The sequence below is a fragment of the Chiloscyllium plagiosum genome, unplaced genomic scaffold (assembly GCF_037043375.1).
Source record: "Chiloscyllium plagiosum isolate Xiang-an unplaced genomic scaffold, Cpla_swu_hap1 HiC_scaffold_21, whole genome shotgun sequence".
NCBI lineage: Eukaryota > Metazoa > Chordata > Chondrichthyes > Orectolobiformes > Hemiscylliidae > Chiloscyllium > Chiloscyllium plagiosum.
Window position 1 is genome coordinate 18,007,706 of NW_028270159.1, and position 482,863 is coordinate 18,490,568.

At 40.3% G+C, this 482,863-nt stretch overlaps 7 protein-coding genes and 1 non-coding gene across 16 annotated transcripts in view; 4 read left to right on the plus strand and 4 right to left on the minus strand.

Annotated features, from left to right (window-relative positions):
- cfap77 (cilia and flagella associated protein 77) overlaps positions 1 to 56,084 on the plus strand; it is a 190,035-nt gene extending 133,951 nt beyond the window's left edge. Inside the window, exons 5-7 of the mRNA XM_043720336.2 lie at positions 8,785 to 8,890; positions 28,628 to 28,729; positions 55,828 to 56,084. Coding sequence (XP_043576271.1) covers positions 8,785 to 8,890; positions 28,628 to 28,729; positions 55,828 to 55,950 — 331 coding nt within the window. The 3' untranslated portion in view covers positions 55,951 to 56,084. The remainder of the gene's footprint in view (positions 1 to 8,784; positions 8,891 to 28,627; positions 28,730 to 55,827) is intronic.
- A 26,484-nt stretch (positions 56,085 to 82,568) lies between these two features.
- On the plus strand, positions 82,569 to 92,485 carry barhl1a (BarH like homeobox 1a). Its single transcript, XM_043719745.2, has 3 exons — positions 82,569 to 83,028; positions 87,046 to 87,268; positions 92,105 to 92,485. Exons 1-3 carry the CDS (start codon positions 82,569 to 82,571, stop codon positions 92,394 to 92,396), a joined length of 975 nt encoding a protein of 324 aa, XP_043575680.1. The 3' UTR covers positions 92,397 to 92,485.
- An 8,214-nt stretch (positions 92,486 to 100,699) lies between these two features.
- On the minus strand, positions 100,700 to 190,221 carry ddx31 (DEAD (Asp-Glu-Ala-Asp) box polypeptide 31). The gene is made up of 20 exons (XM_043720329.2): positions 189,715 to 190,221; positions 184,025 to 184,299; positions 183,205 to 183,280; positions 182,654 to 182,697; positions 181,065 to 181,135; positions 178,543 to 178,607; positions 174,454 to 174,498; positions 173,882 to 173,923; positions 168,889 to 168,953; positions 168,105 to 168,224; positions 166,395 to 166,501; positions 165,401 to 165,633; positions 164,536 to 164,712; positions 162,344 to 162,403; positions 156,514 to 156,564; positions 150,185 to 150,324; positions 141,448 to 141,526; positions 128,460 to 128,568; positions 123,315 to 123,498; positions 100,700 to 101,510 (listed from the first exon to the last, which is right to left on the minus strand). The coding sequence occupies exons 1-20, from the start codon at positions 189,826 to 189,828 to the stop codon at positions 101,348 to 101,350; spliced, it is 2,220 nt and encodes a 739-aa protein (XP_043576264.2). The 5' UTR covers positions 189,829 to 190,221; the 3' UTR covers positions 100,700 to 101,347.
- Positions 190,222 to 190,290: 69 nt separating this feature from the next.
- Positions 190,291 to 223,763, plus strand: gtf3c4 (general transcription factor IIIC, polypeptide 4). Of its 3 annotated transcripts, none has more exons than XM_087998369.1 (6): positions 190,291 to 190,595; positions 193,592 to 195,406; positions 213,462 to 213,592; positions 218,644 to 218,732; positions 221,220 to 221,255; positions 222,117 to 223,763. In XM_087998369.1, the coding sequence occupies exons 1-6, from the start codon at positions 190,317 to 190,319 to the stop codon at positions 222,128 to 222,130; spliced, it is 2,364 nt and encodes a 787-aa protein (XP_087854495.1). In that variant the 5' UTR covers positions 190,291 to 190,316; the 3' UTR covers positions 222,131 to 223,763. The 3 variants fall into 3 exon arrangements, with proteins under 3 accessions (XP_087854495.1, XP_043576261.2, XP_043576262.2); XM_043720327.2 differs by adding an exon at positions 191,229 to 191,382 and having other exon boundaries at positions 190,457 to 190,595; positions 221,220 to 223,753; XM_043720326.2 differs by having other exon boundaries at positions 190,292 to 190,595; positions 221,220 to 223,754.
- Positions 223,764 to 234,682: 10,919 nt separating this feature from the next.
- On the minus strand, positions 234,683 to 414,282 carry ak8 (adenylate kinase 8). The gene is made up of 13 exons (XM_043720309.2): positions 414,149 to 414,282; positions 409,040 to 409,124; positions 395,071 to 395,120; positions 388,830 to 388,943; positions 383,548 to 383,616; positions 348,878 to 348,959; positions 320,638 to 320,709; positions 318,975 to 319,175; positions 315,571 to 315,702; positions 312,926 to 313,015; positions 296,848 to 296,989; positions 258,352 to 258,432; positions 234,683 to 235,549 (listed from the first exon to the last, which is right to left on the minus strand). The coding sequence occupies exons 1-13, from the start codon at positions 414,230 to 414,232 to the stop codon at positions 235,303 to 235,305; spliced, it is 1,449 nt and encodes a 482-aa protein (XP_043576244.1). The 5' UTR covers positions 414,233 to 414,282; the 3' UTR covers positions 234,683 to 235,302.
- Positions 414,283 to 414,486: 204 nt separating this feature from the next.
- spaca9 (sperm acrosome associated 9) lies at positions 414,487 to 461,081 on the plus strand. Of its 7 annotated transcripts, XM_087998372.1 has the most exons (6): positions 414,487 to 414,619; positions 426,159 to 426,304; positions 431,808 to 432,010; positions 451,061 to 451,213; positions 458,371 to 458,461; positions 460,679 to 461,081. In XM_087998372.1, exons 2-5 carry the CDS (start codon positions 426,161 to 426,163, stop codon positions 458,453 to 458,455), a joined length of 585 nt encoding a protein of 194 aa, XP_087854498.1. In that variant the 5' UTR covers positions 414,487 to 414,619; positions 426,159 to 426,160; the 3' UTR covers positions 458,456 to 458,461; positions 460,679 to 461,081. The 7 variants fall into 7 exon arrangements, with proteins under 7 accessions (XP_087854498.1, XP_087854499.1, XP_087854500.1 ...); XM_087998373.1 differs by lacking the exon at positions 458,371 to 458,461; XM_087998374.1 differs by lacking the exons at positions 458,371 to 458,461; positions 460,679 to 461,081 and adding an exon at positions 456,177 to 456,346.
- On the minus strand, positions 422,030 to 422,101 carry trnaq-uug (transfer RNA glutamine (anticodon UUG)). Its single transcript has one exon. It is a non-coding gene; the product is annotated as a tRNA-Gln (tRNA).
- A 579-nt stretch (positions 461,082 to 461,660) lies between the features above and the next one.
- On the minus strand, positions 461,661 to 481,460 carry LOC122564612 (carboxypeptidase M-like). The gene is made up of 8 exons (XM_087998653.1): positions 481,297 to 481,460; positions 480,768 to 480,865; positions 478,898 to 479,070; positions 476,358 to 476,542; positions 475,335 to 475,352; positions 468,382 to 468,537; positions 464,584 to 464,736; positions 461,661 to 462,538 (listed from the first exon to the last, which is right to left on the minus strand). The coding sequence occupies exons 1-8, from the start codon at positions 481,454 to 481,456 to the stop codon at positions 462,369 to 462,371; spliced, it is 1,113 nt and encodes a 370-aa protein (XP_087854779.1). The 5' UTR covers positions 481,457 to 481,460; the 3' UTR covers positions 461,661 to 462,368.
- Positions 481,461 to 482,863: the final 1,403 nt, after the last annotated feature.

Below are 482,863 nucleotides of genomic sequence, written 5' to 3' on the forward strand. Positions count from 1 at the left end.
GACAACCAAGGTTCCTCTGTATCTAGAGGTGCTTCCTAATTTCATCACTGAAATGAACTTTTAGACTATGGCACTAGCAAAAGTAGTTTGTCTGCTGATAATCTAACTGTTCTCTCAATATCCTGACAAGTTTGTTTAAATCATCAATTAGACTCTAAAATTCCAGTGAATAAGACCCTAGGTTGTATACGGTCTCCTTTAAATTTAAACCTTTGAGTCAGGATATCATTGCAGTAAATCTATTCTGCATTTTGTCCTTTTGAAAGCCTGGTGCCCAGAATGAACACAGCATTCCTGACCTAATCAGGTCTCTATACAGATAGAGACCTCTATCTTCTTGTGTTCTATTCCTCATGATATACAGGTCAGCATTTCATTAGCCTTTTTGCTTATTTTTGTACCTGTCTCTGACATTTAATGATCTAAGTGTATGGATCCTTAAAAGTTTCTTTGTAGCTCTATTGCTCCTTCCCTTCCATCATTTGGAAAGTACTTTTCAAGTACAATGCAGATGACCTCAAACTTGGCTTCATCGGAATCCATTTTCCACAATTTTTCCCATTTGTTTAATCTATTAATACCTCTGTAATCTTATGCTTGCATCTACATTTCTACCTATCTTTGTGCCATCAGCAAATTTGGACATGTGGCTGTCTTTCCATCATCTAAGTCATAGTAAGTGCAGGAAGTGGTTAGTTTAGTTGGCTGGACAACCGGTTTTAGATACAGAAGGACACCAACAATGTGGGGTAAATTCCTTGCTGAGGTCACCATGACTGCAGCTTGGCAATTCTTAGGTTAAACTCGCTATCAGTCATCTCTCTCCAATGAGATGGTGGGACTTTGGTGACTTTACCTTTACCTAATGGGTGAATAATTAAGATGGCAAGATGAATCTCTATGGGGCATTACAGTAATCAGAATACATGCCAATTATCCCCACTCTGTTTGTTGTGCTATTTAGACAATCTCCTAGCCAGGTAATAATTTGCCTTGAATTCCAAGAGCTCCAACTTTAGCTACAGCATGAGGGTCTTAATTGAATACCTTCTGGCAGCCAAAATAAATAACATCTATCAACATTCCCCTGTCCATTACTTTAATCTGCGGTAACCCTCTTCGCTATCCACTACACCTCCAATTTTGGTGTCATCTGCAAACTTGCTAACTGTACCTCTTATGCTCGCATCCAAATAATTTATGAAAACTTAAAGCAATTGTATCAAAAGGCATACACAGAAAAGGAATCCAAATGTATCCCTAAATGTTATTTTCTTAAAAATGGTATCTTAATGAGGAAATGGTGGCCATCACATATTCAGGCAGATGAGAAATGGAGAGAGGTTCATCAAATTGTATTGCCAGTGGATTATAGAAAGGATGTGTTGTGTGTGGCGCAAGAGCTACCACTTGGGGGTCATTTAGGAGTGAGAAAAACACAAGCTAAAATGTAAAAACATTTTTACTGGCCTGGACTGCACAAGGATGGAGTTGAATTTTGCCAGATATGTCATGCATGTCAGGTAATTGGCAAACCACAGACAGTAATAAAACCTGCAATTTTTATACCTATTCCTGCATTTGAGGAACCTTCTACAAAAGTCTTAATTGATTGCATAGGTCCCCTACCTCAAACAAAAAGTGGGAATCAGTATTTCTTAACAATAACGGATGCATCGACTAGATTTCCAGAGGCTGCCCCATTATGCGATATCACAGCTAAAAAGGTAGAGGAATTACTCAAATTTTTCATTAGATATCGACTACCGAGATACAAACAGATCAAAAGTCAAACTTCACATCAAAATTATTCAAGAAGTTATGAACAGTTTAGGAATAAAACAATTCAAATCTACTGTGTACTATCCAGAGTCACAGGGAGTGCTAGAAAGATAGCAGACATTAAAGACCATGTTGAGGGCTTATAGTCAGGACTATCCGGATGATTAGTATAAGGGAATACCATTTGTGATTTTTGTGATCAAATGCACCAAATAAATTGACCAAATTCAGTCCATTTGAATTAGTCTTGGAGCATGAAGTGAAAGGACCATTAAAATGGATTAAGAAGAAATTCGTAAGTCAGAATTCAGAGACCACATATTTGGACTATGTGTCAAATTTTAGGGAATGATTAAATAGAGCTGGGGAATTGGCTAGACAGCATATAAAAGTATCACAGCAGACAATGAAAGAGGAAGCAGATAAGAAATCAAAAAAACACAATTTTGCCATCAGGGATAAGGTATTAGTGTCACTTCCAGTGATAGGTGAACCTTTAAAAGCAAGGTTTAGTGGACCTTATCAAGTCGAAAAGAAATTGAGTGAGGTGAACTACTTGATAGGGATTCCAGACAGAAAGATATCTCACTGAGTGTGTCATGTCAATATGCTGAAAAGGTATTTTGATAGGGAAGGAAAGCAAGAGGAGAATGTGTTATTGATTACAACACAGAGGGAGAAACCAAGTTCAGAGGATTCTGAATTGGACATTCCTCAAATTAAATTAGACAATAAGGAAGTTGTCAAAAATTGGGATAAATTATTGAGTTACCTTGCAGAGGAAAATCAAAATGACCTGAAAGAGTTATTACTATCACATGGGGAGACAAGTGGAAATAAGTTGGGAAGTACCATGGACAAATGGCCCCACAAATGCAAAAACAAAAGTAATTAGAGAATTTTCCATACCATCGACAAAAAAGAGCAGTACTATGGTTCCTGGGATTGAGTGGATTTTATCAAATATTTGTACCAAATTTTAGCATGATGTAGATATAGGAGATGTTGTTCCAATTAAGCAAAATCCTTACTGGCATAATTGGCACAGATTCAGAAGGAGATTGAATGTATGCTTCAAGATGACATAATCAAAGTGACCTACAGTGACTGGAGCTCACCCATAGTAATGGTCCAAAAACCAGATGGTACCTAAGGGTTATGTGTGGACTATCGTAAAATCAATGCAGTTACAAAGACTGATGCATATCCGATTCCATATTTGGAAGACTGTGTTGAGAAGGTGGGACAAACAATTTGTATTTCTAAGTTGGACTTGCTCACAGGATACTGGCAGGTACCTTTATCAGAAAGAGCAAAGATAATTTTGGCTTTTGTAACACCAAATGGACTGTTTCACTTTAAAGTCATGCCATTTGTGCCAGCCGCATTTCAGAGACTAACCAATAAGGTCATTGCCAGATTACCCAACTGTGTCGTATATGATGATTTTTAGTTACACAGGGACTGAACATTTCCAACATTTATCAGACTTATTTAATCAACTTCAAAAGGCAGGCTTGGCGATTAACCTGACTAAAAGTGAATTTGCCAAAGCCCAAGTCACCATCCTGGGCCATGTTATTGGACATGGACAAATAACCCCACAGGATGCAAAAACAAAGGTAATTGGGGAATTTACCATACCATTGTCAAAAAGAACAGTCCTACGGTTCCTGGGATTGAGTGGATTTCATCGAAAATTTGTACTAAAATTTAGCAGTGTGGCTGCTCCACTCACTCAATTGCTAAAGAAAGGCAAGAGGTTTCAGTGGACAGTGGATTTTCAGAAGGCATTTGACAGCCTGAAAGCTGTGTTAACCCACTGTCCCGGCATTAGCCACACCTAATTACGCAAAGCCATTCAAGGTGGCTATCGATGCAAGTGATGTGGGTGTCGGTGCTCTCCAGGAAGTTGAACATTCATCAGCAGAAATATTCAACGGTTAAGAATGAGACTTTGAGCTTGGTGTTGGCATTACAACATTTCAGTGTTTACGTTACCAGTAACGTGTCTGAAACAATCATATACACTGATCATAACCCATTGAAGTTTGTAGAGACATTTAAGGACAAAAATATCAGGCTGTTTAGACGGAGCTTGTTGTTACAGCCATTCAATTTGAAAATTATGCATGTGGCAGGACAAAAAATGTGATTACCGAAACATTGTCGAAACTCAAATGAGAAATGGAGGCGTTTGGTGACAGGAGTACAACAGACTGAAACAGAACGTAGTTGTGCATGTTTGCATGTTTATAGTCAATGGAACGTATGTGGATGTTTTCACGTACTATCGATTTAGGTTTAAGAGGTTTTATAATGAAGCCATCTTTAGATATTGATGGTTCTTTCTTTTTAAGGGGGAAGGTGTGACAAAGCTGTTTCTTTAACAAGCTTATACAGTCCTTGATTTTTTTTTCAGACAGGTCGTAAATAACTTAGAGTACGAAAAGTCTGGGGGTTAAAGGGTTTTAGGGCCAATTTGATAATAGCTAACAGATTAGAAAAAAACGCTTGTACAATGAAAGGGGTGTGGTCAGTTTTTTATAGCAGTAATGTGAAGAAAGGCTGCTGGAGACCCAAAGAAGCAGGTCCAGGCTGGTACTCTCTCTCTGCCTTCAATCCTGTAAGAATTTGTGTTTGATTTTACCTTTTGTGCCAAGGGGTGTTTATGGGGATTGTTACAAGTATTTAGAACAGCATCATTAAGTTGGGATGATCAGTTGGGTTTTCAGAGTGGTTAAGTTATTCAGTATTCTGTTTTCTGTTTGTGTTTCATTCAGCAATCTTGTAAATAAATTCTGTTTTGTTGAAAATTAAGTGGCTTGACCAGCTGATTCTCTCCTGGAATACCCACTTTACACCAATTAGTAAAGTTAAGGTATGGGCTACCTTCTTGAAATGTTTTGGGGGGTCTGGCCTGGCCCAAAACACATGGAAATTCCAAAATTCCTCTCCTTGCTTTGAAACCATTTCAAAGCCTCACTGGATCAGTGATTTCTTCCTAGCATATTCCTTATATGCTACTCTCCTCTCTTCAATTCTCTTCCTTCTATCATTAGTGGCTGCATTTTTGCATTTTATAGCCCTGATATCTGGAATTCCCTATACAGTTCCTTATCCCATGGCATCTCCAATCCTGCTTTCAAAAACATCTTGAAAAGCTTCTTTGTTGATTGTGGTTTCAGATTTCTACCCTAGAGTCTATATTTCTTACCCTTTTCTCTTCAAGTTGCAGCTTTTCCTCCTTATGGATATGCACATGAATAGTAGTGAGTTGAGGGGTGCGTCGGTTGTTACTATATTTTACATTAGGATTAAATCTCGGCACAACATCATGGGCCAAAGGCCCTGTTCTGTGCTGTACTTTTCTATGTTCTATGTTCTAACTTGTTTTCATGTATGTGGAGAATTCTCAGTGTTTATTATTGTTAAATGCTCCATAAACACTCAACCTCCATGATGTAAGTGCTATTGTGATATTTCATGGTATTTTCTGATTAAGATAAAAGTGGTTTTTAATCCATTCACAGGATAAGTTTCCTTCCCTAAAGGACATAGTGAACCAGAGACAAAAATAGCTTTGTGGATAGGTGCGTAGGAAGGTGGACAGATTAGAATGGGTTGGCCTCATTCTGACAGTGGAGGAGGCCAAGCATGGACATGTTGTTGAGGGAGTGGAAATTAAAGTTACCATCCATTTTAATTGCCCCAGTTTTCAAATGGATACTGGAGGATCAACATCTTATATTTTGCCTGGGACGCTTACAGCCCAACAGCCTCAACATCAACTTCACCCAGCTTCAAAGTCCCTCCTTCTCCAGCCTTATCCCATGTCTAGCCCCACACCACCTCCTCACCTCCTGGATCTGTTCTTATCTGTCCATTTTCCTATGCACCTATCCACTCCACCCTTCCCACTGACCAATTACATTAGCCCCCGACCTGCATCCACCTATCACCATCACACCTGTTGGTCAGCACACTGGGAGAACCCCTCCTTGAATAGTGCTGTAAAACCTTTTACATTCACCTGAGAAGGCCTTGGATAAGAGTCTCATCAAAAGACAGCACCCTAAACAACACAGCAAACTCTCAATACTGCACCACAAAACTATGTAGAAACACGTATGCCTAAACACATTGGATAGGGACATTTATTAACGTCACTGCTAACTTTATCTATCTTTCAACACCCATCTTTAGTATTATTCCTGCTGCTAATATAACAAGAATAGTCTCTTGTACTGGACATCTGAAGATCAAAAATATCTTAGGACTGAAAGGATTGACACAAGAGTTTGATAGCAACCGATCCACAGCACTTGTGCCACATCATAACTACTTCAATATTGTGCAAGATCTTTTTCAAAATACAACTGAGGAATATATTATTGCACAACCAAAATGAATATTTTAACCTTCTCCGTTTTAAGGTTTTCCCATAAACCACAAATAATTAAATAGCCAAAGGCCCTCCCACACCTCCGTAATTAGTCACAGTATCCTGTTCATGTGTGTATTGCTAAGTACTTCAATTACCATCCTGCTACTGTCCTTGTTAGTACAGACAGACTGGGCCAGAAGGGAACAATTAGCTGAATAGAAGCATGCAGGTGGAAACCTGCATTGTGTACCTGGCCCCAAAGGAACAGCGTTATAGCATTGCACACTTCCTGCTGTGAATCAATTCGAATGGACCATAGACAGATTTTGAGTTTTTCCATGGAAGTACAAAAGGTGAGCACTGCTAATGTTTTGAATATGAACACTGCTACTGCAGTAACAGTAACTTTTCACATCTCAGATAAGAACAGCACATTAATTCTTCAAGCCCCCTGCATTTTTCAAAATATGCGCATATGTTTTTCTAATATACATCTATAAAAAAGGTTTTCTGAAAATCTTTTCCAGTGAATAAAATTGTGGAATTAAAGAATTATACAGAACCAAAAAACATTTTCAATCCACAAATCATCAATTAGCTTAAATGTTTAGTCAGATACATTAACCAATTTTCTGTTCGGTCTGATTCTGTCTGTCATTTATAAAAAAGGTTTTAATTCAGAATTTACATTTTTTTAAGAAATACAGAAAAATATCTGGAATTTTTGACCATCACTAAACAAAATGTTTCAATGCTGGAAGTGAAGCTTGATTTTCAAGCACCAACATGATATATACTTGGATGTTTCTGCTAATTGAGCGCAGATTACCATTCAATCCATGTGTGATGATTATGCTACAATTGTTCCTCCTCCTGTGAGCAAGCTACATTTAGAATAGGGTGCTTCAACACTGTATCATGCATCCAGACCCATGCACACACAACCATGCTCAGCACATATCATCTTGATGGCAATTCTATGTAACATCAGTTTGCATTATTTTAGAGGAATAAGAATTATCCTGGAGTAGTTTCACCGTATAATCTTACTCCTGAGTTCAGTTGGTAGTTATAAATCTTTCATGTTATATAAAAGTAGTTTTTTCATCATCCAGGCCTCTTGGTGAGATTCAACATCAAAATACCATTAATCCTGAACATCTGAAATACAAACTAGAAATGCTGGAAATACTCAGTATGTCAGGCAGCAGCTGTGGAGAAAGACAGAATTAATATTAATGATGACCATTCACTCTTATGTTATGATCCCACTCATCTTTTCATGTGTATCAACCTTCATCAGAACTGTCATCATTTACCTGAAACATTAACTGTTTCTCACCACAGAATTCTTGATGAAAATAATGACTCCTAATTACTAATATATTATTCTCAACAAAATACATAGCACAGTATATTTCCCAGTAATAAATTTGATTTTATTCCTCAATAAATATGCATTGTACAGCTTAATTTTCTTGCATGGCTGACATAATGCAAAACAAATTGGGTGGAGAAAACAAATTATTTATCACAAAAGTAGTTACTTCCACAAAATATCTGAGATCAAAGGTAAAATTATTCTCCACCACCAGCTTCCAGACACCCTGCCATCCAATATAAATGTATACAAAAAGAAAATTAAAATGCTGTGTAACTTTTGTGGTAGGTTACAGGAGGTGATTCAAAGGCAATCGCCAATCTCAGAAATTTAGGGGCCAATGGCACTGAAAGACTCTTTCTTGTCAATCATATTATCCAAAACCCTTGCCTGGTCTCATATTTTGATATTTATCCTAAAATAATTTCAAATCAGCAATAGTTTTCGTTTAATTTGGGTAAAGAGTAATCCAAAGACTATTAGTTTGTTTCACCTGAGAAAAGAAATTTAAACTTGGAATAATGGTCACATTTTTCTGCACATCTTAAGCAATAAAGCACAGCTTTCTGATAAGCACAACTGGAAGAGCTGAGGAGATAAATAAACATTTGCATTTTAACACTGGGAACACATTATGCAATAATTATTTTAAAGTGTAATGACTGTACTTATGAGGCTAAAATATAACTACCTTATAAAAAATTGCAAAAACCATGAGGTTACAAAATATTTACAGCACCAAAAGAGGTCATTTAGCCCAACAAGTCTATGCCAATGTTTATGCTCCACAGGAGCCGCTGTTCAATCCTCTTCATCTAATCTCATCAATATATCCTTGTGCTTTTCTCCCTTATGTGCTTATCCAGCTTCCTCTTGAATTCATAAATGATATTCACCCCAGCTGCTCCCTGTAATTGTAAGTTCCACATTCTACAGTAAATAAATTATTCTTGCATACTTATGAAATTTATTAGTGACTATCTTATATTTATGGCCTCTTGTTCTGTTCTTCTCACATGTGGAGACGTCTTCTCTATTAACTGACCTATGAAAATTGCTCATAGATTTTTGCAAGATTTTCCCATTCTTAGATAATGGTTACAAAATCTAACCTATTATTTTTTTCATATAAGAGTTTCTGTTTTATTTTGCTCATCATCAGGGAATACATATTTGAACATCCTAATAGTCAATCAACTCAAGGTGCTTATTGACTTGTAATGCTTTCCCCCAGGCCCTCAACCCCCATGTTTGACCTACTGGAGAATAAATTCCAGAAGGAATGGATGGACGAGCAAAAAGCAAGAGACCGGATCAGGCAGAAGAAAAAGACCCATCAGGTTTGTTTACAGCCTAACATGTGTTTTATAAATGAAAAATCTGCAGGGCATCTCATAACAAAAACTGGAATGGGATCCAGTTTAAACTGGTGTGGAAGAGGTTTACTTACTTTCAGAATAAATTGTAATACAGAATAACTCTAATTGAAGTTTATACTGTTAATAAGAACATAAAAACTATATTTGCTTTTTTGTTACTTAAATTAATTTTATTAAGCATTATTAACACTACACTTTGCTTTTGACACTGTTTCATCAGCCTTATATGCTTATACTTAATGGATATTAACAAGACTTATACTTGTTTTATATGTACAGATGCATATTGTAAGTTTGAACAAATATAGTAATAAATTCTGTACTGATTTAATTGATGCTGAAAGCTGTTTTTGATAGTTTTAAGTTCAATTCAGGGCAAAATGTTGGGCTTCAGAACTGAAACATTTGTGTACCTGCAAGCCAAGTGGAACATAGTTCATCAAGGACACACACACAGACACACACACATACACACACACACTTACAGATGAAGGGTACAACTTAGTTCCAGTCTGTTATGAGAAGCAGCTGGTTCAGTTACCACTGATTGTGGTAAAAGGCTCGGTCCCATGTTTGATGGGGCAAAATTGGTTGAGAAAGATTCAACTTGATTGACTCAAATTATTTCGATTAGAAAATGGCTGCCTGAATGAAGTCCTAATTAAATACTCAGAGGATTTTCAGGGAAGTTTTGGGACTATCAAAGGAGCCAAGGTCACCTCTTACATATTGACCAAGAAGTAATTCCACAATTCTGCTAGGCCCACCCAAAGCCATTTGCCTTACGGGCAAAGGTACAGGTTTAAATCAGGAGGCTGGAAAGCGAAGGTATCATCAAACCAGTACAGTTTGAGAATGGGCAGCACCAGTTGTACCGATTGTAAAGTCCAACAGGTTGGTTCACCTTTGTGGGGATTTCAAACAAGCAGTAAACCGCTTCTTGCTGCTGGATAAATGCCTAATTCCTTGCATAAAGGATTAATATGCAAAGGTAGTGGTGGGTGGGGCAGTCTGTCCTTCACGAAGCTGGACATGACCCATGCTTGCCTTCAGTTGGAATTAGATGAGGATTACCAGAGGTATGCTACAATTTATACCCATGAGGGTTTGTACCAACATCTGCAATGCCTTTTGGAGTATTATCAGCTGTGCCATTTTCCAATAGATGATGGAGAACATTTTATAAGGTCTACCCCAGTTCGTCATTTATCTGGATGATGTGCTAATAACCAGGAAAACCAATAAAGAGCATTCAGAAAACTTGGATTAAATGCTTAAATATTACTCCAAGGTGGGGGTACACCTTAGGAGGGAAAACTGTGTGTTCCAAGCACCCCAAGTGACCTACTTGGGCTACAGAGTCAAAAAGACTGGGTAATACCCACTGGAAGATAAAGTGAAGGCAATCAAAAGCTCCCCAGTACTCATGTCCATAACATAACTTGGGTCTTTCCTTAGCTTGGCGAATTATTACAGAAAATGCATACATAACATAGCCTCCATCCTGGCACCCTTACATTTGCTATTGAAAAAGGGTCAGCCTTGGGAATTGTCTTATAGCCATGATGTAGCCTTTAAGGAAGTAAAGAAACAGATATCATTGTCTGGGGTGATTAATGATCCATCTTGGCCTCCTCCTGTTGTCCCAGCATTACAGAAACCAGTCTTCAGCTGATTTGATTCACTCCTCAGAATATCAAAAAATGGTTGGAGACACTGGATACTACAAAGGCTAGGAATACTGCGTTCAGTAAATCACCTCCTGATTCCCCAAAGCCTGTTCACCATCTACAAGGCACAAGTCAGGAGTGTGATAGAATATTCCCCACTTGCCTGGAATGCATAAAGCTCCAACAACACTCAAGAAGCTTGACACCATCCAGAGCAAAGCAACATGCTTGATTGGCACTACATCCACTTCATCCTTCATTGACACTCGGTAGCATCAGTATATACTACAAGATACACTGCAGAAATTCACCATTATGGGTCAAACACATTGCATTGGTTCAAGAAGGCAGCTCACCACCACCTTGTCAATTGCAACTATTGACAGGCAACAAATGTTGGCTAGCCAATGACGCCCACATTCCACAAGAATGAATTAAAAAAACAAAAGAAATAGAAACGCCCAATAGCATGTGCTTCCTGGACTTTGGCTGATGATGTTCAAAGATATGCCCAGATAAAGAAGGATAGTTTGCCCATCATCTTTTGTGTGTGTAATAGTAATGGTCTACAAAGCCCTGATAAGACTACTTAAAGAGGACAGGGCCATGCCACCCCATAGCTTCAGGTCAAGTTCTGCGGTGGGCTCCTATTCAAATGTGTATAATTACAAGCTGGAACACTATCTAGGAGTCTAGATTAGAGTGGTGCTGGAAAAGCACAGCAGGTCAGGCAGCATCCGAGAAGCAGGAAAATCGATAGAGGTAGGCCTCTATCCTGTCTAGGAGGCCAAGTGGCAAATGCTAATGCCTCGAGCTGCCTCCTTCTGGTGGACACACCACCAGTGGTGCTGCCACTACAAGAGTTCATTCTGGTTTTAAACTTTCCAGACACCCTTCCAGTCACCGCTGACAATATCAGACTGTGGATTCAAAAAGATGCCATCCTGGCAAAACTGAAACAGCCAGTGGTGATAGGGGTAACAAAAGGGCCATTACAACCAGAATTGAAACCTTTCTGGATCTGTCAAGACCAGATCATAGAAAAGTCAGCATATTATTATGGGGAGCAAGAGTCATTGTCCGAGCAAAGGTTGCCACCAGCTACCAGCTAAACTCCATCAGGTCATTCAGGGATTTCCAAAATGAAGATGTTGGCGAGAAGTTTTGTCTGGCGGCTGGGATTGGATGCCAACATAGCCACATTGGTGGGACAGTGTCTAAAGTGTCTGTAAGGATGAAAATGACCACTAGCAGCTCTCCCACATTCCTGGGAACAGCCTGGACTCAGTTACACATCGACTATGTAGGCCTTTCATGGACTCAACATTCTTAGTCATTGTGGACACCCACTCAAAGTAATTGAATGTCCATACAGTTAATTTTTCAAACACAGGGATGACAATTGAAAGGTTGTGAGCATTTTTGCAATACAAGGACTCCTGCAGGTGTTAGTCACTGACTTGTCACCAGAAGAGGAGATTTTATTGCCCATTGTGTCTGTGCTGGCTCCATGAAGAAGTAATTCACCAAGTACCACGCCCCTACCATTGCCCCATTGTCTGCAAATTTTTTCTTTTCAGATAATGATCAAACAGTCTTTGGAAAGCTTTAATTGACCCTTCATCTACCATGGAAAAGCGCAGCAGGTCAGGCAGCATCCAAGGAGCAGGAGAATCAAGGTTTCGGGCATGAGCCCTTCTTCAGGAATGAGGAAAGTGTGTCCAGCAGGCTAAGGTAAAAGGTAGGGAGGAGGGACTTGGGGAGGGGCGTTGGAAATGCGATTGGTGGAAGGAGGTCAAGGTAAGGGTGATAGGCTGGAGTGGGGTGGGGGGCGGAGAGGTCAGGAAGAAGATTGCAGGTTAGGAAGGCGGTGCTGAGTTCGAGGGATTTGACTGAGACAAGGTGGGGGGAGGGGAAATGAGGAAACTGGAGAAATCTGAGTTCATCCCTTGTGATTGGAGGGTTCCTAGGCGGAAGATGAGGCACTCTTCCTCCAACCGTCGTGTTGCTATGGTCTGGCGATGGAGGAGTCGAAGGACCTGCATGTCCTTGGTGGAGTGGGAGGGGGAGTTGAAGTGTTGAACCACGGTGTGGTTGGGTTGGTTGGTCCGGGTGTCCCAGAGGTGTTCTCTGAAACGTTCCGCAAGTAGGCGGCCTGTCTCCCCAATATAAAGGAGGCCACATCGGGTGCAGTGGATGCAATAAACGATGTGTGTGGAGGTGCAGGTAAATTTGTGGCGGATATGGAAGGATCCCTTGGGGCCTTGGAGGGAAGTAGGAGGGAGGTGTGGGCGCAAGTTTTGCATTTCTTGCGGTTGCAGGGGAAGGTGCCAGGAGTGGAGGTTGGGTTGATGGGGGATGTGGACCTGACGAGGGAGTTACGGAGGGAGTAGTCTTTTCGGAACACTGATAGGGGAGGGGAGGGAAATATATCCCTGGTGGTGGGGTCTGTTTGGAGGTGGCGGAAATGACGACTGATGATACGATGTATATGGAGGTTGGTGGGGTGGTAGGTGAGGACCAGTTGGGGTTCTGTCCTGGTGGCGATTGGAGGGGCAGAGCTCAAGGGCAGAGGAGCAGGAAGTGGAGGAGATGCGGTGGAGGGAATCGTCGATCACGTCTGGGGCGAAATTGCGGTCTTTGAAGAAGGAGGCCATCTGGGTTGTACGGTATTGGAACTAGTCCTCCTGGGAGCAGATGCGGCGGAGACGAAGGAATTGGGAATATGGGATGGCATTTTTACAGGGGGCAAGGTGGGAGGAGGTGTAGTCTAGGTAGCTGTGGGAGTTGGTCAGTTTATAGTAAATGTCCGTGTTGATTCGGTCGCCCGAGATAGAAATGGAAAGGTCTAGGAAGGGGAGGTAGGAGTCTGAGACGGTCCAGGTGAATTTGAGGTCGGGGTGGAAGGTCTTGGTAAAGTGGATGAACTGTTCAACCTCCTCGTGGGAGCACAAGGCAGCACCGATACAGTCATCGATGTAGCGGAGGAAAAGGTGGGGGGTGGTGCCAGTGTAGCTGCGGAAGATGGACTGTTCCACATATCCTACAAAGAGACAGGCATAGCTGGGGCCCATGCGGGTGCCCATGGCTACTCCTTGCTTTAGAGGAAGTGGGAGGATTGGGGTGAGGACCAGTTCAGTCAGTCGAAGGAGGGTGTCAGTGGAAAGGTACTGGTTGGTACGGCGGGAAAGGAAGAAGCGGAGGACTTTGAGTCCTTCGTGATGGGGGATGGAGGTGTACAGCGACTGGATGTCCATGGTGAAGATAAGGCATTGGGGACCGGGGAAGCGAAAATCATGGAGGAGGTGGAGGGCGTGGGTGGTGTCCCGAGCATAGGTGGGGAGTTCTTGGACTAAGAGGGACAGGACCGTGTCGAGGTATGCAGAGATGAGTTTGGTGGGGCAGGAGCAGGCTGAGACAATGGGTCGGCTGGGGCAGTCAGGTTTGCGGATTTTGGGCAGGAGGTAGAAACAGGCGGTGTGGGGTTGTGGGACTATGAGGTTGGAGAGGGTGGATGGGAGATCCCCTGAGGTGATGAGGTTATGGATAGTCTGGGTGATGATGGTTTGGTGGTGGGAGGTGGGGTCATGGTCAAGGGGGCAGTAGAAGGAGGTGTCCGCAAGTTGGTGTTTAGCCTCAGCGGTGTTTAGCCTCAGGCTGCCTACTTGCGGAATGTTTCAGAGAACACCTCTGGGACACCCGGACCAACCAACCCAACCACACCGTGGTTCAACACTTCAACTCCCCCTCCCACTCCACCAAGGACATGCAGGTCTTTTGACTCCTCCAGACCATAGCAACATGACGGTTGGAGGAAGAGCGCCTCATCTTCCGCCTAGGAACCCTCCAACCACAAGGGATGAACTCAGATTTCTCCAGTTTCCTCATTTCCCCTCCCCCCACCTTGTCTCAGTTAAATCCCTCGAACTCAGCACCGCCTTCCTAACCTGCAATCTTCTTCCTGACCTCTCCGCCCCCACCCCCACTCCGGCCTATCACCCTCACCTTGACCTCCTTCCACCTATCGCATTTCCAACGCCCCTCCCCCAAGTCCCTCCTCCCTACCTTTTATCTTCGCCTGCTGGACACACTTTCCTCATTCCTGAAGAAGGGCTCATGCCCGAAACCTTGATTCTCCTGCTCCTTGGATGCTGCCTGACCTGCGCTTTTCCAGCAACAGATTTTTAGCTCTGATCTCCAGCATCTGCAGTCCTCACTTTTTCCCTTCATCTACCATACTTTGTGGCAGTGCATTCAGATCCTAGCTACTCACTGCGTGACAAAATTTTTCTGCAAGTCGCTATTGCTTCTGTTGCCAATTAGTTTAATTTTGTGTTCTCTATTTCTCAATCTTTCCACTAATGGGGACAATTTCTCTTACTTACAATATCCAAGCCCTCATGATTTTGAATGCCTCTTTGAAATCTCCACTCAACATTTTCTTTGCCAAGGAAAATTGTCCAAACTTCATTAATTTTCCTACATAACTGAAGTTCTTCAACCCTGGTGAATCTTTTCTGCATTGTGTTTTAAAGTATGATGCCTAGAACTGGACACAATAATCCAGTTGAAACCAAACCTGTATTTTTGGAGATCCTTTGGTCAGAAATACAGCCACTGTGTCACATGGCAAGGCGAGTTGGAAATCATGCTCGATGGATTTATCACATGGTATATTTCTTTGTTAACCATCCCAGAAAGCTGATCACTTTGCTGGAACCCTGCCAAGTTATGAGCAAGACACCAGCTGTTTCAGTCGAAGAGAAGTGTTTTCTTTTTAAAAATTAGCTTTGTAGTTTATTTAGAAAGCAGAGATGAGCTTTAAAACAAATCAACCCCAAATCAATTGTGTTGCTGTTTGCCAGAATCAGTGACTGCACCAGGAAAAAATATTTTTGCTCCAGAAACCTGGTAAATTCATGATGTGGAGGTGCTGGTATTGGACTGAGATGGACAAGGCCAAAAGTCACATGACACCATGTTATAGTCCAGCAGGTCTATTTGAGTTCACAAGCTTTCAGAGCACCGCTCCTTTGTCAGGTGGCTTGACCAGATAAATTCAGAGTACTTCCGCCAGATCAAACTTGGAGTCATGTTTAACTGTACATGGTTCAAAGTAGTGTTAGAGCCATAATTTGTGTTTGGTTGGAGGAATCAATTGACGATCCTAAATGACTGATGAAGTTTATGCTTATTGTTATGAACCCAGGTGATGTTATTACTGGACAAGTCAGATTCAAGTATAAAATCAGGCTTGATTAGTCATAATTTATTTTTTTTTTAGTTTTAATAAGATGTTATTTCACTGAAATACAAAAACACAGTGCTACAGATTTGGATTTAACAATAAATAGAAATTTATTTTGCAAAATAAATGAATAATAGAAAAGAATAAACCAAACCAGTAACATATGGTAGAAGTTTGAAGATTTTGGCCGGACTAAACATTTGTGCATTTGGTTACACCTCTAAATCCCAATAGTATTTTTTACAGTACACACTCTAGAGAGAATTTCCTTCTTTATCACACCCACAAGGCTTTATTTAAATGTGCTTTAATAGTGTGGTCTTGAGAATCTAACCACCTCTTCCTTGTGTTCTTTATGCAACTGAGCTTAGACTTTCTCAGCTTCAGATAACCCCTTTCGGGTTTTAACCAAATATTTATGCTCTGGAACCTTCAAACTAAACTCCTTACACCAAGGCACCCTGTTTCTTTATAGTTCTAAACTATCTCCCTGGGATAACTGTTTTACACATCCAACTTCAGCCAAGTAAACCAAAACTGTCCAAGCTTTAGGTGCTTCACCTAAGACAAAAATAACCTACAATTTTTGGACCCTTCTAACTGTAACCTAATGCACAAATGTTTAGTCCGGTCATAAAATTCATACAATGAAAATAAAACCAGGAAGTCTTTTATGCTGCATTTTAAAAGAAATCACTATGGCTACAGAAATATTAATAACTTAAACATTCCATTCCTTCATAGACACAGACCCAAACCACAAGCCACTAGTTCAAAATACAAACTTTAAAATAAATAATATTAAATCAAATATAAATCATGCACATTATTATCCCAGTAAAGAAAAATTATTCCATCTTGATGGAATTACTTTTAAAATCCACAGTAATTGTCACTGTCAAATATCTGAATCATGCTTCGGAGTCAGAACCTTAGGAAACTCTTGGAGAACATAATAATTCACATTCAAAAATGAAGGCAGTCATATGACACAAGCCAAGAAATAGCATTCAAAAGCAGTGATCTCACACTTCAGGAGCAGACTAAAAATCAAGAGCAAATTAGAAGTATAAAAATTCAAACATCAATCTATTTAACAGCAATTCGATTTTGTAGCTCTAAACAGTGGGATGATGAATTCTGCAATATGTATCACAACCTTAGAATAAATATTAAATTAAAATAGTGCCTGTTTACCCAATACAATGGCAAAGCAGCCTACTGAAGTTCCAAAATGGCATGCAGGAAAAATACTTCGCCCATTTTCAGCCAAAAAGCAAACTTGCCGTGATGCTGGGTGAAGAACAACAAAAACTAACTGTACCTTAGCCATGCCTGAAGGCGGCTTTAGGACCTTTGCAAATGCAAACATTGAGCCTGGGGCTTATTTGAGGTCCAATAACCAACTTCCTTTTTTTCCCTGAAGCATGCAATGCAATCAAGGCCAACACTTAGGAAAACTAGTTCTAAACAACGCCTGCAAATAAAAACTAAGCAACTTGTATGATAAAATAGAAAATTCTCTCCCCTCCCATGTAGATGGATAAGTAATTAGCCATAGCTCACAAGGAACTATAGGGTATCTTTGATAAAGAGACACAGTTAGTTCAATAAATGTGGGACACCACACCACATTAAGTAAGAAACATGTCCTAAGTCGACTTCAGCCAAGATGGGAATTGAAACCACACTGTTGGCATTGTTCTTAATGACACATTAGCATCTAACCAGCTTCAACCTCTCCTCCCATATATTATTAACTAAGCACCAAACAGCTTACTGGATCTTACCAATGATACTTTGTTATTAATCCACAGGTACGAGTGAAAGAGCCTAAGACATTACTTTTTGTTAGTTGGCACCCCTAAAGCACGACTCAAATTGGAATTCTGTTGGATAGGAAACTGAGAGCTGTTATATTGCTATACCGTGAACATAAATGCTACACCGTATGGATCAACATTTTAATGCACCAATGCAAATGCTATTGGAGTAACTGTACATTATCCACCCTTATACTAGTTGTGTTGTAAATCATAATTGGAAGATTTCATCTTTGCATTATTAAGTTAATCTCCATATGCTTTCCTACATCTGCATTTGACTATGTACTGTATCAGTAAAAAGATTCCATTGATTAGTCCATGTTAATATATGGGATAGAATTTTTCCAGGCCTTGAATGATGAATCATAAGACAGTTGGGAAACTTGGGAAAGAATGAAAAAATGAGATTCTGGACATCAACAAAAAAAAGGTCTTATTTTCCACATAAGGTTTCATAGCCTAGGTGAAAATCTCACTAATAAGTGGCAAGGGTCTCATTTCCAATTAATTAATTCTTTGCCTCAGTTATAAACAGTTAGCTACTTTTCCTAGGCAATGAATAGAAACTAGACAGCACCAATTTCTGACATAAAAGTCAAAATGATTACTTAGTAGTGTTGCGACACAGGGTACACCCTCCTGCTTAATTTAAAACCAGCAACACAGCAAAGATTTATCCCGTGCAGTAATCTGTAAAAAATCAAGTGGCCAACAACTACTTAAAGTAAAAATTAACAACTTTATTTCTTAAAGTATAACAGAAAATAATTAATTAACAACTACTTACCATTCCTTACTCTAACCTATCTATTACCTTCCCTTCTATAATACTAGTCCAATAAGACTTCCAATCAAGATTTACAAAACCACCCCTCTTCTCTCAAAACCAGACAGTTTTCATTCTTCTATTCAGATCTTCCTGTGTCTTCTTTTTCTTAGGAATTTCTGCGTCACAGGTTACCGATCGAAAAGATACTTTTAAGAGAGCTATTTTTCAATCAGTCTGTTTACATGCTGGGCTTGGCAGTTCTCCTCTCAACCATTAAAGTTTCCCCGGTCTTGTACCCCCAAAGCATTGGATTGTGTCATTGGCTCTTAAGATTGTCAATATACTCAATTCAAATTGGATTGGAGTTTCATATTTTTCAAGGTATAATTTAAACTGATGGCTGAATTCAAATTTGTGTTTTTGTCTCACAGAAACTCAGCAAGTGCTGTTTGTTCTGAATCAAGTGTTACTTTGTAAATTCTCCAGCACTCGGTGTACTTGCCAAGTCCTTCACTCTCTTAAAGGTACACCCACATCTTCATAATAGTAGTCGCAGGTCACTAGCATCTTCTCCGGGTATCCGTCTAGGACAGCATCCTCCAACATCTTAGGGTACACTGCATGGGCAGCGACTGCCTGCACTCTCCAAACGGGGGGGGAAGTTTTGGAAAAGCCAACCTCACCACATCATCATGGTGTATCTTGGACTCATTTATAATACATTTCAGTAGTTCATTACTACAATTTGGAGCTCATTGACAGCTTTCAGGGTAATTCTGCTGCTAGGCTGCTTTATATTCTGTGACATATCCATCTCAAACATTAGAACAGGTTGCATCTCAGAGCTTTTAGTTTGTTTTCTTAGAACTCATTTGCTTTGCGTTGACTTGGATGCTCACAACATCTCTGCTTTACTTTTTGTGCATTGGTGCTACTGAAAATCTGCACGCTCAGAACAGTTCTGTCTTTCCTTGCGTTTTAGTACAGATGGAAAGCCAAGCAGTTGGTCATGTTGGCCAACCACAATTAGTCAAGGGGACGGTCATGCTGCTGTACAGCACTGTGTTAAGTCAATATCATACCTGCAGCAGGTGTCAACAGCTTATTGCAGCAAACACTCTGAACATACTTCAACAAAATGAGCATGTCACACTACCTAAGGGGACTAGTCACACAAGAATAGAATTGATACGATGCAGAAGGAGACTGTATGGCTCATTGTCCCTGTACTGGTTCTTCAAAGAACATCATTATCTTGGATCAATCTCCTGCTTTTCCTCATACCTATGCACACTACTTCTAATCAAATAATCATCCAGTGCCTTCTTGAATGGCTCAATTGAACCTGCCTTCACTACATTTCCAAGCAGTGCATTCCATAGCCTAACTACTTGCTGCATGAAAAGGATTTATCTCACATCATCCTAGCCTCTTTTGTATGTCACTTCACCATTGTTGGGCCAGAATCCTGGAGTTCTCTCCCAAGTGGCATTGTTGATCTACCTACAGCACATGGACTACAATGGTTCAAGAAGACAGCTCACTTCCACCTTCTAAGGGCAATTAGGACAGACAATAAATGCTGGTCAAGTCAGTGACACCCACATCCCACAAGACAATAAAGAAAAAAGATCTGTCTTCTGGTTCTTGTTCCTTTTACGAGTGGGAGCAACTTCTCCTTATCCATTCACTGGAGCCTGTGCATAATTTTGAAAATCTCTACCAAATCTCCTCTCAGCCTTCTTCTGTCCAAGGAGAACAGTCACAATTTCTTCAATTTCTGTACACAGTAGTCCAGCTGGGGTCAAACAGGTGTCTTATGCAAGGGCAACATCACCTCCTTGATCTTGTTCTCTATGCACTCATTAATAAAGCTGAGGACACAATATGCTTTATTAACTGTTCTCTCCATCTGTCCTGCCATTTTCAAAGGTCTATGCACATATACACCCAAGTCCCTCTGCTCCTCCATCCCCTTTACAATTGTACCCCCCATTTTATCTTGTTTTTTAATGTTCTTCTCCGCATTGAACCTCATCTGCTCCTACCACCAAATTGTTCATGTCTTCTTGGAATTCAACATTCTCCTCCTCATGGTTTACAATTCTACTTCGTGTCATGTGCAAACTTTAAAATTGTACCCTGCAGATCAAGATCCATAAATATCAGGAAAAGCAAGGTCCCAAAACTGACCCCCTGGGGAACTCCAGTACAAAGCTTCCTCCAGCCCAAACACTATACATTGAGTATTACTCTCGGTTTTCTATCACTCAGCAAATTTTGTATTCATGTTGCTACATTCCCCTTTATACCTTAACCTAAAACTTTCCTCACAGGTATATTATATTCTATAGTATTAAATACATCCTGGAAATCCAAGTATATCACATCCATACTGTTACCCTCATTGAGCCTTTCTATTTCCTCCTGAAAATACTCCAGAAAGTTAGTTAAACATGATTAGATAAGATTCCCTACAGTATGGAAACAGGCCCTTCAGCCTTTCAAGTCCACAACGACCCTCCGAAGAGTAAGCCACTCAGATCCATTCCCCTATTTACCCCTAACGAATGCACCTAACACTATAGGCAATTTACCATGGCCAATTCATCTGTGCTGCACAACTTTGGATTGTGGGAGGAAACCGGAGCACCTGGAGGAAACGCACACAGTCAAGGGAGGAGAATGTGCAAACTCCACACAGAGAGTTGCCTGAGGCTGGAATCAAAGCTGGGTCCCTGGCGCTATGACGCAGCAGTACTAACGACTGGGCCACTGTGCTGCTCAAAAACCTATCAGTTTATAAACTGAATTATTTCCAACTTTATATATGCAGATATAGTTGAAGGGAAATTGATGATCAATGAACTTGATCTATTGTTAATATTAAATCTAAGTTTCATAAAGTATTTTTAGACACAGAGAGAATGTACAGACTCAACACAGACAGTCAACCAAGGTAGGGATTGAACCTAGGTCCCTGATGGTGTAAGACAGCAGTGCTAACCACTGAGCCACTGTGTCACCTGTAATTGCCCATAAGTCCATAAGACATAGGTCATTCAGCCCCTAGCCTCTGCTGTACATTCAGTGAGATCATGAGTGAATTGACAATCCTCACCTCCACTTTACTGCCTTTTCCCCATAACCCTTGATTCCCTTGCCGATTAAAAATCTATTTCAGCCTTGAATATACTTAATGACTCAGTCATAACAGCTGTCTGCAGTAAAAAATTCCATAGATTCACTATCTTCTCAAAGAAAAAATCCTCCTCATCTCTGTTTTAAATGTGCGACCCCTTATTCTGAGACTCTCCCAGAAAGGGAAACTATAAGACAATAAGAAATAGGAACAGGAGTAGGCCGTTCGGCCTCAAACCTGCTCCATCATTCAATACGATTATAGCTGATCTAACATTCTTAATGTCCACTTTCCTGCCCTTTCCCCGTAATCCTTGATTCCTTTACTGCTTAAGAATCTATCTATCTATCTCAACCTTAAATATACACAACGACTCTCAGGATTTCTAAAGGCTCACAACCTTCTAAGAGAAGAAATTCTTCCTCATGCCAGTCTTAATTTGGCACCCTTTTATTTCTGAGACTATGCCCTCTGGTCCTAAATTCTCCCATGAGAGGAAGCATCATCTTAGCATTTACTCTTGTCTCGTTCCTTAAGAATCCTATATGTTTCAATTAGATCACCTCTCATTCTTCTAACTCCAGTGAACTTCCTACATCATTGGACCCAACCTTGAGTTGACCATGCCTCTTAGCAATAGAGGCCCATGCTTGTAGTTCATACACAAAACTTTGGTCCCCAAGCAAATTGACTCTCTCACTTAGTGGAGTCTTATGTCAGGCATTGGCATTTCTGATGTTTCATCCATTTCCCCTGGGTCCAGGAAGATCAGATTTAACTTAGTGCTGAGTCTTCTCCCTATTAGCAACTTTGTTGGAATTATCCTTGTAGTTGCATGAGAGGTGGTCCTATAATCAAATAGGAAATGGGACATTTTGGTAACTAGTGAAGCTGTAGGCTGTTTCTTTGAGCCAGCCTTCAAAGTTCGGATTTCTCTTTCTGCCAGACCATTGGATGATGGATGGCATGGAGTTGTCATCATCTGTCAGATGTCATTTGACTTTAGCAAATTCCAGCTGGTAAATGGTGACCCGTTACCTGTGACCAACATTTCCGAGAGTCTGTGTATTGCAAAGGTTGCACACAGTTTTTCTGTCGTCATCCCCGTGTTTGATGAATGAACTCTATGCACATCCAACAACTTTGAAAGGCCGTCCACAATGACTAAGAACATTGAACCCATGAAATGATCGGCATAGTCAACGTGTAACCAGGTCCAGGGTTTACCCAGCCATTTCCACAGTAATCTTTGTCCTTGATGGCACTCTGGACACTGCCTTACCAACACGGCTATGTCTGCATCCAATTCTGGCCACCAGACATAACTTATCGCCAACAACTTCATTTTGGAAATCCCTGGATGACCCTGGTGGAGTGCAGCCAGTATTTTGCTCGGGATAATCACTCTTGCTCCCCATAATAGTATGCCGTCTCTACTGTGATCTCGTCTCTTCAGGTCCAAAAAGATTTCAGTTCTGGTTGTGGTGGCCCATTGTGACTGTAAGTGTGTCCAAAAAAATTAAAATCATTATGAACTCTTCCAGTGGTGGGACCAGTGGTGGTGTATCTGCCAGCTGGAGGTGGCTCAATGCATCCACATTTGCTACTTGGCCACCCAAGTACCCAATTTGTAATAATGAGCACTTAGTATTAGAGCTCACTGCTGAATTTGGCCTAAAGCTATGGGTAGCACTGCCTTGTTCTCTTTAAGAGACCTAGCAGGGGTTTGTGAGTCTGTTACTATTTCAAATTTACATCCGTAAAGGTATTGGTGGAACTTGCTTATTCCAAATATGACCACCAAACCTTTCTTCTCTACCTGGCCATACTTACACTCTGCATTAGCCAAAGTCCTGAATGAGTACGATATTGGACATTCCTCTCCTTTGGGCTACCTAGGAGCTAATACTACCATACAGAGAGGCATTGCACGTCAATACCAGATCTTATTTGGGATCATAGTGTGCTAACACCTTAGAAGATGGTAACTGTTTCCTCACTTCCCTAAAAGCTATGGCTTGGCCATGTGACCATTTCCAAGGTTGACTCTTTCTTAAGAGACGATGCAAAGGTGCCAGGATGGAGGCCAGGTCATGTATGAACTTTTTTGTAATAATTTACCAACCTAAGGAAAGACCTAAGCTCTGGTACTGATGTGAGAGCAAGGCATCTTTGATCACCCTCACTTTATCTTCCAATGGGTGTAACCCAGTTTTTGTCGATTCATTAGCCATAGTAGATCATTTAGGGTGTCTGAAGCACACATTTTTCCCTTCTTTGGCTGGGAGAAACATCCAAACATGCTTTAAGTGCTCCTTATTGGTTTTCCCTGTTATTAGCATGTCATCAAGATAAATGGTGACCTGGATCAGACCTTGTAAAACTTTCTCTATCATCCGCTAAAAATTGCACATGCTGGCGATACCCAAATGGCAGTATCGTATATTGATATAAATGAGTATTAATTGGAGCATTCTTCTGGGAATCCTCACCTAGTCACAATTGCAAGTACGCATGGCTCATGTCCAGCTTCATGAAGGACAGCACACCCCACCTCCCTCCCCCACCCCGTCCCACCACCCCATACCAGCTTTGCATATAAATCCTCCGTATGGGATTGGATATTTATCCAACTGCGAAACACGGATTATCATTTCAAAATGCACACAAATGCAAACCAACTGTCGAGTTTCACAATCAGTACTACTAGTGCTGTCCTGTTTTAAACTGGACTGATTTAATGATTCCATCACTTCCCAGCCTTTTTTTTGCCTGTATTTTTGCCCATAAGGCAAATGGCACTGGGTAGGCCTTGCAGAATCGTGGAATTGCTTCCTAGTCAACATGCAAGGTACCCTTGACTCCCTTGATAGTCCTTTTGTGAAAAACATCCAGGTATTGATTAGAATTTCACTCAGGCAGCCATTTTCTAATTGAAACATGTTCAGTCAATCGAGGTGAACCTTTCCAATTTTGCCCCATAATGCTTGGGCCTGAGCCTTTTATTACAATCTGTGGTAACTGAACCAGCTGCTTCTCATAATAGACTGAAACTGAGGTTGTACCATTAAGGTTCCCTGGTATATGTTCTGAGTCTAGCTGAGGTCTTGCACAAACTTAAGGATTGGAATCCACAGTGAATTTTGTTAAAGACTAGTTCTGCAATCATTGAAACAGCCACGCCAATATCAAACTCCAGTAGAACTGGGTGACCATTTAACGAGATGTTTATTTTGATTGGTTCTGATTTGGATGTTGCTAAGCAATTTAGCTATTCTAAAACAGATGCAGATGGACTTTCTAGGGTGTGCACGCTCCTGGATACTGGCCTAGGAGGTCTCTTACTCCATTTCGGTCGAGTGAGACTCTTCTGCTGCCTCGAGTCTGCATACCAGCAGCAACTACAATAGCTTGATCTTGAAGAAAATTTTAACTGTTTGGCCTGGGCTTGGCTTTGTTTTGGAGTTTTACTGTGGGCTGACCTAGAGTCCCTTTGTTCAGGATATGTCCTGAGTCAGGCTATGCAATTGCCTTCACTCAAGTGGTTTTCCCCAAACCCAGTCAAACTGCTGAGGGTGTCCACTTCCATTGAATAATCTGCAACTCATATGCTCCACTCACCGCATTTTCCAATGATACAGCCAGTTGTGGTGGCTATTTAAGTCCAATTGGGCTTCAGCTTGTAAGCTGTTTTGCATGGTTACATCATTAATCCCATATACCAAACAGTCTCTCAGTATCTCATTAAGGGTTAAGCCAATTCACATGCCTCTGTAAGTCATCTTAACCTAGTCAAAAATCTCAATATGAAATTCTTGAATTGCTAAATAAAACAAATAGTATCTCAGAATTAGAGGAGGTTTGAAGTTGTAATATTTCTTAACTAAATCTGAGAACTCTGTAAAGGTTTTATGGTATCTGGTGCTTCAGGGAAAGTTAAGCTCCTAAAAACTGAAAAAGCTGCAGATCCACAAGCTGGTAGGAGAATTACTCATTGCTTTTCATCTGCCCAATGTCATTTGCCTGGAAAAAAATAACGTATTCTTTCCACATACTGGACTCAATCTTTGAAGGTAAGATTGAAGAGTCAAGCTTTCCAAATAATGGCATGATGCCGAAAGGCCTACCCCAATTCAAAGACGACATTCCTCCAGACAGTGGACATTTCACCTGATTCCGGCCAGAGCCTCAGACCAGGCTGGCAGCATTTGTCATGATGTACAACTGATTTTTATACATAGAGTTCTCAGCATGAACATAGAAGGTTCCAGCACTGGCAATCATTTTGCTGTTGCTATTTACAGGATAGGGTGAGAGTGGCACCATGAAGTTGTGGTGCATACTTAATGAGGTGAAGCAGCAGAGAATTGTGTGAAGTAACTTGCTAGAGCTCACAGAGAAAACCCTTCATGAAACTTCCCAAAATAGAGTAAGATTAGGACTAATCAAAGATAGTAGTGGAAGGTTGTGTGTTGAATCTGAGGATATAGGGGAAGCACTTAATGAATATTTTTCATCAGTATTCACATTGGAAAAGGGCAATGTTAGTGATAACATGGAGATACAGGCTATCAGATTAGATGGGATTGCAGTTGACAACAAGGAGGTTTTAGCAATTTTGAAATATCTGAAAATAGATAAGACCCCAGATGGGATTTATCCTCGGGTTCTCTGGGAAGCCAGGGAGGAGATTGCTGAGCCTTTGGCTTTGATCTTTATGTCATCATTGTTGACAGGAGTAGTGCCAGAAGACTGGAGGATAGCAAATGTTCCCTTGTTTAAGACGGGGAGTCAAGACAACCCTGGTAATTATAGGCCAGTGAGCCTTACTTGGGTTGTGGATAAGGTATTGGAAAAGGTTATAAGAAATAGGATTTATAATCATCTGGAAAGGAATAATTTGATTAGAGATAGTAAACATGGTTTTATGAAGGGTAGGTCGCGCCTAATTAACCTTATTGAGTTCTTCGAAAAGGTGACAAAACAGGTGGATGAAGATAATGTGGTTACTGGGGTGTATGTGGACTCATAAGGTGATTGATAAGGTTCCACATGGTACACTATTGAACAAAATACAGAGTTTCGGGATTGAAGGTGATTTACCAAATTGGATCAGAAATTGGCTAGCCAAAAGAAAACAGAGGATGGTGGTTGATGGAAAATGGGCTAAGATGGGATTGCAGTTGACAACAAGGAGGTTTTAGCAATTTTGAAAGATCTGAAAATAGATAAGACCCCAGATGGGATTTATCCTCGGGTTGATGGAAAGTGTTCATCCTGGAGCTCAGTTACCAGTGGTGTGCCACAAGGATCTGATTTGGAGCCACTGCTGTTTGTCATTGTTATAAATGACCTGGAGGTGGGTGTAGAAGGATGGGTTCATAAATTTGCGGATGAAACTAAGGTAGGCAGACATCGATAGTCCCGAAGGATGTTGTGGGTTACAGAGGGACGTAGATAAGATGCAGAGCTGGACTGAGAAGTGGTAAATGGAGTTTAATGCAGAAAAGTGTGAGCTAGTTCACTTCAGAAGAAATAACAGGAATGCAGAATACTGGGCTGAATGGTAAAGTTCTTGGTAGTGTCGATGAACAGAGAGATCTCGGTGTCCAGGTGTATAAATCCCTGAAAGTTGCCACCCAGTTTGATAGGATTGTTAAGAAGGCATATGGTGTATTGACATTTATTGGCAGGGGAATTGAGTTTTAGAGCCATGAGGTCATACTTCAGCTGTACAAGACACTGGGAAGGCCATACCTGGAGTATTGCATACAGTTCTGGTCACTGCATTATAGAAAGGATGTGGAAGCTTTGGAAAGGGTTCAGAGGAGATTTACTAGGATGTTGCCTGGTATAGAAGGAAGGTGTTACAAGGAAAGGCTGAGGGAACTGAGGCTGTTTTCGTTGGAGAGAAGGAGGTTGAGAGGTGACTTAATCGAAACGTATAAGGTAATCACAGGGTTAGATAAAGTGAACAGTGAGAGCCTTTTTCCTCGGCTGGTGAAGGCTAACACGAGGGCGGCACAGCAGTTAGCACTGCTGCCTCACAGTGCCAGAGACCTGGGTTCAATTCCTGCTTCAGGCGACTGTGTGGAGTTTGCACATTCTCCCCGTGTCTGCGTGGGTTTCCTCCGGGTGCTCCGGTTTCCTCCCACAGTCCAAAAATGTGCAGGTTAGGTGAATTGGCCATGATAAATTGCCCGTAGTGTTAGGTGTAGGGGAATGGGTCTGGGTGGGTTGCCCTTCAGGTTGGTGTGGCTGAAGGGCCTGTTTCCACACTGTAAATAATCTAATCTAATCTAAATTGAGGGGTGATAGATTTAAAACAGATATCGGGATAGTTTCTTTACTCAGCGACTAGCAGGGGCATGGAACATCCTGCCTGCAACAGTAGTAGATTTGCCAAAGTTAAGAGCATTTAAATGGGCATTGGACGAACATATGGATAATAATGGAATGGTGTAGGTTAGATGGACATCAGGTTAATTTCACAGATCGGCATAACATCAAGGGTCGAAGGGCCTGTACTATGTTCTATGTTCCTCAGTTGATGCTTGTCATGATTCAACACTATGAAGATCTTGCACTATTTGAACTGGGGCACAGCTGGGATTTAAATACAGTATCGCAGTAGGTAATATGATGACAATATAATATAATACCGAAGGATCCCAGCACCAACAAGCACTCCCATCACTGGTCAATGAAAGATAGTGCAAGAGCCGTGTGATGCATCCTTACTGAAGTGAACATTGTAAGATTGCACAAGGAAACTTGCTAGAACATTCAAAGAGAAACCATCCAAGAAACACCTCAAAATTGACACTTAACCAAATTTTGAAGAAATTCAGCCCATGTGTCTACCCATTATACTATGAAAGAACATTTTAATCAAGGTTCCATATCTATAGAAATGTTGAATAAGAAGGTACTTAGATGCTGGGTCAGATTGAATTGACTTAACATCGGCTGCACCCTGATCTATTTGATGGTGTTGATTTTAATTCTACTGGTTTTCGTATATCCACATTTTGCATTTGTAGGTCACCCTTGTAAAGAATTATCAAACCCGTGCAGCAGTGCTGAGTAAAGCTGTACCGAAAGTGGACCCTGCACCAATAGTACATCCAAAACGCTACCAAAAGGTGAGATTGTTGTTTTCTGTACAGTATTTAGAAAGCTTCTATGCTTATTACTCATTGCTTCTTTCTTTAGTGATGCAGTGAACTATAAATGTGTGATTCCTGTTTCCACTACAATCTACAGAGATGCAATAAAAGTTTCTGTTAAAGAGATATATGTGTAACATTCAGTAACAACTCAGTATGGGTACATGAATTTGCAGCATACTTTGGTTCCTCCGCAGCCTTCCCACAGCCTTTATGACAATTATGACAGCCTTTCACTCATCATTGTAATATACGATATTTACTGAAGCACTTGATTCCATGAATTGCACAAATTAAATATATTACACGCCTTACCAGTACTGGGGGGAGTAATATAATGTGGATGATACAAAGGTTGGCCAGGTTGTTGACAGTGAGGAGAAGGTCTTATGTTAGAAGAGCATACAGTATAAACAAATTGATCACGCGGACAGATGGAATTTAAATGGAATTTAGGGTGGCATGGTGGCTCAGTGGTTAGCACTGCTACATCACAGCACCAGGGACCCGGGTTCGATTCCAGCCTCGGGCAACTGCCTATGTGGAGTTTGCACATTCTCCCAGTTTCCTCCAGATGCTCCAGTTTCGTCCTACAATCCAAAGATGTGCAGGTCAGGTGAATTGGCCATGCTAAATTGCCTGTAGTGTTCAGGGATGTGTAGGTTGAGTGCATTAGTCAGGGATAAATACAGGGTAGGGGAATGGGTCTGGGTGGGTTACTCTTCGGAGGATCAGTGTGGACTTGTAGAGCGGAAGGGCCTGTTTCCAAACTATCAGAATTCTAATTCTGTAAGGATTCTAATTCTAATTCTAACCCCGATAAATGTGAGGTGTTGCACTTTGGAGGAAGTGACAAGACAAGGAAATACTGTGAATGGGAGGACACTAAGAAGCTCTGAGAAAATCAGAAATAGTAGGTTGAAAAGACAGGTCAGGCTGGAACACAACAGGGTGCAAGGAATACTTATTGGGTTAAACTGCATTTATTTCAATGCAAAGGGCTGACAGGTCAGGGCATGCATAGGTACAGTATATGGGACTGGGATATTATAGCCATTACAGAAACATTGCTAATGGAGGGACCTTACCGGCATCTTAATGTGCCAGATTACAGGTGCTTTATGCAGGATAGAGGTGATGGAAGGAGAGGAGGAGGAGTTTTTGATTCAGGTGAATATCACAGCAGTAGTCAGAGATTAAATAACTGAAGGATCATTAGTGAGGCTTTGTGGGTGGAGCTAAGAAATAAAGAGGGGATGGTGACATTATTTGGGTTGTACTATAGGCCCCGAATAGTCAATGGGAATTAGAAGAACAAATATGCAGGGAGATTGGGGAGACTTGCAACAGCAATAAGGTTGTCACAGTAGGGGATTTTAATTTTCCTAACATAGGCTGGGACTGCCAGAGCTTTAAGGGCTTAGATGGTGTGGATTTTGTTAAGTGTGTTCAAGCAAGTTTCCTCAAGCAGTATATAGAGGGTCCGACTTGGGAAGGGGCAAAACACAACTTATTCTTGGAAAATAGGGCAGAAAAGGTGATGGAGGTGACAGTGGGAGAGCATTTTGGAACTAGTAACCATTTAAAATAGTTATGGAAGGGGACAAAACTCATCCACAGGTTCAAGTTCTAAATTGGGACAAGGCTAGAGAAGAAATTGCAGAGGCCCTGGCTGATATTTTTGCATCATCGTTAGCCACTGGTGAGGTCCCAAAAGACTGGAGGGTGGCAAATGTTGTGCCATTATTCAAAAAGGGCTGCAAAGTAAAGCCTGAAAACTATAGACCAGTAAGTTTAATGTCTGTGGTGGGTAAGTTACTTAAGAATTTTCTGCATTTGGTATACACGCATTTGGAAGGACAGGGTTTGATTCAGAGTAATCAGCAAGGCTTTGTGAGTGGGAAATCATACCTCACAAATTTGTTAGAATTCTTTGATAAAGTGACCAGGAAGGTTGACGAGGGCAGGGCAGTAGACGTAGTCTATATGGATTTCAGTAAGGCCTTTGATAAGGTTCCACATGGTAGGCTGCTCTGGAAGATTAGATCGCATGGAATCCAGGGCAGGCTGGCAAATTGGATACAAAATTGGTTTGATGGTCGGAAGCAGAGGGTAATAGTGAAGGATGCTTGTCAGACTGGAGGCCTGTGACTAGTGGAGTGCCTCAGAGTCAGTGCTGGGCCCACTACTGTTTGTTATCTATATCAATAATTTGGATGAGAATGTATGAAGCATGATTAGTAAGTTTGCTGATGACACTAAATTAGGACGTATTGTGGATAGTGATGGGCTGGGTGCTGGCAGGTGGGACTAGATTGGGTTGGGATATCTGGTCGGCATGGAGATTCCAAGAGGGATCTTGGAATTCACATTCACAGTTCTCTGAAAGTGGAGTCACATGTAGACAGGGCAGTGAAAAAGGCTTTTGGCACACTGGCCTTCATCAGTCAGGGCACTGAATATAGAATGTTGTAGTTGTACAAGACATTGGTGAGACCGCACTTGGAGTATTATGTTCAGTTTAGTCACCTTGCTATAGGAAGGATGTTATTAAACTGGAAAAAGTGGAGAAGAAATTTACAGAGATGTTGCTTGGATTTAATGGTCTGGGTTATAGGGAGAGATTGGACAATCTAGGGCCTTATCCTTGAGAGCATAGGAGACTGAGGGAGGACCTTATAGAAGTGTATAAGATCATGAGAGGCATGGTTAGAGTGAATGCACTCAGTCTTTTTCGCAGGGTTGGGGGATCAAGAATCGGGGGCATTACTTTAAGGATAGAGGGGAAAGAATAAAAGGGAACCAGAGGGGCAACATTTTTACACAGAGGGTGGTACGCATATGGAATGAACTGCCAGTGGAAATGGTTGAGGTGGACATTTAAAATTATTTGGACAAATACATGGATAGGAGAGGATGAGAAGGATATGGGCCAATGTGCAGGGAAATGGGTGGACATTTTGGTTGGCATGGACCAGTTTGGGCCAAAGGGCCCGTCTCCATGCTGTAGGACTTTATGACTCAATGAGGAACAAAAGGATCTTGGGGTCCTTGTCCACAAACCCCTGAAGGTGTCAGGGTAGGTTAATAAAGTAGTTAAGAAGGCATACGGGTTATTTGCCTTTATCAGTCGAGGCACAGATTATCAGAGCAGAGAGATTATGTTGGAGCTGTACAGGTTGGTTAGGTCACAGCTGGAGTACTGTATGCAGTTCTGATTACTGCCCTACAGAAAGATATCTGATTACACTGGAATGTTGCAGAGGAGATTCACCAGGATGTTGCCTGGGATGGAGCACTTTAGCTATGGAGAGGGGCTGGATAAGCACAGGTTGTTTTCTTTGGAGCGGAAAAGGTTAACGGGGCTCCTGATAGAGGTGTATAAGATGGTGAAGGGCATGGACACAGTGGGTAGAAAGCAGCTGTTCTTCTTAGGGTCAATAACAAGAGGGCATACTTTTAAGATGAAAGTCAGGATGTTTAGAGGGGAGTTGAGGAAAATTGTTTTCACCCAGACAGTGGTGAGGATCTGGAATGCATTGCCTGGGAGGGTAGCAGAGATAGGTAACCTCAGAACCTTTAAAAAGTATTTGGATGAGTACGTAAATGTCGCAAATTTAAAAGCTCTTGGACCAAGTGCTGGAAAGTAGGACTAGTGTAAATTTAGCATAGTTTTGGCAGTACAGAATCGATGGGCTCAAGTGTCTTTTCTGTACTGTTTGATTCTATAATTCTGTACAGATTTCACAGCATATTGAGACCTTACCTACCTCCTGACTCTCTCTCCCCATTATTCCAATTGTTGCATTCTGTCCTCCCCTCCCATTCCCACAGAATCCAATCCTGTATCTAGGTTTCAGTTCTTTAGGGCCGTTGTATTACCAGCCATGATTTAATCAAGGTTTCCTCTGGATTGTGCTGTTTGTGCAGTGATAACTCCATTGAAATGAAGCTTGAGGCCCTATTTGGTGACATCTCAAGCCACAGCATTCAGATGGCAGGTACATATCAAAATTTCCACCCTGTGAATTTGTAGCTCTTGCTGATATTGTAAAGTCTGTAACGACCAGACTTGGACAGCTATTAGTCACACTTCAGGCCTGACTGATGCCAACTTCCATGTCTGAACTCAGCACAGTAGAGCATCTGTATCCAGATGCAATTGTTAGGCCTTTCCAGCAAGATAAATTACTCTAATTTCAACAAAATATAGTTATTGTACAATATTCTTTTAAGAGTCTAAAATTCATAAAAGACTGTATAAATTGAAATCATTTCATTCTTGGCGTTCTGTCCCTTCCTCACCAAATTTTATTTCACGGATCATGAGTGTTAAAACAAGTGACTATTCAGCCCAACACATTAATGCCATCACATTTGATTATTCACATGTTCCTTTCTCCTGTTCTTTCATAAATCATTTCAAATTTTAATTTTCCATTTATTTGTCCTTCACTATTAACCACAGCTCGCACTTTTAATGCCCTTGTCTTCACGCTACTCTCTATCTCTCACTGTAACAATTCCCTGGTATAATTCAAACCTTCTGTAAAGACTGTATTTCTTATTATTTTTCTGTACTTTTGATTGTGGACTGAATGGGAAAAGATCTGTTATAAAAACCGAGAACTGTAGAAGGGACTGCTGTGCTTTTTTAAAAAAGCAAGTTATCAGTAGGCAGCACAGTGACTTAGTGGCTACCACTACTGCCTCACAGCACCAGGGACTCAGGTTTAATTCCAGGATCAAGTGATTGTGTGGAGTTTACACATTCTCCCCGTGTCTCCATGGGTTTCCTCCAGGTACTCTGGTTTACTTCCACAGTCCAAAGATGTGCAGGTTAGGTAAATTGGCCATGCTAAAATGCCCTACAATGTTCAGGAATGTGTAGTTAAGTAGGTTAGTCATGGGAATTGCAGTGTTAGAGGGATAGAATACAGGGGTTAGTCTGGCAGAAATGCTCTTCTGAAGATCAGTGTGGACTTGATGGGCCAAATGACCTGATCCCATAGAGATTCTAAGTATTGTAAGTGCTGTTTGCTCAACCAGACAAACTGGTACCATGAGTGGATACAAATGAAATTCAGCTAGCAACAATTGGCTGATTAGTCTCTGGAGCTTTGACCAGTTTTTAATAACAAAGGCCTTCTGCTTATCAACAACTATATGATTGTTTCCTATAGCTGATCAGCTTATTGACGTAAACAGTATAGCTAGACGCCATTAGAACTCTGGAAAGGGAGATTCTGTCTTTCTCTCAAAAAAATTAGAGTTTAAAGAAAGCCAGTTTATTTTTGTCCCACAACTGTAAGGTGTGGCTTTTAAACAATTCCTCAGAGACTTTCTAAGAACCAGCCTGTCTATGCCACCTGCAAGCAGGTGAAAGTAGCTTGAAAAGTTAGATCAAGGAGCAACAAGTCCTGCTAAACCAAAAGGATCAACTCATTAAAACCTCTGGACAGGGAGCATTGAACTGCCTTCCCAGTTTTTCCATCCACTCAAAATACCAATATTTTTCTGTGTCTTCTGTGTACTTAGAAGGGGTTAGTTAGTTAGAATTTTAATTAGCAGCATTTACATCAACAGTTCATAGTTGTTTCCCTGTATTTGTAATAGCAGTCTGTTAAGTACAGAAACTTAGTCCACGCTTTATGTCAACCTGGGTATAAAAAGACAGAAAAATTGTGAGGAGTTTTGGCATTCTTTTATAAAATCTTTAACTTTTGAGATGCCTCCGTGTATAGCAGGGCTTGATGTCCAATACATTTGCCCAGTGAGTTGTTATACTTCACACTTTTAAGTTCAGAGATTAGTGCGTTTGTTTTTGTTCTGGTCTTTGCTGTTTCAAAACCTCTTCCTCAACCCCTTTAACATCATTTCTAGCTTCAAGAATAAGTATACCATTATTTTTTCCATCTCCAAGTTTGAGACTATCTCTGCAGATTCTTAATGTTCTTCCTAACCATTGCCCTTAACCCTTCATTTACTTACGTCTGACCCTCTGATATTGTGTCCTTCCCTCCCTTTCCCTCCACCTTGACAAGCTGTTCTCTTCCACAGAACACACCTCCTGTCTCCCACCATACAGTTAAGCCTGAATCCATATCCATACCAGCATGAATAAATAGCTTCCTTGGCTCAAAACACTGTCAACATTTTGTTCAAAGTTGCAATGCTAACTTCTGCGAATGTGCCCATTTTCTCACCTTGTTCTCCTGATTTCATACATATTTCATCAAGGAAGAATCCAGGCCTTTGTACATGTTGCCTATACATGTAAAAAAATTAAATTTTGCTGTTGAATTACGTTATATTGAATTCAGGTTTACTCAGCATTCAGTCTCTAGAAATGTCTGGTATGGAGCCTGAGTGAATGGAGGACAAGATGGTTTATAAACAAAATAATTAAACTTAATTAAACTAAAATATTGAAGCACAGCAACTCTGACTAGTATACTCCAAAATGCCATGCATTCATATCATATTTCATTATCATTTGCAAAAACATGTAAAATACTGTCACTGCAACACACATTTCTGCATTTGCTAAAGTCACCAGAGTCCCAGAGGACAGTAGGGCTGCTTTCTCATTAGAGAGCATGATGAGTTTAACTTGAGGATCACCATGCTTTGGGCAAGGGTGAGGGTGAGAAGGCAGGACCTTCATAGTTTTGTGTTAGAGGGGTCATCAACTCCTTAAAAGCCACCAAACTGTATTACAAAATTTAAAGTGTTTGATGAGATTAGATTCCCTACAGTGTGGAAACAAGCCCTTCAGCCCAACAAGTCCACATGAACCCTCCCAGACACATTCCCCTAACACTACAGGCAATTTAGCTTGGCCAATTCACTTAACTTGCACATCTTTGGACTGTGGGAGGAAACCCACGCATACACAGGGAGAATGTGTAAACTCCACACAGACGGTTGCCTGAGGTAGGAATTGAACCCAGGTCCCTTTTGCTGTGAGGCAGCAGTGCTAACCACTGTACCGCCCCTGACTTGTGGAGTTTTATAGGAACAAGGTAGTTATGTTCCCTTAATCTTCAAAATTTTAACCAACAATGCAGGTCAGCCAAGGTAATATGAAGAAGTTTCATCATGGTAGCTGGTGTTCTTTACACAATCAATGAAAAGCAATTTCAAAGATTTTTGGAAGTCGCAGGAATTTCACTACATTAAAAAAAAACATTCTTAGAAAAATAACAAACTAGTCTTAACATTTCAAAAGTACTAACACACTACAGCAGAACAAACAATGGTACCTGGTGACATAAGTAGATTCTAAAACATTATACATTTTCTAAATTGGTTATCAATTGTGATGTGTTTTTATATTATATAGCAGCAATTAGAACAAAGACCTTTTATTTAAAGATATATAATACAATGTATATTCCCAATACTATTGCTATGAGTTTGACTGTAAGCAAAACAGCAATTTTTATTTGGAAGACTAGAAGTGCTGCTCATGTTGGAGAGGGGATGTCATTTGGGAATATTTGTTATTACTTCAGATACTGTTTTATTTCTCAATATTTTAATGAAATGGAAATTCGGGCAGTGAGTACTATGGCTTCTCAGCACTGTCTATTGAATATGATAGTCACTCAAAAAAAATGTTTTAAAGACTGCTTTGCAAATCCTTTTCCCCAAACTGGCTTCATGGCCAAAAGGATGTTTTTCTATGAATATTAAAGACTTACCACTGGATGGCTCCCAATTTTTTTTTATGTTTTAATCAAGGTTAGGTGGTAAAACGGCTTAAAAAAAGTCCCCAGTTGGTCTGAGAATACATTGGCATCAGTGGTAGCAAAGGGACTCCCATAGCAGGTATCATTGGAATGTAGCTTGTCGCCGGTTGAACACATAGAGGACAACCAGCTCAATGGAGCAGTTCTTAGGATGCATGGCTACTTTTTAAAATAAGTATTAATGTTTTCTTTTTAAAAAACTACAGGTAAGGGATGCATCTTGGATCCACAGAAACAATAAGAATTTCCTTCAGCTTTAATTCTGGCTCAATGAAATAAAGGGAACACACTTTTCTCAGTTATTCAGTTTATTCTTGGAGGGGAGGATGATATTGCATTTATTTATATAGAGTGTGATGGATACAGAACAGTGTCATTATGCATGGGATAATCCACCTTGTATTACAAAGCATTTATTCATACATGAGAAAATGCAAGTTTATTAGTTTTAAATAATGTTGAGTGGCATAAGGATTCCTTGCTTTATCACGTGCTTGGTTTAGTATTTTTGCTTATTCCTGATGGCATGTCACTGAAGGGAGAAATAAAGGCTTTGAATTTGGTTCATATTATCAGACTAGAGATGTAATATATTATAAGATTGTGCCTCATAATTTCATTGCAGTAAAGTAATACTGATACCCTTCTTGGTCTAATGATGTAAGGTGAGAGGTGAATCTCTGCTGTTGTCTGTCATATAAATATGCATCTCAAATTTATCAAATAATACCATAAACAGTAGTTGAATGCTTTTGAGCAATGATTTAAAACTCAAAATTAGATTAACATGGTAATTTTCTTATTAACACATATCATTCTTTATTTAAACATTTCTTTTGTTTTCTGTGTAGAAAAAACTGTTAGAATATTCTGCATTTATATTAGAAAATAATGCTCATACAAGAAGATTAATGATTCCAATGCAATCACACTAGGATTATCAAATAAAATGTGCAATCCATTGCCGTAAACTCCATGCCTGACACACATATTGTGTGTCTGTATGTATGTATATATATATATATATGTATATAGGAACTACAACAGCATATACTTAAAAAGTGAAGTAAATAATCTCCATGATTGTTGTATCCAGTGGGACAGACTGAGGTTACGAATTGGGTCTCTGAACATATTAAGATTTCCCAAGGTCTTAGTGCCTGCTGCTTAAAAAATATTGGGATTATTAATTCAAGTGACATTTACCTTCAACTAAGGTATTTAACAGAGTGAGTTGATGTGAATTGGGGTGGAGACAAAGAGCAAGGAACAAATAAGACCAACATAATTCACCTAATTATCCAAGTAGGATCCATACCTGGTTATAATTCTGAATAAGAAAATAGTTTCACACTATACATAATATACATTAATACAAATTTCACTAGGCTAATTATTTTAAACTACAAGCCTCAATTTATTTAAGTGTATTGCTTCAAATTGCAAAGCAGAAAGAGTTTGGAATGTAGTACAGCATAAATGAAATATTACAGGCTGATTTTATTAAAATCTGCTGCTTGCATTCATTACACAGATTTAAACGCATTGAGTGGGAACAAAATAGATGAGGGAAACGTAAAAATAAAATAGAATCTTCAAAATTGATGTCATTGGAATATTCTTTGAAGGAAACAGGCTGCGTCCAAGCCCCATTCAAAATATCTCAGCGTGTTACATTTTTCAATTCCTAGGACACCTAGTATGTGCGTGCCCCATTAGCATATGTCAGTAATCATTTTACAAGTTGCCTGTCAGCCCAAGGCTGTTCTACCAGGTAAAGTCAAGGAAAGAACACGACCCTTCAATGTTCAGCAGATTGTGTGAATCACTGGAGATCTGAGGGGGCATCTTACACACTGTACTCAATCCCTCACCCTCTCTATCTTTACCTCTACTTTTTTGAGAATCATAGAACTGCTGGAATGCAACCATCTGCATTTCCTGTTGATGGTGTTTAAGTCTATCCTGAATAAAGTAGATGACAACATTGCCAGTGATCAACAGATAGAAAATGTATTTGGCTTCTTTAAAGATCAGGCCTGGATGCACACTGCATCATTGTGCCAGTATTAAATTGTGTAATTCAGAATTAATAAGTATACAATGGAAACTCTCAGCTATATCATCAACATAGCTACATTGAAATTCAGTACCTTTGGAATACTGGGATACTGCATTATTGTAGTGTTAAACTGGTCCATTCATTCTCCGGCAATGCTGAGTTTTCAGTCTCAGCTGCAGTGTTGCCTTGTGGAGTCCAATTAGGAAAGGAAAGGAAAATCAGAAGGCAAACTCTATCCAGGACAGACATCATTGGGAAGGTCTTAGTCCAGGTCATGAAAAATGCTGTCAGACAGTATAGAAGAGGCAAATCCATTCATGGTCTTCAAAACAGTATAGATAATTATTTGAAGAGAAAATATTTACAGGGCTAATGGGAAAGGAGGTTGAGACAAGCTAAACTGCTGTTGCAAAAAACTAGCACATACACAATAAACCAAATGACTTCCTTCTGTCATATAACCATTCTTCAACATCCTATTTACTGAAGGTACGTGAGCTGGTCAGAGTGAGAGTAAGGAATAAAGCAATGCAGAAAAGATTAAGCAACAGAATAATTAACAGAAGAAAAATAAAAAATAGTTAAAAATTAAATAACCAAAATCAAAATAGATTTCCAAATTTCTGGCTGACTGTTATTAAATTGCTACAGGTTTTGCATTATTTAAAACTAAAAAGTGAATTCAGAATGTTATATCAGCCTATCAAGAAAGGTCATTATAAATGTCATTTAAACCTCAAAGGGAAACTACAGTTGGCTAACTCCAAGAATCTTTTAAAGCTTGCCTGTCATCCTCTATCACCATGATACAAAAATATCACCATTACAAATTGGATCTTTTTCTATCCCTGCAAGCAGTGTCAACCTGCATGTTAGATGTCTTCATTATATGAGCAGTTAACCTGCAATTTAATTAATGAGTAACATAGTCAAACAACATTTTCAGTCTCTTCCTTTGTGCAATAACATTTCACAAGACTAGTCCTTCTGATCCATGTTTACACACACAATTCACCAGCTATTACCAGTCACATCTATCTATTTAATACGAGAACTATTTATTTGCAATACATTCTCTGTCCAATTCAGTTTTATGTTTTCAAGAATTACTTTAATGTTCAGATCCTGGAAATCAAATCAAATATTTTAATGAAATAACACGACACATTAAGAACAGGCAGGCATCACGTCTGTTGGAATAGAAGCAGAATAGTTGCAGCATTATTTAAAATCAATATTTACATCACAACTCAAGTCATTAAAAACTGCCAGTCAGGTTTTATGATTTTCTACTGACTTAATTAATTGCCCAATAGCTAAGGAGATATAATATGAAATGCATTTGTTAGGACTTATCTTGCACCTCTGAAGAATAGACCAATTTGAATTGACCATGATCACCATGTGACTATCTATGTGAGACAAATATAATTTAGAAAGTGTTAATTGATGTAGGATGTGACAAATGGAGTCCTCAGGAGACTGTGCTGTGGACTCAACATTTTAGAATTTAAATCAATGCCTTAGATGGGGGATATGATGGCAAAGTAGCTAAATTTGCAGGCAATACCAAGATAGATAGGAAATTATTTTATGAAGAAAACATAAGGAAGTTTTAGAGGATGTAGATAGGGTGAGTGAGTGGACAAACATCTGGCTGATGCAGCACAATGTGGGGAAATATGAAGTTGTTCGCTTTGATAAGAAGAATAAAACAGAGTATTACTCAAATGAAGAATGACTCCAAAATACTGAGATGCAAAAGTTCATGCATGAGTCACAAAATGGAGATGCACAGCTACAGCATGAAATCAAGATGGCTTACGGGATGTTATCCTTTATTATGAGAGGAGTTGAACATACAGGTAAGGATCCTATGCTTCAATTATACAAGGCATTGGTGAGACCACATCTCAAATACTTTGAGCAGTTTTGGTCTCCTTATTTAAAAAAGAATGTAAATACATTAGAGGCAGTTCAGAGGAGATTTACTCGAACTGAGTGAGGGGTATCTTCATTAAATAAACATAAAGAACTACGCATACTGAAAATTTGAAACACAGAGTGCTGGAGAAACACAGCAGGTCTAGCTGCATCTGTACAGAGACATGTCACTGGACATAGCACATCAACCCGGTTTTCTCTCTACAGACAGTACCACACGTGCTGTATTTCTCCGGCACTCTCTGTTTATGTTTGTCCTCTTTTTTTTGGGTCTTCACCATCTGCTGCAGACCTAGTCTAGTGTGAGGGCAGGGATACTGGATGGTGATCAGTAGGAGACTTTTTTGCCATGTTTAATCTGAGACTTCATGGGCTTCTGAATGAATGTTGAGGATTCTTAGAACAGCTCCATCCTGCCTGGAATGGTGATGATGATATCTGGGACTATCTATAAGGTATGATATCATGAGTATGACAATGCCAGACTACCACTTGATAAGTCTGTGAGATAACTCTCCTGATTTTAGCATTTGTGCCCAGATGTTAGTAAAGAAGACTTTGCACGGTCAACAGGACATAGTTTGCCATTGCTGTTTCTGATGCCAAGAAATTCATTCAGTTTTATTCCTTTAAGGTAGTTTACTGATTTGATACAACTGAATGACATGCTCAGCTATTTTAGAGGTTGCTTCTTTTGCCAGTCTTCAGTGTATGTGTAATTGAGCTATACAACATGATCAATGCAGATTGCTACTTGTTGCTGTTGAGAAAATGTTTTGGGCTTTGAGAAGTAGTTATTAGAGAAAGGTGTCCAAACGTTGGCCAAAATTTTGATTTTTAAAGAGTGGAATTGCTTAATATCCCATAAATATTATTAGATTCTAATAATTTGTGCTGGTAAGACCAGACATTTTGGCAATCTTCAACCTTTCTGGCTTTAGTTAAGTTGTGACCACATGGACACAATTCCATCAAGCAAACAGAAACTTTGCCATTGCTGATATTGCAGTAACTTATTTTCTGGGAGTTAAGTAAGGTTATAGGTTGAATTACATGTTGCACATCTGATTTAAAAAAGGCAGAGGGAAAACGTTTTGGCAGTGCTTGATTAAATTGAAAATTAGTTGAAGGACCATAAACTGTAGACTAAAGAGAATGATTCGATAAATAACTGATTAAGTATGAACATAGACTTCGAAAAAAAGATAACCTGATAACTTTTTCTGCTACCTTTACTTGATAGGCACTTTATAGTCTTCTGACGCAATTGTTTCAGATCATAACCACCATGCCCATTATTTTTCAGACAATTGGTGCCGGTAATGATGCTGCTTTCTGAATCCAGCTTTTCTTTCTCTACTTGTCCCATTATTAACTCCTTTGGCTTTATCCCATCATGTCTTCTATTATTTAAATTTCTCCTGACTTTTACCCTGTCATAGATCTTCCCTTTGTTCATGTCTCCTTCCATCTCCTCTCATTTCTCTGCACTTAAAACCTGTTACATCTGTACCATTTTCCAGCCCGACGAAGGGTCAGGCCACAGACCTGAAATATCTCTCTTCGCAGATACTGCCTGACCCAAGTATTTTCAGTATTTTGTCTTTATATTTCAAGTGTCCAGTATCCACTATTGTGCATTTTGTAATTGCAACTTGTTTGGAAGTGTACCAGATCAGATTCGATGAACACATTTATAAATGTCCAGGAAAGTGACACATGATTCATCATAGTGTTCAAGTTTAGAATTCTGAGATGTGTTCTTTCAGCTGCATGATTACAGGTGATCAATGGTTTTAGCAGTTGTGGTTTCGGCCAAAGCTTTGTAGGAACATAAAAACAGGAGTAGGCCATTTAGCCTATCAAGCTTGTTCTGTCTTTAATGAGTTCATGGCTGAACTGTTGTTAAATTCTATATAAGTGCCTTTTCCCATTGCTTTTGAAATATTTGATAAGAATCCATCAATGTTCATTTTAAAAGTAATAATTGATCTAACATCAATTGCCATTTGCAGAAAATAATTCCAACCTTCTACTGCTGTTTGCATAAGAATATAAGATTAGGAGGTGTAGATCATGTGGCCCTTGAGCCTGCTCTGCCATTCAGTAAGACCATGGCTGAGGCAAAAGCAGGGATTGCAGATGCTGGAGATCAGAGTCAATAATAGAGTGGTGCTAGAAAAGCACAGCAGGTCAGGCAGCATCCGAGGAGCAGGAAAATCGACCTTTTGGGCAAAAGCCCTTCAAGACCATGGCTGATCTGATCACGGCCTCAACTCATTTGTTTGCCTGAATTAATTCTTAATTTGACTGCTGAAAAGTCTGGCTCTAATTTTTTTGACCATGCAGCCTAGCTCGACTCCCCAGTTTGGTGGAATAGAATCCCTGTGGAAGCAGGCCATTTGGCTCACCAAGTCCACACTGACCCTCTGAACATCATCCCAGCCAGACTCACCCCCCCGATGCTGTCCCTCTAACTCTGCATTTCCCATGGCTAGCCCACCCAACCTATAATCCCCGGCCATTTAGCCTGGTCAATCCATCTTTGGACTGTGGGAGGAAACCAGACTATCCAGAGGAAATCCACACCGACATGGGGAGGATGTACAAACTCCACACAGATAGTCACCCAAGGGTGAAATTGAACCCAGGTCCCTGGTGCTGTGCTAACTACTGAACCACCGTGTTGCCCCTAAGTAGCGGTGGCAGGATTCAAACCCACACCCACAAAAAGACGGGAGCCTTAATCCAGCATCTTAGCCTGCGAGGCCACGCTACCTGATAAATTAGTTTTGACTGCTGTGTCCCTTAAAATCTTGAAGATTTTAATCGTATTGCTCATTAACCTTCCAAATTCCAGGGAATTCAATTCTAATATTTTCTCCTAATTCAACTCTTGGAGTCTAGGTAAATCCAAGCTGCAATCCTCCAAGGCCAATTTTTCCTTCCTAAAAATTGCTCCCAGGTCTTTGCTGAAAAGTTACATTGACCCAGCTATATTATATTCCTCTTGAAATAAAGGCCAGCAATTTAGTACCTATTTTGTGTATTTTCTATAACTGTTTATGACATTTTAATGATCATTGTAGCTAAATGCCCCAAGAATGTTGGATCTCCACTCGTTCTAGCTATTCATTTAGAAAGTAGCATATTCCATCCCTTTTAGGTCAAGTGGATGACCTCAATTCCTACATTGGAATCCATTTGCCACACTTTTGCCCAATCACTTAATCAATAAATATTCCTTTGCGGTGTTAAACATCAATTTACTTTGCCTATAAGCCAGGTATTTGTACTGCTGGCTAATCTGAACAAATGACTTTCTATCCTATTATCTAATTTTCTAATGACTATCATGAATAGTTGAGGTCCCAACACCGATCCTTACAGAACACTACATTCTATCAATTAGAGTACTTGCCCCTCTCTATGTCTCTTTCTGCTCAACCAGTTTCCTAAACAGGTCAATCTTTTGCCTTCAGTTCAACTTGAGCCAATAGTACGTTCCAGGGCTCATGATATATGTGATGGATAATTTGAAAGTTAACAAGAGCTTCTAGAACTTTAGAATAACTAATATAAAAATAATCAGCTGCTAGGTAGAAAGGTAAGTGGGATATTTCTTAGAGATTTGATGAATTTTTAGAAGTACTGTAGAATTAACTTGAATAAATTCCAAATGAGAGATGGATCCAGAGCAAACATATTGAATAGGCAGTAGTTAACAGAGCTAAGTTTCAGGCACACATCTGAAGGATGACAAAAATGAAACCATTGGAACTAGAGTTTTTTTTATTTCAAAGAGCCCTGAATATGTAGACTTGGCAGCAAGAAGGCATGATATTGCTAGTAATAGTTGAATAGAATGAAGCAATATAGAGGTTTGCTTCCAATCTCATCAAGGTTTAGGGAAGAAAAAATTACTGACATTTTTTGGATATTAGAACATTCTACTAGAAAGATGATGCCATGGTCCAAACAGCTCAGCATGAGAAAATAAATCTGGTGTGGAAATTAGGGTAGATTGAATATGAGCGAATCTATTGATCTTAGCAAAAGAAAAGCATTAATACTCACTGACAAATGGATGAATAGAAGTGAAGCTACTGTTGATGGTGATTTAGCAGAAAAGATATTAAAGTGGTTATGTTTGATTCTAATAAAAGATTGATAAGTTCTTGAGAGTATACAAGTTGCAAGATGAAAAGAAGATCATTTTGTATGGTTAGAGAAAAGGAGTTATAGTCACATGTTGTATTCAGGGATCTGAGCATATAATCTATGCTGACATCTAGTACAGTGATATGCTACTGTCCTTCACAAGAAGTGTGACATCAAAACTCTATCTTTCCAAATGACTGAGAAAAATGCCAACATTCAGAATTGAGAAGTTGTTATCAGACTCAACATTTAGCAATTTTTGAGAAGATTTGTAGCTCAGGTTGATGGTAAGTATGTAAGTTAGCTTGCTGAGCTTGAAGATTTATTTTCAGATGTTGCGAGACCATACTAGGTAACATCATCAGTGAGAGTCTCCAGTGAAGTGCTCGTGGTATGTCCCGCCACTCTATTTATAGATCTTGGTTACTTAAGGTGGGTGATGTCATTTCAGGTTGCTTTTTTTTACAAGGGAAGGTAGATAGGATCTAAATCAATATGTTTGTTGATGGAGTTCTGGTTAGAATGCCATCCCTCTAATAATTCTCGTGCGTTTCTTTGTTTCGCCTGTCCTAGGATGTGTGTGTTGTCCCAGTCAAAGTGGTGTCCTTCTCAACATTTCTCCCTCAAAAACATCACTATGGTCAAATTCAGTGCTGTATATAGAATTGTACAATGCACAAGCCTTTTTTTAAAAATTGATTCATGGGATGTGGGCATTCCTAACTTGTTTGTTCCTCTTTTTGATGTTCGAGCACAGTTCTTTGGGACAAAGTCAGAAGAGAGACTAGGGACGTTGAGCTGTGGGGAAGGTTGGGAATATTTCACTCCCACCTAATCAGCAGTGTCATGGCATTAGTTAGCTTAGGTGGCTGGACAAACGGTTTACAATGCAGAGTGGTGCTAACTGCGTGAATCCAATTCTGGGTACCAACTGAGGTCACTATGAAGGTCACATCTTCTTGCCGGAGGCTTGGTGACCCTCAGACTAAACTCATCACTGGTTATCTCTCTTTAAAGGGAGGGCAGACTGTGGTATTTTACACTTTTCATGCAGTGCCATGCCCTGTGCAGATATATTAGGAAGTCTTGGAAATCTTCAAGCAACATAGTGATGTGGAAACTTGATGCAACCAAGTCTGGGAACTGAAAATCCCTCTAGAATAAAGAAGAGAAAAATATACTGAAAGAATGTTTTGAGGCTGTGGTTTTACTTCTTAGGGATAGTAATGTAATGCCCTTAAAATACACTTAAAACAATGAGGTCTTTAAAGTAGCAGAGAAAGGAATGTCATGTGAATGCTTTAAATGCTCAGAAACCTGGCTTACCAGAACAGGCACAGGCAGCTGGATTTTGTGATCACAGCTGGATCTGACTATCTGGCTGTCACCAATCTGATGTTTGTACAATCTATTACATACATATTGGTTATTGTATTAACGGTTCAATGCTCACACCTCTCTGTTGACATTGGTCCTTTCAGAACTGTTAAATGTGTACTATTTCCCCAGCTATTGCATGATTAACTTGAAAAGAGAGATCTCCATCAAGAACATGGAATTGAGCTAGAAGAGTGTTCTAAAATGAAACTAAATATTACAATCTGCTCACAATCAGGACAGTGGTGTGCATTATACAAAAAGTAATAAAATCCAAAAGAGCAATATCAGAAGTTTTTTTTAAAAATATGTTCAGAAAACCCATTACCACTCAAACTAGCTTCTTTTATTTCTAAACTGGGGCATTTCCACATCAGCAGTGCTAGAAATGTTCCAGAAATAAGTAATTGATGCATTCATGCCATCAAACATCCTCTTATTCTCATAAAAACAAGAAACCTCCAGTCATAAGTCAACAGCTGCTTGGTGCCTGACAGAAACAGCAATCTGGGATTTAACTGTGTCTGTGAGCAGGGAGGTCTCTTGGAATTGCATTTACAGCATCCCAGAGCAGTCCTGCTACTGTTCTGCCTCTTGATATGGCCTTGCACCGAGATGAGAGCAGAGATGAGGAAGAACAAGATCATAGCTGTATGTCTCCGAATTCCAGTAGCTACAATCCTAGTAACTAGCTACAGGATCTAAATACCCAAATGCCCATTGATTATCAAGATTTGAGTAAGATGAGGGGAAATATATTTCTAGTCTTCACTGAACTTCTTATGCTATTGATATTCTGGTGTCTCTAGGAATCCTCAAAGACCCTCTGGGCTGTAGAGAGCTCATTCTGGATTAGTGGTGCTGGAAGAGGACAGCAGTTCAGGCAGTATCCAAGGAGCAGCAAAATCGATGTTTCGGGCAAAAGCCCTTCATCAAGAATAAAGGCAGAGACCCTGAAGCATGGAGAGATAAGCTAGAGGAGGGTGGGGGTGGGGAGAAAGTAGCATAGAGTACAATAGGTGAGTGGAGGAGGGGATGAAGGTGATAGGTCAGGGAGAAGAGGGTAGAGTGGATAGATGGAAAAGAAGATAGGCAGGTAGGACAAGTCATGGGGACAGTGCTGAGCTGGAAGTTTGGAACTAGGGTGAGGTGGGGGAAGGGGAAATGAGGAAACTGTTGAAGTCCACATTGATGCCCTGGGGTTGAAGTGTTCCGAGGCGGAAGATGTGGCGTTCTTCCTCCAGGCGTCTGGTGGTGAGGGAGGCCCAGGACCTCCATGTCCTCGGCAGAGTGGGAGGGGGAGTTGAAATGTTGGGCCACAGGGCGGTGTGGTTGATTGGTGCGGGTGTCCCGGAGATGTTCCCTAAAGCGCTCTGCTAGGAGGCGTCCAGTCTCCCCAATGTAGAGGAGACCGCATCGGGAGCAAAGGATACAATAAATGATATTGGTGGATGTGCAGGTAAAACCTTGATGGATGTGGAAGGTTCTTTTAGGGCCTTGGATGGAGGTGAGGGAGAAGGTATGGGCGCAGGTTTTGCAATTCCTGTGGTGGCAGGGGAAGGTGCCAGGATGGGAGGGTGGGTTGTAGGGAGGGCGTTGACCTGACCAGGTAGTCACGGAGGGAACAGTCTTTGCGGAAGGCAGAAAGGGGTGGGGAGGGAAATATATCCCTGGTGGTGGGGTCTTTTTGGAGGTGGCATAAATGTCGACGGATGATTTGGTTTATGCGAAGGTTGGTAGGGTGGAAGGTGAGCACCAGGGGCGTTCTGTCCTTGTTATAGTTGGAGGGGTGGGGTCTGAGGACGGAGGTGCGGAATGTGGATGAGATGCGTTGGAGGGCATCTTTAACCACGTGGGAAGGGAAATTGCGGTCTCTAAAGAAGGAGGCCATCTGGTGTGTTCTGTGGTGGTACTGGTCCTCCTGGGAGCAGATACGGTGGAGGCGGAGGAATTGGGAATACGGGATGGCATTCTTGCAAGAGATAGGGTGGGAAGAGGTGTAATCCAGGTAGCTGTGGGAGTCGGTGGGTTTGTAAAAAATGTCAGTGTCATTAATGGAGTAGAGAGCTCATGCCCTGGTGCTGGTCATTTGGGCAAAGTCAGTGCAGAATAAGTGAGATAAGAGTGCAAATAGCTGCTCTCCCCCTTATTAGCACAGTTGGTTCTGTGATAACGTGTGTTTCTTCAATGAGTATTGGCTTTAATGCTATTGAAGAACTTGGACTGTTATTTGTAAAATGCGAACATTCCTTACCTCTATTGGCTATTAATGCAATTCAGGCCTCATTAGTTTAAATGGTGCAGTTATTGCACAATTTCTTATAACGCAAGATTGCACAAGAACGAAACTATCACATTATATCAGAATCAACTGCACTGCCATAGTGGGCCTGTACCACACTTCCAGAGGTAGGACCAATGCTGCCCCCCTATTTGGAAGCCTTGGAAATCATAGTTCTGATAGTGAGGCTAGAGACATGATGCAATATGTCTCCGTCTCTTATTATTTTCACTAAGCCTGCAAACTGAGAACTTCTCTCAAATAAAGAAGAGGAATAGTTACTGAAAGGATGACTTTAAGCTACAGTTTTTTGAGGATAAATAATAACATTACCTACAATCAGTTAGGTATCGTCTCACCTTATACCTTTTTGCCTCAGCTTCTTGTGTATATTTTCAATCAAACCGTTCAGGCATGTTGTGACACATCTCCAATGTAATTGGGCTTTGGACCTTCTAGCCCAGAGTTAGGGACACTACCACTGTGCCATTTGACCCCTATAATATGTCTATCTCATGTCAAACCTGGACATTTCACAGAAAATTGACCGTGATAATCACTACATTACAGAAGCAGAATGCTGAAGTTTTTATAAATAGACAGGACTTGTGTAATTGGTTCTGATTGCATCCAGTTATATCCTTTAATTGATGGAATTAGTTCTGCCCTACAAATGATCAGACTAGTTCTAGTAGATTCCAGAATAATTGATCAACTCTCACAACCTCCAATTTCATTGAAAAGCCAGATTTTTGTTGCAATATACTAACAAGCTGACACAGGGAATGAAATGCTAACTGTCAGCTTGAAGTGTGATGACTAACATGTATGCAGCACTAATGGAATTCTGCACTGATCCAACTGCATTTTCACTGCGCTTAAAAGAGGTTATTATCATAAAATGTAAAACTAGGCATCCTAACCCCTTTTTTAAATGTTCATGCTTGTAACACCGTTTTACTGTAAATGCCTGTTGCTAGTTAGTTCTCCAATTACACAATTTACAAAGCACACGATAGGAATAGCAGACATTTAATTTTTGGTGTCAGATTTTCTTTAGAGACAACAAAGTCTATTTAACAGTGTTGTTTTGACACAATTTCCTCAAAATGAAAGCTCTTTAACTCCATCTGCACGCAGTTGTACCAAAATCATTCATATATTTATTGCAGTGGTTAGTTGAGTTACAGCCAAGCAGCCAAGTATTTTGATCTTGCTGGATAAACTGGCTGAAGATAATCAAGTGCCCATCATCTCTGCACTCAATATGAACCAATACCATTTAATTTTCACCCCAAATTATTTTTCCCTTATAATTAAGAACTTGACCAGATCAGTCACAGTTTTTCATTCTTTGCCATCTGATTCACTAGGAATGCAAGAGGTGTCAAAGAGCACAAACTTGATCAGCAATTTCTACTTCAATTTGAGAGGATTTGGATCCAAGTATCCTCATGTAGGCTTGGGGTCAATTCTGTAGAGATCCATTTGGCTCCTGAAGGCAGCAAGGATTTCATTTGGAGTCAAACAGTCTTGATTTGGTTTGCTCACCTCAGTAATGCTGATCAGTTTTGAAGCCTAACAGTTCTACTTGTGGTATGAACATACAGATGGTTAATCAAGGCCTTGCAGGCTGGAGGAAAAAAATATAAATCACCTGCCAAGCTTTTTGTAGTCATATTGAAAACACTTTCCAGTGTGAGAAGAAAACCTTTCAATTTTGTCAGACAGATTTTGAAGTAAGCCATAATCATCAATAGGCCCAAAGAAAGTGATGAGGCTTCTCACCTGGGCTCCGAGCGCAAGCCTCCAATTAAAGAAAAATTGTTTGTTTTTAATGGTCTTTTACACTGACAAGTGGGCAATCATTCCAGCACCGGTAGCTGTCAGGGATCCAGGAAAATCCTCAGTTGATAATGCCCAATGCTTCCAATTAGGAGCAGAGCCGCTCCTGGAGCGCTAATGATTCCCCAGTCTCCACAGGCCCTCGATCAGACTTTTACTGCAAATTACTGACACAAAACAACTTGTATTGATGGCGGAACATGTCGTCCGTGGCTGCTGAGTTTAATGAGGCGATGGAAGTTTGGTTTTGCTGAATTTCTTTGTTTGACAGCTGCTTGGGAAGAGGAGTGTTGACCTTATAAAAGATTTAGTGATTCTCATTATATTCTGTCAAGTAGTAGAGTGATGTGTTTCTAAGTAATTTGCATCTAAGCTCCTTGTGCATATTTTTGCAGAGCATTTCTATATCAAAAAAGTAACTGTTGCAATCTTCCTGTCAGTTTTTGTTTGGAAAATGTTTGTCCAAAAGCTGCTTTTTCATGCAGCAGGAGTTTGGGGATGGGGGGTATGCAGGACACGGAGAGAGGGAAGAAAAGAAAGAGTTGTATCCATGTTGCAGTCCATCTAAGAAATTGAACTCAGTAGTTTTAGATTTTTCCTGGATATATTATGAAACTACCAACACATTGTGGCAGATGGTGGACCCAGCAGGGAATACTGGAGATAAGAGTGGCTCTATATCTGTGACGCTTTCTGACACAAACCTGGACCACTTGCTGAACAAGATTCTAACTATAATAGGTTTTGTGGGTGTGATTATTTTTAACAAGTTGTCAACAGCTCTTGAGAGTTCTTGATAATTTTTCAGTCCGACCTCCCTTTTGTTTGTTTTCCTGTATCACGGGCTGCACTAGATATCACTAACCTGTGACAACACTCATTCACTTTTCATGTGGTGAGGAAACAAAACAAAGGAGTACAATTAGTGAGATTGAACAAGGTGTAATGTTCTTCTCTTGACTATTTAAATGACCAGCACTGTTTCTACAATCACATGAATGATTGTTTCGTCTGCGAACCACTCAGGTGGGTGAAAGATCTTGCAGGCCACCCCACCCTGTTCCTACGCAACCGCTTTAACTTGCTACTGCAAAAAAATCATCAAATGCTTGCTAGTAAATGTAATAAAATATTGTGGATTTTTAAATATGATATACAAATTATTCATTTGTGGCAGAAACAAAAGTATAGAATTTTCTTATTACAAACATTAATATTACACATCAAAGAACACATCAAAGGATTCCATTGTGTTAAATTATCACAATAATCTTCAAAATTAATTCATGTCTTACATCTATAATAATTAATCAAAATCAATAGTAACAGAAATCCTGCAAATAAACTATATGGTTTTGTTTATGACAACTCATGCTGTGCAAATGAGAACTGGTCTGGTAGTATGTTTTCAAGAAGGGTTGTGAACTTGATAGTCTAGTCTGGTCTCTTGTATGGCCTTAATGTACATCAGGAACTGCATTTTGGACCAGCTTTCTGACCACCTGGAGGACCCTCATGGACTACCAGTGATGCCTAGAGCACACTAAGAGCTATAGATTGTCACAGTGACATGATTTCGGTGTTTTAAAGGGCTCAAAGGTTATGGGTAAGCTCAGTTTGGAGGATATCAATATTTTGCCCAAGTTTTTACAGTATAGACAGGCAAGAGACTGGAAGAACACAGCAAGCCAGGTAGAATCAGGAGATGGAGATGTTGACGGGTGTAACCCTTCTTCAGGTCTCCACCTGCTGATACTGCCTGGCTTGCTGTGTTCTTCCAGCCTCCTGCCTGTCTGTTTTGGATTCCAGCATCTGTACTTTTTTTTTGTCTCTAACCAAGTCTTTACAATAAGTATTTCATTTGAGAAATGCTCCATTCCTCTAAACTTATATCTCTATAGCTTTCAAAAATTACAGCATTGATTAAATTTCAAAAGTTCAGCACTGAAAATAAAGCTCCTTGGGGCATCCTTCTGTCATGAAAGATGCTGTTTACTGCATGTTTTTCTTTTCTATCAAATCTGATCACCTACATCTGCAAGTGTAACTTGTAATGATATCATAGACATTGTAAATGTGATTACTTTGTTCATGCTTGGAAGGAAAAACACTAAAATTTCATAATTTGAATATTGCACCTCTTAAGATTTGTATGAGATTTTGTTTAGAACATCAGAGGTAATTTCTGAGTTTTAAATTGTCAGAGTACACACAAATTTATGGCCCTTTTGGAATGTCATTTCAATCATTTTTGAATTGGATTTCCGAGCAAAAAATGGGGAATAAGAGAATGACTAATCCACAGAATCAGGGATTAAGTTTATCCAGGTGTTTTAGGGGTTTCTAAATTAAAACAAATTACTGAAGACAGAAGAGTTAAACTCCTTCTCTGTACATGGTTCAGCAAATATTCCAATCATTCATTGAACCAGAATCTGAATCTCTGTTTGCCAGTTATTCATAATCAATTATTACGTGCAATTATTATAAAACTTAATTGGACAGTGGGCGCACCATCACCACAAAGAATACTAAGGCTTGAAGGTGATTCACCATCACCTACTCGAGGGTTACTTTGGGATAGGTGATAAACATGGGTCTTGTCAGGGACACTCATATTATGTAAGTGCATATAATAATCAGTATGAATATCAGAACACAATGTGCAGGCGAGACCCTTTGCTCTGAGAAAAATAACTAGTTTAAATGTAACTTAGTGGAAGTCTTAAATTATGAAGGAGTTTGGTAGTTTAACTTATCGGGATGTCCATAAGTTAGGATCATAAATGTAATATGGTTGCTAATATATCTAATAAAGAAATCAAGTTTTTGTTTTACACAGAATGGTTACAATGTGAAACTATAGATATGACTCTAAGGAGAAGCTAGGTATGTACTTGATGTTGACAGTATATGCAGATGGGATGAGATGAAATAAATTAGAATGATATGGCAAAGTGTGAAGGGGAAAATCACTTCTCTTTTTAACTCTCTCTTGGTTAGTCACAACAAATACTCTTCGTTCTTTTTAGTGTGTGGTTATCGTACTTCAATTAAAACAGAGTTTGCTGGAAATGAAGGAGCCAATAATAAAAGTTTTCTTGAGTGAAAGAAAGAGGAATTTTAATACGTAACCCCAAAGATTACAAAAATGCAGCATCAAACACACAGACAAACAAGGATAATAACTATCAATAGAATGTCTGGTATAGACAGAGAGAATAAGGATTACAGAGTTTAAGAGTCCTTCCAGTCCTTGAAGTGTTTTAACATAAGACCACTGTTGTTTGATTGTTGACTGGTATCCTCAGCAACAGCGAGGTTTGTAGATACCTTTGCATTCTTGTTTGCATGCTCACGTAGTTCAATATCCAGCTAATTCACTTCACTCCTTATAACATTCAGAAACTGCTGAAGACATTGACTATAATGACACTGTGGATTATGGCAATAATCTATGTAACAGGATTGGTCACCTCCCAGTCAAAACTGTGCAGCACATTTATGATTTTGACACATGGGTAGGTTGAAAATATCCAAGTACATCCTATCCACACACAAAAAAATGAATCTAATCTTGCTGTCTATTGATCTATCAACATCAATGTGGATGGTGCCTTTAACAGTACCATCAACTGCCATTAGTGTAGCACTGTCCAGGACCACCCGAACCACTTGCTTCACACCTCATTAGTGTAAATTCAATTATGGTTCCACTAGGATAAGAACAGACAAGAGCTGAGAGTAGATGCTTTTTGGGTCGAGGCAGCATTAGAAGTATGACATCAAGGAATCCTCAGAAAATGGAGATCAATAAGGCTCAAGTGGAAACATTTCCAATATCTGAAGTCATACTTGATATTAAAAAAAAGCTTGCACTTTCAGATATCAGCCATTACAGCCCCAAGATATCACTGCAGTGATCCGCCAGTGTAACATCCTGGACCCAGTCATTTTCACTCATCTATTATGTTCAAATGAGCCATTCTCCTCCACTCTACCTCTACCCTGTCTGTTTGATCTTGTGCTACTTAGACATTCAATACTATGTATCTGTCTAATGCTCCCTCCAACTTATACAGGGTCTTGGTGATGCCACACCTAGAATACTGTGTGGAGTTTTGGTCTCCTTTTCTGAGGAAGGATGCTCTTGCTCTCTAGGGAGTTCAGCAAAGGTTTACCAGGTTGTTTCTGGGGATAGCAGGACTGACGTATTGGAGAGATTGACTTGGTTAGGATTTTTGTCACTGGAGTTCAGATGAATGAGGGGGCATCTCACAAGGGTTTGGTATGTTTTGGCGCAGCCGGTTGGGTGCCGGCATTTTGGCACAGCCGTTTGGGCGCCAAACCTATTTGGGCGCCAGCCCATTTGGCGACAGACGTTTTGGCGCTAAGAACATTTCGTTATTACAGTTACAGTTACAGTTTTTAGTGATTAACAGATTTAATGTTTTTATTTTTCAATAAAGTTACAGTTTTAAAACTTTTAAAAGTTCTTCCTTTGAATGATGATGAATCAATCAATATTTTCTTCCTAGCAAAACGTCCAAATGGGCTGGCGCCAAATCAGCTGGTGCCCAAACGGCCGTGCCAAAATGCCGGTGCCCAAACGGCTGCGCCCAATCGTCCCATTCCGATCTCATAGAGACTTATAAAATTCTAATAGGACTAGACAGGGGAGATGCCAGGAGGATGTTGGATATGCCCAGAACCAGGAGTCACAGTCTGAGGATTTGGGTATTTAGGACAGAGATGAGGAGACATTTCTTCACCCAAAGAGTGGTAAGACTGTGGAATCATTACCACAGGAAGTAGTTGAAGCCAAAACATCGAATATATTCAAGAGGCGGCTAGATATAGCACTTGGGGCAAATTTGGATCAATGGTTATGGGGAGAAAGCAGGATTAGGTATTGAGTTAGACAATTAGCTATGATCATGGTGAATGATGAAGCAGACGCAAAGGGCAGAATGGCCTCCTCCTGCTCCTATCTTCTATGTTTCTATTCCTACTTTCTATCTGGAAATATTGTTTTTTTGTTCTGTGTAATCTGGTTCTTTTAAAGATATATAGATAAATCATTTCATCCAAATTGAAACTTCTGACAGGTTTTATTTTCATTTTCATGATTCATTATTTTTGACAAAAAAACTACCATTCCATGGAACTAGTATTTTGTTTCCAATTCTTATGAAGATATGTATCAAAATGAAAAAAAGATGATGAAATCCCTCCATTTATAATTTTAAAATATGGTGTAAAGGAAAACAAAGTTCAAAAGAAATGCCATCAAAACCTTTCCTCTTAAGAAGGAAGGGTCAAATCTGGATTGACTCATTCTTTGTTAAAGGGCATTGTTGATCAAGAGCAAACACTAACATTCCACGAGCATTAGTTGAATTAAAGCTGCTTGTCATTTATTTTAACTCAAAAGTTTTTTTTTGTAAATTTAAAATAGCTAAACATCAATAGTTTAACTTGCAGTTCATGCTGTCTACACAACATTGCTCTAATAGTTAGATTAGCCACAGATTCTGGACAATGTTCTTCAGGTTTGAGGTTGGAGATTATGCTTCAGGCACTATAGTTTTTGAAATATTGTCCAAATGGATTATTGCCTCTGACATTTCCTTTGGTTTGTTTTGTGCAGATAGGACCTCACCTCGATACCTTCCGGAGCATGAAAGCTCGCCGTGCAGCTCTTGAAGCTAACTGGTTGGATTCTGCTGCAAGGAGTGGCCCCCATGGACATGGTGTCTATGCCTTTGAATAAATCACAACCTAAATTGATAGTTTTCTTTAACTTGCAAATTAAGTAGAGGGATTGTAATTGTGCATATTTTCAAATGCTTGAAATATGTAGCAATTTTAGTACATAACTGGAATTAAATTAATCTTTTAGCTGTCTAGATTGCATCTGTTGTGTTTCAAGATCCAACACTAGATTCAGGAAGAAACTCAGTTTAATATTCTGTATGTAGGCAATCATCATTTTCATCCCTCTGTTTAGAGAAAATAAATGATCATCTACTGTACATTAACATCCAAGACAATCTGATGGAAACTACCAGAAAAGGTCTCCGAAGTTAATCAATTAAAAAAATATTATTCTGTAGCATGCTATTACTCAGAGCTTATGTAAACTCAGTTCCCACATGACAGGCCAAAGGAAAAGGTGAGGACATTGGGTGCTTAAATAATCATAAAGACAAAACTGAACTGAAGGTACTTTGGCTTGCCATTATAAGGAATGGGGTAATTCTGTTTACTTGTTAACTAGAAGTGAAGAAGCACACACTTATTCCACATTCATACATTGTGTCCACGTTTACAGAAAGATTACAACTGTATGCTGAAATCAATGAAATGTAACAGTTAGTAGTCAAATATGGTCCCCCAAATAGTTTGCTGAATAACCCAATGCAATTGTGACATGAGACAGTTATTAGAGCTCAGGTTTCTGTGCTGCTGTTTGTACATTAGAACACTGATTACATTTCAAAGAAACCCCATAGGGTGTAAAGCACTTTGAGACATTCAGTGAGTAGAATGCTATCAGTTCTAGGACAGCTTAGGCTATGGAAAGAATTCTGGGAGAATTGAGAGAGATGTTGGGTGAGACGTTTCTCAACATGTCATTGCATTTTGTAATATTTGAGTTTATCATTAGGGATCTATAAGATGCCTACTAATGGGGATTATTGCTCATTCCCATTCAAACACCGAATCTCACCTCATTAATAAACAGGCTCTGATCCTACTGCCCACCACTTGTAAACTAAACAAAGAGAATTCCTGACAAGAAGATCAGGGCAGCTACCTACCCACTGCAGCTCACCACTTGTTTCTCCAAACTGCCAATTTGGATACCCAGTACCAACATCTCAGGGCATGTTTCATGACAGCTTCATCTGCCACTGGCCAGCTTCTCCAAACCATAATGGCACAACTCCTTTCCATTTACAGCATGTTTCTGCACTGTAAGGCTTCCCTTTGGACATATCATTGGAATGCTGGAGCAAGGATTCATAGCTTGTATGGACAATGCATTGTTCTGTGAGAAACGAATCTGCACGTTAAAGCTGTATAGGCCCCTGATGATCTTTAGACATTAGCCTACTGTGTATAGTCCAGTGACCAAAGCACTCTTACACAATGACTGAAATTCTGGAAAAGGATTGCAATAATACCTTGCTAGCTGTTATTATCTATTGCCAAAAGTTAAAGTGGTGTGTTTCAATTTGTTTAATTATTCAAGTACAATGTTTAACAAAACTAGCAAATTAGTATGCTAAAAATATAAAATCACAGTTCCAGTAATATATCCCTTTTAGTTTTGTGTTACACTTAGCTATTAGTCACTATTCAGTAGGCTATCCATTAGCTTAAAATTTAGGAACAAGCGTTCCTTAGAATGCAAAATCTTTCCTCACTTTAGAATCTTTTGTTTATGCATTGTGGAGAAACATTTCCGGATGCTAGGAGGTAACTTGAAATAACTGCACAGAGGCTGGTCGCCACATCATCCTTTGTTAGTGAACAATAACAGTGGCTGTGGCGGGACAACTCAGATCTGTCCTCAACTGAGGAGATTCTAATCTCCTCGGTTTTTTTTTAAATTCTGATCAACTCCTGGGTTTTTTTTTAAAATACAGGCTCAGGCACCAGCAACAGTATTCAGGTGTAGGCAAGGCCCAGGCTGCGGCAGTAGCTGCTTGTGCAGCTGAGTACAGCTCAAATTAGAGAAAAAGTTAAATGTCTACCATAGACAGAAGGAAAGAAAAAGAAACTCTCCTCCTTAGCAGAGGCCAACAGCAGCAGTAACACACTGACTGTGACTCAGCCAACACAGAGTCTAAACTGAGGAGATTCTTAAATCTCTGGATTTTTAAAAAAATGTTCCACCATCAGGAACAAAACACCCGAGTGGCCAGTGACAAGCAGTGCAATGCTGAGTGATCAAACAAAAAGTTGTTCTTTTTTCACAACCAGGGGAGATTCCAATCTCCTGGTTATACATTTGTGTATGTGTGCAGACACAGTGAAAGACTACAGGTGTCTTAAGTCTTTATTCATTGTCCACCACCAGGAAGAAAGGAAACACAGGAGTGGCCAGTGACAAGCAATGCCCTTCTCAGAGGGCAATGCTGAGTGATCAAAGGGTGAAAGGGGAAGGCAGGGACTTAAATCAAAATAAAAACACTCCATGCCCTGCAGTGCCCACCTCTCCCTGAAAATCCTCTGCTCATGTAGTATTGTATAACCACCACCGATACATTTAAAAATCAGTTATTGGGAGGATGACGGAGGGGCACAAAAATCCCTTACCCTCACCAGGCCTGCACCAAGGAAGTTTGTACGCACTTTCACTAATATATGTCCAGCCCAGGTGCTTGGTGAGAAGCCTGGGCCGATCAGTATAATAGCTTGAAGGAGATCCAATGGTCGTGTGCCAATTGGGCTCTATCCCAGTGACTGCAAGTTTCCTCTACAAAGTCCTGGAGTTCCTCGATGGGGTTGAGGGGGAGCTCAGTGGGGGGCACTTGGGACTCAAAAGCCTCGCTGGAGATGGACTCTGTGTCATCCCCAATGCCCACCACCAAGCCCTGCCCAAACCCTCCTCCGAGAAGTCACCCTCAGTCGCTGGCCTCTCCCTCACAGAGTAGGGGCTGGTCTGGCACCACCAGCTGGCCTCAAACCCCCAGCAACCCCACCCCCAGGGTCACCGGCAATAACTTATTCAGTGCACCCCTTCCCAGAATGCCCAGAGGTCAGGTCAAGTGGTAGAGGCTTGGGGTCCCACTTAGTGTAGATTAGATGGGCTTCAGATTGGTATGGCAGATTGGCGCAAAATCGAGGGCCGAAGGGCCTGTACTGCGCTGTAATGTTCTATGTCCTATGTTCTATGTCCCCTCCCGACACTGGGACACCCGACTCCTTGGGGAGAAAGGTCCTCTCCCAGACCCAGGGCGCCTGGAAAAACACAGTCTGGGAGGGAGGAGTATGCATAATACCTTCCTCTCCTCCACCGCTCAATGACCTAGTGATATTAAAACGATTGCAGCCCACATGGTGGCCTATGTGGGGCACAGGCTTATCCCCGGGGCTGGTGGAATGGCAGTAGCAGGGGAACCCACTGCAACCCCGGTAGGACAGGCAGGAAAAGCAGAAGATGCCACTGTCACATCCCCTCAGGAGGGGTAGCACTGGTGTACTGTAGGAAAGTCCTCCTTCTCTTGGGGGCAGCATCTCTTCCCAGAGGAAGTGACCATTATAAACGCTGTCCCCTCCCCACCTGCCCTGGTGGTGATGAAGGCAGAGGCTCCTTCTACCCAACTTTTCACAGAATGTGATTGGCTGGGGGAAGGCAGGGGGCTTGGCAACAGCAGGGTGAGCCAGTTGTGTCACTTCCTGTCCCACCCCTGGGCTATCAGGTGATGGTGGGTAGGGCAGGAGCCCAGCTTCCTGCCCAGGACCCAGAGACACAGTTACTGCACGATGGAGGGCAACAGCAAGTTCCCCAAGGTCAGAGCTGGGGCCTCGTGGAGTGGGGCAAGGTTCAGGCTCAGGGATTCTGGGGTCAGGTGCTGCAGGGAGAGGGTCAGGTATCAGTGCCCCAAGGGTCACCACATCAAAGCAGGGTTCAGGTCTAGAATCGGAGGATGAAGGGTCAGAGTTCCCATGCTGGGGCGATGCTGGTGTGGCCATAAGGGTATTGTTGCACCAGAGTGGGTCAGGGTGAGGGTCCAAGCCCGGGGGGGGGGGAATGGGGTTATTTCCATGGGGCAGGCTCAATGTGCTTAGTCTTCTTCCGTACCTTCTGTCCGGCCAAATGCTCACACCCCCTTCCTGGGGAGTGGTGGCACTAGTATCCCATGGCTTAGACCCCGCTGACGAGGCCTTTGGTGTTGTCTTGGGGGAAGGGTGAGTGGGTACAGTGGTGATACCTGTGGCTACCATTGTGGGCTGGGCAGTCTTCTGGGTGGGGCAGTTCCTTCTTATATGCCCCACCTAACAGCACCAGTGGCAACGCATGAGTCTGCTATCCAGGAGATGTGGGAGGCCACGCCCTCGTGGAGGAGGGTAAAAGGAGCCCTCGGTTGCATCCTCCCAGGCCAGGCAAATGGACTTGGTGCCAGAAGGAGTAAACATGCTTGAGGGCAGGGTCCTTCAGACCGAGCAAGAGCGGTTGCACACCAGACTGGATTTCCCCCAATGTTTGAAGATGGGGTAGAAGGAGCTCGCTGGCAATGCAAGGCAGAACATTGGAGATCATAGCCCTCTAAGCTGTGACCTCCGAAGGGTCAACAGTAAGGAAATCTGCTCAGTTCGAAGGAAAAATATGACCTTCCCATACATCCGGGCTGCAGCGATGTTGGCCAGTGGGCTGACCACACTAGCCATGGCCGTACTGCAGGCCTTGATGGTCATGGTGGAATGGGATAAGCCTTAGCCCCCAGGCATTTAGTCAGGTACCTGAAGGGGGTTGGGGTTGTAACCGGGGCTGGAGCAGCCGAGCCTAAGGCAGCAGCTATTCTGGCATAAGTGTGGCTGGGGCCTGCTGTCTTAGGGCTCACTGTGTTGAGCTGCTTTATAAGTGTTCTTCTTCTTTAAGGGCCTCAGGTGACGATGACAAAATGGATGACCCGGACAGCAGCAGCAACAGTCCTTAAGCCTGAGTGGGGCCCCAGGCAGCAACAGTATTCAGGTATAGTCAAGGCCCAGGCTGCAGCAGTGGGAGCAGGCCCAGGCTCCAGCAACAGCAGAGGTGGTGGTGGTAGCTGCTAGTGCATCTGAATACAGCTCAAATTAAAAGGAAAAAAAAACCAAGAAAACCAAAAGTTAAAGAAAAAGAAACTCTTCTCCTTGGCGGAGACCAACAGCAGCAATAACACACTGACTGTGGCCCACCAGCACAGAGTCAGTCACCTAGACTGAGGAGATTCTAAATCTCTTGGTAACTTTTTAATTTTATTAAACAATAGTGTAGAAAAAAGTTAACATTAACAGCTGTATACAGAGAAACAGCAATTTTACAAGGGAGAGGAGCAGCAAAGCCAGGCACCAAACCCCCACGTTCAACCAGTTTTCAGGGAAATGAGGACAAACCTCATCCCACTAACAATCACCACAAAACAGTAACAGTAGCAAATAATTAAGACAGTCCAGTTAGATAAAACAGTGCATAGAATACAGACCCCCCCCCCCCCCCCGACCCCGGCCCCCAAGCAACCTACCCATCCCTCACTATCCAGCCACACTAAGGCAGCCTGCCCCAATGCCTCTTCCAGCTCTCTGTCCACCCTGACACACCTTCTGTCCACCTCTAGGACAGCCCATCCCGATCACCCCTTCGAGATGACAGTGCCCAGAATGATCTACCCACCTTATGGTGCACAGGACGGCCCATGCACCCTCTGGCTCTCAGGATGACAGCTTTCAGGATGACCTATGAGCTTCCCAGCTCACAGTAAGGCCTGCCAGACCCAGAGACACACAAGACAGTGCAGGTAATAAACCCAATAACCAAGAAGACCGAGTCAGAGTCAATTACCAACAAACAGAGTCCTTTCTCTTACAGAGTCCATTACCATGAACAGTTCTCTTCAAAATGCAGAGTCCATTCCCAGGAATGGAGTCTGCTCCAGTAAGCACACTGTATTGTCAGAGATAAAGTCCACAACCAAAGGCAGAGTCCACTCCAAATGCTCACCTCCCAGCACATACACAGGTTTTCAGCCCGCCCCTACCACTCTCAGTCCGCACCATGCCCCTTCCGGGTCTCGGTCCGCCCTGACACCTTCCGGCCACCTCTAGGACAGCCCGTCTTCTTTCCCCAACACCCCCAGGACGACAGTGGTCAGGACAGCCTACCCACCTTCTGGACACCTCTAGGACAGCCCGCCCCGGTACCTGCCCAGGGTGACAGCACTGAGGACGCCTTACCCACTTCTGGCTGTCTGTCTGCACCTATGTACCATCTGGCTCTCGCCCACTCCAACATCATCCAGCCTGTGAACTGCCCTGACACCTTCCAACCACCTCTAGGACAGCCCATCCCCTTCCCTGGGACAATGCGCATAGGGCAGCCCACCCGCCTTCCAAATCTCGGCCTGCCCCTACGGACCTTCTGGCTCTCGGCCACTCTGACACCTTCTGACCACCATTAGGACAGCCCGTCCTGATTACTCCTTCTAGGGACAACAGCACTCAGAACGGCCTACCCACCTTCCAGCTTTCAGGGCAGCCTACCCACCTTCAGGTTCACAGGATGGCCTACCCACCCTCCGACTCTCAGGGTGACAACTTTCGGGATGACCTCTGAGCCTCCCAGCTCACAGTAAGACCTGCCAGACCCAGGGACACAAGACAGTGCAGGTGATAAACCCAACAAGCAACAAGATGAGTCAATTATCAACACAGTCCCTTCTGGGACAGAGTTCATTATCATAAACAGTTCTCTTCAAAATGTAGAGTTGATTCCCAGGAACAGGCTCCACTCTTGTATACAGTGCATTGTCAGAAATAGAGACCATTCCAAACTGCAAAGTCCATTGCTAAAAACCGAGTCCACAGCTAAGGGCAGAGTCCACTCCTGAAGGCAGCAAATGCACACTCCCTTACAGGGAGAACCAGGCCCACTCACAGGAACACAGTACATTGTGAAGCTGCAGTTAACTCACAGGAGTTTGGTCCAGTCCCAAAGGCAGAGTCCACACAACACACACACAGGTGTTCAGTCTTCAGAGGCCTGATCCATACAAAGGGACAGGCCTACCCAGGATGCAGCAATTGCTCACATTCCAGCATACAGACAGGTGTTCAGTCTTTACAGAGGCCTAGTCACCCACAAAGGGCCAGGCCTACCCATACAGGGCCAGCTCAACTAGAAAGATGTATTTTCTCACAAGGGCTCCATCCAATTCAGTCCAAACACCAAAAAAGTGAAAACACATTAAAAGAAACCCAGAGTGCAAGGGTTAAGCTTTGCCACAAAATCAATATAGTCCCTTTCTCAAAGTAAAAGAGAAAAAGAGTAACACACAGGCTATAAAGCCAGTGAAACAACAATTCCCTAATGAGAACTGAATTACACCCATAACACATTGACTATGTGGATCAAGCAGTTTAGAAATCAGTCCTCAATAAATAAGGCATACCAGTTAACAAACTGGCTAAACAATTCAGGAATCAGGTTTCCCCCTAAAAAAAGCAGGAACACACTGACTATGTCCCGGCCAGTACAGAGTCAGTCCACTAGACTGAGGGGATTCCAAATCTCCTGGTAATATTGGTCAGCCAGGGCTTTCCTAATTGGCCAGGTAAACAACCCAAATAAGTATCTCGTAGTCAACATGGTCCAACTGCTCCCAGTCACTATATAGCTCCAAATGCTCAATGCATCTGAATCCTGCAATGTGCTTCCAGTCTGCACTGCTCTCTGCCGAGACTGCTGAAGATGAACATTTACTCCTTTGTGACTCACTGCAAATTTCCTTGGGGCCCTATTAACAAAACATTACATTCATAACAGTCTTTGTACTTCCTATCAACATATGATAAACAGCACTTTTGTGTAAGTACATTCATAGTGCAAACAATTACTTTGAATAAATATACCATCTTGAGCAGGTTTAAAATGTGGCATGAAGAAATAAGTGGATGATTTGATATCCACAATTCTTCATCAAGATAGATAGAGTTTAAACCAGTTTCCACACAGCTTTTAGCAAAAAAGCACAAGAGCAATTGTGGGAATAGGCTATCTGCCAGCCTCCCTCCGTAAATAAATTCACATCAAATCTAAACAGGTGAACAAAACCCAAATGTTAAAGACAACATCAAAGAAAATAGATGACTTGTAAGAGTAGGCTTTCGGTGTTAGAGCTCTGACTTGGGTGTCCTGGAGGGGATTGGGACAGTCAGCTAAATAAGGCTGCTAGCTAAGGATATTGGCAATGTTTAAAGGCGTGCAATTGCTTTTGAGTAAATGACACATGGAGCCTGTGTTGGCCTTTAAAGAGGCTGAAGGTATTTTCAAAATACAGGGTTGTGCATCATTTCTCATGACTTTGGGGTTTGGGGAAAAGGGAAAAATGATGATTCCTACTCAGTAGCTGGCATTATATCAGGAAAGAGAGTGTTCAGATCAGTGATGGAGCTTTGATGTTTTAGGTCAAGATTACATTAAATCGGTGCAAGAGTGTCACTTGGGTCAAAATGGTAGCCAGGGTGAATATTGCACACTGCACATAACTAAACGCAGGAATGGATGTGGGGGAAGATCACATAGCTCAAAGAAATTGTTAATGGTAAGCCTGTCGTCTGTTTCTGTCTCCCACATATGCAGTCCACAAAGAATTGTTATGGGATCTGGTGCACATTTACTGTTGCTCTATGCCAAATATTCACCCAGTCATATACTCCTTTCATTGCTCCCATCCAAAATCTTATAGCACAGATTACAGCTGTAATTTGCAATAACAACCCTGACACCAATTTCACAATTTTCAAGTCTGAAACCTACAATGCTGTCATCCAATCACACCCAGGACGAAGTGCACCTTCAGCACATTCTGATGATACTCCTACAACTATCCAACATGTCAGGATTAGTACTCTGCTCGTAGTAATGTCACTAGGCATCTGGGATTTGCTAAGACTGCCTCAGTTTTTCCATTGAACACCCTGATGTCCCAATAATTTGTTCCAAATAATTCAAATAACCTGGCATGTAGTTTAACCCTCTTTATTGAAACCATATCAGAGATTTCTGTCAGCACTGCATTCGTGTCTCTTCTCCCTTCCCTTCAACTTGCACTCCATTTACTGTTGGCAAAACCTCAAAACAGAAACCTTGTTGGCTGTACTCTACTGTCTCGAATGCTGCCCACTCACTGAATTATCTTGCATGCACAGAAAACCTTTTCACTGGCATACAGAGACAAGTGCTGGGGAGATATCTCACCCCAACACCCTTCCAAAATGGACACATTCTCAATAGAACAACTCTTCACTGCCTTTGATGGCTTGCCTTTCAGTGCCCCCAATGATCCAATGAAGGATTTCATGGAGGAGAGGAGTAGGGCTTGAAGGGAGGAGGAATCCAAGGGAGAGTGGGAAGTCAGCAGCAAAGGCAGTGGAGGTGATGTGTAGAGGCTATTGGGAGTAATTTATAAGAGATCACAGAGGTAGTTAAACCCATGCAGGAATCGGCACCTTATTGACAAAAGAGGATTAACAGTGGTGTCCATCAACAACAAGTCACACATGAAGGGGTGGACAATGCCCACCAGTAAACTGCCAATCAATACTGAAGAGGATGGTGTCAATTTGATTCAACAGGACAAGTTCAACCAAACCTCTCATTGAACATTTGTACGTTTTCTTTCCTGCAACTATGGGCGCAAACAAAATCACCCACATTTACGGCTTAAAACCCACCTTCTGGCTCAACATTTTCATTGTTACACCCGGTGTGCGAAAACTTTTAAATAGATATTGGTCTTACCACTGTACTTAACACAGTAAATTAGAGAGGAATAGAACATCGTGAGACCTTGAAACAACCAGACACTTGGTTTGTTTTGAGTTTAAAGAAAATGAGCCAAAAATGTCATTAAAACTCAAGTCTGTGGTTTGCAACTGCTGTCCTCATTAACTGACTGTGTTAACAAGGTTCTCAACTCAGGCTAGACACATGAGTCTTTTGATACAGTGGCATTGTCCCTAGCTCTGGCCAGAAACTCTGGATTTGGGTCCACCAACTCAGGGTGTGATGGTCACGGAGGTGTGTCATAACATACTGAAACAGGGTGATTTAAAAATATATTCTGGCTGGACATATTCAATTTTCCTCCAATTGCTCTTCACTGAGACACCTACCATTGGTCACCCAACAAGTGCATTGCCATGGAGCCTTGCCTTTCCAAGGCTTTTCGATGTGTTGCACGTTTGACCTTTGTCTGGTCCCCTTAGAGACCCAAAGAATTAGAATTAGAATTTCTACAGTGTGGAATCAGGCCTTTCAGCCCAACAAATCCACACCAACCCTCTGAAGAGTATCCCACCCAAACACATTCCTTACATTTCCCCTGACAAATGCACCTAAACTACATATCTCTAAACACTATGGACAATTGAGTATGGCCAATTCACTTGACCTGCATATCTTTGGATTGTGGGGGAGAAACGTGCAAACTTCACGCAGACAGTCGCCCGAGATTAGAATCAAACCTGGGTCCCTGCTGCTGTGATGCAGAAGTAACCACTGAGCCACCATGTCGCCCCAAAGCAGAGGAGAGTTCAGAAATTACCACTGAATTTCCCTGAAGGAAATCGTTCTGATAAACAATGCATAAGATCATTGAGACGTCAAGAGATGATGAAGCTGGGAAATGTTGTCAAATTGAGGAGTTAAGACAATCTGCAATTCACAAACTTTTATGAAAATGCAAAATATGCTGATTTTTTTCAGGTCATTTTCCTCCTTTTTTTATTGGCCAGGTCTTTGAATCCACTGGGTCTTTAATCTCCTCCAGTGGGAAACAGGCTCATCAGTTCAGAACTATTTTAGTACTGTTACTAACAGTGAAAATGAATGGTGACCTGAATTTAACATCTGCTTTCTGTTGTTCTAAAAGAACATAACACAACACATTTAAGACATACTTTAATGATAAAGTGACTGTTAAAACTAATGCAATTTAATTGTGCTATAATGCACGGTTGCTTGACATGTTTTCATATACCATAGCAGACCTTCAATAAATGTTGTTGTAAGATGGAAATCTTCTATCCTGGATTCAATTTGTAACAGTCCCTTTCCCAAACTTTGTAGTTTCCCCATCCTTGCTGGAAAAAATCAGCAATTAATTTGTGCACAGGACTAGTGTCACCCTCAATCCAGTAACTTATATTTGAAATATCACTTCTCAACTAATTTAAGCCTTTAAACTAAACCAGTCGTAACTCTTCTGTAATCTGTTACTGTTGACCAAATCTTGTGTCACATAGGCAAAGCAAGTTTCCTTCCCTAAAGGGCATCAGTGAATCGTAGACACAACCATTTTATGCTTACTTTCTCTGGAACTAGATTTGAATTGCTTGTTTCTTTAAAATCGGGACAAATTGTTTTAATTAAATTAGTATCCTTAAGTGATCATAGTGAGATTTGAATACACGTTCTCTGGAGTGGCCCTTGGAATATTAATCCAGAATTTAGTTACATGCTTTGAGATAATTCCAAGTGCTTTGTAAAAATGTTCTATCTTTGCCATGTCAGTAGAGCCATGAAGATATCACACATTTTAAAACGGTATATTCTTTCTAAAATGGAGACTGATGAACTGTTAAGATAGCTGCCAAATGTTCAGATGATCTGTGCAACTTCAACACCAAAGTGTGAAGAAACAGCATTTACTTACTATTAGATTTTAATTGTCTTTGACCGTGAGACTGCAACTAGTCTTCAGATACTGAAATATCTTCATCTACCTTGATGGTGAGGTGCTGATGTTGGACAAGGTCAAAATCCACACGACACCAGGTTATAGTCCTTCAGGTTTATTTGAAAACATTAACTTTTGGAGCGTGGCTCCTTCATCAGATGTAATGATGAAGGAGCAACACTCCGAAAGGTAGTATTTTTTAATAAACCTGTTGGACTGTAACTTGGTGTTGTGTGATTTTTTGACCTCATCTACCTTACCTTCTGTATCAATGGACATTAGTAATGTGATTGAAACTAGTTCTCTGAGACCAAAGTATTTTATCCCAGTCCTGGGCCATCACAGAATAATATCAAGAATACCACAGCTAGAGAGAAGGGCTGTACCACCTTTGCCTTTCAAGAACTGAGAGACTTAAAAATATTTTGAAAAACCTTCAGTCAGATTTAAAAGTTGCAAGTTCATCTGCGAAGTATTTGGACATCCTGATACAGTAGCTATGAGTGCCTGTCTCCATGCTACATTATAGGATTCTTATCATGCCAAACAGTGGAAACAGCAGAACCCTGAAGTAGACTGGATTAATGGATCCCAGAACCATTCAATCAGATTGAAGCTCTGCAGTCCTGCCACATCCTGTTGTGAGCGGTGGTGGACAATGAAAGAACTAGCAACAGGTGGAAACTCCACAAATATCCCCATCCACAATGATGTAGGACACCAACAAAGGTAAACAAAACTGAAATTTTGCATCCAACTATAGCCAGAAATGCCAACTTGGCCTCCTCCTGAATCATAGAGTTATACAGCATGGGAACAGACTCATTGGTCCAGTTCATCAAGGCAATCATATATACGAAACTGATCTAAGTCCATTTGCCCATATCCCTCTCAACCCTTCCTCTTCACATACCCATTCAGATGCCTTTTAAATGTTGTCAAGTTCCTACGATTGCAGATGCCAGTCTTCAATTAATTCAACTCACTCCACTCCATGCAACATCAAGAAATAGCTAAATATTACCATGGGCCCTGATAACATTTCTATAATACTTTGAATTTCTGAAGATCTGTGTTCCTGAATGAGCTATGCCTTTAGCCAAGCTATTTTAGAATAGCTACAACACTACCATTTACCTGACAATGTGGAAAGTTGTTCAGGTTGTGGACAAAAAGCAGGACAAATCCAGTTTGACCGATTACTGTCCAATTAATCTACTTTCAATCAACAGCAGAGCAATGGAAGTGGTTGTTGACGGTTCTATTCAGCAGCACTTGCAAAGAAACAATCTGCTGACATCCAGGGCCACTCAACTCCTGAGCTTATTACAGTCCAAGTGCAAACATGGACAAAAGAGCTGAACTCCTGAGGGGAGAGTGTCTGCTTGAAGGCTGCACTTCATTGACTGTAGCATGAAGAAGCCCTGGCAAAACGGTAGTCCATGGGAATCAGGGCTTCTTTTAAATTACGTTTTAAGTTAAATCACTTCGAAAACACACTGCAGTCAATCCAGATATCCAACCTCCAACTATTGGAACTAATCTGAAATATAAGTCAAGAGTGAGAAAGGTGCTGCAGTAGATACTCAAAAACATTTGAACAATTAATTGGTTTTAATACTTGTAGAAGTATACCACTTGTGTTAATTGGGATCTGGAGGTGCACAACCATCTGATGAAGGAGCAGCGCTCCAAAAGCTAGTGCTTCCAATTAAACCTGTTGGACTATAACCTGATTTTTAACCTTCTTTAATTGTATCATTCTAAAAGAGTCATGTAACTGACTTAGTTTTCAATTCATCTGGGATGGGTACTTGAATAAATAATCCTTTTTATTTAAACCCACGAAAGTCTATTATTGCCCACATACTAATGCGGATTAGAAATGTACACATTCATCTTTCCAAAAATAAATCATATGTACTACATCCAGAAGGGTGAGGAATTGGATTTGCAGTTTCTCTTCTCTCCACTATGTGTAACATCTTGTAAAAGTAACGAATATAAAGTAAATGATTGTAAAAATAAAGAAGTGTTGTTACAATTATATCAGGTCTTGGTGAGACCACATCTGGAGTAATGTGTCCAGTTTTGGTCTCCTTGCTTAAGGAAGGATGTGTTGGCACAGGAAGACATTCAGAGGAGGTTCACCCGGTTGATTCCAGGATTGAAGGGGCTATCATGTGAGCAGCATTTGAATAGCTGAGGCTTGTAGTTGCTGGAGTTTAGAAGAATGAGGGGGTGATCTGACTGAGGTAAATGCTAAAGGGGATTGATAAGGTGGATGTTAAACAGATGACCCCCTTGTGGGAAAGTCTTGAACAAGTTGGCATAGATGTAGAGTGAGAGGAGGTCAAATCAAAACTGAGATGAGGAGCAATTACTTCTCCCAAAGGGTTGTGAATCTGTGGAACTCACTGCCAGAGGCAGAATCAATCAAGAGGTTCAAGAGAGAAATAAATATGTTTCTGATGAAATGTGGGATAAAGAGCTATGGAAAGCATGCAGGGAAGTGAAGTTGAGACCAGGATAAGATCAACCATGATCATGTTAAGTGACGGAGTAAGCTCACAAGATTGAATTGCCTACTCCTGCTTCTAATTCTTATGAGGAATTCTTATAAAGTCACATTTATAGAATCCCTACAGTGTGGATTCAGGCCATTTGGCCCTACAGGTCCACACTGACCCTCTGAAGAGTAACCCACCCAGACCCATTCCCTTACAACTCTTCATTTACTCCTAACTAATGCACCAAAGATACACATCCCTGAATACTATGGGCAATTTTTACCATGGACAATTCACCTGACGTTGACATCTTTGGACTGTGGGAGGAAACTGGAGCACCTGGAGGAAACCCACACAGACATGGGGAAAATGTGCAAATTCCACATAGAGAGTTGCCCAAGGCTGGAATCAAAGCTGGGTCCCTGGTGCTCTGAGGCAGCAGTGCTAACAACTGAGCCACTGTGCTGCCCAAAAACCTATCAATTTATAAACTGAATTATTTCCAAATTTATACATTCAGATATAGTTGAAGGGAAATTGATGGTCAATCAACTTGATCTATTTATTAATCTATTGTTAATATTAAATCTGAGTTTCATTAAGTCTTTTTAGCCAAAGATATTAAGAGCTACTGAGCAAAGATGGGTATATGGAGTTAATTCATGGATCATCCCTGATTTTATTCAATACCAAAGAGGCTAAATGGGTTAAACAGATCGTGGTGAACCCACTATCACAACTAGAAAAGTTGAAAAGTCAAGTCGTGAAGCAACTGTTAGAGATCATTTTAAAAGAGAATGCAATGCTCTTGGCTGGAAAGTATTTACCTCTTGGCATGTTCTGTTTTATTTACACAATGACTTCCACAAAATTATGTGACAAAGGACCTGTTTCCTTCATGTAAAAGTTAAACATGTATAAACTGACATCAACCACATTAAATGTTTCTGCTATTCAGCATTAACCCATCTTGTGTTTAATACATTTCATGTCAAGTGGGAATTGGCTTTCCTTCATTTATAAAACTTGTAACCTGCAAATTATTGCTATGCAAAATATAAAGATAAAGATATCAACTATTGTGCAGTAAAGTGTTTTTCAAAGATATCAGTGCCAACCTTACTCAGAACATCTGCTTGACATTTTATTGAACTTAAAATGTAACATCTGCTGGAGTTTATGTCAGCAGCATGTTTTAAATAAACAAAAAAGAGCCACTGGAATCACGTGAAGTAGGTAATTAACTACCTTTGACAAATGCCTACATGCATTTAATAGTGTTAAAATATTTAGCTTCTGATTTAATCAATAATTAATAATTATGACTGTAAAATAGATAATGAAGTTATGATAACCTAAAAGATGACTGACATGATTTGCATGATATATTACAAATCATAGCATCATAAAATTGTTATAGCATAAGAGAAGACATACATCATTATACTATTGCCTACAGATTTAATTGTAAAATATTACAGGCATGCCACTGAATTCTCACAAGCAGATATGAATTGTTAAGCCATATGAATCTTGATAACTATTCTAATACCACTCCAACTAAACTAATATAGCAACATTATCATTTCAGTGTACATTATCTTCATTACTGTTCCTGAGGTGCTCATTCCTAATGAGGCCCTTAGGGTTTATGATGACTTTAATGCTCAAATAAAGTATGACTGATCAGCAGTCCAAGCAATATGTATAATTTCTAATTCTGTGTCTGCTTTCATATATTCAGAGATCTAGTTGAAATAATTTTTGATGTTCTGCCTTAACTGACCTCAGAAGTTGTGCATCCATTTATCATCTCCAGGACATAATTTCAGGTATTAATCACTCTCCCCAAAGAAATGATTCCTAAAATCAGTTCTGAGTTTGCTTTTCACCAGGTTAACCCTCTGCCTTGCCATATCACGTGTTCCACCCATGATTTAACTATAAACTCTTCTTTTTTGGTTAGAATCTCATTCGTGTTTAGGAAGTTTGTCTCAATTTATTTTCAGACATAAAATGTGCAAGATTTTCTAACATTTTCCAAACTTACTATTAAATGCATGTAGGCATTTGTCAAAGGTAGTTAATTACCTACTTCACGTGATTCCAGTGGCTCTTTTTTGTTTATTTAAATTTTCCAGAGAATCAGACTCAAAGCCCTGTTCTGCACTGACAGCTATTTATGCCTCACCTGGAAATTGGGGCAATCGACAATTGAAGATTGGGTGGTGGAGGGGGCATCCTCAGTCATCCCATGTTTACTAAAAGCCTGCTAAATGTGATCATCAGATAAATCTGTAAATGTGTATCAGCTTGCTTTCTGAAACAGACAGGACAGTTCTTAAATATGAAAGACCAGGATTATTTTATTAAAAGTACATGGACTTGACCGTACATTACCCACTGCATTCACGTGTGCCTGGCATGAGTGATCTAACCAGTGGTCCTTTGCTGGACTGATGGAGACCACACATGAATGTGCAATGATTATTTAATTATTTCTCATGACAGTGATCTGTCTGGGCCTATGGTAAATTGTCCAGCTCACATCTTATCAATATTTCCATTGTGGCTTGTAAGGATCAAAACATTGGAATTAGTACATTGGAATTAAGAACATCGATGGCTACATTGGACTTTTTTAGAGCAAAGCTCTATTACAAGAGATACCTTGTAACTTCTACAATCACAAGTGATGTTTAAATGTTTTTTAAAAGCAGTAACCAATCAGTTGAATGGCTAAGTAATCCTCCAATGATTGTCACTTAGCTTTGCACAACAAAGATGGGTTTTGTTTAATGCTTTACAGTCCAACATTCATTTCTGAACTAGCTTGCTTGGGATCTACACAAAGGGCAGGAAACAATTTTACAAAAGATACCTACTGCAGTGCAGGTGAATGCACGTAGTTTGACTTTATCTTTCCATTTGAATCAGCCCTTGTGTTCAATAAGTCTCTTAATTGGTTCTCAGTTTTCCATGTTTCTTAAGCATCTTCTTCATGCAACACATAAGGTTGGCGTTAACTTCTTTCAGCAAGATTTATCATTAGGTGAAAATCCCCGCCATTCAATATCAATAAACTCAGTAATCATTAAATGACAGACACCTAACATTGCAATTACAAATCAAAGTGCTATCTTTGGATATTACAGAAAATAATATTAGATTAGATTAGATTACATTACAGTGTGGAAACAGGCCCTTCAGCCCAACAAGTCCACACCGACCTGCCGAAGCGAAACCCACCCATACCCCTACATTTACCCCTTACCTAACACTACGGGCAATTTAGCATGGCCAATTCACCTGACCCTGCACATCTTTTGGACTGTGGGAGGAAACCAGAGCACCCGGAGGAAACCCACGCAGACACGGGGAGAACGTGCAAACTCCACACAGTCAGTCGCCTGAGGCAGGAATTGAACCCGGGTCTCAGGCGCTGTGAGGCAGCAGTGCTAACCACTGTGCCACCGTGCCGCCCAATGATGTTATAATTGAAAAATATATGGCAAAGACTGCATTCCAAACTAAAACATTGTGATTCATCTTTGATTTTGGCACTAAGGTATAAGTGGTTGAGAATAACCCAATACAATTTCAAATTCTGCATAATATGGCAAATATATCAATCCCCTTAACTGATAATTGAAGGCATTCAACTCAAACGTCATTGTCATTCTTACATGCCTTATCTCTGAGTTTTCACAGAACCCCTGCCTGTTGTAGATGTACCTCCAGTTCCTTTGCCTTAATTCTGCATTTCTCCTCCTCTGTTTAGAAGTTGTTGCCTGTTTTTTCGGTTTACATTCTGGATCTATGCCTTGGAGGCCTTGTAGATTTTTGAAAAAAAGAATTATTGCTGTCTGCTCCACTTGCTTTAAGCTTGATTGGCCTGCTGATCTTTATATAACCACACAAGGCATGTTCTTGGAGTAGTTCATTAATGCACATTTGCATTCAGTAATTGATTTATAGTGCCCTTATAGTTCGTGAGAGTATCAGTTTTAAATTAGCCAGCAATTTTAAACAAGATAAAAGGTTAGTTTATTGCACAGTTGAAACTTTATTGCTGGAACAGCACAGCAGGTCAGGCAGCATCCAGGGAACAGGAGATTCGACGTTTCGGGCACAGCAACGTCGAATCTCCTGTTCCCTGGACCTGTGCCCGAAACGTCGAATCTCCTGTTCCCTGGATGCTGCCTGACCTGCTGTGCTGTTCCAGCAATAAAGTTTCAACTTTGATCTCCAGCATCTGCAGACCTCACTTTCTCCTCCTAGTTTATTGCACAGTCATTGCTGAAAATTATTTAGATTTTTAAAAAGGTGTTAGCTAAAGTATGGATACAAACATTTAAAGATAAAAGATCCAGTATTTATAAAAATGAATGCAAAATCAGAATGTATGATTGTTGCAGGTCTGTTCCTTGTTTGAGGATTCTATTTCCAAGCAAAGGAGTTGAAAACTTGAAGTCAGATTCAGAACCTATGAGATAAAACAAAAATCTCAAAATGTTAACTCTATTTCTCTCTCACCAGATGCTGCCAGACCTGTCGAGATTCTCCAGCAGTTTTGTTTCAGAAGCTATGATGCTTCTGTAGTCAAATAGAGATTGCTCCCACAAGCACACTGAGCAGAACAGGTCCTAGGAGGGGATGAATGCTCCTTTAGAGTTTGTTTATGGTACTGCAACTTGGTAATCGGGTTCAATACAGCAGTCCTTTAGCTTGTTTGCCTTCCTCCCTCTCTCTGCTCGGAACCATCTTTTCAATAGCACCTCTCAGTGTTGTTCCTCTGGTTGCTCACAACTTGTTTTAAACAGACAAAAGCTTAAAATGACTGTTATCCCAAACGGTTGCATCCTGCTTCAATATCAGGGATCAGATAGGCCTAGACCCCAGATACAGACCCATTTATTATCTTTTGGTTGACATAGTTAACATTTCTCACTGCAACAGCCAATAGTTTGGATTGCAAGTAAAACACTGTGTATGCTGGAAATCTGAAAAAAATACACAGAAGGTTGGAGAAACGCAGCAGGTCTGGCAGCATTGTGGAGAGACAAACAGAGTTAAAGTTTTGAGTCCAGCATGACTCTTCTTCAAAATCATACCAACTTAAAATGTTATCTCTGTTTCTATCTCCATAGATGCTGCCAGACCTGCTGGGTTTCTCCAGTATTCTCTATATTTAATTATAATAGTTTGGATTGCTGTCATTGTCAGGTGGTAATGAATTAGGAAGAACTATTTACACCTCCAAAGGAATCTCTGTCAAAGAGTTTCAGTTTAGCCTTGTTCATTCAGTTTCAAAAGGTGTCTTGCGATTTCATCCTTGAGATAAGTACAGGCCAATACTAACTGAATCCACAACATAGTTATGTGACAACTAGACTCATTTTGTGTTTGTCCATTCAAAAAACAGGTTCAATTTTCTTACAAAATTGATATTATAACGATGCAGTTGTGATGTCTGTAGAAAGAACCTCTGAAATAATGGATAATTACTGCATGAGAAAAGAAGTTATTTGACCCAGTGATGCCTATGCTGATTCTCTGAAAGGACAATTATGCTTAATCTCATATTCCTAATTTTTGTCCGTAACCCGTCTCACAAACCCCAGATACCTTTCCAACTCCATTTAAAATTGCTGATGGAATCAGCATCCATCATCTCTTCTGGTAGAGCAATCCATACCCGACAGCAATGAAAACATTCTCCACATTTCTGTTCCAAATATTTTTCCAACCAGTCTGTGATTGACATTAGATCAAGCAACACTGTTGCTTTTTTTACAACTGCAAAATCCCATCTGCACCGAACTTCCAAAGAGCATCCCATTCAGATCTAGCCCCTGCCCCTATCCCTGTAACCCCATATTTCCCATGGCTAATCCACCTTGCCTGCACATCCCTGGACACTACAGGCAATTTAGCATGGCTAACCCGCCTAATCTGCATATCTTCGAATGTGGGAAGAAACCAGAACATCCAACAGAAATCTACATAGATGCAGGGAGAATATGAAAACTCAGTGCAGTCACCCAAGGCTGGAATTGAACCCAGGTCCCTGGCATTGCAAAGTAGCAGACTGTGTCTTTCAATACTTCTTGCTCAGATTCATCATCTCAAAACTAAATACATAAATGTTACAGGCTTTGTGACTCATAGCACTTGCAGGCAGTGAGTTCCAGACTCTCACCACAATCGGAGTAAAGTACTTTCTCCTCAACTCTCCTCCTTTCCTGAAATCCATGTGCCCTGGTAATTGACACCGCTATACATGGGAAAAGTGCCTTTCTACCCATCTAATGTATGTCCTTCATAATTTTCTACTTCTGTATCAGGTCCCCTCTCATCCTTTGCGGCTTCAGGGAAATCAACACCAGCCAATCCAATATTCTCTCATATCTCAGCCCATTCGGCCAAGGCAATACCCTGGTAAATTTCCTTTGCACTCTCTTGAATGGAATCATATCATTCCTATAAGGTGGTGACCAGAGTGGCACTGACATCTCAGTAAGATTCTCAATCCTCATCCTTGGCTAAACTGTAGCTCCAAACTGCAAACTTGGTCCAGGTCATGGAAACTGGAAGATTGCACTCAATATTGGTCCATTATTCATATGGAACCATTGGTTGGAGCCTCAGTAATTGGATCAGAAATATCCATTTACAATCAGGGTATCCGCTTTGGAAATATGGCTTGGATTCGTAATTAGAAAAAAATTGTTCCGTTTTCAAAATTCACTGAGCTACCAACCAGTGAGATCCTGAAGACCCTGCAACCCATTGTGTCTGTGTTGGCCTTCACCTCAGCAATGAAACCAAAGGTAGACTGCAGGCTGAGAGCTGTCACATTTCGGCCGGTTTGGGTTTGAGGTTGTTCACTTTCCTTAGGATTGGGAAGAAGGGTCACTAGACCTGAAATGTTAACTCTGCTTTCTCTCCCCAGAGCTGCTGGGTTTCTGCAGCACTTTCAGTTTCATTAAGGATATGAGCTGCTACCAGTTCCTGTTTCAGACAGGACGACAAAGTCAGTGTGGAAATATACAAACCTCAGTCAGGAAAGGAGCCTCCTGGAACAGTGACAAATCAAATACATACCTGTCCCCAGCCTCTCTTCCTTTTAATGAAGGTTCTGCCCAGCAGCAAATGGCACCTGCGGAATAAGAAATATCCCGATTAGAAGGAATTTTAGTTCCAAGTCGATTCTCACGTTAGAAGCAAGTGGAGGAAGCTCAGAATTGACAGAGCTGGCTGGTGCTTATGGGAACCTACATAACTAGTGAAATACTTCATTTCTGGTAACAGTTTGCTAACATTTACTCTACTTTTCCAGGTAGTTCATCTAGTTTTCAGCTGTGAACTGGAGAATTGCTTGAAACTTTCCCCATTCCTCTGACAGAGCTGGCTCCTCTGATCAGACCCTCTCACTGCTGCCTGCCCTAGGGAGAAAGTGAGGACTGCAGATGCTGGAGATCAGAGTCAACGGGAGTGTAGTGCTGGAAAAGCACAGCAGGTCAGGCAGCATTGAAGGGAGCAGGAGAATGGACATTTCAAGCATACGCCCTTCATCAGGAATGCCTGATGCCCAGGTTGCCTGCCAGCCCCAATCCCAGCCCCAATCCCAATCCCAGAGCCATTCCCAACCCCAGCCCAACCTAAATCCCAATCCCAGACCATTTCCTAGTCCCAGTCTCAGCCCCATTCCCAGTCCCAGGGCCAATTCCAGCCCCAGATGCTGTCCCATTTCTAGCCCCTGTCCCATCCCCCCAGCTCCATTTCCTCTCCCAGTCCTAGTCACATTTCCAGTTCCAGTCCCAGTCCCAGTCCCAATCCCAGTCCGAATCCCAATCCCAGTCCCTGTGCTAGCCCCAGCCCCAGCCTCATTCCAAGCCCCAATCCCAGTCCCAGCCACAGTCACATTCCCAATCCTAGTCCCATTGAAAGTCCCAGCCCCATTCCCAGCACCAGGCCCAATCCCAGCCCCAGACGCTGTCCCATTCCCAGTCCCAGCCCCAGTACCAGCCACAATCCCAGCCCGAGTCCTGTTCCAGTCCCATTCCCACTCCCAGTCCTAGTCACATTCCTAGTACTAGTCACATTCACAGTTCTAGCCCCATTCCCAGTCCCAGCCCCAGATGCTGTCCCAGTCCCAGCCCCAATCCCAGCTTCAATCCCAGTCCCAATCCCAGTCCCAGCTCCAATCCCAATCCCAGGCCCAATCCCAGTCCCAGTCCCAATCCCAGCCCCAGCTTCAATCCCAATCCCAGTCCCAGCCCCAGCCCCAATCCCAATCCCAGGCCCAGTCCCAGCTGAGACTTAGAGATGTGCAGTGATGAGGTGACTGTAATTATTCTGAACCCCTCTTTACAACAAGAGCAGGCCTCAGACTGCTGCTATAGACAGATGTTTTGTTGTAATTTGCAGATAAAAGTACACCTCTTGTCAAAGCAAAAATATCAAATACAGGTATAACTGGCCAGATATGTGTCTATATGTGCAGACCAATACAAATGCACAGAACCTGGAAGTTATGTAAAATAGGAGAAATGAACAAAATGTCAGCTAATGACATATATTCCAGCCCCATTCCCACTCCCAGTCCTAGTCAAATTCCTAGTACTGGTCACATTCCCAGCCTCATTCCCAGTCCCAGCCCCAGATGCTGTCCCAGTCCCACTTCCACTCCCAGTCCCAGACACACACTGAGCCACACACATCCACCCTCCCCCACACACACACCGTCCCACACACACACCCACCCTCCCACACACGCCCTCCCATACACACCCACCATCCACCCCACACACACACCCTCCACACACACCCACTGTCCCACACGTACCCACCCTCCCCCACACACCCACTGTCCCACACATACCCACCATCCCCCACACACCCACCATCCCCCACACACCCACCTTCCCACACATACCCACCCTCCCCCACACCCACTGTCCCACACATACCCACTGTCCCACACATACCCACCATACCCCACACACCCACCATCCCCCACACACCCACCATCCCCACACACCCGCTGTCCCACACATACCCACCCCCCCACACACCCACTGTCCCACACATTCCCACCCTCTCCCACACACCCACCTTCCCACACACACCCTCCCATACACACTCACTGTCCTACACAGACACACACCCACCCTCCCCCACACACCCACCTTCCCACACACACCCACCCATACACACCCACTGTCCTACACACACACCTACCCCCACATACGCTCATCCTCCCCCACACACCCACTGTCTCACACACCCACCCTTCCCCACACACCCACTGTCCCACACACACTCCCCCTCCCCCACATACCCACCCTTCCCCACAAACCCACTGTCCCACACACACCCACCCTCCCCCACACGCCCTCCCCCACACACCCATTGTCCCACACACACCCACCCTTCCCCACACACTCACCCTTCCCCACACACCCACTGTCCCACACACGCTCACCCTCCCCCACACACCCACTGTCCCACACACACCTACCCTCCCACACACACCCATTGTCCCACACACACCCACCCTTCCCCACACACTCACCCTCTTCCACACACACACCCTCCCACACATACCCACCTCCCACATACACCCTCCCATACACACCCACTGTCCCACACACACACCCTCCCCCACACACCCATTGTCCCACACACACACACCCTTCCCCACACACTCACCCTCCTCCACACACCCACCCTCCCCCACACACCCACTGTCCCACACACACCCACCCTCCCCACCCACCCACTGTCCCACACATACCCACCCTACCCACCCACCCACTGTCCCACACATACACACCCTCCCCTACACATTGTCCCACACATACACACCCTCCCCCACAGACCCACCCTGCCACACATCCTCCCCCACACACCCACCCTACCACACATACCCACCTCCCACACACACCCTCCCCCACACACCCACCCTCCCCCACACACACACCCTCCCACACATACCCACCCTCCCACACATACCCACCTCCCGCACACACCCTCCCCCACACACCCTCCCCCACACACCCACTGTCCCACACACACACACCCTTTCCCACTCACCCACCCTCCCACACACACACCCTACCTTCCATACACTCACCTCCCACACACATACCCATTCTCCCACCGCCCCCTCCCACACACACCCATCCTCGCGCACACCCACCCTCCCTCACAGACACACCCTCCCACACACACCCTTTCACCCAAACACACCGTCCCCCACATACCCACCCTCCCCCACACACTCCCTCCCACATATACCCACCCTCCCCGACACACCCACCCACTCACCCACCCGACCTCCCTCACACACACCCACTCTCCCACACACACCTACCCTCCCACACACAAATACACCCAGAGCCTCCCAATCACACACACACCCCGACAGAAGCTCATTCTCCCGGGGGAGGGACATGTACCAAATCCCCGCTGACAATGAGGGTGGGCACTGGGGACACTGGGGAAGAGACAGGGCCACAACCTGTCCTGGGCGAGGAAACTCAGGGTAGGAGGTGGAAGTGAGCAGAATGAGAGTGAGCGCGGTGCGGGGGTTGGGGGGTGGGTGGGCGGGGGGAGAACAGAATGAGAGTGAGCGCGAGGTGAGGGGTGGGGGGGTTGTGGTGAGCTGGGGAAGGAGAGGGAGAGAGCAAGGACACAGACGCGAGTAGATGTGCACCAACTAAAGAAACGTTTGCGTTCAGACAGGAACCAACATTTCAAAATGCAGACACAAAACAAAAGGGAGAGCCGAGTAGGTACATAAGAAGAAACGTTAAGGGGAGGGAGTAAGAGAACGAACAGATGAAATAAGTTGGACAGGTTTGGTGTGAACATAGATTTTGAAACTTGCAGCAGCCTCTAATGTGATTCCGTTTCTGTGGCGCCTGATTTTTCAGGCCAAGTGACAAGGAGTTTAAAATGAAATACATGAATGTCTGTCAAGAGTGAACATTAAAGGCAAGGAAACCAGCCGCTGCAAACAGCACCGAGAGAAAACCGTGAACCTTTCAGAGTTTCTGTACCTGAACCCTGCCCCAGTGTATGTGGAACTTGGTGCAGCCTTGTAGCGTCCCCCATCCCGGGCAGCCGGGCTCCCACACCCAGGTAGCTCCCGCTTCTCTCTTTCTCTCTCTCTGTCTCGCTTTTCAAACCGGATCAGATGCGCTCTAACAGATTTTAATTGGCTACAGTCCAGCCCTCACTACCTCGCCTTCGCAAACTGCAAACACTTTGTACATTGCACATGATATTTACTGTCGTGAATAATTTAACAGCATAAAACAGTTGTATCTGTCATTAGTTCATTTTGAAATGTGCTAAATTTAGCAAACTCGCCATGCTGTCATTGCAACCTCTCGCATTTTACCTCCCCGTTTAATTGGTTTTTGTTTTGTTCACTTTTTTGATTGTTTAAATGTGATCCCGCAAAAGAGATCACATTCCAACGATTTTAGGTGCAGTGCAAATATTTTGCAGCTGAATATTGTTTTCCCCATCGGTCCCATGTACAGTAGTATTTCGGTGTGTTCATGGTAAGCTGAGGAGCATCTTCGGGGCCAATCTAGCGGAAACAATGACATTGGGAATTGGGTAGAAACTGCTTTAAACTCTTATCAAGGTTTCCAACTTTTTCGCTGTGTTAGAAACTGTCAGGACCCACCGAGAACGCTGGGAGAAGTCGATATTTAACCGACAGATTAATCGCCGCTTTCTGCCGTGAGTCCTGATAAGATCAACAAATCAGCGGTGACATTCTGTATTGGTGTGACCGCTTCCAGCCTGTGCACAGTCACAGCTCCCTCCCTGAGATACCGGACCGTGCACTCTCTCAACTATAGCTGCTTACATCTGGCAGCCTGCAACTTTACTGAGAATTCCTGACCTTCCTAAAACCGGCCCTGGACAAAGCCTCCTCCCTCCCCGGTTCATTACTGCTTCCATTTGAAGAAACTGCAGGAGTGGCTTCCCTCCAACTCCTTTCGTTAAACTCAGTCAGCGGTGATGTCAGGGAGAAACTCCAATCAGAGCTGCCTTCCCTCGGACACGTGCTTAAGACATTTTTTTTTTTAAAAAAAAACCCCTTTGCTAAGTGACAGAAGTTCATTTTAGTCCAAAAGTCTCGGCAGGTAGGAATCTGGCCTTGCCGCTAGCGGCTGCCCAGCCGTGGATTCGCCGTTGTCCAAGGTGCTGAAACCTCATCCACCCATCAAGGCAAAGCTCCCCAGCGCCCACTGCTCCACACCTGCACCAACCTGCTTTCTGGGATTTGTTTTAGCCAAGGGTTTTGTTTGCTCCAGATCCTGATTTGGAAGTTGAAGTGTTTCACCACCAAGTTCAGCCAAGTTGCTGTCCCAGGTCCAGATGACTGTGTAAAGTCTCCGCAAATGGAAGGGTCTAACGGCTCCAGTTTTGGGATTGACTCGATTCTGTCTCACAGAGCAACCAGCCCCGTCTTGGCCAAAGGAGAGCCGCTGATGGGCGACTGCAGGTCTCCCCAGGAGGTGAAAGCCGGTCTGAGCCCGGTGTCGGATGTAGGTAGCGAGCAGAGCTCGCCTTCCTCGCCCGGCCTGGAGTGCGCCGAGGCGGCACCGCCGCTGCCGGGGGCCGCAGGCGGGATCGAGTCGCAGGCGCACCCGGGGCAACTGTGTGCCGCTCCCCAGCCCAGGACTGCTACTTCCTCCTTCCTTATCAGGGACATTCTCGGAGACTGCAAGCCATTAGCGGCCTGCGCCCCATACTCAAGCAGCGGGCAGACTCCCCAGGATGCAGCTCATAAACGCGGGGAAGAATTCCTCGAGAAACTGGAGAAAAGGGAGAACTCGTCCTCAGACACGGAATATAAAGGTAAGGAGAGCGAGAGAGACTCAAGGCCACGCTGAGAACATAAACAAATAATAGAAGTTCTGGGGGAGCTGGTGGCTCCAATTATCATCAACATTAACATCTTTGTATTTTGTCAATCCGCGTTTCGGGGAAAACAATCTTCAAAAAAAAACCCACAGCAGACAGAACTTTTCAATTCTAAAATTACCAAATATTGTACTAGATTATATTTGGATAAAGTATTTTTGTCCTCTAGTGGGAGAGGGGATGGTCTATAATTAATACAGACAATTACTGAAAACCAAGGTGCCTTTAATTCATGAGTTCAGTCTTTATTGAAACAAATGCCGTCTACCAAATTGTCGAATTTTTCTTTGTAATGTGTGAGAAGATCCGCAAATTGACATTTCTCTCTCGCATCAAATTCATCAACTGCCACTCCACCCAGCCGAGGTCACTTTGTACAAGAAAATGCCGCTGACAGGGAGAATGTGTAATACCCACAGTAACTGGAAAAAAGATCGCAAGTGGATTTAAAAATGTATTTATTTTTTTTTTGAAAGACATGAAAATCATTCACTTTGTCTCTTTCAAAACTACCAGATGAATCGATCCCTGAAATGGGCAGTAACTGAGAACTATGTCAATGTACTGCTCACTTTCAGAGTGAAGGAAGACGGAATATTTCTGAAAGTTTTTTTTATTGAAAAGTTAATTACCAGATCGTCCTCATAAAATATAAATTGTTAAACAGTTACCAATCGGTATTTAAATATAATCCGGGCAGTTCAGGCCGTGAATTTTACAAACGAGACAATGCGCTGTTTATTTGGATTGAGTAAAATGTGTTGCCAAGTGAAAGCTTTCACGAGACAGATGCCAGGGCCTGGAGCTCACCTTAAAAAGCACAGGCAGTATTTTTGTGGCGTCCAAGTTCAGAGTGCAGTTGGATTGCGTCAAATAACAGAGAAACTTTGTCGAAGTGGAAACTGAATTCCGCTGAAGGTGTTATTATTGATTCGGGATAGCGACCCGTGAGTTCCATAACAGACATTATTTGACACACACGTTGAACCTAAAGGTATTTTTAAAAATACTGTTGTTCGTTATAACTGCGCCAAGATCAACTTATTAAAATGGAAATAAATGTATCCCAAATTAGAAGTTTTTTTAGGGGAAGGTGAACAGTGAAAGGAAATGTAAGGACTGAGTAATTGAGAATGAAGTGGGGAGGAGGGAAAACTATTTACAGACTGGGTTCAGTGAATGGTGTAAGATTACAGGGTAGGAGTAGGTTTTAGATTTATACATGATCTAGGAATGCGATCATTGCAAAGAATAATTGACAATTTAATACAGACCTAAAGCTATTGAGTTTAAAAAAAATGTGTACTTGTGTGAGAAAGAGGGACGGTGGAATGATGGAGAGGAAGTTATAAAAGTTTAGATTGTAAACTTCATTAAACTTAAATCAAAAGACGCATCTGCTCGCCCAGCATCAGAGACTTGAACTAGCACCAAGCTGGTTCAATCAGCGAAAAGGGACATGAATAAACAAACGTCGTTTAAACGGATAAGCTGCCAAGATTGCTGCAACTGATCATAAATCAAGGAAACATAACAGAGAGGTTCCGGGAGAGCGGGTTCATTTCAATCCAGTACAACAGAGCTCAGAGGGGCCCCCGCTTTCTCAGGGAAGTCAACCTCCCTCAAGTAAACTTTCCAATGTCCACCTTAACAACAGAATACCAATCAGAGATTCCCAGCCAAACCCGGCCATTCCTGGGCCTGAAAAATTCAGCAATGGATTTCAAACACAAACTGGCTTCATCATGGTCCTATCAGACTGTTACAATCTGAAACTCATCCCTTGAAGTTCGGAACCGTGAATATTCCAAACACAATAGCCCCGGGTTTCACAAAGTTAGCTTTCTCTGTTGGTGTGTTTTCACTCTCTGTGTTTTGTGTTCTAACATAAAAAATCTTGCAATGTCACTGAACGATCTAAATATTTTGGAATTCCTGGAAGGGTTTCTTTAAAATGAAAGAAAGTCTTTTTTGGCGACTTTAACACCCGGGTAAAGGGTGAGAGGAAATGCTGGTTGTTGAACGGTTTTCGGTGAGTCCTCTTGACAATTCCTCAATTCGCCTGCACTCCGCACTCAAGAGTGTTTGACATTACCTCCAATAATTATCTCCAGTAGGGCCCTGTCCGTCCGGGATGGAACAGACAGATCACATTCAATTATTTTTGTTTCCGTTTCAAATTAATATATTAAAAAAAGGCCACAACTTTTCGGCAGTGATTTTCAGCAAAATAATTCCACCAATATCTGGATATTGTGAACGTGTTCCGCCGTTATTTCCGAACGAATAGCCCAACTGTTCACCCACAGAATCCTCCTGAACAAAATCTGGTATTTCTGACTGAATTCTTACTTGTTTAAAGAGCGGCTCAGCTGCCGGGGTCGGACCGGGATTTATTTGAATGTTGGGGGCTCCTGAAAGCTGTAATTGAGGCCCGAGGTGGCCGTGGGTATGTGTAGTGAGAAGGAGGCGGAAAGGGAATGGGTTCAGTCAGTGCTCCAACTGCAGAGAGAGAGAGAGAAAGAGATACCTTTCCCGGTCCTTCCGCCACCTCGGCGCAGACAGAGCAGTGGGCTTCGTCTTGTGAGTAAGTTTGGGAAAGGCTGTTTGGAATTTGGAGCCGCCGAATTGAGTACAACATAATCCATGTTTGAGAGTGCGGCGGTGTGGACAACTAATGGGTTATTTGAGGCACAGGGATGGGGTGTCAAAGAACGGGCAGAGGATAAAGGAGGCAGACAGCATAGCTGCAAATTACAATCCTGTGGCCGGACGGTAGAACTGGGTTTGAAGGCGAACAGTTCACAAGTTGGAGCTGAGTTTAGTCCCTCGCTGCTCCCCAGTCTCCTCCTTGTCAAGGTCTCGCTTTCGTTGGCTGTATCACCCCGTGATCAGTTTTATTTGCCCCTGCCTGAAGGTGAGGGTGGGATCGGGTTAATTTGTAGAAGATTAGTTAAATCGATGCCGTTTGGCGGAGGCGATGGCAGTTTCCTACAGCGAATTGCTGAGGTGACAGTGTCATTTGCAAAATAATCCTGTGATCAGATTTAGTTTTTATGGGAAAGGATATTTTCAATGATTGGGTCTCTAATCGGCCGGGGCTGCTGTTTCAGACAGTTCTGGGCAGGCTCCCCAGTGACTTAATTAAACGGATTATTTTCTTCCCGGTCAGCGAAGTAAAGTCTCCCTTTCCTGTTTGCTATCCCCTCTGTATCACACCAAACCCGCCTGGTAAATATAAACAAAGGTAAATATAAAATCGGCGGCTCTGCGCTGGTACACAGCATGAAGTCAGGTTAGATTATCAGCTCAGCCTCCGGGAGAGACAGCGCCTTGTTTCCAACCTTTCCGCCCAAGCAGCTCTTTAACGGGTCATTTCAGAACATCAGACAGAGCGGGGGAATCATTGCACTGATGCGTTTGCAAACTCTCAGATCGCCACACAGTCAGACCTGAAATTCTGACTCCAGAAATTCAGTTACAACACGGGGCTCAAAAGATCAGCGCTATTTCTCGGATTTTGGGTGGGAGGTCTAATAATAAAAGAGAGGCCTGTTGTTTAAATGGTCCTGCTGTCGCAGCAACACCAAAATCCCACAGCCCGCTCTCCACATTGAACACAGAACTGTCCCGTGTAGTCCGAAGGAGACCGGATGAAATGCTTGGGCCGTTTAAAAGCGACATTGACTAGCATTCCCAGATTTTTGAGAGGCACCTGAGCAAACTCCCAGAGGCCAGTCAGTCACAGTCTGACCAAGGCTCTAGATGACAGAACAAGGAGTTGCTAACGTAGAGAAAGAGAGATTGTATCCTGTTTGATCGAGGGAGTTGAGCTGGTGTCTTTGCAATGTTAGTGCTGCATGCGGATCTTGGCCAGGATTTTATTTTGAAACTGTCCTTGTGTTTCTGTTTTTCTCTCGCTGTCTCCCTCTCCTCTCCCGGCATGGACAGTTAAGGAAGAAGCAGAGAGAGAGATCTCGAGTAGTCGGGAGAGCCCGCCTGTGCGGTTGAAGAAGCCACGGAAAGCTCGCACGGCCTTTACTGATCACCAGCTCGCTCAGCTGGAGAGGAGCTTCGAAAGGCAGAAATACCTGAGCGTGCAGGACAGGATGGAACTGGCGGCTTCACTCAATCTCACAGACACTCAGGTCAAAACCTGGTACCAGAACAGGAGGTGAGACTAACTGACCCACAGCTGGTTAACAACGCACCGAAACGGAGTCAAATCAGACACAATCAAGGGTTCCATTGTAATTAGCACAAACTCTGACTACAGCTCAATTCCAGGAGGTAGCTCACTCAGATATTTAACAGGTCACAATCCCACAAGCAATGGGGGCGCATTGAAATCTCACAGATGATTCAGCTCCATGTGAGGATTGTAAGATCACAAACTCCTAACTGGGTTAGACAGGCGGGAAGGATGAGGGCGGCTTGTTTGGCGCTCTGTCTAACACAGTTAGTCTGTAAAACTTGCACAAGCGGCTGAGAATCACAGAGAGACTGCATCCTGCAGTGTCTTAGGGAAGAGGGTTCACTTTATTACAGTGTAGTCTGTCTCCACACAGGGGTATGTTACCGACACAATGAGCTGACGAGTTAGGGGAAGGGCAGAACGGGTTAAGAACCTGTCACATCTTTAGTTATGATCTGCTTCTTGGTAGGTTCTCGCCCGCGGTCCCAGAATTTGTTTATTTGACAGGAGACTAAATCCCAGGGATCAAATTGAATCAAAATATTTCCGAAAAGCTTAGTGTATCCCAGATAAGGAACTGAGACGGTTCACGTTAAATATTAGAAGCGTTAACTCAAACGCTAGTTAACGGAATCCGTTTCACAATCAAACCCTCGATGGGGCAGTTGTTGATAAACAAAATTCCAGTCAGTAATCAGAAAGTGCGGTGAACCAAGTCCAAAATCTACCCTTCAGCTCCGAGCAAAGTGAGGAGCCGGTCAGTAATCCCTTCCTTAACACAAAACCAGAAATTGTTGGCGTGACTCAGCAGGTCCGGCAGCATCTGTGGAGAGAAACAGAGTTAACGTTTCGAGTCCAGTGACCTTGCTTCAGAACAGAACATATTTTCCTCTCTGTTCATAACTAGGGAGCTTTTTAAATATTAACACCAAACGAACATCTAGCTGGTGCATTAAACGAGCGTTAAAGGTGACTTCCAGGATTCAGGGAGGGCGAGATGCAGAAACCGACAATTGAAACAGCGAGAAACTAGACAGGAGACAGCAATTGTGGTTGGAAGCGAATGTTGGGCGGGGTGGCGGGGGGGGGGGGGGGGAGGGCGGTGGCGAGGAGAGGGAGAGAGGGCAAATAAAATAAACACTGGGAGAAAGACGCCAAAATAAATGTAACAGAGTCACCTGCATCGAACTATCATAGAGCATTGAAACTTAAATAATTAACACCCTCAACCCATCACAATCACTGAATTATTTCTAAAAATCGTCCTTGATAGAGGGGGGGGGGGGCAAAAAAAAACTCTTGCCATTACAATCACTGCCGATAAATCATTTAAACGGGCGAGACATTGGCATCAATCAACATCTGACGGGAATCGCCTCTCCGAGCGGTTATACATTTGTTTACAACTAATCCAGAAATGCAGTTCGTTAGGTTTCGGGTAAAGCCCAACGTTGGTGTGTGTGTGTGCGTGTGTGTGTGTATGTATCTGTGGGTGTGTATGTGTGTATTTGTGTGTCTGTGTTTGCAAGTATTTATCTGTGGGTGTGTACGTGTGTATTTGTGTGTGTGTGTTTACAAGTATGTGTCTGTGGGTATGTATGTGTCTGTGTGTGTATGTGTTGTGTGCCTGTTTGTATGTGTCTGTGTGTGTGTAAATGTGTGTGTGTGTCTGTGTGTGTCTGTGTTGTGTGTGTAAATGTGTGTGTCTGTGTCGATGTCTGTGTGTCTGTTGTGTGTGTAAATGTGTGTGTATGTGTCTGCGCGTGTCTGTGTTGTGTGTGTAAATGTGTGTGTGTGTATGTGTGTCTGTGTGTAAATGTGTGTGTCTGTGTCGGTGTCTATGTGTGTCTGTTGTGTGTGTCTGTGTGTGTGTCTATATTGTGTGTGTGTCTGTGTGTATGTGTCTGTGTGTGTGTCTGTGTATGTGTATGTGTGTGTGTGTGCCCTTCATCACAAACAGGTCCGTTTCTGTACCGTGTCCCTTCACTGATCCCACCTGAATTTCGCCTGGTGCTGCCCATCTTTCTTGCGGGGAGCTGACTAGTCAGTGAGTGGACCTGCGGCTCCAGTACCCAGCAATACCCAGTTTCCTGTCGGCCTTGTCATATACAGGGTTTAACCAATAATTAAAACTAGCGGGTTTTTTAACCACACGAGTTTGTTTTTGGATTAAACAGCCACCTGTCATGGTGACACCCACCACCCTGATCCACATTCACTGTGTGATGTTAATAACACAAGGCGCACACACGGACTGAGAGCCTATCTTTAAGCATTAGTTTTCAGATCGAATCTGTCGCCGAGGTTGAGTAGAAAGCATTTACTAACCACCTCCTTTAAGAAATCAGTTTGTTTCAGTCCCAAAGGAGACCGTACAATACAGACTCCGCTAGAGGAAGTGTACTCACACCACAAACTGCAATTACCCTTAAATATCACTCCAGCTACTCTCCAAACTGGGCCCAATAGAGGCGATGATGAAAACTGTCTACTCATGAGGTACAGCAACAGCACCACAAAGGGAAGCAATCATTTTCAGGCACCCTGGGGCGAGCGGTTACATAAAGCTGTCAAACTAACCAGCATTGAGAAATCTGTTAGGGGGAAGGGATAAGGGCTACACTTGAAACATGGTGTATGAAGTTTCTCCTTTATTAATGATAGGACAGAACAGTGTTGCTCTGGTGGATACACACAAGGTGCATACCACACAGATACACACAGACACAGACACACAGATATGCACAGACTCACACGTATACACACACAGAGACATGCAGAGACGCAAACAGACACAGAGACAGACACAAACACATACACAGATATACACGCAGATTCACACACAGATACAAACATAGATACAGAGACATACACATAGATACACACAGACACAAATACTATGCATAGACATACACGCAGATACACGCAGACACACGCACAGACATACACACAGACACAGATACAGACACTGACAAAGATCTGACGATTTATGGGTCTTGTATGAATGGGAATGGCTCTACTTCCATCATTGCGAGTTGATGTCACAATCTCACTCACCTCCCCTACATACATAGATACACACTCGTAAATACAACCAGACATTCTCTCTCTCTCTCTCTCTCTCTCTCTCTCATACACACACATACACACACACAAACTGGCAAAGACCTGAAGTTCTGTATGAATGAGAATAGCTCTGCTTCTATCACAGCGGCTTGATGTTCTTGTCACACTCAGGGTGTTTTCCATAGGCCGGTGGCTATTGATTCCGATTGGTAACTAGTCTCAAACGCCCCTCAGGACTGGATGCAATGTTGATCCCAACCCTTCAGTGTTACTCCCGTGTCCTCTCTCCCAACCTTTTTAGAAAGACTCAGTCAGAAATTGTGACTATTTACATTCAAGTCTCGGTGAACCATGGAGAACGATTGGTCTAAACTCCTGGGTCGCCAGTGTCAGGCAGCGGGAAAGGGGCCGGAGACAGAGGGGTCTGTTTACAGAAGGTGCGCTTCCCAGCGCTTCACACTGAGATCCCGAACCCTACCCCCTCCCCCCACCTCCCGAGGCTAGGGCCTGGCTTTGCCACTCTGAGGGTCTTGACACCTTCGATCTCAATCCATGAAGACATTCCTGAGCTGAGGAATGGAACATAGCTTGAAAAGAAACAATCGATCGATTGATTAGTGACAGATCTGGGACCCTGCGGAGATACAGGCCGCCTGTCCCAAATGAAACTGGTTTGAGAGCTCCCTGTTCATGGGGATTCTGACAGTTCGGACCCACAGTGAGTGGGACTCACTGCCATCAGTTTAAACACAACCCACACTCCCTCCTGCCTCCGGCCGCCCTTCTGTCAGGGAGGGAATTGCCCCTCTAAACCAGCAAGTCTTCACCCTGTGTAGACTGATAGTTGGTTAGGGTGAACGCTGGGCAGGAAGTTGGGGGAAAATGGGGGTGAAGCGGGCAGGGGACAGCTAAACGAGGCAGCACTGTGGGATAACAGTGACATTCACTGATGGCTGGAGGGAGGGAGGAACTTGTTAGAAAATACTGCGGCATTACCGTGATGTATGATGTGAAAAAATCCCGAATTAAGGTCAACATTCGACCCTCAGCGTAAAACAACTCAGCTCCGTGTGAGGGGACCATCCGCAACTCCAGGCCCTCCTCTCACTGGCTTCACTTAGAAACCACCCGCGACCCTTGACATGATCCCACCTCAATAAACCAAAGGCGAAGGTAACCTGACCGGGCGCGATGCTAAACACAATAATAATGTTAAAATGAGAGGGAAAGTAGCAAAAAAAGACCCCTCCCCCCCGCCCCCAAGCTTTGCTGTTAGGAAATGGTTTGCCAGGCCCTGGGGCTATCCCAAGCCGGCAGCAATGGGCTGAGGTCTCGGGGAAATGCTGTTAGAGTTTATGTTGAACACGCGAAAGAATTTGCAGTTCCCCTTTCCAAACCCCAGGCTGTTGACCAAACGGTGACGCTGGTCCCAGGCAGTGAACACAGGTCATTGCGGCTTCCCAATGAGCCCGGAGAGTGAAGGGCACAGCCAGAGAGCACACGGTTAAACAGCCGGCTCCTTCATCCCTCGCCTGTGAAAGACTGCACCGTGCACCGTGCACTGCAGGAACCTGGGCCCAGTCATTCTTACAGATTTAAGGGCGAGTTGGAAAACACACTGTCAAAGTACATCATGAATAATGAGAATTGTGTGTGGCGTGCGATGGAATTTGAAGTGTTAAAATCAGACCAGTTTTCATCCAGGTTGAAGTTTACCTGAGGATTTCACTCTTTACCCTTCCCCAACAGGACGAAGTGGAAAAGGCAGACGGCGGTGGGACTGGAACTCCTGGCAGAGGCGGGTAATTACTCGGCCCTGCAGCGCATGTTCCCATCTCCGTACTTCTACCACCCCAGTGTCGTCTCCAACCTGGAACCGACGGCCATGTACATGTACCGGGGTCCTGCCGCTCCTCACCCCGTCATCCAGCGACCCCTCGTCCCGCGGGTGCTCATCCACGGACTGGCAGCGGGGGGCGAGCAGCCGCCGCCTCTGCCCGGCCTCGCAGGTGTCCTTCCTCGGCCGCCGCAGCCACGGTGAGCCGCCGTTATCCAACAGCCCCTTTACACCCCTACTCCCCACCGCCTGGACTTCAGTGAGAATCACACAAACACACACACACACACAGACAGAGATACACACAGACACACACACACACAGCCAGACACACAGACAGACACACACAGACTGACACACACACAGATACACAGACACACAGACAGACACACACAGACAGACACAGAGACACAGACAGACACACACACAGAGACAGAGATACACACAGACAGACACACACACACAGCCAGACACACAGACAGACACACAGACTGACACACACAGACACACAGAGACACACAGACAGACACAGACAGACACACACAGACAGACACAGAGACACAGACAGACACACACACACACGGACACACACCGACATACACAAATGCTCCAAATGTTTAACACACAAAAAATGTGAAACCATTTGTAAAGAAGATTGTATTCAACTCTATTTATGCTTTTTAATTTTCAAACTTTTATTGTGTAAAAAGTGAGAGGTTTTAACTGTGATACAAACATAGTTTTAATTTAAACTTGTTCCAATTCATCTTTTGGCGCCTACAGTTTATTATTTACACTTAAAAATATTTATAGTTTTTTTAAAAGCAGAAATGAATTTCGTGTTAAGGAAACAGTCATTGGTCTAAGGTAATGTTGCACTATTTAAAAATACTTTTTGTTGTCGCTGAACATTTAAATTGTACAATTTATTTATTTTGAAATAAGTTACAATGATCGACAGCCTTTCCCCCTGTAATATACTGTAAATACTTTGTGAACGCCTACAGCTTGATTTTTAACCGTGCACATGTTATTGGTCCAGTTTTCATGTTGTCTTTTGACTTTTAGTTGGGTATAGATTGAAGACGGGAAAGTTCACTATCAAGGCTTCACCCCCATGTTCGCCCACCTCCTCCCCCACTGCTCCCCCACTGCTCCCCCCCTGCACACACACACATACACATTCCCACCCCCACTTAACCTCCCTCTTTAACACAAGTCTGATTATTTATTGAAAGCTGGAGCAGCAGCGGAGTTGGAACCGGCAGCTGTTAGCGCGTCAGCCTGGGAGCGGCACCCCGGCTCCGGGAGCCTGACAGATGGGGAGCGGGGTGGCTTGGCATTCTCCGGCGTCCTCGCCTTCTAACAGATAGAAACAAAGCAACAGCAACAGAGAGAGAGAAAAAGGAAAAAATAAAGACAATACAGACACGGACACAGACCCACACACAGACACACACATATATATATATACACACACAGGCACACACAGACACACGCACACACACAGAGACACACATAGACACACAGAGGCACACACAGACACATACAGACACACAGACACACGCACACACACACACACAGACACACAGAATCCTGCAATTCTTTGGTTCCATTTCCCAAAATTCAACAAGTCAGCACCCGCAGGTTGAAAACAATTTGACAAAATTCTAAAGCAAATCCAAACCAAGTTCCATCTACACTCCTTGGTCGGTATGTAGCCGAGTCCTTTTGCTTGGAAATTGCTGTTATTTGACTTCGTCCCCACTCCCCTTTCAATTACAGATCTTAAAATATTTACAGCAATGATTACATTGCCCGTTTCCACCGCACGCCCTCCAACCTGACTATTCAAGGCTAATCTTTAACCAGCAAAATAAGCTGATTGTTGCTTAAATTGAATGGCTGTCCTTTAGAACAGCGCGTTTCCATGTGAATCCCTGTAGCTGCCAGCAACGCGTCAGTCACACATCAGTATTCCGCTTAACGCAGGGGAAGAGCTAGGGGCCGAGGTTCCCATTCCGTTTCCAAACATCGAGTCGCTTTCTATCAATAGTTTGTCGGGACCTTTTGTATCTGTTTTGCAGGCTTTCCCTAAATAAGTGGCTTTCTTTCCCTCGTTGAATTCTCTGTTTTTGTTTACACCTTCATTTGTAAAATTCTGAAATACAAATCATGGCAGAGCGTCCAATACAATTCCATTCAGTTTTTTTAAAGAAAATTATATATGGGTCAATAAAGGATTTGCTCTTATTTATTAAAAAAAACTGGAAAAAAACTCAGGTGTGTATATTCAATCGTAGGAGCCTTTGAACGGGTAACGACTGTTGGGATTTGAATAAAATTAGAACAAGCAAGACATACGTTATTGGTTTCGATGGGGACTGAGCACGAACACTATTTCACAGATCAGCTTGGATCCCTTTTATTTATTCTCCCTCCCCCCCCGTTCCTTACTTTTTGATCATTATTTGTTGACAGGGTGTGCAGGTGAAAAGTCTAAGCTCTGTTGTATTTCAGTTGTCTTCTCCCTGTGCAGGGAGCTATGTCCCATCCTGGGCATGGGGAACCGAGCTGAATTCAGTAATCGTTGTTGGGAAGAAGAGAGACAGGTGGAATCGAGATAACTTTGGAAGTCACCATCACATTTAGAGTTACCATAAGACTCTTGCCTAGTTGCAGATTTGTGTGTGTGTGGTCGGGGTGCGTTGGGCCGGAGTCTATTATCATTTCAACCAGATTGAACCAATGAAAATATCAAGTCACAAAACGATTAACCAATGCCACTGGGGAGCCCATACAATCTGAAAATTGTCGCCCTGATTTTATTTTAATGTTAACGAAAAATGTGCATAAATAATTTAACGAGTTTGGAGAAAGTGTTCAGTGTTGACCCTAAAATCTTGGATTTTAAGTCCTAATACAATTTGCAAGTATTTATAATTAACCGGTTCGGATAGGTTAGGTACATCTCCAGATACAAGTAGGACTTGAATCCAGACCTGCTGACCCAGAGCTAGGGGGTACACTATACAAGAGCACGGGGACAGAGGTCTATGAGCTTGTACATGTTTGAGTATTTTACGTAACAATTTGAGAAACAGAATGATCTTTTCTCAAGGTGTTGCATTTCCTAGTTTCTGTCTTTTAGGGGTCATGCTTTTTGGACATTTGAGGGGTCTGGCGGAAATGTTTTTTGTAAGGAAAGTTTGGAATTACGAATTTTGAATGCCTTTAGTGAGACCGTCTTGCTGGGAACAGGAATTGACAGCTCCCTGAAACGCAATCACTGATACAGAACAGTATCACGAGCGATAAAACTCCATCAAATTGCTTGTTGTAGCTGGCGACAGTAAGTCATCCTCCTGTACATGTCCAGCTATCGTCGTTTTACTTGACCGAGGATTCTTACAGTCAGATGCACGTGAACGCAAGTTGAGTTGTGTTGACAGGGTCCGAGCAATATTTAGTTTTCTTTGTCCATTGCAGTTCCTGAGATTATTTGGTTTGATACATTTTGCATCATAAAAAACTGTTCGAACTTTAGCACTGAATGTGTTAAAATCATGTTATCATAATAATTAGGGGATTACCATTTCAGTAGAGATCGAAAACGTTTCAAAATGCGTCATTATATGATTGAGCGTTTTACAATTGTTACTGTCACAAATGACTAAAACACTATTGATTAAGCATATTTCCCTTTCCTGGGCAACTTATCCTTCAAACGACAGAGGATCTTAACCTCCTTTTTACACATCAGTCATGGCACTCTCTAAAGAATTACACCGCATAGTTATTCCCAACTTCCAATAGGTTCCTATACGCCCATTTTGTTGCGTTGTAAATTCAATGCACTTTTTTTTTTGCAGAGTTCTTAAATCCAAAAAAAATAAGTAAAGCCTGTTCTGAGGATCAGGGAGGAGAAAGTGAGGGCTGCAGATGCTGGAGATCAGAGCTGAAAATGTGTTGCTGGAAAAGCGCAGCAGGTCAGGCAGCATCCAAGGAACAAGAGAATCGACGTTTTGGGCATAAGCCCTTCTGAGGATCCCCCACCCCGCTCTCCCATGACTGGACAAATCTCCAGTAATCCTTAGATGGCTGCAGGATGTGTCTCTGTAACTGCAGACTTTCCTCTTCCTGCATCTGGCGGCAGTTTCCCTCTGCTGCCGATCACACGAAACATCTGGTCTCTATGAAGAGCATTGATTTGTACGGAAGCCTATAACCTGATCTCAAAAAAAAAAGGTCTTCCTTCTACTATGGCAACGTGAAACACACCAATGCAGTAATGTTATTTTTGAGGTTAACTCTTTTTCATTTTAGATATAAATTGACAGTTAACAGCGCAACGATTTATACCCGGCTGTCTTCAGCACCTTTCTTGGTCTTGAGAAACTCCATCAAATCATTGTAAAGTCGGGGATTGTTGCCAAGAATAAATACCTTACATCTTCTTCCGAGCAAAACAACTTAAGCAATTTCCTTTTGTCACTCAAACATCCAAACTGCTCAGATTTGCTGTTCGTGAAACTGCAGAACAGATCACGCCAGCCCCTTCCTCTGTCCTGTTTAAAACTGTAGTCCCAAAGTATAACAATTTTATAAACTTCACAAAAAAAGCATGCCATCTTTTATTGAATTTAGACACGAAATTATTTATTAAAATGTAACAAATCTACTAGTTACGATAAATGCCAGAATGAATTAATCGCAAAACTAAAACGAGAAATGAAATTTGATTTAATGTTTAACTAAGAATTCAGGTCACTTGTCACACTCTCCAATAAATGTGTGATATAAAATAAATTCTCCGTTTTAAAAGCTCAATTTCTTGATGTGTTTGGAAATTCATAGTTTCAACAAAGGTAAGTTTTATTTCTTGAAATAGTTGCAATCCAGTCGTTAGTAAGTAGGAAAACGAGAGACATCACTCCGGGACAAGCTTGTGAAAACCTTGTTGCTACATTGGATGTGCCGCTTGTCAATAGAAAGCTTGGAAACATAAACTATAATTACTACCCCCATCGCCAAAGGGCTTTTCGCTGTCAGGTTAGGAGTTTCAGAGTATACCCAACGCATAAAGTGTAATATTTCTGGAGAATTTGAAGGCTAAAGTATGCCTAATGAGGGCGTCTTAAGGAAGCTTAAAAAAATCAAACCGGATAGTATTTGTTCATTTCTACTATCGAATGTTACATAGCTCTCATTGAATTGATGAAACATAGCACACAGCTTGTCAACGGTGTTGTATTTCATTGCATGTACATAGTATAAATATTCATTGGTGTTTTATTCCGCAGCTGATTAGTTGGCAGTTGTATTCAGTTTATTAAAGGGTAATTCGTACAATTATATCTGTTGTATTTTCCACATTTAATTCTGACCGCAGTGAGTTGGGATATATTTGTAGAACAACGTGATGGCAACACATTCGTTTCCCTCCCAAATTTGCCAGCTGTCATCAGAACCACTGTGGTATAAATTCAGAATGGGTTGAATTAGAACCTTTCAGGCTTTTAAACAATAGTTTACGTGCAATAATATCCATTTGGATGTCATGCTGGAACTGAAAGCCCACCTCGTGATTGACCAATTTAATGTGGTCAGTGAGGTGCACCTTTTACAACAGATGTACCTACTGTAACCTGAGAGTGTGTGTGGCCTAGCTCAGCCTCAAAGTAAAGACAACTCGGACCAATGTGAGTTAATACCAGAATTATCATTTGAATTGTATCTACGCCCTGAATTGTAAGTGTTGGACACTGTCCTGGCTGGTTTGAAAGCTCTTTCTCCTCAATCTTTCTAATAAATTGGTCATCACTCCCGTTAAAACGAGTTAGAATAAGAGAGAAAGAAAGGAAAACACACTATCCACAAACAACTCATTGCCCTGATTTCAAGCCGGTGTTGGGGGGGGGGGGGTTGGGAGGGGGTTTAAGTTAGCAATTTACTCTCAGTTTGGAAATGGAGTTGATTGAAGGAAGGAGTCATCTTATTAAGATAGAAAATGAAGGAAAAAAATACTCTTCATTGCTCTAGAATGGAAACAGGGTGATGGCGAACATAATTTCTGATCAATTTCTTTAAGGAGAATTACAGTAAAATCACAAAATATTAAAATTAACCAAGGTATTCCAAATCAACAATGTTTTCTTTAAAGAAACGGCTTCTGTGATAATTAGCATTTTCTAGTGATCATCTTATCATGAGAAATGAAATTATGTCAGCATCATTAATAGGTAAAGTCCCTAATCCGAACGTGCCAGCATCAAAAACAGCTGAGACTAGCAATGTACCGTTCAGAAGTTGTTGGGTCACTGCTCACGAAAATAAAGCATTCGAAGTTAGGGGAGAGTACTGTTTAAATATCAGTGCTGGAAGAATACAGCGGATAACAAGGCACTGTGTCCCTGCCAGCAACGTGATATTTAAACAGTGACCTTCCCTTTTAATCTCCACTGCTAGTTTTAAGTGTGATTTTTAACCATTGAACGACATTTCGTTGCCACCAGTTACATCCCCAGTAACAATGATATTCCGGATCCACAATGAAATGTACCGTTAATTTCGGTGCGCTAAAGGCACGGGTTGATGCACAAAGTTACTCGATCGGATAAAAGGCGACAGCAACAAGGAGGATTTTTCATAAATAGGAAGTGCCATCACTGGCGGTGTTTGGATTAGTGCTGTCAGGGTGTGCGGCACTGAGCCCTGCAAAGCAACATTACTTCCCCAGTAAATCACCAACCGCATGTTTTGCGAGTCAGTGAATTGTAACAACTTTATAACATTTGCACATCCGTTCGCCCCCCTCCACTTCGGCAAAGGCCACGCATCAGATCGAGTCAGTGCAAGGAATTGAAGCTATTCCAGCGGAGGGGATAGTGGAAACAGCGCATTAACTCAAACAGAAAACAAACGTTCATTAATATTAAATAAAACACAAACACAGACACACGAATAAATGTGTTCAGGTGATGGCCGGTACGCTCAGGCTCTAGCGAGTGGTCACATTGGTCTGGACCATACTCCTGGCTGCTGAAACCTCATTCAGGTCTTTATGTTGGAGTCCCTCCGTCAGTGCTCTTTGCAGACGGGGGTAGCTGCTGAGCATGGATTGAAGTTATGCAATTGTACCCATCCCATACTGGCCATCCGTAACAGAGCCATCTCACACCCCTACATGTACTGCCTTTGTACATTACAGGGAATAACTCAGCCTTGATGATGATTCAAGGACATAGCCTTGTCTCTGGTTTGAAATGACATTGAGAACCTGTTCTCGGCGTTTCCTCGGTTCTTTGTAAGGAATCTTGGTCCGCATAGGACACACACCTGCAGGCAAAACGGGGCTTCACAACTCATGGCGAAGGCACTTCATTCGGACACATTGAGGTTATCCGATACTTTACAGACCTCGCCCCTGGGACGTTGAGTCGATGGAACAAGACGTACCTGTTCCCTATTTAAATTTCTGCAACAAAGTCATATTTCAGCCGCTGGCTGAGTACACACACTGCTGCTGCTGCCCGCTTTGATGAATAAAACTCAGGCTCAAACGGAATGGTTAGAGAAAAAGGAAACAGGCATTGCTTGAAAGAAAATACAATAAAAAGGCTCGAGAGAGGAGGGCAGTTTAGTTTGGCCCTTTCGTGTCTTTTGAAACCTTCAGAATCCACATTCAATCATCTACAATGCAAAATGAAAACGCTCCCTTTCCAACGTGGAAGATCTGAGCTGTGCGCAGCGCTTAATGTATTCTCTGAACAGAAATATAATAAACTACATTGGCGTGTGTGTACACTGGTGAAGAAAGACTCCTGTAGTTCTCCACGGGTTAGAAGACAAAAGAAGTTGCCCGAATGCGTAGGAGAGAGTTATGGCTAAGTGCACAGCAGCTGATTAAATCAAGAAGTTTTTTTTAAAAAAGTATATTTATTTCGAGAAAATCCGCTGTTTAACTACGCTTGTTAGCATGTGAAAGGGTCTGGTAAATCCCTCCGGCCTTGGGCAGGATTGTAGCCGACTCAGGGTTAATGAAGTGGCGGACAGAGTCTCTCTCAGAACAAAAAAAGCAGCACAACAAAACGAGAGGATTCTGCAAGGATTGACTTAAACCCAGGGGATGATGAGAGGTTTCATCTAATCTCATTGCTTAATAATGAAATCAAATAAGGGCACAACAAAGTTTTAAAAAAAATAAATCTATAACCTATCAAACACCAATCCAAAGAACAAAAAGAAAACAGGCCAGTGGATGAGGTTTACAACAAAGGTCCAATTAAAATTTGAAGGTGAATTCACTTTTTTTTGTTTCAATGTGTTACAAAATTAATCCAATAGTTTTCAAAACTGTGTATTGTTTACAAATGAGAAATAACAGACCAAACCAGAGGCACAGCACAAATGAGTTGGAATACCTTCCAAGAGAAACTCAACTCAACATTAAAGATAATAAAAGAACAGATCTTTGAAAATACAAGAGTCAAACAGGACAAGTGAAATACATTCAAATATTTCCAATTTATTTCTTAAAACATTTTGAATTTCAATAAATGTCTGCCCTATCCTTTAACATAACCTCATTCCAATTGATTTTACATTTCATAAAGGACATTGATTTTAATCAAGATTTGAATTCAGACCACATCAAATAAAATGATTGATAACATCCCAGGTGATGGTACGTTTATAGGTTGGGTTACAGATATTGTTAAAGGTGCCTTCAAACTGCCTGGGAAGTATTTAGAAGTGGGTGAAACCAACCTCATAGTTGAGCTTAAAATTTGAAAGTTAGCAGATTATAAACCCTCAGGTATAAATCAGCCTGGATATCCATGGCAAGTCCTCACAGTAAGCTACAACATGACAGTTCAAGAAGATGCAGAAAAAGTAAATCAAGATGGTGCAAATCTTTAGGTTGATCACACGCGTCTCTTTTTTCACTTCCCCCACAAATACAAGTAAACTTCCTCTCTTTAATAAGCACAATTTGAATAGACACAACAGCAGTTCAGGACTGGGAATTCAAAGGTGATGATTCTGGAATTTGCTGGACCCAGCTAAGTGCTGTTCACTTCATTTTGACGTCACTTAACCTGGGTTAATAGCATCACATTTGACAACGTGCCCGCAGATGTTTGCAGCTTGCTTCAGATGTTTTCAGATTGTGGTCTATGGCTTTTTTTTTTTAAAAAAAGAGGGCTTCGTTTCTTCTTGCCCTTATAAAAATTTACTCCAAAGCCATTTGAATATTCAGACTGTAGCAACGAAGCCATTTTTTTCTTACCACACAAACGTCCACCCAAGCCAGACCTGAGAAAGGAAAACAAAAATTGAAAGGAGCAATTGCACAGAACAAGTGTCATGTGAGAGTTTAGACAATAAAACAAAGCCATCATGCTACTTTTTATGCAGCAGGATATCAAAAAAAGGGATTACAAGGAGATCCATTCCATGTCTCCTGCTCTCTAGAGTAGCATCAATTCAAACTAGTCTAATAATTTACAAATTTGATTTCCATAAATTCTACAGCAAACATGAAGCAGCAAGTATTTACACATATTATATCACCATCGCATAAATATACCCAGAGCTCAAGTAGTGTTCCTTTAAAAGTAAACAAAGATTTTAAAAAAAAATTTGCAATTTCATATCTTCCTTCCAAACAAAATGTGAATATTGGCAGAATAAATTTCCACACTGAATTTTCAAATTAAAAAAAAAGGCGTGGAACTCTGATTCCCTTGCATCCATTATTTATTCATCTTAAATACTTTGGAAGATCTCACTTTTAAAATATGACAGCAAACATGCATAGGTAAGTGGCATTTACAGACATTGAATGAAATGGAACAGACTTGCCAATCTGAAGCTTTTAAAGAAAACAATTTATTTTCTACTTGGAAATGATTTATTGATATGCAGATGGACAATGGGTTTTCTTCAGAGTAGGCAGACCTCTCTTTTGAATCATTTGCCTTGTAATGCTTTAAAATATAGGAAAGTAGTCGTCTGTTTAGTACCATGTATTTTTGTTAAATAAGTACTGTGTCTCTTCAGAGGGGTTGTTTGTGATGTGAGCAACACAAGCAAAACTCCTTTTCATATGTGGAATTCATCTGTCGCAGAATACAATGACTTAAATAAGCACTTCTGTTCACATTTTCAAAACGTCTTTGCTAGCTTTGTGTATTTTGAGATGCTGTTTTAGCATCTGATTTAATTAGTGATTTCAAACATTTTAAACTGATGAAATGACAAAGAACGCTCACTAAAAGAATTTAGTTGTAATTTTGCAGGAACACTTTGTAACACAGCAAGGACCCCATACCCCCTTAAACAGTCTGGTTATTGAACTGACAAATAAAGTACCTAATCAATAGGTACCCTGATCATCCACAGAGAAAGAATGATGTAGGAATGGCTTAGCCCTCTGACCCATTGCAGGGAGTCACCATAGGATAAAACCTTTTATTTGTAGATTCAAAGAAATAGGATTCCAGACTGTCTTCTGGAGAACATTATTAGGGAACATACAAAATTGGATGCAACTGAAACACTGAAATATTTGCAAGATTTAGGAAAAAAAATCCTAAAGAGAAAAACCTCCAATTGAAGCAGCTGGGGAATACACTGGTACAATTAAAACATTCGCCACCAGAGTAATTGCTTCCAAGAAGTTCATACATTACAATTTCAAATAGAAAGTAAAATTATTAGCAGCTTTACTGCATCTTAAAATTTACAGAATAGTTTAAAAAGTACAGTTGCTCATCAGGGGCTCCCAGTCTGGAACCGTGGAGACACCAGTCCAGTCAGTGCAATGAAAAACCCAGAGAAGAGTACCACTGTTTACTGAACTGGATTTAGGTAGTCATCTTTAATACCATCTTTTGTTTCTAATTATTACTCAAATAATTAATATAGAAAAGCTGAAGCTTTCATACAGTATCACATGCAAGAGTGATGTGGTTCAAACCGACAGCACTTGACTATATGTGTACTCTCATCTGAAACTACGCGTGGAGCTCAGAAGAATGAGGGGTATATCATTGAAATATACAGGAATTTTAAGGGACTTGCCAGGGTAAATGTTGAGATGGTGCACTGCTCCTTTTGGGACAGTCTAGGACCAGGGGACATAGCCTCACCAATTTAAGACTGAGATAAGAAAGGATTTCCTCGATCATGGTTCAGTATCTTTGGAACATCTTACCAGAGACAGCTGTGGGGGCACAGCCCTTGTGTATATTTTAAGGCTGAGATCAATAGATTCTTGATCAGTAGGGTATTCAAGGGGAAAGAGTGAGAAAATGGACATGAGGAATGTCAGGTAAGCCATGATCAAACATATTGCAAAACAAGCTTGAGGGACTGAACAGCCGACTCCTATTCCTTATGGTCTCATGACAATATACCTGATGTGCATTTTCACTTTTCAGTAAGAGTTCAAATACAGGCCTGTGTGTTATTCTTCTTGTTGATATTTTGTTCACAGATATTGTAATTGACCTCTGGAGCAGATGGAACTTGAACCTAGATCTCCCTGCTCCAGAGGTAGGAAAGTTACCATTATACACAACAGCTCCTTATTGCCCTGCCTATATACTGAAAAACAGCTCAGATGAGACTGTGGCAAATAATTGGCTGTTTAATCACATTAGAAAAGTTTAGATCAGTAATTGCTGGCTGTGACAGTTAAGAACACCGATGGGAGCACGCGGTGTCGACCAACACCCTGGAGTTGTTCAGAGAAAGGTGGGCGCCGCAGGGAGTGGAGCGCATCATTTCTACCTCCAACTCTATTTTGATTTAGTCCCTACCCTCCCCTTCACTGTTTTTGATCACACAGCACTGCCCTTTGATGTGAAGGGCAGTGTTTGTCACTGGCCACCCGGGTGTTTTCCTATCTTCCTGGTGGTGGAATTTGAATAATTCGTGCACTTTGTGTCTTTCACTGTGTCTCACACCTGCACACACACACCATGGGTGCTGGGGATAAAATAAGCACTACCGCACTTAGGCGGTAGTGTAGGGGTTAAAAAACAAAACAAAACAAAAAAAAAATAAACATACATGACGTTAGAGCCCGGATGTCCTTGGAGAAGGAACACGCGGTGTCCACCAACACCCTGGAGTTGTTCAGGGAGAGGTGGGCGCCGCAGGGAGTGGAGTGCATTATTTCTTCCTCCAACTAAAAAAGAAAAAAAAAATTAACAGGGTTGTGGATTCTGCCTGCCCCTCTTCCACAGTTACATTAGAAAAAAAAATTAACAGGGTTGTAGCCTGTGCCCCACAACCTGAGCCGCCTCCGAAATTTTAATTTTGTTTCCTTAAAAAACACCGACGGGGTCTCAAATACCTATAATTAGGTTATGGACTTCTGTGATAGCTTGACAAATAGCACTATACTACAGCCAAGCAAAGGGGCAGGGGATAGGATACCTAATTTAAATGGTTAACAAATGACACACCTTATTTGAGTTCTGCATTACTTACAGTTTTAGTGCAGTCAATGACAAACAACTCTGGATTTGAGTTACCCCCATAGATCTGCAGGTTTTCAGTTAAGATGTAAAATGTTTTTGACCAATGGGAGATCACAAGTTTACAAGTGTCATTTGGTGGAACAGCAGAAAGAAAAGTCAAGAATGCAGAGGTGAGGTGGTGGCACTCCACTTCAATGCAGCTCAGTGTCAGATAAAAGCCATAGAGGGGCTGACCGACTACTCATTAATTCAAATTAGAGTCAGATAGTTTGACCAATAATTTTGTTTTTTTTCCCAGATACAGAAGAGAATACAGCAAGTTGTCTTTTAATTACCACTAACTGGCAGAATAGACAAATGTATGAAACAGGAAGCAGTAGACCTTTCAGCCCCTCATGTCTGTTTTGCTATTCAATAAGATCCCGGCTGATCTGTTTTTGTTTCGAATTCCACATTTCCATTTATCGCTCATAATTTTTGATTCCTTTGCTGAGCTGGAATTTATTAACCTCCAACTTAAAAACATTCCATTATTCTGCTTCCATGGTCTTGTATGGCAGAAAGTTCCAAAGTTAAAGAAAGAAGCATGCACTCCCCAAAAGTCCATCAGACTCATTATTCACTTGGTTGGTACAATGAAAGGATATTAGGTAATGAAACATATAAAGACACCGCATTAACTCTAAATATATTTCGGACAGCTTGCAATGATAATATACTCCTTAATCTAAAGCAAAACAAAACAGCCTCTAGAGGAAGGAAATTCTCAGTGCACAAAGACGATGATTAACATACTTTGTGACTTGTGTTTCTCCCCTCTCCAATTCAGCTTTATGTAGTTAAACTGTTCACCATTAAACACCAATCATTTCTGGACCCCCAAAGAGATGCTTTTTCAGAGAGAATGAAGGGTAATCATAAGCATTTTTGCATTTTCTCTCCACTGATGATTCATTTACGAGTGTGGCATACATACTTCAGAGGAAACCACTTATTTCCAAAATTGACCTGCCTATTGTCTCCAAGTTAATTCAAAGCTTTAAGTATTTATTTTCTGCAATCGAGGCTACTGCAACTTGTGAAGTCAGTCAAGAAAGGGAGCAAAATAAAAGTTCTCAGGAGCTAGGAAAAGGAGTTTGCATGAGAATAATCTACTGGAGGGAAAAAAAGGCTCAACAGTTTCTCCTGTCAGATGTCTTCAGCTCTCCAACTGTTCCTTCAGCACCACGAGGTGCTAACAACGTATGAATAATGGAGGTATGGGGCAGCATTACATTAACTTTCATTCTGTACTTAATTACATTTGAATTGAGACTTCAGATGTAACAACTTGAGAGTGAAATGTATAGGAAGAAAGTCAACTCAAAATTTTAGTAAAATTATGAAATTAAGACTAAAATCCACATACAACTCTCAAAACCCGGGACAGCTCTGTACTCAGTTGATTCCTGCTCTATCAAAACTCCCATTCTGATCAAGCTTTACAACGGTAGATGACAGTCATGCAGTGGCAGTAGAGACCATTGTATGAGCAGTTAAAAAAAAAGTGAACTCAAATATTGTTTCGCTGTGATATGGTAAATCGGAACAGGAACCATCTTTACTGCATTTGAGAAGTGGGAATGTACCTTATGCATGAAATTTCAATTCCAGATTCCTATTAAAAATACATTGCACAACAAATGGCTAACTCCACCTCCTCTCATCTTGAAATGCAAAAACTCTTCCCAAAATTACAGGCAGTAAAGGCAAGATCAGTAACTTGACAAGTGTTTTCCATTCTATGGAGGACCACACAATTTCACATTATTTTTACACTTATACAAGGTAGATGGACAAACACAACTAGAAAGTAAACAACAGTTTCAAAGGTCTTTATAATTCAAAACATCATCGAAACAAAGTGATATTCAGCCACATTAATAACAAGCTGACAACACCCATATAACAGATTCACACCATATAATATTACATTCAAATTGTTCTTCAAGGTCTACACAGTTCACTCATGGGAGAGGATTCATTGACATTTCATGGAAGCAAAATGTTTCGATGCATGGTTGATGAGCCTTCTCCCCAATGGATTCTTTGTCAGCAAAATCCTCTTTCTCCTAAGCCACACTTGAGAAAGCAATGACAAGACACTCAGCACAATAGAATATTTTATGTGAATTTTCGTTAGAATTTTTGCTCAGAACAGAAATAGTGACCAGCCCTCAAAGGGTTAAAACCAACAGCAAATTGTGTAATCCTGTGATACACTGCTGTCCCTCATCACGGAGCATCCCACTGCACTAACGACTGTCAGTGCATTATTACTGAGGATCAAAGCCCCCAACCCTGTCTCACATGCTCTTTATCAGCTAATCACTCTATTCATCTCTGAATAATCACTCTGCTAAATCCTCTCCCTATCTCCCAGCACATGGGTATTTGATTCCTGATGGCCATCTGCCGGTAAGGGTCAAGCAGCAGAGTCGAGCCTCTTGTCCCCAGTGGACTTCTCTTGGGAAGTCTGGTCCCTGACAGTGCTTTCTGCTCAGCATTACAGACACGTTAGTGGATGGCTGCAAACGAGTTAAAAGACAATCAGGGAATCAAGGTGATGTCACCTTCTAAGATTGGCGAATTCCTTATTTACTTTCATGGTGAGTAATTTAAATAAAACATTATTAGTAATGTAATATGTAAATAGAGGCAATTTACTGAATAAAGTCAATACAAAATGTATAAAGTCAAGACTATTTCTTTCAATGGTCTTCAATAATTTGGTCACATTTATGAATTTTCTGTTTGCTGCAAAGTTAACCTGTTTATAAAAGTGGCACAGCAGTACTTCAATCATGCTGTCACCCACATTGTTGCAAAATTGGACGTTCACTTCCCTCCCACAATCTAAATGATTTAGAAACCTAACCCTATCATGTTGGATTAATCAATCTAATTTGCCTCCCGTATTTCTCTTGCTCTAATACTGACGTTTATTTGATCTTTGCCCATGTCTCTTGATTAAAATAAAATTCACACAAATCTTTCTAATTCTCACCTTTAAGTAGTACTTAACGGATCCCAAATCCATGCGAGTGGAACACAACAGAAATGTTAGTGTCCAAAATGAGAAAGAATTAAAAATTGCTTCTTTATTCAAGAAGGAGAATTTTACCCCAAATGCACAATAAAAAATAATGCAACTTTCTACGCTCTGTTTAAATCTTTCACCACTACAAAATGTCAGTTGCATAATTAATGTATAAATATAAGCACATATTACACCAAGATTGAATGTGATACAGTACTATGTGCTCTATAGGTTTTTAAAAAAATTCAACAATTCCCAAAGGGCACAATGTTAAAACTAGAAAAACAGCTGAAAACTCTAATTCCTGCTAACACGTTGTAATGTGGGAGATTACTTTCCAATTTGTGAACATATGTATATTATTGAGAAAAGTGTAAAGCCAATAGGAAAACAAACTTCTTCAGAATGCATGGACACTTCATCCTTGGGAAATATAAAGTAGAAGGCTATCACTAAAGCAAAATACAGCTGCTGCCACATTCTGCCACGCTTTCACCTTCAAATGGGATTATGGGATAACTGGTTGGTATGAGCTGCAGTGTCTGCCATGGCTGTCATCAACACTGGTTTATGATGGACAGATGAGGAACATGTTTCCCCTGTGTCTCACATTGTGGCATTGGACACTCCTTTGTCAAAAGACTGAGTCAAAAACTGCTACAACTTATCCAATGCAGTGAAGGTTAGATCAATGTCTGATTCAAACTTAAATTCTAGTGGTGCTGCTGTGATGAACTCAGAGTGAATTACAATTTTAGAACAAAAAAGTCTTTGCCCTAAATTCAACACAAAATATAAAGCAATGATGCATTTTATAATGCCAGGTAGAGTCTTAATAACTTTAAACCATTTAGGAGCTGTCTATTGTTAGAAATAGTTTAACTTTTTGCTTGATGGAAAGAATCTCTCTTTATAGTGTGTAACACAAATACTGAGGGCATGTAGCAAACTAGCCATCAATAAAATGCTCTACTTGTACCAATTTCTTAGCAAAAGAGATTTACAAAGCAGATACTAGAAGCTTTCTCTGTATTTACTGAAGGAAAAGTAAGTTGCATTGATATGTCGTCAATAAATCTAAGCCCCTAAACTGCTGCCAACAGTCAAAGCACACCAGACAAGAGACTCAAAGAATGGCAGCTACATGTGATAAAAAAATCCCCATTGTTTCTGTTGTAAGGATTATAGAATAAAACCTCAGGGATCCCTGCAACTGAGGGTGCACCATTCACAAACAGACAGCAGCATTAGACGCTAAATACAATCTGATCAGCTGAATGGGAGCCAGTTGTGAGCAACTACCCTAATAACATTAATTTTGTTCTTATCATCTATTTTTGATCACTAATTTCTGTCTCTTGCAGGCTATTCTCCATGAATTCTTCTGATTTTTGCAATTTGGACCACCTATCTTTACGCAAACCATTTCAGTACTATTCTATATACTGCCAGCAGGAGGTGCAATTCTACCGAGGCAATCTATCCTCTAGTGTTCTATCTAGCAGATTAATTACGAATTAGCAAAATGCCCCAAGATGTCTTTTGGACACAGGGCCATTCAATGCTGGAATTTTACACTGTTTACTATCTTAATGCTTGGTGACAGTCACGACACTTCGTGTTACCAGATATTTGAACATTAAATGGAACAGAGATGATTAGATAGATATTTATTCAGAGAACATTATAGGATGGAAATGCAATTCAAGACGATCAGTTCCCCTGACTCTAAAGAACAAATTCCTGCAGTAAGTTCACCACTTAGTCCCAGTTATTTATAATATTTTGTGGTATTGTGGCAAATGAAGTAAGAAATGGAATCTAGCAGAAGGTTCACAGGAACTTTAGGTAAGTAATGTTCTTTCATAGAAGTTATGAAACAGAAAGATGTAAATCAGCCCATCAAATTTGTACTGGTGAGTTTTTTTTTCATACAAAATGTCTTCATAAATCAATTTTACATGTTTTGCATTCTTTGAACACTCTTATTCTGTGATGAGGCGATTACCTTTCAAAGTACTAATGGAGACAACTTCAGTAATATTTATTGCAAAGAATTCTACATTTATTCTTCTAATCTTTGTGAAATCTCCTTTTCCCTCTCTCCTTAGTTTAGCAAAAAATATTCACTTTATCATGCCATTAAAGAATGAAAACCATCGTGTTTACCTGACCAGAAACCTCTCGTCTTGACATTTTCCTCAGCTCCAAATCCAGTCCTATAGTCATAGAGCTGCACAGCATGGAAATAGACCCTTCAGTCAACTCATCCATGCTGACCAGATATCCTAAATTAATCTTGTCCCACTTGCCAGCATTTGGCACATATCCTTCTAAACCCTTCCCATTTATATACCCATCCAGATGCATTTTAAATGTTGTAATTGTACCAGGCTCCACCACTTCCTCTGGCAGCTCATTCCATACATGAACAATCCTCTGCATGAGAAAATTGCTCCTTACGTCCCTTTTAAACCTTTCCTCTCTCATCTTAAATCTATGTCCTCTAGTTTTGGATTCCCCCATCCCAGGGAAAACACCTTGTCTATTCACCTTTTCCGTGCCCCTCATGATTTTATAACTTCTAAAGTTACTCTTTGTATCTCCCTCTTATCTCTAGTTAAATCAAAATTTATATACTTTGGCTCTTTTCAATTGTTCTTATGTCACACATTAGGGTATCTCAGGTAGATCTTGTGCAAGTTGAGTACAACTATCCCTTTGATTTCGTATTCTGTGCCTGTACTTTTAAAACAAGGATTGAGAGTCTAATCCATAGCCTCTTACTTCACTGCCACCTTTAACAATCATATTTTTAAGCTATTTCTTCTTCCCATATTCTTATTTCCAAAGTGTATTATTTCATATATACATTGAATTGTATTAGCTACCTACCTTCTCATCTAAGCTGTAGTCTTCCGCATCAGTCGTAATAGTTTGCCACATTCCAAAATTTGTCATCAACAAATTTCCACATTGTTCATTCACTTCCCATGTCTAGTTCCCAGCCATTGTAGTGGTGGGGTTTCTAAACTGACTTTGGGGTGGCACGGTGGCTCAGTGGTTAGCACTGCTGCCTCACAGCACCAGGGTCCCAGGTTTGATTCTAACATCAGATGACTGTCTGTGTGGAGTTTGCACATTCTCCCTGTGTCTGCATTGGTTTCATCTAGGTGCTCCGGTTTCCTCCCACAGTCCAAATATGCGCAGGTCAGGTGAATTGGCCATGCTAAATTGCCCATAGTGTTAGGTGCATTAGTCAGAGGGAAATGGGTCTAGGTGGGTTACTCTTCGGAGGGTCTGTGTGGACTGGTTGGCCGAAGGGCCTGTTTCCACACGAGGGAATCTAATCTAGTTAATTTAGGTTTATAGTAAGTTATATTATCCCATCACAGATCTATGAAGAGCATTATTTATCACATTTGCCCAAGAAACCTTCCCACGTCTACCCTTTTTCTTCCATCCTCCAAAATTCATCTATGCACAGAATATGACAAACATATTTGGTCATTCAGATCATCATGCTTGTATTAATTCTTTGATATGACTACACCTCCCTAAATTCCATCTTTGTTATAAGTCTCTTACTTCAAATTAGTTTTGAAAAACCAATGCAATATTCTGCAGTTTCTTGTATTAATTGTCATTTGTTCATCATTTTCATAAGATGGAGAAACAGAAATAGAAACAAATCAGAACATCTATTTAACAAGTGACTCCTGCTACATCACATAATTGCAAAACACCGACCTGCCAAACTTCAGGATTTTAGTGTTTCTGCCAACTCTCTTCAGCTGTGAAGGCAATTTCCTGGATTGGCAGCAAATTCTATCCATATATTCCTCCCCACGCCATAGTTCAATTTCTTTATATCGGCTTGATGACAATATAAAACCAAGAACTGACATTTGTATTGGGATTTTAATGCAAAGAAAAATGTGCTACAAGGCACTTTGCTGAAGGGCAATTAGAAGGCTTTAAGGAATGTTAAAACAGGTAGGGGAGATGGTGCGGCATGTGTATTTAGAGAAGCAAATCCAGAGTGTTAAAACCAGATTCCTGAAATCATAGCTAACAACACTGATATGAAGGGGTGGGTTTGGTGGGATGTGGAAGAGGTCAGCCTGATGCCGGAGGGCTCCTGTCGCCCACGAATCTGTAAACCCAGCAAGTCAATATCTCTCAGGAAGGATGGCTTAAACAAAAATCTATAAACAAACTATCAGCTCCTGTACTGGTTTTACTTTAAGATAAAAATCATCTTTATTTCAATTTCTAATTCGTGGACAAGCTTAAATCAATAGGCCAAATCCACACAGGCTGCAAATCATTAGACAATCTAATTTACACACTAGGATGTAATATAATTCTGAGCTGTGTTAAGAATAGTTGCAAATATTACATTTAAAAGGTATAAAAGGTTAAAAGAAAATAAAACCTTAGAGTTAATTATAGACAGTTGTATCAGTCTACTTCCAAGCAATAGTTATCAACAGCTAAGCAATACAGGAAAAGAACTAATTATAACTGAAACCCAGTCTGCTACAAAAGTAGGATTCTTCACCAGGGAACCCAACAGCACCAAATGACAATGCTAAGTTTCACTCAAAAAAAAAGGCCCAACTTGCCAGCTGACAGGAGCATCCTTAGCTAACAGGTGCTCAGTTTACACAAAACTCTTATTGCTTATTATACTAGGTAACAGCTGTTTACTGCACCAGTTTCCCCCAAGCAATCCCCTGACACACAGAGGGAGACAAGTGAGTGTTTTGAATCAGGTCAAATTTAAATCGTTGCCTATTCTATTAGGTGCAGCACAAGCTGTGAACTGACACATTACTACAGGCTTTACAGAGACTAATAAAACCAAGTTATTGTTAGTAAACAGACCTTTTAAAATTAGACCTTTTAATTAACATTAAATTGTTTGATGAGCACAACAGAAGAGCATAATAGTTTTGATTTTTTTTGCTAAGTGTTCTCACCAGTTAGCTTTCAGTTACAAAGATAAACAAATATGAAGGATCTTCATCCAGGTCAGGGAAATATTTGAAAAAAAAATTAACAAATCTCTACTCTCCTTCTTAGAAGATAAGCAAAGCAGGCAGAAAGTTTGATTTACAAAATATTATTATAGATGATGTTCAGTTCAATTAAAAAGACAGATACAGTACTGAAGTAAGTATTTCCAAAGTTTGCAATGTGTAGATTCAGTGACACAGCAAGGAAATGGCATTCTTTTTCTATTTACAAAATCAAATTCATCCAGTCCCCAAGTATTTTGCTATTTTTCTTCTAGGACAACAGAAAAGGTTAACCACCTTACGCTGGAGGTGAAAGACTTGATGGTTTTGAAGCAAACCAGGCTCCAAAATTACCCATTTATGATTTTCAAGAAGTTGCCACCCATACACCCTCAGAAGGGCTAGTCAGTATAATCAGTTGAATTTTTATTGTTAGCCATAGTTGCCACTTTAATGAAGTGAATGTAGCAGCTATAGTTTGCAAACAGTAAGCCCCCACAAACAGCAGGATGACAATGGCTGGTTAAACTGTTTTTGTGTTGCTGACTGAAGAATAAATATTGACTATGACAGTGCCAATGACTCCTCGTCTCTTCTCTGAGAAAGTACCATGGAAATTACATGCCAAGGAGAAAGTGAGGACTGCAGATGCTGGAGATCAGAGTTGAAAAGTATAGCACTGGAAAGGCACAGCAGGTCTGGCAGCATCCGAGGAGCAGGAGAATCAATGTTTCAGGCATAAGCCCTTCATCAGGAATGCGTTAAGGGGTGAAAGGGGCTGAGAGATAAATAGGAGGGTGGGAGTGGGACTGGGGGAGAAGGTATTTGGGAAGGTGATAGGCAGATGCTGGTGGGGGGTGATGGTGATACATCAGAGGGAAGGGTGAGCAGATAGGTGGGAAGGAAGATGGATAGGTGGGACAGTTCAAGAGGGCATTGCCGAATTGGATAGTTGGATCTAGGATGAGATGGGGGGGTGGGGAGATGAGGAAACTTGTTAAATCAACATTGATGCAATGTGGTTGGAGGGTCCCAAGGCAGAAGATGAGTTGCTTTTCCTTCAGGGTCGGTGGGAGTGGGGGGCTTGGATTTCACAGTGGTGGTGGCTCAGGACTTACATGTCCTTGGCGGAGTGGGAGGGGGAGGTGGAGTGGTTGTCCACAGGACGGTGGGGTTGTTTTATGCGTGTGTCCCAGAGATGTTCCCTGAAACATTCTGAGAGTTGGTGTCCTGTCTCCCCAATGTAGAGGAGACCACATCGAAAGCAACTGACACAGTAGATGAGGTGTTTGGTTGTGCAGGAAAATCTCTGCTAGATGTGGAGGGATCCTTTGGAGCCTTGGACAGAGGTGAGGGGGGAGGTGTGGGCGCAGGTTTGACACCTCTTGCAGCGGCAAGGGAAGGTGACAGGAGTGGAGGGTGGATTGTTGGGGGCGTGGACCTAATGATGGAGTTGCGGAGGGAATGGTCTCTGTGGAGTGCTGATATGGGTGGGTAGGGAAATATATCTCTGGAGGTGGGGTGTGATTGTAGGTGGCAGAAATGGCAGAAGAAAATGTGCTGTATCTGGAGATTGGTGAGATGGATGGTAAGGACTAGGAGGTTTCCATCCTTGTTGCGGTTGGAGAGGTGGGGTTCAAGGGCAGAGGTGCAGGAAGTAGAGGAGATACACTGGATGGCATTGTTGATCACGCAGATGGGGAAATTGCGGTCTTTGAAATATGAGGCCATCTGGGATATCCTGGAGTGGAAATGCTCCCCATGGCAGCAAATATGGTGGAAGCAGAGTAATTGGGAGTAAGGGATAGCATTTTTACCGGAAGCAGGGTGGAATGAGGTGTAGTCCAGGTAGCTGTGGGAGTCTGTAGGTTTGTGATGTCTGTGTTGAGAAGGTATTTGGGAAGGTGATAGGTAGATGAGGTTGCCAGAGATGGAGACAGAGGGGTCCAGGAAGGGGAGGGAGGTGTCTGAGATGAAAATAATATGTCCACCCAAGAGAGATATGGCCTCGATTTAATATCTCATTCAAAAGATGCTATCTTTGGCAGTGCAGCAATCCCTCTGTACTGCAGTAGAGTAACAGCAATGATTCTTGCACTCAGATTGCTGACCTTCTGTCCGAATAACCAGATTCTCCCCAGATTGTTATGAAACTCAAACTAACTTGGATTTAAGCTTTGGCAAGGGTTCCATTTCCTGGTAGGCCCTGTGCTCTGCATATTCAGTGGCATTATTTAAACATTCAAATATCGCAGTCATTGGTGTTATCAGAAGGGGCACAGGGTGGAGCATGTGAAGTGACCACAGAACTGGAACTGAAGCAAAAACAAGAAAGTTGGGTCCAGGACAGCCAATAAAGACAAATTAGTGACCAGGATGTGAGTAATTGTTGGTGATCTCCGCTAGTTTTGAAGCTATGTTTTCCAAAAGTGAAGAATTGGAATCCCTTGTAAAGTTTTAATGAGATTTAGTGACCCTTAATATCACTCACGTTCAGAGAGAGGTTGCTGAGTAATCTGTGGCATCTGTCTTGACCGCATTTGTCATTTAATATATTCGGTGGGGTGTTTGATCACAGTTTACCAGTAACTCAGTTTTATCTCATGTTGATTCTGGATATTAAGATTGCAAGTTGAGTATATATCATACATTGGAGTGAATACAAGTGTTTGTTCAAAACTATGGAATCTTGTGGCTTTAATTTATTAGTAAATACTTTGAATATAATCAGCTCTTAAATAAAAGTCACTAGACCCTAACAGAAATTTGGTGATCTCATCAAGAGATGAGCGCGAACATCATCAATATAAATAGCATATTTTGGGGGTCTGTGGGATCAGAAAACTACAAAAAATAGGGGCTTTCGTAATTGCTGAGATTAAGTCTTTTATAATTGTTATAGCGAATTTTACAATGTATATTAAAAATCAAAATGGCTTTATCTGTTACTATAACTTTTCTGGACAGCGGATTTATCCCTAAGGGACTTGCAAGAATTAACAACGGTTACAGGCTAATATTGCCAGCAGAGAAGTTGGAGTTAGAATTCTAAGCAGGGGCTAAGAAAGCAGATAAAGCTGAGGTTGTTTCACAGTATCTGGGTTTGGAAGAACAGCCTATCATGTGGAACACAGCTTGTTTTGGCTGCTGGAGATAAAACTGCTTGAAATAGAAAAGGAAAATAAAACTGAGAAAACTTGAAATTGAAGGAAAAATATGAAAGTTTGAACCTGTATCCCAGAAAGAGGTGTTGGGAAGGGATAGAAAAGAAGAGAGACAAACAATATTCAAAGAGAGAATGAAGTCAGATGGTATGAACTGGATAAAGAGAGGCTAGTTTACAGGGTGAAAAGGATCTAGTAATTTGGATGGGGAAGGACGTTGATTTAACCTAGATTCTTTGTTTAGTTCCTAAATTTACAGAAATTAGGATAGAGAAATACTTTCTACCATGAGAAAGTTGCTGAAGAATTGAACTGGCAAAAGGATTTGTGTACTTTATAAAATTAATTTATGAGTTGTACAGTTCGTTCATTCCTAACTGCCCCCATGGTGATGGTGAGTTTTTTTCGAACCACTGAAGTCTATTTGGTATAGGTTGACCCCAATACTGTTAGGCAGAGTTCCAGAATTTTGACTGTGAAGGAATTACAATATTTTTCCAAGTCAGGACAGTGAGCTGTAAAGAGGAACTTGCATGTGGTCGTGTTCCTGTGTATCTATAATAGAAACACTTCGAGATACTTCAGAAAAGACTGAAAATGGATGCTAAACCACTGACACTGATGCACATGACAGGACTTCACAGAGATCTCAATGACGTTTGCAAAGCAGCTATTTTGATTGGGTTCAGCCATCCAGATTGCCAGAAGTGAACCAGTAAGGTTGTGAAGCACACAAAGGGAAATCACAGAACTCAAGACAATCATAAAAAGGTGCTTCACTCACATGGATTGGATGAAATGTTAGGGGGTAACTACAGGGCGAAGAGGCTCTATCCCTTAAAGAAGGCTCTGAGCAGTTAGGGCTCAAGGAAATCTTGGGAGTCAGTGGGTGCAGCCAGGTGTAGTGGCTAAGTCTCAAGTAAACCTCCTACAGGTTTGGAAGAAACCAGTGAGCCATTAATAATTCACTGTAACTAAGACAGAGTGAAGTAAGCCCACAAGCAGTATTTGCTTGGTGCAGCTGAGAAATATTGGAGCTCAGTGAAATCCAGGAACAGCACTACTTAGTGAAGCGAGCTATTTGCAAAATAAATGTTTCAATGTACCCACGAATAGGTGCTAGAATGCAGTCTCAAGAATCCAGGAACTGTAGTCGTAGGAAAGGAGAGTGAACTGCCAAAACATGAGCACTTATTAAGGCAGTCTACGATGGGGGCTCCGAAGCTATGCTGTTGAAAGTGAAAAAATTGGATTTGTTGTCCCAGAGATTCACTAATCTCTGGGAGTGATTATTAAGATGTTACTTAGTAGGATTTGTCTTGACTGCACTTGCTATTTGATGTGCTCTGTTCAATCACCGTTTGTCTGTTACCCATATTTAACTTAAGTTGATCCTGGACGTTACAGTATAAGTTGTATATATGACGTGGATTGTATAACCACTAATTTGATAACAAAGCTTATTTTTGTTTATACAAAACTGTGGAATCTTGTGTTTTTTTTTAAGTACCTGGATTGTTAATTTTGTCTGTTTTTAGAAAGTGGCTGGCTCACAGCCAGACTAACAGAATTTACAGTCTCATCAGGGATTAGAACAAGATGCTGCTGAGTATTTTTAGCATACTTTGTTCATACTTCAGATTTCCAGCATCTGCAGTATTTTACCTTCCTAGGCTCGGACTACTTTCTAGAACACTATTTTTGAAAACAATGCTGAAGAAGCAAACACTCCTGCTCTACAGGCGGTCGGCAGTTACATTCCTCCTGAATCCAAACAACAACCTTCCTTAGAAGACCTAGTTCTAAACTTCTACTATAATGCATTCTTGACCAATGCTTTTACAATACATATAAAGTTGTAGTTTTAATAGTGCATGCAATACTCATTGCATGTTTACCCAAGGTCATTTACCCACCTTATACATTTCAGTTTTGTCTCAATGTGACCATCTTTATTTATAATGCAGTAATATTTGGGGCAAATTGCAAGCAGAATTATTGTTGTTCGACCTTTGTTGAGACAGTGGCTACCAAGAAATTGGCTAATATTGTCTTTTTCTGAGCGGTTACAAGTTAAAGTTTGGAGATGACAGGCATTAATAGATTGATAGGTTCCCATTCTTGAGCATCAGGAGCAATGCAGCTATATGGAGGGTGTGCAGGGTAGGAGCTGGTCACTCAGAATTTAAATTGTTCATTTACATCAGACAAAATTCTGAAATTAAAGGAAAGCTGCTACTATTCTAAAACAAACAAACAAACAAGCAATCTCGGCTGCCTGTGCTTACATAATATACAATCCTGAATAATCAACTGCAGGGTTTGCTGGGGCCACCTTAGCAGCCCTTTTACAATACATTAAGTTCCTCAGATCTGGACGTTTTCGCACTCTGCCCTTGTGTTTCTAAACTGTCTGTTGTTCATACACAGAAACACGATTAAGGTTTGCCTTTCTCACACATTTGTTCTACTGCAAAAAAAAATGCTAAGATGCTTGGATAGATTGACTTTTAAAGTCACTTTTAAATAACTACAACAAAAACAATAAGTCAGCATTCACAATGGTACACACAGAGGGAAAAAGTGCAGTCATTCTATAGAGAACTGAACATCCTTCACTCTCCTCCCACACTTCAATCTGTTGCCCAAATCCCAGTAGCATTAAAATGAGACAGATGAAAGAAGCAAATTATTAAATGAAAATTATTCACCAATGTGCTATCTATTTAGCTTTTGGAAGTGAACAATGTCAATACATCAGTTTCAGAAAATCTATGCAAAACATACTAAAAATCACACAGTGTACATTTCTGGTTCACAAATTCTTACTTCTGGTTGTGATGTTTTAGTCAATTTGCTAACTTATTTCAAATTGTTGTTTTCATTGCTGCAATGGAGACTGTCTGTATAAAATGGCATGCTGTAATTATATCTTCCTACCAATGGCAGTGTTGTAACAACTAAGTTTCTTTGCTTAAAACTCTAAGAAATTTAGATGCTCCAATCAACTTTACCTTTCAGCTTCCTTGACAAGGATAGAGAATGTATAACTATAAAGTAGTAAAATGAATTATGTCTTGCTAACCCATGTAGAATTGATTAATAAAACATTAAGTTTTATTAAAAAGGATAGAAGGTATATGGATTTTCAAATGGAAATATGATTGGTGGCCACATGTCTAATATTGTTGTATCCAATGTGGAGGCGGAAGCAGTTGTCATATTTTCCAGTAAGCCTTTGTTTCAGACTTGAGCCAATGAACAGATTATCAGTCAGAGAGGAAGGTACTCTTCTCTTCTCACCCCTCCTCAGGTAATAGAAATAATTAGTATTCATCACCAGCCTGTTCAGAAACAGCTTGGGCTTTCTTCAGAAGTCCTTGCCCAGTGTGAAAGAACTTCTTTGATCCGAGGTGTGATATACTCCTTGGAGATATATTTTTGTTGCTAGCTCTCTTAAGTTCTTGAATTCACTTAGCTCAATTGTATTTCCACAATTTGGCAGTGAAGCAAAATTCTATATTACATTGATTCAAGACCTAGATAAAGTCCTGAGCAAAAAAAAATAAATTTTTTCAGAATTAAAAAAATGCTTTGATTGTTGTGCGAGCTTGGCTCAGGGATAGCTCTCTCCCCTTAGATAGAAAGCGGAGAGTTAAAAATCCTCTCCAAGACTTCACCTTGTAATCTCAGATGGAGGTGGGGGGTGGGGAGGGGGGGGAAAGCATTTGTGGCACAGTGATAGTGTTCCTACTTCTGGGCCCAGAAAGTCCTGGTTCAAGCTCCAGCTGCCCTGCACATTAGGTCATATCATGCCTAAACCGGCTGACTAAAATAACTATAATTTCAATGACATTTCATTGTAATATTGAGGATTGATGCTGCATTTTTGGGAGTGCCATCTTTCACACAGAACATTAAATATTCAGATGAAGGAAAAATGACAGTACTATAAGTAAAAAAGGGATTCTCCTAGTTCCCAGCTTATGTTTCTTCATCAATCAAGACGATGTAATTTGCTATCTGTGGAATACCGTTGTGCACTAACTACCAGTATAACAGTGTCACATTCAAATGCAATTTATTGGCTAACATATTCTGAGAAATATTAACATATTCTGAGAAATAGGCTATCATTTATTTTGCTTTCAGGAAATAGTGTCAAGTATTGTTGTATGTTAAAACAATGCAGTTTATCTACTATATCTTGCTACTTATCATTTGGTAACACACTAATTGTTTCTGTAGCTCACTCCAAATACCTGTATAAGGATTAACAGTTTCAGTTTATAGCAGACAGATTGTTCTTGGGCAATGAATACCTTCTGGTTTTAAGCATCGACACATAGTAATGGCATCATCATCGAAATCAATGGCGTTCACACCATTAATTGTAAAAAACGCAATTGAGAAACAACAGCAAAGTTATTTCCATCCTGTTCCCACACAAATACATTACAAATACATTTTGAACAGAATACTGCAGTTTACCTTTCTGAAAATACACTGGAATACGAATGCAGTTGTGACTTGTGGGTCAGTTATTTTTCTTGGTTTTGTTTTTCTAGGTAAGGAATGCTTGTTGTGAGGAAATAAACACTAATCACTAATGATCTGGACAGATACAAAATAAAACTCCATCTATTCCTGGATTTAATCTTAGCCATTGTAAATGCCCCCACTGCACTAGTATGAACAGAGTGCTTGTGGTTCCTGAGTAAATGCCAATCTAGTGCCAACTTGTGCCAAAATGTGGACAGCTTTTTCGATGTGGAGCCATGCCCAATAAGAACAATATTTCAGAGAACTGAGAGGAAAAAATAATTTTGATAATGTATGTCTAGACTGAATCTGAACCTAAATAACCCAGAGGTGGAAGAATAATATGCCAACCACTTTTATCTGGTTCTTGACACTGATAAATTATAATTATTTATTTTGGAAAATTAAGGCAATTACGGCATATTTAGTTCAGTGTTCACTGTTAGAACTCAGGCAGCAAGTGGTGAAAGAATTAACTCTAGAATCTAGTCTTTACACATTCATCAGTTTATATTATTATTATTATTTAGTGAATGCCAGTCCCTTAAGTCAAGTCTCATTTGCAAAATTTTAGGTGACTAGTCTAAAACTCAGTCTGTAGTGGGACATTCCTTGGTAGATGTACAGTAGTCGTTTTCAGCCACACACTGGTGTTCTAAGAACTGTCCGAATGTATCACGAAATTTGGTCATGGAAACCAATGTAAACAAAATTTGCAACATCAACACATTTGATATTCTTTAAGCTTGATGCGTGCATGGTGTTGTAAGCCTCTCTGTGAACACTGTAATCACAGTAAAAGCAAATAAACATAATGTGCACGAGCAACCATTTCAGCTGAAAAAAAAGCAGGTGTGTAACAGAATTGTCTGTCTCATTGAAGTGTGCCGTGTTACCGAAAAGATTGGGGACCACTGGTGTGCAGCATTGTCTGTGTCTCTCCCCAGGAACATGTAAGGTTTATAAAGAGACCCACAGATGGTGGGTGCCCACACACAGGCCTTGGTTTGAAATTGTTTAGCAAGGACCACTGTAGCTATGGTCATTCAAAGTTTGCCATTCAACAGATATGGTTTGTCACAAGGAGCCTGTTGGTGACTTTTGTTTTATTTTATTTAGAGCCACATGCTGCCTTATGTGTAGTTCCAATCATCAACTCTTTCAGCTTCTTTCTCCTTCTCCAATTTCTAAATTAATTTTAATCAAACTTTTCAGACATATTGTGACATGATTCCGTGGCAGATGGGACTTGAAACAGACCTTAAAACCAAAGGTAGGTAAACTATACTTTGCCACAAGATCCTTTTGCTTCTATTTATGAGCTTGTTTAAGATTCTAATAAATACCCACCAGCTGAATACAATTAACAACCAAATAACATACATTTTACGTTTTTTAAAAAGTAGAAGCAATTTATTAGAAAATGAGTGCATAATGGACCTGTAGGGTATACTCTGGAAATCCCACTGCATGCAGAGCACAGCATTAGCACAACAGTGTAGCTAGTAGATCCATAATTGTCTGGCATAATCTTGTGCATAAACCAAGTATTTTAGCCTAAACATACCCATTTGGCTTAAGACTATTCAACAAAATAAGGTTCCTCATGGTAGACTGGTTAGCAAGGTTTGATCACATGAAATACAGGGAGAACAAGCCATTTGGATACAGAACGGACTCAAAGGTAGAAGACAGAGGGTGGAAGGTTACCTTAGAGTACAAGGAGATCTTGATCAGGTAAGTCAATGGGCTGAGGAGTGGCAGATGGAATTTAGTCCATCTTGTCCATGCCAACCAGATATCCTAAATTAATCTAGTCCCATTTGCCAGCAGTTGGTCCATATCCATCTAATCCCTTCCTATTCAAGTACCCATCCAAATGCCTTTTAATTATAGTAATTGCACTAGCCTCCACCACTTTCTCTGCTAGCTCTCTAGTTTTGGACTTCCCTACCCTTGTCTATTTACCCTATCCATGCCCCTCATCATTTTATAAATCTCTATAAAGTCACCCCACAGCCTCCAAAAGTCCAGGGAAAATAACTCCAGTCTATTCAGCCTCTCCCTCTAGCTCAAACCCTCCAACCCTGGCAACATCCTTGTCTGAACCCCTTCAAGTTTCACAACATCATTCCTATAGGAGGGAGACCAGAATTACACACAATATTCCAAAAGCGGTCTAATCAATGTCCTGTACAGCCACAACACGACCTCCCAATTCCTATACTCAGTACTCTGACCAATAAAGGAAAGCATACCAAATACTACCTTCATGATCCTATCTACCTGCAACTCCACTTTCAAGGAACTATGAACCTGCACTGCAAGGTCTCTTTGCTCAACAACACTCCACACTTTATTAAGTGTCTAAGTTCTGCCTTGATTTGCCTTTCCAAAATGCAGGACTCAAACTTATTTAAATTAAACTCCATCTGCCACTCCTCAGCCCATTGGTTCACCTAATCAAGATTTCCTTGTACTATAAGGTAACCTCCTTCGCTGTCTCTACATCTCCATCGTTGGTGACATCCACAAACTTACTAACTATACCTCTTAAGTTAGTTTCCAAAGCATTTATATAATGCACGAAAAACAGCGGACCCAGCACCGATCCTTGTGGCATACCACTGGTCACAGGCCTCTGGTCTGAAAAGTAACCTTCCACATCTCTATCTCTCTATAAAATCATGCTTGCAAGTGTCAAAACACAATCTTAGAGCAGGAATGGCTTGATTATAACATGAAAAATGGTGACCAAGCACCAGGTTAGCAATAGCAACCCCTGATAAATGTACACCTAGATAATGTCAAGTTCTTACCTCTTTACTCCTGGTCTAAAAATCTTCTTGGAATGATTGGCCATTATTGTGCTACTGAGGTTCTGTGGAGCATCTCGAAGCCCAAAACTCTTGGCAGTGTGTCCAAGGTGAAGAGTCTTCACATGGAAGAAACACTTTAGGTTTGCTGGATACGTGGCATAAGCTCGAATGAATGACTGCAATGCTAGAAAATGTTTAAAATGTGATTAGTATTCCATGTTGCTACCATATTGTGGTAGCAATTATACATCAAAACATGGAAATGTATCACTACGTGTTTTAAATAGAGCCTGGAAGGGTTCACTGCTATTATTCAACACCCCAATTTATAATAGAAAAGTGGTATGTGAATTTGATAATGATTTAAATTCCTGCACAGTTGCACACAGTAATCCCAAGGGACCTGAAATTATATTCCAAATTGTAATGTATGAAAAATATGAAGTAAAATTATGACTGAAGAATTTTTGAAGCACTCCTTTGAGTGAGTTTCAGGTAACATGGTCTGCTACTGACATGTCATGAATGTCAAACATAATACTTTATTAAAAACTTAGTGTTCTCAAACTGAATGAATGATATCAAGCCAAGTTAATAATTAGTAATGATATTTGATATAATCACATCACTCAATATACCAATGATATTAGATTATTCAGGGAGGAGGTCAACTCAATATACCAATGATATTAGATTATTCAGGGAGGAGGTCATAAACTTATTCACACTGATTTCCGACAGAGTGGTAGCATCAAAAATTTCTCTTAAAACACAGCAAGTTCCAGCTCCACAGAAAGTCAGTGAACAACTGTGAATGCAACGAATGGCTAGTTGATTTAGTATACTACTGATCGCAAAATCTGACCATTATATTTAAAATCTGAAGATCATTGCTGGCAGGAGACTGTAATTACTCAGAGCATCAGAATTAAAAATGTGGGCACAGAAAACAAAATAGCAACATGAAGGTAGATTTTATTACTTTAAAACAAAAGGTTGAATTCTATTGGCATTCCCTGCTCTACCCAAAGTTTTTACTTGGCCTAGACTGTCAGCAACACCAAAAGAGATAAACTATATACTGGTTAGATTGGTGAATTGTAATTTATCTTGTAGAACTAAACAGAGAAATAGATATTTAAAAGCCAAAAAAAAAAACAAAATGCAGATAGGACATTGCTCTTTAACAGAAAGTAAAAAAAGTTACTTCCAAATTCCACTGTCCCCTTTTGGAATCACATGCAGTAAAATAGGAGGGATTCACAATCTACTCACATTGCACCCAACAATGCAAGTACTTTAACAGTTATCGGTGCTGAACTCCTCCCTTAGTTTTTTGCACATGGCTTTCACAAGGTAGAAATTTCTTAGATTTTAGATTAATAGATATCAGAAACAATAAGGAATAAGTTTGTGATACAGTGGTCACGTCTCAGAAGCTCCAGTTTCAAGTCTTGCACCAGGTTCCCTAGGACAGGCAAACAAGTTGAATATCAACTTATAAATCTTTCCATCAATGATAGGCAGCAAGTGCAGAAAATAATTCCTGGTCAGCCATGGGACTGGAAAAAGTCTTTAGCTTGTATCGGTTCGGGATCACAACATGTATGTTGCTACAATAACTGGGATTTCTTATGGGGGCTGGTTAGCAAATGTGGACTGGATTGGGATGAACAGCACAGATTTTGATCTCTGTTCCAGTATGAGTAGATCGAGGGTCTGCCCCCTTGAACTGCCCCAGTGGAGGTCATAGTGCTGTGGGCTAGACTTGCCTTCAAGCAGAGAACTGGCTCACAAAATAAAAACTACCTGGGCCTGGTTTAGTCACAAAGTACTCTCCCTTTAAGGGCAGGTTTAGTTTAAAGCAATTTAAGTAATACAACCAATTAATTACTGCAAGCTCTTGTTTCACACAGAAATCACATAAATGACCAGGCAGCATGAAGACAGTGTGCACTTATATTACATCAAATGATAAATGTTAAATGTCAAATCACTATTCCCATGCCATTTTCAGAATTATCTAATTCATTCCCAAATTTTTCAATTTTGGGACCTGGGATTGAACTGCAATATAGTGATTGGATCAGTCTTTTTTCCTGGATTCTGTAAAATGTTTAAAGAGATGGTCAATATCTATAGGGGATGGAAGCACAAGCCTATCCAGAATTCAATATGCTTATTCAGTCAATTAATATGAATCTATAGTAACACAACAAGAATGATGTCCTGATATTGGAGTTTACACAACAAATGTTGTTTTCACCAGCACAGTTGATAAACAGGCAAAAATCATACATCTGAAATACCAGAAGTTTACTGTATTATTGTGGTCTCCATGATGTTCGAGTAGTCAGTTGAGGGTGCAAGTGAGAAAAGCCTCTGCCAACAAGTTTTATTTAAGGCAAAGTTGTATTATTATTTAAGTGATTTATGCCATAAATAAAGTATAACAGTGATGGGTATACTCCCTGCATTAGTTAGTGTGTTTTTTTTACATTGATTATGTGAACCTCTTGATCAACAAACACACTCCTAATCCCATATGTTAATAAAATATTTGCTGTACCAATGTTGGACCAGAGTTCTTTCTCTGCCTCTAACTTCTCCAGTACTGGATGCACAAATTATTACCTGAGATAGCAATTAGAGAGTGGTCAATTGCACAGAAAATGGCATCACTTGCATTAAAAGCATAATGCTATCTGTTATACAATATATTTGGGACTTAATGGGATAACTACTGAAGGGGTGGAGCTTTAAATGATTGAAAATGGGCTCCTTCTAATTGGAAGAATTCTAACAACTTCATATTACAGTTATAGAATAGAACCCCCTACAGTGTGGAAACAGGCCATTTGGCCCAACAAGTCCACACCGACCCTCTGAAGAGTAATCCACCCAGAACCATTTCCCTACCCTAGTACTCTACATTTCCCTTAACTAACGCACCTAACCTATACGTCCCTGAACACAATGGGCAATTTAACAAGGCCAATTCACCTGATTTGCACATCTTTGGACTGTGGGAGGAAACTCACACAGACACAGGGAGAATGTGCAAACTCCACACAGACAGTCACCCAAGGCTGGATTCAATCCTGGGTCCCTTGCGCTGTGAGGCAGCAGTGCTAACCATTGAGCCACTGTGCCAACTCACAGTTAAGCTGTGAATATGCTGAATAGATGCATATAAAATGGGAAATCAATTCTAATACAACAGAAGTATTAAGGCACAGGAAACAGATAATCTTCTGAAAGGAAATGAGTTGATGATTAAGTAAAAATACAGTAAGATAGAATACAAATTAATCCTGAAACAGCTAGTTTAAAATCAAGCTTATAATATTAGATTTAGAAAAATACATTTGAAAAACTATAGTGACAATGGACTGCTGTCAAAACATTTTCTGCTGTGAAGAACTTCAAATGAAAACCTGTTTACACAAAGTTTAACTAGAATTGAGTGAGAGCTGGGGCACATCAGTGTTTATGAACAGTAATAAATTGTGTCATCTTATGGATTTGTGGCTGACAGGACCGAGGGAATATTTTAAAGCTCTGTTTACAAGGAAAAGTGCGCTTATTTCAGATCAATACCATCCGAGTTAAAGCTGCAATGCCTTCTAAGCACTTAAATAATTCATTCACTTTTTTTTATATCGCGCACATGAACTCTTTTAGATCAGGGATGGTTAGAGTGGGAAATGAAACACTTTCCCAGTCAGAATTTACACACAAGCAGAGGGCACATCAAATTTATTTTGATTTCAATACTTCCTCGCTTTGCAGCAAGGCTGCCTTTATTTCATCTTAAAATAAAGACTCCCACAATAGCAAAGTCAGTGTAAGTATTGCTTAGTGCAGAACTGAACCATTCAGACCAGGCAGGTCTTAGATCTCAGTCCTGCTCTGTGCAATTGAGGATAGCCATGGCAGAAGGAATTCTGGACCAAGTATGAAAGAAAACTGGGAAGGGAAAAATTCAACTAGCAAGGGTTACTACCAGCAAGATAACTGCTTTCTGACAATGTTAGATGACACCAATTGTGTCTACAATATTTAAAAATAAAACAACCAGAACACTTTCTGGCCTTAACGTTTAAAGTATCGTTTAGTAACAAGCCCTAATTAAAGGAATATTAAACTGTTCACAACACGCTACATACATTATATATTACTCAAATACAAATATAACATTCCATGCTTGTATATAATTTGTAAATGTCAATTTAGCTGAACATGTATTGCATCAAATGGTACAACATTTCTGTTCATGTAATTTCAGGATAATCTATCAGTAAACGTTCTGTGCCATCTTATTTTCTCGTCTTCTCCATTTCAGATTACCTGAAATTTATCCAGAGTTACGAGGTAATCGCAGGAAGTCATGTAAACAAGGCTTTCAAAAATTAAGAATAAATATGTTATTTCAAAAATATTTGCCTGCTTCAATTCAGGAGATACTGCTTTGAAACTATGCTGGAGAGAGTCATATATTGTTCTGGTAGGGACTGTAAAGTAAAATAAATCTTGGCCAAAAACTTGACACTGTACATTTTCTATAGCCAGTACATTTAGAAAGAGAGATAAAATTGTTTGCCTTACCAATAAATGTAGATGGGATAAATATTAATAACACGATTGCCTAATTTTGATCAGATTATAACCAACAGGATGATTGTAAATATGATGCAATTTGGCTGCATGAATGCGGCCAGTTGAGTAATTGGTTCTGAACTACTTGCAATTGCAACAAATCAAACAGTTTGCTCAGTACTAATAAAACATGTCTTGCAAAAATTTTGGCAAGGCATGTGCAAACAACGACTGTTATGGAATAACTTAGTTCTGTTTCAGAAACTTGACTCATTCACTTTAAATAATCAATGAATTACTTGGGACTTGTGAACTTGTTACTGTAACCATCATTCTTTTTTCAGTTTTATACTTTGTAAGAAGTTTGGATATTAAATTGTTCTATTCCATGTCTATACTGCATACTAAAAACGTTAAGCACAAGCTTTTTCATTAGTTATGAACTGAAGAAATATCTCCAGCTACAACCAGCTCTAATTCACACTTGCTAATGAATAAACACCAATGGTTTCAGTGTTAGAAATTAAAGAATTGATGACAACTAACCTTTCTTGGCTTGCAGAAGGGTTTCTTCAGTTGAATGGACATAGTTCTCATACTCTTTTTGCAAGGTTGTTGCTGATTCTCTTAGTTCTTGCAATATAGTGGCTTCCAACTGTATATATATATATATATATGAAAATAAAACTGTTGTTTAACTATTCAAGTTCAATTATTTTTGAAGCTTACAGAATGCATCTGGGTTATCCTACATGCAAGGCAAAATCTGCTACAATTACAAATTCTTATTCCTAAAGTAAATGCAGATAGAGATACACCAAATCAAACAATGTTTCTTTAGTCAGTGTCCCCTAAGCACTTTAAAAATTAAATTAGTAATCATAGGTGGTGTTAGACTTGAATTCTAATTGACAAACAGCACTGTTGTTCTTGAAGGGTTAACTAAACAAGGAGTGTTTCAGGGAGAAATAATGGACGGGTTTATAGCAGATTCAATAACAAGAAAATGACAGTATAATCACAAAGGGGCACGGAGGTTAATCCTTTCAATATTACTGAAAAAGAAATAATATAATGTAGCTAAAGATCACACTGAATAAGAGAGCTTGGTGTTATTTGTGGACTGCAACAACTCCTACCTAGTGTCTCTTGCAATTTCTCAGCTTTTAATATGAATGTCAAATTACTTTTTAAAGGATGATTGACCTTTCCCTGAGGACTTAGCATCATGTTATTAAAGGAATAAAAAATTTTAATAATGGAAGGTATGTGTTTTCTTCCCTTTTTACTGTTTAAAATTAATGAGAAAGTGTAACAGTTGCTGGCTAGAGATTGAACTCAGCAGCCAGTACCAAATAAGAGTGGAAATCCTTCTGAGCACTGAGCAAACACAGATTCGGCTGCTGATCCCAGAGCTGGATATTGTATACAACATGTTACACGCCTTTGAATAGATCAAGGGGGTTGACTGGCGGAAAAGTCTTAGATTGCTAATAACCACTTTTATATTGAAGGTGGCCTCCATCAAGAGCTAAGAGCTTACTGGGGATTGCAGCAGAAATTGGGTCTAATCAGAGACTTGCAAGTGATATTTGTCTGGGATACAGAATTGGATTTAAGCCCTTCACACACAGTTGAAGATTGGTTAGTAACAAAAACTGTTCTAATTTTAATGACTCTGACGAAAACAAATCACCTTTAGCATGAGGTGCTACACAGTACTTTGATAATTGCATATACACTACGACTTACAAAACATCTATTATTGCCTAGTTATAACATTTTTCCCCACTTAAAAAAAATCAGCCAATGACATTTCACATGATCCTATTAATACTGTAATTAGAGAGAATAAATATCAGACGCATATGCTTCGCACTTTCTCTACAATCCTTCACTTAAGGAATGCCTATGGAAAGTTAATCTGTTCGCATTTTTGACATAAAACCTTAAAATAATCAAAATGACAGGGTAACTGACCATACCAGACCACATATCAGTATAAGTTAGAAAAGATATGCAATAGCTTTGATAGCTCTGTGGTTATAGGCGCCGCCTAGTGTAGTTTTCAACAAACAGTATTCAGTCCAGCAGATCAGAAAGTTGAAGGTCTGATCTTGCATCTGTGCTGTTAGCTTATTTCACTAAAGGCAATAGCAAGACTGGCACTCAATTCTATTGTATTAGAGGAGGAAAAGAAACACTTGCTTGCTACTCGCTTGATCGAGTGAGCCCTCCTGGATTGTGATTATGTATGGAAGTTAGTTAAGGTGAAAATACAACTGGCAGCGACGCACTCTACAATTGCTAATTTTGCCAAACCAAGACAAAAACCGAGCACCTTTCAAACTTTAAACCCTGATAAAGGAGACAAAACAGCAAGAAAAACATTACCTGCACCATAAGCAAAATGAGGTTACATGTATGTATTATATCTGCTCCTTTATATTTCTCACCTCTTCTGTTTTTGACAAAGAAATGGGTCGCAAAGAGATTTACAGGTGACGCGAAAATTCCATTGATAAAAGCTCTCTGTTATTTCACATAACATGGGGAACAGCCTTGTCTTTTCCCAACAGTGCAATAGCAATTGGAGCCAAATGCACAAGGAAGATCATAGCCACAATCCAGGACTCAATGTCATAGCAACGTTAGCAAAACAACACAACCATATTGTCCTCTATTTCAACAACTTCAGCTGTTGAAATGGAAACATGACTTTTAAATTAACTTTCATTGTTTAGTTCAAGCATTCAACAACAGTACTAATAGAAGTAATGCTCACTCCATTTATTGGAGCACAAACAGGAAAAAAAGCACATACAGGGCTGTTATACTGTACAAATTGCACTCTTAAGTGTCATACAATGTAAAGAAGAAACACACAACCTTTTGAACTGCACAGTGTTAATATGGCAATTTGTATTTTCCACATGAGGAAAAATAATGTTGGACCATTTCAACCTTCGGGTGATGTAGATATAATGCAATCAGTACAAAGCTGAATTTTGACATTGAGTTTCCAAAGGGTGAAAAAGGTAACCTTTATTTTAATTTCCAGCCAAATGAACAACATAAACCAGGGACCCAGTGAATAAAGCTGTGTGTATATGTTTAAATGTGTGCACAGAATCTTTAAGTGCCCAATTAATTATAATTCATTAAAACAAATTATTAATTACATAAATGCAATTAATTTGGACATTCGTGAATGTTCTTTCCAGATAAAATTTCAGTAACTTGAGTATTGAAATGTTTTACTTTCAATAGTAGGGTGCTGTTTTATCATAATGCACTTAACCAGGAAGTACAGCAGTCCAATTTTGATGGCTTAATGTATCTAAATACTCAATTTGTCATTTCATCAATCAATACAACATTCAATTACAAAGAGAATCAGTTGATACTTGTTTAATGTAGCAGGCCCAGCCCAGCTGCTCTAGCTACTGAACTCCAGCAGTGCACATTAAATTCTGGGGAGGCAAGTGACAGCAGCCCACAAATTAAAGTCTGAAGCTTAATTTCTCAGAAAAACTTGAGTAATTAAAATAGTACTGGTCTTAACTTTACAATAAAGAGGGTGTGAGCTATAATTCAACACATTTTAAGGATACGATAGGAAGTCAAAAAATTGTGCTTTATAAGTAAAGATCAAGTCTTGCTTTTTTAAATGACCAGAACATTACATCGGATTATCAGAATTACATCAGGTCAATAGAATGGAATAAACTAAACTACTCAACATTAATTCAGCTGATCTTAATCATGGTACAAAAATTACCTTCTAATATGGATTGTTTTTCTTGAAATAAACCAAGAATCTTCCTTTGCAATTAATAGAATATTTAATGCTGTTAGTAGAAAAAAACCCTACAAAGTGCAACTCAATATTATCTTAAAGCTATTGGAGCTAGTCAGCCATAAGTGATCCAATGAATATATATTGCTGAATATTAATTCCACTTATGCATTAAGCAGCCTGCATCACCAACTGAATAAACACATTGAAGACCCCCAAAAAATGGAGTTCAGAAAGACCATTAGGCCAAATTGATGCTTCTTTTATAATGCAGAGATAGACTGCCTCATTCCGGACTTGACAGACTTGAGGGCAAATTCATTACTTAAGCAAAAACAGGACTGCAAAAACATTTGATTAATAGGTAATAGTATTTTGATCAAATATCTGATCTGTATATCCTCAAAGTCTACCTACTGTGAGTGCAACTTTGTTGAAATTTGAAATTAAATCTCAAGACCATGATGTTAAATTCACAAACTTTATTATTTAACTGTGGGCTGTTGCTTTTCAGAACCAGTCCAGCCATGCAGGAACAATCACTGGACAAGAAATGCTGGATCATTACTTTTTTGTAATCCTTAAAATTTTCAATCCCACATTTAACTACAACCCCATTTATTCTTTTTGTCATTTTTCTCTCTAAATTGCGAACTAAATTACAATACAACTAATTGCTTTTGTTTGGAGAGTTTTCCACAAATACACCATTCTGTAGCACTGAGGGAGAGAATCCCCTAGCCTCCAACTGAAGCTGCCTAAATATTAAATGCATGTTTTCCAGCTCCTTACTGACCAGCCAAACTAATGTGACTCGTTAGATTTATATTATGAATTCTGTTCAGCATTTTGAAAATATGATTCATGTTTGTTTCAACAAACTTCCTTTATTCAACAAAAATAAATTAAGGCCAAACAGTATTAAGTCCCTAGTTCTTTTAAAAGCAGGGAGTCCAAGACAAGTATTAAGTCCCTAGTTCTTTTAAAAGCAGGGAGTCCAAGACAAAATGAATATCAGAACATAAAAGGTATTCAGTAAAATTAAAATAGATAATTACAATCAGTGAAGGAAACAAGCTTGGACTCATCAACATTCTTCCCAAATGGGAAAACTTGATAACACTATTTTGCACTGACGTCAATTGTTAGGATAACAGTTTTGCTAAATCGACTTTTTAAACATTGCAAATTCTCAATATCAAATAAACTTGGAAAATTTAGGTTAAGTACCTGTGGAAACTGGTGGTTATCCTACACATAGTTAATCAGAAAGAAATTTAGATAATTAAAAATAAACATTCCCGTGTACTTGCAAGGTTGAGTCAATTAAACTGCTTCCATGAAAGACACATCCCAGATGACAAGGAAAGAATGATAGCAGTAACAAACAGATAGCATGTGACTGGAATAGGATTTTCTTATTGGAAAATGCAACTGCATGGGCAAGTACTTATCCCTAGATGGGTTCCTGGTACTACTATGATTTCCCTACAAATTGGTTTTTAAAATAATCGCCTTTTAATTGCACCTCTGTAGAGTCCTGAAGGTAAGCCATTTGCTGTGGGAAACAATGAAGCGGACGTAATAGAGTGATGTCAGCCAAAGGGATTCCCGCCGAGCACGCCTGTGTGTTCAGTCTGTTTCTTTCTCAATCCTGGCGATAGAGAACATTTGCTTTTAAAAAGGAAAGAAAAATGCCAAGCAATAGGAAAAAGAGGATTTGTTCTCTCAACTTCTTGTACATGGAGATTCTTGTCACATGTGCTCCATGCGAGTGTGCTCAAGCCATAAGATAGTTACTTCCAAATAGACAAGATCGGAAACAGAGCAGTAATCAGCCCAAGCAGTGCTAATGTAGTGCAGAAGTACCAGCCTGCCTGCTCGCCCATTATTTGTAGACTAGTGGAGTATGCTGTTTACTGGGAAAAAAATACATGCATTTAACATTCTGAGTTACCTATGTACTTAAAAGTTCTTGTATGATGATGGTAGACAAACTTCTATCCAAATAGGATAGCAGTACACCAAGATGTGTATCAAAGAAGAATAGGTGAAGTTTCAAGTTAATTATAGCCAAGCGACCTACTATCTCTTTTCCCCATTTGTTTGTCTTTGACACACCACAGCTTACTCTCACAGGGGGTTTACTTATTTTTCTGGATGCATTGCCATGTTTAGCATAGCCTTATTAACCCACAGGTGTTTATTTTAGCCATTAGATTAGGCAAAAACATTTGACAAAGACACAGGTTATTCTGAAACAATTTCAAAATATAACCCGCCTGAAGCTTTTCCATTATTAGCTGCTGGACAACTAGATGTAGGGAAGATGTATCCACTTGTGAGGGGACCAAAACTAGGGGTCACAATTATAAGATAGTTACCAATGAAACTGAATAGGGAATTCAGTGGGAAACTTCTTTCCCTAAAGAGGACCCTGGAGAATGTTTTTAATTAGAGACCTAGGGGTGCAGATACACAGTCCCTTGGAAATGGCATCAGAAGTAGACAGGATGGTGAATGCAGCATTTGACATGCTTGCCTTCATTGGTCACAGCATTGGAGTATGGGAGCTGGGACATGTTATGGTTGTAAAAGACATTTGTAAGACCACACTTGGAGTAGTGTGTACAACTTTGGTTGCCCGGCTATTGGAAAGAAGCTATTAAACTAGAAAGGTTGCAAGAAGTTTTACAAGGACGTTACCAAGACTGGAAGGTCTGAAATACAAGTAGAGGTTGGGACATTTTGTCTCAGGAGCGCAGGAGGCTGAAGGGTGAGATTGTAGAGGTTTATAAGATCATGACAGGCTTAAGTAAGATGAATAGCCAAGGTCTTTTCCCTCGAGGGTAGAGGAGTCAAAAACTAGAGGTGAAAGGGGAAAGAATCAAAAAAGGACCTGAGAGGCAACTTTTTCCCCACATAGAGAGGGATGTGTATATGGAACAAAGTGAGGTGCTGGAAGACCGAAGGCTGGCCAGCATGGTGCCATTATTTAAGAGAGGCTGTAAGGAAAAGCCATTGATCTCTAGACTAGTGAACCTTGTATCAGTGGTGGGTAAGTTCTTGGAGCGGATTCTGATAGACAGGATTTACATGCATTTTGAAAGGCAAGGACTGATTAGGGATAATCAACATGACTTTGGGTAACCATGTCTCACTAACTTGATTACGTTTAGTTTTGAAGAGGCGACAAAGAAGATTAATGAAGGCAGAGCAGTAGATGTTGTCTATATTGACCAGCAAAGCGATTGACAAGGCTCTGCATGATAGACTGGTGAGTAAGGTTAGGTCACACGGGATCTAGGGGGAGTTAGCCAACTGGATACAAAATTGACTTAAAAGGTAGGAGACAGAAAAGTGCTTTTCTGCCTGTGTTCAGCAGTGTCCCACAAGCATTGGTGCTGGACCCACTACTTTCCATCATTTATTAAAATAATTTGGATGTGAATAGGAGATTTGGTTAGTGAATTTGCATATGACACCAAAATAGGTGGTGTAGTGGACAATGAAGATGATTACCTCAGATGGGCCAACGAGCTGAGGAATTGCAGATGACGTTCAACTTAGATAAATGTGAGGTGTTGCATTTTGGTAAGGCACAGCAGGGCAGGACTTATGTACTTGATAGTAGGGCCCTAGCGTGTGTTGCCAAACAAAGAGATCTTGGGGTGCAGGTGCGCTGTTCCTTGAAAGTGGAGTTGCAAGTAGGGTAGTGAAGATGGCACTTGTAATGCTTGCCTTCATTGGTCAGACCATTGAGTACAGCAGTTAGGATGGCATGTTGCAGCTAGACAGGACATTGGTGAAAACTGCGGACAATACTGGTCACCATTCTACAGGAAAACAATGTTATTAAACTTGAGAGGATGCAGAAAAAAATTTACCAGAATGTTGCCAGGACTGGAAGGTCTGAGCTAAAAGGAGAGGCTGGGGTTATTGTCCCTGGAGCAGGAGCTGAGGGGTGACCTTATTGAGGTTTATAAAATCAAGGGGGGGGGGGGGGCGCGCGGGATGAATAGGGTGAATAGCCAAGGTCTTTTGCCTCAGGTCAGGGAATCCAAATCTAGAGGGCACAGGTTTAAGAGAGGGAAAAGATTTAAAACGGACCGGAGGGGCAACTGGCTCATGCAGAGCATCTTGCGTGTATGGAACGAGCTGCTTGAGGATGTGGTGGAGTCGGATAGAATTACATTTAAAAGGAATCCGGATGGGTACATGAATAGGAAGGGTTGAGGGAAATGGGCCAGATATCTAGTTGGCATGGACAGGTTGAACCAAAGTGTCCGTTTCCATGCTTTGTGACGCAGTGGTAAAATGTGCAACTAACTACTAGTTTAGGTGAATTGCACTGATGCATTTAAAGGAAAACTAAATAAGCACATGAACTGGAGAGGTTTGCTGATGATTGTTCAGTTCGATTTGCAATTCCCATGATAACAAAGCAGTCTGTGTTTGCATGCAGCAGGATCTGGACAACATTTGTATTTGTGCTTGAAAGGATTAAGTTAGTCAAGGGTAAAAGCTTTGACCATATAGTCAGTAACAAGCAAAGCGAGTAGAGAAATAAATAACAGACAAGACATTCAGAACATTGAGGCTGGTAGTGTAGAAGCCACACAATCGGAGGCCTTGGATGAGGTACTGACAATGTCTATGAAAGGCTGTAAGTAAACAACAATAACACGAGACAAATGGATATTGAAGTCAGAAGTGTAATAGGTGTGTTGTAATCTTTTGCAAAAAGTTTGAAGGTGTTCTGTAACCCAAAGCGAGCTTTAAAAGTCAATATTAAGGCCTCCTCTCCATATGTGCATATGAAATAAACTATTGTTCTATTATCTGAAATCTTCTCATTAATTTGTCAAATTGATCCTTACTACACTATTGTTATATAGCAAGCAACGTGTGTGTTATACAAGCAATGGCCATCACTAATAAGAGAGTCTAACAACCATCGTTAAAATTCAATGGTTGTGAAATCTTCCAACATCAACAGCCTGGCATCAACTTCCACCAGCAACTTTACTGGACCAGTGTTCACATGAATACTGTGATAACAAGAGTAGATCAGAGGCTAGGTATTTTGCAATAAGTGACACAGCTCCTGATTTCTCAACGCCTTCCTATTAAATCCAAGACACAAGTCAGGAATATGACAGAATACTTTCTGATTGTCTGGATTACACCATCACTGACAAAACAAAAAAAAAATCACCATTACTGAAGACAAAGCAGCCAGCACTTTTAAAAAAAATTACTCTCTTTGTTCCAAACGAGAGTCATAGAGGCCTCAAAATATTAAATTTGTTTCTCTCTCAACAGCTGCTGCTAGACTGGAATTTCTCCAGCAGCTTCTGTTTTTATTTCACTCCCTTCAGCACTGGTGTAATTATGGTTATAGAGTGCACCATGTACATTATCCATTCTGGTAACTCCCTAAGACTATTTCACAGAACCTCCAAGATTCATGATTTCCAACACAAAGACAAAATACTGTGGATGCTGGAAAGCTGAAGAAAGAACTAAAAGGATGGAAAACCACAGGAGGCCAGGGAGCATCAGTGGAGAGAAATAGTGTTGATGTTTCAAACTGATGAACTTTCATCAGAACTGAAGAGAACAGAAATGTAGGAAGCACAAAATGAAAGGCTGTGGTAAGCTGGAAATCAGGGGAAATTAAATAATCCAAAGATTTCATGAGGCAACAATCATAAAGAATGATAATGGAGAAACAAAGGTTGTGTCTAAATAAGGTATGAATTGCTTTGTAAAAAATATTTGAATGCAACATGAAGGGATTAAATAAAAAGAAACAAAGAAAAGCAAAACAAAAGAAAGAAAAATAACTACTCAGCACAAGATGGAAGGGTTCCGGTTTAAAGCTGTTGAAGTAAACAGGGTCAAGAAGACTGCTGAGTGACAAGTTGAAAGATTCCTAAATTTTCCTGTCACTGGTAACGACATGAGCAATGGAGAGAAAGTGGCATTGGAGTTAGATACAGATCTCTTGTTTCCCTCTCACCTTGACATTAATGCTCAGCACTTCTAGAGTGTAGGTCCATTTGCACATCAGCAGATAATGTTTGCTGGACCTGGCTCTCCATGGCAGTTGCTAACCTGACCATGAAGACAGCCAAATGTGCAAATCTGCCTTGGGCTGAGTAAAGCCCTAGACTCAGTGATCCTCTGATGCCACAGATCTGAGATGTTTCTGCTTCAACCAGCTACAGGATTGTTTCAGTGATGTGCTCACCAGATTGTGATCCCAATTCTAATCCAGATTCTCATTGCAGGTGAGAGTTTCTGTGCTTGGTAGAGGGTGCAAGTGAAAGCTTTGCTAGTGTGTGTCCTCTAAGGTTCAGAGGTTTCCTCTTCTCGGAAAAATACACAGACTAAGGCAATTAGAAATGGGCAATATAGAGCATAAAGCATCAATCACATTCAGATGCATTATTTTTTTTGAAATGGAGGGGAAACAAATAGATTATGCTGATAGGATTAGATGGAGGGTTAAATGAAGTTTCATGAGGTAAAGACAAGTCGGGTCAAGTGCCTTTTGCTGTGTTGTAAATTCTATTTTACATATCTACAGTGTAGTTTCAGCTTCTTTATGATGACTTTGGTTTTGATACCACAGCAGAATGCAATTCAGTTTTAACATCTTTATACTTGAAAATATTTTTATTCAGTTTGATACTTTGATACAGGATAACCTTATCAGGTAACAATGCACTGGTGGGGGCTGGAACAGGAGTTGAAACTTAACATTCCAAAAAAAATGCAGTAGAATCAATAATTCTTCTCATTCATTAAGAACCATTTCAGTCAGAAACTTCAACTTCTGAGTTTATTCACACATACTGCAGGTTTACTGTTTGTAAAAATGAATGGCTAAACCAGCGTCAAGGGAACCAGGTTTCCAAAATCATTTGTAAATTAAGGAAACCACACTTACAGTTATATGAAAAGAGAAAGGCATTCAGCATTACTTACACATGTTGGTGCACATTTGCTCATTGAGAATATGAGTCACATCTATTCCATCACCTTGGGATTATACCCAAAGCAGTGAGAGATTACCAAAATGGCAAGAATGTGGAGGAGAATAGCTTCTGGAAAGGTGACTGCTTTCCCTTAACACCAAGTCACAACCTTACCAGGGGTAACTGTCAAAACGTTTCATTTCTTATGCACGATGACTCTATGATTGTGCTGATGTAGATTTCTAGAAGTTCATGTACAGAACTTCCAAGACACAGTCTTCAACAATTAAAAATGGGCAAATCATTTTTCCTTTTAAAGGGACCTTCTTCACAGTTCTATATAATCCAGAATGGAGCCCTTTCACAGACTACAAAATAATGAACAGCAAGCTCATTCATCTCCTGGTCACAAGACACATTTTCTACAGTTTAGATACAATAAATCCTTTGGGTGGAAATTTCACATTTTTGTATGAAGCAAGTGTATTATGTGGTGATGCACAGCCATAATTGGCCAGAGGTGATCCAGCGGTGAGAAGATAAGTTTAAACATGTTCTTGCCTCCACACTGTGGCAATTGGAATACTCCTCCTCTAACTTGGCAGTCAGGTCATCATGGTCTCTCAGTCAGGAAACCAGCCACGTTCTCACATCTTTTTAAGACAAATTGTTTATGGGTACTTGGGCATCGTTGGCTAAGCCAGCATTTATTGCCCATCTCTAATTGCTCAGAGGGCAGTTAAGAGTCAACCACATTGGGATCACATGTAGGTCAGACTAGTTAAGGACAACAATTTCCTTCCCTAAAAGATATTAGTGAACCAGATGGGTTTTTCAAACAATGTTTTGCCTGGGTCTCTGGATTAGTAGTCTAGCAATGATACCACTAGGCCACTAGCTCCCAGGTTGGCAAGTGACAAGTTAAGGTAATTAAATAGACATTAATCACCCAGTTAAGTGCCTCAATGGCTGGCAAGTCAAGAAAGCCTCCCTTGGTCTTTGTCATCCAACCCTTAATTGCAAAAAAAGTGGCAAGGAGGGTATGGATTTTACTCTAAGAAAAAGCTTGCCTAATTTTTTTTACTTACTGGCCGCCTCCCAGGGATTAGGAAATTGCACCTACAATGTCAACACCTGAAATAACTTAGCTCCAGCCAGATCATGTAAATCATTTTTGATCCCACAGGGACAAAAGAAAGGCCTGCATTTACATACCACTGTTCCCAGCCTCAGGTCATCCAGTGAAACACTTCTGAACTGTTGTCATTGTTGTAATGTGATACCTTGCTGTCATGTTTCCTCCAAAACAATGTGATAATGATCAGAATATTTGCTTTTTTTGAACTGATGCTGGTTAGGGATACATAATGGATACATTACTTGAAATAACTCATCTACTCTTCTTTGAAGTAGATTCTAGACTAGAGTGGTGCTGGAAAAGCACAGCAGTTCAGGCAGCATCAGAGGAGCAGGAAAATCGATGTTTCGGGCAAAAGCCCTTCATCAGGAATAGAGGCAGAGTGCCTGCAGGGTGGAGAGATAAATGGGGGGGGGGTCTGGGGAGAAAGTAGCATAGAGTACAATAGGTGAATGGGGGGTGGGGATGGAGGTGATAGGTCAGAGAGGAGGGTGGAGTGGATAGGTAGAAAGGAAGATAGGCAGGTAGGACAAGTCATGGAGACTTTCCTCATTTCCCCTTCCCCTTCCCCCACCTCACCCCAGCTCCAAACTTCCAGCTCAGCACTGTCCCTATGACTTATCCTACCTGCCTTTCTTTCTACCTATCCACTCCACCCTCCTCTCTGACCTATCACCTCCATCCCCACTCCCATTCACCTATTGTACTCTATGCTACTTTTTCCCCAGACCCCCCCCCCCCCCCCCCCCCACCATTTATCTCTCCACCTTGCAGGCACTCTGCCTCTATTCCTGATGAAGGGCTTTTGCCTGAAACGTCAATTTTCCTACTCCTTGGATGCTGCCTGAACCGCTGTGCTTTTCCAATACCACTCTAGTCTAGAATCTGGTTTCCAGCATCTGCAGCCCTTGCTTTTAACCTTTTTTGAAGTAGTGCCAATGGGATATTTACTTCCATCTAAAAGGTAACTCATCGAAAAATGCAGTCCGTAGTATAGAACTGAAACTTCAGCTAAGGTTTTATGCTCAAGTCTCAGGACATGAAACTGAACTCACATCTTTGACTTGGATGAGAGAAGACTATGGTTTGAGCTAAGGTTAATAGCTACAAAAGAAACATGAACTATGTTCAGGTTGCATTTCTTCATTCTGTTCCAGCTCAAAAATTAGTCAAAGAATCATACCATTAAACCTTTTCTTTAAAAAGATATGCCTGATGATACTGGGACTCCCCTACTCAGTACAACTGCACCTTGTATGCAAAATTAACGATACTAGACTAGTTAGTACCTTTGGAGACACAAATCTTAGAATTTCCCTCCTATTTCCTACTTTTCCTCGCTGAGCGCTCCTAGCACTTTTTAAGGAGTTGTCTGTGATAACTAAATCAAGCAGTTTGGTTGTGTTTGATGCAATGATTGAAATTTGTGGATTTGGAAAATGACCTACTATCATTGTTGCTCAGGATAATATCTGGCAGGAAGATGATTTAATAAGATGGTAAATGCCTTTACCCGACCAGGAAAATTTCAACATGATTAATTCAAGACTTTTAAATGTTGATATTCAATTACAATGTTGCAGTGTAGTAGGAAACGATAAAAAGACAAACCTTGTGTCCAGATTGTTTCCTTCTAAAGCGGTCCATTAAAAACGTTGATAGAATGTCCTCCATTTTCATTTCAGACACACTGAAGAAACAGAAAACTAAATATCATACATCTTTTCCATCAACAGCTAGCAATGATGTAGTTCTGTTAAAGAAAGATTTAATTAACCAAGAGGTATGTGTGTATGGGGATTTAAGAAGAGAGGGGAAGGGGTTCACCTGACCATTAGGCCAGGTTGGTTTTGCACCATTATTACTGTGTATCATCATCAAAAGCAGCATTGTGCTTCCAGGTTTGTTTCATAGTGGCATCAATCTTTTATTTTACATTTATTTTGCAGTAACACTGCCAAGCATCACCCTACTAGTAGATTCAAAGATCATTTTTGAGAATGTATCCCACATTTCAATAGAAGTCATGCACCTTTGTATTTTGCTCCCCATTTCTTATTCATCTTGTTTCTTCACTAGGTTACCCTAGACCACACTCTGCAACAATCATCTCCTAAACTTGACTGGATCCCAGAATAGACTAGATGACCCAAAGTTCATAATTCTTGCCTTGCCTCCTTGCTGAAATACAGTTTAAATCAATTTTCTGATCTTCCATGCAACTGCCACAGTTCTCTACTGTGACATGACAGGAACTTGTGCGTATGCATAGAAAATCTTATCATTCTACTCTCTAAAACTCAAAATGTGAATGCCTGTGTAACAGAATAGTCAAACAACTAAACTCACTTTTGATTTGCACAAAAATTCAACATTTTAAGCCACAAATTTATATGAATGAACTCATAGCTCATTTTGCTGCTTGTCTGGTCTGAATCAGTTACTTTTGCAGAGTGATCTACTATAGGTTAAGCTGTAATTAGAACTGCAGATTTGTTTTTCTCTGAAAAAGAGTTCTGGGGAATTCAGGACCCAGCCAGTTTTTAATTCTAAACTTAGATATGGGAGACCAGCGGTAGCACACTACTGTACAAATCTCACCATAACAAGTTGAATTGGTGAGACAGCAACAGCAAAGTGCCTGAGTGTGGAACTTCAGTATCAATCATCAAACATGGCTCAGTAGCACTCCCTGACTTATCACAATGTTCAAAACTTGAGCTCCAACACATCAACTTGGAGATGAAGTTTTTCGAACTAGACATCTGTTGTCAATGTGGCTATTATGGATTACACAGATTTTCTCCAGGTCCTGCATGTTACACATCACTTGCCCTGCCATCTTGATTTTATTTGTATTTAACTACCAGGATTTTAAGTTTAGAATATCACTCAATGATTATTTGTAAATATCTTATGAAGTTTGCTTCCAGTCATGCAATCAATTTAGTATGATACTTTAATAAAAGCAAATTACTGCGGATGTTGAAAACATGAAATAAAAAAAGAGTGATGGTGAAACTCAGCAGGTCTGGATCGAAGGAGAGAGAAAAATAGTTAATGTTTTGAGTCTGATATGTGACTTTATTACTGAAGAAACGTGGTAAGGAAAAGCCAGAGAACTATAGACAGTGAGCCTGACGTCAATGGTGGGTAAGTTGGAGGGGATTCGGAGGAACAGGATTGAAATGTATTTGAAAAGACAAGGACTGATTATGGATACTCAACACGGCTTTGTGCACAGGAAATTCTGTCTCACTAAACTGATTGTGTTTTTTGAAGAAGTGACGAAGAAGACCGATAGAGGCAGAGCGTTGGACGTTATCTATACAGACTTCATCAATGCAGTCGACAAGGTTCTGCACAATAGACTGGTTGGCAAGGTTAGATCACATGGAATACAGAGACCTAGCCATTTGGATACAAAATTGGTTCGAAGATAGGAGACAGAGGGTGGTGGTGGAGGGATGCTTTTTGGATTGGAGGCCTGTAATCAGCGGTGTGCTGCAAAGATTGTGTTGGATCCACTGCTTTTTGTCATTTATATAAATGATTTGGATTTGAATGTAGGAAGTATGGTTAGCCAGTTTGCAGATGACACCGAAATTGGTAGCGTAGTGGACAGCGAAGAAGATTACCTCAGAGTATGACGGGACTTTGATCAGATGAAGCTCAATTTAGATAAATGAGAGGTGCTGATTTTGATAAGGCAAATCAGATTCTTATACACTTATTGGTAGGACCCTGGGGTGTGTTGCCGGGGTAGGACCTTGGGGTGCAGGTGCATAGTTCTTTGAAAATGGAGTTGTAGGCAGATAGGATAGTGAAGGCAGCGTTTGATATCTTTGCCTTTATTGGTCAATGCATTTCGAGTATAGGAGTTAGGAGGTCATGCTGTGGCTGTACAGGACGTTGGTTTGGCCACTTTTGGAATACTATATGCAATACTGGTTTCCCTGCTAAAAGGAAGAATGTTGTGAAACTTGAAAGAGTTCAGACAAGATTTGCAAGGATGTTGCCCAAGTTGGATGGTTTGAGCTTGAGGGAGAGGTTGAATAGGCTGGGGCTATTTTTCTAGGGAGTGTTGGAGGCTGAAGGGTGACATTATAGAGGTTTCTAAAATCATGAGGGGCATTGAGAGGGTGAATCGCCAAGTCCTTTTGCCCAGGATGGGGGAGTCCAAAACGAGAGCGCATAGATTTAAGCCGAGATGGGAAAGATTTAAAAGGGACCTAAGGGGCAACTTTTTCCTGCAGAGGGTGGTGACTGTATGGGACAAACTGCCAGAGGTGGCGGTAGAGGCTGGCACAATAACAACATTTAAAAGGTACCTGGATGGGTACATGAATAGGTAGGGTTTAGAGGAATTGGGTGAAATGCTGGCTAATGGACGAGATCAGTTTAGATATCTGATTGACATGGACGAGTTGGACTGAAGCATCTATTTCTGTGCTGTACATCTCTATGACTCTACTCTATGACTACGATTCTGCGTAATGGATATTCCATTTCCATGTAATAAATTATTCCATACATAATACTGGTGTCTCCCCATGTTGATTTAAACAACTGTTCCAGGTTAGAGGGAGAGATTAAAGACTTACAAACGAACTACCTATACAATCATGTAACACTTCCACTCGGGTCTTGCTGCATCTGGCTCCCTCTCAGGCAACTCATTTGTAAAAGGACACTAAACTTTGACTACACCAAATTCCCTCACTTACCAAATTCCCAGATTTAAGCACTCCACTGCATAGCATTCAGTCTCTAGCTGCAGTTTTGTCTGAATAAATGTATGCTCTGTTGCTATTCTGTCATCTGTTCATATTCTTTTTTTGACCCTCATATCCTTGTTTCCCATTTGATCAGTATTTTTATTTCTTTCCCTTTGTCATTGTTTTTCTTAAGTTGCAGATTGCCATGTTTTCTCCTTCACTCTAACTATCAATTGCTCTGAATCCACATTTCCTCTTTAACGAAGTATGTGTCAGAGTACACTTTAGTGAAATGTACTGCATGACAATTTTTTTGTGAAAGGTTAATGAAAACATCATGGATTAAAATGGTGGGGAGGAGGGGGTAATAGTGATAGCACTGATCATTCCATTGCCATTCTCTCCTGGCAACCTGCCAGGCACCAATCTCCAAGATATTTGAACTGAATCACAGCAGGAAGCCATCATCCAAGTGCCTGTGCCAGGCTGAAGCCACACTTGTCTTATTGAATCAGTGAATGAGCAATCACAGAGCTGAGAAATTGCAAGGCTGGCTGTGGAGCTTCTGTGAGCAGTTCACTAACAGACCATGATGTACGCAATACAGCAAAAAAGGTAGCGTGGAGGTAGAGAAGACAGTGCAAAACAAACCTACACTACAACAATTTTCAAATTTATACTGAATATATTGAAAATTCAAATCTATCACAATTATACATTAGAATTCTTCCCAAAAAGGAACAAATAGTAAAAAAAAGTGCACAATTTCTCAAATGCCACACAAAAATGATTTTAGTGTAATTTTGATTAAATTGTTAATTAAAAATGTTCATAAGCTATCCTGACCAGCAATAAGTGCAGCCTGAGGCAAAAAGCCAATGGCACTGACAGAAGCAGGACAGCAGGTGGTCTATTCTATTGACCTGCTCATCCTTCTTCCTGATTGGAGGAAATATGAATGCAAGGCAGGAGTCCAGATTATTCAGTAACCGACTCTGATTTATGTGTTCCACTGCAATAAAACTCTCACCTGAGCAGGAAATGCATATGTACATTTAAATCCGTGTAAAAAGTAAATTTCCACATAAAACCATCAACTCCAGGTTATTTAACATATCAATTTAAGGGTCTGCAAACCCTGCAGATCCAGACTATCCCAGGAACTGCATCCCTACAACGAATGCTTGAAGTGCCCACCCGCTAATCAGCATTTCTTGATTTCTGTTGTATTCTATTCAGTATTTGTGGTGGTGCGCTTTATTGACTTTACTCTTTACCTAGTTTTTTTTTAATACTGAAGGAAGACACTTTTACCAGTTTTCTAACATTCCCCCACATTATTTACTTATTGAAGCACTCACTGGTGCACTTTTACACAAATCCATATACAACTTTCCACATACATTGCTTCTCCAAGCTGGAGTTGTGATCTATATATGTGTTGAAAATGTGTTGCTGGAAAAGCGCAGCAGGTCAGGCAGCATCCAAGGAACAGGAGAATCGGCTTTTCAGGCCTGCTGGACACACTTTCCTCATTCCTGAAGAAGGGCTTATGCCCGAAACGTCGATTCTCCTGTTCCTTGGATGCTACCTGGCCTGCTGCGCTTTTCCAGCAACACATTTTCAGCTCTGATCTCCAGCATCTGCAGCCCTCACTTTCTCCATCTATATATGTGTATTCCTTAAGTGAACAGAAAGTGGAACAGGCAACCTTTCTGCAAGAGTGAAAGGTTTTATAACATATCATTTACAAAGTTTGGTCAGTAATTCAACGCTGTTGCTATACTAATCATTCAAATCACTGAAATTGTGCTCTTTATTCCCTCCATCTCAGTGAATCAACTTAAAACAGTTCTATGTTTATGAATTCAGAGCAAGTTAACTCGAGACAACTAAACACACCACTCCCTATAAATACCAAGTTATCGTGCCCACGAGTCCGTTTTATACAATGGGCTTAGTCCACAGAAATTCTATTTCAACCTTTCAACAGATTTTGTCACTTCTCATTAAAAATTTGAAAGAACCTAATGGAATTTTGCACCTAAATTGCAGATACCCAGAAATTAAACAGGAACAACATTTCAAAGCATAGTTTCATGTAATTTTAGATCAGCCATTTAAGCTTTACTGATAGTAGCAAAGTAATTAATGATAAACTTATAAAATATGTTACAGAATAGGTGGTTTGGATATTTTTATTCAGTCTTCAGCAGGTATTATCCACACTAGACTGAGGAAAAGGAAAAAACCGGAAGCTACAAATAAAAGGACTTGCTGCTATATCAGAGATTTCATAGTCAGAAGATACACAGCACTAGGTTATAGTCTAACAAGTTTATTTGAAATCACAAGCTTTCAGAGCGCTGCTCCTTCACCTGACGAAGGAGCAGTGCACCGATAGCTTGTGATTTCAAATAAACTTGTAGGACTATAACCTGATGTCGTGTGACTTCTGACTTTGTCCACTCCAGTCCAACACCGACACCTTCAAATCAGAGTTTTCATGACAACAGGGTACCCCAAATTACTTGACAGCAAAGTTAATACTTTTGAACTGTTTTCATGGTGGTTATGTGGGAAATTAGCAGCCATTTTGCACATAGCAAGCTCTCCCAAATGACCATATAATGATTTTATGTTATTTGGTTTGGGGGGATAAATAATGGCCAGAACACCAAGGATAATGTCCCAGCTCTTAGAAATCATGACATGGGGTCTTTTGCATCCACCTGTGACTGCAGTTTAGCATCATCTAAAATAGTATTTCTGGCTCCCTGGAGTGCCAGCCTTGATTCTAGTGTTCAAATCCTGGTGAGACAAGAACTCAACAATTTCTTGACTGAAGCAAAAGCACTATTTAACTGAATCATAGCAGACTCTGTAAAGTGTGTAAAATGATAAAGATATAATTATAAAATAAGTTTTATTTTTAATATTTATTCTATATATGCTATGTAATTCTATGTTGTTCTTTATGAATAAAATACAATTGAAAAAATGCATGGTTATCAGTATCAAAGATATCACAAAATTTTATGTCATGTGACTCTTGACTCTTGACCTGGGGAAAATAAAAGTCTATGTTCAAAACATTAGTCACCGGTTCAGACACATAATAGAAAGCATGGTGAATTACAACAGTGTGGAACATATCTATACCCAGAGTAAGTAAGTCCCAGAGTATTACTACAAGAAGTCATTGAACAGAAACCAGGAACTTTCCCTGAAGTATACAGCCAGAGGCACCTTGGGTGTTCATAAATGTCATTTCAAAATGTGAAATGTGAAAGCAGGATATCTGGCTGTTATTGGTGAAACCAAGAGGACTAATGGGGAAAGATACTTTAAAAGCAAAGAGTCTTTACTTTCAAAACACAATGAAGCCTAATTAGATCAAGATATTAGACAAGTCCATAACATTTATAAGTAATGTGTACAAGATAGAATAGGAATTTTCAACAAAAAGAAAATCTTAAGAAATCCTTCTTCCCAAGGTAAAACAGATCACTTAACTTTTCCCATTGCAAGAAGATAATTATCCTCAGATTTGATCTTCACTTTAATAAAAGTTACAAAATGGAGCTTAAGCAGTTTAGAGTACATTGTAAACATGGACAAGTTAGGCAGCAAGCCCATGACAGCTGAGCTTATGATCAGAGCTGGGAACCATACAGTACTGACTCAGTAAATGAATGAACGGACAGTGAAAGCTGATGAATTGCACCAATGATCCATAAAGGCAGTTTACAGCATGGTGCAACACACGCCGTCAAAATAAATTGCTGTCCAGTATTATAAACAGAGCATTATGGAGACAGCTCTGACAATTTAATTTAAGATTTGGGCCAAAAACCCAGTATGCAGTTTTTTTTTGCCTAGCACGAAGGATGATAAGAATGTATTTAAAGGATTTGCAGTTTGCAATACAAATGCTTCAGGTTAGAGGCTGACCAATATTAATATAAGGTGCCTCAATAAGAAGGGGTTTATCAAGCCATGTTACAAAACAATTTAGGAGGATTGGTGCAATTGCCTTTCAATAAATACATTTGTTTTGTAGCATGATTTTATTGATTTCCAAAGTACACTTTTGATACAAATTTAGTGAAGCTGTGCTATTGTTAATCTTATTTGGCAAAACTAGTAGTTTTGTTATTTATCAATCCCATTCCACAGATAAATCTTTTTAATTCTAACTTTGTCTTTCAAAATAAGACAAGCTTTGGCAAACAGTGCAAAAGTATGCAACTCAATGGAGTTCAAGGGCACAAAGCAACATACACTATTTAAGGAACAATGGACAACTAAGTCAGAATAGTCATGTGAAATAGAACTAAACCTAACCTTGACTACCCTTCTTAACTTTGGTCCCGTGTCTAACCTGGTTTCCACATCCATCTCAATTCTAAAGAAGAGTTACATCAGACATGAACCATTTATTTCTTAATCTACAGGTAATGCGAGACTTTAATATCTCCATCACTTTCTGTTTTTATTTCAGATTTCCAGCATCCACCGTATTTTGCTTTTACTCTCACATTCAACTTTTCTTTTAGATTTGCATCAGACTCAGATACTGAATACAGGATGTATTTAAATAATTGCAATATAATTGCAGACATACTTTGCAATTCTAAGATGGTCCATTATTTGAGGTTGTTGCTGTCATTATCAAATTGGAGAAGTTTCAATTCTTTCCTAGCTTTAATGTTTTGAGTAAATAACTAAATGCTGGGTATTATGTTATAAACTTTATGGATAACATTGGCATTCCTACATTAGAGAAACCGCACTCAAAGTTTAGGTGTCCCTAAAGTCAGTATTTGGCATGGACAATAATCTCAAAGTGAAAATAAAACTATTTTCTGTCACATTTACATTAAAAATTAACCAAAACACAAAAACAATCTGTCTTGAAACTTCTTCCATTGTTGCAAATTAATGTTTAAAAATAGTACATTGTTTTTACATATAAAGATTCAGAGAACAACACTGCTGCCTCTCAGCACCAGCAACCCAGATTTGATTTCACCCTTGGGTCACTGTCTGTGAAGAGTTTGAACATTCTTCCCATGTCTGAGTGGGTTTCCTCCAGGTTCTCCAGTTTTCTCCGACAGTCCAAAGATGTCCAAGTTAGGTTGATTGGCCATGCTAAATTACCCAGAGTGTCCACTGATGTGTAGGCTAAGTGGATTAGCCATGGGAAATGCAGGGCTACACGATTAAGGGTGGTGTTGTGAGGAGGTTGGATGCTCTTCAGAGTTTTGGTGTGGACTTGATAGGCCAAATGGCCTGCTTCCACACTGCAGGGATTCTGAAACTAACTTCATTTCAACTGCTAAGTTTAATCGACAGAGTGTACTATGCTATCCCTTTAGACTGGCTTCAGTAGGCAAAGATAGTTGATTTGAATAGTGATCTAATTATTCTAAGCTTCCAATTAAATCTCACCCTGCTTTAAGCTGTGATACAGCAGAAGCAATCAATCAATCAATCTCTTCAATACTAACCACAAGACTGCCAAAAGGTCAACAATTAAAACTTTGCAAAGTAACTACAACAGAAATAGAAACAGCAGTACGACTTCAGAAAACAGTATTCATTCCTTATTCTTTAACATGGCTGACCTGATTTGGTGAGATGCAAGCACATTTGCATATTCTGCTTCTGATGGAGTGAGGAAAAGAAGACTGTTTCCACTGGACCCAATTCGGGCTGTCCGTCCCACTCTGTGAACATATTCAGCAGGCAAGCTCGGAGCACTATACTGAAATATGGAAAAGAGGAGAAAATAGCTTCTAATATACTTGTTCTGTTCATCCCAACAAGATTACTAAATGAGATTAAAGTTTTCTCTTTTTCTGAATAATGCGAGAAAGTTCTAAAGGCCTTCTCACTCCTTCTAGGTAGGAAATTGTGTACTGCCATTATAATGACAGGGTGTGAGAAACTGGTGTGGTCACATTTCACCGAGGTAAGGAACTTAACTGAAACCAGCAGGTTCCTACAGACAGTGACAACCCCCTAAATGTGGACTCTCCATAGAATTAAGGAACTAATTTGAAGGAAAAAAACTAAAGTTAATTGTAATGATGCACCTCGAAATATTTAATTAGTCTAACGACACCACAAGCCTTCCTGAACCATGAAAAAGTTCATCTATACATCTGCAGAGCAGCATTTGTGATTGCATGCGTGTGTGTATTGGCTCAAGAATGGAGAGGCATTATGCTGTTCTGGAGCAATAGGAGAAGATAATAGCAAGTTTTGAGAAGATTTGTGGCTCAGGTTGAGGTTCTGGATGTAGGTTTACTCGCTGAGCTGGAAGGTTCGTGAAAACGAACCTTCCAGTTCAGCGAGCAACCCTACATGTAGAGAAGATGATTGTTAAAAAGGCAAGAGATAAAGAGTAGGCCATTTAGCATCTCAACCCTGTTCCTTTGTTCAATTAGATTATGGTTGATTTACACTTCTTCCAAGTTCATTTACTCACCTTTGCTGCACATCTCTCTAACAAGCTGACTAACAAAGATCCTTTCTGCTCGATCTTGAAAATATCAATTGATGCAGTGAATCCCCAAATAAGAGCAGGTTACAAAAGTTTTTTACCCCAGTAAAAGGAAAAGCTGAATCCTATTAAACAGCAAAAGCCAAACCAGTAGAGAAAGAATCTGGAGTGCGCTGGGACTTGAACTATCAATTTATTAATTTTTCATCTGTTCTATGATCTGACCTTAAATATTGGACAAGTCCACAGTACTTATAAGTGATGGGTACCAAAGGAAGAAGTCATTTGCCGCACTTGACTTTTGCCATGTCTCTGAAAGAACAATTAGTCTTACAACTCCATCTTTCCCATAATCCTGCAGTTTTCTTTTTCAAGTATATATCCAATTCAAACCCACATGTACAACTTTTCCATGCCACTAAATATGCAAGTAGTTACAACATTGCACTCAAATAGGTAATTATGCCTAAGCACTCAATGTCCACTGTAGTCCTATAGTTAAGAGGGAATCTAGTGGTTAACCAGATAAGCTGAAAAATCAACATCCATCTGAGCTGAAACAATTTCTGTCCCTAAAGGAAGCAAGTACTGGCCTTCATTATGAAATTGCGGAGTTTGGAGATAATAATATTACAGACGAATGGGTAAGGGGTCAATTGCATTAAATGGTGTAACAGGCGAACTTGTCCTCTTATATGACACTCATCCATTGTGTGCAGGGTTGAATTGGTGGGGGGAGGGGGGGGGGGGGGGGCGTGGGGGGAGGGGGGGGAGTTTCTAATAACCTTGTGCTTGTCATCTCTTTGTGAGCAATGCTTCTTCATTTAAGTCTGACACTAACAAGTCATTTAACTGATTTTCCCAAGAACCTTAGTAACTCAAAAACAAGGTCAGAATAGTCTGTATTAAAAACAAATTAAATTCGTTTGGTTTTAAGAAACTGTAAGAAACAAATTTCAGTTGTGATCTGCATCAATTGTTTTAAGTATGAAGCTTAGAGGACAGAGCTCTTCAGGTGGTTGAATGTAGTGGTCATCACAGCATATGTGCAGTAACCAACTAAATGGGAGCCATTGCCACTCTGGTGAATATATTAAGATAACCTCATATTCTAGTACAACAAGTCTTGGACACCTCATCAGCTGTGTCGAAAGTATTGGAATTAAACTACTAAAACACTACGACCAGCTTCTTACTTCAAAGCACAATATACACTAAAACACAATACAGATATGCTGAACTAAGTAGTAGATATACGTAGATGATGACTAGGTCCTATGTAGTGTTGTTTCTAAGCAATAAATGGCTAACCATGCAACAGTCTGGAACGTACCATGTAGTTTAATAAACAGACCATGCAAAATCATTTTCTTTAAGATGTTCTTAAAGTTCTTTGAGATGGTGACCAAACAGATGGATGAGGATAAAGCAGTTGATGTGGCCTATATGGATTTCAGTAAGGCGTTTGATAAGCTTCCCCACGTTAGGCTATTGCACAAAATACAGAGACACGGGATTAAGGGTGACTTAGTGGTTTGGATCAGATGTTGGCTAGCTGAAAGAAGACCGTGGGTGATACGGTTGTTAAGAAGGCATAGGGTGTGTTAGCTTTTATTGGGAGAGGGATTGAGTTTGGGAGCCACAAGATCATGCTGCAGCTGTGCAAATCTCTGGTGCGACTGCACTTGGAGAATTGTGTTCAGTTCTGGTCACCACATTATAGGAAGAATGTGGAAGCTTTGGAGAGGGTTCAGAGGAAATTTACTAGGATGTTGTCTTGTATGGAGGGGAAGGTCTTATGAGAAAAGGGTGAGGGACTTGAGGCTGTTTTCGTTAGAGAGAAGGATGAGAGGTGACTTAATTGAGACATACAAGATAATCAGAGGGTTAGATAGGGTGGACAGTGAGAGCCTTTTTCCTCAGATGATGATGGTTAACACAAGAGGACATAGCTTTAAATTGAGGGGTGATAGATATAGGACAGACGTCAGAGGTAGTTTCTTTACTCAGAGTAGTAGGAGCATGGAACACACTGCCTGCAATTGTAGTAGACTCACCAACTTTAAGGGCATTTAAATGGTCATTGGATAAACATATGGATGAAAATGGAATAGTGTAGGATAGAGGGGCGTCAGATTGGTTCTACAGGTCGGCGCAACATTGAGGGCTACAGGGCCTGTACTGCGCTGTAATGTTCTATGTTAAGATGTACATGTGTAATCATGCTGCAATCTTGCATGTACTGCAGAGTCAATTATAAACTGTTTACGATACAGAAAAGAAGTTAGAGAGAATATTGGTCCAGGTTAAATCTATAACTACATTCTACTTTTGAAGTGCAGGTACAGTACTGATGAGAGGTCCACCACTAAGAAAAACATAAGATTTATTATGAAATTACAAATTTGAACATCAAAATTTGCAAGACGGCTTATGCGACCATTAAATAAAAACATGTTTGTCACTGACGGAAAAAAATGCAGACACATGCCAAGGTTGTAGGATTGCCATTCATCTCCATGGAAACAGGAGACAGCAATGTCACAGTTACAACTGTGGCTGAAGCCAGTGAAACAGACCCAAAATAGCCCACGCATCTTACACCTCGGACAGGTTTCGACATCCTGGCCAAGTTGTCAAGCTGTTGTAGTTATAAGTGCTTATTTGTGAAAGCAAATAATTACTCCCTAAAGGTCACCTTCAGAAGATAGAAATCCTGAGCATGTAAAGTTCCTGTTCCTCCACCCACGGGGGTACCCTGTAAGGAGTATTCTACTCAGTCCCCTGGATTGCAATTACAGCACAATTCCACTGTTCAATTCTTGGAAAATATTTAAACCAGCGTGTACATTATGATACAATCTCACTTGGATGACAGGGAGTGAAGGTTCTAACTTTCTTGGGAAATACAGTTCTGGAGTTCATTACCGCTCCCACTATGACACTTAATGTTGGAATCCTCACCATTCAACTCATTGGGAAGGCACAAGCTCAGTTTAACAGCACAGCAGGTCAGGCAGCATCCAGGGAACAGGAGATTCGACGTTTCGGGCACAGGAATTCCTGAAGAAGGGCCTGTGCCCGAAACGTCGAATCTCCTGTTCCCTGGATGCTGCCTGACCTGCTGTGCTGTTCCAGCAATAAAGTTTCAACTTTGATCTCCAGCATCTGCAGACTCACTTTCTCCCCTCAGTTTAACACCCAATTTGAAAAGTTAATACCTCAAGAGATGCAGTCAAATAGTACTATCAATTTGTTTAAAGAGGCAGTAAACAAATTAAATTCAAAATCTTGTTGCTTAGATTCAGTTAATCCATACAAATCTGAACTCCCTTTAGAAGGCACCATAATGGTTCTTCACTCTTAATGTGTTCAAAAGCACAGAGGTTTACAGCACAGGCTATTCAAACCTGTGTGCGACTGGCAGGTTTTTGCTGAAGCAAACCAAAACCAATCCGATGGTCCTAAACTCTCCACTGCCCTCTTATAGAGCACATAGTATTTGTTACTTAGAATGCTATTGGTAGTACATCATTCTGTATTCCAACATACATTCAAAGAAATTTTTCCTAATATCTACCTTTACACTCAATTTTTAAATATCCTCTCGTCTTTGCCAGCGGAGGCTGAAAAATTGTCTCACTATCTCAATCCTTTCCTTGTGATCTTTTGACATTCTTCATCTTGGTGAACCCACATTCTACTTCTACCTACAACTTCATTTTCTGTTCTAAAACCGGGCATCCAAAACTGCACACAACACTCTCAAACTTTGGCCTAGAAGAGCAATTTTGCAAATTTATCACAGCCTTTCGAATCATATGCCCATGCTTAACTGTAAAATGATACCTTATTATAGTTTTATCTGCAGATGCATGTATGGTCATATGCATTGGAGGTGTCCCTGCTCATGCATGTCCTTCAGTATGCTTCCATTTAACTTATAGATCTAGTAACCTCCTTAAAAGGCTTTTCCTTCCAAGATGAAAGCTGACATTTCTCCAAATTAAACAGCATCTGTGACCTTACTGCACTTTCCACTCATCCTTACTAGTCCTTTACAACTCTCCTTGGTATTTTCCCAACCCCTAACTTCTGTGTTATCAAATTTTGAATTGGTGTTAAAATGATTCCTGGCTTATATAACTTCATACTCCTCTCCACTCCAGAAAGTCATTAATCTCTTGGTTTCTTGCCATGAACAAATTTCCCATTCACTGGAATACCCTCTTGCAGCAATTAGCTGGGGCCTCAGTGTAACATCCAAAAGACACTACCAATGGCAATGCAGCACTCCCTCAATGTTACTCTAGATTGTCAGCACAGATTAAAATCTGACATATTTGACTGAGAGCTTGCATTTACCACTGAATACTATTATGCAGCTTCATTGTTCCTTGTAAGTGGTGTCACAGGTAGATAGGTTAGTGAAGGCGGCGTTTGTCATGCTTGTCTTTATTGGTCAGTGCTTGAGCATAGGGGTTGGTAGGTCATGTTGCGGCTGTACAGGAGGACATAGAATACTCCAAAGTGGCCTAATCAATGTAATTCTGATCTCGCTCCTACAGAAAGGATGTTGTGAAACTTGAAAGGGTTCAGAAAAGATTTAAAGCATATTGCCAGGGTTGGAGGATTTGAGCTATAGACAGAAGCTGAAGAGGCTGAGATTATTTTCTTTGGAATGTCTGAGACTGAGAGGTGATCTTATAGATTTATAAAATCATGTGGGGCATGGATAGAGTAAGTAGGTAAGGTCTTTTCCGAGTGTGAGGGAGTCAAAAACTAGAGAGCATAAGTTTAAGGTGAGAGGGAAAAGATATAAAACGGACCTAAGGTACAACTTTTTCATGCAGAGGGTGATATGTGTATGGAACAACTGCCAGAGGAAGCAGAGGAAGGTGGTACAATTACAACATTTAAAAGGCATCTAGATGGGTATATGGATAGGGAGGGTTTACAAGGATATGGGCCAAATGCTGGCAAATGGGACTAGATTAATTTAGGATATCTGATCAGCATAGAGGAATTGGACCAAAGTGTCTGTTTCCGAGCTGTATATCTTTATGACTCTATAAGTGAGCCAAGCTGACACCAGCTGAAGCTATTACCGAAGTGCCACTGGCAAAGGCCTTTGAATGAACAGTGAAACGGTAAAGTGTAAAAGGCTAGTATTCACCTCATAGGCTTTATTTGAATGTTGAAATCATTTAACTGGAATGGAAAAAGAAACTTGGCAGACTGGGAAGAACCTTTTTACAATCAAAACACAAAGTTTTAATTGTGCTACTTAAAAAATTAAAATACAACATGTTTGTTATCTGAGAAACAAATAAATGACCATTACTGTAACTGACAGAGTAAATCAAGGATTATTTTAAAAACATACACAGAACTTATGAATCATTTCAGGTACACTAAGGAAGCCTGCTTGCTATTTAAGATTCTTACCTGAACAATCCACGTGACTTCTGGCAAATCCAGCCCACGTGCTGCTACGTCCTTTCAGAGAAAAAAAGACAGACAGAATAGAAGATTACATGGTGCTGAGACAAGACCCCAGCATGCCACTTGGTGGGCTACATGATGCCTGAAAGTACAGATGGACCGCAGGGCAATCGGTGCCAGCTTGTCAGTTGGATTCAAATGACTCATTTATTTGGTGCAGAAGCTTGCAAAGTGAGCAAGCTAACAGAGATAGGGAACCTAACGATTCACTAGGTGGGGCCACCATTTTGCCACTGTCATCCCAACATCCTGCCAAAAGTCATTATTGCCTTTTGCAGAAAGTCAGCAGCAGGGTAGTGGCCCCCGTTGTCCAGGCGACAGATTGTACTATGCTATCAGTGAAGGAATAAGAGGGAGTTAAAGCTGTCAGAAGCGCCTACAACTGCTTGAAACCAGAGGAAATTGGCATCTTAAGTTAGCTCTTCAGTGCAAGGTGCACACAATTCATATGAATGACCTTTTCTAAAACTGTACCATTACCAAAAGAACAAGGTCCAAATGAACAATTAGAGAGACAATATTATATGTAATTAAAAATATGTGCAACATTTTAATGTGAGCAGCCTTGACTGAAGCAAATCAACACTGCAATTCTAGGAATAAATCCAAAATGAACTGAAGCTTTTTAACCTCAAGCTGAGAAAATTTACATCAAAAGAAATTACAAAAATGGAGAATCTGCATAGAGGCTTACACAACAATTAAGGCATCATTAAATCTTATTTGTAAATGTGAAGTAGATTGAAACTTAACTGCTGCAAGCTCCATTAAATTTGCGTTTTACAAAAACGATATAGCAAAGGCTGCTTAAACACCAACCAGTCACATGGGGCTGAAAATTCAAATCTTTCCAAGAGAAAGGGAGAAAGGTCCTATCCCCCCCTACAAACAACTTGGTTAATTTTATTCCTATTCTTTGTAGACTCAGGCCCATATCACAACTCTTACTTTAAAAAAAGTTTTTTTTGGCATTATCCAAACGTTTCTTGGTGACGAGAATATAGTGCAAAGGGTGAAAGAAATGCATACAGTTCAAGAAGGGACAGTACCTTCGGGTTCAAGTTCACTGACAAGGTAATGGGGCGTGGGGAAAAAAATGGAAGGGATGGGACATTTATTCCTTCATCAATATCTCACTGTAATACTAGGAGGATGCTAAAATTGGTCAGTGTTTTCTTTGCCACTAATTTCTGACATGGCTACCATTTAATAGGTTAAATTAACTGTTTGGTTCCAAAATAATTAACCTTCTTGGTCTCTCTTTAAACAAAAGAGAACAAAAAAACTGAAGCATGCTTAACATGCAACATGTTTGCACTACACTGGCAGTATTAGTCATGGTGGTGATAGTAGGGTCAAAGTGGGGTGTGGGGGGAGAAAGAGGGGAGGGGAAATCAATGTGTCTAAATTGTGAGAAAATGCTCAGAATGGGTGTGAGTTCAACTGTTATAGACAAAGATCTGCGTTGAAAGTATTCTCAATGTGGACAAAAAAAAAAGAGTTTTGAAGACACCGGCATGGACAATGAACTGCATGGCTATTCACAAGAAAATTTTCAGCATTTCAAAGTTTAGTATTTTAAACTGATTGCTGTTTTGGAAAGAAAGGGACAGTCTGGCACGAACTAGCATTGAGTGCTGTCAGGGGTTAATCGAGGTGACATGCACCAAGCTGGGTTAAGCTCATGCTGAAAGTTTACTTGGGTCATCTGTTCTGGTCACAATGTTATTCGATGGTTATAATTTAATGGTCCTTGCTGGTACAGCCCAGCTCAGAACTCACCACATGGCGAACTGTGGGCATGCACCCACATTCTAACATGCAATGGCATACCACCACAATAACTGGTTCCACGTGTAATTCAATAGCTCATTTCAAGGGCACGAAATAATACAAAAATTAATTTACAAAGAAAAGCAAAGATTGTAAAAAAAACTTCAGGTTGTGAAAGTGACCAAACATACAACTCTCAGGACTTCTGTTTTAGGCATTTCAACATTCTTCAGTATTTTTGTAGCTCAATGACAAAAGTTAACACTTTTGTAATACTCTTAAGTGTGAAGAGTCACAGAGGACCATAGGGCTGCTCTCTCATCAGAGAGGCAACTGGTGGTGGTTTAACCTGAGAGTTATCATGCATTAGGCGAGGGACAAGATTGAGAAGGTGGGACCTTGATGGTGACCTCAGTTGGTACAGGAATTGAACTCCAATTGTTGGCATTATTGGATTGCAAACCAATCATCCAGCCAACTATGTAGATGTGTCTGCATATGCACTTATTTTAACATGATGCTGTTTTAGCTTTTATATTTTATCTGGTGAAGGTAAACTACTCGTAGCTATATACAATTAAAAATTGCAAGGTTTTGTTGTATAATTTTTTGTTGTCAATTAAATAAAATTATAACTATGACTGTATATGCAAAAGCACAGGTCAATAACTATGTAAAAGGAAAGTAATTCAAAAGTGTATGTTTATGCAGTTTTTAAAAAATCTTAAGTTCCCTCCACATTTTATGGCTTTGTATGGAGTCTTAACAGTGCAGGGATGATATTATATTACAGAATGCTGTGAATTCTTTTTTAAGCAATAGATTTTCATAGTAAAGAGATTCTACATCAATAAATATGCACCTGAAAAATGATACAAACAGAAAAAGCCTTGGAGTGAAACTTGAAATACACTAATCAGATTAAGCATGAAAAAACAAAATCAAAGCCTACACACGTAAACCTGGTGTTTTTTGCTCAGTCTTGCTTCTTTAGTGACAGCTTGCCTTGAAAGAGCAATTCAGGAGTGCGTCATCACAAACAGAATGAGCTCGGAAGGGTTTATCAGCGCTAATTACTCCCGATAGCTGTAATTTACACATTTTCGGTGGGTGGAAATAGTCAAGATTCACACGTTTAGAAATCAGCATCTGCCACCTTTGGAGTGCAGAATGCCACCTTCTGCAGTCTGAGTAGCAGCAAGGAGAGCCAAAACAATCCAACACAAGGTTCCGATTAATACCTGACAGCATTAGCTTGGTCATTTTTAGCTCTAAGTGGACAAGACACACCTGCCTTTTTATTAAACAAATAATTAGTTCAAAATGACCAGAAAGGAAGAACAGAAACAAACAAAGATATTGCTCATACAGTCTTAAATTTATAGTGCATGACAGTGCAATACTAAGTAGAAAAGACTTACAAACAAAACTCCAGTAATCCACTGAGCTTCTAACATGGTTATACTGTGTCGGGACATGCCAAGCAAAGGCTTGCAATCTTCCCATAAGGGGAAGTCACCAGGTTGCCATCAGGTGTCTTTGAGTAAGCAGATGAAGAGCACAGTTCATGTAGGCTTGGGAACATATCTGGAACACTTGGCTGCAGGTGGCAATGGCCTGGTGATGCCAGTGTGAGAGTGGGGATGAAGAATGGTGTGGAAGAGAGATTGTGTGTCCATATGTTTAAAAAAAACTTTTCAATTAAATATACGTTAGCTTTTTCTTTACATTCTGGCAGCTTAGCTTTAATGAATTTTTATTATTTTGCCAGTTATGGTCTCCTAACATTTAGAAAGAATTGCTGCACTATTATGATTTTATAGTGTGTTTTAGGGAATTTGAATTGTAAAACCTAGTAATCAGGATACTTGCTTTGTTCAAAATCAGCAAAATTATTACCCATGAGAGAACCTACACCAATTTCTAACAACTAGCATCAAACTGGTAACAATGAAATCATGACAGACAAGCATCAATTCTAATTAGTATTTTTACTATTTAGTTAGCAAACTAGAAGAGTTCTACCATGTGAAACCATTCTGCCAATTCACTGTCCAAGAGACGAAAGTGACAATTCTATGCTGGCATTCCCTGTTGATGCCAGTGTGGTCAAATCACGTGGCATACTACTATAGAATAAATAACTTACCAGATTATGAAAATACTTACACTAATTTTCCAGTATATTCAACCATTGTGTAACTGATAAAATGCACTATGTTTTCTCATGTCAATTGTAATAAATATTGCTTTGGATCTATCATAGCCCTTAAATTATGGAAATGAGTGAATTCCTAATTATAAATATACACTAAAACATCCTTTAAACCTTTAAGTGGTCTTTTACGACTAACAGTTCCAAACTGCAATCAACATTTATACTGCTAAAACCATTAGCTGAACTTGCATGAAACCTAAATTCAGAAAATTTCCAGAGGAACAAACTTAATGTTACTTTCATCATTGTTCTTGAAAATGAATCTGGTTTCTGAAGCTGTACAATTTTCAAATGATCAATTTCAGATATTGAAAAAAAACGTTAAGGCGGCTTTCCATTTGGAAAAAAAAAATCTGCTTTTTCTCTTTTTAGATGCCGATGGATCTACTGTGTAGTTCCAGCCTTTTTATTACATATTTGCAACTTTTACTTTTTCCAATCCTTGTTAAACTGGTCAGCACAATGGCTCAGTTGTTAGCACTGCTGTCTCTCAGCACCAGGAACCTAGGTTCAATCCCAACCTCGGGTGACTGCCTGTGTGGAGCTTGCACATTTTCCCCCGTGTCTGTTTGGGTTTCCTCCGGGTGCTCCAGTTTCATCCAAGTTCAAAGATGTGCAGGCTAGGTGGATTATCCATGGGAAATACAGGGTGAAGGGGATAAGGTGAGTTTGGGTGGGATGTTCTTCAAAGGGTCACTGTGCACTTGATGGGCCGAATAGCCTGCTTCCACACTGTAGGGATTCTGAGATAAACTGTCCCAACCAACATATTCATCTGTGCTTGTGCAAATTTCCCTCATTTGAACATCCTTATGGCCTCGAATAGTCAATCTTAGGGCAAGATTACAATAATGCTTTTTAATATATTCATACTCATTGAAATATTCAAGTTGTCTCGAGTTGCATCCTCAATAATGCAATCAAAAGATAATTTGAATGTAATCAAAGGTCATCAAATGTCATTTTGAAAGTTGTAATTAACACTTTGGAGCTCAAAGAGTTAATTACATTTTTCAGCAAATGTGTCAGAGAAACAGAATATGTCTGTAAAGACTGCAAAAAGAGACAGAAAAAAGGAGAATCAAGAACCATCTGGCTAAGAGACGCACAAGGAATAGAAAAACAAACAAGAGAAAAACTGGAAGACAGAGAAGAGTGATAACTGGAAAATATTCAGAGAACAACATGCAAATTAATTGAAAGATAAAGAAATTATTCTGTATAAGACAGCAGAAAAATGATTTTCACTTCCCTAGACAAAAAATAAAACAAGAATTTCACCATTCTTTAAGGATTATTGGAAAGGGAGGATGCCAATCAACCGACCCCTGGCCAATATTCCCTCTATCCGCGCATGCACACAGCTGCTCTGACACTCCATGTACAACAATCATCGTGCCGACACGGTTTGCAGCATTGACTTCTAGTTCCAAAAACTACTGCCACGCATGGACCTTAGAGGTCCATGCAGAAGACAACAACTTGTAAGGAATGCTGTTCCAATCTTGTTCTGGCATTCAGTTAGATCATGACTGATCTGTAAGTGAACTCCTTTTACCCATCTCAGTTTAATATCCCTTGGCTAGCAAACATCTATCATTCTGAGATTTAAAATTTATTAATAATCTAGCATCCATTTATTTTCGTGGAAGAGAATTCCACACTTTGTAAATTATTACCCTTTGCATGAAGATGTTTCTCAGCATCCCTGCTGAATGGCTTGGCTCTCGTTTTAATGCAATGCTCTCTTGTTTTGGACTAGCCTTTAAGATTTGTACTTACTGTGCAGAGAAGGACACCCATTTTTGACTGTGAAAATTCCAGAAAAACCTGCTTCCGTGCCTGCAAAATAAAAGTAAAGAATAACAGTACCATCACCGGAGAGTGCAAAAACATACAGTGCATTCCTATACTTAACACTTGTATTCAGATCTAACAGAGATGGAAGCTTAAAGCTCAAACTTGTTTTCAAATAGAATAATACTCTTCGAAATGAATCATTTTGAAAGAAGATGCATTTATTGTGAACACTAGCACCAATAGAGCAACCTGCATACATTTGCAAGAACACAGCGTGGCAGCCAGCTAACGTCATTAGTTCCGTCTGTGATTTTAGCCTCTGGACAACCAGTTGGTTTTTGGGATGGGGGAACAGAAGGATGGAGTAGGGGAAAAAGATGCAGCAGTAGCCCCTGATGAGGGCACTATCTCCATGAAGAACCCATGCCCAGCTAGCACCCTGGCTGGAGAGGACTAAGTGGTAGGGTGAACATGACAAAAGAGTGGGGGCTGAGGAGAATTGCTTCACAGATGCTGCCATAGAGGGAAAACTCTGCTTCATATGCCCTGGCCTCGACCTCGTCCCCAGTCTCAGTGCCTCCTCTTACCCAACCTACTGACATCAGTGGCACATGCAGACATTTCCTGCAGTCTGTTATGGCCAGCGCCTACACAGGCATGGCCATTCTGGTGTTATAATCACTCCACTGGGTTCAAGCTCACTAGAATTACTAGTACAAATCATAAACAAGTTATGAGAGCATGAATTATATCTCAATTTCAATTAAGTAATGAACACTTCTATCTGATTAATGGCATAAGAACATAATAAACAAGTATAAAATGATCTAGAAAAAGAACAAGGCAAATACTTGGAAATAACATGCACCACTTTTCTGGTAGTAGGGACAGAGTTAGAAGATTGGGCAACTTAAGTATCAGTAAGCAGCAAGTGACAACAATAACGACAGTAAGAAGAATCTTATTGTATCTGAAATGCAGCAGTGCATCCGCTCAGCAGTACCATATGGGGTATGCTATTTAGCTCCATTGACGCTCTAATTTGAAGACATAATGCACTAATTATACTCAGGGTAATAAACATTAAAATTCCTCCCCTGACGCCCATCCACTTAATCTTTGTTTTGCTAGATAACAGCTGGTCAGGGTGTGTGCGTCCTACATATCCAGCCTGCTCTGGCTCACAAAGTGTAATGGCTACAATGGGCATCAAAACTGTCAGTCTTGGTGTGTTTTCCTTAAACTAAATCTATTTTCTCCAAGTCCATACTGTATTCTCAATTAGAGGTAGAGTAAACGTATTCCAGTAATGCAGGTGTGGAACATTACCCAGCCAGTTTTTCCTTCCACCTTTACATTGATTATTTGGCAAAAAATCACAGTCGATGGCTAGGATTTTAATTTGCATTTGCATTTTCTGGGTGGAAACATCAAGATTTTAAATGCAGGTTACTTAGAACATTATATTTTAAAATACAATTTCCCCAGGGCAGCCACAGTCATAATCAACCACTGGAGTTTTCCCAAATGATAATTCTTTTATGGCAGCATTTACTTCAGTCCTTAGAGCACAATTGAAACAGAAATGTCTAGGTCACACCTACAAAGTGTTGAATATCACACAGTTTAGAGCCATATTATTAACCTCCTCACGTACACTACAGCAATTATGAAAACTTAAAAATAAAACTACTTTGCCTGGTGGGAGTGGATGGTTCCAGATCCTTTTCCTCCCACAAAGACTTTCTTCACCTGCTAGAGATAGAGCTCTACAATATACTAAGATATTCTCTCTAACAGTCAAGCCAAGAATCAGTGCATTTCATTGACTAGGGAGTTTCTGCAACCATTTAAGTGAGATCCAATGACTGTCTGGCGGCCTGCTAATGCACATCACATGCTGCACCATGGTGTTTCTTCCCTGCAGTTCCCCACACAGAGAATTTCTGATCTCACCCACGCAGTCTGGGTGATAAATAGTAGAATCAACCACGGTACTCCTGCACACCTCTTAGCAGCTGTTTCAAAAGTAGCACAGGTAGATGGTGTGGAAACTGACAGGGTTACAGAGCGGCGTTGATAGTGAAAAATCAAAGGCAGCAAAAGGAAAATCCTTTCTTAATGTCAAGTGTCAGTTCCTTCATGCTTCAATACGCAAATAAAAGTAAACTCACCTCCTGCTCCATGTTCCCATGCAAGCGCAGAAACAGCATTTTACAAGCGGAGAAAGATAAATGTTTTAGCTCCTTGCTGTCAGAATATGGAGTAAGGACATTTGTGAAAAGGGTGTAGTGAAATTCCACAGACTCACAATTAGAGAAAAATATGATCATTTTCTGAATCTTTTCCATCTGTGAAAAATAGAAAAAAATATCAGATGTGACTGGATCGGAAGTAAAAATAGTTCCAATTAATCAATTATTGTGTGGAAAATTGCACAAGACCACATATCAATTGATGATTTTGGTTCTGAGAAGAAACAACAATGGAACTAAATCTTAGTTCCGTCTGAGTTAAACAGGATAAAATGAAGATTTTTCTTTTCAGTGTACATCCTCCAGCTGATTCCAAATTTTCAAACTGTCCTGACAGAATATGAACTCTACATATTAGTTTTAACCTCTGACATACTACCCCAATAATAGAATTTCCCATCGCACATCAATAAGATGTGGGCTGTGTTGTTAAGGCTATTATTTGTTGACTCTGAAATGACTTCAGGGGGCAGTTAAGGGTCAATCATATTGCTGTGGTCTAATGTCACATGTAGACCAGCAGTTTAGAAAGGTAGTCATCTTTCACCTGCTGGAGTGAACCGGATAGTTTTTAAACAATGATAGTTTCATCATTCACCATTACCAAGACTTGGCTTTTATTCCAGATTTAGCAACTGAGTTGAAGTTGTACTGGTGAGATTTGAACCCATGTCTCCAGGACATTAGTTGCTCCTCTGGATTACTGGTCCAGTGACATTACCACTATATACCACTGTATCCCCCAACCACATCCTACATCACCACATTCAGGGCCATTTCTTACTTTGCATTTTTGGAGTATGAATGCTGAAAGTGTAACTAGTCGCAGTTTGCTGGGAACAATCACTATAAACTGTTGAAGTTGTTCTGGAATTGAAAAGCATTCCAAATCTTCCTCAATATTCTCCTGCTTGGCCGTCATTTGTTTTGTTGTAAATACAGGTTTGGACTGCCGTGGTTCAGTTATATATATATTGGCTGGTTCTTTCAAACTGATCCCAGCTAAACGATTCACTCCTGAAATAAAAAATATATTGCATTAAGCAATTATATTTCAAAGAAAGATGGGCACTTACAGTCAGAGAGTCATAGACTATTCTGATTTTAGATTACTTCAGTTACCTCTGATATGCACAATTTCATTTAAGCTGTTTAATATTATTTTGCAGTTGAGTTCCAAGGGGAAAGAATGACTTGGATGTTGTGCAGTACCTGAAAAAAATACCTTAAAAACCAAAGCTGGCAAAGGAGAACTTTGCTCCAATAAAATTGTTTGTACTTGGGCTACAATTTCTTCTTTAAAAACATAAAACTTTTCAAACCAATGGCATAGTGCAGAGCCATATGCCATTTTAGTAGGCTTCACATTGCTCTATTATTGGTGTGCTCCACAATAGTAATATGGGGAAAAGTATACGAGTGGAAAAGGTTTTGAAGGCAATTTGCCCAAACACAGACTGAAATCCAGTTTTATTCATTCTGGTGATACAGGGGTCATTAACAAGGCTAGAATTTTCCTTTGAGAAAGTGGTGGCGATGGAACTTCTTCTTGATGACTGTAGTCTAAGTGGTGAACGTATTATGTAATGCTGTTAGATCAGGATTCTCGGGATTTGATCCAACACCACAGTGGAAGCAAAATGACTACCATGCCAGATTCAGATTTCAAGCAGTCCAAACAGTAAAACTAAATTGAATGATGGAATCTTAATGGCTGTATTTATGGTCTTTTCTTATTTAAAATATTTACATTTATTCACCAGGAACCAAAGTCTCACCATCTGTTAAGGTGGCAGAGAGGAGAACATTTTGTCTTTTCTCATGTGCTGCATTTAGAGCGTTCAATATCACAGTGATATCTTTCTCAAAACCCAGATCCAGCAACCTGTTCACAGACAGAAAAATAGGTCACAAAAACTGTTCTTCATAAGAATTTCTATGCTCTCTCAACAAGATATTAAATTACTTGATGTTAGATAGAGCTTAACTATACTCCTTTACACCAGAGAATAGCAAAGAGCAGAAGTAAGACCTAGAAAGTCAAAGCAACATGAATAAAGTTTTCAAAGCAATGGGACTCAGTTCATCTAAGTTACTCCACACCCCACCACAAAAATGTTTTCCTGAAGTTTGTTGTGATGGACTGCAAAGTACAATAGAGACATCTATTGGTTGGAAACCGTTACCGCAAAAGTAACAAACAAAAACTTTAATTAAAGTTCCAGTTCTACTGTACAAACACCGCTTAACATTACAGTTTGCGGAAAAGGATTAAGATGCTGTTTGTGAATCCGAGACAACAGGTTGATAAATAGTCCTATAACTGGGGAAATTCATTAAAGGGGTGATATCAGGTCTCTTAACTAGCATTTTCAGAGAAAAGAAGAATAATGATGATGAGAGGGAATCTGAAACCCCAATTTTAGTGGAATGTTGGATCTGAAACTGCAGTTAGTTATAAACTAAAAAGTTCTTGCCTAACTTAAAAAATAAATGTGCATTTACACACTACCTTTTATGATGTCTTTACCTCTTTATAAATCAAATACTATTGAAGCACATTTACTGTCGCAACACCAGAAATGCAGCAAACTTCCATAAACAAAGCTGTTCATAATGACTAGGTAATCAGCATCATTAAAAATTGATTGAGGGATAAATATTGCCAAATACACCACAATTGTGCCTTGGTATCTTTTTCATCCACCTGAGAGAATACGTGGGGCATTAGTAACTTCTCAGCTGAAAGGAGGCAACACTAGCAATATTGTATTGGAATGTCAGTCAAGCTTTTGTGCTCAAAGGGTCTAGAATGGAATTTCAGCCCATAACTTGCTTACTCAAAAGATGAGAGCACGCTATCCATTGAGCCACATGTATTATACAGGTAATTCCCTATATTGCTGTAGTTGTGCTCCAGCAAAACCTCGCTTAATAGAAATAATGGGGCCTATGTGAAAAGTGGGTTTGGGGGCAGGCCACTCACAAACACTCAAAAATCATCCAAAGTAAAGCACAACCTGAATGAAGGTTGAAATTATATTTATTAACAAAAGTAAATTTAACACAGCACATTTTAAAAAAATGTAAGAAAGTTGTTCTCTGTACAGTACCTCTCACAGAAAGCTGCACTGTTGGCAGCTGACATCAGCGCTTGTGCAGTATAGCAGGAAAACCGGCAGTGTCATTGCACATAAGGGTACAGAGACTGTGGCGCTGACATCACACATGCTCAGAACGGTGCAGAGACTGTGGCACAGACACTAGTGCATGCGCAAAACACCAAGAACATTGGCTCATGCGAAGAATGGCATGGTGATTTCAGCACGCACATCGGAGCATGCGCAAAGTGAATTGTACAAACTGATCCCCGCTGGATCGTGCTATTGCCATTATTCAAAATACTGTTCCCCAATTCTTCAGCGATGTTATAGCCAAATTGCACTACCAAAATGCACTTTATCCCAGAACCACCTGTACTCATTTACCTGTCAGCTTCATCAATAACAAGCCACTGTACACGAGAAAAACAAATATTTTTTGTGTTCTTTATATGATCCACTAGTCGCCCTGGAGTTGATAGAAGTATATTTATACCTTTACGTAACCTAGAACAAGAAAGTACTAATTATAGAACTTTTAATTCATATAGCCTCAAACTTCTTGAAACACTGCACACAGTGAATTAAGATAAAAATCACAATCGTCCCAGAGGACCATAGGGAAGCTCTCTCATTAGAGAGCGAGAGATGGCTGATGGGGATTTACTTTTAGGGTCACCATATCTCAGGCAAGATTGCAAAGACAGAGCCCTCATGATAACATTAGCCAGTGTAGGAATTAAACCTTGCAAGCAGTACAGTTTTGACTTCCAGTTGAAGACTTGGGTCTGCCTCTGTGGCCTGTCTCCAAGAGTGGCTTGCTGTCGCCTTCCACTACTGACAAAGACTGCCAAGAAAACAGCTCAGAAGGAAGCACAAACAGACAATAATGCAAGGACCTGCCTTTGGGCACAGCACTCTTGGAACAAAATTAAATATTTTGATTGCTAATCAAAGCCATGAGTAAAATGTGAAAATAGTTAACTATCAAGTTGAAACACACCAGTGCATGCTAGAATTATACTGTAATGGAGGAGGCTGTCCAACAATCCTATTAGTCATACTTTTTAAATCAATACCAATTCAATACGATAAAAACACTGGGCTTTACTCAGCAAGCTCATGTTTGTTTTGTTTTCTCTATTTTCTTCACTGATGAGGTCAGACATACCTAGCTTTCTCAGATTTTCGTTTCTCTCCTCCCATCAGTACTCCTGGCACGATCCATGTAAATGGCTATTAAGTTTAAAACAAAATGCAACTGATCATTTAGGAAGCCAGATAAGAGCATGAAACATTCAATCTGCTTTTGTCTATTTCAGTGACGCTGGCTTTATAAATAGTGGTGTAGGATACAATAATAAAGAACTATTGATAAATCTGCACATACATTGGTCAAACCATAGTTTTCTTAATAGGTGCTGAATTAAGGAAACGTAATTGACATCAGAGGTTGTACAATGTAGGATAGGACAGTTATGAAAAAGCCTCAAGCTCCAAGAACCATCTCCATTGGTCTTAGCGAGTTTCGAGAAGATTTGTAGCTCAGGTCGAGGTTCTGGATGTAGGTTGGCTCACTGAGCTGGAATGTTCATTTCCAGGCGTTTCGTCACCCTACTAGGTAACATCTTCAGTGGGCCTCAAGCAAAGCACTGCTGATAATTCCTGCTTTCCATTTATATGTTTGGGGTTCTTTGGGTTGGTGATGTCATTTTCTGTGAAGTAAATTCCTGTTCTTTTTCTCAGGGGGTAGTAGATGGGGGTCTAACCCGATGTGTTTGTTGATAGAGTTCTGGTTGGAATGCCATGCTTCTAGGAATTCTCGTGCGTGTCTTTGTTTGGCTTGTCCTAGGATGGATATGTTGTCCCAGTCGAAGTGGTCTCCTTCCACATCCGTATGTAAGGATACTAGTGAGAAAGGGTCATGTCTTTTTGTGGCTAGTTGGTGTTCATGTATCCTGGAGACTAATTTTCTGCCTGTTTGTCCAATGTAGTGTTTGTTACGGTCCTTGCACGATATTTTGTAAATGACATTAGTTTTGCTTGTTGTCTGTATAGGGTCTTTCAAGTTCATTAGCTGCTGCTTTAGTGTGTTGATGGGCTTGTGGGCTACCACGGTGCCAAGGGGTCCGAGTAGTCTGGCAGTCATTTCGGAAAAGAACAGGAATTGACTTCACCACAGGAAATGACATCACCAACCCAAAGAAACCCAAACATATAAATAGAAAGCAGGAATTATCAGCAGTGCTTCACCTAAGGCCCACTGAAGATGCTACCTAGTAGGGTGACGACATGCCTGGAAATGAACCTTCCAACTCAGCAAGCAAACCTACATCCACCTCCATCAGTGCAAAGACTAAAGTAGAGAATTTATAGAAGCTTTTAAAATTTAAGGGTCTTGATGGAGTGATTATAGAAAGACCATACCTCTGCTTAAGAGATGGTAGCAAAGGATTAAAATTTTCACTGAAAATATGAAGAGAAGTTCAGAGAAATTTCTTCAGTGAATGTTGTTGAGCACAGAATATTTTGTTTCAGTGAATAATTGACCATTACATTGTGTATAGGAAGGCTTGATCAATATTTGAAGCAAAGAAAGTTTTACAAAGAAAATGAAAAACATGGAGCAGTGAGATTGGTTGTGTCTTTCTTTAGAAATGAGCTTGCAGAGAGGCATAATGTGCTGGATGGTTTCCTGTCCTCTAATTACCTATGGTGCAAAGTTTCTAATTCTGTTGCCTCTCCACGCCCCAATAACTATCTCTTCTTGAGGACACGGAGTCTTGTTGCAGAGGCTACTTGCTTGAGCCCATTCTTCACAAATGAACGTAGATAGTGGGTACAACAGGTGTCATTGAGACTACAGTGAATGTCAACACCTAGAAGATTTCCATTTCAGGGTGCTGGAAGTTCTCCTGCTTAACTCAAAATGGACAGGACCAAAACGTAATGGAATTAATAAATTAAATAGCATGGGAGAGGGTGGGGACAGCAGCTTCGCAAATTCTGGAAGAGCGCTCAGAATTAGCAATTCCATAAAAAGAGAAAAGCGACCAGCATGAGAAAGGTAGCAGCAGGTGGAAATAAAAACCAGAGGCAGAGAAACCAATCTGTTCCTAGCTGTCAGAGTCAAACTGCAACATCACAGGAAAACAGGTTGCTTGGTGATATTTCGTCTATGTCTCTTTTAATAGGCCAAGAATTTCTTTAAATCAGGAGGAGAAGTTATTACAGCTAAAGAGTACAGTTAGAACATTTATTTTTAGAATATTCCACATCTGAATTAAATAGAATAGAGATGGCGGGGCAGTCAATGTGCTGGAGCTGTAATGAATGGGAGCTCATACAATCCACAATCACCAAATCTGCAGCAAGTGCTCACTGCTCAAGGAATTGTGGCTCAAAGTTGATGGGCTGAAGTCTGAGCTGCAAATAGTACCACACATCAAGGAGAGGGTGGAGTACTTTGACACTGTTTTAGGGGACAGTCATATCCCTTAGATTAATTACAACAAATCTTGTCCACGGTCAATGACAAGAGAGTATGATTGTGAGTGAGACAAATATGAAGATCCAGAATTTAGCTTTGGAAGAGCATCAGACTCTTGCCCAATAACTAAGTTACTGCTCCAGGTGTGGATGAAGACATAGATTACAAGGAAGAGGAGTTACTGGCCAAAGCACCATGATCCAGCCTTTCAAATATGGGGAGAAAAGAGAACTGTGGATAGCATAGTTAAGCTCTCTGCAACAAAGACAGTGGGGCCCAAAGACCTAGCTGATGCCAAAGCTCAGGGCACATTTTATGGGTTGGAGAGGAATCTGGGAATGGGAGGGAAAGGAAAGGATCCAGTTGTGATCCATGTAGATACCAAATGATATTGGTAAGATTAGGAAAGAGGTTCTACTGAGGGTTTACAAGCAGGTCCAGCTGAACTGAAATGCAGAACCACCAATCTCATCTCACTATGTGAGTTACGTGCAAATTGACATAGGGTAAATCAAGCTTGAGAGGCAAGTGCACGGCTCAAAGACTGAATGGGAGAAATGAGTTCTGATTCACAGAACACTAGCACCAGGTCTGAGGGAATGACAGTCCGGTCCTACTGGAATGGGCTTCCTTTGAACTATGATGGGACCAGTGCCCTGGTGAATGATATAACTGGGATTGTAGATAGACTTTTAAACTAAACTAAGTAGTAGGCTCAGTGTTCAATTGAAGGGAAGTTTAACAAGTCAGAAAGAAACAAGACAGCAAAGTTGAACAATAATAAACACATGACAGGAAAGGGTAGAAAATATATGCAGAAAAGTGCTGCAGAAATTAGAATCATTCTAAGTAATAATCGTAAAAAGTCAATGTTAAGGCTATTTGTCTGAATGCATGCAGCATTTGTAACATAATAGCATGATTAAGCTCTCAAGCTTGATTTACCCTATGCCAATTTGCATAATTTGACAGCACAAGTACAAATAAATGAATACAATTTGATAGCTTATAGGTATGTAGTTACACAATGGTCAAGCCTGGAACTAATTATTCATGACATTTGATGTTCAAAAAGAATAGGCAAAAAGGAAAAGGAGGTGGGGTAGCATTGTTAGTAAGGACATTATGAGTGTGGTTGTGAATAACAATACAAGTACAGTAGATTGTGATGTGGAAATAAGTAATAACAAGGGAGAGGTAATGGGTGGACTTCTGAAGAGATGCCTTAATGGAGGACAAAACAGAAATAGGGAAATGAAAAGGTGTAAAAAAGCAACAACTGTCATGGGTAATTTTAATATGCATACTGACTGGACAAAATCAAATGTGCAAGAGTAAGATAGAAGAGCAATTTATAGACTACATTAGGGATTGCTTCTTAGAGCAGTAGGAACAGGCAAATTTAGATTTAGTAATGTGTCTTGAAGTACGATTAATAAGAGATTTCACAATCAAGAAGTTAAATGCAAGGCCGAATGTTTGGTGTGGAAGGAACTGGTTTCAGTTTATGAGACACTGGCACCAGTACTGGTGAAATGAATAACTAAGACTTTAGTAAGGACTTCAAAGTTATTTGGGTTTTGTTTTTGTTGGGAGTCGGAGCAGGGGCGGTGATGAGGGTTTGGGTGGCAGCTCTGGAAAGGTACTACGTAGGCTTTCAAAGCATATGGATGTGACAGCATTTCAGGATAGCTATTTAGGGGAGTAGGAATGGTAAAATGGTTGGATGTGCATCATTTTTGCAACAAAATTTGAGTTAGAATGGATGTGAAATATAGTTACAAATCTGCAAAACAAATATTCACAGTACATGACTTTTCGAAAGGACGGGCAGGGTAGCTTTGTTCGTACAGGATAGAATAACTACAATAGCAAGAAATGATTTTGGATTAAAAGTCATAGAATCCAGGTGAGTGGAGGAACAAGGGGAAGATGACACTAGTGGGAGTAGTTTGTAGGCTCCTAACAGTAGTTACACTGCAGGACAGAAAATAAATCAGAAGAGAATGAGGGCATGTCAAAAGGCAGCACATTAATCATGGGTAATTTTAATCTTTGTGGATTGGGAAAATCAAATTGGCAAAAGTAGTCATGAGGAAGAATTCTGGACAATTTCTTAGAATAATATATTGTGGGTCCAACCAGGGTTGAGCTATTTTGGATCTAGTAATGTGTAATGGAGCAGATTTAATAAATGTTTTCATGGACACTGAGAAGAGCTTATTACATTAATCACGATATTATGCAAATAAAAGATATGATTTGTAGATGCCGGTGTTGGACTGGGGTGTATAGTTGTAGAAAAAAGTAACGCTGCACAAGGACATCTTTTCTCTGACAATGATGCACAGTTGTAAAATGACTCACCTCAATTACCAACCAATGAGAAATCAGAGAGGGGGTAGAATTCAACAACAGTCAGCTCACGGTCTTTAATAAAAAGGTAAATCCAAGTAAGTATAGAGGTGGTCTTAGTATGGAGTTAGGTGGTGAAAAACGACCTACAACATGCACCTGAAAGACAAGGATCTCCCTTTTCTTAGCCCTTCCTCATCATGTTACTTCTTAAAAGTCTTCATTGCCTCATAACCAGGTCACGGTATGTCATCTTTTGAAGAAAACATGTGAAAGGAGTAGACATGTTTAATTCTCAGTGCTGATGAGATTTGCTTACCTTGATCAGTTTCTGAATGGTATCAAAGCTTTGCAGGGCCAGCTAATAAGGAGAGTAAACAAAATATTAATGTAAAATTCTTCGAATATCCTAAATGCATCTTACTTTTTATTCACATGAATATATGCTCTTCATAAGCATTGAATTTTAAAGAATATTCCAGTTTTTGCTGAATTATAGCATCAGTCACTTTTGAATTAGCACATCATCCTTCTGGGATGAGAATGGCACAGCAGGACATGAACAACTCCTCTTCCTGCTGGTTGTGAAGTTAGTTCATGGTGGGTGCATTCTCACAGCTCAAAACTGCCCAGTATTTGACATTAATTGGCAATCTCACTCAAACAGATGCAAAAGGTGAAACAGTCAACACTAATGCATTAAGATGCTGTTTTGAGGTTAGAGTTCAAGCTTACTGCTGACTAGAGTAAAGTGAACTTTGTGATACAGTTGGTGTATTTTACCCCCTGCCTGGTAATACTCGATGCAGAGTGGAAATAACAAATTCACAAGTAAATTTAAATACAAACTATTTTTAACTTTCACACTTTATTTTGATGCAGACAGCATACCTCTCTGGTTGGAATGATGACTACAGCATATGGTCCATCACTGCGCTATGAAACAAAAACAAAAGATTCTTTCAGGGTTAAGTATTTTTTGAAGGTGGATTTCATGGATTCACCCACTCCCCGCAATGTTAAGTCAGTTCATTCAATATACATGTGGTGCTCAAAGTCTCACTGGCTACACCAAGAGTAAGGAGAAAGTGAGGTCTGCAGATGCTGGAGATCAGAGCTGAAAATGTGTTGCTGGAAAAGCGCAGCAGGTCAGGCAGCATCCAGGGAACAGGAGAATCGACGTTTCGGGCATAAGCCCTTCTTCAGGAATGAGGAAAGTTTGTCCAGCAGGCTAAGATAAAAGGTAGGGAGGAGGGACTTAGGGGAGGGGCGTCAGAAATGTGATAGGTAGAAAGGAGGTCAAGGTGAGGGTGATAGGTCAGACTGGGGTGGGGGCGGAGAGGTCAGGAAGAAGATTGCAGGTTAGGAAGGCGGTGCTGAATTCGATGGATTTGACTGAGACAAGGTGGGGGGAGGGGAAATGAGGAAACTGGTGAAATCCGAGTTCATCCCTTGTGGTTGGAGGGTTCCTAGGCGGAAGATGAGGCGCTCTTCCTCCAACCGTCGTTTTGTTGTGGTCTGGCGATGGAGGAGTCCAAAGACCTGCATATCCTTGGTGGAGTGGGAGGGGGAGTTGAAATGTTGAGCCACAGGGTGGTTGGGTTGGTTGGTCCGGGTGTCCCAGAGGTGTTCTCTGAAACGCTCCGCAAGTAGCCGGCCTGTCTCCCCAATATAGAGGAGGCCACATCGGGTGCAGAGGATGCAATAGATGATGTGTGTGGAGGTGCAGGTGAATCTGTGGCGGATATGGAAGTTTCCTTTAGGGCCTTGGAGGGAAGTGAGGGGGGAGGTGTGGGCGCAAGTCTTGCACCTCCTGCGGTTGCAGGGGAAGGTGCCGGGAGTGGAGGTTGGGTTGGTGGGGGGTGTGGATCTGACGAGGGAGTCACGGAGGGAGTGGTCTTTATGGAATGCTGATAGGGGAGGGGAGGGAAATATATCCTTGGTGGTGGGGTCCGTTTGGAGGTGGCGGAAATGATGGCGGATGATGCGCTGTACATGGAGATTGGTGGGGTGGTAGGTGAGGACCAGTGGGGTTCTGTCCTGGTGGCGGTTGGAGGGGCGGGGCTCAAGGGCAGAGGAGCGGGAAGTGGAAGAGATGCGGTGGGGGGGGAAATTGCGGTCCTTGAAGAAGGAGGTCATCTGGGTTGTGCGTTTTTGGAACTGGTCCTCCTGGGAGCAGATGCGGCGGAGTCGAAGGAATTGGGGGAATGGGATGGCGTTTTTACAGGGGGCAGGGTGGGAGGAGGTGTAGTCCAGGTAGCTGTGGGAGTCGGTCAGTTTGTAGTAGATGCCCGTGTTGATTCGGTCGCCTGAGATAGAAATAGAAAGGTCGAGGAAGGGGAGGGAGGAATCGGAGACTGTCCAGGTGAATTTGAGGTCGGGGTGGAAGGTGGTGTAGTGGATGAACTGTTCAACCTCCTCGTGGGAGCACGAGGCGGCGCCGATACAGTCATCGATGTAGCGGAGGAAAAGGTGGGGGGTGGGGCCTGTGTAGTTGCGGAAGATGGACTGTTCCACATATCCTACGAAGAGGCAGGCATAGCTGGGGCCCATGCGGGTGCCCATGGCTACTCCTTTCGTTTGGAGGAAGTGGGAGGATTGGAAAGAGGGTGAGGACCAGTTCAGTCAGTCGAAGGAGGGTGTCAGTGGAAGGGTTCTGGTCGGTACGGTGGGAAAGGAAGAAGCGGAGGGCTTTGAGTCCTTCGTGATGGGGGATGGAGGTGTACAGGGACTGGATGTCCATGGTGAAAATAAGGCGTTGGGGACCGGGGAAGCGAAGATCATGGAGCAGGTGGACCACTCCCTCCGTGACTCCCTCGTCAGATCCACACCCCCCACCAACCCAACCTCCACTCCCGGCACCTTCCCCTGCAACCGCAGGAGGTGCAAGACTTGCGCCCACACCTCCCCCCTCACCTCCCTCCAAGGCCCCAAAGGAAATTTCCATATCCGCCACAGATTCACCTGCACCTCCACACACATCATCTATTGCATCCTCTGCACCCAATGTGGCCTCCTCTACATTGGGGAGACAGGCCGGCTACTTGCGGAGCGTTTCAGAGAACACCTCTGGGACACCCGGACCAACCAACCCAACCACCCTGTGGCTCAACATTTCAACTCCCCCTCCCACTCCACCAAGGATATGCAGGTCTTTGGACTCCTCCATCGCCAGACCACAACAAAACGATGGTTGGAGGAAGAGCGCCTCATCTTCCGCCTAGGAACCCTCCAACCACAAGGGATGAACTCGGATTTCACCAGTTTCCTCATTTCTCCTCCCCCCACCTTGTCTCAGTCAAATCCATCGAATTCAGCACCGCCTTCCTAACCTGCAATCTTCTTCCTGACCTCTCCGCCCCCACCCCAGTCTGACCTATCACCCTCACCTTGACCTCTTTCCACCTATCACATTTCCGACGCCCCTCCCCCCTACCTTTTATCTTAGCCTGCTGGACAAACTTTCCTCATTCCTGAAGAAGGGCTTATGCCCGAAACGTCGATTCTCCTGTTCCCTGGATGCTGCCTGACCTGCTGCGCTTTTCCAGCAACACATTTTCAGCTACACCAAGAGTAAAACAGTTCCTGAATGAATGTTCTCCTTGTCATGTTGCTACACTTTTCATCTCTACTCCACACATGCTCTGGAAACCTCGATGGCAGGAAGTTTGACGCAACATTATAGAAAGGCTTTGTGTCATTTGCATACCTAAGAACCACCACAACATGAAAGGTTTTTCTGTGGCTACCCTTGAGCAGATGAAGTTACTTCTTAGAAAGACAGCTTGCTTTATGGCACCTCCTACATCAACTGCCTGCTCTCAAGACAGTTCAGCAAAAGCCAAGGCAACAGACAAGTTTAAATCCCACCAAGACAGCTGGGAAATTTTATATAAAATCAATAAATAATATGACAGTCTCATAATCATTGATCCCGAAACTACCAAATTGTAAAACATCACAGCACCTCATTCAGAAACTTATTTCAAGAGAGGAAATCATCAGTCTTTAACAGCTCTGAGCTACACAAAACCCATATTTACAGCAAAAGAGTTGATTTTTAATTGCCCTCTGAAATTCATAGCAATCAACTCAGTTGTACCAAACTGTTAATAGAAAAATACACTATGGGTGTACCCACACCATATAAACTACAGTAGTTCAGTAAGGTTTCACCAGTAAGACTCTCCAGCACCTCCTCAAAGGCAACTGAGGAAGGGTAATAAATGTTAACATTGACAGTTTTGCTCACATTTCAAAAACTAATTAAAAAAGAAAATCAGAATTTGAATGTACAGTTGACTGCCTTCTGTTTGTGGTGCACAACCAGCTCAGAAAAACTCAGTACAGATTGACTGATCCATTTGCTGAACAATCTCTGTTTGCAATCACCACCACTTGCATCCTTAATTCTCCACATTATTCCCACTACGGCCTTGACCTTCAAAGTTGCCTGAGGGACAGCATCTCATCTTCTATCTAGTCACTGTAAAGCCTTCAAGACTCAAAGGTTTAACAATTTCAAATCATCATCACTCCTTTAATTTTTCTGGTGTGAGCAATAGTTCTGTTTTTACAGCTCATCTTGGTTCAGTTCTTTGTTTCTTTATTTACCCCTTCATGCCTTTGTTCACTTAATCACTGCTGACTTCCATTGAGGACCAGACCTTCCTTTTTGTTCTTTCCTCACCAACCTCTTTCAATGCGAAAATATTCATTTGAAATCTGAATCAGTTCCGATAGTCTTAAAGCTGAAATATTGCCTGTTTCATTCTCCATGGCTGTTGCTTATTTTACTAGTATTTCCAGCATCCATAATATTTTTCCTGTTCTTCAGTTTTAATTTGCAAAGTTTTCTATTGATTCTAATAGCTACTTTCTATCACCAATTAGAGCTGCATCACACCTCTTACATAAAACTGAAAATGCTGCGCAACAGTTAGCAATTAAATATTTACTGATCAAGCAGGTACAACCTACCTGGATTTTTGGTTGAACAGACTGCAAAGACTGGACCAGAGGGACACCATATGCTAATGTTTTGCCTGAATATAAATAACAAAATGAGATTGGACAAGTAACAATCTGTTTTCCCTTTTGCAATAATCAGCAGCCGTTACACACTAATTAACCAAACCCATACTATTGATTTAGATTTTATTTTAAGAGTAACTCATAAAGCTCAATCATTTGAGACACAAAATTTAACAAATAGTTCTTTTTAACTAGAGTTGCTCAATTGACACCTTGTTTGTAAATGTACAATGTTATAGTACCCCTCAACACCAAGCACTTAAGTTGTGGTAATCGGTTTAAACAGGACATTGTAAAGACTCTATGACAATTTCAGTTGTAATATGCGAGGGCCTTGGTTGCAATAAAATAGATTCCAATCAGCTCAGATCGAAGTCATTTAGCCCACCCAGTCGGCACTGAACCTCCAAAGAGAATCCAATCCTGACCCACCCCCAATCCACATTAACCATGGCTATTAGCCCGCACATCCCTGGACACTATAGGGTAATTTAGCATGGTCAACCTACCTAAACTACACATCTTTGAACTGTGGGAAGAAACTCACGCAGACACAGGAAGAACATGCAAACTCCAGACAGTCACTGAAGGCTTGAAGCAAACCCAGGTCCCTGGTGTTATAAGGCACCAGTGCTAACCACTGTGCCATCGTGCTGCCCCTAATGTATGGTTCCCTTAATCAGGTGTAACATTATTCAAGGTTCTCGAATTATTGCTTCCTTAGAAGCATGCATCCACATTTTAAAGTTCCCAAGATCAACTATGAATAAGTACAAATGAGCAAATGAATAGTCTATGATGTTACACCACTTTTGACTTTCAAGAGTCCTTCAGTATTTAAACAGACACCGCAATTGACTTTTCACATGCTTTCTACTCACAATAGTCATTATTTTTGTTCGAAAAACAAAATATCCTGGTATTCAATGAAATAAATGCATACGAAAATAAGTGTAATTGCATAGAAAATATTATTTGAATTCAATGCTAGCTTTGATAAGACATATGAAACATTAATAACTTTACCAGAGAAACAAAACCTTGAAATCTTAATAAGTAGTAACAGCCACTGAAGGTGTAGTTCTCAGCTTTATACAGCATTTCTATAGTCTCTGTGAAAAATGAAAAATCTCCCTTCCGACTTAGTCATAGAATTTCATAGTGCAGAAGGAGGTCCTTCGTGCACACACCAGTTCCTGAAACAGCTACCCAGCTACATTCTCCAGCCCTATCTTTGTAAATTCACTTTCATTGAAATCTTCAATGGAATCCACCTCCACCACGCTCCTAAGCAGCACATTCCAAATCCCAACAATTTCTGAGTAAAGAAGTTTATCCTTGCCTCACCTCTAGCTCTCTTGCTGACAAATCTGAAATTGTGACACCTAATTACTGACTTACAAGTTAGTGGAAACAGAATATCCTTTTTAATTCTGTCAAAATTGTTTATAATTTTCAACACCATAATAAGGTCACTTCTTAATCTTCTCTGCTTCAGGAAGAATAAGCCTGAATTCTTTAACCTTTCCTCATATGTAAAATCCCTCATTCCTGGTATCATTTTAGTAAATCTCCTTTACACTGTCTCCAGGGTGTTAACATGCTTTCCTAAATAAAAAAGGTACCCAAAAATGGAACACAATATTCCAAATGGGGTCTTACCAATGATTTGTAGAAGTGTAGCATCACTGTAGAGTAGCATGGTAACCAGCACCAGGGACCCCGATTTGATTCCGGTCTCTGGCGACTGTCTGTGTGGAGTTTGCACATTCTCCCAGTGTCTGTGCAGAATTCGCCCGGGTGCTTCGGTTTCCTCCCATGGCCCAAAGATATGCAGGTTTAGTGGATAGTCATGTTAAATTGCCCATACAGTCCAGGGACGTGAGGCTAGGTGGATTAGCCCTGGGAAATGCAGGGTTACGGGGATTGGGTGGGGATTTGAGTCTAGTTGGGATGCTCTGTGGAGGATCAGTGTGGAGCTGATGGGCCAAATGGCTTGCTTCCATGGGTGTTCTGTGATTCCTTGCTTTTATACTCTATGACTCTGTTTATAAGCCCAAGGATCCTACAAGCCTTCTTAACAAATGTTTCAGTTGCCTGACAACCTTCACACAATTATGCATCTGAACCCCAAGATCTCTCTGCACCTGTACTCTTTTTAAGGTTGTAACACTGAAGCTGCATTATCTCTTACCCATGTTTCGTCTACTGAAATGCATTACCTGATAGATGAATCTCAATGCAGAAACCTATCAGGTGTCTGCCTATTTGATCAAATTGTCAAAGTCCCTCTAAAGCTGCTCAGTGTCATCCTCACAATTCACCATTCTCCCTAAGTACCACCTGCAAATTTAGAGAGATTTTGCCCTCAACACTACGACTTATTGACTGATTTTCTTAATTCAACTGTTTCTAAAATTCATTTTTTATACGTAAAATAGTTAAACAAAAAGAAATAGGCCAAGTACCTGATCCAGTTTGTGATTGTACCAGAGCATCCTTTCCATCTAGTAAAACTGGAATTGTTTGCTTCTGAACACTTCGGGGAAAAAAAAAGCTTATTATGAAGGATTATTACTTTTAGTATCAAACCAGCAGAATGAGTACTCGCTTAGTAATTAACGTACAACTACAGTCATCACTTCAGTTCATATCCCTAGATCACCTATGGATGTACTGACCTTTCAATTGCAATGTGTGTATTTTTTTAAAAAAAGGGAAATAAAGCCAGAAGATGACTGCAAATGTAAATTCAGTAGTTGCCTGGAGAGGAATTATGGAATGTCACACCAGAACAGAGTCTGGGAAATGTCAAATAAAAAGACCTCAAAAAAAAAAGACAATAAGATGCTGACTCGGGATGACCTAATGGAGGTTTCTAAAATCATGAGGAACAAAGATAAGGTGAATAGCAACAGTATTTTCCCTAGGGTATGTGAATTCAAAACTAGGAGGTATATTTTTGAGTGGAGTGGAAAAATATTTAAAAGGACTGGAGAGGCAACTTTCTGACAGAGGGTGGCTCATGCGTAAAATGAACTGCCAAATGAAGTGGCAAATGCAGGTACAGTTACAGTTACAACATTTGAAAGACATTTGGACAGGTGCGTGAATAGGAAAGGTTTAGAGGAATATGGGACAAATGCAGACAAGTGGGACTAGTTTAGTTTGGGAAACTTGGTCGGCATGGACAAGTTGGATTGATGGTCTGTTTCTGTGCTGTTTAAGTCTATGACTCTATCCAATCCCCTTTCAGCAGGATGTCATCACCTGTATACATGCTTGTGTTTTACCCTACCAGGGTTTTACAAACAAAATTGGGCTAAAAATGACTTTCAACCCTATTCTGTGCGGACTCACACTGAGATTAGCCTTTAAACAACCCCGCATAGGTGAAAAAAAAAAATAAAGACATTCTCTCAGAGTGCTGCCAACCAGCCATAGTCGGAAGGAACCAGGACAAAAGAATCTCAATCAACCTGTAAAGTCAGGAATTGACTGTTCAACTATCACCAATGCTTCTGGTAATAGCAGTGATAATAGCTGCAATGATCTCCTAACCAGTCTTCCTAATGTGTTTCAATACAATTTCTTCTTGCGGTTAGCAATCTACAGGGGAAGGGATCCTTTTCAAATTAATCATGTTGCAACAAACTGAGGATTGGTGAATAAAAAAGTGGTGCCAGTTCATTCCTCATCACTTGAGAGCTCCATGATTTCATTAAAAAATTGGGGAATGTTACCTAGGGGCTGGTCACAACACAATTTTTTGCAAAAGATCTCAGTTTAATTTTTAAAGTAAGTAAATTTGTTTTCATGCTTCCATATAATCAAGTTTATCCAATACCAATCTCTCATTCTCAAGGAAAAGATTGGACTCTTTAGAACGAGCTTCCAGAAACAAACAACAAGCTAATTCTTTTGAATTAACATAGATAATGAAATAAGTTATATCAGTTGAACACTGGTAAAGATCTCCATTGCTATAAAATCTTTAATTAATAACCATGGTTAAAAAAGAATGTTACAAACAAAACCTAAAGATTCTGAGTCTTACCTGGTCATGGTGGACAGCTTGAGGACATTGTTGAGTGTAGAGACCTGAATGATAAGACAGAAAAGAACCCTTTAACCAAACATCATGATGATTTTTGTAGTTAATCTAAATTGAAATAATCCTCAATCCCTCATTCCTCAAAATGCCAAGCAAACTAATTATGGTCCATCACGAAATGCAAGGCCTCTAAGTACAGATCCAACTCTTGTAATTTGGGATCCCAACACTACTTGTTAATAATACAGAAAAATGCATGCATCAGTTTGAAAATAGTTCAGAGGCCATTAGCATACCAGTTACTTAGCTTCCACACCAATTATACTAAAACTGATCTGGGATAAAACTGATAGAGTTAACTTGTCCGTTTTAATTCATGTTTTGCACCCTACTATTTTCTGCTATAAAAGGTAGAAATCAAACCTAAAAATCAGAATTATAGTTGCCAGCAAAATTATTAAGTACATTTACAGAAAACAAATGTGCAACTGTAGCCCATTACGTCTCTAAATCCCAATGTTACATAGCCAAAGACAGATAAACCCTCTACTGACCAGGTGTGGATGAAGATGGAGTTCATTGAAAGAGTTTGTTGTAAAAACCTTTTCTTTCATCATTATTACTGTATGTCTGAAAATAAAAATCAGAACAATTAAAAATTAGAAAATTATAAAAGGTACAAATATTTGCATAGTAACTGCAGAAGGCAAATAATTCCCTCGTAGCTGGTTTTAAATTAGGGATAAAATTTATGTATTTATAAAATATGCCTTCAGAATGCCTAACTAAACAATCAAGAATTATGTACTGAAACTAGTATTTGGAAGTAAATGAATAATTTCTTTTGAATTTCAGATTATCTTTTAAACAATATTAAAATTAATTTTGCTATGTATACGTTTTCCATTATCTTTCTGTTTCCAATTTGCTCTCCCACTATCACATTTTTATTCCATTCACTGCATCACCTTCTTGGCTATGGAGAATTAACAGGGTTAGGCAGAAAATGAGAAAATGTAACAAAAAAAGTTTGCCCCTTCTCTTCTTACTGTGCTAACTCATTTTGCAGCATTTTCCCTGGGTGCCTGTTGACCTCCAGTACTGTCCAATGGCTTTTGGTTATAAGGCCATCTAAGCATCTGCTAATCCAGTGATAAGCAGTTGACAAGGCAATCATATCAGGAATCAGAACATCTTGTTTTGACAAAGTTGCCCATCCCATTCCCATCATCTAATACTTTTCAAAGAATGTAATTTTGCTGATCAGAACTTGCCCAATTACCAGATCTTTGAAAAGAAATCAAGATGAATGGCTATGCCTTTTGCAAGGAAAAAATTGCATAGAAATCACATCATTGTATGGTGAGGTCCTACCTGGGTATCTCTGGTATCTCAGGGTTGTTCTTAAACAAAGAGGAGGTTTTCACAGGAGTTCCCTCCTTCATCTTTACTTTATCCACTGGATCTTCCTCAATCTTCCTCTTCTTTGGAGCCAAATTAGGTAATCGCTCGCACTGAGGTAGTTTCTCAATGCTCTTGTATTTTCTCTTCATAATTTGAACTTTTTGGTTTGGACTGTTAAGAGAAGAATGGTCACTTCTAGAGTTCTGCTGTTTCTGATATTTCCCTTCAATGGGCTGTGTCTGTCTCTGAAAATAATAGTGAAGACAAGAGCAAGGATAAAGCTTTGCATTTTCACATGATCAGCATATTTCGATACTTTCCAGCAACCCCTTGGGTTGAAAGGAAGTTAAAAAGTCAAAGTTTGTGACAGCAACAACTCCTCAATGCTTCAGGTGATATTATGTGTTACAAATACAAAGTTTATAAACCAGTACCAAAATAGACCAATCTTAATTTATGGTACAATGAAAGCTTGAATGGGGTTATGAAACCTCTTCTGAACACTGATAACAAGTTTGGTTGTTTGGCTTGGCTATTAAAGATTGAAGCCAGGCTTCAGTTGTTTTACTGCAAAGAAATTGCAAGATGTTCACACCTGTAGACAATGTTAAGTCCATCCACAAAGACTGCGAGCAGCCTGTTAATTTCCAAATCACTGAAGGGATGTTAGGTTGCAAAACCAATTATGCTTTAACCCGTTTAGTTATTTCCAAATTTAAATGGAATTGGTACGTCGAATAGAAATGTGCGCAAATGAGTGTATGGGGGGGGGAAGAGAAGCAGTAGGTGGGAACATACTGGGAAGATTCAAAAAGCCCAAGTTTATGAGGATTTAAACAGGACTGGAAACTTCAGCACTCTTTGGCTAAAAAAAAGAAAGAATTTCCAACGTAATCTTCATGGTGAAAGAGAATTCGTGGATTAGAAATTATCCATCTGGAAAAGGAAGCAAGCCATAGAAGCTTAGAAACCCACACCAGGTTGGTCTCAGGGCTCTTTGCGTCTTCCCGAAACAAAGGCCTAAGCCGTCCCCATCCACCACTAGCCTCCTCCTCCTCCTGGCCAAGCTTGTTCTCGCCCTGAACAACTTTTCTTTTAATTCCTCTCATTTTCTGGAGGTCAGACAGGTGGCCAGGGGTACCTGCTCGGGCTCCAGTTATGCCTGTCACTTTGTGGGGAATGTGGAACATTCCTTGTTCCAGTCCTATTCCGGCCCCCACCTACACTCTTTCTCCAGTACATCGATTATCTCATTGGTGCTGCTTCCCTCCGTTGTCTGGAATTGGAAAAGTTTATTGATTTCACTTCCAATTCCTATCCCACTCTCACTTACATCTGATCCATCTCTGACTCCTCTCCTCCCTTCCTCAACACCTATTTCCATTTCTGCGAAGAGGCTGGCCACCAATATCAGACTAGGAGAAAGTGAGGACTGCAGATGCCTGAGTATCAGAGTTGAGAACGTGGTGCTATTCCATTCTCCCACTTCCTCAGTCTCATTTGTACCAATGATGCCAACTTCGACAAGGGAGCCTTTGAAACGTCCACCTTCTTCCTCAAGAAGGACTCCCCAACACTGTTGTTGACAGGGCCCTCAGTCAGGTCCGACATATCTCCCGTACTTCGGCCCTCACCCCTCGCTTCCCTCCTGGAGCAGAGGTAGGGTCCCCTATGTCCTCACGTATCATCCCACCAGCAATCTAACTTTGCCTATCTATCAACCTTTTTAGTAGCTTTCCCAATCAAAACAAGAGATACATTTGACTGTCAAAAATGAAATTAATTTTCATTTTAGATGCCCTGAGAAGGCGCTGTGAACATTTCCTTTCATTTCCCACTATATCAAACTGAGAAAATGCACTACAGAAGGCATTAACAAGATCACTTTTGTGGATTCAAGTCACATTCTAGCTGCATATAGGGTGGGTGATTCCTTTGGGATGATAATGAACATTTGTGGTTTTCATGGTTGTAGCCTATATATGTGCAGGTTTATTGAATTTAATTCCATAATTTCACCAGATGAGATATGATGTCTTAGATTCATACAGTGCAGAAAAGGCTCTTTGAGTCTGCACTGACAGAACTACCATTAAAGATGCGCTAATCCCATTTTCCTGCAGTTGTCCCATACCTTGAATGTTATGACATCTGAAGTGCTCATCCAAATTTTGTTTTTGTTTTACAAAGGTTGTGTGGTTTCTGGCCTCCACTCCTTCCCAGACAATACATTCCACATTCCCATCACCTGCTGAGTGAATATAGTTCCTCCAAATGCCCTCTGAATCTCCTGACCCCTTTCCCTAAAACTATGCCCTCTAAGTGACCCCTCAACCCAGTGGAACAGCTGATCTCCATTCACCCAGTCTATACACTTCACAATTTTACATACCTCAATCATGTTCCTCTAAGTATTCTCTGCTCTAAAGAAAACAATCCAAGTGTACAAGTCTCTGCTTGTAAGCATAATTTTTCCATTCCCAAACAACATCCCGGTGAACCTCCTCTGTACCCCCTTTAATACTATTACATCCTTCCTGTAGTGAGGCGAAAAGACCTTCCTTCTCTTCTTCCTCATCCAGTCCTGAATTGTCCCAGACATCCTGGGTTCTCTGAACCGACTGCCCCTACATGGCGCCTGTTGGATTTGTACTCTCCCCAACTCCTTTTTGAATGGCCCCACTTTTTGTCTTACCCACAGGGAGCTGTTCTCACCAGCTGTAGCCAGGTCCTGCTTTATCTTAATAAAATCTTCGAGGAGAAAGTGATCTCCAGCATCTGCAGACCTCAAAGTTGAAACTTTATTGCTGGAACAGCACAGCAGGTCAGGCAGCATCCAGGGAACAGGAGATTCGACGTTTCGGGCACAGGCCCTTCTTCAGGAAGGGCCTGTGATTCCTGAAGAAGGGCCTGTGCCCGAAACGTCGAATCTCCTGTTCCCTGGATGCTGCCTGACCTGCTGTGCTGTTCCAGCAATAAAGTTTCAACCTTAATAAAATCTGCCTTCCCCATTTGCCCCCAGTCAAAAGCCATCTTTTTCCTTGTCCAGAACAAATTTGAACCGTACCGTGTTAAAGTTGTTATTGCTAAAATGCTCCCCTTCTGCCACATTGAACACTTTTTTGGCTTCTTTCTCCAGAACCAGATCCAGCACTGCACTGTCCCTTGTTGGGCCTTCTACATATTGATACAAAAATCTCCCCTGATACATTTCAAGAAATCCATCCCCTCTAAATCCTTAACATTATGACTATCCCAACTTATGTTGGGCAAGTTGAAATATCCTAGTATAATTACTCAATTATTATTCTTACACACCTCTATGAACTGTCAACATATTTGTTCCTCTATTTCCTGCTGACTCTGGGAGCCTATAATACACTCTCAGTAAATTGGATGTCCCCTTCACATTCCTAAGTTCTACCGACAAAACCTTATTTGAGGACCCTTCTAAGATATCATCTCTCCTTATTGCAGAAATTGACTCCTTAATTAATAGTGCTACACCACCACCTTTTTTGACACCCTAAAAGATCATAAAACCCAGAATATTGAGGTAATTGAACGTTTATATGCCTTAAATAATAACTACAAAACCACACCAAACTTCTCAAACAAAAATTAAGAGATTGTTTTCCACTCTCCTCTTCCAAAACAACATAACTAATAAACGAGTGATCCTTTTGCATTTTTACACAAATCAGTACAGAATTTACTCTACAGAACTGAATCAAAGGCACCCCAACGAGTGACAATATTGCAATTATTGTCTCACATAATCTAACCATAAAGTTAAGCTTGGCGTTCATTGCTCCTTTTGCTGGTTTTCGTTTATATAATCAGTTTTTTCTAATTTTTAGACAAACATTAACTTGTGCTAATGAAACGCAAATTGAAACAGCAATAAGTTTGAAAGACAGCTGAATTAAAATAAGTAGCTAGCTGATTACTTGTGTACAAATAAGGAAATTAAATATACATAATGCTTATTCCCATTCAGTCAGAAAGACTGTTAATAACTTAAATTTAGAAATCTAGATGCTTTTGTAGATATCCAACTGGTTCATGCTAACTAAATAATCTTAGACTAAATGTCAAGTATTCATTCCTTAAACATAAGCAAAATTGATTATTTGGCAATTTGTCCCTTGCTGAGCACAAATTAGTTGTAATTTCCCCTACATTATGATTGTAACTACACTTTAGGGTGGCACGGTGGCTCAGTGGTTAGCACTGCAGCCTCACAGCATCAGGGGTCCCAGGTATGATACCAGCCTTGGGCGACTGTCTGTGTGGAGTTTGCACATTCTCCCCATGTCTGCGCGGGTTTCCTCCCACAATCCAAAGATGTACAGGTCAGGTGAATTGGCCATGCTAAATTGCCTGTAGTGTTAGGTGCATTAGTCAGAGGGCGACAGTCTGGGTGGGTTACTCTTTGGAGGGTCGGTGTGGACTGGTTGGCTGAAGGGCCTGTTTCCACACTGTAGGGAATCTAATAAAGAAATTTAATTGGTCATATTGCATTTGCAATGTTCTTTGATTATAAAAGCCGTATTTAATGCAAGTTCTTTCATTACAGCTTCTATCTTACTTCAGTGACTTGGATACTGAAACCGAATTACAGGTAAATTGAAAGTGAGGAGTCTCAGTCAACACAATACGTTCTTACAAAGTAGAGCTACAATCGACCATCCCAAAATTTAGCTACTAAGACAAAACAATGGAATACATGTGAGAGGAATTACAGCAATGCTCGAGTCAAACAACACCCCAGACAAAATGCTCCAATCTGAGAGATACTTGAAAAACACAAAACAGTGCCGATTATGCTCTACATAGTTGATTCAAATTAAAACCAATGAGTGGCAATGTTGTAATTAACATTTCGGATCAGACGATGGAACTAACGTCGATTACAGCCACCAGACTACTCTATTATGTCCGGCGTCTGAAAGGCCGAGTTATGAGGAAAATTTGGAAAGATGTGGGCTATTCGCCTAGAAAGGAGGTGTAGTCACGCAGAAAGATTTCTTAACAAGTGTTATGGATGCAGATCGGCCCATTCACTAAGAACATCCCAAAATATAGCAGCAAATGAGACAGGAACTCAAACTAATAAATGGGTAAAGTTTAAGAACAATAATATCAGTAACATTCTTCTTCACAAAGTAGGCGTTTAACCGTCGGAAGGGTTCAATCCAAATAAATTAGCAGAAGCAAAGTCAGCTTAGAAACAAAAAAGTATATAGCAACAACAGTAGTTTGCGATGTACTTGGTGAATGGGCTGACCTTCACCCATAAATATGGTAAAAAAGTATAAAATGCTAACATATAGTTGTCTGTTACTAAAAACAAACATCAACAGATCGGCTCGTTACATAAAATAATCCAACTTTCCAACGTGTAGTTCACAACGGCCATCCTCACCATCACTTACAGAAATTGCTGGAAGAAAATCTCTGAACATCCGAAGAAGGGTCACTGGACCCGAAACGTTAACTCCTGTTTTTTTTTCCCCTCTCTCCACCAATTTCTTTTTGTTTTCTGATTTCCAGCGTCTGTGGTTCTTTCCTCCCCCACCCCGAAACTTACTTAGATCAATGTCAGTCCTGAACACCGACAAAACCCTCTGCATAATTCACATGGAAAAGCACGTTACCTGACTTTCCACATCTCTCGAACCCTCGCGCGGATAAACCTTCTTCCTTCGACTGAAAGCCGAGCCCCCGCGATTATTGGCAATATTTAATATTGAGCCATCATCTCCGGCCATGTCTGGTATTAAATTAAGTTTAAAACAACCCAAATTGAAGTTGGAATGACGACTGCTGACAAACTCCAGGAGCTCCAACTTCCACAGAGACTGCACGTGGGTTTGCCGGGCTTTACCATCAAACCACCATATGGCCGCCTAAAAACAGGTTGAAAAATGACTGGAAACCGAGAATCTTCTTAATCTTAATAATTACAGGAACGCTTTATTCTTCGAACGAGAATGACTAAAAAGCAATAAACTCCTATCTAACAAAAGTGAGCAAAGGGGACTCTCTCCTTCCGATTGTTTTTAATAAATTCTAAGCGTGGTTTGCTCACACTTGTATCGGCCTTTCCAGCCGAATTATTTAAAAATTCTACTTGGTTAGTGATATCAGGCAATACTCTCAGGCAACCCGGTTACTAAATGATGCGGTGTAGGGTCTTTCCATCGTCGATGGTCGCAATGTTAGAGCGCCATTTCCGGAAGCCGCGGGCTTGGGCAAGATGGCGGCGGTGTCTGCGGCCTCCGCGAAAAGGAAGAGTGGCGGTAGCCCGGCCAGCACTAGGGCGGTGCTGACAAGCAAGCGGGAGCCCAGTATCAAGCTGCAGTATCCGGTGAGCGGGCCCGAGCCGCTCAGTTGGTCCGAGGACAACCGGCTCTCCATCACCACCGGCAAAAACATCTACGTCCTGGAGCAGATTTGCGACATCCATAACAACGGGCTGGACATGGTGATCCACAGGACCTCGGTGCCAGCACCCAGCCAGAGCTGCTCCCTCAAGGTAAGTCCCTCCCTGGCAGACAGACAAACCAGCAACGCCCGACAAGCTCTCTGGATTCCTGTGCAGATAAGTTACTTATCCCCTGTCAGATGCACCACTTGATTATCCTGTTTTTGTTTAGAAAAAGCTCCTGAAAAACGTTTTTAAAAATGACTATTTTCCAAGCCCACTGAACTTATTCGCTAATCTGAAATGTGATAGTCCCCAGATTTTAGATCGCTAGTTGAATTCCTACAGGACAGTGAGAAGATTGAATGGTGTATGGTTGTGAATAGTCAAAATTTGCCTCAGCTTTGTTTTTCATTTGAATTTTGTTTTGAAGAACTGTGGGATTACAGACTTTTGTCACAAGTTTGAATACTTTAATGACACAGTTAGCAGTGCACTGACAAAACTTGTTTTCTCCCCCAGAGTTAGTGGCTAATCCAAGAATACCTTACTTCCACTGTACCTGATTTGCTGCACTAGATGCAGGACAGATTTTTTTTGTTATGTGTCTCTTTGGCTACCTGTGTGCTATAATCAGATGCCAAGGTAACATAAAGTAATCTTATCAGTTTTATTTTTCATTGTTATTAGTTAGAGGAAAGGGGTCCTGATTTTGAAAGACTGTAAACAGATGTTTATCTTAAGATTTCAGATCACACTAAAGTGGGCACCACACCTTCTAAAGGAGACATTGGACTTGAAAGGAGTGAAGTGCAGGTTCACCAGAATGTTACTAGTTCTCCAAGGATTGAATTATAACATGAAGTTACATGACCAGGCTCCTGTTCTCTATAAAAGGGTAAGGGGTGATTGAAGTTTTAGGATTTTGAAAAGGATTGATCACTAACAGGAGAGTCTTAATACAAAGGGACATCATCTTAAAAATCAGAACCAGGTCATTCAAATAGCAGGTTAACATTTCTGGCAATGGGTGGTAGAAGCATGAGAGACTCTCCCACAAATATCAGATGCCCATTCAATTAATCACTTTAAGTCTGAACTTGATTTTTGTTAACTGAGCTAAACACATGGATGGGATTAGAATGCCAATCAATGATCTCCTTGAAATGTGCTCAAGGACTGAATGGTCGATTCCTATAATAATGTGATTGTGGTATATGCTGGAGATGCAATATGCAGTTATGCCGATGTAAGATTTTACTTAGGGCTTCCCTCTTGTTGTTTGGAGTCATTCAGAAGGACTGCGTTCATCTAGACAGATACTAGACTGGATTTCCTGACCAGTAGAACCTAAAACCAACACGTGTAGCATTTCCATCCCAGTCAAGTCTCACTAGATTTCAGTCTCCTATCATTTAGGTTCACCTTAATTCTTCTAGCTTTCTGTTCCAGCCCCAAATCTCCAAAACCGATTCAGTGCTTGCTATCTGCTCCACTATCAAAAGTTATCTTGTTTTAGACACTATCTCAATACAGTCATAGAGTCATAGGGATCTACTACATGGAAACAGACACTTCGGTCCAACTCATTCATGCCAGATATCCTAATATTTACCAGCACATGGAGCATATCTCTCTAAACTTTTCCTATTCATTGGTCCTGTACTTTTTGTAATTTACATAAATGATTTGGATGCGAGCATAAGAGGTACAGTTAGTAAGTTTGCAGATGACACCGGAATTGATGGTGTAGTGGATAGCGAAGAGGGTTACCTCAGATTACAACAGGATCTTGATCAGATGGGCCAGTGGGCCAAGAAGTGGCAGATGGAGTTTAATTCGGATAAATGTGAGGTGCTGCATTTTGGGAAAGCAAATCTTAGCAGGACGTATACACTTAATGGTAAGGTCCTAGGGAGTGTTGCTGAGCAAAGAGACCTTGGAGTGCAGGTTCATTGCTCCTTGAAAGTGGAGTTGCAGGTAGATAGGATAGTGAAGAAGGCGTTTGGTATGCTTTCCTTTATTGGTCAGAGTATTGAGTACAGGAGTTGGGAGGTCATGTTGCGACTGTATGGGACATTGATTAGGCCACTGTTGGAATATTGTGTGCAATACTGGTCTCCTTCCTATCCGAAAGATGTTGTGAAACTTGAAAGGGTTCAGAAAAAATTTACAAGAATGTTGCCAGGGTTGGAGGATTTGAGCTATTAGGGGAGGCTAGACAGGCTGGGGCTGTTTTCCCTGGAGTGTCGGAGACTGAGGAGGTTTACAAAATTATGAGGGCATCGATAGGATAAATAGACAAAGTCTTTTCCCTGGGGTCGTGCAGTCCAGAACTAGAGGGCATAGATTTTAGGGTGAGAAGGGAAAGATATAAAAGCGACCTAAGGGCAACTTTTTCACACAGAAAGTGGTACATGTATGGAATGAGCTGCCAGAGGAAGTGGTGGAGACTGGTACAATTGCAACATTTAAAAGGCATTTGGATGGGTATATGAATAGGCAGGGTTTGTAGGGATGTGGGCCGGGTGCTGGCAGGTGGGACGAGATTTGGTTGGGATATCTGGTTGGCATGGAAGGATTGGACTGAAGGGTCTGTTTCCATGCTGTACATCTCTGACTCTATTATTTACCCATCCAGACACCTTTTAAATATTGTAACTGTACGAGCCTCCACCACTTCTCTACTTTCTTTCGAAATGTCCGAAGAACCTAACTCTTCAACAGTTTTCCAGACCCTTTCCTCACACCTTTAATTTGTCCGGCCTCCTGTTTGGTATTATTCTCTTCTGTTTGAGGGATGTAAGTTATTATACTCAATATGATAATTTCCAAACTGCAGTTTACATAGGTTTAAAAGGATTTGCAGTTTACTGCGGTTTTGCTTTAATAGGGGAAAGCATTTCCATTTCGACATTTCAGTGAGCAAGTGCTAAAACAAACTTGAATCGCTGATATTTTTCAACTCTTAACTATTTAATGTTAAGATATGGCAGAAACAATAGTCCTATAAGTTACCCTTGTTTTCATGTGAATTCTATCTTAATAACAATAATAATTTTCAAGCTGAAAGCAAATGCTAATTTTTATGTTTTGTGTATTTTAAGGTTGGCTCTCAGGCAGAAGTAAGTGGCTGCAAAGACAAGTTCCTGAGTAAAAAAGATCCAACTCTAAGTCATTCACTAATGATGGACAGGGTCTTTAATCCTGAAGGGGGTGCTTTGTCGCCATTGCGAGGTTTTAAATTTACCAGCTGGTCTCCTTTGGGTTGTGACTTCAATGGAAGGTGTCTGTTAGCATCTTTGACACTGGATAATAGACTGTCCATCCAGGTGAATGTGAACAGGTTGCAGTGGACACCAGCTTTAGATATTACGGAGGTATATGGTGAGATGCTGTATGAGAACAAATATGGGAATTTGGATGCGGATCTGGGTGGGGAGTTGAAGGATTTCTCTGAATTCCAAAGGAGACATTATATGCAGGCTCCTGTTAGAATGGAATGGTCCAGTATCTGCAACACTCAACGTGTAAAAGCTAACAATGAGTGCGAAGACGTGGGCACTGTACTGTTGGCTGTCCTACTTGAAAACGGTGATGTTGTTATATGGCAATTCCAAATTCCGTTTCATGGCAAAGATTCTATCATTGCATGCAGTACCATTGAATCAGGTATTAATGACCCAAGTGTTCTGGCTTGGTGGGAATATGAACATGGTAGTCGCAAAATGAGTGGGTTGATTGTTGGCAGTTCTAAAGGACCTGTTAAGATTCTGCCAGTGAACTTGAAAGCAGTGAAAGGTTACTTCACTCTCCGACAACCTGTGGTTCTGTGGCAAGAGATGGATCAGTTACCTGTGCACAATATTAGATGTATCTCTCTCTACCATCCCTACCAGAAGTGCAGCTGCAGCTTGGTTGTGGCAGCCAGAGGAACATATGTTTTCTGGTGCTTACTATTGATAAGCAAAGCTGGACTGAATGTTCACAATTCGCATGTGACAGGCCTCCATACTCTTCCTATTGTGTCTCTGACAGCCAATAAACAAACTGCGAGTTTCTACACCTGCTCTGTTGATGGAACCATTCGAAAGCTGACTCCTCTTTTCACGGATGTCGCAGTAAAGTTTGATCATACCTTAATCAAATTGCCAGAGTCAATTGGCACAGTGAGACTTCATGGAATATGTCTCAGCCCAAACAATGCATACCTTGCTCTTGTGACAGCAGAAGGTATAAATAATGGCCTCCATCCAGCCAGCCGTATGTACCAGGTGCAGTTTATCACATTAAAAACGCCAGAAGAAGCAGCTTCTAAAATTTTAGAATCTTCCATTCACAATTTGTTCAAACAAGTGGACTTACTTGACCTTGTACGTTGGCGAGTGTTGACTGAAAAACGTATTCCTCCAGAGCTAGATGAAGCTCTAGACCATAAACTTCAGACAAATCCATCAAATTACTTGTGGCGTTTAAGACTTTTTCTCTTGAAGATTTTGTTTCAGACCCTACAAAAGGCACCCACTGAAGCACTTTGGAGACCAAATCATTGTGAGTCAAAGATTTTGCTTTGTGACAACTCTGCATTGTTAAGCGAGAATAAGAGACAGCCAGATGAGGCAAAGACCAGTTCAGAGAGTACTGAAACAAACAGAGGAGTTGCAAGTCAAGTCGAGGACTCTTCAGTGGAACCTAAAGATGGCAATACTGAAGAACAGATTCATGAAATGATTGCAAAGAAATTGAATGCAATTCAGACTAACATTGAAGTAGTGGAACTCCATCTGACACGTGAACATATGAAACGAGTTCTGGGTGAAGTGTACCTTCACACCTGGATTACAGAGAACACCAGTGTTCCAACCAGAGGCATTTGTGACTTCTTGACCTCTGACCCCAGCTACGATGATCGGACAGCAAAGGTAGGTCTTTTTTAAAAGTTAATTCTCTGCTCCTCTACCTTACCTTGTACATGAAAAGTAATGTTTTCAGTGATCACTTAGTCCATTGAAACTCTGCCACCTATGATTCCCAACCAACTGGGAAGAATGGAGATCGTAGCTTCATCCTCCAACTAGGAGGAATCACAAGGGCTAGTGAATGCCACTGGAATATATCTGTGCAAATGGACATTAATCTTCATGTCTCTGTCATGTAGCCTAAATGTATCACTTTCTATTTTTACTGTACTTTTCATTGGAAAGATCCAAGAGTGTACACTTATGTTTTTCTGCAAGTATTTTGAGGTAAGACTAACAATAATTTTGACAGAAATCCTATGTTGTCAGGAACTCAAAATGTTGCCTGTCATTGTTTTTTGTAATTTTTATCCATCACTATGAAGTAAGACTTATTTTGAAAGGAAAAGAAAATAAAATTCTTTGCTGCTTTCCAAATATCTCCGAACATGAATACAGTTTCTGACAATAGAGTAAACAATGGCAACATAATAGTGATCACAGTGCTGGCAACCCAGGGCTTGAGAGCTTAGATCTCACTATGGTTCATTGTGATCTGTCATTGTGCTTCTACTGAGTTCCAACAAATAAGGTTCACCACCATCTCATTGCATGAAATGATGGAATATAAGTGTAGCCTCACCAGCATCGCTGACATCCTGAGAATAAAGGTGAAAACAACAAGTAGGAGTTGGGTAAAACCCGTTCAGCCTACTGAAGTCTTCCTGGTAGTATCCCAATTTGCTAACAAGTGTAGTGACTGAGACTTAATTGACCAAACAATTCAATTGAAAATGGCTCCAAATAAGCTCTGGGCCTTAACACGTATGCATGTTCATGTGCTCAATACTGCTACTATATTGAATTACATTTTTCTAATCTTGATTCAGTTGCATATGAATAATCCCTTACAGAAAAGAGGCTTTCCAGTTAGGAGGGCAAACAGATGGCAAATGAAATTTAAAAGTGACAAATAAGTACTTTACAGTGGAGATGAATTAGTCATAAAGTCATACAGCATGGAAACCGACCCTTTGGTCCAACCAGTACATGACAAATATAATTCCAAACTAAACAAGACACCTGCCTGCACCTATTCCTCTAAACCTTTCCTATTCAAGTATCTATTCAAATACCACATTCACTACTTTCTTAGGAAGTTCATTCAACACATGAACCATCCTCTGTAAAAAAATTTGTTTCTTACGTCTTTTTTAAACCCCTCTCCCCTCACCTTAAAAATGTGTCCCCTAGTCTTGAAATCCTCCATCCGAGGGAAAAGACAACTATCATTAACTCAATCTATACCTCCTAATTTTATAAACGTCTATCAGATTGCCTCTCAATCTCCTAAGCTACAGTGAAAGAAATCCAGCCTTTCTTTATAAATCAAACTTTCCATACCCGGCATCATCCTGGTATATCTCTTCTGAACCCTGTCCAGCTTAATAATAATCTTTTTACAATTGGGTGACCAGAACTGGACACAGTATTCTGGAAGAAGCCTCACCAATATCGTGTACAACCTCAACATGACTTCCAACTCCTCTACTCAGAACTGAGCAATGAAGGCAAGCATGCCAAATGTCTTCGTAGTCACTCTGTCTATTTGTGATGCAAGCTTCAAAGAATTATGTACCTGCACCCCTAGGTCTGTCTATTCTACAACATTACCCAAAGCCCTGCCATTACTTTTATAAGCCCTACACTTGTTTGTTATACCAAAATGCAATACCATACCTTATTTCCCGATTGAACTCCATCTGCCATTTTTCAGCCCATTGACCTATTTAATCAAGATCCCTTGGTAATCTTAGAAGACCGCATTCGCTGTCTCCAATGCCACCAATTTTACTGCTTTCCATAAACTTACTAACCATGCCTTCTATATTCTCATCCAAATCATTTATGTAAATGGCAAACAAGAGGACCCAGAACCGATCCAAGTGGAACACTGCTGGTCATAGGCCTCCGGTCAGAAAAGCAAGCCTCCACTGTTACTCCATGTTTGCTGCTGTGAAGCCAATTATGTATCCAATTGGCAAGCTCACCCTGAATCTCATGTGACCTAACTTTACTCATTAGTGTACATGTGGAACCTTGTCAAAGGTTTTACTAAAATCCAAATAAATAATATCTCCTGCTCTGCCCTTATCGATGTTCTTGGTAACTTTCCCAAAAAACCCAATCAAGTTTGTGAGACTCTATTTTTCTTGCACAAAACCATGCTGACTATCTCTAATCAATTTTTGCCTCTCTAAATGTCCATAAATCCTATCTTATATAATCACCTCCAACAATTTACCCACAACTAAAGTCAGACTCACAGATCTATAGTTCCCCGGTTTCTCCTTGCTTCCTTTCTTAAGCAAAGGTACAACATGAGACACCCTCCAGTCATCAGACACTTCATCCGTAGTTATAGATGCAAATATTTCTGCAAGAGGTCTAATAATTTCCTCTCTTGCTTCCCACAACGTTCTGGGATACATTAAATTCAGTCCCGGAGATTTATTCATCTTTATAATTGCTAAGACCTCCCAAAATTCCTCTTCTATAATGTGAACTGTTTTTAAAACATCAAAGTTTATTTCTCTGCATTCTCTACACTTAATTTCTTTCTCCATAGTAAAAACTTGTTCTTAATGTGTTTGTAGCATCTCTTTGGATTATCCTTAACCTTATCTGCTAAGGCAATCTCATATTCCCTCTTGCCTTCCTGATTTCTGTCTTAAGAATGTCCCGACACTCTTCATATTGATTAAGAGATTCGATAGAACCAAGTTGTCTATATTTAAAATAAGGTTCTCTTTTATTCTTGACCTAAACCTCAATATCTTTATTTGTCCATTATTCCTTAATCTCACCATCCTTACCCTTCACTCTAACAGGAACTCTGATCATCACATTCTTGATCGCCTCCCACTTGTCAGACATCCTTTTACCTGCAAACATCTACTCCAATCAACTTTTGTAAGTTCTTGTTTCATAGCATTAAAATTTTCCTTATTCCAATGAAAAACTTTGACTTTTATGGAAGGCTTATCCTTTTTAAATAATCATCTTGAAATGAATAGAGTTAGGATCACTAGACCCAAAGTGCTCCCCCCTCTTTTACTTCAATCACCTGGAGGAGAAAGTGAGGGCTGCAGATGCTGGAGATCAGAGCTGAAAATGTGTTGCTGGAAAAGCGCAGCAGGTCAGGCAGCATCCAGGGAACAGGCTTATGACCGAAACGTCGATTCTGCTGTTCCCTGGATGCTGCCTGACCTGCTGCGCTTTTCCAGCAACACATTTTCAGCTACTTCAATCACCTGCCTGCCTTATTGCCCAAAAGGTCTGATTTTGCTCCTTTTGTAGTGGGAACATCCATATTGATAAATAAAATATTCTTGAACACATTTGACAAATTCTTCACTGTCTCAACTTTAACACTATGGTAGCCCTAATCAATGTTTGGAAAATTAAAAGTCCCCATTATCGCAAGCTTATTATGCTAACATATGTCTGAGATCTCCCTACATATTTGTTTCTCAATTTCCCTCTTACTATTGGGGACCTATAGTACAATCCCACCAAAGTGATATTTCCTTTCTTATTTGTATTTTCTACCTATAAATTTTCACTGGATGATTTTTCAGAAATAACTTTTCTATCCTAGTTACAGCAGTTACAGCAGAATATTCCTTAATTCAAAATGTCATCTCCACCCTCCTTGCTTGCCTCTTTTTATCTCCATCCTACTGCAACTAAAATCTGGAATATCAAGCTGCCGGTTTTGTCCGTCTCTCAGCCAAGTTTCTGTAATAGTGATGGTGCCCCAATCCCATGTTCTTAAACATGCCCTCAGTTCATCAGCCTTATCTGTAAGACCCCTCGCATTAAAATAAATGCAATTTAGTTCTTCAGAGTTCCTACATACTCTAACACCTCTTTTGTCTTTTTTTCGAATTGACCTGCCTCTCTTCACATTCTGAACCTTCCCCTTAATCTTTCTGTTCACACTGCTACTAGGAATTCCTCCATTCTCCTTTTCTATCAGTATAAAATCTCCTTTAATGGAATGAGCAAATCTCTCTACTAACATATTGGTTCCTTCCAGTTTAGATTAGACCCATCCTCTTTGAACAGGTCTTTTCTATCCCAAAAGACATTCCAGTTGTCCAAAAACCTGAATCCTTGATCAATACATCAGCTCTTAGCCATTGATTTATCTCCTTCCACCTTTTGTTCCTTTTCTCATTTGAGTTTAGCATTGGGAGTAAACTGGAAATTACTACTTTTAATGTTTTTTTTTTAAATCTTCTACCTAACCCCTTTAATTGACTCTACTGCTTTTAATGTTTAATGTTTTCCCTGAAAATGTCATTCCCACTGTTATGAAGTTGAAGGTGTGTACTGTACTTTTAAGAGAGAGTGAATGTTGTTCTGAACTGACAGCTTTCAACCACCAATGTATATGACTAGATTGCAGTCTGAGTATATGAGAAAATTGAAAATATGTAACATTTGGCTGTGAAATGGATACCCGAGTTTTGGTTTCTGTTTAGACAACAATTTGGATTTAACCAATCAGTTTAAATTATGCTAGGAGAAAGTGAGGACTGCAGATGCTGGAGATCAGAGCTGAAAATGTGTTGCTGGAAAAGCACAGCAGGTCAGGCAGCATCCTGCTCCTTGGATGCTGCTTGACCTGCTGCGCTTTTCCGGCAACACATTTTCTGTTTAAATTATGCCCCAGGATACTAAAACCCAATTGAGTTTGAATTTATTGTTTTGCCAACACCAAACAAATGAGACAATCCAATGTTAGGGAAGTATAAAATGTGGGCATTTTGAAAATTGGTCAGAGAGCAACTGCATCAAGACAGAAATACATAGAGAGCTACCATCTTGCTCTCCGAGAAGTTAGGAAACACTCTCTATCAAAGGTATCTTTTCAAATGAAACATATTCGCAGTAAAAAAAACAAAGAAGATGACCCATGGAAATCCTCAGCCGGAAGAAGACAGATGCCAAAGCCGACAGTGGTTGTGTGGTTTTGAAATTAAGTTGATGTAATTTTAATAAGTGTCTTATTGGAACAGCATATTGTTGTGGAGTTGGAGGCAGATAATAAGCAGTTAAGAGAAAGGGGGCTTAGAATTGTGAATTGTTGTTGAATGTTCACTTTTAGAGTTAAAAAATAAAGTGATGTTATTTTCTTTAAATAGTGGAATTTGAGAGTTCTCTGTCACTCATATTTTAATGGATTACAAGACGAGGTGAGCTTTTCTGGGTGTTTGGTTTAATTAATAGAAGGGTTCACCGTGTTGTAACACTACTAACATGTACAATAATTTCTGACTTTTCAATCTCACCTTTAACAATATACTTGAAACATTTAGTCCATCCTTAATCATAGCACCAGGAAAGCAACAAACCATCCTAAATTTATGCTCATTGCCACAGAATCTCCTGTCTATTCCTCTGATAAAGAGTCCCTGATAATTCTTTTAAATCCTGTCAAATGTTGCCTAACATAATCATTCCAAGTATCCAAAAACTGACGACCCCCTCCATTTCCCTAGAGAGAGTTCAAAAAACTGAATATCTATTTGATAGAGGAATGGCCACTGGAGACTTTTGAACTACCTTATTACCTTTCCTGCAGTCACCCACCTATCTGACTGACCCTGCAGTGCTATAACCTTTCTAAGTCTACTAGCCATCTCATTCTGTATTTCATATATGCCCTTAATAATATTAAACCTGAAAAAAAGATGTTTCAAGAGCACATTATGTATAAAATATGCTACCTTTCATTACCTACAGAAGACATTAAAATGGAAAAAATTAAAAATATATATCAAACATATAAAACTTAAAATCAACTACTTAACATGCAATGTAAGAACAAGCTAGACATAATGGCAATAAAGGGAGAAGTCAATTAAATTCACTTAATTTGTCTTGGATCATGCTTGCATGTGTTAATCCTGAACTATTTTATCACTTTATAATTATGTTTAATCTCAACTATTTGCATGAAACACCTATGTCACTCCAGCATGCTCAACACTGAAGGACATTTATTACCTTTTCCATATAAGGTTATTACAGATGAATCCAGGATTTGTTTGAAACTTTCTTCTGGAATACAAACATGTTTATTGACCCTCAGTCACAGTGCCTTTTAATAATGATAGCTTTGATGTGAAGTTAAAGAATTAGGAAGCAGAATCATCTGTGGCAAGCAGTGAGGCATCGTCATCTTGTAGCTGAGAATGGATGTATAGAGATGAGATACTGTTTGGTAGCAGGCATTAAACATTTGAGAACAAAAGCGTTTCATTAAAATCAAATTGCCAGTCACTCATTTAAATCAGAAAAGTTCCTCATCCATTTTACAGCTGTTTTGCAGGTGTTGGTATGGTTTCAGCTTTAGTGAGCCTGCTACAAATCCTAACAATGTCACAATGAGAGAGAAAAAGTTCCTTCATTTGCCTTTTTTGAGCAAACATGAATTTCTAAATTGAACATTTTTTTGCATGTAAAATTGAGGCAAGAATGTCTGCAGATATGACATTTCAAATTGAAGCACTCTAACACATTTGGAAGCTTTGCATATACAAAAGCTTGCCAGTTTTAGAAAAGGTAATTCTAGATGAGCAACTTTTGAGCAAACTCTTAACAGCATTGTTTTTGGTTATGGCTGCATTTATAGCCAGTGGAAGCATAGAGGGGAAGCTGTGTTTGTGCGCGCGCAACATTGGAACATTTGTCTAACTCTGATCTCCATTAAGAGACTGTCCTTTTAATTCCTGCACATACCCAATCTCAGAGCTTTTTTAGTTTTGTGGCAGGTGGCTACTCAACATTTCACAGATGATGGCCTTAAAATAGAACAAAAACAACTTGTGGTTTGCAACTATGGAAGTGAATCAAGAATTATACAGCCTTTACATGACATTCTGTATATAACCAATGGCCTAATGTCACCAATGCAACTACTTGTGCAGATGGATCACGTTGAGCCTATTTATTGGGGACACTTTATTTCCTGAGTCAGGAAGAAGCACTTCATTCTGTGGTAGCACTTAATACTTGAATGATTCCAGAATTTGAGTTTCCACCGCTCTATCAGAAAATCCATAATTTCCATTCTCTTGAGGTTGGGAAAAGTCCTGATGTTATTCCTAATCTTTTATTCGTTTGAACCTGAGCCCTTCTGTTCCACTCATAATCAAAGTGAAATTCCAAAATAATTTGAACTATATGCAATTCACTTTCAAAGTTCTAAAATTCTTGGATATTGCAAACACCAGAACTCTGTAGATGTGCACACTTGCTGTTCATTACACTTAGAGGTTGTACACAGTTTAATCAAGGTTTCTGTGTCATCTTGGTAATGAGCTATAAAACCATAACAGTCATTTAACATGTAAAGCACATTAGGATTAATCTGGCCCCCTAATTTTGTCTAGAAATAGAGATGTTAATGTCACTATGCCTGATGCTTGGCAACTTTCCACTGCGTGAAACCATCCAACATTTACTTAACAGCAGTTCGATTTATTTAGGTTCAGTGACATGGTCTCACTTTAGTAATTGGTCATTAAATCCTATAATTAATGCTTTTTGTTCTTTGGGAGAATAAAAGTTGTGCTAGTGTCATTGCACTAGTAATCAGAGGTTCAAAGCTCTCTGTGGCAGCTGGTGAAATTTTAAATTCAGTTAAAATCTGTGATGGTCAACATTAAACTCTCATTATTTGCATGTAAACCCATCTAGTTGACTGTCTTTTTAAGAAAGGCAATCTGCCATCCTTTCTCAATCTGGCCTACGTGTGATTGCAGACCCATAACAAAGTGATTGACTCTAAGATGTCCTTTGGTTTGGCAAGGCCACAGTTCAAATGCAATTAGGGGCTGATGACAAATGCTGGTCTTGTTAGTGGTGCCTATATCCATAAAAGAATAAACAAAACATCCTAACTAATTCACGTGTGAACAATACTGTGGAAGATCCACAAACTGACAGAATATTTTGTGTTCAAAGCCATGATTAACAAACATCTCAAGAAATGTCAGGAAATATACATACATTTGTATATTTCATAATCATCAGTTTGTGATATTTAAGTCTATTCAGTTTTGTTGCTTTTTGGCTAATGATGGTATGAAAAATTTGATTTGGGAATGTTTTGCCCCATTTTATTTATCTTTTACTCCCTCTTAAATGTTGCAAGATATTTTCGGTTGTGGATATTTACATTTGAATTACACAGGCAAAGTTAACTTGCCTAACTTTCCAGCCACAATTTGGCTGAATCTGGCCATATGCAAACCTGAGCTCCTAATGGATGCTCAGTTGAAGTCTAAACTCAATATCTTGTCCAGTTGATTATTGCAGAAGTCGAACGTTTTTCTTTAAATTGAATGCTTTGTGGCATAGGGTGTTTGTGTCGGTAAGCAGATGTGAAGCAAGGTTTTTTTTGTGGGTCAAGATATGGTCAAGTGCATTTTAGACAAACTGATGTTAATGGAGACTGGATGATAGAAAGTCATTAAGGACACTATTGAAGTGTTTAAAATATGCCTGTAAACATTGAGACATGCCTGAGGTTCATTGCTAAATTGTTTGATTTTACAAACAGCAAAGGCACACAGAGTAACCATTATAAACAAACCTCACATTCTTTTTGTTACATATTATTGAGGAGAGCTGAATTGACTTCCCTCTTTCTAACTTCAATTTGCTGCAATCAAGATTTTCAGTTCTTTTTAGTACATATCTATATTACACTTCAATTAAGGTGCAGTTCATTAATTCAAAATTAAGCACCCAATTTCTAAGTTTTCTTGAGTGAAAGTAAAAGGAATTTTATTAAATTCTTATTCCAAGAAAAAAATAAACAACAGAATATCAAACACAGGTATAAAGCTTAAAACGAGGAGAGCATCTACTATAAAAAGCAAGATTAAAAATTTTAAATGTTTAAGAAGTTCTTAGAATTCTTGAAGTGTTAGATTAACCTGAGGTCAAGGTTATTTAATTGCATACTTAAGAATGTTTTGGAGCAGATAAGACCCCCTCAAAATATTTGAAGAAGGTAGTCTAGATCCTAACTTTTTTTTATTTTAAAGCCAAATGCAAAATGTTGTGTTCCTGATGCAGTTCGACTGGTCAAATTACTCTGCATTAAGCAAAACATAATTTATTAAAACACTATAGTTAAAATGCAAGAAAAGAAAGAAGAATTTAGAATAACGTAACTCTATTGGAAAATGCAACAGAATTACAGATACAATAACTATTCCTAATTAACTGTTCCAATGTTGTAACATTCCATAATCATACCCCTTGGCAAAAAAAGACATTCATAAATCAGATTTTCTTACATGCAATGTCCACCATAGGGAGAAAAACCCCAGCTTCTGAATCTAAAAGCTAAAAAAAAACCTAGAAATCCTGGTCTGTGACAGGTGGCCGCACCCATCCAGACTGCTTCTGCTGTTCCGAATTTTAAATAAAAAACACCCAAGGCCTCACAAGTGTTTGCTTTAACCACAGACTGCTTGGGACCTCTTGTTCAATCTCTCTCTTAATCCAGGACAAAATAGATCTGTTAAAGCCACAGCATCGTCACAAGAAGTAGCAAAATTTGTAGATTTTGTTTGAGTTCTTTGTGATTGGATGTTTCTCCAATTTACTTTTCACTGGGTGTTGTCTGTCATCTGAGAGACTGAGCAAACCAGGGCAGTAAGTAAGCAAGCCTTCCAGTTCTATTATGAATCAATCATTATTCTCTCTCCTCTGCCCAAAAGCAGTTGGCTGAAATAAATTTGTGTACTCTAGTCTCTGACTTTGAAAATCAATAATGAGGATAGTCTGCAGGTAATTTTCATCCCAATAAGTGAAACTTCCAGAAAGGTGTAATTAAAAAGATAAATACATGAGAAACTTGACTGCTCTCAGCTACTTTGATTACATCCTTTTTTTAAGTTCAGTCTGGGTCTTATTGATTACATTCCATAAGTTCTTGAAATACTCTATGGTCAGATGTTGACTGTGGCCATCTTAAATCAGTGTACTTCCTTTACTTAAAACCATTCATCCATTAAAGGGCCCGGGTATTAAAATCTGATTGTGGGAATCAGGATTTAATTGCCTATTTTTATCTTAACATTACACTGTGCTTCATAAAGTAGAGAAGCCATCCTGTCTGTTTTCATGGGTTGTTTTGCCAGCACTTTCTGTTAATTGCAGAATCTGAAGTCCTCTGTCTCAACTTCAAGCTCACAAGCATTTCTATTTCCATGTCCTGATTAAACTTAAACATGTATTTTCTCATCAAGTTCTTTGTGTCCCTTTGACCTTTTCCCTTATAATTCGCTGGTAGATAATGAGGTATCACTTCCTGTAGCTATGAATCTTGAGCCATTTCCTGAATAAGGATCATGCTGACATGATCTATAGACTGAGATTCATTACATTCCATAAGTTTATTAATGACTGTCATTTTAAACCTGTTCAAAATCACCTTGATTTAAATCACATTGCCTACAACTTGTTTTAAGAAGGAAGATCATACATTCCAAACCTGGCCTTCTCTACGCTTTTGTTTCAGATATTGTTCAGGTAATCCCACCCAGGTACACCATGGATTAGATACACTGTCCCTACTATGGCTCAGCAATGTGCCTTGTTTTATACAGAAAATCTGCTGCTTTGGTTCCACTTTGCATCTCAAATGTCTAAGTTAACAGTGGAAAGGTTAATCATGTTTGAAATATGTTCAGATATATATGTTTATAGACTGAATTTCTAAAGGCTTTGTTTTAAGTCCTCATTTTCTTCGTGAATGTCTCTGGTGTGGATCAAGGTGTGTACCTTCCTTATGTTCCTTTTAACTGTGGTGTTAGTACTCTACAATTTCACTGTTAATAACTTTGTAAGTTAATGTACATCCATCGTTATTATCTAATCTATTAATTAAGCCATTAGTGAGCTTGGTAATTCTTTATTTTGCCAAGGATGGTACATAGTTTTATCGATACGACAGAGATATTAATTGTGTCACAACTAATATTACTTGGATTATTCTGTTGCACCTGTGCCTAATATGTGTTTTCCCATGACAGATTTACAGGATTCTTCTACTAAATAAAAAAAGGGCAGTCAATCAGTTAGAAAATGTTAAATATGAGCTTTTTAAAATTAATATCATTATTGCTGTTCTTTAAACACTGTGGCCTGAATTTCTCAATGGGATTGTTTGCCTTCTCAGCACAGTAATTTTCAGCCGATAATCAGCCAAACAGGTACAAAATATCAAGGGAACATGAGCACTGATTATATGATCCTTTATGCTACTTTAAAAACAAATGCATGAGAATCATCCATGGTGTTTAGATTGAATTAATCCTTAAAGTGAACTTCCAGTGATTGTATCCATTTTCTCTCAAGATTTTTGGCACAGGAGTGGTAACAAGCATGTTTAATAGCTTTCAAAGTTTTTCTTAGTTTGATTTAAAAGTATCTAATTAATATATGCCAATGTGGCTTTGTGGTGTTTTTTTTCTGAAGTTCGTTCTCATAAGTTTAAAATTGGCAGATGAGTCACTCGTTAAAATATTACTTTTTTATAATAACCCCATTTTCAGTTATATTTATATAACTGATTGCACCAGATAGCCACTCTTGGAAAGATCTCAAAATATGTTCTAAAATGCTGCTCTGTTAATCATAGAGTCATAGAGATGTACAGCACGGAAACAGACCCTTCAGTCCAACTCATCCATGCTGACCAGATATCCCAACCCAGTTCTCGTCCCACCTGCCACCACCCGGCCCATAACCCTCCAAACCCTTCCTATTCATATACCCATCCAGATGCCTTTTAATTGTTGCAATTGTACCAGCCTCCACCACTTCCTCTGGCAGCTTATTCCATTCACGTACCACCCTCTGAGTGAAAACATTGCCCCTTAAGTCTCTTTTATATCTTTCCCATCTCACCCTAAACTTCTGCCCTCTAGTTCTGGACTCCCCATCCCAGGGAAAAGACCTTGTCTATTTACCCTATCCATGCTCCTTATCATTTTATAAACCTCTATAAGATCACCCCTTAGCCTCTGACGCTCCAAGGAAAACAACTCCAACCTATTCAACCTCTCCCTATAGCTCAAATCCTCCAACCCTGGCAACATCCTTGTAAATCTTTTCTGAGCCATTTCAAATTTCATAACATCCTTCCGATAGGAAGGAGACCAGAATTGCATGCGATATTCCAAAAGTGGCCTAACCAATGTCCTATACAACCGCAACACGATCTCCCAACTCCTATACTCAATACTCTGACCAATAAAGGAAAGCATACCAAACGCCTTCTTCACTATCCTATCTACCTGTGACTCCACTTTCAAGGTGCTATGAACCTGCACTCCGAGGTCTCTTTGTTCAGCAACACTCCCAAGGACCTTACCATTAAGTGTATACATCCTGCCCTGATTTGCTTTCCCAAAATGCAGCATCTCGCATTTATCTAAATCAAACTCCATCTGCTACTTCTTAGTCCATTGGCCCATTTGATTAGGATCCCATTGTAATCTGAGGTAACCTTCTTTGCTGACCACTGCACCTCCAATTTGATATTATCTGCAAACTTACTGAGTATACCTCCTATCTTCATATCCAACTCATTTATATCAATGCTGGGTCCACTGCTTTTCACCATCGATCCTTGTGGCACTCCACTGGTCATAGGTCTCCAGTCTGAAAACAACCCTCCACCACCACCCTCTGTCTTCTACCTTTGAGCCAGCTCTGTATCCCAATGGCTAGTTCTCCCTGTATTCTATGAGATCTAACCTTGCTCACCAGTCTCCCATGGGGAATCTTGTCGAATGCCTCACTGAAGTCCATATAGATCCTGTCTAATGCTCTGCCCGCATCATCCTCTTTATTACTTTTTCAAAAAACTCAATCAAGTTTGTGAGTCATGATTTCCCATGCACACAGTCATGTTGACTATCTCTAATCAATTCTTGCCTTTCCAAATACATGTACAGCCTGTTCCTCAGGATTCCCTCCAACTTGCCCACCACCGATGTCAGGCTCATCGGTCTCTATTTACCTGGCTTGTCCTTACCACCTTTCTTAAACAGTGGCACCACGCTAGCCAACCTCCAGTCTTCCAGCACCTCTATCGATGATATAAATATCTCAGCAAGGGGCCCAGCAGTCACTTCCCTAGCTTCCCACAGAGTTCTCGGGTACACCTGATCAGGTCCTGAGGATTTATCCACTTTTATGCATTTCAAGACATCCAGCGCTTCCTCCTCTGTAATATGGGCATTTTTCAAGATGCCACCATCTACTTCCCTACATTCTATACTTTCCATGTCCTTTTCCACAATAAACATCGATGCAAAATACTCGTTTAGTATCTCCCCCATCTCCTGCGGCTCCACACAAAGGCCACCTTGCAGATCTTTGAGGGGCCCTATTCTCTCCCTAGTTTCCTTTTGTGTGTAATATGTTTGTAAAAACCTTTTGGATTCTCCTTAATCCTATTTGCCAAACCTATCTCATGCAACTTTTTGCCCTCCTGATTTCCATGTGAAATATACTCCTACTGCCTTTATACTCTTCTAAGGATTCACTCAATCTATCCTGTCTATACCTGACTAGGAGAAAGTGAGGACTGCAGATGCTGGGGATCAGAGCTTAAAAATGTGTTGCTGGAAAAGCGCAGTAGGTCAGGCAGCATCAAAGGAGAAGGAGAATCGACATTTTGGGCATAAGCCCTTCTTCAGGAATGAGGAGGGTGTGCCAAGCAGGCTAAGATAAAAGGTAGGGAGGAGGGACTTGGGGGAGGGGCGTTGGGAATGCAATAGGTGGAAGGAGGTTAAGGTGAGGGTGATAGGCTGGAGAGGGGATGGGGGTGGAGAGGTCTGGAAGAAGATTGCAGGTCAAGAAGGCGGTACTGAGTCTGAGGGTTGGGACTGAGACAAGGTGGGGGGAGGGGAAATGAGGAAGCTGGAGAAATCTGCATTCATCCCTTGTGGTTGGAGGATTCCTAGGCGGAAGATGAGTCTCTCTTCCTCCAGGCGTCGTGTTGCCATGGTCTATCGATGGAGGAGGCCACGGACCTGCATGTCCTTGGCGGAGTGGGAGGGGGTGTTAAAGTGTTCAGCCATGGGGCGGTTGGGTTGGTTTGTGCGGATGTCCCAGAGGTGTTCTCTGAAACGTTCCGCAAGTAGGCGACCTGTCTCCCCAATGTATAGGAGGCCACATCGGGTGCAGCGGATGCAGTAAATGATGTGTGTGGAGGTGAATTTCTGATGGATATTGAAGGATGCCTTGGGGCCTTGGAGGGCAGTGAGGGGGGAGGTGTGGGCGCAAGTTTTGCATTTTTTGTGGTTGCAGGGGAAGATGCTGGGAGTGGAGGTTGGGTTGGTGGGGGGTGTGGATCTGACAATGGAGCCGCGGAGGGAGTGGTCTTTCCAGAACGCTGATAGGGGTGGGGAGGGGAATATATCCTTAGTGGTGGGGTCCGTTTGGAGGTGGTGGAAATGACGAAGGATGATCCGATGTATCTGGAGGTTGGTGGGGTGGTAAATAAGGACTAGTGGGGTGGCGATTGGATGGGCGGGGTTCAAGGGTGGAGGAGCCCCTCCCCCCACCTTTTCTCAGTCCCAACCCTCAGACTCAGCACTGCCTTCTTGACCTGCAATCTTCTTCCCGACCTCTCCGCTCCCAACCCCTCTCCGGCCTATCACCTTCCTTCCACCTATAGCATTCCCAACGCCCCTCCCCAAGTCCCTCCTCCCTACCTTTTATCTCAGCCTGCTTGGCACACCCTCCTCATTCCTGAAGAAGGGCTTATGCCCGAAACATTGATTCTCCTTCTCCTTTGATGCTGCCTGACCTGCTGTGCTTTTCCAGCAACACATTTTTAAGCTCTGATCCCCAGCATCTGCAGTCCTCACTTTCTCCTAGTTGATTTTAACCTACTGCGAATTCTCTGGCAAGGATGCCTTCCTTGAAAAAGCTCTCCTCCTCCCTCTCTCACTGTACCCCCCAGATCATCTCATCTGCCCTGAAGCTCTTCAGCCACGTCCTCAAACGCATCTCCTCCACTTCCCGCTCCTCCACACTTGAACCCTGCCCCTCCAATCGCCGCCAGGACAGAACCCCACTAGTCCTCACCTACCACCCCACCAACCTCCAGATACATCGTATCATCCTTCGTCATTTCCGTCACCTCCAAACGGACCCCACCACCAAGGATATATTTCCCTCCCCACCCCTATCAGCGTTCTGGAAAGACTACTCCTTCCGCGACTCCCTCGTCAGGTCCACACCCCCCACCAACCCAACCTCCACTCCCGGCACCTTCCCCTGCAACCGCAAAAAATGCAAAACTTGCGCCCACACCTCCCCCCCCCACCTCCCTCCAAGGCCCCAAGGCATCCTTCCATATCCATCAGAAATTCACCTGCACCTCCACACACATCATTTACTGCATCCGCTGCACCCGATGTGGCCTCCTATACATTGGGGAGACAGGCCGCCTACTTGCGGAATGTTTTAGAGAACACCTCTGGGACATCTGCACCAACCAACCCAACCGCCCCGTGGCTGAACACTTTAACACCCCCTTCCACTCCGCCAAGGACATGCCTCCTCCATCACCAGACCATGGTAACACGACGCCTGGAGGAAGAGCGACTCATCTTCCGCCTAGGAACCCTCCAACCACAAGGGATGAATGCAGATTTCTCCAGCTTCCTCATTTCCCCTCCCCCCACCTTTTCTCAGTCCCAACCCTCAGACTCAGCACCGTCTTCTTGACCTGCAATCTTCTTCCCGACCTCTCTGCCCCCACCCCCTCGCCGACCTATCACCCTCACCTTAACCTCCTTCCACCTGTCGCATTCCCAATGCCCCTCCCCCAAGTCCCTCCTCACCTTTTATCTTAGCCTGCTTGGCACACCCTCCTCATTCCTGAAGAAGGGCTTATGCCCGAACCATCGATTCTCCTTCTCCTTTGATGCTGCCTGACCTGCTGTGCTTATCTATACCTGACATATGCTTCCTTCTTTTTCTTAACCAAACACTCAGTTTCTTTCGTCATCCAGCATTCCCTATACCTACCAGCCTGTCCTTTCACCCTGACAGGAATATACTTTCTCTAGACTCGCATCATCTCATTTCTGAAGGCTTTCCATTTTCCTGCAGTCACTTTACCCGCCCCCAGTCAGGTTATGAAAGTTCTTGCCTAATACCGTCAAAATTAGCCATACTTCAATTTAGAACTTCAACTTTTTAGAACTGGTCTATCCTTTCTCATTACTGTTTTAAAACTAATAGAATTATGGTCGCTGGCCCCAAAGTGCTCCCCCACTGCCACCTCAGTCAATTGCCCTGCCTTATTTTCCAAGAGTAGGTCAAGTTTTGCACCTTCTCTGGTAGGTACGTCCACATACTGAATCAGAAAATTTCCTTGTACACCATTCCTCCCCATCTAAACCCTTAACGCTATGGCAGTCCCAGCCAATGTTTGGAAAGTTAAAATCCCCGACCATAACCACCCTTTTTTCGTACAGATAACTGAGATCTCCTTACAAATTTGTTTCTCAATTTCCCACTAACTATTAGGGAGTCTATAATACAATCCCAATAAGGTGATCATCCCTTTCTTATTTCTCAGTTCCACCCAAATAATTTCCCTGGATGTATTTCTGGGAATATCCTCCCTCAGCACAGCTATAATGCTGTCCCTTATCAAAAACGCCACTCCCCCTCCTCTCTTGCCTCCCTTTCTGTCCTTCCTGTACCATTAGTATCCTGGAATATTAAGTTGCTAGTCCTGCACATCCCTGAGCCACGTTTCAGTAATTGCTATGATATCCCAGTCCCATGTTCTTAACCATGCCCTGAGTTCATCTGCCTTCTCTGTTAGGCCTCTTGCATTGAAATAAATCTAGCTTAATTTATTAGTCCTATCTTGTTCTCTGCTTTGTCACTGCCTGCCCTGACTGTTTGACTCTCTTTTCTCAAATGTACCAGTCTCAGATTGATCTCTTTCCTCACTATCTCCCTGGATCCAACCCCCCCCACTTTACTAGTTTAACTTCTCCTGAGCAGCTCTATCAAATCTCCCTGCCAGTGTATTAGTCCCCATCCAATTCATGTGCAATCCGTCCTTCTTGTACAGATCACTTCTACCCCAGAAGAAATTCCAGTGATCCAAAAATGTGAATCCTTCTCCCATACGCCAGCTCCTCAGCCATGCATTCATCTGCTCTATCTTCCTATTCCTGCCCTCACTAGCTCATAGCACCGAGAGTAATCCAGATAGTACTACTCCCGAGGACCTCCTTTTTAAAATTCCTGCCTATTTCTCCATATTGTCCCTTCAGAATCTTATCCTTTACCCCTTCCTATGTCGTTGGTTCCAATGTGTGTCATTATTGTGTTGATTTGTGGCAGATTTTACATTTGACAGTTATACGAATGAGGCTTAATAGACACCTGAGCATTACATGGGTAATCTTTATTGTAGTTTGCACCTAGATCACTGATGCATCTCAAAGTGGAAACTCTTGGACAGCATTGGGAAAGGGATTGTTTTATTGGTTGAAGCTAATGTGAAGTGTGAAATGTTAAAGTTGTGTTTTATAAGGGTTTCTGTTTATTTTTGTCAAGTACTTAACCTTTCTTTCTCTACACACCATCTCCACCTCCCCCCTGCCAACTCTCTGCTCTCCCACTGTCTTGCTGTGTCACTTTCTGTCTTTTCTCTCCTGTGTCTCCATGTGTGGCTTGCTGTCTTGTGCTTATTCTTGCTCTCTCTTGCGTGCTGTTTTGCTCATGTGCTCATTTTTGCATTGTCACGTGTTTGTGTTCGTAAATGCTCGTGTTTGCTCTCTTATGTGTTCTCCATCTGTTGCTTGCAAGTACTCTCTTGCATACTCTTTTCTCTCTCTCTATCTTTTTTCCCTCTCCCTACACTTTTTGGGTTTAGGTTCTGATTTCTCACAATTTGAAGAAATTGACCAAACAGACATTTCCTGAACACTGTTCCCTTTGTAAAGAGGTACTACCATTTACGGATCGACGCAAAGCTGTCTGCTCCAATGGGCACATTTGGCACAGGTAAGCACGGCCAGCTGCTAGAGACACAGGATCTATCCCATAAGGGTGATCCAATAACTTCTGCATCGTGTGCATATGTTACTCATGTATTTTCTGGAGTTGAAATGCACAGTTCCATTGTAACACTGTCAGCCAGATTTGCAGTTCTGTCTTATGATAACTCCATTCTCTTGTGTGTGCTGATTGGACTACACTTATAAAGGAGAAAGTGAGGACTGCAGATGCTGGAGATCAGAGCTGAAAATGTGTTGCTGGAAAAGCGCAGCAGGTCAGGCAGCATCCAAGAAGCAGGAGAATTGACGTTTCGGGCATGAGCCCTTCCTGAAGAAGGGCTCATGCCCGAAACGTCGATTCTCCTGCTTCTTGGATGCTGCCTGACCTCCTGCGCTTTTCCAGCAACACATTTTCTACACTTCTTAAGGACCAGTGATTGCTTGATACTTTTTGTTCTCCCTCCACTGGAGAGCTAATGTTTAATTGTCCCTTGTTACTAGCATAGCAACTTAAAAACTAGACTTACTAACATAATGAAATTTTTTATGAAAACCCACTTAGACAATTTGGTGAGCTGCTGCACTACTGCAGCATGGCTTCAGACAAGTTACTGACTTTCTGCACTGCTCTCTGCGGTCCCACGAGATGCTTCTTGACCCCATTTGACCTGAACTACCCACAATCCAAATTATCTGACTGAAATATCCATAATTCAGTACTGGAATGTGGAAAATAGTGTTTAGGTAGCTGAAGCTAGAATTTCTGAGCTAGTTAAAACACTTAAGTGAACTTAAACCAAGCATAAGATTTTCCTGATCATTTATACAATTATTATACTTAGAATATTTCCTCCTTCAGACCAACAATAATTTCTGAAAGATAATTTATCAATTTTAATCAGTTTTACAATATGATGATAGAACAGATTACCATTCTTTTGATAAATATTTTCATAGAAATTGAGCTCTATTCCTACAACTACTTAGCATCCAACTGAATGTTCTCAGCATTTGAATATATCTCATTAGTTAACAAAACACTATTGCAGCTAAGGTTTTTGAATTGCACACTTCTGCCTCTAAATTAGAATTTTAAAACAATGCATTTGGACAAGGCTATGTAGATTGGTTCAGTAGTTGGCTTAAGAAGGTGGTGGTGATCTTCCTGAGGTGCAACACTTGAACTGATGGTGCTCCCAAGATGGATTCTAGGAATTTGACCCAATGAGTTTAATTTTATAAGTCCTCCCCTGATTTACATTTCTAAGATGCAGCACCATATTTATCTACATTAGACTCCATCTACCACTCCTCAGCCCATTGGCCAATCTAATCAAGATCCTGTTGTAATCTGAATTTTGATCAGATGGGTCAATGGGCTGAGGAGTGGCAGATGGCGTTTAATTTTGATAAATGTGAGGTGCTGCATTTTGCAAAGGCAAATCAGGACAGGACTTATACACTTAACGATGAGGTCCTGGGGAGTGTTGTTCTCAAAGAGACCTTGGAGTGCAGGTTCACAGTTCCTTGAAAGTGGAGTCCCAGGTAGATAGTGAAGATTTGGAGATGCCGGTGTTGGACTGGGGTGTACAAAGTTTAAAAATCACACAACGCCAGGTTATAGTCCAACAGGTTTAATTGAAAGCACACTACCTTTCGGAGCAACGCTCCTTCATGAGATGATAGTGGAGGGCTCGACCGTAATACAGAATTTATAGCAAAAATTTACAGTGCGATGTAACTGAAATTATACATTGAAAAATTGATTGTCTGTTAAGCCTTTCATCTGTTAGAATACAGTGATAGTTTCACTTCTTTCATGTGTAAATCACAAAACCTTTTTTATTAAAGTTACATTCTCGGGTTAGCTGTTAACAATGGTGATAGCTAGACAATATGTTGAGGTGTTGGCCCCCTGTGTTCTCTGTCTATGATCTGATGTTTAGATTGATTCTAATCTAAAAAGTGAGATAAGAGTTTTACATAAATTCATGCAGTTTTTGAGCTCAGAGTTCTACATGAATGCATGCAGTTTTTGAGCAAAGTACAATGTAACCCTGCAAGTACAAATTCACTCACAAAATATGTGTGCATGTGGGTCTTTGTCTGTCTGTCTGTGTCTGGGGTGGGGGTTGTGTGTGTGAGAAAGTGTGTGTGTGTGTGGTGAGTGCAGAGTGTCTGTGAGGGGGTGTGAGTGTGGGAACATGTGTGTCTATAAGGGTGTGTGTGGGTGTCTGTGTGTACCTGTGTCCGTGTGTATGTGAGAGTGTGTGTGTAGGAATATCTGTGTGTGTGTGTGTGTGTGTGTGTGTGTGTAGTGCAATGGTGATCACCTCTAATGTGACATGAACCCAAGGTCCCGTTTGAGGCCTTCCCTATGGGTACCGAACTTAGCTATCAGCCTCTGCTCGGCCACCTTTCTCTGCTGCCTGTCCCGAAGTCTACCTTGGAGGATGGTCACCCGAAGGTCCGAGGCTGAATGTCCTGGACCACTGAAGTGTTCCCCAACTGGGAGGGAACCCTCCTGTCTGTTGATTGTTGTGCGATGCCCATTCATCTGTTGTTGTAGCCTTTGCTCAGTTTCCCCAATGTACCATGCCTCCGGGCATCCTTGCCTGCAACGTATAAGATAGACAACGTTGGCTGAGTCACATGAGTACCTGCCATGTACAAGGTGTGAGGTGTCCCCACGTGTAATGTCCACAATCTGACATGTCTTGCAGCGTCCACTGTGACAGGGTTGTATGGAGTTGTCCTGAGAGCCGGGCAGTTTGCTACGAACAATGGTTTGAGATTTGGCGGTTGTTTAAAGGCAAGTAGTGGAGGTGTGGGGAAGGTCTTGGTGAGGTGCTCATCCTCATTGATAATGTGTTGCAGGTCACGAAGAACATGGCGTAATTTTTCAGCTCCTGGGAAGTACTGAACAACAAAGGGTACCCTGTCGTTTGCAGCACGTGTCTGTCTCCTGAGGAGGTCATTACGGTTCCTTGCTGTGGGCACGTTGGAACTGGCGGTAGATGAGTTGAGCATCGTATCCCGTTCTTGTGAGGGCATCCTTGAGTACTTCCAGGTGTCCATCACGTTCCTCCTCATCTGAGCAGATCTGGTGTATGCGTAGGGCTTGTCCATAGGCTGTTTTAATATGTTTTGGGTGGAAGCTGGAGAAGTGTAGCATTGTGAGGTTGTCTGTGGGTTTGCGGTAGAGTGTGGTGCTGAGGTGTCCATCCTTGATAGAGAAGCATGTGTCCAAGAATGAGACAGATAGTTGAGAGTAGTCCATGGGGAGTTTGATGGTGGGATAAAACTTGTTGATGTCACTGTGTAGTTTTATCAGTGACTCCTCACCATGGGTCCAGAGGAAGAAAATGTCGTCAATGTACCTGGTGTACAATGTTGGTTGTAGATCCTGCATAGAGAAGAAGTCTTGTTGAAACCTGTGCATAAAAATGTTGGCATATTGGGCTGCAAATTTGGTCCCCATGGCTGTTCCGTGTGTCTGGATGAAGAACGGTTGTAAAAGGTGAAGACGTTGTGATCGAGGATAAAGCGAATGAGTTGTAGGATGTGTTTGGAGACTGGCAGTTATTGATGTTGAGTACTGAGGCTATTGCCGCGATGCCATCATTGTGGGGGATGCTGGTGTAGAGTGCGGAAACATCCATTGTGACGAGAAATGTTCCTGGTTCGACTGGTCCGTGGGTGCTGAGTTTCTGTAAGAAATCTGTAGTGTCGCGACAGGTTTTGTGATTTACACATGAAAGAAGTGAAACTATCACTGTATTCTAACAGATGAAGGCTTAACAGACAATCAATTTTTCAATGTATAATTTCAGTTACATCGCACTGTAAATTTTTGCTATAAATTCTGTGTTATGATCGAGCCCTCCACTATCACCTCATGAAGGAGCGTCGCTTCGAAAGCTAGTTTGCTTCCAATTAAACCTGTTGGACTATAACCTGGTGTTGTGTGATTTTTAACTTTGTAGATAGTGAAGGTGGTGTTTGGTATGCTTTCCTTTTTTTGGTCAGTGCATTGAGTACAGGAGTTGGGATTTTGTGTTGTGGCTGTAGTTAGGCCACTTTTGGAATACTGCATGCAATTCTGGTCTCCCTGCTGTAGGAAAGATGTTATGAAACTTGAAAAGGTTGAGAAAAGATTTGCAAGGATTTTGCCATGGTTTTGAGGGTTTGAGCACGAGGGAGAGGCTGAAATGGCTGAGGCTATTTTCCCTGGAATGTCAGAGACTGAGGGGTGACCTTACAGGGGTTTATAAAATCATGAGGGGACATGCATAGGGTACATAGACAAGGTCTTTTCCCTGGGGTGGGGGAGTCCAGAACTAAATGGCATAGTTTAGGGTGATAGGGGAAAGATTTAAGAGGCCTAGGGGGCAACGTTCTCACAAAGAGGTGGTACGTGTGTGGAATGAACTGCTAGAGGGAAGTGGTGGAGACTGGTATAATTGCAACATTTAAAAGGCAACTGGATGCATATATGAATAGAAAGGGTTTAAAGGGATAAGGGCCAAGTGCTGGTAAATGGAACTAGATTAATTTAGGATATCTGGTCGGCATGGGTGAGTTGGAGTATAGGGTCTGTTTCCATGCTGTACAGCTCTATGACTCTGATAGTGAAGTGAAATGTTCCTGTCAGGGTGACATTACTTGATGAGGCACTAGGAGCTGGTTTTAAAGTAATTTTGAGTTGCTAAAGTCCACTCTGGAGTTTATATAATGCACTCAGACTGGTGACGTAAAATGGATATTGAGTCCAATGGTTAGGTCTCCCATAAAGTAAACTATTAAGTCCATGATGCTGCTGAACATCTTGCGTTGCTGCTGCAGCCATCTGTGTAAAAAGTCCTGCTCCTGAGACATGAATATGCAATTTATGGCTGGTGCTTTAGTGCAACTCTGAAGGCACTTTTTTTTTCAGATGAGATGTTAAACTGAGATCTTGTCTGCTTTCTGAGTAGCTGGAACAGAGTTAAAGGTACAATCAGTGTAATTGTCATACTTGTCAAGGACAATCTTGATGATATAACTTCTGATTTACAGATGTGTCCTGACGTACCATGCGTGTCAGAGTCTGACCTATCGCAGATGTCTGCTACAAGACAGCATCGCTCGACAGCACTTACCCTCAGGTGAGCTATTTGTAAAGAAAATTTCAAAACCTTCAACAGACCTGACCTTTTTTTTGAATGTTACAATGTAGATACATGAGTTTGAACTTTGTTTCTGGATGTCCGTTCACAGTTGACCAGAGAAATCTTGTGATGTAAATGAACTTAAAGATAGAGAAGTGGTAATGCTGTTCTTGTTGCATGAAAACAGATGCATTGCAGTTAGAAATAGAATTTCTGTCATGTATTTCAGTCTCCAATGTACAAATGAACTACAGCCAGAAAGAAAAAGCATACGTTAATTTAGCAGCTTTCACTACATTCTAAGATGCATTGCATATAATGAATTACAGTGACTGTTGACAGCTCCTGACAATTTAATTACCTGAACAACCATTAATCTACTATTGGCAGTCTTGTTTAGGAAGAAAGAATAAAAGGATTTGCCTTTATATTGTGCCTTTCATGACCACAGGACATCCTAAAGCAATTTATAGCCAGTTAAGGACGTTTTGAAGCACAGTCGCTGTTGCAATGTGTGAAATTAAACAGTCCACAAACAGCAATGTAATAATGACAAAAAATTCTTCTCTAGTAAGAAATGCAACAATTTGAAACAAACTGGGTCTTCAACTGGTAACTAATATATAATTTTAATGCTGCAATTCCCCATGTTGCAAGCCGTAAGATGTTCTTTTCACTCCTGGGTTCCAGAGGGAAAATGATGCATCTCAATAATGTAGTACTTTGGTAGCACAAGTTCAAAGGTACCACCCACAATTTGCAAACTGTATCCCTGCTACTTGGGGAATGCTATGGACTTCTAACAAAAGAACAATTGGGGAAAAGAATTTGTACATTTTCAATTTCACAGAAGTTATAAAAATCTGGAGTTTTTTTTATAAAAAGCTTAACTCTTTAGACAAAACAAATAAAAAAGCAAGAAAACGAGGATAAATTATATACCCAATACTTCAGCTAGAAAATCTTGAATTTTAATATGAGACAAAGAAACTGCAGATCCTGGAATCCAGAGTAGACAAACAGGAGGCTGGAAGAGCACAGCAAGCCAGGCAGGATCGGAGTTAGAGACGGTGATGTTTTGGGTTTAACCCTTCTTCAGCACTAGATGTGGGGGTAGGTGGAGCTACAGATGAAGGGGCGGGGATGGGGAGAATAGCAGAATGGTGAACACAGGTAGTGGGTACGACCTGGTTGGTTGATGGGAGGGATGAGTCTGGTTGGAAACTGGAAGTCAGAAGTGGAATGGAAAGGAGGAGGTGGAGCTGGAAAGACCACCACATCCAGTTGTGAAGAAGGATTATACTTGAAATGTTGAATTTCAAGATGGCCATATTCACAATTTGGATTCTTATATAAGTGCAATTTCATGCTGAACAATTAAATTACAACGATCTGTTTAGTCATTGACTGCCCAGCCTTGAGAGTAAATTTGTGAGATTTTTACTTGCTGGCTGTTATCTTTGAAAGTAAAAATCACATTGTTATAAACAGGCCTACTGTAAGTTGCTAGTCTGCAGAAGATAGAAATGTGCAGCTAAACATTCTTAAGCTAAATATATGGCTATCGGGTGGCATAGTGGCTCAGTGGTAAGCACTGCTGCCTCACAGTGCCTGGGACCCAGGTTTGATTCCAGTCTTGGGCGACTGCCTGTGTGGAGTTTGCACATTCTCCCTGTGTCTGTGTGGATTTTCTCTGGGTGTTCTGGTTTCCTACAAAGTCCAAAGATGTGCAGGTCAGATGAATTGGCCAGGCTAAATTGCCCATAATATTAGGTGCATTTGTCAGAGGGAAATGGGTCTGGGTGGGTTACTCTTCGGAGGATCATTGTGGACTTGTTGGGCCAAATGGCCTGTTTCCACACTGTAGGGAATATATCTATCTAAATGGGATTGACCTTTCTTATTCAGGTCAACTTTTGATGCAATTGTATTTTTTAATGTATGAAGAAGTGAGTGTGACTGTACTCCGCTCCAAGAGTACATTGTAATTCTGGCAATGTTATTTGATGGTAGTTCCACACGTTTGTATTCTGAATAGCAAGAACATCCAGTTGCAAATAAATCTTGAATTGTCTGACAGATGAGATTCTGCAAATTTTCACATTATTGTTAAAAAGCAAATGGAAAAATATTAATGCAATGCATTTAATAAATAAACCAGTGATGCACAACATTTGTGCATTCCCACTGCATGTGAGCTGTTTTATATCAAGATTTTTTTACTGAAGACCTGAATTAATGCATGTACTGTCCAATATTCCTTGTCCATACACTACACCAATGAATTTTGTTAATTGTACTGCTTCAATGGGAAATATTCTGACTGTGGTGGATTCAGGTAGGTAAACATGTTATAACCTAGATTCAATATTCATCAGTCTTTGAATACCAAAACCAGATTTCACTCTACTTTAACATTTATTTAGTGGTTTGATGCTTCATTTTAAATTACCTTTTATTGAACATGTGTTTCTCACATTCCAGACCCTGACTGGATAAAGCGCCTGCTGCAGAGTCCATGTACGTACTGTGACTCTCCTCTCTTCTGACAAGCATTCAAGCCATTGGACAAAGGACAGGATATATCTGTATCTTAAGTTTAGCATTGGGAAGATGAGGCTTAAGATATTTACTCCTCTGTTAGGGGGCTATTGTGTTTATTGAATGGTGGCATTGTCTTATAATTGGAGACATTCAAAGATGCAGCTTTGTGTTCTGTGAAACACTAAAGGAAAACCTGGAGGATGCTTAGCACCTTCTCAGCAACATCATGACCATGAATTGCAAGGGCAATTGAGAGGACTGTATGTTAAGCTTTCTCATCTATTTTCTTAATTCTTCAGGAATAGGAAATGAATGTAAATTATATTTCAGTCTGAGAATAAGAGTGCAGAAGATGGTCAACATAGAGAGTGCAGGAAAAATGGGGAAACTCTCTTCAAAATGGAGTTAGGTTTGAACAGATGATGTTCATGTCCGTCTAGATCAAGTTTTCATTTGATGAATTGAAGTAACTGTCTAAAAGTTAACCCGTGTCACAATTTTCAGATAAACACTTGCTTACTTTTGCATTTGCAAAACCAGTTAAACAAGACTAAGGTTGCCTGTGGGAACAATGTGAAAATGAAATTTTATATTACTTTGCCTTTAGAGGTTTTGAGTAACGTGTGATTTGTGTCATATATCCAGAGCGGCTAGGGTACTTAGACCTTTTTCAATGTAATGTCTCCTGATCACAGATGAATGCCAAAAATATCAGGCCTATAATGAAATTAAAGTCCAAAAATGTGGGGTGCAGAATGGAGTGGGAAGCGTGGAGTTTGTACTAGAGTTCAGCAAGTAGCATTCATAATGTAAAATGTCCCTGTATTTAAATTTTAGGCTGGGAAAAATGAAATGCAGTAACATGCTACTGGTCTTCAGACAATTGATATCAGTCATCAAGGTTGGTTGGTAACTAGTTTTGGACTGTCACTTAGACTTTCTCTATTTTTTTTTGTTTTAATGTATGTTTTCAATTTTTAAAACTTTGTTTAAATTTTGTTTAACGACTACAACTATTGCGTACATTTGTGAACGCAACTTAAAACGTGATAAACTACTTTTTTGTACAATAAGAATTGTTTTCTCAATAAATCTGTTACTGTTTGGATAAAATATACCATCTTGTGAAATATAAATGAAAATGTCTTGGGCACTTTTTTTAAGTATGGCACAGGCTATTAAGTTGCAGTTTCATTAATTTACATCAGTTTATTGGCAGCTTGCTTGGACCTTATGTCATTCATTTCAAATAGTAAAACACAATTCACATAGCCATTCCTTTCGGAAGGTCAAAGATTTGAGCATTTTTTTTTGTCACTATCATATGCCTGTAGCAACCATGGGCTTCTAAAGCCAATATCATGCAATTGGATAACTTCACCTTTCTCACCTGGTTGATCCTGCAGCTCTGATCATAGCCAACAGCTAAATACTGTTAATTGAGGAAAAACAGTGCTACCTTTAGTCACTTAACCAAAAGAATGTAAGATTTTCTGTTTAAAGAGAAAATGTTTGGGTAGGCTGTATTGTTGTTGGAAAGCACGTTTCTCTATAAGGCAAAATTAGGCCAATTTAGCTTCCAGTCAAAAGCTTCAACCTATCATTTTTAATCATTCATGGAACGTTAAAGATACTGGATATATTTATTGCCCATCCCTAACTTCCCTTGAAGGTAGCAGTCATCTGCTGCCTTGAAGTGCTGCAGTCTTTGGGTTGTGGAAAGTTCCCAAATTTTGACCCAGCAGCAGTGGTAAAGCTCTAAGGCAGAACCTGCATCCGCTCTAATTTCTCCAGCTGCTGTGGATCTGGAGTCACAGGTAGGCCAAACCAATGTGAGGATGGCATACATTTTATTTGGAATTTGAAACTGGAAAATTGGAGTTTGGATTATTAGTTTTATTTGCAATTTAAAGAAACAATAGAACACTGTGGCCACTAATTCTTTATACACATAATTAGTTTAAAAAGTTGAATTCTATGAGACACACTGGTATCCAGGGACTCTCTTGGTGGGGGCGGGGATAAAAAGTAACTGCCCAACAGCAACGCATGGATAAGTTGTAAGTGGCAGATTGTCACGGAACAGAGAGGTTGGAGAATTGTCGTGATGCAGACCTCCAAAGCCTGCAAGCAAGATAAATTACAAAAGGCACTGCTAACTCTGGTCCAACCTGAGGAATGCTGCAGTTGACAACACAGTATTATTGCGAAAAAAAAACAAACTGAGAAAATCACTTCAATCACTCCCTTTTGTGGTTTGAAACCTGATCCACAGACTTTGTTCCTTTATTGCTATATTTTTCACCCACAATATTTCTGGGGAAAAAATGTTTGTTTCATTTGCCCTGTCTGTCCTTTGTGTGAATGTGTTTGGATTTAAAGAACGTATAATATAAGTTTGCATTTTAGTAATTAATCTTTATTGCCACCATATCAGTTTATTAAAATAAATGTTTTGTATTCTTGTTCATTAATGAAAGCTGATATGAGTTTCTTTTGTCGTAGGTAGTGGTTACAGTCAGGTTTTAACCAAGCGAGAGATTCAGTTTAGTCATATTGCACACTTGTGATGACTTATAGAGTAATGGAGCTTAATTTTCAGCACAGTATTCCCACCAGGGTCAATGCACCAGATGGCAGATTTCCTTCTCCAAAGAACATTAATGGACCAATTTTTTAAAATGACAATCAACAATGATTTCATGATTGCCATTAGACGAACTTTCAATTCCAGATTTTACTGAATTCAAATGTTGCTATCAATCATAGTAGAACTTGAACCCTCGACTCCAAACATTATTCTGAGTCGCTGGATTACTGTGACATTGCCACCACACAACTACCTTCCCTTATCATATTAATTTTTAAATATTGTATAAAATAGAAAACTGAATTTATTTCTCTTTTTAGATCAACAAAATGAAACAAAATTCACTTTGTGTAAGCTTTAGTGTAAATTGTGTAGAACTGCATATACTTGATTTCCATAGAGAGAGTCTCAAACAGTCAATAGCAGTTGACCCTGAAACAGTGGAAGGAGCTCTTTACAAGATTTCAATTCTCAATGAATGGTGAAAGGAGCCTTCTTCCTCTGGGCTGAATTGGTTTGGTTACAGGATATGAAAAAAAATTGACTTAAGATGGTCATATTTTGGATGTAGGTTTGCTCAGTAAGCTGAAAGGTTCACTTCCAGAAGTTTCGTCATCCTACAAGGTAACCTCTTCAGTGGGCCTCCAGGCGAAGCACTGCTGCTGATTCCTGTTTTCTATTTATATGTTTGGGTTTCTTTGGGTTGGTGATATCATTTCCTGTTCTTTTTCTTAGGGGGTGGTAGATGGGGTGAAACTCGATGTGTTTGTTGATAGAGTTCTGGTTGGAATGCCATGCTTCTAGGAATTCTTGTGCGTATCTGTTTGTCTTGTCCTAGGATGGATGTGTTGTCCCAGTCGAAGTGATGTCCTTCCTTATCTGTATGTAAGGATACTAGTGAGAGAGGGTCATGTCATTTTGTGGCTAGTTTCTGCCTGTTTGTCCAATATAGTGTTTGTTACAGTCCTTGCATTTTTGTAAATGACATTTCTCTATGTAAACAACAAGCAAAACCAATGTCATTTACAAAATACTGTGCAAGGACTGTAACAAATGCTAAATTGGACAAACAGGCAGAAAACTAACCACCAAGATACATGAACATCAACATGTCCCCCTCTCACTATTATCTTTACATAAAGATAAGGAAGGGCACCACTTTGACTGGGACAACACATCCATCATAGGACAAGCCAAACAGCGACACGCACGAGAACTCCTAGAAGCATGGCATTCCAACCAGAACTCTATCAACAAACACATCAAGTTAGACCCCATCTACCACCCCCGAGAAAAGGAAATAACAACATCACCAACCTAAAGAAACCCAAATATATAAATAGAAAGCAGGAATCAGCAGCAGTGCTTTGCCCAGAGGCCCACTGGAGCTGTTACCTAGTAGGGTGACGGAATGTCTGGAAATGAACCTTCCAGCTCAGTGAGCAAACCTACATCCAGAACCTCAACCTGAGCTACAAATCTTCCCAAAGCTCGCTATGGTCATGTTTCAATCTGGTTAAACCAATGGGACTTGTGGCTACAGGAAAACTCTGCAAGTTCCTTGTGGGTGTTCTAGAGTCCTGGACCTGGCTGAGAAATCTTTGACCCTTTGCAACTCCAGCAAAAAGCTGAGATTTATAATGCCATTGTTCTGGGCATTTGGCTTTTGGGGTTAATTATAACCTGTGCTAATGCTTTTGCTTCAGTACTTCCTAAAGGTTTTAGAAAGAGTAATTTATAAGTAAAGGTTCTCACCTTGCACTTCCAGCTGAGCACAATAATAGTATAGCATTGGTGCAAATCATTCATATTTTCTTTCAAAGAATCATAACATTCTCAAAACCAAATACCCTAATGTTAGTCTGCCCTGTGGTAAGCTCTAATAAAGACCATTATTGTGATTGTTCACCCAATGCCTTTCCACCTTTTATCAATGTTTTAAAGCAACATCTGGTATGAATCTGTACTGAAGACAACAAATGCTGGAGATCACAGCAGGTCAGACAGTATCCATAAAGGCAGAGCAAGCTAACATTTTGAGTTCCTACATCTGGTATGAATCTGTTTTCATGGTTTAAAAAAATTGGAAAATCAGAGGATTCTCTGCAAAGTTTTTCACTGACAATCCAGAAAGAGTTTCTTCATCCTGTTCTTTATTTGCAATTTCCCAACCCCTATTGTGATTTGGTGGTTCAAATACATAAAATTAACAATTACGTTTATTATAGTTTATTAGAAAAATCTTTGATCGCATTTTTTATCTAATATCAATGTAATTCATTTTCGGTAGTATGATAACTTTTAATCCTTTATTCTATTTACAATGATGTCTCAAATTAGAATTTGTTTAATTGACTCCTAAATTAGATCATTTTAGAAATTACAAAAAAAGTCTGCAAAAACCATGGTGTCTCCTAATTGCCAGTTTTATAAAATAAAATTCTCCGTAGAAAGGTATGGGTGCAGGTAGCAAATGTTCCAGGCTTGATTTTTCAATCTGTGAGATTCAAGCCAGGGCAGTGGTAAAATACTGCTGGCCTCCGATGGGATTATCAACTAGATTTTTACCTTCAGCTCACTATCGTTTCACCTGTGTTGGAAGCAATAGTGTGAATTTACTACTGCCATGCCAATTTTACTTGGATAGCCAACTGACACTCATTATTAAAGTTCACACATCAACAGTAGTCACTTGGGTGAGAGTGGAGTGTGTTCTAATAATTGTACAACTTTTCCCAAACCAGGAGGTGAAGCCAGCAACAAGGGAGTACACTCACCAGAAATATTAATTCAGCAATATAATTTTATTTGGCTGGAGAGGAAAATAAATAATAGTTATTTGGCCATGCAATAAATGTGTTGGCATCTCCAGCTACACCATATTTTAACCAAGAAAACTCCTTGATACTAGAAAAGTTCTATAATCTTTCATCAGTGACATGGTAATTTTCACAAGTTGAATTGCATCAGCAAATCACATATGCAAGGTGAGTTCAGTACACAGTACCAAAAGAAATCTGATGGTTTCACAATGTTAGAAACATCATTACTCAAAAAAACTATTGCATTTGACTGTCACAGATTGTACTTACCTGAGCAGAGATGACAACGTCAACAACATTTAAAATGTAAATGCTTTTTTAGATCTTAACACTGCTTTCATGTTTGATTGCATAATTTACTCATAACGAATTGGTTGGTTAAGAGGGATGATTAAGTTGGCAGTTCCATTGGAAAAAAATCCACTTTGTTCTGAAGCCTCATTGATATTTTATTTTCAGACATTTGCAAATAAAACCATCAAAAGAATGTTTTGAATCCTACTGGAGGATTTTTTATTCAGTGCATTGTACCTGCTGACTTTATGAAAGTGTGATGGAATAGAATACAATTACAAATGACAGAAAAAGAGACAATTTTTGTCTTTGTAGGCAATGGCACAGTAGTTGAGACTACGTATTTAAATGAGTGCATAAGAACATATCAATAGGAGCAAGTCATTTGGCCCATTGAGGCTGCTCCACCATTCATTAGTCATGGTTGATCTATCTCACTATCCTCCTAATTCTTAATTCCTTTCATATCCAATATGCATTGGTTTTCCTTTTGACTATATCCAACACTGCGCTTCCTCAGTCATTTGGGGTAGAAAATTTCTAAGATTCAAAACTCTCTCACTGAATAATATTCTGTTAATCTCAATTCAAAATGGCTGACTCCTTATTTTAAGATTGTGACCTTCAGATCTAGATCCCCAGCCAGAGGAAGCATTCTCCTAATAAGTAACCTAGCAACTAACCGTTAATAATTTGTATGTTTCAATGAGATCAAATTTTGTTCTGCTAGATTCCAGACAATATTGTCTAGTCAATTTTTCCTTATAATCCCAATCTTTAATTGGAATTACTCTATTGAATGTAGTGCTTCATCCAATGCCAACATGCCTAGTATGTGGTATTTGGTTACTTTTCTTAAAGATATACTGTACTATTTCTGGATTACAAACAAAACAAGTAAATTACTAAAATTGTTTTCAGTCTTGAAAAAGAGCTATATCAGACTGGAAACACTAACTCTTCACCCTACAGACCTGCTGAGTTTCTCTAGCACTTTGTTTTTTTGTACAGCGTTTGTAATACTGAGTCAAATGCTATGAATGACAGTTTTACTGTTTTTTATGGCAACCATATTCTATCAAAGTATTAGTAAAGATTTTCTATCATTCTACTTTCAGAACTGCAAAAACATAGATATTGTAAATATCATGGAGAACCTCCATGTGTTGGTAATTATTTTGAACTAGCTGTTGTGTCTACACAAGAAGTTCTGCTGTTGAATTTCAACAACAATGCACTATTAAATTGAAGAAATGAATCATTCATTTCTTAGCAATCTGTCCTTCAGTCCTCTCCCTTAACAAGCTTCCATACATTGGTCGGCCATGTACAATGTCTCACCTACAGAGAATATATATCGGGCTGTAAAAAGTAAATAGAATAGAAATACAGGTTTAAAGATTGTTTTCTATAGAAAATTGGATTTACTGTGTTTTTCTTTTTCTGGAGCAAGCAGGTTATGGAATCCTCTCAGGGAGAGGTCTCTGCTCAAGCACACAACAAGCCTGTTTGATGAAGGCAGGTGGTGACATCCTCTTGAGGTCCATGTAAAATGTAGCTTTAAATTATTATTTCTTGTTCTATCATTTCTGATTTAGTTTTTAATTTTCAAATATATATTTATATTAAAATGGCATTTTTAATAATCTAAAAATAACCTATCATTTATTACACTTCTGCACAGAGTAAAAAAAAACTGCTTTGTAAATTAAGCATTTGCCATAGATTGTCTGCCTTTTAATACCCAGAGCAGTAATTAGGCTGACTTGGTACAGTTATAACGAAGAGCAATCTCTGTTGTTCTCCATTTCTGAGGGATCGTTAAACAAGAGTCTTAACATGTTCTGCTGCCCCCCAGCTCAGCACTTGTTCTCAGTGCTTGTTCCCAGTGGATCCCAGAGGTCACTAACTGACCTGAGTCTGCATGTTCAACATGGAAAGAAGCAGTCACAGAGAGCACAGTTCCTTGTTTGCATTCATCTGTGCACTCACCAAAGTGGGGGGAAAAACCAGAGACACTGCATAAAGCAGGTTTACTACAAAAGTGCTGTCATTAAGAAAATAGCATAATGCATAATTGGTATACTTAATGTATTTTATCATCAGCTGGCATAGCAGTGTCAGTAAGAGAGGAAGCTCCATCGATAAAAGCAGCATACATTTAAATAAATATATGTTGTATATTTTCTGTTTCTTTGATACTTTCTACTCTTACGTTGCGTTGTTACTTCAACCTTAGTGAAATTAATAAAAACAAAGACCAATAATGGAAAGCAAAACCACACAAGTGTAATGCAGCCAGTGAATATACATGTTTCCCGATTCAAGTATTAAAACTGCCAATCTCTTGAATGCACCCAGATATTGCATGCAAAATAGCTGAGGATCTGAGACAGCCATATGATAGACTCAATAAAAATTCTGACAGGTGGATTACAAGGGAAAATGGGGTGTAAATTTTGATGCTCCATTTTTGAAACATTGTCAGACTGAAAATACAGTCTAAACATTTCTCACCTCTTTTACTTCTTTATTAAAAGACCTTGTTTATAAAGTGCACTTTAATAACCAGAGGCTGTCTCAAGAACTTTACACTCATCCAAGTACTTTAGAAGCGTAGTTGCTGTTGTAATTTGTGTCGACCAAAATCTCACAAACAACAATGCGATAATGGCCAGATAATCTATTATTGTGATGTAGGCTGAGACAAGGATTAGCCAGGATAAAGGTGGCAACTTTGCTGATTTTCCAAACAGTATCGTGGGGTTTTTATGTGTGCCTGAGACAACAGAGATTCAGTTTAATTTCTCATCTGAAATTGACACCTCTGACAGTGCAACACTCCCTCAGTTCTCAGCTTCTTCAAGGTAGGCTTCCTTGCAAGAGGATTCACAGTAGGTTAAGATCAACTAGGAAAAAGTGAGGACTGCAGATGCTGGAGACCAGAGTTGAAAAATGTGGTGCTGGAAAAACACAGCAGGCCAGGCAGCGTCCGAGGAGAAGAAGAATTGACGTTTCGGGCATAAGCCCTTCTTCAGGAATGAGGCTGGTGTGCCAAGCAGGCTGAGATAAAAGGTAGGGGAGAGGGAATTTGGGGGAGGGGTGCTGGGAATACGATAGGTGGAAGGAGGTGAGGGTGAGGGTGATAGGCCGGAGAGGAGGTGGGGGGGCGGAGAGGTTGGGAAGAAGATTGCAGGTCAAGAGGGCGGTGCTGAATCCGGAAGTTGGGACTGAGATAAGGTGGGGGGAGGGTGGAAATGAGGAAGCTGGAGAAATCTACATTCATCCCATGTGGTTGGAGGGTTCCTAGGTGGAAGGTGAGGCGCTCTTCCCCCAGACGATGCTCTCCACCGCATCTCCTCCACTTCCCGCACCTCCGCCCTTGAACCCTGCCCCTCCAATCGCCACCAGGACAGAACCCCACTGGTCCTCACCTTCCACCCCACTAACCTCCGGATACATCATATCCTCCTCCGTCATTTCCGCCACCTCCAAACCCCACCACAAGGTATATATTTCCCTCCCCACCCCTATCAACGTTCTGGAGAGACCACTCCCTCCGCGACTCCCTCATCAGGTCCGCACCCCCCACCAACCCAATCTCCACTCTCGGCACCTTCCCCTGAAACCGCAAGAAGTGCAAAACATGCGCCCACACCTTCCCCCTCACCTCCCTCCAAGGCCCCAATGGGTCCTTCTATATCCGTCGCAAATTCACCTGCACCTCCACACACATCATTTACTGTATTCGCTGCACCCGATGTGGTCTCCTCTACATTGGGGAGACAGGCTGCCTACTTGCGGAACATTTCAGGGAACACCTCTGGGACACCCACAGCAACCAACCCAACCGTCCTATGGCTGAACACTTTAACTCCCCCTCCCACTCTACCAAGGACATGCAGGTCCTTGGCCTCCTCCATCGCCAGACCCTGACCACACGACGTCTGGAGGAAGAGTGCCTCATCTTCCGCCTAGGAACCCTCCAACCACACGGGATGAATGTAGATTTCTCCAGCTTCCTCATTTCCCCTCCCCCCAACTTATCTCAGTCCCAACTCCCGGATTCAGTACCGCCCTCTTGACGTGCAATCTTCTTCCCAACCTCTCCGTCCCCAACCCCTCTCCGGCCTATTACCCTCACCCTCTTCCATCTATTGTATTCCCAGCGCCCCTCCCCCAAACTCTCTCCCCCCTACCTTTTACCTCAGCCCGCTTGGCACACCAGTCTCATTCCTGAAGAAGGGCTTATGCCTGAAACGTCGATTCTCCTGCTCCTCGGATGCTACCTGGCCTGCTGTGTTTATTCAGCACCACATTTTTCAACTCAGTTCTCAGCTGCCAATTGAACACTTCATCTACAAAGAACCCATATTCAGACTGAAGAATCAGGTCTTCATTACATCAAAAGATTTGACCTACTGTGCTACTGTCCTCATGGCTGTGCCACATGTCTGATGTGACATAGCTGATGCAGCTGCCCTATCATCAAGCACATTCTGCAACCAAATCTGAACTGCCAGGTTCTATCTTGTAAATATGTACAACTACCACACAGAAGCATCAACTTTGGTTTTTTGTGTTCAAGCCATAGAGCTGAATTTTCAGTGTTCCCAAAGTTTGAAATAGAAACTTGGTTTCAATTTAAAGAAGCCATTCTTGTTCATCATCAGGGCTCTCCTGCCAACTAACTTAAGATATTGTTAGCTCTTGCTTGTCAAGCGTTTAGGTTAAAAATTTTAAAAGTAGTCTGAATAGGTTGCCACATGTTCAGAAATTGCCTAGCTGCAGGATATTGGGGAGGTCTCCATATGTAGCTATACTATATATTATTGGCTATATATACTTCTCTAACCCAAATCATCATCTCAGCCTTGTAAAGGGATAAGTGGTGAGAAGAGAGACATAGTAAGTTGGTTCCCTCTTCCTTCTTCAGGTGGCAAGGAGAGGCACTTGCCTATAAAGAAGGGTCCAGGTAACAATGGGGTCATGATTGCAAGAATTTGGGTCCAATGTTAATGAAAGGCAACACTCTCAAGAGAAAGGGAAGAACACCAGGAATCAGAAAGGAGGAGAAGGAAAGGAGTGTCTGGAAGTCCACAATCCCCCAACAGAGAAAAATATTCCTTTCCAGATTTGATAAAAGGCCATCAACTTCAAGTGTTAACTATTTACAACGTTTTCTGTTTTTATCCCAGTATCCTGAGCTACTTACACACAAGCTTAAATTTCAACTTGTAGGAAATGCATGTTTGCTTTTTTAATTGATTCGTTTATTTATTATCACTTGTACCAAAGTACAGTGAAAAGCTTTGTTTACAAGCAGTACAAGCAGATCATAATAAGCATGGATGTACAGAACAAAAGATTTAGAGGCATGCAGGCAACATTGCTCAGGGTATACAAGAGAGATCACCATTAGCAAGGTCAGCATTATTTGAGTCTAGAGACTCCATTCATCAGTCTAATAAAGGCCAAGAAGAAACTGTTCCTGAATCAACTGGTGTGTGTGTGTGTGTGTGTTTGTGTGTGTGTTCAGGCTTCTATATCTTCTGCCTGATGGAAGAGGTTGCAGGAGACCATTACTGGGGTGCAAAGGGCCTTTGATGATGTTGGCAGCTAGCCGTGTAAATGGAGTCCATGGATGGAAGGTTGGCTTGATAATAGCATGGCCTGTGCACATCACCCTCTGTAGTTTCACATGATCATGGGCAGAGTAGTTGCCATACCAGACTGTTATGCAATTGGACAGTGTGCTCTCAACTGTGCATCTGCAGAAGTTTATGAGGGTCCTTATGGACATGGAAAATTTTCTGAGCTGCCTAAGGAAGAAGAGATGTTGTTGTGCATTTTGACCATGGCAACTACATGGGAAGACCAGGACAAGTTGTCGGTTACCGTTAGTCTGAGGAATTGATGCTCTCCAACCTTTCGATCTCAGTTCTGTTGACTTAGATGGGACTGTGTTCTCTTCCTTTCTTGCTAAAGTTAATGATCAGTTCTTCAGTTTTGCAAATGTTGAGAGAGAGGTTCTTTGCATTGCACCACGTCACCAAGCTCTCTCTCTAACTCCCTTCTGTATTTTTTCTCGTCATTGTTAGATATCCGTCCTACTATGGTGGTATTGTCAGTGAACTTATAGATGGCATTCATTCAGTCATGGGTGTATGGAGAGTACAGTAGGGGGTGCAGGGCACAACCTTGGGGACTCCGGTGTTGAGTGTTAGCTTGGAGGATGTGCAGTTGTCTGTCTATCTTCACTGATTGTGATCTGTGGGTCAGAAAGCTGAGAATCCAATTACAGAGGGTGGAGCAGAGACCAAGGTTACAGAATTTTGAGAGTAGTCTGGAGGGGATAATGGTGTTGAAGGCCAAGCTGTAGTCAATGAGCAGGAGTCGGACTTAGATGTCCTTATTGTCTAAATGTTTCAGGGATGAGTGCAGGGTGAGGGATATGGCATCTGCTGTGGATCTCTTATGCCAGCAGGCAAATTGTAGGGGGTCAAGGTAAGTTGGGAGACTGGAGATGATGACCAGCCTCTCGAAGCACTTCATTATTCTTAAGGTCAGAGCCACTGGGCAGTAGTGATTAAGACACATTGCATGTGCTTTCTTAGGTCCTGGGATGATGGTGGTGTTCTTCAAGCAGGTGTGCACTATGGCTTGCAGGAGGGAGAGATTGAAGATGGTAGGCCCACAAACCTACCAACAAACTAAAACAGCAGCTAGTGAACTTAAAAGACCTATCCAGACAACAAGCAAAACGAACGTCATTTACAAAACACCTTGCAAGAACTGTAACAAACACTACATTGGACAAACAGGCCTGTAACAAACACTACATTGGACAAACAGGCAGAAAACTAACCACCAGGATACATGACCATAAACAGCCACATAAAGACATGACCTTCTATCACTAGTATCCTTACATTTTGATGAGGAAGGACACCACTTCGACTGGGACAACACATCCATCCTAGGACAAGCCAAACAGAGACATATACAGGAATTCCTGGAAGCATGGCATTCCAACTGGAACTCTATCAACAAACACATTGATTTGGACCTCATTTACCATCCTCTGAGAAAAGAGTGGGAAATGACATCACCAACATAGGAAATGGCATTACCAACCCAAGGAAACCTAAACACAAATAGAAAGTGGGACATAATACCAATGCTTCACTGGAGGCTCACTGATGATGTTACCTAGTATGGTGACAAAACGTCTGAAAACCAATCTTTCAGCTCAGCGAGCAAACTTATATCCAGAACCTCAACCTGAGCTACAAATCTCAAAACCTGCTAGATTGAAGATGTAAGTGTTCAGTATGAACTAAAAGTATCTGAAGATTAAAACAAAAGTATATGAAGAGAACTGACAATAGAAATTCTGGAAATCAAGATTGTAAGCTGGTCTATTGTACAGAAAATAACCTTCAATTTGATAAAATAATTATCAACAGTAAAGGGCTCTTCAGTAAAGGGAGGGCGCTTGAGTTTTCTCACCATAGGTAAACATCTACCATTTTATTTGTTGTACATCATACCTTGCATATGTAGTTTGTCATTAGCTGTTCTCACTATGTCCCCCACAATTCAGTTAGCAATTGTATGAATTAGTCTCTCCCCTGATCTTAGAACAATGGTGCATATACTGTACATTTCATATACACACGACGCAATAAGCAAGGTAAGCAATGACAACTGAAACAAGTAATTATTGGCAATTTTATTTACCCTTAGTGTCATCCATAAATTGGAAGCTGTTTAATCTTGAATGTGAAAACCACCGACTTTCTGGCACAGAATCAGCTTTGACTGTGCCTAGTTTAATAATAAACTTTATTGCCTACCTGATAAAGAGCTAACTGATTACATATATGGACCTGGAAGACCTTGCATCATCAAATAATGTTTTCTCAAAGATTCATCTGGTTGGGTCCAACACTCAGAATGATTAGAAGATAATTACAATCATAGGATAAGGTACATCAGCTCCATAGTCTTGTAGATAATATCGTTGTTCTGTCTGCAACCTCAGATCAAGAAGATGCATCAACTATTTTTTCTACCCAAGTTGTTTGACAGAGATTTGTATAAAAATCAACCTCTTTCTCTAATATAATTTCCACTGGTTAGCACACATATGGAGATGTTATAGGGCAAGATCTGATAGACTATTGGAAACCGTGTGTATTTAGGAGAAATTAAGAAGTAAATTTACTGTTAAATAAATGACTATTAATAAGATTTAAATATTCAGAATCTAAACTGTAGGAAAGACATCATAGTTTCTTAGCTACAATATCACTCAAACAAAGGCATTTGGGTTTTTTGACAGTGGCTTGACAACACAGCTCTCGATGTATTCAAACACAGTGTAAGGATCCTGGTCTGCATTGACATGGATTGCAGGGCTGTAGAATTGCTCCAACTCACTCACATTGGCATGATAAACTTCAAGTGCTTTTTCCACATTTTCTTCAGCATCCTTAGGATTTATTTTGCAGCGACTGTAAACCTCACTAGTTGGTGCTGGTTTGTATATGGAATGATATCTAGAAAGCAAAATAGAAAATAATAATTGTATCATAAATGAATGAATATCATGAGAAATTAATTACATAAGCTTGTGCTGAAGCGAGCCCTACTGATGTTATTAGGATATTTCTGATCATCAAGATTATTATAAAGTTACTTTTTAAAATCTGTTTCCAATGGAACAGCCTAAGATAACACTTCATTTAGTAATAAACTTATATTCTTATGATCGCACAATCTCAGAATTTTAAAACATATTACTTACATAATTAATTTATCCTAATATAGAAACAATACCTGAATCATGAAAATATAGCAATCACAGACAGGAGGCAAGAGGAAATTACAAGTTAATAAATTAATATTAAAATAAAGTGCTGAAAACATTGAATGGTCCACAGTACAGGGCCATCGATGGAATAAACCTCACAAAATTGTCACAGAATATTCAAAACAACTTTGAGAAACATTAAAATTATTCATAACACATTAGAGATAATGATCAAATCTATAGCAAATAGTTATGCTCAATCACATGACAATAATTTAAATTGAGATAATACTTGCAAGAACTAATTAAATATACAATGTAATAAAGATCATAAATTCTAGAGCATCGTGCTGAGCTGTGCTGTAGTAAATAGCTAATGACTGATTAGTTAATGTATCTTACTGTTTTGTTAATTATATTTGACAAAAAATTAGAACTAGTGTAAATAATTCATCACATGGCAATTGAAGTTGTCTCGATTAAACATAAAGACAAATCAAACCTAAAAGAAAAATAATAAATGTCACAGACAGCACATTATAAATAGATATTGAAATTAGAATGACCACATAAATTGATGTCTTTGAAGTAAACTTGCAGTTGACATTTATCCAATTTAAAATACAGTAGTTTTTTTCTGAAAGCTTTAAAATATTACTGAGAAAGGTCAAGGCAGTCACTAGCAAGAGCTAGCAATGCATTTGTTTGGAGCCAGCTGAAGACTCATAAAGAGAAACATCACACTATGATGCAAAAATTATGACATTGGGCTTTTGAATAGATGCAGCCCACAGCCAGAGGCAGTCAGCAAAAGAAAATAATGAGATGTACTCACTTTATTTCAGTCTGCATCAGTTTCACACATATGTTTAAAAACCAAACTTTGTAATCCAAACACTTTATGGGAACACTAATACTCCTAAACATAACAACTGCTAAAAGTGTAATGGGAAACACACCATGTAGGTTAAGATCAGAGGCAGGAAATATAACAGAATTCTTATTCAAACATGTAACAGAAAAATATTTAGGAAATGAGAACATAAGTCAGCACGAAAAAGGAAGCAAAATACTGTGTTTTTTTGAAATCTGAAATAAAAACCATCGTGGAGAAAATCAACAAGTCTGGCAGCATCTGTGGTGGAAGGAAACTGAGTTAACACTTCAAGTCCAACATGACTTTTTCAGAACTGAAAAGGGCTGAAAGATGGGGAGGAGGAGCAAATGGAATGGATCATAATGTGCCTATAACAAAATACAAGGGGGTGCTAATGGTGGTAAAGAGAATTTTGCAATTTAAAACTGTGTAAAATGAGGTGTGAAAGTAGAAAATTGGTCTGCTTTGCTGACAGCCGTCTGTGTGTTCTGTGTCTTTGTGTGTGTGAGACTGTGTGTATGTGTAAGTGTGTGTGACTGTGTGTCTGTGTCTGTGTGTGTGTGTGAGACTGTGTGTATGTGTAAGTGTGTGTGATGTGTGTCTGTGTCTGTGTGTGTGTGTGAGACTGTGTGACTGTGTGTATGTGTGTGTGTGTACGTGTGTTTTTGTTTGTGTGGTGGGCTTGAGGGGAGGGTGAAGGAGGAAGACGGACTTGTAAGCAAAATCAAAATGGAGGAAGAAGGTCATGCTATGAAGTTGTTGAGTCCTGAATGCTGAAAAGTGCCTAAGCAGTACATTTGTTGTTCCTTTTGGGCTTCATTGGAACCTAGAATAGAAATATTAGCATGGGAGCAATATGGTCTATTGAAATGCCAAGAAATTCTCAAAGATCTTTCTTACAGACAGAGTGGAGATATTCCACAAAGCAGTCACCCAGTCTGCACTTAGCTTTGCCAAAATAATGGGGACCACATTATGAGCATCCAATACAGCAGACTACATTGAAAGAAGTATAAGCAAACTGCTGTGTCAGCTGCAACACATGTTTAGGGCCATGGGACAGTGAGGAGGGAGGAGGTAAAAGGGCAAGTGCTTTGCCTTCTGTGCGTTGAACACTTGCCTTCTGTGATTATTTGTGAAGATGTCATGGGGCAGGTAATAGAGGAATGGGCAGGTGTCATGGACAGAATGGTCCCTGAGGAATGCTGACAGTGGAGTGGAAGATAAGAAGTATTTGGTGGTGACATGCTGATGGAGGTGACAGAAATGGCAGAGGATGATCCCTTGAATCACCTTGTGGGTGGGAGGAAAGGGTGAAGGCGAAGAGAAGGCAATGGATCAGACATGCTCAGTGACCAGTCAAGCAGCTTGAAGGAATCTTCGGTTGAGGAAAGAGAAGAACATGTCAGAGGCAGCCCTATGGAAAGTGGCAGCATTGGAACAGATGAGATGGAGATAGATAAACCAGGAAAATGGAAGTTTTTGCAAGAAGCAGGGTGTAAGGAAGTGCCGGTAAAGTAACTGTGGGAGTCGGTGGGTTTGTAGTGGATATTGGTGGACGGCTTATCTCCAGACACAGAAACAGTGAAGACAAGGAATAGAAAGGAAGAGTCAGGGTTGGACCATGTAAATGTGAGAGGAGGATGAAAATTGGAAGCAAAGCTGATGATTTTTTTTCTAATTCGATGTACTGGAGAAACAGTTGTGGAAGGGAGCCCAAGTAGGACTCGAACAAGGATAGGCTGTCCACCAAAAACCTCTCCTGCCCTGTGTCTTGTGCATAGACATTTGCCAAAGTCGAAATGCAGTCATGGTGGGAAAAAGTTTGAAATGCACTAGAATAGGGGTCACATGGCCATTAATCAAACTGGAAAATTTTAGGCCTTAGTATTTCATTAAAAATTGGTGCTGGGACCACTGTTGTTCAACATTTATGCAAACAATTTGGACTGAGCAATTGAAAGCACAATTTCAAAATTTTGCATTTGAAACTAATTTAAGGGGTGTAGTTAATAGAGAGAATACCTTCAACAAAACACAGGAAATTATTATTAAATAACATCTGTACAACTTCATAAAACATTCCTAGGTGCTTCAAATGAACACAATGAAACAAAACTTTACACTTACTGCATAAAGTGTAATGAGCTAAATGACCAAAATTAGGTATAATTTTTAAAGAGGTTCTTAAGAAGACAAGTGAGGGAGAGTGGAGGAGGATCCTGCAAAATGATAACTATAAATGACAAATGAGCTTCAAAAAAAATAAGTGTGAGTGAAATAACTCCACAGAGGCCAGCATCCTACCACATAGTTACCTTTTATTTACACATAGAAAGTCCTTGACATTGATCTAGCTCCATCAAATGTCAGGATGTCTGACACTCCTGTTTTTATCTGTCAGCCAGGGCTCCCTGACTTGACCAGATTAACAGCCCCAATCAGGGAACTCATATTCTATGAGTTCCACCTGGCTGACCTTGTTACAATCCCCATTTCCCCCTCTCTCTGTGTCTGAGGCCAAAGGCCTTTTCTTTTTCTTGTAGCTCCATCTGGGGCATTTTTGCACTAGGACAGGTTGCTCTGACTTTGCCTCAGATACTGGCGGCGTATAATGTACAGTAGCTTGCTTCCTGTGCCTGGAGTGTCTCAGGAGAAATGAATTCTCTTTTTCAGGTGGCAAAGGCATTGAGGAATCTCAGACCCTGATGTCTATTCAAAGCTTGGTGGAGAGGGAGAACCCATGGGTTCAGCTTGCCTTTCCGACTGTTTTGAGGAGCTAGGCATGTTTTGCTCCTGCCTTGTTTGCAGTTTTCATATGGTCCACATGCTTGTTCAAGACCTTTGAACTTTATATGTCACTGGACCTGATCTCACGTCAACCATGTCTCTTACCCATATAGGGCCATTCCTGTTGTTCCTCCACCAAAGTTTATCCCCTGAAGTAAATGGTCTCTCTCGTTTTGCAGAGTCTTGTACCTGAAATTGGCGTTCCTGATGCTGTTTCATCCTCCCACCCCAGATCGGGAGAATCAGATTTAACCTGGTGTGGAGTTTTCTCCCCATTACCAACTCTGCTGGAGCGGTCTCTGTAGTTGAATGAATGGTGGTCCTATAATCAAACAGGAACTGCCACAGTTTGGTATCTAATGAAGCTATAGACTGTTCCTAAAAGCCTGCCTTCAATGTTTGGACTGCTCTTTCTGCCACACTATTCGATGATGGATGGTATGAAGCTGTCTTTATATAGGTAAAAACAATGACTGCAGATGCTGGAAACCAGTTCTGGTTTAGTGGTGCTGGAAGAGCACAGCAGTTCAGGCAGCATCTGAGGAGCAGTAAAATCGACGTTTCGGGCAAAAGCCCTTCATCAGGAATAAAGGCAGAGAGCCTGAAGGGTGGAGAGATAAGCTAGAGGAGGGTGGGGGTGGGGAGAAAGTAACATAGAGTATAATAGGTGAGTGGGGGAGGGGATGAAGATGATAGGTAAGGGAGGAGGGTGGAGTGGACAGGTGGAAAAGAAGATAGGCAGGTAGGACAAGTCATGGGGACAATGCTGAGCTGGAAGTTTGGAACTAGAGTGAGGTGGGGGAAGGGGAAATGAGGAAACTGTTGAAGTCCACATTGATGTCCTGGGGTTGAAGTGTTCCGAGGTAGAAGATGAGGCGTTCTTCCTCCAGGCGTCTGGTGGTGAGGGAGCGGCGGTGAAGGAGGCCCAGGATCTCCATTCCATGGCAGAGTGGGAGGGGGAGTTGAAATGTTGGGCCACAGGGCGGTGTGGTTGATTCACCGCCGCTCCCTCACCACCAGATGCCTGGAGGAAGAACGCCTCATTTTCCGCCTCGGAACATTTCAACCCCAGGGCATCAATGTGGACTTCAATAGTTTCCTCATTTCCCCTTCCCCCACCTCGCCCTAGTTCCAAACTTCCAGTTCAGCACTTGTCCCCATGACTTGTCCTACCTGCCTATCTTCTTTTCCACCTATCCAGTCCACCCTCCTCCCTGACCTATCACCTTCATTCCCTCCCCCACTCACCTATTGTACTCTATGTTACTTTCTCCCTACCCCCACCCTCCTCTAGCTTATCTCTCCACCCTTCAGGCACTGCTCCTCGGATGCTGCCTGAACTGCTGTGCTCTTCCAGCACCACTAATCCAGAAGCTGTCTTTATATGTTGAATGCCATCCGACTCTAGGACATAATCAAATTCCCTGCTGATAAATGATGGCCCATTGTCAGTGACCAACACTTCTGGGAGTCTGTATTGCAAAAGATGTGCACGGTGTTTCTATCGTTGTACCTGTGTTTGAAGAATGAACTGTATGATGTCCAAACACTTTGAGTGGGCTGCCACAATGACTAAGGACATCGAGCTCATGCAAGGACCTGCAGAGTCGACATGTAACTAAGTCCAAGGTTTACCTGGCCATTCCCATGAATGTGGAGGGGCTGGTGGTGGTAACTTTTGTCCTTGCTGGCACTGTGGGCACTGCCCCACCAATGCAGCTATGTCTGCATCCAATCCTGACCACCAGACATAATGTCTTGCCAACATCTTCATTTTGCAAAATTCCTAGTGGAGTTCAGCCAGTACGTGGCAGTAACCTTTGCTAGAGACAACGACTCTTGCTCCCCATTGTCCACTGAAAAATAGCACAGGCTGATGATATCCCAAATGGTAGTCTTGTATATTGGTACAAACCTTTATGGGTATTAACTGCAGCATATTTCTGGGAATCCTCATCTAATCGCAATTGCAAGTTCGTATGGCTCATGTCCAGCTCCATTAAGGACAATCCCTCTGCCAGCTTTGAGTATATGTCCTCTTTCCCGCTGTGAAAACCAATATATCATCTGTTTAAAACCACATTGGGCTTTACGATCAGTACAACCGGTACTGCCCATTCTGCAAACTGGACTGGTTTGATGATTCCTACTCTTTCTGGCCTTCTGATTTCTGCCTCTACTTTTGCCCATAAGGCAAATGGCACTGGGCAGGCCTTTCAGAATTATGGAATTGCTTCCTGGTCAACATGCAAGGTGGCCTTGGCTCCTTTGATAGTCCCTAAACCTCCCTGAAAGATTTCTGGGCTTTTAATTAGGACTTCACTCAGGCAGCCATTTTCTAATTGAGAATTGTTAAGCCAATCTAGGTGAATCTTTCTTAACCAATTTTGCCCCATCAAGCTTGGGTTCAAGCTTTTTATACAATCAGTGGTAACTGGAACAGCTGCTTCTCATAAGAGACTGGAACCAAAGTTGTGCCATTAATGTGGAAAGCTTCTCCAGTATAGGTTCTCAGCCTAACCGAGGTCTTGTACAAGCTTAAGGTTTGGAGTCCAGAGTGATCACTGAAAAGGCTGTACCAATATCAACCCTCATTAGAACTGGGTGACCATGTAACCAGAGATTTATTTTGATCGATTTTGATTTGGATGCTGCTAAGCAATTTAATGAAGCAAATAAAACCAGATGTAGGTGGACTTTCCAGGGAGTGCACTCTCCTGGATAACAGCCTGTGAGTTCCCTTATTTATATTTAGGTCTCGTGGGACTCCTTTGCCATCTCAAGTCTGCATACTGGCAACTGACTACAATGCCAGGTCTGGATCCATAAGAAAATGTTAACAGTTTGGCCAAGGCTTGGTTTTGTTTTGGGGTTTTGCTGTGGGCTGACCTAAAGTCCCTCTGTTCAGGATATGTCCTGAGTGAGGTGATGGAACTTCCTTAATTCAAGTGGTTCACCAAAGCTCAGTTGGACTGACCATAGTGTCCATTTCCATTAGAATATCCTGCAATTCACATGCTTTACTCACCATATTTTTCAATGATAAAACCTGTTGCAGTGGCTGTTTGAAGTCCAGTTGGGCTTCAGGTAGTAGGTGCTTTTGGATGGTTACATCATAAATCCCACATACCAAATGATCTCTCAGCATCTCATGAAGGGTTAAACCAAAGTCACATGCCTCTGCCATTTATCTTAGCCTAGTCAAAAATTCTGATACGGATTTCACTGGTTTTAGAATTGCCAAGTGAAAATGATAGTGATTCAGATTTAGAGGAGGCGTGTGGTCGTAATAAATCTGTCAACTCTTGAATAGTGCCTCAGGACAAGTTAGGTTCTTAATACGAAAAAGGCTGCGAATCCACAAGCTATTAGGAGAATTGTTTGTTGCTTTTCATCTGACCCAATGTCATTTGCCCTGAAAAAATAACACATTCTTCATACAGTCTGGGCCCAGTCTTCATCAGCTTCGACAAGTCAAGCTTCCCAAATAATGGCATGACATCAGAAATGCTTACTGCAACTCAGAGATTACTGTTGTGAGTGAATTTCTTCAGGAGCATGCTTTGCTCTTGAAATAATGCCACAGAGTCATCCTTTATTTACATGTGAAAAGTCTTTGACATTGATCCAGCTCCCAAAGTGTCAAGGTTGTCTGACACTCCTGTTTTTAACTGTCAGCCTGGGTTCCCTGATTGGACCAAATTAACAGTCCCAATCAGGGAACTCATATTCTATGATGTCCACCTGGCTGACCTTAATACAATCACCAGTGAAATAGTACATTTTGGTAGGACGAATAAGGATAAAGATTTAGTATAGTAATACAGCTATCATTTCTTGGATGCTTGGTGTCATTACCCTTTAAATATAGCTGAAATTCAGGATTGAGTGCAACAGCAGAAACCTTGATGTTACATTTTATCATTCAGTGCTCTTCCACAGGCTATCATGTGGATTTATGCTCAATTCCTGTCCTTCCTGAATACTACTTATAGCATTGAAACTTCCATGAGTTTGTCCCAATGTGTATTTTGTTTTCCATAAATTACTTGAAAAGTGACTGAATTTTAGTGCTTTCCATTTCCTGTTTGACGGTCCATGAGAATTCTTAAATATTGGTTGCCTGGATGGCTTGGTAACATCACTAAGCTGGGAAACTGCATTATAGAATGCTACAATCAATTGCATGGAAATAGAATCAGATTTTTTTTATCTTGGAAAGCATAGGATCTTCCTGCTCAACTTCCTCAAAACCAAAAGGAAATTATCATTTGTTCAACAAAAACGGCAAAATCGGCCTGATGAGAGCAGCAACAACAGATTAATAAAGTCATAAAGCAAAACAAAGCAGAGAAATAAGATCTGCATTTCCTAACATCAGCCTTACATGAAAAGAAAACAGGAGTGGCTGAAAGACATTCTGAAATCTTCTGCTGGTTTCTTTATATCTTCCAGTGTGTCACAACTCAGTAGAAACACTTCTATTTTTAAAAGTCTTTTAGTTTACATTTGTTAGCTTGCCTGCAAGTAACTTGCATCATTAAAGAGTACAACATGACACAATTCCTGAGATCAACACGATGTCAATTACCAACCAAATGCAATTGTCTCGTGATGCTATAGGAGACATCCCGATTAGTCACTGCTACTAGAATCAGCCTACGCTGCTCCAGTCTGTTCTAATAGTGACATAAATACCGCAGTAAAGCATGCAGGATGACACCGTACATTGAAGCTTTAATGGTTTGTACTGTCATGGACTTCAACACTTTATTAACTTGTTGTCTGGACCTTTTTGAAGTAGAATGTGTGTCCTGTCTGCAAGGCAACATTATAAATTAAGAACAGGATGCCTAATTTTATTATGTCTCTGAAGTGAGAAGCAAATCTTTCTTTATGTAATGAATTATTTAGTTTTATTCGTAGTGTCTGTTATTCACCGGGTATTACTATACCTGTGAGCTGTGGTACTTCCCTTTAACTTAATTTAGGAGCTAACTGAGTGATCCTGCATGACCAGTGACATGCAGACTATGCTTTACCCTCAAGTTTATGGTCTTTCCCAAAATCCCAGTAATACCCAAAGGGCAGATCTACATGGCAAGAAGACTTACAACCCCTAAGTTTAATAGACTCTGTAGTATCAAAGCTAACATTTTCTCAGAAAATAGGAGCATAAATACAGATGTTTATTTACTGCTATTGTTTGTGAGGGCTAGTAAGGGACAATGGCAACTGAAATACTGGAATACTGAAAGTGATGGAAAGAGACATTGGATATAGCACTGGCCTTGGCCACACAATCACCTTGGATGAGGCAAGATTGACTGCCCTTGACATCAAGACATCAATCAACCAAGTGTGGCATTAAAGCGCCTTAGCAAAACTGGAGTCAATAGAAATCAGGGGAAGTCTTTTCACAAGTTGGAGTCATACCTAACACAAAGGTTGATAGTTGTGTTTGCTGGTGGTCAATACCTCAGCAGCAGGACACCTCTTCAGGAATTCCTCAGGGTCGTTTTCTAGGCCCAACTGTCTTCAACTTTATCATCAATGACTTTCCCTCTGACACAGAGTCATTGAGTCATAGAGCATGGAAACAGACCCTTTGATCCAACCAGTCCATGCCGAACATAATCCTAAAGTAAACTAGTCCCACCTGCCTGCTCCTGCTCCATATCCCTCCAAACCTATCCTATTCATGCACTTAAGGTCAGAAGTGGGGAGATACACTGATAATTGCACAATATTCACCATTTGTGACTCCTCAGATGCTGAAGAAGTCCACATCTATATACAGCAAGACCTGGACAAAATTCAGGTTTAGGCTGACACACAAATGTCAGGCAATGGCCATCCCAAAGAGAGAATCTAACCATTATCCTGAGATATTCAATGGAATTGGCATTACTGATTTCCCATTAGCAATATCCTAGGGTTATCATCAATCAGAACAAGTGGCTATAAGAACAAGTTGGAGACTCAGAATTCCACTGTAAATCTCCTTTCTCTGCAGTGTTGGGCTACCATCTGCAAGCCACGGGTCAAGAGTGTGATGGAATATTCCCCTCTTGGCTGAATGAGTTCAACTCCAACAAAACTCAAAAAGCTTGACACCATCCAGCTTGCTTCATTTGCACTTCATCCACCACCTTCAACATTCACTACCCACACCACTGACATAGTGGCAGCAGTGTGTACCATCGACAAGATGCACTGTCAGACCAACATTCTTTCCAAAGCAACTTTCAAACCCACAAACTCCATTACACACAAGGTCAAAGGCAGCAGATCCAAGAGAACCACAACTTGCGATTTCCCTTTCAGGTCACATCCCATTCTGACTTGGAATGATATTACCCTTTCTTCAATGTTAAAATGAATGATAAAAATCATGGAAGTCCCTTTCTAACTTACTGTGGGTGCGCTTACACCCCAAGGATTGATCTGTTTCAAGAAGGTAGCTCATTATTACCTTCTTGAGGGCAAATTAGGGATGAGCAATAAACATTTGATGCCTACATCACATATAATCATAGAGATGTACAAGAAAACAAACCCTTCAGTCCAACTTGTCCATGCCAATTAGATATCCCAACCCAATCTAGTCCCACCTGCCAGCACCCGGCCCATATCCCTCCAAACCCTTCCTATTCATAAACCCATCCAGATGCCTTTTAAATGTTGCAATTGTACTAGCCTCCACCACTTCCTCTGGCAGCTCATTCAATACACATACCACCCTCTGCGTGAAAAGGTTACCCCTTAGGTCTCTTTTATATCTTTCCCCTTTCACCTTTGTCCTCTAGTTCTGGACTCCCCCATCCCAGGGAAAAGACTTTATCTATTTACCCTATCCATGCCCCTCATGATTTTATTAACCTCTATAAGGTCAACCCTCAACCTCTGATGCTCCAAGGAAAACTGCCCCAGCCTATTCAACCTCTCCCTATAGATCAAATCCTCCAACCCTGGAAATTTTTTCTGAACCCTTTCAAGTTTCACAACATCCTTCCGATAGGAAGGAGACCAGAATTGCATGCAATGTTCCAAAAGTGGCTTAACCAATGCTTTGTACAGCCACAACATGACCTCCCAACTCCTGTACTCAGTACTATGACCAATAAAGGTAAGCCTACCAAATGCCTTCTTCACTATCCTATCTATCTGCGACTCTACTTCCAAGGTGCTATGAACCTGCACTCCAAGGTCTTTTTTGTTCAGCAACACTCCCTGGACCATTAAGTGTATTAGTCCTGCTAAGATTTGCTTTTCCTAAATGTAGCACCTTGCGGTTATCTAAATTAAACTCCATCTGCCACTCCTTAGTCAATTGGCTCATCTGATCAAGATCCCATTGTAATCTGAAGTAACCTTCTTCGCTGTTCAATACACCTCAAGTTTGGTGTCATCTGCAAACTTACTAATTATATCTCCTATGTTCACATCCAAATCACTTATATAAGTGATGAAAAGTAGTGGACCCAGCACCCATCCTTGTGGCACTCCACTGGTCACAGGCCTCCAGGCAGAAAAACAACCCTCCACCACCACCCTCTGTCTTCTATCTTTGAGCCAGCTCTGTATCCAAATGACTGGTTCTCCCTGTATTCCATGAGATCTAACCTTGATGATAGTCTGCCATGGGGAACCTTGTTGAACGCCTCACTGAAGTCCATATAGATCACATCTACTGCTCTGCCCTCATCACTCCTCTGTTACTTCTTCAAAAATCTCAATCAAGTTTGTGAGACATGATTTCCCATGCACAAAGCCATGTTGACTATCCCTAATCGGTCCTTGCCTTTCCAAATACATGTACATTCTGTCCCTCAGGTTTCCCTTCAGCAACTTGCCCACCACCAACATCAGGCTCACCGGTCTATAGTTCCCTGGTTGTCCTTACCATCTTTCTGAAATAGTGGCACTAGCCAATCTCCAATCTTCTGGCACCTCACCTGTGACTATTGATGATACAAATATCTCAGCAAGGGGCCCAGCAATCACTTCCCTAGCTTCCCACAGAGTTCTAGGGTACACCTGATCAGGCACTTGGGATTTATCCACTTTTATGCATTTCAAGAAATCCAGCACTTCCGCATCTGTAATATGGACATTTTTCAAGATGCCACCATCTATTTTCCTACATTCTATATCTTCCATGTTCTTTTCCTCAGTAAACACTGATGCAAAATATTAGTTTAGTATCTCCCCCATCTCCTGCGGCTCCACACAAAGGCTGACTTGCTGATTTTTGAGGGGCCCTATTCTCTCCCTAGTTACCCTTATGTCTTTAATGTATTTGTAAAAACCCTATTTGCCTAAGCTATCTCATGTCCCCTTTTTTGCCCTCCTGATTTCCTTCTTAAGTATACTCATACCACCTTTATACTCTTCTAAGGATTCACTCCTTCTTTCCTGTCTATACCTGACATATGCTTACTTCTTTATCTTAACCAAACCCTCAATTTCTTTAGTCATCCAGCCTTTCCTTTCACCCTGACAGGAATATACTGTCTCTGGACTCTCTTTATCTCATTTCTGAAGGCTTCCCATTTTCCCGCAGTCCCTTTGTCCGCCCCCAGTCAGCTTTTGAATGTTCTTGCCTAATACCGTCAAAATTAGCCTTACTTCAATTTAGAAATTCAACTTTTAGATTTGGTCTATCCTTTTTCATTACTATTTTAAAACTAATAGAATTATGGTCGCTGGCCCCAAAGTACTCCCCCACTGACACCTCAGTCACCTGCCCTCCCTTATTTTCCAAGAGTAGGTCAAGTTTTGCACCTTCTCCAGAAGGTACGTCTACATACTGAATCAGAAAGTTTTCTTGTACACAATTCCTCTCCATCTAAACCCTTAACACTATAGCAGTCCCAGACCATGCTTAGAAAGTTAAAATCCCCTACCATAACCACCGTATTATTCTTACATATAACTGAAATCTCCTTACAAATTTGTTTCTCAATTTCCCACTGACTATTAAGAGGTCTGTAATACAATCCCAATAAGGTGATCATCCCTTTCTTATTTCTCAGTTCCACTGAAATAGCTTCCCTGGATGCATTTCCGGGAATATCCTCCCTCAGTACAGCTGTAATGCTATCCCTTACCAAAAATGCCACTTGCCCCTCCTCTCTTGCCTCCTTTTCTGTACCATTTGTATCCTGGAATATTAAGCTGCCAGTCCTGCCCATCCCTGAGACACATTTCAGTAATTGCTATGATATCCCAGTCCCTAACCATGTTCCTAACAATGCCCTGAGTTCATTTGCCTTCCCTGTTAGGCCTCATGCATCCAAGTAAATGCAGTTTAATTTATCAGTCCTACCTTGTTCTCTGCTTTGTCCCTGCCTGTCCTGACTGTTTGACTCTCTTCTTTTCTCAACTGTACCAGTCTCAGATTGATCTCTTTCCTCACTATCTCCCTGGGTTCCACCTTCCATTTTACCAGTTTAAATCCTCCCGAGCAGTTCTAGCAAATCTCATTGCCAGTATATTAGTCCCCTTCCAATTTAGGTGCAATCCATCCTTCTACCCCAGAAGAGATTCCAATAATCCAAAAATGTGAATCCTTCTCCCATACACCAGCTCCTCAGCCATGCATTCATCTGCTCTAACCTCCTATTCCTTCCCCTTACTAGCTCATAGTACCAGGAGTAATCCAGATAGTATTACTCTCGAGGACATCCTTTTTAAATTCCTGCCTAACTCTCAATATTCTCCCTTCAGAATTTCATCCTTTTCCCTTCCTATGTTGTTGGTTCCAATGTGTGCTATGACCTTGTGCTGGGGCCTCATCCCCTTGGGAACATTCTGCACCCTCTCCGAGACATCTTTGATCCTGGCACCAGGGAGGCAACACACCATTCTGATTTTTCACGGCTGGCCACAGAAACATCTGTCTGTACCTCTGACTACAGAATCCCCTAACACAATTGATCTCTTGGAACCAGCCGTACCCCTCATTGCATTAGAACCAGTCTCGATACCAGAAACTTGTTTGTTCGTGTTACATTCCCCTGAGAATCCATCATCTCCTACATTTTCCAAAACAGCATACTTGTTTGAAATGGGGATATCCACAGACGGCTCCTGCACTACCTGCCTACCTCTCTTACCATTCCCCGAGTTAACCCATCTATTTGATTGTATCTGCAGCTTTTCTCCCTTCCTATAACTGCCATCCATCACACCTCCTTGCTCTTGTAAATTCCTCATTGCCTCTAACTGTCTCTCCAACTGATCCATTCAATCTGATAGGATTTGCAACCAACAGCATTTATTGCAGATATAATCCTCAGCAACACGTAAACTCTCCCTAAACTCCCATATCCGACAAGAAGAGCATATCACTCTACTAAAGGCCATTTTTGCTTCTTTCAATCTAGAGACCCAGAAAATAGCACCGTCTTATTCGTCTACAAAATACTGTTCCAGGCCAACTTAATATTTACAGCTTATATTTTTAAGTTTAATCAAAAGACATATCTCAATAAAATGTATAATCAAGAAAGTACCTACTCTACTCAGTACTGCAGACTTACAATAAGGCCACACTTAAAACTATTCACTTGTCTGTTTCTGTGCTGTGACCTCTTCCAAACAGGTTCTTCCAAGATCAGTTGGGCATTTCAGTGTTTGTTAATTTTCCCAGATGTACTCCGATGTCCAGTGATACATGAATTCAAACAGCAAAGACAGTAATTGCACAAGTTCACTGCTCTGTCAGTTAGCAATGTGGGTTTCTTTCTCTCTCTCTCTTCCCCTGCACTGACCTCACCACGTGCTGCCTTTGTCTGGAGTAACGTGTGCAGTTTAATTTCCATATCTAAGGAAAGTTATTTTGGTTGTAGAGGGAGGGAAATGGAGGTTCATCAGACTAATCCCAGGGATAGCAGGATTGTCTTATGAGATGAGATTGAAGAAACTGGCACATGTTCTTCAGGATTTTGAGGAATGAGAGATGATCTCATTGAAAATTACAAAACTCTTACAAGTTCATGACGAATTTGAAGTAAGTAGGATGTTTACCCTGGTTGGTGAGTCTAGAAACAGGGGACATACTCTCAGAACAAGGAATAGGTCATTTAAGACTGAGATAAGGAAGAATTCCTTCACCCAGAAAATGGTGAATCTTTGGAATTCTCTACCTTGGAGAGTTGTGGAAGCTCAATCATTCAGCATATTCAAGATAAAAACCAAATTCTGGATACTAATGACATTAAGGTACATTTGGACAGATACATGGATGGGGAAAGGTGTACAGGGAGATGGGCCAAATGCAGGCAAGTAGGGACAGTTCAGTTAAGGAAATCTGGTCAGCATGGATGAGTTGGACTGAAGGGTCTGTTTTCATACTATAAGCTCTATATTCCCCAAGTGGGAATGCATAGTATATTAAGAATAGTAGATTTTATGCATTCATTCTGTTAGTATGGAGCTTTTCTCAGAAGTACACGTCAGGGTTTCAAGTATATTGATTTGCTGAATAAGCACATGAGGGAGAAAGAAATAACAGAATACATTGATGGGGTTAGATAAAGAAGAAGTCTCATGTGGAGCTTAAATACCTACATGGACATAGTTGAGCCAATAGCCTGTTTCTGTCCTATAATTGCTCATAACCTTGTAACGTGTTCAAAAATCAGATTGAGCCTCAAGTCCAGATTTACAGTAAAACTGATGTCAAAGATGGAATTCCGTCATATTGACACTCCATTGGTCAGCTGCAATTCACTTGTTGACAATTAATAACCTATAAAGCTTTTCCCCTCATTCCCCAGTCTTTTTCCATCTAAGAATCTGCATTAAAAGTTTTCAGCAGCAAATGTATTTCAAGGTGACGGCGACTAAAAGGTGGCAGCAGGTGTACTTCTTCAGTATTTGACTTCAATCTAGAAAATGGTATGGCTTGACTGGCAGTTCAATTTACAAATTACGCACAAGAATCAGTCTGCATTTCACCCTCTGATTTGAGTCTCTGAATAAAGCTGCCATTCAACTTGAAGGAAATTAGACACTAAATAAAATTAAAGGTTCATAAAGGGAGCTGCCTGTCATCCTTTGTCATGGTTGCCATGAGCAGGTTTTGTGCATCAAATTCATATGAATAGCAAACAAATACAGCAAGAATTTAAGCTGCAGTTTTGTCCACTTTCTGCCAGCCCTTCTGCAGAAATCTGAAGAAATGGTGAGATGAGTTGTTTTGGCAGCATTTCCGCTGAAGTTATGGTGGAATTGGTACAACTCCACAGAAGTTCTACTTCATAATTAGCACTGAGCCAGTCAGCATTAGAGATAAAAGAAGCTACAAAATAGTTTCAGCCCTCAACTTACTGAACTCCATCCAACTGAAATAAAAACAAAATCCTATGGATGGAGTAAAATTAAATTTGAAAAAACACTTCGTTCTGATGATGCATTGAACTCAAAGTGAATGTTCTGAAGAAGGGACACTAGACCTGAAACATTAACTCTACATTCTCTCCATAGATGCTGCCAGACATGCTGAATTTCTCCAGCAATTTCTGGTTTTGTTTTGGATTTTCAGCATCCACAATTAGTTGATTTATTTGTTGAAGTTAGGTCTGTTGCCTTCTCCAAGGATGTGGATCTGCTGACTTTCTCCAGCATTTTCTGAATTCCATCCAACTATCTGCAATATTTGTGATGTCTACCCGAATATGTTCCAACCCCCTAGCCTTACGATAGGCAAGAGTCCAAATGGAGAGAACAAATGAAGTAACCATTTCTTGAAATATCATTGATGCCTCAAATTGACAATATATAGTTTAAAAATCAAGTGACCAATGAATATTTCCTGTATTCATTATTTTTATAAAATATTTATTGCTTGTTGAAGTTTATAACTTAACAGTAGTAACTGTTCTGCAGCATAGTTACAAGGGCCAATTTGCCTGTTTATGCAATGTTCTGGAGCAGTGGCTGGGGTAGAAGAGGTGCATCTGAAATTCCTGGAGGTATAATTAGCAAGAGAGGTCTGATTTTTAGGATACACAGAAGTGCACAATTGATGGAGAGAACCATCAATTTTAGATGCAACTTGAACCTTAAAGAAATAAAAAGCAACAGACTTAGTCAAATTACTGCAGAATCCTTGTTTACAGACTTTGAGGTTTCTGGATAGCAGCCATGTCAGTAGTTTGGCTCCTCCTCATATTCTTTAAAAACAAAATACACGTAGTATCATAATTAATAGTTTATGCATTCTTTTCACTGAAGACCTCCTTAGCATGTATGCCATTTCTTGCTCCAAAATAAGTCTTACCAAAAGAAGGAATGAAATCTGAAAAGTGACATCCATCAATAGTGCAAATGTTACAATGCAGAAACTCAGTTCCATTCCAACTGCACAATGACAAACTATTTTTGTCTTTGTATTGAATAACCAATTAACTTATACAAGCAATTACTTTTACTGGCACAATGGTTATATTGCTGAATTACTGCAGTTTTCCACTTAGTTTTGATAGGGTCCTTTTCTCCTGTCTAACTTCAATCCTCCAAATAATTTTCCCCAATCTCCCACTAAATTGTTTCTACAATTTTAAGAATAATGTTATTTCAATAGGGTCTGTTGTTACCTCTTTTTATTCTTTCCCTTTTTAATCTTTTATTTTCTGCAAGTCTTCAACAACCTCCATTACAGCTGTCACACATTTTCAGTCTGATATGTAGGATTCTCCATTAGCAAAGATGACTCCTGGGACAGCAACATTGAACACAATATTCCTATCCCTAGAAGATGTGAGAAAGAGGCAAGAAGGGCAAAATATTGGGTGTTGGCACTGGAGAGCTTCTCGCCCACTTCCCAGCACCTTTGCAATTAAATATTGGGACAGAAGGTCCTTTTGGAAGCTTCTTAACTCTCCAGCAATTAAGACTCTTAAGAGGTTAACTAATGGCCACTTAAGTGGGCTCAACCAACCATTGGCCCAATTACCTACTTTCCTAGCAAATGAAAAAGAGGCTGCCTCCTGTGTTGTAGGAGAGTGCCTCCATTTACCCAATTTGGGGCCAGTTAAGGAAGGAATTGAGCAGGTAGGGGCAAGGAGGTGGCTCCTGAAAGCCACTTCCATGCCTTTGCCTCCAATCCTTCTCTGATTGGCAGGCAGCCTTTGGCTACAGCATTGAGGTATGTGTTCGGTCAGAAGATCACCAGTCAGTTTTAACAAGTTGACCGGAGCTTTTTTATTGATGGGGGTGGAGAGTCAATCGCCACTACACATGCCCATCCTTACAGTTAGGATACAAAATGGAAAATATTAGCCATTAACTGGGAACAACAATAAAATGACCAAGGAAAAGAACATAGCAACAAGCCTATTTTTATGAATTTGGGCAGAAAGCAGGCAAAGAAAGAATACAGTAGTGCTGGTAAATGGGAAGAAACGATTTAGCTGCTCATTAAACAATGTTTGAGACTATGCACACAAATGAAATGGAGAAATGGGAGGAATTGAAGTGGACAAAAGGCAGAAACCAGGTATGCTGATTTGACACACATTAAGGGCAAACACAGAAGTTTAGATCCAACTCTGAATCTTTGATTCTGTTCATCAAATATTAACCTGAAACTGAGAACAGCCCAAGACAGACAATAGCAAATATTAGATATCTTATTTGTAATTTTTCTACTCTTATTCCTATTAGTTCTTGTTATCAATACCCTATGGCCTCCTGAAGCTCCAATACTACAGGCAGGAAGCACCTCCTCATTATGAGTTGGAGTTGTACTGTCTACATATTTTGCATAGGTAGAAAGAGACAGGCATTAGGTCCTCTGTATATGTAAATAATGAGCTAACACCTGTTTGTGACTCCCTATATCTAGTTGTCCTGAGCAGTCAGCCTCAACCCTTTGATCATTTGAGTCACCCTCTCTCCCAAACCTGAATACTGAAGCCCCTCTCTCAATGCTCCACTTCTGTTTTCTTCCATTATTGGTTCCTTCAAACAACTTGTACCACTGGTGTCTTCTTTGGCACAGTACTTAGGTGTCCACAGCTCACCAGTTAATTGATAATAAGCCCTGAGGCCAAAATATTACACAGCCCTCAGGCCTAACCACAAGATGCAGGAATTGCCTCCATTTTTTAGTGTATCCATAGTTCTAGTCTATGGTGTAATATTTCCTTCCTAGGTGTGTCAGAAGGAATATCTGCTGTTTTCTGTAGGTTGTTCACAATATATCATCTACATTGATAAGCATATCCACAAACTGACGTTGTACCATACTGTCCTCCACTTAGTTACTCCTCCTGTGATGAAGGGTACAATACACTTCTGTATTTTGTGGCAGCCCCATGTACTTTACCTAAAAATCCTTGTTTCCTGGTCTAAATGTGAGTAGATATCTGACTATAAGAAATATCATAATAGTATGAAAACTGGAGGAACAAAAAAGCAAACTTATAAGCTAAGACACAGGACACAACACCAAATTGAGTAACCAGTCTGAGAAAGGATCTGATGCATCGAATCAGATTGACTAAAGTCCATAATGTTGAGGTGGAAAGAACTGAAATCCTGGACTGGATTTATGGGGTGCCAAGATCCCCAGCACCACAGCTTAAAGATCAGTAGGGAGGCTGTTCACGGGAAGAACAGCAGCTCCAATTCCACTTGACTGAAGGCAGGATTTCTGTCTCCATGAGCTGCTGGGGAATTTGGTAGGCAGGAGTTCTGTCAATCCAGCTATTGCTGTGACTACAGTCAGTACCCAAGGAAAATCATCACTGGAAGGAGACAATGTAAGTTGGGGGTGTGGGGATTTCAATGGGGTCAGGTTGGCAGATTCCAGAAAGTGGGGTGAGGGGTTTGGTTTGAAAGGTTGGGGGAAAGGTAAAGGGGGTGGTGAGGAGGCACTGAAGATCCATAAGAGAAGGAACTACTTCCTTGCCCAATACCAATTCATGCAGCAAAATCTACTGGGCTTCCTACTTGAGATGGGTCTCCCCTTGGCTGAGTACTGGTAGGGTTGGGATAAAGCTTTTAATTGACCATTATTGGTCACTCAAGAGCCTCAAAATGCTGAAAGATGGGCAGACCATTGACACCTCATCCAGCTGTCATAAAATTTATTTTAGATTTGGGGCTGGTGGTTAGGTCACAGAAGGCCACATATTTGATTTTTTGAGCTCCCTGTCTTCAAACCCACTGGTGACGGAGTATGAAATGCAGTCTCAATTTTCACAGGAGGCTAGAAAGTCCTCAAGACACTTCCTGAGAAGGGACTGGAAGTAGGTGATTAGACAGTTCATTTTTCAGAATCTGGCTGAATTTCTGTCTGCAAGATGAGAACAAGCTTAATTATCTCAAACAAATGGTCAGGATCAGTCAGTGCAAGTTGAAGGGACATATCTTACCCACTACACTGTGAAGATAATACCTGGTAAATAATGAGGGAATCAGATTCTGCAAAGACCCTCTGATAGTTTACCGGAAGAAAAGGAGAACTGGATGTGTCACTTCCTCCTCCCAAGATGATCTTTGAAAGCCTGGTGGGTAGGATTGCATCCCCTGATAACAGTGTTATGGAGGACACAGTACTCCACCGTAAGTTTGGAGACACACTTCAATGAGTATTAGAGAATTCTTCCAGACTGGTCCAGCAGCAGAATCATTGTTTCAGGACACCAGTGGTTTTGAGTGTAATATTCCAGATGGCTGCATGACTCTCACTGTATACGTACTGTTCTCACATGCCTGACTGGCAGAGAGGAATCATAAGTAAGGTATGGAGCAGCTGTCTCTTGTCACCCAGCAGCCAGCCTCTGGACCTTCACACTGGGCCAAAGATGATTAGGGTAGGATGAATGCTGCTGCCAGGAAAGTGGGTATTCATCAATAGGATCTTTTCAGCATGGTTGTATATACTCATGGAGTGGTAGCCCTTATGGTTCTGGTACATCTTCCCAATAACATGTGGGTCTTGCAGAGCCATCTGTGCGCAGTGATTATTGTCCTATGTCATTGGAAATTGTACAAGCATGGCAAAGCCATCTGCCAATTCCTGCTTCACTGTGGAAATAGATACAATGATTAAGGCCTTTCTCCTTAAGTATGGGACCTTTGTCACCTCCCTGATGCAGTGATTGACAACAGGGAACTTGATGTTGCCTGCTCCTGCAGATGGATCCACTGTTGTAGAGATTTAGAGTGATAATGAGTTTAATGTTGGTGCCAATCTTATTCTGGAGATCAGTTTCTGCCTCCTTTATGAAATGGAGGCATCTCACAATCCTGGTGGAGGTGGACATGGGACAAGTGTCCTCAAAGGCCTCATCCTTATGTACACAGCTTCCCCTCTTTGCTGCCCATGCTTCATTTCCATGTAAGGCTGTCGCCCAAAGAACTATTGCCCCCATTCCTAAAGGAGGTTTTCTGTCAGGTCTTTAAATCTCCTTTTACCTCCTTTGCAAATCCAAAAAGATTTCAAAACCCATCCAATAATACTCATATAGGACTTCCACTAACTTCACATTTGAAAAGTACAAAGCACCTCATCTAAAGTTTGCATAAAGGGTCCCTTGTGCAGTCAAATACATGCCGAGTTAAAAATGTACAAATGCAGCTATTGCCGCAAGTCAACATTAGAGGCTGTAAAATGTCATAATCTGCCCACTCTGTATGCTTCAAGTGTGCTTATGGCTACACTAGCACCTTACACTTAAGCAATGTGAGGGCCAAGCCTGGGGTGCCTAGGAATGTCACAGCTATCATTTATGTAACTTAGGGCTTTAGCAACACTACAGCACTACAGAAGCAAAACATGCAGCTCAAATGTTATAAGATTCCAGTTCAATAGGACGATAAGTACGCCAATGCTGCCTGGAGGAGTCCTCTGTAGGCTAAAGAAGCTTCTCCTCAGAGCCTGCTGAGAGGCCACTTAGTTTCACTGGTGGTAACCCCAAGTGGCAGCCAACCCTCTCAATGCAGGAGTTGGAAAATGAACATTAATTGAATTCCTAAGTGGATCAATTGAGATCCCAGCAGGAGCCAATCTTGTCCATGACTGGTAAGATAGAATGGTGGGAGGATGTGGCCCTTCCATAACAGACTTCCCATTTTGCAATATGCTCCCATGGGCATTAGAGAACAAAATCACAGATGGTATTGCAATGATAGCAATGATGAGATAGAGAGAAATATTACTGAAAAGCTGAAAAGAAACAGATAATGAAAATGACATTTGTTTGTGTAGGGTCTGAGACTGTAGGAGGTTAGTTTTGACTTGACTTGCTATGCAGGGAAAAAGGAGGAGCCTGAAGCTGTTGTTGCATAGTTTATTGAGACAAAACAAGCTCCTTCAACTCCTCACCCTGAACATCTTCATGCAGATCACGTATCATAATTCATGGACCACAGTTGGAACCTTATGTTATTTTGAACATCCATTAGAGAAAAGAATTGGAGCTACCAAAATGGAATGCATTAATTTTACAGGATAATACTAGAAATGCAAGGATAAAGCTATGGCAACATTATTGTAAAATTAAGGTTGTATCATGGGAGAAGGGAAGTTTCAGAGCTGAGCTAATACATGTTTCAACATTACAAAATTGTAAATGTAAAGAATAAAGGATTATTCTCAATGGTTTGTAGATTGGGAACAAGGGAATATAAATTTGGTGCCTAGGGAGGCTGAGACTTCAAACCAAACAGCTATTATAACTTTATATAAACAGCAAATGTAATCAGTAAATTTTAAGCTAGCTAAGGAGAAAATCAATGAAGTTCATAATTCATCTTTTGCCATTTTGGTTATGTAATAAAATGTACAACATGGGCCTTTAGGATAAATCTGTGGTGTAAAATGGCTTACACAATTGATCATTTGAAAGAGAAACACTGACCTTTCACCTGTAATTGGATCAGTCATCCTCATTGTGAGACGCTCAATGACAGCATCATCAGGAACGTCCAGGAAAAACACCCTTTGAAAAAGCAGAAAATAAGCAGTCTGGTTTGTGTAGAAGATTGATATATCTGAACCAGAATGAAAGCAGTCAAACTGTGCACTGATAAGACTTAGTCAATAACCCATTGCACTGAACAGGTATCCCAGACTAAACTCTGATTACAAATATGTATGCATCAGTCCTTTGTATGTCTTATTTAAACCAACTGAAAAGTAGCATTACAACTGCAAGATAAATTAATTTAACTTTTTGTCTTGATTTTCCATTTGGCAATGCTATAGTTGTGGATAGCAGCAAAGGAAATGTGAATATCAGTAACGTAGTAAAAGCTTTTACAGATATTGGAAAACTTTGAATATTTCAGGAGAAATGGTCTAAAAAAGAATCAAGCTTAAATGTTAATGGGAGGTACAATGCATTTGATGACAATATGAAAGAAGGCTCATCACCTGATGACGGCTGTGATGTATCACAGGAAAGGGAAAGCCACCTATGTCTACTGCAAAACTGTCTTAAATACAAATATCTTACCATGCCTCCTTGGTGACCTCCTCAAAATATACTAATGAATAAATATATTCATGTCAGACTGTACTAATGTTTACCTATTTCCAAAGATGTTTAAGACATAATGTCCCAAAAACACCTTGATTAAAAACTTATTTACAAGGAAGATACAAAACATAAAGGATGTATACAATTTTTAATCATGTTCATAATGTACGTAAAAGTACTGTAACTGGCACTATAATAATTTGTGTACCCTGCAGCCATTTTGAAAACACACGAATAAATCATATTTGGTGTTGTTTGGTTCCTTCTTTTATGCAGGTGGTGCATCGAAAAATGCTCAGATACCAGCTGTACTGGCCCTGTCTCAGAGATCGACTTCCTCCAGCACAGCCCCCGCTGGCCATTTCTTGTTTAAGTCATAATTGATTGTGACAAATCTACCTCAGTTGTGAATAAAATCTCTCCAGGGGCAGAAGAGACACTGTATTTGGCTGCCATTAACTGCTAAATTAGCAAGTACTTCAAGCAAATTACAACATCAGATAAAAAACTCATGAATCCAATTAAAAATAAAAGAAAGGAAAAAAAGGCAACCTGTTGAGATAATCTAGCAATAACCCCAATGTATATTTTGGTGAATCACTGCACAAAATTGATTACAGTTTTAACCATTCATTATAAATTAATTTAGAAAAAAACATCAAGAGCACCCCAATATGTTCAAACTTCCCTGGACGCTGGCAATCTCACATTCAACTGTGTAAATGTTCTAAAAGGTTCTGAATATTTTATGAATATTTGTCATAAAACAGAAATAATAACTACTGAGCAAAGCTATTAGTATTAATATTTATGCTGCCTGTGCTGAAATATTCATGTAACAGAGAAAGGGTTGTAAGATGAGAATTAATTTACATTGTGCTCTGTTTACCAACCAGCCTGATGTTTAGGCAGTTGACAAGTGCTGATATGAATCTGTCACTCAATTTCAGTGTCAGAGAGAAAGGCGGCTGTCAGCTTGAAGATTGGGTTTCTGACAACTGAAATCCTGAAAGATTTCCCCCTTCCTTTATTTTATATTTTATTTGTCCACATTTTCTTTCTGCCTCAGGCAATGTATGCCACCCGTTCATCCGATCACCCTTCCATCTGCTTAAATTAACGAATTAATGAGAGATACACTCTACACCGGCCCAAAATGTTTATTGGTGATTAAATTATAATGGGAGCTGTATAATTCATGAACCAATTAGTGGAAGTGTTAGCTGATTTGATGGGATGAGGAGGTACAAACTACATTAACTAATAGAGAGCTTGGGGCTGCTGCTGCCTACCACTTGGATTACTTGCCTAATTGCTTTACTTTATCTGCCTGTCACAGATAGCCATGCATATTTCATCATTCTCAAAGACTTCAATTGTTTACTTTCTTGTTGATCCTGTAACATGTAGAAGCTAAGCCAAGCTTTTGTGTAGTTAAAACCATCCGGAATTGAATCAGTTTTTGGCTGTTTGCGTAGAAGGCTGAAAGAGTAACCCACTTATCTCTTTAGATCTACTTTGGAGCTCATTTTTCTTTAATTTCCTCTCCCATCATGCCTACTCCTCTTTCTGCTGGTAATGCATGGTAGTGTCCTCCAATCTTATTTTCTTTTGTATACTTGTCAAGTGAAGAGTGACCATAAATAGAAAATAGAACCTGTCCTCTTTGCATCCAGTGACAATATCAATCTTTTCCAGGTCTGGCATATGGCATTAGATGTAATAAAGAGCACTCTGCCTTAGAAAAGCAAATCTACCCCTCAGTAGCTCATTTCCATAGTCCAAACTACCTAACCTTTTGGCCTCTTTGAATAAGATTGCCCAATTAAAACTCATGTTTGGACAGTTTTATGTCATCGATTTGCACGCAACGGAAACTGATTGCTTGCTAAAATTCATTTCTGTAAGAACCCTGAACACTTACCAGAAAGGGAGGGACTAACCAATAATTCCTTCCTCCACTGACGTGAGGCACACTTGCTGTGGGGCAGAATTTATTTAATTCTTTTTTTCTTGGTGTTGAGACATTCTGCTTCTACATTTCCCTTAGGATTCTGGCTGAGAGCTGACAGGTTCTGCTATACATATGTGGATGAAGGATTCAAGCACTGACCACATAAATTATTATTAATCTCTGACAATAGCCAGGTAAAATGAATATCATAGCTACTGCATCACTTCTGAATTTACCTAACCAGTTCAGTTCTAGAAGGTGTCACCAAAATTGGCTTTCAGATTGTCAAGTATGCAACATATGATCTTTCATTATAATCCTTAAAAGCTCACTGTCGTTTCTGATAATGTTGTAGAACATATTTTGATTATTTGACAAGTATTCTTGAACAGTGTCCATTGCAAAAGTCACCTCTACAGTTGAGGTTAAATCTATTGTTAATAGTGTCAAGTTCGAGTTGTGATCTGTTTGTTTCAGTACAGTATTTTTTAACTGATAGAGAGGTCTTAGGGTGAAATTTTCCCCTGCCTGGTGTAGTGTGAGCAATACCAAAAAAAGTGATAAAATTCATTGAGAATGACAATGAAAAATATCATACTCTTGACATCCTAAAAATATTTTCGATTTTCTCCCTAAGCCATAAGTAGCAACTTCAGAATCTTGCCATTGAGTACATTTATGGCTTCATTAAAGTCCCAACTTATCTTATTTTTATGTGACTTCTAATTCTACTCTCCTCCACCAAGAAGCTAGATGGCATAAACTCCTGATATGTAAGTCAGAGCTGCAGCTCACCAAATGCTTGTCTCAGTCATTGTGCAAATGTTTCTTCACCACACTATTCCTGTATGCTTCACAATCACCAACCTCCTTGACCCTTCATCCACTTAAGCTGGGGTTGGCAATCACCAGCCTCACCACATCACATCATCATGGTTGCTCTCAAACCCAGTCTCACAACCTCAGCCCTTCAACACCTTACTTTAGAATCCAGGGACACCCACAATTTGCACTCTTCTGCTAAGTCACTTTATACACAAGGGTAGACACACATGCATCTACAGACAATGCACCCTGTGGGTACTTGCTTGATCCCTTAGCACTCACTCACCTTGCATTAACTTGGAGCTTATCAGTCTCTTTCTTAATGTATACTCACTTATTTCAGCACTTCAATACTCAGTTACAGGCTGCCAGCCACCTAAATAGTTTCAATTTTTACTTCATCAGCAGGTTATTCATTGTCCAAGGATGCACATTAAACATTATGGCCTTAGGCAATCATGATCATTACATGGTAAGCAACTGTAATTAGAAAAAGGTACTTCAAAGCAGAACTTAAAGTTCCCATTTCACAAACACATTCATAGCTAGCACTGAAAGACAAAGTTTCACTGCTGCCAGACTCATACAGTGAACTGTAAGAATGTAAGGATGTGTATGTGATGTGGAAGGGAGCTTTCACTTCTGGAGGGCATGGGAAATGGGCAGTAAGATTGTGGTTTTTAGGCAAAATTCTATTCCCAATTAAAAATTTTGTTGTGCAACCTACACTTGGATACAGTCACATACCTCAGAGCTGCTTACGGAAGCATGACAATGACCTGATTGAGAAGCCTCCCTGCCACAGAGTGAGGGTGTGCCACAAGGCTTCATTGTGATAGATATGACGGTTCACAAATTCATTCAATTAAATTGTGTTATCTTTCTGACAGTTCCCACAGGTTATCTACTCAAGAATCTCACATGGAATTTGCCAAGGATGGAGTCCTTATGACTTTGGTGCTACTATAAAGACAACATGGAAGAAGACAGTGATTACTATGCATCAGAAGGCCCAGCAAGAACAGCAACATCCAGCAGCTGCAACATAGCCTCCACAGACTGTGTGAAGTTTCTGGGAGGCCTGTATGTGGCTGCACCTCCCTGTGAGAACGTTCTGGCACCACCCTTTCTCCCTGACAGGAAGATGCACCCAGAGTGCGGTCTAAGTCCCTTGACCCTTCTCACCTTGTCACTGATACCGAGCACTGATGAGTGATGGAATGCAGGTTTGTACTTTATCAGGTAGACACTGTAGGCAGGATTTGGCTCTCCACTGCAATTGTCAATCTATCCATGGGGACAACCAAATGTATGTGGAGACAGCATGTTACTGATAATGTTGGTTAGTTTCTTCATTTATCGATCCAGTTTACTAAGTGCCTCTGACAACCTTGCCTGATGTTCCTGTGCCTGTCTGTGCACTTCGGCAAAATCATTTAATGGCTGAGATCACAGGATTGCCTTCTGCAAGGAACTGAGTAGGTGTCTAGTCTGCGGCAGTTCTCTGAGTGCCAGCGATCGAAGACATTTCTTCCTCAATCAGCTGGAGAGACGTGTTACTGATGTACCGCCAGACTGTTCCCAAGTCTAACTCAGAAAGAGAATCACCAAGGTGAATGTTTCTGAGCTGGTGGAGGATGTAGATGAACACCATTCTAGCACATCCTCGGATGTGGGGGTGGATCTTGTTGAGCTGCATTTACAGTGGAATAGTTAGAGTGAGGGGGCCTGTGAATGTGAGGTACCAGAGAGAAAATGGTAGCAATTGTCCTTGCATAGTGCAGAAGACCATTGACCTTCTTCCTGCACCAGTAGGCATCGCATTTCACTTGAGACATAGCACAAATCTGGGCTACAATCTACCTTAAGGCTGGCTTGGTTTGGTGGGGTGGCCCCCTGTCACAGTCAGCTGGAAAAAGCGCTACACTCCTTTACACCACCCCGTTCACCAAGACCTCCATGTCCCTGCCCAACAAGAGGGGATTGAGCTTTCCTTTCCTCTAGACCATGTACTGAATGGGACACCACGCTATGAAAGATTGTGTCCGGCTTGCAACACCTGAACTTTTGTGCAGCTGAACTTTAAAGGTAGCACCTGAGTTATGCGTATCATTAGGTCCCAGCAGTGACTCTGCTTCCACCCCTCTGCTGCATGATTCCAGGAGAAAGGTGGAGATGAGTCCAAATACATAATTATTAAGGTGAACAGTGGAAGATTTTGTGAGGAACATCTCTAAGTCATGATGGATGAGGCTCCATGAATTTCATTTAATGAAACTCTTTAACTGAAAATTTGCCCTTAATTTTCCTCAGACCATTGAATCACAGTCAATAATAAATTTGGAATTGATCACTGATTGTTGTTAAAACTCATCTAGTTCACTATTGCCATTTAGGGAAGGACATCTGCCATTCCTTACCTGCTCTAGTCTACATGTGCCTCCAGATTAAGCATAATATGGTTTACTCTTAACTAACATCTGTAATAGCCTAGCAATTCAATGGCAATTAGGGATGGACAATAAAAATCAGCCTTGCCAATGAAGCCTACATTCCATGAAAGAATAAAGAAAACACACATCTCTAACAAGTCCAATTTTATTGTAGTCAGTTTTATAAAAACAAACACTTCTAGGGACTTCCTTGGATAACACCAACTCAGTGTATCAATCTCAGTACTTTAGTGATGAAATGGAGACTTGGTGTTGAGACCCTTTAAGTATGAAGTAATTAAACATCTCGAGATGGACAACAAATGCTGGGCTAGCTAGACCTGATGAATGAATAACAGGAAAAGAAAACCTACTGTTTATTTTCAGCATTTGACTTGAAACTTCTCAGTTGTTCGGATATTGTTTCAATCCCACCAGATTTCCCTTCTTCACTATCAGCTTTTGCTTTTTATCTGTTAAATCTATGTCATGTGACCATGTAAAACACCACAGGATTGTAAACTATAAAAAGACTTCCATCAAAAAAGTATTATTAAATATCAAAACAACAATGGTGTAGTTATAAGGTTTATCTGAATTTGCTTTCCTTGGTTCAAGTAGAATTGTCTAGAACAAATCATGTTGATATTATCAGCTTAATTAACAATTATTTTGGTTTTCAACTAATGTTAGCAAAGCTGACATATGGTGGAATGTTTATAGATTATGCACTGATTTAGCACAGAAGTGATTCAAAAATACAGACTAGGAATAGAAACAAATGGAATCTGTACGAGGAATTAACCACCGCTTTTACTGGTGGTAACTGTGGAAATCATTATGGTAAATAATAAGTATTTTGAAGGGTGCTTTCAATATTATTTTGGTCATTTTAATGTTGTTTACATATTATTATGAGTAAAGGCAATAGATTCTAGGCATATCACAAGGGAGTACACAACAGTAATCCAATTAGTAGTCGCAGTTGAAATGCTGCTCCATTGATTTCCCAACACTGTCTCTAGTCAAGGAAACAATACATTGTCCAGCATACAACTTACAGGATTTATTTAGTTACAGTCACGACAAGCATATTACTGCTTTTCAAATTATGCTCGGCATATATTCTCTCAGTGATTAATTCAAGACCATGGCATATTGTCTTTATTACTTTAGAATATTTTTATATCTACAAAGAAGACAGAGAATAACATTACACTTTACATCAAACAAAATGCTTAAATCCACGGGAAAAGAACCATACAATCATGTATGCTGAAGAGGCCCTTTAGCCCATCTAGTCTGCAATGACACGTGAGAAACACCTGATCTTCCACCGAATCCCATTTACCAGCACTTGGCCCATAGCTTAATGTTATGACATGCCAAGTGCTGATCCAGGTACTTCTTAAAGGATGCAAGGCAACTCACCCTTCGAAGCAGCGCATTCCAGACAGTCACCGCTCTCTAGATAAAAAAAAAACTTTTCTTCACATCCCACTAAACCTCCTGTCCTTCATCTTGAACCCATATCACGAGCAATGTGGGTGTCTTTTCATTCCTAAGCTCTACCCATAAAGCTTCATTTGATGCCCCCTCCAAGATGTCACTCTCCTTACTCCTAACTGACTTCTTAACTAATACTGCTATGCCTTCTCCTCACTTACCCCATCCTTAACTAATACTGCAATGCCTTCTCCTCTATGTCATCTGAAGATTCTATATCTTGGAATGTTGAGTTGCCAATCTTGCCCCTTCCTCAACTACGTCTCTGTGATGGCTCCTATTGACACCTGCATGTGCCAATCATCATCCTTAACTCATCCATTTTACCCATGGTACTCCTGGAATTAAAGTAAAGACTATCTAGCCTTGCCTCACTCCCTTGAAAGTAAATAAAACTGCACTCCTTCTGACTTGATTGTTTTCTTGTCAGATTCTGTGCCCTTATTCTGCTAACAGTCTATGTCCCCTCCTCCTATTGAATTAGTTTAAAATCTTTCTAACTGCACTAGTAAACTGTCCCGCAAGAATTTCAGTCCCATTCTGGTTCAGATGTAGACCATCCCACTTGTACAGGTTCCATCTTCTCCAGAAATGGTCTCAGCGATCCAGAAATCTAAAACCCTCCTTCTTGAACCATGCAAACATCTGCCCTATTCTCTTATTTGTCTACTCGCTAGCATGTGGGACTGGGAGTAATCCAGAGGTTACAACCCAAGAGACCCTGCTTTTTAGTCTACTATCTAGATCCCTGAATTCTTAATGCAAGACCTCATCCCTCTTTCTACCATTGCCATTGGTACCAACATGTGACCTTGAAGTGCAGGTTCATAGCTCCTTGAAAGTAGAGTCGCTGGTAGATAGGATAGTGAAGAAGGCATTCGGTATGCTTTGCTTTATTGGTCAGAGTATTAAATACAGGAGTTGGGAGGTCATGTTGCGGCTGTACATGATATTGGTTAGGCCACTTTTGGAATATTGCGTGCAATTCTGGTCTCCTTCCTGTTGGAAGGATGTTGTGAAACTTGAGGGCTCAGAAAAGATTTACAATGATGTTGCCAGGGTTGAAGGATTTGAGCTATAGGGAGAGGGGACTGTTTTCCCTGGAGCATCGGAGGTTGAGGGGTGACCTTATCGAGTTTTATAAAATCATGAGGGTCATGGATATGCTAAATAGACAGAGGGCATAGGTTTAGGGTGAGAGAGGAAAGATATAAAAGAGAACTAAGGGGCAACGTTTTCATGAAGAGGGTGGTACGTGAATGCAATGAACTGCCAGAGGAAGTGGTGGAGGCTAGTACAGTTGCAACATTTGAAAGGCATTTGGATGGGTATATGAATAGGAAGGGTTTGGAGGGATATGGGCCGGGTGCTGGCAGGTGGGACTAGATTTGGGTGGATTATCTGGTCGGCATGGACGAGTTGGACCGAAGGGTCTGTTTCTCTATGACTCTATGTACTATGACTTTGGCCTTATCATACTTCCTTTTCAGAATTGCCTGCAGCTGCTCAGTGACTTCTTAGCCCTAGCACCAGGGAGGCAACACACCATCCTGAACACACAGTGACAGCCACAGTAACACCTGTCTGATCCCTTGATTATGGAATCCCCTAATACTATTACTCTTCCTCTCTTCCTGCCCTCCTGTACAGACAGGCTGCTTGTAGTGCCAGAAGCTTGGTTCTGTCTGCACTTGCTAGAGGAACAGTTCCCTCACCAACCTCCAAGGTGGAATACCAATTTGCGAGCAGGACCCTAAGGACTCCTGAACTACCTGCCTGTTTCTTTTTGGACTTTTTGGTCACCCATTCCCTTCCTTCTTCAGGTCCTTTCATATGCAGCGTAACTACCTCTCTAAACATCCACTGCATAAGTGTCTGGATTACTAGCACAATTACATTACCACTACACCATTATGTCTCCCCGATGTAGATTTTAAAGAAATTACCAATCCTAAAATTTTAAACTCTGGTCCATCTGTAACAGGCCCACTAAACACCAGTCTTTAGTGGGCATTAGAAGCCCAAAGGATTGTAGAGCTCTTTCACTCCATTAAGGAAGACTCTCCAAAAGGATTGCTCAATAGATTAGGTTAGTTTGACTCTATCTTATGTAGGAGTATCATTAACCAGATTATTATTTGTCAATGATATTTTGTAGGTGTCATAGATACCTATGGCCCACCTATGCTTTTAATTACTGATATCAAAGGTTGACTGATCAAATTCTAAAATATGATCAGCAAGAAATCTCTTTGAAAGCCTCAAAAGTAGTTGCACTCAAAATACTACTCCACTGATTTCCCAATTTTACATGTAGTCAAGGGAAGCAGTATATTGTCCAGTATACAACAGACAGGATTTATTTAATTATAGTTTACACAAGCACATTACTGCTTTTCAAATCATGTTCACAATCATACATTCTCTGATTTATTTGATTAGTCTGAAATATTATCAAAGGACTGGTTTAATTAACAACCCTCAACATAACTGATTCTTTTTACTCTCCATCAAAGAAGTGCAATAAAGCAAGTCTTAAGACTCAGCCTTAGGACTGATGTATGCTTATTGTTTAAAATATGCATGGTACCAGTTTAATCAAATTGACAAAGAGTAGTCTGGTTCAAAATACATCAGGGCTATTGTCCTAGATTAATACAACTGACAGGCAACCAAGATTTAGCTGAGTACTTCCAAATATATTAGCTTATAATAATTACTTTGGAACTATTTTCTGTGCAATTATATTGTTTTAATCTTCCCATTCTCCTGAGTTTTGTTTCTAATGAAAGCTCATGAGAAGCTTCACATAGTGAAAGCTTTTAAATAAGCAATACCTGCCAAACCAGAAACAGTTTATTAGCTGAAACAGTATCAAGGATTAGTGCCTTAACTTTAAAATTATTGGAAATCATTTTATATTCTATAAAATTCTAGAAGTGAAGGCAGACAATTATGAAAGGCTACTTTTACTCTGCTCAGAAATGTGTGACAAGCTCATACACAACAGCCAAGACAGCAATTGGCAGAGGTACTCAAATGATTATTACTCTACCCATTGATGGGGTTAACAGTCTTGAGACATACTAGCCAGATTCAGCAAATTCTAATAGCTGCTGACTCTCTTCTTGTTACTTTTCATTTTAATTAAATTTATCTAATAAATATCAGTTTTTAAATTAGCTTTTATTTACAGATTTATAAAATTCCTGGCTTTCAATATCTACAAACACATTTCCATGCATACCCTTCAGATGTTAATATCTCTAATGGAATACAGTAAAATCAAAATATCTGACAATTATAATAATATTTAAACCAAACAGTGTTTAATTTCCTGTGTAGTAGTTTTATTGGAAATAGCTAAACAAGATTTCTCTCAGGAAAAGTACTTCGCATTCTAGTCAAATCTTGTTCCTGTCAATTCATGTTAACAGTCACGGTTTTGCTGACAAACTGAATGCAGAAACAGTATTTATAATACATATACTAAACCTAACCATTGTGACCAAAGTTCTCTTTAAACCAAAAATCACCATACAAGCCAATCGTAACTTAGCTCCTTGTGTATACTGAAATGCAAAAAAATGTAAAGGAACTGCACATTTAACACACCACCCATGTATTCCAAAACAACACTCAAGGATATGTTGATTGTGACCATCCTGAAGGCTAATGGTTTATCACTGCCTTTCTCTATAATACTAATATATTTCTAAAAGGAATATTTACATTTATAAAGACTCAGCAATGATCTCAGGACATCTCAAAATGCTATATAGCCATTTAAGTGCATTTAACACATAGTTTTTCTTATAATGTAGCATTGGCTCAGTAGGAGAAGCTACCATACTTTTAATTATTGAACGTTATATGCAACTTTATTGCATTCACATATGCATGGTCTCCTTTTATAAATGATGGAACTCACTGTTCAGGAGGAGAAAGGTATGATCTGGTGCCAGGTATATTTACACAAGGCTAATGTCCAAACATTATTTTTGAATGAGCAATGGAGACTGAAGAAGGAGGAGGGGCAAAGTTAATGCTTGTGGAATATAAATGCAGGGAATATTTTAGACATAGCCTGAAAGTACAGCATATTCAGTGGTAAAATGTTATGAGTCTGTGCCCATTAACAAGACATGTCACAATGTAATTTTGTAATAGATGGGACCTATGTGCATATAACTGAAGAGATGCCATGGAATCACAGGGTGATGTAGTGCAGAAAAAGGCCATTAAATCTTTCTACCTGTGTCTGTCCTTTGGTAGAGTTATGTAGTTAATCCTACTCCCCTGCTCTAATGTCATAGTCTTGCAAACATCTTCATTTCAAGTTTTAACCAATTCTTGTTTGAACCTTACTTATAAATCTCTTTCTTACCAATCTTTTAGTATCTACATTCTAGATACAATTCAAATGAGTACAGTAGCATTGTGGTCATGTTACCAGACCAGTTCAAAGTGCAACTCAGGCAACTAGAAAATTTAGATCATTCAATAAATCTAGAATATAAAAGCTAGCATCAGTAACAGTGACTATAAAAACCCAACTGGTTCACTGATGACTTTTAAAGTCTGCAATCTGGACAGCACAGTGTCTCAGTAGTCAGTATTGCTGCCTCACAGTGGCATGGACCCTGGTTCGAATCCAGCCTTGGGCCACTGTCTCTGTGGAGATTACATGGGTATCCTCTAGATGATCTGGTTTCCTCCCAGTCCAAAGATGTGCAGGTTGGGTGGATTGGCCATGCTAAATTGCCCATAGTGTCTAGGGATGTGCAGGCTAAGTGGATTAGCCATGGGAAATGTGGAGTTACAGGATAGGGTAAGGGATGGGTCTGGGTGGGATGCTCTTAAGAAGGTTGGTGTGGACCTGAATGGCCTGCTTCCACACTGTAGGGATTCTATCATTCTATGAATCTGCTGCCATTGCTTGGTTTAACCTGTATGGCATTGAGCTGTTCTGAATTCAGTAATGTATAATGAGTAAGAGCTAATTAATGACTTTGCTGTAAAAGAATGTCTAGGAAATAGTAACCATAATATGATGGAATTCTGCATTAAGTCTGAATGCCATATATTTCAGTCTGAAACCAGGGATTTAAAACTGAAGAAAGAAAATTATGACACTATTGGTGTGTGCAGGTGCGAAAGGCAAGTTGTTATCATGGTGGGGATGCTGGGCGTCAGTTGTGGAGACTGAAGACAGCATGCTGAGATGCAGAGGGATAATAACTGCAAAGGGAGAATCTCAGCATATAATGGGAAATGAGAGAATGGAATGGCAAGGGTACATTAGGAGTGGGGGGTGGGGGGGGGTGGGGGGGGGGGAACGAGGTGCGGGTGGAAGGATCACTGATGATCATCACCAACCTGACTTTCATGGGGGAGCACATTTCTTCCGCCGCCTCCGCCTCCAAGCTTACTTTTACAATCAGGACTCCTGCCCACCTTCCGAGGACCCCTTCATTCACCTCCAACACATTCTACCCACCTGGACACCCCGCACTGGCCTATTATCTGCCTTCAACCTCTTCATTTCCAACTGCCACCGAGACATTAACCGCCTCAAACTGTCTACCCCCTCTCCCACTCCAACCTCTCACCCTCACAATGCGCAGCCCTCCACTCCATCTGCTCCAATCCCAACCTCACCATCAAACCAGCAGATAAAAGGGGTGCAGTGTTAGTTTGGTGCACTGACCTCTACACCGCTGAAGCCAGACGTCAAATCGAAGATACCTCCACCTATTGCCCCCTCGACCATGACCCCACCCCCCATCACCAAACCATCATCTCCCAGACCATACAGAACCTCATCACCACAGCTTCCAACCTCATAGTCCGGGAACCCCGCACTGCCCGGTCCTACCTCCTTCCCAAGATCCACAAGCCTGACCACCTCAGCCGACCCATTGTCTCAGCCTGTTCCTGCCCCACCGAACTCATCTCTGTCTACCTCGATACTGTCCTATTCCCCCCCAAAGTCCAGGAACTCCCCACATACGTTCAAGATACCACCCATGCCCTCCACCTCCTCCAAGACTTCCGTTTCCTCAGCCCCCAACGCCTCATCTTCACCATGGACATCCAATCCCTCTACACCTCCATCCGTAATGACCAGGGCCTCCAAGCCCTCCGTTTCTTCCTTTCCCGACGTCCCCAACAGTACTCTTCCACTGACACTCTCATTCGTTTGGCTGAACTGGTCCTCACCCATAACAATTTCTCCTTCGCATCCTCCCACTTCCTCCAGGCCAAAGGGGTAGCCATGGGCACCCATATGGGCCCCAGCTATGCCTGCCTCTTAGTCGGCTACATAGAACAGTCCATCTTCCGTAGTTACACTGGCACCACTCCCCACCTCATCCTCCACTACATTGATTACCGTATCGGCGCCGCCTCGAGCTCCCGCGAGGAGGTTGAGCAGTTCATCAACTTCACCAACACATTCCACCCGGACTTTAAATTCACCTGGACCATCTCTGACACCTCCCTCCCCTACCTGGACCTCTCCATCTCCATTAATGATGACCGACTTGACACTGATATATTTTACAAACCCACCGACTCCCACAACTACCTGGATTACACCTCTTCACACCCTACCTCCTGCAAAAATGCCATCCGCCGCCTCCGACGTATCTGCTCCCAGGAGGACCAGTTCCACCACAGAACACACCAGATGGCCTCCTTCTTTAGAGATCGCAATTTCCCTTCCCAAGTGGTTGAAGATGCCCTCCAACGCATCTCATCCACATCCCGCACCTCTGCCCTCAAACCCCACCCCTCCAACCATAACAAGAACAGAACCCCCCTGGTCCTCACTTTCCACCCTACCAACCTTCGCATTAACTGCATCATCCGCCAACATTTCCGCCACCTCCAAACGGACCCCACCACCAGAGATATATTTCCCACCCCACTCCTTTCCACTTTCCGCAAAGACCATTCCCTCTGTGACTACCTGGTCAGGTCTACGCCCCCCAACAAACCACCCTCCCATCCTGGCACCCTCCCCTGCCACCGCAGGAATTGCAAAACCTGCGCCCACACTTCCTCCCCTACCTCCATCCAAGGCCCCAGAGGAGCCTTCCACATCCAAAGTTTTACCTGCACATCCACCAATATCATTTATTGTATCCATTGCTCCCGATGCGGTCTCCTCTACATTGGGGAGAATGGATGCCTCCTCTCAGAGCGCTTCAGGGAAAATCTCCGGGACACCCGCACCAATCAACCACACCACCCCGTGGCCCAACATTTCAACTCCCCCTCCCACTCCGCTGAGGACATGCAGGTCCTGGGCCTCCGCCACCGCCACTCCCTCATCACCCGACGTCTGGAAGAAGAACGCCTCATCTCCCGCCTCGGAACACTTCAACCCCAATGTGGACTTCACCAGTTTCCTCATTCCCCCCCCCCCCACTTTACCCCAGTTCCATCCTTACAGCTCAGTACTATCCTCATGACCGGTCCTACCTGACAATCTCCCTTCACACCTATCCGCTCCACCCTCCCCTCTGACCTATCACCTCCATCCCCACCCCCATTCAGCTATTGTACTTTTTGCTACCTTTTCTCCAGCTGTCACCCCCGCCCCCCTCCATTTATCTCTCCACCTTGGAGGCTCCCTGCCTCTATTCCTGATGAAGGGCTTTTGCCTGAAACGTCGACTTTCCTGCTCCTCAGATGCTGCCTGACCTGCTGTGCTTTTCCAACACCACTCTAATCTAAACTCTGGTTTCCAGCATCTGCAGTCCTCACTTTTGCCTATGTATAAGATCTATGTCTTGGGCTTGAGGGCTAAGTGGGGAGATAAGCAGTTAAATAAATGAGTTGGCTGGGAACATGGGAAATCAAACCCAATGGGATGGACAGACAAAGTAAGGCAAAAGGTTTTGGGGTCAGTGGAACTGAGTTGCATGAAATCACCTTTCACTGACTGTAAATGCTCTGATGCTGCTGAGGCCAGCGTCTCCTGTGTGATCCCAACTGTAATTGATGGTTTGATCTTTCTATGCTATTCATGTTGCTCAATAAAAGTTAAGGTTTCAAATGTTGGGAGCCTTCACCACAATCTGATGTTCTCTCATTCAATCATCTTATTCATGAGAAGGAAAAAGATTAATGAAGACAAATATAGATCCCCTACATTCAGAAAGTGGGGAAATTACAATGAGAAACAAAGAAATGGCAGAAGAATTGAACACACACTTTGGTTTTACCTTCATAAAAGAGGACACAAATAACATGCCAAAAATGATGGAGAACACAGGGTCTAGTGAGAGGGAGGAACTGAAGGAAATCAGTTTTAGTAGAGAAATAGTGTTGTAGAAATTGATGGGATTAAACGGCAATAAATCCCACAGCCTAATAATCTACATCCCAGAGAATTTAAGGAAATGGCCCCAGAAATATTTGATGCAATGGCACTCGTCTTTCAAAGCTCTACAAACTCTGGAACAACTACTATGGATCGGATAATAGCTCATGTAACCCCACCATTAAAAAAAGGAGGCAGAGAGAAAACAAAAGAATTATAGACCAGTTAGCCTGACATAGGTAATGGGGAAATGTTAGAGTTCACTATAAAAGATTTAATAGCAGAGCACTTGGAAAATAGTAACAGGATTGGACAGAGTTAACATGGATTTGCCAAAGGGAAATTATGCTTGAAAATCTATGGGAACATTTCAAGGATGTAACTAATACAGTTGATAAGAGAGAGATTGTGGATGTGGTTTACTTAAAATTTTAGAAAGTATTTGATATGGTTTCATATAAGAGATTAGCTTGTAAATTTAACGCTCCTAGGATTGAGATTAGTGTGCTGGTACAAGTAGAGAATTGGTTGGCAAAAGCAAACAAAGAGTAGGAATAAATGGGTCTTTCTGTGAGTGGCAGCCAGTGACTAGTAGGGCATCGCTTGGTTGTTGCAGTGTGATTTGGTTAAACTGAGTGAGTTGTAAAATGCTCGGCAGGTGAAAATAAATGTCAGGTTATCCACTTTGGTAGCAAAAATAGGAAGATAGATTATTTTCTGAATGAAGATAGATTGGGAAAGTGGGAGGTACAATGAGACTTGGGTGTCTTTGCACACCAGTTGCAGAGAGTAAGGATGCAGGTGCAGTAAGCGATCAGGAAGATAAATGGTATGTTTGCCTTCACAGCCAGAGGATTTGAGTACAGAAGTAGGGATGTCTTGCTGCAACGGTATAGCGCCTTGGTTAGACCACACCTTGAGCAGTTTTTGGTCTCCTAGTCTGAGGAAGGATGTTCTGGCTATGGAGAGAGGGCAATGAAGATGCACCAAATTGTTTCCTGGGATGAGAGGATTGAAGTATGAAGAGAAACTGGATCAGTTAGGACTATATTCACTGGAGTTTAGAAGAGTGAGCTTATACAATAAGGGATCTCATAGAAACATATAAAATTCTAACAGGATTAGATTAGGTAAACGCAGAACAGATATTCCTGAGAACCAGGGGTTACAGTCTAAGGATATGCGGTAGGTCAGTTAGGATTGAGATGAGGAGAGATTTCTTCACCTAGAGAGTGGTGAGCCTGTGGAATTCACTGATACAGAAAGTGGTAGAGGCCAAAACATTGAATGTCTTCAAGAAGTTAAATATAGTTCTTAGGGCTAATGAGACCAAGGGGAAAAGGGAGAAAACAGGAAGAGGGTAGTGAGTTGGATGATCAGCCAGAATCATAATGAATGGTGGTGCTGGCTCCAAGGGCTGAATAGAGTCATAGAGATGTACAGCATGGAAACAGACCCTTCAGTCCAACCTGTCCATGCTGACCAGATATCCCAACCCAATCTAATCCCACCTGCCAGCACCCGGCCCATATCCCTCCAAACCCTTTCTATTCATATAACCATCCAAATGCCTCTTAAATGTTGCAATTGTACCAGCCTTCACCACATCCTCTGGCAGCTCATTCCATACACATACCATCCTCTGCGTGAAAAGGTTGCCCCTTAGGTCTCTTTTATATCTTTCCCCTCTCACCCTAAACCTATGCCCTCTAGTTCTGGACTACCCGATCCCAGAGAAAAGACTTTGTCTATTTATCCTATCCATGCCCCTCAATTTTGCAAACCTCTGTAAGATCACCCCTCAGCCTCCGACACTCCAGGAAAAACAGCCCCAGCCTGTTCAGCCTCTCCCTGTAGCTCAGATCCTCCAACCCTGGCAACATCCTTCTAAATCTTTTCTGAACCCTTTCAAGTTTCATAACATCTTTCCGATAGGAAGGAGACCAGAATTGCATGCAATATTCCAACAGTGGCCTAACCAATGTCCTGTACAGCCGCAACATAACCTCCCAACTCCTGTAGGAGAAAGTGAGGACTGCAGATGCTGGAGATCAGAGCTGAAAATGTGTTGCGAAGAAGGGCTCATGCCCGAAATGTCGATTCTCCTGCTCCTTGGATGCTGCCTGACCTGCTGCTCTTTTCCAGCAACACATTTTCAGCTCCCAACTCCTGTACTCAATACTCTGACCAATAAAGGAAAGCATACCAAACGCCTTCTCCACTATCCTATCTACCTGCGACTCCACTTTCAAGGAGCTATGAACCTGCACTCCAAGGTCTCTTTGTTCAGCAACACTCCTTAGGACCTTACCATTAAGTGAAAAAGTCCTGCTAAGATTTGCTTTCCCAAAATACAGCACCTCGCTTTTATCTGAATTAAACTCCATCTGCCACTTCTCAGCCCATTGGCCCATCTGGTCATGATCCTGTTGTAATCTGAGGTAACCCTCTTCGCTGTCCACTACACCTCCAATTTTGGTGTCATCTGCAAACTTACTAACTGTACCTCTTATGCTCACATCCAAATCATTTATGTAAATGACAAAAAGTAGATGGCCCAGCACCGATCCTTGTGACACTCCACTGGTCACAGGCCTCCAGTCTGAAAAACAACCCTTCACCACCACCTGGCATATTTCTGCTCCTATTTTCTATGGTTCTATAAAATGTCATGCTAGTATGGGTGCTATTGAAATGAGAGATATTGCTCAGACAGGATTAGAACATCATGTGATGCTAAGGATGGCTAGCCACTTTGTCTTCATTCTTGTAGTTGCAACTAAAATTACAATGTCTCACACAGTTGATGTGGAAAGTGAATATATATTTACAAATGTAATAAAACATTTACATCAAGTGCCACTTACATACCTCATAAGGTTTTCTTTTTTCTTTTCTCCCCCACTATGCCTACGTATAGTCATGATGTCCAGAGCTGGGGTGGAGAGAGCCTGCCCTACTTTGGAGCCTAATGGTCTTGGGCTTTGAGTGGGTAAACCCAGAAGCAATTTTGGTCGAGGGGTCAGACATCCTGAATGTGTCCTGTCCAGATGCAAGTTCATCTCCATGGCTTGAACAACAACAGGGTCAGGGTTTGCAGGTCAGAGTGAAGATGGAGGTGCAGACACCTCTGAAGCATCCCAACAGGGGATTTCTTTCAGGCTTATACATGGTCCTGTTCCAGCTAGGTGCCTACTAACAATATTGTTTTCTTGTGACTGACCCAAGTGTCAACTTTATACAAGCTAGCAAGTTCTAAGGCAAGAGATTGGCCCGCCTCTCCAATAGCACTTCCACCAAGATTTCCAGATCATCATCAGTAAGTCAAAGTGCCAACTTACCTCTGTCAACCATTTCTGAAGTAATTCTTCAGACACTGCAACTGTGAAGGACTGTTCCTGGCTGGCAGAGATTGATCTGGTACACAAGCTGGGTTTAAATAAGGCGCTAACAATGGAAATCCTGAAAGCTCTCTGCAGCAGTGAATACTTCTGCTGTTGATGAGCACCAAGATGAACACTGAGAGCAGTGCTATAGCTGCACGGTGTATTCATAATGAAGTGAGCAGTGTAAACTTGTACAGGAAAACTCAACTGCCAGAAATTGACACTTAGATGACTTTGGCTAAAATCTAGCCTATTGATTTTACACAAGTCTAAGGTTTCCTCTGGAGAATGCTTTTGGAAAATCCTTTTCAGAATGTTGAACTGAATGAAGCCTTGACTTTGGAACTTATATAGTATACATACACATCATTTTGGTGTATTAATGCGATGCAAACAAATTATTTAATATTTGATGTAGAGACACAAAGTCAGTGTAGCAAATCTGTCCCTATTCCAGATACCTTGCAACATATTCAATGATGACTGAGTAATCCAACTAATGGAAAATGTCAGTTTTGCAGCAAATGCATTTAAAGCTTACTTTTAACAAATGGCATAATGGTTGAAAATAGAAATAACTATTCAAAATTTAAGGAGCATTTACTAGATAGTAGGTAGAAATGGTTATTATAAAGGAAGCTAACATTAGTGATTACAAGGCATAACATACCAAACATCCAAACATCATCCAACGGAGTAACCAAACAATGTATAATTTAACAAGCACAAGAAAGCTTTAAGAAGTTTTAATGTGGAAGTCCTTCTAAATCTGTGGTTATGTTTAGGAACAAGCCTGTTTGCAGCTTCAAGTTGCTGTTAAATTTTAGTTCAATTTAAGGGATGAGTCTTTTTTTTGGCTAAGTTCTAGTTGTGTCACGTTTTTTTGGAGGGTTTGTTGTCATTAGGCCGAACAAATTCACTCACTATATCTTATCAAACTCATTTAATTATTTGTCAAACACATTCCAATGGTGTCCAGCACTTCTGGTTTCTGCCCACCTTACCACCTGCCATTCCCAGAACAACTCACTGTCAGCAAACATCTACCGAAATCCATTGAGCTCGTACCATCTTTGAAAACCCATGCAGCACCTGCACATGTACGGTCAGTCTGAGGCTCCCCTGCACAGTAGGTGACATTTGCCTCAAACATGGAATACAGGGGTAAATCGGCTCCCCACTCTGCAGGCAGGAACCTGGAGATCCTGCTGGTTGGGATGGAGCTGACATAGGAGTACATCCTTCCATAAGACCAGCAGTGATCACAACACCAGAACATGCTCACCTGGTCTGAGCTTACCACCCAGCTTAGAGCAGTCTCATACATCTGAAGGAAGAAGGTTAATGACCTTCTCGACTACACGAGGCTAAGTTCCATCATCTTCTCTCCAATACATCAAATTCACTCTATCTTTGCTCCTGCATCTACCTCTTACCAAGACTCATGCTCTACCATTCTTGATTATCACATGCAACATCTTCCTTCACTTGCTGTGACCCACTCAAATCCCGCAACATCACTAACGTTATACCTTGTAATACCTGTCTCACACCCATTCTAGGAGGAAAACAGCCCACAACAGGATGGAAAGAGCCAAGATGGGTGGTGCACTGCTCTACATTTGGCTCTTTACCCCTTACGTGAAGAGGATCCTGATTCTGACCACCCTAGACTGGGACTGGAGATTACTCTTGACTTGCTCTGCCAGGACCTCCTGAACAAAGGTTATAACTCTTGACTTGACTGTTTTAGTAATTCTGATGGATGTTAAAGATCTCACTTTTACAAAGAAAAGCAGCAGTTCGTGCCACCAGTCCCTGCCCCCTACCCGCAGTTAAAAACCACCAAACACATTAGTTCATCATAGATCACATTGTTACTTGTGGGATCTTGCTGTCTACAAAATAATTATCATATTTGCCAACACAACAATCATGAAATTTCAAAAATAGTTCTCTTCATTTGTATTCGGAAAAACTCAGTAAGTTTCCTTCCAAAATTTAGTTTGGATTAAAGTTAATGGAGAGTGAAATTCAACAATATTGCATTCATTTTGTTTGAAAGTGAAATCATCTTTAGGTGGATAGATTTTGCTTGTAACTTCCTGTGCCTGATCTTCCCTGGAAGATATAAAATTTTCCTTGTTAACTCTTTGACGAAGCCTTCTAAACTCTCTTTATTTGGTTCACTCTTAATTTTGTCTTGTTTTACTTCTGTAAAGTGTATTGGGTTATTTTTCTGTATCAAAAGGTGTTATATAAATGGAATTAATAGCTGTTGCAATCAATTTTGTGAGGTAAACAATATGGTATCAGAATCTAAGTGCATGTTTGAAAGGTGAAAAACAGTCTGTTTCATTCTGATAAAGTAGGAATATGGAGTTGCAGCAAGCTTTCAGCATTTGTGCCATGAACTAAAGTCCCTTCAGTCATACCAATGTTCAGCTAGAGGAGATAACAGCATACCAAAGACTGGATGCCAGGCAGAGTCTGACAGTGTAGGCAAAATGAATTACTTGAAGAATGGTGGCAGGGGACAGCGGAGTATCATCAGTGTATTTGTAGAAGTTGGTTTTAAATTTGTGGAAGGAACATTTTGATGACGTAAAACAAGAAAGTGAAGAATGGATTCTTAAACGATTCAATAACCATAAAGGTGGAAATTATCAATGTCTGAAATACCTTGTGGGCAGACAGTGAACGGTTTTAGTCAGATGTGCAAATATACCTTCACTAAAAAAGTTATTTTTAAAACACTTTTTTGTCACAGACCTCAAAAATAACAATCTCTCCACTTTTACATTACCAACCAACTATAATATTTTTTCACTGAGATTAAACAATCAAAACTTGATCACAAGTTTATAGTACAATATAATTTTGTTCATTTTTGATTTTACATTTAAACGCTCAGGCAAAAATTATGTTCACTTTAAAAGGAGCTCCTATGCAATGACTTCATTTCTAAACAGCCTGTAGTTATTCAGACTTCCACTGTGCATTGTGCTACTTCAGGTAATCAGATAGCTGTTAATTAATGAAAATGTCAGGTGAATTCCTCATCTTGGGTCATCATTATCCATTCAGAAACTGTATCCCAATATCATTAACAGTATCCAGTGCTACTTCCAGCTCAATTAACTTAATGTTATGCAAATGAATGCTCTCATCATCAGCTTAACCCACAATGTTAATAGCATAATTGAGCCCTCAAATGGGGCAATTAGACAAGGCTCCTTCCATTAGTCTTACAAGGCTAATTATTGTTAATAGAACACAGGGACTACATCCCAAGGCTACAATAGAGAAGGGCAGCTGTCTGAAGAATACATACTAAACACACATAATGTGTGCTTATTAATTCTGCGGTACAGTGTGGGACTTTTAAAAAAGCATAACTTTAAATGCAGTATACAGTAATAAAACATGGCAGTTTTTGTTTATGTTTAGCTCATAGACATAATAGCTTTGATTAGGGTTATTTTCAATTCCAAAATTCTTCTCATGTTCCAAAAATAAATATTCCCACAACTTTGAATGTTTTGATCCATACATAAACATATGCACAATTACCATATACCCTGGCTCCTCTTCGACAGCTTATACTTATGAACATCATCCATTCCCAGAAGTTTCCTGGAGAATTCAAATTTATTTGTGTGTTCCAAACTTCCTGCACTGACATCTGTCCTTCATATTATCAGAGCTCAGGTCAACAAGTCACAATACAATTAAATATGGATCTGATTTGTTGTGTGTTTTAGGGATGAGATTCCAAATTCAACAAGACCAGATGTTGCAAGGTTTAATCAAAATCTAATAGTCCTAATTTATCATTGTGATATTTGAAATAACTCCATGAAGGCCGGTATCCCATCACCAAGTCACCCTTCATTTATATGTGCATAGTACATGACACTGACTCAGCTGGAACAATGCCAGCTCCCCCAGAACACACAGAAACCCTGACACTCCTGCTTATTTTTTTTGTGTTTTTTCCTTTTTAAAATTTGTTTCCCACATTACCACTTAATTGCAGTAGTGTTTATATTTTCCCCAGTACCCATGTTGTGTGTGTGTAGGCGTGAGACACAGTGAAAGACACAAAGTGTACAATTTTTTATTCAGTTTCCACCACCAGGAAGAAAGGAAATGCCCAAGTTGCCAGTGATAAACAGTGTCCTTCTTAGAGGGCAATGCTGACACTCCTGCTTATATCTGTCAACCAAGGTTCCCTGACTGGATGAGATTAACAGCCCCAATCAGAGAACTCATATTCTATGAGATTCACCTGGCTAACATTGTTCCAACCACTACATTCCATCCCCTCCATGTCCTGGGACGTAGACCCATTCCTTTTCCTGTAGCTTCTCTTGGGGTGTTTTTGCAACAGATCTGGTTCCTCTGATTTTTCCTCAGATACTGTTGGCAAGTCCCAGACTGTGGAGGATCTCAACCGAAACGCATCATCTTCTTCAGGCAGTAACAGCATCGAGGCTGAGACATTTCCCAATCCATCCCATCTCAGAGGTTTCTTCAGAGCTAGACAGAAGGGGACAACTACGGGTTCTGACAGGCTTACCAGATATTCTGAGGGGCTGGGTATGTTTTGCTCCTGCCCAATTTGTGTGGCTACAGCTTACGTGTGATCCACGTGCTTGTTTAGGACTGTCTTACTTACCCAAACTTACATATGTCATAGGACCTGACCTCGAGTCAATCATGCACTTTACCCATGCAGAGCTAATCTGGGGGTTTCGATACCAAACTTTGTCCACTGAAGCAAACTGCATCTCTTGCTTAGAGGAGTCTTGTATCCGGCATTGGCATTCCTGATGCCGTTCCATCCTCTCCTCCAGGTCTGGAAACATTATATTTAACCGGGTGCAGGGTCTTCTCCCAGTTAACATCTCTGCTGGAGGTGACCTAGTTTGGTATCAAGTGAAGCTGTCGACTGCTTCTTTAACAAAAAACAGTTCTGAAGAAGGGTCACTGGACCCAAAATGTTAACTCTGATTATCTTCACGGATACTACCAAACCTGCTTATCTTATCCAGCAACTTCTGTTTTTATTTCTGATTTACAGCATCTGCAGTTCTTTCAGTTTTTATTTGACGGTTTCTTTAAGCCTGCCTTCAAAGTTTGGACTGTTCTTTCCATCAAACCACTGGATGATGGACAGTATGGAGCTGTCCTTACATGCTGAATGCCATTCGACTTTAGGAAATACTCAAATTCCTTGCTGGTAAATAATGGCCCTTTGGCTGTGATTAACACCTTTGGGAGTTTGTGTTTCGCAAAAAATACTCAACTTTTCAATTGTCATCCCCGGGTTTGACATATGAACTCTATGTATGTCCAACCACCTTGAATGGGCATCCACAATAGCTGAAAGCATACAACTCTATAAAAGGACAGGCTTAGTCAAAGTGTAACTGAGTTCAGGGATTACCCAGTGATAGCCACGAATGTTGGGGATCTGCTGGCTGTAATTTCTGTTCACTCTCTGCACTGCCCCATCAACGTGGCTATGTTCACATCCAATCCTGGCCACCAGACATAATATCTGCATTTTGAAAAACCTGCATGACCCATGGTGGAGTTCAGCCAGTATCTGGTGACCTTTGTTTGGAGAATCACTCTTGCTCCCCATGATAATATGCTGTCCTCAATGCTGATCTGATCTCATCAGGTCCAGAAAGATTTCAATTCTGGCTGTGATGGCCCTTCTGTTTCCTCCATCACCACTAACTGTTTTAGTTTAGCCAGCACAGAATCTTTTGGTGTCCACTATCTGATATTGTCAGCAGTGGCCGAGAGGGTATCCAGGAAGTTTAAAATCAGACAAACTCTTCCAGAGTCACCTAGTCTGGCACCTATCTGCGGGCAAGAGATTGTCATTTGGCAAGGAAAAATAATTTAAAAGGCAGAAGCCAGCTACTGCTGGGCTTGCTGTTGCTTTTGGAAATGAATGGGCTGAAAGAGCAGAGGTGCCAGTGGTGATTTGTGCAGTTGGCCATTGCAGCGACATGTTTTTTGATGCCTTCCTTTAGGTCCCTCCACTGAGCAGAAGAGTTTCAGTGAGTCAGATCAAGTTAACATGGTCAGAGGTGGCCGCTCAAACATTTTTCATCCAAAAATCAACCTCCGATCTCTAGCGATCAAAACTCTGAACCACAGAATGAGCAACTGAGCACATTTATATAACTTTTTCAGACTGCAGTGATGAACACTAATGAGTCCCTGTTGCACTCACCACAGCTATGTTCAAATATGTCCCAGAAGCACCTTGTTCTGTGTGCTGGCCATTTGAAAACTAACTTGCTCCCATATGCCTAATGATCTTTAAAATGAGGTCATCAAGCAATTAACTGGAAACATGTGAGTTACCAGCACTCCTATTGGCACTTTCTTTGAAAATTTAATCACTTAGACATTAGGAACCAGTGATACCTCACAAGTGTGCAATTTTCCAAGTCCACCTCCAATCACGGGCAAATGAAAATTCAGCCCATGAAAGGGTTTGAGTGGGCAAATGAGGAGAAAATATTTCCATTTGTGAAGAATCCAGAACTAGCTGTCACAAATACATTACTCAGAAAGAATTTCTTTACCTTTCAAGTGATTATAAATTTTAAGTTCTTTCACAGGAGAATTCTGAGGTGCCAAGAGATCTAGGTGTTCTAGTGCATGAATCACAAAAGTTATACAGGGACAAGCATGAAATCAAGAAGCTAATGGGATGCCATCTTTAATTACGAGAGGAATTGAACACAAAAGTAAGGATACTGTGGTTTAGTTATGCAGTGCATTTGTGAGAACATCTCAAATACTGTGGGCAAGTTTCATTTCCTTATTCGAGGAAGAATATAAATATGTTGAAGACGGTTCAGAAGAGGTTTACTGGAGCGACACCTGGACTGAGTGAGTTACCTCATAAGGATCAGTTAACTCAGTTGGCTGGATTGGTGGTTTGTGATGCAGCATGTTACTAGTAGTTTGGGTTCAATTCCCACACAGGCTGGAATTACCATGCAGGAGTCTCCTCAACCTCTCCTATTGCTTGAGGTGTAGTGACCTTCAGTATAAACCACTACTAATTGGTTTTTCTCTACTGAGACAGCAGTCATATGGTTTGCTCAACTATGGAAACATGATGTTATAAGAGTGAAAGGGCCTGATTTCACTGTAGTTCAGGAGAGTAAGGGGAGACTATTTGAAGTATATAAAATCCTGAATGGTCTTGAGAAAGTAGACATGGAAATGATATTTCTTCTTGTGGGTGAGTCAGAAATTAGGAAAAATTATTTTGCTCAAAGGTTTTTCCTCAGCAGACTGTGGAGGTGGGTTAATTGAATTTTTTTTAGGCAGTTGTAAATGGATTTTAGTTCGGCAAGGAAAGCAAAGGGTATCAGGCTTGGATGAGAATGTGAAATTTGAAACACACAGATAAGCCTTGATCCTTTTTAAATGGTGGAGCAGGGACAAGGTGCCATGGAGTCTCCTTCTGCTCCTAATTTATATGCTCGTATGAGTGCACTCCTGGCTGTGCCAGCATTTGTTGCCCATATCCAATTACCTTTGAGAAGGTATTGGCAAGCTACCTTCTTGAACACCTGCAATCCATTTGGTGTAGGTACTCCACAGTAGGAAGGGAGCTCCCGAATTTTGACACTTCAGCAGCGAAGGAACAACAATACAGTCTCAAGTCACGATGGTCTGTAGCTTGGAAAACCATCTAAAAATGCTGATGCTACCATGCATCTATAATGGTCATCCTCCTAGGTAGTGGGGGTCATTGATTTGGAAGGTATTATCCACGGAGCCTTGGTGAGTTGCTCCAGTGCAAATTGTAGATGATACACTCTGCTTCCACCATGAATCAGTAGTGGAGGGGATGATATTGAATGAATAGAGTGCTAGTCAAATGGGTTGCTTTGTCCTGGATGCTGTAAAGGCTCTTGGGTGTTGCTGGAGCTGCACCCATGCAGGCACGTGAACAGTATTCCATTACACTCTGTATTTGTGCCTTGTAGATGACTGACATCTTTGGGGAGTCAGGAGGAGAATTCCCAGTCTCTGACTTGTTCTTGTACCCACCGGATATATAAGGCTGGTTCAGTCCAGTTTCTGGTTAATGGTAATACCCAGGAGTTGATGGTGGGGGATTCAGCAATGGTAATGCCATTTAATGTCAAGACGAGATGGTGACTTAAGGACCATCAAAGGAAAGGAAATTACTTTTAGCAAATAAAAGGGATATAATGACTTTAATGTCTGTAAATTTTATGAACCACCTTTAATCTCATAATGGACTGATGGCAGTAGATAGATTGAGGGGAAACTACTCCACAACACAAAGGAAGGGAAGCGATGAAAATGCTAATAAGTCTCAAAAATACTTGCCTAGGAATGAAGGAAATGCTACAGGTAGGTGGAAATCTACTTTTAAACACAAAGACATCAGTGCCTTGGAATTGGTACTGTTGGGGCCTTGAATTGTCACAAGAATGTTACAGGCGATATTGAATGCATTCTGGGGAAGAACTGATTAACTATAAAGGATACAGTCTTTGTCAAAGTGTCAACTGGAAACATGCTGGCACACGAGGAGCTGTGAATCCTGTAATGATTTGGTATTTTCTATAATCATGTGATAATTGGAATCTGAGTAACTGATATGATTGAAGCTTGTATAAATTTGTAAACTATAAGACCATAAGAAATAGGAACAGGAGTAAGCCATTCAGCCCCTTGAGCCTGCTCCACCATTCAATAGGATCATGGCTGATCTGACATTCCTCATGTTCACTTTCTTGCCTTTTCCCCAAAACTCTTGGTTCTCTACTGATCAAGAATCTACCTCAATTTAAAATATATACAAGGAATCTACTCCCACAGGTCTCTATGGTGAGAAGCTGCAAAGACTCATAACCTTCTGAGAGAAGAAATTCCTCCTCATGTCAGTCTTAAATTGGTGTCCCTTTATTCTAGTATTATGCCCTCTGGTCCTAGACTCTCCCATAGGGGGTTTTATCCTCTCAGCAATTACCCTGTCAAGCCTCTGAAGAATCCTGTTTGTTTCAATAGGATCAATAATTCTTCTAAAGCCAATGAGTACAGTCCCAACCTGTTCAATCTTTGCTCATATGACAATCCCTCCATTCCAGGAAATCTTCTCTGAACTGCCTCCAGTGAAATATCTTTCCTTAGTTAAGGAGACCAAAACTACTTCTAGTACTCCAGACTTGGTCTCATCACCACCTTGTAGAACTGTAGCTAAGACTTCCCTACTTTTATTGGAGAAAGTGAGTCTCTCATCCACAGCCTCCAACCTCGTAGTCCGGGAACCCCTGCAACGCCCGATTCTACCTCTTACCCAAAATTCATAACTCTGACTGCCCCGGTCAACCCAGTGTCTCAACCTGCTCCTGCTCCACTGAACTTATCTCCGCATACCTTGACACTGTCCTGTTCCCCCTTAGTCCAGGAACTCCCCACCTACGTTTGGGACACCACCCACACCCTCCACTTCGATAACTTTTGTTTCCCCGGCCTTCTATGCCTTATCTTCACCATGGTCATCTAGTCCCTGTACACATCTATCCGCCATGATGGAGGTCTCCAAACCCTCCATTTCTTCTTCTCACGCCGACCCAACCAGTAACCTTCCACTGACACTCTCATTCAACTGGCTGAACTGGTCCTCACCCTTAATAATTTATCCTTCCAATCCTCCCACTTCCTCCAGACCAAAGGGGTAGCCATGGGCACCCACATAGGTCCCAACTATGCCTGTCTCTTCATTGGGTCTGTGGAACAGTCCATCTCCCGCAGCTACACTGGCGCCATTCCCCTTTTCCTTCGCTACATTACACCTCCTCCCACCCTGCCTCCTGTAAAAACACCAACCCTAATTCCCAATTCCTCTGCCTCCGCTGCATCTGTTCCCAAGAGGACCAATTCCACCACAGAACGTCCCAGATAGCCTCCTTCAAAGACTGCAATTTCCCCTCCCACATGGTTGACGATGCCCTCCAGTGCATCTCCTCCACTGCCTGCACCTCCACCCTTGAACCACACTCCTCCAATAACAACAAGGACAGAGCCCCTGGGTCTTCACCTTCCACCCCTCCAACCATCCGCCATTTCCTCCACCTACAAACAGACCCCACCACCAGAGATATATCTCCCTCCCCACCCCTATCTGCATTTCAGAGAGATGATTCCCTCTGCAACTCCCTTGTTAGGTTCATGCTGCCTCCCTCCCCCAACCCCAACCAACCCAACCTCCCCTGCCACCAAAAGAAGTGCAAAACCTGTGCCCACATTTCCGCCCAAGGTCCCAAAGGATCCTTTATACCGGATGTGGTCTCCTCTACATTGGGGAGATAGGGTGCCAACTTGAGGATCGTTTCAGAGAACATCTCTGGGATACGCGCACTAACCAACCCCACTGGCCTGTGACTGAACACTTTAACTCCCCCTCCCACTCCACCAAGGACATGAAGGTCCTGGGCCTCCTCCATCGCCAAACCCTAACCACCTGACGCCTGGAGGAAGAATGCCTCATTTTCCGACTTGCGACCCTCCAACTGCACGGGATCAATGTGGACTTCACCAGTTTCCCCATTTCCTCTCTCCCCACTTTATCCCAGTCCCAAATTGACACCGCCAACTTGAACTGTCCTACCTTTCCATCTTCCTTCCCACCTATCTGGTCCAACTTTCCCCTCACTTATCACCTTCATCTACCTATCGCATGCCCAGCTACCTTACTTCCAGCCCCAGCTCCCTCCCAGTTATTTCCCAGCCCCCTTGGCCCAGAAGCCTTATTCCTGATGAAGGGCTAATGCTCGAAACATCAATTCTCCTGCTCCTCGGATACTGCCTGGCCGGCTGTGCTTTTCCAGCACCACACTCTTCTTCCCTATATTTATACTCAAATTCATTTGAAATAAGGGCCAATATTCCATTAGCCTTCCTTATTGCTTGCTATACCTGCGTGCAAGCTTTTGGTGTCCCTTTGTGCTGCACATTTCTGCACTGTCTTTCTATTTAAATAATATTCTGTTCTTTTTGTTCTCCCTTCCAAAATAAACAACTTTGCACTTTTCCACATTATATTCTATTTGCTAACTTTTTTGCCCATTTATTTAACCTGTCAATTTCTCTCTACGACACAAAGATCGGTTGCTGATGACACAAAGGTCAGTGGTGTTGTAGATAGCGTTGAGGGCTGTTGCAGGCTACAACATGACATTGACAGAATGCAGAGCTGGGCTGAGAAGTGGCAGATGGAGTTCAACTTGGATATTTATTTTAAAAGTGATTTATTTTGGAAGGTCGAGTTTGAATGCTGAATACTGGAATAAAGACAGCATTCTTGGCAGTGTGGAGGAACAGCGGGATCTTGGGGTCCATGTACATAGATCCCTCAAAGTTGCCACCCAAGTTGATAGGGTTGTTAAGAAGGTGTATGGTGTTTTGGCTTTCATTAACAGGGGGATTGAGTTTAAGAGCTGTGAAGTTTTGCTCATCCTGGTGAGACCACACTTGAAATATTGTGTCCAGTTCTGGTCGCCTCATTATAGGAAGGCTGTAGATGCTTTAGAGAGGGTGCAGAGGAGATTTACCAAAATGCTGCCTGGATTGGAGGACTTGTCTTCTGAAGAGAGATTGAGTGAGCTTGGGCTTTTTGTATCGGAGAAAAGAAGGAAGAGAGATGATTTGATAGAGATGTACAAGGTAATTTGTGGTATAGATAGATAGCTAGAGACTTTCCCCAGGGCAGAAATGGCTGTCATGAGGGGTCATAATTTTAAGGTGAGTGGAGGAAGGTATAGGGAGATGTCAGAGGTAGGTTCTTCATGCAGAGACTGGTGGGTGCATGGAAATACTGCCAGCAGTGATAGTAGAGTCAGAGACATTTGGGACTTTTAAGCAACTGTCGGACAAGCACGTGGATGGCAGTAAATTGAGGAGTGTGTAAGTTAGGTTGATTTTAGATTAAGATAAATGCTTGGCACAACAGCATAGGCTGAAGGGCCTGTATTGTGCTGTACTGTTCTATGTTCTATAAACTATTTGTATCCTTGTCACAATGACAGGTTTCAAAAAGAGGAAATGCATGTCTCCTCCAACTATTTTGATTACATTTCTTTTTCTGACCATGAGGGTAGTCAATTGCCAAGGTGAGCTGTTTAAAAGACCTCCCTCATTCCTTGGGATTTAAACATAATTGTTTGCTTATGTTTAAAGCCATTCGGCCCTCACCCCACATTTGGTCTATTCCCCACATTCCCCACTTACGCAAACTCATGCTAACCCATGTTCCCAATGACTCATTATAGCCTTTATGTCAATTCATGCCAACCCATGACCACCATCCATCACATTTTGGCCTTTTATACTCTCCATACCAACTCTCAGTTCTACATGCAGATCTCATGTTGAGAGTAATATCTTTTAAGGCCTTCACTATATAAAAAAGCAATTCTTTTCATGAAAGCCCCGTCAGTACATTTAAATCCTTCAATCATTTAATTCCTTATCAAAACAAGTAGTTAAGTTCATAAACCATAGCAAAGACAGCTAATTATTCAGTAATCTCCTTAAACTGTCAACCTGTGAATTAACAGCCACCTATTGTGACAGGTTGTGCAAAGCAGCTAAGAATTAAAACTGCTATAAGTATAGGATTATGCTAATAAATAGCTACTGAAACTGCTGGAGCAGAGTTTTTTCAACTCTCACAGACCCAGTGGCTTTCTTTTTTTTATATAATAGTATGAATTTTTCAACTCTCGGACAGAGAGAGACTTTGTTTTCTCCTTTTGTAAAAGGCTGGCAAATGACAACTTCAAACTTTTACATCATTATTCACTCTTTGGAAACATTTATGATTAGGCTGAAGATTCATCCTGCAGTGTGAGAGTTATAAGAGCCTTGCTGCAGCATTTGAAGGTAGGAAACAGGGTGGTGGTGGAGGTTTGTTTTTCAGATTGGAAGCCTATGACCAGCGGTTGCCACAAGCATCAGTGTTGAGTCCACCGCTGTTTGTCATTTATATCAATGATTTTGATATGAGTATAGGTGGTATGGTAATTGCTGATGACATTAAAATTGATGGTGTAGCGGACAGTGAAGAAGATTATCTCCGATTACAACAGGACCTTGATCAGATGGGCCGATGAGTGGCAGATGGAGTTTAATTTACGTGAGGTATTGTACTTTGGTATGAAAAATTAGGGTAGGACTTATATTCTTAATAGTAGGGTCCTGGGGAGTGTCGTCAAACAAAAAAACCTTGGGGTGCAGGTGCAAAGTCCCTTGAAAGAGGAGTTGCAGGGTTGACAGGGTAGTGAAAAAGGAATTTCATACGCTTGCCTTTATTGGTCAGTGCATTGAGTATAGGTGTTGGGATGTCATGTTGCAGCTGTACAGGACATTGATTAGGCAACATTTGGAATACTGCGTTCAATTCTGGTCTCCCTGCTATAGTAAGGATGTTGTTAAACTTGATAGGGTTCAGAAAAGATTCACCATGATGATTCTGGGGTTGGAGGGTTTGAGCTATAGGGAGAGGCTGAATAGGCTAGGGCTACTCTGGAGTATGGGAGGCTGAGGGCTGACTTTATAAAAGTTTATAAAATCATGAGCAGCATAGATAGGGTGAACAGCCAAAGTCTTTTTTCAAGGGTAGGGGAGTCCAAAACTGGAAGGTATAGGTTGAAGGTGAGAAGGAAAAGATGTAAAAGAGACCTAAGGGGCAAAGTTTTCACACAGGGTGGTGCATGTATGGAATAAGCTGCCAGAGGAAGTGGCAGAAGCATCTGGATGGGTACAGGAATAGGAAAGTTTACAGGGTTATGGGTCAAATGCTGGCAAAAGGAGTCCAGATTAATTTAGGATATCTGGTTGGCATGGATGAGTTGGACTGAGGGGTCTGCTTCCATATGATTCTGACTCTCTTTGATGACCCACTGTATCATTAACATCGGGCAAATATTGAGAAATTCATTTTGATTGCATTTGCTAGTTGATGTACACTGTGGTGGTTTAATCTTAGAATATTTCCCATGTTTACTTCATGTAAAGAAGTAAGTGGACAAGTAGATTGTATTACTGTTCTAACTTGTATAATAATTTTCCTGGTACATTCCCTGGAACTAAATTTTTGTCTACATTATAAAAGGGCAACCAATCACTAACCAGAACAGAGCATAATTTTGTGGTCTCATCCAGTATCATACAAAATTGGCAATCTGGTCTGGGATCTTTAATCCCATTCCTCTCTCATCGCCAGCCCCTGCCCTAGCAAAAATGATTCTTCCGAATATAGGGCAGGGTTTTTGGGTCTAGGGTCCATCCACCACTTTGGAGTCTCCATGATTGTGTGAAAATCCAGGCAAATAAAGGAATTTTGTAAATATAAAATTGCATGTAACCTGGTTACAGTGAATGGGTTTCATATTTTAACTCCTCGCTTACCTGTTGTGGAAGGGTGGTGATCTAGGCTTCTGTGATCAGAAGAAAAAAAACATTTATCATGTCTATTTGAATGGTAGCAACTTCACCCTATCAACTGTATTCAAAAACTTTTTTTTGAACCAATTGGATGTAATTTTATAATTCTGATTTACAAGATTCTTCTGAGTCGTAATACTTTGGTTCACCTGCAATGCCTTCTGGATGATTTGAGGATTTTATTTTACAAAATGGAACAGTTTTAATAAGTTATTTGTACATTCTTTAGCAGAAAACAACTGCTAGAAAACGTTATTCAGAAATATAGATACAGCTATATGTTTAAACACCTCCGTTCAGATTTCTGTAGAGTCAGAGGAACTTTACAAATGAACCTGTTGCAGAAGTCCTACCCCTATTTCCAAATCGTTTTTTTTCTCTCTGTTAAAGGAAAGGTGAGAGAAAAATGAGACTTACATGTAAGAGAATCCCTAACTCTGTAAGGCCATTTAAACTTGGTGCTAAATTCAAATAAACCCAATTTTGGCTATTCAAGCATCTTAATTTGCAATATGGGAGTCACAAATTCATGGTGCAGACTTTAGTGCTCCTGAAAGGTGGATAATATCTGTTTAATTGTTCTATGAAATATTTTAAATCTCCTATGCCTTACATTGGAGTTGAAATGTCCTGCCATGGAGCGATGGGATACTATTGACATATTTTAAAATTGAACTCTCAAATTGAAATTGGGAGTCCAATTTCACAAGAGGCTGGTGCCACATGGTCGTCTTGATGGCAGCTCTCCTACCCCAGACTTTCTAAAAGTTGAACTCCATTGCTCAGCTCTGCTGCCTGTCAGACAGATTGTCCATTTGGTTGGCTGTTGACAGAAGGGGGACGTCCAAGATGCACATAAGGTCTTGCTTTTAAGATAAGCAATGCTCCATGCTCTTGATCTTGCAAATTTATTCAGCTATTTTTGGCATAATCTGCATTCTGTCCTAAATATTAAGGCTATAGATTCAAGTCTTCAATGGATTCCAGTTACAGCTGCTAAGAGCCAGTAATGTTGGGCAAATTTAATTTGAGTATCATAGTATTAGAACAGAAGTTCTAAATCTAGTGAATGACTTTTTAAAAAAGGTATTCGCAGGATGAGAGTGTCAATGGCTAGGCCAGCATTTATTGCCCTTCCCAATTGCCCAGAGGTCAGTTACAAATCAATCATATCACTCTGTGTCTGGAGTCACATGTAGGCCAGACCAGGTAAGGATGGCAATTTCCTTTCCTAAATGACATTAGTGCACAGGTGGGCTTTTCCTGACAATCGTGGTCATCATTAGACCCTTAATTCCAAATTTTAATTTAATTCAAATTCCATCATCTGCCATGGCAGGATTTGAACCAGGTCCTCAGAACATTACCTGGATGTCTGGGTTAACTGTCTAGCAATAATACATAGATCATTGCCTACCCGACATTGAAATGATAATTATTAAAATGAGCATTCTTTTCAATTTTAATGAATGAATAATTACAAGACCACAAACTTCAGGATAATCATGATTAATATTGCTTTATGACTGTAAAATTAATTTTAGCTAATGAAGGGGCACAGTGGAATTTGCAGCATTAGTTTGTTACTTTGTATAACTGATTAGGTGCCATTTTCAAAATATGTTGCTGCTGGTTTGTCTATGTTGGAAAAGAAGGAATTGTCATCATCACACACTCAGTATATCCCAAACATCTTTCAATTGTGAAGTGAAGTCATAGTTTTGCATAGGCAAGTGCAACAGCATATTTGTGTTCAAGGTCCCACAAACAAAAATAAGTGAATGAATAAATATTTAGAGCATTTGTTTTTTGAAGTGTTGGTTGAAAGGAAAACATTGCTCAAGACTCAGGAAGAAGGTCATGTTTTTTCTTGGTTTGTACTACAGGATCTTGTGCACCAGGGTGGGGGGGGGGGGGGGGGGGGGAGCGCAGGCAGGCATGCAAGCCTTCTGGTTAACATTTCAACAGAAAGACAGTACCTTTGACAATATAGCACTTGCTCAGTACTGGACAACAATTCGGCTGATTCAGTAACAGTGTTACCAATTGCATGTAGCTATTGTTCCACCTTACAGAACCTTAAGTGAACACTGAGCTTGCAAATATCTGTTTTAAATTATGCTTAAATCTCATTTTCTTCTTAAAGTAACTTAATTAAACTAATGCATACCAGTTACTCAAATGTTCTAAAATATGAAGCTTCAACCCCAAGAGACAAAGCCCAGAAACAGGCCCAGAAGTAGTATTGCATATTTGTTGAAATCTTGCTTTGTACAAAGTCAGCAATATTTGGACAGCGAATATAACTGGAAAACACATGAAAAAGGTTGTGAATTACAAGAAATGCTTATTTGAAATTCCAGATTACTTTGCCTTTAATGGACACAATTTCACAACCAAGTTCCTGGCTTTTTCAGTTTTCTATTTTACTGTGGAAGCAGAACTATAATCCTCTAAAATCACACCTTATGAAAATGCTTTCTCTGCACACACAACTAAAGAATGATGAATATTCCACTGCACGCCCAACAAACTTTTTGTAAATGGCAAGGATAGAGGACAGGTACAGCTGTATTAGTACAATTAATGAGGAGTAAGATAGGGCTGCAGCATGCAGAGTGACATCTACCACTTGAAATGGCTAAAGACTGAGTAGCTGATAATATGGTTATTAACCTTGCTGGCCCCAAGATTGTGCTGGAGATTTCAACTCCATTTTCCCATTGAACTTTCTATTAATCTGCTGTGTGTTCTTGTAATCCATGTGGGGATCAGTACTGGAGAATACTGAAGTCTGTGCAAACACAACACATTGATGAATTCACTTACCTGTGTTCAAGCAGTCAAAAGTCTATTGCTGAATTTCCTTGGATAGAGCTCAAATTTAGTTCAAGTTGATCGGTAAAATGGTAGTCATATATTATCCAGTTTTACTAGACCGCATTCTAACAATTAACAATATCAATTAATTTTGTCATTTTAACTTTGCTTCAATGCAGACACAAGCATTCTTTATAGTTATGACATAATGCAGTTAAGAAAAAAGAATCAACCTTGTCCTGCTTGAATTTCAACTGCTTGTCATGAGGGCAGAATTCATTACCTTCCCCATGGCAAGTTTAGTGGCTGGTGAGGACCCTACCGTCTTCCCACCCTCCCCAAATTAAGCCTGTAACAGGAAGGTTCGTCGATGGCCTTCCCGCATGTTGCCAATTGAGACCTTTAAGTGAGCAATTAATGCCCATTTAAGTGCATCAGCCCTCATGTGGTTTTACAAATCTGCAAGTCTAACCCCTGCTATATGTGTTCAAAGCAGAAATAAGCCAAAGATAGCAAGAAAGAGAAATTGGTGAAAGAGATCTATAATCATAGAGCAAGAGGGGAAAAACCTTCAAGTGTTAACTCACACTGTGCTAGTTGATGACAATCACCATGGAGCAGATTCCCAGCTTGCTTTTAAAGTTTTAAAATGTCCCAAGTTTGATTTGTCCCCTTTCTAACTTTTGTTCCCTCATGTCTTTTTCATCTGAATCTACTTCTCTATTTATGTTCACATAAAGATCATTCTTGCAGATACCACAAGGCAAAATTGCTTATATTGTAGTAGAAACATTTTCCTCAACACAGAAAAACTAGGAGATGCCAGTATTGGTTTAAAACAAAAAGCCTCCTCAAATCTACCAAATGTAAATGGAACACTTTTTTTGAAATTTGGCAGTATCTTGAAAATACTCTGCAAACTATCTAATAATGCCAGGTCTTACATGATGATGGTATATGGTCATGTGGGGTAGATTTTTGTTGTCAGGATCAGGCGGAGTAGCTTGGCAGGATAAGCTATAATGCTGGTTCCAGCAATGAGTCTTTTTGAAAACCAATTGCCTCATTTTAAAACTTTTAGCCCACCAATCTCCTTCATCCTGGTGGTAGGCGAGGGAAATTGCCTCTTTATGTGTAAAGTCATAATGTATGTTTGTGGCAGAGGTTGATAATGACGTTTGTGGCAGAGGTTGATCACATATTTGTGAAATAAGGCCTGAATTTTGTAATAAAAAGTATTGGTAAAGCCACGAGTGCTCAACTGTATTAAAAGGTAAACTGGATGGCAAATTCTGACATCTGCATATGAAGATTAACTGTAGAAACAAGGAAGTAACCATGACCCTCTGAACGTTTTGCTACACAATACCTTGCCCAGAGACATAGCATTCTCACACAAACAACAGAGTGCATTTGTGATTGTTATCCACTAGATACTAGCATAAAAGAAAAAATTAGGATTTGTCCATTCAAATATAAGCAAAATAGTAGTGGCACAATGAATCTTTAATTATTGTCAGAAAGTTGAATACTCCCGTCGGGCTGTTCTCATTAGAGAGACAACTAGTGGTGTTTTAACCTGAGGTTTAACCTCACACTAGGGGAGATGTTGAGAAGCTGTCACCTTTATGACGACCTCGGCCACTAAGGAAATGAAACCTTACTGTTGGTATTACTCAGTATTGTAAACCAACTGTCTAGCTAACTGAGCTAACCAACCACCAAACAATTTCTCAGGTGGGCAAAATTCACTTTTTCAAGTATGTCCATTTCTTTCAGTTTGTAGTTATTATTGGAAATATAAAAAGTATTTTTAAAAAACTTCTTTTTTTTAATCTCTTGATCTCAATTTTCCTTATTCATGATAATCATCTAGTACCAGTTAGTTCCCATTGACCATAAAATCCAAACTATTGTATTATTACTAGTGACTTTATATAGATTTCATGATTGGGAACATAACTAGATTCTAATTATAACATGTGGTATATTGAAGTCAAACGTATCCCTATTAAACTCCATTTCACCCTAGATATAATGTGCTAGTTCAATATTACTAATGCAAAGGTTTAAACTCTTATAAAGACTTACCTGTTTGGAATAAATCCTGCATCATTTAGCATTTCAGCCTGTCTCAGATCTTGAGGGAATCCATGCATTACCCAGCCCTGAGTGGAACAGTCCAGTTTACTCAGACGTTGAGTCATACATTTTAAGACGATAACATCTGGAACTATATCCAAAATAAACAGAATTGTACAATCATTATGTAAGGTAGCCCTGGTCACATTTCTGAGTTTTAGTGAGACAAAAACAAGAATTTTGATAACTTTCCACTCCACCACTGTGCATTTGCTCAAAGTATCTTCCCTAGCTGGCAGTCATACTTAACAGAGTAGATAAGTGAATCAAAGATTTTTTGCAGCCTGTGCCAATTCAATACTCAGTATTGAGGTGATAGTTGACATGTAAACATGAATACTACATTCTTCTTAACCAACTTATAATCCTAGATTCTCTAATTTAGGACTGATGGCAAATGCTCTATTAATAGCTAAAAGATTCAAATATCATGAGGAATAATTTTCAGTATAGTGTAACCTTTTGATTTCTTCCCATTGCTAATTCATGCCAACTGTGCAATTACTGTGAAAGTAGTTTATTTCATTTTGTCTGTTGCATTGCTTGTACATATTTCTTTTTTGCAGCTCTTCTTTGCAATTCATGGATTTTAAAATATATTATCTTAAACATTTACCACACAATATAAATTCACCATTTATTTATCAAAAGAATACAAAAGGAGTTTGGAACTACCTTTGCAATTTAAAGGTAAAAGAGTCTGAAAGTTTTTTTTTAATTCATTCACTGAGTGTGGGTGTCACTAGCTAGGTATGCATTTATTGCACATCCCTTATTGCCCACAGGGCTATTAAAAGTCATTGCTGTGGGTATGAAGTCACAAGTAGGCCAGAGAAGGTAAGGAAGGCAAATTTCATCCCCTGAAGGATATTAGTGAACCGGATGGGGTTTCCCTTATAATCAGCACAGGTTTTATGGTCATCAGTAGACTCTAAATTCCAGATTTTTAATTGAATCCAAATTCAAACATCTGCCATGGCAGGATTCATACCCAGGTCTCCAGATCACTGTAATAATACAACTAGACTATTTCTTCCCCATTACAGATATGGGGATTAGATGAGTGGTATCTCAATGTGTTATGATTAGTTAGGTACCAACTCTGTCCTTGGGATTATTTGGGTTTTTTTGTTTTATTGTTTTATTTTGATTATTGTTTTTTGGTGGGAAATTAGAGGGAGCAAATCTAAGTCCATATGAGTGTTTCCTTTCAAATTTATCATCAACCTTTATGATCACATCCTATTCAAGTATGACTCACTATGATAAATAACTCATACCGATATATCATACCTTATTTAAAACCTAATTTATTTTCATTTGAACAAGGACCTAGAAATTAGATTTTTTTGCATGTGCAAAATGTGTTCATATGGACATCATTGTGTACTTGATCTTTTCATGCCACAAGTATAACTCCATCATATTTTATTAGACACTTCCATCAGTATTGTATTCAGATTTGTGACTATATATGCATGCTATATAACTTCCAAGCCCTTATCAACACCTGAGCAGCAAGAGGTGTTGGAGGATGAATAACAGCATAAGCAAGAAGAGTAAGGAACAGTGTTCAGCTTTGTTCTCCACATTTATGAAAGGATATACTTGCATTGGACATGGTACCACAAAGATTCACTAGGTTATTCCCTTTGATGAAGGGGTCAATTTAGAACGAAAATGAGGAGACATTTCTTCAGCCAGAGAATGGTTGGCCTGTGGAATTCATTGCCACAGAGCGCAGTGGAGGCCAGGACTTTAAATGTCTTCAAGACACAGATTGATAAATTCTTAATCTCGCAAGGAATTAAGGGATACGGGGAGAGTGCGGGTAAGTGGCGTTGAAATGCCCATCAACCATGATTGAATGGTGGAGTGGACTTGATGGGCCGTATGGCCTTACTTCCACTCCTATTTCTTATGGTCTTATGAGGGCGTGTCCTTTGATAAGAGGCTGAATAAATTAGACCAATATTCTCTGGAGCTCTGAAGAATGAGAGGCACCCCCATTGAGACATATACAATTCTAAAGGGGCTTGATAGGGGAGACTTTGAGAGATTGTTCCTATTAGTGGGGAATCTAAAACACAGACCTAAAATTGGGGACCAATTATTTAGGACTGAAATGAGAAGAAATTACTTCATTCAAAGGGTTGTGGATCTATGGAATACTCTACCCTGAAGAGGTACACATCCTTTATTTTTGAAATTTAAGGCTGGAAAAGCCTTTGGTTTCTATAACAATATGGGGAAGGTGGAGCTGATATCCAAGATGAATTATGATTGTATTAAAAGGGGAATCTGGCTTAACAGGCCATCTGGTCTACTCTTGTTCCTATTTCTTTTGTGTTTTTGTGAGGAAATGAGCAGCATTGGCCATCAGAGCTCCTGTTGTCAGATTTCTTAGAAAACTTTCTCAACGTGTGCTTCACATAAAATATTTTGTTTCCAATTTCAATAACCTATCAATCTTTGTCATCATCACTCCTAACTACCATTATCCAAATTCTTTCGTTCAGTCCAACCTTGTAGGTCTTGTCCTCACTTCTCTAAAAATAGTAACGCCCAACACCTCAATTCTTTGCATAATATTTAACTGTGAAAAGTACAAATTATCCTTGAACAATCATGTAGTGTCTGTCTTATGCACACTTTTATATATTGTAGTGCTCCTTCAAAGTGTAAATCCAGTGGTTACAGCCTTCATGATAAGTGATCTCAAATACCTGTGGGCCCAGCTGCTAATAGCAACATCTTAATGTGGACCAGGAGCAGTGTGATGTAGTTGACTAGATGACAGTTAAAAGCTGGCAGGGAAATAGGCAACCTGTTGTCCTGAGAGAAGACAGCTAGTACCTCTTTCATGGAACAAATACCAGCCTCCAGTAACAGTCTCAGAAATTCTACAGCTCTGCAGGAAAACATCCTCACTACTGGCTCTTGTGGGCATTGTCTGAGCCTTGTGGGCTTCAATATGTGCTGGCATACAAGCAATTAACTTAGTTCTATGGTCTGCGCTCGATCATTCCACTTTTGGCAGATTTGGTCTCCAAGACGTACACCAAGGAGATAAAAAGCAACATTGAAATCAGCAATATATTCATAGTAAATTCAAAAAGAGGTTGCCTTGATGTGCATTAATAAGTGTTTACATTTATAAGAACTTGTAGTATATGGGGCCTTTGACAACAGAAGGATGACAAGTGCTTCACAAAGGTTTGTTTTCAAACTGTAGTCTCTGTAACTCCATCCCACAAAAGCTTTCCCTGTGAGACCAACCTCTGGCCTGGACTGCTCCATGATCTTAGCAGTCTGGAGCCTACCATTTCTGCTGCAGCTATTGTCACCCAGGAATTCCAAATCCCTGCATCCTGATCCAAGGGAGGACACAGTGGTGAATTCTCCACTGCTTGATTGATGTGTGACTTTAGATACCTTCCCCAAAGGAAGCAATTGAGGTCTCTCACTGCCACATCACCTGGCAGGTTAGACCGTTCCCACCTTCACAAGATTTCAGCCATTCACTCTGCTCCTCTCTTCACAGATGCTGCCAGATTTGCTGTGCATTTCCAATATTTTTATTTTAGATGCTGGGAATACTGCCCTGCCATGGGATCTTTTATCTCCATCTGAACAGGCAGACTGAGCTTCAATTTAACATTTAAACTGAAAGTCAGCCACAACAATGAAGCACTTCCTCAATTCTGCACCAAAGTGTCAGCCAAGATATGTGCTGAAATCCCGTGGAAGACTTGAATCCATAACAGAGTGCTATCTCCGAGCCAAGCTGACATTGGCCCTTGTCGAAAAGCAGCTGGTGTGAAGGCTGCCAATAAAAACACATTTAAAGGTTAAAATAAATTCTAGCTTCCCAGTATCACTTGCATTTTAATTATAAAAATATCCACACGTACCATCAGCTATGTGAAAAACAAATCACAAGCAATTAGATTGGTAAGTAGTGTTCCATATATACCATGGAATATGATTGTTCCATGTCAACTTAATGGTGACTCAACAGGAAACTGTGCTCATTCACGTTAAAAATAATCAACAAAAAGGGCCCTCAGGTTATTGCCAAAAAATGCTTAAACCAGAATTTTTGGTACTGCCTGCCATCTACTGGTGAGTGCTCTTAATAACGATATAATTACACATCAGCAGTTACAGCAAAATATTATTAAAGTAGTTTTATTATAATTAGTAGAAAGTTTGATAATAATGTGATTTATTATACTTCAAATGAGCAGGTTATATTTTAGATGCAAAATAGACCAACTGGAATGGTAAATGTTTCCATCTGTGTGTTGTGATTTATGAACTATATACTATCATACTGAACAAAAGAGCGATTTAATTTTGAGTTTTTTTACATACTGTATTTGTCAGTACTCTATCTCACAAAGGATAAATCTTGCATTGCGAAAGGAGAAGAGTAGTATTGAGAGAAAGACCAAGAGTAATCACACACACAAGACAGCATGGAAGATCAAATATAGTCAAGGAAAATAATTACATTAGCAATCAATCCGATCAACATTAATTTTAACCATTTTTCAATTTTACTTCATTAAATAAAATGCTATTTGAGTCTTTTTAAAAAGCCCTTAAATCTTTTGAGTGTCATTGTTGGCTTAAGACACCCCATGCAATCATTTCATGCATAACACAGAATTTTATAGCAATCATAGTGATGTACTTCAATGCACGTCATTTCCACATATGGCGGGGGGAGCAGAAACTGAGTCCTGAGTTTTTTACTGGTCTTGATGTACATGGGTATTGGCTGTTTCAATATTTGATACATTACATATGGAGCAGAACACTGTTTTAAAATTCACTCATGGAATGTAGGGTGTTGCCCACCCTAGTTGCCCTTGAGAAGATGGTTTTAACCTTTAAATGTGTTTTTATTGGCAGCATTCACACCAGCTGCTTTTCGACATGGGCCAATGTCAGCTTGGCTCAGTGATAGTACTCTTGTTATGGATTCAAGTCTCCCACAGGATTTCAGCACATATCTTTGCTGACACTTTGGCTCAGAATCGAGTTGCCCTTGAGAAGATGAACTGCTGCAGTCTATTTCACCCAGGTACATCCATAATGCCATTAGTAAGGGAATTCCAGGATGTTAACCCAGTGACACTGAAGGAACAGTGGTAATTTCAAAGTCCGGATGGCGAGTGGCTTGGAAGGCACTTGCAAATAGTGGTGTTCCCATATCTCTGTTGCCCTTCTTCTTCTAGATGGTAGCAGTTGTGCATTTGGAAGGTGCAATCGAAGGACCCTTGGTGAATTTCTGTAGTGCATCTCGTAGGGAGTACACACTACTGCAACTGAGCTTCAGTGGCGGAGGAAGTGAATGTTTTTGAATGTTGTACCAATCAAGTCAGCTGCTTTGTCCTGGATCAAGCCAAGATTCTTGAGTTTTATTGGAGCTGCATCTATCCAAGCAGGTTGACAGTATTCCACTGCACTCCTGAATTATATCATGTAGATGGTCGACAGGCTTTGGGGAGTCATCAGATGAGTTTTCCTAGAGTAGCATTTCTCAAAATTTCATATTTGTTGGCCTCTGCTGACTGCTTGAGTGGATAAAAAGACCCCACTGAGTATCTGACAGTTCAGTCTTACTTGCTTTTATTTGCTGCATTGGTAATGGTACTTCTTTTGGTGAGACACCAAGGGAGTTGATGTCTGGTACCAAGCTGAAGAGTTTCTGTTTCATGTCAGCCATCACATTTAGCTGGTTCCTCTTTGTTATCAGTTTCACAACCAACCAAAATCCAACCTCATGATTGTCTGTTGTCATTGGATTTGATTTCTGTAAGGCCTTTAACAAGGTGCTGCATAGGACGCTGCTAAGTAAGGTAAGGTATTGACATGGACATAGGATTGCCTTGCGCGCATAAGGCACAGTGTGGGGATAAAGGGGCCTTTATCAGGTTGGCAGCCGGTGACTAGTGGAGTTCTGCAAGGGTCAGTAATGGGATCACAAGTATTTGTGTTATACATTAATGATCTGGATGAAAGAAATTAGGGCCTTGTTGCTAAGTTTGCAGGTGACACAAAATATGTGGAGTGATAGATAGTGTTGAGGAGACAGGGAGGCTGCAGAAGGATTTGAACAGGCTAAGAATCAGGGCAAAGAAGTGGCAGATGGAATATGATGTGGGAAATTGTGAGGTTGTGCACTTTCATAGGAATAACAGAGGCATAGACATTTTTTTTAAATGGCAAAAAGCTTCGGAAATCTGAAGCACAAAGGACATTAGGAGTCCTAGTTCAGGATTCTCTTAAGGCTAATGTGCAGGTTATGTTTTATATACCAGACCAAACTCCCTCAAAATATATTAAAAAATAGTCTAGTCCCTCAGTTTTCTTTATTTTTAAACGTAAGTGAAAGGCATTGCATTCCAGATGCAATTTGATTGGTCAAACTATTGACTTCAAGCAAAACTCATTTTATTTTTACATAACAGTTTAAAATATGGACAAAATGAAAAGAATTAGCTTAACTGTAACCCTATTGAAATGCTTAACAGACTAATATATATTAACTACTAATAATTAGCTGTTCCAATATTGTTCGATCCCATAAATTAACATTTGGCAAAGGCAAATTGAGTAAAATAGATTATCATATGCAATTTTAGCAGCAGGAAGAGAACCTTAACTTCTAGTTGTAACAGAGAAAACAATAAGACCTTCCACATCCAGCTTTAAGACCACAGCAACTACAGAAAGCTAAAACTAAAAATTCTGTGGGAGCTTGACCCCACCCATTCAGGCTGCTTCTATTGTTCCAACTTTAAAAAAAGCTCAAGACCTCACAAGCTGTTTATTGGTTTTGAGCAGACTAATCATCACCTCTGTCTCAACCTTTCTTCATAAAATAAACTAGGACAAAATACACCGCTTAAAGCCATAGTATCTCACAGCTGGCAATTAGAAAGTCAAATGCAATGTTAGCATTCATTTTGAGATGGTTAGAATACAAGAGCAAAGATGTACTGCTGAGGCTGTATAAGACTCTAGCCAGACTGCATTTGGAATATTGTGAGCAGTTCCGGGCCTCGCATCTAAGGAAGGATGTGCTGGTCTTGGAGAGGTTCCAGAGGACATTCACAGGAATGATTCTGGCAATGAAGGGCTCTGGGTCAGTACTCCATGAAGTTTAGGAGGATTGCCGGGGCGGGGGATATCACATTGAAACTTACAGAATACTGAGAAGCCTGAATAGAGTGAGTGTGGAGAAGATATTTTCACTAGTAGAAGAGACTAGTACCTGAGGACACAACCTCAGAGTGAAGGGGTAACTCTTCAGAACTGAGAAGAGGATTAATTTCTTCAGTCAGAGAGCAGGGATCAGGAGGCTGCCAAGAAGGTATGTTTCCCATTTAAATGAATGTGTTCGCACCTATCCACGGTTTCAGGCTTCCGCAATAGGTCTTGGAACATATCTCGAGGGTATGGTGGGACTGCCGTACTTCAATTCAATGATTTACATTTTGAACTAGCCCAAGGATAACCTGGACCTCACTTTATGAATCATTGCCCTGAAGGATGCAAGGGATATTCCCTCTGTAAATAGTGACAACTTAAGGAGGATTAAGTCAGCATAAATGTGATAGCATCCGAGATGGGTTAAACAGAAAATCAGTATAACTTATTATTCATGATTGCGAAGATTAGATTTGTGACACATTAGCCATCGATGCAATTTTGTCAAAGAACATTGAGGAGACTATAGTGCATCTGATGCCTGTAGTCAAAAAGGGCAACTGTGTAATCATCAGGGAACAATCAACTTCTGACCTTACAATGGAGAGAAGGGCATTGGTGAAACTGTGGTATGTGATTGTACTTTAGATGACACTCTCATGAACTTTTATATCAATGTCTTGGAGATGAAATTATGGGCCTATAACAACCATAATCTATTCATTTTGGTAGGTATGCTATAGGATTAGAGAATTTTCTCTGATACTCATTTTTTACTGCGCCACAGCCAGTCCAATGCTGCTGAGATGTCAAGGGCAGTGATGCTCACCTCACCCCCAGAAGTCAATTTATGTCCATGTTTTTATAAAGGCTATAATTAGAGCTGGAGGTGAATTCTCCTGGGAAGACAAAGCTGTCTGGGTTGTTTATAAGTATTGCTTGATATCACTGCTGACAACTCCTGTGTTGATAATGAAAAGTAGGTTGATAGACCATTATTAACTAGGTTGGACTTATCCAGCGTGGCTACACAACCTGTGAAGAAAGCTGTAAGTGTCATGGCAGTATTACACCATAATACTTTCTACCCTGAAGGACTCTATGTAGGCCTATGCACATGCAAATAAATTTTCTCCCAGGGAAGTCAAAGAACTACACAATCCTTGAATTTTATGTAAAAAAATTACCAAATGGAAATTAAAACAGTGGGCTGAATTTTAACTCGCTTCAAGAGTGATTTGGCAGTCTGTTACATCCCTTGCAAATCACTGAAGTCAGAAGAATTGAATATTGGGAGAAGTGTAAAATGAGCTGCTGACAAGCTGACACTTATATTACAATATCACCCCAAGTCAAAATCTATCCCATTGACTAATGATGACAAAGTAGCTTACATCTTATTGATTACTGGTATTAATTATGCTGTTAAATGACTCTGACATGTAAAATTATAATGAGTTCAATTGAAAGGGAAAGGTTGGATTCTTAGAGGAAATTTGAATAAGCATACTTAGCATCTTTCCACCAATTTTAAATGAAAACAAAAAAAAGTTGAGTAATGTTCATCTGATTTATTTAAAAACTAATGTAAAAATTGATATAAAATATATGAATGATCAAAAGTTGGTTCTTGTATTTTTGGTCCCTATGACAACTCTTGTCAAGTAAGAAAAAGGAATGTTAGGGTTTGAATGGGATATAAATATTTTGTTGGGTTGGGGTAATATCTTCACCCTAAATATTGTTTTTACTTTCCTTTCCTTCATAGTTTCCCATTCAGTATTCTGATTGTGTTTTTCTTTTATTTGTCTTCCTCACCACCATTCAACTACACAATAAAAGATAATCAAAAAGGTAGATGTTAATAGCGTGCTCATATACATAATATGAGCATAAGGAGTCTTTGGGTGAATTGAAATGCCCTTTATAGACCTAGGTTCAAATGCCCTTTCTAACCTAGGTTCAAATCTGACTGATTTATCATTTGGCATTGAACTACGTTGGCATTGACAATTAGTAGGATATGCATGTGTGAGGGAGAATTATATTCATTGGTTATGACAGCGGTGAGCTTTGTGATTTTTTTTCAGTGCTATATATAATGACTAAGGTTTTCATCATTCTCTTTTCAATGCTCTGTAAGACCTAAGGCAACTCATGTGTAACCTTTGCATTAGCATCATGTTCAGGGTATCATAGTGTATTGGCTGTAGAAATATCTGAGCAACGCAAAAGTTATAAGATTTAAGTGACACCAAAGAAATGACAATATATTTCCAAATCAGGATGGTGATGGGGCTTGGCGGAAAACTTGTGGATGGTGATAATAACAACTGCTGCCCTGATCCTTCTAGATGGTAGGAGCCATAAGTTTGGAAGTGTTGTCTAAGCAGCGTTGGTGAATTTCTGCAGTGCATCTAGTAAACGGTACCGAGTGCTTCTGCTGTGTATACACGTTGGAGGGATTGTATGTTTGGGATGTCATATCTGCTTTGTCATGAAAATTATCAAGCTCCTTGGGTGTTTTTGGAGCTGCAATCATCCAGGCAAATACTATATCATCACTCTACTTGATTAGTGCATGGATTATAGGAGTTGGGAGGTCATATTGCAGCTGTACAGGACATTGGTTAGGTCACATTTGGAATACCATGTGCAATTCTGGTCTCGCTCCTTTCAGAAGGATGTTGTGAAACTTGAAAGGGTTCAGAAAAGATTCATAAGGACATTGCCAAAGTTGGAGGATTTGAGCTATAGGGAGTAGCTGAATAGGCTGGCGCTGTTTTCCCTGGAGCATCGGAGGCTGAGGAGCGACCTTTATAGAGGTTTATAAGATCACTAGGGGCATGGATAGGGTATATAAACAAGGTATTTTCCCTGGGGTGGGAGTCCAGAACTAGAGAGCATACGTTTACGGTGAGAGGAGAAAGATTTAAAAGGGACCTAAGGGACAACTGTTTCATGCACAGGATGGTGTGCCTCTAGAATGAGCTGCCATAGGAAGTGATGGAGGCTGCTATAATTACAACATTTAAAAGGCATCTGGATGGGTATATGAATAGGAAAGACTTAGAGGGATATGGACCAAGTGCTGGAAAATGGGACTAGATTAATTTAGGATATCTGGTCGGCATGAACGAGTTGGACCAAAGGGTCTGTTTCCATGCTGTACATCTCTATGATTCTATACTTCCTGATATGCCTAGACGGTGGATAGACTTGAGGTATTCAGGAGGTGAGATCCTTGTTGTAAGATTCCTCGTATCTGCTTTCGTAGCCTCAGTATTTATATGGGTAGCCTACTTCAGCTTCTGTTCAATGGTAGAATATTTATTGAAACGGAGAGGGGGGGGGGGGGTATTCAGTGATGCCATTGAATGTCAAAGGGCAACAATTAGATTCTTTCTTGTTGAACTTGGTCACTGCTTGGTACTTCTGTGGTGTGAATATCACTTGCCACTGGTCAACTAATTCTAGGTATTGTCCAGGTACCGCTGTACTTGCATATGGATTGCTTAATATATGAGGAGATGCAAATGTTACTGAGCATAATGCAGTCATCAGTGAACATCCCCACTTCTTTCCTAATAATAGAGGGAAGGTCAATAATGAAGCATCTTGGGTTTAGGAGGAACTCCTGTAGAGGTGTGCTGGAGCTCTGATAACAGACATCCTACAACCATAACCATCTTCCTTTGTGCTAGCTATGACTCTCAGAAATTTCTCCAATTTTCACTGATCCTAGTTTTGTTAGGGCTCCTTAATCCCCCAATTGATCAAATTCTGTCTTGATGTCAAGATTAGTCACTCTAACTTCCCTTTGGATTTCAGCCCTTTAATCCATGCTTGAACCAAAGCTGTAATGAAATGAGAAGCAGTGTGTTTCTGGCAGAAGCAAAACTGGGCGACAATGAGCAGGGCATTGCTGAGCAAGTGCTGCTTGACATCACTTTTCTACCCAGCAAGTACAGCGGTACCTGGACAATACCTAGAATTAGTTGACCAGTGGCAAGTGATATTCACACCACAGAAGTACCAAGTTGAAGTTGTCCTGCTTTTTGTGTACAGGAAATACCTGGGCAATTTTCCACATGGATAGATGACTGTGTGTAATAGCTGTACTGGACCTCCTTGGCTAGGGGTGCATCAAGTTCTGGAGCACAGGCCTTCAGTACTGTTGCTGGAATGTTGAAAGAGTCCATAGCCTTTACAGTATTTAGTGCCTTCACCTGTTTGTGATATCACGTGGAGTGAATTGAAAAGCATGGCTGTAGCTGATTGTCATAAAAACTCATATGGCTCACCAATGTCTTCAGGGAAGTAAGCCATTCCATGCTACCCAGTCTGGCCTACAAAAGACTCTAGTGCACACTAGATTTGACTCTTAATGCTTTCAGAAGTGACCAGGCAAGTGATTGAGTTTTACAAGAGATGAACAATAAATTTCACATTACTGTTGGTGCCTGCATCCTCAGGATAAATAAAGCAGAATAATAGGGTGACATCTTCTCATTTGCAGTTAGTGTTTTGATGAGTAACTCACATGGTTCCTGGTTCATAATGGTTCGAAGTGACTTTTTTTCACGCAATCCGTCATTCTTCACATTATTACTATTCAATTTGGCACTCTTGCCGTTGAATCGCACAGCAGGACAAGAGGAAGTGCTCACAACTGCCAAGACTGCCTCCTCTTCATGCCACTGCACTATCATTAGCCCAGTTGCACATTACCTTTGACACTGGAAGCCAAGAATTGCCCTTCACATTGTGATGCTGGACAAATATGGCACAGAAGGGAAATCTCAGACCTCATTTCATGAACCTTGCAAAGCTGGTGAACAGGAGTAAGGAAAAGGGGGCAGTTCATTTTCCATCTAGCCACTGTAGGGGGCCATGCCACCAAGCTTGGATCCAAATAGCAGCTTACAACAATGCCCCAGGTAAAGCAGAATGCCCAGCCTGGAGGAAGAATGTCAATAATCTTTTGCACTACACTTGGGTGAGTGCAGCCATCTTCTTTTTGCTACCTCAGAGTCACTGGGCCACCACTCATTCTAATTCTGCTATTGCACACATGTCACCAAAGTGCACAGACTACACTTCTTATTATTGTATGCATCATATAAACTCAATAGCTCTCATCCACCTCATCCTCCCAAGCTATTAATCCTTCCTACTCTCCACGCTTCCTATTCATGTACTGGGCCTACTCACTACCTCTCCCATTTTTGAATCATCACGAAATGCTCAATCACCCACTTCCATCATACTTAATTCCTCTCATTATATCACTACAGGAAAAAATGGGCATGATCCTGATTGATGTTTGCGCTGTGACTGACCTAACTGCAATCCCTAGACTGTTTGTACTCGACCTGCAGGGTAGATTGCAGCTCAATCCCCAGACTCTGGTGGGACCAAGAGTCTGACTATGATGAGCCCCCTGTAATATATTTGGAAAAGCTTGACTGACTGTGGTGATATCCCTGACTGACTACAGTCCGTTTCACTGGACTAACGAATGATCCTCTTTGACTTTCAGACATGCCATTTGCTTGAAGCACATGAAGTGAGTGTTCCATGTAAACTGCTGGCACAAGTTGCTGGTGTGGCATTGACGTAGCCTGGTGCCATATAGCAACATGTCCAGTCAGAAAATATCAGATCTTCTCACCCTGACCAGATACTTGCTTCTCCCTGTGCCCTAAAAAGCAATGTGAGCTACATAGAGGCTAACAGCCTCCAAGTAAGTGCAAAGAAGGCAAGCAAAGAGCTATTAGACGTATTCTGTGCAGATACGTAAGATAAATGTGGCTCTGTGTGCAAAGTGACCTGGTCAAATCATGCAACTGAAGATGTCTTGGCGTTCGTGCTGAAGGAATGAAATGCTGTGTGAGTTGGTCAAAGAGCAGATATGATGATGCAGTGAGACTGGTGTTTTGCCAGTGCTGCCTCACGCAGACAAAGGGTTGAAAAACATGATATCCATGGACCATGCAGGGACATTGCGCTGAAGACATAGTTGGATGATGCCCAGGGCAAGCAATCCACAAGCTGCAGCCACCAGTTATCCGTTTTGATTCACATGTCAGAAATGTGCACCATTTAGTTTCTCAAGGAAGGAGAGGAGAATTAGGAATCATGTATAAATAAAGTGAGTTGGGGTATTAATGAGAAGCAAATACATGACAAGAAGGTAGAGGCCACTCAACAGTGAGATTCTGATGCTGCTATTTAATAGGAAACATAATTTGACATAAGAGGAAAATCATGATTTTCTTTTCTCAACATCAAAGTTAAGGACTTATTAATGACAGGCAGCATGGCTTTGTGTAGAGGAGATCATGTCTCACAAACTTGATTTGAATGTTTTGAGGAAGTGACAAAAATGATTAATGAGGGCAGAGGGGCGGATGTTGTTTACATGGACTTTAGCAAGGTTTGCGACAAGTTTTTTACACAGTTAGTGTTAAGTGCCTGGAATGCACTGCCAGAGGAGTTGGTAGAAGCAGATACAATAACAATGTTTAAGAAGCATCTTGTCAGATACATGAATAGGCAGGATTTGGACGTGTCAATGTTGGACTGGCATGGACAAAGTTTAAAAATTACACAATACCAGGTTATAATCCAACAGGTTTATTTGGAAGCACTACCTTTCGAGGCACTGCCTTTTCATCATGAATAGGCAGGGAATAGAGGGATAAGCAAAAGATTTCAGTTTGGAAAGGCATCATGTGTTTGCGCAGGCTTGGCGGGCCGAAGGGACAGTTCCTGTGCTGTACTGTTCTTTGATTCTGAAGTTTTCATACTCTCCATATTTCTCAAACTTTCTTGCCTTGCTCCCACCACACCAGGAAGTGGACTACTCTGCCCATGGTATGGAGCTTGAAAGTCAACGAATGACCGAAAAGAAAAGGAGGCAAGATGGATTATAGAAGTTGCATCCTCTACTCTAAAGAGCTCCACTGGGCCTGTTCAGGGCATCTTTCCACTCTGCACGAGTTCGCACTGATCCAGTTATCTCGTGCCCAGAATAATATGTGAAGGAGTCGATAGTGGAATCTGAGCCACCTAATTGTAATAGCTGTGCAGTCACTTCTGAGTCACTCGGATCAATAAATTGACAAGTGGTTTGATTATAAGGCTTAACTTCCAAGTCTCCCTGGTATCACTCTTGGCCCTTCACACGGCTGTATTACCAGCCCACAAATAAAAACCAACCAAATTGAAAAGTCTTCCTTCTCTGATTAGAACTGAGCCTCCCAAATTGAAACAAATTGTGTCTGTCTGAACCAAGTTTACAGTGACTAAGAATCATCAGGAAGCAATATGCGTCAAATTCAGAGTGCATATCAAACCCACAGGAATTTAAAAGACTCAATAATAATGCCAAGGAACATATCTGCTGATTTTCTTAGTGTTGATGGATGGAATCGATAGTGTTATCAAAACCAGTTTGTAAAATTCTATGAATATCAACTTACATGTTCCATTCCTCAACTTACATAACCTTCTTACCATGATAAGTACATACAGAACACAAAACACATCACAGCTGCCTCCAAGAACATCAGAGTAATGAATAATAATTGGTAACAGACTATAAACTGACACTTTGGGTATTGTTGGGTTAATAGTTCTCTAATCTACTAATTGAAAGTTAACAGTATTTGTTTTAGCAGTGTGTATCATTGCTTTTGAGGTGGCTCAAGGGTAATTTAACATACTACAACTGGAGAAGGGTGTTTTACTTGTAATGTACATACAGACAATTGATCAATGCCTGTAAAGTAAGGATTTCAGAAATGCTTTAATGCGTGATTTAATCTATTGCAAATGTTTAAGCTCAACAATAAATTTTATTTGAACACTGAATGATCTACCTCACCAAATATGTATATATTGTTTTTGTATGAAAATATATGAATTCAATTCCAGCAATTAAATTAAATTTGATGGCAAATTAATTTAAATTATTCAATTAAATTTTAAGCTGTAAGCATTTTAAGTTTCAAAAGTGTGAATTCTCACACTATTGAAAATGGTTTACTGTAAAGACTGCATAATGCAAGCTGCTCATTTCATTTCACATTAATATGAACTTTAAAGTTAGCTTATAGACCACCCTATAAGATCTTCTGGAGGAAGACAAATTACCAGCAAGGGGTGATACAGAATTAGTAATGGAAGGAAATAACACATTAATATAATTTTATACTGTTGGCCACTGATGAATTTTATTTTTAAAATGTTTTATATATTTAAAGAATAAATTTTACCTATGGAAAGTAAAATAACTTTTTTTGTCAAAAAAAGGAAAATAAGTTGCACCACAGGGTCCATCGCACCTCTGAAAAATTAAACTCGACAGATTCAAACTGTCCTATTTCCACTTCAAAAGAGCAAGGGCTCTGCTCTCCTCCTGACTCATCTTCAAACAGCAGCGCCCCAGAAACTTTCTTTCAGGCGAAGCTAAAGCAGCCTCTAGCTCCCTTAAGCACTGTACTGGTTACTGTAGCTGCTGCCTATGCCTGTCCTAATTATACCCATGTGAGTCTATTAATCAGTTAGTAAATTATTCAGAAACCCTTCTCTGCCTTCAGCTAGTACAAACATGCTCTAAGCAAGGGCTAGAGGGAAGTGCAGGGGATGTCCCTGTGGACCCCACTCTGAGATATTCAGTTGTTCAACGTCTCCTGAACTCCCTGTTAATAACGAGTGAGAAAAGCTCTGGTGGTGTCTGAATCTTGCCCTTTGTTCAATATCAGAACACTATCAGTAGGGGGGTCAGAAACCTTACCTGGCTGCCTACTTTCAACATAGGGTTTAATGGCTTCACCGAATCTGGTCTCAGCAGCGACAGGCTCCTTCAGTAACTGTCCACAGGAAACTGGAAAAACAAGTGTTCATCTCAGCAATGTCATTCAAAGAAGTAATTTTTCCGGTCACGAGTAAAACTACAACAGTCTATACTACCCTCAAATTCCTTGTGAATAGTGTTATAGTATGCCTGAAGGTATAATTATTTACATGACACATGCTACCCATTCATAAAAAATTTGAAAAATTCAAATGTTTCATACACCATTCACCTACAGCTGTGAAGAATAACTGTTTCTTAAACACTATTGACAAGCAGCTTTACTGTTTCATTGTTCCCAGTCATAATTCACATTAATGATTTGGACTTTGTAATCAATGAAAAAAAAATTAAATTCTCAGATGATACCAAATTGTGAAGTTGGGGAGTAATCAATATTGAGTAAGGACTATAACAAATTATGGGAGGACATTAGTAAGCTTGCAGAATGGATAAATGATTTGCAAATGAAGTTCAACATAGATAAATAGGAGGTCTACATTTTGATAGGTAGAACAGTAAAGTCACTTACTACTTGGAATATGCAAGTCCAGATGGGGTAATGAAAGAAAGAGCTCTCGGAGTACAAATACACCAATACCTAAGACCAAACCTTGCCTGAGAAAAATCATGAAATTTAGAAATTGTAGAAATATGTAAATTTGTCATTTTTGGTGAGGCTTACTAAAAAAAATTGAAGACTGATTAGATTAGATTAGATTACAGTGTGGAAACAGGCCCTTCGGCCCAACAAGTCCACACCGACCCGCCGAAGCGAAACCCACCCATACCCCTACATTTACCCCTTACCTAACACTATGGGCAATTTAGTATGGCCAATTCACCTGACTGAAAGCAAATAAACAATTTAATACTTTACAGTTGTACGCAATTTTAAAAGTTACTAGTTGCTACTAATCTCCATTGTTTCATTTTGAACTACTCATAAGAATCAGGATTATTTATTTATTTTGTGATTTATACAAAACAGAAAAAAATTCTTGTTGCATTTCAGCATATAATTGGGCTAAAGATCTCTATTCAGTTGGTGTCAAAAAGAACTTCATGAATTTCAATAACAGTTGAACAAAGTTGTCAACTAATTTGATAGTAAATGACTAACTCTTGATCACATAGACATTAAGACAGTGCAGTCAGTTTAAGTTAGTTTAATTTAATCTAATTGAATTATGCATAAAAAAGCAACACTATTAAATCAACAGATTAACAACATATCCTCAATCTAGAACTGAATTCAAAATAAGTATTGTATTTACGTACAGGTTTATCACATCTCTCAGAAATATCTTAAAGTACTTCATATCAAATTAACATTTTTAATTGTGACAACCCATGCTGCATGACAACAGTAAGCAATCCTATGAACATTGCACACCACAAAGTGGCCCAGAATTTACTGGGAAAATTACAGTGAGTTAGATATGCATGTTATTTCTTCTATGTAAAAGAAAACCTCAGGAACTTGTGACAACACAGACATGGAAAGTGAATTGTGAACAGTTCCATTTTACTGCATGGACCATGCTAATCCACTGTTCACCTTAGAAAAATCAAAGTTTGCTGACAACCCCACCATAATTGACCTTCTGTTTTAAAATAGTGCCATGGGATTGTTAGTATCCAACTAAACCAACAAAGAGGATTCTTGTTCTGTCTTTCAAACTGATAGTGAGACCAATGGCAGGCATGCTAAGCATGTTATGCTAAGTAACTGCATTATAGTTAATTTTGCTATGGGCAATTCAAAATTTTGACCCCAAGAATGTTTGATGAAAACGGCAGTTACTTGCAAATATAGGCTGTTACCAATTATTTTCATATTTGAGCAATGAAGAAAAATAAAGTTTCTTTCACATTGGAACACATTGACTATTAGCTCCAACCCTATACATCTAGCTAGAGAATCAGTGTTGTAGTCTGCTGAAAATAGTTACAATGCAAGATGCATAAAAGTAAAAATGCTCAGCCTCCAAGATCTTTTTACCCCTGGGCATATCACCTGATAACTCAACAAAAGGTGGCTTTGACTGCACTCAGGTTATCTGAGGAATGGGCCATCTGCCCTCCTAATGAAAGAAGACACTTAGGAAAAGAAAAATAATGAAACCACCAGAATATATAGATCAGCAGTGTGAAATAGACAAGGATAATCATTTGACAGTAAAAAGAGCAAATGCTGACAACATGAAGCAGAGCAGCCAGCATCCAAAAACAGAGAAGGTTTGCCATTTTGGTTGCAGCATCACATAGACTATGTGAGTCTGATTCAGCTCTGAAGTTTGATTTCCATACCAGTAGACAGAAATATAGAAGATATATTTATGACAAGTCACTGAAGTATCAAACATAGAAGTACTGACCTTGCAGCAACGTTTATCTATTGTATGTTTAGATGCCTCCAGAGGCAAAACTGTAATAGAAACAAGTCACAACAGGCCATGGACTTACCACATATTTACTGCCAGATTGTAAAGTTTCAAATGTACTGCTGTTGTACAGCAGAATCTACAAGACAAAGACAGAAGTTCAATAAAGACAAAAAGTCCAACTGAGTTAGTGCTCACCGTTAACAATCCTGTATTTTTCAGCAATCAGTGCTGCCTGCAGGCTCCTACCACTGCCAGGGGGACCATGAAGAATAATTCTTGGTGTGTAGGGGGCATTGGATCGATGTCGGCTTTGGACATGGCTTAAAGCTGTGAACAATGGAAAGGTTTTTAAAAAAAATTTAGCAGAGACTCTGAGCACTAATAATACTTAGAGGCAAACAAACTCATACAGTATGAATGTTGTTAAGCCCCATTTGTACGTGAGTCCCCCCCCACACCTTCCCCATTTGTATTAATTAACTGTGGAGTAATTAGATGTAATTATTCCCTCCTGATTTTCTTTCACAGTTGCAAAAATGTATAAAGATTGCAATGCATGAATAGCCTGTTCCACGCTTTAAATAAATGAGGTTCAAGTGGAATTTTAATTTTTTATAAAATTTTTCAATTAATTTAATTGTACAAAATACAAACAATTATGGATACACATCAACAGAAAATTGTGCAATCTTAGTTTTTTTTTAAAAATACACACTGTTAAGTCAAAGTGTATTGCTGCACAAATGTTAAAAGTTATAATTTACATTAATTTTTATTAAAAATCAAATAGCCTCACTATATATTGTTTGTTTTCTGATCTCTTCTGCATGAGACAAACACAGCTTTCTTGAAAACCCAAGGGAACAGTGAGTTCAACAAATCAGAGTATAAGGCAAACTTCGGATTCTGACTTGATAATGCAACATGTGAAATTATCCTGCAAAAATGAATCAGTCTATGCACATTTCTCCTCTTCCACTAATTGCTGCAAATTATAAAAATTATTTATGCTGAAATACAAGATTGAAATTAATGAAATGCAACATAAAATTTTCATGACTTTAGTCAGCAGAATGTTTTTGCCTAGTGAATAAAGACCTTGGCACTGCAGTAATATGATGTCTATGAACAAAAAGAAAGTGGTAAGACACTCATAAAGGAACAATGAATTGCCTTTACATACTGCTTCAGTGCAGGCAGTTTGTTTTTGATTAATTCAAAAGAATGTAGGTGTTATTGATTAAGCCAGCCCTTTTCACACATGCCTAATTCCCCTGGAGAAGACAGTGGTGAGTTGCCTTCTTTAATTTGAGCATTCTTAGGGTGTAGGGCTGCCCAGAGCACTGTTGGGCAGAAAGTTCCAGGTTGTTGTTCCAGTGACAGTTAAGGAATGGTGACATAGTCCCAGTTCCTTAACTGCATGGCTTGAATGAGAGCTTGCATGTAGTGGTACTCCTATGTGTTTGTTGGTCTCATCCTATATGGCAAAGGCCGTGGGTTTTGGAAGATGCTGTCGGAGGAGCCTTGGTGAGTCACTGGAATGCATCGTGCAGACAGTACACACTGCCACTGTATCAATGGTGAAGAGAGTGAATGTTCAAGGTTATGGATGGGGTGCAAATCATCAGGCTGCTTTGTTCAGGTCGTGTCAAACCTCTCCAGTGTTGTTGGAATAGCACACATCCAAGAAAATTGTGAATATTCCATCATAATCCTGACTTGTTCCTTGTAGATGGTGAACAGACATCATAGAATTCCTAACTTCTAACCCACTCTTATAGCCACAGAATCTATATGGCTGGTCCAATGATAATATCCAGTCTGTTGATAGTGGGGGATTCTGAATGTCAAAGGGTGATTTCTCTTGTCATTGCCTGGGACATGTGTGACACAAATGTTGTATATAGACTTGGCTGCTTTAGTATCTGTGGAAACATGAATGCTGCTGAACATCTTGCAATCATCAGCAAACATCTCCACTTCTTACCTTACAATGGAGGGACACTAGTCCAAGAAATGTCTTCAATGATGCTCTAGGGCTGAGACGATTGACCTTTCAAAAATTAGAACATCTTTTGTGCTAAGTATACTTAGCACAAAAGAAGATGTTCTAATTTTTGACCAGCTGAGATTTCCCCGATTCTCACTGAGTCCAGCTTTGCTAAGGATCCTTGACATATACTTGGCTGAATGCTGCCTTGATGTTAAGGGAAATCAACCATCTCACCTCTCGAGTTTATCTCTTTTGTCCATGACTGAAGTTGCAATGAAGTCAGGAGCCAAATAGCCATGATAGAACTCAAACTGAGCAGTACTAAACAGGTTTGCAAGTGCTGCTTCATAGCCCTCTCGATTACCCCTTCAATCATATTGCTGATGATTGACAGTAGAATGATAGGGCAGTAATAGGACAGCCTTTTGCGCACAGGACACGCTTGATCAATTTTCCACATTGTCCAGTGAATGCTCATGTTGTAACTGTACTGGTAGAGATTACCTAGGAATGCAACTAGTTCTGGGGCATAACTGTACAGTATTATGTTGGAATATTGCCAGGCCTCATAGCTTTTGCAGAATTAAGTGTCTTCAGTTGTTCCTTGATATTAAATGGAATGAATCAAATTGGTTGAAGACTGATATTTGTGATGTTGGAGATCTCAGAAGGAAGTAGAGATGGATCATTCCATGGCATTTCTGGCCAAAAATCAATGCAAAAAACTTCAGCTTTGTCTTTTGCACTGAAGTGTTGGACTCCCCCCTCATTGAGGATGGAGCTATTTGTGGAGCTACCACTACGGTTAGTTGTTTGATTGTCCACTAACGTTCACAGCTGGATCTGGTAGAACTGCAGAACCCAACCCTGATAGCTGATAGTTTAACCCTGTCTATTGATTTCCTTCTTCTTAATAACTGAGTAGGTGAATAAAAGTAACCAAAATAGAGTAGTTGCAGATATTAATATATACAATCACACGTTTAATTTTCACTTTTGGAGTTTCTTTCACCACTATTACTTTTTTTAAGGACTTTACAACACAATAACTGGTGTGAAAGAATAGTAGGTTGCAATAGCAAAGTGCAGTGCCAGAGTGAATCGACTCTTCTGCTCTTTCTCACTTTCTGCCCACTGTATTATGTATGAGTTTTGATCAGTTGTACTGTTGCAGAATAAACCAAAAGGGAGTAAGTGTCCCTTTCCTTTCTGAAAGCATTTATAACTTCTGTAGTTTATTTTGGAAAAAGTGGTTGTCAGTGGTCCAACTCATACACCATTGCAGTAAACAGTGCACACATAAAACAAATCATCTGGACACCCAGATGATTGTTGGAGGTGAATAGCTGGTCACTTATGTTTATTAGGAACTTTATACTGAATATAATGCTTACCCCAATATTATTTTAATTTGAGAACTTTTCATGAAACATATATTGGTGAGTTCTGTCTCCTTAGTTTGAATTGGATTTCAAATCAATAAAATGATAGTCAACTTACCGTTTCACTCATAATTTCAACCACTACCAAACAGAAGCTCTCAGCAATACAAATATTACCTTTACTAGATCCTCCTATAAAAGGTTGTTGATAGAATATGACTTACTCTGGGAAAAGACATCAACACTGGGCTGATCCGCATTAATAATATGGTATTTTTTACTGTAGCTATTCAGTATCCCATGAATCACTCTGCGGTATTCCAATAATCTCTTTGCAGTTTCTTCCTCTGAAGTTCCATCAGGTTTCACTAGGCGCTTTTGTATTTTGCTGGAGGTTGGCCAATTGAAGGTTGTATGATATATTTCTAGAGTATACAGGTAAAGGTTAAAGTAAAGAATGGAATGGTAATGCACAATATGAATTATAAACTACTCTCTTTGAAGGAACAGTACTCTAGGCAATATAAAGAATATAAACCCACTTCAGTGGTTACATTTATTTACAGACTAATCAAGATGCATCAGTCTTTATTCTTATTCAGTAATCAACAACTGAGAATTATTTAGCTATAATTTGAACATCTTACTCGTTTATAGAGAAAATATATTTAGGCCAGCCGATAATGATAATTATGCTGGTAGATTTAAAATGAATAATATTAGGAAAGCGCTACAAAATATTAGAAGATCACGGCCGAACAAAACTTTATTTTGTTACCTGGGAAACTGTAATTAAAAATGTTGTGATATCCAGAACTGTGCATTTATAATACAAGTTTCAAAAATAATTATTTGAGAACAACTTTATTTTAATTTTACTATGGATCTGTCGTACAAAAATTAACTTTTATAATTTCAATACTGCAAAACTCCAAGAAAGGCATTAAAAATTGTGTCACAAAATAAATTATAGTTGTTATAAATATATTGGAAAAGAATGGATAACATGCTCATTTAAAAATAGGACGGTAAGTGTACAACTATTTATGGAGTGGCAGGACACAGTGTGAGTAGGAACACGAGAAAACAATAGTTAGAACCTCACGTTAGTTTTAGGATAATATTGCAGGAGTGGAAAAACCACTTGTAGCAGATGAAGTATTATCTATTTTAGGACTAATAGGATTGCAACTGAACAGCAGTGGTATTTCACTGCTACACCATGAAGGTGAGACAGTGGATGAAGTTGGAGGAATGATCCGTACTGAACCTAGGAAAGCATAACAGTTGTGCCACAAAGAATATGTTTACTTAACAGACTAATACAATGGGCAGAAATGAAATTGGGCTGATGGATTTAAAGGTGAAATCAAAATTAATCTGATCCCTTTCGCACATCGCGGCTTTGGTATCTTGTGTGACAACTGACTGCTCACATCACACCACTTCTAAAGGATATGGTTAATGCTGTAAAGCACGTGGATAATACCATATAAATACAATATAAATTTATTTTAACATTCTTCTGTTGTGTACCACATTTCAGCATTTTTAGGTCTCCTCCTTCCCAAAGCACAAACAAATGAGTTGAGTGTATTGTTCAGGATGTAAAGCAACCTAGTCTTTGCTCCCCCTAGAAGATGCATGCAGTTTACATTCCTCAAAATATTTCTACTGGATATTCTATTAACCACAATACACAAGAATCACAATAAAGAAAAAGCATAGTGAAACAACTTGCTTCTGTTTTGGAAAATTACTATTTTAATCATTAAGATACTTAAGATAAAAAAAAGTGTAGAATGTAAGAGGAGAAATGGAGCTGGTTATAAACTACTTTGAGGTGTAATTCTGATAAAGAGTTAGTTTATAAATAATGTATTATACCTCCTGTAGTCATGTCAATCCTTTTCTCAAGATTTCTCTCAATTAACACGGTATCAGGGGCATCAAGTATAACTGTGGATGGAAAAGCTGCAGTTAATGTAAAATTGTATAGTTACAATAGGATCATTAATTGGTGGAAACCATACTGAACTTAGCTTGAACATATCAGAAGTATAGCACCTTTCAAGGTGAACTGATCCCTTAAATACTATCATGTAAGTCATTATACCATGTTCCCAGGACTATCCATTGCAGCTATCAAGCATTTTACAGATACAAGATAAACACAGGAGGTATGTTTTGTGAACAAATTATACAAATTATTTTTTAAAAAAACACTGGGGCAATTTTAATTTCAGCCACCCAGCAAAATTGAGATGATTGCCAGTTAAAATCAGCTAAATGCCTTTCCCACCAATGGGAAATTGAATTACATTGTAACCATCTCCATAACTATTCTATACTGATGGCTAGTGCATCCAGCTTCTTTACATATGAACAATATGGTCAATTTCAGGAAAGAAACATAAAAATGTTGTTAGAGATACAATGCTTTATTTTCCCCTCCAATTCCATTTTGATTTAGTTGACTCCTTCTTTCCCTACACTCCCCCCACAGTTTTTGAGGTTAGCATTGCCCTCAATAGGCTTTACTTGCAAGTATTCAACTAGCCACATGGATGTTTTTCTAGTGGTGGAAAAAAAAATAATAAACTCTATTCACAAAGGTATCTTAGTTTTCTGTCTCACTCCAAAAGATAAAATTAACTACAGTGATTTGGGAAAAAGATATATGGGTTCTGGGCCAGTCCTGAATCCAAAAGAAAAAGCAGAAAAGAAATAGAAAATAATAAAAAGTTGTTAGGATTTCTGTTCTCACATTCAAAGTATCTTTCAGTCCCACAAGAGTCCTGGAGATTTATAACGGAGCTTTGACCTATGTTGTGTATGGAGCACTTCAGCTGATGTCTACACATATGTTACTGGCAAGTCAAGCATGTATTTAATACCTGTCAAACAAATTTCTCAATTTTAATGTCTAGGAAATCCAATAGATCCATTGTACTGTTGCATTCTACACGAGTTATAAATGATCTGTTACAACATGACAGCATACATCAATTTATATCAATATACTTTGGAAAATCTGTGCCGTTAGTCGTCGCTAACTAATGTTTTATCCATACACAGAGGGTGAACACCTTCATCATCATGCTGATTTTTTAAAAAATTTATTGATGGGATGCGAGTATCACTGCTAGGTCAGTATTCATTCTTCATCCCTGATCGCTCAGACTCAAAATGTATTGCTGTGAGTCTGGAGGCACATGTCGGCCAGAACAAGTAAAGATGGCAGATTGTCATTAGTGAACAAAATAAGGATTTACCATAATCAACATCTAACATGTTCACATAAGCTCGGTTTTAGTTCCAGATTTTGTTTTTTCTCCATATTGCGTTCAAATTTCACAATCAGCTGTGGTGGGATTCAAACCCATGTCTAGAGAATATTAAGGTAGGGCTTTGGATTACTAGTCCAGTAATATTAGCACTACAGCACCACCTCTCCAGTATATGCAGGATTACTTTTATTGTACATTGAAAAAGGGAAGAAACTATGACAGTAGTTTCTCATCTAAATCAGTGACCAATGAAAATAAACCTTAATTAAACTGATATTAAACTATCAGTAATACTTTCTGAACAAACAAGGCATAAAGTTAATTAAATGCATCAAAAAAAACTTTAAGAATGAAAGCAAGTTGCATAAGTCGCCAAGCGGGCAGCTTTGTTTTAGAAATAATATGAAATGAAGACAAAGTCCTCCATCACAGCTGACAATGCAAGAATAATAATTTGAACCGGGTAGCTTTTTTGTCCATTAAAAATGCTAACTATTTTTAGGACGTAGCAAATCAAATCGTTTCAATTCCTGCCAGAAAAGAATTACATTAAGTGGAATCTTCCCAGTCACTGAATGACATAAACATTGGTGAGTCAGTCACTTGGCAAAAATGTGGTGTGATGATATAAATGAGATTCTTGTCATTGAGAAAATGAATGGTCCGATTCTTCAACCAAAATTTTAAAAGTGAGACGAGACTCATAAGTAGGCGTCAAGAGGTCTATTTGCATACAGTTGAGAGTATTAGCATTATTGCTTAATGTCATTTCATGGATATGCAGTTTCCTATTCTCTCATCCAATGGCTAGAAACTAGATGGCAACAATTCCTACATGAAAGTCAGAGCAAGCATCAGCAACTTCAACTCACTGCATGCTCTCCTGTGCCTCCATCTTGGACAGCTGTCACCAGAGTTGAAGGGCATGCCACATGGGCTGCGAATACCTGCAATCCCATCCAGGAGGGTGGCACTAGACATGTACCAGCCTCATCACGCCCTCATGTCACATCTCCAATCCAATTAAAATACAGTTTTACACTCCAGTGCTGCACTTTGGAGCTCACAGGCTCCTTCTATTGCAATGCTAGTGACAGTTCACTTTGCGCACAAGAACAAGCCATGAATTGGACCAGGGAATGGGGCTTATGCCCGAAACGTCGATTCTCCTGCTCCTCGGATGCTGCCTGACCTGCTGTGCTTATTTAGAACCACATTCGACTCTAATCTCCAGCATCTACAGTCCTCACTTTCTCCTAACTTTGAGAGGTCCTTGCTTGCACTCTGAGTACTCTTTTTCTACGCCTACTTGGATACTCACAACCTCTCTATCTTGCCTTTTCATTTTGAGCTTTGCTTCCTCACTCAGAGCTCAATGCATCACAGTACTACTGTCTTGCCTTGTTACTTATTGCAGGTATGAAGCCAGGCAGCTTGTCATGGTTGTTAGCAATCATCAGTCAATGTGGTGAACATGTTGTTGTATGGTACCATTAGATGTCAATATCATACTTGCACCACATGCCAGAAGCATTCATGACAAACACATCAACCAAGACTGGTTAGCAAGGTTAGATCTCACGGAATACAAGGAGAACTAGCCATTTGGATACAGAACTGACTCAAAGGTAGAAGACAGAGGGTGGTGGTGGAGGGTTGTTTTTCAGACTGGAGGCCTCTGACCAGTGGAGTGCCACAAGGATTGGTGCTGGGTCCTTGACATTTTGTCATTTACATAAATGATTAGGATGCGAGCATAACAGGTATAGTTAGTAAGTGCAGATGACACCAAAATTGAAGGTGTAGTGGACAGCGAAGAGGGTTACCTTAGATTACAACAGGATCTTGACCAGATGGGTCAATGGGCTGAGAAGTGGCAGATGGAGTCTAATTCAGATAAATGTGAGGGAAAGCAAATCTTAGCAGGACTTATACACTTAATGGTAAGGTCTGAGGGAGTGTTGCTGAACAAAGAGACCTTGAAGTGCAGGTTCATAGCTCCTTGAAAGTGGAGGTAGATAGGTTAGTGAAGAAGGCGATTGGTATGCTTTCTTTTATTGGTCAGAGTATTGAGTACAGGAGTTGGGAGGTCGTGTTGCGGCTGTACAGGACATTGGTTACGCCACTGTTGGAATATTGCGTGCAATTCTGGTCTCCTTCCTATCGGAAAGATGTTGTGAAACTTGAAAGGGTTCAGAAAAGATTTCCAAGGATGTTGCCAGGATTGGAGGATTTGAGCTATAGGGGGAGGCTGAACAGGCTGGGGATGTTTCCCCTGGAGCGGCGGAAACTGAGGGGTGACCTTATAGAGGTTTACAAAATTATGAGGGGCATGGATTGGGTAAATAGGCAAAGTCTTTTCCCTGGAGTCGGGGTATCCAGGTTTAGGGTAAGAGGTGAAATATATAAAAGAGACTTCAGGGGCGAATTATTCACACAGAGGGCGGTACATATATGGAATGAGCTGCCAGAGGAAATGGTGGAGGCTGGTACAATTGCAACATTTAAGAGGCATTTGGATGGGTATATGAATAGTTAGGGTTTGGAGGGATAAGGGCCAGGTGCTGGCAGGTGGGACTAGATTGGGTTGGGATATCTGGTCGGCATGGACGGGTTGGACTGAAGGGTCTGTTTCCATGCTATACATCTCTATGACTCTAAATAGCCAGGTCTCAAAGTCTAAGGGCAATAGTCCACAGCCTGTAGTCAGTATGTCCTGGCACCGTAATTCAAGGCAGCATCTGATATCAGTTTAGGGGCTTGGACACTGCCAGTCAGCCACTTGAGCAGTCAGAGGGAGGGGGTCCATGTTGCTACAGACCGGAGGATGATCCACTGTCAGTCCTGCAGATCCAGTTCAACTAATCCAGGAAGTCAATGCAAACAAGTCAGGGAGCAGCAGAGACATCAATCAGGGGTCAGGTCTATCATCAGTCTGGATGTCCATCAAATTTGGGTATTTAAAGAGGGTCATGATGTGGTAGGGAAGTTGGGGAAGGCAATTCTGAGGAGTGAAAGCAGCATATAGGGAATTGTTGGGGTCAATATCAGTAAGGGAGAAAACTGAATGTATGTGATGGAGACAATAGTGCATTGCAGCATATGGATTACAGTGGGATGGGGGTGGAGTTGTCGATGGTCACAACCACCTTGACTTCAATGGGGGGACAGTGCAGTATGATTGTTGGCATTACTAAGCTGTAGGGCCATGGCTCAGGGAGATGATATATTTTGTTTCTCTCTGGGCACCTGATCTCCACTTGTAAGCAATGTGAGACCCTTCAAGAGGCAACTACACTAAATGGCCACTTTCACAGTACAGGTTGAAGTAGTTTGTATTTAATGTGCACTGCATTTGAAATGCATGAAGTATGCAACTGTGCGAGATACAAATCTTCATCACAAGCAATCCTGACTATGCCATTTATCAGATGACAGCCATCCCTGTGAAGTAGAAGTAATCACAGCTGTCATTAAAAGTGACATCTATGCTCCACAATTCACAAAGACAATTCAATATCTCTCAGGCTGCACAATGGCATGGTACTGATTTTCTCACATCAAGAACTGCAAATATTTTTATGTGCGATGCCGCCTTTCTTGGGTAATGTGGGAGATGGGTGAACAAAAAATCAGTAATTATACAGCAATCCTATAATCCCCTACTGGGTGTGCAACATGGCTTCTGCTACATTCATTGGAATAAAGTTTCTTTGTCAAAGCTCAATGTAAAGGCATTCCATGATTACCTTTGTTGGAGTCTTCCATGTCTTCTTGTATGGAGGTGTATGTTAAACCATCAAGGGCTGGATGCCTTACATTTTTATGACTGGGATTGTTACTGGGAGACTATAAGAGCAATAGACTTAGGAGTGGAAGTAAGTCCATTTGGCTCATCGAGTCCACTCCACCATTCAATCATGGCTGATGGGCATTTCAATTCCACTTACATGCACTCTCCCCGTAGCCCTTAATTCCTTGTGAGATCAAGAATTTATGAATCTCTGCCTTAAAGACATTCAACGACTCGGCCTCCACTGCGCTCTGTGGCAATGAGTTCCAAAGGCCAACCACTCTCTGGCTGAAGAATTGTCTCATTTCAGTTTTAAATAGATATTTTTATTAGAAATTTAACATTTTTACAAGTTTACAAAAATAAACAAAACTCTCAGATATAAACATTGATATACAATTAGCTCAAATATACAATAGCCAAAATTTGACACAAAAAAAACAAAACAACAAAAAAAAACGAAAAGAAAAAAAAACAAACAAACAAAACTCAACTATCTACTAATCTAACTACAACTAACCAGGGTGTATATTTAAGTCTCTTACATGCTCGGGATGTGTTAGCATCAGATATAATAAAACCCGTATTCGTGCGGGATTCCTCCCCCGAGAGGCCGCGGACCAGCCAGGTTTGTAATCTCAATTAAATAAAAGCCCTTGTTAGGATAGCTGAAATATCTGTATTTATGTAATTCAAAAAGGGCTGCCATATTTTATAAAATAATTCGGTCTTTCGGTGCACCATATTTGTAAGGAAGTCAAGGGGAATACATTCCATAATTAGTCTGTGCCAATTTGAAAGTCCAGGGGGGCCCTCAGCCGCACAGTTCACCAAAATATTTTTCCTTGCACAGAAAGAAAGAATAGAAAATAGTCTCTTCCCGTACGTGTCCAGGGAGGGAAAGTTCGAAAAGCCCAAGGGGAGAGATACGGGGTCCACTTTTATTTCCGTTCCTAAAATTTCTGTCAGGGTACTTGCTACTTTAGTCCAATATCTACGGATCTTATGACAGGTCCATAAGCAATGTACAAGAGTGCCCACCTCTGTTTTGCATTTAGGACACATTGGAGATGCTCCTGCCTTAAATTTTGCCAATCGAACCGGTGCTATATGGGCCCTATGAAGTATCTTCAGCTGGATAGCCTGGGTTCTGTTACAAATAGTAATTCTTCTAGCATTTTCCCAGATATCATTCCACGTTTCTGTGGAGATTTCTAGTCCCAGATCCTGATCCCATTTTTTAAGCAGATTATCCATATCTCCCGATACTTCATCATGTAGTAAATGATAAATATTACTGACGGAAGATACCCCCACTGGTCGTAGGACACTACATTCTCTATCGGATTTATAAAGACTATCTAATAACGTAGTCTTCTTCTGTATATAATCTCGAATTTGGAAGTATCGAAAGAGGTCTTCATTTCAGTTTTAAATTGACCTCCTCTAATTCTAAGGCTGTATCCCCGCCTGACGGAAACAAATTCCCAGCATCCACCCTTTCTAAGCCAGGCATTATCTTGTAAGTTTCTATTAGATTTCCCCTCAACCTTCTAAACTCTAATGAATACAATCCCAGGATCCTCAGCCGTTCATCGTATGTTAAGCCTCCCTTTCCAGGGATCATCCGTGTAAATCTTCGCTGGACACACTCCAGTGCCAGTGTGTCCTTCCTGAGGTGTGGGGCCCAAAACTGGACACAGCGTTCGAAATATAGCTTTATAAAGTCTCAGCAGCACATTGCTGCTTTTACAATCTAACCCTCTTGAGATAAATGATAAGACACAGGCTACCCTCTGCAACCATGGTTGATGACTCTATTACACAACTCCTGATTGAGGTCAATGCAGACACAATCTTGTCCATTCTTTGACCAGACCCATTGTGGAGCAGATGATACATTTGCTGAAGATGAGGTTCCTATGTTTTGATTGGTTGGTAGTGATGATAGAGGTGTGCATATGTGCACATTGTATTTGCAATACAGTTCAGACAATGCATGTTGTTATTCTTAAATGCACTGTACCACTGGAGCAGAACAACGGAGGATGTGATGGGCTCTAGAAAACTGAGAAAGTGGCAGCAGTCTTCAGATGAGGAAGATAAGGGCTTTGAGCAAGAAGAATACCTTCAGATGATAGAGGTCTGCAGCACTGGCTCGTGAAGTTAGACATGGCACATGAAGACAATGATACATGAATACATCCAATAGGTGTGAACTAGACGCAATGATCACTCTGACTGTAAATCTGTTGCTACCCAAAAGGCAAGCAGAACCTATTTGTTCCCAGAAGATTGTGATTGGCTTTTTTCTTTACTTTTGATGTTCTGAATAAAAGTAAGTATTTCCAACTATTTGATGGCTTTCCATTATGTGATGGTTCCACTGGGCACTGGGGAAATAGTAGCACACTCATTGACAGGGGTCTAAACTTGAGTAGCTTTATTTTTAAATAGCAATATATTAATGTACACTTGTATAAACAATGAAGCTGTACCACTTATGTGCTCTGAGAAGCATTCTTTTTGGTTCCCCTCCCATTTTGCACAGTGAAGGGCAATTCCTGGCTGGCACTACTTGACTGGATGTATGACTTGACTAAAAGTACAGCCAGCACCAGGAGTCCTGGCAGGTCCATAAGACCATACAACATAGGATTGGAAGTAAGGCCATTCTGCCCATCAAGTCCACTTCACCATTTAATCATGGCTAATGAGCATTTCAACGCCACTTCCCCATACTCTCCCCGTAGCCCTTAATTCCTTGCGAGATCAAGAATTTATCAATCTCTGCCTCGGATTCGTTTAACGTTCCGGCCTCCACTGTGCTCCACGGCAATGAATTCCACAGGCCCACCACTCTCTGGCTGAAGAAGTATCTCCCCATTTCTGTTTTAAATTGACTCCCTCTAATTCTAAGGCTGTGTCCACGGGTCCTAGTATCCCCGCCTGACATAAACAAGTTCCCAGCATCCACCCTTTCTAAGCCATGCGTTATCTTGTAAGTTTCTATTAGATTTCCCCTCAACCTTCTAAACTCTAATAAATACAATCCCATGATCCTCAGCTGTTCACTGTATGTTAGGCCTACCACTCCAGGGATCATCCGTGTGAATCTCCACTGGACATTCTCCAGTGCCAGTATGTCCTTCCTGAGGTGTGGGGCCCAAAATTGGACAGTTTTCCAAATGGGGCCTAACTAGAGCTTTATAAAGTCTCAAAAGCACATTGCTGCTTTTATATTCCAACCCTCTTGAGATAACTGACAATATTACATTTGCTTTCTTAATCATGGACTCAACCTGCAGTTAACCTTTAGAGAATCCTGGACTAGCACAGCAAGATCCCTTTGTACTTCAGTTTTATGAATTTTTTCACCATTTAGAAAATAGTCCACGCCTGTGTTCTTTTTTCCAAAGTGAAGACCTCACATTTGCTTACGTTGAATTTCATCAGCCATTTCCTGGACCACTCTCCTAAACTGTCTAAATCAGTCCTAGTACTAGTGAGTACCTGTGCCTTTGGCAAGAAGTAAGCAAAGTGCCATTGAGGCATAGTGCATAGATAATGAGGCATGTTACAGATAATAGTGTGTGAAAATGCATTTGGGATCACAGCAAGAAATGCTCCATGAACCTTTTACCCTGAACCATTGCCTTTATCCTGCACTCAGACATTCATAATATTTCCAAATTTCAATTTTCAGTGGATTATAACACACATTCTACTTTATGAATGCAGGTTTATTAACGATGTATTATATGCTTCTGTGTAATTGAATGCTATCATTGTTGAGAGGACTGAAGTCCAAACCAGAAGGAAATCTGGAATTGGTGATGGCATAATGGTAATGTCATAAGACTAGTAATCCAGAACCCCAGATTATTGTCTTGAGAACATAGGGTCAAATTAGACCACAAAAATTGAATTCAACGAAATCTGGAATAAAACATTCATCTAATGGCAACCATGTTGATTGATGTGAAAGTCCGTCTGATTTATTAATGTCCTTTAGGGAAGGAAAACTGCTGTTCTTACCCAGTTACCCAGTCTGGCCTACATGTGATTCCAGACCGAGATCAATGTGGTCGACTCTTAACTGCCCTCTTGGCAATAAATACTAGCCATATGAATGACACCACATCCTTGAAAATTTTTTTTAAAAAATGGATGCACTGGGTCAAAGCCCTGACTGACATTGGTTTTGGCATCACTTATTTCCTAGGAATATTTTAATGGGCTTAAAGGTGCCAAGGTCATCGTTTGATATGATGTTTAGAACCTTACACTATAGGGATAATAAGTGGAGTACTATACTGTGTATCACAGAGAAAAGGTAATGGCATTACACAAAATTTGAAAACACAGGATATATTTTCTCCATTTTGAAGGGGTAGGGTAGGTTGTCGGAAGGGCAAATAATCAGGGGATGGCACTAGAAAAATATCCATCTCCTCCTTGCCACCCTAGTAATGAATTCCTGGGTGGGAGAGTCCATGGATGACTTTCTTGACTCACCACTAATTAAGGTCCTAGAGCCTCAAATTCCTAACACCTCAATTATCTGCAGAGCTCGCAGGCAAGGAAAGTGGCTGCCTGATTTTTTTTTTTGGCCGTGGTTGGTTACAGGAGGCTCCATTTGCTTCCTGCTTAGAGGCAAAAGGGTGGCTGCTAAACAGACCTCTGACCTCGCCTCCTATCTGCTATATCACCATCTTCCAACCACTCCCATCTAAAAAAAACTTGCCTCTACCCTATTCTTGAGTTTCATGGTTGAACAGCCTAGGCCTCCAATGACTCTGTGCAGCTACTAGTTAGAGGGCAACAGTCTCAGGCAGGGCAGATCTCATGGCTGGAACACCTGACAGATTGGAAAGGCTGCCATTCAACACTTAAAGTATCTGATTAGCACATAATCCAGGTGGGTTTCCTTATTAGCCAGGATGTTATTAATGCTCCAATATTTAGTGCAAAAAGAATAAAATTCTGGCCTATATTTTTCCCATGGATATATCTGAAAGATAATAACTCCAATATATTTGCTTTACCAAATAACATTATAGACTAAATCAGCAGGATATATGGGTAATTTTTCAATTGCACTGCAAAACTTTGCAATATGTGCTCATATTCCCATGGTTAAATATCACACGACACCAGGTTATAGTCCAACAGGTTTATTTGGAAGCAGTAGCTTTTGGAGTGCTGCTCCTTCATCAGGTGGTTGCCATAGTTTTGCAGTGTAATTGAATTTTGTAAAATTACCCTTACCAAGCGCATAATTGAGTACTGTCTTATATCTGTGCAAGATGAATGAATGATTTTATTGTCACATGTATCTTAAGTGAGAAAAACAGTAAAATACAGTGAAAAGCTTTTCCACTGTCCCCACGATCTGGCACTATTTTGAATAATTTAAGAATAAGAAAAAAATGTAGACATTGCTTAAATAGAGTCCACCAGTCTTGAGCCAGCTCATCATCAATGGTGCCTGAGTTGCCATCCCTCCTCCACTGCCTCACCACTGTCCACACCAGACCCTACAAACATTGAAGTCACCACTCTTCAAGTGCCATCTTTCACCACTGAGCTGATTCACCTCTGCTACTGTTTCGCTGCCACCTGCACCGGACCCATCAACATCACGTTGCATCTCATCGCTGGGCCCACCTTAATGCCCTGCGGCCTCTGTTTCACCACCACCAGTACTGGACCCAACCAACGATGAAGTCGCTGATCCTCAGGCACCATCTTTCACAATTAGGACCACCTCATCAATACCATCTCAGTCAATGTAGCAGCCACCAATTTTGGTGCCAGGTCCCATAAGTAGGGGCTCACATAAGTGCATGCTGGGCCCACTCACCGCAGTCACGAAATCTGTACTGGACCAATCCAAGACCACACTAGGATCCCACACTGCAGCTGATGTCATCAGAGCTCAGGACAAGAGGTAAGTAAAAGAAAGAGGAAGAAACAAAAAGAAAAGAGAGAAAAAGAAAAACAGTCAGAGCGCATGATCCCCAGCTCAGGAACCTACAAAAAGACCCTCTCTTTTCTTAAAATTCATGACTAAAAATATTCAAAACTGCAAGTTGCAGTCATCTGTTATTCTGGTTATTAAATCTGGGATAAAGCTTTTGAGTTCCGTTGAAAGTTGGCATTCAACAATAGAGTCTTTAAAGATGTTTTATTTGAAATGTTTTCATTCAACAATAGAGCCTTCACAGATGCTTATTAAATCCTTGGAAACTTTCAAACTCTGATGATTATTCGATTTAGATTACTTACAGTGTGGAAACAGGCCCTTCGGCCTAACAAGTCCACACCAACCGGCTGAAGCACAACCCACCCAGACCCATTCCCCTACATTTACCCCTGCCCCTAACACTACGGGCAATTTAGCATGGCCAATTTACCTAACCTGCACATTTTTGGACTGTGGGAGGAAACCGGAGCACCCGGAGGAACCCCACGCAGACACGGGGAGAATGTGGCGGGAATTGAACTCTGGCGCTGTGAGGCAGCGGTGCTAACCGCTATGCCACTGTGCCGAATTGCTACCGTAAATGAAAAATTCAGTACATTTAACTAGTTAGGGATTTGCAAGACCGCATTGACTTGCAACTATAAAATATCTAGCTTATCTTTGTTTTTAACTCTTGCTTCTGCCATGTAGCTTTCTTGATAATTCTATTTTTATTTCTTCTGGCAAATATCCCCAATAATTATACTCTACCAGCAAACATCCAGATTTCATTGCTAGGCAATTAAAGAAGCATCAATTTTATAAGTTTGGTTAAGACTCCAGGAGGCATGGTTGGCAAGTTTGCAGATGACACCAAAATTGGTGGTATAGTGAACCATGAAGAAGGTCATCTAAGATTTAAGAAGGTTATCTAAAAGCAATCCTTGGTCAATTGAGGAGTGGTAGGTGGAATTTAATATGGATAAATGTGAGGTATCGCATTTTAGTAATATGGACAAGGACAGGACTTATACAGTTAATGGTAGGGACCTGGATAGTGTTGTAGAACAGAGAAACCTGGGGATTCAGGGACACAATTATTTGAATTTTGCATCACAGGTCGATAGGGTGGTTAAGGAGGCATTTAGCATGCTTGCCTTCATTGCTCAGACCTTTGAGTATAGGAGTTGGACCGTCATGTTGATGGTGTACAGGACATTGGTGGGGCCTCTTCTGAAATACTGTGTGCAGTTCTGGTCATATTGTTACGGGAAGGATATTATTAAACTGGAGAGGGTTCAGAAAAGATTTACCAAAATGTTGCTGGGAATGGAGAGTTTGAGATATAAAAATAGATTTGAAAGGCTGGAATTTTTTTAAAGATTAAGGATATCGAAGTTTATAAAATCATGAGGGGTGTATATAAGGTAAATGGCAAGGGTTTTTATCCCTCGGGTGAATTGAATTGAATTGAATTGAATTTATTGTCACATGTACCGAGGTACAGTGAAAAGCTTTGTCTTGTGAGCAATACAGGCAGATCACAGAGTTAAATAGCATAGATAAGTAAATAATAGATAAACAGCGGCACAACAGAAACACAGATACAGACGAATGCTAAGAGTTTGTGAGCTTATTCAGTATTCTAATGACAGTAGGGTAGAAACTGTTTCAAAACAAGCTGTTGTGTGTGTTCAGGCTTCTGTACCTTCATCCTGATGGTAGAGTTGTAGAAAAGCATTGCCAGGGTGGGATGGATCTTTGAGAATGCTGGCGGCCTTTCCTTGACAGTGGGTCTGATAGATGGATTCTATAGTTGGGAGGTTGGTCTTTGTGATCGTCCGGGCCGAGTTCACCACACTCTGTAACCGTCTCCGATCTTGAACGGTACAGTTGCCATACCAGGTAGTGATACATCCAGACAGAATGCTCTCAATGGTGCACCTATAAAAATTGGCAAGGGTATTCTCAGCTGCCTGAGGAAGAAGAGACGTTGTTGGGCCTTTGTAATCGGTGAGTCCACATGAAGAGTCCAAGAAAGCTTGCTGTGGATAACCACTCCCAGGAGCTTGACACTCTCACTTGTTCAACCTCTGTGCTGTTAATGTGTAATGGGGCATGAGTAACATCCCGCCGAAAGTCAATAATGAGTTCCTTGGTTTTGCCGGCATTGAGAGCTAGGTTGTGCTGAGTGTACCATTTTTCCAGGTGTTCTATCTCCTGTCTGTAGTCTGTTTCGTCACCATCTGAGATTTGACCGACTATGGTGGTATTATCAGCTAACTTGTAAATGTCATTAGTCTGGTATTTGGCCATGCAGTCATGGGTAAACAGCACGTACAGTAGGGGCCTGAGTACACACCCCTGGGGGGGGCCTCCAGTCTTGAGTGTTAATAAGGATGAAATATTGTCTGCAATCTTCAATGATTGTGGCCTGTGGATCAGGAAACTGAGGATCCAGTTGCAGAGAGTGGGACTTAATCCGAGATCACTAAGTTTAGTAATCAGCCTCGAGGGGATAATAGTGTTGAAGGCTGAACTGTAGTCAATGAGTAGGATTCTTACTTAGCTGTTTTTGGTGTCAAGGTGTTCTAGGGAGGAGTGAAGGGCAAGTGATACGGCATCTGACATGGATCTGTTGTTCCGATTGGCAAATTGGAGTGGGTCAAGAGTATTGGGAAGGCTGGAGTTGATTAATGCCATGACCAGCCTTTCAAAGCACTTCATGACCACCGAAGTTAGGGCCACTGGGCGGTAGTTATTGAAACATTCTGTATCACCCTTCTTAGGCACAGGGATGATGTTGGCCCTCTTGAAACAGGCAGGGACAGTGGCCTACTGCAGGGAGAGGTTGAAGATGTCTGAGAAGACCTCTGCTAGTTGATCGGTGTATGCTCTGAGTGCACAGCCTGGTACTCCGTCTGGTCCCATCGCCTTCCTTGGATTCACATGAAGGAAAACTGATCTGACCTCTGATGCAGTGACTGTTGGATAGGTTTATCAGGACCTGTCAGAATATGTGTTACCTCTCCGCCGAAATTCTGCTCAAAGCGAGCGTAGAAGGCATTGAGACGATCTGGGAGGGATGTGTCATCGTCTGCTATCTTGCACTGTCTCTTTTTAGAAACTGTGATGTCATTCAGTCCTTGCCATAGTCACCAGGTGTCTGTCTGGGTCTCTAGTTTGGATCGGTATTGGTCCTTGGCTATCTTAATGGCTCTGCGAAGGTCATTACTTGGATTCCTTATATTTGTGTGGGTCTCCTGATCTGAAGCCCCAGGCCTGGTTTATAGCAGGTTCTGTATGCCCTGATTCATTCAGGGTTTCCTGTTGGGGAACACCCAGATTGACTTCCTTGGTATGCAGTCCACCACACATTTGCTGATAAAGCCTGTGAAGGTGGTGGCATACTCATCCAAGGTACCAGCGGACTGTTTTGAACATAGCACAATCAGCCGATTCCAGATAGCGCTAGAATTGATGCTCTGACCAGCACTGGACCTGTATCTGTGATGGGGTCTCCTGCTTGAGCTTTTGCTTGTAAGTAGGGAGAAGAAACACAGTATTGTGGTTGGAGTTCCCGAAATGACGGCAGGGGATGGAGCAGTAGGCATCCTTCACAGTGGTGTAGCAGTGGTCTAACATGTTCAGGCATCTAGTTTTTTTTAAACAGTTAAACTCACCTTCCCAGAATTCCTTCGCTCCTCCCTCGCACCTCTTGGCAAATGGAGCCCCCAACACCTGAGGTAAGTCTTTTAAACGGTTAGACTCACCTTCTGACAATTCCTGGTAATGTTCTGGTGGTACTTGGGCAACACCTTCCTTAGATTGGCTTGATTGAAGTCACCTGTTACAATAAACAGGTCCTTGGGGTGTTCCGTCTCCAGGGTGTTAGTGGTGGAATACAGCACATCGAGAGTTTCCTCATCCTTTGTGGCGGTATGTGTACGGCAGTTAGTATAGCTGCGGTAAATTCCCATAGTAGATAAAGGGGTGGCATTTGATGGTGAAGAATTCAAGATTTGGGGAGCAATGTCTGTGCACCACAAGTTGTTGATTAAAAAGCAAACCCCTCCACCCTTTGTCTTATCCAAGGACACTGTATAAAATCATCAGCCTGAAGTGTGCAGTTGGGAATGGATGGGTTGAGCCTGGTTTCTGTGAAGCAGAGTGCACAGCAGTCCTGCAGTTCACACTGGAAGCTGAGCCATGATCTGAGTTCGTCCATCTTGTTCTCCAGAGATTGTACATTTGTGGGGTAGTTCAAAACTAGGGGGCTTGTTTTTAAGTTGAGAGGAGAAAGATTTAAAAAGAGGCAACTTTTTTACATATAGAATGTTTTTTGTGTGGAGTGAATTGTCAGAGAAATTGGTGGATGCAGGTACAGTGCAATGTTTAAAAGACATTTGGATAAGTTCATGAAAGTATAGGTTTAAAGAAATATGGGCTAAGCACAGGCAGATGGGACTAGTTGAGTTTGGGAACATGGTCAGGGTAGACTGACTGTCTGCCCTCTAACTCACTCCACACTTTCCCTGGAGTTCTACAGAGGGGTGTACCCTAAACCCCCTTTCCCGCCGTAATCTCTCGAACATTGTCCTATACAGGGCAAAGGTGGGACCTGTCAAAAAGTTGCAGTAAGAAGTTATGTGTGTGACTGTGGCTGTGTGTGTGCACACTATTTGGAGACTTACCCCACAAAGGCAGCAGCAGCAATCTTGTTGTTGGTGTACAGTCTGGCTGCCCGGGAGAGGGGGAGGGTGGATGGGATTGGGGGGGCGGTGTTGGACTGGGTTGGGGGCGGGGGTGGGTTCACGGGTGGGGTGGGGTTGGAGTGTGGGGTCAGTGTTGACGGGGTTGGGGGCAGTGATGGACAGAATTGGATGGGGTTGGGAATTGGGACGTTGTTGCATGGGGTTGGGGGCAGTTGGATGGGTTTGGAGGAGGGGGGTGGTGTTGTACAGGGTTGGGGGCAGTGATGGACAGAATTGGATAGGGTTGGGGATGGGGACATTGTTGCATGGGGTTGGGGGCAGTGTTGGATGGGTTTGGGGGAGGGGGGGTGGTGTTGGACGGGGTTGGGGACAGGGGACTGGTTTGGGAGGTGGGGGCAGGGTTGGATGGGTTTGCGGGCGGGGGGCAGTGTTGCATGGGGTTGGGGGGAGGTGTTGGACGGGGTTGGGAGAGCGGGGGGTGGTGTTGAACGGGGTTGGGGCGGGGGCGGGGTTGGACAGGTTTGCAGGGCAGGGCAGTGTTGCATGGGGTTGGGGGGGGCGGTGTTGGATGGGGTTGGGGGACTGGTGTTGGACAGGGTTGGGGGGTGGGAGGTGGATTTGGGGGCGGAGTTGGATGAGGCGGTGGACGATGTCAGGGGGCGAGGGCTCGCATGCTGTGTGCTGCTGCAATACCCTGAACGGGGAGCAGATTTTAAAGCTCCGAGCCCGAGAGGAAAGGCATTTAATCAATTAACCTAATAATCGATTATCCAAACAAAATATTGCCCACCCATAACGTTCGGATAATCGAGGTTCCCCTGTATATGTTAACAGATGAGACTTCAGGCTAAAGTGGACATGTTTTGGAAGTGACCTGCATAATTAAAGGGGAGTGGTCAGCTCTCTAGCTGAGCAGTTCAGCCCAGAACTAGGTAGAAGTTCAGCAGTGAACAGGCTCTCTCTCTCTCTCTTTCTGCCCTTCTAACTTTAACCTGTAAGCATCTGTTCCCTTTCTTTTACTGTTTTTTGAGGGGGTTTGCTTATTGGGAACTGTTGTGTATATTCAGAACAGCATAATTAAGTCTAGTTTGAATAGATTGTGTTCTATAGGGATTCTTTATTCTGTTCTTTGTGTTTCATTGTGTAATTTTGTGAATAAATTTCTGTCTCTTTTAAAACCTGGTAGTCAACCGAGCTAACTTACACCCAGCAATTTTCTCTGTGCACATGCTGAAACAAATTGTAAAGTTATGATCTGGGTTGCCAGCTCAAAAATGTTTGAGTGGTCTAGCCTTGTCCATAACACGTTGATTAGGAAAGGCGCTGGGAACCTAACATATGATTCTAAAAAGATTAATGTGGTATTTCAGAGATTTTACTGAATTATACCAATCTGAGGGTTGTGAGGAGGGACGGGCCAAGATGGAGTCCTTTTTCCAGGATCTGGAGCTTCTGGGTGTGACCCCCGAGCAAGAATCTTTTCTCAATGCCCTCTTATCAGAGCAAGTGCGGCTGGATGCTGTGAAGCAGCTTCAGACTGGAAAGGCCCCTGGTCCTGATGGATTTCCCAGCGAATTTTATAAGGAATTTATAAGCATATTGTCAGGCCCAATACTCAACATGTTCAATGACTTGTACAGTCATGATAATCTCCTGCCATCTCTAAGAGAGACCAATATTTTGTTTATTCTTAAAAAAAGGGAGGGTCCTGGAGGACTGTGCTTCTTACAGGCCCATTTCATGCTCAAATGTTGACTTTAAAATCCTATATAAGACTATTGAATTAAGGCTGGAAACTGTGTTATCTTCTATTGTTAAAGAGGATCAGATGGGCTTCATAAAGGGCCATCGATCCTCCAATAATATTAGGAGGCTGCTTAATGTAATTCAAGAGTGTCAACAACAGTCAATACAGGGATTGGTGATTTCTCTAGATGCAGGGAAGGCATTTGATCGAGTTGGGTAGCCGTACCTTTTTTATACTCTAGAGCAGTTTGGCTTGGGTGAAGCCTTTATAAGATAGGTAAAGGTTCTCTACAGTGACCCTCTCACTGCAGTCATCATCAATAGGGTATAATCAAGCAATTTTTTAGGGGCAGTCAATAGTGTTGTCATTGCTTTTTACATTGGTGATTGAACCGTTGGTGGAGGCCATTCATAGGGATCCTAATATATTGGCTCCAGAAGCAGGGTCAAAATTACACAAGATTTCATTGTATGTGGACAATATCCTCATTTCTTTTGTCAAATCCAACAGTTTCGGTGCCTCGCTTGGTACACTTTTTCAGGGTACAAGATTTATTTTGCAAAATCAGAGGCTATGCCTATGGGTGGTCTTACGAAGGTACAAGGTATTGAGGGTGAATCTCGATTCCCATTTAAGTAATCACGGGGGTTTTATGTATTCGGGCATATTCATCACTCCAGTGTTTGATCGGTTGTTTAAAGCTAATTTTGTTCAATTATTTGACAAAATCAAAGAAGATCATCAAAGAGGGGAGGTACTTCCGCTCTTATTAAGATGAATATTCTCCCCCGTTTGTTGTACCCTATATGAATGCTCCCCCTGATTTTCGATAAGCAAACGTTCAGGAGACTGAATGGCTGGATCAGCTCTTTTATTTGGCATCATAAGTGGCCCCTTATTAAATTAGCTAAACTGCAGTTGCCTCACAGATTGGGGGGAGTGGATCTTCTGGACATTAAAACCTATCAACTGAGCTCACTTTTATCTTACGTGAGTGACTGGACTTGTGGGGACCCTCTTTCAATATGGTTAGATATCGAAACCTCGCAGGCAAAGTGCCCCCTTACGAGCTTGCTGTTTTTGGACAAAATGAGGACTGTTAAGGAATATTGCCATAACCCAATAGTTGTCAATATTGTTAAAGCATGGAGGGCAATTCGGCAGAGAGCAAGCAATATTGGCAAAACATCTTTTCTTACACCTATAGTGGGTCTGCCAGGTTTTTAACTGGGGATAATGGATTCAGGATTCAAGTTCTGGGCAGCTAGGGGTGTGTCTTGTATGGGTGATTTATTTGAGGGAGTCTTTTGACCAGTTAGTGCAGAAATACAAGCTATCTAGCCGGGACCTCTTTTGTTTTTTTTCAAGTTAGGGATTTTATTCAAAAAAAGACTCCACTTTTGACTGATCCCTACAAATCCGACATAAAGATGCTGCTCAGTGCTAACAGTACACTTTCTGTCAGCACTCTATATCATCAACTGGGGGGGGGGGGGGGGGGGGGGGGGGGGGCGGCCCCTCATATGAGTTTGATCAGCTTGGCAGGCTGTGAGAGAGAGAGAGCTAGGCATTGAGGTCTCCTCACAGGCATGGGAAGATGTTTAGGAAAACGCAAGAAAGATATCAATTTGCAATAGGATCCATGCTTTACAGTTGAAGATTCTCCACAGGGTCCGCTTGGCTCCAGATCGTTTGTCAAAATTTAAACCAGGAGTATCTTCAACATGCCCCAAGTGTAAAGTTAGTATGGGCACTCTTACCCATTGTCTCTGGTCCTGTGGCAGGCTTCAAACATACTGGAGCACTGTGGCAAGTACAATGGAGGGGATTTTGAGTGTAAGGATGGAGAAGGATCCAATCTCTCTTCTTCTTGACCTGCCCAGTGTATTCCCTGTAGGTGCGCATAAGAAAAATCTTTTCAACATCCTTTTTGCACAAGAAAGAATACCTTGTTAGGTTGGGTGTCCAAAAATCCCCTGGGCCTGTTGAGTTGGCGTAAGGTTGTTATGGAACATATCCCCTTGCACCTTCTTACAAGTACAGTACACCACAAAACTGAGAATTTCTATAAGACACGGCGGCCCTTTTTGGAATACCTGGACACAGATTTGTCTGCCACACTAATGAGGGCTTTTATATAGCTGTAACGATTGTGTTTACGGATCTGATATCCAGACAGGGGAGCTGTGAACGTATGAATTATGGAAATTAATGCTCTCGATATTTTGAGAGTTAGTGTTTTGGTTTGCTAAGCTGTATTATTATTTATTAGTTTGTTGTTAGTTATTATTTATTTAGTTAACTAGTTAGTTGAGATTTTTTATATTTTTATATATATATTTATACATTTGTGCATGAGGGTGGTTTGGGTTTTTAAAACTTTTTTGTGTTCTTTCTTTGTACTGTTTTGTATTTGTTGTAATATTAAAATATCTATTTTTCAATAAAAATATATTTTTTAAAAAGTCCTTCCAAACGAGGATAATTTGCATTATCACTGTTTTGAAACAATTAAGTTGAGCTGAAAAGATACTTTGCTCAAGATTAGAAAAAAAAATCTTTTTATTATGGTTTTACACATCAAGATTACTTCTTGCTCTCATTGCTGTGTAACAGATTTTATCATTGTTATCTAATACGTATAAGAATTATTCAGTCTAGAACTTAATTGTAAGATGATTAAGGTTACACTTTTGTAAAATCACAAGGCATGGCACTATATTTTCCAGCTGTTTTTATTGTATATTTTCTTGGACACAAAAGTGCAAATTGTCTGAGAACAAAGAAGTAATGTATCCTTACCCTTTACAAAAAAAGGTTGCTCTTACTGGTATGCAGGCAAGAAATCAAGATGATCCAACCTTACTATGTAATATTTATAACTTTGGTGTTCCCTGATCATGCTTAGACAGCTTGGAGATCATTAATTTTTTCACATACTTCACGTAGCAAATGATTTCAAGAGAGGCATCTGTGAGGTAATCCATTTTGGATCTAAAAAGGTTTAATTATTTTTTATTCATCCATGGGAGTGGACATTGCTGGTTAAGACAGCATTTAGTGCTAATCTCTAATTGGCTAGAGGGCACGGCAGATCACATTTAGGCTAGACCAGGTAAGGACAGATTGCCTTCCCTATAGGACATTAGTGAACCGAGTGGCAGTTGGGGGGTGGGGAAGGTGGTTTCCTGACTATTAGCAATAGTTTCATGATCATTGTTAGACTCCTAATTTCAGATATTTTTAATGGAGTTCAAATTCCACCATCTGCCATGGCAGTATTTGAACCCAGGTCCCTAGAACATGACCTGGGTCTCTGAATTAATAGGTCTAGTGATAAAACCTGATTGCTTTTTAACCGTGGCTTGCTCTGCCAAATAAGAGAGTGATGTGGGGATGCCAGTGTTGGACTAGGATGGACAAAGTTAGTAGTCACATAACACCAGGTTATAGTCCAACAGGTTTACTTGAAATCACAAGCTTTTGGATTGCTGCTCCTTCATCAGCTGAAGTGGCCCACTTGATTTCAAAATGTTGAACTATAACCTGGTATTGTGTGACTCCTGAATGTAAGAGATTAGTTAAAAGTCAACTGCATTGCTATGGTAGAGATATATAGGCCAGACCAGTAAGGATGGCACATTTTCTTCCATAAAGCCCATTATAAAAGAATCACAATCAATGACAGTTTAATGGCAACTATTACTAAGACTAACTTTATATTCTGGATGAATTAATTAAATTTAAAGTCCAGCTGCCGTGGTGGGATTTGAACCCATGCCCCTACAGTATGAACCTCTAGGTTAATGTCCAATGACATTACCGTAATACCACTAGCTCCCCTTGAAGTAAGTAAACTTACAGAGCTATGGGATAGAGTGGAGGAAAAAGAACTGATTAGATTGATTCACAAAGAGATTCAGTGGGCCAAATGGCTTTCTTCTGAGCTGTAAATGATGATGCCTCTCTAACAAGCTTAAGTGGCTAAATGGCCTACTCCTGTTCTTATTTACTTCCTATAGATTTAAAGCTTTCATCTGGTTATTTCTTTCTTTCTTTATTGGAATTCCTTTAGATTTGGCACATGAAGCAACAGTGTCAAATAAGTTCACCAAATGATTAAGTCAGCACAATGCTAACATATAACTAAAACAAAGACTTTTTTTTTGAAAGAGTTTGAAAGGCTCCAAATAAACTAATTGTCCAGCAGACTGACTTATGTTGAGTATAAATGCTGGCCTGGTTTTAAATCCAGCCCCAGACAGATGGGATGAAAGTCTCTGACAGCTGTCAAGGGTCCTAAATGAAATCAGTTTGGGTAGTGTCAAGCCAATTCCCGGCAGTCACAAGTTCTACAAAATTGGCTTCAAATTCAGTGCAACTGGCAGTAAATGGTCGATCATAATCAGACAAGCCATAAGGATAGTTAATATGGGAGATGGCAATGTTGCACTGATTTAATAAGGAATTCTTTGAAGCTCCAATGTGGTGTATTAATAACTGTTATTTACAATACACCTGAGCACAATACTCTTGCTGATTACAAAGAAAACAAACATTTCATACTCCAGCAACTTAAGGAATATAAAACTCTCCAAAAAAATGAAAAGGGTTTTTTTTCTATAATCGTAAAGAAAGAGAGTGATTGAATTCGGTTCCCTTAATTTCTACCACTGACTAGTTTTTGTCACATATTTATTAAAAGGTTGTGGGCATGATGGCTAGGCCAGCATTTACTGACTATCATTAATTGCCCTTCAAAAGATGGCGGTGAGCCTTCTTGAACTGCTGCAGTCCATGAAGTATAAGTACTCCCACAGTCCTGTAAAAGAGGGAGTTTCAGGATTATGACTCAGTGATGATGAGGGAATGGCAACAAGGGACCTGGTTTTCCACTATACCATCCAAGAGATAGCAGAGAATGCATGCCTTCCAATTATAATAGCTGCAGTTATTTAACATTCTGAAGAGTATTAACTGGCTGAACAAAGTTAAAAATCACACAACACCAGGTTATAGTCCAACAGGTTTAATTGGAAGCACACTAGCTTTCGGAGCGACGCTCCTTCATCAGGTGATTGTGATGAAGGAGCTAGTGTGCTTCCAATTAAACCTGTTGGACTATTACCTGGTGTTGTGTGATTTTTAACTTTGTACACCCCAGTCCAACACCGGCATCTCCGAATCATAACTGGCTGGAGACAGGGATTCCACATTTCACTAAGGTGGAAGTCCTTCCTCAGATTGCCAACCATAGATCTTTAGGTCCTAGAGCACCAGTGACAGGAGGTGAGACCAGAGGTTTGGGGTTAATAGGGGTTTGAAGATCTTGATGGAAAGGTCAGACAAGCAGGAGAGAAGAATCACACTGAATGGGTGAAAATGTGAAAAGGGGACCGTTGAGGGAGATATGCTCGAGTGGGAAATGAGTGGGTAAATTGAATAAGAGGCAGTGCTCTCAAGATCAGTGGCACTTAAACTTCCAGCCAGTGACTCCTTTCAAACTTCAAATGAGGACACATATTGCATCTCTCAATCAGCAGCCCATAAGCACATTTGTGAATTCACTGATTACATTTATAAGAAATCAGCACAGTTTGTCCAGTTCACCATAGACCGAAGGACCCAAGGTGCCTGAGATGTCGGGTTTGCAACCATTGCTGGGTTCTCATAGATACAAGGGGTCATCAACTGCACACATGACAATCAGAGCTTCATCACATTAACCAGCCAGATTCCTAAACAGAAAGAGATTTTACTCTCTCAATATCCAGCTCCTTTGTGATCACAGGCAACAATTTCTGTAGCTGTGTGCCCGCTATCCAGACAGCTGTCATATTGGTTACAATTTGCACAGTTCCCAGGTTGCTCAAATGTTTGTTCCAGGGTTGGCTTGTGGTGAGAAGCAGACATAGCTAATGATCTCAGTGCACATACTTCAGACTGATGTTGAACAATGCTACAATTCTGCTCATATCTTTACAAGGGCCATCACTGAGTAGAAAAGTAGCCTTCAGAAGTTTCGCTTCTGTTGCCTGGACCACTCAGGAGGGATATTCTAGTGCTTAATGGACAGGATCTTAAGGACTGTGACTGTCACTGTGCCCTGCACAGCAAAGCTAAACGACAAGGTAAGAACTGAGAAGAGGGAGAGATGGGCAGCCACCTGTTTCTTCAAATGATGGTGATGAAGGAGCCAATGCTAATGATAAGGGCGCTGAAGAAGACAGGGCAATAGTGAGTCATGGCAGACAGACCATAATTTGTAGGAGCAGAAGTAGGCTATTCCGCCATTTGATCACTGCTTATAGGTTTCTCAACCCCATTTTCCTGCCTTCTTCCTGTAGCCTTTGATTCCCTCCTCATCAAAAATCTATCTCTGTCTCAAATATACTCAATGACTTGGCCTCCATAGCCTTCCAAGACAATGCATTCCACAGATTAACTATCCTCTGGGTGAAGGAAAATCCTCGTTTTAGTTCCCTTCACTCTGAGGCTGTGCATCAGGTCCCAGTCGCTCCACCTAGTGGAAATATCTTTTCCATGTCCACAGTGTCAGGCCTCTCTGTATTCTATAAGTTTCAATGAGATCTCACCTCATCCTTCTAAACTCCTTGAGTACAGATCCAAGAGACGTCAACTGCGCTTCATATGACAAGCCCTTCGTTCCTGAATCCTTCATGGAAATCTCATCTGGACTCTCTCCAAGGCCAGCGCATTCTTCCTTAGACACGAAGCCCAAAACTGCTCACAATATTCCAAATATGGTCTGAGTTTTATGCAGCTTCAGCGGTACATTTCTGCTCTTGTATTCTAGCCCTCTCAAAAGGAATGTTAACAATGAATTTGCCTTCCTAACTGCCAACTGAACCTGCATGTTAACCTAAAGAGAATCCTGAACTAAGACCATAAGCATGCATAGATGTGCATAGTAAGCACAATCATTCTCAGACCTGGGCAGGGATTAATCTGACATAAGGACCCTGACCTCCTTTGGAGGAGTGAGGTATTGAGCTGGCAGGAGAGCAATAGGAACGAGGGTGTGCTGGAGAGGAGGTTGAATATTTACAGCCACCTAGTGATAAAGCCTCAATCAATGCAAATCAAGCACACAATACTTTAATAAAACTTTAGTATGTGTGGCAGTACATGACATCAACAAATCTTCATGTCAAGAACTACATGCTGAAGGCCACCAAGGCTCAATAGGGAAAGACCACTGTCTAAGGTCTTTCTGCCAAAGTATAACAGGGGTCCGTTCAGACCCTCTCCGTTCAGACCCTCTCCCAAAATGAACATAAATAGTTTACTGATATGTAGAAAATATCTTGATTTTACAACTGTAGAGAAGCTGAAAATTTTCAAAAATTCCAATGTGCTGTTTATCTCTTGTCTCCGCAAAGACTGTACAGAACTGATTTAGAACTTCACAGACTTCACAGAAAGAATAAAGTATACTTTCAAAATAAAAAAATCTCAGATCATATTTTGTTACTGTATCCTTATCCCATGAAAACTTCTGGTGAAAAGCCATTAGATGTGTGCATTTTCCTAGTTGTGAACAAAGTGGAGGGATCTGATGGTGTGACAGTATGTCAGCTGCTGAATATTGTAGCGTGACAGGCAATATGTCTGTGGTGAAAGTAGTACTACCCTGGTAGTTGCAATAAGTGATAGATGTTGTCTATATATTAGACATCTAATGGATATACCTAGCAGCCAATCTGTGTGGGACAGTCCATTTCTGTGGCAAGTTTACAGTACTAATGCTCACTCATAGGGGAAAGAAATATTGAATAGATAGTGCATCGCTAGCTGAGCATAACAGGTGATTTGTTCTCTTATGGTACTCAACTTAGGTTCTCATCTACTATCCACAGGTCCTGACCTCCACAGCCATCTCTGTTCAGTCTGTATTCATCAGTCAGAAAGGCCTCTTGCTGCTATCCCAAGGGAAAAGAATTTCCCCTCTCTCCTGAATGAGCTTCACGAGGACTTTGAGGGAGGTGTTTCTGAAATGGCGCCTTGTATCAGACATCTCCAGGGTGGGTTGGAAGATGATGAGAGGTTAAGTGATGCTCCTAGGTTGCAAGAAGTGAATTGCTTTGTAAATATGGTGCCTTAGGAAGTGGGGCCCAGAAGGTCCCTGGCATAGAACGTCATGCCTGCCTGCATATAAACTTTAGTGCTTGACCCATGCATGCTCATGTAATGAGCTGAGAAGAATGTAATTGCGCAAGAAAACCCAAATAGAAATACCTTCCGTTTTTAGGCTTGCCTTCACACTTAATCTCAAATAAAACAGAATCCCACACTCAAAGAGGCCAGTATGCTATCACCAAGTCACCCTTTATTTACATGTGCATAGTACTTAACACTGACCCAGCTAGCACAGAAACAGCTCTCAAAGTGAACTGAACCTCTGACACTCCTGTTTATTTTATTTATTTTTTTTTTTTTTTGAAGGGGAGGGTAGGGACTAAATCAAAATAGAGTTGGAGGGAGAAATGATGCACTCCACTCCGTGCGCCACTCCTGTTCTCTTTTTTTTCCCAAAAATCTCCTGTTATTTTTTTTTTCTTTTTTTTAATTTTAACCCCCACACTACCACCTAAGTGCGGTAGTGCTTATTTTATCCCCACCACCCATGGTGTGTGTGCGCAGGTGTGAGACACAGTGAAAGACACAAAGTGCACGAATCTTTATTCAATTTCCAACACCAGGCAGATAGGAAAACACCCGGGTGGCCAGTGACAAGCACTGCCCTTTGATCAAAACAGTGAAGGGGAGTGGACACTCCTGTTTATATCTGTCAAACAGGGCTCCCTGAATGGACCAGGTTAACAGCCCCAATTATTGAACTCATATTCTATAAAGTCCACTTGACTGACCTCTTTACAATCACTACACATCCAATGTGTAGAGATCACTTTAATTAAATTCAGCAGTGTTTTACTTGTACTCTCTTCAATTTAGATTGCTTTATTCTCCATTCAGAATGTGGTTTCCTTTATAGTGGCAAAACCAAATGCAAACTGGGTGACCATTTTGTAGAACACCTCCGCTCTGTCTGTAAGAAGGACCCCGACCTTTCAGTTGCTTCCAATTTCAACAAACCATCTTGCTCTGATGCTAACATTCCTGTCCTGGGCCTGCTACAATGTTCCAATGAAGAACAAAGCAAGTTTGAGGGACAACACCTCATTTTCAGTTTAGGCACTTTGCAGTCTCCAGGGATCAATACCGAATTCCACAAATTTAGATCCTGACCATATCTGTTCTACACTTTTCTTACATTCTTGCATTTGTTACATTCCCTCCACCACCACACACACTACCTTGTCATGTGTGTGCCCTGCTTACTTTGCTCTCAGTAGAAAGGCCCCATTGTCTCCCTTTCACAACTTAATTTACACTCATTTTACATCTCTTTTTTTCTCTTTCACCACCATTAACAACTACTTTGTCTTTTGCACTGGGCCTGTATACCATTTCAATTCAGGCAGTATCCGACGAGCAGCAAAATCGATGTTTCGGGCAAAAGCCCTTCATCAGGAATAAAGGCAGAGAGCCTGAAGCATGGAGAGATAAGCTAGAGGAGGGTGAGGGTAGGGAGAAAGTAGCATGACCTGGGAGTTGCAGTGGGAGAGAGATTCCCTGAGATTCTTGTAGAGAGAGGAGGAAAACTTCTTCAAGGCAGGCATCCTTGCAAGAGGATTCGCAATAGGGTTAAAATCAACGAGGTAAAAACAATGACTGCAGATGCTGGAAACCAGATTCTGGATCAGTGGTGCTGGAAGAGCACAGCTTTTGCCTGAAACGTTGATTTTGCTGCTCGTCGGATGCTGCCTGAATTGCTGTGCTCTTCCAGCACCACTGATCCAGAATCTGGTTTCCAGCATCTGCAGTCATTGTTTTTACCTCGTTGATTTTAACCCTATTGCGAATCCTCTTGCAAGGATGCCTGCCTTGAAGAAGTTTTCCTCCTCTCTCTACAAGAATCTCAGGGAGTCCCTCTCCCACTGCAACTCCCAGGTCATGCTACTTTCTCCCCATCCCCACCCTCCTCTAGCTTATCTCTCCACGCTTCAGGCTCTCTGCCTTTATTCCTGATGAAGGGCTTTTGCCCGAAACGTCGATTTTGCTGCTCGTCGGATACTGCCTGAATTGCTGTGCTCTTCCAGCACCACTGATCCAGAATCTGGTTTCCAGCATCTGCAGTCATTGTTTTTACCTCTGTATACCATTTCACCCTACCACCACTTCTGTCAAAAGTATAGAAGGACTCATTTTCCCACTCCATTCAATTCTGAAGAAGAGTTATGTTGGACTCAAAATGTTAGTTTGTTTCAGTCTCCATAGATGCTGTCAGATCTGAGGAGTTTCTCCAATATTTTTTGCATTTGTTTTACAGTTCCAGCAGTAATTTACTTATTTTTTATGTAGAATCCACTTGATGGCTATGAATAGTTTTATTATAACAACAATTTAAGGGAAAAATGTGGAATTAAATTTCTTTTTCTGGGGTGCAATAATCTGATGACTTCATCCTATTTTTAAGATTAATTTTTAAGACTTTGCTTTTAGTTAATATTCTTATCCATGATAACTTACCAACATGTTCTGGCGCAATTCCCATTTCTTGTAATGCAAGTGCTTGTTCTCTAGTTTTTGGGAAACCCACTAGGATCCAACCCTGAGACAACAAACAATCAAAGGGCACTTTGTTACAATTATCAATATGAAAGGGAAGTATGTTTTAGAACTTACTACATAGGATGATATTAAACATACCATACAACTTTGTTAAGAGCACAAGGTTAGCTTCATAATTCAGAAATTGGTAACTTTCCGACTCAACACATCGCATCCACATCAAGTTCTCCCAAACATAAGACTTGGCTTTCAACTCTATGAATGAATAGGTTTTGAGTAAGTTTAAACTTCACTCAAAATTACATCTTAACCTTAACTTCAGAAAAATATTTTGTTTCTACGTTACCCACCAATCATCAAGGAGTAAACAGCCATTAAAATAAACTCTATGAAATTTCTCTAATCCCACAGGTATTCAAGTAAACCCCAGAATATTTAGTTCAAAAACACACAACACCAGGTTATGGTCTAACAGGTTTATTTGAAAGCACTAACATTTGGAGCGCTGCTCCTTCATCAGGTGATTGTGGAGCAGAATCATATGACACAGAATTTATAGCAACAGGATTACACAAATTAAATAATATTAAACAAATTTAGTTTGAGTCTTTCATCTTTTAGAATGATCATGTTGGTTTCGGTTCCTTCATATGTAAATCCCAGAACTTTTTTAAAGTTACATTCTCGAGATAGCTTTTAACAATAGGTGCCATCTCAGCTTAGATATTGCATTGAAGGTGCGAAGTTAAAGTCTGTCTGTGTCCTAATGTTAGGTCAGACTGATTCTATTTCTAAAGTGGAATTTACAGAATTTTACATGGATTTATACAGTTTTTGAGCAAAATAAAATGTAATTCTGCAATTACAAATTCACCCAACAAACTTGTATGTGTGTGTGTATATGCAGGGGAGACTGAGTGAGTATGCATGTGGGTGTGTATGTGGGAGTCTGCGTGTCTGTGAGAGAGAATGTATGTGTGTGTGAATGTAATGGGGTATAAGTCTGTGAGAGGGTGCGTGTGTGGGTTTCAATGTGGGGGGGTATATGTGCGAGCGTTTGAGGAGAGTTTGTGTATGAGAGAGGGACCGTGTGTGTGTGTGTGTGTGTGTGTGTGTGCGCATGCTTGTGTTTGTGTGTATTGTGCAATGGGGTCACCTGTAGTGCGCCAAGAACCCAAGGTCCCAGTTGAGGCCATCCCCATTGGTACTGAACTTGGCTATCATCCTCTGCTCAGCCACTTTGCGTTGTTGCCTGTCCTGAGGTCTGCCTTGGAGAATGGCACACACACTCTCTCAGACATTCACACCCGCACAGACACATCCACATGTACACACTCACTCGGTCTCCCCTTCACTCACACACATGTAAGTTTGTGGGGTGAATTTATAATTGCAGAATTACATTTTATTTTACTCAAAAACTGCATAAATCCGTGCAAAAGTCTGTAAATCCCAATTAAGAAATAGAATCAGTCTGACCTAACATTTAGGACACATCCACATATACTCACTCGGTCTCCCCTGCACTCACACACATATAAGTTTGTGGGGTGAATTTATAATTTCAGAATTACATTTTATTTTACTCAAAAACTGCATAAATAAATGCAAAAGTCTGTAAATCCCAGTTCAGAAACAGAATCAGTCTGACCTAATATTAGGACACAGACAGACTTTAACCTCACACCTTCAATGCATTATCTGAGCTGAGATGGCACCTATTGTTAAAAGCTATCTCGAGAATGTAACTTTAAAAAGGTTCTGGGATTTACATGTGAAGGAACTGAAACTAACATGATCATTCTAAAAGGTGAAAGACTCAAGCTAAATTTGTTTAATATTACATTCTATGACACTGTAATCCTGTTGCTATAAATTCTGTGTCATATGATTCTGCTCCACAACCGCCTGATGAAGAAGCAGCGCTCCGAAAGCTAGTGCCTCCAAATAAACCTGTTAGACTATAACTTGGTGTGGCGTGATTTCTAACTTTGTCCACCCCAGTCCAACACCGGCACTTCCAATCCAGAATATTTATACTTCTATGAACCAAATTTAACTTCTATTCAGTATTGATCTACAAGCCCTCGTTGACTTTTCCAAGATTGAATGAACTGTTATGTTTCAGAAATTTTTCAAGCACCTGTGTTTTGCTACAAAGAACCTTTACTCAATGTTTTCTGAAGGGGAGAAAGTAGAATAGTATTTAGTATTTTTGGTTAGACTATTTTTCATGTATTCACCGCTTTCATTAAAATGTTTTTAAATCTTCAGTCTCACTTGATTATCACCATTTTCCCACATCATTATAGGGTCAGAGAACAATTCAGTAGGTATCCCATCTAGAAGCACTGTTTAAATCTATATCTCATGTATCTACTCTCTTCTAATTTCTGATCTCTGTAAAGGTCATATATATTTCATAGAGTCATACAGCACAGAAATAGATCCTTTGGTTTCCCCAATCCTGTCCCACTTGCTTGCATTTGGCCCATAATCTCTCTGAACCTTTCCTATTCATGTCTAGATTAGAGTGGTGCTGGAAAAGCACAGCAGGTCAGGCAGCATCCTAGGAGCAGTACCTGTCCAAACGTCTTTTAAATGTTGTAACTGCATTTGTCCATACCACTCCTCCTGGCAGTTTATTCTCTATATGCACCACCTTCTGTGTGAAAAGGTTACCTCTCAGGTCCCTTTTAAAACTTTCCCTCTCTCACCTTAAACCTAAGTCTCCGGTTTTGAACTCCCCACCACGGGGAAAAGAAATCTTTGCTATTTCATGATTTTGTAAACCTCTGTAAGATCACCCCTCAACCTCTACATTCCAGGGAGAAAGGTTCCAGCTTAACAAGACTCTCTTGCCTCCCAATTCGCTGGATAACTCCCTTTTTGATTTTTCTTTTCCTTCTCCTTTGCCCATCTCAAAGCACTGAGATTGCACTGGCTAAAGTGATGAACAGTGTTGGAGGACTGTACCGACCTTGCTCTCTCTGCAATTATATAGACTGCACAGTCTTTAACTATCTCCTTTCTCTTGTGTGAATTTATTTCTACCTGAGTAAATGCAGGTAACACACCTACAGGAGTGGCTTTTCATCCCAACACTGCATGAGACCTCTAAAATTCTTGGCCTCTTCCTTTTCCTCATCTCCACAGGGTCACCTCTGAAATGTATGTCAATGACATCTATTGGTATCTCGATCACTTCCGTTGATTGGTCCATGGTGTTAGACTCCATGTGCAATATCCAGCCTTTGCTCAATGAGTACCAAGCTACTGGTTTCAATCCTCATCATTGTCTATAGCAAGAATACAGACTATCCCCCATTCACAGGGAGACCCATATGTTGCGAAACGTCGACATCCCTATTCAACCCCAAACTAAGCTTTAAAGCTTGTTCATTGGCAGGAGTTTTTATCTCCACCTCTACAAATAACTGCCTCCACCTACAGCTCAACACCTTTGACATTGAAACTTCAATGTCTGTCTCTAGACCTTTTTCTCAATGCCTTTTTCACTTTAAATTCTTAATTCTTAAACTATTAATTATTGCATAATGTGGATGAAATAAAATAGAATTACCAGTGACAGCACAGGATTGTGTGATCGTACTGGAACATATTCCTGTTCATCTTTCTTTCAAATGTGTATTTTAAAATGATCCTCCACAATAAACCCACTAGTTTTAGAAAACAAAACTTTACTTCTGACTGAATTTGGAAATTCTTTAAATTACATTGCACAATATTCAAATTTAACTGCTCATTTTTAAACATTTTTATTTCCATATTATGTGAGGATATATTATGATTACATTACAAATATAATTGTGTTGGGTGTCAGTCAGCTCAGTTGACTTGATGATTGGTTTGTGTTGCAGAGTGATGGACCCTCCTTCCCAAACCCTTACCTGAGGCGAGGTGACCCTCAGGTTAAACTACCATCAATTATCCCTCTCTCTCTCTCTCTCTCTGAGGAGAAAGAAGTCTAATGGTCCAGTAGGACTTTATCTTTAATGACTGTATTTTTGTGTTTCCACACTCAAACTCATAGAATAATTATATTTGCGATTAAGCATTGATAATATGTTAGGAAAATGAAACAATGAGATCTGCAAAGCAACTTCAATTCATTGAAATTAAATCTATAAATTTTCAGATAGGATCCAGCAAATATTTTTCAAGCTCATACCATTTTGCAAATAAATTAGAGTTCTCTATCACTTTTGCTTTAATCTTTTGCTTGCAGACATAGTGTAAGATGGCAGAATGAGAAGAAATTTACTAAACTGAATCAATCAGTCTAATAATGCAAAAAGATAAAAAACAACAACAATGTTAATAAAATAAAGCAAAGGAATAAGAATTAACACAACAATAAAAATCAGCAAAAAGCACAGGCTCGTTAGTTACAAATGAGAGCATCTTGCTAACAGAATACTCACTCTTAGGACTGCATGCTATAGCACAGCTGAAAATAGTCATTTCCTAAATGCCTTTGTTAAAGTAAATGTAAATGTATTACCAGACTTCACTCTTTGAAAATCCACATTTATAGATATAAATATTATCTCAAGAGCACTCTTTATTGAAATTGCAATGTGTTTTGAATTGTAGAGTAGTAACAGGCTAATTCACAATAATGAAGACAAGTATTGACGAAATAAGAATTTAAAGGAACTTATAGATTCCAATTAACCAACACAGTTCTCTATGAAAACAAATGATGAATGCTCCAAATGCATTTCATACAAAATAACTTTTTACTCAAGATATTCATCTTGTAAAACTTAACACTCCTGTCTTCGAATACTGTAAATAAACTCCCAAGGCAAAAAATTTAAAGAAGCAAATGTATTTACTCATGAACAATAAAAGGTTGCTCTGTATTTATCCTGAGTGTCTTCTATATAGAACTAGACTCTTCAACAAATGCCATATATCTCCAAAAGGATAAAAAAATTATTTTATGAATGGGTAGGTGAGCCAGAATTAGAATTTTTCATCCAAACATTTTGAAATATTGCAATAATATGGAGCTTCTAAAGTTACATTCCAAATATGATTATGCACATACTAGTCTTGTGTTTTAGAACCTACTTAGAGTCATAGAGATGTACAGCATGGAAACAGACCCTTCGGTCCAGATATCCCAACCCATATCCTGGCCCATATCCCTCCAAACCCTTCCTATTCATATACCCATCCAAATGCCTCTTAAATGTTGCAATTGTACCAGCCTCCACCACATCCTCTGGCAACTCATTCCATACACGTACCACCCTCTGCACGAAAACGTTGCCCCTTAGGTCTCTTTTAAATCTTTCCCCTCTCACCCTAAACCTATGCTCTCTAGTTCTGGATTCCCCGACTCCAGGGAAATGACTTTGTCTATTTATCCTATCCATGCCCCGCATAATTTTGTAAACCTCTATAAGGTCACCCCTCAGCCTCCGACGCTCCAGGGAAAACAGCCCCAGCCTGTTCAAGCCTCTCCCTGTAGCTCAAATCCTCCAACCCTGGCAACATCCTTGTATATCTTTTCTGAACCCTTTCAAGTTTCACAACATCTTTCTGATAGGAAGGAGACCAGAACTGTACGCAATATTCCAACAGTGGCCTAACCAATGTCCTCTACAGCCGCAACATGACCTCCCAACTCCTGTACTCAATACTCTGACCAATAAAGGAAAGCATACCAAACGCCTTCTTCACTATCCTATCTACCTGCGACTCCACTTTCAAGGAGCTATGAACCTGCACTCCAAGGTCTCTTTGTTCAGCAACACTCCCTAGGACCTCACCATTAAGTGTATAAGTCCTGCTAAGATTTGCTTTCCCAAAATGCAGCACCTCGCATTTATCTGAATTAAACTCCATCTGCCACTTCTCAGCCCATTGGCCCATCTGGTCAAGATCCTGTTGTAATCTGAGGTAACCCTCTTTGCTGTCCACTACACCTCCAATTTTGGTGTCATCTGCATACTTACTATCTGTACCTCTTATGCTTGCATCCAAATCATTTATGCAAATGACAAAAAGTAGAGGACCCAGCACCAATCCTTGTGGCACTCCACTGGTCACAGGCCTCCAGTCTGAAAAACAACCCTCCACCACCACCCTCTGTCTTCTACCTTTGAGCCAGTTCTGTATCCAAATGGCTAGTTCTCCCTGTATTCCATGAGATCTAACCTTGCTCAACAGTCTCCCATGGGGAACCTTGTCGAACGCCTTACTGAAGTCCATATAGATCACATCTACTGCTCTGCCCTCATCAATCTCCTTTGTTACTTCTTCAAAAAAACTCAATCAAGTTTGTGAGACATGATTTCCCATGCACAAAGCCATGTTGACTATCCCTAATCAGTCCTTGCCTTTCCAAATACATGTACATCCTGTCCCTCAGGATTCCCTCCAACTTAAACTTTCTAGAAAGGGTTTTAAAATTGCTTTGGAAAATTTTCTATCACAATAAAATAGAAGAACTTGAAAGGCTCTCAAATAGCACATAAAATCCAAAAGAATTACAACTGCCGTAAATCAGAAACAAAACCAGAAGTTGCTGGAAAAGATCAGTAAGTCTGGTGGCATCTGTGAAGAAAAATCAGAGTTAACGTTTCGGGGCTGGTGACCCTCCCTCAGAACCCAGTTCTGACATCTGATGCAAGGTTACCAGACCTGAAATGTTTACTCTGATTTCTCTTCATAGATGCTGCCAGACATGTTGAGCATTTCCAGCAACTACTGTTTTTGTCTTCAGATAGCACAACCTGGCTAAAAACAAAGTGTTAAAGAGATAATAACCAAATTGAAGGATAAGCCTTCAAATCAGATTCCCATGACCTCCAGGGATCTTGAGATTTTTTGATAGCATTGATTTCCTGTATTTACAATGTTCTTGTTGCTGGATATAAATGATGCTTTTTTAATTGTAGTTATGGGTAGAATGTCACAGTTCCAGTTGGTAGATTTATAAGTGGTGACATTTATAAAATCTAGCAAATGGCCTGCCTTTTACCTCTATGCTTGTCCCCAACCTGTATGCCATACCATGGGGCTCAATGAAAGCACTAGGCCAATTAATGGCTACCCTCACATCAGTTGCTCTTTTGTTGTGGCATGTATGCCATGCAGCTGTCGATGCATGGGCTGGTCACAGGCAGGTGGAGGTGGAGATAATTCTTTTGGGGGCCCCTGTACCCAGTAGGGGCACCCCCTCTCCCCAGGTCATTCTTATGCTAATGCTGACCCCAGCTTCTCAAATCTTGCTCCAGCTAGCCAGCCTAGTCCCACCCACTAATAGCCCAGTCTTACCTTCAGTCTGATCTCCAGTATGTCCTCTTCTTTAGTTTTCTTGCAATCCCAGCCTTGGCTACTATTCAAACTTGGGACGACAAAACTTCCCTCCCTAAGGAGGGTCTTCATTCTAGATGGGGGAGGAAGTCTCAGCCTTAGCCAATTAACATCCTGCAGTATATTTGATGGCTGTGGGACAGCTGGTAATGGCAGGAGTGTGTTATCTGCTGATACTTGGGTTGATGGGTGAAAAAAAGCCAAATCATCCAAAAAATCCTGCCCTGTATTACATTTTCCTTTGGATAACTGACAATGCTTAGATAACCAGGCTAGGTGTTCCCTGAGATTCTATGCATGTTTGCCAAACAGAAAAATTAGATACCTACCTAGGAGTATAAATTCACTTCTGTACTGATTTACCAGTTTACAAATTAAACAAGATTAATACATTTATATGCAGTTTCCCAATCTCACATCAACCAGGTAAAAATCAGATGCTTATAATTCTCAACATGAAAGTCAGTGGTTACCTGGTGTCTCCAGCTTGCTCCTTTGGCCCTCCATCTTGGACATCAGTGACCATCAGAGCATGTTACATGGGTAGTGACAGCAGGCACCTAGCATTCCTGAATATTGGCATCTAATATGTATTAGCGTCACTGCATTCTTGCAGCATATCTTTGATCTACTTGCAAGACAGTTCTACACTTCTGTGCTGCATTTTGGAGCACACCGGCACACATCTTTTACAGCGAGTTTATGAGGTAATCCTCCTTTAATGTTGCTTACTTTCACCTTGATCGTCTTTGCCAAATGTCTGATCTAAGTGCAAGCAACCTTGATGGAAAGGGTGTGCAGTATGCAGCAATCAATAATGATGCGGGAGAATCTTTGCAAAGAAATGTCATTGGAAACCTATGGGCCAGACATCTGAACCTCTCTTCGAGTAATCCTGTGGTCCACTCAATGATTATCCTTGTGGTCTTGTGATATTGATTATATCAACATTGTTCAGAAATAATGGTGTTTTGGAGAATATCATAAGCATGATAGTGAATGATCAAACAGTGAGGTTATGGTTCAATGTTGCAAAATAAAAACAATATGATGACTGCCTGGATAGCCTGTATAAAGGCATTTTTGTTTTGAGAAAAGCTAGAGTGTTACAACTTCCTTATGACAAATTCTGCAGGCTGGTGTTCCACTTCCATGATATCAATCTGCTGGTGGCCAATACTCCATGCAGGTAGAATGCTATTTATTTCAAGGGTAAGGGAATATAGAAAGTAGTATTTTGTTATAACTTTGTATTGTATTGGTGAGGCCTCATTAGGAGTAACATGTATAATTTTGGTTTCATTTAAGAAAACATATAATTTTTAAATTAATTCATAGGACTTGAGTGTTGCTGGTTGGTCACTATTTTTTGCCCATCCCTAGTTGCCCTTGAGAAGGTGGAAGTGAGCTGCCTTCTCGAATTGCTGCAGTCCATGTATTTTGGGTTGACCCAGCGACAGTGAAGGAACAGTGATATATGTCAGGTTAGACAATGCATGTTAGGTGTGAGGGTCCGCTTTGAATTGGTCTGTTTTAAGCTGAGGTCAGGCTTTTTTTTGACAGAAAAGAATCTTGAATGAAATAATTTGTGTGTGTGTGTGTGTAAGTGTGCCAGTAAGTTCCTCATGGGTACAGAACTTGGCTATCAGCCTCTGCTCAGCCATTTTGCATTGTTACATATATTGAAGCCCACCTTGGAGGATGCTCACCTGAAGATCAGAGGCTGAATGTCTTGGACTGCCAGAGTGTCCCAGTGGATGTTTACAGATGTGGTGCCAATCAAACAGGCTGCTTTTTCCTGAATGGTATCAAGCTTATTGATTGTTGTTGGTACTGTACCTATCCAGGCAAGTAGGCAGTATTCCATTACACTCTTGACTTGTGCCTTGTAGATGGTGAACAGGCTCTGTGGAGTCAGGTGTGTTATTTGCTGAAATATACCTAGCTTTTGATCTGCTCTTGTAGCCACTGTATTTATATGGTGAGTCCAGCTGAATTCCTGGTCAATGATAATACCAAAGATGTTGACAGTGAGGGATTCAGTGATGGCAAGACCACTGAGTGTCAAGGGGCGATGGTTAGTTGTCTATTATTGGACATCATCGTTGCCTGGCATTTGTGTGGTGTGAATGTTACTTGCCATTTCTCAGCCCAAGCCAGGATATTGTCCAGAGCTTGTTGCATTTAAACATGGGCTGCTTCAGTACTCCAGGTGTCATGAATGGTGCTGAACATTGTGCAATCTTTGGAGAACATCCCCACTTCTGACCTAATGATGGAGGCAAGGTCATTGATGAAGTAGCTGAAGATGGTTAGGCCTAGGACATTATCCTAAGACACTCCTGCAGAGATATCCTGCAGTTGCAAAGACTAACCTGCAATGTGTCAGATATGACTCCAACCAACATAGTGTATGCATGATTCCAGATTTGCTAAGGATCCCTTGATGCCACACATGATCAAATGCAGCCTTGATGACAAGGGCTGTCACTCCCATCTCACCTCTGGGATTCAGCTTGTTTGGCCATGTTTGAACCAAAGCTGTAATGTGGTCAGGAGCTGAGTGGCATCGGTGGATCCCAACCTGGTCATTACTGAGCACGTTATTGCTGAGTAGGTATTGTTGATGACACCTTCCATCTCATTACTGATGATGGAGTGTAGACTGATGGGGTGGTAATTGGCTGGTGTCCTGCATTTTGTGTACAGGACATACCTGGGCAATTTTCCAATTGTCAGATAGATGCCAGTGTTGAAACCATACTGGAGCTTGGCTAGGGGACCTCCAAGTTCTGGAGCACAAGTCTTCAGTCCTATTGCTGGAATATTGTTAGGGCCCTTTGCAGTATCCAGTGTCTCCAATCAGTTTGGTTATCACACGGAGTGAATCGAATTGGCTGATGATTGGTATTGATGATACTGGTGACCACTGGAGGAGGTCAAGATGGACCATCTATTTGGCACTTGGCCGAAGATTACAGTGAATGTGTCAGCTTTATACTTTGCATTTATGTGTTGGGCTATTCCATCACTGAGAATGCGAATATTTGTGGAGACTCCTCCTTCAGTGAGTTATTTAATTGTCCATGATTCATGACTAGATGTGGCAAGACCTTAGATCTGATCTGTTAGTTGTGGGATTGCTGAGCTCTGTCTGTTACTTGATGCCTATGCTGTTTGGCATGTTATCTTGTTTGGTAGCTTCTCCAGGTTGATAATTTGTCTTTGGTTATGCCTGTTGTTGTTCCTAGCATGCCCCCTTGCACTCTCAATTGATCCCCTTGCCTTGAGTGTAATGGTTGAGTGGAGCACATGCCAAGCCATGTTGCTACAGATTGTACTGGAAGAGCTATGCTATAAGTGTTCAGAGACGGTTCACTCAATGGGATGGGTGGCACTTACCTTATGAGGAAAGATTGGACAGGTGGAGCCTTTATCCATTAGAGTTTAGAAGAATGAGAGGTAATATTATTGAACCTTGAAGGATTCTGAGGTGATTTGTCACAGCAAAGGCTTACTAGATGTTTCCTCTTGTGGAAGAGACTTGAACCAGGGTCCATCATTTAAAATTAGGAGGCATTTTCTTTCTCAGAGGTCATCAGTCTTTGATAATCTCTTCCACAGAGAGCTGTGGAGACTTTGTTATTGAATACTTTCAAGGCAGATGTAGATCAAGGAAGCAAGGGTGGCAACTATCAAATCAGTTATGATCTTATTGAATGATAGAGCAGGCAAGAGAGGCTCAAATGATATACTTCTGCTCCAATTTCAAATATTCCCAAATCTCAACACATGGAAAATCAACCACTGCTGCAAACCATCTAATTTCAACTGTTAATACTAGTGAATAAGGTAATGTGCTGGTTACGCCTGGTAACAGGACATCGTTAATCTGCTTAATTCAACCACATATTGTAGAATATACATGCAAGAGATGTACTTATTTGCTTTATCAATGTTTTGTGCACTGGGCAAGACTCCTGTGATTTTGTGTTAAAATGGCACTGTGATCTTGCATCATAGGACTCAACTTGCAATTATTCCTGACCTCTCTGCCTCTGGTAGGCACCTCAGTCAAATGAAAAAAAAATTGCAGTTAAATTAGTGGCTAGCAGTAAATACTCCCCAGCAATTTCAAGCCATCTACTCAATACCTGACAGGCAATTGGTGTAAGAATCACATCCAATACATTAAAATAAATGTCTCTGCAGTGATTGTTCTACAGTCACTTCATTGCATTCAGTGACATGAATAGAGAATTTTTTTTTATTTCATTGTCATCCGATATCGCTATTATGCATTACAGATAAAGTAAAAAGAAAAATCTTTACGCAATAACACATGGTTTATAGTTCTGCAATATTGTCAACTATATTTGATAATAAACTGAACAATACTGGAGAGAATCTCCAGCTTGTTTAGCCAAGGTTAATTGGCATTCAGATCATCCTTTCCTTACCTCCAGCGAGTTGGTTCTTTTTATCAGACATCAAAAGCCTGTGTACTCTGAGCTCCTTAAGCACAGCACTGATCTATGGACAGAACATCTGCATGTGCACAGGAACTGAGGAGGGACAGACAACTGAGCAGATGTCACAGGGAAAAGAGCTATCCTGGGAGTCAAATGGACGAGCATAAAACACACAGACTTGACCTAGCTCAATGTTAGACAACAATGTACAAAAGTTCATCCTAACTGGATTTCACACCTGATTGCACAAACACAAATTTATTTATTAGGGGTTAATTGCATACCAGATATAAAAAGCAAACCAGACAGACTCTATTAAAAAGGAATTATAATTACAAGCCATTTACACATGGTCATTGTCTGTGGCCAGCTCTATAACACTGTTGGAAAAAACTACATATTTATTTGGAAGATATTCACGAGCAAAAGTAAAACTAAAAATGACATCAGTCATATATATGCATGTATCTCAAATATATATATATATATAACATCAGAAAAGCACAGTCTAGGAGTCTAAAATTGAAACATCTAAGACGTAGATCAATACTATTATGGATTTATATAATTAATTCAGAACAGTCATAATGCATTAGAGTCATAATCCTCATGTCACAGAGTGAGATGATTATTAGTCCAATTCCCACTCTGCTCAGTCTTCAATGTGAATTACACCAGCCGGGACATACCAAGTGCAGTCTGTTAATTTTCCTGCCAGGAAAAGAAAGATCAGAAGACAGTTTGGTTGGTTACATGGGGACACTTGTGGTTGTGTGGCAGTAGGTTATTTGTCCTTTCTGTCAGAAATATAGGCATAAAGGCCAGACAAAGAAGGAAACAGGTACTCATTTTCTATGAAAGGTTAGATTTATAAAGATCAACAGTATATGAAAATGTATCTTAATGTTAATTTTTTTGGATATAATTGTATTATATATTGTAAATATTTTCTGAATACTTCTTTCAAACACATTCAGTAATATTTATATGAAGCTTTATCTGCATTAGATTAGTTACAACATAAACCCATATGCTACTGAAGGTTAAATTCATCTAATCACTTCTTGCATTGAACAGAAAGTACCAGATGCATGCTATTTATTTTTAATCTTCACAATATTGGAAATTTATTAAGTAATTCTCAAAATACATTTTATTAAAAAATGTAAATACTCACATGCAGAAATCTATTGTATTAAGGGTGTAATGTCGTACAGAAATCAGAATACTACTTCATCCTCTTTTTCAAGTAAACTTTTGTAACAGAAAATTGGTTAATACATAATATAATGGAGGCTTTCAACAGAAAAAAAACTTGCATTTATATAAAGTACATTTAATCTAAGCTTCCAAGGTGCTTCACCAAAATATCAGAACAAATGTGATATCTAACCTCAGCAGGAAATATTAAGACAGGATGACTAAAAGCTTGCCCAAAGAGAAGTTTTAAGGAGTTTCTTAAAGGAAAAGGGAAAGGCTTAGGGAGAGAATTATACTGCTTGCGTCAGCTACTGATAGTGGAACAAATGAAACACGAGATGCAGTATAGTGGGGGAATAGTGGGGGTAAATAAACATTTCTGGAGCTCTTCATCTTCAAAAATCATAAAATCAAAACTCATCAGAACATAAGAAATAGAAGCACTATTTGGCCATACAACCTTTTGAGGCTATTCTGCCATTCGGTACAGTTTTGCCTGACCCTAACTACATCTGTTTTTAATATTTTCATGAGCTGTAGCCACCCATTGGCAAGGCCAACAATTATTAACATTCTTAAATGTCTTTGGGAAAGTGGTGGTGAAAGTCGCCTTCTTGAGCCACTGCAGTCCATTTAGTATAGTTACAAACACTACGCCATTAGAAAGGAAGCTCCACATTTTTGAGCCAGCACTGTCATCATAACCCTTGGGATATCCAAAAATCTATTAAGTTAATCTATCAATCCACCTTGAATTTATTCAACAATTGAGCATCTGCAGCCCTTAGTATCCAGATTCCAACAATCTATAATCCTCCGAATGAAAACGTTTCTCCTCATCAACTGTAAATTGTCAATCCCTTATGCTGAGTGTTATGGATCAGACCAGACCCTCTCAAAATATATTAAGAAGGTAGGCTAGACCCTAACTTTACATTTGCCTTTAAAATAAGAAAAACTGCCATGTTCCAATGTCAAACTATTTGACATTAATGAAAACGCAATTTATTTAAACATTTTAGTTAAAACACAACCAAGGAAAAAAGAATTTAGAATAACGTAATTCGATTGAAAAACTTAATGAAATAATAGATACAGTAACTATTACTAATTAACTGTTACAATATAGTAACATCCCACAAACACACACCTTAGCAAAAAGGCAAATTCAGAAAAATAATTTGTCTCGCAGGTAACCCAACAACAGACAGAACCCTCAGTTTCTAGCTAATACCAAGAGAGGGTACCACAGCTTCTAACTCTTCAAGCCCACAACAGCAACTGCTTAAAGCTGAACCTAAAAACTGGCCACACTCAGCCAGGCTGTTTCTATTGTTCCAAACTTCAAACAAAAAACCCTCACATGCTTTCTATCCCAGTGACCTCAGTAGACTGTTCGTTACCCCTTCCTTACAACCTCTCTTCAAAGAAAACCAGGGCATGAGACTGTTCTAGACTCCCCAATAAGGGAAAACATCCTCCCAGCATCTAGTTTCAAAAGCTCCTTTACAATATTTAAAGCTTCAATTAGATCACCTTTCATTCTTCTAAACTCATACAAGTAGTTGATTCATTACAAGTGTTTTTATCAACATTTCGATGTTTGCAATACAATGGCATTCATTCAAGGTGATATTGAAACAAATGTTTAAGTTATTTTGAAATTAAAAGTGCCTCAGGGCACTTTGTATACATATTATTATAGCTAATGTTTCAAAATGAGAATATTTAAATATCAGAGCTGTTCTGTGGATATTTAGAACTTGATTTGATTTACTACTGTCACATACACCAAGGTATAGTGAAAAGTGTTGTCTTAAGTGCTTTACAGACAGATCCCACCAGAGTAACAGAACAGAGTGCAGGATACGATGTTACAGTTGCCGAGAAAGTGCAGAGAGAGATCAAATTAACATTGAAGTGGTCCATTCAAATGTCTGATAACAGCAGGGAAGAAGATGTTCTTGAATCTGTTCACACATGTATACAAACTTTTATATTGTCTGCCCAATAGAAGATGGTGGAAGACGTATAATCAGAATGGGAGGGGTCTTTTATTATGTTGAAAATGTGTTGCTGGAAAAGCGCAGCAGGTCAGGCAGCATCCAAGGAGCAAGAGAATCGACGTTTCGGGCATGAGTCCTTCTTCAGGAATCTTTTATTATGTTGGCTACTTTTCTGATGCAACATAAAGTATAGGTGGTCAATGGATGGGAGGCTAGATTGTGTAATGGATTGGGCTGTGTTCACAACTCCCTGTGGTTTATTTTTGCCTTGGGAAGAGCAGTTGCCATACCATGCTGTGATGCATCCAGGGCACTTGTATATAGATTATTATAGTTAATGCGATAAAATGAGAGTATTTAAATATCAGAACTGTACTTTGGATATTTAGAACAACATAGGATAAAGAAAGAGAAACAAAACAATTGAAACTGCAAAATTAAAAGAAAGGATTTGTGTTTATATGATCCCATTCACTCTGAGGATGTTCTAAATAGAACCACAGTCAATGAATTGCTATAGACATGATGGTAGATAACTAAATTGCAAGGTCCATAAAAAGCAACATAGCTAAGTGATTAGTTGTTTGTTTTGGTTCAGGGGAGACAAGTTGGCTATTAACACAAGGTTAACATTTCCCAAAAGAATTGTGTGCAACCAGCCTCATGCTCAAGTCAACAGGTTGGGGCCAAATTCATGAAGCATTTACATTTTCTTTATTTTTAAACATTCACCTGCTCCCAAACCCATTTGGGCTCCTCCAGGTTAGAATTCCCTATTGCCTCAAAGTCACTAATGATGCAAATCCAAATTATTCTGGAGAGTTTTAAAATAACTCTATTAATTGCAATGCCACATTTTATTATGGTAATACATGAATATTAATTAAAAGATTTTCTTACAAAAGTCTTCTGCAATCCACTTAATCTCATAGGGTTCAACTATTTTTATCTTTTATATAGTGTCTAAATTACAGCGCAATGCTTTAAGTTTTATTTTTAAAATGGCTGTAAATTTGAATCTCATTGTCTTCTTGGAGAAGTTATTTGGTTTTACTAATACATGAAAGCACAGAAATGTCTATTAAACCCTTACAAAATGTTATCACCAGATAACACTTTGATATCTCACTTAAAAGAAGATTCTAGCATTTTATGTTGGGAATTCACAATATGAAGTTCACATTCCAGCTTTTACAGTGGTATTATGAATTACTGTATCACAAGAACTAGTAGACAACCTAGTAAATGAGAATGTTGAACTGAAAGTGAACATTTGTTTAAACAAAACAATGCATATCTCAAAATCACCAAGAAACATACATATTTTAATAACTGCTTGGTTTTTAGAACTTAACTGTTTGCTAAAAAGAGGTACAAAATCAAAGCTCTTAGTCTTGTATACATCAGGACTGAAATGCATGAAAACCAAATTTTTGAGAGGAAAGAACAACTTTCAGATCATGGCAAAAAAAGGATACTGATTAGTTTGACTATGCTTAGCATGGAGTTGCAGCAGGAACTGTAAACTCTCTTAGTTAACTGATGAAATTCAAACCAGGCAAGTCAACTCTGATCAACCAGGATATTGTCATGAGAATGAAGCTGGAACTGACTGTCTCCATTGATCTTTCTGCAACGAAGCAAGTGGCATACATGGATATATTTATACTGCCTACAAAGAATAGGCCCTATGTGTAACTAACCCATGGCTTCTAGAAAGCGCAAATGAATTACACCGTGAGACCAAATGATAATCTTAAATTGTTTTTTGATGTAATTCTTAGCATAGCCAGAGTTATTTAGGAAATTCCTCCTGCAGCAGAATCATATTTAAAGTTAGATATTGCGTTCAGGGCTGTGCAGGTACATTTGGTTTAGCATGATCAGCAAGTTTCCCAATGCAGACAGTCAAAGCATGTGTTGTTTGACATAGTCCACCAGTCATTGGTATATACAATATACATACCTGGCAACACATTGGCAATACTCATTCATGTTGTAGGCAGAACATCTTCTTGGATTGACAATGGCATCCTATTAGGAGAGTGCAGCACTCATATGATTACTGCAAAATAGCAGTGTGAGATGGTTAGCTTTCCCCATTGTTCAAACCTTTATAATGTTTTTCCTACCAGAGTAACCAGAGAGTACAATTTGTAATTATAATTTTTGATAACTATGCAAATAGGCCTCTGATATCACTGTGACCTCAGAGGTCATGTATGTGAAGGTCCAGTAAGAGGTTGGACCCAGCTTAGCTTGGAGGCTCCTACTCTGTCGCCTTAACAACATACACAGTATAACACTTAATATATATTTATTGCTGGGAAGAGATCTGGCCTTGGCTTGTAGCAATACTCAGAAAACCCACATTTGAAAATGATCAAACACGGTAAAGTGATTGACACACCAGTCTAATGAAAATAGTGTTTTATTCTCAGAAGAATCTGAAGAACCATGTCAAAATTAAGTAAACACAAGGCAAAGCTGAACAAAAAGGGAAGAGAAGCTTAGAAGACGTCAATTGTTAACCCAAAGTAATGTGAAATACTTGAAGACACATCCAGCGCAGTTCAGTAGTCACTGCCCTTTCCAAGTCCTTTTGATATGAAAAGAACTACTGCTCTATTATTAAAATAAAATCTGCAAATGCTTCAGTCAAAGTCCAAATATATTAAAACTACTGCAAAACAAAATATGAACTATCAGGCCAGATTTCATTCTGGGATCTGAACTGTCCATTAGTAATATCAGCTGGGATTGTAACAACATTTCAATCACAGGAATTTTGAAAGTGAATGTTGTTGATTTGAAGTTCGGGAGTCTTGATAAACTTCTTTGAAAACCATATCAGATTAGATTAGATTCCCTACAGTGTGGAAACAGGCCCTTTGGCCCAACAAGTTCACACCGACCCTTAGAGGAGTAACCCACACAGACCCATATCCCTCTGACTAATGCACCTAACACTATGGGCAGTTTAGCATGACCAATTCACCTGACCTACACATCTTATAGTGGCATTAATTCATGTGAAGGTACAGCATTGAGATATAAAATGTATAGAATCTGTCATGTTATATATCTTGATTTATAGCAGTTAGAGCTAGGACTAATCTTTCATCAGTTGAGCCAGTGTATGAGGCAGCTTGTGCACAAGGTACAAGTTTGGAGGGGGGAGCAACTGAACACAAGAACAAGCCACAGTGCAAGCCCATTAGTGAGTCATGCCCAAAGAAAGCTGTCTCACCTCATAATAAAACCACCAGAAACAAGGAAAAGGAAGGATACACCATTTTGAAGTACTGGCAATGCAGTGCAATAAAGCAGCACCTGTAAAAGAAGTGTCAGCAGAGGGTGTTTTGTGCTTCAATTAAGGCACATTTGACCCTTTCAGCAATTTTGCAACTTGAACAAAAAGTTTACAAATTATCTTCATTTCAAAAGAGAGTTCTGCAAAATGAATAAGAAAATGTAGATAATATGTTTCCTTGGTCAAGTGAGTGTTGTTGCCCTTACAACAGAATTTGACAAATGTACCAGGATTACTGGTAAATGATATTTAAAGTCGGGAATTTTAATACTAAATACTTTTGAGGCAGGAGCAGCCATTTCTGTGGTCCCTGACACTTTAGAGTTTCTTAACACTGCATGTTTGATCATCAAAGTTGAACATTCAGAGTGGGTGGAGGGGTCTTCGCCCTTCCAGTGAAATGCTGTTTAAAGCAACACTTAGATATAATGGTGAAGTTATTAAACAGCCTATTTATGTCTTGCAGAACCAGAACAGATCATTGTTGGGCATATGTTCTACTATGTTTTCTACAGCAATTACCAGATTTCTAAGCCAAATTTGAAGGCATTCCAAGTCAAGACGCTGTCTATATTCCACTCAGTGAGAAAGTTCCATGCCCAGATGATGATTACATTTAATTTTGTGAATTCTTCCTCAGTATTTCCAAGAACATGAGTCTTCATCAGTTTAGAGCTGAAAATGTGTTGCTGGAAAAGCGCAGCAGGTCAGGCAGCATCCAAGGACCAGGAGAATCAACGTTTCGGGCATAAGCCCTTCTTCAGGCTTATGCCTGAAACGTCGATTCTCCTGTTCCTTGGATGCTGCCTGACCTGCTGCGCTTTTCCAGCAACACATTTTCAGCTCTGATCTCCAGCATCCGCAGCCCTCACTTTCTCCTCTTCATCTGTTTAGAAGACTAAATTACATTTTGTAACAATTTCCCACACATTTCATGCCAAGAAGGTTGAATGATATAATGTAAGGAACTTAGTTTTTCTAATAATTTGAGCAGTATTATGAACCCTCTTCAGTTGGTTTCAGGTATGACAAATCTCTTCTTTCTTCAAAACTTCCTTGCCAGCAGAATATCCTGCAAGGTGAACGTGTTGAAATTCATTATTATACCTGGTTGCATTATTTCCAAAAGTAAATTTGTGGTACCTGACTCTTTAGTTCTTGATGCAGCATGTCAAGATTCTTCTGACACTCCTCTAAATCAGACAAAGCTGAATCCTTCTCCTTAGTCTTGAGGCAAGGCCAGTTTGTATGGCCTACAATACTAATGCTATCCTGCTGCTGCAATCAAATGGTAATATTCCTCAGCTCATCTTCAATGGTGTAGATTTTCTCTTCAACAGAAGAAATCTTGAAAGACATAAAATAACACCCACCTATTTCATCCTGTTGTAGCAGCTAGTGGGCATCATTCTTTTCAGTGCTGTGCCCTATGGGATATTGTTACTTACTTAGCTTCTGAAAACAGTTCTGGGCAAGCTTTCCTACCATTTCCTCCTATTCACTGGCTCACAGAGAATTATAATATCTCCTCAAAACTTGATTGCCTGTAAAATGGACTTTAGTGGAGGGATATAGTGGAAGCATATCCAGTCTTAATTAAAATATCTATTGTTAAGTATTTTAACTAATAATGTTAAGAAAGATATTTAGATGAAAGTTGGAAAAGTTACTTTGGTTAAGATGTAGTCAGGTTTCACAATTAGATAAATGGACCTCTGGGGCGAGCAGTGGTATCAATGTAATCTCAGTGTGAAAGTTATAATAAGGTTTTGAACACTACATAGCTCAGAACCTTGTGCTCAATAGTCTTAACATCATGCATATTACAACAAAAAGTATACAATAACAAATACAAAGAATTTGGCCATAGCTTGTATCAGCACCCAAAATAACTCACTCACTAATCAGATAAAATAGAATAGATACCTGTGGCCAAAGTGGTAGTATTAGGGTTTTCCATGAGTTTGTGTGACATACAGCAGCAATAATTTTATCAGAGTAGCGATTATTATGCACAAAAAGTTTGAAATGCTCTATTGTGGCATCAAGCTTTCAAAGTGTGCAGGTGGCTAGGACCCTATTATCAAGGTTGATGATAAGCTGAAATTCTAGATTGTGGAACTGTAGGAATCCCAAAATAAAACTTGACCTGTGAGTATAAGCATGCAATTGTTAGTACTAGGAAATCTCTCAACTGGCACATAACAGTAAGGAATTCCTTGTTCGACTATTCCATTTCAAAGATAAATTTCAGCGCAGGATGGAGGCTATTAATGTATAATGAGATTACAATGTATTAATGTATTAAACACATAAAGAAAGGTGAAGGCTGCAGAAGAACTTAGATAGGCTAGGAGAGTGGGCAAAGAAGTGAATAATCTATGTAGGTTTCTTTCTGAATATACAAGCATATGAACAAGCGTGGATCACTCAGCCCTAGTCTGACATTCATGAAAGCCAGTTCAATACATTTAAATTGCTCAAATAGTTAATTTCCCTATACAGAAAACATTTGTATTCATAACCCCACATAAAAGATACAAATCTTTCATTAACCTTTTTGAAGTGACAAGCAAACTGTGAATTTACAACTGCTTCGTGTGAGAACCATAGAAAGCAATCAAGCAATAATAATGCTATAATAAAAATATTTGGGTATTGTCACCAAACAGCTATTGAAACTGCTAGACTGTTTTCAATACAGAGAGACAAAACAAGCAACTATTTTCAATTCTTAAAAGACAGACTATTTAATTAACTTGAAAGACTGAAGTTTTGAAGACCTTATATGCCCTGCTTAATCATTTATTTCTCCACAAAAAATATAACTCCGACACTGTGGAATGATGCCAGGTTTGAACTCTGCATTGTTCTGTCTCCTTTCCCTTACTTGCAAGGTTAGAAATGGAAGAGGGGACCTCCAGGTCCTCATTCCACTATGGATTATTAAGGATTGGGTAGTGCGTATTCTCTCATGCTCTTTCAGTTTGAGAGACATCACCTTCCTTTCTTCCAAACCCCAGAGTGAAAAGACTCAATTTACTCAGCAAAAGAACAAAAAAGACATCTTTTCCAGTAATCATTTGTTCTTCAAAAAAGGCAAAATATAGAAAACATATTTTGCTTCAGTGATTTGATGCAAATAATCTTAGTTTGATTAATATATAACTTGAAGAATCAATAATATGGCAAGATAGTCAAAATAATTCTGAAATGTTGCCATCTCTTTAAATTAACCAGATTCCCACTACATGAACCAAATGCAATGGCTCTGAAACTATTGTTCTATTATTGTGTAACCTTCTACTTTTTAAAGAAGCTGTGCTACAATTTCCAAATGCATAAAATCCCTCGAAACATTGCTAGTGGTCACATTGTTTTTTGTAGGTATCTATTAAAAATGTAAGAATTTTAATTATTATACTACTTTTGCGGATCTATTCAATTCAATGCATATTTTAAATGAGCCTTCAGGATCTATGTATCAACATATTATTTCCTTTTGACTATATTTGATTACCTAGTTTGTATTTCGTAACTTAGAGGTGCTAAACGTACTTTTTAATAAGTCACTAGAAGTTGGAAAAATATTCAAGCAGGTTTGGTGCCATTCAGCAATAGCAAGTGCCAGCTCTCACCCGAGCACTAATTACTGATAATAGCTACAAAGGTTTTGTGGTATCAGAAAAGCTGATAAATTATGCTTATAGTACACAGGAAGCATTATTTAATTATCAAACAACCACATGCTGCAATTACTGTACATAGTCATGTAAGAATTGAGCTTCTAAGACTAAATTTTGGTGAAAAAACACAGGGGTTAACTTCTCCACAAATAAGATTTTGGCGAGGCTGAAATCCAACCTCTTCCATCGTCTCCTTATTGAAAAATTGCCAGGTTGAAGGCCGCTCTTACGAACCTGTTCCCAAAAGTAGTTTAAAAGCAGTTAAACCTCTATGAAGACAGACATTAATTTCTGTGCACTAAATTCATCAAAATTTATCAGATCTGTCAAAAAACAAAAGTCATATATTCAAAGGCTTAACATCACATGGTGTAGTCCACAGACATGGGACCTTCAATGTTGTACTATTCTATGATTCTAACAAGGAGGTCTGAACAGTGAATTTGAGTTCAGTGGTACGTACAAAGGATTTGGATTATTCTGGCTAAAATTTGGAGGTCAACTTATACAGTACATATATGACAAAGTAATGTCCTTTAGTCAAAAGACAGAAATCTATTTTTTCACAAGATTGACTACTACAAAGTACATTTGATATCAGCAAGCATACCTCCTGTGCTATTTTGCACTATGTCTTTGTAGTTTTCTTTCTTTTTTGTTGAAGAACTTCATTCCCAAAATAATGGTTACTGAGTTTTTTTGTGGTATCAGAAAAACTAATAAATTATGCTCACAGTACAAGCATTATTTAATAATAAAAATTAATAATAAAAGACAAAAACCAATAAAGCTATAATGTCTTTATCTCTTCAAACTATCCTCTTTTCTTGGTCTTGAAAAAAACCCTCCAATTTATTCAATCAGACTTTTCCATTTTCTGTTCCCTCAGGTTTCACCCTCATATTGCTGTCAGGACTATCAAACAGCCGAGCAATTATCATATTACCATGTTCTTTGATAAGCTGATTCTGATCAGATATGGTATTTAATCCCCATTGTTGATTCAGCCTTTAACAATCTCAAAGCCACGGGAGGAGGCCACTACGCCAGGAGGTCACCGTGCCACGATGGTAGGTCAGCACGCCTATGCCAGGACACTGCTGAGGGAGACCGGGAGGTTGCTATACCATGCTGGGAGATTGTTCTGGAAGGCTGGGAGGTTGCCTCTCATGCCTGGAGGCTGCTGTGAGAGGCTGGGAGGTTACTACACCACGTCGGGAGACCACGGTACCAGACTGCTACACCAGGCAGGGAGGCCACCATGCCAGGCCAGGAGACATCGCCAGAGGATGGGAATCGTCGCTTTCCAAAGACAGAGATCATTGATCCTTGCCAAAGGACATTGTCAAAGGCTGGGAGTCAAAGGGGAAAAAAAGGAAAAGAAGAACACTAGGCGGAAGAAAAAGAGAAAGAAAAAAGAACAGCGGACGAGCTCTGGCTGGAGCAGCCTCCTCCACTGCCATCTTGCCTGTTTGCTTCCATTTGTATACTATGAAGTGCCAGGAAGGTAGGAACATAGAAATTTTGGGATGCCCCTTGATTACCAGTTAGAGACTGTGATTTCATTAAGCCAAACTTGAACTGCATTACCTTCCATGCTCATGCGACATGCAAATTGCACACTGAAAATAGAAAATGGCTGTGATCGCATCCGGAGTGGGTGGAGTTATTCTTTCTTTTCCATGTGAGCATGCACGCTCTATTTATGAGAAATATGAAGTAATTCAAGGGGCAATTATATTAATCAGGTCCCTTCATATTACAAATTGAAGTCATCTGTACGCATGGGAAACCCGCATATGAAATGCATGTAGTGCTCAATTGTGTGGGATACACAATCTGGTCACAAGCAATCTGAACCATGTCATTAGACATTGCAGACTGAACATAGTTATTCCTATGAAGCTGAAGCCATCACAGGTGACTTCAAAACTGGGACATGTGGCAAAGACAATCCAAGATCACATAGGGCACAGAACTGACTTCCTTTCATCTTGAACTTGTTCAGTATTCATCAAAGTTAAGAGTAGATTAGATTAGATTACTTAGATTACTTACAGTGTGGAAACAGGCCCTTCGGCCCAACAAGTCCACACCAACCTGCCGAAGCGCAACCCACCCAGACCCATTCCCCTAACACTACGGGCAATTTAGCATGGCCAATTCACCTAACCTGCACATTTTTGGATTGTGGGAGGAAACCGGAGCACCCGGAGGAAACCCACGCAGACACGGGGAGAATGTGCAAACTCCACACAGAGAGTCGCCAGAGGCGGGAATTGAACCCGGGTCTCTGGCGCTGTGAGGTAGCAGTGCTAACTACTGTGCCACCGTGCCGCCCATAAAAATCATACAACACCAGGTTATATAAACCTACTGGATTATAACTTGGTGTTGTATGATTTTCAACTTTGTCCACCCCAGTCCAACACCAGCACCTCCAAATCAGTATTCATCAACGTACTCTTGTATGCAATGTTGCCTCTCCTGAACATATGGGGTGGGAGGACAGGGTACGAGTAATCATACAGCATTTATGCCCTCCTACCATACTTGCATGACATGGCTTGTGCCATATTCATAGGAATAAAGTCTCTACATCAAAGGCTCATGTAGAGTTATTTCACAGCCCTTCTTGTTGGAGTCTTCCATGTCCCTCTGTACAGAGGAGTACGCTAAACCATCTTTATATATGTATGAAAATTTTTTTACTCTTTTACAAAAGGAAAGAAAAAAATTAGAAAAATACAAAAATGCAGAAAAATAGAAATAATGTCACACTATTATACGACAGTAATGTTAACAATAAACTACCTACTACTCTATGGGATAGAATTGTCTCATATTTATTTAACTCAAATTAAAGTAAACTTGAATTAAATAAACTTGAATTAAATTAAATCACAACTGAATTAAAATAAATTACATTACATTACTCCACTCTCCGCACCTCCACCGAAGCTCCCATCCACAGGAGCAACAGTTATTATATCTGTATTTACTAGGCCCCAGCCCACCCTCCCTACCTTCCCACCTCCCCACCCCCCCATATCCACCCATCCCCACAACCACCCCCCGTTTCTTAAGATCCTTTCTTAAACTTTGCTAACCTCTCTAGTGCCATATGGGCACTGTGAAGGATCTTCAATTCCACAGCTTGTGCTTTATTGCATATTGAGACTTTCTTTACATTCTCCCATATCTCTCCTCATGTTTCCAACAAACATTCTTCCCATAGTTCCTGATTCCAGATCCCGTGGAGTTTCTCTAGATCCCCCCAGGTGCTCCCTCTCTGCAAACGGTATATGGTACTAACCGAGAGAGCGCCCCCACATCGGAGCACTCTTCTCTCTATGTCTGACTTGTAAGACTGTGCCAAGAGCGTGGTAGTCTTCTGTATATAATCCCGAACCTGAAAGTATCCAAAAAGGTCCCTATTAGGAATCCCATATTTCTGACTAAGTTGGTTGAAAGACATCTAGACCTCTCCCTCAAATAAACCCAATCGGGAGATTCCCTTACCCTTCCATGGTTTGAAGCCGGAGCCCACTGACTCCAGCCTAAATCCGAGGGCTCCCACTAATGGGGTGAACAGGGAGGTCTGAAGCAAATTTCCCTCACCCTGCCGCATTATCCTCCATGCTTTCACCGTATTTAAGATAATTGGACTTTCACAACATTCAGCCATGGATCTCATCTTGTCCATAAACAGTAAATTGAGAGGGGACACCTTGCCCGCGAGCCCTCAACATCAAGCCATATCAGCCTCTAGTCCTCATGCATCCAGTCATTCACATATGACAGCAAGGCGCCTATTTGGTATCTCTTCAGATCTGGGACATCCATCCCCAACACCAGCCCCCCACCCCACCCCCATATCCTGTAGACGTTGCAGCTTGGTGAATTTAATTAGGGGGTGCTTATGGCACCAAATAAAAGAACATTCATTTTAATCAGGGCTATACGGCCTAGCCACGATATGGGTAGCCCCTTCCACCACTGCAAGTCCTGCTTTATCCTCTCAAACAAATGTGCAAAGTTAGCTCTGTACAGCTGATGGAAGGTAGGGGTAATAAAAATTCCCAGGTAGAGAAAATCTTTCTGCAATCACCAAAAAGGAAATTGTGTTCCACCCTCCATCTCCGGCACTTCCACCAATTCTCCTACGGGCATGACTTCCAAATAATTTAATTTTTTATATTAGCCGGGGTACAGACTTTTCCGGGTCAGCCAGAAACAGAAGGACATCGTCCACATAAAGAGTAATTTTGAACTCCCTAATTCCCACCTTTGGTGCCACTATTTTAGGGCCCTTCAGGATAGCAGCCGCCAACAGCTCATTTACCAAGATAAACAGTAGCGGCGAGAGAGATTGTCCCTGTCGGCTGCTTCTCCCCACATTAAAATTATTCAATTTGATGATAACCGCCTCTATATAATATTGCCACCCAACTAGCGAAGGCCGCCCCCCTCCAAGACCAAAGCAGTCTAGAACACCAAAGAGATATGGTCACTCCACCCAAATGCCTTTTCTGCATCCGAGGTGACCACCAAACCTGGAATCAATCTCTGCTGACATACTTGCACTATATTCAATATCCTCCTGATAATTTTGGAAGAGCTGTGGCCCTAGGACACAAACCATCTGGTCTTCTTTGATAATAGTGGGCAGCACCTTTTCCAACCTCAGAGCCAGCAGCTTGGATAAAATTTTGAAGTCTACGTTCAACAACGAGATAGGTCTGTACAACACACAGTCCTCAGGGTCCTTCCCTTTCTTTCAAATAAGGGAGATATTGGCATCCATTAGGGAGGGCGGAAGGCAGTCCTGGCTATACAAATGACTATACATCTCCAGAAACCGTTCAGCTTACATGTGTGCCCTTGTAAAACTCACTAGGGTACCCATCTGGACCGGGTGCCTTGCCACCTTGGAACTGCCTTATCGCCTCTTGCACCTCTTGTGTCGTCAGAGGTGCATTCAAAAGGGGATCCTGCTCTGCGTTTATACCGGGAAGGTCCAGGTTTACAAAAAAGAATTCCATTCTTACTACTCGATCCTCACAGCCTTCTGACCCGTATAACTCTGCATAGAATTCCCAAACTCTGGCATTAATCTTTTTCAGCTCGCTGGTCATGTCACCAGTTCTCTCCCTAAAAGCCAGGTATCTACCTGGCTGTTCTTCATATTCAAACAGCCTTTGCTTTGTAAAGGAGACCCCTCTCTTTGCCGCTTGTGTGAGCACTGAGTCCAGAGCAGCCCGAAGATCCAAGACCCGCTGTAACTTTAATACTGATAGTCTGTTATAATATGCTGACTTGGCTGATTTCAGCCAGGCCTCAAGCATCCGCTGCTGTTCCTCTACCTCTTTCTAGTTGTTGAATATGAAATAATCAAACACCTTAAATATGCCTTGGTGGTCTCCCACAGCACCGATGAATTACTGGTTGTACTCCCATTAATGTTCCAGAAAGCCATGAACTCCCTTGAAATGTACTGGACAAAGTTGCCATCCCTCAACAGAAACAGATCCATGCGCCAATGTCATGTGTCTGTTCCACTACCCTTGGTCTTAACATCCAAGTACACTGCCGCATGGTCCGAAATAGTTATGTTTCCAATCCTGCAGGCCAACACCAAGTCCAAACAAACCGATAGATAAAGAACATAGCAATTCTTGTGTGGCATTCATGTGGATTGGAGTAAAATGTAAGATCCCTCCAATTAGAGTGAAGATACCTCTCAAAATACTAGCCCCAACTCCTTACACAGTCCACTTGCTTCCTGGACAGCAGAAGTGTACCCTACAGACACTTTGGCATCCTGTCTACCCCAGGGTCCATGAGATGATTAAAGTCTCCTCCTACAATCATGCAGCGCACCCCAAGCGTTATTAATTTAGAGACTGCGCCAATTAAAAATTTGAGAGGATGCGCTGGGGAACAGTAAATATTCAGGATGCCATACTCTTCTTCTTGCACCAGAGCCTTGAGAATGATGACCCGTCCATGCTCATCTTTGATTTGATTTGATCCATCATCTGAAATGGGAGTTCCTCCATACTAGTATGGCCACTCCTCTGCTTTTGGAATTGAAGGAGGAGTAGAATACCATATTGTATTCCCCCGCTGTAACCTCTGATGTTCCCTATCAGTTAAATGTGTTTCTTGCAGCGCAGCAATGTCAACCCTTTCCTTCTTAAGGTTTGAGAGCACCTTTTTCCTTTTAATGGGGGAATGGCTTCCCTTTGTGGTCCAGGTGCACCATCTGAATAGATTGCTAGCCATGATCACACATTATAGCCTGCAGTCCCCGGAGAGGAAGAGGCCCATTCAATGTTCAGTGAGTGGAAAAAACACAGACTTTACAAAATCTAAAAACTATTTCTACAAATAGTACTAAAACTAAACAACTAACCAGTACTCCTAACTTAAACAAATAAACACTCAAACGACAAATCTCCCCCTTCGCCCATAGGTGACATTTACTCCCAACCTTCCAGCCACCCTGGCACTTTCCAGTTAAGGCTGCGCCACAAACCCAGGCAATTGGAAAAAAATTATGTTACTTAGACTCGTGAAAGTTAACAATGGAAGCCCCCCCAACCCCCGACATATCTCAACCCCATACATCTGTATAGCAAAGCAGTAACCACCTCTTACCCAGAAAAAAAAGCACAGTAAAACAACAGATAATTACCAAATGGGTACAATATTAAGCAAACCAAATTTAGAACAAAGAAAGAGAAGATAAAAAAATTATGCCATTGTCTGCAAACATCTTTTTCTCTTTTCCCCTCAGCCCAAGGCAATTATTTCTGAGAGTTCACAAATTCTTTTGCTTTTTCCGGCGAGTCAAAGTTATGGACAGATCCCCCATAATTAAAATGCAGTATTACTGGGTACCTCAGAGAATATTGAATATTCAAGTCTCTTCATTTTTTTTCTTCACATCATGAAAAGACTTTCTCTTGTTAATTATGGCCCCAGAAAAGTCCTCAAAAAACATTATTTTCAAACCCTTATATACCAAGGCCTACGAATCTCTTCCCAGTTTTCTGGCTGTTTCTATTATTAACTGCTTCTTTTTATAGTGCTAGAGTCGCGCTAGGACCGAACAGGGGCGGTGACCCGAGCCGGACCTGCGCATTGCAATCCGGTGAGCCAGCTCCACATTCACCCGGCCCGACTCAATTTCCTGCCCCAGCAACTCTGGGAGCCACTTCTCAAGGAACTCAGCCAGATTCTCGTCTTCCTGACGCTCCGGAAGACCCACTATACGTAAGTTTTTCTCCAACCTCGATTTTCGAGGTTGTCGACCTGGCCTTCCATGGTTCGGATCCACCCCTCAGCGTTCTCCGTCGCAGTCTCCGACGCTGCAGTCCTTTGCTCGACCACTGCCACGTGTCAACCCAATGCCCAAATCTCCTGCTCATGCTTTGTCAGCTTGGCAGTAATCGGTTCCAGCACTGTTTTGAATTTTTCAGAGTTTTGCAAGCTCCGTGAGTAGGTGCTGCTGCTCCACCGAGCTCAGAGGTGCCGCCACAGGAATTGAAGCAGCAGCTGGAGGTGTGCCCAACAGAGTCGGGGAGTGCCCTGCCTGCAGCTCTCCCCTAACTCCTTTTCCTTTATTTGTCTTCATCTCAACTCCAAAACCTCCAAATCCAAATTTAGAAGGTTCTGGGTGTTCTGCCTACTTTATACTGAAATTTTTTTCTCAGGGGTGGCCAATGGCAGGGGGGAGTAGGAGCCCACCTTGCTTGGGGTATGGCACAGAGCCCAACACAGCAGACGTTTTAGAGTGCTGTCCATCTTGAATCTCCCCGCTAAACCATCTTTTGTGAGTGATGTGAATCCTGACTGCTCACATTACGAACAACTTGTTCTGTTTTTGATAATTCCCACACAGATTCATTGGGAGCAAGACCAAAGGATCCAGCCACAGCAGGGGTTATCATCACTGCTGCTGCAGTGCAACAGAGGTGCAGAGAAATTGAGAAGCAACAGATGCCCCAGCAAGTGAAATACTACAGCAACCTCTAGTAGATGCCAAGCAGTCTCACAAGAAAGTATCAAAACTGAAGGTCCCTTCAGAATTTGCAGTATGTACAGGTGGCACAGCAGCTAAGTAGTGAGGATAACAGAAATACCTGCAGAGGGATATCGACAAATTAAACAAGTGGGCAAATATTCAACAGGTGCACTTTGGAAGTATGATTAAAGGAACTGAATATTGTTTAAAATGGAGGAAGACACAGAAAACATACAGCAAAGGTATTTGGGAGTCATCGCCCATGAATTACATAAAGCTAGCATCCAAATTCAGCAGATAATGGGGAATGCAAAAGGAATATTGGACTTTATTTCAAAGGGAATGTATGGATGTTTTACTTTAACTATACAAGGAACTAATTATACCACAACTAGAATACCGTGAACAGTGTGGGTCCCCTATCTAAGGAAACTTATACTGACATTGGGACAGTTCAAAGAAGGTTCACTAGACAGATGCTAGGTTTAGAGGGACTGTCTTAGGAGGAATATAGGTCGGGGCTGTACTTATTAGAACCTGGAAGAAAGGGGCTCCTGTGGTGCAGTGATTGGCCAGGAGTTCCAGATTCATGTACCACCTGCTCCTGAAGTGTATATTAATGTCTCTGAACAGGTTGCTTAGGAAAATATCTAGAATTTATAAGAATGAGAGGAAATCTCACTGAAACATATAAGATCCTGAGGGGACTTGACAGGGTAGATGTGGAAAAGTTGTTACTGCTGCCGGGAGAGTCTAGAACCAGAAGATGTAAAAGGGGTCACACATTTAAGGTAGAGGTGAGAAGGAATTTCTACTCTCAGACAGTAGTGAATCTGTGAAATTCTTTACAGTACAGGGCTTTTGACGCTGGGTCATTAAGCATATTCAAGACTGAGAGAGACAGATTTTTAATCATTAAGATTATCAAGCGTCACTGGGAAAACTTGGGAATGTGGATTTTAGAATTATCAGATCAGACATAATTTAATAGAATGACAGAACAGACTCAATGGACTGATGGCCAATTTCTGTTCCTACTCCTTATGGTATCGTTATGGTCTTATGGTCAACTGTACTCAATTCTTCCAGATGAGTAAGGTGTTGTGTCACTGCAGACTGAGGATATCCTGTCACAGAACTATGTAAACTGTTGCAGGAGTTTATGAAGGAGTGGGTGACCATCCGATCCCTGTAGCTGTTAAGGTGACTGTTGAACTTACATGTAACTGGCTGTGTCCAAGGAGCCACTGGGGACATGTGGCATTTCTCAATCCTTGACCTACAAATGTACTCAGGCTGTGACCAATGCAACTTGTGCCAGATCATACTATTTTATCTCATTTTCCCATGACTAGGTTAATGTTGCAGCCTGTACAGTACACTTTGTCAACAATAAGGTGCATAGCTAATGAGATGAGTTTTGGGGAATAGTTTCAGAGAAATTTTACGAGGGCTTACTGAGAAAACCCCTCCATGAAATTTGCCAACATTAACACTCTATTAATTTCTGGTAAAACTCAGCCCATTATGTTTCTCTGTTTCTGTCTAATTCCATGTAACACTTCCTTCTACAGAAGGGAGCTTTTATCAATAGAGACCATTTCCAGTTCAGAATGTGCAGGAACATACCACATTCTACATTGTTTCCTAGATGCTGGTTGGGTAAATGTTTACAGTGGCTATTTTATGATTATTATGTAGATAAATGGAATGCAGTAATAATATAATCTAATAGCCATTGCATAGCACAGAATCTGAGTATTGCTAAAAAGATATTCTGTCAAAGTTTCTCATCTTGCATTCATCTAGACAATTTGAAAGAAATATTGGGAAATAACAATATTTTATACTGTACAAGAATAACTTGTTGGTTGATTAGCAAATGGACTCACCAGTTAGGTGATAACTGACAGTTTACTTCCAAGCTTTATTTAAATCTCAACCAGACAGGTTAAACTTAATTGGTCGTTGCATTGCCCTGAGAAATGAACCAGTGAGTGGCTGTCACCAGCTTTATTACTTATGAAACAGGCACAATGTGTACACATTCTTTCTGTCTTCAATGAACAGTGGATTAATAGCTTATGGCATTCACAAAGATGTAAAACTACAAACCTGACCAATAATCTTAAAATTATTTATCAGCATAACGTTTAGTACACACAGTACTATTTAGCAAGTTGGGTATGGTAAGTACCTTGCTTGTTGAAACAACTGAAGGAATATGCTGTTTGAATCAATCTGCCAGTCACTGTAATTTACAGTCTACAACACTGTCACTGAAATTCATATAACATATAACTCACTTGTTTTACAGGCTTGCTGACCACACCTTTATAATGGCAAAGATTATTACTGTTTCAACTGAATACAAGCAATATGAAAGAGCTAGTTTCACCTGTTAATCAAAGCTTTGAGATACTGTTCACTGGAGATGGACTGGAGTTTTTTCAGACAAAATGTGACTGCCTTAGAGTTTGCACAATATACAGCGAGAAATGATGTGATTAGAGTAGTCATTATTCAATAGGATGGCTTGGATGTGCACTTTTTCATAATCCAAGTCTGCATGGTGAACAAATAGCCACCACCCTATTTATGAAGTTGCCAATAAGACCAAGCTTATACCATGTGGTACTATAGGAATCCCAAGGTGCATATCAACCATTGAAAGTAGACTTGCAGTAGGCAGTTGTACAGAACTGCAAGGCTGCTTTCTCAACTGGGATGATCATTGAAATGGCGCACAGTTGATTGCTCCATTTCAAAGGTGAATTTAATGGCAGGGTGAAGTCCATTCAGACATGTAAGGAAATTCTTGTATGCTGCTATGGATACAATTATCACCTACACATCGGAAAAATGCAAGTGGTAGGAGGTTATGTGTTATTATAGGAATATAGGAACAGAAGTAGGCTATTCAGCCCCTCAAGCCTGTTCCACCATTCAATGAGATCATGGCTATCTTGGGCCTAACTCTATACATCTGTCATTGGCCTGTATCACTTTGTATCTTTACTTAACAAAAGATTGTCTATCTCAGATTTAAAATCAATAACTGATCCAGCATTCCACTAGTGTTTGTGGAAGAAAGTTCCTAACAGCAACCACATTTTGTGCGCTAAAGCATTTCCTAACATCTCTCCTGAATGTTCTGGCCCTAATTCTCAGACTATGCCCCTTACTTCCAGAATCCTCAACCTGTGGAAACAATTTCTCTTTATCTTCCTTCCTTTTCGTGTTAATATCTTGAAGATTTCTATCAGATAACCTCATAAGCCTCTAAAGTTCTAGACAATATAGTTCTATTTTTTATAATCACTCCTCAAACTAACCATTAAAGTTGTAAACCTGCATTGTACTTCCTAGAGGCTAATATATCCTACCTAAGATGTGATGCCCAGATCTGCTAACAGGACTCCAAGTGGGATCTAAATAGGGTTTTGTATAACTGCAGTATAAATTCTGCAATGTTGTACTCCAGTCCTCTAGATATTATATCATTCCATCTAGGACATGTTTTTCATGAAACCCAAAAATGTTTGTGACAGCTGGACCAAGCAGGGCATCCCATGGCAACACCAACTATTTGGGCATACACACTGTTGATAAAACTGAACTCAACTGTGTGAGTTGTTGAGTTCTACACATTCAATGAATACTGATTGGCAGGTCTACATTGCCATGATAAAATGCTGCAGTGCAAATATCTATGGCTTCCTTCAGCGATACATTGGTGAACAGGCTAGAAATGTCAAATAATCCATGAACACAACATTGTTATCGATATGCAAATCCTGTACGCTCTTTGCAAACATGCAGGAATCCTTCACCATTTTTGTGGGAAACTTGCTCAGAACTGGTTGTAACAATTCATCCAACTATTCAGCCAGTTCATATTGTGCAGAAAAAAAAATCATTGATGAGATAGGGAACAAAAAGACATCATTTTTATGTGTCTTAGGTACACATAGATACACAGGCACAGTGATATATGAAGAGAAAACCTGTTGTATAAATAATGCTGAAATCCACACATCTTGGTCAACTCAAATACCATTCTGTTTTAGTAAAATAACAAGTCGGAATTAAGAAAATTGTTTTTAAAATAACTGAAAGTTAGCTCTATAATTATTTTCACAACTGTTAAAATGTGTGTGATGGTGCATATTTTATTGAAAATGTCAAACAAATTCTAAAAATTACTCTATGCTAAATAAAAATTTGAAGCAGCTGCCTTACTAACCAACTAGCTGTATGTTTTCATTTGACTATTCTGTCTGGTTTCTGGGTGACATAGCCCATCCCAGCCCTGAATACTGCTCCAGGCAATCAGTTGGATTCTGTGTTTAGTCTTTGATCAACGCTCAACTATCAGATTAGCATATGCACACACTCATCCTGCACTTTATCCTCTTAATAAACTTTCAAACTCCCCCACTGCTGTTCGACAGAGCAATCATCCACTGCCTGAACCAATCCCCCACTCATTCCACTGCTGAATGCCAAGTATGTGTGCATGCTGTGTAATTGCTCTTTGACTATTCCTACAGGAGCGATTCCTACCCGTTTGATGCAGTCCATTTTTGACAGCCGTTCTAGGATCAGCTTTGCCCATAGTGTATTGGGAATTTCCTGCAAAGCAAAAGAGAATTGCAAAGAGATGAGAGGGTGAATATTCAGAGCGAAGTTCAAAAGGAATTCCAAAGCCCCTACATGATTAGGCTGAAGGAGAAAAGTGAAGAGAATCGGCAGGCACTTTTTTTTGACAGTTACTGGGTCCCATGGGGCTGTTGGCTCGAGACCCATGGTCCAGCGCAGTGGGAGTATGGACGCACTGCCTGCTTGTGGTGGATCATGCTGCTTGCTTCCACAGCCAGTCTCTGCTTCATCCCTTTGAAGTGTCACACTGACAGAGGTTATGAAAGTTACAAACTCATTTTGTGTAGTCCTGCTATATAAGGCAATCTTTTAAAGTTGTTTTAGGCTTTTTAGAAAATCTGGATGAAAAAAAATTAGTAAGTATGTCCAAATTGGTTAAGATTTATGTCTACCATCTGGAGCTAAAGTATGGCAACTTTTACAACACAGAAGATTCACAAAGAACATCCGACAGATGCAATGAACAAACAAACTAACAAATGTAAGGGTCAGTCCTATGATTGGGTTATAAAGTTATATTTCCTGACCTTCATTGTGTTTCCAATTTATACACATTAACATAAAATATGTAAAATCTGACTGATAAACATTGTAACAGAAATCATTTTAATTATGATCTATACTGATGAAGCACAGTTTGATTCCTGGATCATTACCCTGAATGCCCCTCCCCACACCACCTCGACAATGTTATTTGTTCTAAACTGAAATGACCTTTCCATGAATTTAAATATTTCAATGAAATTACTTGATCATAGAAAAGACAAAATAACGTTGCTGCTTGAGTAGAACTTGTGTCCAACTAGTTACATTGTTTTTTCTAATTTAAATGTGAAGCAATTTTAATTCCTAACTTTAAATGTGTTAATATTGTAATGCAGATCCTTTATGACGAGAACAAAGAGAAAGTGCTAATGTATTCATTCATTTAAAAGAGTTTAAGAGAATTTTATCTTTAGAATGTTAGGGCAGATTTAGGGTCTTGACAATATTGACTATGGTGAGAAATCTGGGAGAATCTGGGAGAAGTTTAGCATTGCTATCTCAATGTCGCAAGCAACTAGCTTCACATTTAAACAGAGTTCTGACCATTCAGATGACATTCTTTTTAGGAAGTAACGAGATGCCTATTGAGGGGAATTATTGTTTGATGTCAGTCTAATTAATTGTTCTTCTCACTTCATTAATATGCAGTTTCCTATCCTACCACTCAATGTACGGAAACTAAATGCACAGAATTTTCAAGTTGGAAATCTGTGTGGTATCTGGTGGCTGCAGCTCACTTCATGCTCCTAGGAACCTCTATTCTGGGCAGCCAGTAGCAGCACTTCAGGGCACACTACATGGGCAGCAACCACATGGACCCAACATCCATGGACCTTGGCACTTAACACTTGCTAGCCTTTCGCATCATGATAGCACATTTCCAATCCACATTTCTGCACTTAAAGTTGCACTGTAGGATGCACTGGGAACTATCGTTGCAATGCTCGTGCAAGGACACTTCGAGCACTTCTAATTGTGAGCTGACCTGGATGCTAATGGCATTTTGCCTGTGACCCCTCAAGAAGAGCTATCAGACTCACAATATAGCTAATTCTGATTATCTGCAGGAGATGGGGCACAGATCTCATGTGGATAACATAAAACTGCCAACGAATGGAAATTCCCTATCCATCCTGACAGACCTAGAAGTTCTGCATGATCCATCAGGAGCTGACAACAGGGTGAAAAAAGGAATCACATCTGAGGCTGGCCTCACGAGTACATGGAACCATGAATAGTGGATCCACATATAATGAAGATCAAGTATACTTGTGTACTGCCTTGCTATTTAGCGCAGACACAAAGCCAGGAAGTTGGCATGTTTGTCAGCAGTCCTCAGTTAAGTCAGAGGAGATCAATTAAGTCAGTGCATCCTGGCACAGTAAGTGAAAAGTAGTCTCTGATCACAGTCTTGGGACTTGGACACAATCAGTTAATTTGAGGTGGTCAGATTCAGGATCCTTACATGGTAAGAGGTGAGGAACCGAATGTCAGGCAGCCTAAATGGCTTGGATCTCTCTACTCTATCTTGAAATGAGAGAATAAGAGATGATTGTGGGTGGCACAACTATTAGTGCTGCTGCAGATGGGGTAATAATGGTGTGTTATCCCAAACATGTGAATAGGCAGCACAGAGTTAGAGAGAGGCTTGAGTTGATTGAGAGAGTGAGGAAAGATGTTGCATTCAATAGTAAGTGTGATAGAATATAAACCTTGGTGGGAGGTGTGTATAGTCATAGAAATAAAGTGAATGTGAGGCAACAGAGTGAAGATGGTGGCACTTATCTTGATGAAGCAAAGAAGGTCACTTACCTCTTTCCCATATTTTGGGTATTTCTCCAGATAACTGAGACAGAATGGTAATGGGATGACAACATTGGACCAGGCTCACAGGATCAGGTGTCATGGCTTCACCTGCTGCTCACACAAAAAGAGGAGAATCCTCCTCTATATAATCCTGTCCACAAACTGTGCAGGGCAGTTCAGACTGACATTGTTTGCCCTGCTGCATAACAGCCTTCTAAAATGGTACCAGTATGAGGGTACTGATCCATTGCACATATCACAGTAGTGGCAAATTCTGGGTAAAGTAAGTGGTAAACTCAGGCTAGCAACAGACAAGAACGCCACCACAGTGATGGAATAGTTAGTTAATGAGACGAGTTTGGGATACTAACATGAGAAAATTCATTAGGTCTCAAAGAGCGATAACCTCCATGAAACTTGACAGAGTCAACAGAAACAAAAAAGTGGAATTCAGCCCTTAGGAACAGAAAAGATCAAATTATATTGGTCCCACTGAAAATAGATCATTTGTCTTTCATAGATCAAGATTGATGGTATTTTTAGTGCATTCAGTGACACTAACCATTGCAGCCTGTCAACTTACAGAAATGTGTAGAAAAACCAAAAGCATATAAAAAACAAAATCTTCTCAAAACTCGCTAAAGTCACTGACAGTCTAAACATGTCGAGGAAGAATACAAGGCTCATTTCCTGCAGAATCTGCTGTTCACCTACAATCTTCCCAAACTTATTCACACAATTCGTTCAAAAGGGTTTAATTAAATGCCATGGCCATACAGAACAATAAAATGGTTGTACATGTATGTCTGTCTGGAAAGAAATGCGTAAAAAGGGCAACTCTGCAGATCACTTTCACAATACCATATTGTGAATATTATGTTTTAATTTTTGAATAAATTATTAATGCAATATATATCTCAAATTATAAAATAGTTAAATTTAAATCTGAAGTGTTAGTTAGCCATAGGAATGTCCATCAAGACAATGCATGAATGCACCCAGAAACAGTATAATTACCTGCCCAGTATATTAACATGTTAATATTTTTGTTTATGTCTTTGTGAAGCATTTTCCCTTAAGACATTTTCTTTGTAATGTAATGCAAGTTCTTGTTGAAGTAATCAACTTTGAAGGACTTGTAAATTAGCTCTTCCTCTTTTAAATCATTATTTCTGAAAAGATTCTTTCTCTACATCAAACCTGATTTAACTCCTGTACTGAACGGTCCCTTTTCTCTCCATAGTCAAAATTAATGTTCGAAAAGTATTGGACATCCAAAACTTTAAAGCCCAGGAAAGGGTATCATTAAGCCTGACTCACAATTACATTTTTTCAAGTCAAGAGTAGTGTACTAAGAATATAATTAATGCCCCTGTTGCTCTTTAAGGAGCTGCATTATAATCATTTTTCCAGAGCTATTATCTCCCTTGAGCAGAGTTTTATTCCTTTAATTAGCATTGAGTAACCCCACTCATTTTTATCCACTTCCACACGAGAGTAATTCTTAAAATAAATTTAAATGGGCAATATTTATTTAAAAAATGAAATAAGACTAAACTCCCTCAATTGAAACAGGATTGGGTATAATGTATGTTAAAAACAGCAATGTCAATATCACAATATAGTCACAAACTACAGGAGGAGCACTCCGTTTAGCCAAGAGAATAATCTAAGTGACTGCTTCCATATCTCTGCAAACATTACGTGTTGCCAAATGCAAGTTGACTCATAACCCATGAACTGGTCAGAGTGTTACAATTGTAATCAGCATTCCTGCAGAAAGCAAGGAGAAGCTGAAGGATACAAGACAGAATTTGCAACTAACACCTAATAAGAACAAATGCATCTGTGGCCCATCAAGTCAGGATTCTTGTTCACTTGTGACAATCCTGAAGGTCAAACAGCTCACATTCTTTCTGACTATGTATTAAAAGCAGCCACAGATGGTATGTCAGAAATTACGAGTGCTAATAAAACCATGTGTCTCGTTATCACCTTCAAGAAAAATTGAGCAAAAACATCGAAGAGAATATATTTCCCATTAGTCATTTAAATTTGAAAATCCACTTTACTTTAAATTATTCCAGCATGTGCAAGAAAACATATAATCAGCTTCTCTGTTGCAGTCACCAATTTCTAACATCTACTATTTGAAAACATGAGCCAGCCTTCATTGCTCAGATATTTGAGTATAGGAGTTGGGGGACGTTATGTTGAGGTTGTACAGGTGAGACCTCTTCTGAAGTACTGTGTCTAGTTTTGATCGCCCTGTTATAGGAAGGATGTTATTAAGCTGGAGAGGGTTTCTTAAGAGATTTACCAGGACGTTGCCAGGAATGAATGGTTTGAGTTATAAGGAGAGGCTGGATAGGCTGGAACATTTTTTACTAGAGCGTAGGAGGTTGAGAGGTGACCTTATAGAAGTTTATAAAATCATGAGGGGTACAGTTAAGGTGAATGGCATATTGTTTACCCTACAGTTGGGGATTTCAAGTCTGGGAGCATGTTTTTAAGCTGAGAGGAGAAAGATTTAAATAAAACACGAAGGGCAATTTTTTTTACAGAGTAGTTCATGTATGGCATGAACATCCAGAGGAAGTGGTGGATGTGGGTACAGTTACAACATTTAAATGACATTTGGATAATGTACATGAAGAAGAAATGCTTGGAGGGATATGGGCCAAGTGCAGGCAGGTGGGACTAATTTTAGTTTGAGATTATGGTCAGCATGGACTAGTTGGACCAAAGGGCTATGCTGTATGACTCTATATACATACTTAAAATGACTACAGGCAATTTATCACAAAACAACATCTTAAGTAGTGTTACTGTACCTTATTTCTGTTGTTTAATCTGTGAATTATGTTAGCGACTTCAGATTTTCCATTTGCTAACATGTTGTCCAAAGTAAGAACATTTGTATTGATCTTGTCACATAGCAATTTGGCCTAGAGAAAGGAAAATGCAAATTCATGCTTCGTTTGAGTCAAAAATGGACAAACAAGAGCCAGATCACTACATAAAATAATAAACAACAGAAGGAAAAAGAATTATGGCCATTGTTGTGGTAAGCCATCTGGTAACTGAAACCACGGAAACCAACTCTGCAGGTACAGCGGTCACCCTGTACTGTCGTACCGTTACAGTAATTCTGAAAACCTGGAGCACAGCGTGACAGCTGACAGACTGGAAGACCCAGAACGGAATGGTTTGGCCAACAGACAAGCAAACTGAGCGAAGTACAACGGGTAGGCACACTGACTCATAAATGTTGATTTGTGATTGTGAAGAACTATGGTCAACTAATACATGAGAATATATGGAAAATACAAGATTTTTTGGGCCCAAAAATATGGGGCCAACTTATATATGAGATCGACCTATACATGAGTATATATGGTACGATACTACAGAGATACTCTAAAATAGGAGTAATGTTTCTGACAATCAACAATGGATTTATGGTCATCATTAGGCTCTTAATTCTAGATTTTTATTGAATTTAAATTCCACCATCTGCCAAAGCAGGATCCGGACCCTATTCTAAAATAGGAGTAATACAAAACACCAGTTATATAGGAAATGTCCAAACTTTGTTTTAATAAACATCACCCTTGGATGTAAAATAAAAACAAAATTCTAGCTCTATTTTTCTTGGCCTTTAAACCCTGTACTGAGGCAAAAAGAAAACTGTTATATAAACCTATTACCATTAGGGAGGCAATGGCCTAGTGGTATTATCAGTAAATTATTAATTCAGAAACTCAGCTAATGTCCTAGGGACCATAGTTTGAATACAGCAGATGGTGGAATTTGAATTCAATATAAAATAAAGGTCTGGACATAAGAAGCTACTGATGACCATGAAACCATTGTCAGAAAAACCCAACTGGCCTACTAATGCGCTTCAGGGAAAGAAATCTGCCATCCTTACCTGGTCTGGCCTACATGTGACTCTGAAGACATAGTACTATGGTTGACTCTGAAATGGCCTAGCAAGCTACCCAGTTTTTTTATTCATTTGCAGGATAACAGCATCGCTGGCTAGGCCAGCATTTATTGCCCATCCTTAATTGCCCATAGGCTAGTTAAGAGTCAAGCACATTGCAATGGGTCTGAGGTCACATGTAGGCTAGAGAAGGATGGCAGTTTCCTTCCTTAAAGGGCATTGGTGAACCAGATGGGTTTTTCTGACAATCAACAATGGATTTATGGTCATCATTAGACTCTTAATTCCAGATTTTTATTTGATTTAAATTCCACCATCTGCCATAGCAGGATTCAAACTCGGTTCCCCAGAATTTTACCTGGGTCTCTGGATTAACAGTCCAACAATAATACCACTAGGGCCACCTCGTCCCCACTTGTATCAATTGCTGAGAAGTCCCAACAAAGAAATTATACTGGATGGACCACCTGATATCCACCTCGACAACAGCAACCTCATGGACCGGCATATAACCCACTCAATCAGTGCCACTGAGCCAGGGGATCAACCTTGGTTCAATGGAGGGTGTAGCAGGACATACTAGGAGCAGCATTGGTCATACCTAAAAAGGAGGTGTCAATCTGGTGAACCTACCAAACTGGACTACTTGTATGCCAAACAGCATAAGGAAGTGACAGGCAGAGTTAAGCGACCCCAAAACAATGGATCTAAGCTCTGCAATCCTGCCACATTCAGTCACAAATGGTACTGGATAAGTAAACAACTCACTAGTGGAGGAGGCTCCACAAATACTTCCTTCCTCAATGATGAAAGAGCCCAACATACGGTTCAAAAGATAAGGCTGAAGCGTTCGCAGCAATCCATCTTGGCCTCCTCCAGTGGTCCCCAGCATTACAAATAACAGTCTTCAGTCAATTTGAATCATTCCATGTGATATCAAGAAACAGTTGGAAGCATTGGATACCACAAAGGCTGTGGGCCCTGATAACATTCCGGCAATTGTACTAAAGACTTGTACTCTAGAACTTGCTACTCCTCTGGCCAAGCACTCTTAATACAGTTAAACACTGGCATCTACCTGACAATATAGAAAAATTGCCCAAGTGTGTCCTGTACACAAAATGCAGAACAAATCCAACCTGGCTAATTACTGCCCCATCATCTACTAACGATCATCAGTAAAGATAATAGTTAATCAATGAACCAGCTATTAGAAATGTATTTTTCATTGTTTTTGAAAAGGTGAACAATCATAATTTTAAAAATGTATTAGATTCTGCTTAATTTTCTTTATTCCAGCAAAAATGCTACCCATTTTTACTTTTCTCTTCCCTTCCAAGCTGTAAAAGAAAACCTGTTAAAAAATTGTCTTTCAGTGTTCTTTTCCCCACAAAATTAACTACTTTACATTTTTCTCTTCTGAACCGAATCTACCATATACCTATCCATTAACAAGCCTGTCACTGAACCACCATGCAAGTCATACTCTAGATTTGTCCAAATTTACAACTTATTACTGAAGTCTCCACATACCAAATGGAATAATGTGTGTGTAAGACTGACCAAGTTCTAATGAGGGTGTGGAGATAAGGCAGCTAAGATGTAGATTAGCAACAGCAGCAATATCTAGCTAACTGGAGAGCCTAAAGAAGTTTTAAAATGTGCTGATTGGGAAATTTGGCACTAGTAAGTGGAGCAGCTTTCGGCCCAGTTGAAAGGTGCTCGTGGGTGGGAAGGGAATCGATTTGATGATAGATGTGAGTTGGACAAGATATTCTTTGGTAATTGGGAGAGGAAACTTTAGAGGTGCCTGAAGTCACCGAGAATCTGGAGTTGTTTGGTGCAGAGATAGGACTGCTCAGATGAGATGTGAATTATGAGAAAAAAGAACATAGATTTTATAAGTAGAAACAATAGTGTTTAATAGACCTTGGCTATTCACTCTATCCATGCCACTCATGATTTTATAAATCTCTATAAGATCATCCCTCAGCCTCTGACGGTCCAGGTAAAATAGCCCCAACCTGTCTCTATAGCTCAAACCTCCAACCCTGGCAAGATCCTTGTAAATCTTTTCTGAACCCTTTCAAGTTTCACAACCATCCTTTCTATAGCAGGGAGACCAGGACTGCATACAGTGTTCCAAAAGTGGCCTAACCAATGTCCTGTACAGCCACAACATGACATTCCAACTCGCATACTCAATGCACTGACCAATTAAGGCAAGCTTACCAAACGCCTTCTTCACTATTCTGTCTACTTTCAAGGAATTATGAATCTGCACTCCAAGATCTCTTTGTTCAGCAACACTCCCCAGGACTTACTATTAAGTGTATAAGTCTTGCCCTGATGTGCTTTTTTAAATGCAGCACTTCACATTTATCTTCACTGTCCACAATGCCTCCAATTTTGGTGTCATCTGCAAACTTACTAAATAATATTCAGCTCCTCAATTCTTCTGGCAAAGTGCATAACCTCACATTTCCCCCAAATTACATTCTATCTGCCAAGTTTCTGACCACTCATTTAACTTGTCTATAACTTAGAGTCAAAAAGTATGGCACTGGAAAAGCACAGCACATCAGGCAGCATCCGAGGTGTGGGAAAGTCAACATTTTGGGCATAAACCCTTCATCAGGAATATAGGGGTAGGAGGGAGGTAGTTGGGAAGGCGATAGGTGGATGCAGGTGGGGGGCGATTGTGATAGGTCGGTGGAGACGATGGCGTGGATAGATGGGAAGGAAGATGGACAGGTGGGATAGGTCAAGAGGACTGTGCCAAGTTAGAAGGTTGGATCTGGGATGAAGTGGGGGAAGGGGAGATTTGGAAACTAGTGAAGTTGTCGTTGATGCCATGTGGTTGAAAGGTCCCAAGGCAGAAGATGAAGCATTCTTCCTCCTGCCAAGTCAAGGAGCATTTCAGGGAACATCTCTGGGACACATGCACCCAACAACCCCACCGCCCTGTAGTCGACCACTTTAACTCCCCTCTCACTCCACCAAGGACATGCATGACTTGGCGGTCCTCCACTGCCAAATCCAAGCCTGGGACCCTTCAACCACACGGAATCAACATCAACTTCACTAGTTTCCAAATCTCTCCTCCCCCACCTCATCCCAGTTCTAACCCTCCAACTCAGCAATGCCCTCTTGACCTGTCCCACCTGTCCATCTTTCTTCCCACCTATCTTGTCTACTGCCCCCACCGACCTATGACAATCACACCCCCACCTAACACCTTCCCAGCTACCTTCCCCCCAGCCTCACCCTCCTATTTTTCTGTCAGCCCCCTTCCCCTCCAGCATTCCTGATGAATGACTTATGCCCAAAACGTCGACTCTCCTGCTCCTCAGATACTGCCTTACCTGCTGTGCTTTTCCAGCGCCACACGTTTTCACTCTGTCTCTCCAGCCTCTGCAGTCTTCACTTTCGCTTTGTCTATAACTTATACCACTGCAGACTCTTTACATAATCCTCACCACTTGCCTTCCTATCCATTTTGTATGATCCACAAACTTGGCTAGAGTAGATTCACTTTCCTCACCAAAGTATACGCATTGTGTTGTAAGTAATTGTAAACCTAGCACTGACTCCTGTGATATATCACTAGTTACATGTTGCCATCCTGAAAATGCAGCCCCTCTATTAGCCAATCCTCTTTCCATATTAGTACACTACCTCCAGTACCATGGGCTTTTACCTTACTAAGTAGCCGAATGTGTGGCATCTTATCAAATGCATTATGAAAATCTAAATATATTACATCTATTTCTTCCCCTTTACTCATCATGCTATTACCTCATCAAATAATTATAGATTTCCTCTTCATGAAGCCACGCTGACTCTGCTTGATGTATTACTTACTTCTAAATGTATCATATCCTTTCTAATGGATTCTTAACATTTTCCCAATAACAGACATTAAACTAATTAGCCGACAGTTACCTGTTTTTTTTTTCCTTCCCTTTTTAAACAAATGTGCTAGATTGGCAGTTTTCTAATTCTTTGGAAATCTAAAGATTCTTGGTAGATTATCACCAGTACAACCACTGTCTCTGTAGCTACTTCCTTTAATATAACAGGATGTAACCCAACTGTTCCAGGAGATTTATTGATCATTAGCCCCATTAGTTTCCCTAAAAATGTTTTCTAGTGATAGTTATTGTATTTCTTTCTTCTCTTTCTTTACCTCTTGAATCTCATGTTGATACATGCTTTGGCTGAGAGATAACTATAACTATGATGATCAGATTGGCTGAGAGATAGAAGAGGTGGGAGGCTATCTGTGTCATTAGAAAAGGGACAGATATGAGAAGAAGAAGAATGAGGTTGGAGATAGCGATCCCAAGGAAAAGGTGGGTAATGATCTACTGTAGTGAACAATGACCAAAATAATTTCTAGGAGCACCAATTAACTAATTAATTGACTGATTATTTGACACCCATTAACTAAAATTACCATTTAAATAATCTTACAATACTGATAAAATGAGAACACCAATGAAAATCTGTTAGACCAATCAAACTCAAGATGTGGCAGCATAGTAGCATCCCTCCCTCTGGCCTAAAAGGGCCCAGAGTTATGTCCTAACATACCAGAACAGGAAGATGTAAAAGAAACTGGTCATTTGACTGATCATCATAGTTATTGTGATGGATTTAAAGTTCATTAGAGGCCTCCCCTCGCAAGTTTGAATCCTCTTGTCTGCGCCTATGCCTTCAATCATATTCCCATCAAGTCAATAATCGGCTACAACGAATATAAAATAATCTTGGAGATTTGTGATGCAGTGATAGCATCCCTATCTGAGTTAGAAGGCCTGGGTTCAAGACTTGTTCTGGAGGTGTGTTGTAACTCATCTAAACAGGCTGATTAAACATTTCTATAAAAGCCCGCTTGACAAATTTCATAAGAACGAATGAAGAAAAGCACTTCTATCCCAAATCATTTTCGGTAGTGAAGCTTTAATCTTGGAATATAAATGCTTATATTGACATATTAAGAAATATGGATATTAATTGCTATCATTGCTCCACCTGAAGTTAATTTTTATTTTAAAAATGCATTCACCCTTAATTACAAAATTTTTTTTATAATAAATAATTTAAAGTTAGAATGCACTTACAATAGTATGCTTCCCTGAAGCAGGTGGACCCAGCAGAAAAATCCGGGCAACTATGATATATGTTGAAGAAAATATGTTAGTTGAGATCGATCAATATTTTTAAAAAAGCAAACAGACATCAAATTCAAGCAAAAATAAATTCACTTTCAATGATTGTTTTGTGTAAAATTATTCCAAGCTAGAGTGGATTACAAAAATTTTAACTGTAAACAAGCACTGGCTCCTATTCATTTTTATATATTTTAGTTCGAGTTATGAAAATAATAATATTTATTTTGTGTCATACAAACCACACCATGGTTGGAATTTTCTGGTCCCAGAGGAAGGGGAGAGAATGGCAGGCAGGGGAACCTAATTAGGCAACAGTCAAAAATTCAGAATCTCAATGGTGGGATAAACTCTTGCAATTAAGTTCCTCAACCTTAAAAAGCAGGTCAACCATCTGCAGGTGTCGAGAAATCTATCTGTATACATTTGAATCTAATTAAAAGCACAAGTCATTGGAATTAAGTGCTCAGTCCCAATTAAGTCCTACTCTACGGAGGAATACGTGCCTTCAGATATATGACTGTATCTAAGAGGGATGTACTTGGCAAGCTTTATTCCTTTCTGGACCTCAGGGCAAATATTTGCTGCTTTGTCTTTGTAGCAATAAGGCTTTGAATCAAGGTTAATGAGTGAAGTGTAGCATAATTTCTCCAAGTGATAAGAATGCAGCACATGAGGGGATGCGTTTAACAGAGTAGAACAAAAGTGACATGGGAATGGAGAGACAGTGGGAAAAAGAGTAATGGCTGGGCAAAGGTGGAGTACTGTTCATCCAACAGTAAAAGAGTACACATTGCAGCATGTTTCTGTCCAGTCCTGGGTTGTTATGGTGAATTTGTGCATCCCAGAAAGCTGGTGTCCAGACCATGACTGATGCTGTTGACGTGTTGTACAAGGTAACAGTTGGAAACGGCGTTACATTCTGCCCAATCTGATGATACCACATAGTCAAGTGGAGAATCGAGGAGTCTAGTTTGAAATTCCATTTGGGTCAGATGCATCATCTTAATCTTAGTGGTTATGTGCAATTAGTTTATACAACTTTTAGCTATTGTTATCGTGCAATAATCTACAATATGATGTTACGACAAGTACGTTTTCTTGGTTAAGACTTACTATTACTTCATCCACTACCAGTGTTAACAAAAAAGATCCTTAAGTTCAATATACAAAAGAGGACTGGTGGCAGCACTCTATTCCAACCACAAGTTGCCAGTGATTGGTTCTGCAAATATATGAAATAGTGGTCAGGGTTGGGTCATTGCTTAAATACTCCAAGGTAACAGCAGAAAAATAAATAAACATTTGACTCAAAACAAGTGAGTTTAGCGAATGCTGTGACACAGGAATCAGGGCTGGAATTTCAAATTATTATATGTATGTATAAATAACTTAGAAGAGGAAAAATAAAAAAAGAACATCTTCTCTAAGTGTGGAGAGATTGCAGAGCTCTGAACTAGAGACATCTGGGTGTCCTCATAGAAAATGCACAAAGGTAGAGCAAATATTTAGTAAAGCTAATAGAATATTATTGTTTATTATAGGGGAATTAAATACAGAGGTAAGGAGGTTATGCTGCACATCAGCGTAAAAGACAAGACTGAAGTGTTTGAAGCCACACTCAGAATTGCCAAATGGATTGCCTATCTTAACTTTCTCTTGAGGTTCTCAACATCACAGATGTCAGTCTTCCAGTCCATGTCTGGAATATCGTGTACAGCACTGCTCTCCCTATTTAAAGAAGGATGTAAATGCATTGGAAGCAGTTCAATGAAGATATAATTAATGCATATCTAGAATGCAAGTTTGAGCAGATTAGGCTTGTATTTGCTGAACTTTAGAAGAATAAGAAGGAAGTTGATTAAAACATACAGAATCATGAGAGGTTCTGACAGGATGGATGCAGAAAGGATGCTTCCTCTTGTGTGAAAAACTAGAACTAGGATCACTGCTTCAAGATAAGGGGCTATCCATTTAAGACAGAGATAAGGCAAATGCTTTTCTAACAAATGGTCACAAATTTTTTGAACACTCGCCTCACAAGGTGATAGAAACGTAATTATTGAATATTCTTAAGACAAAAGCAGATATATTTCTGTAGTGATAGTGATGTCTTTAAAACAACAATCTAAGAGAGATGATTTTGGATGCTAATGGGAATTTGTCTGCATTGGGAGACTACAGTTGAAAAGTGTGATGCTGAAAAAGCACAGCTGGTCAGGCAGCACGCGAGAAGCAGGAGAGTCGAAGTTTCAAGCATGATCTCTTCATCAGGAATGAGGAGGTGGCCCAAGGGGGCCGAGAGATAAACGGGGGTGGGCTGCTGGAGGGAAAGTAGCTGGGAATGCAATAGGTAGAGGTGATAGGTTGGAGAGGACAGTGAACGGGTAAGTGGGAAGGAAGATTGATAGGTATGACAGTTAAGCAGAGACCATTCCCTCTGTGACTCCCTTGTTAGGTCCATGCCCCCCACCAACCCACCCACCACTTCCAGCACGTTCCCTTGCCACCGCAAGAAGTGCAAAACCTGCGCCCACACCTCCCCCCTCACCTCTGTCCAAGGCCCCAAAGGATTCTTTTTAAGGAGAGTTACCTATACTTCCACACATATCATCTACTGTGTCCATTGATCACGATGTGGTCTCCTCTACACTGGGGAGACAGGATGCCAACTTGCGGAACATTTCAGAGAACATCTCTGGCGGACACACACTAAACAACCCCACCGCCCTGGGTCAAACACTTTAACTCCCCGTTCCATTCTGCCAAGTACATGCAAGCCCTGGGTCTCCTCCACCACCAAACTCTAGCCACCCGACACCTGGAGGTAAAATGCCTCATCTTCCGTCTTGGGACCCTCCAATCACAAGGGATCAATGTCCATTTCACCAGTTTCCTCATTTGCCCTCCCCTCACCTTTTCCCAGATCCAAACTTCCAACTCAGCACCGCCCCTTAAATTGTCATCCATCTTCCTTCCCACCTATCCCCCTCCACCCTCCTCTCCGACCCATTACCTCTAAGTAACACATTCCCAGCTACTTTCCCTCCAGCCCCATCCCTCCCCCACCCCAATTTATCTCTCAGCCGCCTTGGGACACCCCCTCATTCCTGATGAAGAGCTCATGCTTGAAACGTCAACTTTCCTGCTCCTCGGATACTGCCTTTTCCAGCACCACGCTTTTCAATTCTGCTCTCCAGCATCTGCAGTCTTCACCTACTCCTGGGAGAGTTTACAGGTGAAAAAAGTAAGCAGTAGAGTAAACAACAGACTTTTAGATAGAAAATTTGGTATTTCTTTTCTTTTTATTATGGGAAATACTCATAACTTGCAAGCTTTTTTTTGTTTAGATTTAGTTTGGGCAGTTCAGCAGGTTTCTTAGCTAAAGTTTGATGTATAAAGCAGTTGCTCCTAAGAAAGGGAGAAGCTAGTTTAGAGCTGAAAATGTGTTGCTGGAAAAGCGCAGCAGGTCAGGCAGCATCCAAGGAACAGGAGAATCGACGTTTCAGGCATAAGCTTAGTTTAAAATTGTTAAAAATACGAGACCTCGTATTAAGGAGTTAAATTTAAAACTGCAGACAAATTTAACTAAAACCAAGAGAGGTTATTTGAAGCTGAAAAAATTTAAATTCAATTACATGAGGCATTTGATAAGGTTCCCCATGGTAGGCTTATGCGGAAAGTCAGGAGGCATGGGATAGAGGGAAATTTGGCCAATTGGATAGAAAACTGGCTAACCGGTCGAAGTCAGAGAGTGGTGGTAGATGTTAAATATTCAGCCTGGAGCCCAGTTACAAGTGGAGTTCTGCAGGGATCAGTTCTGGGTCCTCTGCTGTTTGTAATTTTTATTAATGACTTGGATGAGGGAGTCGAAGGGTGGGTCAGTAAATTTGCAGATGATACGAAGATTGGTGGAGTTGTGGATAGTGAGGAGGGCTGTTATCGGCTGCAAAGGGACTTAGATATGATGCAGAGGGCTGAGGAGTGGCAGATGGAGTTCAACCCTGCCAAGTGTGAGGTTGTCCATTTTGGAAAGACAAATAAGAATGCGGAATACAGGGTTAACGATAGGGTTCTTAGTAAGGTGGAGGAACAGAGGGATCTTGGGGTCTATGTTCATAGATCTTTGAAAGTTGCCACTCAGGTGGATAGAGCTTGTAAGAAGGTCTATGGTGTATTAGCGTTCATTAGCAGAGGGATTGAATTTAAGAGTCATGAAGTGATGTTGCAGCTGTACAGCACTTTGGTTAGGCCACATTTGGAGTACTGTGTGCAGTTCTGGTCGCCTCACTTTAGGAAAGATGTGGAAGCTTTGGAGAGGGTGCAGAGAAGATTTACCAGGATGTTGCCTGGAATGGAGAATAGGTCGTACGAGGATAGGTTGAGAGTGCTAGGCCTTTTCTCGTTGGAACGGCGAAGGATGAGGGGTGACTTGATAGAGGTTTATAAGATGATCAGAGGAATAGATAGAGTAGACAGTCAGAAACCTTTTCCCCGGGTACAACAGAGTGTTACAAGGGGACATAAATTTAAGGTGAAGGGTGGACGGTATAGGGGAGATGTCAGGGGTGGGTTCTTTACCCAGAGAGTGGTGGGGGCATGGAATGCGCTGCCTGTGGGAGTGGCAGAGTCAGAATCATTGGTGACCTTTAAGCGGCAATTGGATAGGTACATGGATGGGTGCTTAAGCTAGGACAAATGTTCGGCACAACATCGTGGGCCGAAGGGCCTGTTCTGTGCTGTATTGTTCTATGTTCTATGTTCTATGAGGAATCAAGGAAGAAGCTATCAGATTCTCACCAATTGAAGCCACAGCTGTCAAACCCTGTCTCTGATATTTGAGTACTCTAATGGAATATTGTGGGGATTAATGGAAACATGTTTTCATTGTCTGGTTCAAATGTTTTAAACATGGGTTATAAGTAAATAGTTTGGCTTGTTCTTCAATTCTTTTGTATAAATAATATATGTTTTATTCTTAAACTCAAATCTGCATCATTGCACACGAAACATTAAGTAAATCTACCTTGTAGAAAGCCAAAAAAAAACCCAACATATGATCTATCAAGCCAGATTTCAGTTTTGTCCATTGATAACATCAGCTGGGATAATTATATAAGTAATGGTTGAAAGTAGTGGATATTGCAAAGGCTATGTATCTTGACAACATTTCAGTAATGCTACTGATATATATTCCAAATAACTATGCCCTAAGCCAATCTATTCCAATAATAGCTACAATATTGGTATCTACTCAACAATGTGAAAAATTCCTCAGCTATGTCTTTTATATTAGAAGCACACAACATTTGGTAAATTATTACATTCTCAGGGATCATCTACTAAGCAGCACTTGCAAAGGAGTAGCCTGCTCACTGACACTCAGTACAGGATCTGCCAGGGTTACTCAGCTCCTGGTTTCATTACGGGTTTGGTGAGTGAGAGTGCCTTTCCATGACAAGAAGTCAGAATTTTACTGAGGCAAGGAGCCTCAACAGAACTGGATTTGGGGGGGTGGCGGGGGTGGTGGCAGCAGCAGCTTTGGGGGCAGGGGGGTCCTCTCTGCTTGTTGGACTCATACCAAGCACAAAGATGACTGGGATTGTGGGAGGATAATCATCTCAGCCTCAAGATATCACTGCATGAGTTTCTCAGTTATAGTGTCCCAGGCCAATCACCTTCAGCTGTTTTATCAAATGAATTTCCTTCCATCAGAAGTTCAGAAGTGAGGATGATCATTTATAACTGTACAACATTTAGTGCTACACTGTGCCTAAACCCTCTGCCATGCACTACTACCAAACAGACCCCAGATATGAGCTTTCTGTCATACATTGCTAGTTTGGGTTTGTTCCAGAGTGCTACCTTCAGTTTTATTTTGTATATGAATAAGGGAGTGTTCAGGTGAGTGATAGAGAATGAATCATTAGTGAGTCTTAATAAGAGAAGGCACTTGTACTAACAACAAGATGTAGTCTAATGCATAATAGATAAAAGTTACACTGGCTACTTTATAACTATAACTATACTATAACTATCAGAAACTAGAGATGATACATCTGACCCCATCAGGATCTACATCATGGAATATGGCTGTTCTGTTGTAACAAGTACTTTCCTCCTTGCAGTATCCAGATTTTTACACCAAGATGAACAGTGAGGTCCAGTGGGTTGTGTTGTTCATTCCCACTCTCAGCACCTACCTTTCCATTGTTTTCTTTCATCATAGAATCCCTATAGTGTGGAAACAGGTCATTTGGTCCATTCGGTCCTCGGTGACCCTCCAAAGAATATCCCATTCCCCCACCCCCCAATCCCAACTCTGTAACCTTGTATTTTGCAGGCTAATCCACTTAGCCTGCACATTCCTGGACACTATGGGCAATTTAGTATAGCCAATCCACCCAACTGCACACCTTTGAATTGAGGAGGAAACCAGAAAACCTGGAGGAAACCCACGCAGACACAGAGAGAGAATATGCAAACACAGACAGTCACCCGATGGTGGAATTGAACCCAGGTCCCTGGTGCTGTGAGGCAGTAGTGCTAACCACTGAGTCACTATGCTGCCCCAGTCATCTGGTGACTTTGATCTTTGGTGATAATAGGGATAGAAAACATTTCCACCTTTCCTGTAAAGTCTTCCCATTGGCAGTATGAAATAATTCTCTTATGCCTTTCTTCCTTTTGTGTTTGACCATGACTCAAGATACCCAATTAAATCTTCTACTGGTTGTTATTCAAGCTGGGGCATGTCATCTCATCACTTTTTTTTCAGTCATGGTATTTAATCTTATACGAGACTGAAACTTATTCTCTGTGAACACAAGGTGCTCCTTTTTATCTCTATTCTTCCAAGTGCTATTAATTTAAAGTTTATTTACCATTGCCTTCAGGGATCTTTAATTTTCTTTCTGGAGCTCCACTGCTCCCCAGCAAAGCCTCAGATCAGGACAGCCCCTACAGTTACTTTTTGCTTTTGGACTCCATTTCTACCAACTGTGACTATTTGCTCTGTTCCTAGCTGGCACTCTGGCATAAACCTTTCACCAGCTCTGAGGTGAAGGTTTAAACCCAGAACACTGACAGCTTTTTGCCTTGCAATTCTTTGCCTGAGATCTGCAGACTGCTTCTCTGCTCAACCACTTGCAGCTCTGACTGACTGAGAACTCTTAAAATGGTGAACATGCAAACCTAGGAATTAGGAGCAGGAGCACACTACTCAACCCCTCAAGCCTGCTCTACCATTCAGTAAGATCATAGTTGATCTTATATAAGTCAGTCAACAAACCAGAAACAACATCAACATAGGAATACTCCATTATTACAACTTCTTGAAATAATCATTTGTTTTCAGATAAATACAAGGCCTGAAGTACTGAAGCCAAACTGTTTTCTGGGAAGGAAACAAAACAGTAACTCTCTTCTGAACTGCTTGAAGCTCATTTACATCTTTTTTTTTAAATAAGGAAACTAATACTGTAAATGTACTCCAGCTCTGGTCTCACAAATGCCATGTATAACTGAAGCATAGCCTCCCTGCATTTGTATTTAATTCCTCTCACAATAACAATCACATTCTATGAGATTTCCTAATTCTTTGCTGTACCTGCATACTAGCCTTTTGTGATTCATGCACTAGGCCAACCAGATCCCTCTGCATCTCAAGGTTCTGCAGTCTCTCAATATTTTGATAATGTTTCTTTTTCAGTCCTCCTGCTAAGATGGACAATTTCACTATTTCCCACATTATACTTCTTTTGTCAGATCTTTGCCTATTCATTTAATACATTTACTTCCCTTTATAGTTTTCTTATGTCCTTCCTGAAAACTTGCTGAATTATTTTCATAGCAAATTTAACAATCGCACCCTTTAGCCCCTTCATCCAAGTTACTTGCATCGATTGGAAAAAGTTGACACCTCAGCACTTATCCCTGTTGCTCACCACTCATTACAGCATACCAACCTGTAAATGACCTACTTATGCCTATTTTCTGTTTCTTGTTAATTAGCCAATCTTCTCCCCATTCTGATATGTTACCCTTTAGATCAGGAGCTTCTTTTTCCACAATCTTATGGACCACTTTATCAAATGCCTCTGGAAATCCAGTATAGTATCTAGACTGGTTCCCCTTCATTCACAGAACATATTATTTCTTCAAAGAACTCTAATAGATTGGATAAACATGATTTACCTTTTACAAAATCATGTTGCCTCTGAATGATTACCTTGAACTTTTCTAAGTGCTCTGCTAAAATTATTTTAATAATAGCTTCAAACATTCTCTCGATTATAGATGTTAAGCTAATTGACCAGCAGTTTCCTGCTATTCATCTTGTTCCCTTCTAAATAGCTGAGATGAGACAAGACATATCAGACTGGAGTAAAAGGAACATCAATTTATGAATCAGGAAATGAGAATACTGATTGTTTGGGCCATTATTAGCACAGAGATGAAGCAGGAATAGTGAATTGTCCCAGTTCTTCCCTCCCTTTCATTTCTTGATTTATAGCAATTTCTGAATGTTATTTGTATCCTCTGTAGTGAACATGAATGAAAAAAAAGTTCAATCATCTGCTGCTTCCTTATTTTCCACTATTAATTTCTCACTTTCCATAGGACTAATGCTCACTTTGTCAACAATTCTTTTCAAAACATCTACAGAAATTCTTATTATTTTTGAATTTCTAGCTAATTTTCTCTTGTACTAACTTTCCCTCTTTATTAATGTTTCAGTCATTCTTTACTGTTCTGAAAGTTAAATTTTGAATTTCATTTTCTAATGTTAATTCTTTTATATCATCAGGTTTCCCAAATACTCACTTTTTTATATATATGCCTTTCCAACATTTTAAAGAAAACTTCAAAAGTAGTGTTTCTGGAGGGATTATTTATACAACAAAAAAATCATGTAGAAGATAAAATAAAGTTGAATTAAAAAGCATGTTTTGTGGGAGTGAAAGCAAAAGAACTTGTCTCAATAAAATACAACAAAAATAGATTGCAGACTAATTGGTGATTTGCATGATGTGATTTTATAATTTGGCTTGATTAAGATTAAATTCCACACTTAATGGGAAACTGTTGAAGGTCACAACAAGTCTAAATGTCAGGATCTAGCCAATAATTTTACCAAAGTCACAGAATTTAGCTCTGTTTGAATAGAGCTCTACCCAAATTTGATTATCTCTACTTGGACATATGTGTAACTATTTTTCAAAAAGATGATACCCTATACAATCATGCACAACTGAAGACTTAACTGTGATAGTATTCACCACAGTAACACTCTCCAAACGTATCAAAAGCAATAGAGAACTTTGAAGCATAAGTTCTAATGGCTCTGCAAAATCTTGAAATCTATTTTACAATCAACACAGGTGCCACAGGAATAATACAACTAAATCCAATATGTAAATATGTTCCTCTCTGTTCAAAGTAAATACAGAAAATAATGAATTATTTAAACTCAGTACAATTAGTACAAAACAAGCTCTAGCGCCATCATCTGTAAATTTCTTTCAAAGTACTTCAAAGCAAATATTTCTTTGGCAGACATGGCTCTTCTGAGGATTGTCTAATCTCATCTATAAGAATAAATTCTCAGGTGAATCAAGCCTTTATACTCAAGATTCTTCAGTTAAGGGATCAGTGAAAAGCAGAATTATTCTATTATTAACACGAGGTCAAACCCTTGTTTGGGAGAAGGACTGCCTTGGGCTATTGTAATTGTTTATTCCGTACAAAAAAAAAGCTATAGTTGCCCTAGGTCATATTTTTTCAATAAAAGGGAACGAAATCATTCTATAATTGGATTACTTCCCTTGTAGATTTCTAACTGACAAGACTGCAACCACAGTTCTCAGTTAGTCACTAATTTTGTACACAGCTGTTCCACTCAGAGTCATATAGCATGGAAACAGACCTTTCGGTCCAACTTATCCATACCGACCAGATATTCTCAATTAATCTAGTCCCATTTGCCATTGGCCCTCTAAACTCATCCTATTCAAGTATCCAGTCAGATGCCTTTTAAATGTTGTAATTGTACCAGCCTTCACCACTTCCTCCAGCAGCTCATAACATACACGCACCTCTTGCTGCGTGAAAAAGATGCCACTTAGGTCCCTTTTAAATCTATCCCCTTTCAACTTAAACCTATGCCCTCTAGTTTTGGACTCCCCTAACCAAGGAAAAAGACCTCGGCTATTCAATTATTCATGCCTCTCATGATTTCATGAACAAGGTCACCCCTCAGCTTCTGATGCTCTAGGGAAAAAATAGTTCCAGCACATTGAGCCCCTCCCTGTAGCTCAAACGTTCAACCCTGCAACATTCTTGCAAATTTTTTCTGAACCTTTTTCAAGTTTAACAACATTTGCCCTATAGCAGAGAGACCAGAAGTGAATGCAGTATTCCAAAAGTGGTCTAACCAACATCCTGTTTAGCCGCAACATGACGTCCCAACTTCTATACTCAATGCATTGATCAATAAAGGCAATTGTTCCAAATGCCTTCTGCATTATCCTGTCTATCTGTGACTCCACTTTCAAGGAACTATGCACCTGCACCCCTAGGTCTCTTCATTCAACAGCATTCTCCAGGCCCCTACCTTTAACTCTGTACGTTCTGCCCTGATTTGCCTTACCAAAATGAAACACCTCACATTTATCTAAATTAAACTCCATCTGCCACTCCTCGGCCCATCTGATCAAGGTCTTGTAGTACTCCGAGATAACCTTCTTCACTGTGTACTACACCACCTATTTTGGTGTCATCTGCAACTTATTAACCATACCTCCTGTATTCACATCCAAATCATTTATATTAATGATAAAAAGCAGCGAACCTAGCACCAATCCTTATGGCACACCACCGGTCACAGCCATCCAGTCCGAAAGGCAACCCTCCACCACCACCCTCTGTCTCCTACTTTCAAGCCAATTTTGTATCCAAATGGTGAGCTCTCCCTGGATTCCATGTGATCTAACCTTCTAATCAGTCTACCATGCAGAACCTTGTCAACCACATTGCTGAATCCATATAGATAACATCCACCACTCTGCCTTCATCAATCTTCTTTGTCACCTCTTTAAAAGTCTCAATCAAGTTAGTGAGACACTATTTCCCATGGAGAAAGTGAGGACTGCAGATGCTGGAGATCAGAGCTGAAAATGTGTTGCTGGAAAAGCGCAGCAGGTCAGGCAGCATCCAAGGAACAGGAGAATCGACGTTTCGGGCATAAGCCCTTCTTCAGCACTATTTCCCATGCACAAAGCTTTGCTGACTATCCGTAATCAGTCCTTGCCTTTCCAAATACATATAAATCCTATCCCTCAGAATCCCTCCAACTACTTACCCATCACTGATGTCAGACTCACCCGTCTACAGCTTCCTGGATTTACCTTCCCAACTTTCTCAAATAATAGTACCACGTCAGCCAACCTGCAGTTTTCTGGAAACTTATAGGTGGCTGTCGATGATACAAGTATCACAGCACTTGTGCATAGGTACCCAAGTAGTACCATCATCGGTTTTAAGATAAAACTCTGAAATATAATCTGAAGCAAATATATAAACTACATAGAGCCAGTTCTAACAAAATTTTCAAAAGTGTTGAAATTATTATTTTAGATCACCAAAACAAGACCTCGAATTGTGGTATATTCCCTCAGAAGGTAAAGATAGGGCAAACAAACAGAGCTTTCTGGATTAAAAAGGCGATAGGGATTAAAATAATGAAGAACAAGTTTGCGTACAATAGGTATCAGGTTGAAAATACAACTGAGAACTAAGGTGAATACAGAAGGAAGGTAGAAAAATAGGGATTATAAATAAAGATTAGTATATAACATAAAGGGGAATCTCAAAAGACCTCTACAGACAGTTTAACATAAAAAAACAGTGGTTAAAAAGAGGAGCAAGATTGATTAGAGACCAAAAAAGGGATTTATGCATGGAGGCTGGGAGCATATCTAAGGTGTTAAATGGATATTTTGCACCTGGTTTTACTAAGGAAGGAATTTCTGCTAGGGACACTACAACTGAGAAAGAAATTGTCACCACAGAGGTTAACATTGACAAGGACATATTGGATAAGTTGCCAGTACTTAAAGTTCATAAACCAGGACTGAATGAAGTATATCCAAGGATATTGAAGGAAGTGAGAGAGTGAAAATTGCAAAGGCACTGGCAATAATCTTTTAACGTTTCCTGGACTCAGGGGTGATGCCAGAGGACTGCAGATTTGCAAATGTAACATCCTTTTACAGAAGAAGGTTGTAAGGATAAGCCCAGCAATTTCAGACAAGTCAGTTGAATTTCAGTAGTGAGGAAACTACATGAAACAATTGTTTGGGATAGAATTAATAGTCCTATAGAAAATGTTGGTTAATTAGGGACAGCCAGCATGAATTTCTTAATGGCAAATACATGTTCAACTAAACTGCTGTAGTTTTTAAAAGGCCAGAGAGAAGAAGAGTGTCGGTAAGGATGATGCTGATTATATGATGTACATGGACTTCAAAAGGCATTTGATACAGTGACACCCATGTGAGCAAAAGCTATAGTTCATGGAGTTAATGAGACAATAGCAGCATGGACACAAAATTAGATGCCAAATACCAACTAGAGTAATGTTTAACCTGATGTGGAGATGTTGGTGTTCGACTGGGGTGGCGAAAGTCAGAAATCACATGACATCAGGTTATAGTCCAACAGGTTTATCTAAAATCAAGATTTCAGAGCACGGATCCTTCACCAGGTGAAGTCTATGTCTATTAATGATTAGTAAATATTGTTTGAGCTGGAGGAAGGTTTGTAGAAGAGTTCCCCAAGGGTTAGTTTCACAACCCTTGCTTTTCCTGATATATAAATGGTCTAAACTGTTGTGTGCAAGAGTTCATTTCAAAGTCTATTGATTAAACAAGAGCTGGAAGCATTGCAAACTGTGAAGAGGTTGGTGTAAACCTACAAAGGACATTGACTGAGCAGATAGATGACAGATGGAGTTCAATGCGGAGAAAAGCAAAGTGATATACTCTTAAAGAACATACAAACACAGTAAAAAGTAAAGGGTACTACCATGAAGAGTATGCAGGACCAGAGGAACCTGGATGTATATGTGCACATGTCACTAAAGGTAGCAGGACAAGTACAATGAGTTTTTAATAAAGCAATCAGTATCTGAGGATTATTAATAGGGGCATAAGTAACAAGACCACACAGATATAAAGTAATTTGCAAAAACTAAAATGTGATAAGAGAAAAAGCTTTTTCACCCAGTGAATAGTCATGGGCTGGAATGCACTGCCTAGGAAGGTGTGGGAGGCAGATTCAATTGATGCATTCAAAGGACATTAGATTATTTAAATAGCAAGAATATTCAGAAAAAACTAAGTTATAATGGTATTTAGAGAGCCCGTGCAGACAAACATAAACAGGGAACAAAAGTAGACCATTTGGTCCATTGAGCCTGCTCCACTATTCAATAAGATCATGTTTGATCTGATTTTAACTTCAAGTCTACATTTGGGGAGAAACCTGGTGATCTTTTATTCCTTTGGTAATAATGAATCTTAATAGAGATTCAGAATAATCCAGAATAAGTGCTGTTTTCAATAACATTAGAACTAGAACCATTGGATAGTTGAACAAAGTGACCTAATGATTTATACAGGAATGATTTCATGTTCCATTTCAAGACATCTTCAATCAAGAGATTGAACTTCGCTTGATCCAAAAAAATCCAGAACGCTAAACAATGATTAACTAGTCATTTTAGACTCCTCTTTCAGAAGACTTTCTGAAGCTTGCAACTGTCAGAATACAATTAGTTTTGCACCAGAATTTTTTAAAAGCCTGAAAAACAATTCAGCAAAGCACTTAAACTTCCACCAAGGTGAAAAAGCGTTCTCACCTTCATCGTTTTCTCTTTTAAGATGATCTATCATATACTGAATGGGATCAGTAGGTTTATCCACAAGCAGACACTGTAGCATTCTCTGAAAGAATGAATTAATACAAAAATTAATAATGAGATTACACTCACTGTTGATAATCCTCACATATGCAATATTAGTATTGTATGTACATATATACTATGTAGGAATTCGCTAAAAGTACAATGCAAACCGAAAAAGATTTAAAATTAAACCAATTTTGGAATAAATAGATTCAATTAATTATGCATTCTCTCCTAAGATCACAAGATAGACTCTAAATAAGAGGATCTGTCAGTCCATCTTCCTTACCTGAAGATCACCCTATAATGATCTTCTTACAAAAGCATCTAATTATGTCTTAAATAATTCTAGTTTCATTATCTCAAGTATTCTCTAGCCAACCTCCAACTGCTACAAATGCAAAAATCTTATTAACTGCTTCATATAACTATGAGCTCAAATAAATTTGATCCATCGTATACAAAGATTTCTGTGAGATACTTAGTAAGGAAAATGTTGCTTATTAAATGTGCTAAAAAAGATAATTTTTAATGTACAAGTCAAATAAACAAAACTTTTCAAGTCAAATTTCACAAAAAAACACTGACAGTAATCAAATTTATGAATTTCAGTGGTAATTTCACACTTGAAGTGTCATGAGAGCCGTTAAGTAAAGATACTTCCTTACAGATATGAAAACAACAGGTAACATCCTTTGTTGATTTGTTTTTTTAAACATGAAAAGCCTGCTTCCACACTGGGAATGATATTGCACGTGTGTTGACCTAAGAGGCAGGCACTGAAAATTGGACATTTAAATCTTTAATCATAAAAGCGTAAGAACAGGACTGGGGCATTTGGCTAGTTCCATCATCATGGCTAATCTGTGACCAATCTGCCCTTGGTTTGACTTTACCCTTTATACCTTTGGTTAACAAAAATCTATCAGTCTAACATTTGAAATTAACATCTGATCCAACATCAATTAGATGATTGATCTAACATCAATTGTTGTATGGAACAGAGTTTTGAACTTCTACCAGCGTTTTCATGCAGTATTTCCTAATTTCATTCCTGACAAGCCTTAATCTTTGCCTCCATAATCAGATGGAATACTTTGTCTGTATCTATCAACTGCTGCCCCCTAAAGCATAACATTTGAAAGTTTGGAATAAAAATATCTATTTAACTCTTTCCACAGTCCATGACTAGCTCAACAACAAACTCTTTAGTCCTAAAATCCTCAGATAATCATTTTGATACTCAGATAATTGATCGGTTTAAGGATACATTATATTTACCTCAGTCAATTTTCTTTAAATAAAACATTTAATATTTTGTTGTACAATAAAATTCTTACATTAACATAAAATGACCTCACCTATGAGTTCAATTTCCTATATTCCTTGGTATCATATCATGATCAGTTATGTTTGATAAATATCATACAATAATGGGTCATTGTCATTTCTACCACAAAGTGATCTGTGAATACATTAGATTTAGTTGGTTCAAAGATCGTTTCCATTCCACGTTTTCTTCTAAACATAAGCATGATGATCAAACGAACTGTAACTATAGCAAAACCAATTGGACTGAGTCCCTCTTTCAAGCATAGAATGCTTCACTGGAACTATCCAAAATGCTAAATCATATTTTTTGCCATACTTTTTATGCATTGTGCATCTTTTATTCTACTCAAAATTATAATCTTGAACAATTTAATTACAGAAAATCAGTTGATATAAAATGGAAATACTCTGCTACTGACTCTGCCTGGAAGTTAACAAGAACAGATTACTCAGGTTTCCCCTCAGGGTTCAGGTCAGATTCATTTTGGTAGTGTCAACCATGAAAAATGAATCACAGCTTCACATCTTTCAATGAATTTTCCACTTATCCAACTGTGTTTTGACTGTTATACAATTGGCAAACACAGTTGATGTGTATCAAAAATCATGTCACAATGGGCTAAAAATTGGTTAACCCCATTTTTTGGGCATTGGAATCGACTGCCTACACATGTCCATTGATGGAGATGGGTACCACTTAAATTTCATACTGTCCTTCACATTCTTGTGCCTAAGACAAAGCACTTGCTGCACAGCTCATTGTTTGTCTGCTCAGTAGGGGACTGAGCACCATACCTAAACATATGTGGTGCAACTAGCCTTCTTTTCATAAAAGCAGTCTGCCTCTCAAAAGAAAAGCTGCAGTCCAATACAGGAGTGTATTGATTATTATTATAATATTCAGTACTAACAACAATTTAAAACAAGGAAAATGGATCAGTGGGAAGAGAAAACATTCTACAAATGTGGAGTTGGAGGTGGACAGGAGGAAAGACAATGATTCCACTGGGGCCAGGAGGATCTCGAGGACAACCTGCAAAAGTGATTGGGGGCAAGCAACTAGGAGCATCAGGAGCAATGCCACAGAAAGGCTGTTTTCCCTGGAGCATCAGAGGCTGAGAGGTGATCTTAGAGGTTTATAAAATTTTGAGAGGAGCATCGAAAGGAGTCCAGAACTAGAGGGCATAAGTTCAGGGTGAGCAGGGAAAGTTATAAAAGAGACCTAAGGGGCAACGTTTTCCCACAGAGGTTGGTGCGTGTATGAAATGAGCTACCAGAGGAAGTGGTGGAGGCTGATACAATTACAGCATTTAAAAGGATGGGTATATGAATAGGAAGGGTTTAGAGAGATATGGACCAAATGTTGGCAAATGGGACTAGATTAGGTTAGAAAACTGATTGACATGGACGGGTTGGACTGGAAGGTATTTTTCCATGCTGTATATCTCTATGACTCAATGACTGTAAGTCAAATGACTTCATGCAGATGGCCAAGGTTAGTAATTGCACTTTCATATGAATCTTCTAACCATTGTTCCATCAGCCTCTCCTGCTGCACAAAGCAATGCATTCACACTCACACAACATTGACAGTAAGCTCTCACTCCTACTATCTAGATATTCTAACACACTGTCTCACAGATACATCTTGCAACCAGCCTCCCACCCAGCTCTCACTGTCTCCACAAATCTCCAGTGTTACAGCTATGGGAGGCACGAAACCCAAAGAGACTAAACAGTCACTAACATTCTTGCATTTCTCTTGCAAAGGGTGGCACAAAATAGAAGGGGGGCAGAATAGAAAACTGGCATAGAAAAGTAGTCATGATTCGGAGATGCCGGTGTTGGACTGGGGTGTACAAAGTTAAAAATCACACAATACCAGGTTATAGTCCAACAGGTTTAATTGGAAGCACACTAGCTTTCGGAGCGACGCTCCTTCATCAGGTGATTGTGACAATCACCTGACGAAGGAGCGTCGCTCCGAAAGCTAGTGTGCTTCCAATTAAACCTGTTGGACTATAACCTGGTGTTGTGTGATTTTTAACTCGGCATAGAAAAGGAAATCTTCACCTCTTCCAATGAAGAAGATGTCGACATGAGCAAGACTGCAACACATTCCAGGACATCTAGAATTTCTGAGAACACAGAGGATGATATTACATTCCTGCTATATGCCCCTTCTCAACTTCCAACTCACTCAAATCTTGCTATCTGGCATTATGAGCAAACTGCACCTCTTATTTTCTCAGTCACCCACTTGCCTCATCCCAACCTTCTGATTTCAGACAGCCATAAACTGCCACTTGCCTTGCCATTGGCCCAGACAAAAAGGAATAGCGCAGCATCAATGAACAGGCCCCATCTCTTCTGACACTCAGCCAGGAATTTAAATATTGCCATTACATGTACATTAGAGACTGCAAAGAATTGATATCAGCTTATGTTATGTCATCGGGAATGTCTAAGCTGCAGCTAGATCAGAGATAAAGAATAAAAAGTTGAAAGAACTGTGGATGCTGGAAATCAGAAACAAAAGCAGAAATTACTGGAAAAACCCAGCAGGTTTTTGTGGACAAAAAGCAGAGTTAATATTTCGGGCCCAGTGACGCTTCTTCAGAACAAGTAAAGGACAAGTAACAGCCTACTGGAGGGCAAGTGAGTCGGATGAGAATCCCCATTTGGCAGCATGCTGCAAAACTTTCAGAGTCTTTGACACACCAAAGGTTATTCAATATTATCTGCATATTTGTTCATGGGTGCTTTAGTTAATGCTTGCACTGGTGTGCAATTCCTCCAATGGACTAGCTTTGTCCAAAATTTGGAAAATGGTCATTAGCTGAACTGGTGGAGCTATATAATAGGAAAGCATAAACAAACCTGTCTCAAAGGCTCACAGAGTATTTTCATGATTGCCCTCCTTGACAGGTTGTGCTGCATTGATACCAAAGGTCACAGGCAACACACTCATGCTTCCATTTTGCTATCTCCAATGGTGAGAATTTCACATCCTTCATCCAATGACATAACATCCAACCCTGGACCACCTTATCAAGATCAGTGTGGTGCAGCCTTAAACCAAGAGACCCAGGTTTAAGTCTCAGCTGCTCCAGAGTTGAGTAATAACAACAGTGAACAGATTGATCAGAGAATATCTATACCACTTTATTAACAACTGCGAATTACAGTCGGTTCTTGGGATCGGAAATTTATCGGCAAAGGTTAGTAACAGGAGTTAATGGTTAGAATTAGGGTTGAGAGTTTGTTGTAAGGTTGAAGGGTGGGAGCTAATGGTTAGGATGACAATTGGGAATGAGATGGGTTGAGTCAGAAACGGGCGAATTTGTAAATCTTAGGTTCAAAAGCAATCTGCAGAAAATAATTGCTTTCCTCTATCTCCCTATTTTAGACATTTAGACAGCCATTGTGATCCGACCCGAAAAAAAATGTCTACGGCTGTTAAACGAATGAGACTGGTGATCAAAAGAGAGGCACTGATCGCCAATCCTTTCAAACACAAAAAGTTAATTTATTTTCAGAAGAGACTTACGTCAAGATGGAACTAAACTAAAAAGGAGTGATATTTGAAGTCGACTTCTTAATGTTCACTGAAACGCCAAATTATCCGAACAGAACAAGAATAAAAGTTTTAACAGAAGACAAATAAAAGTAGTTATAAGCTCTATAATGACTTAAAAGTAACAGTACATGATAAACTTTGGCGCTGTTCACCTGCAGGGTCTGAAATATTCCATGTTTCTCCGCGTAGACCCCGAGCTCTGGGGAAATCCGAAGCGGCTTTTTGGTTGCGTCCATTTCTTCGAAAGTTAATTGTTTTAAATTTCCACACGAAGAAGGGAGCCTTCCAACAGGGGCCTCTGAGGCAATGCAGGTTGCCCGTTTCCGCCGTTTTCTGGATGGTTGATGCTTTTTCTCCCTCTCGCGGACGCCCGATGAGGAAGGCCACGTTACCAAGGCAACGGAACGCAAACGGATCAATGTCTTGTTGTGTTTAAATTTAATTTACACCGTCAACCTGCGAAGACGAACGAGCGGATTGTAAAAAACGACTCGCGATTTGTTGATTTGATGATTTATGGAAGATTTTCTGATGCAAAGTGCGCAAACCGTTGATCGTTGCCATGGAGATCGCGCTGTTGGTGTCTCGAGTCCTCCAGCTGACCCGGGCAGTCTTCTAAAGATGTAATGATTTTTTTTCAAAAGTTCTTTTTATTTTGTAGTTTTAATATTGTTATTAATTTTTAATTTTGTTCAATGTTGATATCTCCAACTTACAATAAATATAACCTCCTTTCTGATCACTAAATGCATCCAAATTCTGGGTTTGGAGGTACAGGAGGGAGATGTCTTCAGCAGCTATAGTCCTTTTTAGGAAAAGGGCCAAAAAAACTCAAATGAAAGGAATAATGACGTTAAATGTTTTGACATCAGATAGGAAATAATTAATTCAGGAAGCTCAGAGTGTATCAGAAGCCCTTTTCTAGAATGGACATCGAATTTTGTTGCAGCCAAATTCTAGAGAAAAAAAAACGTTATTGTAATAAAAAACAATACTAGCTAAAACAGTTAATGTTTCAAGTCCAGTGATCCTTCTACAGAACAGGGTTTCAGGTTCAAAGGGTTATATAGTCCACTTTTAATCCTATGTTTTTATGTGCATATCCTTCATTCTCTACTTCTGCAACAAATTAATGCTTATCTCACTTCAGGCTTCAGCTGTGTACTAATAAATTTACGTTAGGTTAAAGATTAGCCGGGAGAAACATCTTTAAGAAATACTGTATATCATTGTATTGCACGTTATGAAACAACGCAGTTTTTTGCTGAAAATACCGTGGGCTCCCCACAAGATGGTGCTGTTCAGCCCTCTGCCAGGGATAGTTATGAATAACTACAACAAAAATGGAAATTGCTGGAGAAATTCAGCAGATCTGGCAACATCTGTGCAGAGAAAACAAGCATTAACTCTCCAGCAATTTCTGTTTTGCTTCAGATTTCCAGTTTCTTGTTTTTTCATGAAATAAATGCAAATCTGCTTCAGGATGTGATACCAATTAGATGATGCATATGAAAAGCACTCACCTATTTATATGTGGAGATTGTGGTCAGCTCAGTTGACTGGTTTGCGATATAGAGTGATGCCAATCCATTCAAAATCTGCACAGAAAAAGCTGCTCTTGAATCTGTTGATATGTGTTTATCAAAATGTTATATTTTCTGTCTGACGGAAGAGTGCGGAAGAGAGCATGATCGGGATGGGAAGGGTCTTTGATTATACTGGTTGCTTCCCCTAGGCAGCAGGAAGTACAGATGGAATCAATAGATGGAAGGCTGGTTTGCATAATGATTGGGCTGTGTTCATGATTCTCTAATTTCTTGCAGCCTTTGGAAGAGCAGTTGTCATATCATGCTGTGATACTTTCTTTGGTGCATCAATAAAAATTGGGAAGACCTGCCAAATTTCCTTCGCCTCCTGAAGCAGTAGAGGTGTTGTTGTGCTTTCTTGACCATTGCGTCCATGTGTGAGGACCAGGACAGATTGTTGATGATCATCACTCTCAGGAACTTGATACTCTCGGCCATCTCCACCTCAACACCATTGATGCAGACATGAGCATGCCCTCCACTCTGCTTCCTAAATGACTAGCTCCTTAATTATGTTGATGTTGATGGAGATATTGTTGTCTTTACACCATGCCTTTAAGCACTCAATCTTTTTTCTGTACTCTATCTTGAGATCCAACCTACAATGATGGTGTCATCAGCAAACCGACAAATGGAGTTGGGTGGAATTTGAACACATAGTCATAAGTGTATAAGGAGTACACAATAGGGCTGAATATACAACCTTGTGGGGCACCAACGTTGAGGTTTATCGTTGAGGAGGTGTTATGGCCTATTCTTACTGATTGTGGCCAATGGGTCAGGAAGTTGAAGATCCAGTTACAGAGAGGGGAGCTAAGATATAATGTTCAGTGTTTGGAGATGAGTTTCTTTGAAATTATGGTGTTGAAGATGGAGCTGCAGTCAATAAATAGGAGCCTGATGTAGGTTTCCTTGTTATCCAAATGTTCCAGGGATGAGTGTAGAGCCAGGAAGATGGCACCTGCCATGGAACTATTCTGCCAGGAGGTGAATTGCAAAGGATCAAGGCCATCTGGGGGGCTAGAATTGATGTGAGCCATGACTACCTCGCAAAGCACTTCATAATTATGGAGGTCAGAGCCACCAGGCAGTAGTCATTGAGGAACGCTATGTGATTTTTCTTTGGCACCGGGATGGTGATGGCCATCTTGGTGGGGTCTTCAGATCAAAGTAAGGAGAGGTTAAAGATGGTTTGTGAATACTCCTGCCAATTGGTTCACACAGGATATGAGTACGCGGCCAGGACTCCATCTGTGCCAGTCCCTTTCCATGGGTTCATTCTCAAAAAGGCCGATCTCACATCTATGGTGGTGACCATGGGTACAGGTGCATATGAGGCTGTTAGGAAAGGTAACATCGTTTCACTGGCCTTCTGTTTAAAGCAAGCATAGAATACATTGAGCTAATTGGGCAGGGATGTATTGTTGCTTGTCGACTCTGTTCGACTTTGCCATGTAGTCAATTACAAGAAAGTGAGGACTGCAGATGCTTGAGATCAGAGTCAAAGAGTGTGGCGCTGGAAAAGCAAACCAGTCAGGCAGCATACGAGGAGCAGGAGAGTTGACATTTCAAGCATAAGCGCTTCATCAGGAAAAGCTCGAAACATTGACCCTCCTGCTCCTCGGATGCTGACTGACTGGCTGTGCGTTTCCAGCACCACATTCTTCGATGTAGTCAATTATGTCATGTCGGCCTTACAACAAATAACAGGTATCCACGTGGTTAGTCTGCATTGCTTGTCAGTGTTTCTAATAGCCTTAGAACATAGAATATTACAGCGCTGAACAGGCTCTTTGGCTCTCGATGTTGCACTGATCTGTGAAACCAATCTGAAGCACATCTAACCTACGCTATTCCATTATAATGCAAAGGATCACTCAACTTGAACACCTCAGATCTGGCCCTAGAATCTATAGCCTTTTGATGAAGTAAGAGTTACCTCTCCAGCACCCTCTGTGAGCAAAAGTGCTTTCCAATTTCATTTCTGAAAGGACGTGTTCTAATTTTAAGATGGTATCCCCTTGTTCTGGACTGTCCCATCAAAGGAAATAGTTTTTCTGTTCCAATGTTTATCCTTGTTTTTTATCATTTTAAACAACTCAATTAGATTACCTAATAATTGCATAGAGTCAAAAGAATACAAAACAAGAGAGAGAGATCTTCTAAGAAGAGCAGGACATTTTTTTTTATTTGGGAAGTTGACCAATTGGGGAAGGTGGGTAGACCTTTCACATTCAGAGTCAAAAGGTGTTGTGCTGGAAATGTGGGCCCACATTCCTGATGAAGAGCTTATGCTCAAAACATCGACTTTCCTGCTCCTTGGATGCAACCTGATCGTCTGTGCTTTTCAGCACAATATGTTTTGACTCTGGTCTCCAGCATCTGGAGTCTTCACTCTCTCCTAAATCTTTCACACTGCCAATTCAGTTAGAACACCAACAGCTCTGCAGCCTTGACAGTTATACCACTGGAAGCAGAAGTTGCTGATTCAACAAGAGAAATCTAAGGCATTTTAAGGTACATTCTCTGGTTTGGCAGAATTGTTTTCTTTTCGGGGCCAAGCAAGCTCCAATTATCGAACAGGAAAACCTCCCGGAGCAATGATGTGGTGACTACAGGTCAGCCTTTTCACAGGCCATGGAGCCTCCTGTTCCAATGGCCATTTCCCAGGAAGCTGTTGGTAGGCTGTCTCAGTGTAGCTAATGGCTTTGTCAAATGGCGTGGTGGTGGGTGAGGTTACTGCTCTGCTACTGGCAAACACCAGCAGACCTGGGAAAGTGTTCCTTAATCAGGCCTTTAATTATTCAAATTGACATTCACCTTCTGTCTTGGGAGGAGGAAACACACGGAGGGATTTGAAAACTCAGATAAGGATTACAACAAACTATTAAAATATTTCTACCATAGAATAATATAGTATCAAGAATCACGCCATAGTTGTGATGAAAGATATACCATGTGTAGCAGGCAGCTGAAGACTAAACATAGCTTTTTGTGAACTTAAAACACTTGTGGATAGATGTTGACTGCATAAAAGTCACTTTGTTAACTAATCAGGGTAAGCAGTTCAGACATTTTGATCCAATGCAAGGGAAAGATCATCAATATGATCAAACAAGCAAACAGATTTCCTTCACTAATCATGAACCAATGACCCCTGCTGTAACATGTGGGTGTGAACATTCGTAGAGATGACAGATCTCATTTGACACATGAAGAATATCCCCTTGTCTGGCTGCTGCTGCCGACATCAAATTTAACTGGTGAAAATTGGCGTTTGAGAGGAAAGGAGAAGGAATTAAACAAAAAAAAAGCATTAATATGTTATATTATTTTCATTCCTTTTATGGTTGGGAGCATGAATTAATATTGGTGTATATCATTTTCATGCTTCATGTCATCTGCATTGCTTATCCTGTCAAAAAATATAAAGTGGCCAATTGTTACCCTGGTATTTTGACCCCTTATTCAGTTCTCCAATACAAAACAATATCTTAATGCCTTTACTTAATGCCTTTAACACAAAATATCATAAAGCAATACAGAGGATATTACAAAGTAAGGCAATATTAGGACAAAAGTCTACTCTAAAAGATACATTTTAATTTGAGTCATATGGGAGGAGAAGAGGAGGCCAGAGCTTTGGTTTTGGCAACTGAATGCACAATTGTCAACAGTGCTGCAGTTAAAATTCAGGCTACTCAGAAGGCTAGAATTATAGAAGTACCAGATAATTTATGTTCTTGTAGGGTTGGATGATATTACAGTGCAGGATTGGGTAAGGTGAAGGGAAAGGCCATGGAATGCTTTGAAAATAAGGACAAGAATTTTAAAATTGAGGCTTTGCCAGACGAGGGGCCACTGTGGATCAACAGATACAAAAGCAATGGGTGAACAGGACTTAGCATCAGAGTTTGAATGATCTCATATATAGAATGTGGAAAACTGGACAGGATGGGTTTGCATAGTCAAGTCCAAAGTGAAAAAAAACATGACTGAGGATTTCAACAGCAAATGAATTGAAGTCAGAACAGAGTCAGGCAATATTATGAGATGGAAATAGGCTTTATATATTGATCATGCTACTGCAGGAATGCTACAAACAAAGTAAACTAATCACCTTCACGAGAATCCAGAGAAAGTATATTCCTGTTAGAGTGAAAGGAAAGGCTGGTAGGCATAGGGATGCTGGATGACTAAAGAAATTGAGGGTTTGGTTAAGAAAAAGAAGGCAGCATATGTAAGGTATAGACAGGATAGATCGAGTGAATCCTTAGAAAAGTATAAAGGAAGTAGGAGTATACTTAAGAGGGAAATCAGGAGGGCGAAACGGGGACATGAGATACCTTTGGCAAATAGAATTAAGGAGAATCCAAATAGTTTTTACAAATACATTAAGGACATAAGGTTAACTAGGGAAAGAATAGGGCCCCTCAAAGATCAGCAAGGTAGCCTTTGTGTGGAGCCGCAGAAAATGGGGGAGATACTAAATGAATATTTTGCATCAGTATTTACTGTGGAAAAGGAATTGGAAGATATAGACTGTAGGGAAATAGATGGTGACATCTTGAAAAATGTCCATATTATAGAGGAGGAAGTGCTGATGTCTTGAAATGCATAAAAGTGGATAAATCCCCAGGACCTGATCAGGTGTACCCTAGAACTCTGTGCGAAGCTAGGGAAGTGATTGCTGGGCCTATTGCTGAGATATTTGTATTATCAATAGTCACAGGTGAGGTGCTAGAAGGTGCTGGAGGTTGGCTAATGTGGTGCCACTGTTTAAGAAGGGTGGTAAGGACAAGTCAGGGAAATATAGACCAGTGAGCCTGACGTCGGTGGTGGGCAAATTGTTGGAGGGAATCCTGAGGGACAGGATGTAAGGGATAGAAAGGCAAGGACTGATTAGGGATAGTCAACATGGCTTTGTGCATGGGAAATCATGTCTCACAAACTTGATTGAGTTTTTTGAAAAAATAGCAAAAAGGATTGATGAGGGCAGAGCAGTAGATGTGATCTTTATGGACTTCTATAAGGTGTTTGACAAGGTTCCCCATGGGAGACTGATTAGCAAGATTAGATCTCACGGAATACAGGGACAACTAGCCTTTTGGATACAGAACTGGGCTCAAAGGTAGAAGACAGAGGGTGGTGGTGTAGGGTTGTTTTTCAGACTGGATGCCTGTGACCAGTGGAGTGCCACAAGGATCGGTGCTGGGTCCTCTATTTTTGTCATTTACATAAATGAATTGGATGTGAGCATAAGAGGTACAGTTAGTAAGTTTGATGATGACACCAAAATTGGAGGTGTAGTGGACAGCAAAGAGGGTTACCTCAGATTACAACAGGATCTTGACCCAATGGGCCAATGGGCTGAGAAGGGGCAGATGGAGTTTAATTCAGATAAATGCGAGGTGCTGCATTTTGGGAAAGCAAATCTTAGCGGGACTTATACACTTAATGGTAAGGTCCTAGGGAGTGTTGCTGAACAAAGAGACATTGGAGAGCAGGTTCATAGCTCCTTGAAAATGGAGTCGCAGGTAGGTAGGATAGTGAAGAAGGCATTTGGTATGCTTTCCTTTATTGGTCAGAGTATTGAGTACAGGAGTTGGGAGGTCATGTTGCAGCTGTACAGGACATTGGTTAGGCTACTGTTGGAATATTGCGTGCAATTCTGGTCTTCTTCCTATCGGAAAGATGTTGTGAGACTTGAAAGGGTCCTGAAAAGATTTCCAAGGATGTTGCCAGGATTGGAGAATTTAAGCTATAGGGAGAGACTGAACACGCTGGGGCTGTTTTCACTGGAGCGTCGGAGGCTGAGGGGTGACTTTATAGAGGCTAACAAAATTATGAGGGGCATTTATAGGATAAATAGGTAAAGTCTTTTCCCTGGGGTCAGGGAGTCCAGACTAGAGGGCATAGGTTTAGGGTGAGAGGGGAAAAATATAAAAGAGACCTACGGGGCAACTTTTTCACGCAGAGGGTGGTACATGTATGGAATGAGCTGCCAGAGGAAGTGGTGGAGGCTGGTACAATTGCAACATTTGAGAGTCAGTTGGATGGGTATATGAATAGGAAGGGTTTGGAGGGATATGGGCTGGGTGCTTGCAGGTGGGACTAGATTGGGTTGGGATATCTGGTTGGCATGGACGAGTTGGACCGAAGAGTCTGTTTCCTTGCTGTACATCTCTATGACTCTATAACCTTTGGAGGGCAGATGATAGAGATGTACAGCACAGAAACAGACCCTTCGGTCCAACCCATTCGTGTCGACCAGATGTCCCAACCCAATCTAGTCCCACCTGCCAGCACCCGGCCCATATCCCTCCAAACCCTTCCTATCCATGTACCCAAACAAATGCCTCTTAAATGTTGCAATTGTACCAGCTTCCTCCACTTCCTCTGGCAGCTCTTTCCATAATTAAACAAGTGCCGGGACAAAGCAAGTTGAGGTTCCACCGAGATTCAAACTCGGATCGCTGGATTCAAAGTCCAGAGTGCTAGCCATTACACCACGGAACCATGATGATCTATTATTATCTAACTACAAGGATTTTAAAAGTCTTTAGATTTCAACGACGACAACCTTTAGACTTATTGGAGGTCATTTTCTATTTCACTGACTGGGTTTTAACTTGGCTGACTCACCCACTTTATAGAACCCTGCTAATTCTCCATTTCACTATACCCACAAATACTGGTGTAGTATATGGAGTCATACAGCACAGAAACAGATGGCGCCACTCATCCATGCCAAGCAGATTTCCTAACCTGAACTAATCCCATTTGCCAGCATTTGGTTCCACACATAGATGGCCTCATTGATCTTTAAGGGATCTTATTCTTTCCCTAGTTACACTTTTGCCCTTTATATACTTGTAGAATTTCTTTGGATTGTCCTTAACTTTATCTGCCAAAGCTCTCTCATATCCCCTTTTAGTCCTCCTGATCTCTCTCTTAAGTGTACTCCTCAAAGGGTTCAGTTGATCCCAGCTGTATATTGTATATGCACTGACGTGCCTATGATCTGACATGGTCATTTCTGACAGTTGGGCACAAAATCATTGCTACAATACCTGAAACATGTATAGGAGCAGAAAAGACCCTTTTAATGCATTTGATTGGCACCAGCATTCCAGCACCAAACACAGAGTACTTAGATCTATTGGTTGATTTTTCTCTGCAAACATCTGTCCAACTCCCTTTTAAACTACTGATTTTACTCGCTTCCTCAAGGTAAGCTTCTATGTGAAGCAGTTTGATATATCTATTCACCTTTCTTCTCTGAGCTTGATCTCATTCCATTTTGTTGTCATTCTTAAGACCGTTGTAAACAATTTCCCAATGTTTAAGTGACGTTAGACTATTCAATACAGTGACTGCTTTTCAGGTATTTATTGCATGTGAGGTGCCTCAGAGCATTTTGAGATGTGACACAACAGTAAATAAACACTTCTTAAATAAAAAATACATGTTTTCATAGTTTATTATGTAATCTAGAATCCAAGATCAAACAAATTCAAGATTGTGATCTTCAAATACTCCTTGCAGAAATATTTAAAGTTGGGAATTGGACTGTATTAATATTTAGTCTCATGAGTTTGTGACGTATTCTTTGGCTAAATGGTAAGCAATTAAACTGGAAGGGTATTAGCAATGAGGTTTCGAAATATGGTCGTGGCTGAGAAATGACTACATATTTTAATACCTTATAAAGATAGATTTGAGAGTGAATTTTTTTTTGAGGAGCTGGTGAATTTTACAGGAAGAGAGTTACCGCCCATCCAGAGAAAACCAATGTCTACAAGCCAGTCGTCCCTCGATAAGCAAGGCGTCCCTACACCGTACAGTATCCCCCAGGATCTATACGGCAAGGCTATGAGAATCTCGACAGCGCATTCTATGAAGGAGCCTGAATTCACTGTCTGCTGCTTCTAGACTTTCGCAATGTTCGCGTTTATTTTCTGAGCTCCCAAATTTGCTGTTGGTCTCTATGGATGAATGATCGTGAACGCCGAAGTTTGTGAACCGTACATTCACTGCAATTCCTTTTCCGCAATTTTGTGCTAATGTTCGAACTCACAAAGTTGGTGTTGCTTTGGGCAATGATGGTGAAAGTCGATGCTGTCAATTAAGACAAAATACAAAAGAGGATATTTGAGGAGGGAACGGGAAGAACCATCATCAACACTAATTCACATCAACGTCATGAAAGAAAAATATTTATTCGGAGTAACATTAAAAATAAACTGAGTGAAATTATTACCGCATTCGTTTCATATTGACGAAATTGAATAACCTCTAAGGAAACGTCTTGATTAATACTGATACATGCATTTGATACGCGAGTGAAGGTTAACGTGATTCATGTGCATTTAGTTCAGTTGCTAGGTAATGAAGTTAAACAATGGTCACTACGCACAGTATGGCGCCAGTTGAAATTGTATCCAGTTAAATTAACAAACTAACCAGGTTGGGAGGAAAACGTCCACCCGGAAAAATAAAAAGGCAACAAGTTTAAATAACGATTTGGTATAATCCAAGATCGTTTTTTCGAAGTTTCAGGTACGTTATCACCAAACAATTTTTTTCACTATTAATGATACACTATCATTGTAAAATAGGTGCTTTTATACACTATATATATACTTCATCACATATTTACACTGTATTAGTTATCAGATCAATACATTGAGAACATCCTATATTTCATTAACATAATTTTATTTCACTAGCATTTAATCGAGATTATTTGTTTAAGAAAATATTGTTCTTAAGGGGGATTTTGCAACAGGCTGACCATGTATTCCAAGAAAATGCAGATGTGGAAAGACTTTAGTAAAACCTTTGACAAGGTTTCGCATGGTAGACTAATTAAATAAAGTTAGATCACATGGGTTTCAGGGTGAGATTGTCAATTGGATACAAAATTGGCTTAACGGTAGGAGACAGAGGGTGGCGGTAGAGAGTTTTTTGGACTGGAAGCTTGCGATCCACAGGGTTCATCACTGGATCCGCTTTTGTTTGTCATTTATATAAATGATTTGAATGAGAATATAAGCGGTATTGTTAGTATGTTTGTGGACAACACCAACATTTGTAGCATAGTGGATAGTGAAAAAGGTTATCTAGGATTACAAAGAGATCTCGATTAATTAAGTCAATGGGCTGAGGAGTGGCAGATGGGGTTTAATTTGGATAAGTGTGATGTATTCCATTTTGTTAAAACAAACAAGGCAGGACTCTTGCAATTAATGGTAGGGCCCATTTGCATCACAGGTAGGCAGGTTGGTAATGAATGTATTGAGCACACTTGCTTTCATTGCTCAGACCTTTTGAGTATAGGAGTTGGGACATCACGTTGAAGTTGTATTGAGGACTGGTGAGGCCTCTTCTGGAGTACTGCAGCTCTGACTGCACTTCTATAAGAAGGATATTATTAAACTGAAGAGCATTCAGAATAGGCTGGGATTTATTTCACTGGAGTGTAGGAGGTTGAGGGGTGACCTTCTTGAGGCTTAAAAAAATCATGAGAGGTATAGATAAGGTGATTAACAAGAGTCTTTTCTCATTATGGGGGAAATTCAAAACAGGTATATTTATAAAGTGAGAGGAGAAAGTTTTAAAAAGGACATAAGGGGCAATTAATTTTTTTACACAGTGGTTTGTGAGTGAAATGAACTGCCAGAGGAAGTGGTAAATTCAGGTACAGTTAAAACATTTAAAAAAAAACATTTGGGACAGGTACATGAATTGAAAAGATTTGGAGGGATATGGGACAAGTTTAGTTTGGGAACATAGTTGGTGTTGACTAGTTGGACCAAAAGGGTAGTCTCCATGCTGTATGATTCTGACAAAAGTACTGCTTTTGTCTGCTTCACAGCACTCTGCACTGGAGATCTCTGCAGCATCTATGTAGAGAAAGCAGAGTGAATGTTTCAAGTCCAAGGACTGTTCTTCACACTGACCCTTACCTAGGCCAACTCTTGCACTGTGAAAACATTTTGTGAATGTTGGCTAAATAATATAATAGATATTACATGTTGGAGAGACCCACATCTTGAATTATCAGCTATGTAAGATTTTTTAGCCAAAATCAATCAAATGGTATGTTATTATGGAAACTTTGTTCAGCACTTTTGTGTTTACGCTCCACTAGGGTGGTAATTAATTTCCATATGCTAGAATTCATGTAAACTAAATCAGAGTCACTTTTATTCCTTGCAGCATTTTTAATTCAATAGATACATTAATAAATGGGCTGGGTGCTGGCAGTGGGACTAGATTGAGTTGGGATATCTGGTCAGCATGGACTGGTTGGACTGAAGGGTCTGTTTCCATGCTGTACATCTCTATGACTCTATAAAAGCAACATCACAGCAGCAGCAAAAGAAAGTAATGAGGATTATGAGTTCTGCAGGGAAATTCTGGTTCAAATTTATGAAATGAGAGATTCCTGAGCAAACAGTTGCAACTTTTTAAGTCTTGAATTTTGTGTCACTGTTCATTGCCTTTAGGTTTTGAGTCCATTCATTTCTATTGGATCAAAATAAAAATCTTTTAACTGCTTCCTGTAAAGGTATGAATGAGCTGAAGGCTACTCTACGAGATCTAGAACAACGCTATTTACTCTTCAAACAGCAACAATTCACATTTGTTGCAGCTCTGGATCACACACGTGAGAACGCCCATGACAAGACCAAGCCTGTGTCTACTCTTTCACAGGTAACAATGTGTTTATTTTACCATAGCTACTGATTAAAAAAGGACTTTGCTTAAACTAGAGTTATACTACCAGGGCTTTTTTTTTTACACTTTGTTTCAATTGAAACTAAATTGAAATCAATCTAGATTTGCATTTATTCTACATTTTAAATTTCTACTATTTCCATATTTTTATTATATATAATCCTCAATGTGATATATCAGATATCATGCCAATCAGCCATTGGATAAGTTAACTTCACAACTGTCAAGTTGTTTCTTTTTAACCCTGTGTACCTCATTGGTAGGTCTACATTTGGAATACTGCACGTTATTTTTGGAACACTCCTTGAAACATTAAGGGGTGCAGAGAATGACAAGGATGATTTCAGGAATGACTGGAAGAATTGGAAAAGCTGGATGAAGGAATATGAACCAGATTTTCATCATTCTAGATAATGCAGGTTATCTCTCGTTTACTTAATGAGACGTTTTGAGTACAAAATGATAAAAATCACTTCATATTAATTCAGATAAATGCAAGGTGCTGCATTTGGTGAAAGCAAATCTTAGCAGGACTTATACAATTAATGGTAAGGTCCTAGGGAGTGTTGCTGAACAAAGAAACCTTGGAGTGCAGGTTCATAGCTCCTTGGAAGTAGAATCGCAGGTAGCTAGGATAGTGAAGAAGGCGTTTGGTGTGCTTTCCTTTATTGGTCAGAATGTTGAGTACAGGAGTTGGGAGGTTGTATTGCTGCTGTACAGGACATTGGTTAGGCTAGTGTTGGAATATTGCGTGCAATTCTGGTCTCCTTCCTATCGGAAAGATGTTGTGAGACTTGAAAAGGTTCAGAAAAGATTTACAAAGATGTTGCTAGTTTTGGAGGACTTGAGCTATAGGGAGATACTGAACAGTCTGGGGCTGTTTTCCCTGGAGCGTTGGAGGCTGAGGGGTGACTTTATGGAGGTTTACAAAATTTGAGAGGTGTGGCTAAGATAAATAGACAAAGTATTTTCCCTGGGGTGGGGGGAGGTGTGGAGAGGGCAGAAATCGAGGGCATAGATTTAGGGTGAGAGGGGAATGATATAAAAGAGACCTACGTGGCAACTTTTTCATGCAGAGGATGGTACATGTATGGAATGGACTGCCAGAGGAAGTGGTGGAGGCTGGTACAATTGCAACATTTAAAAGGTATCTGGATGAGTATATGAATAGGAAGGGTTTGGAGGGATATAGGCGGGTGCTGGCAAGAGGGACTAGATTGAGTTGGGATATCTGGTCGGTTGGACCAAAGGGTCTGTTTCCATGCTCTACATCTCTGACTCTATATTATTGAAAACTGCATACAAGTTGATTTTGCAGTAGTCAATATCCATAATCAGCACAGTTGTGAATGTAGAAAAAATTCCAACATCTCCATTAACCTATCACTGTTATCATATTTATTTAGTTTGTACGTATGTCAACCTTTGACCCTGAAACAGTACAGTAAGGAAAATGTATAATTTATTTAAAGATCCATGGAATCTGTAATTGCTTTTTAGAATATTTAAGGGATTAGTAGTAACCACCTTGGAAAATAAGGAAAAAAAATAACTCAGTCCTTGATCTGGAAGCAGTACCATCAGGAAGAGTTAAGAATGAAACCATGTGCTTGGTGAACACAAAGGGCAGCTCCGAACATAGGATTTTTAGATGATAGTTATATGAACACAAAAAACAAGCAGACAGAGACAGAAAATCGAACACAGATACATTTTATGCAGCAAAGCAGTGAATAATTGTCATTGACAGGTTAGGTTTTTTTGTTTGTTGAGCCTGAAGAAGGGTTACACCTGAATCAATGACTTCTCCACCACCTGATGCTGCCTGGTTTGCTGTGTTCTTCCAGCCTCCTGCTCGTCTACCCTAGTTTATCGGTTTGGCAGCAAAAAAAACAAAACAAGATTGCCCAAGCTGGCTAAAATGGTCTTGGAAAGCCTGTGTAATTAACTGCAAGACAGTAAAGAGCTGGGTGTTTTCCCAGATGTGGCCAAAAATTGAACAGAGGTATAATTGATTGATGGATATAATTGATTTGAAAAGAAACTTAAGAAAGCTACAACTTCAACAGTGATCGTGACTTGGGGAAGAGAGGATTCAAAGAAGTGTGCCTTGTTGATGATCGTCATATATGGAAACTCCAAGGCTAAAGCTGTTATTTACAATGTTTAGCATATACTACATAAATAAAGAATAGCATAATATGGAACAGGGTAGCTGTGTAATGCTATAATTGTGAAGGGGAATGCTTATGATTTTTAAATCTATCTTTGTTTTATTGACTATTTAAAGTGAAATTTACCTTTTTATTTTTAATATTATTCACCAGCGAAATCATGTTTGATTTATGTTGTTTTTGATTCATGCTGAAGCAAAATTATCAAAAAGAGAAATATTGTTGAAAATTTTCTTGTTGGGGGCTCTTTTGGCAAATTTAGTTGTTTTGGTTTCCCATCGCTTAACATGTTGCAAATGGCATCATAAGTTAATTTCTCAATCTGAATATTCCAATTCTAATACAATACAATGATAAAATATACAAACCCCTATCCCCAGATTTTCCCAATGTTTGTTTTACCACAGTTGTTTGTTAGTTACTGCACCTGTAGTGAAGAAAGCCTTTGAGCCATTTGTTTTAATAATAGCATTAGAAGTTGTGATGGCAAATGGTTTTACAAAGTGATGGTTCTGCATTAAGCTCTACTGAATCTAATAACGTTGCATGGTTTTTAGGTTTAGATGAAGCAGTCTAGCTTAAGATCCTGATGGAGACAGATCTGTTATCCCTGGCTGCTGATAGCTTTTTTTTTAGTTAATGCGACTTGCACCTAATTGTCATCTTGCAACAACCTGCATTTTGTCTCAGAAAAATGCTTATTCAGGTTACATCTTAATGGCAGATCTCCGCCATTTCTAGTTAGCTAGTCTCTTTAGACTCTCCAAGAAAGGAGGGCTGAATGCAGGTGATTTCCTGGTGGTGGTTAATAAATGGAAAATTAAATACCATGATGATTTGTTGATGGAAAAAAAGGTTCAGTTGTGTGTCCAGATCACTTCTGGATTTTTTTTTTAAAAAATAGGGCTCTTGTAGTGCAATAATGGTATCCCTAACTCTGAACCAGGAAGCTCGGGTTTGAGCCCAATCTACTCCAGAAGTGCATAATATCTCTGATATTAGGAAAAATATCATTGAGGAATCTTGTGGTGTAATGGTAGTAATGCTGCCTCTGGGCTAGGACTTGCAGGTTCAAATCTCACCTGCATCAGAGGTTCATGATAACACTTCCAAACAAGTTGATTAAACACAGAAAAAGAGCTAGAAAGAAAGTCTTCACATTCCTAATCAACTGACATCCCATGCAGAAGGGGACAGGCAGTTGAGAGGGCCTCCATGTGGGCCTGCTCTTGAGCCTGACCAAATTGAGGGAGCTGTACAGTCTGACCATCTTCTGTGGTTACATCCACACTCGAGTGTCCATTTAAGAGGGAGAATGATGTTTACCAGCACAATAGTGGTCTTTAGAGACCAGTGGGTACAAAGGGCTGGAATGCATCATCACCATGGATAATATTATTTTGATAATATTCTATTCTAATTTGTAATTTTCAGTGAAATCTTTGATTTTTGTTTCTGCTACAATGCCCAACCAGGGGCTGTTTACCTGTTACGGTTTGCTTTCAGAAAAGAGTAGAAGGATCGGCTCAAAACTGTTGTGGCATAGTGGTACTGTCTCCATCTCTGGTCTGGGAGGCCTGAGTTCAAGTCCTACCTGATTCAGAGGTGTGTGACAACATCTCTGAACAGATTGATTTAAAATATCTATAATCAGGTCACATGACATCGAAACAAAATGTGACAATGTTGTGGTGCAGTGGTGGTGTTAGTCCCTCTGAGTTACGAGGCTTGAGTTCCCACCTGCTCCACAGGTGTGTTGCAACATATCTGAACAGGTTGACTAAAGTACATAGGAAGGAGGATTGGTTGTAGTCATTCTACAACAGAGTTATTATTATTTCAGAATCTCCAGTTCAGAAGAAGGGTCAAACATAGAACAGTACAGCACAGTCCAGGCCTTCAGCCCTCTGTGTGCCATTCATTTATCCTACTCTTAAGATCAAACGAACCTCTCATACCCTTCATTTTACTATCATTTATGCACCTATCCAAGAGTCGCTTAAATGTCCCTACTCCCACCGCTGGCAGTACATTCCACACACCCACCACTCTCTGGGTAAAGAACACACCTCTGATATCTTCCCTTAGCTGCCTTCCAAATAGCTTAAAATTATGCCCCCTTGTGATAGCCATTTCTACCCTGGGGGAAAAAAAATCTCTGGCTATCCACCTATCTATGCCTCTCACCATCTTGTACACCTCTATCAAGTCACCTCTCATCCTCCTTTGCTCCCATGAGAAAAGGTGCTTGCGCACTCAACCTTTCTTCAATTAGACATGCTCTCCAGTCAAAGTAGCATCTGGTAAATTTCCTCTGCACCCCCTCTAAAGCTTCCACACTCTTCCTATAATGAGACAACCAGAACAGAACACTGACTTGAAACATTAATCCTGTTTTCTTGCCAAAGATGCTGCCAGACTTGCTGAGTTTCCTCTGTTTTTGTGTGTTTTAGACAACGCACATTGCCTTCCCATCAAATTTGGAATGATTAGATAAAATTGCCCTCTTTCTACAAGTAACCAGGGCTATTTATGAAGTGAATCATCGACCAAAACAATATCTGTGATCCATTGCAAATAGATTAATGGCAGTTTCGTTTTATGAGGGTCGATGAGATGGCTGCCATAGGAAGTCAGAAGATGCACATTGCAGCATTATGGGTGTAGTCTGTTTGGTTTTAAAGCACATTGGATTTATTCTGTTTGCTTCATATGAATATGCAGGAATGTCTCTTTTGACCATTATTCTAGTACAGCAGTAAAATGCATTATTCAGTTGATAATTATGATTGCACCTGGAAAATAGGTGTCTTTGGCAGTGATACCTGACACTTCGCATGATCAAAATTCAGCAAATATTTCCAATTTCAGTTTAGGTTGTAAATTGGCATAAGCTGAACAATCATGGTCATTTGGGAAATGATGATTGTTAAGTACCTGTTACCTTTACTATTACTTAATTTTGATTAAATCTCAGTCTCAGCTCTACGGCACCAGATGCTTTCTGCTACTCTTGTATGACTGTAATCAATAGGTTTCGCAACAATATTGATGGGGACTAAAGATCATTAAATAACAAAGCTTCATATGAGGCATAGACAGATCATGGGAAAATAGAAAAAAAACTTTAAAACAGGAAGTTTCATTACAAAAAGTGTACATCTCAGTTTTTCAATTATAACTGTCTAAATTCTAGAAATTATCTGGAGACAAGTCATTAAAAATGACAAATCTACCTTCTTTTGCCATCATCAGCTGATACCACTGGATAAATTATGGTGTATATTTTAACTTTTCTCATGCAGGTTCAAAATTACCTGGACCATTACTGTAACAATTCAACAGACAAGCGAATCCTGATCATGTTCTTGGATCTTTGCAAAGATCTGAGTGACTTTTGTAGTCAACTTGAGGATATCAATCCCAAGGCTTGCTCACCTGATGATCGACTGGAAAAGTGCAAACTCCTTCTCAGCTGCAACAATGACATGTCCCACATCCGAGCTAAGTAAGCTTTATAAAATCACTATAAAATGTTGTGTAGGTTTATATCAATGTAGTCAATAAAGTTCACAATGCTGCACAATTTTGCTAAAGAAAGGCTTGACGTGGTGTGATCCAGTAGCTCAAGCAGTTAAATGTTTTACATCAAAATGAAATTCATAAATTATGTCCCAAAATTCATCTGATGAAATTCACTTAACCTCCGATCAATAAAGAAAGAACTTCCATTTATAAAATGCTTTTCATGTTAAGTGTAGAAAATATGTTTATAATGTAGAAAATGTGGCAGACAATTTTCACATAGCAAGCTTGCAGAAATAATGTCTAATGATCAGCTAATCTGTTTTAGTGATATTGATTAAAGGATTAATATTAGCCAGGGCATACAGGATGAAACTCCTCTATCCTTCTTTGAAACAGTAGACTGTTGTGAGGTTTTAAACGTTATCTTGTGAGGGCAGGTAGAGCCTTGGTTCAAAATTTCACCAGAAAAAACAACAAGCCTGGAGCAGGGCTTGAACTCTCGGCTTTCTGATTCAGAGGCAAGAATGCCGCCTTTAAGATACAGCTGACAGTTATGATTTAGGCTTGTGTAGAAATTTAATAATCAAATCTTTGATACACTTTAAGCTTCAAAAGAATAGACTAGATAACATTGGTTGAGTATTGCTGAGAAAAGACACATTTGTCAACGTCCTTCATCTTAAGTTCATCAGGATAAATAACAAAATTATCAATTCAAACCAACATTTATACTGTGTAAGAGAACTGATTGAAGAGAGCAAGTTAGTAGAGATGTTGCCACAGAGAAAGCACTTATTTATAATTTACAGTTAGCTACTAGACTTTGTTTAAATTTTAAATGAGGTAGGTTGGCTCTATTAGTTAGGGAGAAATTAACCAGCAAATAGTTGTCACTTGTTTGGTTGGGTTGAAACAAGTGCAGTGCATCTGCATGTTTATTCTGTCTACAGAGAACAAAACCTTATATTAATATATGTAGCTTCCAGTTCACACACATGTGCTCACAGAACCCAGTCTCCTCTTTAACACGTCTCATCTTGTTCCATACACCTAACTTCTACTTTGAAATCCTTGCTGTCTACCAAGCCATTCCCTCCTTTTCTATCCTGAAATGTTTCCCTTCTAATCTGTCAGCCTCTGCACTGAGTGATTCATTATTGTTGGTGATTTCACTGTCCATTTTAGTTTCCTTTTTCCTCATTCTATAGAATCAATTGCTCTCATATCTGTCTATATTTGCCTTCAGTACAGTGCCTGCCTCTGCCCTTCTCAGTCCAATGGCTGCTGAAAGCCTGATGCCTGTGTTTATCGCCTCTTTTTTTTTGATCAATGTATTTCTACTTGGTTTGCTTAGCAAAGTTAAAAATAACACAACACCAAGTTATAGTCCAACAGGTTTATTTGGAAGTACAAGCTTTTGGAGTGCTGCTCCTTCATTAGGTAGCTAGTGGGGCAGGATTATAGCACACAATGTATAGTAAAATAACTTTTACTATACATTGTGTACTATGATCCTGCCCCACTAGCTACCTGATGAAGGAGCAGCGCTCAAAGCTTGTCCTTCCAAATAAACCTGTTGGACTAAACTTGGTGTGCGTTTTTTAAACTTTGTCCATCCCAGTCCAACACCAGCACCTCCACATCATTGTTTAGCAATGCAAGACCATAAGTCCTGCTAAATTTTGATGCTTAACAACTTTTCTAACTATTGCACAAAGAGAATTGCACTGGTGCACATTGGAAAATTCTACTTGCTGAATGAGATCCAACTTGTATGCAGGAACAAGTTGATATTTCCTTTCAGCTAACAGAATTGAGAAAAAGCTCAGTCCAATGGAAAAAATGTCAACAGATATTTAAAGGTATAAGACAATGTTATAGATACATGCAAATTAGGTATTATGAAGAATGTTATTTTGAAATGTTTTTTATTATTTAACAACATTATTTTATGGTCTAGTTATTGGGCTGCAAGGAAGAAAATGTCAGGCCAATCCCTATCAAGTTCTGATATTTTTTATAGTTTAAAGAATGTTGGAAATTTTTTTAGCAACTTCAAGGATTCAGATTCTACTTTCATACTACATTTCACTCACAATGCATAGCTGACTTTACAAAATTGAAATATAAGCCAATCAGATGAAAGAGTAGCACAATAGTTTGCATATAGCCTACGTGGCACCTGAAGTGTGACAGGGACTGCGCTGTGATGATTTATTATACCATAGATCATGAGATGTGAAACTGGCATCCTGCCTTCAAAAATCTTACAAGTGATGTTACCATTCATGCAGGTCTATAAATATATCACTTCAAACTGATGAGAGGAAGCATTGGAAGGAGTCATCATTTACAGTTTATTGTGGAAATGATTCAAAGATGAAGGTGTTAGCTCCATTGACAGGCAAATATATTGGATCTTCATTGTTATCAATTTGCCATCTTATACCGGATGACTTTTCTGCAGGAATTCTTTTATTCTGCAGATAACTCTTTGTTTGCTCTGAAAGTTCATGGTATCATGCTTCACGGCAAATTTCTTGACCATTTAATATCTGGCTTAATTTTTCCAGACTGCACATTTTGTACTTTTATATATTTGCTCCAAGTCAATATTGAACAATTTCTTCTGATTATCTGCTGTCTGATTTTCTTCACTGCTTTAGTACATGATATTGAATATATAAGATGCTGATAATTTGTAAAGCAAAATACCTTTCCAGGGCACCAGTATCATCTTTGTAGCCACATATTTTATATTAGTTATTTTGGGCACACCTAGACTTTGTGTTCCTCACTCTGTCTTGTCAATTCATTTTCATGAAAGAATGTAGATACGCTGGATGTCTTGCTGCTTCAGTGCAGATGCTGAAGAATTAAGGTTTTGCAGCTGTTTGAAAACAGTGATATTTATTTGCTTCATGCATTTAAAACATTAACATTTTTCTTAGCTTCAAGCTTTATTAGTTTTTATTTAAAATAGCCTGCATTATTGATCTTTCTTTCAATGTGCCAGTTGATTTTTTTTATTAGACAATGCACTATTATTTAGGTATTTAAAAATAACTGTAGTATTTAACAGAGCAACAAAGTTATCAATTAATGGGCCATAATTTTTATACAATTTTAGAGGATGCTCAACCCATAATAAAAGGCCAGCAAAAATGATTGTGCTATAGACCACTTTTGAAATGAGTAAATATAGTCTTTGGTGAATAAAAGTTTGCAAATAACCTTACTTCAGCCAGTGTTGAAAATCTTACCATCTGCCTGGCAATATAAATAAAAATCTTTACAGCATCATGCAGCATAACTGTGAAAAGCTCAGGGAAAATACAAAACATAGCTTGACATTATTGGTTATTGAGCAAGAAAGATTTGTATTTAAATTAGTACCCAATTATGCCTTTCCAAACATTTCAAAGCATTTTACATATGAGCTACATCGAAGGCCTATGACTATTAATGTAGGCAAATAAGCAATGATTATGCTCTCAGCTGATCCCTCAAATAGCAATGAGATACATGACACAATTATCTTTTATGATGTTTGCTAAAGGGAGAATGTTAGACATTATATTTTAGAACTCCAAATTCTCTTTTAAATAATATCATAGGATCTTCAGCATCCCACCTCAACTACATTAATAGGCACCTCAGTTTAACAGGCGAGGTCAATGTTGACTCATGACATCAAGCCAGCATTTTGGTTTACATCAAGTAGCCATAACACAAATAGACATGGATGGAAATTGGAGGAAAGCATTCTCCACGGATTGTAGTCATACCTATTGTAAAGGGAGATGGTTGTTGGAAGTCAAACATCTCCATTCCAAGATATAAATGCAAGAATTCCTTATCAACCCGTTTAGAAATATTATTCACATCTCTGAAGCTGGGAGGAATGGAATCCGAACTTCCTGGCTCAGAGCTATGGACACTACCATTTGTCACTAGTCTAAGTTCCTCAGGCTAGTGTCCTAGGCACAACCATCTTTAGCTGCTTCATCAGTGACTTTCCTTCTAATGTAAGACCTGAAGTTGGAATGTTAGCTGATGATTGCATCTTGTTTAGTAATATGCAGGCATCTGCATGCACCAGACCTGGATAATATGCTGCATTGGGCTTCTAAGTGACAATGATCATCTTCAACAAGATACAAGCATCTCTCCCTGACATTTAGTTGCATTATCATTGCTGACTGCCCTAACATCAACATTAGGGGTTAGCATTGACCAGAACAACAATTGGGCTGGTGATATAAATACAGTGGCTACAAGGACAGATCAGCAACTGAGAATTCTGTGATGAGTGACTTCCTTTCTCCCTCAAAAGTCTGTTCACCACCTACACGACACAAGGCAGAAATGGAACATAATGCTCCCCACTTCTCTGGATGAATATTTGGTTTGTTTCTTTTGCCACAGAATTGATCTGATCTACTGAATATTTCCAGCATATTTTCAATTTTACTTTTGAATCCAGTCTAGTTTTTTTTCCACTTATTTTCTGGAGTGCTTTCAAATATTGCTACCGTCAAAAGTAGGAGCAAAAGTAAGCCTTTTGTTCCATTATGTCTGCTCTGCGGTTAAATAGCTGATCTGATAACCCTCAACTCCACTTTCTTGCGCTTTCCCTATATCTTGCTTCCTTTTCTAATATAGGCTGAGACAGACAGACAGAATTTTTAATATACTTAACAATTCGGCCTTTATAGCTCTCTGTGGTAAAGAATCCTACAGATTCATGACATTCTGAAAGTAGAAATATCTCCATATCTTTCTTATACTGAGATTATGCTCTCTGGTACTATTTCTCCCACAAGGGGAAACAACCTTTCCACATCTACCCCATCAAGTCCCCTAAGTATCTTGCATGTTGCAAAACCACCCCCTAAGAAAAAGAACAGGGAATGACAACAGCATAAGACATGACATCACCAACCCAAGGAAACCTAAACACCAATATAAAGCGGGCCATGCCACCAGTGCTTCATCTGGAGGCTCACTGATGATGCTATCGAGAATGGTGACTAAATGTCTGAAAACAAACCTTCCAGCTCATTGAGCAAACCTATATCCAGAACTTCAACATGAGCTATAAATCTTCTCCAAAACTCGCTAAGGTTACCTCTCATTCTTCTAAACTCCAATGAATATAACCTGTTTTCTCAGTCTGAGTGGTTCATTGCCGTATGGTTCTAGAGCTTCCTTGTTCCTCCTGTTAGTTCCACATCTCTGTTGGTTTCTTATTCAATGGTATCAATATGTTCCCACTTCTGATTGGGCCTTGATCTGTTTCAACCGTTTGTGATCTTCATTGCTGTATTTTTCTATAATTATTCTTTATGTTGATTTCTTATGCTATTGCTTTGGGAACTTTAGTGTACTACTCTTTTTCTTAAAAAAAAAAAAAATCAAGCCTGGTTGTCCCTTTGCTAATACCTTTTCATGCTCAGTAATGTTATTTCTGAGACAAAGATGGAAGCTGTGCTCTGAATCTCTTTCCCCATCAATAATTCTGATGGTGATAGTTTGTTCTTAGTCGTGATGACCTTGTAGCTTCTTAGTGCACGATTTTCATCTTTGTTCTTTTTAAATAATGTTTTTATTGTACAAACTTGTCACTTAACTTCTCCATTTACTTTAGGATAATGGGGGTGAACTTGTGATATGAACAAAATAATATTCATGTGCAAATGTCTTGAACTGCTTATTTGCAAACTGCGGACTATTGCCTGAGACTACAGTGACCAGAATGCCTGATAAGATTTTCGCGAGTGATTCTATTACAGCTTCTGTGTTAACAGTTTACCTCTATCCATGTCAAATACATGCAAGTATTTTCTGCATTCTGTGGTTCAGTGACAAAAAATGAGATGATCTTGGTGCTGGCAAAGGTTGAACAGGTTCTTAATTGTTCTGTAGATTAGCTCCATTCCAACAGGAGCCGTTGTGTTCACTTGGAGGCTGAGTTCCAAGCCATCATCAACACTTTTATTGAGGTGTGCAAGAGGATGTCTTACATTAAATATTCATAAAACAAAGATCCTCTACTACTTTGCCCCACCACGTTGTACCACCCCGCCCCTGGTTAACAAAGTCCATGAGGTGGCCTTGGACAATATAGACTATTCTCCATTTCGTAGGTGCCTACCATCAAGAGTGATATCAAAGTCAGAATTCAGCACTGCCTTCAGCGAGTCTGTGCAGTCTTTGGTCACCTGAATAAGAAACTGAAGACCGTGTATTCAAACCTGGTACCACACTCCGGTTTATGGAGCAGTAATGATACTGGTCCTCCAAATGGCTTGGAGATTTGGACCATGTATAGCTGGCATCAAAAGCAATGGGCAAGTACCACAAGTGCTTTCTACAACAGTTTGTAAATCCATTGGCATGATAGGCACACCAATGTTAGTGTTAAATTTAGGCCAACATGTCCAGTATTGAAAAATCAACCATATAGATCAGCACCATTAAGCAGGTCACATTACCTGGCATGAGACTCCCAAAGCAAATGAACAAGATTTACAAGGAGGTTGTTAGGGTTGGAGGGTTTGAGCTGTAGGGAAGGCTGAATAGGCTCCCGACTGTTTTCCCTGTTGCATCAGAGGCTGAGGGGTGACCATGTAGAGGTTTATAAAATCATGAGAGGCTTGGATAAGGTTAATAGACAAGGTCTTTTCCCTGAGGTGGGTGAGAACTAGAGGGCATAGGTTTAGAGTGAGAAGGAAAAGATTTAAAAGGGACCTAAGGGGTAACTTTTTAATGCAGAATTTGGTGTGTGTAAGGAATGAACTGACAGAGGAAGTGGTGGAGGCTGGTACAATTACAGCATTTAAAAAGCATCTGGATGGATATATGAATAGGAAGGGTTTACAGGGATATAGGATTCTGGATCAATGGTGCTGGAAGAGCACAGTAATTCAGGCAGCATATGGTTAGGTCGGCATGGGTGAGTTGGACCAAAGGGTGTGTTGCCGTGCAGTACATCTTTATGACTCTATGGTTCTGAGAATAAACATGGTATGAGAGGTCCTGGAAGACAGAAGAAACACCTAAAGAAGATTCTCAAAGCCGCCTTAAGAACAGCATCCCAATAACACCTCGGAAACCCTGGTTCAAGAATGCCCAAAGCAGATGGACAGCATTCAGGAAGAATCTATGCACTTTTGCATCTCATCACTGAGGGCAACTTGAAGTCAGTCATTGACTAAAAAATGTGTGGGGCAGCCTGGGCATCCAATTCTCCCATTCTTCCAACCACTGTGTGCACCTGTGATAAAGACTATGGGGTGTGCACAGAACCCTGTGGTAATCTAAGAACTTGTTTCTAGTGTACAAGAAGTCATCCTGAACCATGAGGGACTACTCAAAAGAAAATCAATCTCCAATAGTAAAGTATGACAATAATGAAGATATTGCCTTTAAATTAAATAAAATCCATTCCCAAGCACTCCCATGGCTTTGATAGAAACAATGATGGTAATAGTGGTTCTTTCTTATCTTAGTTGTTCACCGTACACAAAATGCAATTACTGATTATTTCTTGTAATCAGTTTGAAGTCCCTGGCCACGGCACTGACTGTTTCAACTTTTGCTTATTACCTCTGCGTTAAAATCTATCTACCTCTGTACTAAAAATATTCAAAGGCTCTGCTTCTACTGCCTTCTAAGGAGAGGGATTCTAAAGATTCGCAACACTCCATGAGAAAACGATCTTCTAATCTCTGTTTTATATGCATAACCCCTTAATTTTAAATGGTGACTTCCTTGTTCTAGACTCTCCCATAAGAGAAAAGATCATCTCTACAAGCAACTTGTCAAGACCTTTCAGGATTGTATGTTTGAAACAAGTCAACTCTCACTTCTAAGCTTAAGCAGTTGCAAGCCTTGCCTGTCCGACATTTTAGAGTTATAGAGTCAAGGAAATGTATAGCATGGAAACAGATCCTTTGGTCCAACTCATCCATGCCAACCAGATACCTCAACCTAATCTAGTCCCATTTACCAGCACTTGGCTCATATCCCTATAAACCATTCCTATTGAAATACCCATCCAAATGCCTTTTAAACGTTGCAATTGTACCAGCCTCCTCCAATTCCTCTGGCAACTCATTCCATACATGCACCACCCTCTGTGTGAAAAACTTGCCCCTTAGGTCCCTTTTATGTCTTCCCCTCTCACCCTAAACCTATTCCATTCAGTTCTAGACTCCCCCACCCCTTTCTTAAATCATGGTACCATGTTAGCCAACCTCCAGTCTTCTCAGCAGGCTTTGAAGTTCTGTTATGCTTCTTGTATTTTCCATTGTGAATACTGATGCAAATCAGTTCCTCCTCCATTTCTTTGTTCTCCATTACTAACACTGTAGCCTCATTTTCCAACAGTTCAATGTCCACTTTTTGCCCCTTCTTACAAATATCTCAGCGAGTGGCCCAGCAATCATTTCCCTAGCTTCCCACAGAATTCTTGGGTACACCTGATGAGGTATTGGGGATTTTAGATTAGATTAGATTACTTACAGTGAGGAAACAGGCCCTTTGGCCCAACTAGTCCACACCAACCCGCCAAAGCGCAACCCACCCAGACCCATTCCCCTACCTTAACCCCTTCACCTAACACTACGGGCAATTTAGCATGGCCAATTCACTGAACCTGCACATTTTTGGACTGTGGGAGGAAACTGGAGCACCCAGAGAAAACCCACGCAGACATGGGGAGAACGTGCAAACTCCACACAGTCGCCTGAGGCAGGAACTAAACCCGGGTCTCTGGCACTGTGAGGCAGCAGTGCTAACCACTGTGCCACCGTGCCGCCCTGGATTTATTCGCCTTTATGCATTTCAAGACATCCAGCACTTCTCCCTCTGTAATATGGACATTTTTCAAGATTCAACGTCTATTTCCCTACATTCTATATCTTCCATGTCCTTTTCCACAGTAAACACTGATGCAAAATACTCATTTAGTATCTTCCTCTCTCTCCTGCAGCTCCACACTTAGGCTGCCATGCTGATCTTTGAGGGGTCCTATTTGCTCCCTAGTTATGCTTTTGTCCTTAATCTATTTGTAAAAAACTCTTTGGATTCTCTTTAACCCTATTTGCCAAAGGTATCTCATGTCCCTTTTTTGCCCTCCTGATTTCCCTTTGAAGTATACTCCTACTGCCTTTATATACTTCTAATGATTCTCTTAATGTCTCCTGTCTATACCTGACATATGCTTCCTTTTTCTTAACCATAACCTCAATTTCTCTAGTCACCCAGCATTCCCTATACCTACCAGCCTTTCCTTTTACCCTAACAGGAATATAGTTTCTCTGGATTCTCATTACCTCATTTCTGAAGGCTTCCCATTTTCCAGCTGTCCCTTTACCTGTGAACATCTGTGCCCAATCAGCTTTCGAAAGTTCTTGCCTAATACCGTCAAAATTAGTGTTCCTCCAACTTAGAACTTCAACTTTTAGATCTGGTCTATCCTTTTCCATCACTGTTTTAAAATTAATGGAATTATGGTCGCTGGCCCCAAAGTGCTCCCCCAAATGACATCTCATTCGCCTGCCTTGCCTTATTTCCCAAGAGTAGGTCACGTTTTGCACCTTCTCTCGTAGGTACGTCCTCATACTGACTCAGAAGCCTTTCTTGTATACACTTTACAAATTCTTCTCCATCTAAACCCTTAACACTATGGCAATCCCAGTCTATGTTTGGAAAGTTAAAATTCCCAACCATAACCACCCTATTATTCTTACAGATAACCGAAATTTCTTTACAAATTTGTTTCTCAATTTTCTGCTGACTATTAGAGGGTCTATAATATAATCCCAATAAGGTGACCATCCCTTTCTTATCTCTCAGTTCCACCCAAATAACTTCCCTGGATGTATTTCCAGGAACATCCTCCCTAAGTACAGCTGTAATGCTATCCCTTATCAAAAACGCCACTCTCCCTCCTCTTTTGCCTCCCTTTCTATCCTTCCTATAGCATTTGTATCCTGGAACATTACGCTACCAGTCCTTTCCAATCCTGAGCCACATTTCAGTATAGCTATGATATCCCAGTCCCATGTTCCTAACCATGCCCTGAGTTCATCTGCCTTCCCTGTTAGACTTGTTGCATTGAAATAAATGCAGTTTAATCAATCAGTCCTACCTCGTTCTCTGCTTTGTTCCTACCTACCCTGTTTGACTTGCTTCATTTCTCAACTGTACCAGTCTCCGATTGATCTTTCCTCAGTGTCTCCCTGGGTCCCAACTCCCCCACCACCACCATATAGTTTAAATCCTCATGAGCAGCTCTAGCAAACCTCCCTATTTCCCTGCCAGTATATTAGTCCCCTTCCAATTCAGGTGCAATCCATCCTCCTTGTACATCCTTCTACCCCAGAAGAGATTCCAGTGATCCAAAGATGTGAATCTGTCTCCCATACACCAGCTCCTCAGCCATGCATTCAACTGCTCTATATTCCTATTCCTACCCTCACTAGCTCACAGCACTGGGAGTAATCCAGATATTACTACCCTCAAAGACCTTTTTAAATTCCTGCCTAACTTTCTATATTCTTCCTTCAGAATCTCATTGGTATCAACGACATAGGAAGGGAAAACAATGTGTACAATGACCTCCTGCTGGTCCCTGTCCTCATTGAGAATATTCTGCACCCTCTGTGAGACATCCTTGATTCTGGCACCAGGGAGGCAACAAACCATTCTGATTTTTAGCTGCTGGCTGTAGAAATGTCTGTCTGTGCCTCTGACTAGAGAGTCCCCTAACACAATTGATCTCTTGGAACCTGACGTTTCCCTCATTACATTAGAGCCTGTCTTAATACCAGAAACTTGTCTGTTTGTGCTACATTTCCCTGAAAGTCCACCACCCCCTACATTTTCCAAAACAGCATATTTGTTTGAAATGGGGATTGCCACAGAAGACTCCTGTACCACCTGCCTATCTCTCTGACCTTTCTTAGAATCAACTCATTTACCTGACTGTAACTGTGGTTTTTCTCCCATCCTATAACTGCCATCTATCCCCTTGCTCTTGAAACTTCTTCATTGCCTCTATCTGTTGCTCCAGCTGATCCATTCAATCTGACAAGATTCGCAATCAACGACATTTATTGCAGATATAAACCAATAAACTCTCCTAAAACTCCCAGATCTGACAAGAAAAGCATATCACTCTACTGAAGGCCGTTTTGCTCCTTCCAATCTACAGACCCAGAATATAGCACCATCTTATTGCTCTACAAAACACAGCTCCAGGCTTATTTATAATTATGGCTTATATGTTTAAAATTTAATCAAGAGACAGATCCTAATAAAAACATATAATCAAGAAAGAACCCACTATACTCACTAATGTAGAGTTACAGCAAGGCTATACTTAAATCTATTCATTTATCTGTTTCTGTGCTGTGACCTCTCCCAAACAGGTTCCTCCAAGAATAGTTGTGAATTTTGCTGTTTGTCAATTTTTCCTAGACACACTCTGATGTTCAGAGATACATGAATTCAAACAGCAAAGGCAGTAACAGCAGAGATTCACTACTGTGTCAGTTAGCAGTATAGGTTTCTTTCTCTCTCTCCCTTACAGACCATGTGCTCGCTGCCTTTGTCTATCTTTCAGTTGTTGTGACTTTATTTCCTCAAGTTCCAAAACAATTGCAACAGCACAAAACAGTGATTGCTGCTCCTAGAATTCGAGGAAATCACCTCCCACACCTAAAATACCTCAAAAAAGGAGCAGCTGTTAGAGCTGCAAATAAGACAACTTGCCCATTCCAGGTCTAATAAGTCTTCTCTGAGCTGACTTCCAACACATTTACATTCTTAAATAAAGAGACTATTACAATAAACAATAGTCCAGATATGGTCTCACTAATGACATGTATAATTGAAACAATAATATCCCTACTTTTGTATTCAATTCCTCTCACGATAAAGGATAACATTCTATTAGTTTTCCTCATTACTTGCTGTATCTGCATGCTAACATGTTACATTTCGTGCACTAGAACACTCCAAAACCTCTGCACCTCAGAGCTATATAATCTCTCACCATTTAGATAAGCTTATTTGTTTATAGACAATTTCACATTTTCCCAGAATATGTCATTTGCCAAATCTTTGTCAATTTGCAAAATCTAACTTTGTAGTTTCCTTATGTCCTCTTCACAATTTACTTTCCTATCTATCTTTGTGTCATCAACAAAGTTAGAAACTCGTACTCTTGCTCCTTTATCCATGTGATTTATATAACATTTAAAAACTTTGAGCTCCCAGCACTGACCTTTGTGGCACACGTCTCATTAGATCTTGCCAACCTGAAAATACCTTCTGTCTAATTTATTATCTATATACACAGTGAGCTTTTATTTTCCACAATAGCCTTTTATGTGGCACCTTATTAAATGCCTTCTAGAAATCCAAGTACAGTACATCCACTAGTTCATCTTTATCTGCAGCTATACTTCCTCAAAGTTAAATATGATTGGTTAAACATGACAATTCCAAAGGCTAGTATTCCAGACAGTATTTTTGGAAACGTTCTTATCACAGTTTTTTGCTTCCTACATTTGTCATCGTATTCTTTCTGTAATCAGTAAGTGTTTTGAGACTTTAAGAAGTGTAGGTTTCAACCTTTTCTGTGACATTTAAATCTGCCTTCTCTAATGCATTTATTGATATTGGCAACAGTGGATCATCTGTCTTCTGATTCCTTCCCCCAAGTATTCAGTGGTTGAATCATACCTCGTTAGAGGAGTACGGAAATGCTCAGAGTTGAAAGCTGCTAAAGACCAATAAAAAGGACGAGTAAACAAAGGTGCAGACTGCAGCTGGACTACTGGGTGAGTCACACAATGGCTGAAAAGCTTCCTTTCTACTGCAGTCAATTTGAAATGCACCACGATACTCGTAAATGTTTACAGCATAGAAGGAGGCCAGTCACCCCATCATGGTTGTACCAGTCACCATAGATCTGACTATACTAATCTCATTTTCCAGTTGCACTGAAGTTCCATTTACCTTGTAGTTCCTAAGGACACCATCTTTAACCCTACCTCTACACAAACTCTGTTTGTGCCCAGCCATAACTCCCCTCTCCTTTTGGCAGTGATTCCCCCTACTGCCCTGACAGGTGCCCCCACTTCATCTGCTCGGCAACCAGCATATAGACCCCCAGGACTTTTTTCACCTCGAACCTCTGACCACCTTTGATGGGCAGCATGAGACAGGTCCCTGATCACTGTTTGTGTAGCTCCTTGATGTGATTCCCCTGACTGCTGCTGCTGGGCCTTCGGAACTGACCATTGTCTATTCTCCTGACTGTAGTCAGATAGATCCTCCGACCATGAATGGCCCAAGTGCATAACTGACTGTGGCTAAGGTCCTGGACATTCACATGACTGATGGTACCAAGAACCCCGACCAACAGTGCAACCCCAACCCCCAGCTAGCATCGAACTGAATATACCAGACATCCACTCTGATTTCTATGTTGAGAATTCTCCACGTTGAGCTTGTTCAATGCGTTGGTAGGAAAGGAAACAGTATTAATGAGGTGTGTTGTAGCATTAACAAAGCATTTAACAATCTATAATTACCTTTAATTGGCAACTCGTTGCTGCTTTACAAGAAACCTATTTCTTCACTTGGCAAATGCATAAACATGCAGCAAGTTGTTCCCAGTGATAGGCCTCACTGGACTTCCTGCACAATTCTGTCTTAGTTCATGTCACTCAGACCCTATAATATTTCCACCCATTGAATCTGACAGATAAATGTTTGCTCAGATCATGAAACTACCTGAGAAGATGCAACTCTCCAAGTGCTGAAAGAAGTAACAAAGAAATGATGATGTGAAAATATTGAGGACACTCTTGTGGTCAATTTACTGTATTGGACATACAGAGACAGTCCAAGATGGCCGAAGAAAGTACAGTCATTGCCCTGAAGTAGTTGATAGGAGAGATGCTAAAACAGATGCATGCAAGCCACCAAGAAATTGAGATGAGTTTGAGGAAAGCACAAGAAGTACGAGACATGGCAATGAGACTAAGGACAACAACAGCCAGGGCAGTGTGTGGAATGAGTACCAAGCCAAATGAGTACAGAGCAGCTGATAACACAATATATCCCAGACAGAATATGAATGAAGCTTGGAGTAGATCTTTTCAGTTTAGCAGGACATGATTATCTTGTCACTATAAACTACTATTCTGACTACTGGAAATTATTCCATATACTGGAATTTCAATGACTAGCAGTGTGCTTGTAGAATGCCTGAAAGCACACTTTGGTCATTATAGTAATACCACCATTATGATGAGTGACAATGGCCTTCAGATCACAAGTAAAGAATTAAGCTACTTCATAACGTATTGGGAAATTCAATACTGCAAATCAATCCCACAGTATCCCCCATCAAAAGGAAAACCAGGGTTAGCAGTGAAAATCATCAAAGTAAAGAAACCTAGCAAAGTCAGCACAAAGGCAATCCTCAAATGCAGAAACACCCGCTAAGGCGTGGAAAGTAAGGTACGTAGTCCAGTACAAAGACTACTGACGCCAGTTATAGTTACAGATGTGAATGACAAAATCAGTGTGAAATGGTTAAAAACAAAATATCACTATGACAAAACCATTCTAATGCCAGCTTTGAGCATTAGAAAGCCAGTCAAGGTACAGATGTTCAACGTTCTCAACAAGTTACCAAAGTGGCAATTGGGATCTCTTTCAAACAATTATCACCTTGATCATACACAGTGGATGTGAACAATCAGATATACTGGCGCAACCAAAGACTTATAGGTAGAACAACAAAAGCTGTAATTTCACTGTAATCTGCCAGCTAAGAAGATGGAAACTCACCATCTGTACAGACCACATATCAACTATCAGTCCCAGAGTTCTCCAGCACCCCAACAATGGAAATGAAAGAAAAACAGTTAACTGCAGCAACAGAAAGTGACACAGGAGTGACACTCCCCAATGAAGGAACAGCATCCATGGAAAGAGTCAAATGAACAACCAGTGACAATGTGCACAAATACCACGAAGAGATCAATATGATTGAAAGACATGTACAATACATTCGTAAAGACTCAGTAAAATAACAAATTGTTGATGCATAGGAGAAGGGGAACTTGGGAACTCCAATGTAGATGATAGTGATTCAACCTTATTTTTTCTTCATGGAAAGGGAGATTTTTGGATGAAAATGCAATTTTGTACTAATGTTTTTCCTGCCTTGCCATAATCATATGACTTCCTTCACTAGGCACTCACTGCAGGCAGTTATTTTATAGGCAGTTCCAAGAAAGATAGAGTGCAAGCAGCATTGTACTCGTGGAACACATAAGAAATGAACACACAGTTTTCCCTCTAAATTTCAGAATGCTTAATGATCTGTGCAACATTTTCTCTGCTTTCAGGTCAATCCTCTCTGGTTTGTACAGGAATTGAAGGCCTCATCTGAAACTTTGACCATGATCTGGTTGTGAATTAGTTCTGCCTTCAGATCTTCATATGCACAATCTTTTCTGGTAGCCTTTAGAGGTTGTTTATGGACAAATTTATTCTTTCCCCAGGCCCCATTTTCTCTGATTAAATTTCACATGCATTGTTGTTAAATTTCTCCTCACACTGAATTATGCAATGAATGAATTCTACATATGATGCACTGTTTTTGTCAATGTCCTGTTTGGAAAATTGCTCACCATGATCCCCAATGTACAGAGTAATATACGAGATATTTTCTTATCAGTCTGTTCAAATATGCTACCACACACTTTCAGAGCAGGTGGGACTTGAACTGTTCCATTTTGCACCTGAAATAATACAAATCATGCATTTTTTTCTTCCAAATCTCACATGCCTGATTCTGGATCATCACAAGGATCAGCTCCAGGAACACCAGATAAGCCTCCATACCTTTGGAATTGCTCCTTCGACTTTGGCTGTCATTGTCCCATTGTCAATTGTTTTGGTTCTTAGCTCAGAACAGCTTTGTCTTTCAGCCTCCTGCTCGGCCTGCAACGTCCCCCAACGTCCTGGTGAGCATTGTCTTTCTTCATTCATAGGAGAAAGTGAGGTCTGCAGATGCTGGAGATCAGAGCTGGAAATGTGTTGCTGGAAAAGCGCAGCAGGTCAGGCAGCATCCAGGGAACAGGAGAATCGACGTTTCGGGCATAAGCCCTTCTTCAGGAATGGGGAAAGTTTGTCCAGCAGGCTAAGATAAAAGGTAGGGAGGAGGGACTAGGGGGAGGGGTGTCGGAAATGTGATAGGTGGAAAGAGGTCAAGGTGAGGGTGATAGGTCAGACTGGGGTGGGGGCGGAGAGGTCGGGAAGAAGATCTCAGGTTAGGAAGGCTGTGCTGAATTTGATGGATTTGACTGAGACAGGGTGGGGGGAGGGGAAATGAGGAAACTGGTGAAATCCGAGTTCATAGCAATGAGGTTAACTTCAGTAAATGCTTTATCTTTTCTCTGTCTTTTCCACTACTCTGTTGTGTTACTGTGCGTATGCTGTCTAACTGGAATTAGTCTCCCAAGTTCTGCTCCTTGAATTCCAGGTGCCTTTCACAAAAATCTTCTTACTTCTAGCAGGATGGATAAACACATAATATTAAGATTTTTGACAGAGCTTCTGCTTCCTTTGAGTTCTCACTACATAGCCACCTGACATTAACTTTATCACTATATCATTATGTATCATCATTTCACATTCTGCTGATGTCCCATTACTTTACAATCTGCGCAATCAATTATGGTCTGAGTGACGATGGTACTGTAACCTTCCTTGCTGGTGGGAAACAATGCAAACCATGCCATTTTTAAGAGTATAAAATCCTCTGTGTGCTAATTTTTTAATGAGACTAGAAGAATATATCTTTCTGCATCTCAGTGAATATTTCAGCTTCTTTGTCCTGTATACCCTCCACCATACTCTTTCCTCAATTGAAAGCATCCCGAAAACTGCTCACCTTATGCAACTTGTTGACCACAACTAATCTCCCTGGTGCTAGCCAGCTGGACATCCTGTTCATTTCAAGTTTTGCCCTGGCCCAGCTGCTGCTTCCTGCCTGTTTCAGGAGGGCATCTGACTGGCAACATGTAGATCAAACCCAGAGCTTCAAATTGCCACGGCCTGACACTACCAATGTTAAAGGGTGGACAGCGTATCTACTCAATTCCCACAAGTTTCCACAGTTAAAATCAGGACTTTGCTCTTTGGAACTCCCTGCATGTAATTACTTTTTTTGTTAAAACTAATGCTTGAAATGGGTACAATTATTAAATTACAATTATTAAACCAGATGGTAGCTTTAATATCAATGAAAAGTGTAAGTGAATAACTCACATCTGTGAAATAATTCTCAAATATGATGTGTGTACTACTTGCCAATATCAATGAGATCATCTTGCCCCTGTTAAGCATGCGTGATTTTATCTTGTTCCTTCACTCAAGGTATGAACAATTCTATACAATGCTAGGTGGCAGGCAGGCATCTTATAACCTTCATGTTTTTGCAATTGAAGTGTTCCATAATAACCTGCAATTATGTACAGTTTAACTCCATAATCTTATGCATTCTGCAAGCATTTTGTCAATTAATGGCATGTCATGTGAAATATTTGGCTTTGAGAGCTGAATTAGCAAGAAAAAAAATCTAGTTTCAAAACCTTTGAAATATCAGTACTGACTTGGAAAATCTGATGGATCTGTCAGTGTGAGGTATTTTCAATCACCCCTGTCCTCCCTGTTGTGCTTCCCAACAAATGCAGTCCCTAGCACAAAGAATGCAACTGGACTTTGGAGCATCTTCTTACCAAAAATTTATTGCCCACCTATTAGTGACACAGTGCTTTTCAATGAATTCCTTGGAACGGCATCACAATTGTTAATCCTCTTGTGTGAGCATCATCACACATTAAGAGCACAGAACACAGTGACAGTTGCTGTCTGTATTGACAAGCACAGTAGACAAGAGATCCAACTAAAAACAGAATAAAACGCCCACATAAAAATTGAAACAGTATACATTATAAATAATAACAGCCAAGGAATCTCTCAAAATGGTGTGCAGCCATCAAGCTGTAACATTAGTTCACAGAAACAATGGTTATTTGACTTTTAATTTGTTTGTGCATGAAATGCCAGTAGTCCATGCACCATGCACAGAAAAGATGATTGCCTTACCATTGAATGATGCTTGGCAGAACATCTTTAATGTGACATTAATAGTGAGCTCGGGTTGCCTTTTCCATGGCTTATTATTATATATCCAATTACTCTAGTGTCTGGTCACTGACAATTTCCTCCTACGTGAATTTAGCTTCTATACTGTCACCTAAAAATCACTTTGTTCAATACCTCTACCATGAGAGGTTTTGGTGTGATTGTAGATCAGGTTTGACATGAGAGAAAAAAGAACTCTCAAACCAATTAATTTTGTGGGACCGTCATTTTCATAACAATGGAAGAACTATAAAAATTGTGGACAAGAAGGACATGTGGGTTTACATAAATAGCATATGGTTCCAAGAATGGGTACAGTAGAGATTAACCCTTTATCTGTGACACAGGTATTGATTCTCTGCATACCAATAGTATTTACATACATGACTAACTGGTGAAAAATTAGAAGCTGTAACTAACCAGTTCAAAAATTGTCTTGAATACTACTTCCTATCCATTGTCTTTGTAATGCTAATGTAAATTTCACACTATTTTCACACACACAGTTAACCTTTGGAGTCCAATATGATGTTTCTTCGGAATACTTCAGTTCTAAAGAAAAATCATACCAGATATTAACTCATTTTCTCTCTCCACAGATGCTGCCAGCCCTGCTCGGTTTCTACAGCACTTTTTGCTTTTATTTCAGATATCCAGCATCTGCTGAATTTTGCTTTTATTGTCACAGCTTCTAATCTGAGATTAAATATAATTAAATTCTCACGGTTAACACTGCTGCAGTAAATGTGGTAAATTTTAATGTTATCTTATTTTGACACAGATATCCTCACGATGAAGTGAATCACCTGAGCTGCGATGAATCTAAGCATCACTATGGTGCTGTGATCAGCATCTTGCCAGTTGCTTTAGACTTGTTAAGGGAAGGTATTGGCGTCATTGAATCAGCCCAGTATGAAGCTGCGAGAAATAACAGGTATGCTCAGTGCAACAAGAAAGAGGAACCACCAGAGAAAAGATGCAGCAGCGTACAAACTGTTCCAATTCAGAGGGATGATTGTGAAAACAAGTACATGCAATGGAAAGCATCCAACAAACTGAAAAGTAAACCGTTAAAATCCAAATGCCCATGGGTACCACCTGGTAAAACCAATGGTCTTTGAACACTCGTAATTCACAAACTGCCCAACTCAGCACCATCACTAGAGCTATTATTGGAGCTGACTTGTTTCGGTTGCCTTTGGTAGTGGTTATTAGATACTTATTAAATAGTTGGAGCCCTTCCATCCTGGATAAAGGCAGTGCATAGAAATAAACTGAATGCATTATTTCTGGATTTCTGCACAGCATATTTTCCAATTTTTATTTTAAAACTATGGTTATTTTATATTATCACATTTCTCCCTTTTTTGGCCACTGCTTTGCACACCCTTAGGGCTTCCCAAGGCTTTTTACAGCCAATGAAGCATTTCTGAAGTGTAATCACTGTTGTAATGTAGGAAACACATCTGTCAATTTACATACAGCATATGTGATAATGACCATTTTGTTTTTAAGCAATGTTGATGAGAGATAAGAATTAGCCAGGACACCAGGGATCTTTCATATTCAATTCAAATAGCAGACAGTGTTGATTTGAAGGCTCATCTGAAAAGCAGCACCTTCAGAAGGGAAGTATGCTTCTAGTAGTTCACCAGAGCATCTCTCTAGATTTAAGCTGAAGTCTCTGGAATTGAACTTGAACCCAAAATTTCTGACTCTGTAATAAAAGTGCTTCCAGTGAATGACTGCTGAAACCTGTTCCATTCTATTGCCTTAGTGGTTAAAAATCATTGTTCATTCACGTGGAACTATACAAACCAAGCAGATCATGTTTTTAATCCTTGAACTCTGCTCAATCAGAATACCAATGACAGATTATTATAATTGCTCTCTGTCACACTAGGTTAATAAAGAAATATTATTCAATGTCTCTGCTACTGCTTGTTTCCAGTCACCCCTTTTTTGAAAAATCATATCTGTGTCCACTGGATGAGATCAGGGTTGAGCTCTGCTGTGGTGGCCCCTTATGTTTAAATATGCTATGAACTTTCACTGAATTCATGCATATCTACTTGAGTGAGGCACAAAGCTGCCAAAAGCTGCTAAGCTGCATCCCTCACTTCCTGTACATCTCACAGGAAAGATTGGAAGAAGATCTGGAGATGAAATCTGTTGTTTATAGATTTGCTGAAGATGTTCACTTGTGTGCTGAACATTTTATTGATTTCTCCTCAATTCAAATCTGATAAAAATAACCACACACATTTTCATTTCTTCAAACTACATTTAAGTCTTTCAGTCTGATTGAGAAGTAGTAAATATGAATAGAATATTGAGCTAATCAGGTGCATCTGCGCTGGAGTGTGGCTAAACATTTCTCTCCTTGATGCCATTCTGCTTTGTGGCTGAGAGAAGTTATGGTTACATCAAGTTTAATTCATTCATTATTAAGTTGAAACAAGTTTATTTCTGGAGCAAAATAAATGTCACTAAAAACTTTACTTAATTTTTGTTCAAGCATTTTAAGTGTATTGTCATTTGTTGTCATTGCAAGAAAATGAAAATTCTGTAGAGTAATGAGGTACAAAATATGGTTTAATTCGCATTTCAGACATGAAGTGTCTTGTGTGTCACTGCAGTTTTATCCACTTCCTTTAAGAGACAGATTCTACATGAATCAATATTAAGCTTGATATATAGGAAATGTTAGGTCTCAGTCATTTTGATCTATGAATAAGATTAAGTTGTAGAATTAGAAAAATGGTTAATTCTGTATCTTATTCATTCTTTATCAACTTTAATACAGACACTTCATGCAAATCACAGAAGCGCAGCCCATCATGCCTACACTGATTCTCTTACCTAGTGCCAATCTCCTGCCTTTTTCCTCCATCCCTACACATAATTTCTATCCAAATAATCATCCAATGTCTTCTCAAATGCCTCAATTGAATATGCCTCTACCAAATTTCCAGGGTTTAAGCAATGGAGTCAGGTTGAGCATTGCAGATATCCCCAAACCTGAAGTGAATGGAGGCCAGAGCTCTGGCTCTGACTTCTGGGTTATATCTAATGGGACAACATCTGCTGGATATGGTGAAGCACACCACTGACATCCTCCAATTCCTTCTCTTCCTCTTCAACATATGGATTGTGGAAGCTATAAACCCCATGTCCAAAAGAGCCAGCCACATCTTAATAGATATCAGGTGATATAAAATGGCAATGTCCATTTTTGTTGTGGGCTACTAGATCAGCTTCTAAATCCTACCACCACCACACACTGTACTCCAAGGAAAGCTTCAAAAAAGTGTAAAATGAGAGTTGTGACTATATGTCCTAATATGTCTCATATTGAGGAGAAAAAAGGCAAATAACTGATAATTTTATAATTAAGTCAAATGTATTGCAGGTGAAATTGAATAGTTTCCAGTGAAATGTTTCTTAAAGTTATTAGTTCTACTGTAATTTTTACTTTTTCTCCTGCTACTATGGACAAATTTTCCAACATAAGTTAAGGTTCCCAATTGGAATGAAGCCGCGATAATCAGTTTTGTATTTCACCTGCAGAAAATGAGGCTCAAAAGCAAAATACTGCAGATAGTGGAAATCTGAAACAAAAACCAAGCCTGTTGGAAACTACTCAACTGGTCAGGCAGCCACTGTGGAGAAAAAACTGAGTTAATATTTCAAAGTTAACCCTCTTTCTTTCCACAGTAAAGGAGGATATTGGTTCTACAAGAGACCAGGCAGTTGTTAAACTGTAGAGTCGACTATGAATTTGCGTCAATGTCAAATTCTGCCTTTATGTCAAAGAATGTCATTTTCACTTCAACGCTAGAATTCTTCTCCTTTGTCCACATTTGGACCAGGTTTTTAATAAATTCTTCTCCTTTGGCTACATTTGGACTAGTTTTTTAATAAAAGCTGGAACCAAATTATCCTGGAAGCGCTCAAACAGAATGTGGTGGGAGGGTTATTGGTGACTGCCATTTGTCAGCACTGTTAATGACACATTCCATCACTGCTGATGATTGGGAGTTGACTGAAGAGGCAGTGATTGACTTGGTTTGATATTTCCTGCTTTTTTTGTGCCAAGCATATCTGGATAATTTTCTACTTTGTCAGTGTTGCACTTGTACAAAAAATAGTTTTGTTTAAGGAATGGTTGTTTGGGATAACTGCCAGAACATAAGAGGGATGTTGTTTGGGTTCATGGGCCTTAGTTGCATTTACTCAGTGCATTCATCTGTTTCTTGGTATTGTACGGAGTGAATCAAATTGACCAGACAGGCATATGTGACGGTGGAGTCCTCAGGCGAAACTCAGACCAAGACAGATCATCCATTTGCTATTTCTGGCTCGGTAAATGTTTTATTTATATCCATATATCAAGTGTACACATTGGCGATAATTAATACTGTATAAATTACTGTGGAATATGTAACAATTTTCAGGTGATGGGAGTGTCATTGGTTTCAAACTCTCACATATGGATGATATTTCTGATTAATAATCAAGTGGAGGCCTACACTGTAAATTTCATACACTGTAAATGCTGAATATAGTTGCACTTGTGTATGCAACTGAAGTGGATGGCTCACCTCACATTGGCATAGTAGACATCAATGTTAACTCAGATAGTTCAGAGTGCATTGCTTTGCTATTAGCCTTTACTTGCTCCATGTCAGTTCATCCTCAAATAAAATAGATGCCAAGTGCTGTCTTCATCCTTCATAGCCATCATCCAGAATCTTTCCTCGTTGATTCTAAATGGAGGTCTGTCTGAATGGCAGTGAAATGCATGATTCAGTTCATTTTGAAAACATATGTGTTTTGTGATAAAAGATATTAACATTTTAAAAATATTTCCAAATAAAGCCTTTATAGAAGCTGTTCCGATTTGTTAGGACACATACTACTAAATTAGGAATCAACATTATTGAATGCTCTCATTGCTTGAATATGTGCAATAGCATTGATCAATTGAACTCTATAGAGTTGCAAGACTGGAGTTTTGGTGCTGCAATCATTTGAAGTTAATTTTTGAAAGAAAGATTCTGGAATTTTGGAATATAAATCAGCTTCTCTTATGAGTCCAACAGCAAATTAAAGAATTTGTAAACCAGGTCAAGTTTGAAATCAAGATTATATTTCAAAAAGGCCACACAACGTGATGGGAATCATTACTTACTATGATTTGAAGAAAACCTCAGAAAAACACAGGAAATACTCAGCAGATAGGTTGCATCTGTGAAAAGGAGAGAGATGGGGTTATTGCTTCATGAATGAATTTTTGCCAGAGTTCTGATGAAAGATCACCAACCTGAAAAGAAAATCTCTTCCTTTCTCCACCTAAGCTACCATATTTTCAAAGTATTTTGCAGCATTTTATGTTTTTATTTCAGATTTCCAACATCCACAGTATTTTGCTTTCATATGTAAGCTAACCTCAAACAACTTGGGGAAGCTAATGCTTTTGTTAAATTGTTCAGTTTAGCCTTTTGCACTGCTAATTTTTCTCTGACGTTCATCATTCCTGCAGGAATGATAGCTCCTGAATGATAGCCCACCCCCCCCCCCCCACCACCTCCGCCCCGGGGACAGAAGTCCAAAGGCAATCTCAATGTTACTCAATGGCATCAGGAAGAGTAGAGAATAACTGCAGAAAGGATGTCCTTGCGTCAGAGAAACCATGAGTCAAGATATCTGTAATAAAAGATCTGTCTTCTGACTTGGTTTTCATTCAGGGAAGAAGTTTTAGTATACCCAAAAAATATTTTGTTATACTTCTCCATCTGCATCGCATTAAATAAATGTTGGGCCGGTGGGCAGTGTTAGATGTGTAATAGAAGCTATATAAAATCTTAACCTAAAGCTCCTTCACTTTGTTGCAGATGTGAAATGCAAAGAGCCGCATTTTCTAAATGATGGGCGAGTCCAATTTCCATTCCCAGAAATCTGAATGTCACCATCTCTTCCGTTGCATTTCAAGGAAAGTTTTGCAGCAATTTAGTATTCTGACATTAACTAGTTTGTTTGGTGACTCAAATAAACATATAAAAGGCAGCAGTGTATGTCTCATTTTATAAATTATTATCATAATATCTGTTGTAGAGCTAACTTACTAAAATATGAATAGATAGATCATAGGCTGTACTTTAGATTTTGAAATTGTGGTGTGATTGCTGACAAATGTATTAGCTAATGATTTGGTATTTCAATAACCATAATTTTGACAAGATCAGTAATTCATGAAGGGTTTGTGGGTTTTTAAAAAAATAATGGACAAGCAATTTTATATGGGGAGTTAACAGGATTGTTACTAATAGCATTCAGCACTGAAGCTTTCTCTTTGAGAGATGTATCCAAAAACTCTCAGCCCTTTTATGCACAACTCTTTTGTAATTTCAATCTGCATTGCTGTTGACAGAATATTCCTGTTCAACAATGAGTGTTCTCGGAACATCTGCGACAACATGATTTTCTGACAATTTGAAGTGTTATTTTTATCTTTTCCTTTATAGTGTTAAAATTCTACTTTTTCTGAAGTGTGAGGTTTTGTGCTGCCAAATTAATACTCCAGTCTTACTTTCAATATTTTTTCACAATGCATCTCTGTTGCATTATTCCTGAAATGCCAATAGGTAGAGAGTAAAGTTTGACCAAAAGAATCAAAGGAATCAACCAGATATAACCTTGAGCTGAGGGTCTGCTTCTATTCAATTTTTGGCGGTGGGTTCAAATGCTTTATTTAAGCTGAATTTACAAGGAGAATTTCCTTTAGAATGATACCACTGTTGGCTCTAATGCTTCTACTAATTGGCATATTCAGCTGTCTCTTGTCTCTCTCACTCACATATAGAAATGCTGTGCTCCATTAAGAAGCTTTGTATTGTTGATATGCTGTACTGGAGCAGCAACATGTTTGACTCTTCAATGAGGTTGTTTGAAGTGCCACATTAAGTGCTTGTCCTTGGGTAATTTATCTTTTTCTGATACAGTCAGTAGCCCTTTTTAAAGAGCTTGCATCTGGATTTTCTAATCTTGTACTCCATCTTTGTATTTTGAATTCTTAGCACGTCTGTTGGTTCTCATCACTGTGTACCAGTATCCCCATTTTTGAATTTTAGATTTTGATTTTGAGTTGTGAGGATAGGTTGCATAGTTTTGACTTGTACTCGCTCCTGAGTACTAGAAATTAAGGGGTGATCTGCTTGCAATCTAAAGATCTGACAGGGGGTAAACACAGAAAATCTCCAAAGAGGGAATCAATAAGTGGACTTAATCTTAAAATAATTTGTGACTGAAATCAGGAAACGTTTTTTACACAAAGCATAGTGGGAATTTAGATCTCCCTCCCCTGAAATGTTAGTTGCTAGAGCAATGAAATTTTCTCTTTTAGGTAGAGGTTTGTAAAAATTTATTCAATGGATAGGAGTCCTTTAAAAAGGTTGGCTTTTATTCCCCATTTTTTCTTCCTGGCCTTGAAAAGGCATTGATCCATCTTGAATAAAACTGAGGTAACCCATTCCAGAGGGCAGTTAAGTTTCAACTCTAATGCTGTGGATCTGGAGTCAAATGTAGGCCAGTCCAAATAAAGGCAGCAGATTTCCCTCCCTATAGGACATTAATTTGTTTTACAATAATCTGGCAGCATCATGGTTACTGATACAGGTGACATTCAGTAGCATCTTGGCTAACTATTATGATAACTTTTATTTCAGGTTTGCTGAGCAAGTTGAGTTTTAATTCTTTAATTACCATGGTAGGATTTTCAATTACATCACCCAATTATTATTTCAGAGCTCTGGATTAATAGACCAGTAAAAAGAAACCACTTATATTATCCTACCTAACAGACAAGTGGCAAAGGTGGGTAAATGAAGTTGAGGTACAAAGCAATCAAGATTCTGTGAAATATCAGAATAGACTGGAGGACCAAATGGTCTGCCCTTGTTTCTAATGTTCCTAAAGTACCTTGGGAATTCCAAATATACGCAGTAGTCTAACATACCTCGCAGAGAATCATTTTTTTTATAAATATCTCATGACATTTTACTGGAGTTTGTTTCGTTTTTGTTTTCTCAGCTCACTTTGGAGACCAAACTATTCTAGAATTCTAGCCCAGAAACGATTTAAGGTCTTCTCAGAATTTGAGTTAACCAACACTTAATAAAAAGTAAGGATAAGTGGTCTTTTGCAACCAATTACTGGTATTTTTCAGCAATAAGTATGTTAAAGAAGGCCTAAGTGGAGGTTATGAGTAGGTGCAATGCCACATTTTACTAAGACTCAATCAATTGAGCAAAAAGACTCAAATATCTGGAATATTCTGCAATATTAAGAAAGTGAGTAATTTGAAAATATTTTCTAAATATTCTTTTATTTGAGTTTTCACTCTGGTTCAGGCTAGTAACAAGGAGAGAGATCCACACAACATATTTACCAAAATGACCATAAAATCTTCTACATGCTTGTTTACACAAATGGATGTATTCTTGTGGGGAGGTGTGCTGCCTACATTTGCTAATAGGATTTGCTAGGCTTAGTGTACTGTTCCTAATTCATTTTCCTTACTCCTTTCTTATGCTGCAACTCTAATGTCAGCATCCACAGAGCACTGGAACATTTAAAATCAGTCAGTTCTAATACAAATCCACATTCCTTTCTCGATAAAAGATTATCCTATTCTCAAGTGCTGCTTGAGTTTGATCTCTGAAGTACAAAATCATAAACAGCAGCAGAATAGAGGTTTATATTGTCAAACACATCCACTGTCTTGTCCAAAGGATCAAATCCTTCTGCTTCAATCTGTAGGGAAAAGACATGAATCATAATAATTTTATAATGAATTAATAAGACAATCATCCAGGCAGGTAGTTCCAGCAACCTTCATAGAGCTATTACAGTGCTAGCAAACTTTGATATGTGAAAACAGTAAATACAACAGTAAATAGAAAGTCTTGCTAAATTTGAATGGCAGACTGGATTAACAATTGTAAAGACCCTTCACTTTTTTGTGATCAGACAAATTAGGAATGTTAGTATTGGAAAATGAATGTTTTCTAACTTAGCTACTTGTAGCAGCAAACAAAAACATAGATGAAGGGAAAAGGTTTTTGAACTTGTGTAGCTATTATTGTTAACATAACAATATCTTATAAAGGGTTTATTCCCGAAACATTGACCCTTCTGCTCCTCGGATGCTGCCTGACCTGCTGTGCTCCTCCAGCGCCTCACTTTTTGACTCTGAGCTCCAGCATCTGCAGTCCTCCCCTTCTCCAATATCCTTTACTGTATCTTGCATTTTTATTTACTGTTTCAGGCACCCCAATTTTGATTTGCTTTTTCTAAATGTATTCATGTGTTGTGGGAGTTGCTATCTAGGACCACATTTATTTCCAATTTATTCACGATTGCTCTGGAGGAGGTACTGGTGAACTGCCTGCTTGAACTGCTGCAGTCCTTAGGGTGAGGTGACACCCAGAGTGCCTTTAAGGCAAATGAGGTCCATGGCTACTACAATTGGTTTGAGAAGCCCGAATTTGTTTCATTTAGGCTCATCACAGAAAATAGACCAAAATAAATATCATCCCATTAGTCTGGGCTGAGCACCCAACCAAGGCTCACGGAGAAAAGATGTAAGAGTAATGACATAGTCATAGTCATTGCTGGCTATAACAATGTTTATTACCCATCCCTAACCACCAAGGGGGCTGTTAAAAATCAACCATATTCCTGTGTATCTGGAGTCAGATGTTGGCCAAACCAGGTAAGGATGGCAGATGACCTTCCTGAATTGACATTAGTGAACCAGATTCGTTTATATGACAATAGTTGCATGATTGCCATTTGTCTAGCTTTCTATTAATTTTTTCATTAATTTAACTCCCATTTTATCATCTGGCATGATAGGTTTCAAATCCATGTCCCCAAAATATGAACCTGTGGTTCTGGAATTCTAATCCAGATATACCACTACACCACCATCATCCCCCTTCATTGTACCATCTTCTCTTCCATTCTTGAAATTAAAATCAAGGTGGTCACCAAATAAGTAATTGAGAAAAATCTGTGACATAAATTCACTTTTAAAAGATGTGAATCACAGAATTATTCCAGCGTGGAAGAAGGTCATTCAACTCATTATGTCCACGTTAGTTCACCTGCCTTCTCCCTGTAATCCTGCACCTTCTTCCTTGAATGCCCAAAATTAAACATGCTTCCAGCACACTCTCAGGCAGTGCATTCCAAACCTTAGCCACTTGCTGCATGAAAATGTTTCTTTTCTCGTATGGTTGAAGTATATGTTTAATTCGATTTAACAAAGTCTGCGCTGATGCCATTTATGTTTTTTGTTAAGTAATTATTATTTCTCAACTTTTTCTTCCTTTAGCCATACTACATATAAGCTTGTGAAAAACAAGAGCACGCAGAATGGTCAATAACTGGATGTTAGGAGGTACATAAACTAATGTGATCCCAGCTTTAACCGGTCCTCCTCGTCATGGGTGAGATCCTGTATGGTGGCCAGTTTATTCTCCTTTGGAAGATTACTAGAGATACCGAAGAAAGATTCTGACATTTTTAACTTGCCAAACGTAAGGGCAAAGTTCAGAGCAGGTCACTTATTTAATTCACTGGCTAGGAGGCCATGATGGGAAATCAAAAGAATCAAAGAAAGAAAACTGGGGAGCACGCCATTAAAAATTTCCATGTATAGGTTTTAGATTGATATTTTAAAAAACTAAAAATGCATTTGTCAGTTTTGAAATTATTAAACATTATTACATGGGATAATTAAAACTGGTCTTGCAACAATTATTTCAAATTATAAAGATAGAGGAAAATAGAAATGTAAGAAGTAAGAAAAAACATTAACTTTCAAACATTTAATTAATCTGTTATCTTAAAGAACACATCACAGTTGGGATCAAGGAATAGCAGATATTGCTAACATAGGAGGTTTCCTTTTTGTTTGGCATAGAAATATGTATCAGGTATTATATTTGAATTTTCATTTTGCCCTTTTGAGCAGACATGAATCCTTAGGGCAGTTACCTCCTTAGATCATTAAAGTCTTTTGACTGACTAAACAAATCACTAAAGAATTTGAATGGTAAAGAACAAGACTATATGGTCTGTGAGATTTTCCATTCGACCCTTGGAGGATACAACTGGGAATTAATGGGGAAGAAAGAAATAGCAGATAATTTAAACCAGTAGATAATTTGTGTTTGTCTCCACAGTGAAGGACATTCTAAACATCCCAAAGATAACATATGCATTGTGCTAATGAGAGGAAAGGTCTCTGTCAAAAGGGACAAAGCATTTGACGAACTACTTGGATTAAAGGCAGAAAAGTTGCCAGAACCTGATGTCCTCCATCCATGGAATTTAGAGGAAGTTGCTGCAGAGTGATGGCAGATTGGTGAAACATTCAGAGAATTGGAAAACTGCCAATATTAGATCGGTGAAAATATTCAAAGAGGAGGTAGATAGAATTTTGAAATGCCTAGGAGTTGATGGCAGTGCTCAGCACAAAAATGGAGTAGAGAGTAGGGTATTGATCTTGTTGAATGACAGGGTAGGCTTGAGGACTGAAAAGCCTACTCATACATTTTATGTCTCAATGATACCCAGTAAGGTGGCTTATATTAAATATGAGGGTCACACATAATTGATGTTATTGAGAGAATCATGCAGAAAAACACACTGTACTTGTCTAAGTGATGTATTAAGCTTTCTCAAGTGCATTCTGATGCCCTACGTATCACATGTGTGTGATTTCTGACTCTCATTTCCTGTGGTGGATTTTTATAGACTTCTTTCTAGCTCTCGCTTGTCTTTATGTACTCATCACTACTGGCTGTAAATGCTTCATATTTTAAAGGTCTTCTTGCTGTAATATCAGGTATATAATTATTCTATCCTTTCTCAGCACCTTAATTTTCATCCATTATACATACCCATATTTGCACTCTCAAAGAACACATTTCTGAAGCTACAAGTTCAGGACAAAGGTAATGACAGATTTTGAAACACATGGAGATTCCTAATGCTTTCATAGTCAATGAATTCTAAAATCAAATCTTCCCCAGTCTTACCTTAAGAACATACTCCCCTGGAATTAGAAGCCTGTAGTACTCTCCCTGAGAATTGGTTTGAAATGGGATAAGATTACTCCTGCCAAAAATGTTTACAATTGCTTTGGAAATAGGATTTCCTTTATCATCCAGAACTCTGCCTTTTAATCCTGAAAGCAAAAGGGGAGGTAAATTACTACTTAGAAATTACTCAAGTCCAGTCATCTACTCTATTAACCTCAAGTTAAATAGGTAAGAATATAAAGAGACAATAGGGCTCCTGCAGTGCAGTGGTAGTGTCACTACCTCTGAGCTAAAAGACCCAAGTTCAAGTCTGATCTACTCCAGAGGTTTGTCATAACATTTCAGAACAGGTTGGTTGACAAAATCTTTAATGAGACATCTTTGCTTTTAAACTATAGCTGACACAATGCCAAACGTTAACAAAATAGAAGCAAAATCATTCAATCCTGGCTTGATACTTCATTGGCTGTGAACCACTTTGGAACATCCAATGGAAATGTGAAAGGCACAATAAAAATGGAAAGATTTCTTCTTTTCTGACAAAGAAATAATTTAAAAGATCGCACCCCCCCCCCCACCCAATATCAGGATTCATCTAAAGCTGATGCGCAAAAAGCTTTATGCAGATTATTACAAGTTAGCTGCATTACTGTTTAAGCTTTATTGCAATTTGTTTAACAAAAAGGCAAAGCCCTTTAATAACAGTGGAATTCTGGGCACTGACTTCAAATGCCCTAATCCAGTTGCAACACCAATTGCAGTAATAGAGAATGTTAAGCAAATTGGAGACCTTCAGCTGTGTCTTCCACTACTGAAGCCAATAAGGCATTGCTTTCTAAACGCCATTCCACAGTTACCCCATTTTGAGGCTTGAAAGTTGTTGTGACTTCAATGAGTGGAGTAGTGCGAGGAGAAGACTTATGAGCGCAGGATAGATGGGTCAGCCAATGCTGCCTCTGGGCTTGCGACCCCAAATTGTCAGCTTGTGGTCTCACTTTGGGGTCCCCAATCTCCCTTTAAGAAACTCTGCAATTGAGGCTGGTGTTGATACAAACATAAGGCCTGAACAACATTGTTAAAAGGCTCCACTGGCAGCTTTTGGTGTTTGCTGCCCTGTAAAACACAAGTAATATTCAATGTGCGCTGGTGTAACCTTAATGTCAATTGCCAAAATACCAAATAGATTCTGTAGAGAAATACTGCACAAAAACAGACTCTTCAGTCCAACTTGTCCATGCCGACCAGATACCCTAAATAAATCTAGTCCCATTTGCCAGCACTTGGCCCATATCCCTCTAAACTCTTCCTATTCATATGCCTATCCAGATGGCCATTTAAATGATGTAATTGTACCGGCTTCTTCCACTTCCTTTGGCACCCCATTCCATACATGCACCACCCGCTGAGTGAAATGTTGCCCCTTAGGTCTCTTTTAAATCTTTCCCTTCTCATCTTAAACATGTTCCCTCTAGTTTGGACTCCCCCACCCTGGGGAAAAGACCTTGTCTACTGACTCGGTCCATGCCCCTCATGATTTTATAAACCTCTATAAGGTCATCCCTCAGGCTCTAACGCTCCAGGGAAAATAGCCCTAGTTGATCACCTTATTTCTCTGACTTGGGCGGAGCCATAAAACAAACTAATCATATTTTCTGAATTTTATACCTTGTGCTGATATTCAGTGCTATTAAAATTATAACTGAAGTATCATTGAGCTTGTACCCAGTATCTAATTAAAAATCACATACATTCTTCCAGTTTTGTCCAACTGCATATCCTCAATTTTAATCACTGGCATTTTAATCAGTGGTTATCCAGCTGTCTTGGCCCTAAGCTCCAGGATTCTGTTCCTAAATGTCTCTACCTCTTTACCTGTGTCTCTCATCCCGTTAAGACTCTCGTTAAAACTTACCCAAGTCAACTATTCTGGAATGTCCTTCTGTGGCTCAGTATCAAAAATCTTTGTTAACACTTGTGAAGAATCATGGGACATTTTCTGTTAGCTCTGCTACAACTAACATCGTTATTGTTTTTATTCGGGACCACATCTGTGGACAGTGCATTGCAACACAGTTGCTGACCCACTGAAATCCATAAATGAGAAATGATGAGAATTTTCCAAAAAGAAACTCTAGCAAAAGGCCACATTGAGACAACAAGCATTAAGATGCGCAGCGACATATATATGTACCTAAATGGACTTGCTGGATAAAGATGATGAGTGGGACTTTGTTCTGTTCCCATAAGTTTGGTAGTTGTGCTGCAGGTGGGTACTTGCAACAAGATAGCTCCAACGTCAGCTCGTAGCACTGGCCCCACACATAATTGTAGTCTTGCATACCACCTAGTGAGAGATATTGAAAACTGTCAGATAGACGTACCTGAAGCTAAGACATGCTAAATCTTCACATACAATTTGCTTTGTAAATTGTAAATTACTATGTATGCTCTATACCCATGGTCATAGCTGAGCCAGCTGTGCAAGTGTTATAAGATGTGATATTTGCAAAGCAACTAATAATATTAAAACTTCAAGAGACAGAGCTCAGAGATTGGGATTTGGGATTTTTTTGATTGTTTTTTTATGAAGTGAGGAATCTTAATTTTCTCTTTCGACAATGTCAGAATCAAACATTCTCAAATTGTATTTGTCAAATGTTATAGGTTTGGTAAGTTTTTTTAGCATAGAAAAGGTCCCTCAAACTATATAGTGTAACAACAGAATATTTACAGAAGAGAATCAAACCATTTAGCCCAGCAGGGCAGGTGCTAATGAGCCTTCTCTGACCTACTCCATCTTACCCAATCAGCATATCACTGCTACTTAGAGGAGACAATGGTGTAATGTCCCTGGACTATGAATTCAGAACCTCAGACAAAAGTGCTAGGGACATGGGTTTAAATCCTACCATGGCAGATAGACATAGAATAGAATTTGTACAGTGCAGAAGCAGGCCATTTGACCCATTGATTCCTTACCAATACCCTGAAAAGCATCTCTACCCTATCCCTGTAACCCTGCATTTCCCATGGCTACCTAGCCTGAACATCCCTGGACACAATGTGCAATTTCCCGTGGCCAATGCACTTAATCTGCACATCTTTGGACCATGAGAGGAAACCAGAGCACCTGGAGGAAACCCACGCAGACACTGGAAACTGCACAGAGACAGTTGCCCAAGGGTGGAATTGAACCCAGGTCCCTGGTGCTATGAGGCAGCAGTGCTAATCACTGAGCCATTGAGACGTCCCACAGTGAGATTTGAATTGGATAAAAATCTGGAATCAAATGTGCACTTAATGATAAACATGTAACTATTATTGGTTGTCATTAAAAACTCATCTGGTTCAATATTGTTCCTTTAGGGAAGGAAATCTGCCAGCCTTACTGGTTGTGGCCTACATATAACTCCAGACCACAATAAAATGGATGAAGCTTAATTGCTGGCCTAGCCAATGACACCCAAAATATTACATATATTTAGTGACAATTAAATTATCAATTCACTTATTATTCTTGTAGAAGTTAACTGAATTATCAATTCACTTATTATCCTTGTACAAGTTTCAACCACCAAGTCAATAGCACAAAGGGTCAAAATTGATCAGAATGTAATTGATTAGAACTAGATACAGCTTTAGATCTAACAGCCTCTCAAACCTGCTCTGTCATTCTTTTTCTTCTCATCTAATCAATTTCTTGATTATTCTTTTCCAATTTTTAAAAAAACACTTTGGTTTTAGTATCATATAATCCTCAACTTTTCTCATTGGCCATAGTTGTTGTACTTTTCCAATATAATTTTATTGTTCATGGGGGAGTGTATTCATAATGTGCAAAGTTCTGGAAGCCCAGGAATTATAACAGACTAGAATCATGTGCTGAATGGGAAGATATAGGTTAACATCACGACCATTCAAATGGGGAATTCAGATCTTGACCATTGCCTCATAAGGCAGGAAAAGTATAAAGCAGTAGATGAGTCACCTTGCAGAATCTCTCTACACATCTGCTCTCCTTGACATCGAAGTGGCCAATAGTGGAAAAAGTGAGGATTGCAGATGCTGGAAATCGGAGTCGAAGAGTGTGGTGCTGGAGAAGTACAGCGGTCAGGCAGCATCCAAGGAGCAGGAGAATTAACGTTTCGGGTATAAGCCCTTCAGCAGGAATGAGGCTTGTAGGCCACCAGGGCTGAGAGATAAATGGAAGGGGGGTTAGGGCTGGGGGGGGAAGGTAGCTGGGAATGAGACAGGTAGATGAAGATGGGGGTGAAGGCGATAGGTCGGGGAGAAGGGTGGAACAGAAAGGTGAGAAGGAAGATGGACATGTAGGATAGTTCAAGAGGGCGGTGCTGAGTTGGAAGGTTGGATCTGGGAAAAGGTGGGGGGAGGGGAAATGGGGAAACTGGTGAAATCCACATTGATTCCTTCTGGTTGGAGGTTCCCAAGCCGGAAGATGAGGCATTCTTCCATCAGGTGTTGGGTGGCTAGAGTTTGGCGGTGGAGGAGAACCAGGATTTGCATGTCCTTGGCAGAGTGGAAGGGAGAGTTAAAGTGTTCAGCCACAGGGCGGTGGGGTTATTTAGTGTCCCAGAAATGTTCTCTGAGAAGTACCGCAAGTTAGCCTCCTGTCTCCCCAAAGTAGAGGAGATCACATCGAGAGCAACAGACACAGTGGATGATGTGTGTGCAAGTACAGGTAAATCTCTATCAGATGTGGAAGCATCCTTTGGGGCCTTGGATGGAGGGAGGAGGTGTGGGCACAGGTTTTGCACTTCCTGTGGTGGCAGGGGAAGGTGCCAGGAGTGGAGGGTGGGTTTGTGGGGGGCTTGGACCTAACTAGGGAGTCGCGGAGGGAATGGTCTCTCTGGAACGCAGGTAGGGGTGGGGAGGGAAATATGTCGCTGGTGGTTGGGTCTGTTTGTAGGTGGTGGAAATGGCAGAGGATGGTGCGATGTGTCCGGCGGTTGTGGGGTGGAAGGTGAGTACTGAGGGAATTGTGTCCTTCTTGCCATTGAAGGGTTGAAGTTCAAGGACGGAGGTGCAGGAAGTGGAGGAGATGCACTGGAGCACATCATCGACCATGTGGGAGGGGAAATTGCGGTCTTTGAAGAAGGAGGCCATCTGGGATGTTCTGTGGTGGAATTGGTCCTCCTGGGTGCAGATGCAGTGGAGGCAGAGGAATTAGGAATAAGGGATAACACTTTTAAAGAGGCAGGGTGGGAGGACATGTAGTCCAGGTAGCTGTGGGAGTCAATGGGTTTGTAGTAGATGTCTGTGTTAAGTTGGTCACCGCAAATGGAGATGGAGAGGTCCAAGAAGGAAGGGAGGTTGCGAGATGGCCCAGGTGAACTTGAGGTCAGGGTGGAAGGTGTTCGTGAAGTTGATGAACTGTTCAACCTCCTCATGGAAGCACCTTCCCATCTACCTGCTCCAACCTTCTCACCAACCTATCACCTTCACCCCACTTTCATCTCCTATTGCATTCCCAGCTACCTTCTCCCCAGCCCCACGTCTCCCCCCCTCCCATTTATCTCTCAGCCCCCTTGGGCCAACCCCTCATTCCTGATGAAGAGCTTATATTTGAAACATTGACTCTCCTGCTCCTCAGATGCTGCCTGACCATCTGTGCTTTTCCAACACCATACTTTTCAAAAGTGGCCAATAGTGTCTGGTTGGTATAAACCCAGGAGAGGAGAACAAGCCAATATATATATTTTAAAAATTAGAGATAAAGGAAAATTATAATAAAATAAATACAATGCATTTTATGGAAAGGGTTTTGTTCATTTCAACTACTCTGCCTTAATTGTACCACCATGATACTACCTAAAATTGACATTGTGTAATGAGAGTGTGTTATACCACCTTAACATTAACTGTGAAACTTCAACCATTAAGATTAAAGATATTTAGAAACTCCAAAGAGGGACCCTGTCTGTTCATAAAAAGTGGAATATTATCCAGTCCCCTGTATTGAATGGCTTGCCTGATATCCTGTACCATTTAGCTCCATTCGTCACACCATTCAGGAATTTCATCTTACATAAATTCCCTTTGTACATGGTTTTGTGGTGAAAGGAATACATTTTTGCCAAGTATTTAAACACATCATCATCTGGACTCCGACTGTAGTTGTTGCTCCCTGTGAAGAACAACAAAAGTGAATTCTCAATAGTACTCACTTAAGAACGTTTTTCACAGCAAAAATGAAATTTCTATACAGAAATGCTTCAGAATGTAAACTTTTCCTATTTTGTCAAAGAGCATCACATGCTCAAACTTGCTTAAAATATATAACAACATAGAACAGTCAAAAATAATGACAAATTACTCAAGCTCATTCAAGGTTTCACTGATAAAAGCATCAGCCTATGTGAAACAACCAATGAGGAATATATCAAGTCTAGTTTTCACTGTGCAAGCTCCAATCAATCAGACATAATAATTATAACCACTGCAATAAGAGAACTTGATGAGAGCCTGCTAGGGTTGCAGTTCCTATTCCTATTCAGTGAAGCTAATGGAAAATGCAAAAGTGTGAACACCAATTGAAGAAAAGCAGATTCAGATGTGATTCCCTCTCACAAGAATGAATACTTTTGCCAACATGCTACTGTACAGAATAGGAAAGAAAGTACTTGCACATTTATAGCGCCATTTGTGCACTTACGATCACTCAATATATTTCATAGCTGATGAAGTCTTTGTTAACACAGTTGCTATTACAATTTAGTTTGATGTAACAGTCAATTTGACTGTAGCATTCTCCCAACAATAATGTGTTAAATGATCACATAATATGTTTAGTTTTGTTGCGATTAAGGAATAAATGTTTTCCAGAACAGCAGAGACCACCCCGCTCCAATGTTTCCTGGGGATCTTTACACCAAACTGAGTTGAAAAAATGGTGACATACAATAATAGATTTATAATCCTGACACTCAGCCTGATGCTTTTGGGATAGGGGTTGAAATCCCATCACAGCAGCTGGTGGAATTTAAATTCAATGAATATAAATTTGGAATTGAAAACTAATCTTATCAATGGTGAGCTTGATTCTTTTTTTTAATGACAATCTAATTCAGTAATATCTTTTACAAAAGAAAATCTCTTAGTCATGTTTGTGGTACCACCTTTACCCCTAAAAATCTAATTCTCTGAATGTTTGTTTGTGTACAGATTGAATAATTTTAGCAACAGTAGTATAAGGTGTATAATATCATGAAAGGCATGGATAGGGTGAATGCACTCAGTCTTTTTCCCAGGGTTGGGGAATCAATAACTAGAGGGCATCAGTTTAAGGTTAGAGGGGGAAAGAATAAAAGGGAATCTAAGACTAGATTAGATTACTTACAGCGTGGAAACAGGCCCTTCGGCCCAACAAGTCCACACCGACCCGCCGAAGCGCACCCACCCAGACCCATTCCCCTACATTTACCCCTGCACCTAACACTACAGGCAATTTAGCATAGCCAATTCACCTAACCTGCACATTTTTGTACTGTGGGAGGAAACCGGAGCACCCGGAGGAAACCCACGCAGACACAGGGAGAATGTGCAAACTCCACACAGTCGCCTGAGGCAGGAATTGAACCTGGGTCTCTGGCGCTGTGAGGCAGCAGTGCTAACCACTGTACCACTGTGCCAGAGGCAACTTTTTTACACAGAGGGTGGTATGCATATGGAATGAGCTGCCAGCAGAAGTGGTTGAGGCGGGTACATTAACAACAATTAAAAGGCATTTGGACAAATACATGGATAGGAGTGCATTAGATGGATATGGGCCAAGTGCAGGGAAATGGGGTTAGTGTGCAGGGATATTTTGGCTGGTGTGGATCAGTTTGGGCCAAAGGGCCTATCTCCGTGCTATAAGATTCTGTGCACAGAGCACAGCCTTGTTGTACTCCTCTCTTCGCTTAAAACTGTGGCTCAATGGTTAGCACTTCTGCCTCACTGTGCAAGGGACCCGAGTTCAATTCCCTCAGGCAATTGTCTGTGTGGAGTTTGCATGTTCTGCCCATGTCTGTGTGGGTTTCCTCCAGGATCTCCGGTTCCCTCCCACAGTCCAAAGATGTGCAGGTTAGGTGGATTGGCAATGCTAAATTGCCCATAGTGTTCAGGGATGTGTGGGTTAGGTGGATTAACCATGGGAAATGCTGGGTTACTAAGATAGGGTAGAGGGTGAGTCTAGATAGGATGCTCTCCAGAGAGTTGGTGTGGACTTGATGGGCCAAATGGCATGTTTCCACACTGTAGAGATTGAATTAATATCTGATTATCCTTCTCCTAGCCTGATGCTCACTTACTTGTTCCCAAAGTAGCTTCTTGGTAGAGGAATTGAGTTCCGGAGTCCTGAGGTCATGATGCAGTTGTATAAGACTCTGGTGCGGCCGCATCTGGAATATTGTGTGCAGTTTTGGTCGCCATACTATAGGAAGGATGTGGAGGCACTGGAACGGGTGCAGAGGAGGTTTACCAGGATGTTGCCTGGTATGGAAGGAAGATCGTATGAGGAAAGACTGAGGCACTTGGGGCTGTTTTCATTAGAGAAAAGAAGGTTTAGGGGTGACTTGATTGAGGTGTACAAGATGATTAGGGGGTTAGATAGGGTTGACAGTGTGAACCTTTTCCCGCGTATGGAGTCGGGTATTACAAGGGGGCATAGCTTTAAATTAAGGGGGGGTAGATATAGGACTGAAGTTAGGGGTAGGTTCTTCACTCAGCGAGTCGTGAGTTCATGGAATGCCCTGCCAGTAGCAGTGGTGGACTCTCCCTCTTTATGGGCATTTAAGCGGGCATTGGATAGGTATATGGAGGATAGTGGGTTAGTATAGGTTAGGTGGGCTTGGATCAGCGCAACATCGAGGGCCAAAGGGCCTGTACTGCGCTGTATTCTTCTATGTTCTATGTTCTATGTTCTTGATAAATCTCATGTCATTACTGTCAATGCAACCTTTCAACACCTCTATTAACTTATAGTGATAAACATAATCAAATGATTTGTCATATCTATGACGCATGGTAAATATTGTTTAGTTCTAGATACTTATTGAAGATTGGTCTTAGAATGCATAATGATGCATCTTTAGGATAGAAACTCCACCACATCCTAAGGAAACCAGAGTGCAGTCATAACTCAAAGTTAAAAAAGAGAATAAAAGTTTTATTTATTTGTAAAGAAAACAAAATGGGCAACTTAATGGGCTGTGGAAGAAAGTTTAATAAAAACCTTCATAGGAGAATTGGATAAATACTTGAAGGGAAAATACTTAAATGGAAGTTGGGAATAGTGAGGCAGTGGGATTAATTACTCTGCCAAAGGGTTGACACAAGTATGATGGACTAAATAGTCTCCCCCACATTGCATCATTTTTTGTTTTTATTCTAATTTACTACAAATAAAAACATTTAGAAATATATTATTGCACTTAGCAAGTCATTCAGTCCTAAGGTTCCAAGTCATTTGCATTTTAGACTCCTGTCATGGCTGAACAAATATTTCACTTTCTTGCTTTTAGTCACCTTACATAGCAACTAATAAATATATACACCACAAAAACAGGCCATTTGTCCCACTATGTCCATGCTAGCTAAATTATAGCTAATCATCCTAACGCAAGTTTCCAGTCCCAAGTGTTTTTTAAATGCAATGGGAGTTTCTAATTCTACTACTCTTTCAGGAGCTTCTTGTGAAAAGATTATTTCTCAACATCCCTCCAATCCTATCAATTATCTTGCAATCTACGCACACCACTCCTTGTGATCTATTATTATTCGGTTTTAGGATGTGGACATTGCTGGCGGGACCAGCATGTATTGTCCATCCCTAATTGCCCTTAAACTGAATGATTTCCTAGGGCAATTCCTTTGTGATTTCAGAGGACAGTTAAGAGTCAACCACAATGCTATGGATCTGGAGTCAAATATAGCCAGACCAGGTAAGGATGACAGATTTTCTTTCCTACGTGATATGAGTAAAGTTGTTGGGTTTTTATGACAATTGGTAATGGTTACATGGTCACCATTAGATCATCTTTTAATACCAGGTCTTTACTGAATTTAAATTTCACCATCTGCCATGATGAGATTCAAACTCATGTCCCCAGAACATCAATCGGGGACTCTGGATTCCTAGTACTATAACATTTCCACTACCCTACTACCTCCCCTTAAGGTTTAATTTCCTATCTATCTAGGTCCCTTATAGTTTTACACAATTCAGTTAAATTTCTATGCAAGTCTTCATTTTTGTCTGGCATCTCAGAAATCAGATTCTGACTTCTGTATGGCTATTTCTGTGTCAATCACTGGTTTCAGTGTTTGTTTCCTCATGTTACCTGCTAATTGTTAACATAAGCATACACTTGTCAACATACTATGCCTCCTGTAACAGGAATGTCAGAGACTACTAGCTCCAATTTGTACAAAGCTTCAGCTGTCTTGCTTTATCAGGCTCAATAGAAAATGTGCTTTGATAAAGACGGACATTTTGGAGCCTTCTGTCATGTGATGCCTCAGCTTCCATGTTAAGTTCTCATATTTGATGTCTTCCCAACAAGAATTCAAAATTATGTTACAACACAGGGTAAACGCCTCTGCTAATTTAAACCCTCTGTGAAAATTCAAGAGGCAAAGAACCATCCCAAAAGCCACTATTTAAAGTAAAAATTAATAACTTTAATTTTTTTAAGTCTAACAGAGAATAATTAACTAACATTTATTTACAACTCATTTATCTAAACTTATCTTTTACCTTCCCTTCTACAATACTGGTCCAATAAAACCCCCGATTAAGATTTACAGAAAAATTCAAATTTCAGAACCAGCCAGCCGTCGAATCTTCTCTTTGTATCTTCCTCTGTAAATTTGCTCTCCAGGTCAGTGTTAACGATTTTTTTCTGTGCAAACTCCTTCTCCAGATAGGTACCTCTCAGAGAGTTCTTACTAGCAGCCTCCATCTGTTGGTTCTTTGGCAGTTCTCTTTGCTGCTCTGACTAACTGTTGAAACTGTGTTATTCTTGTAGCCCGAAACTTTGGATTGTTTCATTGGTTTTAATATTGTCCAAATACCAAATTCAAACTTGATTGGAGTTTGGTATCTCTTGGGGCATAATTTAAACTGATTGGCTGAAATTTTATTTGATTTTGTCTCATAGTAACCCAACCAGTGCTATCTGTTCTGACCAGGCATTACACTATTACCTTGTTCTGGACTGTCTGTGTCTCTCCAAGTCATTGCTAGCTTTCAACTCTCTTAATAGTACAGCAACCCTTACACCTTCATAACAATTACCCAAACTCTTCAGAACTGACACATGCTCAAGAGCACTGATCAGTTCATCCAGAAACCATTGGTCATCCCTCAGCACTGTCAGCTTTTCCATCCTGGTGCAGGAGGTTGCTATTTGTGGCTTCTTCTATTGTTCTATTGCTGTGTGTTTCTTAGCAATTTATCACTGCCCATGCTCTTCTCTCTTTCAAGAAATGTCTAGCCTCAACATCACATGAAATGACAGGCTCCTTTTGACATCTCACCTTAAAGTCTTCAGCTTTGTCAAAGTACGTTGGGCTGTGGGTTAATGTTTCAATCTTTTTCCTCATGTGCATTAGATCATAGAGTACTCTTGTAATTGCTTCATATACAAACAGTAATATCACGTTGGGTTTAAACCTACCTTGGAGGCAGTGACTAATATATTATGTGCACCAAATTGCTGATTTTCTCTGTCTGCACCCAATGTGAAAGTAACACCATTCACCATTAATCACATAATCTAATCATTTTTCTAGGGCTTTGGTTGTCGAATGTTCACCACTAAAAATTAATAGCTATCATTTAAAATTTACATCGCTCCAGCAACAATTCAATTTGTTTAGCATTCAAAACCATATCCATTATCAGTCTTTCCTGGCTTGTATTTGACAGAACAAAGTCGTAACTAAAGTACAAAAATTCCTGTAAAACAGTTTTTTTTTATATTCAAGGTGCTCAACAGGCTACTGCTGATCTAAAGATGTTGATGTTAACTGCAACAATATTTGGTCAAAATCAACAGCAAGTGTAAAATATTTGCAAGATAATCAGTTAAAGTCCAAGATTTTTATTTGGGTATAGGTTCTTCCAATTACACAATGATAGTTTCTGCAAAGATTGGAACTAATGGTAGCTCTTTTGGAGATTAGGCACTGGCACAAATGGCCAAATAGCTCCTTCTGTATATTTGATTCTATGATTGAATCACTTAATCTGGTTATAAAGAAGATGTGATTTTTATATTTGTGGGCTTTAGGGAGCTGCAGATATTTGAAGCATTCTTGCTCCTACCAATATAATATTTTAGACAAATCTTAAACTATGTCACATTTAAAGGGATTAGAGGTTTACTCAGATCCCTTTCCTTATATATTGGTGACCATTGATCAGGAATGCTTTGACAAATGGGTTTGTTGAATGAGAGACCTTTTGAGATTAAATTGGATGAAAAATAGGATGCTTTTTGAAAAGCATTAAGATTAACCTGGAATCAGGACAAACAAATTTTTTGTTTTAAACCACAATGTTGTACTCTAATCTGTAGCCTAAAAATGGCAAGATAAATACATGGATTTAAGTAATTTTGCCAACATTTATCTTGTGGCTGTTTACATTGAACAATATCTTTTGATTGAGATCATGCTTTTACTACAGCTACAGATGAACTATTCACTAATATCACCTTTGACTCAGTGGTAACATGTACCTCTGAGTTAGAAGAGGAGTTCAGCTCCAATTCAGACATGGGTTTAGGATTTAGATTGATGCTTCATTGCAGTATTAAGGAAGTACAACATTGTTCATGATGCCAACTCAGGTTTAATCCACCCAAAACTCATCAACTTGCACAGAGTGAACATTGGGTCTGCTGTCTATCAGATGGGATGGAACCCTGTCTATCCAACCTGGTGAATATAAAGAATCTCAACAATACAATTTGAAAAAGGATAGTTTATTAAGATTAACTCTGACCTGACAGTATCAAAAGAGATTAACTGGCTATTTTTCTTATTGTTCTTTGTTGAATCTTGTGCCTAAATTGACTGTTGTATTTGCCTGCATTAAAATAATAACTTCATGTGCAGTGAAGCATTTTGGAATGTGAAAAATGGTGCATAATTACGTGTTATTGTTTCTTTTAGAACACATAGATAATGCAGTTGTTTTTGCTCATTAAATATGATTTTAGATATTCATGATAAGCTATTTTTAGTTCTCAAAAACAGCAAGTGTTAGAGAAAGCTGATATGGCAGCATTGATGGTGAAAACAAGTTAACATCTCGAGTCTTCTTTGAAACCTCTTTTTTTTTAAGTCCTCTTCTTTGGCTTTTTTCATCATTAAGTACTTGTCTTTTGCTCAACTGTTTGCAATGATGGAAATAAATCAAAATGCATCATTGCAGTACTCAATTAATGCATTTGTGACTGGAATGACAGGTGGCTGTTCAAACAAAATAAGTCTTAACCCTTCTTTATTGATGAAGACTCTTTTGTTTTATTCTTTGAGAACATCCCCAGTTGAATTGCTGATGGCAACTACGTGGTCCAAGGCATTAGAAAAAAAAAACTAAATTTGTTGTTTGTATCAGCATTTGAAAACGATACATCCTGTTAAGATTATTAAACATCATGTGACATCCTGCCAATTTAAACAGAGTATTGTAGGAATCTTTCATCATTAAAAAAAAAGTAGAATATTATACTTTTGCAGCCAAGTCAAAATTTAGAAAAGTCACCACAATGGCTAAAGCCCAAGATTGGTAATGTTCATTGAGATCAGGCATGCTCAACACAGCCATCAATCTCAATGTTTTCCCCAATTCTATTCAGATTAAATTACCACTAGTTGAAGCCCTAAATGAAAAGCAAGACATGTCCAAGTTGCAAAGTGTGCATTGGGGGATACAAACTAATTTTAAAAGCTTACCTAGATTGTTGTTATCATATGGATAAGCGGCCACAATGGCACCTCCATGAATACTGGCAGACAACACAAACGGTTCACTATGAATCCACTGTATCACTGCCTCAGTTTCTGGCTCAAGAGATGCTGTTGTTTGCCCAAAAGCATCAGGAAAATTTCTGTTTAAATCCACTTTATTACTGTTATATCTGTAAACATAGAAAAGCATATGGAGGCTGTAATAACACTTCCTTGTGGCAACCAGAATGATTTTATAAAATATATATCTACGTGAGTCCATTGAACGAAAGTTTCTTAAAGGGAAACTGATTGGTTAATTCAAATGCATTGATAAGTATATCTTTTTTACATTGTAAAAATCAATAGAACTAAATTAGTCAACAATTTGTGTTGTTGGTGATGCAGATGTAATGGGCTGAATAGCTTCTACTGAGCCATAACACTCCTGTGATTCTCCATGAGTTATTTACTTATTACCTGTATATTCCTAGACCATCAATAGCTATTATGTAGATCCAATTATTCTTACCATCTTGTCTTCTTAACAGTGTTTTATACTGTATAGAAACTCACTGGCAGCTCAAGAGTATAGCAAGTTTTGTTTAATGTTACAAAGATTTTCACTTTTCATTGTGCACTTAATTCAGCAGTGCATCAGACTTTTTTTAAAAATGGTACACTCTTTTCATAAATAAGACCATAACATATAGGAATGGAATGAGACCATTTGGTCCATTCAGTTTGCACCACCACTCAATCACACTTGATTTTTTTCTCAATCCCATTCTCCTGTCTTCTCCCCATAATCCTTGATCCCCTTACAAATCAACAATCTATCTATTTCTATTTTAAATACAAGTCAGTGACTTGGCCTCCATAGACTTTCTGAGCAATGAGTTCCACAGATTAACCACCCGCCCTTGGCTGAAGAAGTTCCTCCTCATCTCAGTTCTAAAGGGTCGTCCCTTCACTCTGAGGCTATGCCCTCGGGTTCTAGTCTTTCCTTCTAGTGGAAACATTTTCTCCACATCCACACTATCCAGGCCTCTCGGTATTCTGTAAGTTTCAATGCAATCCCTTCTCATCCTTTTAAACTACATCGAGTACAGACCCAGAGTCTTCAACTGCTCCTCATATGACAAACCCTTTATTCCCAGATCATTCTTGTAAACCTCCTCTGGACTCCCCCCCCCCCCACCGTCCTTTCTTACGTACAGGGCCAAGACTGCTCACAATATTCCAAATGTGTCTGCCCTGAGCCTTATACAGCCTCAGCAGTACATCTCCGCTCTTGTATTCTAGTCCTTTTGAAACATTGCATTTGCCTTCCAAACTGTTAACTGAATCTGCGTTAATCTTAAGAGAGTCCTGAACTAGACTCAGAAACCACTTTGTGCTTCAGATTTCTGAAGCTTTCCCCATTTAGAAAATAGACTACACTTCTATTCTCTCTACCAAAGTGCATAACCTCACATTTTCTCACATTGTACTCTATCTGTCGTTTCTTTGCCGACTCTCCTAACCTGTCCAAGTCCTTTTGTAACCTTCCCATGTCCTCAACATTACCTGCCCTTACTGTCATTTTTGTCATTTGCAAACTTAGCAACAATGCCCTCAGTTTCTTTGTCCAGATCGTTAATGTATAATGATCAGTACCTTATTGACTATTCATTCAGTAGAACAGAGGTTAAAGACTTGGCAGAGCTAAATGAAGAAATGTACAATCCAAACAGCCTGTTAGTGTATTAACAAGTATCCAGTGATGATGTATAGCATGCGCCAAATGTACAGTGACCCTTCCATTTTAAAGAATCAAGAATTATGCAAATCTGAAATGTAGTATTTATCCCCATCCACCTATACTGAGGAGTGGAGGTGAACAGATTAATTATATTTTAAAAAGTGCCGCAAATGTGTAAGAAAAGTGACTTATAAAGCAGCACAATATGAATCAAAAGGGTCTGACTGTAGGTAAAATGAACTTACCGATATATTTTTTTCACATAATGTTTTCAATATTTTATTTAGTTCTAGAGATGCTCGATTAATCAGACTATAACAGGCGTCAAACAGCAGTGTGTGACTATGGTTGCGGGGGTGTGTGGAAGGTACAGTTTGCAAAAAGAAAGGCATAACAATATTACAGTAATTTTTCAGTCAGTACAGGCTAAATTTTATGCTGCTGAACCAAAGTCACAGACAAAAGTACATCGACTCCGGAAATGATGGAGATGGGTATAATTATAACATTTAAAAGGCATCTAGATGGGTGTATGGAATAGGAAGGGTGTAAAGAGATATGGGCCAAGTGCTGGCAAATGAGACCAGATTGGATGTCGGGTCAGAGCGGATGAGTTGGACCAAAGGGTATGTTCCCATGCTGTATGACTCTATATAGCTGGATATCTATTGAAATAATTGACCATTTGATAGCCTGAAATTAACAAGATTCTAGTTTGAAAATCTATGCACTACAGTCATAAGAAGGGAGGTAAGGAGGAAATGAAGAAATGTATATAGAGGAACTATAAATAAAGCTTTACCGTCCATGGGTCCCTGTACACTTTCCAACAATCGAGGTTTCATACCCATCAGGATTCATGGAGGGCAGAATATGAATTCTCATGCTGCCAACCAGCCTAGTGATGTTCTTGTCATGTCCATAACTTGTGACCAGGTAATCGATTAGATGTAGCAGCAACTCCCTGCCAAGAGGCTGCACAATATACAGTGTTAAGCAATAGGAAAAGCCAAAGGTCCTCCTCCATTCTAGTCTCTAAATTTAGTAGACGTTTTAAATGAAGGCAACGGCTTGTTTCATTGACTTCACCTGCTGAACTGAACCGAGTCCACCTATTGACATCCCATCTACCCTTCCTCCTGCCGCCCCTCCCACCCATTTATTTCTCAACCTGCTTACCCCTCCTCAGTTCTGATGAAGGGTCCTGCCCAAAATTTCGAGTCTCTTGCTCCTCTGATGCTGCCTGACCTGCTGTGCTTTTTCCAGTGCCAGCTCTATCTACTCATGGTCATCATTAGACTCTTAATTCCAGATATTTTATTGAATTCAAATTCCTTCATCTACCACGGCAAGACTTGAACCCAGGTTTCCAGAACATTATGTGGGTCACTGTATTAATATTCTAGTGATAATACCACCTAGCCATCACTTCCCTGCAAGTCAAACTTATACAGCCCGTTCACATAACTTTGCCCAAAAAGTCAAGAACAAGGCAAAGCAGAAATAGTTGGTGAAATGCAGCAGGTCTGGCAGCATCGGTGGGAAGAAAGCAGGATTAAGATTTCGGGTTGGTGATTCATCATCAGAACAGAAGTCAAAGAATAAAAATGTGAATCAAAGTGATGCAAAGAAAATGAGGATAGTCAATACTACAAGTGTGTGTTCTGGGAGTCAGGGTCTCATCCAATTGGCCTTAATGGTAATGTAAAATTATATTCATAGCATGATCAGTATTATATTGACACCTACCACGTAAGTTGTATGTTCCTCTTGTGTGGATAGTATGAGACATTTTATCATGTGAGAATGAGTAAGAAGGTAAAATAGAATGTAAAACTTTGTTTTAATTGATATGAAAACCAATTATAACTCATGGTTATGGCCTGGCAGAGTGCCCATTCTAGCTGCCTATTTTGAGGTTCCAGCATCAATTAAATTTGACATTTGAGCATCAAGGCCCAAATATATGTCTTGATGCAGTTTGACAGATTGATGCCTCAAAATTAAATGTGGGCAGCTGGTAGCAAAGTAAGTGGTAGGATTGGGAACTGGCAGGAGCCATCATCACCTTGGATATTGGGGGTCCTAGGAAGATGGATGCCCTGTTTATTTTTGTGGGCTCTGCCTCTCCATAAAAACAATTCAACATTTACAATTGGTTAGAACTTTTCAATACTACTGCATGCAGAACTAGTCAGAGACTCAGTACTGGCATGAAATAATAATTAGTGTTCTGTTAAGTCATGGGAACCATAATTTCCATGTTAAAGGGAAGATATCTTAGGAAACAGACTTTGGATACCTTACAGTAGCTGGGTCCTTTTCAATGTTCAGTCAGTTGTGCTGTCAGTAGGGGTTAACAGAGTTATAATGATAGCAAGCTGGTTTTAAGGCCACTGTCCCTGTTAACACCAGGTGAAGGCTGTGAAAATTGTCCCCAAAGAGTCCAATCAAATTTTAAAAAAGCATGATATTTATTGTTTTGTCAGAGTTGTTTTTACTGAAGAACTTTGCTTTTATCTAAAGGAAGAAACAGCAAGCAAGACTTCATGTATTTATGCTTATTATTTTTAGTCAAGGATATTATTGCAAATCCCAATTAGAATTTCCTCTTAGTCTAACCCCATAACATTTGTAACATGCCCTCACATTCATAACAAATCAGAGTTTACCTCATTTCCGTGGATATTTCCAACATATTTAACCTCAGGAATGCCAATGCGATGTTCCCTTGGGTATTTTCCAATTGCAACAGCCAAAAGTTCCCGACCTGATGAATAGTAAGTCATACAGACAAGTAACAGTGGAGTGATTATTTTGTAGTGATCCAATCAGAGAACTCTGAATGACATTGTAGATTGTAAGAATAATGCTTGAGTGATTTATAATGATAATTTGATTCCATGCCTACATTTTACCCTTTGAGTTAAGTATAGCCTATTAGTTAGTACAACAGGAATGTAGTAAAACTTTGGAGCTATGTATTCCACCATTCACTGCAGTTGGTATAAATAAAGTACTGGAAACCCATTTTCCATTTATCAGTATGGCAAATGAAGGCTTCAGGTGCAAACCCATTCAATAGAATGCTACCCCAATATACTTCAGAATCGGATATTCTAAACCAAGTCACATGGTATGACATTGGATGCATTTAATAAAGGACAATTATACATCTTGAAATGTTTAGAAATACTTCACCTTCCACTGATTGTCCAATGCTGTAAACATGGGTAATAGACGAATAATTTGTTTGCAAATCTTGAAGATAAGCCTCCAGAGAATTTGTGTGATGGTACTTGAAGTCCAAAGTATAAGAGCATTGATGGAGCACAAATAAAAGAAAACACACTGTGTACATCCAGTATCCTCTTAGTCTGAGTCTCATAAATGCAAGGCCACAAGGAAAGCAAGTCTGCAAGATAGAACGAAAAGTTTCCATTTCAAATTATTTTACTACTTCATGCTTCTTCTGCAGTTCTTCTAATAAAGTATATTTTTGATAGCTGTCAGATTCCTGCTGTCCTTATTTTAAATGAGCATCATTCATTCTGGAATTGTCACATTATCCTCATCAGCATCAATGAAAATTAATAGTTGTTCTCGCATTTGATGTCACATAGTTCTTTCAAATGTTGGTCAGAGAATGACTATAATGATTTTATACAGTATTTGGCTAATTAAAACTTGCCAAATATTTAGATATCTATACATTTAAAACAAATATAATTCTCTACCTCTTAGCAAAGACTCAGGTTTCACAGCTTAGGCGTGGACAGCATTATGAGATTCTAAAGCTGTAATTATCATGGTCCATTGTCTACATTTATGATGTCACTAAAGTGGAACCCAATGTCACTGAAGGAGCGATTCTACACAAAAAATTTGTTCACAGACTGTCTCTAGCCACCATATTTAAAGCATAATTTGGAAGGTCAAAAATCAGACAGCACTAGGTGCACACTTATAAATCTATCGGGTGACTTTGCATTCGCAGATTTGTATTTGCAGATACATTCTATTTTGTTCAAAATGCACACAATCTGTAGAAATGTGGCATTTTATTCATTCCTACTTTGGAAATAAAACCAGTCTGACTCCAGGATGAGACACAGACAGACTCTAAACAAGACTTCACACCTAAAACGCATTGTCTGACCTGAGATGTCATCTCTTTTATACAGATAAAACCTTAAGCTATCTTGGGGCAGTGACTTAAAAGAAAGATGTTAAAGGGAAGCTTTATCATTATCAAGCTTACACCAAGCGAGGATTGGTCATAAAACCAACAGGTTAGCTACCTCAAATTATTTGCATATTATTCAATCGAAACCTGCACCTCCAGTCTAACTGATCAAAGAATCAACAACCATCTTACGTGTGTCCAATTCATTCGCATCAGTTGTATGACCCTTTGATCTTTTACTTATAAAGTCTGTGTCTAAGGTCTCCCTCTCTCACTAGCACCTGAAAAAGGAGCAAGGCTCCAAAAGCTTTTGTTTTCAAATAAACCTGTTGGACTATAACCTGGTGTAATACAATTTCTGACCTTGTCCAACCCTCTAACATCTGCACCTCCACATCATAAGTTGCAAGGGAAAATGAAATAAGTAAAGCATTAGTGGAACCTCTTAACTAATAGGCTGAACAGGAACAAAGGCTCATTTCTCCCCTCACAATTGTAGAGACTCTTTTTTTTTTGATTTTTGATTTGATTTATTATTGTCACATGCACCTAGGTACAGTGAAAAATGTAGTATAGGCAGAT

Coding starts and splice junctions, on each gene's coding strand:
- LOC122564612 (XM_087998653.1), bottom strand. CDS start 481,456: ATGTACACAGTGTGTTTTCTTTTATTTGTGCTCCATCAATGCTCTTAT. Junction 480,866..481,296: donor CATTGGACAATCAGTGGAAG/GTGAAGTATTTC, acceptor ACTATTCATCAG/GTCGGGAACTTTTGGCTGTT. Junction 462,539..464,583: donor TATCCAGCAAGTCCATTTAG/GTACATATATAT, acceptor TTTTGCTTTCAG/GATTAAAAGGCAGAGTTCTG.
- spaca9 (XM_043720314.2), top strand. CDS start 426,161: ATGAATGAGCTGAAGGCTACTCTACGAGATCTAGAACAACGCTATTTA. Junction 426,305..431,807: donor CTGTGTCTACTCTTTCACAG/GTAACAATGTGT, acceptor TTTCTCATGCAG/GTTCAAAATTACCTGGACCA. Junction 432,011..451,060: donor ATGTCCCACATCCGAGCTAA/GTAAGCTTTATA, acceptor ATTTTGACACAG/ATATCCTCACGATGAAGTGA.
- ddx31 (XM_043720329.2), bottom strand. CDS start 189,828: ATGGCCGGAGATGATGGCTCAATATTAAATATTGCCAATAATCGCGGG. Junction 174,499..178,542: donor CTGTTCAACCAAAAATCCAG/GTAGGTTGTACC, acceptor TTTGTTTCATAG/CGCAGTGATGGACCATATGC. Junction 128,569..141,447: donor GGAAACAATCTGGACACAAG/GTTTGTCTTTTT, acceptor ATATATATACAG/TTGGAAGCCACTATATTGCA.
- ak8 (XM_043720309.2), bottom strand. CDS start 414,232: ATGGACGCAACCAAAAAGCCGCTTCGGATTTCCCCAGAGCTCGGGGTC. Junction 395,121..409,039: donor TAAAAGAGAAAACGATGAAG/GTGAGAACGCTT, acceptor CATATATCATAG/TTGCCCGGATTTTTCTGCTG. Junction 388,944..395,070: donor CTTCAGGGAAGCATACTATT/GTAAGTGCATTC, acceptor TCCTTTCTCTAG/GCCAAATTGCTATGTGACAA.
- gtf3c4 (XM_043720326.2), top strand. CDS start 190,317: ATGGCGGCGGTGTCTGCGGCCTCCGCGAAAAGGAAGAGTGGCGGTAGC. Junction 213,593..218,643: donor AATGGGCACATTTGGCACAG/GTAAGCACGGCC, acceptor TCTGATTTACAG/ATGTGTCCTGACGTACCATG. Junction 218,733..221,219: donor TCGACAGCACTTACCCTCAG/GTGAGCTATTTG, acceptor CTCACATTCCAG/ACCCTGACTGGATAAAGCGC.
- barhl1a (XM_043719745.2), top strand. CDS start 82,569: ATGGAAGGGTCTAACGGCTCCAGTTTTGGGATTGACTCGATTCTGTCT. Junction 83,029..87,045: donor CTCAGACACGGAATATAAAG/GTAAGGAGAGCG, acceptor CGGCATGGACAG/TTAAGGAAGAAGCAGAGAGA. Junction 87,269..92,104: donor ACCTGGTACCAGAACAGGAG/GTGAGACTAACT, acceptor CTTCCCCAACAG/GACGAAGTGGAAAAGGCAGA.